General features: G+C 45.0%; 11 protein-coding genes and 1 pseudogene across 20 annotated transcripts; 6 read left to right on the forward strand and 6 right to left on the reverse strand.

The window, feature by feature from the left end:
* Positions 1-252: 252 nt before the first annotated feature.
* On the forward strand, positions 253-22,745 carry PHF19 (PHD finger protein 19). 2 transcript variants are annotated; one of them, XM_060251317.1, is made up of 14 exons: positions 253-432; positions 630-711; positions 1,816-1,911; positions 2,444-2,544; positions 4,402-4,550; positions 5,309-5,404; positions 7,764-7,832; positions 10,758-10,878; positions 11,732-11,799; positions 13,168-13,326; positions 14,870-14,957; positions 15,700-15,785; positions 17,273-17,368; positions 19,139-22,745. In XM_060251317.1, exons 1-14 carry the CDS (start codon positions 253-255, stop codon positions 19,491-19,493), a joined length of 1,746 nt encoding a protein of 581 aa, XP_060107300.1. In that variant the 3' UTR covers positions 19,494-22,745. The 2 variants fall into 2 exon arrangements, with proteins under 2 accessions (XP_060107300.1, XP_060107301.1); XM_060251318.1 differs by having other exon boundaries at positions 254-432; positions 19,142-22,745.
* A 4,026-nt stretch (positions 22,746-26,771) lies between these two features.
* On the reverse strand, positions 26,772-38,795 carry LOC132580225 (protein CutA homolog). Its single transcript, XM_060250924.1, has 6 exons — positions 38,520-38,795; positions 36,662-36,810; positions 28,321-28,380; positions 28,177-28,222; positions 27,674-27,723; positions 26,772-27,351 (listed from the first exon to the last, which is right to left on the reverse strand). The coding sequence occupies exons 1-6, from the start codon at positions 38,649-38,651 to the stop codon at positions 27,249-27,251; spliced, it is 540 nt and encodes a 179-aa protein (XP_060106907.1). The 5' UTR covers positions 38,652-38,795; the 3' UTR covers positions 26,772-27,248.
* A 5,223-nt stretch (positions 38,796-44,018) lies between these two features.
* On the forward strand, positions 44,019-71,221 carry PSMD5 (proteasome 26S subunit, non-ATPase 5). Its single transcript, XM_060251093.1, has 10 exons — positions 44,019-44,316; positions 48,834-48,978; positions 49,301-49,414; positions 52,547-52,675; positions 60,592-60,701; positions 62,240-62,382; positions 63,439-63,630; positions 66,432-66,541; positions 67,297-67,437; positions 68,152-71,221. The coding sequence occupies exons 1-10, from the start codon at positions 44,132-44,134 to the stop codon at positions 68,407-68,409; spliced, it is 1,527 nt and encodes a 508-aa protein (XP_060107076.1). The 5' UTR covers positions 44,019-44,131; the 3' UTR covers positions 68,410-71,221.
* Positions 71,222-73,693: 2,472 nt separating this feature from the next.
* Positions 73,694-74,847, reverse strand: B3GALT9 (beta-1,3-galactosyltransferase 9). The gene has a single exon (XM_060251197.1). It carries the CDS (start codon positions 74,710-74,712, stop codon positions 73,738-73,740), a length of 975 nt encoding a protein of 324 aa, XP_060107180.1. The 5' UTR covers positions 74,713-74,847; the 3' UTR covers positions 73,694-73,737.
* A 21,258-nt stretch (positions 74,848-96,105) lies between these two features.
* LOC132580238 (kelch-like protein 20) lies at positions 96,106-124,214 on the forward strand. Its single transcript, XM_060250944.1, has 8 exons — positions 96,106-96,189; positions 96,902-96,993; positions 106,698-106,881; positions 115,614-115,757; positions 120,239-120,372; positions 121,270-121,478; positions 122,820-122,926; positions 124,008-124,214. The coding sequence occupies exons 1-8, from the start codon at positions 96,113-96,115 to the stop codon at positions 124,108-124,110; spliced, it is 1,050 nt and encodes a 349-aa protein (XP_060106927.1). The 5' UTR covers positions 96,106-96,112; the 3' UTR covers positions 124,111-124,214.
* A 39,362-nt stretch (positions 124,215-163,576) lies between these two features.
* Positions 163,577-390,469, forward strand: KCNT1 (potassium sodium-activated channel subfamily T member 1). Of its 3 annotated transcripts, none has more exons than XM_060251558.1 (32): positions 163,577-163,935; positions 172,486-172,674; positions 289,501-289,580; positions 295,680-295,776; positions 296,912-296,971; positions 300,429-300,477; positions 304,567-304,626; positions 306,195-306,269; positions 307,258-307,341; positions 314,172-314,266; positions 317,588-317,768; positions 325,571-325,735; positions 326,477-326,613; positions 328,275-328,338; positions 328,817-328,925; positions 332,265-332,373; positions 341,986-342,135; positions 343,901-344,139; positions 354,188-354,404; positions 357,660-357,765; positions 360,124-360,296; positions 362,087-362,158; positions 364,331-364,465; positions 367,247-367,358; positions 368,168-368,269; positions 369,378-369,461; positions 369,933-370,061; positions 370,631-370,651; positions 373,009-373,315; positions 377,279-377,341; positions 387,015-387,099; positions 389,515-389,890. In XM_060251558.1, the coding sequence occupies exons 1-32, from the start codon at positions 163,826-163,828 to the stop codon at positions 389,630-389,632; spliced, it is 3,777 nt and encodes a 1,258-aa protein (XP_060107541.1). In that variant the 5' UTR covers positions 163,577-163,825; the 3' UTR covers positions 389,633-389,890. The 3 variants fall into 3 exon arrangements, with proteins under 3 accessions (XP_060107541.1, XP_060107542.1, XP_060107543.1); XM_060251559.1 differs by lacking the exons at positions 163,577-163,935; positions 172,486-172,674 and adding exons at positions 225,855-226,053; positions 273,808-273,849; XM_060251560.1 differs by lacking the exons at positions 163,577-163,935; positions 172,486-172,674; positions 377,279-377,341 and adding exons at positions 225,855-226,053; positions 273,808-273,849 and having other exon boundaries at positions 389,515-390,469.
* An 11,030-nt stretch (positions 390,470-401,499) lies between these two features.
* LOC132580014 (uncharacterized) lies at positions 401,500-414,541 on the reverse strand. The gene is made up of 6 exons (XM_060250620.1): positions 414,434-414,541; positions 412,511-412,633; positions 410,653-411,489; positions 406,765-407,298; positions 403,685-404,497; positions 401,500-402,176 (listed from the first exon to the last, which is right to left on the reverse strand). Exons 1-6 carry the CDS (start codon positions 414,477-414,479, stop codon positions 401,500-401,502), a joined length of 3,030 nt encoding a protein of 1,009 aa, XP_060106603.1. The 5' UTR covers positions 414,480-414,541.
* A 21,024-nt stretch (positions 414,542-435,565) lies between these two features.
* CAMSAP1 (calmodulin regulated spectrin associated protein 1) lies at positions 435,566-474,897 on the reverse strand. 7 transcript variants are annotated; one of them, XM_060251698.1, is made up of 19 exons: positions 474,406-474,897; positions 472,007-472,169; positions 460,887-461,149; positions 459,514-459,675; positions 458,472-458,552; positions 457,329-457,361; positions 453,897-454,038; positions 452,327-452,466; positions 452,149-452,245; positions 450,933-451,077; positions 449,272-449,363; positions 448,047-448,131; positions 442,639-445,063; positions 440,617-440,753; positions 440,296-440,504; positions 440,096-440,198; positions 438,954-439,069; positions 438,304-438,422; positions 435,566-437,810 (listed from the first exon to the last, which is right to left on the reverse strand). In XM_060251698.1, the coding sequence occupies exons 2-19, from the start codon at positions 472,167-472,169 to the stop codon at positions 437,508-437,510; spliced, it is 4,815 nt and encodes a 1,604-aa protein (XP_060107681.1). In that variant the 5' UTR covers positions 474,406-474,897; the 3' UTR covers positions 435,566-437,507. The 7 variants fall into 7 exon arrangements, with proteins under 7 accessions (XP_060107681.1, XP_060107678.1, XP_060107680.1 ...); XM_060251695.1 differs by having other exon boundaries at positions 450,900-451,077; XM_060251697.1 differs by having other exon boundaries at positions 450,900-451,077; positions 474,427-474,492.
* Positions 474,898-501,554: 26,657 nt separating this feature from the next.
* Positions 501,555-527,584, forward strand: NELFB (negative elongation factor complex member B). Its single transcript, XM_060251137.1, has 13 exons — positions 501,555-501,758; positions 507,620-507,783; positions 508,506-508,605; positions 510,540-510,770; positions 512,439-512,624; positions 513,632-513,744; positions 515,053-515,155; positions 516,936-517,031; positions 518,516-518,658; positions 520,483-520,589; positions 522,690-522,831; positions 525,000-525,108; positions 527,115-527,584. The coding sequence occupies exons 1-13, from the start codon at positions 501,657-501,659 to the stop codon at positions 527,250-527,252; spliced, it is 1,734 nt and encodes a 577-aa protein (XP_060107120.1). The 5' UTR covers positions 501,555-501,656; the 3' UTR covers positions 527,253-527,584.
* Positions 527,585-529,674: 2,090 nt separating this feature from the next.
* On the reverse strand, positions 529,675-536,860 carry LOC132580015 (uncharacterized). Its single transcript, XM_060250621.1, has 6 exons — positions 536,643-536,860; positions 536,029-536,152; positions 535,330-535,457; positions 533,805-533,872; positions 531,959-532,106; positions 529,675-530,437 (listed from the first exon to the last, which is right to left on the reverse strand). The coding sequence occupies exons 1-6, from the start codon at positions 536,858-536,860 to the stop codon at positions 529,675-529,677; spliced, it is 1,449 nt and encodes a 482-aa protein (XP_060106604.1).
* A 28,507-nt stretch (positions 536,861-565,367) lies between these two features.
* On the forward strand, positions 565,368-566,333 carry LOC132580016 (P2Y purinoceptor 2-like). The gene has a single exon (XM_060250622.1). The coding sequence runs from the start codon at positions 565,368-565,370 to the stop codon at positions 566,328-566,330; it is 963 nt and encodes a 320-aa protein (XP_060106605.1). The 3' UTR covers positions 566,331-566,333.
* A 1,737-nt stretch (positions 566,334-568,070) lies between these two features.
* Positions 568,071-568,246, reverse strand: LOC132580808 (U2 spliceosomal RNA; annotated as a pseudogene).
* Positions 568,247-576,716: the final 8,470 nt, after the last annotated feature.

Genomic DNA, 576,716 nt, shown 5'->3' on the forward strand with positions numbered 1-576,716 from the left:
TCTGGGGTTGCTGTAAATCCGCTGTGACTCAGTGGGACTTTACACAGGACTAGTAAAATAGCTGTTAGTCTTAAAATCAATACCTAGCTAAAAGGACAACAGTACCAATTAAAACATCAAATCTGGGAGAAGGGCCACTGCCTTCAGGATTTAAAAGAAGTCTTCATTTTCTTGATGAGTCTCATGAGGCAGTGAGTTCCACATTCTATCATGGTGCTTTCTTTGTGTTTACCATCAGTGCCTCTCCGGGTCATGGAGAACACCAGCATTAGGCATGTCTATACAGCCCCAGGACACCTCCCGCAACCCACTGCTGACTCTTCTGCTAAGAACCAGAGTGGGCGGCAAGAGCTGATGGTCAAGTTGACAGAAGGACAGTATGTCTTGTGCCGGTGGACTGATGGACTCTATTACCTGGGGAAGATCAAGAGGGTAAGATCAAGCATTTCCTTTTTACAAAAATACTCATCCTTGGTACCCCTGAGAGCTGGGCATGACCCAGTCCTCTGTGGTACATCAGCATCTTCCTTGTGCTGCCCCACTGTGGCTTAGCTGGAGAACTGGCCTTCCTGTAACTGACCCTGACTTTGCTGCAACTGTTGACTTTCCTCCCCTTTCCACCTTTGCAGGTGAGCGGTTCCAAGCAAAGCTGCCTGGTGACCTTTGAAGATAATTCTAAATATTGGGTGCTTTGGAAGGACATCCAGCATGGTGAGTCTTCAGTCTTATCCAGGAGTGGAATTCTATCAGGAGCTCCTTTGCATATTAGGCCACACACCCCTGATGTAGCCAATCCTCCAAGAGCTTACAAAAAAGAGCCTTGTAAGCTCTTGGAGGATTGGCTACATCAGGGGTGTGTGGCCTAATATGCAAAGGAGCTCCTGCTAGAATTCCACCCCTGTTCTTATTCGTTTGGCAAGAAATTAGATGCAGGCAACCCCCGGGCTTATGTGGACTGCTTTTTTCAAAAAATCCTCACAACAGCCTTGTGAGGTAGGAGCAGTGACTGACCCAGATGGGATTGGAATGCAAGTCTTCCCACCCTCTCTCCCCTCTTCACCCTGGCTCCTCTTTCATCTGGTGAACCACTCAAGGGAGGGATGTAAAGGAGCAAAGAATTGCTTGCTCTGCTGTCAGAAAAACCCAGCATTCAAGGGGTGGTGCAGAGATTGTCAGTGGGGCGGGTACCTTCCTGTTGGTGAATGCCCCTGGAATGTTCACCCTTAATTGGCCAGAGTTCAACCAGGGGGCCGTGGTTCTTATGGCGTGCAATCAGATAGTGTGTTCCCATTCTGAGTTGTAAGTGACCGGAACTGGAGGCTAAGGAGGCTGAGCCAATTCATGTAAGGTCCTGTCACTGACAGACCAGAATTACTGGTGGGCGCAAGCCTTGTGAGAGAATCCCCCTGAGCTCCTGGCAGCCCCATGGGATTCAGCTATGCAGGCATTAGCAGAGCAACATCACACCTTGGTTCTGCCTGGGGGAAGTAGGGAATGTAAAGGCTGGGTTCACAGCAACCCACAGGAGGTTGTGGCAGCTACAAGCAGAGACAGTTTCAAGAGGGGATTGGATAAACATATGGAGCAGAGGTCCATCAGTGGCTATTAGCCATAGGGTATTGATGGAACTCTTTGTCTGAGGCAAGCGATTTTCTGTATTCTTGGTGCTTGGGAGGGAACAGTGGGAGGGCGTCTGCCCCACTGGTGGACCTCCTGATGGTGCCTGGGTCTTTTGGCCGCTGTGTGACACAGAGTGTTGGACTGGATGGGCCATTGGCCTGATCCAGCATGGCTTCTCATGTTCCTCTTTTCCAGCTGGTGTGCCAGGGGAAGAACCCAAGTGTAACATCTGCCTTGGAAAGACAATAGGCCCCTTAAATGATATCTTGATATGCGGAAAATGCGGTCTAGGTAAGAAGAAATATCTCCTGGGGTTCCATCAGGATGTGTTGGGAGAGGAGTGCAAGGCGGAGAACAGCACTGAGAAGTTCCCTTGTGCTTCAGCATGCTTGAAATGGCGTTTTAATGGGATGATCTACCCATCAGGTTTTAGCACGTGGCTGTGGAGAACAGTAAGCTCCCTTGCTGTGTATTTTGTAGTTCCCTCTTTGGCCACAGCTTTGGAAAGCGCAACCTTTTGCACAGGGCTGTTTTTCTAGCAAGAGCTCCTCTGAATATTAGACCACGCTCCCCTGATGTAGCCAATCCTCCTGGAACTTACAGTAGGCCCTGTACTAAGAGCCCTCTAAGCTCTTGGAGGATTGGCTACATCAGGGGGGCATGGCCTAATATGCAGAGAAGCTTCTGCTGGAAAAAGAGCCCTGCAAAGTTTTGTGTAAAAATAGCAGCTGCACTGATGGGTCATCTTGTAGCTCCTCCCCATCAAGAGGAGGAGGAGCTTAGCTTTTGCTTTCACTGATGAAGCTCTGCCTCTTCCCTTCAGGTTATCACCAACAGTGTCACATTCCAGTAGTGGGCAGTCGCGAAGGCTCCTTAGCGACACCTTGGTTCTGCCGGAGGTGCGTCTTTGCCTTGGCTGTGCGGGTGAGTGGTGATGTGTCCTGCCATCCTGCTTTTCTAGAGTGAGTCTTCTTTGGTGGGGGCTTCATGACAGTATTCCCAAGCACGACAATAGGTTGGTTAAATCCAGTACTCTGCCTCCAGCAAAGGACAGCTTGGGTGACCATGAAATGCTCACAAGTAGGACATAAAAATAATAATCCTGCTTTCTCATTTTCCACCAGCCAATAAGGGGGAGAGCATGAGATAAATTTATAAAGTGTTGCATGGTGTAGAGAAAGACTGAGGTGTTTCCCCCCTCCCTCTCCCAGTATACTAGAAATGGAAATTAACCTGCTGAGTAGTAGATTCAAGTCTAGCAAACGTAAGTATTTCCTTGCAGAATTCACTTGTGGGACTCACTGCCACATGATGTAATCATATCCACCAGCATTAGTGGCTATAGAAGGGTGTAGACAACCTTGTGAGATAGATTAGGCTGAGAAAAGAGTGACTGGCTCAACATCACCCACTAAACATAAGAACATAAGAGAAGCCATGTTGGATCAGGCCAGTGGCCCATCCAGTCCAACACTCTGTATCACACTCTGTATCTTGACATTTTCAGTGAGTTATCTACCACGACCCCAAGATCTCTCTCTTGGTCAGTCTCTGCCAGTTCACACCCCATCAACTTGTATTTGCAGCTGGGATTCTTGGCCCCAATTTGCATTACTTTGCACTTGGCCACATTGAACCTCATCTGCCACGTTGACACCCACTCACCCAGCCTCAACAGATCCCTTTGGAGTTCCTCACAATCCTCTCTGGTTCTTACCACCCTGAACAATTTGTGAGAAAGGGAGCCACAGCCATGGCACAAAATAGACCTTACATGGTTAGGGTTGCCAAGTCCAATTCAAGAAATATATGGAGACTTTGGGAGTGGAGCCAGGAGACATTGGGGCGGAGCCAGGAGCAAGGTTGTGACAAGCATAAATGAACTGCAAGGGAGTTCTGGCCATCACATTTAAAGGGACAGCACACCTTTTTAAATGCCTTCCTTCCATAGGAAATAATGAAGGATAGGGGCACCTTCTTTTGGGGCTCATAGAATTGGACCCCATGGTCCAATCCTTTTGAAACTTGGAAGGTATTTTGGGAAGAGGCACTAGATGCTATACTGAAAATTTGGTGCCTCTACCTCAAAAACAGCCCCCCCCCCAGAGCCCCAGATACCTGCAGATCAATTCCCCGTCATTCCCTATGGGAATCCTTCATGGAGGTGCATGATGGCTGTGGGGGTGGGGCTTCCCCCGCCGGCCAGCTGGCTGGGGGAGGGGGGAAGCCTGTAAAACCGGGGGATCCTCTGCTGGGACCTGGGGATTGGGAAGCCTATTAACATGGTTCATATAACCATCATGGGGCCTTACAGCAAGATGGCAGTTGCACGTTCTCTGTGGGGAGCCAATTCTGAAGCACCGCAGGAGCCTTATTCAGACTGACCCTTGCCCTGCAGTCCCAATCCAAAGTAGGCCCCTTCAGAATTGAGTTCTCATAAATATAAGGCCCCATCATGGTCATGTGTTACACGGAATGTCTGGTTTGGGTCTGAATGGATATTTGAACCTGGGTCTTCCCAGTCCCAGCCCAATAGTCTCCTCAGCAGAAAATCATCATTGTCATCATCATCAATAATAATAATAATTAAGTTTGCTTAATCACTCCAGCCTAGGCCAGACTCTGGGCAATGTATATCAAGTAAAAGTACAAGTTAAAAACACAAGTAAATGCATAGTTAGAACAACATAACAACAACAATACAAATTAAGCAATAAAATTCCACTGTGATACATCTGCCTTTTTTGTGTCCTAACGCTGTGGCTGTTGTTGTTTTCACAGAAAGGTGGGGCCCTGAAGAAAGGAGCCATCGCAAGGACTCTACAAATGGTCAAGATGGTTTTGTCTTACAATCCGGAGCAGCTAGAATGGGACTCGCCTCACAGAACCAATCAGCAGCAGTGTTACTGTTACTGTGGAGGCCCCGGCGAGTAAGGCTGATTGGAGCATGGAGTGAATGAAGCTAGCCATAAAAGAGAGATGATTGGACAGTAGCTGGGCTGTTGGGAGATGTCACTTCAAGAGCTACTGTGGTATAGTGGTTAGAGTGCAACACTAGGATATGAAAAACCCTGGTTGAAATCACTCTCTTTCAGCTTAACCTGCTTCACAGGGGTGTTGTGAGGATAAAATGGAGGAAGATATTATAAGCTGCTTTCCTACAGTCTCCATTGTAGAAGAAGAAGAAGACTGCAGATTTATACCCTGCCCTTCTCTCTGAATCAGAGACTCAGAGCAGCTTACAATCTCCTATATTTTCTCCCTCCACAACAGACACCCTGTGAGGTGAGTGGGGCTGAGAGAGCTCTCACAGCAGCTGCCCTTTCAAGGACAACTCCTGCGATAGCTATGACTAACCCAAGGCCATTCCAGCAGCTGTAAGGGGAGGAGTGGGGTCTCAAACCCGGTTCCCCCAGATAAGAGTTTGCACACTTAACCACCAGACCAAATTAGAAGAGTGAGTCATTAGTCAGAAGTGAATCATTCAACTGATATGAATGAAAGACTGATGGGGAGAAGAAGCCTGTCGCATCACCTTCTTTCTCTCCCCTAGATTTCTAGTTTTTATATTTTGGTTTGGGAGGATGAGATGGTAGAAACAATGTGCAGCCAGTGTGTATGAGACTCTAGCGGCATCAGTCCTTCTGCATCCTCATTCCAATCTAGTTTTGTTTTGTTTCCCTCCCAGATGGTACCTAAAGATGCTGCAATGTTACCACTGCCGGCAATGGTTCCATGAAGCTTGCACTCAGTGCCTTAGTGACCCCATGATGTTTGGGGACCGGTAGGTTTGTCTGTTGAAGAAATGTTTGCCTTGCTTTTCTACTTCTCCTTGTCTCTGTCACTTCTTATAACTGATGCATAGTTAACTTGTGGAACTCACTGCCAGAGGACGTAGTCACGGCTGTTAACACAGCTGGGTTTAAAAGAGGTTCAGAAAAATGTATGGAGGCTGGATCTGTCTGTGACTTGAAATCATGATGACTAAATAGAACTTTCATGTTGAGAGGTGGTATAAACCAGTGGTGGCCAAACTTGGTTAACGTAAGGGCCACATAGAATAAACATCAGATGTTTGAGAGCTGCAGGACATGAACATCAGATGTTTGACGGAAGGCGGGCAGGAAGGAAAGCAAATAGATGGGAGGGAGGGAGGGAGAGGTGGAAAGAAAGCAACTTTAACTGCATTCTCCAAGCTGCCAGTTGGCTTGGCTTGGAGAAGTGATTTAAAAAGACAAATGCCTTTTCCAAGCTGGCTGATGGGACAGTGGGGGCTTCGAGAGCCACTCCATATGTGTGAAAGAGCCACATGTGGCTCCGGAGCCTCAGTTTGGCTACCCCTGGTATAAACTAAATGGTAGTTTCTAGGGTAGGGGGGACAACTGGGGGATGCTTTGGCTGCTGTGCCCTGCCCAGGGACCTGATGAGGACATGTGGTTAGCCACTGTAGGAAACACAATGCTTGGGTCTCATCCAACAAGGCTCTTCTTACTTCCAAGACACTCAAAGCGACTTGCAATCAAGATTAAAAATTGTATAACAATCAATATAAAAAGTACAATAAACATCACCATAAACACGCACATTTCAGGGGAAAAAATCTGCCGCTGCTTCTTCTCTTCCTCTCCATTTTGTCCTCTTTGTCCTCTTCATATTATTATTGTTGCTGCTGCTGTTATTAAATAATAATAGGTACCATCAATGTGCGAGATCCTTTATAGTGTGTCAGGAAGGAGGTCAGAACTCAGGAGGACACATTACAGTCCTTGTGTAGTGACCAGGTCCACCGCAGGGAGTTTTCATCCTACGTGCAATATGAATTCCCCACTTGGAACTCAGGTCCCAGGAACACAGGGGCCCGATTTGAATTGGGACCATGGCGTGCCAAGAGAGGTGACTTAAGCCTCTTCCTCAGTGCTTCAAAAAGGATATTGTAGGATTGGAAAAGTTGCAAAAAAGGGGCAACTAAAATGATTAAGGGGACAGAACACCTTTCCTATGAAGAAAAGTTAAAGAGGTTAGGGCTCTTTCACTTGGAGAAATTATGGTTGAGAAGCAGCATGGTAGAGAGGTTTACAAAATGATACATAGGACCAGGCCTTGGTTTCAGCAGGAGCTCACAGGAGTGCAGCTCCTGAACCTTTCTGAGAGTTCCACTTCCTCCTTCCCACCTTGCCCATTGAACAGTAGGTGCAGCTGCTTAACAATCCCTGGATGAGCTCCACCACCTATTTTTCTACAAAACGACCCCTAGGATAGAGAAGGTAGAGGAAAAGTACATAGTACATGAAATGCTGAAATTAATGAGCAGCAGGCCTCATATGCAGTGAGAGCTCACAGGAGCACAGCTCCTGAACCTTTCTGAGAGTTCAACCTCCTTGTCCATTGAATAGTATTTCAGCTGCATAACAATCCCTGGATGAGCTCCACCACCTATTTTTCTACCAAATGACCCCTGATGAGCAGTAAAGCATAGAACAGATAAAAGTAAGTACTTCACCCAAAGAGTAATTAACAGGTATATGAGTACCAGTTTGCTGGAAGTAAAGTGTAGATGACTGGGGAAGGCAATGACAAACTACCCCATAAAAAGTGCCAAGAAAACATCGTGATGCGACATCACCCCATAGTCAGAAACGACTGCTGCTTGCACAGGGGGCTACCTTTACCCTTATATGTGGAACACTATGTCGGCAGTGGTGATGCTCTGTATTCTTGGTGCTTGGAGGGCAACAGTGGGAGGGCTTCTGGAGTTCTGGCCCCACTGGTGGACCACTTGATGGCACCTGGGTTTTGGCCACTGTATGACACAAAGTGTTGGACTGGGCCATTAACCTAATCCAACAGGGCTTCTCTTATGTTCTCTTTCTCTCAGCCTAAACTGAACACAGCCTTCTCATAGGTACAGCTCAGAGGGTAGGAGATACATGGCACAGTGCTGCACTGCAGTGGCAGATATGTGAATGATGTATGAGGAATTATTGCTCAGAGATCCACGTGAGCAGCCTCTCCCATGCAGATCACCCATTATTCACATGCAGGTCCCAGCATTACCACATGGAAGCAACTCCTGTGTGGCTTCTTATTGAAGAGGGCCTTAGGCAAGACTCCCCTCCTTCTAATTCTCTGTTATTATCTTTCAGATTTTATGTTTTTTACTGCTCGGTGTGTAACCAGGGCCCAGAGTACATCAAACGTCTGCCTTTGAGATGGTAAGACCTCGACAGAGTCTTCCTTGGTATTTCATAGTATGCAGGAAATCCATTGTAATACAGCTGCCTTTTTGAAAAGATACTTTGGTTGTTCCCTCACCACCATTGGTTATTAAGGGTCTAGCTCTCAAAGTCATTTTCCCTACATTTTTTACATGGTATTTCAAGGAGAACCAACATAGCATAGAATCATAGAGTTGTCAGGGACCCTTAGGGTCATCTAGTCCAACTTCCTGCACAATGCAGGAATTTCACAAATAACCTCCCTTAATCTCACAGGATCAGCATTGCTGTCAGATGGTCATCTAGCCTCTGTTTAAAAACCTCCAAGGAAGGAGAGCCCACCACGTCCTGAGTAAGCCTGTTCCACTGAGGAACCGCTGTGTCAGGAAGTTCTTCCTATTGTTGAGCTGGAAACTCTTTTGATTTAATTTCAACCCATTGGTTCTGGTCCTACCTTCTGGGGCCACAGAAAACAATTCCACACCATCCTCTATATGACAGCCCTTCAAGTACTTGAAGATCGTGATCATATCACCTCTCAGACGTCTCCTCTCCAGGCTAAACATATCCAGCTCCTTCAACCTTTCTTCAGAGGACTTGGTCTTCAGACTCCTCTTTGTAGTAAGTTAAAGCAGTCCAGTATTCTTGACAGAACCACTAGCAGGGCATGGAGGCAAACAGCTTCCTTTTGACTTTGCTTCCAAGCCCCTGGTCATTAAAGACAGACCTGAAGGTTCTGTTGATCCATCTGACTGATTTCCTCATAGGCACCATGGCAAAGTTACTGCAGCTAAGGCAGGAGTCTCCAATATGGCATCTGTGGCATCAGTCTGCTCCTTTCTTGGTGCCTACCAAGTGTTTTTAGAAAATGGGCAGGGCCTGATGGGGCTCTGTGGGTGCTGAGGAGAGCTAGGAGGATGATCAGGGGCCTGGAGACCAAGCCCTATGTGGAAAGGCTGAGGGACTTGGGAATGTTCCGTCTGGAGAAGAGGAGGCTGAGGGGAGACATGATGGTTCTCTTTAAGTATTTGAAAGGCTACCGCTTAGAGGAGGGCAGGGAGCTGTTCCTGTTGGCAGCAGAGAAGAGGACTCGCAATAATAGGTTTAAAGTTAGGATGCGAAGGTACTGACTGAATATTAGGAAAAACTTTTCTTGCAGTAAGAGTTGTTCAACAGTGGAATCAGCTACTGAGGGAGGTGGTGAGCTCTTCCTCACTGGCAGGCTTTAAGCAGTGGCTGAACAAGGACTTGTCAGGGATGCTCTAAGCCAGGGGTGTCAAGCTCATTTGTTATGAGGGCCGGATCCGACATAAATGTGACCTTGTTGGGCCGGGCCATAAGCATCATAAAATCTAATGCAGGTAGCAGATATATAAACTTTATAAAAGACACTGACAAACACAGATTTAAAGATTTAAAAAACTTAAAACATGCTTAAAACGTTAGCACGCGGTCTTAAAGGTGTTTTCTTTGTATGTCTCCTGTGCGATCCAGGGAACTGGGCAAAGGAGGCTCTGGCTCTTTCCTTCCTTCCCCAGGGGACCAGGAGAGAAGGAGCTTCAGCCAATAGAAGGAAGAGAGGCTTGGCTCAGTAGCTCTGCTGTGCAATTGAGAGAGCCTGGCAAAGCAAGCTATCCTTCCCCCTCTTCCTCCCCAAGGGAGGAGCCTCAGCCAATGGAGAAAATAGAGGTTTTGTTCTGTAGCTCTTATGCGATTGAGCAAGCCTGGCAAAGCAAGTTGTGATGCAGAAGGAAGCAAGAGAGAGGGAGGAGGAAACAGATGATAGCTAGTTGCTTGGGGGCCTGATAGGAGCACTCTGGAGGCCTGATTTAGCCCTCGGGCTGCATGTTTGACACCCCTGCTCTAGGCTGATCCTGCACTCAGCAGAGGGCTGTATGGACCCTTCCAACTCTGTGATTCTATAGGTCTTCTGATTTGCCATTGAAAATTTGCTTGGCTATATAGATTAAAATAATTGTTTCAATAGCAGCTGCCCCAGCAGTGCTTATACCCCTTTCCTAGTGTATTTTTAATTGCTCCTTTTCTCCCCTGCACTTAGGCTTCCTTGGTGTGTTTGGCTTCGCCTTCTGCAGCCCTCATTTTGTAGTAGACTTCACCTCCTGCAGGAGACATTTGTGGCTGCCCCCACCACCCTGTGTCAGAATTCCCAAAGGTGTCCACCAGCTCAAAAAGGTCGGGGACCTCCGAGCTTAGGATTATGGAGGACATAGCTCAAGCATAATACGACATACAAATAACTTGGCCTATTGCATCCCTGCTCTGTATGTGATTCCAAGCATGTATATAGGGCTGGAATAACTGGATTTCTCAACAGCTTGGAAAAAAGGGATTTTATTTTCCTTAAGTGCAAAATTAGGGACAGATCATTTATCCACATCTAGATTCTTCATCGGTTTATTTATCTACTGCCTTTCAGCTTTAATTCCCTAGCAGCTACATAAAAACATATAAAACAACAACTCAGAGATACACTGCCCTGGAACATGGAGGTTCCATCCAGTTGATCTGCTCGTAGATAGTCAGGATTCATAGAAACGAAGGTCATACTAAGCAACTATCCCAACAGTTAATTGGTTAAAGCTTGAGAAGGTGGTCAGGGTCCAAGTAATAGTGGCTGGATAAGGCTGCCAGTGGGCTACCTCCAGGGGTGGAATTCTAGCAGGAACTCCTTTGCATATTAGGCCACACACCCCTGATGTAGCCAATCCTTCAAGAGCTTACAAAAAAGAGCCTTGTAAGCTTTGGGAGGATTGGCTACATCAGGGGTTTGTGGCCTAATATGCAAAGGAGCTCCTGTAGAATTCCAGCCCTGGCCTACCGCAATGCAAAAACACTACCCACTACCCCGGCATTCCTGCCCGATGACGGTCTTAGCTTCTGTCATTTCCTTTGTACACGCAGGGTCGACGTTGTGCACCTGGTGCTCTACAACTTGGGTGTGCAGAGCAAGAAGAAATACTTTGACTTCGAGGAAATCTTGGCCTTCGTCAATCACCATTGGGACCTTTTGCAGCTCGGGAAGGTAAAGAGCTAAGATCTCTCCTAAGGCCTCTTGGGGAAGAGTTTAGCATCTTAAAGCTGAAACTTTGGTTCCCCCTTATGGCCATGAAGTGAATAACCTTCCTGAGCAATATGTACAAGCTGATTTCGTGAGTTGCCATTGCCATTCATCATTTTACCATTTCAAACGTTGCCTTGTTCCCTGCCCATTCCAACCCCAGTCCAAGGAAGGAGGCTGCATGACTGTAGCTGTTCACGAAAGGACGGAGAAAGGACTGAGGACCAGTGGTCCCTCTAAACTGAGTTAGCGTGAATTAGTTTTTAAGCCTCTGGCTCACACATTTTTGTCTTCGCTCAGGAAGGATGGCCCCAGAGCATGCTTACAACTTTAATACCAGTAGCTCACCAAGTAGAATTTTGCTCACAAGACTCCACAGCTTTGAGGGAGCGTCGCTGACAACCGGAACATAGCATCTCTGACCTAGGAGGTTTCAGCCACAAACCCATTCAGTGACCTTAGACAAGCTGACCACTGTCAGCCTCAGTTCTCCATCTGCAAGGGGGGAATGCTCATGCTGGCCTGCCTTCCAGTACTGTTGTACAGACTGCTGTGATAGTGTATGTGAAATGTCTTCAACACAGTGTGTGCTACATGGATTCAGATGGTTATTAGCAATTCCTTGGTTTTGATTTTTAAAAATTAACAAATCGTATCAAAGTGCTTGTATCGGGCTACCTCTAGTTAATCTCTTGCTGTCTTGCGTTGGCTTGAGGGGATTTACCTCTCTCCAGTACCATAAAATGTCCAATCCTGTTAGTTGCCTCCCATCCAAGCCAGTTTTTATATTGCTTTTGTCTTAAACTCTGCTTCCCAGCTGACTGGAACCCCCGTGGCTGAGCGAAGCGCGCACCTTCTGGATGCACTGAACAGCTACAAAAGCAGGTAGGTACAAAGCCTGTTTCTCCACCCAACAAATTACTGGAGTAATTACAGTTTGGGGTTGAGATTGGTGCTCAAATCCTTGCTCACCCTTAAGGCTCCTGGTGTGACTTTGGAACAGGAGGATCACCCCTCAGTCTTACTGGCCTTTCTATCTAATTTCTGCTTGGAGGAGGTGATTGTATCATGTCTTGCCATCGAATACAATTGGATGATTCAGTCACTTTTGACGCAGAATCAATGAACAGTCAGGCTTCTTGACATATCCCTGCTTGATCCATTGCATCATCTCTCCTTGCGATCAGCCTCTGCTGGGGTTAGATCTTTCAATCATATTTCTGCAGATCATTCGGTCATATTTCTGTAATTAAGGTGAGTAAATGATGCAACAGGTCCTGCTGCAGAGGCACCTTGGAGGTGGCTGCCTGTTGCAACCCTGTACTAGCCATGGTTCTGGGCTTGATTCCCTCTATTCAGGAGGCATCCTGAACAGAGACACTTGCCAAAAGACGTGATGGTTGGGCTCCTTTGTTGGGTATGTGAGTCTTCATCCTGCACACTTGTAACCTTTTTTGGGTGAAAGAAGAACGTGTGTTTTCAATTATTTTAAAAAAGGATTTACCCCAGCTGTCACATATTTGGGTAATAGAACTGTAGAACTATAGTGGTTCCTGCATAGGGATGAACGGATTTGACTGTTTTAATTCCTTTTTGATTCTGGAGGTTCTCATCATAATCTGTTTTGGTCTGCCTCATTTTCATTGCTGCTGTTTGTGTTTTTTGTGGGTTTTATGGTTTTTGTTTCTTTGATGCCATTGTTACACCGTCCATATGCCGTTTATGTGCAAGTGACAAAAAACTGAAAAATGTGTTGATGGGAAGCTGTAATGGACAAAAAGAGAAACTCAGATTCATTTCTTTCAATGGAGAAATGAAATTCAAATGGGGATATTCTAATCAAACCAGCCAGTTGGTGAAATTCAGTCTTTCTACCTTAGGCTTGTACATCTTCATACAATGGCATTTTAATTTTTAGGTATTATATTAACACACATATATTCAGGGCTTTTTATTGTAGCAGGAACTTCTTTGCATATTAGGCTACACCCCCCCTGATGTGGCCAATCCTCCAAGAGCTTACAGGGCGTACTGTAAGCTCTTGGAGGATTGGCTACATCAGGGGGGTGTAGCCTAATATGCAAAGGAGTTCCTGCTACAAAAAAAGCCCTGCATATATTAATAAATAGGATTTTTCTTGGAGTTAACAATGAGTCTCCTGCTGTAAACAAAGCACACAAACAAGCCCTCTGTGCATCACCAGCTTGAAAGACTTTAATGGATTCTCTGTTCTTTCCACCCACTGCCTTGCAGGTTTCTCTGCGGGAAGGAAATCAAGAAGAAGAAATGTATCTTCCGCTTGCGCATCCGGGTTCCGCCCAACCCGCCTAGCAAGCTCCTTCCTGAAAAGGTTGATAGCAGAGTCTCTGAGCTAAAGAAAGGAGCGGGCAGCAAGCATTCCCATAAAAACAGGTCTGTATCCTGAGAAAGTGGGGCCTGAGGCTGGATGTGCAGATGCAGTGAAATGAGCTGGTTGAGTCCTCTGGGATCACTTCAGCCTGCAGGGGGTGCTGTTGGGGAGCATCATATTGAACATACGAAGCTGCCCTATACTGAATCAGATCCTCGGTCCATCAAAGTCAGTATTGTCTACTCAGACTGGCAGCGGCACTCTAGGGCCTCAAGCTGAGGTTTTTCACACCTATTTGCCTGGACCCTTTGTAGTTGGAGCTGTCGGGGATTGAACCTGGGACCTTCTGCTTACCAAGCAGATGCTCTACCACTGAGCTACCATCCCTCCCCAATTCTTTAAAAAAAAAAAAAAGCTCTATGTTAACAGATCATCAGCTGCTTATCCAAAACTATCGTTGAGCTTGACTAGAACCTTTCTTTCTGATGTACTGCTTTTCTGTGCCCTGGATGGCCCAGTCTAGCTCACTCTTATCAGAGGTCAGGAGCTAAGCAGGGCTGGGCCTGGTTACTACTTGGACTGGAGTCACCCATAGAAGTCCAGGGTCGCTAGGCAGAGACAGGCAATGGCAAACAGGCTCCGTTTCTTCTCTTGCTTTGAAAACCTTCCTGGGTTGCCATCAGTTGACTGGAACTCAAGAGCCCTTTCTACCACCATCCATTTTCTGCATTGCAGGGGGCTTTTGTGTGGTGGAGCATTCAGCAATGATACCTCCCCCGCCACCTGCATTCTCAAGTGATGCAGTCTGTTCTACCATATCAGGGTTTGACCCCCTCTCCCTGGGTGCAAGGTGTGGATCACTTTATCTCATACGAAAAGGGCTGGCGGAGGAAGGTGGCATGGTATCATCCAATCTCATCAGATCTCGGCAGCTAAGCAGGCTCGGCCCTGAGTAGTACTTGGATGGGATCAAGGGCGGAATTCTAGCAGGAGCTCCTTTGCATATTAGGACACACCTCCCTGATGTAGCCAATCCTCCAAGAACTTACAAGGCTCTTTTTTGTAAACTCTTGAAGGATTGGTTACATCAGGGAGGTGTGACCTAATATGCAAAGAAGCTCCTGCTAGATTCCACCCCAGCAGCAGTATCTTCCACCAAGGAAGATACTGCAGAGGAAGGCAACGGCAGACCACCTCTGCTTCTCCCTTGCCTTGAAAGCCCTTTGCTTGGGTCACCAGAAGTTAGCTGTGACTTGACAGCAAAGGCCAGGGGCTCTGCTGGTCCTAAACATAGCAAAAACAAGCCACCCACGGACAAGGCATGCAGAACAATACAACTTTGTTTACTTTTTAAAAAGTGGGCAGGGGACCCTGGGAAAGCAGCCTGTTGAGGACTGAGCATACTGTAGTGCTGAAAGGTATGAATAATGAAGTGAAAGAAAGAAAAACAGGGAAGGGAAATTAGCTTGCTGAAGTCCCTGAGTACATATTGAGTCCTTTTGACTTGGGGGTGGTGGAATGGGATTCCACAAAAAATGCATCACCCATTTGTGAACTGTGTACAGATGCTGCAACTGTGACTTCTTCTGTTTTGTTTTTCTCCAGTTCACTGCCACATGAACTCCAGCAGGAAAGAAGGCAGGCAGCCCGGAGGAAAAGATCCAAATTTCTCTTGGAAGATGCTATTCCCAGTGTTAGTTTCTTGATATTTTTAACAGGAAGCTATCCATCACTTTGATTTCCTGGAAGCATTTCTAAATCTTGGGATTTATTCTACCTGGAGTGATAGATGCTGTTTTCTTGGAAAATGGAAATAGCCTCTGCTATGGGCCATGTTTATAATTTCTTGGCTGTCAGTTGTACTTTCTTTTGAGCGTGTGCAGTGAGAGTTCTTGCTTCCTTCTTGAAGCACACCTGAGCATTGGCTATGCCTACAACAGACTGAGGGGATAAAGTGCTGAGGTGGTAGAGTAGACTGTACCATGTCAGTTTGCAGGTTATATAATTGTCATTGATGCCGTACATTTTTTTTTTTTTAAAAATCTCCTTCAAGTAGAAACTTTTGAGATTGGGAATGGCCATTTCTACCTGATCTTATAACTTCTTACTTGTGGGGGGGGGGGGGGGAAGGTTGTATAGAGGAAACTTCCAATATGTGATACGCACTTTTGCAATGTGACTTGGTTTAGTCCACTCCAGCACCATTGGATTGCTGCTGCTTAGGAAAAAAAGGACAAAGTGGGAAATGAGAGGGTATAAATTACTATGAACCCTGTCAATTGGATGAATAGGTCCAGGTGGGCAGTTGTGTTGGTTTAAAGCAATAGAACAAAGTTGGAGTCCAATTGCATCTTTAAATAGCACCTTCTAGCTTTGGAATGCTCTGTAAATCCATGTATCCACCCTGTTTCTTTTGCCCCCCCCTCCCTCCCCAGAGTGATTTCGCCTCTGCTTGGAGCACAAACCATCACCTGGCCAGCATTTTTGATTTTACTTTGGATGAAATTCAGAGTCTGAAAAGGTAACTTGCAGTATGTATGTGTGAGAATGGAGGGCTGATTACAGACCAGCAGTTTGAGGTGACACAGTGACGCCTCCAAAATTGCCTTGAAAAATCTGTCCAAACAAGCACATCTGCTGCCCGCCCCCATCCCATACTTACCCTGTCCTCCGGTGTACTCAGAGCAGCTCAAAAAGCTACCATGTTTGAACTGGTAGCAAATTTCTGAGCTGCACATCAGTCGTCTCTTCGGCGTCTGGATGCGGAAGCGCACAAGCAAGGCGCCTTGGCGGTGTGAACCCACCAAGCCGCCCCAAGCTGTTTCCAGATTTTAAAAATTGCTTTCAAATGCATAGACGCATGGGTGCATGAGCGCTCATGCGCATGACCAAAAAATGAATGGGGGAAAAAAAGCCCAAACCAAGCTACAGGGGATGGTGCACAACAGCTCTCTGATCGCACCACGTTGCCCTGGGATTGGGATGGGAATGGCTTGCAGGGGAGTGTTTGGATTCTTTGGGACGCTTCTTTTTGAGCCGGCCCGATTTGGGACGCCTCCCATCCACCTCAAACTGGCCATCAGTTATCAGCCTATGTGTACAATAAATGTAATTATGTAATGAAGTAAGGTTCTGCTAAAATAGAAAGGATGCCAGGGTGGTATATTGGCTAGTGTTGCCATGGAAGCATGTGCCATGAACTTGGGCAAAGCACTCTCTCTCGGCATAAGCTACCTCATAAGGTTGTTGTGATGGTACAATGGAGGAGGCTAGAACGATATCGTAAGCTGCTTTGATTTTTCTGTTGGAAATAATAGTGGGGTATAACGACCTACATAAAAATAAGGAACAATGACTAGTTGATAAATGCAGGAAAAAATTCACTTGGAATTCTGAAAAAAGAAAGGAAGATATAAGATTAACTGCAGGGCTGTCATAAGAGGGGAGGCACCATTTAACAGGGGAACTTCTACTTTGCATGAAGAATGCCCTGGGTTCAGTCCCTGGCATCTTCCAAATCAAATGGCTCATGGGTCACAGGGTCTGGAAGAGACCTTCTTCTGCATGTCTGATATGGTAATATAGCCTTAGATGTAACTTGCCTGGCAAGGGTTGCTGCGGTTCACATGTTACAGCAAATACACTGGTAAAAAAATGCCGATGTGTGTTCACTTTACAAATGAAACTTGGGACTGGGACCTGGATAAATGTGAAGTTTCAGTCACATGTTCAGCTGCAGGTGCATTGAAATAACGTGAATTATAAAGATAAATCAAATGTATCTTGTACACAGATTGTACCTGTGTTCCCTTCTAACATGGACAGTGGATCATTGGTGGAGTAATGCTTTGCATCCATAGGATATCAGGTTCCATCCCTGACATTTCCACCCGAAGGATCTCAGGAAATGTCTGAGGCTCTGAAAAGCCACTCTGGTCAAAGTATTTTGTTATAAAAGTAGATTTTTTAAAAAAACAACATGACAACGGTTTTCTTGCTTCTTTTCAGTGCAAGTTCGAGCCACACGTTCCTTTCGGATGTCGATTCCACGGATGCCGCCAGCACTTCAGGGTCAGCCACGACCACCCTGTCCTACGAATCGAGGTAAGAGCTTTGCAAACATCTTTTGTGTGCAAAGATGACTGTGACTTGGCAGTAGAGCATCTGCTTGACAGGCAGAAGTTCTGGGCTTCAGTCTCCAGAGTCCCCAGTTAGAAGGATCAGGTAATATGTGATGCAAAAGACCTTCACCTGAGACCCCGGAGAGCTACTGCCAGTTGGAGTAAATGATCCTGACCAAGATAAACCGATAATCTGACTCAGCCCTGTCCGCATGTTACAGTAAATGCCTGTTCACTGGGGAGAGGCCATGGCTCAGTGGTAGAGTATCCACTTGGCATACAAAAAGTTTCAGGTTCAAACCCCAGCATTTCCTGTTAAATGGCCCAGGCACAGATGATACAAAAGACCTTGGCCTGAGACCCTGGAGAGTTGCTGCCAGTCTGAGTAGACAATCCTGACTAAGAGGGACTGAGAGTCTGAAGGAGGATGAGGAAGATAAGAGATTGGATATATACCCTGCCCTTCACTACCCAAAGGAGTCTCAGAGAGCTTACGATCTCCTTTTCCTTCCCACAGCAGGCACCTTGTGCGGCTTACAACCTCTTTTTCCTTCCTCTCCCCACAACAGGCACCCTGCGAGGTAGGTGGGGCTGAGAGAGCTCTGACAGAAACTGCCCTTTCCAGAACAGCTTCTGACAGAGTTATAACTGAACCAAGGTCACTCCAGCTGTTGCAGGAGTGGGGAATCGAACCCCATTCTCCCAGATAAGAATCCACGAACTTAACTTCTACACCAAACATAGTTTAATGGAACTTCCATGTGTAAATGAAGTGTAGAAGATACATTGATTAATTAGTTAAATGTTGCAATCCCATTTTTAATCTTGGTTTAACATATATGAATTCATAATAATTTGCTGCTCAGCCAAAATCCAGCCTTGAGGCAGCCATAGAATTCTGTCTCATCATGAAGCCATCAGGGCTGGGAACAGCCTCACTTAAAGTGAGGAACTTTTGAATGGCAGAATTTTCATTTACAATATTAGGATAGCCCCCCCCCCTTACATTTCTGTTGTCCAGATTGAAGTCTGTGAAATACGCAGAACCGTCTAAAAGCCTGATATAAACTATAAGTGTCCACAGCAATAATACTCATTATTTCTTTAAAACACTGATTAACTGCCTTTCTAACTTACAAAACCGAAGGCGACTTACAAAGCAAATAGAATATAAAACAGCATATAAAAATAGATAACACACACAAAAGGCCATGAATTAAAATCACACTTTAAAACTGCCAAGAGGCAGAAGAACTAAACTAAGTGAATGCCACCCTGAATATAACAATCTGCAACTACCTCCTAAAGATCAAAAGCGATGGGACCAGGCACACCTCCCTGGTGAGATAGTTCCATATTCATGGGGTTGCCACTGAAATATTGCTGTCATTACAAGTATGAACCAAGATCCAGAAGGTCCACCTTCAAATCCTGCCTCTGACGTACACTCATTAGCAGGGGTGGAATTCTAGCAAGAGCCACACACCTCTGACGTAGCATATTAGGCCACACACCTCTGACGTAGCTAATCCTCTTATAAAAAAGAGCCTTGTAACGTCAGGGGTGTGTGGCCTAATATGCAAAGGAGTTCCTCCCAGAATTCTACCCATTAGGCCAGCAGTTCTCTCTCTTAGCCTCCTTCTGCCATCAGCAATACGGGAGGATAATCATACTGGCCTGCCTTACAGATTAGCTTGAATGCTAGAAATGCTGGATAAGTACTAATGGTTCATATATTGTTATTATGTTCTAGCAGAAGGAATGTGGGCAGTCAGAAGCGGAAACTATCAGTTAAGACCTATGCAGCAATAGAAGCAAAGCAAAAATGCTTGGGACACCCCCAGAGAACCACCCCTGGCTGTTCCTCAGAGGATAGCGAGGCAACCTGCGGCCCTGATCGCCTCAATGCCGCCATTGACAGCCACACCTTTGAGAGCATGAGTGAAGATGACTCGTCTCTCTCACATCTCAAGTCATCCATCAACAACTATTTTGGCGCTGCTGGGAGGCTGGTGTGCGGGGAGAAGTATCATGTGTTGGCTCGTAGGGTGACCCCTGAGGGCAAAGTTGAGTACTTGGTGGAATGGGAGGGGACCACTCCCTACTGAGAGGGCAGGCATAGTTGCCTCGAGAAAGGGAGGGGATCTACTCAAAGGAATCATGCGATTGGTAGCTGAAACTGGATTGGGTGGTGACTCTCTTAGACATCTCTCCTTAATGCTTATTCCAGGCATCTTGGGCAGAAGCGTCCCCTTCGTAGTACCCACTGTGGTGCTAAGAGAGACCCAGATGAGGTAGTCAGACAGGCCACGTTGGGAAATGTGATTGTGTCATGAGCTGGAAAGTATTTGTGTTGCTTTTAATGCTGCTTCTTTGTGAGGGGAAGAGGAGGAGGAAGAAATGGGTGGGTTGGGCCAGTATAGATAATAATATTCAGTCATGTTCCCATAAACTGGCTTCTTCCAGAGAAATCTGATTTTTGCTCCCTAGTGACAAATAAGACAATTGGGCCACTTTGGCAGGATGAATGGGTGGCTGAAACCAACCTGTTTGTTTCATTAAGTGGAGGTCCTCCATCTTGTCAAAGTGAAAAATAGGAAGGAGAGTGAATGGTATAAGAATGGGTGTAGCACAATGGGTGACAGGTGTGAGCCATGAAGCCCTAGGTTCAAAACCTTGCTCTGGCATGGAACTTGTTAGAAAGGAAGGCTACCCTACTCTCAGCTTTGGCCCATTTCCCCCGCTTCTCGCCCCCCACACCCCAGCCTGGTTGATGTGTGTGGCCTAACCTGCAAGGTGGTTTTAAGGTTGACTGAAATAACATACCAGAAGTGGTCTGAGCACTTGTAAACTTGTGATGTTAATGCTGTATGGTACAGTCTGTCAAAAGGCTGCTTGGCAAAAGGTCACAAGCCATCTCTGCCTCTTGAGGGGAAAAATGGAAAACATGCTGCTACAGTGGATAACCAAACATGGCTATTTAGTCTACACTATAATGTTAAAATTTGATTGGAAACCGGTTGAGTCAGTTTGCAGCACTTCAAAATATGTGTCTGACCCCAGAAATCTTGACAGAGGACCAGGGTCTCTACTGAGCATGTTGAGCAGGGATGACCAATATGAGGGGAAGAACATTCGGGGGCTGCAGGGCGGTCATTGGAAGATCCCTCTAAGAGCTCCCTGTATCCTTCTCTCCAGAAATAACAAGTTCATCATTCTCTGTGGTTGGCAAAGGCATCCTGGGAAGAGGTAACATTCTCACAGCCAACAATTTATGAGCAGTGGGTGTGTTCTCCTTGTTCAAAAAGAGATATTTCTCCCTGTTCCTTTTCTTTGTTTCTATGCTCCCTTTTGGTACAATAATTTTTAAGTCACTGGTTTTATGTGGCGATTATCCTTCCTCACAGAAAGGACTCACTGGTGGATTTGGGACTGATGGGGCATTTCCACAACTGGGCTTCTCACTGACTCAGCTTCATGAGGAGAGGGTGGCTATTAAGATTGTTCTAGAACAGAGAGGAAGCTAGGCTTCTCACTGACAGACTTGCTCCACAGTGGGTTATTAAAATTGTTGTGGTGTGTCTGCAACAGATGGAAAACTGACATTTTATGCACACATAATCTGAGATAATTCCAGAGGGGTATCCGTGTTAGACTACATTTTGTAGTCTGAGATGATCTGATTATGATAAAAAGGTCCAAAAGGAGACATTCCTTAGTGCAATGTTTCCTCCTGTTTCATATTAATATTGTTGTCAATGCAACAAAGAATTCTGCGGCAGACTCATTAAAGTGACTTGTCCCCTTCCCCCTTTTGTGAGTGCCTATGTAACTTTTTTTTTTTTTACAAAAATCATCACCAGAAGAGGGCATCCACAAAGCCTTCTTTCACCTTAGTTGATTTCATTTTCATGTTCCTGTTGCACATAACAATACACTTAGGCACTGCAATTTAGCTAACTAATCTGTCCTAAGGAAAGAAATGTGGAGCCTCTAAGCATGTATCTTTTGCAGGGTTTTTTTTTTTGTTTTGTGCATCAGTTTGGATTGTTCTTTTTAATGCTTTTGTGCACCTTCTTAAAAAATAAAATATATGGTTTCTAAAATTGCTGCTTTTTTAGTAACTGACTTTTGTTTGTTATATTCAAGTTGTAATTAATATGTCAGATGTACCATTAAAAAGTCTTTGTTTTTTTAAACTTCTCCAAGGAGTTGTGTTGTCAGAAGAGAGGTGGCTGCTTCAGAGAGATGGATTTGGGGGGGCCGCTGAAGTAGACTGAAGGGGAGAGGGACAAAATCTGACTATTGGTATAATCAGGCTGTGCAAGAACTGAAATTAGTGGGAGCTGCCCAAGCATGTTATTCTTACTGGAAAGCTAAAAGAAGGAGCTGTGATCTGGGAGAACTCAGGATGAAATGTCTCAGCTCTGCTATGAACTCACTATGAGGTCCCAGGCCAAACATTCAACCTCAGTCCCCCCTCTTCCATTTGCAACACGGAAATACAAATATTGGGCTACCTTTCAGGGCTGTTGTGACAATGTCCATGAAAGTCTTTAGTTCCAGGTGGGCAGTCATGTTGGTCTGGAGCAACAAAACAAAGCTGGAGTCCAGTGGCACCTTTAAGACCAGCAAAGCTTTATTCAGAATGTAAGCTTTTGTGTGCATGCATACTTTGTCAGCCGATGAAATGAGGTACAGTGAGCAGGGCTACATACAGTTGGTAGGCAGCGGTTAAGCATGCAAAGTAGTACAAAGTTAGAGTCCAATGGCAAAATAGTGAAATAAACAAATTGAAAGAATACTTGCTATTCTGAATAAAACTCCGTTGGTCTTAAAGGTGCCAATGGACTCCAACTTTGTTCCCATGAAAGTCTTTGAATGTGGAAAATGTAGCAGAGAAGCTAAATCTGATTTGTATTCTCTACTAAGAGAGGCAGAGATACTGATCACAGAGGCTCGGCTCAGACCACAGGCCAAGCCACAGGCTCCTGTTGACTCTCTGCAATCATCCGGGAGTTGAATCGTGATAGGGGTTCCCCATCACATTTAATGTCACCCCATAACACCATCAGCATCCTGCATGTCCCCAGCCTTACACAGAGTGAGTCCCCAAAACTGTTGACTAAGCCCTAATCGGTGCAATAGGATGGAATCATCAGTCTCCAGACCAGGGGTATCAAACTCATTATGAGAGCTGGATGTGACACAAATGTCACTTTGTCAGGCTAGGCCATATGTGCGATAGAACGCAATGCCAGGCAAAGGACGGAGGTGAACCCAATTTACAATGCTATTTTTTTTACTCGAAATACAAATTTGCTAAAAACATTCTTACAGTATTTCATTACAGTACCTCCCTGATGCCCACCCTCCCACTGCCTGTTACTCCTTAGCCCTGGGACAGTATAAAGGGACACAAGGCACAGCCTCTGCCATCCAGCAGTCAAGGCGATGACCAGTTGCTTGTGGGCTGGATAAAAACCCTGGATGGGTCAGGTCTGGCTCTAGACCAGGGGTGTTGAACCCATTTGATAAGAGGGACGGATCTGACGTAAGTGAGACCTTGTTAGGCCAGCCCATGTCGGGTTGGGCCGGGCCATCTTGGGCCAGGCCATGTGTGTACCTTATTTAAGATTAGGTAGCAGAGACAGAAATTTGTATAAAGAACACAAACGCAGTTAAGTATTTTTTTTTTTAAAAAAAACCCCTTGAAACATGCTTAAAATGTTAGTACTCATTGGTCTTAACGGTGCTTTCTTTGCATTTCTCCCATGGGATCCAGGAAACTGAGTAAAGGAAGCTCCGCCTCTTTCTGTCCTTCCCCAGAGAGAGAGGCTTGGCTCGGTAGCTCTGCTGTGTGATTGAGAGCCTGGAAAAACAAGCTCTGCCTCCCCCACCTCCTTCCCAAGGGAGGAGCCTCAGCCAATGGAAAAAATAGAGGTTTTGCTCTGAGGGTCCTGTGCAATTGAGCAAGCCTTGCAAAGCAAGCTGTTATGCAAAAGGAAGCAAAAGACGGAGAAAGAAGCAGATGGCAGCCAGTTGCTTGGGGGTGTGATTTGGCCCCCAGGCCACATGTTTGACACACCTGCTCTAGACCATCAGCAGCCTTACTAGTGATCCTTGACCCCTTCTCTGATTTGGTTTCTTCTGTGTGATCCTGTTTGTTCTTTGGGTTAAGGTTCTATGGAGCTGTTGATAGCTTGCATCGTTCTGTCTTGGCCAAAGTGAAAATATCCCTCCTGCCCTGGCCGCAAGGCACACCCCATGGGGGTCAGAGTACACTCAGCAATCATAATTGCACAATCACAGTGTCCTTGACAGCTTTAAATATCAGCACTCTCCTTTTGATTCCTGAGCAATAAACTAAAATTCCATTTCTAGATAACTGCATTTTAGGCATCCTTGGTCCTCGCTGTACTCCCTCCACCCCTCACAGCTGCATCTGTCATCCTAGCTTAGCAATGGCTCTCTTTAAAAGCCTTTTCCCCTCCCCAATGACAGCTCTCAAAACTGGTGCATAAATGGATTTTTAAAGAAAAATACCATAAGCCATCCGAGCTTTCTCCTCCAATGGAACGAGCTTTGCAAAATTTGTTATGCATTTCTTGCCAGTCCAGAGAATATAAACAGCTTTATCTCTTTCCCCAAAACTGTATTTTGCAGTCATTTCTCCTTTTCTGTAAGTGTGCATGTGTGTGCAGAAGATCCATTTCCAGACATTAAGAGCATTGTCATCTAATGGACCAACAGCGGATTAAAGAGATGCATCCCCTGCTTTGGAATTTATCATACAGATACTCAAGAAAAACCACTTTGGAGAGATGAAAACAGCAATTTGTAGCAAATTTGTTCCATTTGCCGAGACTCTACTTCAAGGGCAAAAAGGCACATACAATCCATTTGTCTTTAGGCAAATGAAAGTGGGCGACGGTTTCGTGCGTATGCTTCTATAATTGTACCCGGGGCAAAGGTAGAACTGCAGGGTTTTAAAAGACCAGGGAGAAGGCAAACTGGATTGATTGATTGATAGATATTACTTTTTTGTAAGGTAGGACATGAGAAAGGAGTACCAGTTGGGCACTACCCTGCATGAGTCTGAACTTGCAGCTGCGGCAAAGCTGCATGTTTGATTCTTGCACAAAACATGGGTGCTGAATCCAGCTTGCTTACAAAACAAGTTTCTGATCCCTATTAATTGTAAAGAGATATATTTCATGGTAGGAGCGGTGGAGATGCCTCCACGCTTTAATGAGGAGCTGTTTTTATTTGTAGCCTTCAGGACAAAACTCAGATGGGCTTTGTCAAACAACAAAACCTGCATTTCTTGCTCGTTTCTCAAGGCACATGCAGCAATTGCTACTGTCTGGCAGCAGCATTTGTACTGCAGAATCACAGTGTGGCCAACCAGCTGTAAATTTCTCAAAGTCAGCTGCACTGGCACGAAGCAGCCAGCTGTCAAGCACACTGTTGAAAAATGCAGCAAAGTTCAGTGCTATGCTTGGAAGTAGGTGGCTAATGGGATTGTAATCTGCATTGAGACCCCTTAAACTAGAGGAGTATAAAAACTCTTTTTTCTAACGTTTGCTGAAAGCTCTAAAGCCAGAGGGATAGACCCATTCTCAAGGAGGAAAAAAAGAGATTATTCTTACCCAGGTTGCCAGTGACTTCAAGCAATGCGTTTGTGTGTGTTCCATAGTCTGCCCCCCCGCTAACCTTGGAAAATAATAAGCCGGCAAACAGCCATGGCACTGATGATGTCATCAGTGAACAGGCAATGACCACTGCAAAACCTCAGAAACCAAGGGCCCAGCCAAGAAAAGGAGGGCAGCTGTGGTTGGGCTGGAGCCAGAAGATTCCACCTGCCTTAATGGAGCAGCAGGTCAGAAGACAAGCATCCTGGCTAGGGGTGAGGCTCAGAAGAAAGGCCTGAGGAGGGGATGGTTTAGGGTTGCCAAGTCCAATTCAAGATATATCTGGGGGCTTTGGGGGTGGAACCAGGAGTCATTGGGGGTGGAGCTAGGAGCAAGGGGGTGACAAGCATAATTGAACTCCAAAGGGAGTTCTGACCATCACATGGAAAGGGGCCATGTGCCTTTTAAATGCTTTCCCTCAATTGGAAATAATGGAGGATAGGGGCACCTTCTTTTGGGGCTCATAGAACTGGATTCCCTGGTCCAATCTTTTTGAAACTTGGAGGGTGTTTTGAGGAGATTCATGCTGACTATGCTGAAAATTTGGTGCCTCTACTTCGGAAATCAGCCCCCCCCCCCCCCCTCGAGCCCCAGATAGCTGCAGATCTATTCTCCATTATACCCTATGGGAATCAGGCTCCATAGGGAATAATGGAGTGCCTAGAGCAGGCATTTCCCTCTCCCCTTGCTTTCTGATGACCCTCAGTTGGGGGGAGGGCCTCCAAACCGGGGGATCCCCTACCACCATCTGGGGATTGGCAACCGTAGGCTGGTTGGAAGGGCCCTAACTGGGGCCACGGAAAGGAAGCCTGGGAAGGGGGAACCTGGCAATGCAGGGAAGGCAAGGCAGTTTCCCCCCTGGACTTCATGTATTCCTGGGAAGTGTGGTGACAGGGGACTGGGTCTAGTCTGGGTGGAGATGAAACCAAGGAAGCTTATAAGAAGGACACATTCACACTTGGCTGGGTTTGAAGAAGAGAGAGCAGTGGAGAGTCAGCCCAGGGGAAGGAGAAGGGCCAGGCTGCCAGAAACCCCTCCCCTTCCTGATTCTGAGGTTATCAGAAGTCATACTCTCTTCCACTAGGGTGGCAGAAAGTGGGAGCCCCGTACTGGAGTGCAGGGAACTTCGCAACATGGTGGAAAGTGTAGGTCCCACCCCTACCATGAGGCACCCCAAATCCCATTTGTTAGCACTGCCAGGCTTGACCAGCAGTCACCCATTACTCTGGCCTCCTGTGTCGCTAGCAGGGATGCACAGGAACACAGTTCCGGATGGCTTGGTGTCAGGGTGTGTGGCCTAATATGTAAATAAATTCCTGCTGGGCTAAGCGAAACAATGGTGGCATCAGGGGGGGGGTGTTGCCTAATATGCAAATGAGTTCCTGCTGGGCTTTTTCTACCAAAAAAAGCCCTGGTTGCTAGCAAATGCAATAGTGGAGACTCCATCAGAGGAACCTTCCACTACTGCCCCACTGAAGGCTGCTACCTCAATGGACTTGGCCTAGTTTGGACAATGGCTGGCCAGACACCACGAACGCATCATCCAAAGAATGGCTGGCCTTCTTTGCCGTGATACCATCTTTGCTGCGATACCGTCTTGCTATCCTCAATTACTGTATTTTAGACCTTCAGTATGATGTAGAATGTGCCCAACTGAAGCTGCCATCTGTAACACTGTTCTGATTTTAACTGTAAGTTTTAATTATTGTTTTATTATGTTGTCATCTGCCTTGAGCCCGTTTCCCGGAAAGGGCAGAATATAAATTAACTAAATAAAAATAAATAAATGAGCTAGCTCAACAGCATTGCGAGAGTCAAGTCCCACTGGTACAGAACCTTTACCATGCCTTTGGTTGCAGCCAGATTGCCCTGTACTGGTCCCCTGGCATTTCAAGTAATAGATGCCATCTTGTAAGCAGATCTGAATGTGAGGGCTGATCATTTCCAACTTGCTCGTTCTGTGACTTTCCTTGAGGAATCATCTCCACGAAACGTTTCATGGAAACCAACCTTGAGAGGATTGCACCAAAGTTCCAGCTGCTTCTTGAGCTCAGTTTCTGCCCTCTGATGCTCTTCAGACTCACGAGATTCCTTCTCACCTCTCTGTTGTACATAGACATGCCAAGGAGCAAAGCATCATCTGGGAGAAGGGCCAGCCAATGACACCAATTAACCATACGGAACGCTCTCTTCAATCCATTTCAGATAGGCTGGGTTTCCTTGGTCAATGAGCAGGCTGATAATTTCAGGGGTTTCGAAGGGATGCATGGATCTGAGAGAGGAGAGACACACAGGCAATGTGAACATCTCTAGCTGAAGTGAAACCCAGGAGTGGGGGTAGCTGCAAAGTATAAGGATGGAAAAGTTATATCAATTATTTTTTTCATTACAAGCTGCCTCAAGTAGGTGTCTGGACCTTTAAAAAATGAAATTTAAATACAATAAGAGTATTCCACCCTGGTGTACCATACAAATGACAAATTAGGCACATACTTTTTAATGTGAAGGTTCTAGCCCTCATGAGCGTAGAGCAGTTCTTTGAGAAACCTTATTTGATCTCAACTGATTTTTTTTAACCATTGGCGGAACCTCACCTGATGTAGTCTGACAACTCCCTGATTTTAGATGTCCTTGTTTTCACTAGCTGGAATGGAAAGAGAAAGCAAGAAGATTAGGCATGGTCAGGGCATGGTAATAATGTCTTTTGCAGTGGTGGCTTCAGCAGACCATTTCTGAAACTGGTGAACCCGAAAGGAAATGTCAGATCCCTAGGGATTTGATGAGATTTCAGAATTCATCTCTGTCTTTTACAAATCAGTGTAGCACAGCATCTAAAACAGGGGGTACCTTAGAAAAATATATTTCCAGACAAATTTAAGCATAGGCATCATTGTTAAAGGTGAGAAGTCATTAAACTGCAGACATAAATAAGTAGTCTGGTCAGTTCTTGATCATTTAATAGGTAATTGTTCTGATTCTCAGCAGGTGATAGGGAGGCAGGAAGCAAAATTTTAATTCACCTCGGCCAGGGGATAGCTGTGGTTGATCCTGCATCTTTATCAACCTAGGGACTAATATACCCTCCTCGAATGCTTACCAGAAGTATCTCTGTAGCTTCTTCAATCTCCCCTTTCCAAATATATCTGCATAAAAAGCCAAGAAAAAAGCCACCATTAAAAAAAAAACCATACAGATGTATTATTTTTCTGGGGCAGTCAAATGGGCTCTGCATTGGACTCACATGGTTGAACTTTTGGGGAGGATGTTCACACAAGCAGCCAGTTTCCGGTCCATAATCGCCCTAGGAGAAGCAGACAACACTCATTCACCTGCAAGCATTCTTCTTCCGGACCAAGAGTGGCCAAACTTGCTTAATGTAAGAGCCACATAGAATAAATGTCAGACGCTGAGAGCTGCAAAACAGAAAGGAAGAAAAGCAAATAGATGGGGAGAGGGAGAGATCGAAGGAAAGCAACTTTAAATGCATTCTCCAAGCTGCTGGCTGGCTTGGCTTGGAGAAGTGATTTAAAGAGAGAAATGCCTTCTCCAAGCTGGCCGATGGAGTGGTGGGGGCCTCAATATGTGTTAAAGAGCCACAAGTGGCTCCCGAGCCACAGTTTGGCCACTCCTGTTCCAGACTCTGCAGCATCATTCATATCATGCTGTGAGTTCAGCATTCATTACTACTAACTGCTATGAATGATTACTAAGAGCTGGTGGGTTATATAGCATCTGCACTGTTGGAAGAATTCTGCCCTCCTCCCAAGCATCTGTCTCCAAAATCCTCTAGGATTTCAGGGGCTCAAGGAAGCTGATTTCTCTCCTCTCAGTAGGGTTGCCAGCTCCAGGTTGGGAAATACCTGGAGATTTTTGGGGGGTGGAGCCTGAGAAAGGTGGGTTTTGGGGAAGGGAGGCGCTTCAATAGGGTATGCCATAACATCTACCTTCCAAAGCAGCCATTTTCTACAAGTGAACTGATCTCTGTTAGCTGGAGGTCAGTTGTAATCCCAGGAGATCTCCAGCCACCACTGGGATACTGGCAACTCTACCTCCTTCCTTTTCCTCCTTTATCTGACACTTAGCTAGTCTCAACCTTTTGTTCTTCATGCTAAGTACTCAGCACACTGGGTTTTTAAAAAAAATTATTTATAAAGCCATTTTTCTGTACGTTTGTGGAGATCTGCAAGTATGCAGAGACCCACTGTCTGTAAGTGGCCCTCTTATGTGCCTTTTGTCATCTGCACGGGGGCAGCTGGTTTATTAGAGATATGGTGGCAATGATCATGATGCTGATGATCATTTATAGAGGACTATTGGTATACAAAACCCAGACATCACCAACACACTAGAAATAATATGGTATTTCCAAAGAATTTCCAAAGTGTTAGCTGATGTCTGAAATCACATCCCGGTTTCCACCCCACCACTGCTTCTTCCATCGCCTCAAGAGGCAAGGGCTTCAGGAGAAGAAGAAGACTGCAAATTTATACCCCACCATTCTTTCTGAATCAGAGTCTCAGAGCGGCTTACAATCTGCTTTATCTTCTCCCCCCACAACAGACACCCTGTGAGGTGGGTGGTGCTGAGAGAACTCTCACAGAAGCTGCCCTTTCAAGGACAACCTCTGCAAGAGCTATGGCTGACCTAAGTCCATTCCAGCAGCTGCAAGTGGTGGAGTAGGGAATCAAACCCGGTTGTCCCAGATAAAAGTCCACACACTTAACCACTACACCAAACTGGAGAGTGATCAACCTACTTCTGTTAGCTGATTGGCTTTTACAGTACTAAGATGAGTTACCCCTTCTAAATGTACAGAAGTCAATGGACTTAGAAAGATATAACTTTGCTTACACGTGTCCTGTGAATTACTTTTTGTACTATTGTGAGTTAATCATTTTAAAGATATTATTTTATGCAGGGCTTTTTTTTTTAGCAGAAACACGTAGGAATGCAGTTCCAGCTAGTTTGGCATCGGGGGTGTGGCCTAATATGCAAATAAGTTCCTGCTGGACTTTTTCTTTTTTTAAAAAGCCCTGATTTTAACTGTGATGAGGAGACTTATTGTTTAGTAGCTACCTGGAGAATCTCTGAACTGAGAGTTACCACCCCAAATATAAAATAATATTAGATATATACCAGCCAGAATGCTAGCAGGAAATTATGGAAAAATATTCTGAAGTAGGAGCAGCATTCTCCATTCAGTCTTCCATCACCTGCTTTCCTTTCCTTAATATCAGACCTTCTTTCTGAATCTGTTTGTAGGTCTTTTTTGTTCTACTGCTTTCAGATCAGATAATTACAAGAATGCTTGTGAAACTAATAGACCAGCTGCGCTCCACACCCAGGGAAGCTGGGCAAATACGAACGGATGCAGATTTATGCAAAATAGCTTGGGGTGTGGCTGCTCTTGCCAGGAGATGATGCCCGCACATCCCAGCGGCAGTTCCAAATTCTGCAGAACTAAGCAGGCCAACAAGGGACATGACAATTAGGATCTCCCAGGTGTTTTAAAAATAAGCTGATTAGCAGTTCCACAAAGCAGCAACGAAGATCAGGGAAGGGCTACTGAGCCTGATGGATCGGTTGTCTGACTCAGTTGAAAGCAGCTCCATAGGACTGCAGTTCTTCTGCATGACATTTAAATAATCTTTTAGCCTGTTACGTCCAAATATAAGGACCCAATAGGAAGCTGGATCCTGCAAGTCAGAAAAACTCACTTGAGAAATGGCTGTACAGTTCAATGGGCATGAGCGTTGCATGTCAAAAGTTCTGCGTTCCAAACTACAGTTCAGGCTCTCGAAGGAGAAGCTAATACTAGCTTGAGTCGACAGCCAAACCAGTGTAGGTGTTGAATCTGAGCAGCCTATATCTTCCAGGTCTCCCACTTCAACAGGAGAACTCCTGCTAGGGGCTCCCAATACTTGCTGCTGCTCAGTAGGATGGCGGGGAGGGGGAAATGGAGCAAAAAGCATTGTTATGGCAAAGTCATGATGATATCACTTCCAGAGTGAAACCACAGAATTTCCTGTGAATCCTAGAGTGACACGTAGAAGTGTTGTGTTGAAAAATACTTGGGGACTTTGGGGGTGGAGCTGGGAGAGGGTGGGGTTTGGGTAGGGAGGGGCCTCAGCAGGGTACAATGCCATACAGTCTGTCGTTCCAAGCAGCCATTTTCTCCAGGGGAGCTGATCTCTGCCAGCTAGAGATCAGTTGCAAAAGCAGGGGATCTCCAGGCCCCACCTTTTGGGTTTGTACAGAAGTGACTCCACAGTATAACTGTAGCCTTCCTATCTCCCTGAACCTCAGTCTTCTACCAGGTGCAGGTCAGGTTCAGATCCCCCTGTACCACAAATTTCACTGGATTCCTTTGGGCCAGTCACTCTCCCTCAGCCTAACCTACCTCACAAGCTTGGAGAGGAGGAGAATGAAGCATGCCCTGAGCTCCTTGGAGAAATGACAGAATAAACATGTACTAAATTCAAAAAAATTGACTGGATGGAGCAGGAGTATGAAAATTAGTCTTTTGCAACTTCTGTCTCTTCTGCCAGTTCTAAAGAAATATATTCCCATCTAGGTTTTATTATAAATGCATGTACCTTTCCCATAATTTTTTAAAATCCAAAAGTCCCTTGGGCAGGCTGCGGTTTTGAGCAGAGGACCAGGAATGGTAGAGATGGAGTGTTTAACCCTTTCCTACTCAAATCACCCCAGCTGCTTTCCTGAAAGCCACTTTGCAAATGGAGTGGAGGAATGGCAGGCGGAGGAAGGCTTAACCATCCATTCCTCCCCTCAGATTTGCAGCTTCCTCCAAAAGCAGCACTGGAGAGGTGGGGAGGATTCTGTTTGTTTGCAACTGTGGCATCTAATTTCAACCTGTACAGTCTTTTCAGGGAAAGAGCAGGGTACATCTCTGTATAAGCAGTGGATGTTATTTCCCACCTGGCTCCATATGGGATGACTGTTGCATAATCCACATTCCACAGGGCCAGGTTTGCACTGAACACACGTATCCAAGAGCAAAGTTCAGATAAAATCCACATAGCTGGGAAAATCAAATTATCTTTGTTCCCTAGCACAGGTGTACTGCAAAGCTAAACACTGCATCAGGGATAGGCTCGCGGTATAATGATAAACTGTATTTAATTGTTGTATATTTCTTGCAGGTGTATTTTAAAACTTGGGCTCCGATTGCTTTGATAATGTGTTTATTTTTGGTTTTAATGGTTTTTAAGATATGATTTTTAGGTGCCTCGGTGGTTCTGCTGAGGGCGAAAGAAAAGGTATAAATTTTGTAAGTTAATAAATAAAATAATTAAAGGAGTCGATGCAGTCTTTTCTGCTTTTCTTGCTTCCAGTGGGCTGTTCTTATTTGACTTGTAGGAAGCCATCTATAGGACTATTTCTGTTACCTTTCAATTCCACATATTACTGTTGGTTTCACTTTCGGTGTTGCCAGTAATTATTCTTTGTTTCCTTTATGGCATTCATAAACCATTGCTTTGCAACCTGTCTCACACATAACTGTTGAAAAGTCCATGCCTTTTACAGGAAATATTTGGGACAAGCCAATTTGGCCTAGGGTTTTTAGGTACATGCCTGGCACCCTCAGGACGCCTGGAAGGAGGGCAGGTGAAAAGAAACATTGCTCTGTGTGGATCATCACTTCTAGGTGTAGACTTGGGAGTAATGTCACCATATTGAGTGACACTCTAGGAAATTCCTACAGCCTCACTCAACATGATGACATCACTTCCAGGTCTTCACCTGGAAGTGATATTACTGCATCAAGCAATGTCTCCTTGCCCCGTCATTTCTTCACCACTGCTCTAGTGAGTATGGGTTGGGGATGAGAGGCATTGCCAGAATTTGCCAGCTATCAGCTGGCAAATGGTATGTCTAATCGGGTCCTACTTTGATTTTGTTGTTTGTGAGAAATGAACCTATGAGTCTTTATTTTCACACTACATTCTTTTTCCTCATGTTGATTTTCTCCTCTGAAGATTAGCACTCTTTACTGCTCAAGGCGAGGGGCCACAGCTTAGTAGAGCATCTGCTTGGCATATAGAAGGTCCCAGTTTTAATCCTGGGCATCTCCAGTTATTAGGTTGTAGGTAATGTGAAAGACCTCAGTCTGAGACCTTGGAAAGCTGCAGCCAGTCAGAGTCAATTAGACCAACCCAGACAGATGGGGGTAGGGAGAGGGGTCTGACTTCATGTGCTGTGTATTGTTTTTGCTATCAGGAGCATCTCAACTGCATGAAAATGGCATCAAAGAATCAGCAGCAGCAATGGAAAACAAGCACACGAAACCAGATGATAACAGACGATCAAAACAAAATGAGAACTGCTGTAACAGCTCATCTCCTGGTTTCTGTTTCCAACTGATGAGATCTACTGGTTGATAGTGGGGGGTTTTGCAGAAAGGAAGGATGCAGGCATTAAAAAAATATATTATTTAAATGGGGGAACACAGCAGAACAAAGTTCTGGAGCCTCTTTGTGGAAACAAAATTCTCCAGAAATGTTTAAAAGTTAATGTGCTTCTTCATTTCCTTTTCAAGAGTTCTAGAACCTCTTTTTCCAGGAAAAAAGCCCTGGAAGGATGTATGCATTCTCAAGTGTAGGGCAGGTTGTGGGGTTTGTGTAGACAGAGGTTAAATGGAGGGTGAATAATTAACCAATGGGAGCGATCAAGAGCTTGATCATTGGCACCCATTTGGTTTGAAAAAAAAAATCCTTTCCCCCGGTAAACAACAGTGATTTTACTCCTAATGAATTAGTTCTTATATTGTCTCATGTGAATTTGTTACCTGAAGTCTTTTTTGGGTGCGTGCCCACAGACTCTTATTACTCACTGAACTGGGTGTTGGGGGAGTGAACAGCGGTGCACAGTTTACAGAAAGGCGCTCCAGGAGGGACTCCCCCCCCCCCCCTTCTCAGTAAACAGTTCCTTCATCAACAGAGAAGCAGTGTTCCAAACAGAGGGGACCATTCAAGAAAAGCTCCAAGCTGGAAACCATGTGGAACGCTACAGCACAGACCACTGGGCACACAGGAAAACTTTCCCTAAGAAACTGCAAAGGTGTGCTCTCCCTCCTCCCGTGGCACTAGATGGGAAAGGTACGGGACCGTCACCAGTTTTAAGATTACAGTGTCTGAGCACACAAACTGCAAAATTAGGAGAAGCATCTGGAGAACCAAAGCCCACCTTAAAAACAAACCAAGTTTATTTGTCATAAGCTTTCAGTTGTCTTCTTTTTTTTTTACAGTAAGTTTCTAGCCTACACAGATTTGGCCTTCTATAAGGCCAAACATTTCTGATCTGGATAGCTTGCATTCTTTTGAAAACAGCACGTTTCTTGTCTACCTGGCTGCAAAGGTAGCCTTGAATGTGAGGGAGGGAAAAAGAGGCTAGGCAGGATTTTCAAAGGGTCCAATGAGGGGCCTTCAGTTTCCTGCATAGCTCCTTCCCATGATTAACAAAATGAATCACAAACACTGCACACAGAAGGAAATCCCAGTAATTAGCATAATTTACAGAGGTGTAACATTGGGAGCTTCTTCATCTGCAATATTATGGTTATGTTTTTTAAAAAAGTCTCAGATGGCCCAGCCAGCCAGGCAGACTTGGCACCTGCTTGGGATGATGCAATCTAAGGAGTGCACCTGCCTCTTATTCCCTACTCCATCCTCATTGGCAGTATAAGGAAGAACACAGATGATGTCATGGCGAGGTGCCAGGGTGGATGGGACCAACACTTTAAATTGCCCAGCTGGCAAAGATCCTTGGGCTGGCCCAGACCCAGAATAAAGAAGACTTTGTGTTTAGAAGCTGATGGTCCTCTCTGAGGATTAACTAGACTAAATATTTAAAGACATGACAATTGACTAACAGGAAAAAGAGGCTGCAGTGATAGGGCCACTGTAGCACTCTCCAAAGGGATTTCCACCAAATGCAAACTATCTTCAGCTCAATTTCCCCCTTCGCCACTGATATGGGATGTGGGGAGACAAAAACATGGGGGGGAAATGCTATGTGCCCTAAATGGTCATATTATTATTAATGTTATAAATATATAGAACTACACAAAAGATGGCAAAAATATAAATGCACAACACAATTGCAGAAAGACAACCAATTAATTCCACACTACTCAAGTACGAGTACCACTCAATGACAAAGTCTTTCAGACAGAGTCCCAACAAACTCAAACAGATAAGGGAGAAAAGACTCCAAAACCTTCTTCAAGATGATGGACTCTGGAAAACTCCCAAATAATGCCAAGGTCTCTTGCCCAACGATCGTTTCAACACAAAACAGGTGCCTTTTTCAAGGGCTGGACTTCTTCCTCAATAAAAATTTTCATGGAACGGCACAGTCTTCAGAGGCATAATATATGGTCACAGCAGGACCTACAAATTTTAACGCCTAGCCAAGCTGTTCATTTTTAAGAAGGATTTAAAATGATTTATAAGTTAAAAGCAAGAAAAAAAGTTAAAAAGAAAGCTAAAACCAATTAAAGACCAAAAAACATTATTTAAAACAAAAGCTAACATAAACTAAAATCACTATCACAATGATAAAAGCTAAAACAAATTAAAATCAGCTAAAACAATGCTCCTCTGTAGCAGAGCATAGCCTGTAAACACCTAGTCACGCCCACAGGTGAAACCTATCATGTATCCTCCAGCCACAGCACTGTTCTCAACGCAGTTGGAACTGGACCAATTTGACCCAAATTAAAATAAAAAATAACAATAACATAAAAGATAAAACACATTGCCATTGTGAAAACTACAGCTGTAAAAATGGAGGAGAGTAAACAGTCTCTGTTTGTATCACAGCTATTGCCCTCTCACACCCTGAGCTAATTAGGCTACACTCGGTGTCTTATCAATGGGCAGGGCTTTTTTTGAGCAGGAATGCACAGGAATGCAGTTCCAGCTGATTGGCATAAGGGGGTGTGGCCTAATATGCAAATGAGCTCCTGCTGGGCTTTTCCCACAAAAAGCCCTGTGTGAAACAATGGTAATGTCAGGGGGTATGGCCTAATATGCAACTTAATTCCTGATGGGCTTTTCCTACAAAAATAGCCCTGTACGGGCACAGAGAAAACATCTTGGAACTAAAAGTAAAAAGGTTTCAGCCTGCTGAAACAGCTGCCTTGAAGCAAAACAAAGCAGAGCAAAGCAGGATCCAAACCAGAAAGTTTGAAAGAACAGATATCAGATAGAAAAGAGAATGTAGCTCTTTATGGAGCACAACAAAACACCACCACCCAGCCAGCCAGAAAACAGAAAATCAGGGTGGGGATCCATGTGTGCTTTTCTAAGCCTTCTGGAGGAAGAGTACAATTTTTTTAAAAAATATCAACAGATACTTAACACTTTCATATATTTCAGGGTTGAAGGCTAACCCTGAAAACAAATTTGAAGCTAAACTTTGACTCCAAATAAACCTTGAGCAGTCTCTGTTTGCATTGTCCTGAGCAAATGCTCAGCAGACAAGCTGCCTAGTGGTTTGTCAACAAGGATTTCAATTATTCATAGTGCACAAGCAGGAGAATGTGTCTGTCACCCTACCTTGCAATATCTCTTGCAATCTGTTCATTGGGGCAGTTGACGAATGCCACAGAATGAGACCCAGAGATGTAGCTGCCGGTCAGCGCTGCATGCAGCTGAAGACCAATTATTCTCAACACTGGATACATCAGCAAAGATAAACTCAAGACCTAGTGAAAGTGCAGAAAGTCGGTCAGTTAATGAGCCAGCTGGAATAGGCTCAAGTGTCTTGGAGGAAGGCCAGGATAGAAAATTTAATTGACAAAATATATGTACTTTTTCTCACTTAAAATTAGCAACACTCATCAACCCCAAACAAATTACTTTTATATGGTGCAAATTTCAGCAACCCTCAAAGAATTCCCAGACCTGTATTTCTGCTTGGAAAGAAGGTATGCCCAGAGCAGTGACTCATACAGAGATGCATATGGCTGAGAACATGTGATTGGCCCAAGGTCACCCAGCAAGCTTCCATGGCAGAGTCAGGATTTGAACCTGAGTTTTACCAATCCTGGCCTGACACCTAAATGTATTTCTGTGCCATAGCTGACACATACAGGATAATTTGATGGGAATAAGATGGTAGAATGGACAGTACCACTTCAAAGGGGGGGGGTGGAATTCCAGATTTCATCTTTTTGCATAAAAAGAATCCAGTGCAAATAGAAAACTAATATGACAGGAAGTACCCTATCTCTTGGTTTGCTGTGCTGTCTACTGATGATTTATGTTTACAGGAAGGTAGTTTTGTATTTTTTAAAGCAGAGGATGGTTTCAAAATGTAATCCATCACTCACAGCACGGTGCAGTTCATTTCAGCTTTTTGTCAACCTACCACCTCATTTTCCTAGATGCATGATCTCGGCCGCTTGAGAAAGATCCCCCAGTTTATAACTACACGACACATTAACTGTTGAACTTTTATTTTATGTGACACCTTGAAAATAGTATTAAAATGAAACACTGCTTTAAATATTTTCAGCCATGGTTGATGGAGGGGGGAGATTACTATTTAACAACAAAGAAGGAATATTATGTTTAAACAATGTATACATTTTTAACAGAATTCTGTTTTGTCAGACAAGCAGAAAACCTTAAATCTATGCCTATCATATGGAGGGGGAGGGGGAGCGTTCAATTCCCAGAAATTAGATGCGGCATTACTAGCCAAATGCACTGAAGCATTATATATAATGTGATAATCAGCCTCTCTCAGTATTATTAAATTTTCTTTCTGAGATGAGATCACCTGTTATTATAACATTCAAGTGGGGAAGAGTCCTATGACGATGTTTCCTCTATCTTGTTTAAAAAATGAAAAATCGTACTTAGTCCCAGTGTTCCCTCTAAAATGAGTTAGCGTGAGCTAGCTCACAGATTTTTTAGCCTCCAGCCGGCTCACACATTTTTGTCTTAGCTCGGAAAAATGGCCCCAGAGCACAATAATTTATGCAGTAGTTCACAAATTTATTGCCAGTAGCTCACAAAGAAGAATTTTTGCTCACAAGACACTGCAGCTTAGAGGGAACATTGCCTAGCCCTGTGTTTAGGACTCTCTTCGGTATTTCGCAGTGCCATCCTAAACAACAATATCACATCTGTGAGGCAGAATCTGCCATCTGAAATCTTTGTAATCTTAGATTTTATATTTTAAATTGGTTTTTTACTGTTTTCACTATGGACCGTTTTTATGATGTAACCTGCCCTGAGCTTGTTCTACGGGAAGGGCGGGCTAAAAATCGAATAAAATAAATAATAATAAATAAATAAGCAGTTACACCCTTCTAAATCTACTGAAGTCAATGGCCTCACTCGGTTAGGTTTGCACTGTTGGTCAATTTCATCCCACTTGTGAAAAGAACAGAGATGTGAAACTTACCACCAGCAGCGTGAAGCATCCTGAGCGGCAGTTGGAAGCGCCCAGAAGCGCCCGGAAACGTTGGATTAACCAATCTACTTTCAACATCCTTCTCCTTTCCCAGTCATTTATCACCTCCCATCCCCCCCCCATCTAGAGCATGGTCTAAATTGCTGCGCCCCTCCCTGTTTTCGTCTACCTTTGCACGCTCGATGTGCTCAGGTGGTCGTTGGAAAAGTTGACTGTTCCATGCAAATACAAAGCGAGCAGGCGATTGGTAGTCCCCGCCCCATAGCAGCCGGTCTCCGCCTCTCTTCTTTACTCGAACCGCTAATGCCAGCCGCTTCTTTGCTCATGTTTGTCCCCGCCCCCTCCCTCCCTTAGCCTCCCCAGCCATCCGGATCAAACTTTTTAAAAGGTGTGCTAGTTCTGCTTTTTGTTTTTAAATTGGCTTGGTCATGAAAACTGTGCATGTGCATGTTCAGTAACTGCTTTCTTGGGAAGGTTTATACACAAATATAAACGCAGGTACCATACTGTATACACACGGGATTTTTTTACATGTACAGATGCCCAAATTATCTTTCCTGTTTTGTAAACTCATGATCTTTCAAACTGTTGGGGTCATTTGTGGCCATCTCTCAAGTATACTCTGACAGCAATCCTGAAAAAGATTGCTCAGAATACTACCCAGATCTGTTCATTTGGGCTTCCAGTTCCTTCTTGAAAAGTGTTCTGAGAATGGCAATCAGCCAGTTTTTATTACTTTTTAAATTACTTTTATTACTTTTTATGGCTTTTTTCATCATGCCTTCCACTATGTGCATCTTTGTCAACATTTGCTTGCAAGTAGTATTTGGGCTTATTTTATTAGATTCCAGATCACTCATAATATCCATCTAAGGTGGTTGGTGGAGTAAAAGCCAAAATAGGGATGTCAAGTCTGAGTTGGAAAATACCTGTAGACTTTGGGGGTAGATCTGGGAGAGGGTGGAATTTGGGGAGGGGCCTCAGCCACAAGGTCTACCCTTGCAAGCAGCCATTTTCTCCAGGGGAGCGGATCTCTGCCAGCCGGAGATCAGTTGGAAAAGCAGATCTCCAGGTCTCACCTGGAGACTGGCAGCTGTAACCCAAGTTAATTATTGTTCAAATAGATTTTATTTTTACTGCATTTATACCCTGCCTCTCTTCTCAATGGGGATGCAAAGCCACATACATCATTTTCCTTTTCCTCCATTTTATCCTCACAACAACCCTATGAGACTGCATGACTGGCCCAAACTCCCCCAGCAAGCAGCCATGGCAGAAGTAGGTATTTGAATCTGGGTCATAGAATATTTCTTCAATGAAGAGTGTTAAGATTAATATGCGAAGTCAGACATTTCTATTTTAGTCCACGATTGTTTGTGACTGGAAACAGCTTCTTAGTGTGTTCTCAACATATGTAGGTTAAGACTGTAACTGAAGAGGTCAGTGACTGAACTTGGGACCTTCTGTGTACAAAGCATTGACTTTGTTTGAACTGCAGTCATCCTAGCTAAAAAAACCTGTAATCTCCTCAAGATAACCATATTTGACAGTTTAACCAGTAAACTACCAGTGGTTCTGTATGTACCTGGGAAAGGATGACGGGTTATCAGCTCTGGATTTCAAAGGAAGGCAATCCAGTTCTTTTGTGAAGGGCTGAGAAATCTTATTATCAATGAGCTCTCACTAGGACAATAACTACTCCTAACTTGTAGCTCATAGTGTAATTATCCAATGCATTATGTCGTTGGACTTCAGTACTGATTTTTTGGGGATGGAGAGAGGCATTTGAGAGATTCTTGATTAAGCAATTTCTGTTTAATGCCTGTCTGGCTGAAATGCATGGGAAATTCTACTGACTCCCGAATCTCTGTCTCAGGTTTGAACTCTTAAGATATGTTATGGCTTTTAATATAATAATATAATAATAATTTTTTATTTCTATCCCGCCCTCCTCGCCGGAGCAGGCTCAGGGCGGCTCACAACATAAAACACACATTACATCAATTATACTTATAAACATGGTTAAAACAATTACAGAGTATTAAAATTAACATAACAGTATGGCGTTATAAACAGGTTTCAATAAATTTCAGAAGTAAAAACGTTTCAAGAATAAAAGCATTTCTAGCAGCATATCTAGTTTTGTCACAAGTTTTTTCGCTAGTTGAAGGCCATCTTGAAAAGGTGGGTCTTACAGGCCCTACGGAATCCCTCTAAACATCGTAGGGCCCTCACCTCCTCAGGGAGTTGGTTCCACAGTAGTGGAGCAGTAATAGAGAAGGCCCGGTCCCGGGTGGCTTTCAGTCTGGCCTCCCTTGGCCCAGGGATATTCAGCTGGTTTTTCCCAGATGACCTCAGTGCCCTCTGGGAAGGAAATAAACCATGGGGTTGCTAAACTTGTGTGTGAACTAAAGGCACCCCATGTAGACCGGAAGCTGCCTTGAAGGATTACAAAGCATTAATATTCCATTGAAGTTCCTGCTCCCCACCTAGAAAAGTGAGCCAAGCAGGACCGTGATGCTGGGTGGTGTGTAGCACAGGTTTCCAGTGGTGGGAGTAACTGGTATAGTTAACCTAGTATCCTGTCTCAATTTGGCAGAGTGCACTTAGACTACAGAGTAGAAGCTCTTTGTTCTCAGTCACAAAATCGCAGAATCATGGAGTTGGAAGGAGCCTCCAGAGTCATCTAGCCCAACCCCATGCTCAGTGCAGGATCTTCACAAATACCTCCCCCGCACCCCCCACCCCCCACACACAGTGACCATGCCCAGCAGATGGCAAAAACCTCCAGGATCCCTTGCCAAAGTGGCTTGGAGAAAAATCGCTGACTGACAATGCAAAAGTGGCAATCATCCTTTCCCTGGGCGTGCAAGAAAGGGCCACAAGAACTAAGCACTGATGCAACCCTTCCTGCCCTCCCTCTCATGATCTGCCTAATGTGCTGGCTGAGTGACAAACTTACGCAGAGCCACTTTTTTTGTTTCAAGACTAATAACTGCCCTTTTTATTTAGGAACTAGATTCTAAATAGTAAAGCTTAGAGACAGAGTATAATCTGACTACTTCAGGCAGACATGGCTCCAGAGGTGCTACTTGACTCCTGCTTTGTTCTACACGGCTGCCCACCTAGATCTTCAACCATTGTGCCAAAGATAGAGAGACATGCTCTTTCTGTGTTTGATGTGTGCATGCGCAAGAAAATGAGAGAGGGCAGAATGGAAGGAAGTTGTTTCCCTCAGAGCTACCACTCTGTGCATCAAAGGAGACAGTGACAGGGGACAGGAAGAAAGCTCAGCGTTTATCTATCTATTCTAACTCTGTTGTCTCTTCAGGAGCCTGAGACAAAGGGACAATGCTTTTCTCTTCCAACCATCCAGGGCCCTCTGCAGTATATCACACATCCCATAGGCGGAAACAAAAACAAAACAAATCTGGTTTGCCATGGAGAAAGTGAATGTTGGTGTGGATGGTCTTATGTTTCAGGACTCTGAAGTTATTAGTCCATTGGGAGGGAATGGCTCTCTACTCCTGTTGGGGAAAACAAGTAGGGAGAGAGAGGGTGGGAAGGAGGGAACCACCCAGGCAGTACAAGCAAGTAATCTCTGATTTTAGGCACTGTTTGAACCAGGGAGGAAAGGAAGGACTACCAGTGCACGTGAACACAGGAAGCTGCCTTATACCAAACCAGACCCATAGTTCATCAGTGTCAGTGCTGTCTACCCAGACTGGCAACAGCTTTCCAGGGTCTCAGGCAGAGGTCTTTCTCATCACCTACTGTCCTGTTCCTTTTTTAACAGGAGATGCTGGGGACTGAGCTAGAGACCTATTGCATGCAAAGCAGATGCTCTACCACTGGGCCACAGCCCCTCAACAACTTACAGCAACGACACCAGTGTGTATCTGCGCTCTGAGAGAACACCTTTAAAATCATAGCTTGGAATATCTTTTTTCTCTACCTCCCCACCATTTTTATTTTGTAATGTGAAGCCTGAGAAAGAACTCTTGCTTGCACACACCTCAATGTACTTGGTCCCAATTAAGATATTTCTTATTTGGAATAGTGATTGTAATTGTAATGCAATTAATCAGAATGGTATTTTGGTCTGGTCTGGTTTTTCTTTTCTTTTTTTTTTTTTTAAAAATCTCACTACATATGCTAAACTCATTCAGTCCTTTATATCTGTATTCTCACCAAGAAGGGCTATACATCCTCTTTATTTTAGTGTATTTCTTATTTGGAATAGCAGAATGGTGATTAGGATTGTAATGCAATGAATCAGGATGGTATTTTGGAATGCACTCCTCCAGGCTGACAACAGAAGAGGCAGCAACAAAATCACAGCACTTGAGAGGAGACGTGACAGCAGGTCATGGTCATAGAATCACTTTTAACACTCTGAAACATTTATTTGCCTGTTTTCTCCTGGAATTGAATCTAAACTAGCTTCTTTCTGTTGGCATACTCTGTTAAAACATTTCAGTATACTGTATGCTGATCTGCTGTTCAACCTCTGCCAATCTGATATTCTGATTCCATTCTGTTCAACAACATGAGCATGCACATGAAAGCTCACATCCAGAATAAAACTATGTTGGTCTTCAAGGTGCCATTCGACTCTACAACGTAAGATATTCCTTGATTTGATTTTGCATTTTGGACTGGCAGATCTGCAAAGGACTCCAAGCGCCAGAACACCGACTAGGGTTGCCAAGTCCAATTCAAGAAATATTTGGGGACTTTGGGGGTGGGGCCAGGAGCAAGGTTGTAATAAGCATAATTGAACTCCAAAGGGAGTTCTGGCCACATTTAAAGGGACTGCACACGTTTTAAATGCCTTCCCTCCATTGGAAACAGTAGGGAGATGCCCTGGTCCAATCTTTTGGAAACTTGGAGGTTATTTTGGGGAGAGGCACTGGAAGCTATGCTGCAAATTTGGTGCCTCTATCTAAAAGAACATCCCCCCCCCCCCAGATAACTGCAGATTAATTCTCCATTACACCCTATGGGAATCTGTCTCTATAGGGAATAATGGAGTGCCCAGCAGACATTTCCCTCCCTCTTCCCCGCTTTCTGAGAACCCTGACGAGGGGGGACGGTCTCCAAACCGGGGGATCCCCTGCCCCCACCTGGGGATTGGCAACCCTAAGACCGACACTTCCGAGGCAGGGTGATGTCTGTGAATGTGCCTAGCTGCAACCGCTAATGGAGTATTGCAGTTCTTCATTCTGTTCGGCTTCCTCCACGCTTTCGCCTCAAATGTAGTATCAATCGGAAACACGGAAGTCACATCGATTCGAAACACAAGACCACATCCCCTAAGAACCGGCGGGCTGACCGACGCGCAAATTGGCCCCACCTCCTCCACCCCGCCTTCTTTTTCCTACTGGCCAATCAGGAGCTCGAGCGCCTAGGTGACTCGCGGCTTTCGAGACAAAGGGGGCGGGGCCTCCTCGCTCGCGGGCCGGGCGCGAGAGGGGGCCTCTTAGTGACGCGACCGCCTGGGTCGCCGGGGCAGAAGTCTCGCGAGGCTCCTCCCCTTTCCTTTCCTTCTCCTCCTTTCTTTTTCTTCCTCCTCTTCCCTCCCCTTTCCAGTCACATCCAAGATGGCGACGCCGGGAGTGGAAGCCGCGCTGGAGCTGCTCAGCCGCCTCTCAGGGGTGCGGGACCCCGTGGAGCAGCTGCGGGACCTGCGCGTGGCGGTACAGGCCTTGCCGCCCGGCGCTCTCCGTGAGCGGGGTCCACAGTTCCCCTTGGAGGGGCTCTTCGTTCTCATGGCGCAGGGTGACAGGTGCGGGCGGGACCCTTTGCCTTGCATGTTTGCTTTGAGCTAGGGATGCCAGCCTCCAGGTGGGGATCCTCCGGGTTTGCAGCTGAATTCCAGACTACAGAGATCAGTTCCCTTGGAGCAAATGCGTGCTTTGGAAGGTGGACTTTATAGCAGGGGTGGCCAAACTTGCTTAACATAAGAGCCACATAGAGTAAATGATGGACTGGCTAAGATGTCTGAGAGCTGCAAGACATGAACGTCGGATGTCTGAGAGCCTCAAGATACGAACATCAGATGTTTGAGGGAGGGAAGGAAGGAAAGAATAGATGAGGAGGGAAGAGGTAGGGAGAGGTGGAAAGAAAGCAACTTTAATTTTAAATGCATTCCCCAAGCTGCCAGCCAACAGGACAGTGGGGGCTTCAAGAGCCCCACAATATGTGTGAAAGAACCACACGTGGCTCCCAAGCCACAGTTTGGCCACCCCTGTTCTATAGCATTGTACCCCGCTGAGATCCCTGTCCTCTCCAGGCTCCATCCCCCCAAATCTCCAGTTTTCCCAACCTGGATCTGGCAAGCCTACTTCCAGCACTTGCAGGAATTAGTCACTTATTTCTGATTTTGCAGTTCTTTGCTTTGAGTTTGAGCTAGGGTTGATTGCTAACTTTGTGGTTGGAAATACTTGGGGACTTGAGGATGGAGCCCAGGAGAGAGGGGTTTAGGGGGGGGGGACAATGGGAGGGTATAGTGCCATGCAACCCACCTTCCAAAGCAGCCATTTTGCAATAAATGCTTTAAATAAATAATAACTGATTTATGTAGCTTGGGGATCAGTTGTAATTCTGGGAGATTTCCAGCCCTCACCTGGAGTCTGGCAACATTAAAAGAAAAAGTTGAAAATTGCCTTAGTGTGTCTTCCAATTAAAGCAAAGGGGGGGCATGCAAATACTATAAAAAGGAATTGGTAGGTGATTTAACTAACACATTGGCTACTTTTTTAAGTAGTTGTGTTGTTGGTTTAAACTTATTTGCTTGCTTTTTTTCATTTATAAAGTATTCATATTTAAAAGAACCCCTCAGTGGGGTTTAATATGGAACGAAATACAGAATGAAAATAGAGTAGTCTTTACTTGTTGGTTTATGCTTGATTTCCTCCCTGATGGGGAAGTAAAGTGCCTTACAGTATTGTTCTCCCCTTCTCTGTTTTCTCAAAACTGCAAGCCTACCTAGATCTAACAGCAAGCCTTTCAGGTAGACTAGGCTGGGGGTATGTGACTGGCCCAAGATCACCCATTGAGCTTCCATGGCAGAGTGAGGCTTTAAACCCAAGTCTCTTAGATCCTGCTCAGATACTTCAACCATTACAGTATTCTGGTTGTCTTTATTAAAACTCGTTAAGATTTCATTCTTTTCGTTTAAAGTGGTTATGACTGTTTACTTGCTTGACTGAGTGTTTGGATATTTGTTCTATAAACAGCTTTGTGTATATTTTAGGGAGAAGAGGCTGAAAAATAGCTTCAATAGCCGTTTTTGCCCTCACAGGACAGTTGCGCTAGTTTCTCACAGTCAACAATATTGTGGCACCTTAAAAAGCAATAGATGTACTCTTGTGTCAGCTTTCTTGACCAGAGCCCAAATTGTCAGATGCATGAAATGTTAGTTCTATTATTAATTTGGGCTCTAAATAAAAATGTCACTGATCTACAGTAGTTGTCTTGCATTGCAAGATTTTTTGGCTCACCTGCTGCATTTTTCTCCCTTTGTGTCTTTGCATACCAACTGAAGATAATACTTTGTGCATGTGACTCCCGATTTTCAGCCTTTTTACAAGAGCACAGACCAGGCCTTAGCTATGTCAAAGCTAAAGCAGGAATCTCATGAAAACAGTATGATCCAGGACATCTGAATAGTAAGGAAAGGATTAGCCGAAGCTTTAAAGAGCAGACTTCTGCCTTGTCTGATGTGTGAAGCATTACCCTCAGGCACAAACAGTACAGGGGTTATTCCAAGTGGAGAGTAGAAGGCCCATCTTTCAGAGATGGAGGTGTGTGGCATGACATTGCAGAATACAGCTGAAAAAAGATCCAATCTTTAGAGTAAGCAGTCCAGTATGAATGGGTGTGAACCTCTCCCAGTTGTTAATGAACTGGCAAACTAAGTTGAATGATGTTCACATCAAGTAAGAAGATTCGATTGTTTTCAGTGGTGAACTAGCTAATCTCTGTTAAACCTTAATTTGACAGTGTTAAATCTGCCCATATATTCCTTCTCAACAGCTTCCTGTCACAGCCTGGCTCCCCCCCCTTTTTTTTTTTTAACAAAATGTGGCAAACTTTAAGACTGCTGTTGAATGCCCAGTGAGGTTAAAGTGTTTCCTCAGAGGTTTCTGAGTTTCTGTTTTTAGTTTGTTTCTGTTTTCTTGTGTAGAAACAGTCTAGTTTGACCAGTGTAAAGGACGGAAGGGCATTGTGAGCACATGATCATGTTAAAAAATGTTCATGTGGAGGAGGCATGGGTAGCCACTGATTGTGGTATTGTGATGTGGCTTGAGTAACTAGGGGGATTGAATTTATACCAATATTAGATTTCGGGTCTAGAGTCCAGGGTTGTCTCTGTAGAAGCCCACAAATGCACAGAAGCTCTCAGAAACTAGTGGGGTACACTGCAAGTTTTCCTGGCATTCAGTAGAAGACTTAAAGATAGCTGTTCATCAGCAGCAAAAATGGAGAGGAAAACGGTGAATCTGATATTTGCATCCAAATTTACTACTTGGCCGTAGTAGGGGTTATGAGTGACCACTACAGAAAGTTAACTGTTGTTCTGCTGATCCTTATCTGTGAATAGACAGTTAGGTCTATACTAACCCTGGTTTGTTCATCCGTTGGGGTGAAATTTTATCATCTGTTTGGTGAAATGTCATAAAGTCCCTCTGTCTTGTAATATTGGGTAATAGCATCTCCCTTATTCCCTCCTTGTTCTCTCTGTCTCTTTGTATACGTCTGTCTACTGGGTGTGTGTGAGGAAGTGGAATGTGACTCTCCAAAGCCTCTGCCACAATAAATATTTTAGTATATAAGATATCCCAGGGCACTTATTTAGACCTTTCTACATTATGGCTTACCTAAAATTTTCAACTGGTGCCTAAAAATCTCTCCTAAGACCTCATACTAATTCAAAATGTTGATGGTGGCTCAAGATGGAAATGTGCTTTAAATCCTGATTTGGAACTGTTGAATTTCATTCTGAAAAACATGCTAAAACTCTGTTACATGTCAGCGTGTTTGCCTTCTTGTTTTGTTGCTGATATTAGGTGTGGGGGATTTGTTTCAGCTGCACTGGCTTGGTGCTGGGAGTGGGTGTGAAGGTACCCTGTGATCCACCATGATGTTGAAGGATACCAGCCGCATGTGGCAGCCCACCAAGGGCTTGATGTAAAAATCCTATGCTTGGTTACGTCGCTTAGGACTGCAAAAACAGGTGTTTGAGCACCCGGCAGGCAACAGCATGACACTGATGAGTTGAGTTCATCATGGTTGAATTGTAACCGCCGGCGTGGTGTCCTGGCTTGAATGTCGGCCTCTGAGTAGGAAGATCAGTGTTCAAATCCCCACTAAGCCGTGCTCACGGGGTGACCTTGGGCCGGGGGCTATGTCTTGGCCTGGTGGTTTTTCTAAGAACAAAGCAGGATGTGTGGAAAGGGACACCCTGCCTAGGTACACATTGTCCTTGGCTCATGGGGGGGGGGGGGAAGGTCTGGATCTGAGTTACTCATTCCTCTAAGCTGCCATTGTTGAGGCCAAAGGGAAGATGCAGCCAGTCCTCTTTTTTTGTGTCTGGACCTTGACCTCACTGAAAACCCCTTCCCATTACATACCTGTACTGGTTTTTAAATGGTTTGCTCTGGGAGCCAGTCTCTTTTGACTCAAGAAGCAGGGTAAAATACAACAGAAAGACAGGTAGGAAGTACTAAAATCTGCAAGAAACCATGTAACGTGTGGCCATTACTCTGTCTGTGCTTATTTGAGAAGCTGGTTTGTCATCCGTGTTAGTTGATCTGTGTAGTAACATAGAAGACTGCAGATTTATACCCTGCCCGTCTCTCTGTAACAGAGACTCAGAGCGGCTTGCAATCTCCTATATCTTCTCCCCCCACAACAGACACCCTGTGAGGTGGGTGGGGCTGAGATGGCTCTTACAGCAGCTGCCCTTTCAAGGACAACTCCTGCGATAGCTATGGCTAACCCAAGGCCATTCCAGCAGCTGCAAGTGGAGAAGTGGGAAATCAAACCAGGTTCTCCCAGATGAGAGTCCACACACTTAACCACTACACCAAACTGATTGGAATTGTGGGTGGTAGGTTGCTTTCAGCTTATTCTCAAAAGCGGGACTTAACATTAATGATATTAAATGGCTGAAATTGGGTGTAGCCAAGGTGAACAATGCTCATTTGGATTATCCCCCTGGAATCTTATTAATGGTGGAATCCCTGGTTAATTGCTTCCTGGCTTTTTGTTGTTTCTTTTCTCCCCTTTGCAAAACAGTGAGCAGATCTCCTCATGCATTGCCATCCTGGAGCGGTTCCTCCAAGCCATGGACCCCTTCTACATAATCCGAAACTTCGGGGAACAACTCCAGAAAGGTCTCTTCCATCATCATGATTCAGTCAAAGTCCTTAGTATATCTCAGGTACATCTTGCTCTTTCAGAATGGCACAGTTGAGTTGGGGATCTGGACACAGGTTTTCCCAGTTCATCGCTCTGACTTGTGTTACCATACTAAGCTGAAATAGTGCAGTCTTAACGTCCTTGAATATATCTGCTAAACCTCAGGGCTGCCAATTGTTTGAAGAGATCTCGATTGATTAGTCATGCGTCTAAATATGCATATGTCAAAAATCTTTTCTGGTGATGGGAGGGGGAAGTTGGAATGCTTTATTGAACTGCACAAGCTTGTAAAAATGCAGCTGTTGGGAGCTTCTCTGGCATCTTACACAGTGTTGAATGTTTAGGTTGGAAGGATAGTCGAAGACCATGATGCTGTTAAAGAAATCCTGAACACTCCAGAATTGCTGAGGCAGATCATTTATTGCATTGCTGCAGAGAAAATATCCGTGGCCAAGGAGGTAAGAGGTTCAAGCGGATGCTGAGTTGCAGTGCTGCAGCAAGAGTGTGTTAATAGCCTCGTCGGTGCTTCTGTATGTTTTGTTTTTAAATCCATCCTTCAGACATGAAACTCAAGGTGGCGTGCATAGATCTTCCTCACAACTATTCTGAGAGATAGGTGAGCTTGAAGGGGGGGACTACATATACATACATTGCAATTTCCTTTATTGGCATTATAAAACTGTTAGTATAGATTGGAAGGATAAAAGAAAATGCAGAAATAAAACATACCCATGTATAAAAACATATTCCATCTTTCAGTTTGCCATTGCCTTCCCCAATCATCTACACTTTCCCCCCAGCAAGCTGGGTACTCATTTGACCGACCTCGGAAGCATGGAAGGCTGAGTCAACCTGGAGCCGGCTACCTGAACCCAGCTTCTGCTGGGATTGAACTCAGGTTGTGAGCAGTGAGCTCAGATTGCAGTACTGCAGCTTCACCACTCTGCGCCGCGGGGTTCTTTAGTTTACCATAGTACTATGTATAAGTAGAGCTGCCTGGAGGAACTTTGCCACAGTTTCAGTAACATCAACATCAGTATTGTTTAGCAAAAAAATCAATTTGTGTGAGTCAGGTAAATCTAAAATACAACCAAGAATTGGTGATAAAATGCTATGCCCATACATTGATGTAGTAACAGCATTCTAATAGCATGTGGGAGACTGTCTCAATGGCACCACTTGCACAGGGACTAGCCCTTGGACACCCAGTGAACCTGCGGAGTTAGATCCAGGTAGGCAGCCAAATGTTATTTGTTAATTTCACTTTTTTGCCATTGGATTTTAACTTTGTTCTACTTTGCATTCTTAACCACTGTCCACCAGCTATATGTAGCACTGCTCACTGTACCCCATTTCATTGTCTGATGAAGTGCATGCATACAAAAGCTTACGTTCTGAATAAAACTTTGTTGGTCTTAAAGGTGCCACTGGACTCCTGCTGAGTTTGGAATTGGAACTCAAATCTCTCCAATCCTAGTCCAAATCTCTAATTGTTAAGTGACACTGGATGCCAAAAGAGGGTCTTTTGCAAGTAGCTGGTTCTGTTAGACCTGTGGTGTGCCATCCATCTCTGAAATGGGTGTGTTTGTCCTGGCCAGATTAGCAACACTATATGGGTGCGGAGCCTTTATTTATTTTTTTGCAAGTTTATTTGCAAAACTCATCTGTTTTTCTGTCTGGGTACACAGAATGGTGTGGCCTAGAAGAGGCACTCAGAATCACCAAATTCATTGCTGTGAGAAACAACGATGGCCTGGATTAGCAAAACCATTGAGCTCCCTTGGGGGTCCCAAAGAGGGCTTAAAGGCAGATAGTTATCTTGTTAGTTATCAGTGGCGATTATCCGTGAGAGCTAAATGGAGCTACTGTGGTGAGAGTGAGACCACATGCTTCATAAAGCCAGAAGCTGGACATGGCAGCACTCTTCATGCTCTGCTTGGCAGCTTCCCTGAGGCATCTGGTTGGCATTTGTTGAAAGCAGGGTGCTGGATTAGGTGGGCCCTTTATCAGATCCAGTGGGGTTTATTTTGGATGCGAAATATGTCCCTACATCGGGTCCAAGATAGCTGACAATAAAACAATGCCGTGAAGCCCATAAAAATAAAGCGCAAACTCAGAGAGCTATTTTAAAAAAATTCTGGCCAGCTGTTGTACAGCAGCCAATTTGTCACAGTCTGGGCAACCACAGAAAGGAAGAAAAAAACAAATCTCCATCCCTAAAGCCTGCGAAAACAGGACAAGACTCCTCCCACATGTGCCTTGGGAGGGTCTTCCATAAATGGGGCATTGTTGTAAAAAGGGGCTTTTGCTTCAAATTCTTGTCTAGTTAAGGGGGGGGGCACTCACAACTGAACCAGGGAGCTTTGACCAGAGACTTGGAAAATTTATTTTCCTGTTGGTCAAGGAAAGTATAGAACTTGAAAGGGACAGGTAAACTGCAAGAATCACTTGTTGGATGTTGGGGAAGAATATTTTAGGATGCAAACAAATCAGATACAAAACAAAGTAAGGGTCAAGTTGCACCTTTAAGACCAACAAAGTTTTCTTCAGAATGTAAGCTTTTGTACGCTCTAAGCACACTTCATCAGACAAGGAATCAGGTACAGTGAGCAGAGCTACTTATAGCTGGTAGGCAGTGGTTTAGAATGCAAACTGGTACAAAGTTAAGATCCAATGACAGAATAGTAAAATTAACAAATTGAGCAAACCTTTGATCTGGGTAACATGAGCATGAGAAACCAATAAAATAGTAACATATTAAAATGTGAGAATGTCTGCTAATCACTATTGTTATAAGCCTGGAGCAAAATGAGGGCATTTCTTTCTCAGACGTTTCCCCCATCCAACTGATTTACCTTTTCACATGTAACATACATATAGCTTGCCATTAGAAGAAAAATACATTGAAATATAGTGGAAGATGGATTTAGTATATGTAATGAGTGATGTTCTTGTCCACCTAATTTACTTTTTAACATGTAAACATCATTCTGGTTTGCCATTAGAAAAAAAAGAAAAGAATACAATAAAATATAGTGAAAATGGATTAAGTATATGTAATAAGATAAACAACCAATATCCCTATTTTGAGTATGTCAGTACAAAAAATTATTCTGGTACACTATTATAAAAGAGAAATACATTGGAATACTGTGGATGTATAACTGTACTCAGTGACAGTGTGTTTAGCATATGTAATGAAAAAAACCCCTAATATCCCTGTTGTAGCCTTTTAGTTTAGTTTTTGCTTAATGCACGGTTACTTTATAAATCTGAACACTGAGCAAAGTGTTCTGTATTATTTCTTGTCCAAACAGTAGCATCAGTCGCAATTCAAAACGTTGTGTTTAAGATGTGGGGAGTAGAATTTTGGTGCCCATCCTTCCTCAGTCATTTGCAACTTGAATACGTCTCACACCTGATGAAGACCATGTTGATTTTTAAAATTTGTTTTGTTTTCCGGATTTATATTCCTCCCTCCCCGCAAGCGGGCTCAGGGCGGATCGCAGACAGTAATCAGGCCATCTTTTGATTCCATTGTCCATTGCTGCTCCTGTTCTTCCTCTTACTGCTGTCCTTTATTTTTCCAGGCCATCAAATCACTGTCAAAAATAGCTGGATCACCTGAAGGGCTGGAGGTGTTGCTGGAGGGCAACCTGCTGGTTGATTTGAAAAATGTCATGGCCAAGAGCGACGTCATACGCTACCGAGTCTATGAGGCAAGAGCCTTTCTTTCTTTCTTTCTTTCTTTCTTTCTTTCTTTCTTTCTTTCTTTCTTTCTTTCTTTCTTTCTTTCTTTCTTTCTTTCTTTCTTTCTTTCTTTCTTTCTTTCTTTCTTTCTTTCTTTCTTTCTTTCTTTCTTTCTTTCTTTCTTTCTTTCTTTCTTTCTTTCTTTCTTTCTGTCTTTCTTTCTGTCTCTCTGTCTCTCTCTCTGTCTCTCTCTCTGTCTCTCTCTCTGTCTCTCTCTCTGTCTCTCTCTCTGTCTCTCTCTCTGTCTCTCTCTCTCTTTCTTTCTCTCTTTCTTTTTTTGGTGGCCTGGTTTCTTAAGCCTTAGTGGGTAGCAGCTGAGGGGTTGTGTTGTGTACAGGAAATGGTTTTTTTTCCCTTCTGGAAGGAAGCCACTGAAAGATGACAGAGCAGCAAATCTAGTTGAATGGACATCGTGGAGGAGAAGAAGGCATAAACATTCTCTTCTAAAACTGGAGGAGTGCAGCAGTGTTCCCTCTAAGCTGAGTTAGCATGAGCTAGCTCACAGATTTTTAGTCTCCCGCTCACACATTTTTGTCTTAGCTCAGGAAGGATGACCCCAGAGCACACTAATTTATTTAGTAGCTCACAGCTTTAATGCCAGTAGCTCACAAAGTACAATTCTTGATCACAAGACTCTGCAGCTTAGAGGGAACATTGGACCACAGAATTTCATTGCTGGCAAGACCGGTTATTTGGAGCGTGCTATAGATTATGGGTTGAATCTAGACTAAATTGGCAGTTTTTACTTATACTTGCTGAGGATTTTCCTTCATGTGATTCCTCAGAGTCCCTTCATGTGATTCCTCAGGGTTTCCTGTTCTATCAGGAGCAGCAGTGGGTGGAGGATCTATTCTTCCATTGAAACACTTAATCTGCATCCATCCAGCCCTGTATGTCCATACAGGTGTTGGCTTGGTGAATGCACATGGGAGGTAAGGCTCAAGATGGCCTCTGGCACCTCTGCAACAAGTGATCCATTAGCCATGCATTTATCCTGCATTTCTCCAAGGAGCTTGTGAAAAGATATGTGGTTCTCTTTTTCCACGGTATCCTCTCAATAATGCTGTGGAGTAGGTAAGACTGAGAGAGATGGTAGGTGACGACCTAAGGTCATCCGAGTGAGTGTCCTGGATCAGGTGTGGCTTGACTCTTGTTCTCTCTCTGGTCAAAGGCCAACTCTGTAGCCACTACCTTGTACTTGCTCTTGCCACTGTGAACATAAGAACATAAGAGAAGCCATGTTGGATCAGGCCAATGGCCCATCCAGTCCAACACTCTGTGTCACTTAAGAACATAAGAGAAGCCATGTTGGATCAGGCCAATGGGCCATCCAGTCCAACACTCTGTGTCACACAATGGCAACCCCCCCTTGCCATCAGGAGGTCTGTCAGTGGGGCCAGAACACTAGAAGCCCTCCCACTATGCCCGCAAGCACGAAGAATACAGAGCATCACTGCCTCAGGCAGAGAGTTCCAACAATAAGCTGTGGCTAATAGCCACTGATGGACGTCTGCTCTAACTGGTGAGTCAGCACGTGATAAACATGCTGACTCATCAGTGGCTTGCTGAGCTTTTTGTATTTGGCAGTTCCTGAGCACCTATTGCCCCTGACTGCTGGCATTGTTGAGGAGTATGTTGTAAGTTATGCAGACCTGCACTAGTAATGTTGCCCCCATCAACTCTGCCTCCCTTTTCTGTGCAGGGGATCTAATAGATTAGGCCTCTTCTTTCTCCAGCTGTTGCTTCCTCCCATGCAGGAAAGGGAGGTAGGAGGCTGAACTGTTTTCACCCCAGGTCAAGGCTGCCAATGCATGGATTCAGGCTGTGTTAGCTGAGATGATTTGAAGAAGATGATATTGGATTTATATCCCGCCCTCCACTCCGAAGAGTCTCAGAGCGGCTCACAATCTCCTTTACCTTCCTTCCCCACAACAGACACACTGTGAGGTGGGTGGGGCTGGAGAGGGCTCTCACAGCAGCTGCCCTTTCAAGGACAACCTCTGCCAGAGCTATGGCTGACCCAAGGCCATTCCAGCAGGTGCAAGTGGAGGAGTGGGGAACCAAACCCGGTTCTCCCAGATAAGAGTCCGCAAACTTAACCACTACACCAAACTGGCTCTCCCAAGTAGGGCTGCCAGCCTCCGGGTGGGGGTTGGAGATCTCCCGCTTTTGCAACTGATCTCCCATCTCACAAAGATCAGCTCCCCTAGAGAAAATGGCTGCTTTGAAGGGTGGGCTTTGTGACATGCTGAGACCCCTTCCCTTCCCCAACCCCTCCCTCTCCTGGATCCACCCCCAAAGTCTCCAGGTATTCTCCAACCTGGCAACCTGTGTTCAAGTTTTCTGAAGGAAGGTGAAGTGAACCAGTTGATGAAATGATACTGTTTTGTTTCACTTTGGAATTCAGTTCTAGTTGGTTTAACACTTATGGTTGGATAGCTGGAGCAAACTTCTTTAGAGCCCTTTCAGTAATCATTTTTGGAGGCAGTAGCTCTGCTGTATCATTTCCAGTCTTCTATGGGCATGTTGGACGGGATGCCAAAAAACCTGTTGTTGGATATGCATCCTTCTCCTTAAAATAGAAGGACTTGCACTCTGATCCCAGTGGCACAAAGAGAGCAATAGTGAGCTGTAGAATGCCTGGATGCCTTGATGCTGCCCCAGGGAATAGTAGTAATGATCCATGCGGTCTGCAGCTGGGATTATGCAGCTGATGCCGGGGTCACATAGTTCTCCTTTTACACTGTCCCCTGAGGACTGATGTTGACGAGACAGCATGTGGATTTGTCATTCTTCCCCGTACAGAGTTGGCCCGCTATCCTTTCTAGCTCAGTCTTGTCTGTTCTGGTTCATGTAGGCTTTCCAGGGTCTCAGGCAAAGAAGGGCCTTTCCCATCAACTCTCACCTGAGACCCTTGAAGCTGGAGATGCCAAGGATTCAGCCTGGGACCTCCTTCATGCCAACACATGCTCTGTCTGCAGTATTTTATTTAAAGCATTTCTGTGCTGCTTTTCCACTCAGCTTGGTGTCCACAAGGTGGCAGAAGCTAAAACATTTCACACACTGAAACAGTGTTTATGGTACAAATATATAATATATATATATATATATATATATATATATATATATATATATATATATATATATATATATATATAGAATGCTTAAAACAATACACACACACACGGACACTCAAACAGGGAGGAAGGCTAGTAAGAGTTAGTGAGCGAATGGCAGGCCAAAATGTTTTTATTTACCTAGACTTTTAATTAAAGGGTTGATCTCTTAAGATCATTGTAATGTGCTTTTAGTTTAAGAGTAGAGAGATGATATGCTAGGACTACTGTGGAGTCTGAAAACTAATTAGGCCTGCAGATCCAGAAGGCACATCCCTGAGAGTTTTTAAAGAACTCAAATGTGAAATTGCTGCTCTAACGCAAGCAGGTAATTTGTCACTGAAACTGGGCTCCGTGCCAGAGGAGTGGAAAATGGCAAGCGTCACCTCAGTTTTTAAAAGGAGGATCCTGAGGGGATTCAGGAAATTACGGGCCAGTTAGGCTGACATCTGTTCCAGGTAAAAGGGTCAGAACCATTAAGGAGATGATTAAGCACGCTGAGGAACACCGTCTGGTGAGGGGAAGTCAGCTTGGCTTCTGGCAAAGAAAGGTGCTGCCTCACAAGCCTTTTGAAGTTTTTCGAGCAAGTTAATAAGCATGTGGATAAGGGCAACTGGTAGACATAAAGGTACTTCCAAAGGTTCTTGACAGGGGACCTCAGCAGAGACTCCTGAGTGAGCTTAGCCATCATGGGATAAAGAGGATGACACTCAAACAGGGAGGAAGGCTAATAAGAGTTAGTGAGCAAATGACAGGGCAAAATGTTTTTATTTACCCAGACTTTTAATTAAAAGGTTGATCTCTTAAGGTCATCACGTTGTGCTTTTAGTTTGAAAGCTGAGAGTCAATAAAAGGATGGGTCCGCTTATGGATTAAATGCTGATTAAAGGGTAGAAAGCAGTTTGATTTAGTGGTTAAGAACAGTGGACTCTAATCTGGAGAACAGGGTTTGATTCCCCACTTCCCCACATGCAGCCAGCTGGGTGACCTTGAGTCAGTCATTTGCAATTTGGGGTGAGTAGTGTGGTAGCCAGGCTAGTAGATACCAATTCATCTGGGATAACAAACCAAGGCATATTGCAGAGAACTACGGGAGGATCTTTCAACTGGATGAGTGAGCAACACTGTGGTAAATTGAAATTCAATATTTCTGTGAGTAAGGAACAAAAAAATCCATAATTAAAAATGTGCTGGTGTGGTATGAACTGGCTGAGAGTGTGGTTGAAAAATGTTGGGGTTGTTGGGGGAAAGCTCAGTGAAAACAGGCGCAGCAGTAATGAAAAACAGCAGATTCCAGGCTAGGAACGATTAGGGTTTTGTAATGCCCTTGTATAAAGCTATGGTGCGGTCTCATTTTGAATGCTATGTTTAATTCTGGTTGCTGTGCCTCAAAAAGAACATTACAGAAGTGGAAAAAGTTTAAAGGAGGGCAGGCAAGATGAAAAGGGGGTTGGGGCACCTTTCCTATGAGGCAAGGCTGGTGAGTCTGGGACTTTTCAGTCTGGAAAAAAAGACAGCTAACGTGAGAAAGGATAGAGGTTTATAAAATTACGTATGGGGTGGAGAAGTGGACAAAGAGAACTTCTGTCGTTCTAAAATGCTAGCACTTGAAGGCAGCTGATGAAATTTTTGGCAAATAGGTTCAGGACAGACAAAAGGAAGTACTTTATTCACTGAAACTCTGGAATTTGCTGGAGGTAGTGATGGCCACAAGCTCAAACAGTTTTGAAAGTGGGGTTTGAAAGATTCATGGAGGATAGGTCTAGCAGTGGCTACTAAAGGGAACCTCCATGTTCAGAGGCAGTAAACTCCTTAATACCAGTACCAGGGGCAACATCAGGGGAAGGCCTCAGCCCATATGCTTTGTTTGTTTGGCCCTCCAGGGCAACTGATTGGCTGCTGTGTGAAAAACTATGCTGGACCAAGCGGATTTATGGTCTGATCCAGCTTAAGCTCTTCTGTCTCTGAGCCATAGCTTTCCCCGATAATCGCCTCAGAAAACATTCTTATACCAACTGAGGACCAGTTTGCCCAGCTCAGTATTGCGTCTTCTGATTGCCAGTGGCTGTTCAATAATAATAACAATAATAATAATAATAATAATAATAATAATAATAATAATAGTTTTTATTTGTATCCCGCCCTCCCCGCAAGGGCAGGCTCAGGGCGGCTCACAACATATGAATACAATACAATAAAATCATACATAGTACTTACACTTATAATTATAAAATCGACATAAATCCATTTACAAATTGTATTAAAATTAATTATGGTGCTATAACTTAGATCTTTGATACATTCTGTGGCTAAAAACATATCCAGCGACACTTTTGGCTTTTGTTAGCCAAATTGCCTCTGAGATCAATTTGGGGAATTAAAATTAATAGGCAAATGGCAATAGCAGGATCAACAACTTATGTTTCCGGGAGTCAGCCCTTTCCAGAGACCCAATAAAATATGAGATTGGTTGCTAAAATTAAGAGTGTTTTTATTGAGAATAAGGGTCACACAATCACACAGTTACACTTGCATTCACACAATTATTAAATAACTAGGAATATACTGAGATGAAAAATTGGATAGGGACATTTGCATTAGCAGGATTGAAGCAAGGAATCGGATCATGGGTGATATAATTACCTGTCCAAAGAGAAGAGAAGATCTTAACAGCAGTGGAAAGAGGGGAAAGGAATAGCAAGAACCAACCAGCAGATCTCACAGTAATGGATCCAAACCTTTTGGCAGAGAGAGTTCTTTCCAACTCCTGCATTCTGAACTTTTAATTGTGCAAGGTGTATGTTGAACCTCCAACCTTCAAAGCACATTGTCATTGATGTAGGGAATTTTTATGCCACCTGTTCTGGAGAACCTTGACTTTCAGAAAGCTTTTGATAAAGTTCCTCATCAAAGGCTCCTTAGTAAGCTCGAGAGTCATGGAGTAAAATGACAGGTCCTCCTGTGGATCAAAAACTGGCTAATTAATAGGAAGCAGAGAGTGAGTATAAATGGGCAGTCTTCACAGTGGAGGACAGTTAGCAGTGGGGTGCTGCAGGGCTCAGTACAGGGTCCCATGCTCTTTAACTTGTTCATTAATGATTTGGAGTTAGGAGTAAGCAGTGAAGTGGCCCAGTTTGCAGATGACACTAAATTGTTCAGGGTGGTGAGAACCAGAGGATTGTGAGACTCTCCAAAGGGACCTGTTGAGACTGGGTGAGTGGGCGTCAACGTGGCAGATGACGTTCAGTGTGGCCAAGTGCAAAGTAATGCAAACTGGGGCAAAAAATCCCAGCTACAAATACAAGTTGATAGGGTGTGACAGAGACTGACCAAGAGAGAGATCTTGGGGTCATGGTAGATAACTCACTGAAAATGTCAAGACAGTGTGTGGTTGCAATAAAAAAGGCCAACGCCATGCTGGGGGGAATTAGGAAGGGAATTGAAAACAAATCAGCCAGTGTCATAATGCCTCTGTATAAATCAGTGGTGCGGTCTCATTTGGAATACTGTGTACAGTTTTGGTCACCACACTTCAAAAAGGATATTATAGCACTGGAAAAAGTGCAGAAAAGGGCAACTAGAACGATTAAATGTTTGGAACACTTTCCCTATGAAGAAAGGTTAAAACGCTTGAGGCTTTTTAGCTTGGAGAAACGTTGATTGCGAGGTGACATGATAGAAGTTTACAAGATTATGCATGAGATGGAGAAAGTAAAGAAAGAAGTACTTTTCTCCCTTTCTCACAATACAAGAACTCGTGGGCATTCAATGAAATTGCTGAGCGGTTGGGTTAGAATGGATAAAAGTTAGAACAGAAAAAAGGAAGTACTTCTTCACCCAAAGGGTGATTAACATGTGGAATTCACTACCACAGGAGGTGGTGGCGGCTGCAAGCATAGACAGCTTCAAGAGCGGATTGGATAAAAATATGGAGCAGAGGTCCATCAGTGGCTATTAGCCACAGTATATTATTGGAACTGTCTGGGGTAGTGATGCTGTGTATTCTTGGTGCTTGGCGGGTGGAGGGGGGGGGCAAAGTGGAAGGACTTCTAGACCCACTTGTGAACCTTCTGATGGCACTTGGGTGGGTTTTTTTTGGCCACTGTGTGACACAGAGTGTTGGACTGGATGGGCCATTGGCCTGATCCAACATGGCTTCTCTTATGTTCTTAACCTTTTTCAGACTATAAATGACTTTTTAAAGACCCAACCCTTTAATTAAAGGCCTGGGGTCTAAAAAGAGAGTAGGTGCCAGGTGAGTCTCAAGGGGAAGAGCATTCTACAGGTGAGATTCCACAGCTATGGTTGCTGCCTGCCTCACCTCTGAAGGCAGAAACATGGAAAGCAGGGCTTGTGAGGAAGATCTGAGCTGATGGGCTGGACAACATGGGATGAGGCTGTCCTCCAGGTACCCTGACCCCCAAGCCACTGAGGACTTTTAAGAGTTAGAGCCACCACTTTGAATTGTGTCCAGGAATGTTGAGCCGCAGTCCCTGCCCTTAGTGCCTAGCCAGCCTAGGAAGGCACGGCACACACAAAGGATGAAGCATAACCAAGTCAGGGAGAGCAGCTTCCCGAGCTTTTCTTCCTTCACAGACAACATGCAAGAAGTCGAGCTGTCTGGAGGCTGGCGTGCCAGTTGCTACAGCTTTGTCCAGTTCTCCCGTTCTGAATAGATTTCTGGATGAATGTACAGTTGCAACAGATCATGCACAGTCACCCTCCACCTTGCTGCTCCTAAGTCTCCCTTTTCTGTGCTTTTGTCTTAGCTAGTTGTCAACATCGCCTCAGCGTCAGCAGATTCTCTGAACTACTGCGTGAACAGTGGATTGCTTTCACAGCTGATTGAGGAGCTGACTGGGAATGACATGCTGGTCAGGTGCGTGACAACACGGCTTGGGAATACAACGCAAGAGAAGAGCTAGACTCCAGAAACACCCTTATAATGCAAGAGAAGAGCTAGATTCAACTTCAGAAGCATCTTCCAAGACCATCAGGATCCGGGGCTTTTTTTTGATCTTTTGAGAATCAAAGCTCCCTTCTTGGGTCAGTCCTCGACAAAAGGAGCTTTGATTCTTGAACGCTCCCCCCCGCCCCAAATCCTGGTGGTCTCATAAGGTAGTACTGGACTTGAATGGAGCTCTTATATTCAGTACCAGTGTTTTGATCTTGTTATGGATTTGGTCGCGATTCTTTTGCTTCTTATAAAACCTGTTTCTTTACCTGCCTGTGTTTTCAGACTCTCAAGTGGCAGCTGTTCAGTCTCTACTATTTAATTGCTAGCCCTCACACCTCAGTTCTGTGGGAAAGTGAAACATGATGTGGAATTCTACCAGGTGGCATAGATCACAAGTTGTTAGACCTGAATGAGGAATTCACCATCATCACACATTTGTGGAGAAATGCAGTCTAGTCCCTCTGAAAACTAAGGCAGTCTTTTTGCTGCCTTCTCCTTCTGATTAGGAGCCCTGGGCTTTTCTTAGCCATTTGCTCCAAAGTCCTGTAGGCAGCGGGAGAGCCTCAGGGGCTTTGAGTAATTCAGATCCAGGTAGGAGTCTCCCCACCTTCTCCTGGAGTGTAAGTCAAGTTACACTCTTTATGTGGTTGTAGGCAGGTTACCATTTTTTATTTTACAAAATTTGTTGTGACTTCTTATTTATGAAGGGGAAAAATCTGACTTCTGATTGTACCTAGTGATTACCTAGTGATTAGGAAAGGAACAAGCTTATAGTTGAGCAAAAATTGTTTTACTACTGAGCAAAGGGGATGTGAAATGTGCAGTTCTCACTCTGTACATTTAAAACTTATACCCAACAATGGTGAGTTAGGCAAAATAGCCTTAGTTTCCAAAGCTATATTCTTTTGTGCTGCTCAAAGGTAGACTCTTGCTTTTCTCATGTCTTGACCTTTTGTTCTTAGACATCTTTTTTCCAGTTGAGTCTCTCCTTAACACTTTTTTCATTTCAAAATCAAGTCTCCTGACCAAGGGCAGATTCCCCCCTTTTAAGTACCCATCTTACCTGATGGAAAATTCCTGACCACTTGCTAGTGATTTGAGTCTGTGGCTCATGAATCCTGAATCTGCTAGATGAAACTCCTTTGTTCTCTAGGTTTGTCCATAGTAACATAAAAACCTGCATCCTCCCATCAGGTGGTAATTCGCCACCTGGTGAATTGCACATTAGAACCAAAAGGTACTAATCTTTTAACTGCCTGTTGAAGTGGCTTTAGGCTGTCCTCTGAACCTGAAGAGCGCCAGTCAAGCATCTGCCTCCCAGAGCTGTAGTTTTTACACAGATGCCTTTGGGATGAAGCATGCTTGTTGCTGCAGTGTGATTCCTAGTGAAATCTGAGACGGATGGAATGCCAAAGGAATTTGAAAAGGCCTTTATGCCTGTAATATTTTCCGTGTTGCAGAGCTACCTGTATTGAGATGGTGACGTCTCTCGCCCACACTCTTCATGGGCGCCAGTATCTCGCCCAGCAAGGAGTCATCGACAAGATTTCCAACATTATCATCGGAGCAGACTCAGATCCTTTTTCCGGCTTCTACTTGCCAGGTGGCATAGCGTTCTTGTTTGGGTGGTTTTATTTTGAGTTTAATTTCGGTGTGGCATGTGCCGTCATTTCTCAAGGGCACGCAGGAGAGCAGAAGAGGCTCACAAGGGAAGTTCAGGTCGTCAGAGGGATCCTGTGGTCCTTGTTTTCATCCCTCTCTTTAAATTAAGCCCCTGTATATTTATGTTTCCTGACAGCAGACAATAGACTCCCCCAGAGTAGGTCTTGACTGGACAAGCTGTTCAGCGTCTTATCCATTTTTACCCCTTGCATTGTTTGTGCTGCCTGGAGTTCTCTCCCTCTTTATTCTCCCTGCAACATAGGCTGGGGGGGAGAGAGAGAGCAATTGATTGACCCAGGGATTCCCACTCCTAGCCCTGAGTAATCTATGTGGTGAGTGGGGGCTTGAACCTGGGTCTCCCAAATTCTCATTCATTGTTCTCACACCTACACCACACGTCCTCTCTCCAAAGTGGACTTGGGAATGCGTTGTCTCAAAATCCTGATATTGCTGCAGTTAGGAGGGGTAGAAAATCTTCTAAGAGAGCTCAGTGCTGGCAGGGGGGCCCACTAGCTTAAAAAGGGCACAGTCTCCAGGTCACAAAGTGCTCCCTCAATCTACACTTAGCCAGCCGGGATAATATTGAAATAAGATGTGTTCTTGCAGTATAAAGCAATTGCTTTTATATTAAAATAATATAATATGATATAAAATAATATATCATTAAAAATAATAATTGCACTGCATTATGAGCACTGTTTTTAGGGTAAAGGCTGAAATCTAGTCATACCAGATTTCTTTTTTTTTTTTTTGCATAGCTTGAACAAAAAGATCTAACTTTGAAAAAAAAAATCTCACTCTGTCCTCTTCCCATAATACCATTTGGGTATATTCTGTCCCATTCAGCATTCCAGTTGTTTTTACATCAACTTGTTTTCTCCCCCTGCTTTGCTGTGGACTTCCACTCAGCTGCTGCCCCACATAATTCTCATTTCTCTTTTGGGGATGCTCTAATGGAGGATGTGGTTAACTCTTTTCCTTCTTCTGGGTATGGCAGGCTTTGTGAAGTTTTTTGGCACCTTGGCCATAGTTGACAGCCCAGAACAGGTCTGCGAGCAATACCCCATCTTTATGAAGAAAGTCTTCAGCATGGCAGAAGGCCATGACCAAACCATGTATGGCGTTGCTGTGGATACACTTGGGATCTTGGGCTCAACCGTGGAGGGGAAGCTGGTCTTGCAGAAGCTGGGTGCGTATATCTGATGAGTCATCTGAAGAGGATCTTTTATTGATTTATTTATGTACATTTATATCCCACTCCTCCCGAAATAGCTCGGAGCGACTAAGAAGAAGATATTGAATTTTACATCCCGCCTTTCACTCTGAATCTCAGAGTGGCTCACAGTCTCTTTTACCTTCCTCCCCCACAACAGACACCCTGTGAGGTAGGTGGGGCTGAGAGAGCTCTTACAGCAGCTGCCCTTTCAAGGACAGCTCTGCGAGAGCTATGGCTGCCCCAAGACCATTCCAGTAGCTGCAAGTGGAGGAGTGGGGAATCAAACTTGGTTCTCCCAGATAAGAGTCCGCACATGGACTTGATTGATTTTATATGCACGCACATGAAATGGAGCAAATGTATTAGTCAAAACTTTCTGCTGTGATAATGACTACTGCTGTTGTGTGGGAGTGTTCTGGCATCTTCTGAAGTCTCAGGTAACCAAGAAGGTTGACAGAAAGCCTAATAAGAGAATAAATACTAATGGGTTACGTATATTAAATTAACAAACCTTTAATGCTTTACAGATAATGAATGATTTAAAAATTCCATTAACACCAAACCCATTTTGTCCACAAGTCCTTCCTTGGCGGTACAGATTATTAAAACACACACCTTAAAGTAAAATTATTCACAATCCAAAATACAACATTTCTGGCCTAAACTTTAAAAGCTGAAAAAAAGAAACAGTAGAAAAGGAAAAAAGATCATCTGTTGTGTGAGTCATTTACAAAATTTAAAAGTATAATTTCTGAAATTGTTAATCTGCATTACTCACACACATAAGAAGCAGAACCAGTTCATTAACTAGATAAGTCCCACTTCATTACTAGAATAAATAAGGTCATTTAAAAATTGTATTTCAGATTTTTGTTGTTCATGGTCTAGATAGCTAAGGCATAATGATAATCTTCTGAAGTCTCTCCGGATAGGATGAAATCCAAAGGTGGTGGCTCTTCTGGTGGTTCTGCTAACTTCCTGGTGTCCTGTTGACCTGTATCGTTTTCAGAGTGTGTAAAATGGTGGGCCAAGGGTGTGCCTTTCCACTCTGTTATTTCAGAGTAAAATTTTCAGAAATTTTTGAAGCCATGGAATTTGGGAGGGGGGGGAATGAAATACATGCAGTTATAGTACCTGTATCCAGGGCCTTTTTTGAGTAGGAATGCACAGGAACGCAGTTCTGGCTGGCTTGGCATCAGGGGATGTGGCCTAACATGAAAATGAGTCCCTGCTGGGCTTTTTCTACAAAAGAGCTCTGTGTGGAACAATGGTGATGTCAGGAGGTATAGCCTAATATGTAAATGAGTTCCTGTTGGGCTTTTTCTGCAAACAAAGCCCTGCCTGTATCTTTAATTTGTGCCATCTGAGAGATAAGGGAAACAAGTTGAAGGTAGAAAGCAAATTTTGTAGTACACAAATTACATGGTTTGGACAAACTCAAAGTCACATAGGTAGGACTGCTAGCATATTTGGATATGAAGCTAAAGCTTATAACATTGAAAACAACTCTAATAATATATTATCCACATAACATCTTGATTGTTGCCCAAACTATATACATTTAAACAAATATTGAAAATACTATGGGTGCGTTCACACTACACTAAGTAACGTGTTTTGCAGCTGGATTTTAACTGTAAGAATAGCAAAAATCCAGTTGCAAAATGCATTATTTAGTGTAGTGTGAATACACCTTATGTGTGTCTATAGCACAAGAGGGTTTTTTTAGTGCTTCCCCAGTTTTTATTGGAAGAATTCAATAAAGTCCTCAGACTTTTCATGCTTACATTATGAATGTAAAAAACTTTGTCGTAAAGAAGTATTTTACTCATTCTAAAAGACAAAGTATTTCAGAAGAGCTTCTTCTAAACTTCCTTTGAATTTTCTAATTTATCCATTGAAAAAATTGGGGGGATCCTCAAACGGGGGTGGGGAATACCCTGTTTTTCTTTTCCCTGGGTCCTCCCAACTCTGTTACAGTCTTTCTGAATCAGCTGTTTCAGGACTGTCTTGCTTTTCTGAGCCAAACTGCCATAGGTCAAAGATTTTCTCATCTTGGCTGCAAAGTGAGCTCTTCCTTCTCCCCCCCCCCCCGAAATGTAATGAGAGCTTGCCCTACAGGCCTGGTATGGAAACATTTGGATTACCAGCTACTGTTGCTTAGGGTGGGTTGTCCTGCCAACTAAGAAGTGGTGTCAGCTTGTTTAGAGAAGAACATGGGGTGCCCCACAGAATCAAGGGAGAGAGGAATGGGTATAGCCTGTGGCCCTATGGGACAAGATTGCCAGGTTATTTCCATAAACTTATCCTTAGCCAGGATGTGAGCAAGGGAACAGTCCCATAATTACCCAGGAGATGTTTTCTTTGCTTCCTTTCCTTGGTCTCTCATCAGCCCTTAAATGCCATATGTAGATTGGAACACAAAGCCAATTAAAGGCAGGTTATCTCAGGAGATCTGAGACCCAAGGAGTTTTCTAATGCTACTGAGGCAAAGAAAAACCTGAACACTCAGTGGTTGTTCTTAGCTTAGCTTGGATAGACTTGTTCATTTAGATATTCAACCACAGGAAACCAAACTGTCTGAAAAGAAGTAAAATTACTGCTTGGCTTAGGAGTTGATAGGTTGTCTGCTATTTTCCCCATTAAAAAGTGGTTCCATAATTTATTTTGCCACATGTGGAGTGAAGGTGGGTTCTTATCCCGCCATTTGGATGCAGTAACTATTCTTGCTGTTGCCAACAAGATAGCTATTAAAATTTTAATTTTCTTTCTAGGTAGGCGATTTCACCACATGCTAAATCGAATGGGATGTCAGGCAAAGAGTGGCCCAACAGAGCTCAGGGTCCGATGTTTGGATGCCCTGGCGTCCCTTTTCTACCTACCGGTAAGCTGCATAAAATTAGAACTTACTTCCAGTTTCTTATGAATAACTTTGTGTGTCAAAGAGCAGCTGAGCAACTGAATTTATTTGCTTCATTTATGTGTCTCCTGTCTCCCCAGTGAGCACTCAGGCAGCTGATATCATTCCCCTCTCTTCTGTTTTGTTTTATCTTCACATCAGCCCTGTGAGATAAGTTAGGCCAAGAGTCTGTGACTGGCTGAAGGCTACCCAGTGTGGAAGGTCTTCCATGGTAGAGTGAGGATTTGAACCTGAGACAAGCAGATCCTAGTTCGGTGACAGCCAGTTTGGTGTAGTGGTTAAGTGTGCAGACTCTTATCAGGAAAACCAGGTCTGATTCTCCACTCCTCCACCTGCAGCTGCTAGGTGACCTTGGGTCAGTCACAAGTTCTCTCAGAGTGGTTCTCTCAAGCAGTTCTGTCAGAGGTCTCTCTGCCTCATCTACTTGGCCTCGCTTTCTAAAAACATTTGATGGACACCAGGAAAAGTGTCAGTGGGCACCATGGCACTGATGGGTGTCATGCTGGGGTGTCCTGCTCTAAGGAGTCATTCTTACTGGAAGCCTTTTATCCTTCATCCAAGCAATGAACTATAAAAACGGCGTTGTTACAAGTCCTAGGCACACAAGAAAAAGGAAGCTGTGAGAAATCCTTGTAATATGAACAGATGTCACTAAGACTTGGTACTTGTGGGTAAAACTTAACTGGGAATTGTGTCGTCTTCCGTTTTTTAACCTACAGCCAGACCAGCAGACAGAAGACCATGAGAGAATGGTGCAGTCCTGGTTCTCCTGTCTATCTAGCCAGCCTCTGGAACTCTTCAGAAACATCAGCACACAGCCATTCCCTGACCTCCACTGTGGTTCCTTACGGGTCTTCGCTGTAAGTGCTCCAGTTTTCAGTCGGATTGTACGTTTACATGTTTGGAGGGTGTAATGCAAAAAGCATCCAGCAGGAGTCAATTTTGTTTTATTTATTTAATGGCACAAGCAAGCTGGCATAATGTGTAGGAGAACAAAAGCAAAGGGAAAACCGCATAATAGAATCGAGAGGTCCCAGGAGAAGCCTTGTATCTGCCATGAATGTTATCTCATTGCCTCCCGCTGCTGAGCTTAATCCTAGAATTTCTGGAACCTTCAATAAGCTTGTCACCACTAGGGTCTCAAGTAGGGATGGGCACGGAACACGAAAATGGTGGTTCATTTCGTTTCATGGTTCACTGGTTTGCCTGATTTGATGGTTTGGTTTCATTTTTTTAAATTTTCTGAAGGAATTGTGGTTCATTGCTTGGTTCGGGAAGATGCGGAACAGCCCCCAAGAAGGCACACCGCGATGTGCCTGGCATGATGACGTCACCCGGATGACATCACACTAGGCACGTTGCGGCATGCGAGGAGGATCCCCCACTGATAACAATTCAGACGAACTGCCCAAAACCAAGCCACTTTGTTTTGCAAGTTCATAGCACGAGTACCTCAACCGATTTGGAACGAACCACGAATAAGATATTTTAGGCATGAATCACGATTCGTGCTTCAATTTGTGCCTCTCCCTCGTCTCAAGCTCTGGTTTTAATGTGTCCCTTTAATACTTTAGGCCATCGGTAACCAGCCCTGGGCCCAGAGGTTGATGATCGCTAGTCCTGGCTTCATAGAATACGTCGTGGACAGATCGGTGGATCCTGATAAGGCTTCCAAGGAAGCCAAATACGAACTCGTCAAGGTTCTTGCCAATTCCAAGACAAGTGCGGAGATCTTTGGGAACCAGCATTTTGTGAAGCTGCGTGGCTATATGCACGAAGGGCCTTATTATGTCAAGGCTGTTTCGACCACAGCTGTGGAAGGGGCCGATTAACATTTGCCCGCCGGCGATGTAAATTCCTGTCCTGGAATTCCAGGAATGGCAAATTAATGTCGGGGACTCTTCCTGAAGAGGGGATTTGACTCTGTGGGTGTGCAGGGGGGAAACAAAGACATCTGAGGAAGCAATTGGTCTGCGCTTGTGTGTGCGTGTTTAAAATTTGAAATGACAGATGGGTAGAAATGCTAAGGACCACATTAGTTCTATGCCATGGGGTAATGTAACAAAACTTACTTGGCTCGTTAGTGTTAGAGTCGGCTGCTTTGTTAACAAAAGATATGTATCAGCAGGCTCTTCTTAAGCTTTTTTTCAGAGTTTTGGGGAGTGTGTTTGTGTGTGGGGTGGGGGATGCAAAGGAGTGGCCAGATTTAAATGCTGTGTACAGTGTGGAAGGGGCTTTGTGCACCCTTGACCCTAAATGCAACTACAGTTCAGTGAGGCTGCTGCAGGTATGTGAGATAGGCGAGTCCACTCTACATGGAGGGGACAGCATGGTCTTCCGTAGCCGGTGGCAGCTTGCCTGTGTGCTGGCTTCGAGGCATTAGGTTGTTTTTTTAAGTGTGGCAACACGTCCCACAGATCTTGAACGAAGCAAAGAGGGGAAACTTTTGCAGATGCGGTTTGCGATGGTACTTGTTTCTAGGTTGCCTCGTCTTACAGCACAGTCGGCACATCAGCATTTATTCACCTGCTTGAAGTGATTAAATACAGCATTGGTACGTAAGGGAAAAGCCTATCCTAGAATCTTCTTCCTGATGGTCTGGTTCTGTATATGTAGAAAGGTGTGGGCTTTCCCTCCCTTTGCCTCCTGGCGGTGTGAAATAGTGCAGTTCCATAACAGGGACACTGCACAGAGCTTCAGCTAGCCTGTAATCTCTTCTGCTGAGCAGGTGTTAGATCAAAAGTGCCTTTGCTGGATGGAAACCTTAGCTTGAATCTTTTAACGCTGCAAATGAGATAGAAGTGACCTTGTTTAACTAAATCTCAAAGTAGAAATTACTGCGCTTTACAGAGAAACCAAAATTTGAATCGGGAGTTCTGAGCCACTGCTGTGTACTGGAGCTGTAGAAGAAAATGGTTACAACAGGTTCTGTGGCTCAGTCTGCTTTAAACCCCCCACATACCTTTTTTTTTACCACACTTGACAAACAAACCTCATGCGTTCCCTGTTACATATTTCAATTATGAAGCCTGTATTCCATCTTTAAAAATAAGCAGGATTCAGAGCACAGCATCTGTCGACGCAAATTGTATGGAAAATTGTTTCACGTGAAATGACCACAGTCGACTGCATGCTAGTTAGAGCTACGTATCTGTTCAGATTGCTGAATTGTGGCTGGAACGTGAGGGTCAAGGAGTCGCGTAGCTGCTTTTCAATACAAAGCAATTTCAGTGAGTTCCTTTGGTTGGTTCAGTATTCTTCTAGTGGAATAGGTTATTGGCATGAAGTAGTTCAGTTTGGAAACGGTGCCTGTTTAGCCTTTAGCCATTGGTGAGTTCTTGCACACGTATCCAAAATTAGGCTGACAGAGGCGACTCGGGGCTCTTGAAGCCGAACAGCATTAGCTGCTCCTTCCAGCAGGACAGAGTGAATCCTTTGCCCCTGCGGCCAGTGGTGTTAAGCTGCAGAGAATTTGACAACGCCCTGTCAGTGCCCCGTGTAGCTAAAGGAGTGTTCATTGGACATGAGAAAAGGATTGAGGACGAGAGTCATAAAAGAAGAACTCTTTTTTTCCCTCCAGTGGTCACAAGCTGAAGCATTTTTAGGATACAAGCCAGGCTATATTGCCACTGCCAATAAAATTGCTGTGTTCTTCTTTCCTTTCCTGTCATGTGTAGCTTCAGATACCTGTGATGTTGCTTTGTCAAATCTTTGTGTTTCTCCCCCCTCAATCACCAGCTGTTTGGGGTAGTGAGATGTGCATTCAGTGTTGTAGAGTGTACCAGTGACACTAGGAGGGAGGGGAGAGCACAATACAACCCTGGGAAGTGTATTAGTGAGGCAAATCATTAATTCTTTTGCATTCTCCTCCTTGCAGCCTGTATCAGTGTGAATGCTTGCAGGTACGCAGCTTTGGACAGACATGGCTGGAGCCATAGGATGTCTTCTAGCGTGGGATCAAAAATATCTCTTGATTTTCAAGATATGTCACTCATTTGGGAGGATGATGGCGCAACCTACATCTGGATTCTGGGCAGCTATGGTTCACTAGGCCATCTTATCGGAAAACTTAGCACAAGGACTGAATAATTTTGATCACACATTGTGCCATAATTGGTATTGGGGGCAGGGGGGAGGAGTTTAATGTTGGCAACCAGAGAAGAACTTCAGAGGCAAGCCTAAAGCTTGTGTGTCTAGCATTTCTTTTAATAGGAAAACTAGGGCAGGACTCAGACTAGCTTTCTGTCTGGAAATCACTACTTTTCCTCCTATCAGAACATAGTGAAATAGAAACGTATTCTAGAATTCACTGCCATTGGTAGGCAAAAAAAGGATTGTGTCCCTATCACAGTGCAGTGTTGGGATACACCTCCATATTGAAATCATGTTCATTCAATTACATATGCTGTTGCGTAGTCTGTGTATCATTGGTACTTTGCTTCTGTGACACTTTCAAAGGACTTCAGATAATTGTGTAATTCTGGGAATGTCAGATTTTTTTTTCTGTAAAGGAAAATCATTTCCAGGAATTGTTAAAATTGTCAAATTCTGTCTGTAGAAGCAGTGGTAAGAATATAACCTTTCCTTTTATGTAACTTAGCCAGTTCTGCTGTAGAGGTCTTGGTAAAATATTTCAGCCTTTGGTCTCCCCCTTCTTATGTTTGGTATTTCTCCTATCTAGACAGGGGTCTGTGTGTGTTTTCAGTCACTGTTTTGCATGTTTACATTTCCAAGTGAATATTTGGAGATGTCTGTTTACAAAACCCCTCCAACAACCTCACATGTGAATAGCCTTTGAGGTCAGCTAAATAATGAGCAACACCAACATTTGCAGATTTCTGGACTGGGTAAGCTGTATTTTTCATATCACAAAATCCGCATTTTTAAAATATGCATGGTATATTATGAGCAGTAAAGTCCTTCCTGCAGTTTTATTTGGTAATGGGCTTATCATGCATAACTCTACCTCAGCTGTGAATGCAAGAACCCTTCAGCTTTTCTGTAAGTTACATTTCAGGGAAGAAAGGAGTTCTTCCACTCCATATTATATTGGGGGGAAAGTATATTAATTAATCAGGGGTCTCTGTCTTGTCCTCTAGCCACGTTAGTGTAGTGGTTAAGCGTGCGGACTCTTATCTGGGAGAACCGGGTTTGATTCCCCACTCCTCCACTTGAACCTGCTAGAATGGCCTTGGGTCAGCCATAGCTCTAGTAGGAGTTGTCCTTGAAAGGGCAGCTGCTGCAAGAGCTCTCTCAGCCCCACCCACCTCACAGGGTGTCTGTTGGTGGTGGGGAGGTAAAGGAGATTGTGACCGCTCTGAGATTCAGAGTATAGGGTGGGGGATATAACTCCAATGTCTTCTTCTCTCATAGCCATCGTATTCAACGCCCATGTGAAACCTTCCCCTCTCCATCTAGGGCTCTTCCCCCAGCAAGCCAACACAGGAAGAGGGAAAAAATAAGCATTTCTCCGTTCTTTGCCTTGCTGTGACATGAAGGCAAGCTGTCTTTTCCTGCCTGCAGGCAAACTGGCTGACTGAATCTGCTTGGCCTGGTAACATTGTCTATTTAGGGATGCTTTGAGGATATCTGCTGTCTTTTTCGTCACCAGCTGGCTGCTGGTGAACGTGACACTTGCTTGAAGGATTTCAGCAGCGCTTTGTAACCTGAGGTCCTTGGCGTTCCGGGAAGCATCAGTAAGATGACTAGCAATGATGGGACTGTGCAGGTCGCCAAAGGTTAGAAAAAGCCCTAGTTATAGCTAGAAGGCTTGGGGTAGCTAGGAGATTCAGACAGAAATGAGATGCTTTCCCTTAGCCTCTCTCAAGGCTCATCTTGATGGGGGTGAGCTCAGAGCTGGGAAATGTGTGTGAGTGAGAGAGAGCTTGTCACCGTAGCTCAGTACAATAATAGAATACTAAACGCCCCTTCCCCTTGGTGGTCAGAACCCCACAGCAGGCAAGACAAGGCAGATACTTGTATGCAGAAAACTTGCCATAATACCAAAGAAAATTGTATACAAGAACTGGTTTTGTTCCATATTCAGATTTTGTCCCCTGAGTAACTCTGGATTGCTGCCATGTTGACAACAAATACGCCATCTCTCCTTTCCTGAACTGAAAAATCTGGCCTCAAGAACCACAAGGTGAAATATGGACTGGCTTCCCCCCCCCTGATTTTTTGACCATGCTGCTCAGTCTTGAACCGGTTTATCTTTCAGAAGCCATTTTGCTTCGGTAACGGGTAACGGGGTAACGGGGGGGATATTTCAGAATCCCAAACTTTATGAAAAAGGAAACATTAAATTCCTTTTTGTAACTGGCTTAAATTCTCAAAGATCGTTAAGAGTGGCTTGGTTTGAGACTCTTAACATTCTAAATAACATTTTCATAAGCTGTTGCTTCAAAGCAAGAGGAGACGTAGATTAGAAAGGCTTTAATTGCTTGACAGGTTTGATTACAATATATCCCCCATTGTGCTTTGTGTGTACTTGTTTGAAATTACGAACATGAGAATAACGGTGGTTGGGTACAGATGTGGGAAACACAACCACTATTTGTCAAATAGGTTTTCTGAAAGAGAAGGAAGGGTTTTTTTTAAACTTCAGGGGAACTTCCAGGGAGCATCGTACTAAGGTCCCACTTAGTTGGGTAATTTTACCAGATACTCCTGAACTACTCAGTATTCCTTGCTGCTGCTGAACGTTTTAACAATATGGGCTAATCCAGCTTCAAGCACCCTTCTGCCAGCCAGTAAGAACACTGGGAAGAGAAGCACCACGTTGCCTTGAATAAAGACCTTTCTCTCGAAGTACCTTTTTAAAAAGTATCTTTAAATGGATATTCAAATGCATATGTAAGCTGGCTTCAGAGTCAGTGCTTTTGGCTGTAAAGCATCCTGACAATTTAATAAATAGACGTATCCCGTCATTGGCAAGGAGGAGTAAGAAGCCCCCCCCCCTGCCTCTTGGTTATGGGACAACTTGTGCTTGGATGTTGCAGTCAGAAAGGAAACTAGACACAAGGGATAACTAACCTATAGAAATCTGCCTCAGGATGCAATGGCTGCTAACAAATCATTTTCCCCCAAAACCATTTGGTCAATCTGTTGGGCACGTCAAACTTGGGACTCTGGACTAGTTCCATTAGAAGTTGTAACATTTAATCAGCAAAATGAAGAGCCTCGTTCTGCAGGGCATCGACATTTAGGTATTTAAATCCATCTAGGTAAGTCATGACTCTGCAGGACACCAGCCCGTAATAGTTTTCCAGTAAGGTGCAAGTTTTGCCATCACTAACCTCCTCCCATTCTTGAACCAGCTGGCTATCTCTTGATACTGCTGAGGTGAAGATGAATTTGTAGCAGCACCGGTTATATTGGATGTGTTTCTTCCCAGAAAACCGAGAGCTATGAATAGGTGTCACGCCAGCATTCTTTGTACATATTCCCACAAAGACTCCAGGAGGCATCGAAAGAGGAACTTCATGAGACGTTACATAGATCATCCGTGCTACATCCTGTGAAATGACAAATGCTGTGGCGCTGCAGTAGTCAGGGTAGTATTTCTCTGAATATAATTGCAGGGGGACAAACCTGGGATTTTGAGGGTCTCTACTGGGCACCTCTTGGTGGACCACTCTCCCAAGATAGATGTCCTCAAGATGAGTTCTCAAGCTCAGCAGGTAGTCGACCAAATTTGCAAGGTTAACAAACATCTCCTCATCGGTTTTGAGGATGAACCTTGCCCCAGGGCAGAAAGTTACCGTCCATTCCATTGCGGTAACAGTCTTCAATGTCTGGTTCTCGGGGGAATCCAGGAAAGCTCCTTCAATAATGTCTTGATGCTCCTGAAATTCTTTGATGACCTCCAACTGAGTGACTTCTGAAGAAGGCTTCCCTAAAATGAACAAGCTAACGGTACCATAACCTCGGATGTCTGTTGTGTTAGCCCACGTTTGTCGAATGGTGTCGCGCCTTGATGCATTTTCGGGGTTGCTGAATGTGAGAACCAGTAGGAAGATCTTTTTGTGGGCACAAGCCTCTGAACTACTGATGATGTAAGCTTTTGAGATGTTGGATTTCAGAGGGGACATGTCCAGCTTGCGTGCTTTCTCCCTAGCATCAAGCATCTTCATGTCAGTGTAGGTAGTGGGGAGGGCCCGTAGGAAGTATTCTTCTACAAGGTCAGCCCCAAAGAGCAAAACATGAAAAAGTGCAACATTAAAGAGGATGAAACAGCACTGATGAGTCCGGAGTCGGCAGAATTTTAACTGTGGGAAAGAAAACAAGAGTATTGTCTTCTACTTGATGTTTGACACCCTTAGCCCCCAAACCCCCCATGGGAGCTGCTTCCATGTGAAAGGATACTACTTAATGTAAACATTCCTTGCTTTCTAGCCAAGGCTTTTTTTGTAGCAGGAACTCCTTTGCATATTAGGCTGCACCCCCCCCTCCCCGATGTAGCCAATCCTCCAAGAGTTTACAATAGGCCCTGTTAGAAGAGCCCTGTAAGCTCTTGGAGGATGGGCTACATCAGGGGGTATAGCCTAATACACAAAGGAGTCCCTGCTACAAAAAAAGCACCCTATTTCTAGCCGAGATGTATTCCCCAAACAACTTATAACAGCTTAAATCTACCAAAAGCATACAGCATAAAATGAGGGTGGGTGTGTAGGGAGTCAATCTCTTCTTTCTCTTGGCAGTTGCAGCAGAAGGAGAGCCTTACTGGAGGAGAGCATTATCAGATGAGTTGTCCAGTCCCAGAGGGGACAACGAGGTGCCTTGAAGTCCTACAAAGGGCACAGGGGTCAAAGTTGTTCTCTATTGTCTCCCTGCAACAGGTATTCAGAGGTGCACTTCCTCTGAAAATGAAGTTTATTCTTAGCATGGCTGACAGTTGTTGGTGGACCTCTAGGAACTGGTCCCAATCCCCCTTTAAAGCCATTAGTGGCCATTATGTCATCCAGTGGCAGTGAATTTCATAAGTTAGTTATGTGTTATATGGGGGAAGTACTTTGTGTCCTATATATACCGCCCATCTGTGGACAAACCTTTCTGAAGTGTAGATGGTCACTAGGAAGTAGAGGAAATTGCCCTGAGCCTCTCAACTGGTCTGTAGTATCCAAGCATAACCAGCTTTGGAATATTTGATTTTAAATCAACATAAAATCTGCTTAAAACTTAAAATCTGCTGCAGCTGCCAAGAGAAAGGAGAGATTGGCCCCTGCATACCCACTCTCATTTTAAGCTGTATGCTTTTTGTGGTTTAAAGTTGTTAGAAGCTGTTTGAGGAATTCATCTTGGCTAGAAAGCAAAGGCTACAGTTGGTTGGTAAGCTTCAGCTTTGCCCATAGAAAGCCCTAGGTTTAGTTCCTGGCATTTGGGGTCTTGGTTAGCAGCTGCATAGAAAGTAAGTCAATTGAAAACATTTCTAGGGCATGAAACATTTGAGAAAAGTTCTTGCACTTTCTTCATCTGCTACTTTTCCCCTAAACTGGCTATTTTCATTTCAAACTGAAAACAACTAATGCAGAACAGCCTGCTAGACTATTATCACAAAAATCACCATTTACAAGGGGGAGGGGGGAAGAGCCAACACTTGTCAAAGTGTTGCTGCACCAACATTGCATTTTAACACATCTGTTGTATCTGCAAGAAACACAAACCTTAGATCATCAGCTCTGTAGAGTTAGGTGACTTAATCTTGGGCTTCCACTTCAACGTTTTGCAATAAGCACCCACTGAAGGATTTTCATAACAGTTGAAAGAAAGCCAAAAGCTTACCTGCATGATGCTGGTGTGTTCTACTGGAATCTCTAAAGATCAAGTGTGCAGTTTTGAGTATACAGGTGGGGTTTCTGCCTCGGGAGGTTGTGTTAGGTATGTAGGTCTATGAGGATAAAGTTACCTCTGTGTTAGCCGAGTTTGGTTTTTCCGTTCAGCTCTGAGTCTGAGCAAGGGAAATACAATTCCAGAGAAGGCTGATCATATTACGGGTGCATCGCAGTGGGATAATTAGTCTTTTGTGCTTTATTCATTTCTGAGATTAAAGATGCTGCGCAAATGGGAATAATCCTATCTGGAGCAGACCAAAAGTGCACATAGTCCAGAATCCTGTTTCCCAGAATGGTTATAACCAGATGGCCTCAAAGGGTCTACAGGCAGAGCATGGAAGCCAAGGTGGCCTTTTACTGCAGTTATTTAGAGGTATTCTGCTGTTGAACATGGAGGTTCAACATGATGGACCTCCTGATGGCGCTTAGTTTTTTTGGCCATGGTATGACACTGAGTGTTGGACTGGGTGGGCCATTGGCCTGATCCAACATGGCTTCTATTATGTCCCTATGAGGTTCCATTTCACTGTCCTGGCAAAATCCCTGGGTCTCCCTGGCGCAGTGCCTAATGTTAGGCTTGAACTAGGGAAATGCAGGTTCAAATCCCCCCTTGGGAAGCAAAGCTTACTCACTTTGGGTTGTGTGCTGTCTCGGCCTTACCTGTCTTCTATATAGGGTTGCCAAGTCTGTGTTGGAAAATACCTGGAGACTTTGGGGGTGGATCTGGGAGCGGGCAGGGTTTGTGGAGGGGAGGGGCCTCGGCGTGGTACAATGCCATAGAGTCCACCCTTCCAAGCAGCCATTTTCTCCAGGGGAGCTGATCTTTGCTGGCTGGAGATCAGTTGTAAAAGCGAGAAATCTCCACATTACCTTTAGCAACTGGATGGTTTCCATAACTGTCTTGTTATGGAGTAAATTGGTACAGGGACTGGAGGTTTCACACAGCGATTTTCCTTCTGGTAGGGATCCATCTCTGAAGCACTGTGTCGTTTCACTGTGCTGCTTTTCATTTCCCGCTATTTTCTGCCACATGCACAATCTTTCTGAGAGGTTTAACTCTTGGGAGAGCTATGGTGCTAAACTAGGGCAGCAGAATAGCGCAACCATGTGGTTGTCTGGCAATACAGTGCCATAGTGCTCCCAACAGAATTTGAAAAAAAAAAAAAGTTCATGCACCTAGTGAAAAAGGGTGCAAAAAACCCAGAAAGCCCTACGGGGGCATTTCACACAGCCTACCATAGCGATTCAGATCTGGGAGGAGGGGTTGAAAACTGGACGGAAGGACTCTGAGTCAACAACGCCTCAGGCACGCTTCACAATCAGGACAGCTGCCAGATTGTCTGAGAAGGTAAATGTATTCCAGTAGCAGCCAGTTACTAAAACAGGACTGTCTGAAATGACAGAAGGGACTCATTAGTGGCCAGTTTCTATAGTGGGATATTTAGGCTGTCTAAAAAGGATCAAACTGGTTCAATTAATGAGGTTTGATGTGGTAAAATGCCCCCCACCAGCATACTAGAGACACCAAACTTCCAGGGGCCTCTGGCTGACTCGCCTCTAACATGCCCTCCAATAATTGGAGTTACAGCCCCCCAAAAGAAGGTGTCCCCAGGCTCACGAATGGGAAGAACAGATCCTGTGCAAGCTGGAGGCAACAAACTCATAGACAGGGGTGGCCAACGGTAGCTCTCCAGATGTTTTCTGCCTACAACTCCCATCAGCCCCAGCCATTGGCCATGCTGGCCGGGGCTGATGGGAGTTGTAGGCAAAAAAACATCTAGAGAGCTACCATTGGCCACCCCTGTCGTAGGGCATCTCTGTCTGACTCTCCTCTTCCTGCTCTCCATGTTTGGTGAGGATTAAGTTGATGGGGTCTGAGTTACACCCAACCCATAAGATGGTGCCTCCATTTTTTCCAATGTACTGAGGACAAACCAGAGAATCTCTGAGTTAAAACTGAAGGGGAGCATTGTAGCAAGCCCAGCAGAACCAGTGGCACTGCAAACCCAACAGGCCTAATGTCAAGCCAGGGAAGTGCTTTTTGGGGGAAATGTCAGGCACAGATTCAAAAGTGTATAGAATGGATCCCTTGCAAGCTACACATACCAAATGCACCGGGTCACCCTGCTGCCCACTCCTCTGCAATCTCTCCAAGTTGGAGGTGGATTACATTTCTGGGGTCCCAGTTATGGGTCCCCAAAACAGGTTTCCCCAGTGCTCTCTTTGTAAAAGAGAGCTGTTGTAAAAAGAGTCTATGGAGAGGCTCAGGAACAAGCCAGTGGCACCAAACTCTCAAGGAAGCTTCACTTGGGCAGGCACTGGAAGCAAGGCAAGTCTCCAGATGCAGGTTCTGAAGGACAGAAAGGCAAACGTCCCCAGAGTTTCAACAGGGGCTCCCCAAAGCTACCCACAACAGCTTGGTGGGCGCTCCAGCCCTACCATGCCCATGGAAACCAGAATTTTCATGAGGTAGGTGTTGGGTGGGTGAGCCCACCCACACCCAGTAGAAGTGGCCATCCTTCCACCCAAGCCCCAAAGGCACAATCCACAGGCTAGATCATCCAGAGAGGAGAAGGAATGGGGGGACATGCCGGGGGACAACAGGAGGCCTTGGTCTTACCTTGTGAGGTCCAGAGAGGGACAGCCCAGCAGGAGGAGATTAACCTTGAGGAAGGCCATCTCGACCATGCTGGCTGGAAGCAATGGGGGCAGAGGATGTCTCCCAGTTAGGGAGGGAGTGTGCAGTTGGCACAAAGCAAGCAAAAAAATTCCTTACGAGTATCCACCAAGAAGAAGTGTTGCCCATCCACAGCAATCATCTTGACTGATGAGGTGAGTGACTGCTTCCTGGGCCTTCCATGTGGCTCTTCTGGATGGCATTGTCTGCATTCGCATGGGAATGACCTGTTGGAGGGTGGCCAGGGCCAGTGCTGGGGTTTTTGGTGCTCTAGGAGAGCTGCCCACTAGCACGCCCCCCCCCCCAATTTTTTTAAAACAGAGAATTGTAGGAGAAATGAAACTTGAAACTATTTACATTTTTAATTTACAATTTTTAATTTTTTTTGTTTTAAATTGCGAGATTAAGCAATAAAAACTGTGAGAATACTACCTGATCCTTTTAGCTGGAGGTGCCAGGGACAAGACCTTGTGCATGTGAGAAAGATGCTCTACCGCTAAGCTATGGCTCCCGCCCCATGGCTCTGTGAAAGCAGAGTAGAAACCATAAGGAAGGCTGAGCACAAAAGAATAGATGCTTTTGAGACGTGCTGGAGAAGACTCTTGAGAGTCCCTTGGACAGCAAGAAGATCAAATCAATCAGTTCTAAGGAAAATCAACCCTGACTATTCCCTGGAAGGTCAGATGCTGAAGCTTGAAGCTCAAATACTTTGGCCATCAAATAAGAAGGGAGCACTCCCTGGAGAAGATCCTGATGCTAGGAAAGACAGAAGGCAAAAGAAGAAGGGGACGGCAAAAGATGAGATGGCTGGACAGCGTTACTGATGTAACAAACACGAATCTGAGCAGACTTCGGAGGATGGTGAATGACAGGAGGGCCTGGCGTGACTTTGTCCATGGGGTCGCAAAGAGTCGGACTCGACTGTGCGACTGAACAACAGGAAGGATGAATGGCAGCATACAACTTCAACAGGTGCCCGTTTTTAGACACTGTAATTGGCTCTTTTCCAACTTTTACGATTCGTTAATTTGTCCCTGCCAGACTCTGAGGAGCGCACTGCGCAGGTGCTGTCCGCTTTCACACTTTCTGGGTCTGTAACAGACCTGGGGAACGCAAAAGCAGCCAGACAGCATCTGCACTCCATGGAGCCTGCTTTCCATTGGGGAAGGCAGGCTCCAAGGAGCACACACGCTGCGTGTGGAGAGAAGGGGTGCCCTAGGCAGCCACCTACTTGACCTACTCCCACGCACCGGCCATGAGGGCAACCTGCCTTGATGTCCCACCCACAGCACCCTGAGTGCAAGGAGCCCTTCTTAGAGGAGCCTCCTGCTCCCCTGATGCTCCTCCCTGCTGAGAGGGAGTGGGCCTCTTCTTCCTCCCAGCAGCCTCCACTCTCCCCTAGCAACAACATACTGGGGTGTACCCTTTGCAGGTGCCTGTGAAGGATGGAGGAGCACAGGTGTTGGGGGTTTGTGCCCCTCTGGCCATGGACATGGCCAACCTGCCACACAGAGATCACTGAGGGGGGGGGGGGGAAAGAAAGGTTTCCAAAGTGTGGACTGAAATTAGCGCCTCAGGACTAGAGAAGGTGGTTGGAGGGACAGCTGTTCTCTGGCACTGAACTGGGAGGGGCAATGGGGGGAAGGGATGTACTGGAGGCAGGAGTGGTAACAGAGAGTTGTGTGGAAGAGGAGGACAGTCCACCCTCCCCCCAAATCACTGCTGTCAGAGAGTTCTCCAATGAGTGTTAGTGAGTGCTGCTGTTTGGGCAGTGCTAACAACTCTTTGTCCTCTATGGAGAGCCCCAGGAACAGATCAGGGGGGTGGGGGCTCTGAGACCTCTGGTGATGCCCTGCTAGGGGTGGACTCCAATGGGCTGGCAGGATGGGTTTGGTTGCCTGGAGACGAGGGGCTGTGGTACCCAGGGGGTGGAGGAAGGCTTCCCCCAATCACAAGGGAATGTACTCTGCAGGGCCTTTTTTGTAGCAGGAACTCCTTTGTATATTAGGCCACACACCCTGCTGTAGCCAAAGCTTTCAGTAGGTTCTGAACTAAGAGCCCTGTGAGCTCATGGAGGATTGGCTACATCAGGGGTGTGTGGCCTAATAGGCAAAGGAGTTCCTGCTACAAAAAAAGCCCTGGTGCTCTGCTTTTAACAAGTTCCTTCTGTGTAACTATAAAGAGCTGACAGAAAAGAGGCTGAGGATGTGAGCAGAGTTAGGTATATGTAGCATTCTGATCCCATAGAAAAGAATGGGAACTCCTGTTATTAGCAGCCAGCCGTGTTTATTAAACTTCAACAGGTGCCCATTTTTAGAAACTGTAATTGGCTCTTTTTCAACTTTTAGAATTGGTTAATTTATCCCTGCCAGGCTCTTAGAGAGTTCCTATTGGTGTTTCCAATGCTGGAGAATTCCATCCCCCAGTTTTGTAAACTGTTTACTGGAGCAGAGACAGTCTGTCTGGAAATGCAATCATTCACAAACCTCCCCGAACAGCAACAAAGTTTGCGAAATGTTCGTCTCAGGCACCCTTCCGTAAACATCACTCCGCAAACCATGAATTGCCCAAAATTTGTAACTAACTTCTTGAGTCGGCTCACGCCCATCACTAAACAGGATTGTCAGATGCTGCTAATGGCTAACATCAGAGAGATTTGTTATTTTCCCTGCAGGAGCTGAAAACATATCGATCCAGGAGCTATGAGATTCCCCCAGCCTGGCTGTCTCTTTCAACACCAGTTCATCTCCATAAACGTTAGCTCAGGGTGGCCAAACTGTGGCTCAGGAGCCGCATGTGGCTCTTTCACACATAGTTTGTGGCTCTCAAAGCCCCTACCACTCCATTGACCGACTTGGAGAAGGTATATGTCTCTTTAAATCACTTCTCCAAACCAAACCAGCCAGTGGCTTGGAGAATACATTTAAAGTTACTTTCTTTCCACCTCTCCCTCCCTTCCCCATCTTTTTTCCTACCTGCCTGCCCTCAAAGATCTGACGTTCATGTATTGTGGCTTGCAAATATCTGACGTTTATTCTACATGGCTCTTATGTTAAGCAAGTTTGGCCACCACTGTGTTAGCCCATCCTGCTCTCATCCATAACAGTCAGACTCGTGGAAGCTCAGCATTGCCTATTCTGGCAAGTTTCTCCAAGATTTCACATCAAAGTGATCCTATCTGATCCTTTTTATTTGCCTTATATGTAGAAAGTCCCTGACTTAAATGATGTAGCTCCTCCTTTCTGTTACCTGGCTTTTCATTCAGAAATCTGTGTTGTTCCGAGAATCCTGCTGTTCCCGGAATCCCTGGGAGGGCATTTCCAATTTTAAAAACCTTCGCTCTTAGGAGTGTTTTGAAGAGTCATACTCAAATATGACCAGCAGAGGTCAGTATTTCACCACAAAGCAAACATTGCCGGTTAAAGGTCCTTCATGATCTGTTCTGCTCTCAGGTACAGAACGGGGCCCACTCCCCCAAATCAACTATACAGTGCTTTTTTTTGGTAGGAAAAAGCCCAGAAGGAACTAATTTGCTTATAAAGCCACACACCCCTGATGTCACCATTGTTTCATGTAGGTGGAGATCTGCAGTCCTCGCCTGGAGGCTGGCAACCCTAACACATTTATGTAGCGTGGGATAATTTTAGCAGCCCTTTCCTTAAAAATATGGAATTATCCTGTATTCTCGTGGTTGTTCCTTACGGGAGTCCATCTGTGGTAGCTACCGTCAGTTTCTTTATATCAGGGCCGGATTGGGGTGGGTGAGTACAGGGGGCAGCCAGAGCAAGGGGAGCACCACCAGCACCCCTTTTCCACCCCAAAATAGGTAGATCTTCATGGTGGGAGGGTAGTGGGGGGCACCATTTTTTACTTTGCCTCCCCTCCAGCCCTGCTTTTTATTACTCAATACGTAGGCGTAATATATAAGACTAAAATACTTAAAAGGACGGACTAGATTAAGCAGTTAACCTCCATCAGCCTTTTTAAAAAGTCCTGTTTAACTTGAGAAACCATTAAAAAAACTGGACATTTTTTTAAACATTTTGGGACTTTAAAAATGGATGGCGAAGAAAATGATGAAGATGGTGATGATATTGGATTTATATCTCTCCCTATACTCTGAATCTCAGAGTCTCAGAGCCGTCACAATCTCCTTTACCTCCCCCCAACCCCCCGCAACAGAGACCCTGTGAGGAAGGTGGGGCTGAGAGAGCTCTTACAGCAACCGCCCTTTCAAAGACAACTCCTACGAGAGTTATGGCTCATCCAAGGCCATTCCAGCAGCTGCAAGTGGAGGAGTGGGGAATCAAACCCGGTTTTTCCAGATAAGAGTCTGCACACTTAACGACTATACCAAACTGGCTCTCTTGAAGCTGTCTTGAATAGTGACTTTCCTTGTCCTCTTCTCACCGGAAAGGTATTCTTGCGATGCTACGCCTGTCTCTTTGATGGTGGTTCCAGCTGTGCCAGAAGTGCAGGCTCGTGCAGCAACTGTCCACATTGCTGCCCCCTTAGTGGCATTGCACCTTGTATGAGAGATGGAAGAATGCTGGAGTTGCTAATTCCAGGTTGGGACATCCCTGGTAATTTTGAGGGGTGGAGCTGGGTAGGGTTGCCAGGTCCAACTCAGGAAGTATCTGGGGACTTCAGGGGTGGAGCCAGAAGCAAAGTTGTGACTAGCATGACTGAACTCCAAAGGGAGTTCTGGCCATCACATTTAAAGGGACTGCACTCCTTTTAAATGCTTTCCCTCCATTTGAAATAATGGGGGATGGGGGCACCTTCTGATAACTTTGAAGTGGGGGGAGGGCTTCCAAGCCAGGGGATCCCCTGCCCCCAGAGGGGATTGACTACCCTAGCTGGGAGAAAGACAGGGTTTGGGGTGAGGGGGGCCCCTAGTGGGCTCAATTACCATAAATTCCATTCTCCACAGCAGCCATTTGTTCCAGAGGAACTCTGGAGATAAGTTCTAATTCTGGGAAATTTCCAATTTTCACCAGGGTGGGGGGAACCAAGTTCCCCAGGATAAAATGGCTGCTTTGGAGGGTGAACTGTATGGCATTATACCCTGCTGAGGTCCCTTCCCATCTCAGACCCCAAAGTTAACCTGTAGCAACCGTCCTAGATTTCGAGGCCTGCTCCCATGGCCACAAGATTTGCTGCAGGGCCTTTTCAGCATAGGGTTGCCAAGTCCCCATAGAGTTTTCCTTCCCAAATGGCTGAAGCGTCTGGGAAAACAATAGAGTTTTCCTGGAAACACCTAGAGCGGCCCCACACAGGCACCGCCATTTTGATGATGGCACTTCTGGGTGACATCATTGCACCAGTGATGTAGGGGGAGGTTCCCAATGTGGGTTGGCGGAATTCCCCACCTGGACTGGGGGCTTGGCAGCCCTATTTCAGCAGCTAGTCTCAAATGGCAGGGCTCCTTCCCCAAAATAGGATGGTTGTTATCACCATCTTAATGAGCCTTCCAACATCATTTGTAAAGGCCTGATAGGGCTGCCAACCTCTAGCTGTCACCTGGAGATTTCCTGCTACTACAGTTGATCTCTTGGCAACCAAGATCAGTTCTCCTGGAGGGAATAGCTGCTTTGGAGGATGGACGGTATGGCATTATACCCTACTAGGGTCCCTCCCCTCCCCAAATCCCCTTCCCAGGCTACACCCCCAAAATCTCCAGGTATTTTCCAACTCAGAGGTGGCAATCCAAATTCTGGAAGCCCCCTGAAAGTATCTGATTTGCCACTGGCTGGCTTGAGGTGTTGTTTTAGATTTTTTTTAAAAAAATCTGATTCTATTTTACTTACTGTTGTTTCCTGTATAAGGGTATTTCCCCACCGCTTGAATGCTGACCTATGGCAGTTTTCTCCAGCTTCCTCGCCTCAGTTTCCATTTGTTGTCTCTTCAAGTTTTCCTCACTGTCTCCCTGGTGCTTTCTCAAAAACCAGACCAAAAGTGGTTTGAGAGCGCATGGGGAAATGAGGAAAACACTGAAAGAATACAAATACAAACTGAGACATGAGGAAGGCTCAAGAAAAGAAAAACGCTGCGGCTCAGCTCTGAAACTTTGGGGAATCCTCGTGTGAAAAGTTGCCTGTGTGTGTCGGCAGCCTTTGTTTCTCAGACTGACAGGTAGGCTAAATACATTTTTTTTGAGTGGCAGTCTGAATAGCGTCTCTTGAAGAGGGGTGATCCTTCCTGACTCTAGATCAGTGGTTCCCAAACTTATTTGGCCTCTTTTCAGGAAAAAAAGTTACTCAGCGCCCCTCTGGAAATAGACCTTCAAGAAGTGGACTAAAAGATGCAGTGACATATTTGTACACAGGGTAAACAAGGATGTTGTAAAAAAGACACTCTGAAGCTTGAAATTCTAAAATTATTTTATAAAATCAACCATAGTAACATTTGCATACACAGAGAATTTTTGAAATGTCTTTATAATTATTATCCCACCCTCCTTGCAAGTGGGCTCAGGGCAAGTAACAACAATTGAAATATAGTATACAATACATCACTTCCATCATACAGCAAAACCAATGGAGATAAAATATGTTTGTAGCAGTAAAAAGGAAAAGCAACAGGCAGTCTGAGTTCAATTGGCGAATGAGTTCTGGCTTGCAAGACATTGTGGTCAGTTAAGTCCTACTTCTCAGTCTTGCTTATCCACTTCTCTTTCAAATAGATTCAGTTCCAACAAACTGGCAGCCCTGAAGTCTCCAACTTGGAAGATATACACGCAGAAAATTGAGATAAAAATAGGGTATTATGGAGAACTGATCCATGGGTAGATGGGACTCTGGGAGGGCTGTTTTTTGAGGTAGAGGCACCAAATGTTCAGCATAGCATCCAGTGCCACTACTCAAAATACCAAGTTTCAAAACAGTCAGACCAGGGGGTCCATTTCTATGAGGGCCCAAAGAAGGAGCCGCTATCCTTCATTGTTTCAAATGGAAGGAAGGTATTTAAACAATGTGCAGTCACTTTAAATGTGATTGCCAGAACTCCCTTCAGAGTTCAATTGTGCTTATCACAACCTCGCTCCTGGCTCCACCCCAAGGTCTCCTGACTCTACCCCCAAAATCTCCAGATATTTATTGTCAGACTTGGAAACTCTGTCCCCACTAAAAGTCACCTTTGCAATTTCTTTAATTTTGAAATCATTACTTACATCAGCAGTAGAGAGACTAAAGTAGTATTTGAAGCAGCAGCTGTTTATCTCAGTCAGCTCCATGGGAAGTAAGGTCAGAGCATGGGAAACGTGAAGTAATGAATGAAGCAGGCAGCCAGCAGCGGGCTCCTGGCTTCAGGCAATTCAGGAAACACTTAATGGCTTTCAGAATGACATGAAAGAATAAGGAAGTTTCTTTGAAGAGGCTTTACTACTATGGAGATAGAAAGAGAGGCTTCTTTGATGTAATGCCAGTTGGTCATTGCTTAGTTTTTTTATGACTGTGTCATAGCTACAGGATTGGGTTGGGAGAGCAGACTAGACTGCCATGGTGCCCCATCCAGAAGTCGTAGAAGCCTCCTGTCAAGAAATTAAGCGTGTTATCAACCATGTGTGTAAGTGTTTGCATCATTACCTGGAAAATGACAATACCCGAGTTCTAAGTGTTTGTGTGGGTTGCTATCAGCTTAAGTAAGCCTGGAGACCATGTTCTTAATGGTAAACACTTGTAAAATAGTAAACACCTATGAACTGTCAAATCCAACTGACAGGAGGCCATCTAGTTTGACAGGTATTTGACAGGAGAAGATCTAGATGGGCCCAGCTAAATTGGTTGTTTTGTACCAATGACTGGTTGCACAATTCTAGCACTTTGACAGCCAGTCAGGGATATAAGTGGATTAGTAAATATCAAAACTCAAGAAGAGGAGCAGAAGATCAGTGCTGGTGCTAAGGGTTCTGCCACCCCAGACATGCCTCTCTGTGTGGTCCTAAGGGGGGATATTCTTCGCACACCAGTGATGACATCATCGCACCAGCCAGCAGGCAAGCCGAGAGCCCCAGGGCATGCACACAAGTGCTGCTGCACTGCCACTTTTCTTCACAGGGCAAACATTGTGCTTCTCAGAGGCTTCAAAGGAAGCCTCTGAAGAGCGTCCTGTTATACTATTTGAAAGCAGCTGGGTGGGTGGCACCTTCCCATTGCGCACATCAGCTCTGACTAGCGCAATGGGAAGGTGCTGCCACTCAGCCACTTTCAACCTGAAAGCAGCGGGCAGTGGTAAAATGGGGCTCTCTTTGGAGGCCTGCTTGGAAGCTTCTGACAAGCGCAGGCAATGTTTGCCCTGCAAAGAAAAGCAGCAGTGCAGCAGCGCCGCCTGGGGCTCCCGATTTGCCTGCTGGCTGGCAAGATTGTGCCTACCCTGCTTACTCCCATGCTCTGCCCCTGCATCTGGGGCATTGCAGTTGGCTGAAATCAACAGAAGCAACCACCTGGTAACCAAAGGACTATAAGAAGCTTGATGCTCTGCAGAAAACCTTGTGAGGAGAAAGCTGCAAGTTGGAACTCTTCAGAGAAGTTTGTGCAATTGCCTCAATGCTTCCACTGTCCTGACTTGAATTATATTGCTTAGGGAGAAACTGCAAGCAACCTTGAGAAGCTGCTAGCTGTAGCAAGTATTGGCTAGGATAGGCTTGCAAGGTTTTTTGTTTCTGTGTTTCTTGTTTGTCTGTACACCTGTATTTTTTTATTCTGTTTTGTAAATAAACTGCATCCTTCTATATTTTAAGTGGAAGGAGTTCTGGTTTTCATTACTAGTCAAATTAGGTGAATTTGCACTAAGTAGCAGACAAAAAGGAACTATCTTTGTTAATGGAAATTTTTCTCTATATTAGAAATTCTGGATACCTCCCAGAAACACGATGTTTTGACACCTATCACCCTCTTCTCTTCTTCCTTTATGCTTCCATCACCCCCTTATTTTTATTCACCGCCCCCCAATTGCACTCAAGACTACTACCGCCCCCCTGGATCGCTCCAGCGCCCCCCAGGGGGCAATATCACCCACTTTGGGAAACACTGCTCTAGATGAAAACCAGGCTTGTGAAAGGGAGTAGGCTAGAGCTTGAAGTTTGCCTCAGATCATGTACAAAGTATTATTTAGGATATTTGCCTATTTGAACACACATGCAAAGGAATGATTTTTTAAAAAAAATTCTTTCCTTCCTTCCAGGGACTCTGGGTGGTATATATCCACCCCCATTCCCACAACCAAGCTTCAGATTCAGCAGAAGCTCACAAGAGTGCAGCTCCTGAACCTTTCTGAGGGTTCCCCCTCCTCCTCCCCACCTTGTCCATTGAATAGTAGGTGCAGCTGCATAACAATCCCTGGATGAGCTCCACCACCTATTTTTCTACAAAACGACCCCTGCCTACAACCCTTTAAGGTAAGTGCTATTTCAGATTCAGACAGCTCATTTTTGAATGGTTCTTTTCAGGGCTTTTTTTGGTTTGAAAAAAAAAGCCCAGCAGGAACTCGTTTGCATATTAGGCCACACCCTGATGCCACGCCAGCATTCCTGCTCAAAAAAAGCCTTGGTTCATTTTGTTTAAGAGATTCTTTACAATTAGAAAGCTAGCACAGTAAGAAACAGACTTGGCTAGAGTTTTTCTCCCTGCTAAGCTAACACCCCCCCTCCATTTGTGTGAAATTTGTTACATGGGGAGGACTTTCAGAATGGTCTCTTCTCCTCCCAAGCCTGAAATGACACGGTCAATTCTATCACCTTGTTGTGCTGTATGTATGGACCAGTCCACTGAGAGGTATTCTCAGGGGGGAAATGGGGTGACAGTTGTGTTGATTGAATTCATAGCCTGACAGCCCCCTCTCCCCCCGCCTGTCTGCAGTTTGGAGAAGGGGATTTGTTGGCCTGCCAAGAATGCTGGATTCTTGCGGAATGTGGAAGAGATCTTCCCCCCCACAGGTGCAAAGCTCACTCTGGAGTAAGCAGGCGGCTTGGAAAGTTGAACAGCTGCTCTGGGGATTCTCTCAGGCAGCCCTGTTGCATCAGGCTGTGACAGGCATCAGCAAGTGGAAGCAAGGCTGGAGAGCCGGTGGATGCTCGGTTTCCAAATACCGACAACATGACCAGCAGACAGGTTGCTGGGTGGGTCCTTTGACCTGATGCTCTAGTGTTTCTCCCCCGGGTGCCTTACTCATTATTACTACGACTGATTGTAATATTTTAGTAACTGCTGTTCACCCTTGAGTTTGGGGTTTTTACCTCCTGGGTATAGGCTGAATATCTCACCTGCCTAATGGCCCCTTGGCAACACAGAGCTAGCTAGGTTCAATGCGCTACCATCTGCGATGCTTCTTAAAAGATTCCATAAAACTCCCTATGCTAACAGACTGTGCATGTCCAGAGGTAGAAACTTTGGAACGTGTTCCTAAACTGTACTTTTTACTCTGACCTGCGCTCCATACTTATTGACCCCTATCTGAGTGAGCAAACAGCAAAGCCCGATAAATATAAAATTGTCTTCCCGTTGTCAACTCTGAATCAGTTGGTAATGGAAATCATTGCAAAATTGTTATATTTAGCATCTTGGAGGCACTTAACGTATTTGCCAATTGCCACTTGATGGATGAGCTGGTTCCTTGCTATGTTCAACATCATGCCAATAAAGGTTATCGAAAGAATTGTTGCTCTAGGTAAGGCATGGCGGGTTCAGCCAGAGTCGAGTGAGGGGAATAAAGAGAGATGAGTAACAAAAGAAGGAATTGGTCTCTGATGGAGAATAGTCAAGAACAGGGTGATTTTGCCCTTGCCATTCAGTCTGCAATTGCTGTACTTGTTTGTTCTGTTTTTATTGACAGGTTAGTCCTTTTCAGATGTTTACATCTGGGGATATCCAGCTGTCCTTACCAGGAACATGTGTCCTCTGTGATTTTCTTGATACGCACAGTCATTTTGTCCAAAACAGGCAATATGTGTATCTTCTGCTTCTGTACAAGTATACTGAAGCAAAAAATATGTGCACTGCCCAATTTAAACAAAATGGCCACCAAACATATAGGGAGGGTTGTGGGTAGGCTTATTAGCCCTGTACTGGCAAATGCTGGAAGGTTTTTTTTGGGGGGGGGGGTCAGTGCCTGGGGAGGTGGAATTTCAGGTGATGTAATGCCCCATCCTTCATGATGCTCTAGGAATTGCCTCAATCTCTACAAAGACTATAGAAATCAAGGAGAATTCCTAGAGCATCCTAGAGGATGTGGTTTCATTTCCAAGTGGAGGCTTGGAGGACATGATGTCACTTCCTGATGATACTTTCTGAATCCCTACAATCTTTATGGAGTTGGGAGAATTCCTAAAGCAGGGTCATGAGTGTTAATCCACCCCCCAAAATGATCACAGCTGGGGGAGCTGGCTAGGGTGAAATATCAGCTGTTATCAACAGGCAAATAGAGAGTGAGTAGTGTGTATTTCTGATGCTCAGTTAGTAGGCTAATTATATGGTGGTTATAATGTCTGAAAATGTTTATGACCTCCTTGGTGACCCATTGTTTCTCTCTGTGTGTGCTTGCTCCCTCTTTTTAGACCAGGTTTGTGGTAGGGTTGCCAGGTCTGGGTTGGAAAATACCAGGAGACTTTGAGGGGTAGATCTGAGAGAGGGCATGGTTTGGGGAGGGGAAGGTACAGTGCAATAGAGTCCACCCTTCAAAGCAGCCATTTTCTCCAGGGGAGCTGATCTCTGCCAGCTGGAGACCAGTTGTAACAGTGGGAGATCTTCCGGCACCACCTGGAGGCTGGTGAATTTTTGTGGCAATGTTTTCTAAAACACAATATACGATGGAACACACAAAGCTGCCTTGTGTTAGTCAGGCCCTTGGTCTGCCATGCTCAAGACTGTCCATTGATTGGTAAAGGTTCTTAAGCATCTTGGTAGGGTTGCCAGCTCTGGGTTGGGAACATATCTGGAGATTTTGGAGGTGAAGCCTGAGGAGGGTGGGGTTTGGGGAGGGAGGGGCTTCATTGGGGTCTAATACCAGAGAGTCCACCTTCCAAAGCAGCCATTTTGTCCAGGTGAACTGATCTGCCACAGGAGGTGGCAGTGGCTACAAGAATAGACAGCTTCAAGAGGGAATTGGATAAACATATGGAGCAGACTATTAGCCACAGCGTATTGTTGGAATTCTCTGTCTGGGACAGTGATACTCTGTATTCTTGGTGCTTGTGGGGGGGCACAGTGGGAGGGCTTCTAGTAGTCCTGGCCCAACTGGTGGACCTCCTGATGGCGCTTGGCTTTTTTGGCCACTGTGACACAGAGTGTTGGACTGGATGGGCCATTGGCCTGAGCCAACATGGCTTCTCTTATGTTCTCTTATGTTCTTATCTCTGTCACCTGGAGGTCAGTTGTAATCCCAGGAGGCCTCCAGCCACTATCTGGAAATTGAAAACCATACATCTTGGATAGAGGTTTTTCTCATTGCCTGCTGTTGATCTTCAAGTAGGATTGCCAAGTCCCTCTGTCATGAATCCTAGAGCATCCCTGGCATTACGTGCTCTGCATGATGATGTCACTTCCAGGTGACTGTTGTGCAGGGCACGTCACGTGACGATGGGGCTCTTTGGGGGCAGGGATCCCCCTGGCGGCCTGCTCCGTGCCAGCATTTGGGGGCCCCCAAACCAGGGAATCCCCTGCCCCTGGTGAGAGCTTGGCTGCCCTATCTTCAAGCGGCGATGCTGATGCTGACGATTGAAGCTGGAACTTCAAGGCAAGAGAGATGCCATATCCCTGAGGCACAGCTGTTCCCGGAGCTGTGCAAGGCTGTTCCATGTGGGCAGACAAAAGTGCAATGGAGATTTCTCGGGGCTCCCTTGCCTTTTCACTTCCATTCCTCCCCCCCCCCCCCCCTTCCATCTTAATTAATTCCTGTTCTCTGGCTCCATTCGTGAGTCAATACCTAATTGAAGAGCAAGTGATATACAGGTTAAGAAAATAAAGACAAAATGTCTTCAAATGAAACCAATTTTTATGAACCTCATAAATACAAGGCAAGTGAAGGTGGCGAGGTGACCTCCTCCACTTTGAGGAGGTAATATTCACAGCCCTCTCGCAGACACTCAAATGAGTCCCTTGGGAGATGAATTTCTATTGCCATGGTGACAGGATTGTGGCCTAGCTAGGTCATCTTTTAGCACAGAGGTTTTCTCTCATTTCAGTTATGGGACTTCAAAGCTCTGCTTCTCCTCAAGCCTTGGATCTGTTAGTTCAAGGTCTTCAGTTGTTTACTTCGTGCAGCTGGTTTGTTTGGGCTGAAAAATCTATTCACAATTCTTTCTTGTTGTTTCATTGCTGTTAATGTGAAAAAATTCCTGTAGTTGACCCAGAAATGTATGATGCATCAGTTGTTCTTTCTTGCTTTGCATTGTTGGCTTCCACTTAGATAAGTAAAGAAGAAACTAGGGAGTGGGAGGAATTCAGGTGTCTGAAATGTTGGCTGACAGCTGTTACCTCACATGCTATATACTATATATAAAAAAGGTAAAAGTAGTCCCCTATGTAAGCACCAGTCATTTCCAACTCTGGGGAGACTTCGCATCACAATGTTTTCATGGCAGACTTTTTACAGGGTGGTTTGCCATTGCCTTCCCCAGTCATCTATACTTTTCCCCCAACAAGCTGGGTACTCATTTGACCGACTTGGAAGGCTGAGTCAACCTTGAGCCAACTGCCTGAACCCAGCTTCCACCGGGATCGAACTCAGGTTGTGAGCAGAGAGTTCGGACGGCAGTACTGCAACTTTACCACTCTGCACTCTGGGGCTCCTCTCAGATGCTATTGGTTGCCCAAAAAAGGCACTGTCTCCTGCTTTTGTTGGGGGAATGAGACAGAGCTTGAAGAGGGGGGTAACTAGCGAGATTCTCCACCTATATTTTACTGGGATTTCTCCCTTAGAGAACTCTCAGAAATAACCAGTTGGTTGCTCAACCAAGAAAGGTTGTTTTACTGAAAGAAGGAAGTGGTATTAAAAATAACACCCATACAGAAGATAAATGCACAGTGGAAAAGCCAACACACAACCTAACAGGAAAATAGAAAGTAGCGGGATGTAGGAGGGTTTGGGGGAATAATAGTTACCAGCAGAGGCAGGGTCTGGGAGAAGAGCAAAATGGTCCATTATCTTGGGTGTGCAGTTTGGATCCAGGAAAAAACACAGACTGAGCTGCGATCATTCTGTCTGTCTGACTGTCTGCCCATCTATCTATCTTCCATCACTGAGCATACAGCTATTGCCTTAAGCAGAAGTTAGAACCAAAAATTATTTTAGAAGGAAGCATTATTTCTCTTATATTTGATTATTGTGCCTATGAATTTTGCCACTGAGCTGTGGTCAGTCCAATTATACCCAAAATTGTGCCTTAGGCCAGTGATGTGATTGCCTTGAAAAAATGGACAAAGAAATAGGAGCTGTTTGAGAAAATTTCCTGATGCAGAAGAAAGTCTGAGTTGAGAGACTGATTACTTCCTCGGGTGTTAATGGTTGTCTGCACTAATCAAAACACAAAAATACTGGTTGACAATCCTTCTTTTGTGTTGGATGGGGAATTTGACTGTGTAGAGGTAGCTTTTGTGGGGTAAAGTGTGGGTAAGAGGAAGTGATGGGAGGCTGAGAGGATTAGTCATCTAGTTGGACAGTGTTAGCTCTGGGGTGAGGCAAGTCTTTCATTTTATTTAGGGTAAAAGGAGGGGGTAACATCATGGTTAGACCCTGATTTTACACTTTCCTGGGGTCCCTGCCTAGACATGTTTATGAAGCCTGCTATCCTGGCATCCATCTTGTGTATATTTTGTTCAAAATTCCTGCCATATGAACTCCTGGGGTGCTATTAAATGAAGGGTCTATTAAATGAAGTTTGTTTCCAATTTCCCCCCTCAGCAAGGAGGTATGGTCTATTTGGATGGCTCTGTTGCTATGGTCAACTTGCATGTGTGAATGGGTTATTATGGGGAAAAGATCTTTATGTTACCTCCATCCATCCTTTTTGGGGGAGGGGATATTTTTTATATTTATATGTGCATTTGTGTGTGTGCACATGCATACACCTGGAAGTCATGGCAACCTCTTGTGACTGACTCCTATTGGGGGCCTAGAAGATATTCAGAGAGATGGCTGAATAAAGCCTGCCTCTGTCCTTCCAACTGCTGGTATTCCAAGGAGATCTCCCATCCAAGTACTTAGCTTCCTTAGCTTCCAAGATCTGATGAGACTGGGCTTGCCTGGGCTATCCAAGTCAGGGCAACATCCATCCTTTCTAATGGGGTATGTTTACAGTTCAGCTGCATGGTGTTGTGTTGAAGCATCAAGCCATAAGAAATCTAGTGATGGCTATGTGTGTATGAGTGAGCTCTAGACTACAGTCATTAAGTGAATCCTCTCATTGGATGTTGCAAGAGGCAGCTCGATTAGTACCTATTGGGGGAGTGTTTATTTATTAATGCCCCATTTCCCCTTCCCACAAATGGAGATCCAAAGCAACTTACAGCAATATTATCCCTTTTCCATTTTGTCTACAGAACAAACCTGCGAGGCGGGTTAGGGTGAGAGAATGACTGGAAAAATGAGCTCCCGAGGCAGTTTTGAAACAGGGTTAGGGTTGCCAGGTCTGTGTTGGAAAATACCTGGAGACTTTGAAAGTGGATCTGGGAATAGGTGGGGTTTGGGGAGGGGAGGAGCCTCAGCAAGGTACAATGCAGTAGAGCTCACCCTTCAAAGCAGCCATTTTCTCCAGGGCAGCTGATCTCTTCCAGCTGGAGATCAGTTGTCAAAGTGGGAGATCTCCAGGCCCCACCTGGAGGCTGAAAACCTCAGGGTGGTCTCAGGTCTTTTTTAAAACAAACCATGTCCTTAATATCTCCTATTAAAACTATCATGTTTTAATTATCATATAATATTATTATGATTATATATCATATAATATTAAATGATTCAAAAGTATAACTACAGAAATTATAACAATCATAGCAGACTCGCCAGTTATTTTAAAATTCATCTTTCGGTTTTTTAGGTCTGATCTGACACTCTAACCACTGCATAACACTGTCTCTTACTGCTGAATACACCTGCCACTTCTGTCTTGAGGCTCTCTAAAGTGCCAGCGTACATTGAAGATGCTGTATACAGCACTGACTTGCCATTACACATAAACAGCAACCAAGGCATGGTGGCTGTAGCCCCCTGACAGAGCACTTGCCTTGCGCTCAGAAGGTTCTAGGTTCAATCCTTAGTGTCTCCAACTTTAAAAAAAAAAAAGTTTCTTAACTAGCAGGGCTGGAAAAGATTCCTGGAAAAGCCATCCTACCAACCAGAACAGATCAGGGCTTTTTTTGAACAGGAACACAGCTCTGGCTGGCTTGACATCGGGGTGTGTGGTCTAATATGCAAATAAGTTCCTGCTGGGCTTTTTCTCCTGTGTGAAACAACGGTGATGTCAGGGGTGTGTGGCCTAATATGCAAATGAGTTCCTGCTGGGCTTTGTCTACAAAAAAGTCCTGTGTGAAACAACGGTGATGTCAGGGGGTATGGCCTAATATGAAAATGAGTTCCTACTGGTTTTGTCGACAAAAAAGTCCTGTGTGAAACAATGGTGATGTCAGGGGGTGTGACCTAATATGCAAATGAGTTCCTGTTGGGCTTTTTCTACAAAAAAAGCCCCAGAACAGATAATACCAAACCACCCACTTCATCTGTCTTGGGATAAAGCAGCTTCAGTTGCTCATATTACATGTGACCGGGGTGGGTGGGTAGCTCCATGTGGTTGGTCTTGAGCCTCTCTATCTCAAGCTGGCTACCAAGTCCTGAGCTGAAATAAACAACTGTCCCAAAGGATATCGGGTGTCTTGTTAGGCTCAGCAAGACTGGTAGCCTTCGGCTGGAACAATGGCTTGAGCGGAATTTCACAGGCACATGGCTGGGCCCTATCCACCCCCTCCTGGGGCTTGGAGCTATGCCCGGCATTCCTATTTTTGGCTTCTGAGTTTGCATATAAGCCTGTGGCTTGGCCTCCAAATGACAGGTCGGTCTTTTTCTGCACTGGGTCAGGAGCATCACTGGTGTGTGAAGATGGGTATCTATGAAGAAAGAGGGTGAGTACCTAAACCCATTAGATCTCAAACTGAGGAAGGGGTTAAAGCCCTTAAAGGGATGTTTGAGATGCCAGCATGGTGTTTGTATGTGCATATTTTCTTTGTCTTACGAATGTCAATCCATTAAGCAGTCAAGAATCAATATTTCCAGATAACCTGCTACTTAAAAAAAAAATCTTAACTTTCCTTTGGTTTGTCTCAAACTCATCAGGGCTTGAGAGCTAAGCAGGGGTCGACTGTAGTCTGTACTTGAATGGGAGACCACCAAGGAAGTCGGGGGTTGCTGTGCAGAGGAAAGCAATGGCAAAACCACCTCTGCTCCTCACCTGCCTTGAACACCCCATGGTCGGGGTTGCCATGAGTTACTTGTGATTCGGTGGCACATTCTTCTCTTCCTTCGAAGAGGGGAAGAGGCCTTCGGCTTTCCTCTCGCTCATCCCCTTCTTGCTTTGGATGCTGTCGGAATCTATTAAAAATATCCTTGCATCTTTCATAGGGTCAGGAAGGATCAGGTGGCTTCCTTTATTAAAAGGTCTCTTAAATTGGCCAGGCTTGTGCCCGGCATTTGTTTTGTCAGCTCTGATGTTTTCAAAATCAGAATCTTAATCCCCCCAGGATAGAGCAGCAGCTTTTGCGGATTTACCAGGGGTGGGGATGTGGGGTGTGTGTATGAGAGAGACGGCTATGACTATTATATTTTGTGCCCCTGTAGAGAACTGATTAAACCGAAGAGGAAGCTGTTCAGCCAGAGAACCCCACAAGCGGCTTCCAAAAGTGACCCTCAGGCACAGCTGCTTTATGCTAGTAAGTACATTGTTTTTCCTGCTGGTTTTGTTTGGGTGAAAAAGTTGCCTTTGGGAAGCTGGGGCTGGCAAAGAGAGGGATAAGTTGTTTTTTGGCTCTCTGTGTCCTTTAGCACCAGGCTTAAGGAATCCCACATTTCACTGTAACACCTTTAAGTATAATGACAGCCCTGGTGGCCTTTCCGACTTGGCAAAATTGAAAATCTCTAGTTTTAATGCTGCCATAACAAACGGTTTTCATTTGGGAAGGATCTGTACTGCAGCTTGCTGGTAGATAGGCTTTCCAATCCCCAGGTCCCAGAGGGGGATCCCCCGGTTTTACAGGCTTCCCCTCTCCCCCAGCCAGCTGGCCGGCGGGGGAGGCCCCGCCCCCAGAGCCATCATGCACCTCCATGAACGATTCCCATAGGGAATGGTGGGGAATTGATCCACGGGTATCGGGGGCTCTGGGGGGGCTGTTTTTTGAGATAGAGGCACCAAATTTGCAGCGTAGCATCTGGTGCCTCTCTCCAAAATACTGTCCAAGTTTCAAAAAGATTGGACCAGGGGGTCCAATTCTATGAGCCCCAAAAGAAGGTGCCCCTATCCTTCATTATTTCCTATGGAAGGAAGGCATTTAAAAATTTGCGCAGTCCCTTTAAATGTGATGGCCAGAACTCCCTTGAAGTTCAATTATGCTTGTCACACCCTTGCTCTCGGCTCCGCCCCCAATGTCCCCTGGCTCCACCCCCAAAGACTCCTGGCTCCACCCCCAAAGTCCCCAGATATTTCTTAAATTGGACTTGACAACCCTACTGGTAGAGTACTTGCTTTTACATGCAGACAGCTCGAAAACTAGGTAGAGGTGCTGAGTTACCTCCAGCAGAACACTTTGTAGAGTCAAAGAATCATAGAGTTGGAAGGGATTTCCAGGGTCATCTAGTCCAACCCCCTGCACAGTGCAGGAAATTCACAAATACCTCCCTCCCCGCAACACACACATCCCCAGTGACCCTTGCTCCATGCCCAGAAGATGGCAAAAACCTCCAGGATCCCTGGCCAAACTGACCTGGAGAAAAAGTGGCAATCAACATTTCCCTGTGAGTGTAAGAAACGGCCACGAGAACTAAGCACCGATGAACATAAGAGAAAGCCATACTGGATCAGGCCAATGGTCCATCCAGTCCAACCCTCTGTGTCACACAGTGGCCCAAAAAACCAGGACCAATTTCCCACTAGCCTTATGCCACTCTCACTCTCCTCTTCTCAGTGGGGCTTCTGTTGGATTTCACACTATCTGCCCCGGGGCTACAACTTGCTCCACTTCTTTCGCGCAGAAAACAAGATCCTCTAAAAACCAGTTTCTGTTTGCTTCGTGAAAAAGGCAAAGCTAGTTGCAGCCCCGGGGCAGATAGTGTGAAATCTGACAGAAACCCGCAGAGAAGAGGAGCATGAGAGCGGCATAAGGCTCGTGGGAATCGGTTCAGGTGCCATCAGGAGATCCATCAGTGGGGCAACCTTTCCTGCCCTCCTTCCTGTGATCTGTCTAATTAACAGAATCAGCATGGCTGTCAGATGGTCATCTAGCCTCTGCTTAAAATCCCCCAAAGAAGGAGAGTCCACCACCTCCTGAGGAAGCCTGCTCCACTGAGGAATTGAATTTCTTCCTAATGTTTAGCTGCAAACTCTTTGGGTATAATTTCAACCCGTTGGTTCTGATCCGACCTTTTGGGGCAATCAAAAACAATTGTCTTATCTATTATGATGGATTGGATCCTAGGAATCCAGTCTGCTGGCTTACAGTGCTTTCCCAACATTTAGTGAAGACTCCAACCCCAAATTTTATCCCATTGTACCTGCCAGGAGCTCAGGGAGGCGCACCTTTTTTTCCTCTCCTTTTTTCCTTCACAACATCCTTGCGAGGTAAGCTACCCCAGGAAGGTGTGACTAGCTGATGATGCAGGGCTTGTCAAGGAGCTGAATTCCTCTCCCCAGTCCAGCCTGACTATGGTAGCTCTTATAACAATTAGGACCCCAATGCAACTTGCAAACACTCTTCCTGGGATACCTTGTTGCATGTGAATTTGAAGAAGAGAAAAGAACTCTCTTGAGTACCCACACACCACTATTGAATCTTTGGGTGCGATCACACTGGGGATTTGCTGTGTCCGTCTCCTGGCTTTGAAAAAGCTGGTGTTCTTTGATGCGCACTGCGGCAATCGCACAGCCCCCGCTCTGCTACTGGGAGAGGCAAGGGCTGCACACACACAAGAGGCGCATTCAGACTGCTCCTATGCCTGTGAGGCACGCACATTCAGAGATCTACTGGTGGAAAGTTCCCAGTGGCTGTTTAATCTGGTCCCAGCTCATCTTACAATGAAGTAAGGATGGGCGAGACATAGGGGGCAGATTTGTGCATGTGATTGCGCCTGTTTAATCCAGAGGGGAGGCTAGGGCAGACCAAATCTTTCATGTGATCACAACCTTTGTGTTAAGATGTCTTTAATTGCTTGGAGCAGGGTCGGGGTGGGGAAGTTTCTGTATTAAGAAGGGTTGGATTTATACCCCACCCTTCACTTAGAGTCTCAGAGTGGCTATAACCTTCCCCCCTTCCTGTCCCCACAATAGACACCCTGTGAGGTAGGTGGAAATGAGAGCTCTTTTGAAAATTGCTCTTGAGAGAACTGTGACTGACCCAAGGTCAGCCCATCTGGCTGCATGTGGAGGAAACAAACCTGATTCTCCAGATTAGAGTCCGCCACTCTTAACCACTACACCAAACTGGCTAACACCAAACTGACTGTTAAGACCTGATCTAAGATTCAGAATGTGATTGCTTTTTTAATTATACTTTTTTCCCCTTGAGAAAATGCCACATAGGCAGGGCCGGTGCTAGGGATTCTGCCACTCCAGGCAAGAATCCCCACCCTGCCCCTGCCAGCCATGCAGACTCGGGCAGGCAAAAGCAGAGGAGCTGTGCCTGCCCTGCTCAGAGCCTTCTTTCCCTTGCACATGTCAGGGAATGACAGGCGTGCTGGGTAGGGGGCACCCAGTGGCACCCCTGTAGGTCAGGTGGTGCCCTAGGTGACTGCCTACCTGGCCTACTCCCACACACTGGCCCTGCATGCAGGTGTTTTCTTTTTAGAATCCTAGTGAAACGCAATACACTACAGAGTTCCAAACAAGGAGCATTAACGAGTGGAAATATTCTGCACATTTCCTTCCCATTTGAGGCAGGGATATGATTGCCTCTCAAATATTAAGGGTTATTTCTTCAGACTTAGCTTGCAGTATGATCCATTGATTGTATTGCTTCACTTTATAGATGAGAGAGCCTCCCTTGAGTGTTTTTACTTGCCTTAAATCTTTTCATAATAGTGAAGATCAGATTATCTTTGTTGTGGAAGAAGCAGTGATTCTTGAACCGTCGAAGGAAGCGCTAATAAAAGGATTTGCGGTTGTCAAAATGCAGACGGAGTGACAAGATTCACTAAAGAAATGGATCTATAATTTGCTTGGTGAGCCTAGGAGAAACACAAACTCTTGTGAATTAATACTGGAAATGTTGTGTTTCTATACAAACAGAAAAGGATTTTTAATTTTTAAATTAATTTTAATGACAACACATCAATGAAACATCAACAACAACAGAGTTAAAATGACTAAGATACAGATTTCTTCATTATCTTATACAACTCTTATTAGGTACATTAACAAAATAAATTTGAGATAACAATGATTACAAAATAAATATAGGGAATCTTCATTCTTTAAAAGTTTTTCCAATACTGGGTATCGCTTATTCAGGAAGTTTGACTCAGACACAAGATACTCATTTAACCTCTTAACATCCGCTATTTTATAAAGACTATGTAGTCCCACAAACAGTTATACCGCTCTTTTACTTCAGACAGCTGAGAGACCTTCCAATGAGAGGCAATTACTTTTTTGGCTACCAGTAATGATGTTTCAATTAAATCTTTTTGTATGTCAGGAATATCTAAGTCAGGCCAAACATTCAGCAATATTGATTGTATCATAAAAGGAATTATATGTCTAGTAATATAAGTTATTTGTTGTGCAATATGTTTCCAAAACTTAAAGACTATTGGACAAAACCACCAACAATGAATGTAGGTTCCTTCCTCTCCGTAAAATAGACAAGGATATTTTTAACCATTCCTGAAAAAATCAGGTTATAACCCAGGTTACAGCTGATCTCCAGCTGGCAGAGATCAGCTCCCCTGGAGAAAGCAGCTGCTTTGAAGGATGGACATTATGGCACCATGTTGAGTCCCCTCCCCAAACCCCACCCTCTCCCAGATCTACCCCCCCCCCCAAAGTCTCCAGATATTTTCCAACACAGACCTGGCAACCCTACTTTGATTCCCCACACCTCCTCCACATGCAGCCAGCTGGGTGACCTTGGGCCAGTCATAGCTCCACCTTCCTCACAAGTGCGTCTGTTGTGGGAAGAGGAAGCCGCTCCAAGACTCCTTTGGGTAGTTAAGAGCAGGGTATAAAACCAACTCTCCTCCTCCTCCTATTTTCATTGCATCGCTAGAGCTATAATTTTTAAAAGGAAAGAAAAAATTTGGAACATGGGAATCATGGTGTAAGGAGAGCTTGTTCTCTGTGTTTTACAGGATATTGGTATGGCTTTCTAAAAATAAGCTCAATGGACGCACATTACAAGGCTTTCTGGTAACTTTCCTAAGATCATGTGTAGCTGTTTGTCACATCTAAATGTCCATCACACACTGTGCTCCGGTCAGCTCAGAGAAGAGGGTGCGTTCTTCCTGGAAGGGTGTGTAGGGGGGTGGCAAAATTGTCTGGGAAAAAGAAAGATTTACTCATGTCCATCTGTAGATGCCAATCAAAATTTATAACATTGCTGTTGCTTAAAAGGCATATGCTGCAGGGTGTTCTTCTGGAATTTCAGGTGATCTCCAGACGGCACAGTCTCCTGGAAGGAAAGGGCTGCTTTCAGGGTCGGATTCTATTAGGGTTGCCAAGTCCAATTCAAGAAATATCTGGGGACTTCGGGGGTGGAGCCAGGAGACATTGGAGTGGAGCCAAAAGCAAGGTTGTGACAAGCATAACTGAATTCCAAAGGGAGTTCTGGCCATCACATTTAAAGGGACCGCACACATTTTAAATGCCTTCCCTTCACTGGAATTAATGAAGGATAGGGGCACCTTCTTTTGGGGCTCATAGAATTGGACCCCCTGTTCCATTCCTTTTGAAACATGGAGGGAGTTTTGAGGAGAGGCAGCAGATATGTTGCTGAAAAATTGGTGCTTCTACCTCAAAGAACAACCCCCCCAGAGCCCAGATACCCATGGATCAATATAATGGATCATTATCATATCCATTATATTCATTATATTTCCCTATCGAAATCGGTCTCCATAGGGAATAATGGAATACCCAGCAGATATTTCCTTTCTCCCCCGCTCCACTTTCTGAGGCCTCCAAACCATGGGATCCCCTGCCCCCACCTGGGGATTGGCAACCCTAGATTCTATATGGCACCACAACTCTTCAGAGTCCTCTCCCTTCCCTAAGCTCTGTCTTTCCTGGAGAGTGCCTCCAACCTCCAGGGGTTTCCCAAGCAGGAGTTCACCACCTTAGGCCTGGGCGGGTCCACTGGAAGCATATCCCACCTGGAACTCTGCTTTGGATTTAGCTCTTCTTGAGAATGTCTTTTTAAAAAGCCTTTAAACTATGACCTTTACATTTCAAGCCTGAGAACTTCTGTTTAGAGTGGGAGTGGGGAGGGAAATTTTCTGACCTGGATAGGGTTGCTAACCTTCAGGTGGGGTAGGGTTGCCATCCGACTCGAGAAATATCTGGGGACTTTGGGGGTGGAGCCAGGAGACTTTGAAGGTGGAGCCAGGACAAGGGTGTGAGAAACTCGATTAAACTCCAAAGGAAGTTCTGGCCATTACATTTAAAGGGACCACTCACCTTTTAAATGCCTTCCCTCCATTTGGAAATAATGAAAGATAGGGGCACCTTCTTTTGGGGGCTCATAGAATTGGACCTTCTGGTCCAATCTGTTTGAAACTTGGGGGGTGTTTTGAGATGTGGCACCAGATGCTATGCTGAAAACTTGGTGCCCCAACCTCCCAAAACAGCCCCCCTGAGCCCCAGATACTCATGGATCAATTCTCCATTATACCCCATGGAAATCAGTCACCATAAGGAATAACGCTTTCTGATAATCCTGAAGCGGAGGGAGGGTCTCCAAACTGGGGGATCCACTGCCCCCAAATGGTGATTGGCAACCCTAAGGTGGGGCCCAGAGAGCTCCTACTATTACAGAGATCATTCCCCCTGGAGAAAATGGCTGCTTCGGAGGGTGGACTCAGTGGCATTGTACCCCGCTGAGGTCCTTGTCCTCCCCAAACTCTGTTCTCCCCAGGCTCCATCCCCAAAATGTTCAGGTATTTCCCTACACAGAACTGGCAACCCTACTAAAGAAGCTAGTGGCAGTGGGTTCCCACCCCCCAATAAAAATGCTGGTGTTCAAAACTCCACAGATCTGACCCACCCAGCTGTGCCCACCCAAGCTTTCCCTCATGAAAGTTTCAAGATCACCGGGTTGCCCTACAGGTGGATACTTTGTCACGGAGCTTGTAGAGGCCAAAAGGTAGCGTAAGGAAAGCCAGTTGCTTAAGGAAAGTTATTTTAATAAGTACATTCTACTTATTTTTAGTTGTGTTTCTGATGTTAATAATAATTTATAGACCCCCAAAATACACACACATGCTCAGGCTTGTCAAGGAAGTTCTAGAAGTTTCAGATGGTTAGGAGGACAGGATGGATTCCCCTCCACTCATTGTCCAGGAGGCCCTCCCACCAGCATTAGGAATAGGACAGCTTGCCCTGACCTGGGGAGCCCAGGCAAGCCCGATCTTGCCAGAACTCGGAAGCTAAGCAGGGCTGACCCTGGCAAGTACTTGAAAGGGAGACTTCCAAAGGAATACCAGAGCTGGGACGCAGAGAGGCAGATAAGCAAGCCATCTCTCTGAAAAATGTTCAGGCCCCAATAGGGGTCTCCAGAAGTTCCAGGCACACAAGAACACACAAGCGCGTGTGCACACACACACACAAAAATGGAAATAGGATTGCTGGCTCCATGTAGCAAGGAATGCTAGATTTGGTCCTGCAGCTGAAAGATCTGCTTCTGCCTAGACCCGGGCCTCATCTAGGGTTGCCGCTCTCCAGGTAGGGGCTGGAGTTCCCCCAGAATTAGAATTGATCTTCAGACTACAGAGATTCTCTGGGAAGGATCCTTGCAGGCCCAAAGGACCACACCATTTGTTCTTGGTTCTTGTGAGGATCTACGAGAAAAACCCCAAGAAGAAAAAAAAGATCCAGACTTTCCCCTGCTTTCTCTTCCTCCTCTATCTTGTCCTCTCAGTCCAAAATGGGACAACAGAAAGCATTTAATCTCTTCCAGGTAATATTTTCACTGAGCATGCAGTAGATTGGCAGAAGGTTCCCACCACCCTTTGGCCTCTGTGAGCTCCATGACACAGTATCCTCCAGTAGGGCAACACAGTGATCTTGAAACTTTCATGAGGGAAATGAAAGGGATACAGTACATTGTCTGCTCCCCATTTTAGACACAACCTCCTGGGTTTGTAGCAGTGCAGACCTCTGGCATCAAAGCCCTATATAGTTTGGGACCAACATACCTGAAGGATCACCTACTCCCTTATGGACCCACCTGACAACTATAGTAATCTTCAGAGGCCCTGCTTTGGGTGCCCCCACCCTCTAAGGTTTGGTGGGAGGTAACCCGGAACAGGGCCTTCTCAGTCATGGCACCAAAGCTCTGGAACTCTCTCCCCATGGAGATTTGTTCGTCCCCTCCTGTTGCCATCTTCAGCCAGTGGGTAAAGACTTTTTTTTGTTTCATTTGGCATTCCCTTAGTGATCTAGTGTTGCCAGCCCCCCCAATCTGGGTGGGGTTTCCCCCACTTTTGCAGGCACCAGCTGGTTGGTGGGGGGAACCTCGCCTGCAAATGCCCCCAAACACAGCACAATAAAGCCACCTGGAAATAACATCATTGCACCGCTGACATCACATGGCAATACTCTATTTTTTGGGCAAAATTCTATGGTAAAATCAGGCTGAAACCATAGAGAGTTTTGCCCCAAAACTAGAGTATCTGCATGTGACAGCATCGGTGTGATGTCATCACTTCCAGGTGATGTCATTGAACCACACACACTTTGTGTGTATGGCAGAAGGCTACTGCTTGCTGTGCAATTTCGTGCTTTCATTTTTCTTTAATTTTCAGACCCTGTCTATAACCCTTAAAGTGCATCATTTTCATTCCTGTTCAGCCTTTAAAATAATCTATAAATGTAGACTGCATTTAATTATACTCCAGAGCCAGCTCAGCAACCTGCATTTAAACTTACGGAGAATTTAAATCTTTCTGTGTCTGCAGCACCATTTCCTTTGCAAATAATAGAGCTTGTGAGATGCTGGAAAGCAATGTTGGAGAACTCCATTTATTCCCTGAGATGCTTCCCAAAAGAAAGTGAAAGTATGCTTCAGGGCTTCATTTCTATGGTGCCATAGAGTTGTATACCAAATTGCTAGAGTGTTCCCTGTGTGATGTGCCCAGAGCAATTATGTCACTTCCAAGTGATGTCATTGTGCCAGGCAAATCAGGCACCATTGCAGCTCTTCAGGAGTGGGGCTCCTCCTGTCAGCCAATCCTGTGCCAGTGAATTGGAGGCCCCAAAATCAGGGGAATTTCTGCCCCCAGCGGGAGATTGGGAAGCCTATCTGTTAATGAAGCGATCATTATTTGTTTTATTGACTTGTAGCTGGCCTTTCTTGCTGATTCTCAAGGTGGATTATGTGGTGTAAAACAATATAATCAAAAGGCACGAGACATCCAGCGAACAACGCAGCAGGACTAGGATCACAGAGATGAGCGGGCAGGCCCTAGAGTGTTTGGCACCCTAGGCAAGGCTAAATTCTGCCCCCCCCCCCGTCCTGCACTGATAACATCACAGAATCACACGGGAGCGCCCAGTTTGGCGCCCCCAGAAGATCAGTGCCCTTGGCAATTGCCTAGTTTGCCTAGTGACAGGGCCGGCCCTGTTAGCAAGAATGCAGAAAGATATCAGTGTATGATCTACAATCATAGGTGGGAAGAAAACTGTGCCTTCTGTCAATCAAATTGTGCAGAATGGATGGAGAATCCCTCCCCTGTTGCTGATGTTCAGTTGCACAGCCATAGCAAAAAGACAAAGAAAAAAAAGCAAGCTGCACCCTGGAGGGCCCCTTGAGAGAGGTGGGGGTCCTGGAAGTCAGGAGGCGGGCCCCCAAAGCCCCCCCCCCCCCGTGGCTACAGGCCTGCTTCTAGGACAGACAGGATAAAAATGTAATAATAAACGGCCTAGTTCTGCTAGAAAGAAACTTCTTGCACTTCTTTTTCCACACAGCCAAATTAAATGGGGAAACAGATCACAGTAGTGCAGTGCGGGGGGACAGATCAAGGACTAGTGGCAGAACCTGGAAAAATGCAAAGTTCTGCTATTCATATTACATGCCAAGGCTGCATTCAGCCATTCTCATTCTGCCCTAATGGCATGTGCACACCACCCCTTCCTCCTGCCCTTTTGAGAAGGAATGTCCCAATTGTCATTGGATCGAATTGCTCTGATCTTCCCCCCTCTTCTCCTGTTTGGTAGTTGGAGGGCTGAGCCATGGCAGCAACGTCAGTGGTGTGGAGTGTTACAATCCCCTGGACCACGAATGGAAAGTGCTTGGATCTGTCTCAAGGCATCGGAGTGGCGGTGGAGTGGTTTCCCTCAATGGCTCCATCTACGTGGTGGGCGGCCATGACGGCGTGGTATGCTTTAGCAGTGTTGCAAGGTAATTCTGCATTTGGAATTGTTTACACCATTTGTAATCCACATCTCTTGCTGAGACTCAAGGCAGAAATTGATAAGTGCTTGGATTTTCCCTCTAAGGGATACCAGTTCTGGAAAAAGCATACTGCCTGTCCTCATAGTCTGCCATGGGTCTTTGCAGCTGGGTGGCCAGGAGAAATCCTCCTACTGCCCCAACTTCTATCTACTCCGCTATGTTCAAACTCCTAAGCTTTAGCCTCTGCAATCTAGACAGGTGGAGTGTGACTGATAGATAATAGCCATCAGCCTTCAGTGTTCATATTCAACCTGCAACTTCCGGCTAATTTTGAAAAAGCACCTGTAGCTATGGATTGAGATTAAAACCTGAAGAAAAAGTTATGGCCATGCAAAGTTAGGAGAGAAGAGGCAATTAAGTGAGGATGAAGCCATGGGAGAAGGGATGAGTAGTCTCGTTCTCTGCTGCAAGTGGTCTTTCAAAACCCCAATCGTATCCTTTAAGTGCTGAGTTCTTAAAATCTGGCAGTTCTGAATCATCCCCCTGAGCCGTTCAATCAGACATTTGAGAAGAGGCTGAAGTGGTTGTCGAAGGTCTGTAAAATACCTATGTGCATAGCAAGATGACAGCAATAGGTTTTGAGTTTCCAGAAGCAGAGGGAGCTGGGGACATAAATATCTGCCTTGATGAAGGGCTGGGATGTTTGTAGCGTGAGCAATGCAGCAAGTTGGGTGTATTTTCTCCCTTCCTTTTCAATGTATCAGGGTGGCGTAGTAAAGAGGGCTTTGGCATCAGGGCTTTTTTTGGTAGGAAAAGCTCAGCAGGAACTCATTTGCATATTACACCACACCCCTGATCTCACCATTGTTTCACATGGGTTTTTTTAAGAAGAAGCCCAGCAGGGACTCATTTGCATATTAGGCCACAACCCCTGAGGCCAAGCCAGCCAAAACTGCGTTCTTTTGTGTTCCTGCTCAAAAAAAAGCCCTGGTTGGCATCAGTAAAGAAACCTGGGTTCAAGTCCCTGCTCAGGCATCAATGCCACTGTAAAAACTTGGGCCAGAATCACCTGTTTCATAGGTGGCTGTGAAATGAAGAAGGGAAAGTCTATGATTCTATGAAATCCCTCCATTACCTTACCTTGGTGGAAGCAGAAGTCACAAAAGTGAGGAATAAGAAAAATATTTAAAATGAATAGGAAGACACCCCCCAGTCTTGTTAGGTTGGATCAAGGCTTCATCTAGAGGAGGAACATCCTGTCCTAAGTCTTATTGTGATGCTTCCCACCCAAGACAGTTTCCCTACCATCTGCTGTCCCACGGCAAAGCAGGCAACTGGCCCACCAGCCTCAGAATTAGGAGGGAGAGGGAGTTATAGCACCTGGGTCCTCTTGGTTCCCCCAGATCAGCTCTCTGCACTCTTTCTCCCTCCCTGGTCTGAGCTCAGCCTGTTGCTTCCTTTCTAGCCAGGTGTGCTGCCTTCTCTTTTATGGGATTCCCTGGCCCCACCCCCCTACCTGGCCTATCTCCAACCTCTTTCCACCTGCTCCATCTGGGAGACTAAAAAGAAAAGGAAGCCTTTCCTGCCTGCCTCTTTACCTTCCCCCTCTGCCCTGTTCTTTTGCCTTGCTGCTTTGTAACCTCTCCCCTTCTGGCCTTCCCCAAGTCTGAGCTGGACCTTTGTTTTCTGGACATGCCCCTCCCAACCTCTGCCTGGATTCCTGCCAGGGTTGCCAACCTCCAGGCAGCCCCTGGAGATCTCCTGCTATTATAATTGATGTCCAGTAGGCCAAGATCTGTTTCTCTGGAGAAAATGGCTGCTTTGGAGGCTGGACTCTATGGTATTATATCCTGCTGGGGTCCTTCCTCTCCCCAAACTCCACCCTCCCTGGGCTTCACTCCCAAAACCTCCTGGTATTTCCCACCTCAGGGCTGGCAGCCCTACTTCCAGCCTTATTTTCAGCTTTCTGATCAAAGCCACCAAGTAATACACTGTCTTACAGTTTGCAAAAATATATTACAAGGACTGTGTATAACACATAGTAAACAATACAATATTGATAGAGGCCAGCAGTGCTAAGGCCTTTTAAAGTAACAGAAACCCCAAGGGGGCCAAAAAACCCCCGTCCCCAAATAAATAAATATGTCCAAACCTGGAAATAGTCCAACTGAAATTCACAAGGTGGGTGCTCCCAAAGAACGTAGCTTCAACGCAGCCGCTTTCTTAAAAAGACGTCTCTCTAGATTTTGATGACGTTTCAATTCCTTCTTCAGTTTTAACGGCTCAATTGTTCAGGAACTACAATGATAATAATAATTACCAACCAGGGTTTAAACAGAAAAATATACAAGTTACACTTAAACATATCAAAACAATAATTATAACAAAGGCTTACCCCTGTTCTCTAATCACAGCGTTAAGTTTCTCATTTTCATCAAGGAGCTACCCCACCTTAGTTTTAAAGGGATATTAGCTGCTGCTTACCAGGTGTAGCCAATGAAATTTAGATAAAAGCTGTATATTCTATCTCATTGTTAAAACCATATGGTTCATATGTTTTAAATCTAAATATAAATTTCGCCTCCATCTGTAATAAAATCTTTTTCACATCCTCTTGTTCGTATTTTTTATTTTTATATAGGGTACATAAATTACACAGAATCTCATGGCCTCTGGGCTATGCCCCATGCTGATGCAATGATCTTTCATTGGGGCATTTTCACACCCCTGGAAATTCTGGCCCGATGTTCTAACACCCGTGTAATTACTGCACGTGTGGACATGCCTGTATATCGCATCCCACATTTGCAAACGGCCAGATATATGATGTTCCGTGTTTTGCATCCTGAAAAGAAATTACATTGGATATTAAGTTCCTTCGTTTTATTCCAAAATGCTGTCCCCTCCAGAAAGTATTTTGTAGAAAAAGCCTAGCAGGAAGTCATTTGCATATTAGGCCACACCCTTGTCACTGGGCCAGCCAGAATTGTGTTCCCACTTAAAAAAAAAAAAAAAAAGCTCTGATTTAAACGAATCCAGTAAAATATTAAAACAATACAGAATAACAAGGCATCTGGCATCAGTTTACACCCTCTCCATGTTCTGCCTCAGCATGGGACCCAGCCACCTCCCTCTCCCGGCCTTCCTCACAGGGGTGAATCTGGGCCACTGCTTCCTCAGCTTTGGCAGCAGGGGCAGGGTTGAGTTGGGACTGAGAGGGGGCTCTTGGCATCAGTGCTTACAGGAAGCCCTCAGGGAGAGTTCTCTGTTTGCCCATCAGGAGCTGGTATTGGATAAGCGGCCTTTGAACATGGAGGTTTTATTTATCCATCAAGGCTCATAGCCATTGATGGATCTCTCCTCTGTGAATTTGTCAGATCGTCTTTAATGCCACAAAATATTTTGGCAATGAAGTCCACAGGTTAATGTGGCTTTGTGTGAAGTGCTTCACGTTGTCCAAATTTACAGAGTATCAGTTTAGTTGGGTGACCACCAAATCCTGCTCCTTATGGGGAGCATTCCACAATCATTAGAAGGCTGTTGGGGAGTTATATGAGACAGGGTCTTGTTTATGGTGGTCCTGAGATATGTTTCCCTTTGTCCAAATTTACAGAGTATCAGTTTAGTCAGGCAATCACCAAATTCTGCTCCTTATGGGGAACATTCCACAATCATTAGAAGGCTGGTGGGGAGTTATATGAGACAGGGCCTCGTTTGTGGTGGCCCTGAGATATGTTGGAAGTCCCTTTCTCAAGTTGTACATTTAATTCCACCCTTGTTAGCATCAGAAGATAAATAAAGACCATCTTCTTTTGGGGACTGAATTTAGTGGTGATAGTTAGGGTCACCAGGTCTCCCCTGACCACTGGGAGGAAGAGTTGCCAACTGCAGGTTAGAAAACACCTGGAGATTTGAAGGGGTGCCTGGGGAGGACAGAGACCTCAGTGGGGCACCATGCCATACAGTCTGCCCTTCAAAACATTTTCTCCAGGGGAACTGATCTCTGTAGTCAGGGCCGGCCCTAGCCCTTCTGGCGCCCTAGGCAGCAGTCACTGGGCCTGCTGCCTACTCACAAGTAGCCCTGCGGCTGCCACCTACTCGTGAGTAAGTGCGGGGCTAGCTAGAAGGGCTAGGGACAGCCCTGAGGGAAGGAAAGGTGCGGTGGCAGTGGTGACTGGGAGGGGCGGGGTAGGGCAGAAAGGGAGGGAAGGGAAGGAAAAGTGTGGCTGCGATGGGGGGGAGTGGAGAAGAAAGGGAGGGAAGGGAAGGAAAAGTGCGGCTGCGATGGGGGGCGGCGGTGGCGATGGGGGGTGGGAAGAGAAGGAAAAGTGCGGCTGCGATGGGGGGGCGGGAAGGGAAGGAAAAGTGCGGTGGCGGTGATGGGGGGCGGGCAGGGAGGGAAGGGAAGGACAAGTGCCATGGCGGACAGGCAAGTGGCGCACTGGGGGCGGGGTGGGTGGGTGGTGGTGGCTTGGAGGGAGCTAGCGGCAGCAGCAGCGGGGAGGGGGGCAAGCTAAGCACTTGCCTGGGGCACTGGAGGGGGGGGGTGAGAACCCAGTTTGCTGCCCCCGCCTTTCGGTGCCCTAGGCAACCGCCTAGTTTGCCTAGCGGGAGGGCCGGCCCTGCCTGGAGGCTGGCATCCCTAGTAGAGAATCTCCTTAATTTCACAGTTTAAGTTGGAGACATGTTTGTAATACCCCGATTCTCCTAGCAAGGCCTCTGACTATTAGAGATTTCTAAAGGCTCGTCTCTGCCTGCCGCTGTCGTTGAGCACATCAAAAAGCTGGACTGGACGGAAATGGTTGACAGAAAATATCAGCAAATATTAAAAAAGAATGACAGACAGGATCTTGGGCTGTCCCTAATTGGAGTCCCTCCATTCTCCTTCCTGGAGTGTCTTTGTGCTCACACCAATAATCGGGATGGTATGAGACCTTCTCACTGCCTTTCTTAAAATACGGCAAACCTGGAGGGACGCTCCTCTTTCTTCCCTTGAGGCTTGCTGCGGCAAACGATCTCCTGACAACACTGAAAATTGGCTTCGCACTTGATTAGTGGCATACTGCAAGTCACCGTGCGAGTAACCAGGTAATACCCTGAGGGAGAAAGCTGAGCTGCTGGCAGCAGGCAGGGAAGACCCAAAATATCAGTATTAACACAATCTGTGTGCATCTGGTGTCCTACTAAAGAAATGAGGCTAAAGTATGCCCCCCCACCACCACACTGACCTTTTCTGTCCTCACTAGTGGATTTGGAAGGAGCCTGCTAAATCTTCCACTGCAGAACAAGACTGCTTTATGTACATTTCAGCATCTGCATATTCTTATTTTGCTAAATTCTACCTCCGAGTCATGAGGTAGGGCAAAGAACTAAGGAGCCCTTCCTTCCTGGCCAACAGAAATTGTAATCAGCCCTCTTCATTTGGCTTGAATTTACTAAACGCACTTCCAAGTCATAGGGACTAGAAACTTGACTGAATTTGGTACCCAGGACTGCTACTGTGTATTTGTACAGAATTGTGCAATTTATTTAATCAGAGAGGTCGTTGCAGTGTCTGACTTGGCCTCGCTGGTCTTCGTGTAGCTGGATGATGACCTCTCGGAGCCCTTCCCAATAGGCACAGGTGTAAAGCAAGGCTGCGTTCTCGCGCCAACTCTCTTTACGATCTTCTTTAGCATGATGCTTCAAAGAGCCGCAGTAGATCTAGATGAGGACGATGGTGTCTACATCCGCTATCGCACCGATGGCAGCCTGTTCAACCTGAGGCGACTAAAGGCCCACTCCAAGACAATGGAAAAACTCATCCGAGAGCTACTGTTTGCTGATGATGCTGCACTCGTCTCCCACTCGGTATCAGCTCTGCAGCATATGACGTCCTGCTTTGCAGAGGCTGCCAAGCTATTCGGCCTAGAAGTTAGTCTGAAGAAGACAGAAGTTCTCCACCAGCCTGCACCCCAGGAAGATTATCACCCTCCCTGCATCACTGTGGGTGAATCAGTTCTGAAGACAGTCCAGCAGTTCAGCTACCTGGGGTGCATCATCTCCTCAGATGCCAAGATCGACAAGGAGATTGACAACAGGCTGGCAAAGGCAAACCGTGCATTTGGCCGACTGCACAAAAGAGTGTGGAGCAACAAGCATCTGAAAAAAGGCACAAAGATCAATGTTTACAAAGCAGTTGTGATGACAACCCTCATCTATGGCTCCGAATCGTGGGTTTTATACCGTCATCACCTGCGACTCCTTGAGCGCTTTCATCAGCGCTGCCTTCGCACCATCCTCAACATCCACTGGAGTGACTTTGTGACCAACACTGAAGTCCTCAAGCGGGCAGAGGTTACCAGCATCGAGGCACTGCTGTTGAAGACGCAGCTGCGCTGGGCAGGGCATATTTCTAGGATGGAAAACCACCGCCTTCCCAAGATTGCCCTGTATGGCGAACTCTCCACCGGCCATCGAAATAGAGGGGCACCAAAGAAGAGGTACAAGGACTCCTTGAAGAAATCCCTTAGCACCTGTCACATCAACCATCACCAGTGGTCTGACCTAGCCTCAGATCGCAAAGCATGGAGGCACACCATCCACCAGGCTGTCTCTTCCTTTGAGAACACACGCATAGCTGGTCTTGAGGACAAAAGGAGATTGAGGAAGAATCGCACTGCTACAGGACCAACCCTAAATCAGACTTTTCCCTGCAGCCGCTGTGGCCGGACCTGCCTGTCCCACATTGGTCTTGTCAGCCACCAGCGAGCCTGCAGCAAACGTGGACTATTGCACCCTTCTTAAATCTTCGTTCGCGAAGCCAAGCCGAGAGAGAGAGAGAGAGAGATTTAATCAGAGACGGTCCATGTGCATGGTGCTAAACACTGCAAGAGAGTCATTTGACACTAAGGGTTTACAGTCTGAAATCTGGCATGTGGATGGTGAAGGGTTGGGTAAAGGGGAGGGGAAGGGATACTCCTTCTTTCCACTGTCTTACTTTCAATGGAGAAGGTGTATTTAAGGTATGACAAGTGGGGGCCCACAAAACTCAAGAGGAGGAGAAATCCCATCTCCCTCCCCCCACTCTTTCACTAAGCCCAGCATGGCCCCTGGGCTCTCCGGCTGCTGCTGTTAGGTCCAGTGAGAAGCCCTGGGATGTTCAGCATTGCTGCCAGGCCCAGTGGAGCTCTTGGGCTCACCCTAAGCTGCACTACCACATCAAGGCCAGTGCAGAGTCCTGGGTTATGGAGCTGCTGCTGCTGTGGCCAGTATGACCCCCTGAACTCTTTGGCAAAGCCTCTAGGGTCTCCCTGGTTTGCACTGCTACTGCCAGGCCCAGCACGGCTCATGGATTGCATGAACAACAACAGTTTTGGTGGCGGAATACCCAGGGCAGCTCCCAGGTTGTGCACTGACCACCAGGCCCAGTGCAGGGCCCTGGGCTACGCTGCTGTTGGACCCAGTGCAGTTCCTGTGCTGCATGGCCACCACCATGGGAGCTAGTGTAAAGCCCTGGGCTGTGCAGCCACCATCGTTGTACCCAGCGCAGCCCTCCAGGGCCGTCGCTGTTGACCACAGCAAGGGAAATATGTCCGGCACAAGTAAAAACTGACCTTGTGTCCGTAAATTGGACTAGCAGCATAATATGGGATCATAAAGTGAGCTTGTTGGGTTGGGTCACTGGTCAGCCTTTGCCCAGTTTCCTTACTTTCTTGGGTAAGGAAAGGGTTTCCCCACTACCGAAGACCTTTCTTGCTGGAAGTGGCAGGGAATTAACCTGTGTCTTTCTGTATCCCAGAGGTGGTCAAACTGCAGCTCAGGAGCCACATGTGGATCTTTCACACATAATGTGTGGCTCTTGAAGGCCTCCCCCAGCCCCATAAGCCAGCTTGGGGTAGAGATTTCTCTTTAAATCACTTCTCCAAGCCAGCCAGCAGCTTGGAGAATGCATTTAAAGTTAAAGCTTCCTTCCTTCCTTCTTCACAGCCCTCAAACATCTGATGTTCATATCTTGCAGCTCTCAAATATCTGTCATTTATTCTATGGGGCTCTTATGTTAAGCAGGCTCGGCCACCTCTGCTGTATGCCAAGTGGGCACTGCCGCTGAGCCATGACCTGCCTGCTCCAGAGCAGAAACCCAATTTGCTCCCAGTTTCCGGCCCACGGCTAAGGATCCCTATAAAAACAGCTCTCTTGCTGCCCCCAATCATAATAGTGTTTTGCTGCACTCTCTGTATTGATTGCATTCTAACTGCTCTTTGCTGGTCTCTCTCCGTCTCCCCTGGGTTCCTTTAGCACACAAGTTATTGCTGCTTTGTCTTGACTGATAGCTTTGACAACCCAATTACTGCTATATTGCTTGCTAAAAGATGGCTCAGAGTCCCCAGCTCATTCCAACAAGTGTTTCATTTCAGGGCTGAAATCCTGTGTCTAAATATATATATATATATAATTGAGAGAGTGAGAGAGTGTCAGAAATGTGTCATGTGGTATTTCCAGCTCTGCTGTTGCTTCTCAGCAAGCCTGTTGCCCTTCCAAAAGGGATTGGTTGGCTGAAAGGCTAGCCCAGCCACCCCGAGAGGCAAGCCAAGAGGTTGGCTGGTGTCTTATTTTGGGTTTCGAGGTCAGCTTCCTTACAGCCATACTTTACTCTGCCATAATCTTTCCTCCTTACATGGCATGTGAGAGGAGCTTGCCCACATCAGCAACTTCTAATGACGGACATTTGCATTTCCTTTTTTTTCCCAATGCTGAAGGTACGAGCCTGAAACCAACTTGTGGAAGCGGGACGTGGCCCCAATCAGCGAAGCCAAGAGGGATGTGGCTGTTGCTGAGCTGGGAGGCTACCTGTATTGTGTGGGCGGCTATGATGGGCTGTTGTGCCTTAGCACTGTGGAGAGGTAGGCTGCATCCCCTGGATAACTGTGTGGTGGTGGGACAGCAAAGGCGCCAACCTGTGGCATTGTTTAGCAGAGGTTTTCTGTTCACTTGACAGGACGTCTTTGGTGGTGGCTCCTCAGCTGTAAAACACCCTTCCTAAAGTGACTGGCCTAGTGCCTAACTTGTTACAGCATTACACACCAGGAGGAAACTTTTCTGTTTGCCCAGACAATTGGTTGGGTGTCTTAAGCTTGCATTTGCTGTTTCTATCTCTGTTGTTTTCACAGTTTTATTGCTCTGCTGCTTTTATTGGCTTTATTACTTCTGACTTGATATAGCATTTAAGCGTCATTCTGCTGCTTTTGTTATTTTAGCCTTTCCCCTGCTCATTATCATGTTTCAGGCCCCTGAAGCAGTTTTTAAAGGGGGTTTAAATAAAAGTTCAATCAAGGTTTTTAATTAAAAACAAACAAACAAACAAACAGATGGCAGCCCACAGTCCTGGATGTGGCTAAAGCTCCAATGTTTACTAAATCAACTAAATATCTTTTGATCCATTTTTTAAACAGAAACCCCTGACTGGGCAGCAATTTGAAAAAGTGCTTTTATACAATCTGGAGCTGGCAGAGGACATCTTAGAGATTCCCCGTTCTCTTCTTCTCATCAGAGTGCCTCTTCCAGTACCATCTGCACAGAGGCATTCCATTCCCACACACTTACACCTGTCAATAGCATTGCAGACAGGGGTAGAATTCTAGCAGGAGCTCCTTTGCATAATAGGCCACACACCCCTGATGTGGCCAATCCTCCAAGAGCTTACAAAAAAGAGCCTTGTAAGCTCTTGGAGGATTGGCTACTTCAGGGGTGCGTGGCCTAATATGCAAAGGAGCTCCTGCTAGAATTCCACCCCTGATTGCAGACAATCTCTCATCCCTCCTACATGGGAAGGAAAGCTTCTTCTCCCAGCATGGAAGAGGCATTCCTGTCTTCTCTGTTGTGAGAGGGAATGCTTCTTCTGAGATGGTGTCTGCTATTCAGCAGCATTTTGATGGCAACCCTACTTTATTCTTTTGGCTTACAAAAGGAATGTTTACTTTCTGTAAGAGAAGCTTACAGAACGTACAAACATATATACAGCTTGGTAGGGATGTGAAATACAGATGGCTTTGTAAGTTCCACATGAAAGAGAGAAAGCCAGAGGTGAGCTTGAAATGCAGTGTTGGCGAAGGACTTGTCAAGAGCTTTGTGAGAGAAGAAAATGTATGGATAAATATTGGAGAGGGATGAGGACAGATGAGAGCGTGAAGACGAGACAATTGAGTGTAACAGTACATTCTAAGAAATAGGAGGGAAAGGAAATTGGAAGGCAGAAGGGCACGCTCTGGATAGGATGGCATGAGTCAGAGGGAGAAAAAAGGGCTGGAGATGTTGTTATGCAGGCCTGAAAAGGCTTCCAAAAAACAGACTAGAGTTGCTGAAAACAAGGCTGCAAACTGAAGGGCAGGATGAACAGCGGCAACAGAAAGCCTTCCCCATTTGTTAAATAGTGAGTTTGATGCAGTGGAGTTCAACACAGAACATGCTTTATTTCTCCTGCATACTAAAAGTCAACATGGCAGGACCGAGACCCTGCTTATATTCATGCAATAGAAACACACCCACGCACCCGATTCCCATACCGAATCACGGCAGTCAAGTTTCTTGTCAAGACCGCTCATTGGTTGCTGTTCCAAGTTCAAATCTATCAGTGTCAACAGCATTTCCTGTGGTTGCCCAGATGCCTGCGCTGCTACCGCAAAGCAGTAAATTCAGTACATACCGCCATTCGTGTTGCTGCCCAGCTTAAAATTGCAGCATGTTAAGGCATGCTTCCACCCTCCATAGCTGCCGAAAGCCCAAGATGTTGCCACTGTAGTCTTCAGGTGGGACAGGCCAGCCTGACTGGGCAGCGGGGGGGAGGGAAAATTTTTAAATTTTCCATCTTTCGACCCGAAAAATCCCTGTCATGCAAATCAAACCTGTGACTTTGTTATTTTCACACCATTTTATGTTTCCTGACACCGTGAGTTTTTAATTTTTTTAAAAAAAAACTGATGGCAGCCCACACTTTTCCTGAACCTCTCTGAGTCTGTGGGCACATTTGGAATTCTAACACAAGGTGGTGGGCACAACTACAGCATGGCGGCTGCAGGAGGGGGAGCCAACCACACAGAGGAAGCCCAAATGCAGAGGAGAAGAAGAGTAATTATAAACCTACACTAAGGAAGAGGAGCGAAAGAGAAAAAAACCCAATACTGTGGACTAGGCAGCTGCTGTTGAAGCATTTATTGTAATGTGTATGGGTGATCAGAAGCCCTGCTGCACAAGAACCTCACCTGACTCCACCCATTTATAAAAACCCTTGATTGGCCCAGGAAAGGTGTCGGTAGGTGGTGTGGCTCCCATGGGAACCACAGTGGAGACCCCATTGCACACCAATGTGTGGGGAGGGACGGTGGCTCAGTGGTAGAGCATCTGCTTGGGAAGCAGAAGGTCCCAGGTTCAATCCCTGGCATCTCCAAAAAAGGGTCCAGGCAAATAGGTGTGAAAAAACTCAGCTTGAGACCCTGGAGAGCCGCTGCCAGTCTGAGTAGACAATACTGACTTTGATGGACCGAGGGTCTGATTCAGTATAAGGCAGCTTCATATGTTCATATGTTCACCAGATGTTCATCCTAAAATCTACACTTTTCAGTGGTCTGTATGTAATCTTGGGTTCCCATTCATCAGGTAGGGGTGGGGATCACCTGATTTGGGAGCTTTTGTGGAGCACCCCCACCCCAAATAACAATGTCCCCTGGAAGTGATGCCATCACATCAGGGACATCATGTGGCAATGCTCTGGTTTGAGGGCAAAACACCATAGAGTTTTGCCCTCAAACCAGAGAATTGCCACACAACATTCCCAATATGATGATGTCACTTCTGCATGATGTCATCATGTCAGGGACATTGCTGTTTGGGATAAATCCATACACCCCCAATCTCCAGGAATTTTCCAACTTTTTGTAGGAAACCCTACCTTGTATTTAGAAATTACCATGTGGAAGAATCCAAACTAGACCCCATCATCTTAATAAGGTTGTCAGGATCCCCTGCCCACTGGTGGGGGATTAGGGGGTAGGGTTGCCAGCTCCAGGTTGGGAAACTCCTGGAGATTTGGGAATGGAGCCTGGGGAGGACAGGGACCTCAGTGGAGTTCAATACCATAGAGCCCACACTCCAAAGCAGCCATTCTCTGTAGGGGAACTGATCTCCGTAGTCTGGAGATGAGCAGTAATTCTGGGAGATCCCCAGGTCCCACCTGGAGGCTGGCATCCAATAATAATGATGTACTCTATTCCTTTGCTCCTCAAAGTTAGTCTTTCTGATTTCCAGAGGAGATTCTAGAATAGAAAAATCTAAACTTTATGGTCCAAAGACCTCCTTGAGGGAATTTCTTGGGCTCGGGTAGGGTAGGCTCTGTCCCATTTTACAAAGCCCTACTTAAGAGAAAAGTTGAGAGTTGCACAAGAGGTTGGGCTGGTAGCACCAGACACACATCCCTTAAGCAAGATCAGCAGTGCTTCTTCAAGTGCTGAATGAAAAGGGTCCTCAGGCCAGTGGTGGTCTGCAGGCTGTAATGTGGATGCCACCCCCCAAAAAAGTCACTTTGAGCTCTTCTTTCATCCATTTATAACAGTCATCAACAGTTATGTGCTTGAGATTCAGGATGGGTTTTTTTGGGAGAAGAAGGGGTATAGTTTGGGGTTGGATTGGCCATCTCTAACTTTGCTTCCCAGATCCTATCATCCGGGGTGGAATTCTAGCAGGAGTTCCTTTGCATATTAGGCCGCACACCCCTGATGTAGTCAATCCTCCAAGAGCTTACAAGACTCTTTTTTGTAAGCTCTTGGAGGATTGGCTACATCAGGGGATGTGGCCTAATATGCAAAGGAGCTCCTGTTAGAATTCCACCCCTGCTATCATCTAAGTCAGGGGTGTCAAACATGCGGCCCAGGGGTTGAATCATGCCCCTGGAGGGCTCCTATCAGCCCCCCAAGCAACTTACTGCTTCCTTTTCCCCCTCTTGCTTCCTTCTGCATCACTGCTTGCTTTTTCAGGCTTGCTCAATCACACAGGAACTACAGAGCAAAGCTCCATTTGGGAGGAAGTGGGGAAAGGAGAGCTAGCTTTGCCAGGCGCTCTCAATTGCACAGCAGAGCTACTGAGCCAAGCCTCTCTTCCTCCTGTTGGCTGAGGCTCAGAAAGCCAGTGAAGTGGATTAGGCTGAGTGTGTGTGTTTGTCTGTGTCCTTTATAAAGTTTATATCTCCCTGACCTGGCATTACATTTTATGACACACATGGCCCGGCCCGACAAGGTCAAGATCCTGCCCTCATAGCAAATGAGTTCGACACCCCTGATTTAAGCATTACTTTTACTATTCATGCAGTCTCACAATTGTGCATGTACTTTTTTAGGTATGACCCTTTGCTAAATAGGTGGTGCAGAGTGGCACCCATGAATCGCCGCCGGAGGGGCCTCGGCCTGGCTGTGCTTGATGGTTACCTGTATGCTGTTGGGGGGTCCGATGGCTGTTCCCCATTATATTCAGGTAAATGGGAGAGACTGGTGGCAGATCTGATTTGGTCAGAGGAAGTTTGGAAAGCGAGGAATTTTGCTCTTGAATGTTCAGCACTAAATAAATAAATAGAGTGACATTCCAACTTCCTTTAAAGTGGCCTTGCCCAATCAGCTTAAAAGTCTACCTAATTCCACAACTAGTGTTACCATCACTGCTTTGGCAAATGCAGGGAGATAGTGCCTGGGGAGGGCGGCATTTTGGGAGGATGTGCTGTCACTTCTAGCTGATGCTCTAGGCTGCCTCCCCTAGTGTCTATGATCTTTGCCATAGGGAATAGGGAAAATTCCTAGAGCGTAGGGAAAATTCCTACAGCATCATTATGTAGTAGCCATTTCCCCCCCTCCTCAGTTCTTCAGGCTCAGGAAATTGAGGCTGGGGGCAGGTTATTCTCTCCACCCAGGCAGTTAAATGGGAAGCATGCCCACAGTATCCTTTACCATTAAAACACAACTCCTCCCATAAAGGTGCAGACCCCTTCTCTTGCTCTGCATGCCAGCTAAAGCTTGCCCAGGTCAAACCTGGCACCCACAAACCAGCAACCTTCTAATGACAAGTCCAGGATGACCTTGTTGAGGTTCTCCTTAAGGGAAGAATGTACTAGTGACATATGCAGTCTATGAATAATCCATTCCTTTACAAACAAAAAAGTTTGATCAGAGACTCTAGCAGTGAAAGTAGAACCAACAACTGAGAAAGAGGTCACTTTGTCTTCTGTAGAGGTTCTTCTTAAGAGGAGAATGTACTAGTGACACATGCAGTCTACAAATAACCCATTCATTCAGAAACGAAAAGATTAATCAGACCCTCGAGCAGTGCAAGAGACAGAACCAGCAACTGAGAAAGAGGACACTCTTTCTTTTGTCACAGTGGAGCGTTACAATCCGACGGAAGATAGGTGGACCCCTTGCTCTCCCCTGCGGACCTGTAGAGAGTACCTCGGGTGCACCACCTTCCAAGCGAAGATCTATGCTGTCGGCGGGCGGGATGACCTCACAGAACTGCGCAGTGTGGAGCGGTTTGATCCTGTTGCCAATGAATGGTCTGCTGTAGTGCCCATGAAGTCCAAGAGGAGCAAGGTATTGGGTCGCAGCTATGTTATGGGAACTCGGGGGAAATGATGGTTGGGAAAGCCAGCAGATGGCCCTTTTCTGAAGGACTGTTCATGTCTTCAGTAGGAACCAACCCTCATGTTTTGCACATTAGAAAATCTCAGTAGTGCACACTTCCCAAGATTTCAAAAGGAAGTGGACTTAAAAACATAAAACCATTTCACTGTTACGGTAACCCAAGCTTCCATGCTTGCTGAAAGGCAAAGCCTTCTTTATCTTTCCAGCTCTGATGGAGAAGGAGGGGGGAGTAAACAGTAATATAGTTGCTCCAAAAAAGTCCTGTCAGCCTGGTGGAAAATCATGCAAATTTATTTTATTTTTTTTTAAACATATGATAAGTTTATTAGAAATTCCAAGTTATACAGAACTTTGTTGGGTGAAGTAGTATCAAGTAGATTAATTCCATATATAACAAAATTTTACTATGCATAAAGTACTATGGTATATATAACATTGCAGAACATCTTTTTTTAGCATTTAAGATAACATGCAGTTCGCCAATCAATCAATCTAGAGGTAAATTAATTAATTAATAAATATCTTCTAAGGGTAAATTAACTGGTAATTGGGCTAGAATTTTGACTCTTAAGCTAAGAATACTGCCTTGCTCCATCCCGAACCAAACAAAAGGGAATATTTAAATACAAGGAGAAAGAATGGATAGCATAAGTTAGAAAGAATTATAGTGAGAGAAATTGAAGGTAGGTTGTGTTAATAGGTAAAATGCAAATTTAAAAGATGTGCAAACACAAATATCAACTGAATATTGCCTTTAGTGTGGTGAGGGCTGCCTGTTGCTTGGAGAGCCAGTTTGGTGTAGTGGTTAAGTGTGTGGACTCTTATCTGGGAGAACCGGGTTTGATTCCCCACTCCTCCACTTGCAGCTGCTGGGATGGCCTTGGGTCAGCCATAGCTCTGGCAGAGGTTGTCCTTGAAAGGGCAGCTGCTGTGAGAGCCCTCTCCAGCCCCACCCACCTCACAGGGTGTCTGTTGTGGGGGAGGAAGGTAAAGGAGATTGTGAGCCGCTCTGAGACTCTTCAGAGGGGAGGGCGGGATATAAATCCAATATCATCTTCTTCTTCTTCTTGGCCATGGCAGGAGAGGTGACAGTGATTCGCGGTCCCATCCTGGACCCAAGAATCACTGTGCCCCTGAAGCTGATATCCCCATCTATGGCCAGTACTGTCAAATGAACCTGGTAATTGGATTCTTCATTAACATTTGAGTCAATGGGTTTCGGCATGTAGTGTTGGCCTCTGCCTTCTTAACTAAAAACCTGAGAATAACTGCATTTCTTCCTTCGTGCAGGTCAGCCTTGCTGCTGCAAATGGCTATCTCCTAGCCATTGGGGGCTATGATGGTACCGTCCACGTGACCACAGTAGAGGCATTTGACCTGGAGATGAACACGTGGAGGTAGATTGGTGTTTTGAGGCATCTGTTTCTTCTTAACTTCCTTGATGAATGTCCACTGAAATTTTCAAAGTTCTGAGAGCGGCAACCCAAGTTACTTCTTCTGGGGCACAACTGAAGGTTTACTGTTTTTCAAGTGTATGAGACAGAGTAAGGATAATCCTTCCCAAGAAGAGCCCATGCCTTGTTTCTGCATGAGTCTTTGCTTTGAATCTCCTGCCGAATGGAAGATGGCAAGCTCTGATCAGTCACTCATGCAGATGCAAGAGGTTCCTCCTCCAAGAAGGTCATTCTAATTCCAGAAAGCAACTGAACAGTCTGTTCACGCTTGATTCATTGTTTTAGGACAGGCTGATTGGAAAAGAATTAAATTGTTTTCAATTCGCTGCAGCGTTTAGTTCTTTCTCTTAATTTGCTTCTTGTCTCCTCTTCCTCTTTACATTATTGGCCATCTTGATATAATTGTATGTGTAAAGTAGTGGGTTCAGATGCTTGAGTGATTTCAGTATAGCCCTTTATTAGCAAGAAACACACGTAGCAAGCTGCAACTATATACACAGAAACTCCACCCAAAACACACCTCCAGCAATAAACAACCCAATAGAAAAACAGGTGCTTGGAACCCTCATTTGCATGGGCTTCATTCAAATAGGTATTGCCTGATTGGCTGGCTCAGCAATGGCAGCCGCTCTGAATGCAGCTGCAAGGAGCCTCTCAAACAATGGGTCTTCATTTGAAGCTCCCAGTACACTACAGCGTGCAAGATTACACATCAAGATTTTTGTATGCTGGGGCTGGGACTCTTGCTCTGTGATTAGACACCACTGAGAGAGGACCACGACACAACTGTATATATGAATCACTCCAAGATTGCTTTTTGGCAGAGTTTTTATCAATGCATGCATGCATCTTAGCAATGAGGAGGGAGAGAGGCACAAAGGAATGGTCAGGCTTGCAGTGCGCTGCACATGTGCCAAGTTTGGAAATAAAAAACCTAAATGTTGGTTCTAGGTTGAAAATGAGTCCAGGTAGTGATCTGGAACTTCCAAATCCATGTGGTTTTTTTTTTTGCTGTTTCTTGCAGGCGCTTTGGCAACACGCAAACTTGCCACCCCGGTGGAGGCGTCACTGCCATCAACATGGCTCCCTGCGATCGGGAAACTTCCCAAGTGGTCCGGAGCAGATAGAAAGCCAATTCTGTTTTCTGGTTTGGTGGGACGACTAGTTAGGCCTGAACAATGAAAGAAGGAGGGGAGAGGGATTGGTGGCAGGCAAGGACTATGGCCAGAAAGAGTGAGAGAGATGGTATGGCAAAGGTGGGACAGAATTTCCTTCCCACCTGAATGGAAGTTCAGATGTGTCCATTTTGCAGGAGGTAAAAGGGAAATACTTTATCTTCCCAAGGCCCACTGTATTTCTCCTCTACAACACTCCCCCCCCCCCACCTGTCACCCACCCTGTTCAGCCATGCTTAGACTCAGGGCTTTTTATGCAGAAAAAGCCCAGCAGAAATTTATCTGCATATTAGGCCACACCCCCTGCTGTCACCATTGTTTTACACGGCTTTTTGTAGAAAAAAACCCAGCAAGAGTCATTTGCATATTAGGCCACACCCCCTGACACCAAGCCAGCCGGAACTGGATTCCTGCTCAAAAAAAAAAAAAGCCCTGCTTAGACTGGAAAGGAGACCCTCTGAGAGAAAAACAGACTGAAAAAAAGGAGTCACAGCAGGGAAGGCTGTTGGATGGGAAACATGTAAAACAACTTTCCTCCACCCACTCTTTTTAAAAATAAATGCCAAAAACAAATTATAATAATTCCAAAATAATAATCATATCAGTCCAAAGCATTAGTGCAAAACAAAAATCAGACTTTAGCATCAAGTTGGTGGATAGAATTAAAATAAAAACAGACTGCAATACACCTAGGGCGTTTTCGCACTCACCTTCAAGTGGTGCGACCACCCTCCTCACGCCGGCGGATCTGCAGGGATTTCGCACCAGAAGCGCCGGCGCACCCAAAAGAGCCGGCGACTTCCGTTGCGAAACCAGCTCAAACGTTTTCCTGCTTCTTGGCGGTTTCCGTTTGAGCTGGTTTCGCGATGGAAGTCGCCGGCTCTTTTGGGTGCGCCGGCGCTTCTGGTGCGAAATCCCTGCAGATCCGCCGGCGTGAGGAGGGTGGTCGCACCACTTGAAGGTGAGTGCGAAAACGCCCCTAGTGATTTGCAACTTGTACCTGGAAATAAAATGAAATTAAATCTAGAAATAGCATTAATAGCTTTGAGTGTAGAACTAAATACACGTCGAGATGCCAAAAAAAAAAATCTAATACTGGGAACCAAACGGCCATAAAATTTGAATCATAAAGATCTGATTCTTGTTGCATTAAGCAGTCGTAATTTTACCTAGGATACAAAGATCTTGAACTTTCAATAGCCAGTCTTTAATAGTTAAAGGTTTAGGTGACTCCAGTATTTTGCTATTACCATTCTAGCACTCACTCTTTCAGCCCCACAAATACCTCTCCCACATCATTGGAAGTTGAAGTTCCCTGTTTGCAGCATCATGCCTACAGTGTGGTCGAATGCAGTCAGATGAAGAGGTATAAAGGACTGTAGCACTTCAGCTGGCAGGTGTAGGATGAAACAGCCCTAAAAGTAGAAAGCTAGCACAGCAAGCAGCAGGCAAGGCTTGAACCTTTATCCCTGATGTGCTAGATTTTTAATTACAGGGTTTTCTATCTTTTTAACATGGAAAGCATCAAACTGGCAGTCTTCAATAGTGGTCTGAATTGGTAGCATTCCCTGCCATCTGTTCCAGTTGTATATGTCCAAGCCTGAGAAGAATGTGGTGGTAGAATGAAGCACCTAAGGCTGGGACATGACATGCAGGTGGAGGGTAACTTTTTTTGTGTTCCCCTGCAAGTAGAAAATTAGCTCATCATGGAGAAGGCTGGTTTAGAACCTTTATTCCTGCTGTGTGGTTTTGTTTTGTTTTTTACTTGCAGGGAGTTTTTAACCACCTGTACCTGCAATCTGAACTGGTACTGGCTACTTGGGATGTTACCACCTTGTTCTGCACCACATGGGTGCATGAAGTGGGAGTCACACATGTGGGAGAACGAGGAAGCGAGAACTGCTTCTTTTCAGTCTGCAGGTGGAGGACCTCATTATGGGATGTGCCCCGGGCTGGTTCCAGGTTTTGAGGGACCCTGGGCAGAGAATTCTCGGGGCCCTCCTCCCCTCTTCTACCTATCACCAGTCCCCCTACAGATGTCCTCATTCCCTTTCCTCCCACCCTCGTCTCCCACCTGCCGTGGATGTCCCTCCCCTGCTCTTTCCCACTCCCCTGGCTCACCACTGCCTGAAGCCCTTTTCCCAGCAGCACTGCGCAGTGCATGTGGCTGGGAGCTTGTACATAAGCCACTGGGGTCCTTCACCTGTCAACAGCGTTGGGTCCTGTCAGAACTCCTGGGCCCTGGCAGGTGCCCCACCTCAGGGTATGATGATGCGGACCCTGGATATGCCCCATGTTTTGTTTTGTTTTTAAAAACACACTCTCCATAAATAGGAAAAGAAGGGGTAGAACCAGGGCTTTTTTGTAGCAGGAACTCCTTTGCATATTAGGCCACACACCCCTGATGAAGCCAATCTCTCCTGGAGTTTACAGTAGGCCTTGTACTAAGAGTCCTGTAAACTCTTGGAGGATTGGCTACATCAGGGGTGTGTGGCTTAATGTGCAAAGGAGTTCCTGCTACAAAAAAAAGCCTTGGGTAGAACTATTATAACTGCTCTGCTGGTTGATTTTTTTTTTTTAATTATGGAAAGCCTTTGCCTACAATACAGTCTAATCTGCCACCTCCACATTCTCCCACCGCATTTTCCTGCCCGTGAACTAGACTCGGGAACTCCTGCCTTAATAGAGGGAAGGGTTTAACAGGACCACTCACTTAACCCCTTCTGATTCATCCATACAGTTTGGTGACCTTGGGAATGCCTTCTTAACTCTCCATCCAGAAAGGTGTGTGTTTAGAGTTCAGGGCCATGATTAAGGGCAGCCTTGCTTGAATTCATAATCTTGACTAGAGAATATATCTATCAGTAGATGTTCGATGCATGCATCCCTTTGGAATCAGACACTTGTTTGGAAAACAAACAGAGATGTGGAATGCAGGCTGGAGAATAACTTTGGCATGGTATAACCTCAGCCCGAGTCTCTTAATTCTGCAGACAGCTTCTAGTACAGTGGAATGTTGCCTTTCAAGACCTGCAGCATGTGTAATAAAGCCATAAAGAAGCTGGTTGCAATCTCTGTTTCCTGGCCTCTTAATTGTTGAGCACAGTTTCTAGGAAGAGAAGATGCCAGCCCCAAACTGTCTTCACATTTAGTGTTACTATGGTTATAATAAAGCATTTCTTGGGTCTAAGACTGGGAACAATTAACTTCTACCTTCCTTATTAAAGTACCTGCTCTCTGCATGCAATTCCAATTTAATGTAACAAAGATTACTTATTAGGGATGATTGCTTATAATACAATGAACATCTTTAGGGTCACTTCTGACTCCACTATGAATTCCTACAGTGCCTCGTAGGCCCTGATACCACCTTTGTATATTGTTCCTTCAGCTCTAAACCTTATAGAGGAACAAAAATAAAATATCAGTGCTGAATGGGTAACTTCAGTTTTACTGCTGCATTATCAAGAAATAGCTCTAGGGCAGGGGTGCTCATTCCTGTTGAATCTGTGGCCACTTTTGCAATTTTGAGGAAGGGTGGTAGGTGCCAGCACAAAATGGCTGCACTCTGTGTGTGGATGTGTGAGGGAATAATCACAAAATGGTCGCCACAGGAGTCCTGAGTCCAACCACAAAATGGTGGGAGATTGCAAGCCACTTATCCTGCTAAGATGGAGGGTGATGTTTTTGAATGGGTGCTCCTTGGAGACATAGAGGTTCTTCTGAAGCCCTTCTAGTTTCAGTTAAAATCAGGGCTATCTCACTGCTTGTCAAAGAAGCAAACAGGTTTTTGGATCCACATGGTCAGGAACCATGTTGGGATCAGTTAGGCTTGTCATCTTTCACATGGGGATGGGGGACCCCCCAATTTTGTGAGCTCTTGGCCAGCAGGAGGAAATCCCCCCCTCCAGCAATGTCATGCTTATTTCACCTGGAAGTGATGTGTGGGCATACTTGGGGCGATGGTCTGTTTTTTGGGCAAAACTCTATGGTTCGAGGGCAATTATACCATGGAGCTTTGCCCCAAAACCAGAGTGTCACTCCTCAGCATGCCTACATCACTTCCGGGTGCCGTAGGCACAGTGTGCAGCATCACACCCATTTCAGGATCCCAAACATATAGGATTAGAACCAATAGCTTTCTGTTGTCAAGTGAGAACTTCTGTCACAGCAGAATATCCTCCATGGGGGTGGTGGAAATAGAAAGCAGTTTCTCTTTCACCCACACTGAATTTTAGCCTCTGCCATCTTTTAAACCAGATCCCTGGAAGCTTCACCATGATGCCTTCTGTCTATATCCTTTTTGTTTTTGGGTAGTAAAAGTGGGGTGATAAGGGTAGGTGGGATATGTCCCATGGTGGGGGGGGGGGGAAATGCACCCTGAAAAGATGTCCCATCAGAGCAAAGCTTCTGAGGTTACTGGGTGTGCAGATCAGCCTAAAAGGGCAGCTGGTCTGAAAAGAGAACCTACCCTGAAGGATTACCTTATAACTTGTAAATAAAAATGACAAGATTCTTGTAATCTGTGTTCTCTCCTTGCTGGTGGGGCCACCACTTGAGCGCCAAGGCCTTCTGGTTTATATAGTGTCAAAGAGTTCCCAGATTCCAGGTGAAGCCTGGAGCTCTTCGGAATTATAACTGGGTGGGACTCAGATCAAGATGGGTAGCTGTGTTAGTCTTTCTGTAGCAGCAGAAAAGAGTAAGAGTCCAGCAATGCCTGAAAGACTAACAACATTTGTGGCAGGGTAGCAGCTTTCAAGAGTCACGGCTCACTTCTTCAGACACTGTTCACTGTTCACCTCTTCGTATTTGAAGAAGTGAGCAGTGACTCAGGTAAGTTCCTACCCTGCCACAAATTTTGTTGGTTTTTCAGGTGCTGCTGGACTCTTCCTCTTTTCAGCTGGGTCCCAGGTAAGAGATCAGTTCCTATACAGAAAAATGGAAGGTGGAATCTGTTGCATTGTCCCCTGCTGAGGTCCCTCCCCTCCCCAGGCTGCACCCCCAAAATCCCCAGGTATTTCCTAACCCAGAGCTGGCAACCCAGGGCACAGAAGGTCAAGGGAAATAGTCAGAAGGGGAGGAGACCTTGGGAGCTGAACTTGCAGTGTGCTGGGTGGACCTGCCCATCTCCTGCCCATGAACACACACCTTCTCCTGAGTCAGGTCATTTGTCCACTTAGCTCAACCCTGTCAACTTCCTGCCAGCAGGAGTTGTCAGGAATTGAACCCAGGACCTCCCACATGTGCTCCACCACTGCTATGGCTGCTCACTGTTTCACTGAGCTCTGCAAAGGTTTACTATGGAGGTGGTGGTTTGTTTTTCTAGGTTTTTTTTTAAATTGGACTAATTTCCTATTAATTAACAGGCAGTGATGGGCACGACTTTTTTTGTAGCAGGAACTCCTTTGCATATTAGGCCATGCCTCCTGATGTAGGCAATCCTCAAAGAGCTGACAGGGCTCAACTGTAAGCTGCAGGAGGATTGGCTACATCGGGGAGGGGGGTTGGCCTAATATGCAAAGGAGTTCCTGCTTCAAAAAAAAGCCCTGGTGATGGGACTTTATTCTCAAAAGGCAGGTAGGCTAAAATTTGGTTTTTAAACAGAATGAGAGACGGACTCCTTCTGACTTGATGTTTTCAATGTGGTCTTCATTAGAGGTTGCTGCTGCTGGTGGTGGTGGTGGTGGAGAAGGGAATGCCCAAAACACTGTGGATGTTAACTTTGCAGGAAGAAACACTCAACGTGATGCTGTTTCCCCGAAACATTTTGTTCTTTCCTCCCTGGCCAGGAAGTGAAGCCTCGGAAGCAGCAGCAGAGTTGTTTTCATTTGAAACAGCATCAATTAGCTCATCAGAGAGAAATAACACTCATTTTCACTCCCACACCTTTATGTACTGCCTCCCCCTCCCAATCCCCAATGTGTTAAAAAAAAGAAAGAATCTGAACAGCATGTGACGGAACATGTTGTGCATTATGCGCTCTGGTGGAGCAGCCAGAGACTCACGCCGTGTGCTTTCTGGGTTCATCATGGAAGGGGCATGTGAGAGGTCTTAAGGCGGGCTCTTCAGTTTCATGGTGTTCTCTGCCCTGATTCCACTTTGATCTGAAATGTTATGCTGTTCTCTAAACCACCTGGAGGAAAGAAGAAGAAAAACAAGGGGGCTGAGCTAGGCTGCTCTGCCCAGACTTTTCTCCCCAGCAGCACTGAGTCATTTGTGTGTCAAGAATGCCAACAGCCAGCAAGACCAGGTGGCACGTCTTACCTTGCCTCTGTAATCAGAAGATTATTGCCACCTTAAAATCTGTTCCCTCTAGGGCAGGGTTGACCAGACTTGCTTAACATAAGAGTCACATAGAATAAACATCAGATGTTTGAAAGCCACAAGACATCAACGTTGGACGTGAAAGGAAGGAAGGAAACCAATGGAGGGAGAGGTGGAAAAAAGCAACTTTAAATGCATTCTCCAAGCTACCAGCTGGCTTGATTTGGAGAAGTGATTTAAAGAGACAAATGCCTTCTCCAAGCCAGCCAATGGCAGTGGGGGCTTCGAGAGCCACACAATATGTGTGAAAGAGCCACAGTTTGACCACCCCTGCTCAATGCTCATTGGTAGGTTTGATCCAGCAAGGGATGGGCTGTGTGTTATCCAGCTTCATGTGCCAAAGCAGCCCTGATGGAGCCACAGGGGGCTATCTTCGAGGACTCTGGCAAATGGTTGCTTTCTGGAACCCCAGTCATGTCAACCCTGCAAGGGGAGATTTTTTATACCACAGAAGTGAGGCAAAAGATAACCAGAGACATGGCTTTTTAGGGAAGGGCTGTGGCTTAGTGGTTGAGTATCTGCTTGGTATGCAGAAGGTCCCAGATTCAATCCCTGGAATCTCCAGTTAAAAGGACCAGACAGGAAGTGTTGTGAAAGACCTCTGCCTGGAGAGCTGCTTCTGTTCTGAGTAGACAATACTGACCTTGATGGACCAAGGGTGTGATTCAGTATAAGGCTGCTTCATCCAGTGCCAGATGCAAGATGCTCCCATCCACCACCCAGTAGTAGAAGAGACTGGATTTATACACTGCCTGTCACCCGGAGACTTGAGTGGAGAAAGGGAGGTGGGCTAGCCAGATGTGCAGGTGAGAAGAACAGCTGGTTCTTGTATCCTGGAGAGCAAGGAGAGAGGGTGTCACACCAAGAAGGGCCTTCTACTGGCTGCCACCACTCTGGTAAGGGTTTGTCTGGGATAGGGCTGCCAAGTTCCCAGGCTGGGCAGGGGTTCCCTCGCCCCGGAGGTTCCCAACCTGCCCGCCCACATTGGGCCAGCGGGGGGGATTCTCTCCTGACATCATTGTGCTGGTGATGTTGCACGCCGGATGCTCTAACAATTGCTAGAGTGTCTGGGAAAACCATAGAGTTTCCCCGGAAGCTCCTAGAGTGGCCGGCACGCACTGGCATGATGACAGCACTTGCAAGTGACATCATCACACCAGCAACATCGGGGGACATCGGAGGCTGCAGAGGACTTGCCAACCCTAGTCTGGGAGGGCCCAGTGCAACCCCCCCCCCCCAGCTTCTGTGTCTTCCTTAACAAAACCTCTTCCATCTGTGACCACACTGAGGTGGGGACCCTGGCAGTAGAATAATAACAAGTTTATTGTAAGTGCTCAAAACTTTGTAAAAACCTTTTAGTGCAACAGTGAATATGAAAACAGTAAAAGTTGGTACAAAGAAATAAAAAAACAAGCTATAGGTTCCCTTTCTCTAATCCTAAACAGACTCACCCCCTTGAGTAAGGGAACCCTCCTCCTGCAGCCTGTTGCCAGCTCAGCCTTCCCAGAGAGAACACACCTCCCTCTCTAGCTGGCCTTTTATGGTTTTCTTCCCAAGGCCCACCCCTCTGGGCAAGTTTTCCCAAGGCTTCTTTTTTAAAGCAGGAATGCACAGGAATGCAGTTCTGGCTGACTTGGTTTCAGGGGGTGTGGCTTAATATGCAAATGAGTTCATGCTGGGCTTTTTCTACAAAAAAGCCCTGTGTGAAGAAATGGTGATGTCAGGGGGTGTGACCTAATACACAAATGAGTTCCTGCTGGGTTTTTTCCTATCATAAAAGCCCTGAGTTTTCCCTCCAGAACTGCTGCCTACCCAATCAGAGGGACAGAAGAGATCCTGGGAAATGTGGCCTTTTAGCTACAGGCTTCCCTGGAGCCTGTAGGCCTCACCAGGCCTAAGAGGCTGAGCACTAGAGTCACACTAGAGCAGGGATGTCAAACTCATTTGTTGCAAGGGCCAGATCAGACATACAGGAGACTTTGTTGGGCTGGGCCATTTTGGGCCGGGCCATGTGTGTACCTATTTAAGATTAGGTAGCAGAAATACAAGCATTATAAAGGACACAGACAAACACAATTAAAGATTTTTTTAAAAAAACTTAAAAACATGCTTAAAACATTAGCACTCATTGGTCTTAAAGGCGCTTTCTTTGTATTTCTCCCATGGGATTGTGGGAACTGGGCATAGGAAGCTCTGGCTCTTTCTTCCCCAGGGGACTGGGATGAAGAGGAACCTCGGCCAATAGAAGGAAGAGAGGCTTGGCTCACTTGCTGTGCTTTGTGACTGAGAGAGCCTAGGAAAGCAAGCTCTCCCTCCTCCCTTCCTCCCCAAGGAAGGAGCCTCAGCCAATGGAGAACATAGAGGTTTTGTTCTGTAGTTCCTGTGTGATTGAGCAAGCCTTGCGAAGCAAGCTGTTATGCAGAAGGAAAGCAAGAGAGAGGGAGAAGGTAGATGACAGCCAGTTGCTCAGGAGTCTGATGGCAGCCCTCCAGGGGCCTGATTTGGCCCCTGGGCCACATGTTTGACACCCCTGCACTAGAGTTTGCGACATAGCCCAAGAAGACATAAGATGCTGGAGTGGGAATACTTCCACAAACACTGTGGGTGTGCTAAGCTGGAAATGGTGGTGCAGAAAAGAATCCTAATACTTATTTGGGTAGCAACATCATGCTGGGTTTGTATCCTCTTCATTTTGTGAAAAACCAGACTGGCCTTACCTTGATCAAGGAGACAGCCCTGAACAGTCCAATGGAATAAAACCAGTGATTCAATGACTATATATTCATCTTTGCAAGTTCTTTCAGTGAGACAGCTTTTAAGCACCTCGCCTCAACCTCCAGAATACCACTCCCAATTAAAGGTTTCAGTTTTTTTCAAGTCCGTCATACAGTACAGAAAAAGCCATGCCTGGAAGCCTGTGGATAGTTTCAGCCTGAAAGAAGTTTTCCAACAGTGAATAAATTCTGAGCTTAATGAATGGTCATTAGCAATATTCTCAAAGTTACAAAACTCTACTACTTTGCTAAAGTGATGAACAATTTCTCCCAAGAACTCATTGCTCTTTGCAAAATTAATGAACAATTTCTCCCAAGGGCTGAATTATAGGAGAATGAGTTGACTCGATACTCACCGCCCACTAGAGGGGAGTGCAGCACTCGTATGTCTACCTACGCTTAGGGTGTAAGTGCCATCTTACCAAGGACTTTGACTGCCATGCTGTTTCAGAGGCTTACGAAAAAGATATTTCACGTGTAGGCAGGAAGTCATTGCTTTCTGAGACTGACTTTCTCCATCATCATGACAATCGCCCCCATCTCTTCAGTCTAATGAGAAGCAAAGCAGCTTGGAATATCTGCTTCTTCTGACCTACAGAGAGGGTAATATGCTTTCTAGATAATTCTGTAATTATCTAGAATTTCTTTAAAAATGCTGCATATAAAACAAATCCCCCTGCGCTATTGTATCCTCTCTTGAACGTCAACTTTTTGAAAAGCATCACGACAGGGATGGCTGACAGGTGGCATGCAGTTTGGATTGGGGTCTCCCCATAATTTCCACAGCTCTTAGCTGTTTGGTGGATATATCAAACTACTGGATCTAGAACAGGAGCCCTGATTCATCTTGTCCAGCACTGTCTGTTGGTGGCTCAGTGGTAGAGCATCTGCTTGGTAAGCAGAAGGTCCCAGGTTCAATCCCTGGCATCTCCAACTCCAACACAAGTAGGTGTGAAAAACCTCAACTTGAGATCTTGGAGAGCCGCTGCCAGTGTGAGTAGACAATACTGACTTGGATGGACCGAGGGTATGATTCAGTATAAGGCAGCTTCATATGTTCAATTGACAGCAGCTCCTCAGGGTCTTGGGCAGAGAAATATGTTTCCTGGTATTAAATACTGGGTTTGAAGCAGTGGTAGTGAATCAGCATCCTTTATTTGTGATCGAGCAACTACAAGACTAAAGCAGGAGGGCAAACTGCCCTGCTTAAATAACACTCTACCTCTCCTATTCATGACACCATTGGTGCATTCAAATCTAATACATGCATGCAATAGGTAACCCAACACACAATCCCACTTCCCATTGGTTAGTCCTTGGATCCCAACTTCTATTGCTCTCCCCACTCGAAGCTCTGTCGGTCTCCAGAGGAATAAGTCCAGGCATGTAGCAGATGCCTTAAGTCCAGTCTTCGGTACATGAGATCCTCTTACTGTGGACCCCATGGCTGGCTGCTGATTGCTTGGGAGGAGTGCATGAGCAAGCTGTAGGTCTTTCCAACATGGAAGCCCTATCATTCCACCATCTGTGGAATTAGGCAGCAGCTTTCAGAGCTGTTCACAGCTACTCTTGCTTATTAACAATTAGCAGAAATGTCCCATGTTTGGATACCTGCTTGACAATGCCCAGGTTAAGTTTTCCTCCCAAGCTACTCAGTCAACAACTCCAGCATGAAAGCGGCAGCCCTCTGGAATTCAATACATCCCCTGACCTTGAGGTTTGCAAATCCAGCTCTCCGGCCTTCAGCCAGCCAAGATCCACTGCTCTTTTTTTTTATCTGCCACCCAGAACACCTTAGTCCTTTTCACTTCCTCATTTCCCAAGAAATTTTTCGTACAACCAATTAGCTACCCTTTCTTTCGGAATCTAAGCCTGAATTATGTGGGACAAATTCTTCCCTTTTATTTCTGCATCCAACACACTTGCTGTCTCCTTTGTGCCAAATTTTGGGTTGTAAACTCCTCAGGGCAGGGACCTATCACCTAGTACTCTGTACAGTGCCATGCACATTGCAGGCACTAGATACATCATCATCACCACCATCAGAGGTAACAATCCTGTAGTGTCAACATTTTGGTGGAAATATACCTCTTGTTGTAAGGACTGCAGGTCACAGGATTGCTTGTGGCAATGTTCAGTAGCTGTGAGATCACAGAAAAAGAAAAAGGTGTGATTATTCTCAGGTTCTTTTTTTAATTTGCAAGATTTTAAGTCCTCTAACCTTTTGTGCAGATTAAAATTCAGAAAAATTCAGGAAAAGCCCATCAGGAACTAGGTGTTTTTCCAGAAGTTATCCAGGAGGTTCCAGGAGACATCCATGAGAAAAAGGGCAGGGGAGCAAGGGGATCCACACAACCCAGCCGAGCTATGGGGGAGCTGGTGTTGGGGGCCAGTTCGGTGTAGTTGTTAAGTGTGCGGACTCTTATCTGGGAGAACTGAGTTTGATTTCCCACTCCTCCACTTGCAGGTGCTGGAATGGCCTTGGGTTAGCCATAGCTATCGCAGGAGTTGTCCTTGAAAGGGCAGCTGCTGTGAGAGCCCTCTCAGGCCCACCCATCTCACAGGGTGTCTGTTGTGGGGGGAGAAGATATAGGAGATTGTAAGCCACTCTGATTCAGAGAGAAGGGTGGGGTATAAATCTGAGGTCTCTGCCTCCTCTTCATGCCTGTCTCAGGACATTGGAAGTGTTGAGATCACTGCAAAACGTCTTATAGACTTGTACATCTTTCCCTGAACTCTGGATCCCTACCATAACCCGATGAAATTAACAGAGAAGTCCACATTCTGTGCATCTGTCAGAACGCACATGGGCTTCATTTAGCACTGGGCTGAATGTACACGGTTACAGGTTTCCCCGACTGTCACGAGAACTAGAAGCTTGCCTTTTTGAGAACAAGACAAAGTCCAAGGAGCCAGCGTTGCCTTTCAGTTCTCCAGCATCTCTCTCTGACACTGGGCGTGTTCCCCCTTGCTGTTATCAAGAAAGAGTGCCCTGGGATGGCTGACTCACCTCTTGCCTCTTTAAAGAGCAGAGTGGTCTATCTGTGGCTATGCAGCCTTCAATGACATTTCCTCCTCTTGGCTGGCTCCCTTCTGGAAAGCAGTTGTCAGAGGATCCTCCCTGGGGGATGGATTGACTTCATAAGGAGAGAACCAGGTAGCCAAGAGAAGGAAGTGTTGACAATTCCAGACAGAGGAAGAGCCTGGCCCCACTGCCTGGTCATCGAGAGGCAGCAAAAGAGACATCCATGAGAAAAAGGGCAGGGGGGGACAAGGGGATCGGCACAACCCAGCCGTGCTACGGGGGGGGGGGGGGGGGAGGGGGCTGCTTTCCTCACACGCCACTGGAATCTCAATGTGCATCAAGATGAATGCTCTGGTTCACAACAACCGAGGACTTGCCTGCTTAGCACATTTATTCCTGGCCAGTTTGCTGTGGTGGGACTGATTGGAAGTAATTTTGGAAGAAGGTTAGAAAAGCCTTGCTGGATCACATGAAAAGTCAATCTAGACTGACATCGTGCTTTGCCCCCCAGCCAATCAGGTGCCCCTGGAAGGCCCTGCAAAGAGGGCATAGGGACGGATGGAGCAGACATCCGTGAAGCTAGTCTTGTCTTTGATAATCCGCTTCATGGACAGACTCTTCAGTGCATCTCATGAAGTGACGTCTGACTCACTGAAGCTGATGCTGGGATAAATTTTGCTGATCTTCTTTATGTCGCTGCTGGAGCTCTGTTTCATTTTGTTGCTCATGGGGAATTCCCCCTCCCTACCTGTTTCACTCATGGCTTTTAAAAAGATGTGTTCAGGGCTTTTATTGTAGCAGGAACTCCTTTGCATATTAGGCCGCCACCCCCCAATGTAGCCAATCCAGGGCTTTTTTGGTAGAAAAATCCCAGCAGGAACTCATTTGCATATTAGGCCACACACCCCAATGTCACCACTGTTTCACATAGGGCTTTTTGTAGAAAAAGCCTAGCAGGAATTCATTTACCTATTAGGTCACACCCCCTGACACCAAGCCAGCCGGAACAGCGTTCCTGCTTAAAAAAAGCCATGAGCCAATCCGTCATGAGCTTACAGGGCTCTTCTTACAGGGCCTACTGTAAGCTCCAGGAGGATTGGCTACATCAGGGGTGTGTGGTCTAACATGCAAAGGAGCTCCTGCTACAAAAAAAAAAAAAGCCCTGGATGTGTTCTTTAAACACAATGTATAAATGAAACAAAAGTCCAGCGGCACCTTAAATGCTGATAACACTCATTTCAATATTGAGCTTCCCCAGATATCTGAGGAAGTGAGCTGGGACTCCCAGAAGCGTAGAGTGCCACTGGATCTTTGCTTTCTTTTGCTGCAACAGACTTACAGGGCCACCTCTGGGCCATCGGGGGTAAATGACTCAAACGCAGTTGTGAAAGCAACAGGAATCCTTTGGAGATCGGGATTAACAGCCAGTCCCTGTCGTTCATTCTGCACATATATCTCCCACCCATTCTGCAAGGATGGTATAAATGCATGAGGAAGAAAGGGGAAGTCTCTCTGTTTTCTCTCCTTTCCTGCCAGAAACTTCTTATCCAGCTGGTAGGCAGCCACAAAACGCCCCCATTGTTAGCCCTGACCTGGATAGCCCAGGCAAGCTCGAGCTCCTCAGATCTCAGAAGCTACTTAGATGGGAGACCTCCTTGGAATACCAGAGCTAGAAGCAGGGGCAGGTTTTTCTCAGTCATCTCCCTGGATATCCTCCAGTAGAAGTCAATCACCGGAGGTCACCATGACTTCCAGATGCAGACATACTCACATATACACACAAAACCAAAACCCAAATACCCCCATCGTTTCCCAGATGAGCAGGGACAGGCCATCTTCCAGCAGAGCCCTGCAGTATATTGGGAAGCCATGCGTGGGAAAGGAAGGACGACAGGAGCGCATTCCCTTGCCGCATGTGAAGGGGAAGACTCAGCAGGGGCCCTGCCAGTCCTGCTTCTCTTTTCAGATCAAGAAAGAAATGTGCATCCCATGAAGTGACCTCTGCCCCACTGAAATTCATGCCAGGAGAAACCTGGTTACTCTTTAAAGGTGCCATGTGGTTTTCTTTTGCTACCACCAGTATGGCAGGCTATCCTTTGGAAATGACAAACTGAGACAGAAAGGTGGAGCAGAGCCTTCTTTCTTCAGCATCCACTACGCTGGGTGGTCTCACAAAATCTTAGAATCATAACATTGGAAGGTACCTCCAGGGCCATCGAGTCCAACCCCCTGCAACCATCTAGTCCAACCCCCTAACATTTGTTATGAGGGCCGGATCTGGCATAAATGAGACCTTGTTGGGCCGGGCCAGGCCATGTTGGGCCGGGCCATATGTGTACCTTATTTAAGATTAGGTAGCAGACATATAAACTTTATAAAGAACACAAACACAATTCATTTTTTTTTTTTGCAGTATTCACTGAATGCTTTTGTTTTGTGTCAGGCAATCCACCTGGAGTCTTAGCGAGATGGAGGGCTGGAAATGAATAAAGCAGATGAGAAATGGGCTGATCAAAATTAAAAACAGAATTCTATTTCTGCAGGGGTACCTCAAGAATGTCTTTTCATTCAGGTTCATTAAACTTAAATCCCTGGAAGATCATCGCCTAGAGTGCTTCCTGAGTTGCAGTCCTAGAAGAGGCCCTGTTAATTTCTTTTTAAACTAGGTTTCCAGGCTGCACGGTGCTCCAGCCGCTTACTGCAAAGGAAGGGTCGTCGATGAAACTGAAACTCCGCCAAACTGCACACACACGGAGGAATCGATAAGCACGGTTACGCCCTGCGGGAGCTATCAGTTGCTCAATTTGCATTGCAGGGCAACGGTTAAGGCTGCTGGATGATCTAGATCCAGGTGGGCAGCCGTGATGGTCTGAAGTAGTAGAACAAAGCAGGAGTCCAGTGGCACCTCTATGACCAACCAAGTTTTATTCAGAATGTAAGCTTTCGTGTGCATCCACACTTCTTCATACAATGGAATGGGGTACGGTGAGCAGAACTGCATATAGCTGGTGGGCAGTGGTTAAGCATGTAAAGTGGTACAAAGTTAGAATCCAAGGGCAAAACAGTGAAATTAAAATCAGAAAACCTTTGATCTGGGTTGCATTAGCCTGGGAAACCCATAAAACAGTAACCTGTTTTATTCTATTCTATTCAGTTTTATTCTATTTCTGCAGGGGTACCTCAAGAAAGTCTTTTCGTTCAGGTTAATTAAACTTAAATCCCTGGAAGACGGTCGCCTGTTTTATTATGTTACCTGTTTTATTATGTTAACTGGATGATCTAGGCAGGATCCGTTTCAAAAGCCATTAAGCCATGCACTTTCCACAATTGCCTGAAGATGGCGCCAGAGCGTTACAAACGGACCCATTTAGGCAGGGAAATGCCCCACGGGAGCAAGGCAGGAAAGGAGAAATGTTAGTCTTGAAAGCGCCAAGTGACATCTGCAGACGCCTTTTCCTAGCTTTAGTTGCAAAGGCCTCCCCCTCCTCTCCTCCCCTCCCCTCTCTAGCGCCTGGCGTTTGCCCAGAGGGACTACAGCTCCTAGCAAAGATTCCCCGCAGCTGTAGAATTGCCCGCCGAGCAGGAAGAAACAAGCCCATTGGCGCCCTTTTCGTGGCAAATCGCAACTTTCCCCTCCCCCGACTTGTTGCTCCTTCCTTGCCTGAAGAAGGCGAGATCGAGCCCGGGAAAGCGGCTGGCGGGCTGGCTGCGATGCTCTGGGGATCTCGCAACCTAGCGTCGGGCGCCTTCTTCGCTTGCAGGATGGAAGCTGCCCAGGGCTGGGGTTTCTGGGCTCGGGCGGGCAGCTGTTGGGCATCTGGGAGGGCGGAGGGCCAAGGAGAACCCTGCTGGTGAGCTGCCCCCGCCAGCTGATCTTATGCTTTCTCAGGCTGCTGGAGGCGCGCCGGCTCGCTTGTGGAGCGATGCTCTGCCCCGAGGCCGCTCCAGCAGGGCTAGAGGCCAGCGACAGTCCCGCCGCTCAGCAGCTGGAAGGGACCCGATCCGCCGCCACCGAATGCTACACCAACCAGACCTTTGTGTTTGACGATGGCTGCTCGCACAGGTAACACAGTCTTGGCATTTTTAAATTGAAAAACCAAAAGCTTGTGGTGTCTTTGCACATTCTTGCAACATGAGAAACCCAAGTCCAGACCCTGCCCAGTATCATGCTTCCGACGGAGGTCAGCCAGATGCCTTTCTGAAGCCCCAAACTAGGTCAAGGATGCCCTCTGGATTTGTCCTGGGCACAGTCCTGGATTCCGAGGCACACTGCTTCTGTAGATAGAGGTTCTGCTCTGTAAGGGTTGCTAGAAAGAGCCCGGTGGAACAGAGTGGTAAAGCTGCAGTACTGCAGTCCTAAGCTCTGCTCACGACTTGCGTTTGATCCCTGCGGAAGCTGGCTTCAGGTAGCTGGCTCGAGGTTGACTCAGCCTTCCATCCTTCCGAGGTCGGTAAAATGATTACCCAGCTTGCTGGGGGGAAAGTGTAGATGATTGGGGAAGGCAATGGCAAACCACCCCGTAAAAAGTTTGCCGTGAAAGCAACATCACCCCAGAGTCGGAAATTACTGGTGCTTGCACAGGGGACTACCTGTATCTTTTTTTGAAAAAATAGATCTATTAACAAAAACAGAGAGAGAGAGATCTTGGGCTAGTGATTTGAGTGTGGGACGAAGATCTGGGAGATCCACAAAAATATAAGGCTTGTCTGGTTGTTTTTTTCTTGACACCTGGTTCTGGTAAAGACACTAACCTCTGAACGTGGAGGTTCCATTCAGATATCTTGGTCAATAGTTGCTGGTTCTGCAATTTGTCTCCATGTGTGTTTTAAGCCAATTGACTGAGTGGTCTGCATCAAATCTGGTACAGCCATGTAAACTAGGAAGCAAGGAAAACCAGCCAGGTGAATCCATTAAGGTTTCTTGGGTTCAGGAAGGGGTAGTCTTCTCGGTAGCAGAAGCTTTTGTATGGATGTGTTATGCCTTCTACTTTCCGTGGGAGAAAAGGTGAGAGCCACGCGCCCCCAATTTCTGATCACAGAAGTATAGGCAAGGATGAAACATCTGTTTAGTTTTAAAATGAGGTTGTCTTACAGGTGACAAGATGGAGGTCTACCAAGTTTTTCGTGGCACAGAGAAACTTTTCTCTGCCTCCTGTAACACCAGAACTTGAGGTCACCCTATGGAACTGATTGGCGGTGGATTCCAAGATAGATTAAAGGAATTACTTTGTGTCACAGGCAGTGGGCTTGCGGAACTCACTGCCTTGGGGATTAACCCAACCAGACTTGTTTCAGAGATGCATGTGAGCCTTGAGAGTTCTCTGTCCACACTTGATTCAGTAGCATAGTGAATGGCTTGCCATGCTGGAGCAGGCTGGAGGGAAGCAAAACATAAGCAGTGACTCAGGCAGAGATGCAGCAGGCAGCTTCTTCTAGGGATTTGGTATTGTAGGCACTCTGGAGCCTTAAATTTAATTTCTCTTGGTGTGTTCATGTTGTGGTACCAAGGATGTGTGACCAGTTCCCCTGCCTGCCCTCAGTCATGTATGACTTGCCTTTATGTGAGTATCTCTATATAAGCTGGTAGGGTGTGATGTTTAGAGCTTGCACTACAACCTGGAACAACTAGGTTCAAATCCCTCCCTTGATCACGGAAACCTGCTAGGTGACACCCTGTGCCCTGCCACTGTCCCCTGACCTAGATAGCCCAGGCAATCCTGATCACATCAGATCAGGGTCAGCTCTGGCAAGTACTTGGATTGGAGACCTCCTTGGAATACCAGCAGTCAGGAGGCAGAGGCAGGCTTTATTCAGCCACCTCCCAGAATATTCTCTAGGCCCCCAGTAGATGTCAGTCACTAGAGGTCACCATGACTTCCTGGTGTGTGCATGCATGTGCACACATATATACACACACACACAAATACAAAAATGCAGGAAAAGAAAAAGAACAAAGAAACCTGCCGGGTGACCTTGAGCCAGTCACAACCTCTCAGCCTAACTTACCCTCATAAGGTTGTTGTGGTGCGTATTAAGTGGGAGAAGGGGAAACTATGTGAAAAACCACTTTGAGTTCAAAAGGGAAACCTTTGAGCTCAAAACCACTTTGAGCTCAAAAGGGAAAGTGGTCTATAAATAAAAAAAAACATCATTTCTCTCTCTCCTTCCCATAAATCACTTGTTCCCATCATCACATTGCTTACTGTAGGGCATCCTGTATGGGAATGAGCATCTCTTGGGTCCTTTCTACATGGTCCCTCTGAGCATCTCATGGGTCCTTTCTACACAGGTTATTTACCCCTTATGTGATGGTTTTGGGAACTGGGTTCCCTCCCGTTTTGCTTCCCCAAAACATCATGTTGCATTTGTGTACTTGCCCTGGGTTTCCCTGATATTTCTCATACTTGCATTGCTCCAAAGCTTTGGGAAACTTTATTTATTTATTTATTTGGCTTATGTTCTGCCCTTTCCCGTAAATGGGCTCAACAAAACCAACAACCCGACCCCCCCTACAAATCAGAGTTAAAACAATACATTGGCGCAGAGTTGTAATGCTGCAGTACTGCAGTCTGAGCTCTCTGCTGACAACCTGAGTTCGATCCTGGCGGAAGCTGGGTTCAGATAGCCGGCTCAAGGTTGACTCAGCCTTCCATCCTTCCAACGTCAGTAAAATGAGTACCCATGAGCTTGCTGGGGGTAAAGTGTAGGTGACTGGGGAAGGCAATGGCAAAGCACCCTGTAAAAAGTCTGCCGTAAAAACGTCATGATGCAACATCACCCCAGAGTCAGAAACGACTGGTGCTTGCACAGGGGACTACCTTTAGCCTTTTAAAATTAAATAAGGCAGGAACAATAAAACAATAGTTAAATGCATCAAAGATGGGAAGGGCACATTGTTCAAGATAAACATCACAGAAAAGCTTGGATGGGTGCTGTGTGAGTGGGGCAGTTGGATTCTCCCTGCCCTGCCTATGCAAGCAGCCATGTGCCCTGCCCACATGTGGAACTCACTGCCACAGGAGGTGGTGGTGGCCACAAGCATAGCCACCTTCAACAGGGGGTTAGATAAAAATATGGAGCAGAGATCCATCAGTGGCTATTAGCCACAGTGTGTACATGTGTGTGATGTGTGTGATGTGTGTGTGTGTGTGTGTGTGTATATATATAATTTTTTTAGCCACTGTGTGACACAGAGTGTTGGTCTGGATGGGCCATTGGCCTGATCTAACCTGGCTTCTCTTATGTTCTTATGTTCCCCGATTTCCTCTTTGTGCCACTGGAGCTCTTTGTAAAAAAAAACCAAACAGTAATATCATTCTATCTATGTAATGTTAATATGTGTAATAGGTTCTGTGCATTCCCAGCTTTCATTTTTAAATGTGTCCAGCCCCTTTTGTTACAAAGATGCTCCTTTCCCCTTATATCTCCATAACAAAATGAAAGCTGGGAATTCACAGAACCTGTGGCCACATGTGGACCATAAGGAAGGCTGAGCACAGAATAATAGATGCTTTTGAGCTGTGGTGCTGGAGAAGAATCTTGAGAGTCCCTTGGACTGCAAGAAGATCCAGTCAGTCAGTCCTAAGGGAAATCAACCCAGACTGTTCCCTGGAAGGTCAGATGCTGAAGCTGAAGCTCAAATACTTTGGCCACCCAAGGAGAAGGGAGCCCTCACTGGAGAAGATCCTGATGCTGGGAAAGACAAAAGGCAAAAGAAGAAGGGGATGGCAAAAAGATGAGATGGCTGGACAGCGTTAGTGTTGTAAAAAGGTAAAGGTAGTCCCCTGTGCAAACACCAGTTGTTTTCGACTCTGGGGTGACGTAGTTTTCACGTTTTCATGGCAGACTTTTTACAGTTACTGATGTAACTAACATGAATTTGAGCAGACTTTGGAGGATGGTGGAAGACAGGAGGGCCTGATGTGACTTTGTCCATGGGGGTTGCAAAGAGTCGGACAGTGACCACATTAAAAAACACATTTAAAAGCCCAAAAGATGGGAATGGCTGCTGCTCAAGGACTGTGACAGGAAAACGATGGGGAAACTTCCCATGTGGGGAAGCCCTGTTGCCCTGTGTTTTATTGGCAGCCACAGCAGCGATGGGGGAAATATCATGATGTGGGAACCCTGAACAGAGCAGCTTCTGATGAGGATCAGCAATTTGTGCGTGTGTGCATGCGTATCCACATGGTATCAAGTGGGAACAGATGCTTTCTAAAGGCCAGCTTTTGTCTGGGTTGGGATATTCAAGCTCCATTGGGAACATTGCCCCTCTCTCCCGGAATCCCTTGGATGCAGTAAATCTGCCACCATCAATCTGTTAGCCTTTCAGGTGACACCTTTCTATTTTTTGCCACAGCAGACTTCGCACGGCTGTGCCGCTGGGATCCGTCTCTTGGAACTTGTTTCTGACAGGATTGCAGCAGCAACTGTCTATTTCAGGCTTGATGTTTCCTTAGGCTGAGCCAGGTCATTGGTCAATCAAGATCAGGATTGACTGTTCTGACCTGCAGCAGCTCTCCAGGGTCTCAGGTGTCACATCACCTCCTGCTTGGTCCTTTCGACTGGAGATGTTGGGGATTGAACTTGTGACTTCCTTGAGGCATGATAACAAAGTAGGAGTCCAGCAGCACCTTTAAGACCAGCAAAATTTTATTCAGAATGTAAGCTTTCATGTGTGCATGCACACTTCTTCAAATGAGAAATCAGGTACAGTAAGCAGAGCTACATATAACTGGTAGGCAGTGGTTAGGAATGCAAAATGGTACAAATTTAAAATCCAGTTAAAAAGAAGGTAGTCCCCTGTGCAAACACCAGTCGTTTTCGACTCTGGGGTGACGTTGCTTTCACAACGTTTTCATGGCAGACTTTTTACGGGGTGGTTTGCCATTGCCTTCCCCAGTCATCTACACTTACAGAATAGTAAAATTAACAAATTGAGCAAACCTTTGATCTGGGTAGCACAAGTGTGAGAAACCAATAAAACAGTAACATGTCAAAATGTGAGAATGTCTGCTGATCACTCTATTGTTTATAAGCCTGGGCCAAAATAAGGGCATTTCTTTCTCAGAAGTTTTTCCCATCCAACTCATTTCCGTTTTAATATGCAACATACATATAGTTTGCCATTAGAAGAAAAATACATTAAAATATAGTGGAAGATGGATCTAGTACATGTAATGAGATAGACAACTCTACCCATGAGCGGTGGCCCTTCCGTGAAGCCATGGCCCCTTTAAAATTATGCTGGAGGGCAGCCCTCCGTCTAAGCTGTGAAGTCTTCTGAGCCAAAATTCCACTTTGTGAGCTTCTAGCATTACGACTGCTGGCAAGCCATTTGGCCACCACATAAATCAGTTTGCTCTGGGGCCATCCTTCCTGAGCCAAGACAGAAATGTGGTAGCTGGAGGCCCAAAACCTGTGAGCTTGCTCACACTAACTCAGCTTGGAGGGAACGCTGGAGGAGGGACTCTGTGATGCCTTGGGCAGGGATGCCTCGAATGTTGTTGTTGTTGTTCTTGATTTATTGACCACCCTCCCCCACAAACAGGACTCAGGGCTGCCTACAACGAAACATGTACAATAAGTGATTTAAGTTAAAACCAACATTAAAGCTTAATATCAGTTGGTGTTTAATGGTAATCAAGAGCCCCGTTGCGCAGAGTATTAAAGCTGCAGTATTGCAATCCTAAGCTCTGCTCACGACCTGAGTTCAATCCCCGGTGGAAACTGGGTTTTCAGGTAGCCGGCTCGAGGTTGACTCAGCCTTCCATCCTTCCGAGGTCAGTAATATGAGTACCCAGCTTGCTGGGAGCAAAGTGTAGATGACTGGGGAAGGCAATGGCAAACCATCCCATAAAAAAGTCTGCTGTGAAAACGTTGTGAAAGCAATGTCACCGCAGAGTCGGAAACGACTGCTGCTTGCACAGGGGACCTTTCCTTTCCTTAATGGTATTGGGAATCCATCTTGACAAGTCTATGGAATGGGAGCATGGCTTGGCTTCTGGCAAACTTTTCGGACTTCAGAAGGATAACCCAGGCAAGCCCAATCTCATTGATCTGAGAAGCTAAGCAGGGCCAACCCTGGTGAGTACTTGGAAGGGAAACCTCCAAGGGAATACCAGGGCTGGGACTCAGAGGCAGGCTTTATTCAGCCAACTCTCTGAAAAATGTCCAGGCTCCAGTAGGGGTTGCTGGAGGTCACCATGACTCCCAGGCATGCAAGCAAACACCTAAAAAACCCTTTAAAAATCAGATTGAGCTATAAGAACCAGTATTATACTTGGCATTTAAGATCAAAGGTCTATCTTATCCAACAGCTTCTTTCCCACAGTGGCCAAGGAGACTAAAGGTAAGGGGAGGGGAGGGAAACATGATGAAATATAAAATTCCTCCCCCCCCCCCATATTGAACCTTTTAAAAAGTTGTGTTTGGGGTCTTTGCCCCCAATTTGTTCTCACGGTGGCCAGCCAGAGGCCTCCAGGAGACTCAGCCAAAAAAGCATGAAGGTCTCCGCTGTGGTCCCTCTCAGCTGTCTCTGAATGTGGAGCTTCCTCTATTGGGCTATCGTAGCGGCTGACAGACCACTGCCATCTCTTCCTTCATGACATCTTGTACTTCCCTTTTGAAAGCCTTCAAAGTCAGTGGAGGTCACCCCATTGTGTGGCCGTGCATTCCTCCAATTACTTTTTATGAAGAACGTTTGTCAGTTGGCTTAATTAAAAAAGATGTGGGAGATAACAAGGTTGGCCCTCCGGCCAGTTTTAATCTTTCTTTAAAAGCAGCCGTGGGAGGTGGCTACGTAATTTGGATGGGGGCTTGCGTTCTTCTACCTTCGCCCTCACCTCATTTAGACAACACCCCGCCAGGTAATGACTGCCTTGGGCAAGGGGAGAGGGGGACTAATAGCTGCTGTGGGGAGGGAGGGAAGGAGGGATATTCTCTCTGCGGTGGATGAAAGCTCCCCCTTCCAGCACTCCAGATTAATATGGAGGCAGGCTTTAAAGAAAATGAGAGGTGGCTGGAGAGTCAGTTAGGTGTCTCGAGCATTTCATCTGACTGTGCTAGGGATGCCAGCCTGCCGATGGGACCTGGGGGTCCCCTAAAATCAGGGCTTTTTTTGGTAGCAGGAACTCCTCTGCATATTAGGCCACACACCCCTGATGTAGCCAATCCTCCAAGAGCTTAGAGGGTCTACTGAGGATTGGCTGCATCAGGAGTGTGTGAGTGGGTGTGTGTGGAGTTCCTTCTACAAAAAAAAGCCCTGCCTAGAATTATCAACTCATTTCCAGACTATAGAGATTAGTGTCCCTGGGGGAAATGGCTGCTTTGGAGGGTGGATTCTATGGTATTGTACCCCACTGAGGTCCCTGTCCTCCCCATCCCCAGATCTCCAGGAGTTTCCCAACCTCATCCCATCCCTCCCTGGTGGCCAGGGGGGACCTGGCAGCCCTAGCTGTGACATCTGTGTTAGGACAATGGGGAAAGGAAACAGCAGACCCCCCTCCTGATATTCTTTACAGTGACCCATTCTCCCCCTCCTTCAAATCCCTGTTCAAAACTCTTTCTCCGTGAGGACTCTGGTACAACAATGTGGTGTTGTGGTTAGAGGGGTTGACTAAATGTGGGAGATCTAGGTTCAAGTCCCCACTCTCCCGTGGCAGCTCACTGGGTGACCTTGGGCCAGTTACACTCTCAGTCTAGCCTATCTCACAAGGTTATGGTGAAGATAAAATTGGAGGAACGGAGAATGATGTATATTCATGCAGGGCTTTTTAAAAAAAGAAAAGGCCCAGCAGGAACTCATTTGCATATTAGGCCACACCTCCGAATGCTAAGCCAGCCAGAACTGTGTTCCTGTGCGTTCCTGCTCAAAAAAGCCCTGTATTTATGTGTTTGTTTATTTACAAGCATTTATTAGCTGCTTTTCTCCCTTATGGAACTCAGTGCAATGTAGATAAAGCAATTACATAATATGAATAAACCGACAATTATAAAAACACATAAAAGGTCACAATTTAAAGATTCCAATTTGGAGGGCTGCCACTAAATAAAAATTAGATCAGTTAAATGCAATCTTAAATAAAACTTGTCTTCAACTCCCAGGGTCCAGGCACATCTCCTTGGGGAGGCTGTTCTATAATCATGGGGCTGCCACCAAAAAAGGCCCTGTCTCATGTGCCTACCAGAAGAGCTTTTTTGACTGGTGGGGCAGTCAGAATGGACTCTATGGTCTTATGCTGCTTTGGGTTCTTATTGGAGATCAAGGCAATATATCAATGAAACAAACAATCACCTTAGGCTTAGTTTCAGCAAGGGATGATAGTACATGTAGCTGAGAAAAGTACTCAGTGCTCCCTGACTGTACCACAGGAGTGGCCAAACTGTGGCTCGGGAGCCACATGTGGCTCTTGCACGCATACTATGTGGCTCTTGAAACCCCCACGGCCCCACCAGCTGGCTTGGAGAAGGCATGTCTCTCTTTAAATCACTTCTCCAAGCCAAACCAGCCGGCAGCTTAGAGAATGCATTTAACATTAAAGTTGCTTTTTCCCCACTTCTCTGCCCATCTATTTGCCTTCCTTCCTTGCAGCTCTCAAACATCTGATGTTCGTGTCTTGCGGCTCTCAAGCATCTGATGTTTATTCTTTGTGGCTTTTACATTAGGCAAGTTTGGCCACTCCTGCTCTACCACCTATCTGTTGTTCCCACCTCCTGGGTTTTAGTATGTAAGCACCTCAGGGCAGAGACCTGTTGCCTGGTGAATCTGCTACGGAAATAGGGAGGGACACACCACTGCCCCTCTTGGTCTTGTTGGCAGTGATGCTTGCAAAATCTCTCTCTTGGGACTATTCACAAGTTGGGTTGCCAAACTTTCCTTCCTGTGCTTTAAGCAGCCTGCCTGGCATGAGAGATTCAGCAAGTGAGGCTTTTAAGGTGGAAAAGGAGTTGCCAGCTGAATTTCTGCACTCCACAGCTGAGGTTAAAGGCACAGCAGCAGTCCCGGTTAAGAAGGTTGGCAACTCTTTTTTTGCAGGATAAATCACCACATTGCTCCAACTTATTCCTGACCTGGAAACCGCCCCCCTCTTTTGTGTATATCAGTGTGGGTGTTAATTGTGCATTTAAATCTGCCCTCTTTTTGCTGTGTGCATTCTTACTGGGGAGGTTTCCCAATCCTCTTTAGCAGGATTTCAATTTTAAAAAATTTGCCGCTTCAAATGCAAATTGCCAGAGGATATTTTGAATGCAGGGTCTACTGCGGCAGACGTGACCAATAAACTTTGCATCTGGAACCCACATTTACCTAATCGTAGCTGAACGAGGGGGAAAAAATCTTTTTCTCTGTCCCGTTTTGCTCTTATAAACATTCCTCTCCGCCAGCTGTGGCTGCATACCCCTTCTTTATGACATCAGGAATGGCTATCCTAAATCTTTGGAACGTTGTTGTCTAGGCTAACAAAACATCCATCACTGGGGCCAGGCTGTGTGTGGGGAAGGGGCATGGGGAGCAGGGCTTTCAGATCATCCTCACTCCCTCAAGAGGGCTGCATTCATCTTGCATTTTTATGCAGTTGCCATTTTCCCTGTTGTTTCTGCATAAGCCTTTTGTATGCCAAAAGAACATTAAAAAATGCCTTGTAAATAAATAGTGGGAACTTCAACAGAAGATGAATCTGGGGGAAGAATAAAGACCTGCGTGTTCATTTCTCACCGAGGGAGCAATGAAATCAAATGGAGTGATTCCAATCAAACCAGCTACCTTTTGAAAGACGGTCTTATCCCTGCAGGGCTTTTATGTTGCAAGAATTTCTCTCTCTTTCTCTTTCTCCTCCCATCTGCACCTCTGTGTACAATGTTATACTGCACCCTTCGCTGGGATTCCCCCCTCCCATAAAGGGGGGTGTCTCTCATAAGGGACAGTTGGTTTTATTGATTCCGTTTCAGCTGTTTGCTACGCCCCAAGATGGCAGGCACTCATGCACAAGAGAGAAAGAGAAAGGATGGGGTGGGGGGTTAGCCCTACTGTGTGCCCCTAGCAACTCTGCTGAGAATATGCTATTGAAAGCTATAATATAGTGGGTTCAATGCATGGAGGAGACAAGGTTGCAGTGATCATAGCTTTTTATTGAGTTACAGCATGGTAACGAGTAAGCTAGATGAATGCTGTACTGGGCCAACGAAGCCAACGTTATACAGTCCTGGGTTCCCGCTCTAGAACGCCATTGGGTCATTTGAACCAGCTGGGGGCCTGTGATTGGAGCAGGGATTTGGATCCTACTGCCCATTGTTCCTGAGTCCCCAAGCTCCGTCCTCAGGGCTCCAATGAGTCAGGCAGGAACACTGGTAAATGAAACCTGAAGTCCAAACACACAACAAAGGCTTTCACAGACGGAGTCCATTGGTTGTTGTAGATTTTCCGGACTGTGTGGCCGTGGTCTTGGCATTGTGAGGCCAGTCACAGTTGCTGGCAAAACTTCAGGTCTCACAGTGCCATGACTATGGCCACACAGCCTGGAAAATCTACAACAACCAATCTGCTGAGAATCTTGCCCTGTTTCTTGGTCACACTAGAGTGTGCCAGGATGTTTGGAAACCGGTTCTGAGGGGGTGCACCAGTGCGTTTGTTGCTTCTGAGTAATAAAAATGGAAGCATCACAAATGGGTTTCTGCCCAAAGGAGCTTACAGTCTAAACGTCAACAAGGATCTGGTGTGGGGGACAGAGGCAAAGTACCAGGGGATGAGGATGAAGATCCATGGCTGAGGAGATTCAAAGTTTTTTTTTTTTTTTTTTAAAAAGCAGGAACGGACAGGAACGGAGTTCCAGCTGGCTCGGTGTCAGGGTGTGTGGCCTAATATGCAAATGAGTTCCTGCTGGACATTTTCCACGAAAAGCCCTGTGTGAGACAATGGTGATGTCAGGGGGTGTGGCCTAATATGCGAACGAGTCCCTGCTGGGCCTTTTCTTTTTAAAAAAAGCCCTGGGGAGCTTTATTATCAGCCTTGAAATACTGGAGTTCTATAAGGAATCATTATTAAGGAATCACGAGCTGGGTGAGTCAATAAGTGGGACACCCCCCCCCCCCTTACAAATCTCCTACTCTGGGATTCTGTAAGTGTATCAAGAACAGGTCCAGTGTTGCTTCAAGGGCTTAAGCAACTTAATTCTTGCTCTATGGAGCCACGGGACATCTGTTTTATTTTTGCTGAAGCAGAATAATGGAACTATAAACTACCGGAGTTGGAGGGGCCAGTTTTGCCTTTTCTTCTCTGTCTCCCCCTGCCCCCCTGTCATGAAGTGAATCTCAACTGCTCTCAACATTCAGTGTCTCTTGAAGCCTACTTATTCCTCATCAGCAGGGCTTTTTTTGTAGCAGGAACTCCTCTGCATATTAGGCCACACATCCCTGATGTAGTCAATCCTCCAAGAGCTTGCAGGGCTTTTAGTACAAGGCCTACTGTAAGCTCTTAGAGGACTGGCTGCATCATAAGTGTGTGGCCTAATATGCAAAGGAGTTCCCGCTACAAAAAAAAAAAAAGCCCTGCTCATCAGGTTAATCTTTTATAGGAGGAAAAGGGTTCTGGTTGTCAATCTGCAAAGATAAGGATTCCTCTGAATATTTGGAGAGTCCCCTGTTTATGTAGGAACCTGCAGTCCTGACCATGGCTCCCCGTTTGGAAACGATGCTGAATAATATAATGGCCCTGAATGAAGCTGGAAGAGCCTGCCCATTTCATGTGTTTGTCATTAAGATTCTGCATCAACAAAACGACTATGGGTTATGTGGGAAATGACTTTTGCCTCCCTAGCTTTGCCTGGTGGTTGTTGGTGTCATCTCTGACCCAGGGTCTAGAATCTCCCTCCTTCCCGCTCTCTTTTCTTTCTTTTTTCTTTTTGCCTTTCTCCTCTTGGGAGAAATCTGTGTACCGTTAAGTTGCTGGGAACTGTCAAATCCCCTCTCTTGACCATGTAAGGGATGGCTTGGCTAATGAGCCACTGCCAGGAAGAAAAGGATCGCTCCAAAATTAACCTGAGCTTGGCATTCAGCTTGGGTTTCCGCAGCACAGATGCTTCCCTCCTCTCGCTATGCTGGAACGGGAGTGGAGGAAGGCGATGGCCCATGGGGTTTGTGGTGGTGCGGAATTGCCCTAGAAAAACTGAACTGTGCTCTCCAAATCTGGTGGAGGTATTGGATCTCTTGCTTACAGTGTCTTCTTTTGGGGGGGGGGAAGGAGGGAGGAATCCTGGTGTACGTTTGGCTGGGCCTTCAGAAGCAGGAAATCATGGCTTCTATTTATATCTGGCTGTTTATAACACACAAATCGTGACAATCCTAAATCTCTCTTGGAGAGAACTGTTTTGACCAGCCACGCAGAGCTGTGCTCAAGAGGCCTGCGAGGTGGGGTGGTCTCTGAGAGACTGCAAAAGACTTGCAGCATTCCACTTGGTGTGGAACAGGCAAGAAGGCTGGGGTCGGTGGGGGAATAGGGTGGCCAGCTCTGGTTTGGGAAATACCTTTGGGATTAAGGGAGGGGGAAGGACCTCAGCAAGGTATAATGCCATCAAGTCCACCCTCCAAAGCAGCCATTTTCTCCAGGGGAACTGATCTCTGTTGCATGGAGATTAGTTGACGATGCAGTGTTCCCTTTAAGCTGAGAAAGTGTGAGCTGGCTCATACATTTTTGTCTTAGCTCAGGGAAAATGGCTCCAGAGCAAATTAATTTATGCAGTAGCCCACAACTTTAATGCCAGTAGTTCACAAAGTAGAAGTTTTCCTCACAGGACTCTACAGCTTAGAGGGAGTATGAAGTCTCAGGAGATGTCCAGCCACCACCTGGAGGTTAGCAACCCTATGTAAGAGGGCTCATGGTTTGCCCATTTCACCTTTTCCACATTTCCTGGGGTGCCGCCTTATCCGAGGCTGTGCCAGTCTTTGTAGCTGCATAAAATATTGGCCTTGTTACAAAAAAGTGAAAAACCCCCAAACAAAACCACTGTAATATCTTATTCCAAAGTGCAAATTAATTGACCCGTTTCAATATGACAAAAGCCACAGTTTGTTTAGGGACATTCTCAAAGTCCATCAGCTCCTCATTTTAAGGCGACCTTGAGGAAGGATCTTTGATTTGAAATAGTCTCCTTAAGATCTGGATGAGTGCATCATCACACCACACAGCTGCATGACCTCTAGGAAGAGGGGGGGGGGTGGGGTTTGCTGTGGAATTAAAAAAGGAACTCCCAATTGATCTCTTCATTTGATGGAGTTTGTCATATTGAAACAGCTCAATTAATTTGCACTTTGCAATAAGATATTACAGCGGTTTTATTTGTTTGTTTTTCACTTCAAATATTAACCTGATAGTTTCTCAGGGATGGGGGCCACAGCAGAAAAGGCCAGCCTGCTGTCACCACCTGGCATACCCCAGAAGGTGATGGAACTCCGGCCAAACCATCTTCCAGTGATCTAGCCATCCAAGGAACTGTCTGCTGATTTTTCACAAGAGGGGAAGGCAGAAAGGTCAATCGAGTCGCCAGCTTTAGTTTGGAAACTACTTGAAGATTTGGAGTGGGGGGGAGCCTGGGAAGGACACAGTTTGGGTAGGGGAGGGACTTCAGTGGGGTATAATGCCATAGAATCTGCCTTCCAGAGCAACTATTTCCTCCAGGGGAACTGACCTCTATCACCTGGAGGTCAGTTGTAATCCCAGGTGATCTCTAGCCACCACCTGGAGATGGCAACCTCAGGGGAAGTAAACTTTCCAGTAGTCAGAGTTGTGATTATGTAGAGTTTCAGATGTCATTTCAACCAGCCTTTTAGATTATACCCTGAAGGCACAGAAGAGGGAGCTAACTATGTGGCTTCTTCCCTCATAGTAATTAGCTGGAGGAACTTGCTACCACAAGGTGTAACAGCCAGGATCTGAGTTGATTTTAAAAAGGGATTAGACAGACTCTTGGAGGTCCCTCAGTGATAATCAGCCATGAAAACCAAATGGGCCCTCCATGGTCAGACTGTGAAACACCTGTGAAACTGGAATTCACTGCCACAGGAGGTGGTGGCAGCTACAAGCATAGACAGCTTCAAGAGGGGATTGGATAAACATATGGAGCAGAGGTCCATCAGTGGCTATTAGCCACAGGGTATTGATGGAACTCTCTGTCTGGGGCAGTGATGCTCTGTATTCTTGGTGCTTGGGGGGGCAACAGTGGGAGGGCTTCCGATGGACCTCCTGATGGTACTTGGGTTTTTTGGCCACTGGATGACACAGAGTGTTGGACGGGAGGGGCCTTTGGCTTGATCCAAGATGGCTTCTCTTATGTTCTTATGTTCAGTTCTGTGTGGGGCAACAACGTAGGGAAGTTTCAGTCTCTGTGCCCTGCAGGTAGCATTCTGAGAATGTTTAGTTGGCCCCTGCAGGGGAGGGGAGATGTTAGACCAGCCCAGCAGTGCCTGTGTGGCATTGTGGATGGAGTAAGTCAAGTCATTCGAGGACCCTACAATCCTTGTGTTCAAATCCCTACTTCTAGCAAAGTGACTGGCCTACCTCACAGGATTGTTGTGAGAAAATGGAAGAGGGGAGAACAATATTCTAAGGGGGGGAAGTGGGATATAAATAAACACAGCACATACAATGCAGGGCTCTTCTTCTGTTCTTATGAATTCAGTGTTGTTGGTGTTGAATAAAACAGATGTATTGGATCAGGGTCCCCCCCCCTTCCGGTTTCTTGTTTTAGCCTTACCACTACAGGGATAGTTATTTCATCTGGCTTCAGACTATGATTTGCAACTGCTCACTAGAATTTCAGGTGGAAAAGGTCTTTCCCAGCACTAGCTACTTGAGGTAATTTCAAAATAAACTGTAGACATGGGTGGAGACTTTTGGTGTTCCATTCGTGATTTAGAAGGAGAGAATAAGGAACCGCTTATTAAAGGAATCCTCACGGTTTCGCTTATCAAGTTCTTCTTCAGCCTTTTCTCCCGACATTACATGGAGTCACAGTACTTTTTTCTATAACACAGATCAGCTGATAGCAGATGTTAAGAGCATTCATTGAAAAAAGTACTGTGGCTCCGTGTAACGTTGGGAAAAAAGGCTGAAGAAGAACTTGATAAGCGAAACCATGAGGATTCCTTTAATGTGGTTCCTTATCCTCTCCGTCTAAATCACGAATGGAACACCAAAAGACTCCACCCACATCTACAGCTTATTTTGAAGAGGCACTCACCAGTGAGAGACTGACACAGTGACTTTGTGGGGGTTTTCAAACAATATGTGTTCTCTTGTCTTATTTTATTTTGCATTAAACAAGAACGCATTTTCATTTACGCACTTACAGTGTGATAGTATTATTGCTTCCGGTGTTTTTTGCAGCTTTCTGCATACACTGGTCCCAGTTGTTCTAATCACTTGACGTAATTTGACTGGAAATGCTTGAGCCTGAATCTGGGGCTTCCTGCGTGCAAAGCAGGGGTTCTGCAGCTAAGCCGCAACTTCTGCCCTGGGTGAGCATACAGTTGCAGCTGTCTCTCTCATATCACTGAAGCCATTTAGGGTACATCTGTATTGCATGTATAAATGACCAAGTTAATATTTTAATACTTCAATCATTTATGTTTTTATTAATATTTGATTGGCACAAATGACTTCCTGGGTCAGGCGTTTCCTGCTGTGATGAATGAGCTGGCTTCCACATCATTTGCGCTGCTCAAGTGGACATCTGCCTCCAGGCTGGGGGTGGGATAGAATGAGGTCTTTCTTGGAAAATGTCTCCTGGAATTTCCCACCATGCAACGGTCATCTTTCAAGAGCCCCTGGCATCCTGACAAGAGTGACTATCTCACTTTCTGTAAGCAACCAGAGAAGGGAGCATGGTTCTGGGACCAGTGAGAACCATAGGAAAGAAAGCAGCCTGGAGTGCCAGGAAGTCAAAGTTGAACCGAGTTCAATTTCCATATATGTAAAATTACACAGTCAGAATCCTTCACTCCTTCTCATATAACTCAGAAGGCTGGCAACCTGCGTGTGTATGGAGGGCAGTTTCCTGAATGAGGTGAGGACGGAAGCCTGTTAAGCTACCTTGCCTGGCTCTCTACTGACTTTTTCAAGCTGCCAGGTGAGAATTTGGGCGTCTTTGAGCCACGGGTTGTAATGTTCTCTGGGGTTTTGTTTGGAGACTGTTGCATGGAGGTTGGGAGAGCAACCAGTCAGCACAACCAGCCTCTTTCAGAGGCAAGAATCCTGAAATGTTTAGGCCTTTCGTGAGAGTGTTTGTCACAAGGGGACCAAAGGATGTCAGAAAGAACATCCATCCTATGCAAGTAGCTGCATTTGGCTAACACATTAAAATTAATTGTATTAAATTGTTACTTGTATTAACTATTAATACAATTCTGATTTTAAAAAGTCTGTGCCTAATCTTCATTAATTATTCCAGCTTCTTGGCACTCAGTTGAAAGGTGAGGACGTGTTTGCTGCTTATTGTACAGATGTGTGGAATCTCTCTGGGCATGTTTTCCCATGTAGCTATGGAAGAGAGCCAAACTTGCTTGGAGATGCCGGGATGGATCTCTCGTATATGAGGGCAGAAGGGGCTGAAAGGGGTGTGTGGTGACATCGGGACTGGGGAAACTCATCCTGCTGGATAGGCCTGGCTTTCACAGCCAGAAGGGAGAAGGGTCTCTTTGACATTTTCTCTGCAAAGTGCCACCAAGTGGTCAACTTGTGTGGACCCCATAGGCGTTTCAAGGCCTGGTTTGCCCTTACTAGTTTGGTGTAGGGGTTAAGTGTGCGGATTCTTATTTGGGAGAACCAGGTTTGATTCCCCATTCCTCCACTTGCACCTTCTGGGATGGCCTTGGGTCAGCCATAGCTATCTCAGGAGTTGTCCTTGAAAGGGCAGCTACTGTGAGAGCCCTCTCAGCCCCACCCACCTCACAGAGTGTCTGTTGTGGGGGGAGAAGATATAGGAGATTGTAAGCCGCTCTGGGTCTCTGATTCAGAGAGAAGGGTGGGGTATAAATCTGCAGTCGTCTTCTTCCTCCTCTTCTTACTTTTCCTCCTCCTCTTCTTCTTCCTCCTCTTCTTTTTCCTCTTCCTCCTTCTGCAGAGCAAACCTGAACTTTCTTGGTGGTTCCCCATTCAAAAACTAACCAGGGTCAACCTTGCTTAGCTTCTGAGATCCAACGAGATCAGGCTTGCCTGGCTTATTCACATCAGGCCTTTGATAGACTACCATCTCTTTATTGGCTGAATGAGTTCTGGCAGGCCCGGGCTATCAAAACCCAAGAATCAGATTGACTTGAGACCTTTTTACACATGTGGGAGAGGCAACTGAAAAGGATCTGTTCTTTCTTTGTGGTGTCTGTGTGTGAGAGAGACTATGGGGAAAAGAACATGACCATGCATAGAATGGCATCCTCTGTACTCAGTTGAGTCTCAGAGCAGGGAGGGGAGATCAGGTGTCCAGCCTCCAGGTATTACAAGTTCCATATTAGGTTAGTCTTTCTCTGTTTCGTTTATTTCATTTATCTCTGCACCATAGCTCTCTAGTGATATGCTAACAGAAATCAAGCTTGCATTTATGTTAAGGTATAAAACCTGACTGGATTCCTTTTCCAAAGAGCTTGGTTTGATGGGCCTTCAAACTGAGAAGGAAGGGAACAAAAGCAGGAGGTGGGAACAGGTAGAGGGGAAGCCCCTCTCCAAAAACGCTGCTTTAGAACTGATCAAGGGAAATACTTCTTCATCCAAAGAGTCATTAACAAGGAACTCACTGCCACAGGAAGTGGTGGTGGCTACAAGCATAGATAGCTTCAAGAGGGGATTGGATAAACATGTGGAGCTAGGGCTACCAGCCTCCAGGTGGGGCCTGAAGATCTACTGTTTTTACAACTGATCTCCAGCTGGTAGAGACCAGCTTTCCTGGAGAAAATGGCTACTTTGGAGGGTGGACTCTATGGCATTGTACCATGCTGAGGCCCCTCCCCTCCCCTCCCCAAACCCCACCCTCTCCTGGATCCATCCCCTAAGTCTTCTGGTATTTTCCAACACTGATCTGACAACCCTAAGGAGCAGAGGTCCATCAGTGGCTATTAGCCATAAGTTATAGATGGAAAACACTGGGCAGTGATACTGTATTCTTGGTGCTTGGGGGGCAACAGTGGGAGGGGTTGTGAGGTTCTGGCCTTGTTGGTGAACCTCCTGATGGCACCTGGGTTTTGGCCATTGTGTGACACAGAGTGTTGGACAGGATGGGCCATTGGCCTGATCCAACATGGCTTCTCTTACGTTCTTAAGTCCTTAAGAGAGGATGGAAGCTGCGAGGGGTCCTTACTGAGGAGAACAGAAGGACTTTCCCTCTTGTCCCTGAGAGTGGCCTGTCAGGCATTGGGGCAGAAGCATTATAGGATCTTCCTTTTGAAAGGGAAAGAGCAGCTACATGGAACCCTGATCTGGACCTTTTATGAATATTCTTCCTCCATGAAACAGGGTGTTTGGGGGGAGGGAGTACCTTTATTTATATATGCATGTGTGTGTGTGCACCTAGAAGCCATTGCGACCTCTGGTGACTGACCTCAGCTGGGGGCCTGTATGATATTCAGGTAACTGAATGAAGCTTGCCTCCGCCTCCTGACTGCTGGTATTCCAAGGAGGTCTCCCATTCAAGTACTGACTAGAGTTAACCGTGGCTAGCTTCCAAGGGGAGGGATGGTGGCTCAGTGGGAGAGCATCTGCTTGGTAAGCAGAAGGTCCCAGGTTCAATCCCCAGCATCTCCAGCTAAAAAGGGTCCAGGCAAATAGGTGTGAAAAACCTCAGCTTGAGATCCTGGAGAGCCGCTATCAGTCTGAGTAGACAATACTGACTTCGGTGGACTGAGAGTCTGATTCAGTATAAGGGAGCGTCATATGTTCCTATGTTCAAGATCTGAAGAGATAGGGCTTGTCTGGGCTATCCAAGTTAGGGCTCCATGAAGCAGTTATAAACATTGATTCCTAGTTCAGTCTTGGTTCAGAGTCCCCCAGCCTCCTGCATTCAGGTACCCTTCCAGACTAACTTGCCTTGACACATGGTGTCTCCTCCTGTTATACCTTTTTAGGTGAAAGTCTTCTTCCACTGGGAAAATAAGAACCCAGCTTGTCACTTCCCTCCCAGCAGTTGAGCAGTTCACCAACATTCCATCACTGATGACTTTTCATCTTCAGCAGTTAGGATGCTTGTGAACCTTCAGTGACGTCATAGCAATTTAGCTGAGTGTACCGGCTGGGCTCTGTGTGTTAGTGGATGGGCAGGTGAAAGGCACCGTATGTTTTCCAAGAAACACAGTGTTCAAGGGAAGTATTGCATCACAAATCCTGGGGTGAATTCATGGCTAAAATTTCTTTATGGGCCGATCTCAGCGGCTTGTGTAACATTTGAATATTTCTCCGCCAGCCCTTGCTGTCAGGCAATTTTCCTTGCAGATGAGCTATTTGATGAAAATCCTCCTTACTATTGCCCTGAGTGATTATATATCGCTTTTCATCCCAGGCAAGCATGACTGTCTTTTAAATATTTCATTGCCTCTTCTATCGGCGTGCCTGCCCAGTTCCACTGACCTTTCTTGGAGGAGACTTGGGCTCCTCGCAGTCCACCTATAATTCTCCCCAGTTCCTTTCCCATAGTATGCAAGCCTTGGCTTATCTGTCTAATGTGCAGACATTACCATTAAAAAAAATGTTTTATAGATGAGGAAATGCCACTCTGGAGTTAGGTGGGTGGCTTCATCTCTTTTCCCACCCCTTGCTTCTCCATCCATTTGCCAGCCAATTTGTGATTGCAAAATCCCCCACGTTGGCTCCTAGTGAGTTGTTTCCATAATACCACACAAATTAGATCCGAGCTGTAAAAGAAACAGAGGTAATTTGTTAAATTCTTTATTGAAAGCCTTATTTTCAGCTTCACTCATGGCTTGAACACCCAGCGGATTCAGAGAGTGGGACCTCAGGGGACATCTGATGGGAGGCAGGCAGTGTGGTGTCGTGGCCGGAAAACAGGATGTGGTTTGGGGAGACCTAAATTCAAATCTCCACTTGAAGATGATGCTCACTGGCTGACCTTGGATCAGTCACTCTTTCCCAGATTGGTATAATGTGGCTTTGAGTCACAACTGACTCACTGACCCCTTGAAGTTCCACCTCACGAGGCTTTCAAGGCAAGAGATGAGCAGAGGGGCTGTCCCTGCTTAGCTTCTGAAAGCTGGACTAGTTTGGCTATTGGAGTTGCTGCAACCTAATTTGATGATAGATAGATAGATAGATAGATAGATAGATAGATAGATAGATAGATAGATAGATAGATAGATAGATAGATAGATAGATAGATAGCCTATGAGGCACAAGAAAAATAAAAAAATCTCAATATTAAAAAAGGCTGTAAAACAAACCAAGAGCCACCCCCCGACATAAAACAAACAATCAGCAGCTTAAAATTTGGAGATCAAGTCCTATGAGGAGAGGCTGAAGGAGCTGGGTATGTTTAGCCAGGAGAGGAGACAACTGAGAGGTTATGTGATCACCATTTTCAAGTACTTGAAGGGCTGTTATCTAGAGGATGGTGCAGAATTGTTTTCTGTTGCCCCAGAAGGTCAGACCAGAACCAACAGGTAGAAATTAAATCAAGAGTTTTTGGAAAACATTAGGAAGAACTTCCTGAGAGTTAGAGCGGTTCCTCAATGAAACAGGCTTCCTCAGGAGGTGGTGGGCTCTCGTTCTTTGGAGGTTTTTAAGCAGAGGCAATCTGACAGCAATGCTGATTCTGTGAATTAGGCAGACCATGAGGGCAGGAAGGGTTGTGCCATTTCTTAGTTTTTGTGGCCCTTTCTTACATGCTCAGGGAAATGCTGATTGCCACTTTGGGGTCGAGCAGCGATCTTTCTCCAGGCCAGTTTTGCCAGGGATCCTGGAGGTTTTTCCCCATCTTCTGAGTGTGGAGCAAGGATCACTAGGTATGTTTGGAGGGGAGGTATTTGTGAATTTTCTGCATTGTGCAAGGGGTTAGATTAGATGACCCTGGAGGTCCCTTCCACTCTATGATCCTATGAAAATGATATCCATAAAGCAGCCCTTGGGTAGACCAACAAGCCAGAAAGATAGCCACAAAAATATGGAATTCTTCAATTCAAAGCCTAGGAAAAGAGAAATGTTTTGGCCTGGCACCAAAAAGATAGTAAAGTAGGGACTGAGCAAATTTTAAGGGGGAGGGCATTCCACAAGCAAGGTGCCACCACTGAACAGGTTCTGCCTTTGATTGCTACCTGCCTTAGCTCTGAAGGTGGGGTCAGGAGGTAGAACTGGGTTCAGGAGGTAGATCTTAACGGGTGGGCTGGACTGCAGGCTTTCAAATACAACCCGCCCAGCCACTTAGGACCTGAAAGGTAAGAATCACCTCTTTGAATTGTGCCTGGAAACAAATGGAAAATTCCTGGCCATTTGTGGTGGGGGGTGGACTCTGGAGAGGGGAGGGACCTCCACAGGGTATAATGCCATAGCTGCCATTTTCTCCCAGGGAACCAATCTCAGTTCTGGAGATTATTTGTCATAATGGGAGATCTCCAGACCCCACCTGGTGGCTGGCAATCCTAGTGTGAGGGGTGTGCATCATGTTGTGGTTCAGATAGTGGAGCCTGAACGTGAAATGAGTAGCAAAAGAGACAAGCTGAAGACAGCCTTGCTTTGAGATTTATTTACATTATTTATATTGTACCAGACTCTTAATCCTGTTCCCTGGACAGCCCAAGGGGGCTAAAACCTCCAATCAAGGTAACCCCAGCTTCTTCACAGCAATAGGCTAGAGTGAGTCATGTGGTACTGCCTGGCCCTTGTGTAAGATTCTGGATGAGCTGAGATAATCATGTGAGACTCTAGTGATGCCAGCCTCCAGGTGAAACCTGGGGATCCCCAGGAATTACAGCTCATCTACAGACTACAGGGATCAGTCCCTGTAATGGGTGCTTTGGTGGGTGGAATCTATGGCATTGTACCACACATAGGTTCCTGTCCTTCCTTGGCTCCTCCCCCAAATCTCCAGGAGCTTCCCAACCTGGAGCTAGCAACCCTATGTGAGGGGAGGGGGGTCCTTGATTCAAATCTGACTGTTGCCATTAGATGGCCTAAGGCTAGTTCTTCATGGCTTCTGCCCGCTTCCTTTACTGTGGGGATGATGGCCTGCCTCACAGGGCTGTTGTAAAAATGAGTGAAATGCTGACAGCTCTGTATAAATGTTTAATTATGAGAATAAATGGTATGGCCTCAGCTCCATTTCAGCTGTATCTGACTGCTTCCTTCCAACATAAATTTTCTTTTCTTTGGTTACCATGTTGTTGTCAAAGCTGTATGTACAAATCTGGCTAAATTCTACAGTCTGCCTCTTTAATGCCATCTGGGTAAATTTGCATTATTGCTTTTGCATAATCTACATTTTTTTTTGTACAGAAAAGTAGTAATTCTGGGTTCGACTAAGTTCTCTGAGATTTCAGCTAATGTACTTTTAAGCATATCTTAGCAGCCATAACTTGCTTTTTAAAACAACAAACAGCTGACATTAAGGAGTTAAATTGTGTATCGTTCATTGATTCTGCTGGTGCAAAATCTCTGTGTATGGCAGCTAAATGGAACTTCTGTGTTCAGAGATAGTGTGTCTTTGAATATCAGAGCTGTTGCCCTGCTTCTAGACTTCCGGGAAGCATCTGGATGGCTGTTAGGGGTGAAATAAGTTGGACGAGATGGTCATTTTCTGTGATTCAGCAGGGCTCATTGTAAACAGATGAATCTTCTTAATGGTGACTCAGTCTGTGGGCCCATCTTAGCTCAGTGTTGCCTGGCTGCAGAGCCCCAGCGTCTCAAGCAGGGAAAGCTCTCTGCCAGCAGAGATGACGATAACCGGAGATGCCAGGGGGGTGACATTGAGACTATCAGCATGCAACGCAGGTGCTCTTTCTCTGAGCCACAGGACTCCTCCTGTACAACTGCAAAATATTATGATCTCCCAGTGTAGCATATAAAGTTGCAAGCACATATAGGCAATAGCAGGCATATGTCATGAGGGAGGATGACTGGCTGATTCTTTGAGAAGGGGTGGGGTTTTGGCTCCCCTGCAGAGAATGAACAGCTTTTCTGCCTTGTCAATCAGCCACAGGTGGCTGCAAGAAGGACCAGAGAGTCTCCTGCAGAGAGAGAGAGAGAGAGAGAGAGAGAGATGGGGATCAGACTTCAGCATGCCTGCGTAAGCTGGCTGCTAGATTCCCTTCCATGCTGCTTCTAGTTGCACAGCTGTTGCGATCTTCTTTGTCAAAGACCAAGAGCCATGCTGATGGTACAGAGATGGACTCTGGAACTGCGACGGATTTTTTCCTGAATGGGAAAAAGCAGGGAGAGATTCATCTTCATTCAACAAGGTGAATCTTTTTGGAACAGGCTCCCCTGTGCATGCCAAGATGGAAGGAGCCTCCCCGTGTAGGGCAAAGATGCCGACAGGGGGATTTACCCCCTGGGGATTGATTTGAAATGGGTTTTGTCTGGAGAACAATGCCAACCCTCAGCGCCAACATGCTGGTGCCCAAGATGACGGTGAGACGTTATTCCCGGAGAGATGACCTCGCTCAAAAGCTGATGAGGTTAGTGTCTTCTCGGGAGACATGACTGCTGGCTCTGAGTGCTGGGGAGCAGATAGTCCGACTCTTTTGTCCTCTCCTTGTTATTTTTGGACTGAGAGGGATGTAGCATTTCAAGACAGAGTTTGCAGGTAGCTTTGTTGGTTCACCGAGAGGGAAAAACTAAATCCTAAAGCAGACCTACTTAGGGAGCCAGACAGATTTATTGTATGCGGCCATTAGTCATCACAATACAAAGTTACATTTATCATAAAAAGTGGTCGGACCAAAATAGAAAATAGTCAAATAGAAATACAGAACAGCGAGTTAAGTAAGTTAAAATGCAACAATTACAACCTTAAGTACATTTCTAAAATACTAAGATAAGAAGCAGGTTTAAGCTGCTAAAATGTTAAAACGCTGTAATACTGAGATAATAAATAAACTATTAAGTTAAAACCAGTGTGAATCCAATAAGCAAACTTGTGGTGAATATCATTATACTCTAAAGTGATAGCCAACTAGAGTAAAACCAACTAGTCTGAGGAAACAGTCTTGGCGACCAGTTGTAGTGGTTAGAGTGTCAGACTAGGATCTGGGTTCAGATCCTCACATTATCTTTTGAATAACTTGTTTTTATACCCTGCTTTTCTCTACCCGAAGGAGTCTCAGAGTGGCTCACAATTGCCTTCCCTTCCTCTCCCCACAACAGACACCCTGTGAGGTAGGTGAGGCTGAGAGAGTTCTGAGAGAACTGTGACTGACTCAAAGTTACCCAGCTGGCTTCATGTGGAGGAGGAGTGGGGAATCAAACCAGGCTCTCTAGATTAGAGTCCACCACTGTGAAGCATTACAGTGGAGAGCCAGTTTGGTGTAGTGGTTAAGTGTGCGGACTCTTATCTGGGAGAACAGGGTTTGATTCCCCACTCCTCCACTTGCACCTGCTAGCATGGCCATGGGTCAGCCATAGCTCTGGCAGAGGTTGTCCTTGAAAGGGCAGCTGCTGTGAGAGCCCTCTCCAGCCCCACCCACTTCATAGGGTGTCTGTTGTGGGGGAGGAAGGTAAAGGAGATTGTGAGCCACTCTGAGACTCTTCTTCATTACACCATGCTGGCTCTCCTTTGTGCTCTCTGGGTGACCTGACCTACTTTGCAGAGTTGTTGTGAAATAAAAGAAGGGATGGAAGAAGGAAAAAATATGGATAAAAATGAACTAGATAAAGATAACACAGTGCTTATAAAAGGCCAAGTGAAATATTAGATAACAAGTTTTTGTTTTTGTTAGAACTTCAGGGAGGATTCTAAATGCAAATGGGTGTGTGTGAGGTAAATAACTGCAAGTCCAAATTTGCTGTGAGTTGCAGCAAGTAGAAGATGTGTTAGATAGGCTTGGTAGGGAGGCTAAAAGAAGGGAGGGCATGGCTTGGCTTGCAGAAAGTCCCCATTTCAATCCCTGTCATCTCCAGCTAAAAGGATCAGGCAGTGGGGGTGGTGAGAGACCTTGGCTGAAGACCCTGGAGCGCTGCTAGCAGTCAGAGCAGGCCATCCTGACCTTTACAGAGGGAGGGGTCTGCCTTGGTAGAAGGCAGTTTCTCATGTTTAAGATGGACTGAAATGCCCCAGCCCTGTACTGCTAGTGGTGCCCCCCACCCCATTCATCTTCCTCTCCTGTCACATCTGTGCAAAACCCCAAACATGGTAGAGAATGTGCCAACCTCCTTCCCCGCTTGGCAACCCCCCCACTTTTCCAGCTGAGTCACTGGGAAAGCTAGAGCATGGTTCAACTGGGAAAAGTAAAAGAAACCCTTTAGGGCCCCAAAGGAAGGGAGAAAGTGGAACTTTGCTCTGCCATTTTGGAGGAAGAGTTGAGCTTTCCCCCTTCCTTGTACTGCCGGTGGGTGGAGCATCCCCATGGAAGCCCCACCAGCAGCTGCCTCTCCATTCTTGTGTGGAAGCAGGTCACAGGTTGTCTGAAAGAGCATGAAGTTTTGGGGTGCTCCTGTTTAAACTGGGGGCTTCCTGTGTTCAGTGCAGGGGGGGGGGAATCCCTATATGGAAACAGTCACTGTGTCACTACTCATTGCAGCCATCCTGATCCTTCTTTGCTGGTGTTCTTCCAGAGGCTCCTGCTCTCCAGCCAACTTTGGACCTCTGGAAAAAGCCAGTGTCACCCTCCCACACACTTAAGCCGTTCTTTCAGGTGAGGAAGGGGAAATAAAATCATGGATCTCTCAGTGCCCAACTGAAAGCATCCTGTGTGGGCATCAGACACTTCCTCCAAAAACAAGGCATGTCTGCTAGTTTGTGCTTTTCTTTCACACTTTCAAGTTTTGCAGTGAAAAGTTCCACACGTGGCCTATGTTGTTTCATCGACTCTTGACCCTCAGTGGCTCCATTTCCCCCCCCCTCTGTGCCCATTTGTAGATAGATAAACCAGCAGAAGCTAATCTTCTGTTGTGGCTCAGTGCTAGAGCTTCTCAGGTTCGATTCTCAGCATCTCGGTTGAAAGTATCAGGTAGTAAGTAGTGGGCAAGACAGCTGCCTGAGCTCTTGGGGAGCTGTTTTGAGTCAGAATAGACACAGCTGACCTCAGTGGGCCAAGGGTCTGATTCAGGTGAAGGGTAGCTTCATTAGTTCCAGGGCTTCATGTACCTGAAGGTGGGCTCTAAACAATGAAAGCTTCTGTTACAATAAATCAGTTAAATCCTTTAAGATGGCCATAGTCCCTCATTTTCCATTTGGAGGGAGGGAATGAGAGGCATTGTTAATAATGAATATATTATATTTGGATTATCTTTGTCCAAAGGTCAAAATGGAAACCGGTTTTAAGTAAGAGTGGGATTCAGGGATTTGGATAAAGCATTGATTGGCACAGAGAAAGAGCTTGCAAGTTTATTTACAGAAGGCGCACATCGAAACTTGCCCGTGGGAATAGAATTAAGCAACTGGCACAGAGAGGACCAATACTGAGAGGCAAACTGCTGAAGTCAGAAGTGCTGTGGGCCATCTTCCTTTGGGCTTCTCAATGCACCACTCAGCAGAAATGCCGGGTGCCCTTTCCTTCACAGACCAACTTGAGAAAGGCAATTTTTGAAAGATTTATTGACCTTTTCTGGTACTTGGCAAGCTACCTTAGAAGGTGTCTTGAACAACTAAAACTGCATCCTTAAAGCAATTCGCTGGAGCCAGGCGGCCCAACATCCCTCCCTTCTCCAGTGAAAACTTGGCTGCCATTCACAGTCGCGAAGGATTCCATTCTGCACCCAGTATTATTGGGATCCCACATGTTCGAGGTGCTGTGCTGCTTTGTAGTCATTTTTGTGTGTGTGTGTGTGGGGGTGGTCTAGTTCAGTGGTAGAGCACATTTGAGGAAGCAGAAAGTCCTAGGTTCCATCCATGGCATCTCCAGTTACAGGATCTCAGAGTTTGGGAATGACCTTTCATTGCCTGAGGAGATTGGAGAGCTGGCACCTCTCAACGAGGTTAATCAATGGCCTGACTGGACAGAAGGCAGCTTCATAGGTTCATTCACATCCAGGGCTTTTGTTTGTACCATACCAAACCTTTAATGGCATAACAGTTGCAAATAAAAATACACAGAATATAAAAATTTAAACTTTGGAGATAAAATCAAAATAAAACCCAGCTTACAGATGCATTCATACATGGTCAGATTTAAATTTAAGGATGTCAGCCAAAACTTTTGCCACAGCCTCGCTAACCTCCCCCTCAGTATCATTCAGTAAATAATAACAGGGTGACAGAACAGACAAATCTGGGGAGAAAGAAAGCTTGCAAAATAAATCTTTACGGAGATTATGATAAAAGGAACAATCACACAATATATGTTGAATTGAGTCAGGAATATTCGCTCCACAGGAACAGAGTCTGTTGCCTAAAGGGACTCGATGATATCTCCCTTGTAAAACTTTGGAGGGAAACACATTTAGTCTAGCCAGCATAAATGCCCTGTGATGACTTGGAATGGTTCAGTCTGATAGATAATAGGGTATTTTGCCACAGAAAGCATAAAGACCTAAGGAAGCAGGGGAGCAAATATAAGGGTCTGTTGGCCGTAGTTTCATTTCCTCCAACTCCCACAGTCTCAATTTAATACATCTGAAGATATATGACTCATCAGAAGTAAAAAAAATCATCAACCTCTATCCCCAACTGGACATAAGCACTGCTGTCCAGAATGAAATATATGGGTCTCTCTTCATACAATCAAGAAGGCTGTTAGGATCTGTTCTAAAGTGAATTTTGAGCCAGAATTTAAACACTGCAATCCAGGCTTTTGTCTCCTCCAAAGACTGACCCACTTCAGAGCAGAGAGCAAAATAGGACACACATTTTGGCATACCAAGAATTTGTCTAAAGAATGAGGCTTGAATGCCCTCCACTTTCCTGGTATGGTATCCATATAGGGATACCATAGAGAATTTGGGCTAGTGTTTTAGCTTTGAACACCTTAATTGCTGCTGGAACTAATTGGTTGCCCCTTGCAAAGAAAAACTGTTTAATTTGAGCAGCCGAACATTTAGCCAAGTTGACAGTGTTGTTACGATGTGAAACCCAGCTTAATTTGTGATTAAAAGTGATCCTCAAGTATTTAAAAAATTTTGTTTGCTCAGTTGTTGAGTTGCCAATAAACCATCTCTTTGGGCGCCAGCAATTTGAAAAGACAACTACTTTAGATTTGGCATAATTAATAGAGAGTGTTATCAAAGATTTCAGGTTTTCACGGCTGGTAACATCATTAGGGTTTGTAGAATCTTTCGGGCTCAAGTGCCGTGTTTTACTGGAGAAAGTTTTTCTTCCAGACGTTTCGTTCTCGGCTGCGGAGAACATCCTCAGTGGCGTTGCAGCCGGAGCCGGCACTCTGACCTTCTTGGCTGCTGTGCATTGAGTGAGGCCAGGGCTGCTGGAGAGCTGCTATTTCTAGGCTGGAGGGGGTGTGGTGAAAGGGCAATAGGTTTGTGGATGTGCCCATTGTTTGGTGGGGCTTCCTGGAAGGGTAGTGATAAGGAAACTGGCTGTTGAATGTGACCATTGTTCTGTGTTAATTGCTGGGAGGGTTGGAAGGGGTGTGAAGAAAAGAAAGATGGTTGTTGACTGTGCTGATTGTTCTGTGGAATGTACTGGAGACAAAAGCCTGGATTGCAGTGTTTAAATTCTGGCTCAAAATTCACTTTAGAACATCCTAACAGCCTTCTTGATTGTATGAAGAGAGACCCATATATTTCATTCTGGACAGCAGTGCTTATGTCCAAACTTAACCAGTCGGGGATAGAGGTTGATGAAGAAAAACTTTCTCCAGTAGAACACGGCACTTGAGCCCGAAAGATTCTACAAACCCTAATAATAGAGTGTGAATTACAATTACAGTAGTCATAGAAGGCATTCAAATACCTTTGCAGGCTCACACTTGTGCAAGAGAGGATGGTAGTATCATCGGCATAAAGTAATAAGGGGACTGCTCGGCCTGCTAGTTTAGGCAGATGACCATTAATAGGCTGCAAAAATTGTACCAGGTCAGTTAAAAATAAATTAAAAAGATGCAGGGCCAGCATGCAACCTTGTTTAACCCCCTTTAACACTGGGATTTTGCTAGTCAAGTCACTGCTAGAAGAAAACTTCACTTGGCAAAAAGTATTAGAATGAAATTTCCTCAAGAGAAACAGCAGATGAGGGTCCATTCCCAGGTAACTAGCTTAATCCATAGTTGGGCTCTATCTACTGAATCAAATGTGCCCTTCAAGTTGATGAAGGCAGCATATTTTTTTTTGTTTGTAGAAAAAGTACAGCAGGAACTCATTTGCATATTAGGCCATACCCCCTAACAGCACCATTGTTTTGCACAGGGGGGGTTGTAGAAAAAACCTAGCAAGAACTCATTTGCATATTAGGCCACACCCCTGACCCAAAGCCAGCCAGAACCTTGTTCCTGTGCATTCCTGCTCAAAAAAGGCCCTGCATGGTTGCCCATCACAAATAGCTGGGCTCTGGGTTAACTTTTGTGATTCTATCTATTCAGGATAGACTGAACATGCAGGCATTTCTACTAAAACGTTGAGCAACTTTGCTGTGCTTACTGTGTTTTCACACAGTTTTTTAGTATCTTGACTACGACATCATTGAATATACATTCAATACGTTAACTCTTGTGGTCAAACCCAGTTCCTGTAATATGAGCCAATTCTATAATAGTATCTTTTTGCACCAGAATCCAGTTCAGTTTCATTTGGAGTAGAAAGGGTAGGGTTGTTAGCTTGCATAGCCCATGTTCCAATGTAATATGCTGAGAAATATGACTGCAGCTGAGTTTCCTGCTCTGTTGTGGATTCAAGGGTAGATGTAGTCCAAGCCTATACATCAGGGGTGGCCAAACTAGCTTAACATAAGAGCCACATAGAATAAATGTCTGATGCTTGAGAGCCACAGGACATGAACATAGATGTTTGAGGGCAGGCAGGAAGGAAGGAAAATAGATGGGAGGTGGAGGAGGGAGAGGTTGAATGAAGCAACTTTAACTTGGATAAGTGATTTAAATAGAGAAATGCCCCCAAGGCACAGAGTGGTAAAGCTGCAGTACTTCAGTCTGAGCTCTCTACTCATGACCTGAGTTTGATCCCGGTGGAAGCTGGGTTCAGGCAGCCAGCTCAAGGTTGACTCAGCCTTCCATCCTTCCAAGGTCAGTAAAATGAGTACCCAGCTTGCTGGGGGGAAAGTGTAGATGACTGGGGAAGGCAATGGCAAACCACCCCGTAAAAAGTCTGCCGTGAAAACATTGTGATGCGACGTCACCCCAGAGTTGGAAACGACTGGTGCTTGCACAGGGGACTACCTTTACCTTTAGCCAGCAAATGGGGCTGCAGTGGCTTTGAGAGCCGCACAATATGTGTCAAAAGAGCCACATGTGGCTCCTGAGCCACAGTTTGGTCACCCCACCCCTGCTTAAAAGTAAATCCTATTGCCTATTAGTTTTGAACTAACAGTTCCTCACAGAGTAGCATGCCTGCAACTATTTTTGGATATCTTGTGCTTGAGTGTGAAAAGATGAGTGAGAAGGAGAGCAGCTTTTAGTGCAATTTCACTTTGTCTTTGGTCTCTTGAGCCTGGCAGCCTCATCCAATTTGGTGCCCCTTTCAGTCTATCCTCTCCCGCCCTCTCTTATCGAAGAACCTTTTAATACATATCAGTGGTTATTATTATAGTTCATTTTAAAATTGTCTATCCCTCATTCATGACAGCCAGTGGGGTTAATGTGAGAGGTGTGGGTTCAAATTCACACTCAGCCATGAGACTGTGGGAGGAGGACGTGATTGCTTCTCTCTGTCTCACACTCCTGTCAGGAGGGTAGAAATGAGGGAGGAAGTTGATATATGTTGCCCTTCATTCTTTGGAAGAAGGAGATGAAAGATTTGATGCAGGAAGGATACAAATCCATCATGTTCACTGTTTAGTATGCAGGATTTTGTGTACAAAAGCTGACTTTTGATGAGTGGAGCAGGGATGCCAACCTTCAGGTGGGGCCTGGAGACCTCCCAGTCTACAGAGATCAAGTCTGGAGAAAATGGCTGCTTTGAAGGATGGAACTTAACCTTACTGAGATTCTTACCCTCAGACTCCACCTTCCCCAAGATCCACCCCCAAGTCTTCAAGAATTTCCAAACCCTGAGTTGAAAAATCTAGTGTGGATTGCTAGTCCTGGTCCAATTGGCTGGCTGTGACCCTGGGCTCTCTCAAATTGTAGCTCCTTTGGGTTTTTCCTGAGCTGGAACCCTGACTTGATTGTTCTTTGACTTTGCTGAGTTTAAAAAACAACTGCTGACTTGATTTGCTCTTCTTCCCCCCCCCCCCATTTTTGCTGATCTAGGTGCCTCTTGGGGTGGGGGGGGAGGGGGATAACTATTTCCCTACCACAAAACCAGCAGTGTTGTTTCTTCCCTCCGCACTCCCTCTTGTTTACTGCAAGGCGGGTCAGTCTAAAGCCCTGTCTTACCCTTTCCCTCCCTCTCTCTCTCTCTCTCTCTCTCTCTCTCTCTCTCTCTCTCTCTCTCTCTCTCCCCCCCTCTCTCTGGCACACAAGCTCCATTGCACAGGCACATGCACACCCCATCCCACACACGCACACGTGTACTGCCCAATTACTCTCCCTCTGCCATCGTTCATTCACCTGCCAGTCTGGAGGGACCGGGTCCTCCGCCAAAGAAGTCCTGTCTGTCCCCCGCTCGCCGCCAAGGGGGCCGGTGAGTTCTCCTGCCCCTAAGAGGGGAGGAGGGATAGAATGATGGGGAACGGGGGAGGGCCGGGGAGGTCCTAATCTTGGGACATCTCTCGCCTCCTTTCCCAGACGCACGCACTCGGCTTTGCCCAGCCGGAGAGAAACCTTAAAGTGGAGAGGCGCGGGTGGCAGCAGCAGTGCCCTCCTGCAGAGGAGGCGCCTGAGCGGCTGGCAGTGGATGGTCTCCTCCGCCGAGGGTTCCGTCCGGCAGGCAGGGCAAGGGAAGAGGGGGCAAAACTCCAGCCTGGCTCCCTCCACCCATCTCCTTCACCCCTCTCTCCCTCGCAGGCTCAAGTCGTCTCCGGGCGGCTGCGGAGGAGGGGGAGGCAGCGGCGGCGGCGGCAGCAAGAGCGGGGTCATCCTGGATATCTCCTCCTTGACGATGAACGAGCTGGACACGGAGGTGCTCCCCTTGCCTCCCCGCTACCGCTTCCGGGACCTGCTCTTGGGAGATCAGAGCTTCCAAAACGACGACAGGTAAGCGAGCGTGTGTGGAGGAGCAGGACGGGCCAAGGGCGCGAGGAGTGTGCGGGTGCGCAAGGAGCGCGCGTCTGGATGAGGAAGGCAAAACTGAGGCTTCGGTTTGGAGGTCGCGTGTTGTGTCCCAAGGCAAGGGAACACGGCGTCGTGCAGAATGCGCCTAGCGTGCTCTCCAGGGTGCTGATCTTTACCCCTTCTGCGGTGTGCCAGGCGCTCCTGCTGCTTGAGCGCCTCCGGATGTGACTGCTTCAGTTCGCTGTGACGCTCTCCAAGGTGCTGATCCTTGTCGTGCGCTCTCCAGTAACTCGTTCCTGTTTTCCGCAGCAGCCCTTATGGTGCCGGGGTGGTGGGGTTGGTTTGCCCTCTTACCTGCTTCGTTGCTTTATTGCGCTCTCCATGGTGCTGGCCCTATCATTCAGCCTGTCAACGAGGCATTCAATCCTCTTGACCTGTGTGTGCACCAGAGGCTTCCCTCGTCCTGCCATTTCGCCTTGGAGGGTTTTGAATACACGATGCTTAAGGCACACTTTAAGATTCCCTCTTATGGTGCAGTTGTATGTGGGAAACATTTTTCATTGTGCATGGGGAAGAAGACGGGGAGGCTATTTAAAATCCAGAAGGCATTCCTGCTGATGTGCTGTGTTACAGATTATGAAAACCCCCCCACAAAAACCTGATTTTAAGCTTCTTGTGTGAAAATGTTCACTTTGCTTTGGAGTGCCTTGGCTCTGTCCCACAAGGGTGCAGAACACTCTCCAGCAGCCAGTCCGTTTATGCCGTGGAGTGCCTTGCTCATTTTATTTAGGATATTGTACATGAATTGCTGTTGAGTTGGTACTGCTGGTCTCAGCGCCGCCGTTTGCATGAAAGGAGGTAAAAGCCTGAAAGGAAATGGTGGCTTGAGCAAATAAAAATGTGTTTTTATAAATCAAGCTTGACCAGGCATGGCGGAGGAGTTTCCTGACAGCTTCCTGCTCTCTTTTTGATGGCCTCCAGAAGTGGCAGCTGCTAGCTGGGAGAAGAAGGCTCCTAGCAAGATGTGTATTCAGATGCTGCCCTTCCCCTGTTCTCCTCTTGAACTGTTTTGAGCTGGCTGCATTCTCCCCTTTCACAGGTTTCTCCCTTACTCTTTTCCCATTCTTCTTCAGTTTGCTCTTAAAAGACCCTCCCCTCTTCCCTTTCCTGAGCACTGTGTCTCTCCCCCACCCCCCAAGACCAGTTTGAGTAGCTTTTGACTGTAGAGCCTACAGAAACCCAGATGGTATTTCTTGTATGTTCCATGGTTCTGAGTGTCTTCACAGCTCCCTACTCCAGTTTCTGTGCCTTTATTAGCTGTATCTTGGAAGGTTTCTGGTGGTTCCCCCACCCTGATTGGTTATTGAGTGTGGTTGAACCCAAAGATGACTCCACTGGACAGCAGAAATTACCAAATGTTGGTTTGGGGAGATGTGGATGGTTGCTGGACTCCTATGACTTCACTTGGGGGAATTGGAAATTTATGTGCCTCTGAAATTTCCCTTGTGGCTTAGGTTTTATGATGCTCTTATATTTATTTAAGACACAAAGAGTTCGCTTCATTTCTACTGGTTGGTGCTGCTCCCAGGTGAACAACTGTAAATAAATCTTTTTGAAGAGATGCCATGTGAAGAGATAAACGCTCATTTTTTATTCAAACATTGCTTTTTTTGGTGGGGGGGGCTGCATTTTTGTTGCCCTTCTTTCTTTTCCCCACCTTAATTGGAAATGATTTATTAAAGTGCTGGGTGAAATTGTAGCAAAAAAATTCTGTGAGTGTACAGTTGCTTAGCTGCAAATGGGTTCTAGGAAGAAATCAGTTAAAGCAAACAGTAATAACTAGGCAATTGCTCTCTGGTGTAATGTGTACATGTCATAATTGTTACACTTGTCATAATCTATTGCCAAAGGGGGGGAGTGATCTTCAGTTTCCCTTCACACATACACACACACACAATACACATGTTCCAAGTAATGGGTCTATGTGGGTTTGCACCTTATCCCCTTCCAAGGGGCAAGAGAAGAAACTACTGGGAAGATGTGGTAGGCTTCAACCTTCCCTTTATCTCCCCTCCCTGCAAGATACTTGCTTCATCAAATGGATCTGTGTATATATTTTTATTTCACTTTTCTTCCAAGGAGCTCCAAGTGACATTCATGGCTCTTCCTCCCTCTGTTTTACCCACATAACAACCCTGTGGGTGAGGTTAAGTTGCGATTACCCGGTATAGTCCATCATTTGAATGGGGATTTGAACCTCCTTCTCCTCACTTTTGATACAATGGGCTGTGGTGGTTGTGTGGACAAATGGTTAAGTATGTATCTCGGCCCACTGATTCTTCTCAACAGATTGCTCCAGTTTTGCCGGGGCGGGGGCGGGGGGTGAAGTGCATGCCTAGATTCCGAAACTCAATTCTTTTGCTGTCTGTTTAGGTTTGGCCCTGGTCTGGACCTGTAATTAACCCTGACAAAAGTGTCTTAGTAGGGTGCTGGTAGTATGCCTACTGTAGAAGTTCAATGCAAAGAACAGAGCAGCACAATATATAGAATACAAAAATATAAAAAATATTGTGCAAAAACAAACACTCTTGACTAGTATATACAAAATTAAGTAAATTATATTATATCATATAATGGACAGCCTACAAAAGTGGGCATGCATTCATGTAGAAGTTCAGCATGCTGGTTACCAAGGAGCCCCTAGTTAACTAGTGTAGCAGGACTGGCAAAGACTTGTTTGAGAGCTCCTTTGCTTTCCCCTCCCCATATGAGCTCTGAAGATTGTTGTGATCTGCTAACAACACCTTTTGGTCATCCCTGGCCCAAAGGATATCCGACTTGCCTTGACCAGGGCCAGGGAGTTTTTGGCCTTGTCCCTGTCCTGGTGGAATTAGCTCCCCATGGAGATCCAGGCCCTACCAGATTTACTACCATTCCATAGGACCTGCGAGACAGAGCTATTCCTCCAGGCTTTCGGTTGAGGCAAGCGGGCGTCCTTCCTCTACTGCCTATATCGGGTGGCCAAACTTGCTTAACATAAGAGCCACACAGAATAAATGTCAGATGTTGGAGAGCCATAAGACATGAATGTCAGATGTTTGAGAGCTGAAAGAAGGAAGGAAGGAAGGAAGGAAGGAAGGAAGGAAGGAAGGAAGGAAGGAAGGAAGGAAGGAAGGAAGGAAGGAAGGAAGATGGAAGGGGGAGTTAGAAAGAAAGCAACTTTAACTTTAAATGCATTCTCCAAGCTGCTGGGTGGCTTGGCTTGGTGAAACAACTTAAAGATAAATGCCTTCTCCAAGCCAGCTGACGGGGTGGTGGGGGCTTCAAGAGCCTCACAATATGTGTGAAAGAGCCATATGTGGCCACAGTTTGGCCACCCCTGGCCTATACCATCTATTATCCTCCCCTACAATGACTCACAATATGAACTAGTATATTTGAGCTGATATTTATGCTTTAATCTGCAAAATGTACCTGCTCCACCTATGTGATATTTTATTTAGATTTCTTGTTTTGATTGTATATTATTATTTTATTGTTGGATTTTATTATGTCTGTAATCAACCCTGAGACTGTTATGGGAAAGGGCGGAATATAAACCTACCAAAATAAATAAAATAAAAATAAATGGTGGGAAATCTGATCCATGTGTAAGCGCAATACAGTTACATTAAATGCAGTCACTTTTTGGATGACTTTAAGCTCCCTCTCGTCCTCTCTCTGCCTAAATATAAATACACATCGCTTTCTTGCTGTCCCTCCCTCATGCTCTGGGGGTTGACAATATTTATCATATGACATTGTGTGTAGTATAGCTGGGAGAGCCGAAGATTGTCTGGCAGCCATAAGTTCTAGCTCTTTAGCATCCTGCACCACTAGGTGGTGAGTTAGACTTGGTTTGGGGGCTGATAGACTGGCCCAAGGTCACCCAGCTGTCATCATGTGGAGGAGGGTAGAATCGAACCTGGTTCTCCAGATTAGAAGCCATTAACCACTACACCACACTGGCTGGCTGTTCAGGGGTGTGGGGGGGTGCCCCATTTGAACAGCTGGAGAGAGATTTCAAGCCATTAAGGACCATGGGCTATGGAACTCCTTTTGCCTGAGCCCTTGATTACCCATCAGATTCATCATCATGACAGGCCCAGTCACAGTCATCAAGACTGCCAGCTCCGTGACCTTATTCCTTGGTCACACAAGGGAAACAGGGATGCTAAATGGCATGGAGAAAGGAGGGGGGGGGAAGGACTCCTGAAGCAACATTCTTGCAGGAGGTCTTTTCCATTTATATATTTATTAATAACACTTATATCCCACCCTCCCCGCGAGCGGGCTCAGGGCAGCTAACAAGCCACACTGGCATCTCAAAAACACAATAATCAACAATCACGGATAAAAACATTAAAACATTAACACCAAATGAGAGGTAGTCTAAGCTGACACTGGCACCAAACATTTGGTGCCAGTGTTCCTTCTGATCTAAGTTAGCGTGAGCTAGCTCACAGATTTTTAGCCTCCAGCTCACACCTTTTTGTCTTAGCTCAAGAAAAAAGGCCCCAGAGGACAATGATTTATGCAGTAGCTCAAAACTTTAATGCCAGCAGCTCACAAAGTAGATTTTGCTCACAAATCTCTGAAGCTTAGAGGCAACATTGGTGCTAAATTTGATGAAACATGATAGAAAAAGGCTAGACAGCATCCTCATAGATCTCAATTTCTGATGATGTCAGTCTGGCAGAATCAGTCAATGGCTTACAGGAGTATAGGGCTATATAAAGAACAATCAGCTGTCAGGCAGCTCACCCATATTCTCCCATTTTAAGTTCCATAAACCAGTTGGAATAAGACAGTCTTACAGGTCCTGTGAGAGTTTCATGGTGCAGAGTGGTAAAGCAACAGTACTGCAATCGGAGCCCTCTGCTCACGACCTGAGTTCGATCCCAGCAGAAGCTGGTTCAGGTAGCCGGCTCGAGGTTGACTCAGCCTTCCATCCTTCCGAGGTCGGTAAAATGAGTACCCAGCTTGCTGAGGGGAAAGCATAGATGACTGGAGAAGTCAATGGCAAACCACCCTGCAAAAAAGCAACGTCACTCCAGAGTTGAAAACAACTGGTACTTGCACAGGGGACCACCTTTACCTTTTTTACAGGTCCTGTAGAACTGAGTAAGATTTTGAAGGGCCTTGATGTTCTCTGGGAGAGTGTTCCACAGCACTGGTGCTGCCACAGAGAAGGCCTACAGAGAAGGCCTGGTCCTTATCTACCCTGCTGGATGCTTCTGAGAGTTTTTGACTAAAAGCCGCCATTCTTTATGTTTGACTGGGTGCTTGAAATGAATCCTACTCCACCAACAACTTGAAGAACTGAGGCTGGTATTTTCAGAGTATGCAACGGCTTTATAGCTGTGGCCAGGCAAAATACAATGCTTCTAAATATCCAATTTCTTTCTTGTCTTCCTTGAAAAGCCAATCTAGAAAACAATCAGCCTTTCTTTTTTGCACTTCCCTGGCATGCATACGTGTGTGTTTCATTCTAAAGTGAAGCAATGGCAACTCCAAAAGGCTGGGAAGCGATTGGTGCTTTGGAGACAGAATGCAGTGATTAGAATTTTTTGGATTGGAATTTTTTTGTAATGTTTGTATTGCACAGTGGCAGGAGCTTGGATGGGGGTGTGTGTTTCTGACATTAATGCTGATGTGATGTGCTTTTATAGTTTTTTTTTAGTGGGGGGAGGCATGGTGGAGTTTCATTTCTGCTGGCATATCGTCAAATCCAAAGGCCAGTTTGGAGCAGGAGATAGTTGGGCTTGGACAGGGCTTTTTTTGTAACAGAGACTCCTTTGCATATTAGGCCACACCCATGTAGCCAAACCTCCAGGAGCTTACAGTAGGCCCTGTACTAAGAACCCTGTAAGCTCTTGGAAGATTGGCTACATCAGGGGTGGGTGGCCTAATATACAAAGAGTTCCTGCTACAAAAAGAAAAAAGCCCTGGGCTTGGGCCAGGAAGACCTAGAGTTCCTGTTTATTTACTTCCTTCATTTATGCCCTTCCTTTCTATGTGGGGACCCAAAGCAGCTTACATTGTTCTCTCCTCCATCCTCACATTCACCTGTGAGGTAGTCTAAGCTGAGAGTGTGTGATCTGGCCCTAAGGTAACCCAGAGACCTGCCATGTCAGAATGTGGATTGAACCTGGGTCTCCCGCCTGATGCTGTAACCACTATACCACACAGCCAAAGTATGGAATTGTAAGAGTATAAGGAGAGGCCTGCTGAATCAATCCAAAGCTTCACATGGTCCGGCATTCTCTTTCTTGCAGTGATTGATCAGATGCTCCCACACAACCAGCAATGAAGAAAAAGCAAATTGTTTTCTAGCTTTGGCTTTTTGAGAAAGACAAGAAAGATATTGGATATTTAGAAGCATTGTATTTTGCCTGATCGGCCACAGCTGTAAAGCCATTGCCAGCAAGGAGGGGGCAGAGGCCAAAACCTCTGCTGCTGACTCTCAGAAACTGGCTGCTCCTGAACAAGGAAGTTTGATTTAGCCCTCTTTAATTCTTATTTAAACATATTTTGTCCCCTGCTCCCCTTTGGCTCCCATTGAAGCTAAGAGCAGATGATTGGCTTACCCTCCATGAATTCATCTCAGCTCCTTCTAAAAACCAGGGGTGAATTCTAGCAGGAGCTCCTTTGCATATTAGGCCACACACACCTGATGTAGCCAATCTTCCAAGAGCTTCCAGGGCTCTTAGTGCAGGGCCTACTGTAAGCTTTTGGAGGATTGGCTACCTCATGGGTGTGTGGCTTAATATGCAAAGGAGCTGTTGCTAGACTTCCACCCCTGCTAAAAACCCATGAAAGCCAGTGATCACCACTGTATCTCTTGTGAGTGAGTTCCAGAAGTTATGTATTGCATGAAGAATCCCTCCTTGTTCATGATGCTTACAGAGTTGATACTCGACAACTTTATTTTGTTCAGCCTAACCTATTTCATTGGATTCCTGAAGGTTTACAGAAAAAATCATAGTCAATAATGACTGAAGTGCACTATCCATGCTTCTGTGTACACTCTCTGCAGTTAGGTTTGGGGCTGCGCTAGGGTTTGGCTCCTTTTGCATGAGCACGTACTGGAGGGCTGCACTATCTTTGTGACATTTGTTGTATTTACAACTATATTATTAGAAAATATCAACAGCATATAGAAATTCCTGCAGCAGATAGCATATCCACTAAGCTTGTTCAAGAAGTCTGTCCAGGAGAAGTTAAAGTCAGCTCTCACAGCAGTAGTTGTGACCAATACTCCCACTAAGCTGTGGAGTCTTGTGAGCAAAAATTCTACTTAATGACATTAAAGTTGTGAGCTACTGCATAAATTAGTTTGCTCTGGAACCAGTTTTTCTGAGCTAAGGCAAAAACGTGTGAGCCAGAGGCTAAAAAATGGTGAACTAGCTAACACTAACTTGGCTTAGAGGGAACACTGGTTGTGACTTGGGATTGTCTTTGAATTTACACCAACTCTGAACTGTTGTGTTGCCACTCTCCTACCAGTTGCAAGATGTAGCCTTCCCACCAAGGCTTTTTTTGTAGCAGGAATTCATTTGCATATTAGGCCACACACTCCTGATATAGCCAGTACTCCAAGAGCTTCCAGGGCTCTTAGTGCAGGGCCTACTGTAAGCTCCAGGAGGATTGGCTACATCAGGGGGTGTGGCCTAATATGCAAAGAAGCTCCTGCTAGAATTCCACCCCTGGTCATTGTGTCTTTGTGATGCCTAGGTGTAGCTGCTCCTTCTCCTTAAAATTTTTGTTACTGTTCAGAAGAGGTTAACAGCTGGTTCCTTTTGTTAAATGGCAGAATAGTCATCAGGTGCTTTTTTTGTTAAGTGGAAGCCTTTGCCTGTCAATTTGAAAATGTCAGTCTCATTAAATTCTTATCTTGTTAGTTTGGAGATAACAGTATAATCTGGCAAGCAAAAGCTAGTTTCACACAACAGTAGAGGGTTATTCTGCGACAGTTAAAAGCAGGCTTCAGCATGGTTCCTACGTACAGGGTGTAAGACTGATCTTTGTTTTTCAAGACTGAAAGTTTCCTTGTTCCTGTGTGAAAGATTTTTGCGTGAAGGAAAAACCTACTTTGAGACAACAAGTGTAAGTCAGCCTGTCTAAGGTGTTTCTATTGTCTTTGTTGGTACCTGGCTGCTTTTGTGAATAAATTTCTGTTCTGTGTCCTCTCTCAAGGACGTTGTGGTTATTGGGCTGTGCACCCTGAACTCACAAACTCACAGCATGATGCCACGTCTCCTGGGCAGGAGTTGGCAACCCCCTGTGAGTGTATTTTCAATAAGAAACCTTATCCCTCATTTGGGTAGGGGTCTCAACTGGGGGGTGTATCACAGTCTGGTAACCTGGGCTCTGCACATGCTGTGATTCTGCAGAAGCATGGGGTGGGGTGGGGGATGAAGAATATGGGTTGTGGTGAGAATTAAAGTTCCTAAAACCCATTCTTGCCTTTTTTTAAAAAGTAGCTAAAACAACTCTTTCTTTTGCATCCTGTTTCCAATAGTGGCCAGTGAGATGCAGGGATGGTTTTATTAGTCATCATTGTCGGGGTGATTTTCTGAGACTCAAAACCCAGCACTCACCATGGGCACTTGGCTCAACTCCTGAGAACAGAATGGAGCTCTGGATAGTAGTAGAGGAAACAGAGTGAGAAGGAGCCATGTTCCTCTGAGTTCTGCACGCACTGCTTTCATTAGGAAATGGGAACTGGCCCCTCCAGTACAGCCACAACGGGAGGATAGGGGAAATCAAGGGAGCTGCAAAATTGGGGGCATGTAGAGAAGAGGAAGACAGCTGTGATGGAGGCCTGGGGATTCACAAGTTGCTGCAGCTGGCCCTGAGCTGGCCAGGCTGCCCATAATACAAATGGGCCAGTTGTGCTGAACATTGGTTTCACATGAGTTCCAAGCTCCTGGGTCCAGAGGTCTATGATTCTGACACTAAAATTGTCCCCTTAAGCAGAGTTGCAGCCTTTTAAGCCCATTGACTTTGGCAGCCTTAGAGTAGGGAAACTCTACTTGGAACGGTGCTGTAATTTTCCTTTTGGGTTTGTGGGGGACCCGGGCTAGGGAGAAACTGCTTCCAGGGAATTTCACTAGCAGACCAGATGCAAGCAACAGCTTTCCCCTGTTTTGAGACCCCCTCCCACACACAAACTAGGATTCCACAGTCTCTCTGTGTGGCAGGGGACAGCGTCTAATTTCTACCCACTCCAGCATGTCCCCTTTACGAAATTGTGCACACACACAACCACACAGTTGTCACGGGCAACTTTTTATTTCCTTTGATGCTTGGGTAGAATAATTTGCTAGGATTATTCCTGCTTGGAAATTATGTTGATACAGAGCTCAGTCCTTCTCAGATTTTGGCTGATTCAGTGTAATTTTAATGCTGGTGCAATTTTGACTCACTTTGTCTATACAAGAGTGAGGGGACTGTGGAGTACCAATTTTACTTTGGTGACAGCACACAAGAGCGATGATTAAAGCTTCTCTTTCCAAGTTGCAAATCATGTTTCCTGATGAAAAGCATCTGGTAAGATTAGTTGGTCTATGTTGCAGGGTTTAGGCTGTTGGGCTAGCCAGGAGAACTGGGTTCAAATGCTGAGTGTGATTATGAAGCTCCCACAGTGAGTTTTTAAAAGGCCTAGCCTACCTCTACCAGGGTGATTGTGATGATTTAAAAAGAGGAAGGAAGAACATTTAAAGCCATTCTGGGATCTTTAGAGGCAGCGGGGCTCCAGTTTAATTCAACTAAAATGTGCCCGATGTATCAAAACTCTGAGGAATGCTGCTTGGCTATCTTCGATCTCCCCCTCCCCCCCCTCCACATTGCAGCCGTAGAAAGGCAGACTATAATAACATAAATAAATAATTTTAAACGTGCTATCGTCTGATGATTTTGTCTTTCTGTAGTTGCTCCTGACTTGCTTCCACACTTGCATTGAGATAGGGCAGAGATTGGGTTTGGATAGCAAATGGTGTATATTGGAACATTGGGGGGAGGAATCAAGTTTTACCCCATAGGGTACAGATCCTCTGTTATTATTGGATCCAAAATGAGGATATAGCTATATGCATGATTTATGTAATTTACTCTGATCAGAGTATTTGATAGTTTTTGGCACAGAAAGCAAAGGTTGTAGCAGAAAGCATAAAGAACATTTTGTTGAGCCAGTAAATTGTATCACTTCATTTACTCTATGGGAACTCAGTACGACCATAAACATGCTAGGGATGCATCCAAATTTTGTTATTGCAAATGACCAGGTCTTGTTTCCAGAGTGAAACTGGTGCATTAGCAATTGATCTGTGTTTTAATTTCTGAATTTTGTGTAGACTACTGTGTAAGGAGACCCATGGCGCAGAGTGGTAAAGCTTCAGTACAGCAGTGTAAGCTTTCTGTTCATGACCTGAGTTCAATCCTGGCAGAAGTTGGGTTCAGGTACCCAGCTCAAAGTTGATTCAGCCTTTCCATCCTTCCGAGGTCAGTGAAATGAGTACCCAGCTTGCTGGGGAGAAAGTGTAGATGACTGGGGAAGGCAATGGCAAACCACCCCATAAAAAGTCTGCCGTGAAAACGTCATGATGTGACATCACCTCAGAGTTAGAAACGACTGGTGCTTGCACAGGGGACTACCTTTACACTCTCTCTCTTTTTTAAAATAGCATCTGAGCCGGAAATGACTGGTGCTTGCATAGGGGACTGCCTTTACCTTTTTACTGTGTATGTAGCATTCAGTTCCTTGCTGAGGTTTTTTTTTTTGCCCCATTTATATTATTGTGCACATGCTCTTTTTTATATTTTAAACTATTTAACTGAAAATTTAGAATCCATTTGGGGGTGGAAAATACCATCAAGCCACAGTTGACTTCTGGTGATCCTGTAGGATTTTCAAGGCAAGAGACATTCAGAGGTGGTTTGCCAATGCCTGCCTCTGTGTCCCATCCCTGGTATTCCTTGGAGGTCTTCCATCCAAATAACTAGCCAAGGCTGATCCTGCTTAGCTTCCAAGATCTGATGAGATCATTCTGGTCTGAGCTATCAGGTAGGGCACAGTCCTTATACATTGTATTATTTACAGCTTTACATAAATCATACAATATTTGTCCAGGAATGATAACCACCAAAATCTAATCCTCTGTTTTCCTTTTAACTATCCATCTTCTGGAACTGTGCATACACAAACTGATAAAAACAGGGGAGACATACAGTCATGATGTAGTTATATGTAAGCTGCCCGAAGATTCTCTTGGTGTGTTTTCCCTAGTGCTCAAAGAGAACTTGCACTCCAGGGGCATAGCCAGAATTTTAAAAGTCAGGGGGCTTTTTTAAAAGTTTGGGGGCACCCTTTCCCATCTACTGTGGGGCTTCTCATAACCTTTCTTCTGGCAAAAATGGGGGGGGGAGGCAGGCTGCACCCTGGAAGTTCCCCTGGAAGTCAGGAGGCCCTGCCTGGAAGTCAGGGGGCAGTGCCCCCCTGGCCCCTCTGTGGCTACAGGCCTGCTGTGTTCGAGCACTGCTTTAAAAAGTAACAATCTTGGTGGGATCGTATGCACAAATACATCAAGATTGTCCTTGTACATTATTTTATCTGTGTACATCAGTAGTATGGGGGGGGGACAAAAATGAAGGCATTAAAGCTGTTGCAGAGCCGGATTAACAATTAGGCCAAGTAGGCACTGGCCTATGGGCGTCCATGCCTTTAGGGGGCTCTGGCCAGCTTTTCTCCCTGGTTTCCCCCCTGCTTACAGCCTTTCCAGCCTGCATGCACAGCCAGCGATTGAGCTGCTCTTTGCCCAGCTTGCCTGGTGCGGCTGCTGGCGTTGTCTCTCTGCCTGTCCCCCACAGTTTTGTCAAAGGGGCTTTTGAGAAGGTGCCTGCAGGCTGCAGTGGGGACCCTGGGCAGTGGGGTGAGCGCTCAGACTCTGAGATAACTTGCAAGGGGGCCCCCAAGATTTTGACTGCCTAGGGGCCTCCACAGGATTTAATCTGGCACTGACCAATTCCAATGCAGGAATTAATTTGGGAAATTCTCCTAGTTAAATTGCAAAAGAGGGGACTGAAATGCAACACAGAGCAATTCTGGAACAATGAAGGAACAGAATAAGAAAGATTCCTTCCTCTTTCCAAGCCATTGATCTAGGAGATTATTGCCATTGTCTTGAGTTAAATAACTGCTCCATTGTTCCAGGAAATCAGTCCTTGAAAAACACATGGGTTTCTTTGAGCAGGGCATTTGATGAAATGTGTTTTCCTGAAGTATAATAACCTGTCAAAAATCTCTCTTCATAGCAGAAGGGAAGGGAACATCTGCAGAAGGACTGGAAGCAACTTCTGTCTAGAGGTTTTAGTATCCCTCCCCCTCCCCCCCCTTTTTTTTGTTTAAATGAGGGTTTTGCTGACATTTCATAACCAACGCCCTGGGGAATCTTAACCAAAAGAAGCAAACTCCTTTTTATGTCCTCATCCCCACTGCTTTTTCTAGGTTAAACAGAGCTGCAATATATGTGTATGTGGCTTCTGAATTTGCTCCTATCATTTATGCTGTATGCCACAAACAGTGGTTTAAGCGGAAGCTGATCTGAATCTGGACCATTTCACGGAGACGTTAATTTGAGGCAAGGCTGCTCAGGGAGCAATCTTCATAATCTGCTTTGAATAGTGAAGAGGACAGTGCCTCTGAACATTCGCAGAGTATGTACTCTTAACAGTAAACAGCCACCAACCCACTCTCAGATTAGTGAGTAGGGCATTTAGATGGAAAGGAGTGCTATGTGGTCTGAGTCCCAATACTTTCCATTTTAGCATTGCTCATGGAGAGCAGGAAGAAGAGGCTGAAAGCCCTAAAAATGTATTTCCTTCGACCACTGGGAGCCCTATCTGACTTCAAGGATTCCAAAGTGTTCTAAAAGAATAAGGTTTGCAACTCTGTTTTGTTTGAAATGAAGTTGATCCCTGGAAGACAACTGGGGAGTTAACGGGATTCAGGTTTGCTTGCCAAATTGATGGATGCCCTTAGTGTCAACAGAAATGTTTATTGTATTAAAAAAAAATCCCACCTTGTTCTGAGAGTCAGTCTAACAATTGTTACCCAAGAATGCCATTCACATTTGAGGAGAAGGGCCATGGCTCAGTGGTAGAACTCAAGCTTTGTAAGCAAAAGATCACAGGGTCAGTCTCTGGTATCTCCAGCTAAGCTCTCAGGTGTTAAGGCAGTCGGCTCTTTGCCTGAGACCCTGGAGAACTGCTGTCATTCATAGCTGCTAATGTGGAACCCAGTGGACTGATGCTCTGAGTTGGAATAAACAGCTTGCGATGTTACTTTCCAGGCCCATAACCCTCTCTTCAATTAGATTATCAGGCTGATTTGATAACTAGGCAGCTGTGTTCTTCTGGATGAGCAATACTGGATTTTGTTACGGGAGGGGGGAAATAAAGCTTTTCTTTTTTAAAAAAATCCCCAAATGTAAGCAACCTGGCCATTAGCAACCATTTAGCTGTGACTTCTGTAATTTCCCCCTCTCCAGCAGGGCAAAGACATAGGAATGTGTTTTGCACCTCTCAAGGGGCAAAGGAGCCTGACCTTTTGATTTCCACCCGTATTGGACTCCAGGATTTCTGCCTGCTGCACACACTTAACATAATACTCAAGCCATTTTCCAAGTTGGAGCTGAAGGTCATTTTGCCAAATAGCTTCCCCAAGGAGAAGCAAAGCAGCAGGCCAGCAACCACCCACACTGAAACACGGCTGAATTTCATCAGGGCAAGCTTTTGTGTATTATACGGGCAATCTAGCAGTTACCGGGAGGGTAGCTGTAGAAGAGATCCAAAAGAATACCTGGCAGGAAAAGCACAGAGCAATTGCTAGCAAATTAAGTAATATTTTGTGCTGCCCATTAGTAAGACCCCCAAGTACCAGTGATTTAGGAAGGGCCGGCTTCCATCTTTTTAAAACTAGAGTAGTAGAACTCATCCATTTTGCATTGAACTGACAAAACGAGTGTGTGTGCAGAAGATCTCTTGATAGGGCTGTCGCCTCTATTTTTAAAAAAAGAAGACGACTGCAGATTTATACCCCACCCTTCTCTCTGAATCAGAGACTCTGAGTAGCTTATAATCTCCTATATCTTCCCCCCCACAACAGACACCCTGTGAGGTGGGTGGGGCTGAGAGGACTCTCACAGCAGCTGCCCTTTCAAGGACAAATCCTGTGAGAGCTATGGCTAACCCAAGGCCATTCCAGCAGCTATAAGTGGAGGAGTGGGAAATCAAACCCGGTTCTCCCAGATAAGAGTCCGCACACTTAACCACTACACCAAACTGAAATCTGCACATGTGTATTCAGAAGAGAAAATCTGCCTTTGGATTTTGATGGTACATGAATATGTCCTAGCAGGTGCACTGGAAGAGCCATTTGCTTTTATGTGGGGTTTTGAGAGAGAGAAGAAGGAATACCTCTTCTTGGCTCAAAAGATGCATGCCCTCTGGTATGTAGGAGCACAGGCAATGCCTCTCAAGATAGCATCGGCCTGCCACAGTTTTTGTGATCAAGTTAAAAGGGTTTTTAAAAATAACAATAAATCTGCTGCCTGATTAAGCAGAAGCATATCTTTATTCTGTTCAGAGGCTTTAATTTAGTTTGTTTGATCAGCTGAATGTTACAGCCATATTTTTAATGCATAGTGAGGAAATAGTGATCCTATGTCTTTTGGAAGATGAGTGCCTTTCCAGATTGGTCAAAGGGCCATCTAGTCTAACCCTGTAGAAGCCGGTCAGTTGTCTCCCATTGATGAAAGCTGGGCCTGAAAGTAGGTGGCCTATACACAAAGATTACAGGCTGCACTGAGCCACAGAAGAATTCCAGAAGCAGAAGTAACGTGATGCCTTTTAATTAGAACCAGTCAACAGATCACAAAACAGTGGACAAGCGTTCAAATTGTCCAGAAGTCTTTATCAGGGCCAAGGCTTTATCCCAGGCTAGCCCAATTTTGTCAGATCTAGGCAGTTAAGCAGGGTCAACCCTGGCTAGTGTTGGATGGGAGACCTCCAAGGAATACCAGGGGCATGATACAGGCAATGACAAACCACCTGTGAAGGTCTCTTGCTTTGAAGACCCCAAGGGTTCACCATAAATCAGCTGTGATTAACTTGATGCTACTTTCCAACACAATCACCATGTAAAATACAACAGATGTGGGGGAGGAAAAGATGTTTCAGGCCACAATGGAAAGGCCTCCACTGTGGAGCTGTAATTTTTTTTTTTGCTGACTTTAAACTTTCAGGGGGGTGCTATTTTGCCTGTTGGTGAAAATTCACATGTTCATTGATGTGGGTTTCTCCAGGGCTTTTTTTGATTAGGAACACAGTTCTGATTGGCTTTGCATCAAGGGGTGTGGCCTAACATACAAATGAGTCCCTGCTGGGCCTTTTCTTTTTTTAAAAAAGTCCTGGGTTTCTCCAACGTGCCAAATAGCGTCCCCTGCCATCTGTTTCAGTTTGGGAAAGCTGTGTGTGCCACTTTTCCACCTGTGTTGCAGTCGCAATCTGAACTGGACACCATGAGTGTGGGGGTGACAGAGAACATATGCCTGGTTGTTGCACTGGGTGTGGATCCCATTACACAGGGTGTGGATTACAATACAACCTGTGTATTGTGTAATGTATGAATAAGGGAATACAGGATGTGTTATGGATTCAGTTGGGTTACATCATGCAGAATGTCTGTGTCGGTCTCCTTGTTTTCTCTTGACAAGTGGTTGCCAAAGGTGTGAGCCAACTCTATTGAGAAACATTTCTGTGTGAACTGAGTTGGAAGTTCTGCTTGTGCAGCTAGATCTGAGGTTGGCATGTTGCACCATCAGTCATGTATGAACCACCCCAAGTGCATATGCAGTCTGATCCTGTGTTCACTCAAGAAGCAAATGGCATAGCAATGCCTGTAGGACTCAGATGTTGTTACTTAGGAGTCATATGAAATGAACTCCTTGAACTGTTTTGGAATGTATTTGCAGTAGTGAAGATATTAATAGCAACTGAATGACATGAACATCGGAGACCTGATGTTAAAGGAATGGGTTACAGAGTCTTGGAAGGTTACCAAAATGCCTACATTGAACTGAGAGAGGATATGAAAGAGGCCAGAGATTTTTCAAAGGCAACGAGCACCCGCTTTTATTGATTTTAAGACTTCTAGGCACAACTTAAACACCAGGATGTAATTTTCTGTAACACAGTGAGATCCCTGCCCCTGGACAATCTAAGGGTAGCTTTGGAGACCCTTGCCACATAATGTCCTTAGGCAGAGAACTACCACCACCTTAAACACTTGATATACAAGTAAAAGCATCAAGGGCTGTCTCATTTCAGGCCACATCCAGCTTGTGCATCCCTCCTGTGTGCCCACTGTCCAACACAGGTCTCTCACTGAAACAGTCGTGCCTTTCTTGGCAGTGGTAGTTCCTGTAATCCATCTGAGTGCCCCTCATACCTTTCTCTACATGTCTGTTTGGGTCTCTCCACCCAAGGGCTACTTTTTTGTCAGTCGCATCCAGGGCCAGTTTGGTGTAGTGGTTAAGCATGCAGACTCTTATCTGGGAGAACCGGGTTTGATTCCCCACTCCTCCACTTGCACCTGCTGGAATGGCCTTGGGTCAGCCATAGCTCTCGCAGGAGTTGTCCTTAAAAGAGCAGGGCCCTGTGGAAGGCTCTCGCCTCCATGGGTTTGATTCCCCACTCCTCCACTTGCAGCTGCTGGAATGGCCTTGGGTCAGCCATAGCTCTCACAGGAGTTGTCCTTGAAAGGGCAGCTGCTGTGAGAGCCCTCTCAGCCCCATCTACCTCACAAGGTGTCTGTTGTGGGGGAAGAAGATAAAGGAGACTGTAAACTGCTCTGAGACTCTGATTCAGAGAGAAGGGTGGGGTATAAATCTACGGTGTTCTACAGTCTAGACTGTCTGGCACCTTAGGCAAAACCCTTGCCACATAATGGCACTCCCCCCTGCACTGATAATGTCACTGAGTCACATTGGGGGCTCCCAATGTGGCACCTCCAGAAGGCGGCGCCCTAGGAAATTGCCTAGTTTGCCTAATAGCAGGGCCAGCCCTAGTCACAGCCTAGGCAGTCCATCCCTGGTACTTATCAAAGACTGGACGTTCTTCTCACTGAATCCTCTTCTCACTTGATTCTCACCGCCTCCCCCCCCAGCTCTTTTGCACCACCGTGCAGCCTTCTTCCTAGATGGCAGGCCTCCTTTTGACCCTTCTGTGCTTTGGAAGGTGTTTCAGAGTCAGCACCAGCCATGTTGCATCTAGAGATGACTTCAGCTTTCCCCATGACCCTGACATTAAAAAAAATAAAAAGGGAACGCTTTAGCAATTCAGATATTTGTTTCATCTTTTGATCTGTGCTCAGAAGGGGTGTGCACACAGCATGTGCCAAATTGGCATTGCATAAAAAAATTAAAACCATATTAACAACAAATAAAACAGAAACCCAACAGTTCAATTTCATGATAATGAACCCTTGATTCAATTCTATTTGTGCCATTTTTTTTTTGTTTCCCCCTGCTTGCTTTCGATGGCAAAATGTCTGCCTTTTAAATGCCTGGCGTCAATAAATCTGCATTGTAATTATAAATACTGTTTAAATTGCATATACAGATGGTACAATGTACGTACACAAAACAAACCAATCCATTGAAGCAATAGCAAAAGAGGGTGTGAAACCACCGACAAAGAATTAAATGAATGTTAAGAAGGAACCAAATAGTTGATCCCCGGCTTTTGTGTCTGGCCCGTGCTCAGACCTCTTTCTCATATGTTCATCTCTGGCCTCACTCTAAGGATAGATGCAGGTGGGAGCTCAGGATGGCATCTCTGGTTCATTACATACATAATTTATTTCTACGCTCATTGGCCAAATACATAAAAGAGGAGTAAAAGATCTTCTATCAGCCAGTACATTATCAAAATATCAGTCAGTAAAGTATTAAAAGGGTAATACTATTAAATAATTAAAATAATTAAAACCTCTTGCTTGGGCTGACTGTTGATGGCTTGTTTCCAGATTTTAATGGCCTGCATAGTCTCCGATTCATTCGCCTCTCCACTTTAACCTCTTAGCAACCCTGCGAGGTAGGTGTGGCTGCCAAGAGTGTGATTGGCACAAGATCACCAGTAACCTCACCCAGCGTGGGGTTGCCAAGTCAGTGTTGGAAAATACCTGGAGACTTTGGGGGTGGATCTGGGAGAGGGTGGGGTTTTGGGAGGGGAGGAGCCTCAGCAGGGTACAATCCCATAGAGTCCACCCTTCAAAGTAGCCATTTTCTCTAGGGGAGCTAATCTCTACCAGCAGAGAATCAGTTGTAAAAGCGAATAACAGGGTTGCCAGGTCTGTGTTGGAAAATATCTGGAGACTTCGGGGGTAGAGCTGGGAGAGGGTAGGATTTGGGAGTGCAGGGGCCTCAGCATAGTACAATGCCACAGAGCCCCCCCTTCAGCCATTTTCTCAAGGGGAGCTAATCTCTACCAGCTGGAGACAGGGTTGCCAGGTCTGAGTTGAAGAATACCTGGAGACTTTGGGGGTGGATTTGGGAGAGGGTTGGGTTTCAGGAGGGGAGGGGCTTCAGCATGGTACAATGCTGTATAGTCCACCCTTGAAAGCAGCCATTTTCTCCAGGGGAGCTAATCTCTGTCAGCTGGAGATCAGTTGTAAAAGCGAGAGATCTCCAAGCCCCACCTGGAAGCTGGCAACCTTAACCCAGGCTGAGCAAGGGTTTGAACCCTGGTTTCCTCTACAGGCCACTACACTACTCTGCTTTGCAGACAACATGTAGCTATGTAGGCAACATTTGCTCAAATTCTCCCCCCTTCCAAAGAATGCAGCTGCCTGGCACAGCTGACGGATGCCACTCTCTCCAGGGATTTCTTCTGCATTCCAGCGCTGTGCTCTTTTTGCCATTAAGCCTTCTCCAAGTTGGACGGCGGTGACAAGTGGCAATTGTGTAGCTTCATCTTAGAGTAAATATAGAACCCATTAATGCCCTTTAGAGAAGGCCTGGGGTCCTTCCCTCCTTGCTTCCTTTCAAAACGAGTCATGAGTCACTTCCCAGTCTTCACACTGCGTATGGAATACAGAGCTGCCTCCTCTGGTGTGCACTTTTCTTCCCACGTATCTAACTTGTTGAGAATCACGTGCCAGTTCTCACCCCAGTTAGGTGTGTGTGTGGGGGGGGAATGGGGTTGGGGGGGCTGGGAAGGGAGAAATCTTTCTAATGAGAATTTTTTGTAGATTTTTTCAGAAACCTTCCTCCGTGGGTAATGGTTGTTTACTTTGGTGATCGGAAAGGTTTTTTCCAGTAATTACCAACGCAATGGGCTCCGGAGAAAATGCTGTTTTTGTTTTAGAAAAAGTGGGTCCATTTTTTTAAAGAGCTTTTCCTTCCCATTTTGTGTGGGAACTGGCAAGTCCCCCCACTCTAAGGCATAACAATGGGAGCCAACCTGAGATGAGGTGGGAAGAGAATTATTGACGAAATGGATGGATTTTGAATGGCATGAACAGTTGCTCATATAATTTGTACGGATTTTGGAGTGCCAAGGTACCATTTTGCTCGGCTGGAGTCTCATTCTCCCAACTTTGTGGATGCTGAGAGCCACGCAATGGGGTTCTGAGCAGAGATGCTGGGAAACCGGCTCTTTGGGGATAGCATATGTTGCAGGAGCCCCAGTAACAGTAGGGGAATGATCCCTGTGCATTGCTACATTTTGCATTAACTTGATTTCTATAATATAGTGGGTTCCATGCATAGAGGAGACGCAGTTGCAGTGATCATAGCTCTTTATTGAGTTACAGCATAGTAACGAGTAACTTAAGAAGATTGGCTTACTGGGCCAACAGGGCTAACTATATACAGTTCAATATTCCCGTGTAAGGACGCCATTGGATCATTCAAACCAGCAGGAGGCCTGTGATTGGAGCTGGGCGGCAGGAATTTGGATCCTGCGACCCATTGTTCCCTACACCCCAAGCTCAGGCTAAAGGTTCCAATGAGCCAGGCAGGAACGCGGGTAATATTACATTAGTCCACATACACAACAATTTCCTTTTTGTAACAAGAGCCTTGCTGGATTGGGCCAAAGATCCATCGAATCCAGCATCCTACTGATTTAGCAGAGAGGTTCTGAAATATAACTACATATCTACCTCACTTGGATGGTCCCTTCTCCATGTTATCTCCATAATTTTAGAGCACGCCATGCCCATTCATCCCTATTTTGGGGTATTGCCCCACTGAAATCTCTTCCTTCTTATAACTGTCTGTTGATTTCCCAAAGCCTTTATAAAGTGCTCCTTCTGGCCAGATCAAATGCCCACACCCAGTGCCAGATTAAACCCGGTGGAGGCCCCTAGGCAATCAAAATCTTGGGGGCCCCCTTGCAAATTATCTCAGAGGCTGAGCGCCTGCCCCAGTGTCCATGGCCCCCACTGCAGCCTGCAGGACCTTCTCAAAAGCCCCTTCGACAAAGCTACGGGGGAGAGGCAGAGAGAGGCAAACTTGGTGACTATGCCAGCAGCAGCAGCAGCACCACCACCAGGCAAGTTGGGCCAAAAAACAGCTCAGTTGCTGGCTGTGCATCCAGGCTGTGAAGGCTGCAAGCGGGGGGGGGGGGGGGGACCGGGGGGGGGAGTCAGTCCGGGGCCCCTAAAGGCTTGGGGGCTTATTGTTAATCCGGCTCTGCCCACACCTCGGCAGTTATGAGGGGAAGGTTTATACGTTTACCTTATTCAGAAAGAATCTGCCCAGGTCTTGAATTCAGCAGGACCTCACAGAAGTGCAACTCCTGAACCTTTCTGATGCCCCCCCTCCTCATCCCCACCTACCTACCTTGTCCATTGAATAGTAGCTGCAGCTGCATAACAATCCCTGGTTTAGGAGAGTGGGCAGCCAGCCAGTCACCAGGGGCTTTGCCACACTCCCAACAGCCCTCATTAACCCCTGGAGAAGCCTGCATCACCCTTTCTCCACTTCTTATGTGATTTTGGGTAGCGGGTGGCTTGCTGGCCTGTGGACTGTGGGGGGTGGGGCTGGGTGGATCTCTAGCCAGCCCAAGCAGGCCTCACTCACCTGGGGCTCTTCTTTCTTGTGTCGGGTTGCTTTTGGCTGATGGGGGGGCATATACTAATGAGTTATGCTAATGAGCTCCACCACCTATTTTTCTACCAAACAACCCCATCCCTTGGGTAAGATTAACATGAGCACACATTTTTTTAAGAGGGTCCTTTTTTATTCTAATCTCGGGAGGCGTTCTATTTCACCGTGTTTGCCAGCCCATTCAGATACATATTCTTATCATCTAGTTACATATGTACTCCTTGACAAGGATCCAAAGATAATTCTTTTTTTTTACTCCTTTTGTCTATTGGGTGATAAGTGATTAACAACAATTTACTGCTCAAGATCCCTGTATCACAGCTTTAATTGGATGAAAAGAAAAATTATCCTCACAATGCTGAGGAGGGGCTGGAGAGGGAGAGAGACCCCCCCCCCCAAGATTTTCCCATGGCAGAGGAGGGGATTCAAACATTCCCTCCCCTCCTGATCTTACTCTAGCACTCTAACTACTGTGCTACACTGGCAGTCAGACACACAGTCCAAATCAGGGGTGGCCAAATTGTGGCTCTTTCACACATATTGTGTGGCTCTTGAAGTCCCCGCTGCCCCGTCAGCCAGCTTGGAGAAGGCATTTGTCTCTTTAAATCACTACTTCAAGCCAGCCAGCAGCTTGGAGAATGCATTTAAAGTTAAAGTTGCTTTCTTCCCCCCCTCCATCTATTTGTTCTCCTTCCTTTCCTTCCCTCCCTCCTGTCTTGCGGCTCTCAAAACACCTGATGTTCATGTCTTGCGGCTCTGAATAATCTGTCATTTATTCTATGTGGGTCTTACATTAAGCAAGTTTGGCCACCCCTGGTCTGGACAAGAAGTCCCTCTCTTCTAGCACTAGACTTCTCACACTCAACCAGAAGCTCCTTAGCAGAGCTTTTATATGCCTGCTTCTACAGATATTCAGAGGTATGCTGCATCTGAGCATGCAGGTTCCGATGGACTATCACAGATCCTCTTATCCCCCATGGATTTGTTAATTTCACTGAGATCCACCCAGAATCCTGCTTTCCCCGTTTCTGAAATTGGGCTTTGACTTCCACTTTGTTCTAGCTGTGAACTAGGGATGCTTTTTAAATTTCTTCTTGGCTTTTTTGACTCCCAGATCCCTGTTTTGGTTCTGCTTCTTGCTTGTGCTAGTTGAAGCCAAAAGACTGTTGTAGTATTTTAAAAATATTCCTATGGTTTCCATAGGGTTTTACCCAAAATACCAGAGCACCACTTCTGCATTAAGTTATTGGGGACAGTGGGCCAAAACATGGCTGTTGGGGGGTGGGGCCTCCCCCAGCTGGCCAGCAGAAGGCAGGAGCCTGTGAAATTGAGGGGTACTGCACTCCCACTTGCATACTGGCAACCCTCCCCTGAATAAGCAACTCTCTCTCACTGCCAGTCACCGTGGAAGGCAAAAGCTTGAGCCCTACCTTCATTACCTTCCCAGCAAAGTTTTACCTGACTTATCTAGTTTGTATGCAGTCAAAGATAACAGAATAGCTCTGTGCTTATATAGCTTTGTAAAAGGGAACCAGGGAGAGCTAAGGTGGTGCAATCATTGGGCAGAAAAGCCAGCCAAAGCGAATCCATTTGGCATGATCATGGGCTAACTCTTCTGGTTGGATAAAGTTCCTTTCAGACTAAGATGTGCTCAATCACTCTCTCTCATCATGAGTTCTAGCTACCTCTTGCCAGGCTGGGGAAAATAGAACCTAAAACCAGAGTAAAGCTGTAGATTGCCCAAAACAGCATTGGGATGTGGCTTGCTTGACTGTTGGATAATACTTTTTATTTGGGTTAGTTAGAACGGGCCAGATTTTGAGCAGTAGTATTGTAAATTCCCATCCTTAGCAGATGTGGGTACTAGTGCAGTTGAGAGCCCTGGGTAGTTCAGTACCCTGTCTCCTTGGCTGCGAACCACTCCAGGAAAAAAAAAACCCTGACGGGTGCAGTGATTTGAGAGACAGATGTCCACCTCCCTGTGACTGAATGTAGCATAATTACATTTTGCAAAAAATGCCGCTCTTCCTTGATTAGCCTTGCTGGGCTTGTTATGTTCAGCGGAGGGTGTTCCTGATGGTTCCAGAGCAGCTGGGCCTTTTGCCCAAGCTATGGATGTGAATTTCAGAGGCGAGTTGGGAGGGTTTTGTGTGTGCTTTTTTTGTTCTGCTGCTAGTCTGGCCTCTGGGTGTGATTTTGTCTGTGGAGAAGCGAGGGAAAGGCCTGGGTCACGGAAGGCAAGCAGCCAATTTCAAGAAGGTAGCACAGAGCGTTACTGGCTGGGACTGTAATGAGAACATTCACACACATATATATTAAAAATAAATGCAGGCTGCCCTGACCTGGATAGCCCAGGCAAAACCAATCTCACCCCATCTTGGAAGCTAAGCAGGGCTGACTGTATTTGCAGTACTTGGTAGGGAGACATCCTTGGAATAACAGGCTTTATTCAGCCACCTCTCTGAATATCCTCCAGAACCCCAGTAGGGATGCCAATCCCCAGGGGGGACCGGAGAACAAGCGCTGGTACTGTGTACTACTCAATCCTGTAGCAGAGTTAATCCTTGAAGAACGTCAACTCGGAAAATATATGAAAAAAATGCTTCCAATAATTTTTATTAATTTATTCCAGGTGACTCACATTGACCATAAGGGTGTAGAAAATTTCCTCATGTTGACCATAAGGGTGTAGAAAATTTCCTCAATGTCCAAAATTTTATTAAGGATGATGTAGACCATCCACAAAAAAATGTGAAGCTGACAGGCAAAACCGGTCTATTTTCTTGTTTTGCTGTAAGCCTTATCTAAGCCATTGCTTATTCCTATAACAACATACAAAAGACAATAATATATATATTATTTACAAAATGCTCCCATGGGGATCCCATCGTGTAAACCAATAGTACAATAAAAACATACTCTCCGTTTATAATACATCTTCTACTCTCAATCAACATCTCATTCTTACACTTCCAAGGATCAAATTCTAAGTACATCTCAACCATACTTACTAAATGGGAACAAAATTACAAAATGGTTTCAGTTTATTTCAGTTTATATCCCGCCCTTCCCACCGAAGCGGCTCAGGGCGGATTACAGCATATAAAATTTAACAAAGTTTGGTTTTTAAAATACATCAGTTTGCAACAATTTAAAACAATAAATTAGTAAAACATATAAAACAAACGATCTGCCAAAGTCCTACACTACAACCTTCCATAAAGTCTCCAATGTCAGTTAGTTATAGGCCAGCCGGAAGAGGGCTGTCTTACAGGCCCTGTGGAACTGCCCAAGGTCTTATGGTGACCTAGTGAGCAGCAGCAGCTGATTGACTGAGTGCGAAGGCACCACTAGGTGAAGGAAGAGGCAGCCTGGTCAAGTGGGAGTGACCACAGAGGCAGACACCACATAGCAGACCCAACAGTGCAAGTGGTTCCCGGGAACTGGCTGATCATGACTGGGCCTCTTATCGCACCTGACATGGCCAACGTAGGCTGGGAAGTCAGTGTGTGCCAGGAGCCATGGTACCTCTGGATATCATACAAAGGGTCACTATTCTGTAGCAATTGTGCAATATCCATTCTGCCATTTCAGGTGCTGCCTGGAGATCTCCGGCTATTACAGGATCCCTAGGTAATTTCCCAGGAGAAAATGGCTGCTTTGGAGGATGGACTCTATGGCATTATATACCAATGAGGTCCCTCCCCAAACTCAGGGGTCGTTTTGTAGAAAAATAGGTGGTGGGAGCTCATCCAGGGATTGTTCTGCAGCTGCACATACTATTCAATGGATGAGGTGGAACTCTTAGAAAGGTTCAGAAGCTGCACTCCTGTGAGCTCCCACTGAATACGAGGCCTGCCTAAACTCCACCTTCCCCAGGCTTCACTCTCAAAATTAGGTATTTCCCAACCTAGAGTTGGCAACCCTGGCCATTTGGCCTTGTGGGAAGCCCTCTGTCTTATATTTGCCCTTCCCTCCTTCAGCTTTCTGGCAGCTCCAGCCTCTGCCCAGAGGCCCTGCTGTAGTCTCTTTCTGATTCCCTTCTGTAATGTACTGGACTCGTAGATGATTAGAACACAACATACTTTGTTGGCGAGTACATCACAAGAGAGAGATGGCGGGGCCAGGTCCCCTCTTATATATATTACCTGGAACAACCCTCTTTCTGATCAGGTCCAATCCTGACCAGTTAAACTTCCCACCACTGATCATCATAGGCGGCTGTGTTCGTCCCTTCTGGTTTCCGCCCACAGGTGCGCTGTGCTATACTTTCCGGGGACGAAATGCCAGACACAACACCTTCCTTCAGCCCCCTTCTCTCCTAGCCTTGTTTTTCTATGCAGTTTCCCATTTCTCAGCCTCTTTGTGTCCTCCTCACACCTTGCCTGCCAAGCCAGCAGACCAACTATTTTTGAAGCTCTGTTGTTACGTCAGTCATTTCTTAGCTGGATGGAGTTTTCAGCCTGTCCCCCTGGGAAAGATGCACAGGCTGGGTCTCTTCTCTCTGGCCTGTATGGAGGGAATTTTTGATCTGTTACTCCCCACCCCCCACCCCAGTGCATATGACGCACACTTTCGTTCTTTTGTTCAAAATAGAACAAAATTTGAATCCTGTAGAATCTTGAAGACCAACAGCATTTTCTAGGCTCCGTGAGTTAAGGTGCTACTGGACTTGAATTTTGTTCTTTTACTACAGGCCAGACCGGGCTAGCCCAGCCTTGTCAGATTTGTGTGTGTGTGTGTTTCTGTATTTTGAGTGTGTGTGTGTCTGCACCTGGAAGTCATGGCGACCTCTGGTGACTGACCCCTACTGGGGGCCTGGAGGATATTCAGGGAGGTGGCTGAGTAAAGCCTGCCCCTGCCTCCTGACTGCTAGTACTCCAAGGAGGTCTCCCATTCAAGTACTTGCCAGAGTTGACCTCGCTTAGCTTCTGAGATCTGATGAGATTGGGCTTGCCTGGGCTATTTTGTCAGATCTTGAAGGTGAAGCAGGGTTGGCCCTGGCTAGTAAACGGATGGGGGTCCTCCATGGAATACCAGGATCGTGATGTGGAGCCAGGCAATGGCAAACCCCCTCTGAACTTATCTTGTCTTGAAAACCTTACAGGGTCACCATAAGTCAGTTGTGACTTGAAGGTATTTTCATCCACCACATGGACGAACACAGCTGCCCTCCTGAAACTGCCATAAGTATGTGTGTGCCCATCCTTGTGCATGGCTGTCATTTGCGCATATAATGCATGACTTTGAACTCTGGTGTTCTGACCATCCAAAAGCCTGTCTCATTGTGGTGTGTGTGTGTGCGTGCACACGTGTGCACACATGCTTCTCAGCTGGCAGTTTCTGTTTGCATCTAGCATACTGTCCTTGCTGTGTTTTTGTACTCTGGCGCCCTCTAGAGCTTTCTGTCTCCATAGCATTGCCAAGCAAGGACTTCTACCAGCCTTATTCACACGAGTGTTCCTTTATGCTTGAACGTGCCTTCCTCTTGGATAATCCTTGGTGGTCCCAGCAGCTGAAATCTAGGTTGAAGTGCATATTATCTGTATCTCCTCCCAGATTTTAGAATTCCAAGTCATTCAGCTATTTTTGCCGTAGTGCCTGAGGACATCTCTGTTAGCTTTTCCTCTTTCCAAGCTTTGCTCACAGTTTGACACGGCTTTCAGTCTTTCTTTTGTTCATTTTATGTCTCCTCCTCCTTTCTGTTGCTAATGTGTCTGCATCTGTGGATAAAAACTTGCAAAATCAAGCAGTCATGTTTATTATTTATTTACAAAATATCCCATCATTCTTGAATCAAGATTTGTGTGTGCGCGCAAAGCTTTATCAAAACACTGGAGTACATTAACGTGCTGAGAAAAAAACACCAAATGAATGTTTCTGTGCTTGTTCTATCCGATTGAAGCCAACAAGGGAACTACATGGTCTCTCAACTCTCTGTTTTACCAGTAAGACAGTCCATTATAGGGCCAGGCCTGGTTGCTTTTTTTTGAAAGATCTATCTGAAAAGAAGGCTGATTGTCTGCATGAATCACTGTTCTGAGTCTTCAAGTTGTGGCTCTCTGAATGGTGACTCATACAGAAACACAGGTGATGGGCTTCTTTGAGAATGAAAAACTGAAAAGTGACCAAGCTTTGCCCTTTTGGTGGAGGGTGTAGGTGAATGAAAGAGTGATGCATGCCTGTGGTTTGAGTCTGGAACACTGGACCCACCAGGAGAAATATACTTATTTACATAGATGATTATTTCTTTGCCATCTTTCTATTCTAAGAAGCGCCCAGAGTGGCTTGATATGGAAGGCAATCTGTTCAGAAATGAGCAATAAAATAAATTATCATTTGTTATTTACTTCCTTTGTGAACCTCGCCTTTCTCCCCAAGGGGGCTTGTATCATTCATTCCCATTTCCTCTCTTTTATCTCCACAACAACCCTGTGAGGTAGGTTAGCCTGAGAAAGTGTGATTGGCTCAAGGTCATCCAGCGAGTTTCCATAGCATGAGCAGGGATTAGAACCGAGGTCTTCCAGGTGTTAGTCAGACAATCACTAGACAATACAAAATGATGATTATCTCTCTCTCTCTCTCGGCTTGACTTCGCGCACGAAGATTTAAGAAAGGTGCAGTAGTCCACGTTTGCTGCAGGCTCGCTGGTGGCTGACAAGACCAATGCGGGACAGGCAGGTCCGGCCACAGTGGCTGCAGGGAAAAGTCTGATTTGGGGTTGGTGCTGTAGCAGTACGATTCTTCCTTGATCTCCTTTTTTCCTCAAGACCAGCTATGCATGCGTTCTCAAAGGAAGAGACAGCCTGGTGGATGGTGTGCCTCCATGCTTTGCGATCTGAGGCTAGGCTGATGATTATCAATAATATACTAAAAGCAGCCAATGAACTGCAGTAAAAAAAAGGCTTTGATCAGTGGGTTTTACAATATTGATTAACTCAGGAAGCCTGGATGATGTCAGGGGGAGGCATGACAGCAAGGATGCTCATAGACAAGCTCCAAACAGCCCGCTGTCATACCTCCCCCCTCCCAAGAAGTCAGGGGTGGGTTGGAGCTCTGCCTCAGGTAGCAGAACCCCCAGCACCAGGCCTGGCTCTCCAGGGGGGATATCAGGAGACTTGGGCCTGAAGATACATGGGTCCTTGATGATTAAGGCCCTTTAAGGCCAATACCATAACCTTGAGCTTGATCCGGTACTCCACTGGAAACCAGTGCAATTCTCTGAATCAGCTTCACTGGGTGTCCCTGAGTTCTAGTAATGTTGGAGATGCCAGAAGCACAACAGATCATGTTCTAGAACACTTTGTTTAGGGGACCACAAACAAAGAGGCCCTGCCTCTTGTGTTGACCTGTCTAACCTGATGGCAGGCAAACCAGGATCTGTTGATGACCTTGGCTAATGAGCAGGAAGGTTGGTTGTCCATAGTCTTCATGGAGGGGATGTGAATTGGTGGATTTTGGCAATAATGTGTTACCAGTAAAAGCAGGTTGCAAGGTGGGTGCAGAGGTTTTTTGTTGCCATAGAAGATGATACTGTAATGTGGTGGCTGCTGCCCATGTCAGATCCACTTTTAATTGTACAATTGGCATGTGCGTGCAGGATGGGCACTGAGCCGGGTCTGGCCAGATGGGCAGAGAGGGTCTTCTGCCAAATCACAATGTGTACAGCAAGATTCTCCGCCTCCCCTATTTGCAGAGGGAAATGACCCTTCATGAAGAACTTCCAGTTCTGATGTCGTGACTTTTAAGATTCAGTAAAGGCTGGTGGGTGTACTCCCTTCTTTCAAGTGGAAAATATCATCTCTCCCCCCCCCCCCTTTTGAATGCATGACTGAGATTGAGATGAACAAAGATCTCTTTTGTTCCTTTCATGTTTTTGTCAACAGTTTCAGTTCTCGGTTTTACGCAGTTGGTTTTGCGTGTTCTTGTTTGCCTTTGGGGATGTACATTGTATGGTCTTCTTTACACACAATTTATATGGTATGTGTCTGTCATCACCTAGGTATTCATGTACAATGCAATAGCTTGAGATGCACAGGTATTGTGGAAAAATGCATTAGGTGTGAGGAAACATCAAGACAGAGTGACAAAGGAGTCTGCTCTACCACTTTTATGTCTATCCTGACATGGAATTAAAGATCAGTAAAAAGTGAATTGGCTGACAGCTTGTGGAGAATGGGTTTTATTTTTTGACAACCAGGGGATCTGCAAGGACTTGTGGGGGGATTCTGCCTCCCCCAATGTTACTTCTTGTCTTTCCCTGGAAGCCCCCATAGTCTGACCTATTTTCCTGCTTCCTTCTCTCCTTCTTACCCATCTGCCAACCTATCTTTGGAGAAAATGGATGCTTTGGAGGGTGGGCTGGATGGCATTGTGTCCCACTGAGGTCCCTGTCCTCCCCAGGCTCCACCCCCAAACCTCCAGGAGTTTTCCCAGCCTGAATCTAACCCCCCCTCCCATCCCCCAGCAGTGGTCAGGAGGGACGTGGCTGACGGTGGGGGACTTTTTTTGCCTGGGTGCAATGATGATGTCACCTGGAAGTGACATCATCATGCTGGGCACATTGTGTGGGGGATGCTCTAGCATTTGGGTAAAAACTCTATGGCACATTGGGTGATGATGGAGCTCTTCAGGGCAGGGCTCCCCTCACAGGCCATCTCCATGCCAGCAGGTTGGAGGCCCTGAAATCTGGCAACCCTAATAACAGTTCTACCTACTAGGAAAGGTGAGGTTGCCACCTTTTCCCACTGGAGACGAGTCAGTTTGGTGTAGTGGTTAAGTGTGTAGACTTTTATCTGGGAGAACCGAGTTGGATTCCCCACTCCTCCACTTGCAGCTGCTGGAATGGTCTTGGGTCAGCCACAGCTCTCGCAGAGGTTGTCCTTGAAAGGGCAGCTGCTGTGAGAGCCCTCTCAGCCCCACCCACCTCACAGGGTGTCTGTTGTGGGGGAGGAAGATAAAGGAGATTGTGAACCGCTCTAAGTCTCTGATATTCAGAGTGGAGAGCGGGATATAAATCCAATATAATCTTCTTATTCATTCATTTTCAGAGCAATGAATGGCACTTCAGCAATTCCTTCTGAATGAGCCAAATCTTCTGCAATTTGGCCTAAGAGCTAAATGCCTCTGTGCATCTCTCTCTCTCTCTCTCTCTCTCTCTCTCTCTCTCTCTCTCTCTCTCTCTCAGTTGTCTGTGAAGTGTTAGCAGCTGAAAGGTGCACAGGGAATCAGAACAGTTATTTTTAAGTGTGCTTAAATAAATAATATTTCCTTTGTCTCCCTTAAGCTCTTTCCTAGGCTTTCGCTGTCATAGTAGCTAAGGGGAGCGTGTTTTATTTGCGTGGGTGTTCCCTTCAGGACGGCTTAAGCATTACAAGGGGAAGCATCATCTTGAAATATCTGCTTCAAGCTGTAATGACTGGACTCTGGGGAAACCAGGTCTCACAGTTCAGTAGGGGAAGCTTTGGGGCATGATGTCCCCTGTGGGGAGCACCAGCCACTCTGGATTTGTTTTAACTATCGTTTTTACCCCAAAACAGGTTCTCCTTTTTGTTATTTTAAAAATGGTCGTCACAATTTTTAAAAAGTTTGTTTGGGTATTTCCCCCCTTCAAAAGAATCTTAGGGGCAAGTCACTGCTCCAAGTGCTTTGGAGTGACTGCTCCACTAGCCCTCCCTCTGGCTACAGTCCAGGGACAAGAGAGAGAAATCTTAATCACACCCTTGCTGGGTTGGAAACTGCAAGCATGACAGCTTCCTCCTTCTCAGGGGTGGGTTGCCAGTCTTCAGGTGGGTAACAACAAGAGGGGAAAAGCCACGGAAGATAGAGAGCTTAGGAGAAAACCGTGCTTATATAGTACAATTCATCGCTACTTAAGCTAGCTTAATATATTTTTTCATACCCATTTACAACACAGAATCGAGCTTTATACTAATACTTCTTTATGAACACACATTGAATAACGACATGAACTTTTACAATATCGCCATTGCATTTAGAATAGTTAATACAGCCAAAGCTGAATGGTCCACTGACAAGTGAAAAGACACAGTTCACTCTTTTAACAGTCCAAATTTGCAAATTTACAATGTTGCATACAATATTGTGACACGGTTCCGGTAAACAGTCGTGTTTCGATGACAATTCTTCATCTGACATTAATAACTTTCCTGGCACCAAAACTCATTTCATTCAAAACACATGTCAATTTCCAAGGCAAAAGTTGGAAGAGGAATAGGTAACAAAATAATCCAGTTTGGAGAAGGATTTGGGAGGGTGGTGACAATGATTAACTACCGGGAGGCAAATGTTGCTGTCTGATCAGCCACTTTTTCCGTTTCCCCCACTATTGTGCACATTCGGTTTATGGTCGCCATTTTTTTTTACTGTTTAGCAATATGCGCATAACTGCATAATGTTCTCTGACCCGTGCGCATGCACATGCTGTGCTTATGTGCACAATAGTGGGGGAAACAAAAAAAGAACTGCATGCACATGGCAGAAGATGGTTTCGCCATGGAGTGATTTGAATTGCAGTATGGCAGTCTGATCGATAATATCCGGAACAAAGATATTCGGAACAGAACCAAGTCAGTTTAACACGGACTCAACACGCTGTGTGAACAGGGCCTTAGACTGCTATGCATTTCAGAGGCTAAATCTCAAAAGGTCTCAAAATTTTTCTAAGTGCTATCAACACATATCTGTTAGATCTCTAAAAGAAAATGGCTAGCCTTCCTAGAGCAGCCTTTAGCGCTCTAAGACAGGCAGGCCTGATGGGAAAAAAACTTAAGGCTTATATAGCTTCTGACCATGAGAACTCTCCTCTTTTCACATGCTTATCTCAGGTATATATCTTGCCTATAAATCTTACTTTGACATCTTTCTCAGCACCTGCTAGTGCAGATAGACTCCCATGTTGGCTAATGTCCATCTCACTTTGATCTCAAGCTGGACTCAGCAAGATTTCTCACTGGACATTATCTAAAGTTTCTCCTCTTCAGTTAAGCAAAACATCTTTCTTGCCATCGTCTGAGATTCTCCTTAGATAAACTCTTCTGACCTAGAACACTACTTCTGGCAACTAAATTCTACAAAGCTTAGAGGCAATAAGTGATTTTCAGTGCTTCAAACAGTGTTTGAGGGACTTACAAATTGCAAGGGTTGTTTTCATAAAGGGGCCAACTTAAAAAATTTTTCCACAACAATTAGTTCTTGGAAGAGAGGCCTATTAGAAATTACCCATGATCAGGGTTCATTTTGTAGCAGGAGCTCCTTTGCATATTAGGCCACATCCCCATGATGTAGCCAATCCTCCAAGAGCTTACAGGGCTCTTCTTACAGGGCCTACTGCAAGCTCTTGAAGGATTGGCTATGTCAGGAGAGTATGGCCTAATATGCAAAGGAGCTCTTGCTATAAAATGAGCCCTGCACTTGATGTCTCAACAGACTCTCCAATATACCTCTGAATACCTGTATGGGGAGGGGATGCTTTGAACTCCATCTCCTGCTTATAGGCCTTCCAGGAGCATCTGGTTGGCCACTGTATGAAAAGGGATTCTGGGCAAGGTGAACCATCAGTCTGATCCATCAGGGCTGCTGCTGTTATGCTCCTACAAGGGGAACACAGTGACACAGTAGTCACCACTGAGGGACAAATTTGAATACCTGAAGCCACCTTATAATGAGTTAGACCTATGGTCTACTAAAGTCAATTGTGCCTGTAACCTCTATAGGTTATGGCATAGGTCTTAGACCTCATCTGCTTCCTGATCCTTTTAAACTGGGGGTTCCAGAACTGAACCTTGGACTTTCCCCATGCAAAGCAGACGCTACACAACTCAGCCATTGTCCCTTCTCAGCTTGGGATACATTTCAAATCCTCATTCTGTCATGGAAACCTGCTGGGTGCCCTTGGGCCAGTCACATTCTCTGGACCTAATCTATCTCACAGGGTTGTTGTGAGGATAAAATGGAGGGGAGGAAAATGATGTAAGGTGCTTTGGGTCCCACCGGGGAGAAATAATAATTTCACACTTCTTGAAAGCCTACTCTTCAATCTTAGCTTTTTCAGGACTGAAAATGTGTCGCAAGTCTAATGCAGAACAAACAGTGCCAGTGAAAACATCTCAGCGTAGTCTCATTCTCCAATATGCCATATTTTCTTTGTGTAGAAGGGCTGGGGGTGGGGTTTGTCTGCAGTCTACCCATCCACCCTGAAGTAGTTCCCCCAAGAGACGCAGGACCATTTGATTCTGTTGCATCATTCCATTGGATTCTGTTGGTCCTATATTTGTAAACACAGAGGGTGAAAACTTTTGTAAAATGAAAGCTGAGATTTTTCCAGTGCAGAATTCTGGGCCCAGTGGCAATTTTGTGGATCTTTGCACGATTGCAAAATCATGACATCTGCACAGCCCTTATTGAATGCCAGTCAGTCTCAGTTCCCTGTCTGTAAAATGGGAATAATATCTGTGCTGCTGTGGAAGTTAGAGACGATAATGGTCGGAAAGCCCATCTGCTATCCAAACAGCAAAATGGAAAAGGATTGCTTACACCCCAGATGGTGGTTCAGCTGTCCCGTTGTTTTGGGGGGGGAAGTACTGTAGTAATAGGAAAATAGAACCTTTCCATCTCCACCTGCTGTGAATCATTAGTAGGAAGCAATTAGTCAGACCCGGTGAAGGAAACCTATTTCAAGTGCATTTATTTGTCCCGAGGTTTCAGCAGTGGCATCTTTCTATAGCTCCAGGCTTACAGAACTTAATAACATGCAATGCTTTTGGAAGGAGAAAGTACATTTTGGAAAAAGGTTGGTTTACCAATGACAGTTATTGAAACTGAAATAAACAGAAGTCTCCGAGGACTCACAGCTAGCCATATTAAACTGCTCGGAGAAAGCATCCATTTCAGGCGCAGCCCAAGGGAAACTCTTCTAGAATTAGTCAGATAGAAATATGAAGATTTAAGTCACTCTGGGTTTACAGGCAGGCTTGAACAGCGCTTGCACAGCTTGTGGACAAGACTCCAGGGGAGAATAATGGAGTGTGTTGTTTTGGTTTTTTGTGATATGGTGATTTTTCAGCACGGGGCAGCGATAGGTCGGTTGCCAGTGTCTCTCAGCCGATGAGCTAAAAGATTCCCTTTCAAGATTCTGACATAATTGTAATGGTTAGTGGAGCTGTAAATTTTGAACAACTTTTTTACAGTGCCATCTTTTGCATTCTGCAAATGAAATCCATTTTTCTTACGCAGCTAGTTTCTCGGCCGGAAAGTATCAAGGCTGGTGATCCAGTTAGGGCAAGAGCAATTCAGCCCAGGGTAGACTGGCCCACACTGAGGAGCTGAACTAGAGCTAGGAAATTAACAGGTCCCCTGGTGTCCTGCTGAGTCAGAAGTGGCAAGACCACTCTCTCTCACCATCTGCAGAAGTCGTGCTGTAGAACAGGAGAGGGCAGGCAGATGACTCCTTCCTCTGTCATGTTGCCATGGTGGCCCAGGTGTCTGAGACTCCAGGTGCTTCAGTAGGCATCCTGGCATTCATCAGACTGAGCAAACAAGGCAGAGGGAATCATTGTTGGCACATGTTCAGGAGCTACATTACTCACTCACTTGGTCACTCATCCTAATGAGTGAGTGAATTCTGCCATTGGCTCGAGAGATCCAGCGCAGTGTAGAGCAGGGATATCAAATGTGCAGCCCGGGGCTGGATCAGGCCCCCAGAGGGTTCCTATCAGGCCCGAGAGCAAGTCTGCTTTCTTCTCCCTCTCGCTTGCTTCCTTCTGTGTCACAGCTTGCTTCACCAGGCTTGGTCAATCGCACAGGAGCTACAGAGCAAAGCCTCTATTTTCTCCATTGGCTGAGGCTCCTGCCTTGGAGGGAAGGGGAGGAGGAAGAGCTTGCTTTGCCAGGTTTTCTCAATCACACAGTAGAGCTTCTGAACCAAGCCTCTTTTCCTTCTACTGGCTGAGGCTCCACCCCCTCCTCACCCCTTGGGGAGGGAGGGAAAGCTTTGTTTGCCCAGTTCCTGGCCTGACAAGGTCTAATTTATGTTAGATCCAGCCCTCATAACAAATGAGTTTGACACCTCTGGAGGGGATAGAGTGGCGGACTAGGACTCTGAGTGACTTGGGTTAGAATCCCTACTTCTAGCATGGAAGCTGACTGGGTGACCTTGGGCCCATCACAAACTCTCAGCCTGGCTGACCTAACAGGCTGTTGTTGTGAGAGAATGGAGGAGGGGAGAATGATGCTCTAAGTCACTCTGGGTCCCCAGCTTATGGGGGGGGGAGTGGTTTATAAATAAATGCATTGTTCTACATGCATCAAGCAAGTTTGTAAGCAGAATGGAAGGTGCTACTGAACCTGCCACTGCCAGCTCCTCTGGAAGAGGGACTGTGTTAGTAAGTTGGAGGCATAGAGCAAGGTTCTTTGAGGGTGTGTGCAGTGTACACGAGATAGGAAGGGGACAGAGCATGGCTGCTTTGGCAACATGCTGCCTCCAAACTACAGTTCCCAAGTTGCAGTGCAAGTATGTGTGTGCCCGGAACTAATATGAGCAAATTTAGGACTCTTGATAATGTGATTCCCTCCCCCGAGCATCTGCAGAACCTATTCAAAAGTTGGTGAATTGCAGAGATACATAATATATTCCCTCTAAGCTATGGAGTCATTCTACTTTGTGAGCTACTGGCATTAAAGCTGTGAGCTACTGAATAAATTAGTTGACTCTGGGGGCATTTTTCCTGAGCTAAGACAAAAATGTGTGAGCTGGAGGCTAAAAAAATAGCTCATACTAACTCAGAGAGGGAACACTCCTTACAGTCCCCTTACATTTGAGTGGAAAATGCACTGCGACACATGAACTTGCCTGTTAGTCTGTCCTAGGGTTGCCAATCCCCAATTGGGAGCAGGGGGTCCCTGGTCTGGAGGCCATCCCCCTGCTTCAGGGTTATCAGAAAATTGGGGGAGGATGTCTGCTGGGCACTCCATTATACCCTATGGAGACAGGTTCCCATAGGGTATAATGGAGAATCGATTTGTGGGTGTCTCAGGCAACTATTTTTTGAGGTAGAGGCACCAAATTTTCAGCATAGCATCTGCTCAAAACACCCCCCCCCTCAAAGTTTCAAAAAGATTGGACCAGGGGGCCATTTCTATGAGCCCCCAAAGAAGGTGCCCCTATCCTTCTTTATTTCCAAATGGAGAGAAGGCAATTAAAAAGCGTATGGTCCCTTTAAATATGATTACCAGAACTCCCTTTGGAGTTCAATCATGCTCATCGCATCCTTGCTCCAGGCTCCACCCCCAAAGTCTCCTGGCTCCACCCCTAAAGTCCCCAGATAGTTCTTGAGTCAGACCTGGCAACCCTAGTCTATCCAGGTCAATATTGTCTAAGCTGAGTGGCAGAGACTCTCCAGAGTCTCAGGTGGAGGTCTTTCCCATCTCTTGCTGCCTTATCCTTTTAGCTGAAGATGCCAGGGTTTGAATCTGGAACCATTTGTGTGTAAAGCAGATGCTCTGCCTCTGAGCCCATCCCGCCCGGTGCTCTGGCACCAACAGGCGAAGTGCAGAGTGTATTTTAATCACTGTTGGTGATGTGTTTTTCCCCCCCTGACGATAATGTTTGGGAGAATAAATTGCATTGATGCAAACTGTGGGGAATGTGCTTCTTCATAATATTGATATATCCCAAGCCAAAGCCATTTGCTGAGCTCTCATGATGGAATTCTTGTCCCTGTTTCTTCCCAGTTTTTTTTTTAAGGGACAGTTTTACAGCCCCACTGGGTTAAATCTGTTCCGGAAAACAAAGTTTAAAATTGTGTTGTTCTATGAATAATCAAGGGGTTCCAAAAAGCCTTCCCATTGCCTGCATTCTGGTTTTGGATGGGAGAGTCACTAAATTCTATCTCTGCTCTATCTCTGTTCTTTTTCCTCACTTTTGCTGTTGCCTGGTTAGAAAAATACATGTCAGAGTAGCTGACTTATTTCAAAGTACAGGGCTGTTAGCTCTATGCAAACTCTTTGGTCTTTTATCCAGGAAACCAGTACACTCTTTTTTTTCTACAAGGGAAAATAAAATATATTGTACATGTTCATGTACAATTGTATATGCACCAATGAGCCTTTCCTTTAGGCTTGTGTGTTGTTAATGGTGAAGGCAATGGGCTTCTATGGCTAAAAGGTGCTTATTTTAAGTGAGTGTTGATGGCTGGTTGCAATGTAGTTTGCCTGATAGGGTGAGGTCAGGAGAAGGCTTAATGTTATATTTCGGTATTCCAGGGGCTTTTGCACTGACTTGGATGGCCTAGGCAAGCCTGATCTTGTCAGATCCTGGAAGCTAAGCAGGATGGGAGAAGAAGGAGACGACGCAGATTTATACCCCGCCCTTCTCTCTGAATCAGAGACTCAGAGCGACTTACAATCTCCCATATCTTCGCCTCCCACAACAGACACCCTGTGATGTGGGTGAGGCCGAGAGAGCTCTCACAGCAGCTGCCCTTTCAAGGACAACTCCTGCAAGAGCTATGGCTAACCCAAGGCCATTCCAGTAGCTATAAGTGGAGGAGTGGGGAATCAAACCTGGTTCTCGCAGATAAGAGTCTGCATACTTAACCACTACACCAAACCAAGGAAGTCCAGAGTTGCCATGTGGAGTCAGACAATGGTAACCTACAGGCCCATAGCTACAGTGGGGCCTGGAGGAGCCAGGCCACTTCATTCAAGCCCCCCTTCTATCTGTATTCAAGCCCCCCTACAATCTACCCCTTTGCTCACCACTGCTTGCTGCTGCTCTGAACAAATGCAGCAGTGCTACTGTAGGGGCTTCAGATCAGCACGGGGGCGGGGGGCGGGGGGGGTGGAAGCCTAGTTGCAGCTGAATTCCCTGGAAGGCTTTCTGAGTTAGACAAATGTGGCGGAGGGGGGGGGGGCTGTTGCTTTACTTGAGAAGCAGAGAAAATGTTTAGGGCCGAACTGGGTGGCCCTAAAACAAAAACGTGCTGCTGCAGGTCCCACCAAACATGAAATCCTGGCTATGGCCCTGGTAAACCACCTTTGAATGTCTCTTGCCTTGAAAACCCTATGGAGTCGCCAGGGCCTTTTTTGCAGAAAAAGCCCAGCAGGAACTCATTTTCATATTAGGCCACATCCCCTGACATCACCATTGTTTAGCATAGGGCATTTTTGTAGGGAAAGCCCAACATTTGCATACTAGGCCACTCCCCCTGATTTCAAGCCAGCCAGAACTGCATTCCTGTGCATTCCTGCTCAAAAAAAGCCCTGGGAGTCGCCATGTTGACTGCAGCCTAAAGGCACTTTTTGCCACCATTCCAAGCGTTTCAAATACACAAGCACATGCTGATGGCATTCAAACTGTCGAGAAGTTTCACTCCGTTCTGAGAAGCTATTGTAAAATCCTGGCTTAAAGAATGAACCACGATGTGGAAAATTGCTGGTTTCATCTCAGAACTCATCCTGTTCCGTGCCTGAAGAGGGTGCTAAAACCTGAGAATAGCTGTTTATGGATTGCATGCTGATGATATATAAGGGAGTATTTTAGCGTGGTCCTTGTGAGATGCACATCTTTTAAAAATGTATTTGAAAATTTTATTGTTGCTTTAAAATTTGCCTCACACTGGTGTCGCAAGCCACCTAGGGCAGTCCTTAGGCAGTAAGGTAGAGTGCAAATAGTCAAAAGAAATAATAGTAAAAGTCTCTCCTTTCTGGTATCATTGCAAATGACACTGCTTGGTTTTGCATACAAATATGTAGCCCAAGCAGGTTAGAAATATCTTCCAGTTTTTCAACTGTTTGTGCATTATCAGTGTGCCCCCATGTGGTGCAGCGGAGGTACAGCCTTAGGTTTTCAGCTGTTAATTTTTATTTAGCTGTTTCCAGCCTGCTTTTGAAGTGGCTTATAAAGAAACACAAACATATAATTTAAATAAAGAGAAAAAATATTCAGTATGACTCCAGCTCCTGGGCTGGTCCTGGATCCACTGGCCTAACTCCCTCAGGGCCATAGGCTAAAAGTCAAAGCTGTTCCCCTTGGCCACATCCACATTAAATACTTAGAACAGGGGTGTCAAATATGCTGCCTGGGGGCTGGATCAGGCCCCTGGAGGGCTCCCATCAGGCCCACGAGCAACTCGCTGTCATCTTTCTTCTCTCTCTCATGCTCCCTTCTGCATCACAACTTGCTTTGCCAGGCTTGCTCAATTGCACAGAAGCTACAGAGCAAAGCCTCTGTTTTCTCCATTGGCTGACTAGCATATGAAGCAACTTATGTAAGCTCACAATGCCTAGACATTTCATGTTTTCCCCTGGACTTAGGTTCAAAGCATTGACCATGAGATTTCTGTAATGAATGTCAATAAATCATAGAATCCTAGAGTTGGAAGGGACTTCCAGGGTCATCTAGTCCAACCCCTGGCACAATGCAGGAAACTCAGGAAACTCACAAATACCTCCCCCTAAATCCCCCTAAAATCAAAAGTGGGTTTGCAACTTATGGACAAAACACCTGAACGACACCTGAACAGCATACTCAAGATTGCCCCAACACAGACATTGTTTCCAGATTTTGATGCAATAAGTCAGAGCACTCTTAAACAAACAAAACATTGAAAGAATGCTAATCTTTTAAGCATGTTTTATTCATGGCAAAGCAAGCTGTGATGCAGAAGGAAGCGAGAGAGAGAGAGAGAAAAGGAAGCGGATGACAGTTGCTTGCAGGCCTTATGGGAGCCCTCTGGTGGCCTGATCCATCCTTTGGACCACATGTTTGACACCCCTGTGCTAGAAGAACGGCTGGCCATGTTGGGCTTCAGTGCCTGTACCATGGCTTCATGTGTGTCCATTTTCGTACATGTTATTTTTTTTTCTTTATATTGATTTTAAATTTCCAATACAATATCAAATAAAATATCCACTCAGGTAAATAAGTACATAAAAGGAAAACTGTCAGTACAGTTACTATGGGTATTTCATAGTTACAATGATCAGACGTTACCATCTTCAGCACTTAAAGTTAGAAATACAACATCTTTCTATATATCATTCTGCTTGGAAGAATATTTTGTTCAGTAAGATAACTTATTAAAGGGTACCAAACAGCAATGAAAATTTTTTCATAACTTTCTGTTAAAGCGGTTTGTGATTGAACAGAAATCTTAGACATTATAAAGTACTCCTAGAGTCGTTGCTGCCATGCCAAAATAGTTGAGGGAGACTTATTTATCCATTGTGCAGCTAATGTAGTACATGCTGCTAATATTAACGTGTGTATTCTTTCTGAGTTTCTACATGCAATTTTTAATATCCATTGTAAATGTGTGTGTTTTGATTCTGCTTGGCATATCCTCTGCTGTTTCCTCTTAATGCCATTTTTTTACTCCTTTGACCTCGCTGTCCATACCCTCATTTGCCCTCATTGCCATTTACTCTGGCTGTGTCAACCAGTAAAGGCCCTGGCCTGTGACCATGAAGGTTGAAGTTATGCCAAAGATGACACTGTCCTAGAGACAGTCATTAGACTAATTGGTAGAATGATGGTTATGCTGATGTTGCTTTGTTTGTCTAGGTTTTTGGAGAGTCTTTAGGCAGTGTTGCTTGGAGACTTCCACTGGCAGTGTGCCACTGTTTTGTCATCTCTGCTTTTAGTGAACAAGCTTTGTAGGCTGGGCTGCTTGAGGTTTCACAACTGAGCATCGGGTCTTCCTGAGTTGTTTGTTTACAGACATCATATGGGACAGAGGAGGAGCACCTTTCTTTCATTAGCTTCAAAAGATACCCTCCTCTTTTGGTAATTTTATTCAGGGAGGAGGTAATTGTGAAATGCCTGAGAGGCTTGCACACAGTGAGAAGTTTCCTATTCACCCCAAACAAACAAATGCACAATTGGCTCTTTGACTTCTCCTAGAGATCAGAAGGTGAGCCAAACTGAGAAGTGTTTGAAAGTCTCTACTACTGGTGCATTAGCATGATCAGTCACAGGGTACAAAATTCTTAGCCAAGTCAACAATATGGGCAAGACTGCCGCATGGAGGTGCTGGAAGCCTGTAGAGATAAAGCTGTTACTTTTCCATACAGACAATGTTGCATGTGATTGATCAAAATTTGAATCAGCTAACTGCAACCTTTTTGATTCATACCTTTAGGGTTCCAATCCCAATCCTGATGGTTGCTGGTCCTGATAGCTCCCTGCATCAGATGTGGGAGGGAGGGAGGGAAGGAAGGAAGGAGGGGAAATAGATGGGGAGGAAGAGGTGGAAAGAAAGCAACTAACTTTAAATGCTTTCTCCAAGCCACCAGATGGCTTGGCTTGAAGACGTGATTTAAAGAGAGAAATGCCTTCTCCAAGCTGGCCGATTGGGGTTGTGGGGGCTTTGAGAGCCACACAGTATGTGTGAAAGAGCCACACGTGGCTCCTGAGCCACAGTTTGGCCACTCCTGGTATAGCCAGCTGAGTGAGATCTGGGGTAAGTTTCTGTTACCTATTAAGTAGATCAGTTTCTAATTCTGACATTTTAATGACATTTTTATTACCTATGTTATTTTCCCCTCCCAGTTGAACCCAAACAAATGATAACTATAAACCATGCTTGTTATTCTTGTTGTCTGTAAAACAAACAAACACACACAAAAACATCTTCACCATTTTGCATGCTAAAAGGTAAAGGTAGCCCCCTGTGCAAGCACCAGTCATTTCCGACTCTGGGGTGACATCGCATCACAACGTTTTCACGGCAGACTTTTTATGGGGTGGTTTGCCATTGCCTTCCCCAGTCATCTACACCACGGGTGGCCAATGATAGCTCTCCAGATAGCTCTCCAGCATGGCCAATGGCTGGGGCTGATGGGAGTTGAAGGCAAAAAACATCTGGAGAGCTACCATTGTCCACCCCTGATCTACACTTTCCCCCCCAGCAAGCTGGGTACTCATTTTACTGACCTCAGAAGGATGGAAGGCTGAGTCAACCTTGAGTCGGTTACCTGAGCCCAGCTTCCTCCGGGATTGAACTTAGGTCGTGAGCAGAGAGCCTGGACTACAGTACTGCAGCTTTACCACTCTGTGCCACAGGGCTTTTTATTTTGCATGCTACCCACCCTCTATATGTACGACTGCTTTCCCTATTTCCATTTCACTGTCCAATGAAGTGTGCTTAGCACACAAAAGCTCACAACCTGAATAAAACTTTGTTGGTCTCCAAGGTGCCACTGGACTCTAACTTTGTTCTGCTGCTTCACACCAACGTGGCTTCCCACCTTGATCCACCTTCGTTTACAGCTGTTTAAGCCTGGGTATGGCCTGGGTCTCTTTGAGCTGGGGAGAGAGGCAGAGGAGAATCTTTGTCAGCTAAATTGAGAGTCAGTTTGGTGTAGAGGCTAAGTGTGCGGACTCTGATCTGGGAGAACCGGGTTTGATTCCCTCCACTTGCACCTGCTGGAATGACCTTGGGTTAGTCATAGCTCTGGCAGAGGTTGTCCTTGAGAGGGCAACTGCTGTGAGAGCCCTCGCAGCCCCACCCACCTCACGGGGTGTCTGTTGTTGGGGGAAGATATAGGAGATTGTAAGCTGCTCTGAGTCTCTGATTCAGAGAGAAGGACGGGGTATAAATCTGCAGTCTTCTTTTTCTTCTTTTAAATAAGATCTGGGCTGAGCTTCTGTTTCCTCCTTTGTTACAGGCATTTAAGCCCAGGCACAGCCAGTCTCTTCTAGCTCAGAAGGGAAGCTGAGAACATCTTTGCCAGTTGAGCAAGCTCTGAGCTGAGCTTCTGTTTCCCATCTGTTTGAAGTCATTGAGCCAGGCTGTGGCCAGGGGTGAGAACTTCTGAAAGGAGCTGCAGAGCTCTTGGCCCCTTAGCCTGTAGCAGGGCCATGGCCAGGATTTCATAATTGGTGGAACCCACAGCAGGATTTATTACTTGGGGGAGCCAGGAGGGGGGGGGGACCTGGTTTGGCAGTCCTGGGTTCTAGGCACTATAAGCTCCTTGAGTTCCACAAGCTAACCCCCCTTCGCCTGGGCAGTCACAGCAGCTCCGCTCCCCCACCCCTTTCTTATGTGCCCCTTTCTCAGAGAGACAGAGACCTCTTGAACTGAAGTTGGGTGCTCAGAAGGCTAACTGCAAGAAGACTCTCCCCCACCCCTTTGTTCTGTGCCCTGTGTTAGGGAAGGGAATAAAAGAAAGCAAAAAGGGGAGGGCTTTGGGAAGTGACTGCTCATCGCCCCCCACCCTCCCTTGTTGTTATTTTGTTGAGGTGCCCATCTTGCCCAGCAGTGGCTGCCTTGTGCGCTGCCCGCCGCTGCCCTCCTTTCACCTCCACCGCCAATGATGTGGCCAAGCCGAGAGGTGTTTGGGGCTCTTCCACCTGGCAACTGCCAGGTCAAGATGCGAGCCTTTTTTCTCATTGGCTGCCTTGGCCCCTTCCTTCTTCCACCTCCCTCCATTGACATCAGCTGCTGCTTGTTTTGGGCGACGTGGCAGAGAGGAGACGGGCAGCAATGCTACTGCTTGTTCAGAGTGGTGGTGAGCAATGTTCCCTCTAAGTTCTCTTTAAGTTGCAGAATCTTGTGAGCAAAAGTTCTACTTTGTGAGCTACTGACATTAAAGTTGTGAGCTACTGGCATTAACATTGTGAGCGACTGCATAAATGAGTGTGCTCTGCGGCCGTCCTTCCTGAGCTAGGATGAAAATGTGTGAGCTGGAGGCTAAAAATCTGTGAGCTAGCTCATGCTATCTCAGCTTAGAGGGAACACTGGTGGTGAGCAAAGAGTACAGTTTGGAGGTCCTCCAGTGGAAGGGCTATACAGGTGAAAGGGGGGGGGGGTGAAAGGATGGGCCTGGCCTGCAGCTTGTTGCTTGCAGCCCTGAGTGAGCCAGATGATAGGAATCAGTACAAGATATTGGAGCATCTCAGTCTTCAGTTAATTGGTTCCATTTGTCAGCCTCTTCTTGTCCTCAGGTGTGGGAGAAAAGCAGGGTATAACTAAGCTGCTGTTTGGAAGCTGAAAGGAAAGATACTTTTGTATGATGGGGTTTTTTGGGGGGGGGGAATGGGTTGTGTTCCAGCCTTGTCAGAGAGGGGCATGCATGAGTGTTTTCCCCGGGGGATCTAAGAGCAGAGATTGGTGACTCACCAACAACAGCTGATCCTCATCCATTTTTAATAGCCCTCCCCTGCTGGTTGTCACTGACAGGCACTGGGCAAGTGGCGTCCCCGAAAGCCCTGCTTCAGACTGGTGTCACCGTGGCTTTCAGTCAATCCGTAGTCCCTGCAGGTTTCCTGTAAACAGACAAGACGAGACGGCATCAGGAAGTCAATGGTCTATACATCTCTATCTACTAATGCTTTGACTGGCTCTTGAAGACAGCGGGCTGCAAATTGGACAGTTTCTGCCATTTGACAGGAGGTTCGATGCTGCGTGGTCCCAAAGGTGCTGGCTGCAGCTGGGCTTAGAGAGCCAGTTTGGTGTAGTGGTTAAGTGCACGGACTCTTATCTGGGAGAACCGGGTTTGATTCCCCACTCCTCTACTTGCAGCTGCTGGAATGACCTTGGGTCAGTTGTAGTTCTCACAGAGTTGTCCTTGAAAGGGCAGCTGTTGTAAGAGCTCTCTCAGCACCCCCAGCTCACAGGATGTCTGTTGTGGGGGGGGAGGGGAAGGTAAAGGAGATCGTGACCACTCTGAGATTCAGAGTATAAGGTGGGATATAAATATAATATCATCTTCTTCTTAGTAGGCCTCCTTCTCTCCCTGAGTAGGTGGAAGACTCTTCTCTGCCCACTTGCTTGCTCAATCTGTACTGCTGTTATGAGGGAGAGATTACCTGCAATAATGGTTCATTTGTTTAGCTCATCTATACCCTCCCTTTCTCCTTGGTGGAGACCCAAAGAAGCTTATTGCAGTCTCCCCTCCTCTGTTTTATCCTCACAACAGGTAAGAACATAAGAAGAGCCTTGGTGGATCAGACCACTGGTCCATCTAATCCAGCATCCTGTCTCACATAGTGGCCAACCAGTGCCTCTGGAGGGCCAACAACGGGACATGGAGGCTGAGGCCTTCCCGTGATGTTGCCTCCTGGCTCTGGGATTCAGAGGATTATTGTCTCTGAATGTGGAGGTTCCCCTCAGTCACCATGGCTGTAGATACGGATAGACCTATCCTTGAATCCATGGCTGTTTTTTTGCAGCAAGAACTTCTTTGTGTATTAGGCTGTACCCCCCTGGTGTAGCTAATTCTCCAAAAGCTTACAGGGCTCTTCTTGCAGGGCCTACTGTAAGCTCTTGGAGGATTGGCTACATCAGGGTGGTGTAATCTAATATGCAAAGGAGTTCTTGGTACAAAAAAAGCCCTGCTTGAATCTATCTAAAAAGGTAAAGGTAGTGCCCTGTGCAAGCGCAAGTCATTTCTGACTCTGGAGGGATGTCATATTACAGCATTTTCACGGCAGACTTTTTACGGGGTGGTTTGCCATTGCCTTCTCCAGTCATCTACACTTTCCCCCCAGCAAGCTGGGTGCTCATTTTACCGACCTCAGAAGGATGGAAGGCTGAGTCAACCTTGAGCCGGATACCTGAACCCAGCTTCAGCCGGAATCGAACTCAAGTCGTGAGCAGAGAATCTGGACTGCAGTACTGAAGCTTTACCACTCTGTGCCACGGGGCTCTCTATGAAAGGTAAAGGTAGTCATTTTACTGACCTCGGAAGGGTGGAAGGCTAAGTCAACCTCGAGCCAGCTACCTGAACCCAGCTTCCACCACGATCTAACTCAGGTCGTGAGCAGAGCTTAGGACTGGAGTACTGCAGCTTTACCACTCTGCGCCATGGGGCCCTTCTGAATCTATCTAGCTTCCTTTTAAAGCTGTTTATAAGAAGAAGCAGGTTAGCTCGAGAGTGTGTGGTCGGCCCAGGGTCACCCAGCAAACTTCTCTGGCAGAGCAGGAAGCAGGCATCTTCACTTTGCTGCTCATGAGCTCAAAACAGGCAGAGAACCAGGCAGCAATAGAATAGATGAGAAGCAGCAGGGCCAGAAGGGCTCCAGGGACTGGCCATGGCTTCTATTCTGGGTCATGAGCATTGGCAGGTTCTTGACAATGATTGCCGGTAGCCATAAAGCTGGTGGCGATGGGGTGGGAGTGTGTGTTTGGCCTCATCTGAGAGGAAAAACTTGCAGTGCATCTCTGGAAATTTGCTCTCTTGCACGCTTCACGCTATTCTTGGCGGTATTAAAGAGATGCAGATGTATTCCACTGATGGCAGATCAATGGACGGGTGGCATTTATAATGCACTTGCCTTAATAAGAGGAGCTGTTTTCAATGTTGCGGCGGAGGCCTCTTGGCCATCTGTCTAACGGGCTGTTGATACAGCCGGGTGTTGTGTTGTTTTTGCATGGCCTCCTGGCTGTGTGCATGAGCCACCCAAGGCCTCAGTCACAGAGTGGAAGTCTGTGATTGGCAGGAAGCTAGGAGGATGATCAGCTGTGAGGGGCCTGGCAAGCACAGCAAAACATTGCCGAGCTGGTCTGAAGGAGAAGGAATCTGGGGCAATGAATCAGTGAGACTCTGGTTCAAATCTCCCCTGCAGTGTTGGGCATGAAGCTGAGCACCCAGTCAGAAAACTTGCACAGAGAAATGGAAACAGCACAAAATCATGAAAATGGGGGAGGGAGCCCACATTACTAGCCTTCAGCACTGGAAGGGGTATGTTTGGGAACTGGCAGGTTGACAAAATCTCTACTTTGGCTCTCATCATGCAAGCTGCTGTCTTAGTCCCTCTATCTACAACGTGTGGTTGACCGTGCTGGGGAAACTGGATGCTGGACTCAACAGTGTGGTTCTTCTCGTGTAACCCTGTTGTCAGGCATGTTTTGCTTGTGTCTTGCATGTGTGGGCAGAGGCCAAAGAGGAGAAGGGCTCTTGCATCTTTAACCTCCTTCCCCTCCTACAACAGACACCCTGTGAAGTAAGTGGAGCTAAGAGAGCTCTGACAGAAACTGCCCTTGAGAGGAACAACTCTGCAAGAACTTTGACTCAAGGTTACATGAGCAGGTGCGTGTGAAGGAGTGGGGAATCAAACCCAGATAATAGTCTGCACACTTAACCACTACACCGAACTGGCTGTGCATATGCTTCCCCCAATCAGCTCCTTTTTCTGGTGCTGTTCTATCTAGAACTGTTGTCATCTCCTTGCTGCTTCCATGATCCCCAACCAATCAAGGCGTGCTCAGACAGTCCATCAGTCTTGGGGAGGTACCATGGAACACAGGCCTGGCATGCAGACAGTCTCCAGTTCAGCCTTTGGCATCTCCAGTGTCAGGATCTCAGACAACCAGGGTTAGCAAAGACCAGGGGTGGCCAAACTTGCTTAATGTAAGAGCCACATAGCATGAATGTCAGATGTTTGAGAGCCGCAAGACTTGAACGTCACATGTTTGAGAGGTGTGAGACATGAACATCTGAGAGCTGCAAGGAAGAAAGGAAAGAAGGCAGGCAGATGGGGGAGGGAGATGGAGGCGGAAAGAAAACAACTTTAACTTTAAATGCATTCTCCAAGCCACTGGAGAAGAGATTTAAAGAGAGAAATGCCTTCTCTTCACCAGGTGACGAGGCAGTGGAGGTTTTGAGAGCCGCACAATATGTGTGAAAGAGCCGCATGTGGCTCCAGAGCCACAGTTTGGCCACCCCGACAAAGACTTTTCTCAGAGACCTTGGAGAGCTCCTGCCAGACAGATTGGAGAGTGGTGAGCTAGACAGGTCAATAGTCTGACTCTGTTCACAATAGCTTCATGTGCTCATTTTATCTGACCTTGGGTGGCCTGTGCCCTTGCTGTGATACAACCACTCTTCATAACATCTTATTGTGGCTCCTTCAAACCTCCCTGCCAAACGCATACAGTAGGTTTACTTTGTGCAGCCCTTCCAGCTACCTCTTCTATTGTTAAGACCAGCCAGTTCATCTTTCAGTAAGCAAAACCATCTGGAATTTAATGGCATGGCACACTCAAGTTTTATGATGGGAAAGTATAGAGGCAGACAGCGATGGTGTCTGGATGTTCATAGGGCTGAGAGAGATCAGGTTGTAACATCCGCTGAGGCTTGTCATTGAGGGTCTGAGGCTTTGGCTTGCCTGAAGACATCTCTCAAAAGTAGGGATGCAAATTTTAGATCAGCAGATACGCAGAGGCAGGCAAGGAAGGCAGGCAAGGACTGCCTCTGAGTGTCTCTTGCCTTGTAAACCCTACGGGGGCTGCCATAAGTAGGCCATGACTGAACAGCAAGAATCCAAATAGATAGAAAATCAGTATTTCCTAAATTTGGGATTGCCAAGTTGTCTGCTTTTCTGGGTTAAAGTTGGGGGCTGTGTTTATTCAAGAGAGGCAAGAAATCCTCCTTCACCCAAAGTGGAACTCACTGCCACAAGATGTGTGCATGGGCTTAGATGGCTTTATAAGGGGCAAGACGACTTCAAGGGGTTGAAGTCCATGAATCGTTGCTAACAATAATTGCTAAATAGAACCTTCATGTCTAGCGGCACTATGCCTTTGGACGCAAGTTGCTTGGGGGCAGCAGTGGGAGAGGGTTGTTGCATTCCGGCTTGCGGTCTTCACAGAAGCACGGGCATGGTTATTGCGGGAAACGGGGGTGGACCTTTGGTATGATCCATGAGGGCTAATCTGTCCTTTCATTTGTTTTTACACCTGAAACCCTTTTAGAATGTGACCGAGCATGACTTACTTGTCATCAAAGAAGCCAGTGTCCTGTGAGAGTTGCTGTTCTAACAGTGCCTTCTAATTGAAAATATAAGCACCAGAACAGTGACATACACAGAGAAGCAAAGGCAGCCTTCTCTTGTGGGGGATAATTCCGCTGTGCTATTTCATTTATACCTCATCTTCCTTTCCAGTGGGAGGATCTAAAGCAATTTACATTGTTCTCTTCTCCGTTTTATTCTCACAACAACCCTGTGAGGTAGGCCAAGCTAAGACTGTGTGACTGGCCCAATGTCACCCAGCAAGCCTCCATGGCAGAATGATTCGAACCAGGATCTCTGACACGCTAACCGCTAATTCTAACTTCTATTCCTCATTTATTACCCCTGAGCTCTTTGCCGTGCTCTGCCTTCCCTGCGCCCATAGTGGCTACAGTCAGAACTGCATTAGGGTTTTTTAAAAAGAAAATGACTTCCCTATGAACACAGAATCATGTTCCTGGTTTCAGGGGCCCTCCCGCTGACTTGAGCCCCATTAACGAGGGATCTTGCATTTGGAAAAGAAGTCTCACTCCCAAATCCACCTTCCTTCTAGGAACTGTGTAGAGGAAAAGTACTCCTTTAAGGAGCTGCTGGTGCCATCAAGCTGGTCATCACTTTCATCTCAAGCCTATTTGCATGCCTATCAACCAGCAGACAGACTGCCATACTTAACATGTCTGGATCGAGAAAGAATGTGGGCTTGGAGCCAGTGCTTGCCTATCAGTGAGGTCTTTACAGTGCTATTGTTGTCCTGATGCTGAAGTTTCCTTTTTGTCCATTGGATGTGAAGGACCTTATCATCTCTACAAAAGATGTCTGTAGTGCAGCGCAGGGATAACCAAGCTGCCCCCAAGAGACTGGCAGTTTCGACTGACAGTTCTGCACAGCCCAGTATCTGCTCCAAAGGAAGGGGAACTGCTGGTACTCACAACAGCAAATACCAGCTTCCTGAGGACCCCCTCCCCGCATACACAGAAAGGGTTGGATACAGACAGGGTCACTGACAGAGGGGGACTGAGGGGACAAAATTGGGGTGGGGGGAAGTCAGATGGAGGGCCCCTGAAGCAGTGTCCAGCCAAAGGTCTTTTCATTTATTTTAATGCAGTTCTGCCTGCAGCCACTAGAGGTGGAGGGAAGTCTAAGCACACTAAAAGGTATTCCAGGGGTGGCCAACGGTAGCTCTCCAGATGTTTTTTGCCTACAACTCCCATCAGCCCCAGCCAGCATGGCCAATGGCTGGGGCTGATGAGAGTTGTATGCAAAAACATCTGGAGAGCTACCATTGGCCACCCCTGAGGTAGTCTATTACCTACCCGACTTCCCTTTCTGCGAGGCTGAAGCAAACTTGCCTAATGGATTATGCTAAACCTGTCAACTAATTTAGCAATGGCGCAAGACAAGTAACCCCAGCTGGAGGCTGCTGCACTAACTGTCATCCTGCAGCCTGCTAACCAAGGTCATTTTTTTTATAATAGCCTAGCCCAGGGATGTCGAATTCATTTGTTATGAGGGCCGGATCTGACATAAATGAGACCTTGTTGAGCTGGGCCAAGAGTGTCATAAAATGTAATGCCAGGTAGTGGAGATATAAATTTTATAAAGGATACAGACAAACACAATTAATTTTTAAAAAACAAACAAACAAAACCGCCTTAAAATAAAACATGCCTGCCAGTGCAGTAGAGTGGTTAAATTGTTGGAAAGGATGGTTGTGAGGATAAAATGGAGGAGAGGCAAATGATGTAAGCCACTTTAGGTCCTCATGGGGAAGAAAGGTGGGATATAAATAAAAACAAATAAACAGGGACAGATGGACCAGTTCTTATATTACTGTAGGATCATGGGAACAGCAAGCCAAGTGATTTGTTCATTTTGTTGTGATATTTGGTTTGGATCAGGGTCATATGAGGAGGCAGATGGAATCTTTCTCCAGGGGCCACATGGTGGTTCTTAGCATTTGTGGATCCAGACTAAACTGGCAATTCCACCTTTCCATTACAGACCCCTCCAGGGTCTGCTATCCCTCCGCAGCATCTTTTGCTGGAGGTCAGTGAGTTGCAGTGCTATGGGGGAGACAGGAAAGTACTTTTTTGCTGATGAAAAAGGTAGTCTGGACACAGAGTGCTGGGGTTTTAACGGCCCTGTACTATTTGGGAGTGACACAGGGATGCCAGCCTCCAGGTGGCATCCAGACTGTAGAGATCAGTTCCCATGGAGAAAATGGATGTTTTGGAAAGTGGACTCTTTGGCATTGTATCCCAATCCCACTGAGGTCCCTGTCCTCTTCAGGCTCCAGCCCAAAGTCTCCAGGAGTTTCCCAACCTGTAGCTGGTGACCCTATCTCCCATTGCCCCTCCAGTGACACCCACCCTCTCTGCACTGGGTAGAATTGTGCAGTACTAAGAAGGTGGCTGCATCTTTAGAGCAATTGCCCAAAGGATACATAATCTCCCTTTAACTGATCCTTCTTACAACCCTGTTGTTTAGGATTATTATCCCCATATTGCAGATTGGGAGACTGAGGTTAAGAAAATGGCTTGCCTAAGTCCCTGGCAGAGTTGAAGGTTAACCCAAGGACCACACAATTGAAAGTCCCATCTCTTAACTTCTGTGCTATGCCATTTTTGCAATTGGGGGGGGGGGGCGTTGCTACACTAAATATTCTCGATTTTTGATATACAGGTTGAAAATAATGAACAGATGTAGATTTTATGTTATTTTTTTTACTTTGGAGAGCACTTTTAAAAAAATGTTGCACCCCCTCACCTGCTGCTACTTCCACCTCCTTAAATTAGTCACATTGGTGACCCCAGCCAATCACATACTGAATCAGATGATGTCCTGATGCCACATAGCCAATCATGTTTGTCTGCCTAATAGCACCATGTGGGGCAAGTGAAGGTAGTGGAAAAGAGAAAGTGAAGGTAAACAAAGGCAATGGAGATTGAGAGCAAATGAGGGCAATGTAAAAGACAATATAGTAGAAGGTTGTATGGATACTTAGATCTTGCTTAAAATATTAGTCTTCTTGTCTCTCTATGAAATCCTCTGGAGGCAGCTCACAACAGTATCATTGAAAAACCACATATAAATACCCAGCACAAAAAGTAAAACCATTTAAACAGCAACAGAGAACACAATGCAATATCTTAAAAACAGAAAAGATACTGCTCACTGCTCTGTATCTGAAAAAGTGAGCAGCAACTCACGGAAGCACATACCCCACCACAGGAGTGGCCAAGCTTGCTTAATGTAAGAACCACATGGAATAAACATCAGATGAGAGCAGGAAGGAAGGCAAATAGATGGGGGAGGGAGAGGTGGAAAGAAAGCAACTTTAACTTTAAATGCATTCTCCAAGCCACCACCAGTTGGCTTGGCTTGGAAAAGTGATTAGAGAGACCAATGCCTGCTCCAGGCTGGCTGATGGAGTGGTGAGGGCTGCGAGAGCCACTCAATATGTGTGAAAGAGCCACATGTGGCTCCCCAGCCACAGTCTGGCCAGCCCTGCCCTGAGATTTGTCTTTAAGGTGCTCCTGGACTCTTGTCTACTGCTACAGCACAGCTACCCATCTCGGTCAATCTCCATTAAAAATAGAGCAGGGGAAGCAAAACAACCCAGAAGGAGACCTACCCATTGTATTAACCTCCCCCCCCCAAAAAAAAGTCATAACAGCAAACTTTGCAAGGAAGAGTTTGTGAATGACAGATAAGAATGAAAGGTGTGGGGAAGGGGGGTGGCTCCAGAAAGCCCTGTGCTGGAAGATCTGCTGACCAGTGTTCCCTCTAAGCTGCGTTAGCCTGAGCTAGCTCACAGATTTTTAGCCTCCGGCTCACACCTTTTTGTCTTTGCTCAGGAAGGATGGCCCCAGAGCACACTCATTTGTGCAGCAGCTCACCAATTGAACGCCAGGAACTCACCAAGTAGAATTTTTGCTCCCCAGACTCTGCAGCTTAAAGGGAACATTGCTGCTCGGCTGGCACGGCGATCCCTGATTTGTAGCGGTGCCAGCCCCCCCCCCCACCTCCTTCCTAAGCACCACCATCCACCGGCCGGGCCAGGATTGTTCCACTGCGCCGCCGTGGTTGGGGGGTGGGTGGGGGTGGAGGGGAGGGAATGGTACATGCCTCCTCCTGCTCGGCGCCCGGCTGATCTAGCGAGGCCAGGCGTGCCATGAGTGCCAGGCGGCCGGGTGGGTCTGGCTGGGGGGCAGAGTGAGAGCAGCAGCAGCCGCCCAGGATGGCCCGAGCCAAGCTGAAGAAGTCGCCCTCGGACAGCAATGCCCACCGCAAGACCATCCCTCCGCTGGCCACCACGGAGGATGTCCCGGGGGTCAGCCCCTTGCTGCCCACCCGAAGACTGGGGTCGGTGGGGAGCGAACTCGGACACAGGTACCGCAGTGCTGCAGGGCCCCCAGGAGAAGGGGGGGCGGGGACCACGACAACGCGCCCCTGTCGGACTTCTGCAAGGCCAGGGCATCAATGTGGGGGGCGCTGGGTAACCCCCCCCCCCCACCTCCGCTCTTCGACGTCTCCGAGCCCCTGGGGTTTTTGCATGGTCGCTCCTCTAGCCGACCAGCCCTCCTTCCCTCCCTCCCTCCCTCCTTCCTTCCCTTCCCCTGGAGAGCCGGGGTGTTTTTGCAAAGCGAGGCACGCCGCTTCTTTCAGCTCCCCAGAGCAGGACTTCAGCATTGTTCTCTCGCGGGTGCATCTGATCCCCTCTGCTGTCAAATGCAGGGGGCAGGTCTTTCTCCGGGGCCGCTGGCTTTTCCATTGATGAATCGTCTTTGGGAACGGCGGGGGGCTGCCTCGGAGAGGGGGGGCGGGTTGGAAGGAAACAATTCTTTGTTAGCTCTCTCCCCCTCCCCTTCATGCTGGGACTCGCCTGTGCCCCCTCCCCAATGCTGCAGTCCTCTTCTGGAGGCGCACAATGTGCAGAGCTGAAGGAGGGGACTCCCCCCTCCCAAAAAAAACCCCGTCCCTGGGTAATCGGTATGCGGGTCTTGCATTTACCTTGAACACCCCCCCCCCCCTTTCCCAGCTGTTGTTTTCCCAGAAGGAAACGGTTAAATGTCTGAATGCTCACAGCAATGCAGATACGAGAACGAGTCATCCACTTCCTGGGTTCTGTTTTCAGCGCGCTCTCTCCCCCTCTCCTCCTTGTTCTTTCCCTCCTTCTTCCAAGCTCTCCCCCATCAGCGTGTCTCCCTCTTCCCTTCACGCCAATTCATTCGCTCATCCTTTCTTCCAAACGTGTACTGCACATTGACCGGATGGCAATGTTGGTGCTCTTGTTGGTTGGGAATGATTGCCTTTCTCCTCGCTGAAGGGGTTGATGCTGTGAAGGCAGCCAGGAGGACACGGGGGCTGGCGGTTAAAGGGTTTGGGATCTGGGCCCTGGGGGAAGGGAGGGTCAGCGCCTTTCAGGATGGGGCCACCTGCCTGTGTTTTCTCAAGCAGCTTTGGGGGGGGGGGGGAATGGCCCATGCACACAGGAACAAAGCAATGGTAGAGGAAATGGCAGACAAGCAGTAGAATCAGAGGAGTCAACTGGGCTTGGTTGATTTACAGGGAATAGACACGGCTCAGTGGCTGCAGAAGGGCCCAAGTTGAGTTCCTGGCATCTTCTGAGAAATGAGGTTGGTTAGCAGCTGTTGAGCAAAGCCAGAGAGCCTCTGCCAATCGGAGGAGACAATACTGAGCTGGAGGGAGGGTTGGGTGGAATTGAAGGAAGCCAACTTCATGCTGCAGCGTAGTGAAAGAATGATGATGGATGGGTGGCAGGCCTGGGGGACTGCTTTCCTTCCTCTCCCAAGAGGGGAAGGAAAGCAGTATCCCAGGCCTGCCACCCATCCATCACTTCTGGCAGGTGCACAAAAGACCCTAGAGATTAGTATTATTTTCTAGCCTTTCTCCAACTACTTCCTGCTCTCCTTGTTGGTTATGTTCTTGTCTTTATGGCTTTCTGGTGTTGTTTTCCCTCATGAGCCTTCTCTCCAGCTGGTTTCCGGAGAGGCGGCAGATACATTCCCTGCAAGGAATGAATCAACAGGCCTCATTTTGGGCAGGAGCTCACAGGAATGGAGCTCTGGAACCTCTACATTTTATTGTGCTCTTTCTTTCTTACTCCCCACCCCCCCAATAATTGCTTCTGGGCTCCATTGTTCAAAACTCCCTGTGAGAATTTTGCTGAACTCTTAAGTTTTGACAAACTTTCTAATATTTCCCCCTACAAAAAAATGGGGAAATAATCAGAACGTATAAAGCAGACAGATGGAAATCTTCATCATGCCACTGTGGCCACAGAGGAGAAAGTGATTTAAGAAGTATGACGAGAGTAAGGTTTTATTGTGACAATTTTAATTCAAGAAGCATTTTAAGGGAGATGCTGAGCTGCTATAATTTAGTACACCTTCTAGCAATGTCAGGGGTGTGTGGCATATGCAAATGTGCTAGTGAACTCCAGTGCCTCTTTTTCTACGAAATGACCCGTGTGAATCAATGCATGGAGAACTGGGCTTTAGTAGTAAGCCTGAATGTACACCTCCTTTCCTAACCTCTATTGGGTTTTTTTTTGCTGGAAGGATCTCCTCCTGCTGTTGATGCCGACCACCCCATCATGGTTTCCTCTTTTTCTTCCCTTTTCTTGACCCAGCTATCAGAGCTGACAGCCGCTCCGGGAGACAGGATTGCTGCCCCAGCTTGCAATGTCTGCTTCCAGATCCAGCAGCCTCTCTTTGGGCACGCATCAGGTCCCTGCTTGACTGAGGTCGCTTCCACCCTCCTGTTCCTCCCACTCCAGGGACAGTCCAGCCCCTCACTTGATTCCCCTGGCTGGAAGGATTCTGACCAATGGTCTTAGTACCCCAGCCCGATCTGCTGTCCTCCAACCAGCATTCCTAGTGGACACGGGCTAAAGAAATTGCCTGTCCCTAGCATGCCTGCTGGTTCATGCCATGTGACACCAAACACACGGGAGTTCTGGCAGTTCATTCAGACCAATGCAGGGATAGCCATTTTCTGTTGCTTGAAGGGGCCCTTTGCCTTAATCCCCAGCTGCTCGCTCTCTCTTTGTGTTTGTGTGTACAGAAAAGCACTGGTCAGCAGAGAGGTCTTGTAGCATCCACAAGGGAGTTCTCACACATGGCGTGTGTGTGTTTGTTAGAGGTTAAGGAGAAGAGGCTGGTGTAGCAGCAGGGAAAAACTGACCACAAATTTATTGTCTTCCTGTATTGTTATCTTGCTTTCCCCAAAATTGGCTCCACAAGAGGCTTGCAGTAATGCAAACCTATAGTAGTGCAGGATATCAAAGCTGCTCAAGAGAGGAACAGCAGGAGGATTAACTGGGTTCATGTGGCAATGTTCGGTGCCATGGGGAGGCCTTGATTGTGGTTCTGTCCTGGGTATGACTGACTAAAGCGAAAACAGAGTCATAGGCTATGGGGAGTAATAGTTTTAGGAGATTGGCTAGATTGAGTTCAAATGTGTATTTCACCTCTTCTCCTGTCTGGTGTTACTAGTGATAGCTGGGAGGAGACTCATAGCCCTGTGAAGGTTGCCTGTTTATTACCAGAACAGAGACCTATGCAGGCTTAGGGGGCTCTACCTGTTGGTGTTCTTGTTCCGTAGGAAATTGTCAGGGCAGTCTTGTTGGAAAGCTAGCATGTTTAGTCATTAGAGCACTGGGCTAGGATCTGGGCGATTCAGGTTCAAATCCCCACTCTGCCATGGAAGCTTGCTGGATGACCGTGGGCCAGTCTCTGCCTCTCTCTCTCTCTGTGTCTAACCTACCTTACAGGGTTGTTGTGAGAATAACATGGAAGGGGGAGAATGTTGTAAACCTCTTTACAAGTAAAAGTAGGGTGTAAATGAAGTTAAAATTAAATCTTTATTTAGGCGATTTATATTCTGCCCTTTCCCAAAAATGGGCTCAGGGTGGATAACAATATAACAGATGGCAATTTAAACGTACATTTAAGATCAAACCAGTATAAAATGATACAATAAATTATAACAATTATAGATAGATTGTAGACAAGTTATAGATGGCAATTCAGTTGGGCACATGCTAAACATGCTGAAGGTCTAAAAACAGAAATTAAATTAAAGGATAATATCACAGCAGAGGTGATATCATAGTAAAGGCCAGCCAATGGGATAGGACGTCTGCTGCCTCAACCAAAGGCCTGGTGGAATAGCTCTGTTCTGAAGGCCCTACGGAAAGGTAGTAACTCAGTGAGGGCCTGGACTGGGCAGGATGTGTACAAAACTACAAGAAAATCTTGCAAGACTTTCAGCTCTTACCAGCCTTCATCTGCCCTTCTCCACTGCGATTGGTTCCCTGTAGGAGTGGGAGCCCCAGAGTCAGTCCAGTCCTGCAGCCCCTCCAGGGTCCGCTGACTTTGGCCCCAGCAGGCAGCAGCAGTGGGGTTGAGCAGCCTCTGCTGGTAGAAGCTCCCCTATTACTTTCTCCCGCACCACTGTCCTCCCTGGCAATGCTCTTTGGGCACTGGCAATGCTCTTCGGGGTCCTCTGAGCTTGCTCCTGGCCTTCCAGGGGATTTATTATTATTAATCCACTGGGGATTTATTATTATTAATATTTACCTCATTTATACCGTGCTTTTCTCCCCAAAGGAGGCCCAAAGCAGCTGATATTGTTCTCTTTTTATCCTCACAACAACCCTTTGAGGTCAGTTAGGTTGAGAGGCTGTGACTTGCTCAAGGTCACACAGTGAGCCTCCCCGGAAGAGTGGGGATTTGAACCTTGGTCTCCCAGGTCCTAGTCTGACACTCTGACCACTGTACCACACTTCTGGGGAAGACCTTTCACTGCCCGACTGGAAGAGTGGCTCCACATCTGAGCTGGGAAGACTGGTGTTTTGGCCTAGCATAAGGACTGGTTTGTATGTGTCTTGAGTAAAATGGGTGATTATGTTAAAGTAAGTGAAGACAGAATTGGGGGGAGTGCAAGGGATAATTGGGGGGGGGCTGTTGTGAAGCAGAGGTAGAAGGTCCTGTCTGCAGGTAAAGCATTTCAAGTTTATTTATTTATTTAATTCCATTTCTATCCTGCCCTCCCCGCCAAAGTGACAGGTGTTGAAAACATCCTTTCTTTGTCAATCTGGGTAGGCAATACTGAGGCAGATACAGCAGTGCTCCAAATCAGTGCAAAGCGGCTTCATGTGCCTGCGTGAGTTGTCTGGAACTGTTTGTATTCATGTCCAGGCTGAACTCCCTGCTTCTGGAAGGCTTCCGTGCAGGTTTGTGAAGATATGACTAATATTATGCCCTCTAGGAAGTGGCCTATGAATGTGTCTTTGGCAGATCGCCCAAAACCAGCCTGCTCTGCTATCTATGACTGTATCCCAAAGGTGCTGAGATTAGACAATCATACAGCTGTCCTTACAAAACCTCAGGCCGGATAACAACAGATGAACTGAGAAATCTGTTGATGCTCAGGTCAGAACAGCATTGCAGGGCCTTGCCGGGTTCACGTGGAGAGGTGTTACTAGGGTGTGGGGTTTGATTGTCTTTCCATCTGGGATGGACCAGAAACCCTTTCATAGACTGTGTGGAATGGTGATTTGAGAGCTGGACTAGATCTAGGGAATCCTAATTTCAGATTTCTGTCTTGCCATGAAGCTTATTAGGTATGCTTGGGCCAATCCCAGCTAAACCTTCCTCACAGGATTGTTGTGAAGATAAAGTGGAAGAGGGAAGGAACTACCCCGAGATTGGATAAAAAATGGGATAGATGGGAAGGAAACTGGCCTGGCACCTCTGTATATTCCAATGGTGTCTCAGAAGTCTGTATGGCCCTTGTGACTGGCCATCAGTGCAATGCTTCAGGACTGACCAGGTATAAATGCTGGGAGTCTGGCCTTCTACTCTTGGTCAGCCAAAAGGACCAGCTGCTTCTTCCTTTCTGCCCCTGACCAAATCCCCAACCTCTCACTGGATATAATATTATCCCAGCCTTTCCAACCAATATAGAAATCTTCCCATGGCTTGGATGCTTAACCACGAGGGAGATGCACCCACAGGATGTTTGCCTGTGTTCTGGATCTGGCTGGCTGAGCTGCTTCTCACTCATCCTGTTGGCATTTTGAGCCCCAGTGTTCCAAAAGCCTCCTTCCAGGCAGCTCAGTTGCTTCCGATACTGCTTGTGAATAATAGCTTTTAAACGTCTGTGTCCTTGAGTTTCTTCACTTGCGATTCCCCCCCCGCCCCACCAGCCCTTTTCTTCTTCTGGGTTTGAAAGTCAGTTTACATGGCATGTAGGATGAGGTGGTAGAAATGCACCCTCTTCTAAATTTCTCCATGGATTCTGTTATTCTAACTTACTGGGTTGGATTTTCAAAGTGCAACCCACTTCTTAGAAAGTCTGCAGCGTGCTTCCGGTTTCCATGCAGAACTCTACCTGAAAACTCAGCTTTCACTGGGGATAGAACTCAGGTCATGAGCAGAGCTTAGGACTGCAACACTGCAGCTTTAACACTCTGCACCACGCGGCTCTTTCTTTCTTTACTCAACAGGTCATTAAATTGTGGGATTCATTGCTAGTGGGCATGGTGAACAAGCATAGATGGCTTTAAAAAGTAGGATAGACAAATTCATGGAGGGTGAGACTCATCAGTGGCTAGGAGCCTTGGTGAGTAAAGGAAATCTCCATATGCAAAGCCCTGTGCTTGGAGGCAGCATCATAGGAAGGGGCTTGGCCTCTATACCCTGTTTTTTTAGCTCTCCAAGCTATCTAACTGGCAGCTGTGTAAACCAGGATGCTGGACTGGTTGGACCACTGGCCTGATCCAGCAAGGCTCTTTATTCTTTTATCTGAGACTCTGGAAAGCCACTGCCATACAGAACAGACAGCACTGTTTAGACTGAAACCAATGGTCTGGCTTGGCATAAGGCAACTTCTTAGTGGCTATGGCTTAGTGACCAAGCAAGCATTTTGCATGCAGAAGGTCCAGACTGAATCTTTAGCATCCTCGCTTTCAAGAGTTGGGTCCTAGGTGCTTGGAAATACTGTTTGTTTGATTTTTTGGCTTGAGACTTTAGTGAGCTGCTAATTCTAAGAGGATGAAGCCGTGTTTTGCCTTGGACTAAGGCAACCCCCATGTGCTCGAAGGAAAAGAAACTACATGTTGCAGACCTCCCCTAGGAATGCAAACTTGTGTTTTAATTGAAATTGGAAGGGAATGCTTGAAGCGCATGCTATATTTATCACTTAATATTGCATACCTTTTAATGATTTACTTAAAAGCTATGCAGAGGCGGGAAGAGCACATTGCACAAGGGGAGAATATTGGGGGTGGGGGTGGGGCTTGTATAAGCACAATAAACAGCTGGGTTGGGAGGGTGGGCTCGATCTGTCTGCTGAAATCCTGGCTAGGAGTGTTGGGGGAGCAGGGAGGTGGCAGCCACAGCACACTGCCTTTGGGTCATGTTCAGGCAAGATCCCGAAAGGCTGTTTGAATCTTGATGAGCATCGTTTTAAGATTGCCTTTTCACATCTCTTGATTCTGTCACCGTGAGTTTTTGTTCTGCAAATGTTACGGTGAACAGTTGAAATACAGCCGAGGCTGACACAAGGATATTGATGATCCCAGACAAACTTTGCAAATGTCACCATTTACAGGGCGAGGCACACACCCAGGCGGATGCTGAGCATCTTGTTTAGGTGACTCTCACCCTTTGCTGCTTTAGGGATGTCTACTTGATATTGCCATTTAATCTGTGAATGCTAATCTGCCAGATTTATGGCACTTACTATTGAGGAGGAAGGCAGCATGGTATAGCCTCATCTCGACAGATCTTGGATGCTAAGCAGGGTCGGTATTGGATGGGAGCTCACCAAGGAAGACTCTGCAGAGGAAGACAAGGGCAAACCACCTCTGCTCCTTACTCGTCTTGGAAATCCCTTGGTGGGATTTCTGCAAATCAGCTGCAATTTGATGGCATGACATTTATGACATTTACCGCTATTTATGACATGGAAAGGGATAACTTTTAGATCATCCTATAAATAACAGGTTTTTCCAGGGCAGTTGGCAATATAAGTGAACACTCAACATCACTGTAGTTGGTTACAGCTCTGTTTTTAGAGTGAGTAAGTGAGTGAGAGAGAGTGAGTGAGTGAGCGGGTGTGTGTGTACGTGTACATGGCTGGAAGTTTGGCAGTTTTGGCAATCCCTGCTGGGGCATGGAAGATGTTCAGAGAAGTGGCTTGAAGCAGCCTACCTCTGCCTCCCAGTCCTGGTATTCAAAGGAGGTTTCCTATCCAAGTACTTGCCAGGGTTGGCCCTGCTTAGCTTTCGAGATCTGACAAGATTGGGCTTGCCGGGGCTATCCGTGTCAGGGTGCTTCTAGCATTTTGCGTTTCAGTTTATCTGTACTACCTGATCTTGTTTCTGAAATGATACTAAAGCACTGGAAATCTTACATTGTCCATTTTTTTTTTTAAAAAAAATCTTTTTGAACAGTGCACATGTGCAGTTTGATGTACCTTTCAGGCAGGGCTGGCCCTGACACTAGGCAAACTAGGCAATTGCCTAGGGTGCTGGCCTTCTGGGGCGCCAAATTGGGTGACTCAGTGACATCAGTGCAGGGAGGGCGCCATAAATTAGCCTTGCCTAGGGTGCCAGACGGTCTAGGGCCAGCCCTGCTTTCAGATCTTGTAGTTCATGTATTTTTCCTCCTTCTCTACCTTCTGGTGTTCATGTGCTTACTGCAACAAAACCCCACTATATTGATGTGATCATACTTTGTCCGGATTTCTTGTTGTGCAGTGCTTTACTGGTGTATTCCTGTGTATGCGTAAAATATCACATGAAAATAATCTTGTTTTCATTTTATCAAGGATGTTTTTAAGACTGGCCTTTTGGGAGTTGTATTTGATTGATATAGCACACTTACGTATCAAGCAGAGAAGAAGACCCTACTTGAACTGAAGGTGCTACACGCTGTAGCCAGCCGAGCACGTGCCTGTTTTGAAATTAAGCTGAGAAATCCTTTTAATTAAGTGGGAATGGAAGAGGAGCGGGGTGCAACACAAAGAGAAATTTCTGAAATGATAAGGGAACGATGTGGAGGAAACCTACTCATCCCCAATTTGCATGCTAAATGAAGTATCCAAAACTGTCTCCAGACAATGCACCTCTCTGAAAAGCTCTCCTGTTTCCTTCCTCCGCAAAAGCTTGGTGCAAGGATCAGATGCGTCAGGCAATTGTGCTATAATTGCCCATTTCCCCTGGGGGGACTAAAAAAATGATACTTAGCAATGCTAAAGACTTTGCAGACTGTTTTTGCTCAAGCCCTTAAGCAAAAGAACAAAGCTCAAGAAGATTAATGGCTGGGGTTGGAACTAACCCCATAGCCAGATCCAGGTGGGCAGCCGTGTTGGTCTGAAGCATTAGAACAAAGTCGGAGTCCAGTATCACCTTTAAGACCAACCAGGGCTCTTTTTGTAGAAAAAGCCCAGCAGGAACTCATCCACATATTAGGCCACACCCGCTGACATCACCATTGTTTCACACAGGGCTCTTTTTTGCAGGAAAGCCCAGCAGGAACTCATTTGCATACCAGGCCACACCCCTTGACACCAAACCAGCTGGAACTGCGTTCCTGCTCAAAAAAACCCCTGAGACCAACAAAGTTTTATTCAGAATGTAAGCTTTTGTATGCATATATACTTCATCAGACAAATGGAATGGGGTACAGTGAGCAGAGCTACATATAGCTGGTGGGCAGGGTTGAGAATACAAAGTGGTACAAAGTTAGAAAAACCCAGTGGCAAAATAGTGAAATTAACAAATTGAAAGAACATTTGGTCTGGATAGCATTTGTGTGGGAGACCAATAAAACAATAGCATGTCAGGATAGGAGAATGATGGCGAGAGTGTCATAAGGCAATAATTGGAGTCTGTTAATAGCTCTGTTGTTTGCAGGTCTGGGTTAAGCTGAGGGCATGTTTTTCCCATAGCCATAAGCCTTGTGCTCTGGCTGTTGGAGAATGAAGGGCTTTTTAGACAGGACTAGTTCAAGGCATGTTATGATCCTAAGCAGGGCTACTCATTGTTTTCATCCAGGGGTCTTAGCTGAGCCACTGGGGCTTCTCTTGGACCCTGGTGGTGCAGGCCCAGGAAGTGACATCAGGCACCTGCCATGTTGCTGAGAGTGAGCCATGCCCTTATGGTGCATCAATGTCTTCCTTTTTGTGTAAAGCAGTTTCTTGGATGGCTTGGCTGAAGAACCAGCACTGCATTTATACAGTATTGAGCTGATGCTCTTCCTGTGAGCAAAAAGACAGGCGCTGTGGGGTTTGAACCCACAGATCAGGTGCCAGCTCTGTGCCATCAGGACTGGTTGGTAGAGCAACAAGGCACCTGGAGTTTTGTCCTCCTAGTTCTCACCCCATCAGCGGCCTTGTACCTAGCAGAAGCTTTTTTTGACCAAACCCACTGTCAATAAACCTGAGATTCTTTAGGTGTGCTGGCAAAAGAGGTGTGGCTTTTCTCTTCCCTTCAGTGTGCATTTCAATTCTCCAAGTGTCTCAATATTGCTTTAATTATCCCCCCTTGGTGATGTTGCTGTGTTTCTAAAATGAGTGCTTTGTGTGGGACTTAAAGCTCGCAGATGTCTGCCTTGCCTATTCATTTCCCAGCCTCTGCTTTAATTTTTCTGTAGGCTGCTTTTAACGGTACCTTCCCTTGCTAATGTTTTTTGAAAACACCCTGGGGAGGGGGAGGAGATGAGGGTATTTTTTGTTTTGCATTTTGAATCCCAAAGCAGAACATCATTGCCTTACAGAATTTAGCTTGTGATGAACAGTTCAGATTCCCTCCTTTCAGGATTCTCTATGGAAGGATAGCAGAACGGTCTTTGGGGCCTTCTCGCTTTTTATGAGCAAGTGAGGTATCTGGAGGGTGTTAGAAGGAGGAAAGGTAGCCATAGGTAGATCTATGTGCCTTGAAACTTGGAGGGCAAGCTACATATTATGTGGGAAATCTATGGCTTGATCTGATATCTCTACACTAATGCACAGAGTATGGGAAACAAACAGGAGGAACTGGAAGTCCTAATAAAGGAAGGAGGCTATGACATAATAGGCCTTACTGAAACTTGGTGGGATGACACTCACAAATGGAATATTAGGGTTCAAGGGTACAACTTATTTAAAAGGGACAGGCAAATGAGAAAGGGCGGAGGCGTAGCAGTATATGTGAAGGAGGTATATACTTGTGAGGAAATATGTGAATCTGAGCATGGCAGCTCAGTTGAGACTCTCTGGGTAAAAATAAAAGGAGTAAGAAATAACAGTGATATTATTGTGGGGGTCTGCTATAGACCAAGTCAGGCAGAGGACTTGGATGAGATACTTCTACAGCAGATTGCAAAGTTCTCTAAGAGAAGGGATACCGTGATCATGGGAGATTTCAATTACCCAGACATCTGTTGGAAGTCCAACTCTGCTAAAAGTGAAAAGTCAAATAGATTCCTGACTTATCTTGCTGACAACTTCCTTTTCCAGAAAGTGAAGAAGGAAACAAGGGAATCTGCTATCTTGGATTTGATTCTCACCAACAAGGAAGAATTGATTGAAGAAGTGGAAATAGTGAGCACCCTGGGCAGTAGTGACCATGTGATTTTGGAATTTACAGTCTCAGGAAAGGGAAAAGCTATACATAGTCAGACTTATAGGTTGAACTTCAGAAAGGCAAACTTTGATAAACTTAGAACTATGCTAGGTAAAATCCCATGGTCAGAAATACTTAGGAGGAAGGGGGTTCAGGAGGGGTGGGAGTTTCTTAAAAGCGAAATACTGAAAGCGCAATCACAGACGATTTCTGTGAGAAGAAAAAATGGAAAAAGCCTAAAAAAGGCGAAGTGGCTCCATAAACAGCTCTCTAAAGACTTGAGAAATAAAAAAGACTCCTTTAGGAACTGGAAGGAGAGCCTTATAACCAAGGATGAATTTAAACAAATCATCAGTGCTTGTAGAGAAAAAGTTAGGAAAGCTAAAGCTCAGTATGAGCTTGGGCTGGCCAAAGATGCTAAAAACAACAAAAAAGGGTTCTTTTCTTATGTTCAGAGTAAGAAAAAGAGCAAGGACATGGTGGGCCACATTTTAAGAAGGATATAGACAAGCTGGAACGAGTCCAGAAGAGGGCGACGAAGATGGTGAGGGGTCTGGAGACCAAGTCCTATGAGGAAAGGTTGAAGGAGCTGGGGATGTTTAGCCTGGAGAGGAGATGGCTGAGAGGTGATATGATCATCATCTCCAAGTACTTGAAGGGCTGTCATATAGAGGATGGTGTGGAATTATTTTCTGTGGACCCAGAAGGTAGGACTAGAACCAATGGGTTGAAATTAAATCAAAAGAGTTTCTGACTCAACATCAGGAAGAACTTCCTGACCGTTAGAGCGATTCCTGAGTGGAACAGGCTTCCTTGGGAGGTGGTGGGTTCTCCTTCCTTGGAGGTTTTTAAACAGAGGCTAGATGGCCACCTGACAGCAATGAAGATCCTGTGAATTTAGGGGGAGGTATTTGTGAGTTTTCTGCATTGTTCAGGGGGTTGGACTAGATGACCCTAGAGGTCCCTTCCAACTCTATGATTCTATGATATCTTCTTTTATGTCAAAAATAGGTATGGTTTTGAATTTCCCATTTCTGCTGTCTGGAACCCCCCAAAAATCCCTTTTCCGGCTTCATTCCTTTTAAGCAAATCAAACCTCTAAGCTTTTATTTCTGCATCGTTTTGTCCCCCCCCTTCCCAGTATTGAATTTGTCCTGTTAAAGTTAGGCAATGTCGTTTTTCCATTAACTTTGCACACTCATATGTGTATAATATGTACATGGCATCAAAGGGAAAAAAATGAATTGGGAACAGCAGCAATGAAAATGGGCAAAACTACAAAGTTCACTGGGCACGTGAAAGCAGAAAGAAATAGCAATAGCTGGCCATCCCTTGTGAAATGCCAACTGTCCCCGGGTGAGAAATGACTTGCATGTCACTGCTGTAAAGAGATTCAGAGGACTATGTTCCCAAAGTAACCTGCCCAGCCAATAGATTCCAGAGCCAGCTCATCTGTTAGTCAGACCTACATGATTGCCTAGGGTTCCAGAGGATTGTGGGTGGGTAGGAGCACCAAAAGAGGCTTGCCAGGGTGACAGCCTTAAGTGGTGCCCCCTGCCTTAGGAATACCCTCCTGGCCTACCTTCCCCCATCCCTGTAAAGGAGGGAGGGAGGAAGAGCTGCAGGGCTTTTTTTTTGTAGCAGGAATTCCTTTGCATATTAGACCACACACCTTTGATGTAGCCAATCCTCCTGGAGCTTACAGTAGACCCTGTACTAAGAGTCCTTTCAGCTCTTGGAGGATTGGCTACATCAGGGGGTGCGTGGCCTAATATGCAAAGGAGTTCCTGCTACAAAAAAAGCTCTGAAGAGCAGGCAACCACCAGCTACTCCCAGCTACTGGACTTGCAGGACAGTGGCTGTTCCTTGCCAGCTTGGGTCTGTACGTGCCTGAGAAGTGGCAGCTTTACACTTGCTCCCTTGGGGCACCAGGCTAGTGGCTGGCCTAGGGTACCAAAGGCCTTTCAGCAGGCGTCATAGGATCATCTTGCAGAGAATCTGCTTTTGGGGTTCTGAGTTCCAGGGTAAAGTTTGTGGGCATGTATGCAACATTCCTGTTTACCAAGGAAAGCCACTATTTTCTGGCCTTGTTCCCTGGGAAAATCACTGACCCTATTTCAGCCCTATTTTTACCTTTGGAGGATGTCGTACTGATTTTTTTTTTCTCTATGAGATTGGCAGATTTGGCTGAATTTGTGACTGTGTTTGATATACGGTTATGACGTTTTTGCAGTTCTTGCAGTCTGCTATTTTGCACGTTGGCAGTGGCTGAGCTGTTATGGATGGCTGATAACACATTGGGGGCAATTATGTTTTTCTAGTATGTCTGTAACTCAAAAAGCACATACTCTCCTAGGTTTTAAGTTGCTAGAAGCAAGTTCCTTGAACATATTACACTGCTGGATCTCTGCTGTCTCAAAGTAAAGGAATACAGCATACAGCAAGTTGGGTGGATTGTGTAGCATTGTATAAAGTGGAGCTGATTGTGGAACACTGTAATGTGCAGGGGAAGTGATCCTTGCTAGGAGAACTAAAGCATTTGCCTGTTTTCATCTGTGAAAAGGTAGTGGGTATGGGTGTGTAAGTACTAATGGCAGAGCCTCCTTAGGGGTTGCCTCATCTCAATTTCTTCCCTGTAAGTATTAGTTAGATTAGACATAGGCAGATAAAACCCCAAAGTTTCTATCAAATGGTTATGTCCTCTCCTGTCTGCTTTGTGCCAGTTTTATTCTTGGCTTTTTGCGATGCAGTTCTTATTTTTTTATTTGATCGCAGTGTCCACACAGGGATTTTTGTTGCTTTTTTAGTGCTGGTTTTACTTTTACAGTGTATTGTTTTAAATTGCTATTTTTAATTGTTGAAGAAATCACTGGGAGATGTCATCAACGATCTCCCACATAAAGGGTGGTTTGACTTGCAGCTTTCTTCTGGAATCCCAGCATGCAGGGATTCCAGGTCCTTCTCCCAGGTACATTTCTTTTTTTAATGCCTTGTGCTTTATGGTTTTGTTAGGAAAGCCAGCAAAATGAGATTAAACATTGATGGTCCATTGTTGGCCAGTAGTTCCTCTGACAGGCGCACGAGTTCCAATTCAAAGTGGACCCCTAAAGTGGCTTTGGGCTAGGATTTATGTCTTGAGAGCCAGAAATGATTGCAAGCTAATTCCAAAGTGTTGCAACGATGCTCAAGTTATTACATTATTTTCTCTCATTTTGGATGCCGATGAGCCGCTGGCGCTTTAATGAGGCACTTTGTCTAATGGTGTGAAGTCTTTGTAGTGGAGATTTGCATTTTGTAATAAAAGGCCTGTTTAACAAGTTTCACAGTGATGGAGAAAAAGAGGTGTTTGGTGAAGTTTAAGTCTTCCAGTGTCAAATTAAGGATGAGCCATTGTCCTTGATCCGGCATTTCTGTTTGTGGAGCATTGAGTTCCTCCTCTGTTCTGATTTAACTGGGAAAAATCAAAAGATCAGCCTGTGTCTGATCCAGTTCTGGAATTGTAGTCTTTAGATCATTTGTATCTTCCTCCTCCCTTCTTGTTATCAAATGTGCATGGAAAAGACATTGCAAAAGAAAATGTTGATTTGATCTTAGCAGGATTGCCTAAGGATTCCGTTTGCCTGCTTTTTTACAGGTGTGTGCATGAACTGGATCCATAGGTAAAAATCTCATAGCAAAGATCTTCATACAACTGTACATATATTAAGAGTGCTTTTTCTTAATTTCCAAAATGGATATGCCATCTCTCCAGATACCTGCTTGAGGCAGCTGACAACTGTTTTAATCAGTGCACATATGTGCATTAGCAGGGCTTTTTTGTAGAAAAAGCCCAACAAGAACTCATCTGCATATTAGACCACACCCCCTGACATCACCATAGTTTCATACAGGGCTTTTTTGTTAAAAAAGCCCAGCAGGAACTCATTTGCATGCTAGGCCACACCCACCAATATCAAGCCAGCCGGAATGGTACTGTATACCTGTGTGTTCCTGCTTTTAAAAAGCCCTGTGTATTAGTAACAAAAACTGGAGAAAGATGCACATAAGCTGAAGGAACTTGAAACTGTGGAAAACAGCACAGGCTCAGCACTCTTTACAAAATTTGAAACTGCAGTAGGGAACATCAGAAGATTCCTAATGTAATGGTTCCAATTTAGAAATGAAATGCCTTCAACTCCTACATTAATATCACTTAGTTAATGATTGCTCTTCTGTACGACTGGCTAAATTTATTACACTTTATTATTTGTATTAAATTGTATTCTGCAGTAATCAAATGCATGCGACTCCTGCATTAATATCACTGTTAGTTAATTATTTCTGTTCTTTACAATTGGTTCTTTTTATCACAGTTTATTATTGATATTAAATTGCATTCTGCAGTAATCAGTCTGAAAGGACTGCCACAAACATGCATGCACAGTTTTATGCAGGGATGGCCAAACTGTAGCTCAGGAGCCACATATGGCTCTTTCACACATATTGTGTGGCTCTCAAAGCCCCCATTGCCCCATCAGCCAGCCTAGAGAAGGCATTTGTCTCTAAATCACTTCAAGCCAAGTCAGCTGGCAACTTGGAGAATGCATTTAAAGACAAAATTGCTTTCTTTCCACCGCTCCCTTCCTTCCTTCCTTCCTTCCTTCCTTCCTTCCTTCCTTCCTTCCTTCCTTCCTTCCTTCCTTCCTTCCTTCCTTCCTTCCTTCCTTCCTTCCTTCCTTCCTTCCTCCCTTCCAAACCTCTGGCATTCATATCTTGCAGCTCTCAAACATCTGACATTTGGTCTATGTGGCTTTTGCATTAAGCAAGTTTGGCCACCAGTGGTTTTATATATCAAAATATCTAGGGAGCAGCAGTAACAAAACTTCTCTGGTCACTACCTGGTGCAAAATGGGTGCTTCTTAAAATACTGTTGATTTCTGTATGAAGGTATTCTGTGTTGTGGACTAAGGAAGCATGTTTTCAATTAGGTCTTTAAAAAGAGATATCAGAGGCCTAGGAAGGGCAGTGGGCCAAGCAGACACATATTGTTGCAACTGCTCATTTGATCCTTGCCAACAACCTAATCAGGCAGATCTTTCTTGGAAGAAGTCAATGTCATATATTCAAAAATAACTCAAAAGGGGGTCAGCCTCTGGGTCACTTTTAAAAAACTAGTCTAACATTCAATACTCTCCAATCTTCGTCTGAATATAGTAACAATTTGTATATACTAGTTAGTATATCAACAATTCTACATCTGAGTTCCTAAAGTGATTCATTGTTTCACATTTCCCTATTAAGTCTAGAACTTCATTTTTTGTGAGGTCATCCCACTTTGACTCAGTTCTTCAGACTTCTTCTCTGCAAATAGTTGTTCTGTCCCAGGTACATGTCCCACACTCTCCATGGTGATCACAGATGAAAATTCATTTAGCTTCTCTGCCATTTCCCCATCTTCTTATAGCAATCCTGTCATTCCTTGATCATTCAAAAGACCTAATGCATCTCTGGCCAGGTTCCTGCTCCAGATATATTGAAAGAAATACATATTGTTTTCTAGATGCTTTTAGCAGCCGTCTCCTCAAGTGCTCTTTTTGCTTGTGTAATTAATAACTTCTCTTCTTTTTGCCAGACCCTGGACTCTCTTCTATTAACGTCATTGTGGCAGACCTTTCTTCTTTCAAAAGAAACCTTTTTGTGTATTATGGCTTCCTTGATTTAGGATGTTAACCATACAGGCATCCTTTTCTAACCTGGGGAATGCATTCTATCTGGGCTTTCATTAGTTTGGTTTTAGTTTCCAGGGATACTTTAGGGATATAATCATCTTGAATCTCCCTTTTAGTTTCCTTCTAACTGGCTCCCTCATTTTTGTAAAGTTTCATCTTTTGGAATCAATGTTACTATTTTGGATTTTAAGGGTAACCTTTTGTTGACATGAATGCTGTACTTAATAGCATCGTGGTTACTCTTCCTGACAGGTGCAATAGCTATGTCTTCTACTAGGTCTCATACCCCAGAGAGCCAGTTTGGTGTAGTGGTTAAGTGTGTGGACTCTTATCTGGGAGAACTGGGTTTGATTCCCCACTTCTCCACTTGCACCTGCTGGAATGGTCTTGGGTTAGCCATAGCTATCGTAGGAGTTGTCCTTGAAAGGGCAGCTGCCATGAGAGTCCTCTCAGCCCCGCCCACCTCACAGGGTGTCTGTTGTGGGGGGAGAAGATATAGGAGATTGTGAGCCTCTCTGAATCAGAGAGAAGACTGGGTATAAATCTGCAGTCTTCTTCATCTGAAAACCAAATTAAAGATCACTACCTCTCTCACTGGCTGTGATGAACTGTTAACAGTGTGTTTTTGAGGTCTAGGAACCTCATTTCTGCAGCATGATTTAAGCATGTGTTTACCCAGTCAGTGTGAGGGTAGTTGAGGTCACCCAGTATCACAACATTATTTGCTTTATAACACTTAGCGCCTAGTACCTTTACCTATAACAATTTTGTTAGGGAATTCATTCTCATAAAGTTTTCTAGCTTATATGGCTCTATGCCCTCTGATATACAATACAACACCTCCTATCCTATATTGTCCATAGAAAATAAAATCCAGAGATGTCCGTATTCCATTGGTTTTCCCCATTGCATCATGTTTCTGAAGCAGGCACTATATATAACTTATATAATTTAGCACCAAGCACCCCAGCTCCCCCAGTTTGGCTTGGAGGCTTCTAGCATTGGCATATAGACACTTATAGCACTATTTTGTTTCCAGCAATTCTTGCCTCTCTCAGCTCTCCTATGTCATCCTACTTCCCCTCTCAAGTTCTTTTGTGCTCTTCACAGTACTATTCTCCCTATGGACTGAATTGTCCCAAAATGGAAGCTCCTCAGCTTCTGTTAGCTTTTCCCCTGGGATTGATTTAAAAGCTGCTCTGCCTTCACTATGATATTAAGTGCCAGCAATGAGATTTCCTTTTGGTTCAACTGAAGCCTGTCTCTTTTGTAGAGGTTCAGCTTGTTCCAGAAAATTCCCCATTGCCTAACAAATCTAAACCCTTCCTCCTGGCACTGCTTTCTTATCCACATGTTGAGATTCTTGATCTGTGCCTGACTAGCTGGCCCTCCTCATGGAACTGATAGCAATCCTGGCCTTTAGTTTTCTGCCTAGTAACCTAAATCATTCCTACTTTCTTTTGCTAAATATTCAGCACAACCCTCATTTGATCTGTGATGCGTCATTCACCCATACAAGCTGTCCTTTGATGCCGCATACATCAAAGGAGGAAAACATGGATGGCCTTGCACTGATTGAAAGATGAACTTTTGGATATTCTGTCTTACTTTGGAGAAAGGAAATGATAGGCTTGCTGTATGTGTGTGTTTTGCAGAACAGCTATTTCTTAGTTTTTTTGACTGGCTCCATAATCTTTTTCTGTGCCAATCAAGCCCTTTAGTCTGTAGAATTCCCTGGGAAGATTAAGCACAGCTACTCTGAGCTGCTGACCTGCATGATTCCAAAGTTAATGTCTCCATCATTAGGTAATTGCTTTCATTGTTGCAAGAATATAAAACCATATTAGCAAAGGAATGCCTTGGATTTTTCTACCTGAGCTGTTGTAGCAATTTGGGCAGGAAAGGAAGCTGCAGGAAATGAATTTCAGTGAATTTTGTTAGCCCAGATCTACTCCATTTAGCAGTAATAATGCTTAACGTTTGAGTAATATTATCTCTGTTCAGTGTGTATTCTATTAACTCAGTAATCCTTACAAACAACTCTGATGGGTGTTCTTATTCCCATATTGTAAATGGGGTAGTGAATCTGAGAGAGGCTGGCTTGCCTAAAACTACCTACTGAACAGTTGGCCAAGTTGAGATTTAAATCAGTGGCTTCCAGACTACTGTGCTCCACCAGATCCTAAAAGTATGAGAATCTTCTAAAAGGTTAGGCCGAAAGCAAGGAGGGCCCAGGATGGTCATCGGGAGACAGTACTCATCTTAAGTCAATTTCTTGAAGAAGTTATGTTGTTTATAAGCCCACAAGGACAGGTGCAGTTGGCCAGAGATGTAAGAACCTGGAGCCAATGGCTGCAAGCTTGTTTGGTTGGATGGCTATAGCAGAACCTTGGAGAGCTCCAAAGCTGACACTGCTTCGATAATGGTCGCCCTCCAACTTTGCTCTTCCCATTCAGGCCATATACACTTGGGTAGGCTGAGCATTCTTAAGCGTGCCACCTTAAATGTCTTGAGCTTATGCCTAGAGCCTAGCACACTCTTAGCTGGCTGTAAGAATCTTTGATATATGGGACTGGATGTCTTAAGTCTTGCTGCTGGTTCCAAGAAAGCCCCATTTTACCACATGCACCCCCTGAGTCTCCTCTCTGACCTCTGCTAGGCTACGAGAATCCTCTGTGGCTGCTTCTTTCTTGCCAGTGTGCAGCGGTCATTTTGTAGAAAAATAGATGGTGGGGCTCATCTAGGGATTGTTATGCAGCTGCACATACTATTCAGTGGACAAGGAGGTGGAACTCTCAGAAAGGTTAAGGAGCTGCACTCCTGTGAGCTCCCACTGAATCTGAGGCCTGTCAGTGTGTAGTCTAGACATGATGTCTTCTCCAGTTCAGGGTCCTTGTCTGATTTGCCAAGTGGCAGCATGAAATATGCTCTCAGGTTGTGTGGTAAAACAGCTGATATCCTATATGAAAAGTTATGAGATAGATAACACCATGTAAATGATCTGTATCTAGAATTGTAATGTTTAATATTCAGAAACTGTAAAGTTATGAAGTAAACATGAGGTGATTGCACTTCTGTGAAGAAAGTAAAAAAACTACAGTGTGGGCAGTCTGCAAAGCCGTGGCACTGCTGTCTTGTTATTGTTACCAAGGGAGTGTTTTTTCTCTGAGGTTTTTAATGAGCTGCTCTCCTGTTAATATGGGACAGAAGGATTCAAAATGTGTTCCTTGGTCAAGTTTATGATCAGTCAGTTACTGGATGATTTAACCACTTTCCATTGTATTTAGCTTAGAACTAAAGGAAACATGGTGAACTTTAGCTGGATGAAGTTTCTGGTGGAAGAGAATATAAAAAGGCCTTGTCAGAATCAAAATGAGGGTCAGTCACAAACTGTGAAGATTCAACAGTTAATGGTGGAGGCAAAATAAAGAGAAGTTTGTTTGATCTTTAAGGGTAAATGGTGGAAGTGGAAAACAGTTCTCATAGAGGTAAAGAGTGGGAGAAGTAAATTATAAGTTTAAGAAAGCATGTGTCTCCCCACTCACCCTGGTCACCACATGTAACCTGTAGAATTATGGGAAGGAGAAAACAGAAGAAGGACAAAGGTAGGCCCATGATAGCTGTAGTTCCTGGGAGGACATATTATGTTCTGCAGAGAATACATGGGAGGGTTTTGACTGTCCTATTTCATAATTAAAGAAAGATTTTACCACTCCTTGCTATTTCCGTGGTACATTTGCAAAAGCTTTGTTTTCATTTTGTGTTAAAAGGGGGAGGGGGGAGAAAGAGCCTGCATTTAAGAACAGAAGGCACTCTTAGGAATCTTAAGACATTTGCTCCAGTAATGCTTTCCAGGAAAAGCTTCTCTACTTTGGCTCTTGGCTTCAGAGGCATCTACTCACCTCCATTAACAGTGGCCTCAGGGGCAAAGCAGCCCTGATCTATGAATCCTCTGGCTTTCAGAAGAGGCAGTTCCCCCCCCCCCTCCATATCTGGTGGTGGTTTAGCACTTCACTAAAGCTATGCAAATGCATAAAGGCTGTATCCCCGTCCAATCGGCACTACAAGACTTAGAGTTTCATCTACCAAAGATACTAGGGAGTTGTCTGGGAGAGGGAAAGATGAAGATTGGAGCTGCTGCAAGCACAGGGTAGCTAGAACTTATGCAGGGGTGCGTACAGCTGCTTCAGAAAGAGGCTTTCCACCAGCCAATTCCAGGCATCCACCAGAGCTGATAGTACAGCTCCATCTCTTCCTGGAGCACTGACCTTTTCCTGGAGCACCACCAGGCCTTTCCTGGGATGTGGAGTTAAAAGCAAGAAGGCCCCTTTCTACAAGCCAGGCACTCTGCCTTCTGTTTTGGTTTTTTTTTTAAATTGAGATTGACAAGAACAACCTTTTCATTTAGCACTGTGTTTGATTTTTGTGTGTGCGGAATTGTGCTGAAGGGTATCAAGTCCCACCAACAACCCTTGCATGGCATACAGCAGCTAGGGTTAGCTCAATGCTACCTGGCAGTAAGACAGCCCCCTCCCCCATACGACGAATGAGTAGATGCCCCAAGAGTATTCATGAAGCTTTCCTGCCTGTCTCATTTTTTTTTAGAACTAACAAGTAATCAGAGACTCCAGCTTTTGCTAGTATCATTAGCTTCAGCTCAGGCTCTGAGGGTGATCCTGGGGATTGAGCTTGGGTCCTTCATTGCTCAACGGTGGCTAAGCACATCACCCTGGGAGGGGCTGTGGTTCAGGGGTAGAACATCTGCCTGTCATGCAGGTTCAATATCTGGTAAAGGTAAAGGTAGTCCCCTGTGCAAGTGCCAAGTCATTACCAACCCATGGGGTGATACCACATTATGACATTTTCTTGGCAGACTTCTTATGGGGTGATTTGCCATTGCCTTCCCCAGTCATCTACATTTTACCCCCAGTGAGCTTGGTACTCATTTTACCGACCTTGGAAGGATGGAAGGCTGAGTCAACCTTGAGCTGGCTACCTGATCCCAGCTTCCACCAGGATCGAACTCAGGTCATGAGCAGCGGTAGAACTGCAGTACTGCAGCTTTGCACCATGGGGCTCCTTCAGTCTCCAGTTAAAAGGTCTGGCAGTAGGTGATGTGAAAGACCTTCACCTGAGACCTTGGAGAGCCGTTGCCTGTCTGAGCAGACAAGACTGACTTTGATGGATTAAGAGTTTGATTAAGGATAAGGCAGCGTCTATGTTCTAAGGTTTAGCAGAATCAGTAGCTGCAGCTTCTCCGGTGGGTTTCTCATTCCTCCCCTGGGGGGTATTATTGATCTTAGCAGGTACTGGGATCTGTGGAAGAGTGATGTTGCTGGAATGCCAGGATTCCAGTGATTTCACCTCTTCCACAGAGCCAGCTCTGGAAAGACAGGAGATACGCAGTCAATACACACCTTCCATTTCCCACTCTTTTGCTCCCCTAGATTGCTAAGACTGTAGCAGCTGGTCTGTTCTACTCATGCATCGAGTAATAATCATACAAGTGGCAGACGTAATAAATGCATTTATATAGCACTTGACTTGTAGGTCTATGTCTTTTTAAAGCAAATTGTTCATAGAAACAAACTATCTGTTTGGATGAATAAAGGGCAAGAGCCCAATAAAAGGATTTTTTTAGTTCCAGGTGGGGAGCTGTGTTGGTCTACAGCAGAAGAGCAAGTTTTGAGTTTGGGAACCACATGAACACCTCCAAGAGAGAGATCTTGGGGTCGTGGTAGATAACTCACTGAAAATGTCAAGACAGTGTGCGTTTGCAGTAAAAAAGGCCAATGCCATGCTGGGAATTATTAGGAAGGGAATTGAAAACAAATCAGCCAGTATCATAATGCCCCTGTATAAATCGATGGTGCGGTCTCATTTGGAGTACTGTGTGCAGTTCTGGTCGCCGCACCTCAAAAAGGATATTATAGCATTGGAGAAAGTCCAGAAAAGGGCAACTAGAATGATTAAAGAGCTGGAACACTTTCCCTATGAAGAAAGGTTGAAACGCTTGGGACTCTTTAGCTTGAAGAAAGGTCGACTGCGGGGTGACATGATAGAGGTTTACAAGATAATGCATGGGATGGAGAAAGTAGAGAAAGAGGTACTTTTCTCCCTTTCTCACAATACAAGAACTCGTGGGCATTCGATGAAATTGCTGAGCAGACAGGTTAAAACAGATAAAAGGAAGTACTTCTTCACCCAAAGGGTGATTAACATGTGGAATTCACTGCCACAGGAGGTGGTGGCGGCCACAAGCATAGCCACCTTCAAGAGGGGTTTAGATAAAAATATAGAGCAGAAGTCCATCAGTGGCTATTAGCCACAGTGTGTGTGTGTGTATGTATATATAAATAAATTTTTTGCCACTGTGTGACACAGAGTGTTGGACTGGATGGGCCATTGGCCTGATCTAACATGGCTTCTCTTATGTTCTTAAAAACCAGCACGATCTACAGGGTATACACTTGTGAGAGTTAAAGCTCCTTCTCAACCTGATCTGATGAAGGGGGCTTTGATTCTTGAAAGCTTATACCTTGGAAATCTTGCTGGTTTTAAGGTGCTCCTGGGCTTGAATCTTACTCTTAAATGTTAACACTTTAAGAACAGAAGGGTTATATCTGAAAAGCCATGTGAAGATAGCATTCCTTCTCTGTACAGAGGCTCCATGGCAAACACAGTCAAGGTGGGAAGGGACCTTTGAATGTAGAAAGTTCAAATGACTCTTTTAGATTAAAGGCTTTCTATCTTTGTTGCTTGGGGTGCATTTTGAAGTCATGCTCCTTTTTTCTAGAAAGGCATGTGCCCTTTGCTCTGTCCTTGTCTTGCCTCCCCTCCACTGTTGTGCCCTTCACCATTCCCCCTCACTGCTGTGACCAGATTGTGCTACTTCAAATCCATAACAGCCTTCCACAACCTTTCTGTTGCCACACTTCACATTTAGACAGCACTGTCTATGTTCAAAGCACTTCCCACACATTGATCTTGTAATCCTTCCCACAGCTCCGTAAGGTAAGCCAGTATGCTTGTGAATTCCTCATTTCGATCCTTCTGTTGGGGTAGTATAATTTCTTCACTTTCAGGGCTTTTTTTTGTAGCAGGAACTCCTTTGCATATTAGGCCATACCCCCTGATGTAGCCAATCCTCCTGAAGCTTGCAGTAAGCTCTATACTAAGAGCCCTGTAACCTCTTGGAGGATTGACTACATCAGGGGTGTGTGGCCTAATATACAAATGAGTTCCTACTACAAAAAAAGCCCTGTTCATTTTCATTCTGCACTCAGAAGCTCTCTTCAGCATTGAACTTGATAGTGATGGTTACACTTCTCCACCTGTTTGGTGGAAACTCTGCTTACTGTGCAGTTAGACACAGTAGTCCTGCTGATATGGGGTGTGGGGGGGGGGGCTTTGTGAATGCTGAGGCTGTCCTGGAGCCAGGTAGGGACACCCAGAGGTGACTGGAGATCCCTGTGCCTCTTTACTCCCAAACTATGCTCATACTTTCTTTCTTTTTTTAATGGTTAGATTTCAGTAGAGGTTTGTAGAGGGAAGAACAAGAACATTTGTCACTGCAATGGCATCCCCCCTCCACCTCCAAGGTGGCACACCTGGTTCTTGCAGCCTCTGTTTCATCCTCGTAAGAACCCTCTGACTTCAGCTAAGTTGAGAATGTGCCATGCCCAAGGCCAGCCAATGAGCTTTGTGACTGAACAAATATTTCAGCCTAGGTCTGTCTGGACCAAGTCCAGCATTCTAGCCACCACATCAAACTAGATAGAGAAGAAGAAGAAAATATTGGGTTTATATCCCGCCCTCCAGTCTGAATCCCAGAGTCTCAAAGCGGCTTACAATCTCCTTTATCTTCTTCCCCCACAACAGATACCCTGTGAGGTGGATGGGGCTGAGAGGACTCTCATAGCAGCTGCCCTTTCAAGGACAGCTCTGCGAGAGCTATGGCTAACCCAAGGCCATTCCAGCAGCTGCAAGTAGAGGAGTGAGGAATCAAACCCGGTTCTCCCAGACAAGAGTCCACACACTTAATCACTACTCCAAACTGGCTCAGTTCTGCAGCCTTCTTCCAGCTGTCTCTGCCTGTCTCTGGGTGATCCTTTTGGATATTTCTCAACAGAAGGTGGCTTACATGTCGGTTTCTTTTCCTCCAAACTCTTGCCTGCATTCCAGGTGTCCAAAATGATAATTTGGCATTGCTTGGTTTCATTTTGGTCTCCATTTTGTAAACAAGATGTCCTGTGGCTTCAGAAGCCCTCCTTCCTATTTGGCCTTCTGCAGAGATGAAAGAAGGAGGCATGCTGCCAGTCTTGAAATGCTATTGAAGCTAGAAGCAAGATTAGGGAGAAGTAATTGGTATTCCTTATGTTTCCTTTCCTCCTCATCCCTCCCCAGTCACAGTGGCACTTTTCAATTTGGCCTTAACCTCCCGGGATTATTTAACACTCAATATTTTATAAAGGATTGTGTAATGGCTCTGGAGCTGTCAAGCTATTCCTTTCATCCATCTTTTTCCTCCTGAGATTTCCATTGCCTGTTCTGTGGCTGAACTGCGTTTTAATAACTCAAAATGAGGACTTGGACGTCTGGTCCATAGAACCTTCTAGGAACAACATGGCTTTCTGGAATCAGGAGGGATGTTTTGACTAGGAGCACGGATGGGTGGGGAAAAGACGGGACAAAATTCCAGAATCCTAGTAACAGAGTTGGGCATGGGTCCCAGTGCGATGCCTGGGGGTGCCATAGTGCTCACCAGCACCTTTTCTGGAGCTCACCAAGCGTTTTCAGAAAATGGACAGAGCCAGGTGGGCTCTTGCTCAGCAGGGCTTTTAACTGCTCATTGGTGATCTGATTGGCTGTAAAAACTGAACCAACATTTCAGCAATAGTTACCATTACAGTATTGGTTTTATTCTTTCTCTCTGGTTCTTCTTTCCAGGTGTAAAAATGTTATGACTTATTGGGAAATGGTATGTGAAATACTCCAGAAAATGCTTTCAATACCAATACCTTTTAAACCAGAACTTTTTCTTTTGATGATGATGATATTGGATTTATACCCTACCCCAGTGTTGCCCATTTGCAGGGTCGTGACCCGGTACCGAGCCATAGAAGCCTTAATATCGGGTCACCAGGGGTGGCCCGACAGCCCCCTCCCCTCTCTATTGATCTTCAGTGCTGCATGCCGCACTGCGCACAATCCCATGACCCCCAAGCGGCTGCCTGTAGCACTCAGAGCACTACAGACACTGCACACTGACCAGAAGCCCTCCCTCATCCCTCTCTGATGTTAGGAAACATCGGAGAGGGTGGGGAAAGCTTCTGGCCAGTGCACAGTCTATGTATTGCTCCCTGATCATCCTCCGCCTGGACCCCAGGGAAGGAACCGGGTCACGGAGGGGGAAGGTTTGGGAAGCCCTGCCCTACCCTATACCCTGAATCTCAGAGTCTCAGAGCTGCTCACAATCTCATTTACCTTCCCCCCCACAACAGATGCCCTGTGAAGTGGGTGGGGCTGAGAGAGCTCTCCCAGAAGCTGCCCTTTCAAGGACAGCTCTGCGAGAGCTATGGCTAACCCAAGGCCATTCCAGCAGCTGCAAGTGGAGGAGTGGGGAATCAATTTTTTAATTCCATGCCTGATATAATAATAATAATAATAATAATAATAATAATAATAATAATAATAATAATAAACTTTTTATTTATACCCCACCCTCCCCGCCTAGGCAGGCTCAGGGCGGCTAACAAGACATGGTAAAACCATGATACAAATAAAACAATATATAATATAATTAATAATTTAAACAGTAAAACCAATAAAACAGTATGACATTATAGTACAATCAAATTATGTGTAAGATGGCTCGGTGTTATGGATAGAAAGGTTAAGCATTTGATTATTCATATAGTTACTGCTTCTAGAATAGCATATGCCAAACATTGGAAGAAGACACAAGTACCCACAAAAGAAGAACTCATAGAAAAAACCCTGGAAACAACAGAATTGGATATACTGACTGACTTATTGAAATAACAAAGTAAACAAGGTATGAAGGAAATTTGGGCACCAGTATATGAATAGATCAGAACAAATTACTGAATATAGAAATCTTTCAATATGGTATATATTAGATTTTTAGAGCAATTTTATTAATGGTTAGATACTAGAAAGTCACACTTGGTTTATGGTATGTGTATAATGGTAAAAAGACATAATGTTATAAGATATGATGAAGTCAGACTTACAGGCATTGTCAGTATGCTGTTGAGATTTTGTTGTAGATAATGATGTATAAGTAGAAACAAATATAGTTGTTATTTTCAGTATGTTTTTTTCCTTCCCCTTCTCCCTCTTTTTTTTTTTTTTGAAAACTTAATAAAACTGATAATGCGAGGAGGGAAGTAAAATTTATCCCTCTTATCCCTGCAATTGGGCTTCTGATGGGGCCATTTTGTGGTTGTGCCCATCAGGCTGTGTCAGAATTCAAAATGCTCCTACAGGCTTGAAAAGGTTGGCGACCCTTGCTGTAGGATTTTAAATTTGAGCTTGCTTTGATTCCATATAATATTTGGGTGAAGTGAAGGGGGCTGCTCAAAGGGAACTTTTGTCCAGGGGCCTGCAGTAGTTCTTGGGAATTCTAGGTGGGATTGCAAATTTATTGGGAACTCCAGCTGAGCAGTCTGGAAAGCCACACCTGGTGCAAAAAGTGGGAAAGAAGAGATGCTTCAGGTGATGATGGAGAAGTTCCTGTTCTAAATTTTGTAGCATTTTGGAAGTGGAGATCAGGCAGTATTGTGGCCTTAATAGGATTGGGTGGTGTTGGGAGCAAAGCAGATTGCAGGCTGTGCCAAAGGCTACTGGGATACAGAAGCAAAAAAGAAAGAGTTTCTCTTTCTGGGAATATAAAAGCCAGCTGTTTATGAAGCGTTTCCCCAGCATGGATTGGAATTTTTCGGTCCCTTGAAAAACAGAAGAAAACAGTAGTCCTAAATCTTTATTTATAGGAAGCTAGAAATTACTTTTAGATCATGCATTAATATAGCATAGCAGACTGGGCTTCAGGACCTTGGACAGAGTACAGCGGCAAAAATGACATAATTAGGGAGACTGAGATTCAACCATAAATGTTGCAAAATTAGGGATTAGCATCTTTCATGTAGGACAGAAAGTTAATTAAGTAGCTCCCTGTAGCTGCTTTGAAGATCAGGGATGGGTCAGAGTGACTGGAATTCTGTTGGAGTTCGTTTCCCTTATTGGAAGTGAGGTTTGGCAGGGTAGAGAAAAAACTACCTAGGAAGACCTCATTATCTCTGGGAAGGAGCCAGAAGCTGTCCAACAGCAGGAGGGGGGGGATTTGTTTACTGTGCATGGATGCCAGAATATCTCTGAAGAAAAGGATATTGTGGTAGAATGTCAAGGGCTGCGGTGAAATTTTTAAAACCCTCAAAGGACAAAATACATGCCATGAGCTCCTTTACTGAGGGGGGCCATTGATAGGGCTATATTTATTGTACACATGAGCATTTGGAATTAAGAGGTGGCTTCAAAAGATGGTGGTATTGGATACTGGCCAGAGAATATAAAGTTAGCAACCCCCCCCCCCCAAGAAAGAATATTCATGTTCCTAGAGGCACCAGGAGAGCATTTTTCATTCCCCCCTCCCACTTCTTCCAAACTAATATGTCTCGCAGAGAACACCCTAACCCCAATATTTTTCATGCAATTCTATAGCATTTTAAAGTGTTCAAAATACTTTGCATGCCTTATCTTGTAATCTTTACAACAACCTTGTAAAGTAGACCAGTATCATTTTCTGTGCATTGCAGGATGTCCAGTGCAGTAGGCATCTTTTATGAGTGAGAGGCCTTTCAATTTGTTTATCAAGCCATGGCCAACTTATAGTCAGAGGGCTTTGGCTCAGTGATAAAGCACAGGTTTGCAGGAAGGGACGGTGGCTCAGTGGTAGAGCATCTGCTTGGGAAGCAGAAGGTACCAGGTTCAATCCTTGGCATCTCCAACTAAAAAGGATCCAGGCAAGTAGGCATGAAAAACCTCAGCTTGAGACCCTGGAGAGCTGCTGCCAGTCTAAGCAGACAATACTGACTTTGATGGACCAAGGGTCTGATTCAGTATAAGGCAGCTTCGTATGTTCATTTTATATTTATTTATTTGGTCAATTTATATTCCGCCCTTTCCCATATGGGCATGCATATGGGATGTTCCAGATGAAAAGATCCTGGGTAGTTGATAGTGGAGAACCTAGAGAACCCTTGACTGCTCTGGACTTTCTCCAACAGTCTGTGAATCTGCCTTTATACTGAGTGGCCTTGCGGGTTTATCTACCCAGAGCTCAGTTGTCTGCTCAGACAATTCAATGCCTGCTGTGTCTACAATGCAAGACAATTGCTGTATTCAAGCCCTGCATTATAGACAGTATTGTCTTGTCAATAATACGAACACTGTTTTGTCACAGAAGACAATACTGGGCTGGATGGACTAAGCATCTGACAGTGCCAAGGCAGCTTCATTTGGTGTTGGAAGTGGTCCATAGTTCATGGCTCGGGCATGTCTTTTGTATGCAGGAGATGCTAGTTTCAGTCTCTGGTATCTCCAGTGTGTGGATCTCAGGACCAGGTGCTGGGAAAGACCTTTTTTTGACTTGAGACACTAGAGAGATAGAACAGATTGACAGGTCAAAGATACCTGGGCCCAATGGTTTGACTTAGTATAAGGTAGATTCATTTAGAAATATATGTGTAAAATTTCCCCCCCCCCCTGAAAATTAGAGGCAACAGGCAGGAGGTGTGCACTGTACAAATGAAGGCAGGGTATAAATGTCAGTGTCTTGAGAATGTCATTTGTTTCTTTAAAGGGAATGTTTCTAGTCCTTAAGAATGAAAATGAAGCTGGTGTTTTGGGCAGTGCATGGTATAATCTTAGAATTATGAGAGGCCAAAGAGGGTTGTTCTTATGGGATGGGCTTCAGGGGTCAGTGTAGCCCTTCTTCCCACTCCCCCATTGTGAAATTCAGAATAAATCATTCAAAAATGAGCAGCGAGATGCAGATTTGAATCTTATGCAGCAATTACACAGCCTGCAGATGTCAGATGCTCTTTGGTGAAGAATAAGAACATAAGAGAAGCCATGTTGGATCAGGCCAGTGGCCCCTTCACTCTGTGTCACACAGTGGCCAAAACCCAGGTCTCATCAAGAGGTCCTCTGGTGGAGCCAGAACTCCAGAAGCCCTCCCACTGTTGCCCCCCAAGCACCAAGAATACAGAGAATCACTGTCCCGAACAGAGTATTCCATCTATACCTTATAGCTAATAGCTCCTGATGGACCTCTGCTCCGTATGTTTATCCAGTTTCCTCTTGAAGCTGTCTGTGCTTGTAGCTGCCACCACTTCCTGTGGCAGTGAATTCCATGTGTTAATCAGGGAGCTGTTCCTGTTGGCAGCAGAGAAGAGGACTCGCCATAATGGATTTAAATTAAGGACGGGAAGGTTCTGGCTGGATATTAGGGAAGACTTTTTTATAGTAAGAGTTGGTCAACAGTGACATCAGCTACCTAGGGACCAAAGGGTGATTGACTCATGGAATTCACTGCCACAGGATGTGGTGGTGACTACAGGCATAGCCAGCTTCAAGATAAACATATGAAGCAGAGGTCCATCAGTGGCTATTAGCCACAGCGTATTGTTGGAACTCTGTCTGGGGCAAGTGATGCTCTGTATTCTTGGTGCTTGGGAGGGGCAACAGTGTGAGGACTTCTAGTATCCTGGCCCCACTGATGGACCTCCTGATGGCACCTGGAGTTTTTGGCCACTGTGTGACAAAGAGTGTTGGACTGGATGGGCCATTGGCCTAATCCAACATGACTTCTCTTATATTCTTATGTGAGCTCTGTCTCACTGGCAGTCTTTAAACTGCAGCTGGACGAACACTTGTCAGGGATACTCTAGGCTGATCTTGCATTGAGCAGGAGGTTGGACCAGATGCCCTCAATGAACCCTTCCAACTTTTATGATTCTATGGGGGACCTACATAGACCTGAATCTCCCCATTATGTCCAGGGTGATCCTGTCTGCTTTGAGACACCTCTGCTAAGTTTCTTCAATCTGTAAATCTGGAAACAAACATTTTCAAAAGATGAAAGCCCCCCCCCTCCATGTTGACATGTGAACAAATGTCAGCCATTCACACATATCAGGTGGGCACACAGGAGTCAAATGTAGCACAGTTCCCATCATTTGCACATATAGGCAATGTCATCATCAGTCCATTGTTCTCCAAACCCAGGGCTTTCTTTTGAGCAGGAACGTACAGGAACACAGTTCCAGCTGGCTTGGCACCAGGGGGTGTGGCCTAATATGCAAATGAGTTCCTGTTGGACCTTTTCTGTCTAAGTGGTTACCTGGTTTTTCCAGAAACGTGTTCATTGTGGGGTTTTGTGTGTGTTTGTGCGGTAACAGAAGCAGTGCCTATGGTCTGTAGGTGGTTTTGCGCTGTCTTGAATCGGCACAGTTTCTCGGCTTACCCACTGCTTCCAAGTCCTACAATGGCAGCTCCCACACCTTTTACCATTCTGTGCCTCTCTCTGGTTGAAGCCCAGCAATTTGGGTCATGTCTGCACATGGCTGCTCTACACCACATTGGTTTTTGCCACAACGCTGAGCATATTTTGTTATCTAACAATAACAGACGAGAGAAACTGAGGCTCTGCTTGCATCTGCTTTGCTACAGATCTCTCTGTTACTGTCTTATTTTTCTGTTTCTTCACAAGCTCAATGTGTATTGGCTTGCAGCTGCCTGGCACAGCAAGGAAGCCTTTCCTAATAAAAACTGCACTGTTGAGAGTAAAGGAAGGCAACCTGGTGGCAAACACAGAACGTTCCCTGCTCTGGCACAGTTAGTGGTGCCGACTGTCACAAATACCACCTAACCATCCACACTCTTACAGGCTTTTTCCCCTCTTCCCCTCTCCATCCTCCTTGAAGAGGACAGGATTGTTATTTGTGCTGCCAATTGAGTTTTGTTGCAGAGAGTAAACTGCTGAAGAAAAACAGTTACATTCAGACTCATCATTGGAAGGGTACTGGGTTGAAGTCCATTGGTTTGTTCTGTTTTTTCCCCCCAGCAAGGAGCCTGGTGAGGGAGTTTGTGCAGCAGCAGAGTGTGCCTTACACTGGAGGAAAGGTGCTGCCATTTATACAGAGGAGTCATGGAACCAATCTATAGTTGTTTGGGGTTTATGTCAAGACAACACTAGAGATCATAAATCCAGAATCATAACAATCTTTGGGCTCGCTCAGAGGCCAGATTGGTTAGTTAGATTTGCTAGCTAGAGGCCAGATTTGCTGAGAGCCAGTTTGGTGTAGTGGTTAGGAGCGTGGATTCTTATTTGGGAGGACCGTGTTTGATTTCCCCACTCTTCGTCCATATGCAGCAGCTGGGTGACCTTGAGTGAGATGTTTGAAAGGCTTCGCGTTTTTCTTCTTTAAGTGCAAGGAGTTACACATCAAACGAGTGGCCTAGGGTATGGTTGGAAGTTCATGATGCAGTAATCTTGCAGAAGGAAAGCAGGTGTGGGAGATCTGTTTCTTGTTGGGAGATCTCCTTGGGATCTTCTGTATGGATATATGGAGTTGGGATCACGGAAAGAAGGGAAGAAAGAAGTGTACTAAATAAAATAAACACACAAGTGCACATGCTCACACCCACCCACACATGCATATATGAATATGCCTTGCTGTTGTTAACTATTCAGTCATGTCCAACTCCTGGCAATTTTATGTGCTAGTTCTCTCCATGTTTTCTAACCTTGTACTGTTTCTTTGAGTTGTTCTATGCTCGGGCCGGTGTCAACTTTTATGGTGTCTAGCTACCATGTTCTTTGGCAGCTTGGTTTCTGAACTGTATATAGTTGGCCCTGCTGGCCAAGCAAGCCAGTCTTAGAATTCAGCCGTTACTATGCTGTACTGAATAAAGAGAGCTATGTTCACTATAACCTATGTTCACTACAACCTTCATGCATTGAACTCACTATATTATAGTGACGACGAAGGTGGGATTCTGGTGAGCGAGCCTCGGCTTCAGGCACTGCACTGTGCATCACTGTCCTCTGCTCCCAGCTCTGTGCATCGCATCGCCACCGCCAAACGACATGGCTACAACCCATCCGAACATAATACTAGGCCAAAGCACTAGGTGATCAAGTCCAGTACTTTGTGTTCTGACTGCCAGTGGCTCTCAGGCAGAGAAAGCTCTTTCCTGCTGCCCACTGTCAGAGTCTGTTTAGCTGGAGATGATCTCAAATCCTTCTCTTCCCATGATGCTCCTTGTTTTGGCACCTCTGACTGCTCAAGAGGGTGTCGGTCGCCCCCTCCAAATCAGCCTCATAGCTAGTTTAATGCTCCAGTGAACTACGCTGCATGTAGAGATCATTTTGAATTTCTCGCCCTGCTTGGTTTGATCTTAAAACTCCCCCTGTTTTGATATTGCTTTTTGCTTTGAAATTGAACCTGTGATATTTTATTGTTTAAAAATGTATATAAATGTCAGTCAGCGACAGAAGAAAAGCAAATATAACAGAAATAAAATGCTAAAACTTTACAAGACGTCAGAGAGAAGCAGTCAGTCACAAAAATCACTATAGAATCTACAAAATAACACACCACCAGGGCTAGAGAAACCAGATGTCCTCCAGATTAAAAATGGGTTTTCACAGGTTTCCAGAAGGGAGGAACTTTGATGGACCTCCTGGGGAAGGGAATTGCACAATCTGGACACCACAGCAGTTTCAAAACAGACACACAACAATATTCAGCTTCATGCGCTAAGTTTGATGATGCTTTAATGGGTCTCAGCGGGTGCTTGATGCAAGGCAGGAGACAGTCACCTTTGGAGGGATGGAAGAAAAAAAGAACATGTTGATTTCCAACTGTTTTTACAGTTGGACAGGGAGCCTGTTTGTGAAATGTCATTTAGTCATTTGTTTTGTGCTCAGAAATTAGGTCTTCTTCCTAATGATTTTGAAAAAAGGAACAGAAACAGAAATCAAAGATGAACATGTGCAATCATAATTTTACTACCAATGAACAAATGTTCCCTGTTTCATTTGCATCTATATTTGATTATACTGTTGTGAATGGTTCTCTGCTTTTAATTGGTGTTTCTGTAAGTTTGCTTGTTTTATGTAGATGCGTCTGTTTTATAAGCAGCTTATACAGAGAGCACAATTTTTATGTATGATGTAGAAAGCTGATTTACTGATGTACAGAAAACAGTGGGAAATGTTGATGTGTTGCTGAAAGATTTGATATCAAGAAATGCACAAAATTTAAGAATCTTGGGTTTGAATTGTATAAGGAAGAAATGAAATAGAAATGGGGATCTGAGGGATGAAATAGCAGGGGGGATTTCTAAGTTTGAAGGGCCCACTTAAATATGATTGTGCTTGATGTGGCTGGCCAAAATCCAAAGGATAGGTCCATATTGTGAAGGGGGGGGGGCGGGTAGAAATTTGGATTCTCACCTAAAATGTACACAAACAGAGGCATAAAGCCAAAGCAACTATGTTTGGGTTGAAAGGGTAAATGTATCCACTCCTGATATCACGGCTTTCTGGATGACGCTTCTGTCCTAGACCCTTGCCAGTCCGGCTTTCACCTGGGCCATGGGACGGAGACAGTGCTGGTCACCTTGGCAGATGACCTCCAACGGCATCTGGATTGAGGTGGTGTGGCGGTGCTGATGTTGTTAGACCTGTCGGCTGCGTTCGACATGGTCGACCATCGGCTACTGACCCGCCGCCTCGCTGATGTTGGGGTTAGGGGGTCGGCCCTACAATGGCTTTCCTCCTTCCTCGAGGATCGGGGACAAAGGGTGGCAATCGGGGGCGAACTCTCCCAGAGACGCACACTACATTGTGGGGTGCCTCAGGGAGCAGTCCTCTCGCCGATGCTATTTAACATCTATATGTGCCTCCTTGCCCGGATTGCCAGGAGGTATGGGCTTGGGTGTCACCAGTACGCAGATGACACCCAGCTCTATCTGCTATTGGACAGCCGGCCTGGCTGCGTCCCAGAGAATCTGGACCTGGAACTGCAGGCTGTGGCAACTTGGTTAAGGCTGAGTGGGTTGAAACTGAATCCAGCGAAGACAGAGGTCCTTTGCTTGGGTCGGGGCGCTCTGGGGGCAGGAATATCTCTCCTGGTCTTTGACGGGGCGCCATTGAAAGCGACGCACCGAGTCAGAAGCCTCAGAGTCCTACTGGAGCCTTCATTATCAATGGAGGCCCAGATAGCAGCCACTGCCAAGTCAGCCTTTTTTCATCTGAAGTGGGCAAGGCAGTTGGCCCCTTTCCTAGAGCGTCAGGACCTGGCAACAGTGATCCATGCAACAGTCACCTCGAGACTAGATTACTGTAATGCCCTCTACATGGGGCTGCCTCTGTGCCGAACCCGGAAGCTGCAGCCAGTGCAGAACGCGGCTGCCAGACTGCTGTTGGGGCTCCCAAAGTGGGAGCACATACAGCCGGGGCTGCGTGAACTGCACTGGCTGCCAGTTATATACCGTATTCATTACAAAGTGCTGGTCATTACCTTTAAAGCCCTATATGGCCGAGGACCTGCCTACCTTAGGGACCGTCTCTCCCCGTATGAACCCCAGAGAGCACTGAGGTCAGCAGGGAAGAACCTGCTGACTATTCCTGGGCCAAAAGACGTAAAACTTCAGAGCACCCGTACTCGGGCTTTCTCCGTTATGGCTCCACAGCTATGGAATCAGCTTCCAGAAGAAATGCGGGCCCTGCAGGACTTTGAACAGTTCCACAGGGCCTGCAAGACCGTCCTCTTTCGAAGGGCCTTCACTGATTAAACTGCTAAGTAAATTCACCATCTGCATAATAGCACTAACATATTAATATTAATTGTATTGTTTTTAGAATTTTAATAGTTTTTAATTATCTGTAGGTTTATATTGTTAGTTATAACACAATGTATATATTGAATTTCTGTTGTTAGCCGCCCTGAGCCTGCTTCGGCGGGGAGGGCGGGATATAAATAAAATGTGATGATGATGATGATGATGATGCCTGTTCATAAAACAAACAGTGCCTCACATTGTCCATGTTTTGCTTTGAGGGGGGTGGGGGAGATTGTGGGAAAGCCTTTTTAAAAATGCCCATGTGCTTACCCAGCGTGCATTAGCAGTGTCATTTTTCTTAGTCCCTTCTTCTGGGTTTCCAGCAATTAAATCTCTGAGTCTAGCTGCTGGAAGCATATTGATCCTACCACACATGTGTACAAATACATGCACATGAACACTAAGATGCCACAAAGTGCACAGCCTACCATTTTTCGCACTGCTGGTGCTAAGGCTTTTAATCGTATGGTCTGCAGCTGGCTATGGAAAATAATTCAAGTTGCAACAGGCTAATGGAAGCTACTAGAGATGCTTCATTGTCACAGGAATTATTTTCAACATGCAAAAAGGGGGAAACAACTACTTGTTCTTTTTAAACAGGGGATGCTGGGGATTGAACCTGGGACCTTCCACATGCAAATTTTCATGGGCTTCGAAATCATGAGTTTGGCTTTTGCAAGAGGGGAGATAAACTTTGGGGAGTAGGAACCTGCCCTCTCCCTCACTGAACTTGCTTTCCTCCAAGCACCTGAAGCATGATCCTCTTCTCCATTCAAGAGAGCCAGTTTGGTGTAGTGGTTAAGTGGGTGGACTCTTATCTGGGAGAACCAGGTTTGATTCCCCACTCCTCCACTTGCAGCTGCTGGAATGACCTCGGACTAGCCATAGCTCTCGTAGAAGTTGTCCTCGAAAGGGCAGCTTCTGGGAGAGCTCTCTCAGCCCCACCCAGCTCACAGAGTGTCTGTTGTTGGGGAAGGAGATAAAGGAGATATTAAGCCACTCTGAGACTCTGATTCAGAGAGAAGGGTGGGGTATAAATCTGCGGTCTTCTTCCATTTGCATTTCAGAAGTGGAGTGGAGTGCTCAGAAGAAGCACTGCGAAGTTTACTTCCAAAAGCATGCTTGAGATGCCCATGGGGGAGGGAGAAACCTGCTTGGGGGATGATGATGGCATAGAGGGTTAATAATAATCATATGGCAGTGGGTGTAGTATAGCCAGGAGATCTGAAGATTGTCTGGCAACCTCAAACTCTAGCTCTTCCTAAGATTGTCTGGCAACCTCAAACTCTAGCTCTTCCTAAGATTGTCTGGCAGCCTGAAACTCTAGCTTTTTGTGGCAAGCTAGGTTTGTTTGAGGGGCTGAGAGAACTGAGACTGACCTAAGGTCACCCAGCTGGTTCAAGTGGAGAAAGGGGGAATCGAGCCCAGCACTCTAGATTAGAATCCACCACTCATAATCACTACACCATACTGGTTGTCTTGAAAGGGGTTAATATCCTCTGCCTTTAACCCCTTTACTGCCTGCTTGTGTGCAGTTATCCCATAAGCAGCTGCTTCTCTGACAGATCTTCAACAAGTCTTGTCTCTATGGTTCAAGCTGGGCTCTTGCACAGACATGTGCCCACCCATCTACTTTTTAAAAGGAAAAGAAAGTTCCCCTGTGCAAGCACCAGTCATTTCCAACCCTGGGGTGACGTTGCTTTCACAACATTTTCACAGCAGACTTTTTACGGGGTGGTTTGCCATTGCTTTTCCCAGTCATCTATGCTTTCCCCCCAGCAAGCTGGGTACTCATTTTACTGACCTCGGAAGGATGGAAGGCTGAGTCAACCTTGAGCCGGCTACCTGAAAACCCAGCTTCCACAGGGATCGAACTCAGGTCGTGAGCAGAACTTAGGACTGCAGCTTTACCACTCTGCACCACGGGGCTCTTATTACTTTTTAAAAAGAAAACTGTAAATGGACTAGACTGGACTGTATCTTCAGAAAGCCTCTCTGGAAAGCAGTATCATCTGACCTGGAAGTTCTACTGCCTAAGGGGTAGAATTGGCTCAGTGGTAAAGGGTCTGTCTCCAACTCAACAATTCTAAGCACATTTAAATATTTCAAACCATGTGGGGCTTACTTCTGAGCAGATATGAGGGTTGCACTGCGGGTCACTTTTGGAGCAGTATGCAAAGGCAGATCTTCTTTGATGCCTTTTGGCTTCCTAGAACCGGTTTGAAAGTGGATGTGAGGAAGGGAGTGAGAAGTTCTTTGTTCTTTTCTCTCTTACTTCCAAGAACTCCTGAAGTTCTGGGTCAGTGTTGGGGGATGCTCAGGCTTCTCTGGAGGCTCAGGGAAGGGGGGCTTTCTTTCCCCTTCTTCTTTGCATTCCTCACACATGGGGTGAACAGCGTGTATTTGTGTGTGTGTGTGGGGGGGTCTTTTGCATTTCTTGTTCTGCTCAGAATTCCATTAAAATTAATGAAGTTTTCTTTCCCTAAAATGATAAAATCTCTCTCTTTTTTTGACATTGTTAATTTCAAATGCCTAGTAAACAAAATCTAGCATTAATTCTAGACTTGTCACTTTTCTCTCTGTTGAAGGGAAGGGAGGTGTCAAAAAAAGTGTGCCTGTCTTATAAGGAATAGCAGAGACTGGGCCGACTTTAAGGGACATTTAATGGCCCCAGACTACATTATTTTTTTCCCTATTGGAGTATATTTACAATGGGGGATATGAGTCTCATGGTGCAAAGTGGTAAAGCTGCAATACTGCAGTCTTAAGCTCTGCTCATGACCTGAGTTCGATCCCGGCGGAAGCTGGGTTCACCGGCTCAAGGTTGACTCAGCCTTCCATCCTTCTGAGGTCAGTGAAATGAGTACCCAGCTTGCTGGGGGGAAAGTGTAGATGACTGGGGAAGGCAATAGCAAAACCACCCCATAAAAATCTGCCGTGAATATGTGAAAGCAACGTCACCCCAGAGTCGGAAATGACTGGTGCTTGCACAGGGGACTACCTTTACCTTTACAAAGGGGGATGAGTTCAAATGTCAGGGAATGTAAAGGCTGCAGGATACTTTTACTTGAAGTTTCTTCTGGCTTCCTCCAAGCCTGAGAGTTTGCCCCCATCTTAGAGAGATTTGCCTGACAGTTTGCTCCAGCTCTGAATCTTCTTTTTCTTCTTCTTGGATGGCTTTGAGGGATAATTTTTTTTTTCTGTGCTGTTAAAAAGAATACAACAGAACCAGTTTTCCTTGCACACCAGGTTCACTCAGCCTGCAGCAAGAGCCATCCGGGCCAGAACTGCTTGTTCAGCGCTTCCAAAGAGAGTCACGCAGCCTTTCCCCCCACCCCTTCCCGGATGAAATTATATAATGGACTTTTGTGTCATTTTGCATTCTAAGCCTGGGGGCAGAAGGAGCAGGGAAGATGACTAAGAAGCCAACTGTGAGGCTGGGCTGAGAAGGAAGAAGGCAGTGATTTGATTGTCCAGAATCAGCCTGGATAAGATACCATCTCCACCTGTGGCTTTCAGCATTTTAAAGTCAGTGGCCTAGCGCACTTCAGCCTTTAACTAAGCAGTGAATTGTTCAATATGACGCAGCGTCTTCTCTGATAGAACTCACTGCCGCAAGATGTAAAGATGATCTCTAGGTTAGCACCATGCATGGCTGTAGTCACGGTGGCATACTATAGAAGCTCCATGTTCAGAGGCAGGCAGTGGTGCTATGAATATTAGTTGTTGGGGGGGGGCAGTAGGGATTTTTACCTTCATATTCATTGGTCTTGCTGGGACATCTGGCTTGCCTCTGTAGGAAACATGATGCTGGACTAGTTGGCCTGTAGGTATAATCCAACAAAGGTCTTCTTGTGTCCAAAGTCATCTGCTTTGTATGTCTAGATCAGGGGTGGCCAAACTGTGGCTCAGGAGCCACATGCGGCTCTTTCACACTTATTGTGTGGCTCTTGAAGTCCTCCCCACCCTGTTAGCTGGTGGCTTGGAAAATGCTTTTAAAGTTAGAGTTCTTTCTTTCCTCCTCTCCCTCCCCTCTCTTCCCATCTAATTCCTTCCTTCCTTGCGGCTCTCAAGCATCTGACATTCATGTCTTGCAGCTCTCAAACATTTGGTGTTTATTCTATGTGGCTCCTACATTAAGCAAGTTTGACCACCCCTGGTCTAGATGTACTGGCTTGCGTCTTCTGATCCCTGCTGGACAGGGAACTGTAGTGCCACAATCTGGCCATCTGCAGTGGTAGAATCTTCTCTTATGGAACTCACCGCCACAAGATGTAATTATGGTCTCTAGGTTAGCATCATGCATGGCTGTAGCCACAGTGCCATACTAGAAGCTCCATGTTCAGAGACAGGCAGTGGTGCTATGAATACCAGTTGACGGCGGGGGGGACAGTAGGGATTTTTACCTCTGTAAGAAACATGATGCTGGACTAGTTGGCCTGTGGGAATAATCCAGCAAAGGTCTTGTTGTGTCCAAAGTCATCTGCTTTGTAAGTCTAGATGTATTGGCTTGTGTCTTCTGATCTCTGCTGGACAGGAAACTGTAGTGCCACAATCTGGCCATCTGCAGTGATAGAATCTTCTCTTATGGAACTCACCACCACAAGATGTAACTATGGTCTCTAGGTTAGCATCATGTATGGCTGTAGCCACAGTGCCATACTAGAAGCTCCATGTTCAGAGACAGGCAGTGGTGCTATGAATACCAGTTGACTGGGGGGGGGGGGGACAGTAGGGATTTTTACCTCTGTAAAGGAACATGATGCTGGACTAGTTGGCCTGTGGGTATAATCCAGCAAAGGTCTTGTTGTGTCCAAAGTCATCTGCTTTGTAAGTCTAGATGTATTGGCTTGTGTCTTCTGATCTCTGCTGGACAGGAAACTGTAGTGCCACAATCTGACCATATACAGTGGTGGCAGTGTAGAGTAGCCAGCAAGAGACCTTCAACTTCCTCCGTTTGCAAACTAAGCAAACACAGGAAGCAAAGTGCCTGTGGCCCGCCACCAAAGCCGGCTGTTCAAGACCCTCTGTGATCTGTGTTTGGCTAAGAGGCTGCTTGCAAGGTCTCCAGGCTATAATTTGCCTGGTAAGTGAATGCTAGGAGGCACTTGAGTTTGTAAGATGTTTTTGCTATTGCATTGTTGAAATACTGCTGAATATTGCTGTGAAGAGGCTGTCGAATATGGTTAAGGTTTATCATCACTGTGCACCAAACTTACACGCTTGGGAAATGTGCAGTACATGTAAGCAACAATTTGAAGCAAAACCCTTTTTGTTGGCGGCGGTTTTTTTCTCTTTGTGTAATTCTTTTCTGTGTCCATTCATCATCTGCCATTAACTTTATCCCAACCTGTTTTTCTCATTCAGTCTTTCTCTGTCTCTCTCTTTCAAGAAAATCTCATGGACTATTTGTGTTGAGTTTTTAGATGGAGGTCAACAAGGTAAATTAGGTTTTTTTAAAAAAAAAACTTTCACCATTCTTCTAACCTGATGTTTTTATCTGTGTTTGTTGGTATGTTCCAATAATCAACCTGAGCACACCATTTTTTAAAAAAACAGGATGAATTACAGACATTTAACTTTCCCAAATTTTTGCAGAGATAGTTGGGTGCCTACTAGGCAAAACTAGAGCCATAGGCAAAGTCTGCATTGCTGTGACTCAGGGTCTCAATTCAGAAGACGTTAGTTGCATGTAAGACCCATGTAATGCAATGGCCGAGTTTACTAAAAAGACCTATGGATAGGGACTTGTGCAAGCAACTGTTTCTGGATTGTGGCCTTAGCATTCAGCATTTGTTCCCTTTAGACTAAACCTTCATTCCATTTTGAAGAGCAAGGAAATGGGATGTGTTTGAACTGTCTACTAATTGCAAAAAGAATACTGTGCATGCCGGTGCCACGGAACAAAGAATACTCCCGTGTCCTCTCACCTGATCCTAACACCTGCTATTCTCATAATCATTTTAGGGATTATGGAGATCAGAGCTGCAGTGAATGTTCATTAATTTCAATATTTGCTTCTAAATGGCAGTAGAATAGAGTGCTGAAAAACCATTCAACTTGCTGAACAACCATGTGGATATGTTGGAATTTATAGCCCCTTCATCCCCTGGCAGCATCTTCTGCTCAGTGCTATTGTCTTTCACTTGCCCATGGTGCTATCAAATCCGCTTAAGAGTGACAACCCATGGGATCTTGTTTATGAGCTTCTGTGCCATCATCCTACCAGATGTAGCCTCACCATGCTATTGACAAAATCACAAGGGTTGCCACAGCCAACAGGGTTCAATGGCTGTGTGTGGAAATGAGCCCCAAGGATAGTGAGGCGGGCAAACGAGGAAGAGGAAAGCAGCATAGCATCTAAAAATGCCCCCCTGAAGCCACACAAACGTGTTTGCAATGCCTGCTAAAATATAGCCAAAAATTGCAGCTGTTGTTTGACCCTAACAAAAAAATACATAAAGTTAATACTCTTCTTTGCTCAATGTGTAGACTCTGGTCTTGGATTCAGCAGGAGCTCAAAGGAGACAGCTCTTGAACCTTTCTAAGAGTTCCACCTCCTCCTTCCCACCTTGTCCATTGAATAGTAGGTGCAGCTGCATAACAATCCCCGGATGAGCTCCACCACCTTTTTTTCTACAAAACGACCCCTGTGTAGACTAATTTGTAAAAACCCATTAACGTGAATATGGAGTGTAATGAAATAAAGTAATAGGATGACACCCTATTATGTGGAACACACACTACAGTCACAAATATATTTTTATGAAATATAGGCCTCAAATCTCCCTTTCCAGGACAGTGTAAATTCTTAGAGGCTTAAGACTCCCTCCTTCCTATTTTTTCCTTTTTTCTCCCTCCACCTGCCCTCAACATTCCTAAAAAGCAATGAGCATGCCCAGTCCTCATCAGATTTTTAAAAAAGAAGTGGTTCTTCCTTAATAATACAAAACATATATCTGATAGTGCAAGAGAGCTTATCTCTGAGGTTAAATGAGTGGTGCTCACCTTGTATTCTAACATCATCATGTAATGGCCCAGAGGTTCAGGGCTAGTTGAAGCTGCTTTTCTAACCCCCAAAATCTGAGAAGCATGAAGAGTGTGTTTTTTATCCCTCCTTCCCTATGATATATAAGAGAATTAGGTGGGCGGAAATGTGCCTCTCACACCAACCAGAATTTTCAAAGTGTAGGGCCTTAACCAAGCCTTTATCCCCTCTCCCTGTCCCCCCCTTCAACCAATGATCATAAGAACATAAGAACATAAGAGAAGCCATGTTGGATCAGGCCAACGGCCCATCCAGTCCAACACTCTGTGTCACACAGTGGCAAAAAATTTTATATCTACACACACACTGTGGCTAATAGCCACTGATGGACCTGTGCTCCATATTTTTATCTAAACCCCTCTTGAAGGTGGCTATACTTGTGGCCGCCACCACCTCCTGTGGCAGTGAATTCCACATGTTAATCACCCTTTGGGTGAAGAAGTATTTCCTTTTATCCGTTTTAACCTGTCTGCTCAGCAATTTAATCGAATGCCCACGAGTTTTTGTATTGTGAGAAAGGGAGAAAAGTACTTCTTTCTCTACTTTCTCCATCCCATGCATTATCTTGTAAACCTCTATCATGTCACCCCGCAGTCGACGTTTCTCCAAGCTAAAGAGCCCCAAGTGTTTCAACCTTTCTTCATAGGGAAAGTGCTCCAGCCCTTTAATCATTCTAGTTGCCCTTTTCTGGACTTTCTCCAATGCTATAATATCCTTTTTGAGGTGCGGAGACCAGAACTGCACACAGTACTCCAAATGAGACCGCAGCATCGATTTATACAGGGGCATTATGATACTGGCTGATTTGTTTTCAATTCCCTTCCTAATAATTCCCAGCATGGCGTTGGCCTTTTTTATTGCAAACGCACACTGTCTTGACATTTTCAGTGAGTTATCTACCACGACCCCAAGATCTCTCTCTTGGTCAGTCTCTGCCAGTTCACACCCCATCAACTTGTATTTGTAGCTGGGATTCTTGGCCCCAATGTGCATTACTTTGCACTTGATCAATGTGCATTACTTTGCACTTGATTACTTTGATCAACAGCCCTCAACTTTCCATGGCTCATGGAAGGCAGTGAGCATGCTCAAGCCTCATCAGGCTATTTTGCAGTGAGAATTTTTAATTTATAAAGTAATCTTGGGTTTATCTGGGGAGTCCCCCAACTATGCAGAAACCCACACTTGTAGACTTGCCAGGTCCAACTCAGAAAATATCTGGGGACTTTGGGGGTGGAGCTGGGAGACTTCCACATTCCCTAAAATAAATAAAAATACAGCAGTGCAGTCCCCCTGAATACAGTCTTCATTTCCTCATCCCCCTCAGCAGTTAAATTTCCACTAAATGACAGTGAACACACACACACTGTCACAAATAAATACAGTTAGCAAGCACACACTTTTGTGATCTCACTGGGGCAATTTACTCACATTGCTGAATATAACTATCTGCTGTATTTCAACCAACTTAAGACTAATAGGAAAACAAAAGAACAGCCGAAGAGGTGGACTTTTCCCTCAAACAAACAGAGGGACTGGACTGAGAGCAAGGTGGCTCTGTCTGCTCACACACACCCCACCACAGCTTTCCTCTTGCCTGATTTAAAGGCAAAGACATGTTCAGAAATGCAAACAGTTGCAAGGCTCTTCTAAACCTGCAAAGGGTTGAAGGCACATGGTGGGTGTTGGGGTTGAATTTCCACCCACCAACCAGCTGGCTGGTGTAGGGGAGGATCCTGAAAAACTGGGGATTCCCCCGCCCAGACTTGGGGACTAGCAAGCCTACATACTTGGCTTGTGGGTGACCTGTTTCACTGAGCTAGTGATAGGCACAGGATCATTAAATCTGAAGAGGGAGAAGAGAGAATAGCCCAAAAGGAAGCTTCACATTCCAGTGCTGTTAATTGCTATGGAAACTGTCAATGAAATGCCACAGGGAGTTAAGTTGTGCACTTCTATTGTCTCAGCAAAAATAGATGAAGCACCATGATACATCCTTTGATCTAGATCAATAACATCTTGCCCATAGCTCCAAGATAGGCAAAGCAGCAAGCTGATGCTACAAATCCAAAATATGCATTGAAAAAGAACTCTGAAACTTGTTTAAAGGACTCACAGTCCTCAGAAGATTTGGGCTTAGTCAGCACGTGGGATGATGGGGAGTCAGAATTGTGTCCACTGCTACTGGCCTTCTCCATGTGCGGATCTTTTGCATATAATGTACATATATACACAGGCTAGATGTTGCAAACGTAGCCCGTGAAAAATGCAGGCTGCTTTTCTAACCTCCAAATCTGAGAAGTACATTATGAGCAGTGTTCCCTCTAAGCTGTGTGCAAGAGTGGATGTTCATTAACTAGGGTTGCCAGGTTCCTGGTGAGGCCTGGAGATCTCCTGCTTTTGCAACTGATCTCCAGCTGGCAGAGATCAGCTCCCCTGAAGAAAATGGCTATCTGGAAGGGTGGTCTATGGCATTGTACCATGCTGAGGCCCCTCCCCAAAACCCACCCTCTCCCACCCCAAAGTTTCCAGGTATTTTCCATCCCAAATCTGGCACCCCTACCATTAACACAGGAAGCCCCACTCAGTAGCAACTTCAAGCCATGCAGGGCCTTGCCCTGTTTGTTGCTGGCCCCATTTTAAGATTACAGCACTTATATTCTGGTCAGGATGTGAGCTGCAGGAGGAAAAAATGAGAGGGAACATGGATTATGAGGCACATGTTCTTTTATCACTCCTTCCCTATGATAAGAAGCAATATTCCTTATGCTATTGAGCTGACATGATAGAAGTGCATGATGTGGCATTTCTTCCATCTTTCCGATGGTGATTAATGTTCAAATTGCATGCATCCAGCGATGATCAGACTCTGCTTGCAAAGTGCTCCCTCATTTTTCTGTGTGTGAGAAAGATGAATATTGGCATCATCAGTAATCCTGTAAGGGCGATGCAGCAGCAGAGTTCTCACTTGGATGAATAAAACTCTACAGCACTGAAAGGGTTTGTTTTTCCCCCTTCCAAATTCTAATGGGCGACTCTGGCACTGGGCATGGTAGGATACATTACACATAGGGCTGCCAAGTTCCCGCTGGGGACAGGGGATCCCCCAGTTTGGTGGGCCCAAACCCACTAGGACAGAGCAGGCCTCCAGGGGGATCCCCACCCCCAAAGAGTCCCATTGCTGCGTGATGACATCACCCAGAAGTGACATCCTCATGCCATGCACATTGTGCTGCAAGTGCTCTCGGATTCATGGTAAAACTCTATGGTACCATAAAGTTTTTACTGCGAATCCTAGAGCGTTGCTCCAGGGATGCTCTAGGATTCATGATAAAACTGTGCGCCACAGTTTTACTGTGAATCCTGGAGCATCCGCAGCTCTATGTGCCCAGTGCAATGATGTCACTTCCAGATGACATCATCACACCACTTGCGCTATGCACGCACAAGGAAAAAGTCCCCTGCCAGAGCGGCAGAGAGACTTGACAACCCTAGTCACACAGCAGCTTTCCTCATGCTTGAAGATGTAGATATGGCACACTTTCAAGAGAGCGGCTTCTGGCATGATGTATGTAACTGTGGAAGAAAACAGGAAGCTTGTGTGTGCACAGCACTTCCTGTCTTCTGGCCCTTCTGTTGCACCCAGACCAGAACTTGTGAAAGGATTGCCAGCCTCCAGGTAGGGCATGGAGATCTCCCACTTTTAGAACTTATCTCCAGCTGGCAGAGACCAGATCCTGCTTTGAGAAAGGTGAATTCTGGAAAGGCTGCTTTGAAAGGTGAACTCTGTGTCATTGTACCATGCTGAGGCCCCTCCCCTCCCCACCCCAAACTGCACCCTCTCTGAGATTCACCCTCAAAGTCTCCAGGTATTTTCCAACACAGACCTGGCAACCCTACTTCCTTACCTCCCAGAAGATGTGCAAATGCTGGAATTGGCTGTTTCAAAGAAGCATGGAATCAGAAGGGGAGGGGGCAGCTATGCTTCCTGTTCCTTCCACATGTCCATCATGTTTGAACAGCTCCAAGAAGTTTTCAGTTTTGGAGTGTCCATTTAATTAACCTTGGAGGATGCATTTCTCCAACATTTTTTAGCAACATGGGAATCAACTATGGTCTGTTATTACATGACCCGGTAATATAGCTATCTGATCCATCCTTTCCCTCTACATTAGTGATGCTAGCACAGGAAGCAGTCTGGTCATTTGAGCGATTCTATTCCTAAAGTGAGTTGTGCGGGACCAGACAATAGCCAAGCAGTTCCCACACTACTCTGCCAATGATTCCTTGTTCCTCAGTGGCATTCCTCAGGGTAGGAGCATGAAAGTTTAAGGCTGGTTTGGACAACATGCCAACCCTTTGTGGGATGGGGCAAGGGGATTGTACCTAACCTCCTTGCCCACCTGCTCTGCTGGCCTTACCTCCAGCACCAGAGGGCATTCACATGTTGTTGTAATGTCTGACTGGACAAACATAAGCTTGCAAGTGCAGGTAGATCCTTGATTAAATCTAGGATTTCAGCTATGTATATGCCGTCTGTGCATGCCAAACCGGAAGCTATGGCAATGCACTGATGCCCTTTGGCATAAATGGCAGAACTAGTGTTCTGGGGAAGCTAGGCAATAATGAACATTCACTCCTCTTCCTCCCAGTACAAACCACAAGTATATCCCTGCATCTCATTCAGATATATCTGTCTTTTGGTGCAATAGAACTTTTTGTGTCCATTTCCACCAAGGGTGTGCAAGAACCCTCACGATGCTCTACTGACGTGTGCCTGATGTGTTAACACTCCTTTTGCCCTGTGTCTGTAGGCCACATAATGAAGATTTCAGTATGGATTCCTCCCTTTCACAGTAAGTTAGCTTCAAAATGCATGTGCTTCAAGATTGCATTTGGCCGTCACTAAGGGGAAACTTGTCAGTTGCTTGTGTTGGAGTTAACTGAGAAACTCCTGTTAGAATTAACTAAGAATTGTTTTAATTGTGTGTGTGTGTGTGTGTGAAGGAGCACAAGCTCTATCTACCCTGAATCTGTCTACCATGTAAACAGGTTTAAGAGTCTCTTCGCACCCCCAGAGAACTCTGGGAACTGTAATTCTGTGAGGAGGAAGAGCTTTTACGGAATTCTCAGCATTCTTTCAAAACTACAAGTCCCAGGATTCTTGGGTGAATGGGTAGCCACATAAAAATGACTGTTGACGCATTAGCCAAGGATGTGGGGAATGGCATGGAATGCTTCATTTCTTCCCCTGCTCATCAAACTTGACAGTCCTTAAGGTAGTGTTTGTTTATGTATTCCTCAGTGGTAATGCTTTCTGTGGTTGTGTGCTCTGGCTTCCTGCCATACAGCTTCTCGTAATGGTACCATTTTGTCATTTTCAGAAAGGAAATTCATCCTCATAATAATTAGGGGGGGGGGAGGAACATTGACAATTGTGTGCAAAAATATAGTTTATTGTTTTGTAGAAGATGTTCTCTTTGGAGGAATGAGATTCCAGCCATTTCTATGAAGCAGTTGGAGACGTAACTAAAAACAAACATTCTTGGCGAACAAATAGACCTTCAGGGGAACATTTCCATTTATCAAGGCTGTTTGTACCCAGTACTGAGCCTACTCCTGAAAAATTCAACTTCTCCTTGGTGACTCATTAACACATACTAGTCACCAGTTCAATACTGCAGTCGTTAAAGGATGAACATGCATGTGTGAATCACCTCTTATTTGCTTCATTCTGCGACCTGAACTACCAAGGCCATCTTCTGAAAAAAGGACCCATGAACTATGACACTGATCAGTTCCTTTGGTTGTTATCATTTCCTTCAGTGAAGTTATCCTTTTCTGCCATTGAAGTTAGGTAATGTCAGAACTCAGAGGTAGAGCCATGCTTTGCATGTAGATATAGGGTTGCCAACCTCCAGGTGAGGCCTGGAGATCTCTCACTTTTGCAACTGATCTCCAGCTGGTAGAGATCAGCTTACCTGAAGAAAATGGCTGCTTGGAAGGGGAGACTCAATGGCACTATCCCATGCTGAGGCCCCTCCCCTCCCCAAATCCTGCCCTCTCCTGGATTCATCCCCAATGTCTCCAAGTATTTTCCAACACAGACCTCGCAACCCTATGTAGAAGGTCCCAAATTCAACCCTTGCAGGTAGAAAGTCCCAAGTTCAATCCAGGTCAAAGGATATCAAGTAGTGGGAGTTGGGAAAGATCCCCTGCCTGAAACCTTGTAGACCCACTGCTGTTCAGAGCAGATAATTCAAGGCTACGTTGTCTGACTCAATGTGCGACAGTTTCATCCAGATGGGGGAATAGCCCTTTCTAAGTGTTGCACATTTTGCATATAAGAAAGTCCCTGTTCTGTCTCTGACTTCTGCAGTCACAAAACTGACGAACACCTTTGAGCAAAACTCTAGAGAACTGTTGTCAGTCAATGTAAGTATCAGGAGGTGCACCGGCATAAGACTGTTGCTTTGTGCGCCTTGGCTCTTACTTGTGCATGGAACCTTTGGTATGTATTTCCCGGAGGATCCTTAGTCCTGATCCTGCCATCTCTGACTGTTTCCAAACAGATGAAAGCCTCTTTAAAGCTCTCTCCTCTTGTGTAAACTACAGTGGCAGCTTTGCTGGGGTCTTCCCATGGATGTATCTCAGCTACTCACTCCTGTTTCCTTGCATCTCATTCTGCATATCGGAGTGGATGGAGGGGTGCAAAATGAGACTGCTGATAGAGCCTCTCTTCTACTTTGCACTTGGGAGGATGGAAGGAAAGAGCTTTTGGCCCCACCTCAGTTTGAAAGGGGCCAAGTTACACATCAGCAGGCCTTGAATTCAGCAGGAGCTCACAGGAGTGCAGCTCCTGAACCTTTCTGATGGCCCCCCTCCTCCTCCCCACCTACCTACCTTGTCCATTGAATAGTAGGTGCAGCTGCATCACAATTCCTGGATTAGGAGAGCAGGCAGCCAGCCAGCCACCAGGAGCTTTGCCACGCCCCCAGCAGCCCTCATTAACCCCTAGAGAAGCCCGCACCACCCTTTCTCCACTTCTTTTGTGATTGTGGGTGGCAGGTGGCTTGCTGGTCTTTTGACTGTGGAGGGGGGGAGGCAGCCCATCAGAGCCCCAGGCGAGCAAGGCCTGCTTGGACTGGCTGAAACTCTAGCCAGCCCAAGCAGGCTTCACTTACCCGGGGCTCTCCTTTCTTGTGTCAGGTTGCTTTTGGCTGGTTGGGGGGGCGGCATATGCTAATGCTATGCTAATGAGCTCCACCACCTATTTTTCTACAAAATTACCCTTGTACATCAGTGTAAGGGTTAAAGATGAGTCCTCATGCATGCTGTTCTGATCCCCTGAATTCCTATTTGGACTTATTTTCACTGTTGTGCAAATTGAACTTGTGACTCTCTATTTTCACATCGTTTGGTCTTTCTATGCACCAGTTTTCCCCCAAAAATATATATTCAGTTTGTGGTTGTTTGTATGTTAATATGTCATCAATATCCAGTATACTTATAAATGAAGGGGGTTTAAATCCACAAACTCTCTTCCACTGAGGAGTTTTGCACCATCCAGGGAAGAATCCCAAGGGAGTCATCGGGTCCAGCCTCTTGTACCAGTAAATGCACTGGATTCTGCCAGCTTTTCCATTTGAGCTCAGTGCAGCCCCACTCCAATGTGGCTTTTGCCCCCGTGGGTCCCATAATCCATGGCATAATTGTAGAGATCAATAAAAGCATCTCCTCCCTCTTCTGCCAGCTGGTAGGACCCAGCTCCTTGTAAACATGGTATTAAAAGTGGTATTAAGAACTGTGGGACATGCCTACCCAGTACAGAAAGATTTACCAAGCTAAGCATGAACAGCAGAGACCCATTCGCAGTCAGCAAAAATATGATTAGTCACAGAACAGAAAATGTTAGCTCACTCCCAGGACCTTGATAAAAAGACTCTGGATCCTGTCCCCCAGGCCAGATCCTGTTCCCTAGGCTTCCAGCTGCCCCTCACTAATCTAATGGATATTTGTCTTCCAAGTGAGTTCTCAGAAGCAGCCCATTTGGTTCACTAGCCGTAGGAATAATGTAGACCTGCACTGAGTTATTGGCGAATGCCGTGTTTGTAATTGATTGCAAGAAAGCTGCTGCTTTGTGGACAATAAAAGTTGCACTCGGCAAATAGATTTGGAAATTCATTGACTTATTACACGTCTTCAATACATTCGTGAAATATAGCAACAGTACTCTGGGATGGGGAATGTTACTGACTGTATAACACATTGGTTTTCTGCTGCGAAATGGAGCTATTTGTCCATGACAAGGTACTTGATAGAGCTGGTAGGCATTAAGTCAGCTATGATGAGGAAGTTTGGCGAGCAGCAGAAGTCCTTTTGGAGGGTGAAGGAGATGCTGGTCCAATTGTTCTATTTGCTAAAAGCCCCATCCTCCTTGCTTTTGCTACGAGTGTGTTTGTTCATTGTCAGCTAAACATTACTGTGAGACAAACTAGGTTTTTAAAAATTAATGTTTGGGGCTTATTTCTCAAATTCTTATCCGGCTATCTCCTGGATTTTGGACTTCTGGATTGCCTCATGGTCTTTGAAGAGCAGAATGAATGTTTTGGGACTCCATCACAGTAGGCATTAAGTCAGCTATGATGAGGAAGTTTGGCGAGCAGCAGTAGTCCTTTTGGAGGGTGAAGGAGATGCTGGTCCAATTGTTCTATTTGCTAAAAGCCCCATCCTCCTTGCTTTTGCTACGAGTGTGTTTGTTCATTGTCAGCTAAACATTACTGTGAGACAAACTAGGTTTTTAAAAATTAATGTTTGGGGCTTATTTCTCAAATTCTTATCCGGCTATCTCCTGCTTTTTGGATTTCTGGATTGCCTCATGGTCTTTGAAGAGCAGAATGAATGTTTTGGGACTCCATCACAGTTTTGTTTCTGATTTCCGAATTTCGTACAGAACCGCTTGTGGTTTGTCACAGATTTCAAGGTTTTTGTTCTACTCTGCTATCTTGATGTCTGCAGTAAGACGCTGTCAAAGAGCAATCCTGACATGATGATGTGGTGGGTTGTTTATAGCTGTAATAAATGGGAGTTGCTGATGCTGAAGTAATACATGCTGCCGGTTCTGACCCAGGTTAGAGCAGAAGGAATCCAACCCTGGATAAAGTTTTCCCACATGAATCACCCTCCAAGTGCCTTAACTCAAGTACTATGACAGTAGCAAGTTCCATTTTGCATGGCATTTTTACCAATGTGCCGGAGCACATATGTGCAACAATAAAATGCTGCACACAGAGAACCTTGATACCAACTTAACTTTGAAGGGCTGTATCAAGGTACAAAGGCAACACCTGTAGCCTACCAGACATGCTCAGGTTCCAAAAATAATTTTAGAAATTCCTCTATTCAAATGTAAATTCTGGGAAGTAAAACTCAGAAGGCAATTATGGAAACCCTGGCTTTCTAATATGAATAGGGCTGAAAATTTGTGACTGTAAGTACGGCACTGACCTCTAAAAGGGGACAAAGCAAGAGCTTTTTACTACTCTGACCTTTTTTTATTTATTTTTATTTATTTATTTAAGATTTATATCCCGCCCTTCCCACAAGTGGCTCCTACTGCTCTAGCAAGCACTGATCTCTAAAATGGGACATAGCAAGAGCTTTTTACTGCTCTGTCCCTTTTTTCTACTGCTCTAGCGAGCAAATCCCTGTTTTTCTCCCAGTTCAAAAGGAGAAGGAAGGTGGAGAAGGGTGATTGAGAGAGGAAGGGGGGTGCCTTGACCTGGATAGTCCAGGCAAGCCTGATCTCATCAGATCTCGGAAGCTAAGCAGGGTTGACTCTGACAAGTGCTTGGATGGGAGACCACCTTGGAATACCAGCAGTCAGGAGCTGGAGGCAAGCTTTACTTAGTCACCTCCCTGAATATCCTCCAGGCTCCCAGTAGCAGTCACCATGGCTTACAGGGGTGCACACACACATGCGCATATAATAATACAAAAATACCAAAAGAGAGAGAGGAGGGAATTGGAGTAGGAGAAGCCATAGTTGTGACATCTTATGACATTGTAAAGGCATATGAAGCACCTCCTGGTTGCCTCCTATCCGCACTACTATCTACATCTCTGTCTTAGGAGACCATGGAGGTTTTTACTAATGTCTCTGGGTTGTCTCCTGGCAACTTGAATTGGATGCGTAACTATTGCCACGTCCACACGACACCTATAAACCAGTCCTCAGCCTCTTTGTTTATTGTGGCTCCAAACCAAGAAAATCATTCAGGATTTCTCATCAAAAATTCTCAAATCTCACACTGAAGTATGCTTCTGAGGATTTGCTGGGCCATGGCTCATTGGTGGGGCTCCTGGTTTCTGTGCAGAAGGTCCAGGTTCAAGCCCTGATATTTCTAGTTAAAAGATCTCAGATAGCAGGTGTTGGGAAAGGCTTTTCTCTGTCGGAGACCCTGGAAGGACACTGGGATTCAGCAGTGAGCACAGGAAGCTGCCTTATACTGAATCAGACCATTGGTCTATCCATGTCAGTATTGTCTGCTCAGACTGGCAGCAGCCTTTCAAGATCTTTCCCATCACTTACTCCCTGACCATTTTAAGTGGAGATGCTGGGGATTGAACCTGGGACCTTCTGTATGCAATGCAGATGCTCTGCCACTCAGCCACAATCCTCCTGACCCCCAAGGTAGGGTTGCCAAGTCCCTCTGCCACTGCAACGGGAGACTGTTGTCTCGTGCATGCATAGCACATGCGGTGCGATGACATCACCCAAAAGTGACATAATCACACCAGGGATGGTGCAGCAGGGGCACTCTAGGACTTGTAATAAACCTCTATGGTACCATGGAGTTTTACTGCAATTCCTAGGGCGTCACACTGGGGACACTCTAGGATTTGCGGTAAAACTCTGTGGTATCAAAGAGTTTTTACCGCAAGTCCTAGAGCGTCTCCAGCATGATGACATTGCTTCTGGGTGACATCATGGGGGATGGCACACGGTGATGGGGCTCTTTGGGGGTGGGGATCCCCCTGACAGCCTGCTCCCTGCCAGTGGGTTGGGGCCCTCCAGATCAGGGGATCCCCCACTCCCGGTGGGAGCCCTACCAAAGGGGGATAATTACACTGGAGAGTCACTGTCAATCTGAGTAGACCCGGGGTGGGGGTGGGGAGGAAGAAACTTGCAATGCCTTGCCATTTCATGTTTTCCTAGACTCAGAAGAGCATTTTATATTTTAAGTTTCTGCTGTGACCTTGTGCTTTTTCTTGTTTTATTTTTAAAAATTGCATTGCCAAATTTATTTTCCATTTTAAACAAAATATCTCAAAAGTTCTAAGCATGTTTATATTTTAAGTATAAAAATGTATTTAATTGTGTTTGCATTCTTTATAAAGTTTATATCTCCACCACCTGGCATTACATTTTATGACACATGTAACCTGGCCCTGCAAAGTCCCATTTATGTCTGATCTGGCCCTCGTAACAAATGAGTTTGACACCCCTGAGCTAGGAGGTTAGTCTGGCAGAGAGATGCTGGGCCAGGAGCAGTCTCTTTGTTGCTGCAACAGAGGACAGGAGCAGGCCAGCAGTGCTCAACCACTTGCAGGCTTCCTAAATGGGCAGTCTGTGCCGCTGGGCCTTTACAGACCCTAATGAGGGGAGAGCAAAAGTGATAGTGAGGAATGCTTTTAAGTGCCGGCCACCTCTTAGAGTCTTCCCTGATATATTCTATCTCCTTGCAGAAAAGACTCTTCCATCCTGTCTCTCTTTCCTGTTTTTTTTCCTCCCACCATGAATATAAATCATTGCAAAGTTGAAGACATTTTGGCACCCTCACCTGGCTCTTTCCCAAGCTCTGGCAAATCTCTGAGCACTACATTTTAATCAGTCTTCTCAACCCTCTTGTTCCTTTCTCTTCTCACTGTCAGCTGAAATTCTCCTCCCAAGTTTCTCCCTGGATTTTGCATTTCTGAATTGCCTGGTTGTCTTTCCAAAGCACAGGGCAGGCAATAGAAATCTCCATTATTCTGTGCTCTTTTTCCCAGATTTTGTACAGAGCCCAAAAAAGTTGCTGCTGTGACTCAATGGATGTCCTTTTACCCACGATCCATAACCAAATTCTACAGGGACCATGGTGTCTGGAGAACCGTCTTCTCCTGTATGTTCCTGCCCAGGAATTAAGATTTTTTAAAAAGTTATTATTTGATTTAAATCCCATCCTCCCCTGCAAGTGGGCTCTGGGCAGGTCACAACCAACACTCCCTCTAAGCTGTAGAGTCTTGTAAGCAAAATTCTACTTCATGAGCTACTAATGTTAAAGTTGTGAGCTACTGCATAAATTAGTTTGCTCTAGGGCCATTTTCCCTGAGCTAAGGCAAAAGTATGTGAGCCACAGGTTAAAAAACTGTGTGCTAGCTCACACTAATTCAGCTTAGAGGGAACAATGGTCACAACATCATAGGGAGAGGCCCCATCAATCAAATATGCTAATTTAGTGGGTACACGAGATAAGGCCTTAATCAGGGCTTTTTTTGTAGCAGGAACTCCTTTGCATATTGGGCCACGCACCCCGATGTAGCCAATCATAGAATCATACAATCATAGAGCTGGAAGGGACCTCTAGGGTCATCTAGAACTTACAGGGCTCTTATTGCAGGGCTTACTGTAAACTCTTAGCTACATCAAGAGGGTGTGGCCCAATATGCAAAAGAGTTCCTGGTACAAAAAAAGCCCCGGGGCCTTTTCAGGGGCAGCCCCACAGTTATGGAACAACCTCCCCAGAGAGGTGCACCTGTCCCCTCACTTTTAGTCTTCAGGAGGCAGCTGGGAATGCTTTTATTTAGGACAACATTTGATTAAAAGACTGCTCTTCGTTAAATTTGGAAAATAACTTTTGGTTTTTTGGTTTTTATGTATGTATTTTATTAATAATCTAAGCTGCCTTGAGCTCCATTGAAGGAAAGCCGACTAATAGATATTTTAAATAAACAGATCAGTGTGCTAGTGAAACTGGTGCCATGAGCAAAAGCAATCTTGATATAGTCAAATTTCATGGCAATTTCAAGGTGCGCACGCAGAACCAAAAGAACCTGAATGCAACTGTATCAAGTCTGCTATAATTTATTGTGATTTTATTATTCATGTTGTACTCTGCTCTGAGCCCCTATGGGGAATGTGCGGAATATAAATACATAGATAATAATATAATGCAGGGGGAGGGGGTTGTGATGTGCCTGTATACATTTAGTAACATGTCGGGATACGCAAACAAAAAGATGCACCAACCTGGAGTTTAATTTTGGGAATTATCCTAGTTAAACTGGAATTAAGGAGCACAGAATGAAATTCTGGAACAATAAAAGCAAAGACCCACCTTTTGGTGCTCAGCAGAGAGTGCCAACCATCAACATTTAATGGGTCTGACCAATATAACTATTTTCTGTTGGGTGGCCAGCTTGTTGTCTGTGAAGCTGGGCAACCAGAGATTCCGTTAGGCACCACCCACAATCCCCCAGAGGCTACCTGTTGTTCCGCCCCTCCCTGTCAGCATCATGACTCCACCCCTGAGTCTGACCTACCATATGTCCTTGGCTGCATCCCCTTCTATCCCTGGCCAATGAGAGGCCACAATTGTTAAAATATGGCAGCTGTAATTTCTTATTTTATGTTTTGCAAAAACATTTCCTAAAAGTAGCAGTTCTCTTACAAAGAAATTTCAAAGGGGGATTAGAAAGAGAGACTGCTAAATTGAAACTGATAATGAACATTAGAGAAGCCATGTTGGATCAGGCCAATGGCCCATCCAATCCAACACTCTGTGTCACACAGTGGCCAAAAACCCCCAGGTGCCATCAGGACGTCCATCAATGGAGCCTGGACACTCAAAGCCCTCCCACTGTGCCCCCCCCAAGCACCAAGAATACAGAGCATCACTGCCCCAGACAGAGAATTCCAATAATACGCTGCGGCTAATAGCTCAAGACCGTGCATCCACTTGGATTGAATCAAGACCTAGGCTTCCTGTCTCATTACCAGTGTTGGTTTCCCCATGTCTATTATCGCTCTGCATATCACACCTAATCCAAGCACACCTTCTATTGGCATTTGCCTGCTAATGTCATTTGGCATCTGAAATCACTCCACTTTCCAATAGATAGGACAGATGGACTCATATTTTAGCTGTTTCTGAAGAAGTGAGCAGTGACTCATGAAAGTTCATACCCTACCACAGATGTTGTTAGTCTTTACGGTGCTACTGGACTCTTACTCTTTTCCACTGCTTCAGACAGACTAACATGGTTACTCATCTTAATCTTCTTCCTGGGTATACTGGACTAGTATATTTCGGCAAGACTTTGTGCTATGCTCTCCCTGATGTACTAGTTGATGGTGTCCAGACTGGGTGTGTTTATGGAGGGAAGGATTCAGACCCTCCCCTTACCCTACTTGAAGAGGTGCAGTCCAGATTTTGACCACCCCATTTAATTTTACAGCTTGTGGTGAGGTGAAGGTACTCTATGCATACAAACCCACAAAGCTTGCCCAAAAACCAGAGCATCGTCATGTGACATCCTCGGCACACTAATGTGCATGGCACGATGATGTCACCTGGAGGTGATGTCATAGTGTTGCCAACATACTCAGAGGGACATCTGCTTTTAAATGTATCCCTCTGCTTAAACCTTAGTGCTGCAAAAAGCATACATGGGTGAAGCTGGATGAATCCTGGGATACCTTCAACCTCACACTTGGAGGTGTGTTATTTTTCTGGGTGTGGAGGTCATGTGTTGTATGGGGAGTTGAATTAACTGTTTCCATGGGGCTTTTCCAAAGATGGGAAGAAGTGGATAGGTAAAGAAGTGAACATGACTGGAAGAAGAGGAGGAAGAGGAAAGAGAGTTTTTTGGATTAGCAATCTAATCTGTGCAAATTTATTCAGGAGTAAATCCTGTGTGTGTGTGTGTGTGTTTTTTATAAAAATAAACTTTATTGAGCTGTAATATTCTAGTTACATCCAAAGCTATGAGATGGAAGTTTTAAACCGCTTATACCACATAATTTCAGATCCCCTAAAAGAGAAGATCTTTGTCTGCATACATACATGACAAGCTTACTAATAACAATAACCAGTACAAACCAGTAAACAAACAAAACAGTTAGAACAATTAAATTAAAACCAATTGCACAGTTGATTTAGTTAAAGAAAAGCAAGATTACCGTTAAATATATAAACTCATTCTCAATTAATAAAAAGCAAAGTCTAAGTACTTATGTGGTACTTTGAGCTCAGGTATTTGATCAGATTGAATAAAATCAAAAAATCCAAACCATTTTTTTAGAAATGTATCTTCCTTGTTTCCAGAAGAATCCATTTTAACTAAATTTGAAGCTATTTTATCCATCACAACTATATCCCATATCGTTAAGTACCATTTCCGAATTGAGGGGACTGCCTTAGATTTCCATATTTTAGCTAATAACAATTATCCTGTTGAATCCAAGGAATTGAGCAGTTCAGATTCAAATCCTGTTGAATCCAAAGAAATGTTGAAAAGTAGGAATTCGACCCTCTCTTCATCACCTGTTACAATTTATTTTTCCTGACCTCCTAATGGGCCTACCATGTCCTTATTCTTTTTCTTACTTTGAACATAAGAAAAGAACCCCTTTTGTTGTTTTTAGCGTCTTTTGTTTGCCTCAGCTCATACTGAACGTTAGCTTTTCTAATTCTTTCTCTATAAGCCTATGGAGTCCTATGAGAAAAATTCTATTTTGTGAGCTACTGGCATTAAAGCTGTGAGCTACTGCATAAATTAGTTTGCTCTGGGGCCATTTTTCCTGAGCTAAGACAAAAATGTGTGAGCTGGAGGCTTAAAAACCATGAGCTAGCTCACACTAACTCAGCTTAGAACACTGCTTAACATTATGATTTCTTTTTTCCAATTTATCCTGACAAGTTTTGTAGCAGGCCACTACATCAACCATCCAACCATTCTAGAGTTGAGATGGATTCTGTGGTTGTGGTTCTCCATTATTAATGCAAATGTTTTCAGCGAGGTGGGTGATGCCATTTCAGAACTGACACTTTTGTACAGCAGCGTTTAATTTTCTCCAACTCTGATAAATCGAAATCTCTCCCATGAACACCTGTAATAGAACACCAGTCCCCTCTTGTGGTCCTTTGGGGAAATGCTTAAGAAAGACAGAAAGCAATTGCCTTGTGCCTCCAACTCAGGCAGCATCCCCATTTGGCTTGCTTTATTTCCCAAGTGTGGTGCCTGAAGTGGCTGGATTTATCTGAGTCATCTTGAATTGGGAATAATTTACTCCAGTAAACCAAAATTCAGTTTGCTTACTTTGAGGATTTTTAGTTGCATTTGGTTGGAGTGAAAAGCTGGACACGGGCAGCTGGAATGTAAGGCCTGGTTCACACATGCATTACAGTGAAGTGGGAGGATGCGGAGGTAGTAACATTGCCTGCACCGCTCTATGCTTCAGATGATGGAATCCACCTTGCAAAAAAAAAAAAAAATACTTGATGCAATAAGAGAACTAGCACAACAGGGAGAAAGATTATTTTCCTCCTGGCTTTGCTCACTGTTGTGCTTGCAGGGAGTTTTGAATGTAGAGGAACATCTGAAACCTTGATGCTTCACTTGCAGTCCACAGGAATAAAGGCCATTCTTAACGACACAAGTGGGAGAGGCCAAAGAGAGTGGGAAGTTACATGGCAACGGCCACTGCCCTATAGTGTGTGCAACTCATTTCCTCCAAAATATGTGGCAGGGCATGTTAGTGTCTGGAAAAAGCTACAAGTCAAGTTCACATAATACAAGGCTTCAGCAAATTCCAAATACCCACCTAGAGAGGAGGTGCCCCTATGTGTCTGCATGATGTACTGCTCTGGCCTTGCTTTTATGCAGTCAGCCCCTCTGCTGTCTTGCACCATGGGAGGGACGGCAGCCAAGAGGCAGAGCGTTTGCTTTGCGCATAGAAGGTCCTGGGTTCAATCTTGACATTTCTGTTTAAAAAGGATCAGGTGCAGGTGACAAGAAAAGCCTCTACCTTGTGCCTGGAGAAACAACATTAGTCAGACCTGACCAATGGTCTATGTATAATGCAGCTTTTTGGGCATTAAATTGCAGGAGATTTGCAAAGACAGGTGCCTGTTCTGTTTCTGCCTGAGTCAGTGTTCTGCCTTCACATTCTTTTGATCATTAACTCTCATAGAACCAGAAAACACAGAGTCTTTTAATAGAGGATTGTTCTTATGTCTTCACACACAAAAAGATAAGAGAGCCAGCTTGGTGTCATGGTTAAGTGTGCGGACTCTTATCTGGGAGAACTGGGTTTGATTCCCCACTCCTCCACTTACAGCTGCTGGAATGGCCTTGGGTTAGCCATAGCTATTGCAGGAGTTGTCCTTGAAAGGGCAGCTGCTGTGAGAGCCCTCTCAGCCCCACCCACCTCACAGGGTGTCTGTTGTGGGGGGAGAAGATATAGAAGATTGTAAACCGCTCTGAGTCTCTGATCCAGAGAGAAGGGCGGGGTATAAACCTGCAGTCGTCGTCTTCTTCTTTAGAGTTGTAAGAGTAAAGCATGCCTTTCATTTGAATTCAGAAAAAAAGTGTGCTTCCATGGTCAGTGAAAACTTCACAATAAAGGTATGACGCTGCACACTATGTAGTAGTGGTCAGTTCCGCGTTTGTATTGTCTGCTTCCAACCAAAATAATTGCACTGGTGTATGCACAGAGCTTTTGAAAGACTGCTGTGAATTGGCATGGGCAAGTCCTGGCACTGGAAGTGGATGGCCTGATAGCCAAAAGATCTTCAATAGGCACTAATATTTCCAAGCACCGCAGGCAGAATCAGTGATGCTCATGGCTATAAATGCAGGTTATATATTTTGGTTACAGGAATCTGAAATTTTAAACACAAGTTTTGTCGGAGCGCTCATGGAGGGGAGCAGTGAAGTTTGCTTGGGGTTAGTCTAACGCCCCTTTTTAATGCCCTCAGAGCCTGCAGCCGTTGCTTTCTCCTGTGGCAGAAAGTTCCGTAAACTAATTATGCATTGAGGGACTGACTCTATAGGGAACGGAAGATGCCGTTATTGATGAGAGACAGTAAATAAGGGTGTGAGCTATGAGCCAGCAAATCTGGGTTTGAATTTCACTGCCTCCGTAAACTTTGTTAGATGGCCTTCGGATAGCATTAAAGCAAAACGCACAGTCATTTCTCATGTTCATTTAAAGGAGGTTGTTGATTCATTTCCCTATTTCAGTGTTGTGTATCATTTCTGGCTTACGCACTGTTCAGAGAGGCTGCCGGTTTTCAGGACCTCATTTTATGCTGCGCTGATAGCAATGATTTATCCTCCATTTAAGCTCAAACCAAGGGTAGGACCATGTTCTGGCTCCTGAGACCAGCTACTGCCAGAACTAGCACTGGTACAAAATGTTCTTCCTGTATACAATAAGGTGACAGGAAAGTCTCCCCCCACAAAGCAGGATGACTGACAGATAGACTGGGTTTTGTCATGCTTCTGAAGCAACTCTGAGTGGCTTATGGATGTCTCTGGAATGAGATGCCACATCCGGTTACTATTTATTTATTTAAATGTATAGGGACGGTGGCTCAGTGGTAGAGCATCTGCTTGGGAAGCAGAAGGTCCCAGGTTCAATCCCTGGCATCTCCAAAAAAGGGTCCAGGCAAATAGGTGTGAAAAACCTCAGCTTGAGACCCTGGAGAGCCGCTGCCAGTCTGAGAAGACAATACTGACTTTGATGGACCAAAGGTCTGATTCAGTATAAGGCAGCTTCATATGTTCATATATCCTGCCCTCCCCACAAGCAGGTACAGGGCAGATCACAAAACCAGAATCTAAACATATCAAAAAGTTTCAACACATATTAAGTATGAAACTATAATATAATGGGTTCAATGCAAGGAGAAGACCCGGTTGCAGTGATTATAGCTCTCTTACAGCGTGGTAATGGCTGAACTAGAAGACTACTCAACGGGGCCAACTATATACACTTCAGGGTTCCCGTGCTAGGATGCCATTGGTTCATTCAAACCAGTAGGAGGCCCATGATTGGAGCAGGGCAGCAGGGATTTGGATCTGCTGCCCGTTGTTCCTGAGTCCCCAAGCTCAGTCCTTAAGGCTCCAAAGAGCCAGGCAGGAACACACACAATAATATTCACATTAGTCCATATACGCAACAGAAACATAACACAGTTAAACCCATTTAAAGCAGCGGGGATTAAAACTATTTGTCCATATGCAAAGATTTTCAGCCGGTGCCTTTGGTCTCTAGATTGTCTTAGTCTGGGCCACACAAAGATGGAGAGCTTCAGCAGGGGAGGATGGCTGTTTTATTGAACACTTGCCTCCTCAGCCAAAGGGCATGTGGGGAACCTTGGGGAATTTGCCTTGTATACCTGAGTCCCACCTTTATCTGGGTGGCCCAATTTCATCAGATCTTGGAAGCTAAGCAGGGCCAGCCCTGGTTAGTACTTGGATGGCAGGCCAATAACTGGATTTATACCCCATCCTTCACTCGGAGACTCAGAGCAGCTTACAATCTCCTTCCCTTCCACTCCTCACAACAGACACCCTGTGAGGGAGGTAGGACTAGGAGATCTTGAGAAAACAGCTCTGAGAGAACTGACTGACCCAAGGTCACCCAGAAGCTGTATGTGGAGGAGTGGGGAATCAAACCCTGTTCTCCAGATTAGTGTCCACCACTCATAACCACTACACCAAACTAGCTAAAGAAAGAGCAGGGTTTTTTGGGGGGGTCTGCAATAAGTGGCTGTGATTTGGTAATGCTTTCCACCACCACCTGGCAGCATTCTTGTCTCACTGTTTCCAGTTGCATGCCAGCAGTAACCTTACTGAAAGTATCCAATTATGCACCAAATATATGTACCTTTTCCCCATGGTATTTTCTATCTACGGTAGACAACTGGAAACATTTGTTTGCAATGTTAATGTGGTTGATCTATAAACAGTTGCGCAAGAGGGAGATTTCTTCCAGAATGTATGTAACCAAACTGCCTGTGTTATTTTTTGTATCAAACCAGGTGAAAATTCAGATGAGAAGTTTTATCATGTATATAATGATTATTACAACAATTCGGTTGTTTTGTTTTATTGACTGGATCTTGAAGTGCTACCATTTGTTGCTTGTGATACAAATGTATTTTTGTTTTGTTTAAGTTAAAAAGCCATTTTAAAAAGTAACGCCTGACCAAGACCACAAATGAGGGGTGCTTCCAAAACGTTCGTCTACATTTCTCCTCAGATCTTGTTTCTGATGTATTGGGGATGCTTCCCTAGGCTGTGTTTTCCCGGTTTGGTATGGAGCACTCGATAGCCTCTCTTGGGTCCTTCCATTAGCATAGTCCCCCCTCCCCTCCCCCCCCCCCCCCCCCCCGCCGTAAGCTACTGATTCTGATGCTGGCTAATTTTGTCTGGTCTCCTTTATCCTCCCTCAGGGTTCAAGTCGAGTTTTACGTGAACGAAAACACATTCAAGGAGCGCCTCAAGCTGTTTTTCATCAAGAACCAAAGATCCAGTAAGTGTTTTGCGCTGACCCATTCCTTTTCATTAATGTTTGTTTCTGTATCTTTCTGTATCCATTTAGAACAAAAAGATGACATTGGACCAAAGCACATGAATAGAGTTTGTCCGCTCATGGAAGGCATCACAGAGATGCTGCCTTATGCTAAATCAGAGAGGTCCATCAAGGTCAATATTGTCTACGCAAACTGGCAGCAGCTCTCCAGGGTCTCAGGCAGAGGGCTCGCATATCCCCTGCTGCCTGGATCCTTTTAACTCAAGGGTGTCAAACATGCAGTTTGGGGTCCAAATCAGGCCCCTGGAAGGCTCCTATCAGGCCCCCGAGCAACTGTCTGTCATCTGCTTCCTTTTCCCTCTCTCTTGCTTCCTTCTGCATAACAGCTTGCTTTGCAAGGCTTGCTCAATTGCTCAGGAGCTACAGAGCAAAAGCTCTATTTTCTCTGTTGACTGAGGCTCCTCCTTTCCCAGTCCCCTGGGGAAAGAAGGAAGGAGCCGGAGTCTTCTTTGCCCAGTTCCTTGGATCCCATGGGAGAAATACAAAGACCAATAAGTGCTAATGTTTTAAGCATTTTTTAGGTTTTAAGAAAATATATCTCTGCTCCCTAATCTCAAATAGATACACACATGGCCCAACCCAACATGGCCCGGCCCCTCAAGGTCTCATTTATGTCAGATCCGGCCCTCATAACAAATGAGTTCGACACTCCTGTTTTAACTGGAGATAAAGCTGGGACATAAAGCTGGGCTCTTCTGCAAGTTAAGCAAAAGCTCTACCACTAAGCCATGGCCTTTTCCCATAAGTCCTCTACTCTTGGAAGGTTTCACTTGGCTCATGGAGGGGGCCTTGCCATGAGTGAGCAGAAGGGCCTGATCTTGCCCTTCATTAACAACAACAAAAACGTTGTTGTTGTAGTAGACTGATAAGGGTGCAGTTGCTGTTGCATAAACAGCAGATCTCAAATGTCAGCTTTTTATAAAAGAAGGTTACAGGGAGTAGGTGGAAGCCACTAAGCGCCCAGCTGTTTCTTAGATGTGCCAAAGCTGATGGTAGATTTTGTTCCCCATCTGGCCACAGCAGGAGTCAAATTGACAGAGCTGACCTGTTTGATTGATGGGGCCTAGGTTTTTTTTAACAGCTGGTGGATGTGGTAGGTTGTTTGATGTGGAGAGTGATTCATCCATTTTCAAACACTTATGCTTATGAACTTTTGTGATGTGTTATTGCCACTAACTACCTAGCCTAGCACACTGGAAGACTTTCTTTTCTGTTCCTCAGAGAGTTCTGCTGAGGAACAATACTGCCATCTACTGGTTTCTAATATTTCCAGCCTTTGGTGACCAGGTCTTTGTGTTCATCTTGCTTGTGTATGAACTTGTAGTCTTGTTTCACTGCTTTGGAAATAATTTTTGTTTAATTGGGTGGGAGGAGTGAGAGGGGGAAGTCGCCAGACAACTTTTGTACACTATTTTTTTTTGGGGGGGGGAGGGAGTTATTTGGCTTTTCTTGCTCTCAAGTTTTTGCTCTCAGCCGACTTATGGCCATCCCAGAGGGTTTTCAAGGCAAGAGACCAACAGAGTTGGTTTGCCGTTGTCTGGCACTGTCTAGCAAACATGGAATTTCTTGGAAGTCTCCCATCTAAATATGACCATAGTTGACTCTGCTAAGCTTCCAAGATCTGATGAGATCAGGCTTCTCTGGGCTATCCAGGTCTGGCCTTAGAGTAGCTAAAGGTGAAAAGGCAAAGGTAGTCCCCTGTGCAAGCACCAGTCATTTCTGACTCTGGGGTGATGTTGCATCACGTTTTCATGGCAGATTTTTTTAACAGGGTGGTTTTCCATTGCCTTCCCCAGTCATTTACACTTTACCCCCAGCAAGCTGGGTACTCATTTTAGCAATCTCAGAAGGATGGAAGGCTGAGTCAACCTGGAGCCAGCTATCTGAACCCAGCTTCTGCCGGGATCGAACTCAGGTTGTGAGCAGAGCTTGGACTGCAGTTCTGCAGCTTACCACTCTGCACCACAGGGCTCTTCCTTAGAGTAGTTACAACTATGCAAAGGTTCACTCTAGGAATTGTGTATGTAAATGAATTGGAAATGTTCTACCCCAGATCTCCCCACCTAGGATTTTGTAAATTCTCAAATACTTGAACAGGCCAATTTCCCCATCTCCCTCTTTTGATGTTTAATTGATTCCCACCCCCACCCCGGGCAGGGGGCTGGGGGTAGGATTGCAAGCTCCTTGTCGGGAAACCCCTAGAGATTTGGGTTGGAGCCTGGGGAGGGCAGGGACCTCAGTGGCATAGAAAACATCCATTTTCTCCAGGGGGACTGAACTCCGTAGTCTGGAGATGAACTGTACTTCTGGGGGATCTCCAGGTCCCACCTGGAGGCTGGCATCCCTATTTTTCCTTTGTCATTTAAAAAAAATGAAAATACCTTCCCCCAAAGATGCTTTAAGCCTTTTCCGGGGGGGGGGGATCTGGCACAATACCATTTCCCCCCCAGTCAGGGTTTAAAGGAGGGGGGACATGATTCTGATTGGGGAAATGATGCAAGGGGGGGAGAGTTAGATCCCTTCCCTGTGCTGCAGCTGTGATTCGTACACCCCCAGTTCATTGTTAGGGCCAAATTTCTGGAGTTCCAGTTACAGACCCTCCAGCACTCCATGTAACTGTGGCCACATAGAAGGGCAGATTTGTTTATTTCTTTGCCACATCTCCCCCCTCCAGAGAGAGCAGGTTGATAAAAGTTGGCTGAAGCTGCCAAACAGAGCCTGAAATAATATTGAAACACTGAACTGCACATCTTTGTTTTCTGGATTGACCTTTTGTGTGTTTGCTAGTGTGGGGGATGAGAGGGGTGCAGCTTAAGAGCCTTGAGCAAGCTCTGCTTGAACCTTTTCAGTGCGGGGGCAATCGTTGCTCATGACCCGGATCAAGGATCCTCAGGCAGGTTTGCTATAATAAGCAGAAGAAATTATTGTGTGTGTTTGTTCTCCTGACAGTGCTACAATGGGTGTTTTGAATGCTGTTGAAAGCAGATGTGCCCTGAAGTCAACATATTTTTAATGAAAATTTTTGGGGGTTGCATGATTGGATTCCGCCCCCCCTCCCCTCTCCCTGTTTATCTGAAGAGGCTTTAAAAATAAAATATTCCTGATGCAGTGAATTTTGTTCACGATGAAGCACAAATGTCTTCTTAATCATCTAGTGAGGTATAGAGAGGTTTTGGGGTTATGTAGGTGAACGGTTTGAGTCACTGCCTGAAATTCATGATTACCAAGTAGAGGCCAACAGGCCAGTTGACTGAAGCTGAGTTACAGAAGAAGAAAAAAATTCTGGTCGAATATCCAGTTAGCAGGGTGGGGGTTTTTTTGAGCAGGAATGCATAGGAACACAGTTCTAGTGGGCTTGGCATCGGGGTATAGCCTGCCTAATATGCAAATGAGTTTCTTCTGGGCCTTTTCTACCAAAAGCCTGTATGAAACAATGGTGGTCAGGGGGTGTGGCCTAATATGCAAATAAGTTCCTGCTGGGCTTTTTCTACAAAAAAGCCCTGCCAGTCAGTCATAGAGAATAATGGCTCTCCCTTTTTTTTCTTTATTCTTAGCATTTTTATTCTTTACTACCTTTTTACAATTCTTACTTTTTTATTCTTTAGGATGCTCAGAGCTGCCCCATATTTAGGCTTGCCAGCTCCAAGTTGGGAAATACTTGGAGGTTTTGGGGGTGGAGCCAGAGGAAGGCAGGGTTTGGGAGGGGAGGGACTTCAATGGGGTACAACGCCATAAAGTCCACCTTCCAAAGCAGCCAGTTTCTCCAGAGGAACTGATTTCTGTAGCCCAGAGATCAGTTGTAATAAGTGGAGATCTCTAGCCAGCACTTGGAGGTTGGCAACCCACCCCATATTTAAGAAGCAGAGATCCCAAGCCCTGATTCCTTTGCCTCTACCTGCAGGGGTGATATGGGTCAGAGAGACAGGGCTTTTGTAGTGGTGGCACCTGGCATTTAGAATGAGGCTCACTTTGGGCCTACTTTACTGTTCAAAACATGTCTTTTTATGTAGGCTTTTTTCTTAGAGGTTCAGTTTTTCTTTTTTTTTATTGCCTGCTTCTAGTCTGTTTTATGGATTTCATTTGAAGATTGCTACTAAATGTTTTATGCTGTTTTTATGGCTCATTTTCATGTTGATGGCCATGTTGTTGTTGTGTTTATGATTTTATTGTGTTGTTTTTATTTTGCAAACTCCTTGAACAAATCTCTGGAGAAATGCTATGCATAAATAGAGCTCTGAGAGCAGCTTTTTAGGCACATCCCCCTAATAGAGGCACTCTGCTCCTGGTCACATAACTGTTGTTATCAGGAGCCGGCAAAGTACTAACATGCTCCCTCTGTTCTCTTCTAACCTAACTTCCCTCTTCCCTTCCCTTCTCAACATTAATCTCAGTGTTTGCATTACATACACACTGGCCAAGCCAAAGGTAATGCATGTTTGACAGCACACTTGGGATGGCATATTGAGGAATGAGGGATTGTGGGAAGGAAGGGAAACAGGGAACAGTAATCTCCTCTCTCAACAGCTGATACCAGTTAAGATCCCTGCTCATCTTGTTCAGACTATCTCTAGTTAAGAATGCAATCAAATTTTGCTTTTGTTTTGGAAATTCCCATTTTAGTTTTGATCCTGCCCCCCCCCCCCCCGTGGGCAGACACAGCCTGAGTCTGTATTTCCCCACCATTCTTCTATTTCTTCGGCCTGAATTTTTCCCATTAAGTTTGCACATTTTTAACGTTGGTTTTGTGCCAATGGTTGTGAGTGGTGTAAAAAAAAATCCCATAAGAGAAAGAAACAAATTAAAAACACCAGGTCTAAAAAAGGACAGAACAAAAAGGCACCCTCTGACAATAAGGCGATAAGAAAAAGATAAATCTGTCCATCCCTGGTTCTAAGGGGACAGTCATTGTTCTGTTGCAGTGGTAGTGGCAAGTGCCATCAAGTCACAGCCAACTTACAGCAACCCTCTAGGGCAGGGGTGTCAAACATGCAGTTTGGGGGCCAAATCAGGCCCCCATAGGGCTCCTATCAGGCCCCCAAGCAACTGACTGTCATCTGCTTCCTTCTCCCTATAGCTTGCTTCCTTCTGCATAACAGCTTGCTTTGCAAGGCTTGCTCCATTGCACAGCAGAGTTACAGAACAAAGCCTCTATTTTCTCCATTGGTTAAGGCTCCTCCCTTGGGGAGGAATAGCTTGCTTTGCCAGACTCTCTCAATTGAACATATGAACATATGAAGCTGCCTTATACTGAATCAGACCTTTGGTCCATCAAAGTCAGTATTGTCTTCTCAGACTGGCAGCGGCTCTCCAGGGTCTCAAGCTGAGGTTTTTCACAACTATTTGCCTGGACCCTTTTTTGGAGATGCCAGGGATTGAACCTGGGACCTTCTGCTTCCCAAGCAGATGCTCTACCACTGAGCCACCGTCCCTCCCCCAATAGCACAGCAGAGCTCCTGAGCCAAGCTTCTCTTCCTTCTATTGACTGAGGCTCCTCCCCCCCCCCCCAGTCCCTGGGGAAGGAAGGAAAGAGCCATAGCTTCCTTTGCCCAGTTCCCCGGATCCCATGGGAGAAATACAAAGAAAGCAGCTTTAAGACCAATAAGTGCTAACATTTTAAGCATGTTTTAAGTTTTTCAAAATATATATTTGCGTTTGTCTGTGGTCTTTATAAAATTTATATCTCTGCTACCTAATCTTAAATAGGTACACATGTGGCTCGGCCCAGCCTGACATGGCCCGGCCCAATATGTCAGACCCAGCCCTCATAACAAATGAGTTTGACATCCCTGCTCTAGGGTTTTCAATGCAAAAGATGTTCAGAAGTGGTTTGCCATTGCCTCCTCTGTGCACCAACACTGGACTTCCTTGGGGGTCTCCCATCTAAGTATTACGCAGGACTGCTGAGCTTCCAAGATCTGATGAAATCATGGTAGTCTGTGCCATCCATCTCAGCGTCACTCTTCTGAGCATCACCCTGAAACTATTGGGGTGTGTGTTTTCATTTTCCCTGATAAATTTTATTTCCCCTCTTCGCTGCAGGTCTGAGGATAAGGCTCTTCAACTTTTCTCTGAAGCTTCTTACCTGCCTTCTATACATTGTCCGCGTTCTACTGGATGACCCACAGCGGATAGGATGGTGAGGGGCCCTTTCTTTGGGCGTGCTGCATCTCATTGTCTTTATGTCATCCTGCCTTGTGTCGGGGCTAACGTCAGCCTGCCTTGAGATCTGAGAAGCACCTTGAGGAGCACACCGTGGGGAGGATCACACTGGGAATTTGGTGCAGCTGTATCCCAACTTTGAAAAAGCTGATGCTCTTTGATGCATGCTGCGGCAATCACACAGCCCCTGCTCTGCCGCCGGGAGAGGTACATGCCGCACATGCACAAGAGGAGCATTCAGACTGCTCCTGCATGTGCAGGGCAAGTATATTGCATGACCTGGCTGTTCAGACAGCCGGGACACATGCTCTGCATGCATTGTAGAGATTTAATCCAGTTCCAGCCTGTCCTAAGATGCGGTAAGTATGGGCAGGATCCGGGAGTCAGGGGACAGATGTGTGCATATGATCATGCACATTAAATCCAGAGGGTTGGGCTAGGTTAGGCCAAATCTCTTCTGTGATCTCACCCGATATTACAACCAGGCCTGGCTCAACTGGATGGGCCACTGAGGTCTCCTGGGGCATTTACTCTGGATTTCCCATGTGGGTAGATCTCCTACCCATCGTGTGATGGCCAAAACTGGATGGAATGTAAGCAGATCTTCCCAGGTTTTATTTTATGGAAATAGAAACTGTGAAGAGCCACAGCTTGGACCAGGGTCATGAGGTGGTTGAACCATTCCCTCATAAGGTTTCGCTGATCAGAACCAACTTCTCACTTATTCACTGCTGTTAGCCTTGAAAGGGAAAAATGACCAGCACTTCTGTTTTTGCTTTTGAGGGAGGGTTGTCAGTTTAAGTTGAACAAACCAGGCAGGGAAGAGGACGGTGAACACGCAGACCCCTCTCCCATAGGGCACATAATGCCTCTGGGTCAGGTCCTGATCCCATTTTGGTTCAGGAAAATGGTACAGGGGAGAAAGCTTGAAGCCCCCAACTTCCAACTTGGGCCCCTGTGGTGCCTGGAAGCTTAGTTCCCTGCAGTTGTCATGTATCTAAGGAGAATGAGAGTCAGTCAAGGCAAAACGTATCATCTATTTTTGTCCCTAATTTCATTCTTATCACAGTGTACATTTTCCTTCTGTGTTTTTTTCCCCCTCCTTCCCTCAGCTGGGAATGTGAAAAGCACAATTACACAAACTTCAACCAGTCCTCAACAGAAATCAACTGGTAAGTGATTCTCAACTCATCTGAAGGTAATTTGTGGCTTGGTCTTATTTAGAGCCAGTCAATGCAATCAACAGAATTGAGAGGCAAAATGGCTGAACTCACTTTCGGATTGTAGGAAGAGCATTTCACATTTAAAAACTTCCCTTTGAAAGAAACCAGCCTCCCTACATGTAAGAACATAAGAGAAGCCATGTTGAATCAGGCCAATGGCCCATCCAGTCCAACACTCTGTGTCACACAGTGACCCAAAAAAAAAAAGTGCCAACCCCACCCCCCCAAGGAGGTTCACAAGTGGGTCTAGAAGCCCTTCCACTTTGCCACCCCCCCACCCAAGCACCAAGAATACAGAGCATCATTGCCCCAGACAGTTCCAATAATATACTGTGGCTAATAGCCACTGATGGACCTCTGCTCTGCTTTCTTCATAGGGAAAGTGTTCCAAACCTTTAATCATTCTAGTTGCCCTTTTCTGAACTTTTTCCAATGCTATAATATCCTTTTTGAGAAAATGACACATCAGGGAGAAGACCAAGCTGGCACACATAACATATGTGTTTAACCATATGAACGTATGAGACTGCCATATACTGCATCAGAGAGCCAGTTTGGTATAGCGCAGGGGTGCCCAAACTTTTTAAACTTAAGAGCCACATAGAGTAAATGTCAGATGTCTGAGAGCTGCAAGACATGAATATCAGACAGAAACAAGACAGAAACAAGAAAGGAAGGAAGGAAGGAAGGGAGGGAGGGAGGAAGGAAGGAAGGAAGGAAGGAAGGAAGGAAAGAAAGAAAGAAAGAAAGAAAGAAAGAAAGAAAGAAAGAAAGAAAGAAAGAAAGAAAGAAAGAAAGAAAGAAAGAAAGAAAGAAAGAAAGAAAGAAAGAAAGAAAGAAAGAAAGAAAGATGGGGAGGAAGAAGTGGAAAGAAAGGAACTTTAACTTTAAATGCATTCTCTAAGCTGCTGGGTGGTTTGGTTTGGAAGTGAGTTAAAGAGACAAATGCCTTCTCCAAGCCGGACAGTAGGGTGATGGGGGCTTTGAGAGCCACACAATATATGTGAAAGAGCCACATGTGGCTCCTGAGCCACAGTTTGGCCACCCCTGGTATAGCGGCTAAGAGAAACAGCCTCTAATCTGAAAAACCAAGTTAAAGCCAGCTGGGTGAGCTTGGGTCAGTAACAGTTCTCTCAGCACCCCCCCCCCCCAAATAATAAACCTAGCTCACCACAAAAAGAATTTCAGGCTGCCAGACAATCTTCAGATCTCCTGGCTATACAATACTCACAGCCATACGATAATTAATTAATTACTGAGCCAGACCATTGATTCATCTGGTTCAGTATTACCTGCTTTGACTGGCAGCAGCTCCTTAGCATCACAACATCCCCTAACTGGACATCTCAGATATTGAACGGCAACCTTCTCTCCCATCCCCTCTCCTCTGTTTATCACAGAATTGCCTACCTCTTGCTGTGCATGAATCCATTTCTTTTTGCTACATGTTAAAATACTTTTGCTCCCAAGTGTGCAGCATTGCCAACTGAGAGGGGGAAATTGTAAATTTTTGTAAGGAAATTAGAATGCATAGCAAGCTCAAGTAATTTTGCAAATAGCTCATTGTCCATGCAGAAATTAATTCAATCATCTGGTTAATGAAACTCCTAGGCCAGAAGGCACATTTTCTGAATCTCATTTGGGTATGGAAGGATTCCAGTGGGAGGACAGATTCACCTCTTCAGGGGCTGACAGTATTTATAAGCACGTCTGGTATATAGGAAAATAGATCTGATATGAACTTTCAACCCAGAGCTCAGAAACGTTCCCCAGCAATGCAGGAACCAATAAGAGTAGAGTTCTGAATCAGCCAATAGGAGCTAGGTATGAGTTAAGATGGATTGAAGGGAGGTTTAGGGATAAGCAATATATTACTGGTGACGTAGCCTGGACCAAAGTGAGTCCTTTCTGCAGACAGATACTATATTGGGAAACTGAGCATGCTGAGTATGTTTGCCAATCCCCAGTTGGAGGCAGGGGATCCCCTGGTTTGGAGGCCCTCCTCCTGCTTCAGGGTTATCAGAAAGTGGGGGGGGAGGGAAATGTCTGCTGGTTCCTCCATTATGCTCTACGGAGTTCAGTTTCCATGGGGTATAATGGAGAATCAAACAGTGGGTATCTGGGGCTTGGGGAGGCCTGTTCTTTTGAGGAAGAGGGACCAAATGTTCAGCATAGCATCCAGTGCCTCTCCTCAAAACGCCCCCCCCAAGTTTCAAAAAATTGGACCAGGGGGTCAATTGTATGAGCCCCAAAAAAAGGCGCCCCTATCCTTCATTATTCCAAATGGAGAGAAGATATTTAAAAGGTGTGTGGTCCCTTTAAATGTGACTGCGAAAACTCCCTTCAGAATTCAGTCATGCTTGTCACACCCTTACTCCTGGCTCCATCCCCAAAGTCCCCAGATATGTCTTGAGTCAGACTTGGCAACCCTACTGTTTTGTCTTGAGAGCAAAGTGCCAGAGGGAATACTGAAGCTCCTCTCTGACCCACATTGCACTCCTGAGCTGAATTGGGCCCCAATGTGCTGTGGGACGTGAGCTCCCCAATGGCATATCAGTCTGTGAGAAGGGCACTTGACCTAATTTGTGTCACAGATAACGTGTAGTTTGGCCCATAATTAAATTTTTAGGGTAGACATTTAGGAATTTGGAAGCTGTGAGGGGGAGAAAGTTGTTAGTTTAACAGGAATGTGAATTAAAGATCTGTGAAGATGAGTTCCCCTGTCATAGGAAGTGAGGTGTTACACTAGGCCAGCAGGGTTTGTGATGGTCTGGTGTGACACTAAGTTTCAGCAGAGTGCTGTATTTATGTTACAAACCTGCTGAAGAGAAGGTTTTTCTTTGGATATGTGCGGTACATTCCACAATTCCTGGTTAAGAGTTGATACTTGTGTATTTCAGTTGTGTGCTGCTGTCTGAATAAACTTTGTTCTTTTTTATTTATAAAAAGCAACACCATTTTGTGCTTGTTGCCATTATCTCTCATATCAGTCCAGGCTTGCTGGGGTTAATATCCAGGCCCAGATTATATTCCTTCAAGCCTTTTTTTTTTTTTTAAATCCTTCTGGGAACCCCAGTGCAGTGGGGCTGTGACATGAAAAATCCTTTTCAGAGGCATCTAGCCCCGAGGAAATGTGTTATAATTGGGGGGCGGTATGAGGGATAGAATTCTGGAGGATTTAAAGCAATTCTTGAGGTAAAATTTGTGTTGGGAGGTTTTTGCTGACCATGTGGCAAGACAGCTTTCTGAGGACAGAATTTGCATCACTAACTGTGCTGAACCCGTGCCAACGATATTTGCATGCCAACTGTCGAGAATTTCTTCCTCCTAATAAGTCATCTGTGCTTAAGCTGAAATGTGAAATTTCCAGATAAAATATAACTGTCTTTCAAATTGTTCTCTGCAGGGCTCCTATCTTATGGGTGGATCGCAACAAACCCTTGTGGGCAATTCAGGTAAGTGAATGAAACCCAGATAGGTTGAGAAGTTGAAACTGGCACATGAAGGTGAATTCCACAAATGAATTCTATTATGGCAAGTTTGCAGTATGACTGTTTTTGAAAAAACAGGTTCCAAGCAACAGGATTTTTCTGTTCTTTAAACTTTAAGGATCAGAGATGTCAACTCTGTAGACATGTGGGCGTGCTGTGCTTTCCTAAGGGACTGACAGTCAATGTGAGATGCTTTCAGAAAAGACGGCTGTAATATCTTCCAGAGACTGATGATGGGCTGAATCCTGCAGATCCATTCTGCTGATGATTCTTGAACACATCTTGAAAGGAAGGTATCACCTTCAGAGACAGTTTGGGAGCCAGTTTGGCGTAGTGGTTAAGTGTACAGACTCTTATCTGGGAGAACAGGGTTTGATTCCCCACTCCTCCACTTGCACCTGCTGGAATGGCCTTGGGTCAGCCATAGCTCTCACAGAGTTGTGCTTGAAAGGGCAGCTGCTGTAAGAGCTCTCTTAGCCCCACCTACCTCACAGGGTGTCTGTTGTGGGCGGGGGGGTGTGGTAAGGGAGATTGTGACTGCTCTGAGAGTCTAAGATTCAGAGTGTAAGGCGGGATATAAATCCAATATTTTCTTCTTCAGCAGCAGCAGAATGGACCTGTGAAATCTAACTCAATGTGTTTCTGGTTTCTGTTAGCTTTGTGTATTAGATTTTCTCAAAGCTGACCCTAGGGTTGTATATCTAGATATTCAGGCTTGTAAAGGCTACTCTCTGGGATGCGTGCATAGCTAGGGATGATGAAGAAGAAGAAGATGATATTGGATTTATATCCTGCCCTCCACTCCGAAGAGTCTCAGAGCGGCTCACAATCTCCTTTACCTTCCTCCCCCACAACAGACACCCTGTGAGGTGGGTGGGGCTGGAGAGGGCTCTCACAGCAGTTGCCCTTTCAAGGACAACCTCTGCCAGAGCTATGACTGACCCAAGGCCATGCCAGCAATTGTGGGGAATGGGGGAATCAAACCCGGTTCTCCCAGACAAGAGTCCGCACACTTAACCACTACACCAAACTGGCTCTCCAAAACCTGGGCACAAACCTGTCCTCAAACTAAAATTCATGATTAATTTTGGTTGGTTCGTGGTTTGTGTGACTGGACAAGCAGCTTGAACTTTCAAGCTGTTTGTGGCGGTTCGTGAACTGATGCATTTCCAGAGTCTCCTCTCAATCTAAATGTTTACCAAACTTCAAATCAACGCGGGGGGGGGGGGGGGGCCGACCTTGGAAAGCATGTAGGGGAGCATCGGGGGGAGGTCCTCTGTGACTGTGTTGTCTCTAGCTTGCACAGTATCCATTTTATACACTCCTGAATCTGCTGCTATCTAAATGACTGTCTGTCATTTCCCCAGAAGGCACTTTCCTGTGAGGTGCCTTCTTTGGGGGGCTGTAATCTGGACCCCATAAATCCAATCCTTGCTTAGTTTGGAGGGCAGGTAGAGGAGAGTCAGCAGAGATTTCCTGTGATTTTGTTGTCTCTAGCACACAGGTGTGTGGGGGGGAGATGTTCTACTGCATCATGAACCTCACAAACTGAACCAATTTGTTTGGCAGCTAAAATTTTATGACAGTTCATGGCTCACAAACCAGGCATTCCATGAACCATGAACCGAACTTCATTTTCCCAGTTCGTGCCCATCCCTATGCAACTCTGCCATATTAGGCACTTCATTATTACAAGCTGGGGGCTTGTGGGGCATTGCCGGACGGGAGAACAATTTATAAATACCTCCCAAATTGCCACCTCCAAGAGTCTGCAAGGTCTCAGGGACTGGAGCAGGCTAATGTCTCTATCCATTCCCCCGCCCCCTTTACCTGTCAACTGTGGCTCTTGGAGCATGCTCAGTCTGATCAGGTTATGGTGGGACCTTTTTCCATTGCTTTATCTCCAAAGTAATTATTTTGCATACCAGCTGTGTCATGATTTTGTAGCTTTCAAGATCCTAATGGGAGGCAACAGCTTTGTTATTAGAAGTATAATTATTGTTTATCTTACTGTTGGTGATCGTTTTGCTACTGCAAAAACAATCTTGTGACACCTTTTTTTGCGGCATAAACTTTCACTGGCGGACACTGTGGTGCAGGACATGATTTCCACCTCATGCATCTGACACAATAGGCTCTGGTCTACAAATGTTTATGCTACAATAAATATAAGGTGCTACTCTTCTGGAATTAACTCGTGGTGCCAAATTATGTGCCCTCCAGTTCTATATAGAGATCTTCTGAATATACAATGCCTCTCTTTTAATACCAAAGATCACTCCCTGAACACCCACACAGAGGTACACTCATGAGCCTATTATTACGTGTTGCTGAAGGCTGTACTGGTGTTCTGTTACCCTGGAAGAGCTGATGATGTAAAAGCAAAGCTGCAGATATGCCAGGGAACTAATATAATTGTCCTGTAATATGTTCATACACTCTGTCCCTTTTGGGTCCCAAGATTGCTCTGATCAGTTGGAATGGTGAATGCCCACTTGAATATCCTTGGGAGGGGTGCTATATTTTTCAGGACAATAATTTGGGAGCTTGCAGTACGTACTCACTTGTTCTTAACAGGGATGCTTTTGAATGTGTCATCATTGTGCTTTTGAGTTGAAAAAAAAAATCTGTTTTCAGTTTGGCTTTACACTTGCATGAATCAAAACATCGACCATTGTCACTTTTGACATTTCATTCATCATTATTAGACAGAATGAATCTGCTTTCTTTTTGCTATATGCCAGGGGTGGCCAACAGTAGATCTCCAGATGTTTTTTGCCTACAACTCCCATCAGCCCCAGCCAATATGGCCAATGGCTGGAGCTGATGGAAGTTGTAGGCAAAAAACATCTGGAGAGTTACCATTGGCCACCCCTGCTATATGCTTTTGGGGTGTTACGTTCTTTAAACATCTGACTGATCATTTTGTGTTTTAAAATTTTGTTTTAAAAAACACTGGTTTTGTCTGTTTTCTCTTTCTGCTATATTCTTGCTCCGGCTTTTGTTCATAAATGGTACTCATTTCCATCATTTTTTTTGTGCTAATATATTAAAGACATATTTGTATGTGTATAATTCTATATTCGTCTGATGTAAAAATTATACAAAGGCTGTTTTCCCACTGACCTTACCCCGGAGCGACGTCCCTCTTCACCGCACAGCGTCTGCGCGGATTTCCCACCAACTGCTGCGCAGAACCGGGAAGTGCCACGGCTTTTGCGTCGCAGATGTAAACCGCTAAAAACCAGTTTACATCTGCGACGCAAAAGCCGCAGCTCTTCCTGGTTATGCGCAGCAATTGGTGGGAAATCCGCGCAGTGAAGAGGGATGTCGCTCCGGGGTAAGGTCAGTGGGAAAACGGCCAAAGTGTGTACAAGAACAAGTGAAGCCCTGAAACCGACAGAGGAAAGCAGGTAGCCAAAATCAATGACAAAAACTATAAATGAATATAAAAAGAAAGGAACCAGGGAATGTTTGCTCGTCCATATTACATTTACAAACTCTCTGCTCCTGATGACACGCCACTATTGTGAAGCCATGGGCTTCATAATGATGAAGGACAGGCACTTGGATTGGTAGGAGGTTGATGATGATCTCCTGAAGTAGATCTGAATTCACTGGCCAATGTGACTGTAAAATAGGCTGCAAAAAAAAAAGGAAGCCAGAGTGGACATGTGAGAGAAGAAACCATAGTGAGCTGTGATTTGCATGAATTCTTATTCCACAAAAACGTTTTGCAATATGTAAAAAAATAGTTTAACTTTAAAAGGGGTGGGGTTTGCAAGCAGACTGCCATGAAGAATGGCCAGAGGGGGCAAGGCAGATGACTGAGGAGATCATCTACAGGTGATCCAAATTTACTGGCCAGTGTGACTGTAAGATGGGCTGCAAAAAGAAAAGGAAGCCAGAGTGGACATGTGAGAGAAGAAACCATAGCGGGTTGTGATTTGCTTTGGAGGGTAAATCTTGCACACAGGATGCCAAGTTGCCCGATTCCTGGATGAAGCTTTTGTAGAAGCTCAGATTCCTCCATTTCTTTTTTTCTCCTTCCAGGTCAGTGTAGCAATCATTAGCTTCCTGGAGACCATGCTCCTAATCTATCTCAGCTATAAGGTAAGAAGGTCTCGTGTAAAAGCTGGCTTGTAGTTGACCTTCCAACACAAAAAATAAAAATGCGTTCACATACATGTGTCTGCCACTCCATGATTCCAGCATTAAGCAGTGAACATGTTTTGGATGAAAAGGCCATCAAACCTCTAACATCCCTGACAAAACTTTTGTGTCACTTGGCCTGGACTCAAAAGGTTATGCTTTTCCATAGAAGTAGTTCATACTTTCATCTGCAAGATGCTCAGTCCCTATCCAGACATTCTTCCCTATGCATGAGATGGAGAGGGGTCAAGATCATGTCCTACACCTTCCATGCACCCAATCTCCTACTACACTGAAGTAGAGCGCTAAAGTCTCAGGCTTACTGTCAGGCGTGCCTGATTAGAAGATCCCAGGTTGCAGGTTATGAGAACATAAGAAACATAAGAACACAGGAGAAGCCATGTTGGATCAAGCCAGTGGCCCATCCAGTCCAACACTTCATCACACAGTGGACAAAGAACCAGGTGCCAGAAAGATCTGAGGAAGATCTTCCTCAGCCTGAGAACTTGGAGAGATGCTGCCAGTCAAAACAGACAATACACGGCTAGAGAAAAGAATGGCCTGACTCAGGCAGGCCTTGACTGTTCTTTATGGGAAGAAGAGCCACGATTTAGTGATGACATCAGGAGTAGTTTTGTAGAAAAATAGGTGGTAGAGATCATTAGCATAACTCATTAGCATATGCCACCCCCTCCCCCATCTGCCAAAAGCAACCTAACACAAGAAAGGAGAGCACAGGGTGAGCAAGGCCTGTTTGGGCTGGCTAGAGATTCAGCCAGCCCAAGCAGGTCTCACTCACTTGGGGCTCTCCTTGGCTGCTGCCCACCCCCCGCAGTCAAATGGCCAGCAAGCCACCCACTGCCCAAAATCACATAAGAAGTGGAGAAAGGGTGGCACAGGCTTTTCCAGGGTTAATGAGGGCTGCTGGGGGTGTGGCAAAGCTCCTGTTGGCTGGCTGCCCACTCTCCTAATCCAGGGATTGTTATGCAGCTGCACCTACTGTTCAATGGAAAAGGTAGGAAGGTGGGGAGGAGGAGAGGGGCCATCAGAAAGGTTCAAGAGCTATGCTCCTGTGAGCTCCTGCTGAATTCAAGGCCTGGATAGCGTACATGTTTCACATGCAGATTGCTCCCAGATTAGAATCTCTGGTAAAAGAATATCATGAACTGCTGTTGGGAAAGTCCTTCTCTGCCTGAGATCCTGCCAATCAGAGTAGATAGTGCTGCAGTAGATGCTCTGACTTGGGTATATGGGAGCTTCTTATGTTGATGTTCTCACAAACTGGCTGACATAGGTGCTCATTGGCTTCCATGAGTAGCTGGGAGATTAGTACCCCTGTTTCTGAAATATAATTCCTGTCATTCCCCACCTGCATGCATAGACACATGAGAATCATTGGTGACACAAACATCACAGCTACTTCATGTGCACCTTGTTTGCATCTGCATAGGACCTGAACGATAAGGCATTAATTAATCATGCACGCATGTGGGAGCAATCCGTAACTCGATTCTGCTTTCCCCCCCTAGGGAAACATTTGGGAGCAGATCTTTCGGGTTTCCTTTATCCTTGAAATGATCAACACTGTGCCCTTCATTATCACCGTAAGTGTGTGCTGTTGAGATTGCTAAACAAAACAATTGCATTTGTGTAAAGCTGATGGCAGCCGCATTTCATGGTGAGATTTTTCTTTGCACTGAAGAACATGCAGAGTCCTTACAGGAACTCACCGCCATCAGGGGACACAGACGGAATGATGATGGAACTCGCCTAAGTACCAAATGCTGGGAAGTAAACAATACTCCCTGTAAGCTGTGGAGTCTTGTGAGCAAAAATTCTGCTTTGTGAGCTATTGGCATTAAAGTTATGAGTGAGCAATGTGGCTGCTGCATAAATTAGTTTGCTCTGGGGCCGTTCTTCCTGAGCTAAGGCAAAAATGTGTGAGCCAGAGGCTAAAAAACTGCGAGCTAGCTCACACTAACTCAGCTTAGAGGAAACACTGGAAGCAACTGCAAACATTAAAATGTCAAAATGCGAGCTCATATATGAATACTAGCATTTGTTATTTACCAAGAGTCTGTGGTCACATTAGAATATTGTCACACAGTATGAGGATATTATCACACAGAATCAAAAACCATGGGGAAATGGGTGTGAAAGAGATCATCTACTTATTTAATACCTTTTCATCCTGCCCTTCTCCCAAGGAACTTGGGGCAGTGTACTTCATTCTCCCTGCTGCATTTTTATCCTCACAAAAACCCTGTGAGGTAGGTTAGTCCAAAAAAAAAGCCATTGCAAGATGCGTCATTGTACAATATGGGGGAAATGACGCTGGCCTACCTTACAGGGCGATTGTGCACAACATCATGTTATAATTTTTGCAAAGTGTTTTTAAACAGAGATACTGTCATATGAATACTAGATGTCTGTTCTTATGAGTTAGTGATACAATGCTTGGTGTAAGCCATTCAGTGTACAGTTAAGTCGCTTTAGGATTTGGGTAATAATTGATGCATGTTTTTATTCTTTGGATGAAGCAGGAACATTGCTCTGAATAAACATGCGGATAACTGGGGCTTGTTCTTCTAGATATTTTGGCCTCGTTTGCGGAATTTGTTCATTCCTGTTTTCTTGAACTGCTGGCTGGCAAAGTATGCCTTGGAAAACATGATTGTGAGTACCAGAAGATAATTCTCCTTTCCTTTCCTTTATTCTCTTAGAAGCTCATCTTGAACAGTAGGGGGGGAAATGTTTTCTTTGGTTTTTGGATGTGAGGGATAAAAGGACTGAAACAAATTTGGTTACTGCCAAAGTCATCTTAGGATCATTGTCTTTAAGCAGATAAGATTCCAAAGTATAGGGTAGTGCCTGATCCGTAATAAGTGGCTAGATATAGTAATCCCTAATATAGATATAGTAATTTCTAACATTCTCCAAGAATAGCATTCAGGCAGAACATGAAACAATGTGCCAATCTTATTAAGGCCACGGGGCAGATTCTTTTGGAATAAAGCCTATTCAAAAATTTTCCTTGTAGAACCACGGAGGGTAAAATATTTAATCTAGCAAACAGAAAAACTCTACAGTAGTGTGGGGGTGGTTAAATAATACATATAACAGGATAAAGACCTCAGGAGAGAAATACCAAGGGACAAACTCGATGAGCTCAGAATAACATACTTCCATAATCAGTTCAGAACTTTTTTCTAGGGGAATGCAGAGAAATGGAGTTCCAGAACCACTTTGTTGAAACAAAATTTGCAAAAAATGTTTAAAAGTTCATGAGAGGCACCCATGTGTTTCTCCTTCATTTCCCTCTTGAAAGTTGTGGCACCTCTTTTCCCAGAAAGAAAGCCCTGCCTCTCTTTTAATCAGAGAAGAAGCTTTTGTTTCACCTAAGTCAATAATAGAAGTAGTCATTGAAGAAGAAGAAGATATAATCTGAATGTCAGAGTCTCTGAGCTGTCTGTAGCATATGGCGTTCGCAGAACGCAACCATTTCAGAACACCGTAACAGCACAAGCCGCGGAGGCGACTGAGAACACCCAGGTGCCTCCGCGCGGGGCGCTGATCATCCGCCAATCACAGTCAGTGGCGGGAAATATGGCTGGCCAGCATTGGACTGGCCAGCAGGTTGAATAGTCCCGGGACTGTATATATGCGGGGCCCGGCCCGCGTGCTCTCTCTCTTCCATCTTGTTTTGTACCTGCAATAAACTATGTTGCCCTACGCTCGTCTCCAAATCTGGTACATTACAGTGGCGACGAGGATGGGATTCTAGCCCTGCAGACAACCGGGCTACCGAGGAGACTCACGGGCAACCGGGCGATACAGCGCACATCGCAACATCGCCACGACCGCCGCTGCTACCGCCACCATGGCCAGCTCAAGCGGGAACACCGGTCACATTGAAGCCTTCAACCCTGCCCATGCCGACGGATGGGAGTCCTACTCGGAAAGGGTTGATTGCTACCTGAGGGCGAATCGGATAACGGAGGACAGCATGAAGAGAGACGTTCTCCTGAGCGTCTGCGGAGCCGCCACCTTCGAGATCGCAAAGGGTCTCTCGGCCCCCGCCCGTCTCACTGAGAAGACCTACGCAGAGGTCGTCCGCCTCCTCACGGGGCACTTCCTGCCACAGCCCTCGAGAGTGGCCCGTCGGTTCCTCTTCCACAAGAGGGACCAGCTCCAGGGCGAATCGGCAGCCGACTACCTAGCGGCCCTGCGACAGATCGCTGGGAGTTGCAACTTCCCGAATCTGGAAGAGACCCTGGCCGATCGGTTCGCCTGGGGCCTCCGCGACGAGAGGCTCCAGCAAAAGCTCTTCGCGAAGGAAGAGCTCACTCTGCAGGGCGCCTTCAGCGAGGCTGTGGCGTTCGAAAGGACCACCCGGACTTTCCCCAGAGCCAAGCCAGAGGCCGTCCACCACGAGGAGATGGACCCAGAGCACCCAGACGAGGGAGAAGCATTCCAGATGCGCCGCTCTACAGGACCAACCTCCCGAGCTCCACAGCGCCCCCGAACGAGCGAACGATCGAACCAACGCTCCAGTGATCGGCCGAAATGCGCCAGCTGCGGCGACCCCCACGACAGGCGAGACTGCCAGTACCGGACCTGGGACGGCAGAAGCTGCGGGAAGACCGGCCACATAGCGCGGGCGTGCCGAGCCAAGTCAAACCGCCCACGACCAACCACACACCACGAGGCTGCTGAGTCCCACTCCCTGGCCTCCACCACACCCCAGGTACTGAACTTACCCTGTGCCACCCCCGGCAAGATCAAGATGGCGGTCCTTATAGAAGGAGCCCCATGCCTCATGGAGGTGGACTCAGGCTCCTCCCTCTCCATAATCTCGGAGGAGACCCTGAGGAAGCTGTGCCCCGAGCGGAGAGTACCGCTGCGACCGGCCGACTGTACCTTGCGGGATTTTCAACGCAACCCAGTACAGATCGCGGGGTGGGCCAGGGTGCATGTGGAGCGGGGATCCTTCAGGGGTCCGCTGGACATCCTGGTGGTGAAGCGATCGCTCACCACCCTGTTGGGCCTCGCGTGGTTCGGCCCCCTGGGAATCCACGTAGAGGGGGTAGCACAAATGGTCTCGGCGGGAGGGTTCGGGGAGGTGTGCAGAGAGTTCCCCGATGTATTCGACGGGTCGCTGGGTAGTTATAAGGGCCCGGCCATCTCCCTCCCGCTCGACCCAACAGTTAGACCGATCCGGCTTAAGGCTAGGAGGGTCCCCTTCTCCCTGAAGCCCAAAATCGAGGCAGAGCTGGACCGCCTAGTAGCACAAGGGGTCCTAGAGCCGGTCGATTACGCCATCTGGGAGACCCCCATTGTGACTCCGGTCAAACCCAACGGGGACGTGCGGATATGTGCAGACTACAAATGCACTATCAATAAGGCGCTCCAGGATAACCCCTATCCGGTGCCGGTGGTCATCCACGTCCTGGCCGCCCTCGCGGGCTCAAAGATTTTTGGGAAGCTGGATTTGGCACAAGCCTACCAGCAGCTCCCGGTGGACGCCAAAACGGAGGAGGCCCAAACGATCGTAACCCACAGGGGGGCGTTCAGGGTGAACAGGCTACAGTTCGGGGTCAGCGTGGCTCTGGGGATCTTCCAGAGTATAATGGATGCTCTCCTTAAAGGGATCCCCGGAGTCCAACCTTTTTTTGACGACGTTTTAATCGCCGCCCCGAACCCTGAGGAGTTCAGCAACCGCCTCAGGGAGGTGCTCCGTCGTTTCCAAGCTGCGGGACTGAAGGTGAAGAGGGAGAAGTGTCTGCTGGGGGTGCCACGGGTGGAGTTCCTAGGATTTGCCGTGGACGCGGAGGGAATCCATCCGACCGAGGAGAAAACCAGGGCCATCGTTCAGGCCCCGGCCCCCACGTGTAAAACTGAACTACAGAGCTTCTTGGGGGTGCTCAACTTCTACCACACATTCATACCCCACAAAGCGGCCATCGCTGAACCCCTACACCGGTTACTGGACAAAAAAGCTCCATGGGTGTGGGGGAAGAAGCAAGCCGCCGCTTTCCAGGCAGTAAAGGACGTTCTGGTCTCTAATGCGGTGCTGCACCACTTCGATGAGCGCCTTCCGGTCATCCTGGCATGCAATGCGTCGCCGTACAGGGTGGGTGCAGTCCTGGGGCACCAGCTACCGGACGGCCGGGAGGTACCGGTCACCTACTATTCACGCACTCTGACATCGGCGGAGCGTAATTACGCTCAAATCGACAAGGAGGCCCTGGCCATCGTAGCGGGGGTCCACAAATTTAACGATTATTTGTACGGGCGGCGGTTCACAATAGCGACCGACCATAAGCCGCTTTTTGGGTCTGCTGGCCCCAGACCGCCAAACTCCCCAAATCCTGTCCCAAAGGGTGTTGAGGTGGAACCAATTCCTCAACTCGTACACCTACACTTTGGTATACAGGGCGGGCAAGGCGATGGGCCACGCTGACGCACTCAGCCGCTTGCCGCTCCCAGACACGGGCCCCGATCCTGCCCCAGCACACCATGTCATGTCAGTCGAGTCTCTCCCAGACCAGCCCCTCCACGCTGCAGAAGTGGCTAAGGCCACCGGAAAAAACAAAACGCTTGCAAGGGTGCTCGACTGGGTGGTGAGGGGGTGGCCTGAAGGGGACATGGGGGAAGAGTTCAAGCCCTACAAAATGAGGCGGGAGGAACTCGCGGCCCACAAGGGGTGCCTGCTATGGGGGAGCCGGGTGGTGGTCCCCCCCCTCTACAGAAACGGGTCCTGGAATCACTCCATGAAACGCACCCGGGGATAGTGAGAATGAAGGCCCTAGCCAGGAGCTATGTGTGGTGGCTGGGAATGGACGGGGAGATAGAAAACTGGGTCCGGAGATGCAGCGCCTGCCAAGAGTCGCGGCCGGACCCACCCAGCACCCCGGTTACTCGGTGGGAAACCACAAGGAAACCGTGGTCTCGGCTCCACATTGACTTCGCGGGGCCGTTCCAGGGGCAGACCTTCATAATCATAGTGGACGCCTACACTAAATGGTTAGAGGTCATCCCCGTGGCGTCCACCTCCACTGCAGCCGCCATCCGGGCCCTGCGCAGGGTCCTGTGCACCCACGGCATCCCAGACACCCTAGTCTCGGACAACGGGGCAGCCTTCACCTCGGGGGAGTTCCAGGCGTTCCTCCAGAGGTACCTCATCAGGCACATCAGGTCTGCCTCCTTCCACCCGGCCACCAACGGCCAGGCAGAGCGGATGGTCCGCACGACCAAAGAGGCCCTGGGGAGAATTGTGCAGGGCGATTGGGAACACAGGCTAGCCGCGTTCCTTTTTGACAACCGGGTCATCCCAAACCCAGTCACCGGGGTCAGCCCAGCTGAGCTACTCATGGGGCGAAAGCTCACCACAAGGCTGGACCGTCTACACCCCGACCGAGCCTCTGACGTGCGAGGGTCCCCAGAGGTCAGAGACGCGGCTAGGGGGTTCTTCGCAGGGGACCCAGTGTTCGGCCGCAACTACGCCTCAGGCCCGGAATGGTTGTCAGGGCGGGTGCTGCGGGTCGTGGGGTCCCGCCATTACGAAGTGTCCACCGAGGGGGGCCAGACCCTACGCCGACACATAGATCAGATGCGCCGCCGGACCCTACCCGAGGCACCCGCGGAAATAATGGGAGAAGCGGAGTCCGGGGAGCCAGCAACAACCCCTGCACCAGCACCCAGTCCGCAGCCACAAGCAGAGGTGATCCAGCCCCCCGAACCGGACCCACAACCCACGGACGCCCAAGACTCCAGCGAGACCCCGAGAGCCGAAGCCACCCCGGCACCGCAAGCAACCCCCCGGCGCTCAACAAGGGAGCGACGGCCACCCGCCTACCTCCAGGATTATGTGCGCTAACTAAGGGGGGAGGAGTGTAGCATATGGCGTTCGCAGAACGCAACCATTTCAGAACACCGTAACAGCACAAGCCGCGGAGGCAACTGAGAACACCCAGGTGCCTCCGCGCGGGGCGCTGATCATCCGCCAATCACAGTCAGTGGCGGGAAATATGGCTGGCCAGCATTGGACTGGCCAGCAGGTTGAATAGTCCCGGGACTGTATATATGCGGGGCCCGGCCCGCGTGCTCTCTCTTTTCCATCTTGTTTTGTACCTGCAATAAACTATGTTGCCCTACGCTCGTCTCCAAGTCTGGTACATTACACTGTCACAATCTCTTTTTCCCTTCCCCTCCACCCCCGCCACAACAGACACCCTGTGAGGTAGGTGGGACTGAAAGAGGTCTTACAGCAGCTGCCCTTTCAAGGATAACTCCTATGAGAGCTATGGCTGACCCAAAGCCATTCCAGCAGGTGCAAGTGGAGGAGTGGGGAATCAAACCCGGTTCTCCCAGATTAAGAGTCTGCACACCACTACACCAAACTGGCTCTCTATACTGACTAGAGCCAGTTTCTCATCGATAGCTTTCCTCAAGCCTGATCTGTAAGTGTCCCATTACAAGCCATCCTCAGGGGGAAAAACCACTTTTAATCTCAGAAGGAAGGCATAAAGCCATGTTCTTGCTTTTAGAGATATTTCACCAGATTCTATCCATTGCACATCATTTGAGGCACAGCAAGGTACAATCAGCAGTTTTCTTAAAAATTGAGCAAGAGGCTGATTGATCTTACCTGAGATAGCTTAGCTCTAAATAGCTGAGCCATAAAGAATAAGGGGAGCCACTTTTGATTTAAATGCTAGCCTGGCTCCAGGGATGTACTCCCCATGCTTATTACCCCCACCCCACCCCCGCAATTGTAGCATCAGCACAGGATTTTGCTTTTTAAAGCACCTTTCTAAACTGGGGATTCCAAGATAAGTCTGCTGAAAACAGAATCCCCCAAAATAAGAAGGACTTAAATGTGCTTGATATTGAGCCCATTAACTGACTATTTTTGGTGAAGGTGGAAATTGGATTTATCACCAAGCTTTTTCTCAGGCAATAATTGGAGAAGATTCACAAGGCCCTTCACAGAGCAACTCTAGTTCTGGACAAAATGACAGCATCATAAAGATCATTCTCATCATCAGGGGTGGAATTCTAGCAGGAGCTCCTTTGCATATTAGGCCACACACCCCTGATGTAGCCAATCCTCCAAGAGCTGACAAGGCTCTTTTTTGTAAGCTCTTGGAAGATTGGCTACATCAGGGGGTGTGTGGCCTAATATGCAAAGGAGCTTCTGCTAGAATTCCACCCCTGCCTATCATCCATTAGAAAGAGAATTTTCCAGTGTTCTTTATTTGTTCTTTTTGGGCAGACAGGAATGCAGGATTGATGTGGGAGAAGGGGGCAGGAAATGACTAGAATTGAGTGGGTCCAGGCAGTTTTGAAGGACACCCCAAACTAGGCCTCAGAGCTGGCATGGCCCCTAGTCCGCCATGCTTGTTGTAAATTCTGTCTTTAAGGTCTGTGTGAGTGACACTCTGACATGGGACAGCAGACACCAGACTCTGGTGCAGCTACCAATGGAGTTTCTTTCTTTCTAGAACGACCTTCACCGAGCCATCCAAAGAACACAGTCAGCCATGTTCAATCAGGTGTTGATTTTGATCTGCACCCTGCTGTGTCTTGTTTTCACTGGGTAAGCTCGCATTGGACTGGTATTTGTATTTATTTTACGCACTGGTGTTGCATGCATGGATTAAACGGGATGCCTTCATGAAGAGCTTCCAGCGTTTTCTATCATGGCAAGCTCAGGAAGAGAGCCCCTCCTCCCCCACCATGGATCATAATCCAGGAGTTCAAATCCAGATGCCACCTTTTAATGATTCCCTCATGCCTACTTGCTGGCATTCCTATGCCCACCACTGCAAAAGAATGCAAGCTGCAATAACTAGGCAGATGATAGATAAACAACTTCTTTTCTGGAGAAGCACAGCTGCTGATAAAATACCAGCATTAAATATATTTCTAAATCTATATTCCTGCTAGACTGCAATATAGAATATGCTGCACCAGAGAGCTGACCTACATGGGCAGGAAAAACTGATGTTATGGTCATTTTGTACCACTTTGAAATGCAGGTGTTCTTTGTATAGATGTCCCTTGCAACCAGAACCAAAAATATATCCCCAAGTATAAAAAAAACTAATATATCAAGGAAAAGGTAAGCTATAGAACTCTTTTTCTTGACATGCTGGTTGTCTAGGTGCACACCCAAGTGCTCTCCTACATTAAGGAAATAGCATGGTCCTGGGAAGATTTTATAAAATGCTGTTTCTTAGATGGATTTAACCACAGTGGTTCATAAGTGCTGTGAAAGTCATTAGGGTTTGTAGAATCTTTCGGGCTCAAGTGCCGTGTTCTACTGGAGAAAGTTTTTCTTCCAGACGTTTCGTTCTCAGCTAGCAGCTCTCCAGCAGCCCTGGCCTCACTCAATGCACAGCAGCCAAGAAGGTCAGAGCGCCTGCTCCGGCTGCAATGCCACTGAGGATGTTCTCCGCAGCTGAGAACGAAACGTCTGGAAGAAAAACTTTCTCCAGTAGAACACGGCACTTGAGCCCGAAAGATTCTACAAACCCTAATGATGATGCCAGCCGTGAAAACCTGAATCTTTGCTGTGAAAGTGTTCAAAAGATGCAGATACAGCATGATCCTAATCAAATTTATTTGCTTGAAAACTCAGCATTTTTAAACAGAGATCATTTCTAGTGATAGGAGGCCTCTTGACATTTAAATTATGATTTGAGCTTATAATTCATCTATAGGGCTGCCAGGCCCCCACCTTGCACCAGTGGGAGGTGGAAGGGAGGGTGACATCAATGCATGCAACATCCCTGACATGATGACATCACACAAAAGTGACATCATCACACTGGGGATGTCACATGCCAATGCTCTGGTTTTGGGGCAATCTTGGCTCAAGCCATAGAGTCTTGCTCCAAAACCAGAGCGTCACCACAGAACGTCCCCAGCATGATGATATCACTTCCACATGATATCATCATGCTGGGGACATTGCACAGGGTTGTGGCTGTTGGGGGTGGGGCTTTCCCCCACTGGCCAGCTGGCTGGCAGTGGGCAAGAGCCCACAAAATCAGAGGATCCCCTGCTCCCACCTGGGGACTGGCAACCCTATAAAATCTGCTAACAACGGATTAAGTGTGAGGATGTCAGCTGGATATCTGAATAATATATCTGAATTAAAATGTGTCCATTAGAAATCAGCCAGACTTGTAGACTATGTGATGTTTCCCAGTAGCTTCACTGAGAACATAGTGGGATCTAGTGATCTCCTAGCAGTCTTCACTGCGCCAAGCCTGGAACAGAAATCTTCTAGCTGCATTGGAATAGCCAAGACAGGGGAATATCCCTTCTCTAGCAGGGGCCTGGCAACTTTCAGAATGTCTAATGTAAACTTTCCTTCCTGTATTTTTACATCACACTTTTTTCAGCATCCATCAAACACAGCAGGCAGTTGAGTTCCATCTTCTGTCGGCCATCACCTTGAAAGCTCCCTTCGCTTCCTCCTCCTCTTCCAACTTTAGACTAAAATGTAAAGCAAATTTTCAGCTTTCCATTGCTGATGTTAATGGCTGTTCTTGTTTTGTATGACGCCCATGCCTCCGGCTTTGACCCTGATTCCGTGTTTGTTCCTCCCAGGCCCACTTGAATTCAATTTCTCCTCCACTCAGGTGATATTTCTATTAGCCGAGATGTTTCTGAAAACAGTGCCTCCTCCTATGAGTCATGCGGAAATGAGAAACTTTGCGCTTTCAGAGCCATTGCTCTTGAATTACATCAATACATTGGGCTGCAGCCTTGGCTGCCTACCTACCCAAAAGCCTAAAAGCATCTGAGGGCCATTTAGTAGGACCAAATGTAGAATTAACCTTGTTGATCACAGAGTTGGAAAGAGTCAAAGAATCACGTCTTGCAAACCGGCATCTATTTACCTATCCCTGTGGATTATTTTCCCCCAAGCCTACTGTATATGTAAGTTAGAATCATAGAATTGTAGAGTTGGAAGGGATCTCCAGGGTCATCTAGTCCAACCCCCTGCACAATGCAGGAAATTCACAAATACCTCTCCCACACACACCTTCAGTAACACCTGCTTCATGCCCAGAATATGGCAAAAAAAATCTCCAGGAACTCTGGCAAAACTGGCCTGGAGAAAAATGACTTCTTCCTGCCCCTTAAGTGGTGATCAGCATTTCCCTGAGTGCAGAAGAAAGGGCCACGAGAACTAAGCACTGATGCAACCCTTCCTGCCCTCCCTCTTATGATCTGCGTAAGTTCATAGAATCAGCATTGCTGTCCAATGGCCATCTAGCCTCTGTTTAAAAAAGCCCAAGGAAGGAGAGCCCACTGCCCCACTGAGGAACCACTCTAACTGTTAGGAAATTCTTGATAATATTTAGCCTAAACTCTTTTGATTTAATTCCAACCTGTTGGTTCTGGTCCAACCTTCCGGGGCAACAGAAAACAACTCCATACCATCCTCTAGATTACAGCCCTTCAAGTGCTTGAAGATGGTTATTGTTATCACCTCTCAATTGTCTCCTCTCCAGGCTCCTTCAGGCTTTCCTCACAGGTCTTCTCTCTGACATACTTGTTTTCATATGAATGGAATCATCTTTAAATAATCAGGAAAACAAACATTTTAGGAGTTTAGATGCAAATCTTCAACAAAAGGAAGTTGAAATTTTGGTTTCAGATTCTGAATTTGTAAATAATTCTGTGTCAGTTGTAGTTATTACAACGCCTGCTTGTTGCTAGCTACCTCAGTATATTTATCAACTACAGCAAAAAGAAAAAAAAAAGAAAGCTGGAATTCTTACCAAATTTCACAGCTGTTTTCAGCTGGAGACTTTACTGGATCTCAAATCTATATTAAAGGGTAGAATCCTAGAGTTTTGCATGCCAATGTGTTTCTTGTCTGTTCCTCCTTTTTGCTCAGGACCTGTGGGATCCAGCACTTGGAAAGGGCTGGTGAGAACCTCTCTCTCTTCAAGTCTTTTTATTTCTGCATTGTCACCTTCTCCACGGTGGGCTATGGGGACGTCACCCCCAAGATCTGGCCCTCTCAGCTGCTAGTTGTGATCATGATCTGTGTGGCCCTGGTTGTGTTACCACTTCAGGTAAGGCTGGATGAGCCATGGCCAAAGTCCTGTTTAACTTGTTATGTTTCTGGTACTTGGAAGTATTTTGGTACTCCTACCTTGCAGGAGAGTACATTATATAGGATCCTCTCAATACACACCAGTCATCATTCTGTGCAAACCAGGCAATGCATGTATTTTCCATTTTCAGCATGCACAGTCAGAAACCCAAATTTACTACTGGTATGAATTAGGGAAATATGAGCATCCCCCTAGTCGCACAAAATGGCAACTGCAAGAATCATAGAATTGGAAGGGACCTCTAGGGTCATCTAGTCCAACTCCCTGCACAATGCAGGAAACTCATAAACACCTCCCCCAAAATTCACAGGATCTTCATTGCTGTCAGATGGCCATCTAGCCTCTGTTTAAAAACCTCCAAGGAAGGAGAGCCCACCACCTCCCGAGGAAGCCTGTTTCACTGAGGAACTGCTCTAATGGTCAGGAAGTTCTTCCTAATGTTGAGCCGGAAACTCTTTTGATTTAATTTCATCCCATTGTTCTAGTCCTACCTTCGGGGGCCACAGAAAACAATTCCACACCATCCTCTATATGACAGCCCTTCAAGTACTTGAAGATGGTGATCATATCACCTCTCAACTGCCTCCTCTCAAGGCTAAACATCCCCAGCTCCTTCAACCTTTCCTCATAGGACATGGTCTCCAGACCCCTCACCATCTTCGTCGCCCTCTTCTGGACCCGTTCCAGCTTGTCTATATCCTTCTTAAAATGTGGTGCCCAAAACTGAAGACAATACTCCAGGTGAGGTCTTACCAGAGCAGAGCAAAGCGATACCATCACTTCACGTGATCTGCACACTATACTTCTGTTAATACAGCCCCAAATTGCATTTGCCTTTTTAGCCACCGCATCACACTGTTGACTCATGTTCAGCATATGATCCACTAAGACCCCTAGATCCTTTTCGCACATACTACTGCTAAGACAAGTCTCTCCCATCCTATAACCATGCATTGGATTTTTCCTACCTAAATGCAGAACTTTACATTTATCCCTGTTAAAATCCATTTTATTGATTTTAGCCCAGTTTTCCAGCCTGTCAAGGTCATCCTGTATCCCAGGGGTGGCCAACGATAGCTCTCCAGATGTTGTTTGCCTACAACTTCCATCAGCCCCAGCCAGCATGGCTGATGGCTGGGGCTGATGGGAGTTGTAGACAAAAAACATCTGCAGAGCTACCGTTGGCCACCCCTGCTGTATCCTGTTTCTGTCTTCTTCTGTGTTTGCAACCCCTCCCAATTTAGTATCATCTGCAAATTTAATAAGCATTCCCTCTATTCCTTCATCCAAATCATTGATAAAGATGTTGAACAAAACAGGTCCCAGGGCAGATCCTTGAGGCACTCCACTTGTCACTCCTCTCCAAGAGGATGAGGAACCATTCACAAGCACTCGTTGGGCGCAATCTGTCAACCAGTTACAGATCCATCTAGCAGTAACAGGATGCAAACCACATTTTACCAACTTGTCAACAAGGATAGTATGGGGAACCTTATCAAAAGCCTTACTGAAATCAAGATAAATGATGTCTAGAGCATTCCCCTGATCCAGCAAGGTGGTCACTTTCTCAAAAAAGAGATCAGGTTAGTCTGACATGACTTGTTCTTGAGAAAACCATGCTGGCTCTTAGTAATCACATCCATTCTTTCTAAATGTTCCAAGACCAACTGATGATTTGTTCTAAAACTTTTCCAGATATAGACGTCAAGCTGACGGGTCAGTAGGTACCCGGATCGTCTTTTTTTCCCCTTCTTGAAGATGGGGACAACATTTGCCCGCCTCCAGTCTTCCGGCACCTCTCCTGTTCTCCAAGAATTCTCAAAAATAATATCCAGAGGCTCAGAAATTACATCTGCGATCTCTTTTAGAACCCTTGGATGCAATTCATCTGGCCCTGAGAACTTAGTTTCATTTAAAGAAGCGAGGTGTTTATGTACTACCCCTATGCTAATCCTAGGTTGGAACTTCATACCCTTCTTATATGTTCGGGTTTTGCCATGTTGAGCACCATTTCCCTCAGAAGAGAAGACTGAGGAAAAGTAGGAATTGAGCAGTTCCGCCCTCTCTTCATTACCCATTACAATTTCATTTTCTTGCCCTCGCAATGGGCCTACCATGTCCTTGCTCTTTTTCTTAATCTGAACATAAGAAAAGAACCCTTTTTGGTTGTTTTTAGCATCTTTGGCCAGCCTAAGCTCATACTGAGCTTTAGCTTTCCTAACTTTTTATCTACAAGCACTGGTGATTTGTTTATATTCATCCTTGGTTATAAGGCCCTCCTTCCAATTCCTAAAGGAGTCTTTTTATTTCTCAAGTCTTTAGAGAGCTGTTTATGGAGCCACTTCACCTTCTTTAGGCTTTTTCCATTTTTTCTTCTCACAGAAATCGTCTGTGATTGCGCTTTCAGTATTTTGCTTTTAAGAAACTCCCACCCCTCCTGAACCCCCTTCCTCCTAAGTATTTCTGACCATGGGATTTTACCCAGCATAGTTCTAAGTTTATCAAAGTTTGCCTTTCTGAAGTCCAACTTCCCTAAGACTGTAAATTCCAAAATCACATGGTCACTACTGCCCAGGGTGCCCACTATTTCCACTTCAATCAATTCTTCCTTGTTAGTGAGAATCAAATCCAAGATAGCAGATCCCCTTGTTTCCTTCTTCACTTTCTGGAAAAGGAAGTTGTCAGCAAGACAAGTCAGGAATCTATTTGACTTTTCATTTTTAGCAGAGTTGGACTTCCAACAGATGTCCAGGTAACGGAAATCTCCCATGAGCACGGTATCCCTTCTCTTGGAGAATTTTGCAATCTGCTGTAGAAATATCTCATCAAAGTCCTCTGCCTGACTTGGTGGTCTATAGCAGACCCCCACAATAATATCACTGTTATTTCTTACTCCTTATATTTTTACTCAGAGACTCTCAACTGAGCTGCCATGCTCAGATTCACATATTTCCTCACAAGTATATACCTTCTTCACATATACTGCTATGCCTCCGCCCTTTCTCATTTGCCTGTCCCTTTTAAATACGTTGTACCCCTGAATCCTAATATTCCAGTTGTGAGTGTCATCCCACCAAGTTTCAGTAAGGCCTAATGTCATAGTCTCCTTCCTTTATTAGGACTTCCAGTTTCTCCTGTTTGTTTCCCATACTCTGTGCATTAGTGTAGAGACATCGGAATCCACGTTTTATGTATCCTGAGGGTTTAGTTTCCATACAAGCCTGCAAGTTAACATTACCTAGCATATGCGCCACTCTTTGCAAATCTTTAATGTTCTTATCCCTAGTTTCTGGCATCATACGAGACTTTGAATTATTGTCTCACTCCCCTATACAATTTAGTTTAAAGCCCTCCTTATTAGGTTAGCAAACACCCTTTTCCCTACTGCCTTAAGGTGCAAACCATCTCCTGATATAAGACCACCATCTCAAAAGCGTAAGCCGTGGTCCAGAAATCCGAATCTTTCCTGACAACACCATCGACATAGCCAGTCATTTATTTGAAGTATTCTTCTTTCTCATCCTAAGTCACGACCTTCAACAGGAAGCACTGATGAGAACACAGCCTGTGCACCCAGCTCCTTCACCTTCTGACCCAGAGCCACATAGTCTTTTCTAATACGTTCAAGGCTATGATGGGCAGTATCATTCGTTCCCACGTGGATAGTAATCCGTGGGCTTGATAAGTCTTCCAATCTTTTCTGTCATGTGCTGGATGCGTGCACCCGGCAGACAGCAGACCTCTCGGGATGACAAGTCCGGTTGGCATACTTTGGGTTCCACCTCTCTGAGCAAGGAGTCTCCAATCACCACCACCTTCCTCTTCCTATATTGAGGAGCAGAAGCTCCGGGCTTCTTAGTCACAGGATCCTGAGAAACTTTCTTCAAGCTTTGTGGAGGCTGGGGAAGTAGCCCTTGTTCCAGTGGTTCAGAATCAATTACTGTGAGGAGTTCCTGGAACCTATTGCTGAGCAGCAGGGGCTCAGAACATCTCCTGATTTTCTTTCTCCTTTGGGTTACATTTTTCCAGGAAACCTCGTCCTGTGTTGGGTTCTCTTCTAATTGCTGAGATACCATTTCCTCTCCCTCCTCTTGTCCTTTCAAGAGCATCTCATGCATTTTGTCAAGAAAATCCTCACCTTCCTTTATATACTGCAGTGTGGACAATCGTGCCTCCAGTCCCTGTATCTTCTCTTCCAGCAGGGCCACTTACTTACACTTGCTGCAAGTGTAATTCGTGCTACTCTCAGATAGAAATACAAACATCCCACAGTCTTTACACGTCACTGCCTCTGCTCCCTCACCAACCATACTGCTGCAATCCATTTCAAATTTTTTTTTATCTTCACTTCTCTTTAAATCCCACTAGAAACTAATTGTGGGTAACTACCCACCTTTCCACAGAACCCACAGTCTAGACCCCCAGGCCAAGAGCCCTTTGGCTCTTGCCTTTTGGCTCACGCCTCAGGCAAGGATGAGCCTTGCAAATTAAAGGCTCAAGCCCCCACCCACCTCTGACTCCACAGCCAGAGCAACAGCAGAGGGTGGGGCCAGCAATTACCCCCAGGCAAACAAGCTCTCCTCACTCAGCAACAGCTACACAAAAGACACACAAAAGCAATCAGAAACCCCTCTCCAGCAGGCACCAAGCACTCACACAGTTACCTCCCACAGCAACCCTAGGTAATGCTCCCCAGCAGTTTTAGAAAAGCAAATCAAATCTCACTCACCTTACCAGCAGCTCTATTCTAGATCCAAACACCTTCTACTGCAGCTGAGCCACTTCAGGAGAATCAGGAGGATCACTGGTAGTATGATCTCCTGGTATGTGAGGTAGGAGCTCCACAAATGTAATGACTACAAATGGGCTCAAGACATACTGGCAGAACTAAGGGCAACCAGTATTCCTCAAGTGAACCAAAAGATTTTGCACAACACAATTTGAATTGCAAGGGACATGAGCTAAGTTGCGGGTCATTTATCTGGCAAAAGTGCTGAAAAACTGCATGGCAAAGCATCAGCAATTTTACAAAGGCATTGATCTGCATTCCATAATGCTCTGCTTTGATCTAGTATTCCAGCTATTGGGTGATGAGACTGCATGTCTTTGAAAACCCCAAAAGAGAGACAATTTGGCTTCTCCATTGCTCTTGAACTCTTTTCTTGTAAGGCTCACAGAATCCTGTATCTCAAATATCTCCTGCCCTGGATTCAGGCTGTTGTTTTAAAATTGATTTTCAGAGTGGCTGAGGTATTGTAAGGCATGAGATTGAGACCTACCAGGCTAATGCCATTGCAAGAGCTGAGCAGAGGCAAGCATTTTGCATGACCGGATTAGTTTCTTTGGAAGGAAGCTGAACTAGATGGCAAAGTGTTTTTGCTTAATTTGTCAAGTTCTGTGCTTGTTCAGCCCCTTAAATCGCCAATAGCATGGCAGTGTTGTGTGATACTCAGCAAAATAATGGTGCTGAGACCAAAGCTGAAAGAAACAAGAGACCTTAGTCATAAACAACTCAAAGTGAATAAGTCACAGGGCTCATTGTTATGGATTATGAGCTGCCCGGTTCACAATATCTTTGGCTGCTCAGTTGACTGGAGCAGGTGAGAGTTCTCAAACCAGTCATCTGGGGACGTGCCAGTTTTTCCACTTGGCTGAGAAGCTGTGCAGAATTGTTGAACTGTGTCTGTTGGATGCCCTGAGCTACTGACAAAACAGAGCAGCTGTCCGCTTCCATTCTTCCTCCCAATTCTCTGGTGGGCTGTCTGTCTTGGCCAGATCTCTCCAATGGTTTCATTTCTAAAAGGAAAAGAAATGTTTGTGTGTTTGTGTTAGACCTGGAAGCCATGCTATATGGTGAGGAAATCTTTGCATGCTCTTTTTAATATGAAATCTGTGGGGTTAGGTTATGGTTACTCGATGCTAAGGAAAAAGCAGTCTGCACATGCTCAGAAAACCGGTTCCAAGCTTAATTTCTGGTGTACTTGGTACAAATCCACCCTATGCAGTAGCCTTTTGCTGTCGTTTGGATTCCGTTCTGGTGAGAGAGATGTGTTTAATCTCACTCCATCCTAAGAACTCAGGCTGACGGACATGTTCTTCCCACCCTTCTTTATCCTCACAACAATTCTTTGAGGTAGGTTAGGCTGAGAGAAAGGGAGATGGCATCACCCAGTGAGTTTCATGACTGAGCAGAAACTGAGCCCCAATGTCTGCAGTTGAGTCTCTCACGTACTCACAAATCCTGTTAAGAAACTAGAAGCACAGGGGTGATATGATATTTCTTATCCCGTGTAGGGCCGGCCCTGGACTGTCTGGCACCATAGGCAAGGCTCACTTCTGGCACCCCCTCCTGCACTGATAACAACAAAGTTGCAAGGGGGGTGCCCAATTTGGCACCCCCAGAAGGCCAGCACTTTAGGCAATTGCCTGTTTTGCCCAGTGGCAAGGCCAGCCCTGATCCCATCTGAAGCTGAACCCCCATGCAGGAACATTATAAAAGAATCAGCAATGAATTTACCATACCATGATTTTTTTTTTTAACAGATTCTGTAGTTGCAAGTGTTTAATAGAATCTGAGTGAACTTATATTTGAGTCTTCGAAATGATATTGAAATGTTCAGATGAATAAATTATAATTCTTCAATATTAATGCCGGTGATATTTTCTTTCCAAAAATGTTCCAAGTAATTCGCCTTATCTCAGGGAAAAACCAACAGCATTTATTGTGGTCTCAGCTTTCATGGGGTGGATAAAATCACTTGACCAGATGCATTAGATGTTTATATAAATGGGTCATAGATATAGTTGGTTTGAGTACAAAGAGGGGAAACCATTTTAAAATTATTCTCAGTAATATGTTAAGCAGCTGTGTGAAGCAGGCCAATATCTTGTTATAATGACTTAAATAAATTATTTCAACAAGCATTATGACCCACTGAGATTTGAGAGATGATGGTGTTGCCTAAGGCCACCCAGGAATTTCATGGATAAGCTGACATGCTGGAACTAGAAGAGGCTTGGCTCATATTCTCTAAGGCCGTTTTCCCACTGACCTTACCCCGGAGCGACATCCCTCTTCACTGCGCAGCATCTGTGTGGATTTCCCACCAACTGCTGCGCAGAACCAGGAAGTGCCACGGCTTTTGCGTCGCAGATGTAAACTGCTAAAAACCAGTTAACATCTGCGATGCAAAAGCCGCGGCTCATCCTGGTTATGCGCAGCAATTGGTGGGAAATCCGCGCAGACGCTGCGCGGTGAACAGGGACGTCGCTCCGGGGTAAGGTCAGTGGGAAAACAGCATAAGAAACAAACACATTCAGTCAAACCAAAATATTCTCAGAAAGACAAGTGATGCAGCAACCTTGCTGAAGTTAAGCAGATGTAAGTCTGGCCGGGGCAAGTTGTATATCAACTGGAGCTCTACAGTGGAAGGCAGGTGGGGAGGGAATGTATGTATCACATGGATGCAGGGCTTTTTTTGTAGCAGGAACTCCTTTGCATATTACATCACACACCCCTAATGTAGCCAATCCTCCAAGAGTTTACAGGGCTCTTAGTACAAGGCCTACTGTAAGCTCCAGGAGGATTGGCTACATTAGGGGTGTGTGGCCTAATATGCAAAGGAGTTCCTGCTTCAAAAAAGACCTGCATGAATGAAATGGCTTGGGAGGACCTGCACTCTGAATTGTCAAAGTCAATTTTTTTCCAACCTGGGTAAAAAAAAAAAAATTAAAAACCCTATCTGCTCTTTTGCCTGCAGTTTGAGGAACTTGTGTACTTGTGGATGGAACGGCAAAAGTCAGGCGGGAACTACAGTCGCCACCGAGCGCAGACAGAAAAACACGTTGTCCTTTGCGTCAGCTCATTGAAGATTGACCTGCTCATGGATTTCCTCAATGAATTTTACGCTCATCCTAGATTGCAGGTGATGGATGGATTTATAGAATGAGAAACGAATGGGGGTTATTTTTCTCAGAAGTGATTCTTAGAAACCTGCCTGATAAAAAAATGTGGTCTGGGGCTGAGATGAGATAGGACGATAAAATCCCTGATTGGAATGATTTCAAATGTTTTCACTTTAATATTGGGTGCATTGTTCCTGCATTGCATTAAAACCGATCAAAATACAATGAAAACAATTCTTACAGCATAAACAAAAGAGCCAGTGTGGTGGAGTGGTTAAGAGTGGTGGACTCTAATCTGGAGAACCGGGTCTGATTCCCCACTCCTCCACATGCAGCCAGCAGGATGATGTTGGGTCAGTCATAGTTCTCACCTCCCTCCCTCCCTCCCTCCCTCATAGGGTGTCTGTTGTGGGGAGAGGAAGGGAAGGCGATCATAAGCCACTTTGAGACTCCTTTGGGTAGTGAAAGGTGGAGTATAAAAACCAACTACTGCTACTCCTTCTCACTTTTTGGAGCATGTTCTTTTTTAAAACCAGGAAATACATATATTCAAATAAGCATGGGGGGGGCTTACATTATATCTATGCATTTTTGTTATCAGGCTAAAAGCAGGGGTTGATTTTTTAAGAAGAATCTGATTTCATGTTTTCCTTCTTCATTTTTTAAAAACATAAAATGTAATGCTGAAAACACCCTATCAAGATTCGTGTAAATAAATACATATGATGGTTTGTTATTTCATGTCAGGGTTTCTCTTGCAGGATTACTACGTGGTGATCCTTTGTCCAACAGAGATGGATATACAAGTGCGGCGAGTCCTTCAGATCCCGCTATGGTCACAGCGGGTGATCTATCTCCAAGGATCAGCACTGAAAGATCAGGATCTCATGAGGGCAAAGTGAGTGGGAAAAGGGAACCAAACTGATAAGAAACATCCTGAAATTGTCCCATAAGTTTTCAGAGTTTCTGTATTCTATACACAGTTTCTTTCCTATTTGAGGGGGGATGTTGCTGGGGTGGGGGGGATAACTGGTATAGCCTTAAGAGACTGAGCTATAATCCAGGAAATCCTTGATATGAATCTCACCCCTCCCAAGAAAGAAGCAGGAATGCTGAATAGTTAGTGTTGATTTGGCAGTGCATCAGGATATGATAAAGAGTGGCATAGTGTATGAGCCTCTGCTTTCCATGTGGAAGGTACCAGGTTCAGTCCCCAGCATCTCCAGTTAAAAGGATGAGGGAGGGAGGTGAGGTAAAAGACCTCCAACTGAGACACTGGAGAACTGCTTACAGCTTGAGTAGACAATACTGACTGTGATGGACGAAGGGTCTGATTCAGTATAAGGCTGCTTCATGTGTGAGAATGTCTCATGTGTGAGGGGAAACCTGGATTCAAATCTGCTTTCATCCCTAAAACTACTGGGTGATCTTGAATTCTTTCATTCACTCTCCTCACAATTGCCGTTATAAGGATAGAGAGTCACTGGTGCCCCTTTGTCTCCTGGGGGAAGGGTCAGATAAAAATAAATTCACAAAGTGGTCTTAGATAAGTCAGACCCGGCCCAGCCCCATCTGCATTATGGAGATATAATGATGCTGACCTACCCTACAGGGATGTTATGACGATGGTAGCCAGATAATGTGCGTGTAGGGCATTAAGTATTCTGAAGCATTATATATAAATTTGAAGTGCATTACTGTTGTGAGAATGTATTCTCTGCCTGATGTGAATGAGTTTGGTTTAAGAGGACTGAGGTCAAGGCCTATGAAAAAAGTGTGTCTGTGGAAGCTTTTTCAGTGGGGCGATGGTTGCTAGGAGCTCTGCTCAAATATTCCTCACAGCTTGGCAATACTCCCTCTAAGCTGTGGAGTCTTGTGAACAAAAATTCTACTTCATGAACTACTGGCATTAAAGTTGTGAGCTACTGCATATGTAAGTTTGCTCTGGGGTCATTTTTCCTGAGCTAAGACAAAAATGTGTGAGCCAGAGGCTAAACAACTGTAAGCTCACACTAACTCAGCTCAGAGGGAACATTGTAGCTTGGGGAAGGATATCCCAACCAACTGATGGGAGGGGAAAAGAGTTGGTTTTTATATCTCACTTTTCACTACCCCAAAGAGTCTCAGAGTGGCTTACAATTACCTTCCCTTCTCTCCACAACAGACACCCTGTGAGTTAGGTTGGGCTTGGGAGAGTTCTGAATGAACTGTGACTGACCCAAGGTCACCCAGTAGGCTTCATGTGGAGGAGGAGTGGGGAATCAAACTCGGTTCTCCCGATTAAAGTTCACAGCTCTTAACCAGTACACCAAGCTGGCTCCCAGAGTACATATGTGATGGAAGAGAGGACAACAAAAAAGAAAGACTGATAGTTGCAAGGTGGCTGAAGAATCTTGGGGGTGCAGAGTCTCTGGAGGTCTGCTCTGGCATAAGTGGATCTGTTGTCCTGTAGGAGTCTACCCCTGCCCCTCCTCATCTCATATAGCCCTGTTCCTTTGTGCTTTAATCAAGCATTCAGCTCCTATTGGCTGTGATTGACAGGATCCATTATATTTTCAGGATGGACAATGGAGAAGCCTGTTTCATCCTGAGCAGCCGAAATGAAGTGGACCGCACAGCTGCTGTAAGTCAGAGATGGCTAACAAAATCAACACTGGGAGGAGGGGAGCTGGGTCCAAGCAGAAACACTGGGAGGTGCCACAGGATGTTAGCAAGATCTAGGCCAAGCATCCTCTTATGAGAGGGAGGCAGCTGTTTCCTAACAGGTGCTACTTGCAGGCACGAAGGTGATCTCTCTTGGGCTCTTTTGGAACGTTTGTTGCTCCGATGAGGTGAAGGGGAGCCAGGATTGGTTCTTTGCTAACAAGAACCACATGGAGGTCTCTGTGCCAGCAGACGTGCCTTCTTGTTGCACACAGACTGCTTCAAATCCTGCGCTTTGGATTGCACATGAAATTTAGTAGCAACTTGAACATTTGGGCAGATTTCAAGTACTGGGAGAAGAGGGTTCAATTCAAGTACGAATCCTGCCCTTTTGACTTCACTTACATGATGCAGCAAACAAGTGTCCAAGGTTTTGTGTCGTTGTTTCCTTTCTATAGGATCATCAGACTATCCTGAGAGCCTGGGCAGTAAAGGACTTTGCTCCAAATTGTCCTCTTTATGTTCAGATCCTCAAGCCTGAGAATAAGTTTCATGTGAAATTTGCTGGTAAGTTTCTTTTTTTATTCCCTTAGAAAACAAAACACTGAAATGGTGTTATCTGGAAGAATATTTTCAAATTCGATGTACAAAATCCAGACTCCAGAGTCTTATTTGAGAATCTTTATTCTGAAACTATATTGTATAATTTTACTGTAAAATCTAACTGTTCCTACTGAGCAGGAATTGGGACATAAGAACATAAGAGAAGCCATGTTGGATCAGGCCAATGGCCCATCCAGTCCAACACTCTGTGTCAAACAGTGGCCAAAAAACCCAGGTGCCATCAAGAGGTCCCATCAGTGGGGCCAGGACACTAGAAGCCCTCCCACTGTGCCCCCCCCATGCACCAAGAATACAGAGCATCACTGGCCCAGACATAATGCATCATCTTATGGGTTTCCTGCCTATGGGCTGTCCAACTGGACCCCTTGCTGGGTCCAATCCCTGCATTGTGGAGATGGCAAACTAGATCCTGGCCTAGATTTTTCTTGTATTTGAGAAAGATAGAGGATGGAGAAGGTGTTTTAATGTCAGTTACTTAATGTGTATGCCACTCAAATGGCCTATGCATTTTTGTAATCATAAATAGGGTTATATTTTTTTTAATTTCAGCCAATAAAAATCCAGATTTCACTGCTCCTGAGCATCATGCTCAACAAGAAACATGCTTGTTTGACATACATTTTTAAAATCCTGATCAGGAATAAATACACTTCTGGTTTAGTTTATTTTTGGCATGAATTGCTAGCTGCTGCAATATGCTAACTGCAGGTGAGATGGTACAGGAGGGGATATTGTCATTTAAGTTTTGAGATTTTTGAATGTACAGATCTGCATCTCCAAAAGCCATGCTCTAAATTAGGGGTGTCAAACTCATTTGTGTATGAGGGCTGAATCTGATATAAATGAGAAATTTTTGGGCCGTGCCATGTGTGTCATAAAATGTAATGCCAGGTAGCAGAGATATAAACTTTATAAAGGACATAGCCAAATGCAATTAAAGGTTTTTTTTTTTTTAACTTAAAATAAAGCACGCTTAAAATATTAGCACTCATTGGTCTTAAAGATGCTTTCTTTGTGTCTCTCCCATGGGATCCAGGGAAATGGGCAAAGGAATCTCTCTCTTTCCTTCCTTCCCCAGGGGACCAGGAGGGGGAGGAGCCTGACTCAGAAGCTTTCTAGAAGGAAGAGGGGCCTGGCTCAGTAGCTCTGCTGTGGGATTGAAAAAGCTTGTCAACACAAGCTAGCCTTCCTTCCTCCCCAAGGGAAGAGCCTCAGCCAATGGAGAAAATAGAGGCTTTGCTCTGTAGCTCCTGTGTGATTGAGCAAGCCTTGCAAAGCAAGCTGTAATCCAGAAGGAAGCAAGAGAGAGGGAGAAGGAAGCAGATGACAGCCAGTTGCTTGGGGGCCTGATAGGAGCCCTCCAGGAGTCTGATTCAGCCCCCGGGCCACATGTTTGACACCCCTGAGTTACCATATGTCTGTAAAATTGATTGGTTCAATTTATTTGGGAGGGAAGAGAGAATAGAATTCCACAGCACCTTAAAGACTAACACATCTCTCAAGTTGCTGAACTCTGAGCAGTGCTATCCTGGGCAGAGATGTTCCCTGCTAAGCCCATTGACCTTGATGGCCTGAGAAAACTGTAACTCTATTTAGGGTTTCACTGTAAGTGAACTTGCTAGGAAGCTAGAGCAAAACTTGGACTTTCAGGATAGCTAGACCAGCAATTTCACTCTCCTCAATTTTTTTCTTTCCTTCTTGGTGGTCCATCTTTGCTTGTGATTTCTTTGTGCAAGCATGCCTGAAAATCATGGTTGATTTCTGGCAACCCCTAGTGAGGCTTGGATCTTCTGAAAGGTGGCTTGCTATTGCCTGCCTCTGCATCCTGGCCCTGGTATTCCTTGGAGGTCTCCCATCCAAGTACTTGCCAGAGTCAACTCTGTTTAGCTTCTGAGATCTGATAAGATTAGGCTTACCTAGGCTATCCAGACCAGGGCGACTTCTACTTCATTTTGTCGGTTTTTCTCTTTATTTTATCCCTGTTTTCATTGTTCCCTGGGTAGGGATTTTTTAAAAAACTTAGATGCTAGAGAATGAAAATAAGATGCTGTTATCCTCCCACAACTAATCAGGCACTTCCTGCTGAGCAGGAATTGGGACGTAAAGTATCAGCTTCTGGGTATCCTGCATGTGGGCTCTCTGATTGGACCCCTTGCTGGGTCCAATCCCCACACTGTGGAAATGGCAAACTAGAACAGGAGTCAAAAGAAAATACCATGCACTGTATTCATGTAGACCAGAGGAAAAGTATAGGCTGTGATGGCGGTGATGCTGTATGACAAATTCACAGCCCATGAGAAATGTCACAATTAGGTGTATGTGAATGAGGGTATGAATGATTGAGGCTTCCGTTTTTCGTGTATATTTTTGTTGCTGGTTTCCAGTCTCCACTGTTGAGTTTGAACATTCATTTGTATAGCATATGCATGGTGTAGATTTTTGATGTGCAGTAGATTTGATGCTATTACCTATAGCATATAAGGCTGGAAAATGCATACATTTAATGGGAATATCCAGTATGCAGAAACAGAAAATGGCAATAAAATAAAAGAAACACAGATTCAATTTGCACAAGGGAGAAGCACAATTGAAATGGAAACCAAATCCTATGAAGAAAGGTTGAAGGAGCTGTCATTTAGAGGATGGTGTGGAATTGTTTTCTGTGGCCTCAGAAGGTAGGACCAGAACCAATGGGTTGAAATTAAATCAAAAGAGTTTCCAGCTCATCATTAGGAAGAACTTCCTGACAGTTAGAGTGGTTCCTCAGTGGAACAGGTTTCCTCGGGAGGTGATGAGCTCTCCTTCCTTGGAAGTTTTTAAGCAGAGGCTATCTGACATTAATGAAGATCCTGTGAATTTAGGGGGAGGTATTTTTGAGTTTCCTGCATTGTGCAGGGGGTTGGACTAGATGACCCTGGAGGTCCCATCCAACTTTATGATTCCATATGTAAACAACTAAGAAACCCATATTTTTTGAAGTCTTAACTCTACAATTCCAAGTGGACTCTAAAGAATGAAAATGGTTTGGTATAGAAGGAGTAAAGTATCCTAAAGATTGTTATAAGACAAATGTTTGTGGGAGTCAGAGATAGGTGTTCCAACAGATCAGAGAATCTAACCTGCTGCTCAAACAGAGCATTGCAAACCTCTTTGCTGACTCACAAACTATCATACTTACCTGAATGCAAGACAATTTTCATTGCATAGAAATTCCACGGTAGTGGGCCCCAAATACTGTATTGTGCTGCCGGAATAACTGTAAGGCTCTTTTTAAAATTTTAGATCATGTGGTTTGTGAAGAGGAATGCAAATATGCCATGTTGGCTCTGAATTGTGTCTGCCCTGCAACCTCAACTCTCATCACCCTCCTAGTTCACACCTCCAGGGGACAGTAAGTAAATGAATTGTCCATAAGAGCAAGCAGGGGAAAGACAGAACTCCTGCTCTGTAAGTGGTAAAGACAGAATGAACATCCTGCAAAGAGTGAAGGAAGGCATGTTTTAACCGTGGTGGGACTGGTTTTAATATTCATTCTCTCTGCCCTGAAAAAGAAAATGTGTTCAAGACACTGCAGCCATACTTGAGTGGCTGTCTCCTCGTCTGTAGTTAACTGATTTTGTAAAATGACCACTATGTGAGCTATGGTTCCGCTGTACGTATAGAATACGGTTTTGAATAGCATTAAAGCCTCCCGCTTGAAAATATATCACATTGAATTATACACACCAATCCCTCTTCGGTTTGCTGGGCTCATAATAAAAATGCAGATGAAAAGAGGTTGTGTTATTTCCCAGCATGACAGCTGGGATTGAAAAAGCACCTGTGATTTCTGGAGCATGTGCCACTGCTCTGAAACACGCAGGCTTCAGCAAAAGCCATCATCCTTATTCACAGCAGCATGCATTCACGATCTGCCCGTTTGATTCATACACTCCCATGGGATCCATAAAATGCATTTGGGGAGTATTTTCATTGCTTGTCATGAGTGATGGCATTGGGGTTTATTTTCCCATTTGGTAGATGTGGCTCACTGGCCCTTGAGTAATGAGGAGCCAAGGCGAATTACCCAGAGAGCCCAATGGAGGTAGGTGGTATGCCACCCAACATATGTGTCTGGCTGCTATCTTATCTACTGGCCTTTACTTAGCTCTTGGCAGCTCATCTCAGAAAGCCTCCTTGTTCTCTAGACCAGCTGCTGGGACCTCAACTGGAAAAATGCTCTTGGTTCTGTATGCTGGTGTCTGTCACTATAGGACATAATTCACACGCGCGCACAACAGCCTTTGGTTCTCCTGGTTCGGCAGATTCTGATCTGAATCTTGGTCTGACTGAGAACCAGTAGGCAGCCGTGTTGGTCTGAAGCAATAGAACAAAGCAGTAGACAAATACACCTTTAAGACCAACTAAGTTTGGTGACTTCCGGAAAGATGGCGTGGTGAGACACAGGGCATTGCTGAGCTCCGGCGTGCACTGTGATTTGGAGCGCTCCAGAGAGGTCCCCTCTTCGTAGGGGGTCTCTTAAGAAGCGTCTGAAAGACGCATCGAAGCTTGGGGGAGCTGGTCGGGGGTTTAGGAGGAACGCGGAGGCGTCCCTTTTACCCCAGCCTGTCCCTCGCCTGGAGCTCTCTAACGCGTAGCGCAACAACCAGGCCTCCGGAACAGGAGCGGAGGGGGCGACTGAACTCAGACGAACTGCCCTAAGCTAAGTTTAAATTGCTAATTACCAACGCAAACGAAACATCAAAGAGAGTCTATTGAAGAATATAGAAAGTACCGTCCGGCGGAGAAGTGGAGAAGTGGAGAAGCGAAGGACGGATCGGAAGCGGCTGGCGACGCGGTGCAGCAGCGGAGAGGCGGAAGGGGCCGCATGAGAGGTCTGACCGGGCGAGAGCGGCGGTGACGGCTGAATAGCTCTGGCTGAGCGGATCAGATATGTACTAGAGTCCGAGGCGCCGGCGGCCTGACGCAGGTGGAGACGGCGGAGCAGAGTTTGGAGAAGGTACCGGGGCGTCGGGGCGACTGGACGGGAGGAGACACGAAAGCGGGCGGCGAAATGAGGAAGCGGTGAAGTAGAGGAACAGCAACAGCAACGGGTTTGTTGAACAGATGTGGTGAACGGAGAGTCGGGGAGTAACAGCCTGGTGTATGGTGCGGAGCGAGGCGGCATGGTGGAAGATGGCGCAGAGCGGTGAGTGAAAGAGAAAGTGGTGGCTGAGAGCGGGCTAAGAGTTAAAGACTAGTAATGAGAATATAGAAGGTGTTTGGAAAGTGAAAAACGGTTAATAAGACTGAAAAAGAAAGAGAAAGAGAAGGAGAGAAGGAGAGGAAGAAAAGGAGAGACAGAATCAAGGATTAATCAAGTGAGGGAGAGACAGTTTTTAGCAGGGAACTCTGCGGCTGTCCCTCCCTTGAAGAAAGGGTGAGAAATAAAAGGATATAAGAACCGGAGGAACTGAGGCAGAAACTAAGACTAAGACTATATATAATAACTCTCCTGAAGTAGACTGTAAGCGGTTGAATAAAAGGGGAGAAAGAAGACAGAAGAAAGGAAGAGGAAGATAAGAAGACAATAAGAAGAAAGAAGAAAGAAAATAAAGTAAAACCAATAAGACTGGACCCTAAATAAACAGTGGTTCTTAGCTGTAATGTTCATACCGCCTTGCTGCTGAATTGTGAGTTGTGTTTGATGAAGTTTGAATTTTGAATACTATATTAATGCCAAATAATGAATTGTTAAAGTGAAGAAAGGCTAGGGGAGGAGATACTGATTTACAATTAATTATCTGTTTAGGTATTGACGTAGGGTGGAATTGATTTACCAATGAAATTGATTTATTGATTTTGGGGGAGAAACAACAAAATGAAATGGTGGGGATTTGATTTGATTTAAGTAATTATTAGTAGCAGTCAAAACGACACATAATTGCTGAATGGTCAATATATGCTAATATCCAGAAGTAATTGCTGTGGGCCGTGATTAATAATTGTAACAGATGATTGGTGCTTTGTGCGGTGAATAAGAATAATTGAACAGAAGCAATATAAAGACAGGAGAAAGTTACTCTAACTGTCTAACTGAGCAGAAAGACTAAGGATATGGGAGATAAGGAAAAAAAAGAAAGACAGATGGAGGCCAAAATTAAAAAAGTGGGCCAGGGCACCTCACCAGGAGGTCAAAGAACCTTACCATCAACAGATAATCAGGAAGCTATAGAGAAGCTGCAAGCAATAATGGTGGCAAGCTTTAAGCAAAGCCAAGAAGCTCTGGAAGCGATGAAAATGGACCTGATGGGGGAGATCAAAAAAACCAATGACAAAATGGACGATTTTCAAAAACAGCTATTAGCTAACACACAGCAAGTGCATAGCTTGGTTGCTAAGGTGGAAAGACTGGAAGAACAAAATAAAGCCACTACAGTGACGGTACGGGAGAGTCAAAATGAATTAGTAGAGTTGGAAGACAAGGTAGCGAAATTAGAAATGGAGAAGGCGGCATATGTACTAAGATTCCAGAATATCCCAGAAGATAGAGGAGAGAACTTGGAGGATAAAATTTTGGAGATATTAAATACAGAGGAAGAGAAATTATTGGAGGAAGGAAAGAGTGAGATTGATTGGGCAAGGAGAATATCTTCCTCCTATTCCAGAAGACATAACCTACCAAGAGAAGTTTTAGTAAGGTTTGTCCGAAGAGCGACCTGTGAAAAGATCCAAAAAAAGGCAAGAGACGAAGGTTTATCCTGGCAAAATATTAATATCAAAGCATTGAAAGATGTTCCATGGACAATTCGCCAAAGAAGACAAGGATATAAGAAATTGACCAGCTGGCTATTGAAGCAGGCAATTCAATTTAGATGGCTGGTGCCAGAAGGAATCTTTTTTACGTACCAGGCCAAGAGACATAACATTACTACTCTGGAAAAAATGGAAGAGTTCTGGAGCAGTTTTGTAGCTTCAAGCAACCAGAGTTCTGATATAGGGGAAGATCAAGAAGAAGAAACAGATCTGTGTGGAAAGGAAGCAGAAGACAGCTACAAGTTTAGAAGAGAAGGAGTCAGAACAAGACAATTTACTAAAAGAGACCAAAGAGCAACAGAAGGAAGTAAAACGATATTAGGATGAATAAAAAGGCGGGACTACAGATTGTATCGGTAAATGTGAACGGCTTAAATGAACCAAAGAAGAGAAGGAAAACCTTTTTACAACTTCAGAAAACTAAAGCTCAAATAATTTGCCTTCAGGAAACACACATAAAAGAAAGTGATAAGAAGTTTCTACAAAATAAAAGATTGGGACATCTATATTACTCGTGTGATGAAGGAAAGAGGAGAGGAGTAGCCATATATGTTCACCAAAATATAGATTCCAAACTGATTTATAAAGATGAAATGGGAAGGATCCTGATAATAGAAACAATAATTAACAAAAAAAAGATATTGCTTGTAAACATATATGCACCGAACGACAAGCAAGAAAACTTTTATAAAAATGTGCATGAGTAACTAGTGGAATTACAAACGGAAGCCTGTTGCATTATAGGAGATTTTAACGCCGTATTTGACGCTCATAAAGATAAAAAATTTGAAAAGTTAAAGAAAAATCCATCACGTAGTGTCTTGCCAAAGGCTTTCTTCAAGATGGTTGAGGAGTTAAGTCTTATTGATATCTGGAGGGTTAAGAACCCACAAGCAGAAGATTTTACACATTTTTCACAAGCTCACAGGTGCTGGTCCAGAATCGACATGTGTTGGATGATGATAGGCCTGATTCCGCAAGTCAAGCAAGCCAACATTCTCCCGAAAACATTTGCCGACCATAATCCATTGCAAGTGATGATACATTGTCCATCAAGGAATAGTCGCTGGACTTTGAACACCCAAATTTTAAAAGAGGCAACTTTCTTGGAAGAGGCGAAAAAAGAAATAAAAGAATTTTTTCAGCGTAATGTGGAAGAAGATACCAGCATCCAAAATATTTGGGATACTTTCAAGGCTTTTTTTAGGGGGATGGCTATTAGCTTCACGGCAAAAAGAAATCGGGAACGGATGAAATTATTTAATGAGTTAGTGAAAGACCTAAAAGAGCAAGAGAGACAACAGAAAATTAAGAATACGAAAGAGATAAAAGCAAAAATACAAGCTACGCAACACAGAATTAATTTATGGCTAACAGAAGAACTGGAAAGAAAAATGAAATGGACCAAGCAAAACCTTTTTGAAAATGCAAATAAAACAAGCAGATGGCTAGCATATAAGCTCAAAAAGGAAAAGGGAAAAAAAAAAAAAAATCATAAGATCACTTATAAATCAAGAAGGTGAAGAAACTACAAAGGAAGATCAAATGGAACAAATAGTCAAAAGTTTTTACCAAAATCTATATAAAAAACAGGAGATTGAAGAACAACGGCAAGATGAATATATTCAAAGTATTAATGTGAAACAAATTACGAAAGAACAACAGAAGGCATTGGATAGCTCTATCACAATCCACGAGGTAATTGAAGCAATTAAGCAACAGAAATCCAATAAAACGCCCGGTCTGGATGGTCTTCCGGTGGAAGTATACAAAACCTTTGAAGATATACTCTTAATTCCCTACAAAAAATTGCTGGAGAAAATTCAGGAGTCAGCAATAATTCCAACATCTTGGAGAGAGGCGTTGATTACATTAATTCATAAAGAAGGAACAGAGTCTAAGGAAATCAAGAATTATAGGCCAATCTCTCTCCTAAATGCAGACTATAAAATTTTCGCTACGATATTGACAAATAGATTCAAGAAAGCAGTAACCAACATAGTGCAAGAAGACCAAACGGGTTTCATACCCGGAAGAATGATGCGGCAGAACTTAAGATATTTTTTGAACATCTTAGAATACTATAAAGACCATCCGGATAAACAATTTGCAGGAATTTCACTGGATGCAGAAAAAGCGTTCGATAACGTGAACTGGAATTTCATGAGCAAAGTACTGGAAGCTGTTGGTTGTGGCAAAAATTTTAAGAAGATGATTGAGGCTATATATACTAAGCAAAATGCAAGGATTAACATAAACGGAAATAATTCTGGATTTGTGGAAATAGAACAGGGGACCAGACAAGGGTGTCCTCTCTCCCCTCTTCTTTTTGTAACTACAATAGAATTCTTGATTCAAAAAATAAGAGAGGATACTGAAATTAGAGGCCTGAAGGTAAAGAACGAAGAATTTAAGATCCAAGCATTTGCAGACGACTTGCTGTTTTTTCTAGAGGATCCTATCTCTTCGATTGATAAACTAAAAATGAATTTGCAACACTTTGGAGAAGTTTCTGGATTTAAGGTGAATACACAGAAAACCAAATTTCTAACTAAAAACATGACTAAAGAACAAATTAAACAATTAGAAGATAAATCGGGCTTTAAAAAAGAAAAGAAAATTAGATATTTGGGAATTTATTTAACAAATGATGTGAAATCTCTCTACTGTGATAATTACGAAAAGATTTTAAAGGAAATTGAAACAGATCTGGAGAAATGGCGAGACCTACAAATTTCCCTTTTAGGAAGAATAGCCACAGCAAAAATGAACATTCTGCCCAGAATCCTATTCTTATTCCAGATGATTCCTGTCCAACTACCCAACTCGTTCTTTCAAAAACTTAATAAAATGATCTTGACTTTTATATGGCAAAACAAGAAGCCAAGGATTAAGTTAAAAATTCTCCAAGAGAGCAAATTAAGAGGGGGCATGGCCTTACCAAACTGGTATTTATATTACAAAGCCTCTTGCTTAGCATGGGTCAGAGATTGGTGTCTCCTAGAAAACAAAAGGTTACTAGTTTTAGAGGGAGCAGGTTTAACTAAAGGCTGGCATGCATACATTTGGTACCAGACCTCCCCAAAAAACAACAATTTCCAGGCACATGAAGTTCGAAGAGCAATTTATAAAACTTGGTTTGAGATTAAAAAGAAAATTTATACATATACTCCATTGTGGGTCTCACCAGTGGAAGCAACTACCCACCCTAATTTATATGATTGGGAAAATCCTCAAAACTATTCAATCCTATTAGATAGTAAAAACAATTTAAATTTGGAAACAAACATAATCTCGGACTGGTGGGTCAGATGCCAAATTAAGTCAAGATATCAATCTGACAAAAGCGTGGGCTTTCCTAAAGATGCCAAAGTAAATGAATTTGACACAATGATACAAGAACCCAAAAATCTTATTTCAAAAGTCTATAGTTGGCTATTGGAGATGGAAATGCAGTCGGAAACGGTTAAAGAGAGCTGGATAAAGTGGTTACAGGACTTTGGCTATTCGATCGAATTAGAAGAATGGGAAAAGATTTGGAAATATAATATTAGATTGACGAAATCAGTAGTATTCAAAGAAAACCTATATAAAATGATGTATAGGTGGTACCTGACTCCAGCGAGATTAGCCAGAATGAACCCAACCTATAACGACAAATGTTGGAAATGTAAAAAAGCTAGAGGGACACTTTACCACATTTGGTGGAACTGTGAAATTGCTAGAAAATTCTGGATACAAATAAGTATATGGATCCAGAAGATTTTAAAGAAAAGGTTGAAACACTTACCCGAACTGTATTTGTTAAGTGTATGTAGAGAAAACTTAACACAGAGTGAGAAAAAACTTGTAATATATATGATTACAACAGCCAGAATCCTCTTTGCAAAATATTGGAAATCCCCCCAAACCCCGTGTAAAGAAGAATTCTTGTTTAAATTACTGGAGTCTGCCGAAATGGATGTTCTAACTATAAGGTTGAGAGATGGAAACTGGCAAGAATGTATTAAAACTTGGGAACCAGTGTATATATGGGCGAAAAGTATGGGATATGATTTGAGACAGTAGATTTAATATCCTTATATGCTCCTAAAGCTCCTTTCACAGGTGGTGGTGGAAGATGGGTGGTGGTGGGAGATGGGTGGGTATGGGATTTATGTTTTTCTGTTTTCCCTTCTTTGTATTTTTTGTTGGTGTTTCTTGATTTTCTTGTTTGTATTGTTTTTCCCTGAACCTTAATAAATGAAAATTTTTCACACAAAAAAAAAAAAAAAAAAAAAAAAAAGACCAACTAAGTTTTATTTAGAATGTAAGCTTTCGTATGCTCTTATGAACATATGAACGTATGAAGCTGCCTTATACTGAATCAGACCCTCAGTCCATCAAAGTCAGTATTGTCTTCTCAGACTCGCAACGGCTCTCCAGGGTCTTAAGCAGAGGTTTTTCACGCCTATTTGCCTGGACCCTTTTTTGGAGATGCCGGGGATTGAACCTGGGACCTTCTGCTTCCCAAGCAGATGCTCTACCACTGAGCCACCGTCCCTCTCCAAAATTAAGCAGATTTTGTCTGATGAAGTCTGCTTAAGAGCATACGAAAGCTTACATTCTAAATAAAATTTAGTTGGTCTTAAAGGTGCACTTGTCTACTGCTTTGTTCTATGACTGAGAATCAGATGCTGTACTTTTGTATGTTCAGGAACAATGGTTTAATGTGTGGGGCTGGTCACTCACTGGGGCTGGTCACTCAGCTTTACTTACATCTCAGAGAGCCAGCATGGTGTAGTGGCTAAGAGTGGTGGACTCCAGTCTGGAGAACTGGGTTTGATTCCACATCCTCCTCCACTACATGAAGCCTGCTGGGTGACCTTGGGCCAGTCTCAGTTCTATCAGAACTCTCTCAGCTCTGCCTACCTCACAAAGTGACTGTCATGGGGAGAGAAAAGGAAGGCGATTGTAAGCTGCTTTGAGACTCCTTAGGGTAGATAAAAGGGGGGGGGTATAAAAACCAACTCTTCTTCTCCTTCTTCACCTGAAGCCTGCTAGGTGACCTTGGGCCAGCCTCCATTCTCTCAGAATTGTCTCAGGCCGACCAGCCTCATGAGGTGTGTGGTTGTGGGGAGAGAAAGGAAAAGTTATTGTACTCCTTAAGGCAGAGAAAAACGGGACATAAAAACCAACTACTCTTCTTCTTCATTTTGAGAATAAACATGTGGGGTGGGGGGGTTGGTGTCTACTGGCCCTGTAAGCTGCCCCACGTTGCTCTTGATGGAGAAGAAGGCAGGATTACTAGTATTTTAATTACCAATTAAATGGAAAGCCATGCAAGCATTCTCCATGAGACTTTCATCGCCTATGCAAATGCACTCCTCCACATGCAGCTTCCAGAGTGATCTTGGGTCAGTCACAGTTCTCTCAGAGCTGTTCTCTTAAGAGCAGTTCTCTGAGAGTTCTCTTAAATCCACATACTTCACAGGGTGTCTGTTGTGGGGAGAGGAAGGGAAGGAAATTGAAAGCCAGTCTGAGACTCTGAGTGAAGAGAGGGGTATAAATGCAAACCTCCTCCTCCTCCCCCTCCTTCATTCCCTCCTTGGCATCTTCAAGTAAATGCTTATGGGTGGCAGGTACCTGCTCTTGCTCTGCCTGAGAGCTATTCCAGAGGAGGTAATGCTGAGCTAGATGGACCAGTATTCTTTACTCAGTATAAAGCAGCTGTGTTCCTCTGTATCAGGGGTGGCCAAACTGTGGCTCGGGTGCCACATGTGGCTCTTTTGCACATATTGTGTGGCTCTTGAAACCCCCACTGCCACATTGGCCAACTTGTAGAAGACATTTCTCTCTTGAAATCACTTCTTCAAGCCAAGCTTGCAGAATGCATTTAAAGTTAAAGTTGCTTTATATCTACCTCTCTCTCTCCCCCTTCCTTCCTTCCTTCCTTCCTTCCTTCCTTCCTTCCTTCCTTCCTTCCTTCCTTCCTGTCTTGTGGCTCTCAAACATCTGACGTTTATTCTACAAGGCCGCCCTGAGCCTGCCTCGGCAGGGAGGGTGGGATATAAATCCAATAAAATAAAATAAAAAAATGAAAATAAATTATGTTAAGCAAGTTTGGCCCAACCTGTTCAATATGCATGTTCAACAGTACACTGAGGAGCTATGGATTCTGACTTCAAAGCCTAATGGGTGTTTCTTCCAATCAAACATCTGTTTCCAGAGAAGGGCAAGAATCTCCAGAGCAGTGGCAAAGAATGTACGGGCGCTGCTCAGGCAATGAGGTGTACCACATCCGGATGGGCGACAGCAAGTTTTTTATGGAGTATGATGGGAAAAGCTTCACCTACGCATCTTTCCACGCACACAAAAAGTGAGAGAGAAATGGCATTGTGCTCAGGAATGGGGAGGGGGGCAGCTCTAGCCGGGTGCTGCATCAGAGCGGATTTGCAGGGGATGAGGGAGTGCCCCAAGAGAAAGAATGAGGGCACCTGGAGAGACAGTGAAGTGTAGTGGCTGCTGTATCAAACGAGGACCCCCAGTCACAAATCGTATTGGTTTGCCTTGAGCCACTTTCTCTCAGCCTGGCCTTCTTCCTAAGTTTGTTGTGTGGATAAAATGGAGGAGGGAGGAATATCATGTCCTCTGCAAAACAGGACTGAGGCTCTTCTTGGAAAGAAAATAGGACAATAAGTTAAGAGACATAGGCACTCTTATCAAAACTATAAATTAAACAAGAAAAAGAAAAGCCTAACAGTAACAAAAGAAAATTTGAGAAACGTTTGAGTCTAATAGCACCTTAAAGATAGTCCCCTGTGCAAGCACCAGTCATTTCTGACTCTGGGGTGACGTCGCATCATGACGTTTTCACGGCAGACTTTTTACAGGGTAGTTTGCCATTGCCTTCCCCAGTCATCTACGCTTTTCCCCCAGCAAGCTGGGTACTCATTTTACCAGCCTCGGAAGGATGGAAGGCTGAGTCAACCTTGAGCTGGCTACCTGAACCCAGCTTCCACTGGGATCAAACTCAGGTCGTGAGCAGAGAGCATGGACTGCACTACTGCAGCTTTACCACTCTGCGCCACGGGGCTCATTAAAGACCAATAAGACATCTATAGTAATAACCTTTTGAGAGTCCAAGCTCCCTTTGACTGTATCCTCAGATACATTTAAATATAAAGGATAAATAGAAACAGAGAATATCCCCTTTCTGTTCTTCCAGAGTGACAGGTTTGAGACAGCCAATTTGGTGTAGTGGTTAAGTGTGTGGACTCTTATCTGGGAGAACCAGGTTTGATTTCCCACTCCTCCACTTGTACCTGCTGGAATGGCCTTGGGTCAGCCATAGCTCTGGCAGAGGTTGTCCTTGAAAAGGCAGCTGCTGTGAGAGCCCTCTCAGCCCCTCCCACCTCACAGGGTGTCTGTTGTGGAGGAGGAAGATAAAGGAGATTGTAAGCCGCTCTGAGTCTCTGATTCAGAGAGAAGGGCAAGGTATAAATCTGCAATTCTTCTTCTTCAAGATATATTTATGAATCTTGCTGACTATCAGAACTGAGTCTAGGGCTGCCAACTTCCAGGTGAGGGTCTGGAGATTTCCCAGAATTACAGGTGATCTCCATATGTTAGGGATCAGTTCTCCTGGAGAAAACAGATGCTATGGAGGTTAGTTTCTATGGAATTATTCTCCAAACCACACCCTCCCGGGGCTCCACCCTCCCTCCCAAATCTCTAGGAATTTTCCAAATCAGAGCTAGCAACTTAAGAGAAGCCATGTTGGATCAGGCCAACAGCCCATCCACTCCAACACTCTGTGTCACACTGTGGCCAAAACCCAGGTGCCATCAGGAGGTCCACCACAGGGGCAAACCCTAGAATTCAAATGCGTGGCAGGTTTGAATTTGGGAATTTAGTTTGTGTGCCATCAGGGAGCTCTGGGCAAAGGACAAAACTGCTGGGAAAGGAGCCAAACCAAGAGGATAGAAGAAAGGCAGGCCAAACTAAGATATTCTAGTTTTCCAGATTTATTTCCACAATGTATATTGTATTCCTCTCCCCCAACCTTACATTTCTTTTGAAAAATATCCACATGGTGGTTGAATGTTGGGTTCCATCAACACAACTTTGGGTGCTTCTTTCAGGTATGGTGTCTGCTTGATAGGTGTGAGGAGAGAGGACAACAAGAGCATCCTCCTCAACCCTGGACCACGGCACATCATGTCAGCATCCGACACCTGCTTCTACATCAACATCACCAAGGAGGAGAACTCGGCCTTCATATTCAAACAAGAAGAGAAGCAGAAGAAGAAAGGGTTCTCTGGGAGGGGCATCTATGATGGACCATCAAGGTTACCAGTCCACAGCATCATTGCTAGCATGGGTGAGTTGCCTCAGGCCCTGTCTTTTCTTTCCTAGCGGTGCGCTGTGAGACCAGATTGCATTGTTATACCCATGAAGCGGCCCTATAGCAAGTCCAACCACTGATCCATCAGTGCTGTCTGCTCTGACAGGACTTCAGACAAAGTAAGTCTCCTCTTTTGCCTGAGATACTTTAACTGACAGGGCTCAATCCAGGGGCGTTCTGCATGGTGCTGTGCTACAGAACTGGGGTCTCTTCTGAACTTGCCTCACTGTGCATCAGACTGGTCCATCTAGCTCAGGATTGTCTTCTGCAACTGGCAGTGTCTGTCTGTGGTTCCGGGCCCTGAAGGGTCATTTCCAAAACCCGCTATCCAAGATACTTCAAGGTGCCATGGATTGAACCCAGGACCTCGGTCTGCAAAGCAGGTGCCCTGTAGTTGAAATGTGATTGCCCCACAGGTTTTTATTTAATCCTTTCTCCTTCAACATTGTCCATCTTTGTTTTTCTTTTTCACATTTCCTAAGGTATATACTCCAGCATTTCATAGAAGGGAAGAATTATCTTGCATTGGCAAACACCTGATTTTCAAAACTTTCATTGCTTGAGTCATATTGTGTTAAGGAAAGGCACAAGAAGCCAACACCAGTTATCATGGACTATCCCTTCAAGAGTGAGGGTACAGTTAGCAGATACTGTTGCAGTTGTTTGTTATGATATTGGAGTTTTAAAGTGACATAGTTATTGGCACTCTAATTATGATATATTCAGATTATGAGATACTGTGGAATAACTATTGTATGTTAATCCGCATTTTAATTTTATTGTGAATGTAAGGAGGGAGTACAGAAAGGAAAGAAAGGGAGAGGGAATACAAAAATGATCTTGAATCATCTAAGTCTTTTTCATACATCAAGGACATCATTGCTATATATATTACATAATATATAATGCATGATACATAGATCAGGTTATTCCAATGTATCCCTCTTAGCTCAATTAAATAAAGTTGTCATAACATATATGTATACTTTAACAAACTATTTTATATATATTCTAACACATTACTTTTGGTACTTGGGTATAATGATTTTTACATTACATTTATAATTCTTTCTCCAAAGCATAAAGTTTACAAGCTAGGCTTAATTAATAAAATAAGTATATCAATTAGAAAATAGTCCCGATCTCTCATATTCTTGTGACTCTTCAATTATTTCAAGGGGGGGCAAGCTTATCTTCAGTTATTAATCTTTACCACTAATATATGAATAGTATGCTTTCCATTTTTGCTGAATGTCTTTCATTGGTCTTTTGTTCACTTGATTTGTTAACTTTGCCATTACAGCATATTCAGCTAATTGATCATTCCAAGCTTCTTTTGTTGGACAATCTTCTGTTCTCCATTTAGGATTAACTTTTGTATGTTAACCACCTTGAGCTCATCATTTTTGGTATCAAGGAGTTTCCCAAGTTTCAGCTCTCTCCCTTGGATCTGTAGATATTAAATCTCCAAGTGGAAGCAGGCATCCAGATCCTAGTATACACTCATGTATGTGTAGGAAACCCAAAAGAATTCTGATGCTTCCAAGTTTCCACTCCCATCCTGTATCTGCCTGTTTCCAGCCGAAGTGTTGCTGAATTTAACTGGTGCTAGAAAGTCCCGCCAAGCCACGCCTGACTTATGGTAGCAACCAATGTTCCCTCTAAGCTGAGTAAGTGTGAGCTAGCTCACAGTATTTTATCCTCCGGCTCACACATTTTTGTCAGCTCAAGAAGGATGGCCCCAGAGCACACTAATTTGTGCAGTAGCTCACAACTTCAATGCCAGTAGCTCATGAAGTAGGATTTTTGCTTACAAGACTTCAAGGGTGCATTAGCAGCAACCCTATAGGTTTTTAAGACAAGACAAACAGAGGTGGTTTGCTACTCTCAGTAGAGGCCCTGGACTTTCTTGGTGGTCTCCCATCCAAGCTCCGGTCAAGGTCAACCCTACTTAGCTTCCAAGATCTGACAAGATCAGGCTAACCTGGGAAATTAACCATTATTATTATTTTTAAGCGAACTAGATTTACTCACACAGCTTGCATCAGCAGTCAGTGGGCAGGGAGGAGAGGACAATATCACCAGGGGTGTCATGTCATCTTCACACTTTGATTATGTTTTGATTATGTTATAATCATGTTTTGATTATTTCCCAATTTTTTGTGGGGGGAAATATTAGAAAGTTTGTCAAATCTTAGAGTTCAGCAAAATTTTCACAGGGGGGTTTAACAATGGAGCCCAGAAGCAAGTTTTTTGGGGTTTTTTTTTTGGGGGGGGGGTTTAAGAAAGAAAGAGCACAATAAAATGTAGAGGTTCCAGAGCTCTGCTTCTGTGAGCTCCTGCCCAACACGAGACCTGCTTGTGGGGCACTCAGTCATATTTTAATTTCATTTTATAATTCCTGGTAAACCTTTGAATTTGTAGTATAAAATCTTATTGTCATACATTTATATATTATTTTGCAAAAATGAGGGCTAGCAGCTTGGAGAAAGAAACGAAAGGTGGTATTTTCATTCGGACAAGCGCAAGTGAGACCCAGATTAATCTCCCATCTGATGACAGAGCTGAAGACTAAAAATGCATTAAACTGTGTCCCCATTTTCTCTCTGCCAGCCTTATCTTGCTCTGGTTTATTGCCTTCCTAGCAAAACACCAATATATTTGCGAAATACAATCTGCTTGTTGTTCACCCAGATCACAGTGGGGATCTTTGCACAAAAAGATGAAAGACACATAGGATGATTGTTCTCCGAGAAAATGAGTCTGCATTCAGCAAGCAATCCGGGGGCAGGGGTGGAGAGAGACGCTAAGTAAAATCACTACTTGCAAACTAAATCAGTATATGCTTGTAGTGGTAAAAATTTGAAAGCAAGCAGCACCAATTCCAGCTCAATGAGCGAGGTGGGGGGGTATCTCCCAATGGGGTCCTGAGATGGGATATGCCATATTTTGCCTTGGAGTAGAGTCGGAAGGCCCCCAGTATTTTGCTGAAACTAAGTTGGTTTGGATCTGGTCAGTTCCTGGACAGGAGACTTTGGAGCTCCAGCTCTGGAAATTGCCTTGACTTCCAGGATGAAAGGAAGGCAAATACATGAGAAGCAGGGGTCATTTTGTAGAAAAGAAGTGCCGGAGCTCATTAGCACAACTCATTTGCACAAGCCACAAACCCCTTACATTACCAGAAGGTGTACTAAATTACATCAGCTCAGCATCTCCCTTAAAATCCTTCTTGTATTATAATTGTTATAATAGAACCTTACTCTCATCATACTTCTTAAATTACTTTCTCCTCTATGGTCACACTGGCATGAAGAAGATTTCCATCTGTCTGCTTTATATGTTTTGGTTATTTTTCCTTTTTTTGGGGGGTGGAATATTAGAAAGTTTGTCAGATCTTAGAATTCAGAAAATTTTTTACAGGGGGCTTTGAACAATGGAGCAAGTATTTGAGGGGTGGGGGGGGAAGAAAGAAAGAGCACAATAAAATTTAGAGGTTCCAGAGCTCTGCTCCTGTGAGCTCCTGCCCAAAATGAAGCCCGGAATGATATTTTTCACTGACATTCTTGATTGGAAGCATCGTTCTTCATATGAGACTTTACCACTCGAATTTCTACCTTCCTCCAGTGATTGAAAGATTGTGGACATTGAGTTGTCTTTGAGTGACTTTCGGGTGAGGGTATATGTTCTTTATCTGTATTTATATCCTATGATTGTGAATACACTTTGAATATTTTTCTAAAATCTGTTAAACTATGACATTTATGTATTTAGACTAGAGGCTGGTTTTCGCGGAGGTGTTTCACCTTTATTCCCTGCTCTATCATCCGCGTTGCTCTTTGTGGGTTGCTCAATCCCCAGGTGGGGGCAGAGGATCACCCGGTTTGGAGGCCCTCCCCTCGCTTCAGAGTCCTCAGAAAGCAGCAGGGGGGGGATGTCTGCTGGGGTCTCAATTATTCCCTATGGAGACCAATTCCCACAGGGTATAATGGGGCTCTGGGGAGGGCTATGTTTTGAGATAGAGATGCCAAAGTTTCAGCAAAGCATCTGAAGCCTTTCCCCAAAATACCTTCCAAGTTTGAAAAAGATTGGACCAGGGGATCCAGTTCTATGAGCCCCAAAAGAAGGTGCCCCTATCCATTATTTTCAATGGAGGAAAGGCATTTAAAAGGTGTGCAGTCCCTTTAAATGTGATTGCCAAACTCCCTTTGGAATTCAATTATGCTTGTCGCAACCTTGTTCCTGGCTCCACCCCCGATGTCTCCTGGCTCCACCCCCAAAGTCCACAGCACAGGTTCTCAAAAATGCCTTCCTCACCTGTGAAGAAATTAAGCTGAGATCATAGGTCTGGATTCATGCAGTTTATTAAAATGAAAAGAGCAAAGAGTCTAGAAACACTTTAAAGACTTATCGCCTGCTGCAAATCTGGTTAGTCTTTAAGGTGCTCCTGGACTCTTGCTCTTTTCTACTGCTATAGACAGGCTGACATGGCCGCCCATCTTGATCTATCTTTATGACAATGAAAACCCCCCAATTTAATTTAAGAACATGCTCTCCTTGGGAATTTTCTATGATGAACAATGTGAGAAAGTGATTTGTTCATGCTCTCATGTGTATATCGATATTGAATCTTGAAGGGGGAAAGATTTATGCAAATAATTACGGCCAAGAACTCAGCGATTATGATTCCTGATAAAAATCTGGGTTAAGAAATATGATCAGGTTTTTTAAAAAAGAATCCATTAAGTTTCTCGCTTATGGAAGTAAAATACTTTGCTTTAGCTGCAGCATTTCACTCTGGCTAGTCTGAATGAAATGCTCCATGGCAGAGCTAGGGTTGCCAGCCTCCATGTGGCAACTGGAGATTTTCTACTATTACAACTGATCTCTAGGTAAACAAGGTCAGTTCCCATGGAGAAAATGGCTTATTTGGAGGATGAACTTCAGCGTTATTTCTTGCTGAGGTTCCCACCTTCTACAGGCTCCACCCCCAGAATCTCCAGGTATTTTCCAACCCAGATCTGGCAACCTACAGTAGACTTAAGGGTTAGAAATATTCTGTAGAAGATTAGACCTTTTTCATTTATGTTGGGATGCAATTACATTCAAATGGTATAAAATATTGTGTATTGTTTTTCAAGGGTCCAGGTATGTTTGAATTCCTGTCAATCAGTTGTATAGATCTGGATTGTTTTGGATTGTTTGAGGGAGGAAGAATTGTTTCACTGCTGAGTCCAGCGAGTGGGGAGAAAGGCAATACAGGGGCTGCACCTCAGTGGTAGAGTCATACTTTGCACGCAGAAGATCCCAGGATCGGTACCTGCATCTCCAGTTCAAAGGATGTCAGGTAGCAGGCATTGGAAAAGAACTTCTGGCTGAGACTCTGGAAAGCTGGTGACAGTATGAACAGCACTGAGCTAAGAATACCAAGTGTCTAGCATGGCATGAGACAACTTCATATGAGCCCAACGTGGCAGACAATATCCAGTAGTTGAGTTTGGTTAATTTATACTACCTCCAGCATAGTGTAGTAGTTAGACTGTCCGTCTAGGACAGGGGTGGCCAACCTGCAGCTCAGGAGCCACTTGTGGCTCTTTCACACATATTGTGTGGCTCTCAAAGCCCTCACTACCCCATCGGCTGGCTTGGAGAAGACATTTAACATATGAACATATGAAGCTGCCTTACACTAAATTAGACCCTTGGTCCATCAAAGTCAGTATTGTCTACTCAGACTGGTAGTGGCTCTCCAGGGTTTCAAGCTGAGGTTTTTCACACCTATTTGCCTGGACCCTTTTTAGTTGAAGATGCTGGGGATTGAACCTGGGACCTTCTGCTTACCAAGCAGATGCTTTACTACTGAGCCACCATCCCTCCCATTTCTCTCTTTAAAGAGATTTCTCTCTTTAAATCACTTATCCAAGCCAGCCAGCAGCTTGGAGAATGCATTTAAAGTTGCTTTATTCCCACCTCTCCCTCCCTCCTCCCTCTCCCACTTTCCTTCCTTCCTTCCTTCCTTCCTTCCTTCCTTCCTTCCTTCCTTCCTTCCTTCCTTCCTTCCTTCCTTCCTTCCTTCCTTCATCTTGTGGCTCTCAAACATTAATGTCTTGCAGCTCTCAAACATCTGACATTTATTCTATGTGGCTCTTAACATTAAGCAAGTTTGGCCACACTTGGTCCAGGGTCTTGGAAACCCATGAGGGCCTCTGATTGGCCTCAGCAGCAATTGCCCACCAAAAGTTGGGGGGGAGGGCTGATCTACATATTATCAGGCGTCAAATTCAGATTATCAGATTTGCATGGAATGTTTGACAAAAATCTAAAGAAAGTGCCACTGTTAAAGTTAAGATCTGGAGTGGGGAACCTAAGTTCAGATCCCTATTTTGCTATGGAATGTTGCTCTCTCAGCCTCACTTACCTCACAGGCAGGGGTGACTGCCTAGGGTGCTGGCCTTCTAGAGGTGATGAATTGGGCACCCCCCATGTGAATTGGTGATGTTATCAGTGCAAGGGGGAAGGCACCAAAAGTTAGCCTTGCCTAGAGGCCAGACAGTCTAGAGCCAGCCCTGCTCACAGGGCTGCTGTGAGGATAAAATAGAGAATAAACTGACGTAAATTGCCTGTTGGGAAGAAAAGTGGGATCTAAATATTGAAGTGAACATTCAGGGAATATGTGCCCGTCAGAGCACACAGGAGAGTTCTGGGTAGTCAATTATTTCCAGCGCTTGCTGAAACATCCTTGTGAGACCGTGTCAAGGCCGTGTGATGTCACTCAGAGAGAGCGGTGGGTGTGCTACAGCGAGCCTATTTTTTGCAGTCCCTGAATCATTTCCCCTCCACAACAGCAGCTCCTTTCCGCCCACACCTCAGGCTCAATGAAAGGCTCTCCTCCCCACTCCCTTCCTCCAAACAACTTCAAGGATTATTCTTCCCGTTTTCCCTGCCTCTGCCTCCTCAGGCCTGCCAATTAGCATCGGGGCGGTTTTCAATGGCAACTATGATTCACGACAGAGCCCAAGACAGTTACCCAGACGACTGGGCGTGATGGGGCTAATAACATTGCTTTGTATCAATCCTCCATCCTGGTTATTACCCATCTATGTTCGCTTTGTGGAATAAAGAATGCTTTGCATTTAAGACTAAAAAGATCCCTGAAAAGGCGGGGAGGGGGAGGGTGAAAAGGAGGGTTGAGAAAACTCAAGCAGTTATCCCTGCTTGAGACTTTTGTATTGTTGAATGTGTCAGACATTTTTCTGTTCCCCTCACCACTGACAACAAGCATCAAATGAGAGCTCCCAAACGATTAATGAATTCAGACAAGATTTTCCAAAGAAACTGGGTGGGGGAAGTAATTTCCCCCTCTCCCCATTATTTTAGCAAATGGGTACCTTGGTTTCATATTAAATGCACCAAGCGGCTTACAATAGGACATAGAAAGCATGATTAGATGAAAAGTATTTTTTAAAAAAATCTTAAAAACATAAAACAGAATCAAATTGGAAAGCAAAGATCCATGCAGAACAATCGCAGCATCCAATACGATCAAAAGCCTTTCTGGAATAAACCATCTGGCTTCCCCTGCTGCAGCTGAACCTACCATCATTTAAGGCCCAAATTTTGGCTTAAAGTTGATGGTCTCTATAGACCCAGTGGCACCAGATGGAAACCATGTTGATATACATTTTAATTATGTGGTTTTAATTAATTGTTTTAACTTGACTGTAATCCACCCTGATCCCATTTTGGAGAGGGCAGAATAGAAATTCAAATAATAAATAAATAATTGTACACACTTCTGAAAGGCCCAGAACATCTCTTCTGGCAGAGGGAGTGCCACAGCCTAGGAACAGCATTCGAGGAGGACTTTCCATGGGCTCACCACTAAACTAACCACTGCCAGAGCAGTGAGGGCTGTCTGTGGGGATCCTACACAGGGCTGTCTGTACACTCTCTGGACCCAGGTTACTTTATTATGATTGATTGATTTTGCACCTTTGGTCTTTGAAAATTGTTCGGGTCTATGCAAAGGTAGCTGGTAGGGCTGACTTTTGCACCAGGATTCAATCTGACTGCACCATAAAAGCAACCCAAGACCTTGATTTGGTCCAGGAGGACCACCAAAGGGGTAAATTTTAGCAAATGTCCTGAGGAAGCCCTCCTAGCTAGGGATGTTTCTGAAATTCTTCTCCTCCAAAGTGGAGCTGAAGCATTAGGAATCATCTGCTGTTCCATTTTAATTGCCACATCTTGGCAACAAACCCCGTGTGTATGCAGTCTATGGTAGCTTTCAGCTTCATCACAGTGTGTCTTTTCCCCAGTTGCAAAAATGCACTAATAAAACACTGCAAAGAGCAACCTTGCTGAAGAATCAAGGTTCTTTTTGTGCATTGTGTCCACCAATGTGCAAGAGGGCTTCACAGTAAAACACTGAAGAACAACAGAAGTCTCGATGTAATTGTACAGGGCAAAAAAGAATATTGATGCAGCCCTACATGCAGTCAAATTGAGAGCAGATTATACATTTGCGTCTTTGCACATGTGCATCAGTAACATAGAGGGGGAAATGGTAAGGATGCCAACCTCAAGATGGGACCTGGGGATCCCCTGGAATTACAGCTATCTCCAGACAAAGAGCCCCATGGCGCAGAGTGTTAAAGCTGCAGTACAGCAGTCCTAAGCTCTGCTCACGACCTGAGTTCAATCCCCAGTGGAAGCTGGGTTTTCAGGTAGCCAGCTCAAGGTTGACTCAGCCTTCCATCCTTCTGAGGTCAGTAAAATGATTACCCAGCTTGCAAGTGTAGATGACTGGGGAAGGCAATGGCAAACTACCCCGTAAAAAGTCTGCCTTGAAAACATTGTGAAAGCAAAGTCACCCCAAAGTCAGAAACGACTGGTGCTTGCACAGGGGACCTTTCCTTTGCCAGACTACAGAGATCAGTTCCCCTGCAGAAAATGGCTGCTTTGGAGGGTAGACTCTCTGGCATTGTACCCCACTGAGATCCCTGTCCTCCCCAGGCTCTACCCCCAAATCTCCAGGAGTTTCTCAACCTGGATTTGGCAACCCTTCCTTCCTATCCCTTGCTGGTGGCAGCTGGAGAAATGCAGCAAATTACACAAGCGTTAGATTTATGCTTAGAAATTCTCCTAGTTAAACTGGAATTGAGGAGATAGCTTCAGGTGGGCAGCCGTGTTGGTCTGAAGCAATAGAACAAAGCTGGAGTGAAGTAGCACCTTTAAGACCAACAAAGTTTTATTGAGAATGTAAGCTTTTGTGTGCTGAAAGCACACTTCGTCAGACAATGAAATGGGAATACAGTTAGCAGTGCTACATTTAGCTTGTGGGTTGCGGTTAAGCATGCAAAATAGTAGACTCCAATGGCAAAATAGTGAAATTAACAAATTGAAAGAAGAACAGTTTGGTCTGGATAGTATAAGTTGCGGGAAAACACCAGAAGGCAATAAACTGGTCAGGATTGGAGAATGATGGTGAGAATGGCAGTAAATGTTAATTACTTTGTTTCTCATCAAGCAAGGTTGAGGAGGAAAGAGGAAATGATCACTTGCTGTGGGTTTTCTGAATCCTTGCTAGAGGGTTCTGCCCACTGGCTTGAAGTTACTGTAGTCGCCCTTCCCCGGGATGCCAGGTCCCCTTGCCCATCCAGCAGGGAGATTTGGCACATTTCAGGGATAGGCAGGGATGTCACATGATGTCCCCAATGGGATGATGTCATCATGTTGGGGACGTTGCCCGGGGATGCTCTGGTTTTGAGGCAAACTCTATGGTTAAATTGGGCTTGAGCCTTAGAGTTTGCCCCAAAACCAGAGCATGCTCCATGTGATATCCTTGACAGTGACATCACTTCCAGGTGATGTCACCATGCTGGGGACATCACACGGCAATATCCCGCTATCCCCTGAAATCCCCTGCTGGGACTGGGGGCTGGCAATTCTAAAGCCCCCCACAAGCTAACTGTTGGTTTAATGAGCAAATAGCCAATGCCTGATGGCTCCTCTTTTTCTGTTTCAGGCACGGTGGCCATGGATCTGCAGAACACAGAATGTCGGCCTGCCAACAACAGCAAGCTCACCCTGCCGGCGGAGAACGGCTCAGGGAAAAGGAGGCCTAGCATCGGCCCGGTCCTGGAGGTGGCCGACAGTTCTTCCCTCTTACCTTGTGATATGCTCAGCGACCAATCAGAGGACGAGATGACTCAGTCAGACGATGAAGGCCTGACTGTTATGGAGTTAGTGAGCCATTAGTTAATCTCTTTGTTTCAGGCTTAGAGTCGCGTGGGCAGCTGGTGAAGTTGAGGAAATGGTTCCCGGGCTGCGTTGTGTCAGAATGCAGCTGCTGGAATCACATGATTTGAATTTTTCTTTGCCTTTTAAAAATGTTCCCTGCATGTCAAAAACTAGGGTGTCAAGTGCCTATCCTAGCTAGCTCTCTTGCTTGCTAGTGTCTAACTTGCAGGGAAATGTTTGTCTTTGAGACAGAAGCATTCAGTCATGCCACACCCTACCTGCAGTGTGAAGCAATGTAGGCCTGGGACATTTCACCACCTCTCCTGCTGTGTTTGTGAACTAGGCTGTAAGTGCATGTGTGTTTTTAGATCCCTGGCTAGATTCCTGTGGGATTCTTGCAAGCTTCTTCTGCCTGAGCCACGCTCATGAGGCCAAGGCCAGCGCTAAGGAATTGGCAAAATAGGTGGCTGCCTAGGGCACCATCTAGTGCCAAGGAGAGGGTGGTGCAGAGGTTAAAGTGTCAGACTAGGATATGGGAGATCAAGGCTCGAATCCTCTCTCTGCCCTGGGAGTTGAGTGGGTGACTTTGGGCAGTGTACTTTCTCTCTCAGGCTGATCTGCCCCATGGGACTGTGGTTGTTGTGAGACTATAGTGGAGGACGAGAGCTCAGCCTTGGAAGCTGCTTTGGGTCCCAATGGGGTAGAAAAGAAGGAAGTCAACCAGTCAGTTGGTTGGTGGGGGAGGGAGGGAGGGAGGCACAAGTAAGTAGCCTCGCCTAGAGCGCCAAAAAGCCTGGCACCGGCCCTGCTTGAGGCTCTCAAACTAGCCCCTGGAGTTTCAGCGGGACTTCAAATGCCGCCCCATCAAGATACCAGGGCTGGCCCTGCCACTAGGCAAACGAGGTGATTGCCTAGGGTGCCAGTCTTTGGGAGGTACCAAATTGGGTGCCCCCCATGTGACTCGGTGATGTTATCAGTGCAGTGGGGGGCACCAGAACCTAGCTTTGTCTAGGGTGCCAGTCCAGAGCTGGCCCTGCAAGAAACCCAAACAAATCCTTACGTGCAGGCAAAAACATGGAGAATTTCAAGTCAGGGTCTAATTCACTACGCCACTAACTGGTCAGAGTGGGGAACTGCAGGCGCTTCAGGCCAGCAGAGACAAACCCAGCGACCAGAAGTCATCTAGCTGAGGAACTGAGTGATCAGAAAGCTGGTCACCTGCCATCTCCCTCTGTACAAGCCTCAGATCTGCATTGCCCATCTAAACTGAGCAGCAGGACACCTAAGGAAGCCATTTCTCGTGCATATCAGATTCTTTCCATCTCCACTGTGCTTGTGGCTTGCGATTCACCTGCTGAGTTTTACTATCTTACCCTTTGTGCAAGGAGCTCGATGGGATATGTAATTCTTCCCTCCCCTCTCCATCCCCACACTGAGCATATGTGGTAGGTTAGGCTGACAGAGTGACTGATTCAATCTCAGGGGGTGAGTTCCATTCGGGGCTCTGAATGCCAATGTCTGCACCGCTATAACCACTACACCATACTGCCAGTCTTCTACAGTGGTGCTGCTGACCTCAGGTTTTTTAGTCTTGGGGAAGGAGGGTTTACCAAACTGCTACAGAACAAAGGCTATAAGGCAATCCTGGATGTGATTTTTCTTCAAGATCTGGTTGGGCTATCCTAGGGGTCAAGAAGGGCAGAGCCAAATGGTTGGCAATGCAAAATGTTCATTTTGGATATAAGGATTTTACCCAGCCACAAAACCCTGCAATGCCACAGTTTAAAGGAAGTTTAAGCATCTCTTGTATCTGAGCATAATCTGCAGAGGTCTTTTTTTATTACCTCCCGTCTATCTTTGGTATCCGTGCAATAATTGAAAAGCACCAGGGTGCGTTCAAGTCCCCAGATACTATCTGGAGCTTTTGCTTGGTTTAGCTTTGCTTTAAGGAACACCCCCACTGAAAGGAACAGCAGTTTTGACCTGCCTGGGCAGTTAGAACAAATATACTGCTTGGCTAATCATTTAATTTAGCTGCACCTCCAGATCTCACCTCAGATCAAGGGTTTTCAGGTCCCCAAAGAACAGGGCTGCATCCCTACAGTGAAATGCAAAGCACTGCATTTTGCAGCAAGAAGAGTTATTCTCCTTCTCCTTTGAAGTCCTGCTAATAAAGTTGGCTAGATGGCCTTTAGCAGGTTATGGTGTGTAAAAAGTCACATCAGCTCAGTGCTTTCTGTATATTGGAAGCTCCAGCAAGGCTCCAGCTTGCTGTTTTGTATTGTGATTTCCTGCACTAAAAACCTATTTGCATAAATTAACCTCCCATTAATGGCTTTCTGCTTCGTTTCAGCTGTATTACTGGGTGGCATTTTTTCTTTAATTGGCTGCTGCTGAGGCCCCAGCAAAACTGGAGTGGGGGGGGGATGCTTTATTTTTGGTAGCCCCACAGTGCCATCATGTGGACATGTTTGGGAATGCTGAAATGTTCGAGAGTTCCTTAAATGAGGGTCAAACATCATGATGATGATTTAAATTCATAGATCGCCCTTTCCCAAAGAGCTCATGGTGGTGCGAACAGGTTAAAATAAAATAATTGCAATTTACAATAAAATCAACTGGACTTGACAAGGGCCAGGCATTTTGTTGAGCAGGAATGCAGTTCCAGCTGGCTTGGCATCAGGGAATGGGGGCTAGTATGCAAATGAGTTCCTGCTAGGCTTTTTCTACAAAAAAAAGCCCTGACAGTGGCATAAAATTGTGTTTTGCTCCCTCCCTTGGGCAGATCAGGGACTGGTCATGAAGGAGGCCATAATGAAACCCACAGTGTGGTCTGTTGTTGCTCTCAGCTGTAGGCCGGGCAGAACATCTCTGTTTTGCACACCCTGCAGAATTGAGCAAGGTCCTGCAGGGCATGGATGTCACCAGGCAGAGAGTTCCACCAGGCTGGCGCCAGGGGACACACGGATATCTTTGGAGCTGGGGACCACCAGCAGATAGGATGATGCCCGCAGGTCCAACATGTGGACCCCACTGCCATTTAAAGCAATTTTAAAATGTTATGAGCATGACAGGCTGAGTTTCTCTTGTTCTCCAACATACACCTCTGGAAGTGCGGAAGCAGCCATGGGTGGGGGAGTTACAGTCGTTTCAGTATTTGCAACACCATGCTGGGGGCTCAAAATCTCTTTTTAAATAGTGGTAGCATCTAATCTGGCCTTCAGTCCCAAGTTGATCAGTCTCCTTTTGTTCTCCAGGTATGTGAAAGGGTACCCTCCCAATTCGCCTTACATTGGAAGTTCTCCGACGTTATGCCATCTTTTACCTGTCAAGGCTCCTTTCTGCTGCTTGCGCTTGGATAAGGTGAGAGAAGAGATGTCTGAATGTGCATTTGCTGTTTGTCTCCCCACACATGCGCCGCATCAATTTACTGAGAAAATTGTGAGGAAAAGGGAAATAAAGGCTCACAGGTTTTTATTTGCACAAGTAGGTTAGAAGCATTTTTAAAATCATAAAACAGTCAGACTGAAAAGGGGGGGAGATGGAATTTAAAGGGAGATTATCAGATCAGTATGAGCCTCGTGGGGCAGAGTGGTAAGCTGAAGTACGGCAGCCCAAGCTCTGCTCACAACCTGAGTTCAATCCCAGTGGAAGCTGGGTTCAGGTAGCTGGCTCAAGGTTGACTCAGCCTTTCATCCTTCCAAGGTTGGTGAAATGAGTACCCAGCTTGCTGGGGGGAAAGTGTAGATGACTGGGGAAGGCAATGGCAAACCACCCCCGTAACAAAAAGTCTGCCAAGCAAATGTCCTGATGTGATGTCACCCCCATGGGTCGGTAATGACTCAGTGCTTGCACAGGAGACTACTTTTACCTTTTTATCAGATCTGTGGGGTTAGCTGATCTTGGAAGCTAAGCAGGGTCAGTTAGCCTTGGCTAGTATTTGGATGGGAGGCCTCCATGGAATAACAGCAGTCAGGAGGCAGGGGCAGGCTTTATTCAGCCCCTCCCTAAATATCCTCTATGTCCCCAGTAGGGACAGTCACCAGAGGTGGCCATGACTACCAGATTCACACATGCACACACACACAAATACCCTTAAAAACCGGTGGGGTTGGAAATTCAGTGGTACTTCGAGGCTGTGATCTTTCAGAACAAGGGATTTGGTCTGTCTATCTACTATATTTTTATCCCAACATACCTCCCGGGAGGTCAGGGTAGTAACCAGATGCCTCTCCAGTTCCCCCAGTCTGACACACCAGCTGCCCCACCACACTGGTTTTGTATCCTTCAGAGCAGCAGTCATCAATCTCTGAGTGAGTCCTCAGAGTTGAAGACTGATAAGCCTTTATAAAGATGCTGTTTCCACACACAAGCACCCTTTGGCTGCTCTTTGGAAGAACCTGTTCCCTTCCTTTATTAACAAAAAGCTCTTTCGGCCAGTGGTCTTGAGCCATAGAACCTGTTCCTGTTGCACAGATGTTGAGAGCAAGGATGTCATGTGTTCTGTTCTGTCTTTGCACACAGGGTGTGTGTGTGTGGAAAGGATTCCTTTTTAGCATGGGTCAATTCAGAGGCCTCCCCATCTGCAGAAGCTCTCGCACACCCTTTCCCTCACAATCCGACCATCCCCATCCATGACATGTGTTTGTGGCACAAACTCCTCTCTGCAGCTTCAGTTGAGAATTAGAGATGCTCTCTCAACTCATGCATCCTGTCCCACTCTTTCCATTCCTAAATCCCCCCTTTGAGGGGCATCGTTTCCAGGAATCCCCAGAATTTCTGACCCTGGAGCAAAAAAAAAAAAAATGCAGCAACTATATCAGGGTGGTTGTGTTTCCCAGCCCTTATTCCAGAGAAAAAAGCTATGCTTCGTCTTCTTTTACTCGTGGTGCAAAAAAAAAAAATCTTCATGGTTTTAAAAGAAGCTTTACAAGATAAAAGGAACCAGAAATGGAATGTGGCAGGGACCTGGAAAGAAACTGCAGGGTGGAAGGGAAAGAAATGGCACAGCAGGGGTAGATGTGAGCGAAAAGACCAATTCTTCCCCTGCTCCCTTCCTGATTGGGGTCTTTGATCAGCTGCCAATACGAGATGTTTGCGTCTACCAGATAAATCCTGCTTGCCACCCAAACACTTTGCACATGTTACATGGCTGTGTGCTAACAAGGGTGTGGAACGCAGCCCATGGAAAGGGGAGTGTGTGGGAGGGAGGGTCTCATCCCCTGCCTTTTCAGGGAGATGTCAACAGTCTAGCCTGCAGGGTTTTGCAAGGCCTTGGATGTGGCACCTTGTGTGGTTCCCTGGAAGGTTGAGAGGCTGGTGTCTGGACATCCACTTAGACAGTAGACAGCCCTTCCCCATTTCTCAGGGGGAAAGATGTCTTAAAAGCAGCACATGGGAAAGGTTCATGCACATGTCTGTAATGAGGATAAGCAGATTCCCCTCTTCTGATACCTCATTTCTCTAATCTAGAATGTATGTATAATTATAATGATTTTAAATAATTATAATTATTTCTCTAGCCTAAGCAGGTGTATAATTACCCTGGTTTATTTAATTAGCTAATGGCTGTACTTCTTGTCCGTTTATTAAAATGATAAACTTTTAAATATAATGAAGCACATGAAACAAGATGTGGGGGGGGGAACCCAAGATGCAGGTCAAAATATAGAATAAAATATTTTTTTAAAATGTGAAATCATTCCTATTTTTTCTTTCCAGGGCTGCAAGCACAACAGCTATGAAGATGCCAAGGCCTACGGCTTTAAGAACAAACTGATCATTGTTTCTGCTGAGACAGCTGGGAATGGGCTCTATAACTTCATCGTCCCCCTCCGTGCATATTATCGATCACGGAAAGAGCTAAACCCCATCGTCTTGTTGCTGGACAACAAGTTAGTACTTCTCTGGCTAGGCTTTCCCCTGCCCTGCTTCAGAGTCTGATTCATATCTGATGCTCAGGGTAAAATTTAATCCGGCTTGCAAGTCTCTCCCTGGCCCTTGAGTTACTTTGCGATATATGCTCTTTACATTACTTTTCCCGAGCACAACTTCCTGTCATGGTGCAGGGATTTTGTAGCTTTAATGACCACCCACATTTAAGCAGAAGGCCAAGGAATCTGAGATGACAATCAGTCATGTGCAGACCTGGGAGTTCTCACCAAGTTGCCAACTTCCACGTAGGCAATAAGAGAAGCAAACACTGTGATGTACTGGCTAACAATGTTTAGTGAAACCGTTTAAGAAAGACCTTTTTAAATCGTATAATCTTTTTTTATATTGCACTAGAAATGTCCATTCACATAACAATATTACAACGAAGGTCCATTCTCACATTTCAATATTACAAGAAAGGTCCAATGAGCACCCGGATATAGGCTTATTTTGTCAATGAACTTCCTCAGGAGTAATCCTTCCTATATTTCTTCTAGGGTTACCAGCCTCTTGTAACATCCCAATGTTAATGCTCTTCTGCAGCATCTTTTACTTCAAGTTCTCTCATTCACTCAATGCAACTTAAGTGTATTTATTTATATTAGGAGCTTAAGCCAGTCCAAACTTCTTCTTTTAACCAGATGCACAAGCCTTCTGGAGTTTGCTGGCGAATAGCTCTCTACAATATTTTTATTACCAGTAAGCCGTTCCTTTTGATGACAAAATGTTCTTATGCTCTCTACAATTATTATGTATTTATTTATTTTTAATTTCGAGCAAGCCATTCCTATTTGACAGCAGAATGCTGAAAGCCACTTCAGTGTATAATTTTAAACAGGCCAGTTCTGTGCCTCTTCTATAACTAAATGCAAAAGCCTTCTAAAGTCTGCTGGCAAATGCTATTATATGAACTGTGATCCCTTTTTGTTGATTAAACTTCCAGATGGGGCCTGGAGGTCTCCCAGAATTACAGCGAATGTGGTCAGCTATGGATTGGAGACTTTTGAGTTGGAACCTGGAAAGGTTGGGGTATGGAGAGGGGAGGGACCTCAGAAGGGTCAATGCCATAGGGTCCACCCTCCAAACCATTTTCTCCAGGGAACTGGTCTGTGGTTTGAAGACCAGTTGTAAAAGTGGGAGATCTCCATGCCGCACTAGAGGTTGGCAACCATAATTACAGCTGTTATCCCATATGACAGAGATCAGTTCCCCTGGAGAAAGTGGCTGCTTTAGAGGATGGACTCTATGGCATTATACCTCACTGAAGTCCCTCCCCTCCCCTCCTGACTCCACCCCCAAATCTCCAGGAATTTCCCAGTCTGGAGCTGGCAACCCTAGTTCTCTGCATGTGCCATCAGTGGCTCTTGGTAGACTATCTTGGGGGGATGCAGTGACTGTGCAGGTTAAAAATGATTCCAAATGCTACTCGTTTTCAATTGCAAACAGGTTTTCAAAAGGAATGTATAGGATGCTGACTGCCAGAGAAAACTAATTCTGTGAACAGGACAAGATCAGGTTTTTTTCCTCAGTCATGTTATTGGTGGGGATCTGAGCATAACTAATGGACAGGCGCCATGGTTATTTCACCAAAGTTATGCTATGCGGAAGAAACCCATTCCCAAATCCAACAATCTTAGTGCTGTCAGCTGGGAAATTGGTCTTCATTCACATCCAAAATAAAGCCACAAGCCACATTTTAAAAATGTAGTTCTAATAAAGTTTTTTGTTTTTTTCTTATCTCCTTTTGTAGGCCTGATCATCATTTTCTGGAGGCCATCTGCTGTTTCCCGATGGTTTACTATATGGAAGGCAGTATTGATAAGTAAGCATCTGTAGGGCATCTAGATTTCTGCACTATTGTCACATCATAAGAGCTAGAAACTTGGTATATGTTTTTATGCTGATGTTCTCTGTCAGTTCTCATTCCCAGTTTGTTACTGGACATGCATGGATTGGCCATTGGATGTTTGTGCAGACCAGTGGTTTTCAGACTTTCAGTCCTTTCCTCACTAACTCATTTGCAGATTGCAAAAAATGTGGAATTCGCTGCCAGAGGCTGGAGTGATGGCCACCGGCATAGGTGGCCTTAAAAGGGTATTAGATTCATGGAGGACAGGTATATAAGTGACTAAGCCATGGTGATTAAAAGGAACCTCCATGTTCAGAGACAGTAAGATTTTGAATCCCAGTGCCAGGATGTAACATCAGGGGAAGGCCTTGGCCTCTTTGCCCTATTGTTGACCCTCCACAGTAACTGGTTGGCCACTGAAGCAGTATGTTAGACTCTGTCATATGAGACTACTGATCTCATCCAGCAAGACTCTTCTTATGTTCTTAAGATTCTGGAGCAAGGTCTCAGGCCCTGGCTCTACATGGCAAAACAAGGTGGTAAAATGCTGAGGTGACAGCGTGGTGGACTCTATCTCTGAAAGACAACTAGAGAGGAGCTGGGCAATGCTCCCTCTAAGCTGTGGAGTCCTGTGAGCATCAATTCTGCTTCATGAGCTACTGGCACTGAAGTTTTGAGTGAGTGATTTGGCTACTGATAAATTAATTAGCTCTGCAGCCGTCCTTCCTGAGCAAAGACAAAAATGTGTGAGCTGGAAGCTAAAAAAGCTAGCTCACACTAACTCAGCTTAGAGGGAACACTGCTGCTGGGGGGACACTATTCAGCCCCCTTCCCAGCCAATCCTCACCAAACTTGGAGAGCTGGTAGAGGGGCATTCCAGAGAGGTCTTCTGAGTTTGGTGCCTGTAGCTTGCAGGGGGTCCAGGGTGTAACTGCTGCCTAAATCCAATCCTCACCAAACAAAAGCAGGTAGACAAAAGTCAGCTGGAGGCTCACTGTGAGCCTGGCATTTCTAGCCCACATCATGAACCTCGTGAAATGAATTGGTTGATAAATGGGAAGTTTCATTAGTTGTAATAATAATAATAAATTTTTATTTATACCCCGCCCTCCCCACCGAGGCAGGCTCAGGGCGGCTTACAGACATGTCATTGACCATGTTATAACAATAAAAACAAAATAATACAATTAAATAACATGGTATAAACATGGTAAAAAATGTGGAATTCACTGCCAGAGGCTGGAGTGATGGCCACCGGCATAGGTGGCCTTAAAAGGGTATTAGATTCATGGAGGACAGGTATATAAGTGACTAAGCCATGGTGATTAAAGGGAACCTCCATGTTCAGAGACAGTAATATTTTGAATCCCAGTGCCAGTTTGGACTGGCTTAAGACCCCATGTTGTTACATCCTGGCACTTGGATTCAAAATATTACTGATTAGTTGTAAGACCCCATAAACCGGGATGAACCTCCTAACCCAGTTTGTGCCTATCCCTAGGGCTTTTTTTGTAGCAGGAACTCCTTTGCATATTAGGCCACACACCCCTGATGTAGCCAATCCTCTGAGAGCTTACAGGGCTCATAGTACAGGGCCTGCTGTAAGCTCCAGGAGGATTGGCTACATCAGGGGTGCGTGGCCTAATATGCAAAGGAGCTCCCGCTACAAAAAAAGCCCTCCCTATATCCTCTGATGAGAGGGAATAATGTATTTGTTGCACTTATTAAAATTCTTACCCTAGCTTTCCAATTGTCAGCGGGGGCTCAAGGCAGCTTTCAACCCCAGCAATATAACAATTGAAGTGGATAAACAAGGCATCCGGTAATGATAATAGCAGGAACCGGGGGGGAGTCATGATTTTCTAGGGGACAGCATATTGTAACGGTGTTGGGAATGAGAAACAGTGTGCAAACTAGGACTTGGCTTCCTGATAAACTCCCAAGAGATCCAAGTTTCCCAGAAAATTATGGCTCCTGGCTATTACAAGCAGCAAAATGGTATTGTTCTACTTTTAATTGCCAACCATATCAGCTGCACTACCAATACAACCATCTCTAGCCCTCCCAAAGATTGAGTTTGCATTTTAGATAAGTTCCTGGTGTGTACGCACACACTGACCTCCTAACAGGCTTTTGTCTTTCTAGCCTTGACAGTTTGCTGCAGTGTGGAATAATTTATGCAGACAACTTGGTGGTGGTTGACAAAGAGAGCACCATGAGCGCTGAGGAGGATTACATGGCTGATGCCAAGACGATTGTCAACGTCCAAACCATGTTCCGGTAAGGGGGGGTGGGGAGCAGTGTATTTTATGCAACTGTTCGCAGTCTTCCCTAAAGACTTTCAAAATTATTGCAGCCTGAGCTTTCACGAGTCAGAGCTCACTACAGTCCACTTTTCTCATTGAAAAGTAAGATGAGACGTCTAATAAGCAATGTAATAAGACTAAGGTTACCGAAATCAGGAAACCACATTGAGCTGGCAGGGGGAACCTCCCCCGTCGCCGGCGTAATGACGTCACCTAGAAGTAACGTCATCAGTGCGGCCACTCTAGGCGTTTCTGGGGAAACTCTGTGGTTTTCCCAGATGCTCTAGCCATTTGGGAGGGAAAACTCTATGGTACTTGTTGGGTGCTGAGCAGCCTTATCTTATCTCTGTTATTTACAAGGAATTTCTCCTCCTCACACAATCTCAAGGGCAGAATAAGCACTAGTGGTTTTGTATGTGACTGATATTTTAGGGCTTGGGTTTTAACTTTTAAATTGTTGTATGCCATTAAAGGTTACTTTGACTTTAGTTAGGTGGTTAGGCTTTGCCCAGAGAAGGGAAAGTACTCAAACATCTATAGATAGGTAGGTACATAGCAGGGTTGCCAGGTCTGCCCTGGCCACCAGTATGGATGGGGTGATAGGGTTGCCCAAGCCAGGCTGGGCAACTCCTGGAGGTTTGGGGTGAAGCCAGGGACCTCAGTAGGGTACAATGCCATAGAGTCCACTCTTCAAAGCACCCATTTTTTCCAGGGGGACTGATTTCTATAATAATTCCAGGGGATCCCCAGGTCCCACCTGGAGACTGGCATCCCTAATCTGTAGGGCTCAAGGGCCAGTAAATACAGCAGGAATCCAGCAGGTATCCTGTGTTACCTCAATAAAATAGTAGGTTAAGGACTTCTGAGGAGAGGAAAATATCCCAGGGGACAAGCTATCCTTATTTCAATAGGCTGAGATTCTGGGATTTAAGGGGGAGCTCTAAATGAACTCATTCTTTATCCTTCTCTGACAGGAACAGCCTGCCAGTTCAAAAAAACTGTGTGTGTGTGTGTGTGTGTGTGTGTACGTGCACAAGTGTATGTGTGAGCGCGCATGCGTGTGTGTTAGTTTAAATTTCTGTTCTGCTGTCCCTTGCTGTAAACAAACAGTAAATTGTTAAATTTTTTGTTTTGTTTCCCAAACCACTAAGCATTGCACCTTCTAAAGAAGAAACAATAAACATTTATTTGGTGTTGTGAAAGGAAGGTGTTTGTGTGAATCTCTCAGGGAAAAGGTGAGGGGGAAGTAGAGGGAAATTACCTCAGATTCCGATTCTACAACTCCGGGCTTCCTCTATGATAACATGTAATCCAACATAGTTATTTGTTAAAAATCACCTTACTGACCACTCACAATCCACACCACAATTAAAATCAACTCGGTTATTTGTTATTTGTTAAAAATCACCTTACTGACCACTCACAATCCACACCACAATTAAAATCAACTCGGTTATTTGTTATTTGTTAAAAATCACCTTACTGACCACTCACAATCCACACCACAATTAAAATCAACTCGGTCATTGCTACTGGGAAGGTATGATGGGGTGGGTGTGGAACTGAGAAAGAACCTGACCAGGCCTCATTCGGGCAGGAGCAGAGCTCCAGAACTTCTACATTTTATTGTGCTTTCTTTCTTAACCTCCCCCCCCCCCCAAAAAAAAAACTTGCTTCTGGGCTCCATTGCTCAAACTCCCTGTGGGAATTTTGCTGAACTCTAAGATTTGACAAACTTTCTAATATTTTCCCCCCACAAAAAATGGAGAAAAAACCAAAACATATAAAGCAGACAGATGAAATCTTCATCATGCCACTGTGGCTATAAAGGAGAAAGTAATTTTTAAAAGTATGATGGGAGTAAGATTTCATTATAGCAATTATAATTCAAGAAGCATTTTAAGGTAGATGCTGAGCTGATATAATTTAATGCACTTTCTGGTGATGTCAGGGGTGTGTAGCATATGCAAATGAGTTGTGCTAATGAGCTGTGGCACCTCTTTTTCTACAGCATGACCCCTGGACCTGACCATTACATGGGCCCTCAACAGTTTGGGCCCTCAACAGTTTTTAGCACCCACCTCCTCTTCTTTGGCTTGGCTGACATAGCCCCCACTTAAAAGGAGTCCCCTTTCATTCCATTGGCAGTAGATGTGGAAGCTGTGGGGGAAAAGTCCTTCTTCACATGGTGTAGAATTCTCTGCGAGAAGATTTGCTGGTTTTAGGTTCAATTTAAACACCACCACCCCAAACACACACAAACTGTCCAAGCAGGGAGGCAGCTGAATGGCAAACATATGAGTGCATTGGGAATTCAGGAAGGAAGGGTGAAATGAAATAACAAGAGGAAGGGAAGAAAATGGCAGTGAAAGAAAGACAGGGTTTTTTTTAAAAAAAATCTGAGTTTATTGGTACTGATACTTTATTGAACTGTTCTTAATTGTTGATTCTATTGGCAAGATTTGGCTGAGAGATGACGTGTGCCTTTTAAAATTTAAAACTAATGAACAATCAAGATCTATCTAAGCCAGCATTCTGCTTCCCAAAGAGTTCAGCCAGATGGCTCAAGGAAGCCTCCGGGAAAGGTAGGAAGGAAACAACCTTTTGTGCATTGCTTGTGTTCTTCTTGGAAGTATCTAAGAGGCCACCATGGGAAACAGAATGCTGGACTAGATGTACTATTGGTCTTACCAGGTTGGGCTCTTCTTATGTCCTTTAAAATGTTACTAATAACCTCTGCTTTCCCCCATTCTAGGCTTTTCCCAAGCCTGAGCATCATTACCGAGCTGACACATCCATCCAACATGAGGTTCATGCAGTTCCGGGCAAAGGACAGCTATTCACTGGCCCTTTCCAGGCTAGAAAAGGTAACTAATCTGTAGTTCCAATCTGATCTTATGTTTTATGGTGATGAATAGCGGAAGTTGGTTCAGGTAGCCGGCTCCAGGTTGACTAAGCCTTCCATCCTTCCGTGGTCGGTAAAATGAGTACCCAGCTTGCTGGGGGGAAAGTGTAGATGACTGGGGAAGGCAATGGCAAACCGCCCCATAAAAAGTCTACCGTGAAAATGTTGTGAAAGCAACGTCACCTCAGAGTTGAAAACGACTGGTGCTTGCACAGGGGACTATCTTTACCTTTAGGGTTTGGAGAAAAATATTTTGTGTTGGAATGCTTCTCTGTTTCCGCAAAATTTCAGCTGTTAAAGAAACTAACAATGGTGCAATATTCCTATTTTCATAGCTTTGCTGCTCTTTAAAACTTGTGCTACAGTTCCCATCATGTTCTATCTGCCTTTCAGGGCAGTGTTGAGCATGCTGAAGGGATCATTACAGAAACCACAGATCACATAATTATCTTTTCCCCCCATAAGATTATGCTGCAAGATCTCATGAAAATGCCCTATTGATACCACTTGCAAAAAACCAACAACAATGCTTTGATTTTTGAAAAGTAGAACAGAAAACATTTGCGGTTCCAGGGCAATATACTTTTATGTATCAGATACTGGGGGACAATCTGGAAAGAAATGTCACCTTCATGCCTTGCTTGTATGGTTCTCAACGTTTTTCTGGCTGTCCATTGTTGAAGACCTTCTACTAGATTAGGCGGGCTTTTGTCTGCTCCAGCAAAGCTTTTCAGATGTTCTTATCTGCATTCTCTCCTTCTCCTCCCATAGAAAGAGCGGGAGAATGGTTCCAACTTGGCCTTCATGTTCCGGCTCCCGTTTGCTGCTGGGAGAGTTTTCAGCATCAGCATGTTGGACACACTGCTTTATCAGGTCAGAATGAAGGACATTCTTTCATCCAAGCAGGAGCTCTGACAATTCTTAGGGACTAGCTGCTTTCTTTGGACCATTGATATGCAGTTTTGTACTTCTATGCCAGTTCTGTTGTGTAGCCATTCAAATTGCACCTCCTGCAATAGCTTTCACAGCCTTTCATCTAATAGTTCCCTCAAGCCCTCTTGGTTCTTCCTCCTCCTCTCTTTAACTGCCCAAGCCGTCATGTGCAGGAAATGCTCCTGTCCCACAGGGACCACCTTCTGTCCCCATTTTAAGCAGCTGCCAGCCCTTTTGAACAGCTTTTATGTCTCCTCCCATAAAATCCATTCTGTTGAACTTTGTTGCTAGCTACATATTCTGCTGGGAGCGGTACAGAGGTAATCTCTCACAGTTCAGTGCAGTTCAGTTCCCTCTCCCTGCAACGTTGATTTGCAAACAATCCCTTCTTGAGTCACTCTCTGCTGGCTGTCTAAATTGCAGAATGAAATAGGAGTCAGATTGCAGAATGGACTGTACCGTGTGAGGCTGCAGGGATGGAGCCCAGCTTTATTTATTTATTTATTTATTTGAGATTAGACATTCTTTTGCTTAAAAAAAAATCTCCTTGGGAAAGAAAACTAGCATAGCTGGTTTTCTATTTGCAGGAAGGTTTTTTTTTAATTGTTGTATTTCTTCATGGAAACATAAATTAATGCAAATAACACATCAATATATTAATAAAACCAATTTCATCAAGAATGTCATGCATATTAACAGGGGAAAATCCCCAAAAGTAATCCACCTTTTGTCAGAAGCGGTGAGGGGCTGTGCCACCTTGTTTTCCTGTACGAGGGAGCTGGAGTAAGATGCTGTTGTCTGGGTGGTATGCAAGCAGTTCCAAAGAGACTGAAGTCAGGTGGCTTTTGCAACCCAAGAAGGGCAGTATTCAAATTAACGGAGGTCTTCTTCCTATAATTTGCACAGGAAAGAGAAGGGCCATTGGCTGTTAGCATTATCTGTCAAGTCAGGTGGAGGAAAAGTCTATAGCTGATTTCTCTGTGGCTGAAGGCCCTGCTTGTTGTTTCCTACTGAGCACCAACGGCTGACAGACCTTTCTTTTTCTCAGTCATTCGTCAAAGACTACATGATCACCATCACAAGATTGTTACTGGGCCTTGATACCACCCCAGGTTCTGGCTACCTCTGTGCTGTAAGTCCTGAGTTTTCCTCCGTTGGCATCACAGTGAGCATGCCACAAGGGGGTGGGCTTTCTCCCTCCAAGCCACTTTCAGAGCAGGCATGGAAGGGCTGTGGGTCAATGAAGTGGTTTGCAGTTCTCAAGGGTCCAGTCAGGAAGGAAGCAGCCTCACCCGAGGCCCTGAATAGAGAGCACAGCCCCTCGGTGTCCTTATTCAAATGGGCCTTGTTTTTATATATTCTTATCCTGCCCTTCCTCCATGGAACTCAGGGTAATCTTACATGATTCTTCCATCTCTGTTATTCTCTCAGCAGTTCTCTGAATTGATTAGGCTCAGACAGAATGTCTGGCCTATGTCACCCTGGGGGCTTTATGGCTTAGTGGGAATTTGAACCCGCATCCTCCCTGTCCTGCTCTGAAACTCTAACCAGACTGGTTCTCTTTTCCTCTTCTTATGCTCTCTTCTCTCCTCTTGCTGGGTAGATGAAAATCGCTGAGGATGACCTGTGGATCCGGTCATATGGGCGTTTATTCCAGAAGCTGTGCTCCTCCAGTGCTGAGATCCCTATTGGCATCTATAGGACTGAATCTCACATGTTCTCCACCACTGATGTAAGAACCACAGCCAACAGAGAAACAGCTAGACTCTCACTCTTACGGAACCCTGCCTGAAACCCTGGCCTATTAAACAGACTCTCGGCCCAATCTCTCCTTCCTGTCCCCTATCAGATTCTTTTACAACCAGAATTGCTTTATTTAGAGAAAACTGACTGATAAAATTCAGACCAACCCTTATCCACCACAACCTGCCACCACCTTTGGCAACCCTGCTCACTTTATCCTCTTTCACCAGTCTCTTTTGCTTCCATATCTCCCTCCCCTGTCTGGCAGCCTAGAATCCCTTCTGTCCTCAGACCCTGTGTGAACGTTCAGCTTGAGCAGTTCAGAATGTTTGTGAGCATTCCATGATATCATGCCAACTCAGTCAATTACTAGATGGGGCTTCCAAATGATAGGCAGATGGCATTTTGCATTCATGTCCGTCTTATAGTTTAACGTGAGGACTGAATAGCTAAAGCATTTAGCACTTGTGAACTAGGGTTATAAGAGGGATCAGGATCTAACAGTGATATAAAGTACAAAACTTTGAAAATAACTGATCTACTTTTTTTTTTTTACAGCCTCATGACATCAGAACACAGGTGAGTACTGTTTCTTGTCACCAGTTTGTGCAGAAAATAATTACCCGTTTTCAGGCCTCGGATTCGGCAGGAGCTCGCAGGAACCCTTTCTGAAGGTTCCCCCTCCTCCTCCCCATCTTGTCCATTGAATAGTAGGTACAGCTGCATAATAATCCCTGGATGAGCTCCACCATCTATTTTTCTACAAAGCAACCCCTGCCAGTTTTCCTTGAAAGGAAAACATGGGTGTTTTTTTTTCTCCTGTATACTTTCAAGAAAAATAGGAAATTGTTTTAACTTCAGATACATGTTACAGAAATAAAAACAAATTTTTAATGAGTATCATCTTACATTCAGGGCTATCTTCTTTTTGGGGTAAATAAAGTATAAGGTTGAGACTCGCAGTTAAAGGTAGAAGATGAATTTCTTGAATTTATTTTGTATTTATTGTACACATAGTGGTTTGAACAGTCAAGATCACACTGTGTAACTGGTTTTGTTGACCTGAAAATAACTATGAGCTCCAGTGCAGTGGTGGCAAGCTCTCCCCATCTCACCTTATAGTTAGTTAAGTTCTCCCAAGATTTCATGGATCACTCTCAGAAAATATAATGCATGAACTTTCCCAGTTTATTCCAAGAGACCTCAGAAAGACCCCAGCTATTCCTGTTGACACTCAGTTTGGAGAGGGATACCACAGAGATATAATAAGCAATTACGAGCCAGGCCTAAAATTCAGCAGGGCTTGGGCTCAGGTCATAACTGTACCACATGCTGAACTGAGCAAATTTGAGTTCTGATCCCATGCCCAGTTCTGTATTATAGCACTAGTTCTAGATACACAACTGGAATTGAGAGTGTGAGCTGATGCCTGCAACTCTTTCCAAGCTGGGAAAGCAGGTCTCAAAGCTCCATATCTCCAATTTCAAAGCAATCCATTCAAACCAGAAGATGATGCTTTAAAGGCCAGCAATAGGCCCTGACCTGGATGACACAGGCTAGCCCAATCTCATCAGATTTCAGAAGCTAAGCAGGTTTGGCCATGGTTAGTACTGGGATGCAAGACCACCAGGGAAGTTCAGCATTGGTATGCAGAGGCAGGCAATGGCAAACCACCTTTGTTTTCTCTTGCCTTGAAAACCCTAGGGAATTGCCTAAGTTGGTTTGATGGCACTTTCTGCCACCACCAATAGGCTTGTGCTGTAGCAGACATAACCTCAATTGGCACCAATGCAGGCCCCTATACAGAGGCAAATACAACAGTAGGAGATTTGTGGGAATAAATTAAAACCATGAATAAATAACTAAGAATTGTGTTCTATGTTATACAATAAAAGAGTTATAAGAACCCTTGTACACATTCACAGTTCAATAACACGTGTCAGTTTCAAATATCACATATAATGTCCATTTACACAAGTAAGTCCACTAAAGTGACTTATTCCAGTAAACTGAAAATGATCCATTCGAAACCACAAAATGGCTTGTACTGAAAAATCTCTTCCTGAGCAGCCAGTGTCTTTTTCATATTTTAAAGTGCTCCATACAGATAAAGTGCATCAACCATTTAATGGGAAAAGTGCTTGCGCAGATGTATGAAAATCTTTAAACCAAAACCTGCACAGCAGCAGCTTCAGCAAAACAGGCCAGACCCTCTCCCCTCTATTACTTACCTTGCCTCTGTTCTGACTGTTCTGTCTGCTCCTCCAAGTGACTTGCTGGAGTCAGACCTGCTGAACCTTCAACAAGGCTAGTTCCTTTAACTTGTAAAATTTAGATCCCACCCTTCTGTTTAAAAGCTCTCAGGGCAGCAGGGAAACAGCATCAGTTTAAATCTCTCCTGAGACCTGTTCAAGTCTGGCTTTAAAATGTGGAACCAATTAAAAAATTTAAAAATAAAAAAGCTGAATAGATAAAAATCAAAACTGTAACTTTCCAAAGCAAAGTTCTTATTAGATTCTTCATTTAGTCCCTATTAAAGGCCCTTTGGAAAATAGCTCTTAACCAATCTCCAGTGGGCCACTGAGTCTCCATCAGAGTCTCCAAAGGGAAGGAATTCTAAAACCCAGGGGCAACTGCAGAGAAGGCCCTTCACCACATGCTCTCACCACCAGTCTTACCTTCTGCAAAGTTAGCAGATGGAGAACCTCAGCTCCTCCAGTTTTGGCAGTCAAGGGGAAGGATGAAGGCTCTGCAAGCCAAGCACCTTGAAATTTTTCTTGACTCCCAAAAGTACAGCCAGAAGGCCTAATAACTTGCTAAAAGGCCTAATAACTTAATAATAAGCTTTCCCCATACTTCTGTGGATCTGCAGTCCTGAGGGATCAAGAGGTGGTCCTTGGTCATTGCTTACTCTTATGGCCTACTGGTGTTCCCAGTCACAGATCTCAATCAATGTGGAAGACTGCGAGGACACCAAGGAAGTCAAGGACCACTGGAACACCAAGACAAGCCATCACCGGAACTCTTGCCCAAGCGACCAAACTGAGCACCCTCTGCTCCGACGGAAGAGCATGCAGTGGGCACGGCGGCTAAGTCGGAAAGGGACCAACAAGCAACCAGCCAAAACAGCCGAGTGGATCAACCAGCAGAGGCTGAGCCTTTACCGGCGATCAGAGCGGCAGGAGTTGTCAGAGCTGGTGAAAAACCGCATGAAACATCTGGGCTTGCCCACGACGGGGTACGGTAAGTGGTCTGTGTCTATGTTTTTGTTTTATGGTGCCTCTGGAGGTGCCTTTCATTTGGTTTCTACGGCTTGGACACTAGCCAAGTCATACATTTCCTCAAACTTTGAAAGCCAAATTTTCCCCATTTAGTTTGCGGATTTAGACACCCGGGAGATGTATCAGCACTGTGAAATTCTTCTGTGATAAATTCTATATCAAGACACATCGAAGTGCTAAAAGTGGGTTTAAATTTCTCATCCCCACTGGTTCAACCCCAAGTTCCCTCTGGTTTTGTTTCTGCCTTTTGTGAACTGAACCCACATGTCTTTATTTTCATGTTCTTTTCCTTGTAAAAGGTATGCATTTTTCAATTTATGCACCCATATTTTATTTATTTAGGTATTTCCATTGGGGACTCAAGGTGGCTTACAAAAACAAAACAGAAAAATATAATTTAGGCAAAATATTGTAAATTAATCTTATACATGTATGCTACTATAAAAGACATATCCATGGACCAATGATTAAAATGGATGGACTGAAGCTGTTCACTCTAGTCCTCCATGTTACAGTAAATGTGCATACAATCCATGTACAATGTACACAAATTTTCTTTACATGTTGAGTATTTTTTACATTACATTCAAGGGACATATGACTGAATATATGATTTAAACCTCACATTTATGCAAGTACTAGGCTCTGGTTCTACTTTTCAAGTGAACAGATGTTCGATTTTTCTTGCAATTCTTATGCATCCATGTAGATGCAGGATGTACACGCATTGACTGTAAGGAGTATGCAAGCCTACTGAAACCTCTTGCAAAAAGGATAGGGGAAACATTTGGTCATTTCTACCAAATACTAGCCTTCAGTTTAAGTGGACTTTTCCTGTTCTGGGTTGGGCCTGCCTCTCAGATCATCAAAACTCTTGTCAGTATATTTTTGACCTCATAGACCAACCTTTCTGCACCCTTTCTTTCTTCCTTCTGCGAGAGTCATCACAAATTGGACAACTTATGAATTACAATGGGTTGTTTTGTAGAAAAATAGGTGGTGGAGCTCATCCAGGAATTGTTATGCAGGTCCACATACTATTCAATGGACAAGGAGGTGGAACTCTCAGAAGGAGTCGGTGGAACTCTCAGAAAGGTTCAGGAGTTGCACGGAATCTGTGCTCCCACTGAATCTGAGAACTGTAAATTACAATCCAGAGAGAGGAAATTCATATGGGGCAGGATCTCATGCACTGCACCCACCCTTATGTGTGCTCACTCTAACGTGGACATGCATAGGCCTGGGATACGTGATCAGGAAACCTGGTAACACTAGACTCTAATTCACAAGTTATGTTGAATGCACACAGTGACACGGCTAGCAAGCTTTGTCCTCCCTACGTGTACATGCACGCTGTAATGTACTCGGAGACGAGACGCACGCTCTCAGGGTTATAACATGTAAGCTGTCCAAGGGTTCCTTAAGACACCACATCCACTGTGAATCGCAGCAGAGGAACTGTCTGCATTCTCTTCCTGTGTACCTCCGGTGCATGGGATTGAGAAGGCAAAGTCAAAACTACTGTGGGAAGAACACTGGCAGAGCTTCTGCTGCTACTGCCACAAAGGCAGCTGATGGCAGTTGGAAAGAGAAATTGCCACTCATGCCATACAGATGTATCAAGCTGCCTAAAAACAGACTTTTGAAACCATCTAAAACAGTGGGGTGAGCATACACAGTGCAATCAGCATTCAAACTGTCTTCAGCATTCTAGGAAAAATCCCTTCTAGGTTGATGTTTAAAAGACTGAGCATTTTCCTACATGTGTTGAACTCTGCTTGCTTCCGGTAGCACTTGCAAATGAACCTGATCGCCTGGAAAAAGCCTGCTCCCTTGCCATGAAATGCGGTGGTTGGGTTGGTAGCTACAAGAAGCAGGGAGGGGATCGATCATGGTGCCACAACCGGGGCTTTTTTTTTGTAGCAGGAACTCCCTTGCATTTTAGGCTGCAGCCCCCCCTCCCCCCCGATGTAGTCAATCCTTCAAGAGCTTACAGTAGGCCCTGTAAGAAGAGCCTGTAACCTCTTGGAGGATTGGCTACATCAGGGGGTGTGGTCTAATATGCAAAGGAGTTCCTGCTACAAAAAAAAGCCCTGGCCACAACAGTGCAACCCTTTCTCTTGGGAAGCTCAAATTTTGGTTACTTTTCAAAAGATGATGAAGTTCTCCCTGTTTTTGGAGGCATTCAGACTCACATTTTATCTCTGCCTTCATTTAGGGAGCTAAGGTTAGCACACCTAGATCTCCCTTCCTCACAACAGCCCTGGGATGTAGGCTAAGCTGCAAGTGTGTGACTAGCCCAACATCAACCAGTGAGCTTCATGACTGAGTGGAGATTTGAACTTGGGTCTCCCCAGTCCTACTTCAGCTATTGCACCACTACGCTCATTTTGGAGCACTGTGCTGTTTTCCCAAAACTATGTGGTGGTTTGCAATCTGTGTTTTTTGGGTATTGCTTTACGGATCCTTAACTTGCCTTGGGTCTGTGTTTTAGGGAGAGGCCTATAAGACACAAGATTGATTGCTTAAGATTATCAGTTTCAACTTGCCATTTGGGAAAGGAAATATTGAGATTGATACAACATAGGGAGTTATTGGTAAGCTATCGCAAAGTAGTATACTTGGAAATGCTAAGCATATGGAAATACTAAGCATATGTGGGAAATGTCTCTCTTTTTGGTTCTGATGACACAATCTTAATCACACAGCTTTCTTGCCCCGCCCTAATTTTTAGTTCGTTACACCATCCTGTGCCACTGGCTGTTTGTTCCTTCCCCCATGCACCCTTTTTACATTCAGGAAGTCACCCCCCCCAAAACATTTCCAAGGCATCTTTCTTTGTCTGCTGCTTTGCAATGCATGTCATCTCACAGCATTTTGGGGGTGTTGTTTTTTTTACAGTTAAAATCTTCAATACACAAACGCTATCATAGCAGAGCAAACAGGAGCACTCTTCATGAATGAATCTAGGTGCAAGCACAAGGGGGGGATACCTGGCTGCTGCCTCCTTTCCCTCTGAAAGACAGCCAAAGTTAATGATGTGTTGCCAAATCTGGTGTCCAGAGGAGAGGGAGATGGAGAGGGATAGAAACGTCTTTGTGCTGTAAAAACTGGATTGATGCAAATCTCAGCAAGGTTCTGCTTTCATCCCCTTAAGAACTGGGCCCTTTTCAATCATTAGAAGTTGGGTGCCTGCAACACTGCGGAACTGGAAAACTGCGCTGCTACCTGCAGTCCTCCCAGTCAGGGCTTTTTTTGTAGCAGGAACTCCTTTGCATATTAGGCCACACACGCCTGATGTAGCCAATCCTCCAAGAGCTTACAGGGCTCCTAGTACAGGGCTACTGTAAGCTCCAGGAGGATTGGCTACATTAGGGGGTGTGACCTAATATGCAAAGGAGTTCCTGCTACAAAAAAACCCCCAGCTCCCAATACATGTAGATAGGTCAATGCATGGATTTTCCAGCTTCAGTTTGCATGGAAATGTTCCCTCAAGGATCTGGTTTTCCAGCTGTGCATATGTGAATCCTGTTCACACAAAATGGCAACCTTTATGTGCATTTGGACTGTCAAAACTGTAATAACCAAAAAGGGCTCTAATATGTGTGTGTGTGTGTGTAGATGGGGATGTGTCACTGATCGCATCAATAGTTGTCCGAATACATTCTCACAGCATATCATGTGTTATTGTTAAAATTTCTGCAACATCATGGACAGAAACCCATAAGTCTGGGACTGGCAGCTGCTTCTTCTAATTTTTTTTCTGTATGTAGATATATATTTTACTGCCTTCTTGCCCATTGATTCACCAAAGCTGGTCTCTGAATATTTTCTGAATCACTGCTCGCTGATCTTTCTCTTTCTTCTCTTTCTCTCCGTTTATGTCTGTGCCTTGTTGTTTTTTTTCTCTCTGTATGTCCTGTAGAGGATGTAGCAAATTTAACAGCCTGTGATGTGATGAATCGGGTAAACCTTGGATATTTGCAAGGTAAATTTCTTCTCCCCTGGGAGTCAGCCTTGACTCGTGGCACACCAAGAATATGCCAACTAGAGGTTCAAGTTCCACCCCTCTCTCAAGATGCAAGCAGAACTGGAAGTGGTCCTTTTGTGTCCTCATTACAACTGGGTGTTTTGGCAAATATCCCCAACCAATTGCCAACAACTCATTGTCCCTTTAGTCAGTCAATTTGCAGCGCCTTCTTGCTGCTTATTTGCAGCATTTTGCTGCTGTTTTAAGCACCCTACCCAGGTTTTCACTTCCCAGGAGGGTTTGAAAATACCAAAGGAAACTGAAAAAAAAAAAGTTTAGTTTAGGAGTTGATGTCATAGCCTGGCCAGACCCAGGATCTTTTGTCAGCTTGAGGTGGCTGCTGGGGGGAAAATTCTAGCCTGTGTCTAGGCAATTACAACAAGCAACTGCCATGCACTTGATTGAGCCTAGATTTAAGAATGTAAAGAAAGCCCTACTGAATCAAGCCAAAGGTCTGTGTAGCCCAGCATCCTGTTTCCAACAGAAGCCAACTAGATGCTTGTGTGAGAACCTTACAACCAGATAATGAAGGCAATCCTATACTTGCCACTTACTTTTCAAATTTACTTGGCCATGGGCTGATATCTTTAGAAGTAAGCATAGGTTGGCTTTTCCCTGCAGCTGTCATGCATGGGCTGGGATGATTGATTGAAAGATACAGGTCTCCCCCATGATATCCCTTTTCACTTGTAAAAGCAGTAGGGAATGCAACATTACCCTGAAAGGTTGTTTTGGAGGTGCCATGGTCCTTGAAACATCTTTAGAACTAAATCGAAAAAACAAATACATTTATCTCGCATTCCTTTGAAATTAATCCCATCAGGAGTTCCTCTTTTAGTACCTCTCAGGCATGTTCTTCAGACCCATCTGCCAGATATCCAGACAATAGTTAGGTATACAGCAGGGGTGGCCAAACTGTGGCTTGGGAGCCACATGTGGCTCTTTCACACATATTATGTGGCTCTCAAAGCCCACACTGCTCCATTGGCTGGCTTGGAGAAGGTGTTTGTCTCTTTAAATCCCTTCTCCAAGCCAGCTGGCAGCTCGGAGAATGCATTTAAAGTTGCTTTCTTTCCATCTCTCTTACTCCCTCCCCATCTATTTCTTTCTTTCCTTCCTTCCTTCCCTGAAACATTTGATGTTCATGTCTGTGGCTCTCAAACATCTGACATTTATTCTATGTGGCTCTTACAGTGAGCATGTTTGGCCACCCCTGGTCTACAGCATCCTTGACTATGGGATTGCAGTGCTCTCTCCTCTTAGAACACAGAAGAAGTCTTCCTTCATCCTTTTTTATGCTCTGCATCCTACAGCTAAATAATGCAAATTGTTTTAATAGACAGTACTGGAGAATTTGGCTTTCCTTGTCTAGATCCTCGTTCCTGTCCAACATAAGCAAAGAGACAACAACCCAAAATGGAGTGCAATGGATTCTCAATTACCGTATTTTTCGCTCCAAAAGACGCACCTGAACATAAGACGCACCTAGTTTTTAGAGCCGTTTGTGTGAATTTAGAGGCATTTGTGTGAATTTTTTGCAGTATTCGCTCCTTAAGACGCACACACTTTTCCCTCCACTTTTTTGGGGGGAAAAAGTGAGTCTTATGGTGCAAAAAATACTGTAATTCAGCCCAATGCATGGGCAGGCAAGGCCAAGTCTGCTCTAGCAAACCAAAATGAGGGTCATGTGAGTGTGGTTAATGGTAGCTGAGGAAACCGGTCCAGGAAAGCGTGAAATGACTCCCTAACTGGGATCTCAATGGGAGCTGCTGTTAAGCATTAACTTCACCTTGGAGATAAGATATTCAAAATGTGAATAAATAGACCCCTTTACTGGGAGTTGGGTTTAAAGTGAGTGAAGGATATGAGCCATGGAACAGCACTGGAGATGCTCTGATGCTTTAAGTCACTAGCATAAAGCAAAAAATTGTGTGAGGTCAGGAAGGCCCCTTTCCAAACAAAGCTGACAAAGGCATACTAAGATTTGGATTTCAGTCCCTTTTTAGAAACTATTTAAGATTAAAAGTTGGCATTTTCCATTCCGCTGAATGAGCACAACCCACTGGGGAAAGAGGTTTTATACTAGACCTCTCAACAACAGTATATTGTCAATCAGTCAGCTGGAGAGACTTCTCAAAACTGATTACAAGAATGACGTGGAATGGTTGAACTGACAGAAACAAAAATATAATTTGAGCTACACTGAATATCATCCTGTTCAAATATTCCCCCAAACACTTACATTGTGCAGTTATCTGACCACTGAAAATGCTGTTCAGCATTGTTGTGTCTTCTAGATGCTACTGCTTTGGTGCCATTTTGTTCCCTGGCTACTATTGTTTCCTCCTTCCTGCATTGGTAATTATACCCATTCAGGGATTACATTATGAACAGGATGACATCACAGTGCAACAGAACTAATCAGACTGGGCTACATGACGATGGTGCAGAAAGGAAGTGATAGTCTTTGAGAGTGACTAAGCAAATGTGTACCCAAGATGTTCTGAAAATCACAGAATAGGGGGGGGGGGGTATTAGCATCCCCCCCCCACCGAAAATACCTGTGAAACCTTTCTGTTCAAGCCTCATTGACCTGTATATTTCAAAAGTAAATCTGTGAATTCTGTTCAAAGAACTTTTATCTAGATTCGTTGATTTTGTATTATTTCTTTGCAAATGTCATGCAGCTCAGACCTGTGTGATCTAAATTGCTGCTAAGAGACAACTGCACTGAACAGTGGAGCTTCTCCAGCAATGACACTATGGCAATATACTCAATAGGTTAATGGTGCCTTGATCAAGTGCATGGATTCATTACAAAAAACTTCTTCCATGGAGACCTTACATTGACCACAGCATCCCTCCCACAACAAGCTGCACTTGGATAATGAGCAAATTTATAACAGCACAATTTTAAAACATCTCCAAGCTTGGATTCATGCAGATTAAAAATTACTAATAATTGCGGCATTATTTGTTGGGTTTTGACCAAGCTCAAACCAACCCCAAATTGCTCATTATTTGGTGAAGCTGTGGAGGGACAGTTGATGGGTCTGGAATGGTATTTATGCATGCGTCTTCCATCATCAGAATGGAAGACTTCTTCAGAAGTCACCTAGCCTTCAATCAATCAGAAGGACTACTGAAAAGAAATCTCTTCTTTTTTGTTGGTTGTGGATTGAGTTTCTCCACCTTGGCTTTGAAACAGACTGAGCTACAACCACCTGGCATATGAAATAGCCATGCATTGTATGACCACTGGCCCACTGAACCCTTAATCTGAAGGTCTCAGACCTTTTTTTCAACCCAGCTTCCTTGAAATACTTTAGGTGGGGATGCCAGGCATTGCATCCATGATCTTACACAGGCAATGTTCTGCCACTTAGCTATGGTCTCTTCTGTTGGTCTTCATGTCTGCTGGGCACAAGGCATCGAATAACGCATCAAACTATAGCCAGGAAGAATCGGGTATTGGGATGCCCTTTCTAACTGTACAGGCTGGTTCACATATGCATGTTGTTGTTCGTCAAGAATCTCATCTGCTCTCATCTTGTGCTTCTTGGCCAGTCTACATTTTACAGGCGGACTTTGAGAAGGGTGGGTTGGCATAAAGGGAAGCAATTGGAGCCCAATCACATCCACATGGTGACACATTCAGAGAAGCAGATCTTCAGTATTGCAAATCTTAATAACAAGGATTGATTGCCTAGGATAAAAAAAAATGACATGTACTAATAGGCCTGTGTTATCAGCATGATTCTGCCATATTATTGTGATGATTAGCATTTATATGGTGCTTTGGAATGTTCAAAGCCCTTCCCTATCTTCTTGTAATCCTTACAACAACCTTGTAAGTTAGGTTAGTAATATTTTCCCTGTATTGCTTTCTTTGGTTTGGGTAAGGGGGAATCCATGACAAAGGCAAAATTCAAGCCTGATTCAGAGCAGATCCTCTTAACCACTATGCTACATGACAGGTCAGTGTAGTGGTTAAGTGGGAGGACTCTTACTCAGGAGAGCTTGGTTTGATTCCCCACTCCTCCACTTGCACCTGCTGGAATGGCCTTGGGTCAGCCATAGCTCTGGCAGAGGTTGTCCTTGAAAGGGCAGCTGCTGTGAGAGCCCTCTCAGCCCTACCCGTCTCACAGGGTGTCTGTTGTGGGGGAGGAAGATAAAGGAGATTGTAAGCCGCTCTGAGTCTCTGATTCAGAGAGAAGGGTGGGGTATAAATCTGCAATTCTTCTTTTTAAGAAGAAGCAAGCTGCTAGCCCTTTGGACTGTTAAGACAGGCTTGTAAAGGTGTAAGCAAAGGTCTAATAGAAGGGAAGCTGAGCAAGGTCTGCAATAGTCCTGAGATTGTGGAGGCATTCATAAGCAAATGGATAACTGAGGCTGGTGCTATATGTGGGTTTGTGTTGGGTCACTAAATCTGTTTAAAGTTCTCCAAAGGGCTCAGTGATCCTGTTTCTTTCCTTTACTAGAAATGTTTGTTATAATATATTACTAGAAATATTTGTTATAAAACCAGTATTAGTTTTGTGGAATGGGAATTGCATCCCCCACATAGGATTGCTGAGGGGGGCAACATTTAGGCATATGATCAAGAATGTTCTGCAGCAACAAAAGATTGTTAAGTGTTTGATACAGGTTGGAATGGTTAGAGATGGATGGATAACAAAGAACTAGGTAGAGCATACTCTTTGAGCTCATATAACCGAGCTGGAGTAATCCAGGTGTTTTACACAGTTTTTGATAATGAATAAAGTTTTACTTTTCTTAAGTCTCAATATATCCTCAATTTTTACACCAAGGCAGGATAATTTCTTGTCTATTTCTTGCATCCACCAAGAATAGAATTGATCTCGATTGAGCTCATAGCAGGGGTGGATTTTAATATTACCCTGGCAGTTGCCAAATTTTCTTCTCAGTCCATTAAGTTTAAAAAATTATTAAATCTTTATATATTATATAGATACATGTATTAATTTCTTTTTACCTTTCTTTTTATATATTTATTTTTGTAAATTTATAGTCTGCCCTTTCCCATAGTGGGCTCAGAGCGGATTCCAACATGGTAAAACAATTAAAACCAGCAATAAAACAATCAAACAGTTAAAACAATTTTTGAATTAATTTTAGGCAGCATGGATGGCGTGAACACATAAATTAAGAACATAATTGTCAAAGGCAACTTAGATGTCCAAAATATGTCAACTGTATCAGCCCAATTTTTAGCAATCAAGATGGCAATCAGTGCTAGGAGGCCAGTTAAATGGTGTAATAAAATAAGGATGCCCGCTTGCCTCAGCCATAGGCCTGGCGGAACAGTTCCATCTTACAGGCCCTTCAGAATGGTAATAAATCTGGTAGGGAGCTGATTCCACCAGGTCAGGCCAGGGCCAAGAAGGCCCTGGCCCTGGTCAAGGCAAGCCAGACATCCTTTGGACCAGGGATGGTCAAGAGATGTTGGCTGGCCGATCACAATGACCTCTGGGGCTCATATGGGGAGAGACGGTCCCGCAGGTATGCCAGTCCCAGGCCACGTAAGGCTTTGAATATCAGTACTAAAACCTTGAACTGGATCTGGTACTCAATTGGTAGCCAGTGCAGACTGCGTAGCATTTTTTGTCTTAGTATGACGCTGTTCAGAGCCAAATTGGTTGCACGAGCAATGTCATTAAAATAAAGAGCAGTCCATCCCTCCTTGTGGAGAAAATAACCTTTAGTTTATGTTTAAATGTGTGCAATCATGCTTTGGCTTCAGTAGAGCCCTGACCCAATTCCAGTCTTAAAACTACTCCAGGAATACATCTTGGGGTTCCTGTAATGCAGCACAAAAAGTAGCAAAGAGAATGATCTAAATTTTCATTGATTCAAAGAATCCATATTGAGACTCCATATGGGAGTTGTGGAATGATTTTCATATTAAACACGTGGAGTCCTTCTGGAATGTATTTGCCTCCCTTGAAGATGAAAAAGCATTCAATTGCTGGCACAGAGAGTTTAATTTTGTTTATTACAGATCTGAAATGGAATTGCCAATTAAGATGAGGGTCAAAACCCACACCCAGGTATGAAAATTTAGAGACTTGTTCTAGTTGGGCACCATCAATTCTCTAGATCGTATGGGTAATTTTCATAGATTTAGAGGAAACCATAACCTTTGAATTAATCTTAAATTCTTCTACTTTATAATATTTTGAAAAATGGCTGAAAAGTCTTTTCAATCTGATTTGAGTATGGGACATAAGAATAGCATTGACCACAAGAGAAGTAGAGTTAGTGCCTTTGAGACAGATATGAAGGGTGGAATTCCGCTGAAGTAAAAAACAGTTCCAAGATCATTCAAATATAAATTAAAAAGTTGAAGTGCTAAGAGGCAACCTTGCTTCATTCCTCTATCAAGACAGAAAAACTCTGCAAGTTCTCCTTTTTCAACCACAAAGAGAGGGGAGAAGAAAATAAACCAACCGAGCAAAAACCCTCAAAGGAAGTTTAGAGTACTGGTAAGCAGTCAAAAGTTTAAAAGATCAATAGTTATAGGCATGGGGGGGTTTTGTAGAAAAAGCCCAGCAGGAACTTATTTGCATATTAGGCCACATCCCAGACATCACCAGTGTTACACACAAGGGTTTTTTTGCAGAAAAGGCCCAGCAGAAACTCATTTGCATATTAAGCCACACACCCTGATGCCAAGCCAGCCGGAACTGTGTTCCTGTGTGTTCCTGCTTTTTTTTTTTTTTTTAAACCCTGGTTATAGACAAAAGTACATATGCGTTTATTACAAAAACATACAAAAACCTTTAGGGGCCCGAATGAAGCCTCATAAAATCATCAAGGTGGCAAATGCACAAAAAAGTACCATATGTGACCTGAAGTGTTTTGTCCCACAAAGGCCTTCTTCAGAGGTTAAATAGTACAAATTACAGCATGCAATAAACTCTGTTACACTTGTAGGACAATAAACAGTTAATATAGGATCCAAAATGGAATGTTCCAATTTTGGAAGTGAATGACATACATACAATTTTGCTGTGAGGCTACAAATACATCTGTCCTTATGTCAGCAGCAAATTACTTATACTGCCAACATAGTAATATTGCCAACATATACCTTCCAGTTTAGGTCCTTAGAGTACAAGTAAAATCCCCTTATCAGGACCAGTATGTATCAGTTGTCAGTATGTATCTCTAGAGTGGATTTGAGCCACACAAGAGAAATAGAGGGTTTTTTATTAGCCAAAGCAATCTTTTGTCAACTGAGGTATGTTCCAGTTTTTCTCAAGGTCTGCTCATAGATATGGTGTCAAAGGCTCTCTTGAGATCAATAAATGCAGCATACATTTTACATCTAGGTGGAAACGTGTATTTTTCAACTAAATTGAGCTAGAATTGAGCAATGGTCTTAGGGGGACAAAGCCAATTTGTTCCCACCCAAGAATGTTGTTAGAGGTTATCCATTCTAATTTGAAGTATAGATATGAAGTATACAGGTTTGTCACTGATAAAAGGAGGTTAATAGGATGGCCGTTTCTGGTTCTCTGACTTGGAACCTTACTTAAAGACTAGGGCAATAATCAGAGTGGTTCCAGATTGAGGGGGATCTTCCCTGAAAGATTAATCTCAAAAAAGATTGGTGCTAGAACCATGGCCCATTGTGTTGGATAGCCTTAAATAGGTTGTTAGGCACTAAATCCAATCCTGGAGCTTTCCCTGGGCATAAGCATTGAATCATAGAAATGACTTCCAACTCAGCGGTTGCGGGCCAGGAGGGAAGGTCAACCAAGGGTGAAGTCACATAATGTGATATTTTCCTAAGAAAATATTTTCTTGAAAAATATCACCATTCAGGAGCAGAGATAAGAACAGGAAAGATAGTTTTCTACCTACCTCTCTAGAGGTCAATGACCAGAAAATACTAGAATCATTAGTGTTAATTGCACAGATCAAAAGGTCCCAAGTCTTGTTCATCTCTTCCCTTTTTTTCTTAATATTTTCTTGTATTGGCCTTTGAGAACAAGCAATTTCCTCAGAATTCCCAGTGTGTTGTTCTTTTTGAATTCACAATGTTTACAGAAGATGGCCTTCTTTAAAGATCTGCACTCACCATCAAACTATCTATTGAGTCTTTTGGCTTCTTAAATGCCCAAGTATAGCTTGGAGTATAAAGATTCAAAGATATTAAATAAAGAGGGTAATGGAGTCGTTACTTGAATTGGAGTTTTTTCCTCAAAACTTTTTAGAGTCAAATAGTTTAATTGCTGCTTCTTCAATGGCAGAAGATCATTGGAACCGGCACATGAGTGCTTGCATGTCAAGTGAAATCAATGCTTATGGTGCACAGGGCAGAAAAACTAGAAGAGATTGGAAGATGATCTCCTCCTATATAGTCTTCCATGTTAACTTTCTCAACTAGATCAAAGTAATCTGCTGCAAGGATTGTGGCCAAAAAAGGTGAAATCACTTTTGCCATCAATTTCTTTTTGTCAGTTTTAAATGACTAGCCCCCTTTGTCTAGAAAAATCAACTAGTTTTAGGCCTGCAGCATTAACAGTCTTGTCTTTTGAAAACCTATTACACAGATAGGGAAAAATGGTATCTTATGGCGCACAGCCTAGCTGTTTTTTTTAACCAGGTACTCATCATCTTGACCGATTTTAAGTTGCCTGCAATAAAGATTGGATGGTTGTGGTATTGATAGGTCAAGTTATCATAGATTTCCAAAAAGGAAGACCAATAAGAGGTCAATACTTGTTGGTTTTGAGTTTGGGGCCATCAGCCCTTCTAACTGGGTCAGAAGGTGGAAGGGGTACTACGAAGGTGGAAGGGGTACTACTGTTAGAGTCAGGATTCAGAGGCACAATTCATTTCCACAACTGATGAGCTGTGTAAGAGAATAAGATGGTAGTCCAGTGACATCCTAATGAATAAAGACGTATTTCAGCGTAAACTGTTGAGAGAGCCAGAGCTAACTTCTCCAGATGTATTGGAGTGCAAATCTATCAGGCCAGTTTATATCAAATGGTAGAGAGAAGGTCCATACATTGTTGTGTCCAAATATGAGGAATGCCCTTCCTTAGAAAATGAAGGCCAGGATTCACATTCAAAATATAGGGTTGGTCTGAAAGATGACCACAGGAACAACCTCACCCCATTTTACTCACTAATGTTTTGCAAGCATATCTACATCATGCTTATGCAGCCTTTGACATACTTTTAGGTCCTCCTTGCCCCCTCCATTTTCTTTGATGCAGTTGCTTTTGTGGAGCATCAGCTTTTGATTTGTCATGCAAAACTTGATGCATTTCCGTGTCCAATTTTTGGTTGCTCCATAGAGCCAAGCTCAGCCCATTCTGTGTGGACATGCTTGTGTGTAGCATTTTGGCCTGAAGACAACCAGAAAACTCAGCTTGAACTCATTGTGATGATCTCAGCATGCCTTGTCCTAGAATTTGCTGCTGCCCGTGGTAGACTTGAAGGGGTTCCATTGAACACTTATGGGGAGAGGACGCAGTTTGCTCTTACGGCAGTGATTTAAAGAAAGAGTGTTCAGTGGTGCCTCTGCCTATCTCTAGCATACATCTGCCATGTCACTCAGCTGTGTTACCAGCTGAACGTGTCTTTCTTGCAGATGAAATGAATGACCATCAGAACACCTTGTCGTACGTCCTCATCAACCCACCTCCTGACACACGACTGGAACTCAATGACATAGTGTATGTATGAAATAAAAAGTATTTTGCAAGCCAATTTTGCAAGTATTTTGCAAGCCAATTTTGCATTTAGGATAGACAAAAATGTCCAGCAGAACTTTCTTGCCATAGAATGAAAGCTAATGTTTCTGCCAATGGGATGACAGGCCAAAAGGCTTTAATTTCTCAGTGTTGGTCAACATTGGTCTTAAAGACTGGTAAGGTATTTGACTGAAGCCTATGTTAATATTCCAAAGAGTTGATTCACAAGGCCCATTCAAGATGACCTAGGTTGTCATCCTGGTCCTAAATCAGGAGTGGCCAAAGTTGCTTAACTTAAGAGCCACAAAGAATAAACAAAGAATAAAAGTTTGAGAGCTGCAAGGAAGGAAGGCAAATAGATGGGGAGAGGGGGAGGTGGAAAGAAAGCAACTAACATTAAATGCATTCTCCAAGCCACCAGCTGGTTTGGCATGGAGAAGTGATTTAAAGAGAAAAAAATGCCTTCTCCAAGCCAGCTGACAGGGCAGTGGGGGCTTCAAGAGCTACACAATATGTGTAAAAGAGCCACATGTGGCTCCTGAGCCACAGTTTGGCCACCCCTTTCTTAGATCATGAATGGATCATTGGATGACTAGACAGCAACCAGCCCACTGTTGCAGGGAGGGGGGATTCTTCAGTGGGTTTTTGGACCCAAAGCATGATGAGTCACCACCTGAACATGTATGCGCAGAGTATGCAGAATAACGGTCTGTGAGAAGCTGCATTCCACAGCTGTAGAGCTCTCTTTCCCTGCGTGACTTTTGTTTTTGTTGTTCCACTTGGAATGGTTTTTGCTAATCAGAATAAAAATTACCTGATGTTTTTAGAATCTACATTTTACGGTGTCACCATAAATGCAGTATGCATACTTCAGTTCATTGATTCAAAACTCAGTTCCAACCTCTCGCTTTTATCCAGAGCCCCCACCCCACCACATGCTCCCTAGTTTACACACCGAGTTTTAGTGCAAACAAGCTGCCCTGTTGATTTTAGTTATATCAAATCCATGTTAATTAAAGAAAAATGGGCTGGCCTCCATTCAACCTTCTAGGACAGCCCTTGTAAGTCATCAGAACTCCTGGAAGAAATTATTTGTAGATACCCTGAAAAGTAATCAGAATTTTGAGACTACAATGGTTGATTCACACAACCATTTTTTCATCTGTTGCAATCATCATGATTTCACTTGGGGTAATCGCATTTGGCCCAGAGTGGTAAGCTGCAGTACTGCAGTCCAAGCTCTGCTCACAACCTGAGTTCAATCCTGGCAGAAGCTGGGTTCAGGTATCCGGCTCAAGGTTGACTCAATCTTCCATCCTTCCGAGGTCAGTAAAATTAGTACCCAGCTTGCTGGGGGTAAATTGCAGATGACTGGGGAAGGCAATGGCGAACCAGCCCATAAAAAGTCTGCCAAGAAAATGTCATTATGTGACATCACCCCATGGGTCAGTAATGACTCAGTGCTTGCACAGGGGACTCCCCTGTGTAATCACCAGTCATTTCCGACTCTGGGGTGACGTTGCTTTCACGTTTTCATGGCAGACTTTTTACGGTGTGGTTTGCCGTTGCCTTCCCCAGTCTTTTACACTTTCCCCCCAGCAAGCTGGGTACTCATTTTACCGACCTCGGAAGGATGGAAGGCTGAGCCAACCTTGGGCCGGCTACCTGAATCCAGCTTCTACCGGATTCAAACTCAGGTTGTGAGCTTTTATAACCTTTACCTTTTTAATAGCATTTGTGGGCACTGTGAACTGTGGGCACCCTTGTGAAGGCCTCAGCTTGTAGTTGAGATCACAGCTCACTATACCCTGCATAAAGCCTTTTAAAGACATGCTTTGAATTGGAAAAGAACAACACAAGCAAGGGGTACATTTGGCAGGTCTTCTCCCAGCATCAAAAGCCTATCACCCCAAGCCTAGAGGCTTTTTCTACACTTGGACAACATGGGTTTTCTCTGAGTTCAACTCGTGTTCATACATTACCTTGCAGGAAAACCCTGGGCAAAACTAAAACAGCATCTATACATCCTAGGGCAACTGTGGGAAAACTAGGGCGAACTCAGTGAAATGTAGCAATGAAAAAAATGAGATTAAAAACAGGGGTGAACTCAAGTGTAGTGTAGAATGTCAGCTCAGGGACAGGGCTGAATCAGAATTAAAATCTAGTGTAGAAAGGACTTCAGGGGTGCATTCACACTACACTAAATAAAACGTTTTGCAACTGGATTTTTGCTGTGTAAGAATAGCAAAAATCCAGTTGCAAAATGTGTTATTTAGTGACACGTGAACACAGCCCCAAGTGTCATAATTGCAGCAGGCTGCATAAAGAACAAAGAACTCTATCAGAACATGTGGCATGTTTCATAGCTGTTAATGTAATGTCCTCATTTCTGCCTAGGTACTTAATACGACCTGATCCCTTGGCTCACGTGGAAAATGAGACGCACAGTCGAAAGGGCAACTGTAGCAAGCGGGACCCATGTACTCCTGAAACAAGAGATGAAACACAACTCTGAGCCCTTCTCTCCTTTTGCACGGAACACATCACCTGCCCCTCTTGATAATGCATGGAACTATAACAGAACCAACTATAAACTGTGCCAAAGGGGTGGAATCGTTTTCTACGGGGATGTATGAAGAACTCGGGATCTCAAGGTTTACAAAGACAACCAATTGGTTGTGTAACACATGGTGCACTGAGACATCACGTATCCAATCTGGATTCATAACTCTTGAAGGGCCTACAACTCAGAATTAAAGGATACCTAGTCTGATGTCTTGCTTTTTAGTAATTCTTTTTTTGTTTGGCGAGGGGGAAAGGGGAGGGTTGTTTAAAAACATACCATAACTAGTGACAACATCTTTCTTGGGCATGGAACGAAGGTTATGAGCATGCTGAAGAAGACTGTGCTGATTTGGAGGCCTCATCCATCCAGCTCAGAAGCAAGGCTGCTGACTTGCCAAAGGAGCAAAATGGCGAGACTGAACTTGATGTGGCATTGTGGATGTTATTACAGCGTGCTAGGTCTATTGACTTTTCATTGCAAATGCTCTTTGGTGTGTGCGTGTTGCTATGTTCTCTTAAAAGGCAGCTTGTTGGAACTCTCAGAGGAGATAGGAGAGTTGGCTGTTGGCTGACAACGCTGGATTCATCTGCCCAGGTGGGATCTTCCGGTCTTTAAAACAGAAGGACAACAGAAGAGTAGGCAAATGAGCAACACTGAAGCTCAGAGTCTTGGGAAAACCTCTTTTGAGTGCTACGTCAGTCAAATTAAAAACAGATTTGTCAAACATCCCGTGCCTACCACAGAAGGCTCAGATTATAAAAATGGTGACTACAAGTCACAATGATATTCATGTGTGTTTGTCTGTTGGATTTTCTTCTCCATCTCTAAGGCTCTAAAGCTCAAACATGCAGTCTACGCACTCCACCATGTGCATCTTGGCATTGCAATATATTCTTAGCATCACTGAGAGTAACAGTTGAGAAACTGTCAGCCTAACTCCCAAGAATACATCTAAAGGACCATCAGCAGTTGTTCGTCCATGGTTTTCTTGACAACTTTTAAGGCAGGGATTATCACTGCCTCTCACAGTGGCTCTCTGCAAAGGGTGGTCAGGTCGACTAACGAGGAAATTTTGTGGCAATAATGTCCAGAAGGAACAAGCAAGCCATTTCAGTTCTTTATCAGTTCACAAAAATGTGTAGGAGGGAAGGGAAGAGTGAGAGGAGGATGAGAATTCTATCCCAAGCAAATCTCAAACTTTGATTGTCCAGAATTGCCTTTGAGGCCTTCTCAAATTGTACCCTTTAAAATGGTGTTAAATATAAACTGTGAATGTAGCAAAATATGGGTTTGAGGACATATAAGCATACTTCTAAGGGAATCGTGGTTGGCTGTACAATGACCCTCAGAATCATGTCTGAAAACATCCTTTGGGCATATGCAACAAAGTGCTTTGAGGAAAAATGGAAACAATCAGGTTTCCCCTTTTGAGAATTTGTGTCTGTGGTCTACATTTCACCATTTTCTTTAGTGTGAAAGATATCACTTCACAGACTCTTCCTTAGGTGGGGGGTTGGATTGTATCAGAGGTTCCCATTTAAAGAAAGCTGATTAGTTCAGCAAAAAAGTGTATATGGCCTCTTTTAGTGTTACAGTTTATCATAGTAAGAATAAATAAGGCAGGAGTGGAATTCTAGCAGGAGCTCCTTTGCATATTAGGCCACACACCCCTGATGTAGCCAATCCTCCAAGAGCTTACAAGGCTTTTTTTTTTTGTAAGCTCTTGGAGGATGGGTTACATCAGGGATATGTGGCCTAATATGCAAAGGAATTCCTGCTAGAATTCCACCCCTGAATGAAGGGAAGGATTGCTCCATCTATGGTTATTGAGATTTACTTAAGAACAAGGACTGAATGGATCTCTCTGGTCCATCCTGATTGCAATTTGAATTCTGGTCATTCCTTGAGTTTGTTCAGATCCCCGTCCATTTGGAGGATTTTCACAGAGCAGATCCTATGATGCCTGCCATGCTTGGCAAACTATTAGGGACTTTAGCAATACCCTGGGCATGGTTTTTCCCCAAGATTTTTGTATTATGGGAGCACAGAAGCATATAAATGTAGAACTTAAGGGAAAAAAAGTTCCTCCCAATATCCACAGTCTTCATAGATGTTGCAGTGTGGAGGTGGTGGCCTCAAGTGAATTTGCTCATCAGAAATCCCATAGGTTGGTTTCAGTCCGATTAAGATTTCTGGGAAAGTGGGGGGGGGGGGGGATCACCACATTCAGTCATGAACCTCCTGAGAGCCAGTTTGGTGTAGCGGTTAAGTGCACAGACTCTTATCTGGGAACCCACTCCTCCACTTGCAGCTGCTGGAGTGGCCTTGGGTCAGCCATAGTTCGCGTAGGAGTTGTCCTTGAAAGGGCAGCTGCTGTAAGAGCTCTCTCAGCCCCAGCCACCTCACAGGGTGTCTGCTGTGGGGGTGGGGGAAGGTAAAGGAGATTGTGACCGCTCTGAGACTCAGAGTATAGGGTGGGATATAAACTCAATATCTTCTTCTTCTTAATATGGTTTTGTTTTAATTCAAAACAGAGAGGCCATATTCTTGAAGCAAATAGCATGACTGTCTTTCATCCTGCCTCCTTTATGAGCTTCCCAAGGGCAGCCAGCTGTCCACCAGGGAGACTCAACTAGATGGACCTGTGATCTGATTCAGAAAGTCAAATCTTGATTTCTTAATTGTATTCACAGGTTAGTTTGGCAAAGTCTAATTGAAGGGGAACACAGTTATGCATAAGATGGTGGTGCCATGGGATTGCGGAGTTACATGCCATGAATTTTCAGGTTCCAGTGTGACCCTGTCTTGGAGAAGTATCAGCTTTAGGCTACAGGCAGAGTTTTTAATCAAAAAGTCAAGGGAAGAGCCACCCAGACCAAACCTAGGAAAGCATCTTCTCCCAATCAAGTATGTATCTGGTACTAAATTTTAACATGCATTATTGCAGCATGCAAACAAATTCTGAAATGGAGAAAATAGGACAGAGGGATATCTCACTGGATTCATACTTATTAAGACGTCTGTATAACTGCTGGCTCCTCCAAAGCCAGATCCCAAATTCCAGCTACCTCCAAATTTGAATTAGCCAGGTGTTATTTTCATTCTTTTAATTTCTCTCTTACTCACACACTTTTATAGTTTAGTGGGTGGTCTACCCCACCCTGAAATCCCAGAGAATGAAAATGCATGGCAAGTGACAGTTTTTCCCCATTGCTCTTGATTCTTGGAATATGGGGGTCTACCCTCACATCACCGTACGTTTCTGGCAAACTCTTCCACCACGAGCAGCAACAGCTTATTCAGTAGTGCTGGGCAAAAGTGTGAAGGGATTCCCCAGCCCCTGAGGCTAATAAAACTGCACCGAGTAAGGTTGCCAACATCCAGGTGATAGCTGGAGATCTCTTGGGATTACAACTGGCCTCCAGGTGATAGAGATCAGTTCACCTGGAGAAAATGGCCACTTTGGGAAGTGGGCTCTATAAAGTTATGCCCCATTGAAGTCTCTTCCCACCCCAGGCTCCACCATCCTCAGGTTCCACCCTTCCAAATCTCCAAGTACTGGAAATACTTGGGGGTCTTGTTAAGGGATATAAATGTAAAAACTATATCTGTGGCTCCAATCCAGAGGCTCCGGCCTACATTGTCTGTCTCTCTAGAAGAAATGGCAATAAAGCAGATAGTGATGATGAGGGTGCTTGTCCCCATCTGTATCAAACCTGGGGAAACTTCATTACAGTGGTGCATTGTGATTAAAATTAAAACCAGCTGAGTGCCAATTAATGCCATTTCATATCATACCATCAGTATTAATGAGTCGGGATTCGCATGAAATATGTTGCAGAGGCAGGGGTGGAATTCTAGCAGGAGCTCCTTTGCATATTAGGCCACACACCCCTGATGTGGCCAATCCTTCAAGAGCTTCCAAGGCTCTTTTTTGTAAGCTCTTGGAGGATTTGCTGCATCAGGGGTATGTGGCCTAATATGCAAAGGAGCTTCTACTAGAATTCCAACCCTGTGCAGAGGTGTTAGGTTTCTTAGGGGCAAAGAACCTGCCCAAAGAAGGAGGCATGCCTCAATGCACAGGTCAACCCACTGTGGTCATAGCTGCATTCCAAAGGACAGTGCTGCAGACTGTACATCTGGGAAGAGCACAACATTGCTGTTAATGCTTTGCATCCATTCCAGGCATTAATAGCACATGTGGGTGCTCCAATATGGACAGACTTCTTGCATGTGCAGTGCTTTCTGTGTTCCTTAGCACAGTAGCGGCATCTGTGTTGTAAAAGTAGAGCAACACCAGTGAAGGAAATGGACACACCTTCAACAATAAAAATGCCATGAGTTTGCAGGAGAGTGCAATGAGAGAACAATAGCCAAAGCACTGACTTGTGTGTGTTGCTGAATGTCCTGAAGCGACATTCCTAGAACTGGAATGGCCAATTTATATATTTTTCAGTGCTGGACGGCATTCTTTAGACTCATACAAATTTTTGGAGGAGAGAGGGTATCACAACACCCTCCAAGCTCCACAGTCCAGCTGACACGGTCTAGTATTAAAAAATATATACTTCATAGGTATGATAAACATGCTCTGGCACAGCCAAGAAGCTGGAGAGCCAGTTTGGTGTAGTGGTTAAGTGTGCGGACTCTTATCTGGGAGATCCGGGTTTGATTCCCCACTCCTCCACTTGCACCTGCTAGCATGGCCTTGGGTCAGCCATAGCCCTGGCAGAGGTTGTCCTTGAAAGGGCAGCTGCTGTGAGAGCCCTCTCCAGCCCCACTCATCTCACAGGGTGTCTGTTGTGGGGGAGGAAGGTAAAGGAGATTGTGAGCTGCTCTGAGACTCTTCGGAGTGGAGGGCAGGATATAAATCCAATATCATCATCTTCTTCTATAGCCAAAAAAGCAATGTTACATTAAATGGGATATTTCCTGATGGTTTTTTTTTAAAGGAAACTATAGACCAGCTTTGGACTACATCATGAAACTGATTTTTTAGGACCAAATAGAATTGCTCTGTGGGTTAAGAATTTTGACCTAGAGGGCACCAACTCAATGGACAGTATTCTCATTGGTCCAGCACGTAATTGTTGTCCTGTTTCTCAATCTGTGGAACTGATGTGGCTACAGAAAGCCAAACTCCTGATAGCCTTGTTCCATCATATACAATAGCATCTAACAAGAAGAGAGAAGCATGCAGACAATAGCAGTGTTTTGACATTTCATTTTGTTTTAGCTAACTTGATATAGAACAATGCTGGTCTTTTTAAAAAAAAAAAAACCCACCCTCCTTCCACAAGCTATTTCTATGGTGTTGGTTTTACAGTCTGCTACAATGTAAAAAAAAAAAAATGCAAATGTTTAATTTTTCTATTTCTTTAGACCGTACATATGTAAAAATAAATATTTTTTTTATTTTTGTAACTAACTGTCCTGCTAGAAGAAATTCATAATCTGGAATAATATTTGCCTGTTATCATTGAGAAAAATCTGTCTTGGCTCATTTGGGTGCCACTTAGATCAGCCATTTGTTCAATTTATAAGATGCAACCTGGTATCAGTACATAAAGAAAATGATTTGCAGCATGTAGGAGCATAGTTGTATTCTGGTTTATAATGCCACAATAGAAATGTAAACTTGTTGCTTTTTAGGTGTTTTTTTCAGACTGTAGAGAAATGGGGGGGTGTCTCTCATTTAAAGTGGAACAAAAACTTGAGCAGGGCAATTTAAAAAACAGCTTTCAAAAGACAGTTTTGAACAATGAATTGCATAATATTTTTTCATGTTATTGGGTTCATGTGTTTTCAGTAATTTAAAATTAATCAGAATTAAAATTATATTAATACACATAATTTCAAAACAACGTTGGAGTCCAGTAGCACTTTTAAGACCAACAAAGTTTTATTCAGAGTGTAAGCTTTTGTGTGCATGCACACTTCGTCAGTCAATGAAATGGGGTACAGTGAGCAGTGCTACATATAGCTGGTGGGAATGGTTAAACATACAAAGTAGTACAAAGTTAGAATTGCTCTTCAAGCAATTAACAGACTCTGCATTTATTGCTTGTGACACTCTCATAATCATTCTCCAATTCTGACATGTTTTGCTGCCTTTTGTTGTTTTCCCAGGCAAATGCAATCCAGACCAAACTTCTTTCAGTTTGTTAATTTCAGTTTCAGTTTGTTCCTTCAATTTGTTAATGTCACTATTTTGCCATTGGATTCTAACTTTGTATTACTTTGCATGCTTAACCACTGCCCACCAGCTATATGAAGCACTGCTCACTGTACCTCATTTCGATAGATCCAAGTGGGCAGCCGTGTATGCAGAATCATGTTTAGCAGATTAAAATACTAATTCACTGCCCACTTTCTCTATATTGACTGCCTGCCATTCCATACTATTGTCTGCTGAAGTGTGCTTCTAGCACACAAAAGCTTGCATTCTGAATAAAACTTAGTTGGTCTTAAAGGTGTACTTGTCTTCTACTTTGTCCTTGTACCTCATTTTGTCGTCTGATGATGCACACAAAAACTTACATTCGGAATAAAATTTTGTTGGTCTTAAAGGTGCTACTGGACTCCAACTTTGTTCTATTGCTTCAGACCAACAAGGCTGCCCACCTGGATCTATCTACGTAATTTTAAATTACTGAAAATACATTTATCCACCAATATGGGGGAAATTGATACTGAAAAAACCCCAGCCAGTATTATAATGCTCAGGTATAGATCTATGGAGCGTAAAGTTGCCAGGTCCCCCCGGGTCACCTGTAGGGTAGGGTTGCCAGATCCAGGTTGGGAAACTCCCAGAGATTTGGGTGTTACCAGAAATGCTGGCTGTCTCCTCTTTTTATGGGGGAATTAGCAAGTGGGAGATGTAGGTAGAGCTATTTTGGAACAGGTTCTCTCACTAATAATAAGTCCAGTATTAGAAAGAAGACTCCATGTTTAAAGTAGTTTAAAATGTTTACTTAGAAAAATATGTAGGAATGCAATCACAAGTAAAATAATCCCAATACACACAATCAAAAGACGAGGAAAATAGGGGTGAGGAACAGAGACTTTGAGGGATGATATTACCTTTCCAAATGTGGTCCAGGAATCCATGGAGCAGAGGATGTGAATATGGAAGTGACCCAAACAGAGTTTGGGGGTGCAAGTCTCTGACAAGACAAGACACCCTGAGCATGTCTGGAGTGTCTCTTTAAATAGGCAAAAACACAACGTGAGGTATGGCTGGGTGTATTAAGTGGTTTAAACAATCTTAACAAAAGCAAGGTCTGTGTTCTCTCAAGTGTTAGACAAAAGTATAATGTTGTCTCTGTTTGCTTAGAGAATGGATCCAGAAGATGGCTATTTGGTAAAATGGGGAAGTTTAATTATCTTCTTGATAGTCTGGAGCTTGAGGAGAAAAAATGCAGATGAGGACTATCAACTAGAACAGGGGTGGCCAACGGTAGCTCTCCAGATGTTTTTTGCCTACAACTCTCATCAGCCCAGCCAGCATGGCCAATGGCTGGGGCTGATGGGAGTTGTAGGCAAAAAACATCTGGAGAGCTACCGTTGGCCACCCCTGAACTAGATTAGCTGTCAGGAAAGACGTGATTCGCTGGATAGGAGAGCTTCTGCTGAATCTAGAATGTGACAGTGTTGACAATAGGAAACATAACATCAGTCATAATCCATTCACACTAAGGTGGATGGGTTAGAAGCATGATCCTTTGTCCATGTTTGTTGTCAGATGATACCCAGCCTTATAGCACATTAGAAATGGGGACTTTTGGACACAAGCAATTGCTTATTGATTGTTCCACCAAGGAGGAGAGGAGACAGGGAGAGGGGGGAGCTGCACAGATGAATGTGGCAATCAGCTTGTTGTGAACCTGCGTCTCTCTCAAGTCAAGCAATGGCTCCTGACAGGCCCACCTTTAGTGCCAAGCCTGGCTTTCTGGGGGCACTGCTGTGGAGGTCCACGGGTTTTTCAGGGTACTGGTGTGCCTCTGCTCACAGGAAAGGCCACCTCAAGTTGGAGGGCGGTTGCCCTTGGCTACATCTGGAGAACAGGGATCTCAGTGGGGTACAACAACGCCATAGAGTTCACCCTCCAGAGCATCCATTTTCTCCAGGGGAACTAATCTCTGTAGTCTGGAGGTGAGCTGTAATTCCAGGGGATCCCCAGGTCCCACCTAGTGGCTGGCATCCCTAAGGAAAAGCCTCATTTAGAAAGGATGGGATAAAGATGGGGAACCATCACCAGTTATGAATAGGCACAGTACCAAGCTAGATTGACAGCCAGATGCAGTATAGGGTAGATTGATGGTGTACAGACAGAGGTAGCAAGTGGATCAGCTGTAGCCTTGGCTAAGTATTTTACCCCTGTTGGGCCCGTCTGTATAAACAGGCACTTATTTTTATAAGTTATGGCTTCCCTTGGTCATGCGGACAAACTCAAGGAAACTCTGAGAAGGTAGGTGGCAATTTACCAGTTTTCTTTAGGGTTGCCAATTCCCAGTTGGGGGCAGGGGATCCCCTGGCTTGGAGGCCTTCTCCCCACTTCAGGGTCATCAGAAAGCTAGAGAGGGAGGGAAATGTCTGCTGGCCACTTCATTATACCCTATGGTATAAGGAGGTATAATGGAGAATGGATTTGTAGGGGCTGTTTTTTGAGGCAGAGGCACCACATTTTCAGCTTAGCATCTGGTGCCTCTCCTCAAAACACCCCACAAGTTTCAAAAAGATTGGACCAGAGGATCCAATTCTATAAGCCCCAAAAGAAAGTGCCTCTATCCTTCATTATTTCCAGTGGAGGGTAGGCATTTAAAAGACATGTGATCCCTTTTAATGTGATGGCCAGAACTCCCTTTGGAGTTCAGTCCTGCTTGTCACATCCTTGCTCCTGGCTCCACCCCCAAAGTCCCTGGATATTTCTTAAGTCAGACTTGGCAACCCTAGTTCCCTTGTCTGTAGGTCTACCCCTGGCAAGTACTGTAAATGGTAGTCAGTATTCACTCATGGATGTCTGAGGAAGTCTATCTGCTGCTCTTATGCAGGCTGGGCTCTTCCACAAAATTCAGCCCAATGTCTATAAATGTACAGTTGCAGGAAGTATAAATGAAGGCATTCTGAGAAATGTCATTCTATAAGGGGTCAGGTTGTTCTCATGGAGGCCTGCTCTCACTAGCAAGGCAGCTATCTAGATATAGGCGAGGAAGGGCTTATTTGGGTTCACCAATTTTATTTCTGGCAGGGCTTCTCTGCCTGTACCAGAGAAGCCATAAAGAGATACCACTTCTGCCTGGCAGGTAAAGGAGCAAGCCCTGCTGCTGGGGTCAAGGTAAGGTGGTGATTATTTCATTTCCCCGTCTCATGAGGCAAGGCACTCAGACTTAGAGGTTAATTTTTTTCCATTAAAATAAAATTAAAGTTGTTCCATGCTAATAAAACATGCATTAGATCTCTGGAGGCGAACAAAAATTGAGCTTTCATGAGTCAAATTTCATTTACAAGCTTTGATTCACAAAAGTTTCTATCATGGACAATTTTGTTGGTCCTTGAGCAGATTTTGTTCTGCTACTTCAGTCTAACATGACTACCTCTTCTCAAAAATTATCAATGCTAATAAAAGACCCTTTTCTTTTGGTAGAATGTAGGCAGCCAAGCTAGCAAGGCTGAAGTTGGTAGACAGGGAAAATAAGATTTCTTGTATGGTTCATTTGCTGTTTTCTGAATTGCCACTATGGTTTAAAAATGTGTTCCTTTCTATAGAGGTGTGTCTCTACTGAGATAGTAAAAATGGCATCAGGTGGTGGAAGGGTAAAGTGTTCTCCAACTTCTAAGGGAATTATATACATAATTCTATAATGTTCCCCCTGAATCAGGAAGGAGCGTGCCCTTTGTACTAAAGCTGTCAGCCCTGATACTGGGTCTTTTGCCCAGTGTAGAATCCCCCAAGGTCTCCTGAAAAATATGTTGTAAAAACCCCAAGTTGGAGAGCTTTTTTTTAAAACATATTTGTGAACTTGCTTCACAGCAGGATGTAATTTTAAAAAAATAAAATAGCTGCATGCAGCAAGACTTACAAGCGGTCTCTTGTGGTTTTCCTTGGGGGAACCTTGGCAGAAGAATGGAGATTCAAGATGGTGACTGGAGGCAGGACATGTCAGGGGAGAGACCAAAGTTGCTCAGTTTCCATCACATCCAATTTGCTTTGCCTATAAATGGTCACTTCTGGCTTTTTGTGCCCCCTTTCTTGAGTAAATGCTAGTGTGAGCAGATTTTTTGGCTGGATTTAGGCCTAGGAATGTGGATTTTCAGGCCCTAATGGCCTGGAGCTACCCAGAGACATCTAGCTCTGTCCCTGGCAGGCAATGGTGAGAATATCAGAGAAAGACTAGCAAGACCTGGATTCAAATCTCCACTCAGCAGTGAAATTCACTGGGTGATAGTGGGTCTTAGCCTATCCTCCTTGCTGAATTAATAGTAGGGTTACCAAAGACAGGTTGGGAAAGGCCTAGAGATTTGGAGGAGGAAGCGGGGGGGGGGGGTCTGAGAAGGGGAGGGACCTCTTAGCAAGGTATATTGCCATACAGTCTACTCTTCAAAACAGCCATTTTTTCCCCAGGGGAACTGATCTCTGGAAAACAGTTGTAATTTTGGGAGATCGCTAGGTCCTACCTAGAGCTTGGCAGTCCTATGAATTTGAGATTGGAGGAAGAACCTTGTATAATACCATCAGCTTCTTGGAGAAAAGGTAAGATTAAACGCTAATAAAAGTGATATACATAAAAGTGATGTAGACTCCACACTTCAGCTCCCCCTCCAATGACCATCTTCATTGCCCCTTAGGGTCAGAACTGCCTCCCATGACATTGGCCTCCCATGTGTCTCAATTCCTTCAAATCCCTCCACCTTTTCCAGGAACTCCTCCAAGCAGACATAACTGTTCCTTTCAGTCCATTAATCCATTAGGGTAATCCATTAATTAATCCATTAGGGTATATTTTAGATTGTAAGCACTTTGGGCCAGGGGCCTATCATCCTGTATCCTGTAAAACATCATGCACATGGCTGGCATTACAGAAGTTAAGATGGGCCACTCTGATCTTAACAGACATTAAAATTACTACAAGGCTGATTTCTCACCAGCATTGCTCTGCTGCCAGGCTTCTGTTACCCCCGGTGCAAGCGATCGATTTCCCACCAGTTGCTCTGCAGATGGATTTGGAGGCGTGGCTCCCTCCAGTTGCCCTCGTGGCTTTGTGATGCTGTCTTTTAAGGATTAAGACACAGCGAGGGGAACTGGGGGGACCTATGCATCAAAATGCTCCCACAGACCAACTAGTGGGAAATGGATCATTTGCACCGGGGGAAAACAGAAGTCTGGGGGCAGAGCATCGCTAGAGAGAAACTGGTACCTAACCATTCTCCTCCCTTGGGAAAACCAACTTGTGGGTTGATTTCAGCCATGGTGATGTGGTTGAGCTTGGGCTGACCCAGACAGCATCACATCCAACTATAAGCAAGGGGAACTAGGGGTGGTGTTATTTTGAGCCCTGGGAAATATGATGCCCAAAGAAGGTAATATAATGCAAATGACTTCCACTGAGAGAACAGCAAACCAACTTTTCATCTCCAACAAAGCTTTTATTTCAGAAAAAGCAAACAATGGAGCAGCCTGACCAAGTCTGCAAGTTCAGCCAGAAGTCACTTGCTTGACTTCAGCTTGAACCTTCTGCTTGACTTCCAGGAATCAACCACCCATTCCCCTCTTGGGCGACCCCTGGCCACAGCACCAGCTTTCCTCATCACTTTTTTTACTCTTCATTTGAAAGAGGAAAGTCAATCTGGAACATTCTCTGAACCAAAGGGTAGCTCGAAGTGACGTTGGTGGCCTCCCACAATTTGGGCTCCTCATCCTCTGAAAAGCTCATTTCACTGTGGCCTCTATTGTTGGCTTCCCACAAGCTGCGTTCCTCACGCCCCCCAAAGCTCATTTCACTGCTGCTTCTGTCAACCAGGCAAGGACTCAGCTGTAGCATACCGGAGGATGTGTCCACCTGAGCCTTCTCTTGGTCGGCTAAACATTGGTCAAAAGCACGGGCAATAGCCTGCACCTGTTCCTGTGCATTGTACATTTCTTCTCCCAAGGATCTGACCTTTCCATTCTTTATGGAATGAACTGTCATAGAACCAACCTCAGTTATAGTATGAACCATCCCCACACCACCTTCCTCTCTTAGAATCACTTGTGTAACTGTCTTCTCTGCCACTGGGAAGTCCCCGTCAGGTGCTTGCTGAGACAGCTCTGTTCTTGGAGTAGATTTTGCACACAGCAGCTGGGGATATTCATCAGTAGGTTCCTCCTCCTCTTCACTTGGTCCACCGAGAGAAATCCCAAGGGAACGATGCGGGTGTGGCTCCAACAAGTCTCCGGCTAACAAATTCTCAGTATTTTGATGTGGGACAAGCGAAGGCTGGGCTGTTTCATGATCTGCAAGGAATCGGCACAACAACAACAGTTGGAATCCTGCAAGATGTTTGGTGGATTTAAAATATTTTAAATGGTTACAATAGGGATGCAGCTTCCAATTCATTATGCAGCATTAGGGGACTAAAATCCAGACCAGGAGACACAATAAGGAAGAGGAAAACAAAAGTGACGAACTCTCTGTAACTCTAAGTGCCAAATGACCCTCATCTACAGTAACGTTATATTAAAACGAACAAAGTTTGAGTCCAGCGGCACCTTTAGACCAAGAAAGTTTTATTCAAGGCATAAGCTTTCGTGTGCATGCAACTTCTTCAGGTACAGCCAACAGGGCTGCCCACCTCAACCTATTTTAAAATGCTAGTGTAATTATTGGAATTTATATATGTGTGTTCCTTTGATTGCTGGTAAGTTGCAGCAGAGAAAGGGAGGTGAAAGAGGGGGAATGAGTGAGCAAGGTGATTGGTTGGTGACTGAGAAAGTGTGGGCGGAGCTAAGAAGTTGTCAGTAGTTAACTCTCAGTAGAGTGACAGCAGTTAACTTTCAGTCACGGTCAGTCAGCAGTCTACAGAGTCTGAGAAGCAGTCTTCTGATTAGAATCCCATACTAGTGCTGTGAAGGGCATTATGATTTTAGGGAAGAAAAAATAGAATACTTTAGAGGACAAATTAGGGGCTAGATAGAGATCCAAAACTCAAAAGTGAGAGAGCCAAGACTCAATATGATAGAGCGCCAAGACTCAAAACCTAATGTTGTCAGAGTATTATAGGAGTGTGAGATACAGAATCTGACAGAAGATTAAGTATAGAAAGGAAGATTTGAGAGTGAGGAGTATATGAAGAGTGACACGTAAATCAGAGGTTGTTATTATTAACTGAAGAATTAAGCTATAAGCATCTTGAAACCAGTACAAATTATTGCACAAATAAAGTGTTATTTTGTTTTATATTAACCTGGAGTCCTATGATATTAAATTATAAGAGTCTCATCCTCAGGGCCACATAGCCCCATGAAGAAGTCTTAAAGCTTGGGCACCAATTCAGTTGGGGACATTAAATAAAGTGTTTGGAATTAAATTCCTAGTGGCAGTATTACATAGGAATTAAAAGAGAAGCTGTGACAGTTAGCATCCAGTTAAATGTGGGAACTATTTATGGCTGGCAGGTGATCTCAATAGCAGAGCACCCATTTTGCATGCAGAGCTTGGAAAGACCTCTACTAGAGAGACGCTGCCTGTCAGAATAGACCATACTGGCCACATATTCTGACTCAATATAAGGCAGATTCATATGTAAAGTTCATCATTCTGAGCACCTGCTGTCCATGCAGAAAGTCCCAGGCTCAAATCTTGGGTTTTTCCATTTCAAGAATCTCAGGCTCAAGGGGTTGGGAAAGACATTTTTCTACCTAAGACCCTGAGCGCTGCCTGCTGAAATAAGACTACTGACTGTACTAAGAGCCAATGGGTCATCATTATCATACCATAACCAACTATGTAAATAAAACATTACCTTTAAGAGGAGCTGTAAAGGAGGAGCGCCGTTGGCTAGCTACATCTAACAACCCTTTTGAAGGCACAGCATCAGCCTGTCGATCAAGCCTTCTCTGAGCAATTAAACATTGGTGGGACTCTTCACAGCCACATATTGGACATTCCCAGAGTTTCTCTACAGTGGATGCGTCCCTTGCCATAGCAACATTGAGATCTGTTTGCTGCCTCCTGGGCTTCTTATGTACAAGACTCGTTTTTCTCCTTCGGGGAGCAGCACATAAGTGTAGGGAAAATCTTGTGCGTTTCCTAGGTTGAAGGGCAACAGAATAGGAGCTCGAGCTGCTGGAAAGGGAAGAGGTCGGGGTTGCTTCATAGCTTGGAACCTGACGGAGATTACCCAACAGTTTTCTGCTGCTCCTGCTCAACCGTAAGCGATAGGCTTGTGAATCAAGACCAGCTTTCCAAAAGGATTCTCCACTTTTGGCTCTGCTTTTAAGATTTCTCCTCTCCGTGAAACCTTCTTCTTGCCAGTGTCTCTTTTCAGAGGTTTCCACGTAGCTCGGAGATGGAAAGCCAGGGGGATAGGAACGAGCAGGAGAAGACGTCTTCCCCTCCATCTCTGACCAGCTGTGAGAAGCATTGATGTGACAGCCGCTCCTCGAAGGCTCGTCTCTCTGGGACGAGGTTGCACGGCCCACTGCTCTCTGCATCTTCATGACATTTCCAGCTGGAAAGTCTTCGTGAATCGATGCTCGGGGTGGCTGAACAGCATCGGATTTGGAAGTCCGTTCATCCGACCGAGGGTCAACACCCCACCCTACCACTGGAAAAACTAGAGAGAAAACATACACAAACCTCTTTTACACAGAGGACATTCTAAATCATGATTTGTTCATTTACTAAAATACTTATGTGCCACATTTCCCATGTGGCTCCAGATGACTTACTTTTCCAAAATTAAATACATATAAATGCAGTAAAACTTCATTTATCCTCCACCCCAAGATGATGCAGCTGAAACCGCATTTAAAGCCCTCCCAAATAAAACAGGTCTTACAACATCTCAAAAAAACTTCTAAGGAGCACCCTCCCCTTGCTTTTATCTTCCCCCACAACCACAACTAACACCCTGTGAGGTGGGTGGGGCTGAGCGAGCTCTTACAGCAGCATTGGAGAAAGTCCAGAAAAGGGCAACTAGAATGATTAAAGGGCTGGAGCACTTTCCCTATGAAGAAAGGTTGAAATGCTTGGGACTCTTTAGCTTGGAGAAACGTCGACTGCGGGGTGACATGATAGAGGTTTACAAGATAATGCATGGGATGGAGAAAGTAGAGAAAGAAGTACTTTTCTCCCTTTCTCACAATACAAGAACTCGTGGGCATTCGATGAAATTGCTGAGCAGACAGGTTAAAACGGATAAAAGGAAGTACTTCTTCACCCAAAGGGTGATTAACATGTGGAATTCACTGCCATAGGAGGTGGTGGCGGCCACAAGCATGGCCACCTTCAAGAGGGGTTTAGATAAAAATATGGAACACAGGTCCATCAGTGGCTATTAGCCACAGTGTGTGTGTATATATAAAATTTTTTGCCACTGTGTGACACAGAGTGTTGGACTGGATGGGCCGTTGGCCTGATCCAACATGGCTTCTCTTATGTTCTTATGCCCTTTCAAGGACAGCTCTGCCAGAGCTATGGCTGACCCAAGGCCATTCCAGTAGCTGCAAGTGGAGGAGTGGGGAATCAAACCTGGTTCTCCCAGGTAAGAGTCCACACACTTAACCACTACACCAAACTGGCTTTCGCTACACCAAACTGGAGAGACATTCCTTCAGATCTTTGGGTCCTGGGCTCATGAAGGGCTTTTAAAAAATTATAACCAGCCCTTTGAACTGAGCTCTGAAGAAAATTGGCAGCAAACATACCTGTGTTAAAATAGGTGAGATGGTCTTCCTGTCATCTAGCCCCTGGCACTGATCAGGCTGCTGCATTCAAAACCAGTTGCATTTTCTGGGTTGTCTTCAAGGGCAGCCCAAAGCAGAGTGCATTACAGTAATCTAACTGGGGTTACAAAAGCATGGGCTAACACAGCCATGTCAACCGCGTGTAAGAAAGGAGAGAGTTAGTGAACCAAATGGCAAGTCTGTAAATGGCAGCTCCATCTAGAACAAGTGAACCAGCTTGGTAGCCTTCATGCTGCAGTGGCCAGCATCTGTGATTTTGACACTCTGATGAAAAGAGTGTTTTCCCATCAGGTAGCTAGCTGTCTTTACTGGATGGGGTTTTAATGTTTTCAAGTCCGGTTTTGCAGAGTGGAGAAAGAAGAGATAATCTCACTATTTGGGCAGATCCAGGTGGGCAGCCTTGTTGGTCTGAAGCAATAGAACAAAGTTGAAGTCCAGTAGCACCTTTAAGACCAACAAAGTTTTATTCAGAATGTAAGCTTTCGTATGCAAGCATATTTCATCTGACAATGAAATGGGGTATAGTGAGCAGTGCCACATATAGCTGGCGGGCAGTGGCTAATTCTAACTTTGTTTTACTTTGCATTCTTAACCACTGCCCACCAGCTATATGTAGCACTGCTCACTGTACCCCATTTCATTGTCTGAAGAAGTGTGCATGCATACAAAAGCTTACATTCTGAATAAAACTTTGTTGGTCTTAAAGGTGCTCCTTGACAACTTGGGCATTAGGGTCCACAAGTGTCTTGAATTCAGCCAAGTCAAGAAGTTGCCCACCCATGTGCTCTGTTCCCCCTTCATGCACAAAAACAGGTGATGTTTAGTTCTCGTGGCCCTTTCTTACATGCCCAGGGAAATGCTGATTGCCAGCTTGGGGGCAGAAAACATTTTCTCCAGGCCAGTTTGGACAGGGATCCTGGAGGGCGTTTTTCCCCCCATCTGGGCATGGGCATGGGGGAGAGGTATTTGTGAATGTCCTGAATTGTGCAGAGGGGTTGAGCTAGATGAACCTGGAAGTCCCTTCCAACTCTATGGTTCTATACATCCCATCTGCAATCCAACACGGAACCATATACCAACAGATTTCAGCTGATGGCCCAGATGGTTTATGTTATTTCTCCTGTTCTCCACTCACCAGATCCTATCCTCTCTGTCTGATTTGAAGTTGTGTGCTGAAAAGATGAGCCACAGGATTTGTGTTCACCATGCGCAAAACATTGTTGTCCAGCATCACCCAGAAACCCGGGCAGCTGGCTTGGACTATGGATCCATTCACCCCTTGAGCCTGCAGTTTCATTTCCTTTCTCACACAGAGTCACAACGGTTTTATTTGTTACTCTGTCCACCGATAACAGGGCTACCAGTGGTCGCTCAGCTGTGGGTCTCATTTGTTCCATGTTGCAAGTTCTGAAGGTCTCATGTAAGTGATCGCATGGCCCCCTTGCCAAGTTGCCCACTTCAAAGCCAATCATTGTATTCCCAATTACTGGAAAGCTGCCAAGGATCTGTGGATCTGCTCTTGTGGCTGTCGCTTTCCCCAGGAAGACACCAGTGGGCTCATGCAGAAAACTTTTCTTGCCTTCTGCCTGACCTCTCATTGATGGGCATTTGCAGAGTTTTAAGCAGCAACAGAAGATCAGGAACAGCATTAAGCCAATGAAGAGTCCTCCTGCACACATGGAGAAAAATGGAGAGCAGAATTACTATTCGTTGCCTTTACATGTTTAAAACCTAGAAGAGACTAAAGAACATAAGAGAAGCCATGTTGGATCAGGCCAATGGCCCATCCAGCCCAACACTGTGTCACACAGTGGCCAAAAAAACAGGTGCCATCAGGAGGTCCATCAGTGGGGCCAGAACACTAGAAGCCCTCCCACTGTTGCCCCCCTCCGAGCACCAAGAATGCAGAGCATCACTGCCCCAGACAAGAGAGTTCCATCAATACGCTGTGGCTAATAGCCACTGATGGACCTCTGCTCCATATTTATTTATTTTATTTTATTTATTTATTCGGGATTTATATCCCGCCCTTCCCACAAGTGGCTCAGGGCGGCTTCCAACAATTAATCAAACATAAAATTTAAACAGTTTTAAGTATAAAGCAATTAGATACTTAAACATTTAAAACCTTAAAAACCAGTACATTTCAATTTGATAAAAACAATTAAACCTTAAAAACCAGTAACATTACATTTCATATAAACAGATGCCTGGCCAGTTACATCAAGTTTTCATCCCAGCTAGGTGTAAGCTAGCCGGAAGAGGGTCGTCTTACAGGCCCTGCGGAACTGAACCAAGTCCCGCAGGGCCCTCACCTCTTCCGGCAGCTGATTCCACCATGTGGGGGCCATAACGGAGAAAGCCCTTTCTCTGGTGACTTTCAAGCGGGCTTCTTTTGGCCCGGGGATAGAGAGGAGATTTTGTGTTCCTGACCTCAGTGCTCTCTGGGGAACATGTGGGGAGAGACGGTCCTTCAGGTAGGCAGGTCCCAGGCCATATAGGGCTTTAAAGGTAATAACCAGCACCTTGTACTGGACTCGGTACATCACTGGAAGCCAGTGCAGAGTCCGAAGACCCGGCCAAATGTGTCCCCACTTTGGGAGACCTAATAACAGCCGGGACGCGGCATTCTGCACCAGCTGCAACTTCCAAGTCCGGGACAGGGGCAGCCCCATGTAGAGGGCATTGCAGTAGTCCAACCTCGAGGTGACCGTAGCATGGATCACGGTTGCTAGGTCGTCACGCTCCAGGAAGGGGGCTAGCTGCCTTGCCCGCCTAAGATGAAAAAATGCGGACTTGGCAGCGGCTGCTATCTGAGCCTCCATCTTTAAGGAAGGCTCCAACAGCACCCCCAAGCTCCTGACTCTGTCCGCCGCCGTCAGCGGCGCACCGTCAAAAGCTGGCAGGGGGATCCCCCTCCCCTGGGCTGCGGCGACCCAAGCAAAGGACCTCTGTCTTTGTAGGATTTAGCTTCAGCCCACTCAGTTTGAGCCACTCAGCCACAGCCCGTAATGCCCGGTCGAGATTTTCCGGGGCGCAGACCGGCCGGCCGTCCATAAGTAGATAGAGCTGGGTGTCATCAGCATACTGGTGACACCCCAGCCCATACCTTTGGGCAATCTGGGCAAGAGGCCGCATATAGATATTGAATAACATCGGGGAGAGAACCGCCCCTTGGGGCACACCACAATCGAGTGTGCGCCTCTGGGATAGCTCCCCCCCAATTGCGACCCTTTGTCCCCGACCTTCCAGGAAAGAGGAAAGCCACTGTAAAGCCAACCCCTGAATCCCAGCGTCGGCGAGGCGGCACGTCAGTAGCCGATGGTCGACCGTGTCGAACGCAGCCGACAGGTCTAACAACATCAGCACCGCCGAGCCACCCCGATCCAGATGCCGTTGAAGGTCATCCACTAGGGCAACCAACACTGTCTCCGTCCCGTGTCCCGGGCGAAAGCCGGACTGAAATGGGTCAAGGACGGAAGCGTCCTCCAGGACGGAAGTGTCCTCCATATGTTTATCCAACCCCCACTTAAAGCTGTCTATGCTCGCAGCCGTCACCATCTCCTGTGGCAGTGAATTCCATGTGTTAATCACCCTTTGGGTGAAGAAGTACTTCCTTTTTTCTGTTCTAACTCGACTGCTTAGCAATTTCATTGAGTGCCCACAAGTTCTTGCATTGTGAGAAGGAGAGAAAAGTCCTTCTTTCTCTGCCTTCTCTATCCCATGCATAAACTTGTAAACTATCATGTCACCCATAGTTGGCATTTCTTCAAGCTAAAGAGCCCCAAGCATTTTAACCTTTGGAATAATGGAAAGCATGGGCTGCTGCTGAAAAGGCCATCCCTGTGTTGGTTTTCCTCCTCTTCCCCATAATGTCTGGTTCCTCATCATATTGAATTTCACTACTCATAGTTCACCCAGTTCGGGTCCCAGGTGTGGTTCCCTGAATCCCCTCTGAAATGAATACAGGTAACATTTATTGTAAAAGACCTTTCTCTGTCCCAGATGCTAAAGAACTGCTGCCAGTCAGATCAGACAATATCACCCTAGAGAGACCAATGGTCTCAACTCAAACAGCTTTATAAGTTTCCTGTTATATCTAGCTACATCCCAAGAAGCTGGAATTGTTTATACTCTGCAGAAATCCTTCCCAAAAACATGGAGGTGCAACATAAAGTCATAGAAATTGGAAATGCAAGGAATTTGGTTGGGATGATGGGAAAGAGCTTATTTTGCACAACCAGGAAGTTTTTCAAGGCAGGAGGCATTCAGAGGTGCTTTGCCATTGCCTGCATCTGCATGGACTTCCTTCAAGCCCTAACACTGGGCCAGTCCTGCTTAGCTTCTGAGATCCAACAAGACTGGGTGAGCCTGAGCCATACAGGTCAAGTTGAAGTGATTCTTCTAACCAGGGGTCATTTCATAGAAAAAGAGGTGCCGGAGCTCATTAGCACAACTCATCTGCATATGCCACACACCCCTGACATCACTGGAAGGTGTCCTAAATTATATCAGCTCAGCAACTACCTTTAAATGCTTCTTTGTAATTGTAATTATTATAATTGTAATTGTAATAATAAAATCTTATTCCCATTATACTTTTAAAATTACTTTCTCCCATGTGGCCACAGTGACACGATGAAGATTATCATCTGTCAACTTTCTATGTTTTTGGTTAGTTCCCATTTTTTTTGTGGGGGGGTGGAAATATTAGAAAGTTTGTCAAATCTTAAGAGTTCAGCAAAATTCTCACAGCAGGTTTCAACAACGGAGCCCAGAAGCAAGTATGGGGAGGGGTGGGAAGAAAGAAAGAGGACAATAAAATTTAGAGGTTCCAGAGCTCCACTCCTGTGAGCTCCTGCCCAAAATGAGACCTGCTTCTAACCCTGATTTGGGATTAATGGAGGAGGGTAGACTACCAAATATAACTTCAGCAGCAAATATTTGCTTTTTTATAAAAGATAACAGACCAAATCTAAGAAAACATGGCATGCTGTCTAGACTGGTGCATTTAAACGCTTACCTAAGAAGCCATAAAGGAAGCTGAGATTCCAGATGGTTGATGGTGGAAGGTTTGAATCTGAGGATGAAGAAGAACAAACTTCAAGTCTGGCACGTATCACCTGGCAGCCTGCGAGTCTGGGTGGGGTGCTGCAGACCACCAGAGCAGCTTCCTGAATTGTGTTCACCCAGGATTCTACAGAAACCACCAGCTGGCAGCTGCAGTCCCAGGGGTTTGAGTGAAGGAGCAAAGAGGTGATTGAATTCGGAAGGACGGGCAACGCCGTCAACCTGTTATTGGACAACAGGAGATGCCTGAGTGCTTTCAAGGGCTGGAAGGCGTCATTGTTGATAAATAGGATCTTGTTGTTTGATAAGTCCAGTTGAGCCAGCGAGGCCAGCCCGTAAAAGGTATCCATGGAGAGATACTGGATCTCATTGGAGGAAATCACCAGTTCTTCCAGTCTGGCTAAGTTTTCAAACATCCTGGGAGGAAGGTATGAAATTCTGTTCAGGGCAAGAGAGAGTTTACTGAGGGCCATCAGTCCCAAGAACCAAGGACTTTGCAAGATGTCCAAAGAGTTGTTGTTCAGAGCCAATTCCTGTAGAGTCACAAGACGGGAGAAAACCATTGGGTGTATACTGCAACTGAGCAGGTGGTTATTGCTGAGATCCAAACTCCACAGGCTGTTGGCATGATCTGGGGAAAAGGTGAGGGCTGTCAGTGAAGAGACCGGAAACCCGGTGATTGACAAGAAGTGAAGGTTGGGGAACTTTTGGAAGGACTGTGGAGGGATCTCGCTGAGGTTCCCATGCCGCAGAACTATCTTTTCTGTGATGTTTGGCAAACCTATTAAAACTGAAGTAGGAGAAAAGGTGTAGAGATTTAGAAATTGAAGGACTAGAAAAGGTGATACTTGAGCATCTGAAAAATTACTGGAAATGTGTTAGTTCTGTTTAGTAAAAGGGAGGGAAATTACAAGGAACCACCAAGGTAAGCCAGCTTGTGAAAAAAAATAAAAGAAAGCTAACTTCAACATCCTCCTTAAACGAGCTGTGGCGCAATGTATTTCCAGCACACTCTTTGGCTCAGCATATTTCCAGCTCTCTCTTTGGTTCAACATATTTCTAGCTTACTCTTTACTTTGCACAAAGTAGTCTGCATTTCTCATATTTTATTTGGCTTTCAATCAGTTAAGAGAATTTTTAAAAAGCTGTGTGGGGCACTGAAAACCCATCTGTGAGAGCATCTTAGCTATATTTTCATTCTGCCCTTCCTTCAAATAACTCAGGATGAAAATACATAGCTCCCCACTGCCAATTTTATCCTTGCACAGCCCTTTGAGATAGGGGAGGCCTGGGCCCAGAAATGCTTGACACCCTTCATAGCAGAAGGAGGATTTGAACCCAGCTAGCAACTCCTCTGACTTTAAGATTCTGCCAGGAAACGCCAAACACTTTTGCAGGGAAGTTAGAAGGGCTAGAAACGGTCTCTCTTGATTTACAGGAAAGGTTTTTCTGGAGCACACACACCACCCTGCATTTCCCAACTCCATCCTCACTTTAGTGCATGTTACATTTCCATATTATCCTTATATTTGAAAAATTCTGTGCTCAAATTCTCAAATTTTTGAAAGTCTCAGCTTTTTGACAGATCATCCTTTCCCCACACCCTCCTGTGTGGCTTAAAAGCTGTAGAATTTAGTATAAGTTTTTATCAGAGACAGAAGTCTGATATGTCTATTCATTTCTATAAGACATTTCTTTAAATCAGCCTAGAGAGACTTACAGAAACTCACATGAACAGTTGTGGACAGCTTACCAACTGAGATGGCAAGGAGCCATGGAATGGGAAAGGGAACGAATAAAGACAAGTTCACCTGTTTGGAGTGATGCAACTTCCTCACATTCAGCTCTATCAGTAGAGCAGAACTGACACATTGGAGGGCAAGGCTGGGCTCTTCCCCTCAAAAGCAGAAGCAAAGCAGCAAAGGCTGATATCCCTGCAGAATGCAAAAGGACAGATGAGAATAGTCTCTGCTCAGGGCTCTTTCCAAGCACTGTTGCAGCTCTGGACTCCTCCAAGAGACTGACAACAGGGATCCCCAGCATTATTGTACCTGCGGGCACCCTTGGAAATCTAAAACAGTGTCATAGGTGCAGCCACAAAATGGCTGCTTCTGGAGTTAAAGCCAGCCACAAAATGGCTGCTGCAGCTTACCTTCAGGCACAGAGTGAATATCCTTGTGCTGTGGTGGCAACTGCTGCCAAAGCAAAGGGTTTTTTTTAAAAAAAAAAAATCTTTACATCCAATCAAAAGCCTTGCTGGGCAAAAGCGCCACCTGGCCCCACCCACTTTCTAAAAATACTTGGCGGGCACCAGGAAAGGTATCCGAGGGTGCCATAGCAACCATGGGCATGATAAAGCAGGAGTCATGGAGGGAGTGGGGGAGTAGATGTGAATTTCCTGCATTGTGCAGGGGCTGGACTAGAGGACCCTTGAGCTCCCTTCCAGCTCAATGATTCTATGTTGGGGACTCCTAAACTAGAACATCTGAAGCTGCCTTATAATTAGACCACTGGCCCATCACCCGCACTATTTGTTTATTTCATTTAGACCTCACCTTTCCCCTTGCCAAGTGGGGACCCAAAACAGTTTACAACAATCTCCTCTCCTCCATCCTATCAGTTAGGTGAGACTGAGAGCATGTGATTGGCCCAAGGTCACCCACCAAGCATGACAGAGTGGGGATTTAAACCTGGGTCTCCCAGATACTAGGCCAACACTAACCACTGTACCGCACTAGTAGTGTATTGACTGGCAGAGGCTCTCCAAGGTCTCCAGCAGAAAAAGGTCTTTCACCTGCTACATAACATGAAATCCATCAACTCAAAATGCCAAGGACTGGACCTGGGACCTTCTCTGCAGGCAAAGTCTGCTCCTGAGGCACAGCCACAAATTACCAGTGTTACTAATTCCCAGCTGTTTGTGCTTTTGTATTCTTTGAAGGGTTTTGTTGGATCACTGAAAGGTCAGGTATGGTGGGATAAAAATCTGGTGAAAAAGTGCCAGTTTGGTGTAGTGGTTAAGTGTGCGGAAACTTATCTGGGAGAACCGGGTTTGATTCCCCACTCTTTCACTTGCAGCTGCTGAAATGGCTTTGGGCCAGCCATAGCTCTCACAAGAGTTGTCCTTGAAAGGTCAAGGGGAGGGACAGTGGCTCAGTGGTAGAGCATCTGCTTGGTAAGCAGAAGGTCCCAGGTTCAATCCCTGGCATCTCCAAAAAAGGGTCCAGGCAAATAGGTGTGAAAAACCTCAGCTTGAGACCCTGGAGAGCCACTGCCAGTCTGAGTAGACAATACTGACTTTGATGGACCAAGGGTCTGATTCAGTATAAGGCAGCTTCATATGTCCATTAAAAAATGTCAAATTCTGGGAGAGCTCTCTCAGCCCCACCCACCTCACAGGGTGTCTGTTGTGGGGGAGGAAGATAAAGGAGATTGTGAGCCACTCTGAGATTCAGAGTGGAGGGCGGAATATCAATCCAATGTATAAATCCAATGTAATCTACACTTATTTTCTTTCATAATATTCCACTTTTCCACATATCAGAAACGTATTCTTTAAAATCAAATCTGAAGTAATTATCCAATTACTGTTTGATGGTCTGAAATATGTTTATTTTGCAGTCCTCTCCACTGCACCTTTTCTATATGACCAAGTATTAAGTACAAAATTTGTTTCAATAAAAGCAATTTAAAAAAAAATATAGTGATTATTATGATGATCCTAAAAAACTTACAGTTGTGTCTCCAAAGTATCCTGGATTTTGCCAGTATGTACTCCATCTGTCCATGACAGAAGAAACCTGTCAATTGCCAGAATATTTGTGCCTCTCTGAAAACATAGTTCAACAAACAGGCCACTCATCCACTTTTGGGATTTGTGAACTACAAAAGGAGCAATGCCCTGAATAAACCAAAAAGCTAAACTACTAGCATTAGCTACAGGAGAGATGTTTCATTGTTAAAGAACATTAAAGATACTCCCAACTTTTATTTACATCCTTTATATAAATCTTATTTTTTAAGAAAGGTTCCCCTACATTGACTATGTAGAAAAACAATGCAAAGGTTAAAAATTCACTTCCAAAGAAATAAACCTGTTTAGCCCCTACTCTTTTCCTCTGTTGTTGTTAATGTTACATTTGTTGTACAATTCTGGTTTGTACTTGCTTTATTTGGTAAAAAATTTAAAATAAAAAGTTTTAAAATAATACTCCCAAACCTATAATACATGGTATGCCCAAGGGCCCTTTTAAAAAGGGGGAGGGGCTCAACATACACAAAGAGAAAATAATTATATTCATGTATCGGTCTTGTTAAAAGGTCTGGGCCCTGGTCAAAGAATAAGGGCCTAGAAAAGACTGTACCACATGAGACTGCTTGTGTTGGGTCACATTTTAGAATGTTCCCTTAGGCTGTGATCTCACACACTAAGCAATGCACTGTCAATCCACTTTCAATGCACTTTCCAGCTGGATTTTGCCAGTTCACACAGTAAAATCCAGTTGGAAAGTGCATTGAAAATGGATTGGAAGTGCATTATTTAGTGTGTGTGATCACATCACAGTGAAACAAATTGAGTTAATAGGCTTAAACATAATAACCACCTGTAGTTTACTATGAATTTGAAAGCATTCCATTAAATTGCAGTGGACAAGAGGAGGAAAAGCACATGCATGACAATCCTCTTCCCCCACCCCAGGCTCAGTCATGGTTGTTATGTCTGAATTGTGTCACACTCAAGTGCTGATTTCTTTAAAGCTGTGATACTCACTCAGTGACTCACCTGTTGCTTTTCTGAGCACCCTTCCCCAATGTGACACCTGCCCTACGTTCCAGGGAAGTGGGCAAGACCATTGTCTTGAGGGATTCTTGTAGTTGGCAGGCAGTTCAGCCCCTGCCAGAGGAATGAGAAAGCTGAAAGCCTCCTTGAGCTGCAGGCCTCCTGCTAGGAAAGGAAGTAAATGTGGCTCTTCTGGTTGATTTCCAATGTGATTGTCTGTGAGCCAGAAAGCAAATGCCACAATTTTTAACACTTGTTAAGGACAAATAAAGATGCCAGGAAGCAGGTTGGCAATCCAGTACTTTAAAAGTTTGGAAACGTTTATCACCAAAGCTGGGGAGTATTACAGATGTTGATCTGGGTGGGTCTAGGAGATTCCCCACATTGACATTTTAAAAACTGCATTATGTTAAATTTTCCACAATAGATTTCTCCTCACCAGGTGCAAATCTGAAGTTTTCTCCTTCTCATTTTCGGAACTCCCTAAAACGGGATTCCAAAAACACTGGGTAAGGAGGAGAAAACTTTGGGTTTGCACCTGGTGAGGGAAAATGTACTGCGTAAATTTTCACATAATGCACAGTTTTAAAAATGTCAATGCAGGGACTTCCACTACTGCAGAAATAGTCTCAGGCTAGTCCAATCTTGTGGATCCCAGAAGCTAAGCAGGGTCAGCCCAGGTTTGCACTTGGATAGGAGATCAACATGAAAGTCCAAGGGCAAGATACAGAGCCCTGGCAAACCTTCTCTGAGCAGATGAACAAAACCCAGGCTGCGACTTGATGACCCTTTTCACCACCCCCATTATAGACTTCTGGCTTTAAAAATCCAAGGGTTCCCTGTTTTAAGAGACTATAAAACTACAAGTACCACTTTAGCAGACGTTTCTTTATTATGAATGTGTTTTTAAAAATCTAAAATAAACACATTAAAATATAGTTGGAATCAAAGTAAATACATTTCAATTACTTTACATTAGGGGTGGAATTCTAGCAGGAGCTCCTTACAAAATTCTAGCAGGAGCTTACAAAAAAGAGCCTTGTAAGTTCTTGGAGGATTGGCTACATCAAGGGTGTGTGGCCTAATATGCAAAGGAGCTCCTGCTAGAATTCCACCCCTGGTTTACATAAGAGACATTAGAAAATGTCTAGTTGATCAGCTAAACAGTTTTCAGAGGACATTTGAACATAAAATGGATCAGATGTACAAGCTGGTCTGCATTTTGAAGCGGAACGACAATCGCTATTACAAAACAATATTGACTGAGGAGCTGGCTGTGAGCCCAAAATTTCTAGTTCGATGGCTAATCAGCCATCAAACACGTCAATAATTCATGAACTGCCAATAACAAAGCATGCAAAAATTATATCGTGGGGTCAACATACAAAATGATTGCATTGTGCAAACAAAACTCACAGTACTGTAATTTTCATGGATGGTGGTTTCATTCTATCTTGCTTAAAAAGGAAAACAACACATAGCAGAGTGTGTCGGGGGGGGGGGGCGGAGCCCTGCGGATTGGGATCATGGTGCCAAGGAAGAAGATAATACTCATCTGGGAAGACAACCCAGAGCAATGAGTTATTCCTCGTGCCCGTGCTCTGACCCATATTGTCCTTCCCTCTATTTCCTTCTTGAAGACCACAAATATCATTTCCGTTGCAATGCATCTTTGGGCAAAACTAGATATTACAGGGGATATGGAGCTGCCAATGGAAATGGAATTCCTGTGCCACGCTGTTGTCTCCCTCCACAATGTTTAACTTACCAGAAGTCGTGACATCATAACACCAGGGCCTTTTTTGTAGCACAAACTCCTTTGCATATTAGGCTGCACGCCCCCCCCCCCCCGATGCAGCCAATCCTCCAAGAGCTTACAGTAGGCCCTATACTAAGAACCCTGTAAGCTCTTGGAGGATTGGCTACATCAGGGGTGTGTGGCCTAATGTGCAAAGGATTCCTCCTACAAAAAAAGCCCTGCATAACTCTAATCATTGCCCACCCCCAAACTTCAGTCAAAAGCCAGCTGATGTGAAAGGGGGCGGGGAAAATGTCCATCATAAGGTCTCAGCAGTTTCACTACAGGGAGAAATGGGAACAACTCAACAGGGATATGGCTGTGTCTCCCAACACACCTAGCTCTATCTGTAAAGAATTGCTGCAGACACAGTCCTAAAAAGACTAACACAACCTAAGTAACAGCAACAACATATACATAGTGATTCAAAGCGTTCAAAGCACTTGGTATGCTTTCGGTAACTGTGAAACTGAGACTTGCACACCTTTTTCTGCATACCCAGGGAGCTCTGGATTTGTGTTCCTTGAATAGTAGCCACCCATCAAACCGCTTCTGAAGTTCCAGAAGAAGGAAGAAGGTTCCAAAGCAGAGTCTAATGCTGTTCTAAAGTGTTTAATAAATTTGAACACACTTAGATTAACTGGCCAGGTAGTACCTGCTTTTGGAAGAGTGCTGCAAAGCAAGGCCCCAGGATAAAAGACTCCATTAGCCCCCTAATGGATATATGGAATGCTGTATTGGTGTGCAGGGATTTCAGGGATTTACAGGTTAGAAAGTGGTGAATCCAGACCCCAGCTTCTTTAAAAGACGTCTGCAAACAGCCATTCGAGTCTCAGCCCTTTGCCCTAGTGTTGTTCTTGCACCTTCCTCTCTTGCCTGTGGGGATGCCACACCCACCCCGAATGCCATAAGTATTATTGAAGAAGATTATATTGGATTTATATCCCACCCTATACTCTGAATCTCAGAGTGGTCACAATCTCCTTTACCTTCCCCCCCCCCCCTCAACAGACACCCTGTGTGGTGAGTGGGGCTGAGAGAGATCTCTCAGAAGCTGCGCTTTCAAGGACAACTACAAGAGCTATGGCTGACCCAAGGCCATTCCAGCAGCGGCAAGTGGAGGAGTGGGGAATCAAACCCGGTTCTCCCAGATAAGTGCGCGCACATAACCACTAGACCAACCTGGTTCTATAAGGAAACAGAGATGTTATAAACATAGCCAGCTCCAGAGGTCAATAGGGGCCCAATGAAGATGTTAAATGAAACTGGACTTCACGTGACCTTTTGCTTTGGCTTGCTATCACCCTTAGCTGAGATGCGCCATATTTCCCTAGGTTAAGAATATGAACCTTGGTGGTTCAAAATTCTAGCCTTCATCTTGAAAGCATTACTGCATTTACTCTTCTGGTTGGACTGCAGACCAAGCCAGAGAAGTCATTCTCCCCATCCCCTTCTTGGCAGCAACCAAAGAGAAGGTCCAGCTCTAAGATCAGTCTCCCCCTTGACTCTTCACTTTCTAACTAGGATGGGAGATGTTTCCAAGTTTCTGAGCACCTTGAACTCTGCCAAAGCAGCTTCAGGGCGGTGAGACAAAAGCCCTGTCCACAAATTACAGTGAATGCTTGTACAACCCATGTATATCTGCTTGTAAGAAAGACCCAATGTGCATTCACTTTACAAATGAAACAGGAGACTGGTACCTGGATATAGGTGGATATGCATTCAGTGTAACTTGTGAACGGGGCTAACATCAAAGAAGGGATAGAGGCTGAGTCTTCATCTGTTTCCTTGTTTGTGACTGCAGCAGCCTTTGCAGACATGGTGATAGTATCTAGACAACTGCAAGCAAATGCAGAACTGTAGGGAAACAGATTCTCTTCCCAAAGCCATCTAACATCAGGATTTCAGCCATAGTCAGTGTGCCCTCTAAACTGAGTTAGTGTGAGCTAGCTCACAGGTTTTTAGCCTCCAGCTCACACATTTTTGTCTTAGGAAAAATTGATCCAGAGCACTATTCCCACTAAGCTGAGTTAGTGCAAGCTAGCTCACAGTTTTTTAGCCTCTGGCTCACACATTTTTGTCTTAGCTCAGGAAAAATGGGCCCAGAGCACTGTTCCCGCTAAGCTGAGTGCAAGTTAGCTCACAATTATTTAGCCTCGGGCTCACACATTTTTGTCTTGGCTCAGGAGAAATGGCTCCAGAGCAAACTAATTTATGCAGCAGCTCACAACTGTAATGCCAGTAGCTCACAAAGTAGAATTTTTGCTCACAAAGCAGAATTTCCACAGCTTAGGAGTATTGGCTATAGTTGATAGCTTTCTCTTTCAAGAGTGGAGAAATTTACCCTTCACACTAAAGTGACAGATTCTGAAATACATAGACAGAGCTGCATGCCAATAATTTGCCTGGATTAAGACCTGGCTTGTTCTCATGAGTCCTCATGAGTAATGGGGACGTAAGAATGCCTCTTGGTTTGTACAGCCCATCTAGGTCAAGTAGACTGGGGCTTCCCTGTCCCCATCTTGCTCACCCCAATTGTGGTGCTGGCAGTCATTGTAAATCAGCAGGCAAGATAGGCAGTGGCCCCTTCAAACAGCAGATTGAGGCCTGGGCCGGTGTAACTCATGTCCATTGACCAATACTGTTCTAGGTCTTAAGGTTGATCAAATGTCACTGTCCCTTCTGAAGATAATTTGAATGGATGCATGATGAAAGTTGGAGCCTCACAGAAGACCACATCACATACACAAAAAAATAACATTTGGGATATTCATACAGGACTTCTCACCTTCAGAATGCTGCTTCAGAATACGTCCGAGACATTCTAGAACAGCATTGTGAGGATGTATTGCTTCTTAAGCGTCTTTTGTATAAATACATAGGTCACCTTCCATTGCTGTTAATTTAAGCATCTTTCATTGGTCCCGCTTAACAAAGCACAAACGCATTCCGGGCTACACAAGTCATGCACAACATACAAAATGCTCAGCTGGAGCCCAATGCAATCTACTGGGATTTAGCTGGGTGAACAGCACGCATCCGATGGATCTGTTTCCATCGTTCTCTGGTCCACCTCCCGTGATTCTCCACAACTTCATGAAGCAGATTGATGTAGTTATATTCATTATTTTCAAGTAAGACATCATCACACGGAGAGCTTGTCTGGCTGGTATCATCTGACAATGGTGAAACTGGATGGATTTCATGGCGGATCCTGGACCGAGAAGATAATGGTTTGGGCAACTGTTTGTTTTTCTCACTTGGAGGGCATCTGGCTGCTTTTGTGGTGGACCGCGAGTTGTGGATACCTCTTACAGCCACTGTGACTTTGGAATGTTCCTGAAGCTCTGCTGGTTTGGTTGGTTTTGCCTCTGTGTTTAATTCAGTTGTGCTTTCATGGACCTGATAATCCTTTCTGACAGCTACACACAGATCACACTGCCTTTGTAGTGCTTCATCCAGTTCTGATTTCCCACAGCCTACTGGCTCAATAGCAGCTGCTACCATCACTTCTCTCATACATGGAGACTCCGTGTCTTTGGCTAACTTTGCCTCTCTGTTTAATTCAGGACTTCCATCATGCATCTGATTCTCCTTTCGGAGATGCTGTGGGTCTTCTTCCAGTTCCCATTTCCCAGCATCCAGGGACTCCCCAAGGTTAACAACAGGCAGGAAGAACTGGGCAATGAAAGAGTCCCTGACACTTAATGGATTTGATCCCTGTCCAATGGCATTCCTTTCATAAGGCCATGTCAGAGCTCTCCTCAAAGAGTCCGAGTGGCTTCCTCCTGCATTTGTAATTGCTTCCTTTTGGTCCTGAACATCAGTTCGTTCTTCAGTTGCTGCAGTAACACTTAAATATAAGAAGGGCTCAGAATTCTCAACACTATCTTGGCTACACTCTGGTTTCTCTTCAGATCGAACATTGTCCTGGCTTTTGTCATCATCAGGTACTTCTAGAGTCCCGTCTTCCTGCAGTATTTGCTTTGCCGCCACTGAAGAAGCTTTCAGCACTGATGCTTCTACACATACTTCAGCCAAAAAGGAGTTTGCATTGTGGTTCTGTAAGTCCTTCTTGCTGCCTTCTTGCAATTTATAATACCATGATTCCAAAAAGTTAGGCAACCCTTCCCTTCCTACACAAGGTTGGTTGACCAACACCACATGGGGAGCTGTCGGATTTTTCTGGCTTGCAGCATGTGAACTGGTGACCCACTTTTGGCCCTGGTGGAACTCCGTTCGCAACAAAATGGCTGAGGCAGATTTGGCACGAACTCCCAGCACCCTGGCTTGCAGATCTTTGCCTGAATCTGCCGGTCTGCTTTTTTCGTCAGATTGCCAGCACACTGCTGTGGAGGAGTCGACTTGGTTGCTTGCTTTCATGCCAGTGGATGGATCCGTAGCTTCTTTTCTTGGTTGAGGTGGCTCATCCCGTTTCACCATCCAGATCAAAAGCAATAGAATGAAGAAAATTAACACTGCCAAAAAAAGAAATTGAAGAAAATTAGTTTGGAAATCATGGTGCTTCCCTAAAAAAACAGTGAATAATGGAAATGTTAAAATGGGGAAACATTCACTGAATAATGTAATTACTTTTAGTTTATGTTTTAAAGTAAGCATATCTTTTTTAAATGGTAGAAACTGCCTTGATGCTAAGAGGTAAGTGAGATGTAAATTAATTAACACTGCCATCCTAAACAGAGTTACACCCTTCCTAGTTCTTTAGAACCTCTGGTCTTAGAAGGGTGTAATTCTGGTTAGAAATGCAGTATAATTGTAGGAATATGTCAGTGGACGCTCTCGTAACATATTTAAAAGCTTCAAGGAGATAAAAGCACCATTTTAAAAGACCAAATGATACTTTAAAAGGCCAAATACTATTCATTCAGGTTATTTGCACCAATGGCTACAGGCTAAAGGAAACTTTCTATCAAAGGCAGTAAACTTCTGGATACTAGTGCTAGGAGTTAACACCAGGAGAAGGTCTTTACCTCTACATCCTGACTGTTGGCCTTCCTGGCCAAGCGTTTTTCCACCATTTGAAACAGGAGGGTAGATGAGACAGACCAGTGCTCTGATCCAGCAGGGCAGCTTTTACATTTTGATTGTTTTTGTTTATTGAGCAATTTATAAGGCCCATCTAACCAGCAACATGTTCAAAACAGATGCACTTAACCCAACCCCATCCTATAAATACAGAAAACAGAAAATGTCTTCCCACACAACTAAATCACAACAGGAAATACTACTGGATATCATTTCAAAAGAGGATACAGAAAAAACATTTGAGAAATTACACCTATGCCTCAAATAAGAAGTTTATTACAAAGAATAAAGCAATATCTTGGTATCTACCTAAGCATGTCAGCAAAGCTGGCAATCCAGTTTTGTGGAAGCCAGCCTCCAGGAGCGAGGGCAGACCGTCTGGAGAGCAGTCCAAGTTGGAGATGTTCCAAACGTGGACTCCTTTAAGGCTTGGTGGGCTCCGGCATACAACAGAAGCAGCATCTTCCACCAGAGACGCCATTACCAAATCTGTAAGTGCAGCCAGTACAAAAGAAACAACAAATGGGAGGTTTAGACTGGTGCATCATTCATTTATGAAGACAATACGGTCTATGCATATATTCTGCACATGTAGTATTTTTTAAATTAGAAAATTTTTATAACACTGTTAAAAGTCTACAAATTAGACAACTAACTGTAGCTCCCAAAATTGGCAATAGGTCAATCCCACTTTATTTTCTGAGTTAAGGTTGGAAGCCCTCTTCCAACCGAGTGTGTGTATCAGTGGGGTGGTTCAGATATAATAGATAGATAGATAGATAATTTTATTTACATCCCGCCCTCCCCGCCAGAGCAGGCTCAGGGCGGCTAACAACTTCATTTGAATTTCAACTACACAAAAAAGCAAAGAAAACAAATTACATTTAAACATTAAAATTCTGATTAAGTTTAAAATTAATTAATTAAATTAGTAAAAGTGCTAACGCTATTTGTTCTTTTATGATGGCGGTTATCATTAGCAATTTCTTTCTTCATCAGCGAAAGCCAGTCGGAAGAGGAAGGTCTTGCAGGCCCTGCGGAATTGTTCAAGATCCCACAGGGCCCGCATATCCTCTGGAAGTTGGTTCCATAGGTTCGGGGCTACAGAGGAGAAGGCCCGATTACGGGTGCATTGCAGCTTCACCTCTCTCGGTCCGGGAGTAGTCAACAAGTTTTTTCCGGCTGACCTCAGTGCTCTCTGGGGTTCATATGGGGAGACATAATGACAAATACTACACGATAAAGCCATGAAAGAGCTTCACTGTTGCTCCCACAACATCCTTCCCTTCCCTTATTTCTGTATAAAATGGAGCAAACCAATGCAGCAAACCATTGCAGGACTTTTTTGGTAGCAAAAGCCCAGCAAGGACTCATTTGCACATTAGGCCACACTTCCTGACACCAAGCTAGCCAGAACTGCGTTCCTGAGCACAAGCAGTGGACAGACTGTCCCATCAGATGGAGATTCCTTGTTCCAACAAAAAGTGAAACACAGCTGTGGGATCCAACCCATAGTTTGCCATTATGATGCCCTAACTGGTAATCTATAACTTGTGCTTTGCCCTGAACTTCAGGATCAAACTGCTGTTTGTAAACCTGACTTAAAGAGAAAGTGCAAATCATAGTTTGTCCAGGGCCAAAAAAAATGAATAAGTAATTTGCTGACTGTTCCTTGGAAGGTCAGATGCTGAAGCTGAAGCTCAAATACTTTGGCCACCAAATGAGAAGGGAGCACTCACTGGAGAAGACCCTGATGCTGGGAAAGACAGAAGGCAAAAGAAGAAGGGGATGGGAAAAGATGAGATGGCTGGACAGCATTACTGATGTAACAAACACGAATTTGAGCAGACTTCGGAGGATGGTGGAAGACAGGAGGGCCTGGCGTGACTTTGTCCATGGGGTCGCAAAGAGTCGGATTCGACTGTGCAACTGAACAACAACAATTTGCTCACCATGCAGGAGAATGGAACAAGGATTGTACAAGTGAGCTCAAAGGCCTTTCCCAGTTCATGCATGTAGTAGGAAGCGCTGGTGTAGAGCCAGTTTGCTGCAGTGGTTAAGTGCATGGACTCTTACCTAGGAGAACCAGGTTTGATTCCCCACTCGCAGCTGCTGGAATGGTCTTGGCTCAGCCATAGCTCTTGTAGGAGTTGTCCTTGAAAGAGCAGCTTCTGTGAGAACTCTCTCAGCCCCACCTACCTCACAGGGTGTTTGTTGTGGGGGAGGAGGGTAAAAGAGATTGTGAGCCACTATGAGACTCTAAGATTCAGAGTGGAGGACAGGACACAGATCCAATATCATCATCATCATCTTACATCTGACCCCAGAGAGGACAAATCCAGTAGACCTTTGAGAGAAAATCACCACTTATTGTTGCTGCATGCGTCACAGCTGGGACACTGCAATCTGGCTAAGAGGTGGCATACTCAAAGAGAGGTGCAACAAGAGCTTCCATGAACAAGGTGGGATTGTTGCATCAGTACTGGTTGACTGATCCAAACATAACCACCAGAAATATCCACTCTCAGTGAAGTCTGGTTGAAAGGAGGCAAGCAGTCTTTGAATTAGATTCATCTGCAAACCGATACTCAACATTTCAAATGGATCAGTAGGTAACAATTGCCTCGAACAATAAGCTATGTTTGGCAGACAGAACCCAATTAATCAATTGTAAAATGTGAACTACCACAAAAGAGAAACAGGTCATCCCTTAACCTTTTCAAACCTTGGGATTAAAACTAATTTTCACTGGTATAGGTACCTTGAAGAAACAATCCAAAATCCTGAAGTTCACAGGAACAGTGCCATGGGTTGGAACCAAGTTTCATCATTGTGTGGCTCAGTCCGCTGAATACACTTCTTGTTAAAATGGTTAAATTATTCCCCGATAGGTCAATTGAGGTTAGCTTGGGCAAGCCCTTAAAACTCCCACTGGCAATTCCACGGATTTGATTGTTTGCTAAATTAAGTGTTGTTAGATTGGCGAAGCTGGAAAACATATTGGGTCCTATTTCGGAGATGAGATTGTGAGCTACTGTAAGGTTTTCCAAACATCCTGGATTGAAAAGCCAAGAAGCCATCACATTCGTCAAGCTGTTCTGATATAAACTGAGTTTGGTGAGGTGTTGAAAAGCATGAAAAGCGCCGGCTTCGATCTTCATGATGCCGCTGTTCGCTAGCGCAAGGCTGGTGACGGATTCCAAACTTGGGCTGTTGAAGACCGTTGAGTTGATAACCCCAAGATTGGTTACAACAAAAAGAATGGAGGTCAGCCCTTCTGGAAAACCTATCAAGGAAGCAAAATTATCACAATGCTGTAATACAATGTTCAAAATCCTTCTTGAGCCCATATTTATATGCACATTGCCAGACCTGTTTGTAGTGTTCTTTCAAGATGACATTTCAGATGCATGCAAAGCTTATTTCTTAGGCCAAAGTTCTGCCCTATATTCCTGCATCCACAAAGATGCATTGCCTCAGGTTAAAACAAAGTAAGGATATCACCTACAAAGAGTTTTAGATACTCGCTGGTTTTCCCAAAGCAGACTACTAAAGTTAGAATCAATTCCATAACATCACTGTTCTCTGCACACAAATTATACTAGTGATCAGGTAGAAAAAGGATCCCTTATGACCACCAAAGAGGAACATGCATGGATCTAAAGCCATGTGCTAACCTGTAAGGAGGAGAATTAAGACCGAGTGAAAAAAATATGAAGGGATTGTTCTGACCTGGATAACCCAGGCAAGCCTGATCTCATCAGATCTCAGAAGCTAAGCAGGCTGGACTCTGGCAAGTATTTGGATGGGAGATCTCCTTGGGATACCAGCAATCAGGAGGACAGGGGCAGGCTTTCCTCAGCTACCTCTCTGAACATCCTCCAGGCCTCCAGTAGGAGTCAGTCACCAGAGGTCACCATGACTTCCAGGTGCAGACACACACACACACAAATACTAATTTTAAAAAAAAAAAAGCTGAAGGGCTCAACCCTATTAAATGGAGCAACAGTGGCCAAAAGGACACAAAGATATCAAGGTAAGAGCCCTCTCTCCTTTGCTGTTGCATCTGCCTCCACAAACACCAAGTTGCATTCAGCAATACATAGCATGTGGACATGGAGGTTCTACTTATCCATCTTTAACAGCATCCAGCAAACAAACATAAACCCAGGACTTTATTTTTAGCTGGAACCACAGGAACGCAGTTCCGGCTAGCTTGGCATCGGGAGGTGTGGCCTAATATGCAAATGAGTTCCTGCCGGGTATTTTCTACAAGAAAGCCCTGCATAAACCCATAAACATCAGACATGCTGATGAGTGTCAGGATGAAAACTTCTGGAAATTGAAGCAATGGCAACCTGTTCCCCTGGAACACATAAGCAGTCTCACGCTGAGTCAACCAGAGGTCTAACAAGATCCATATTGTCCACTCCAATTGGCAGCAGCTCTCCAGGGCCTTAAGTAAAAGTCTTTCACATCACCTGCTAAGTTATCCTTTTAGCCTGAAATGCCAGAGATGGAAGCTGGGAACTTCAGAGTGCCAAGCTGATGCTCTACCACTAAGCCCCAGCCCCCACAGCACTCAAGAACCATTCCCAACACAAATAAGGCTTGTGGGGAGAGGGGGAGAAAACCAACCTCACCATTTGGAATAGAAGAGCAGAAGTACTCCTTTTCGAGGACACACTGGCTTCTGGAAAGCCTCACTGCAGTCCAAACCACGGCAAGTCCAACAATCACTATAACAGGAAGGAAAGACTGTGTTAACCTCAGTTCACCGAGACAGATGTCATACACCCATGCCATGTCTGGTTTTACTTACTTATTGGCCACTATGCCATCTTATAAAATACCTTCAGAGACCGTGCTTATCCCTAGGATTCCTTTCTGCATCTTCCACTGGAGGAAAATACTCTTCCCATGTGAAGGAATCCAACTCAAAGTGGTATGGAGTTGTAGGATCTGGATAGGAAAGGAAAGGTCCCCTGTGCAAGCACCAGTCATTTCCTACTCTGGGGTGATGTTGCTTTCACAACGTTTTCACGGCAGACTTTTTACGGGGTGGTTTGCCATTGCCTTCCCCAGTCATCTACACTTTCCCTCCAGCAAGCTGGGTACTCGTTTTACCGACCTCGGAAGGATGGAAGGCTGAGTCAACCTTGGGCCGGCTACCTGAATCCAGCTTCTGCCAGAAGCGAACTCAAGTCGTGAGCAGAGAGTTCAGACCACAGTACTGCAGTACTGCTGCTTTACCACTGTGTGCCACAGGGCCGCTGTAGGATCTGAGCCAACCCTTATAATTTACAACTGAAAGAGTAGGCTACCCCTAAAGCTTACAACATAAAACTGAAGAAGAATCAAATTTGTGAAGACACAAGCAGGTGTTGACTTGAGCAACACTCGTTGGTGTTTATTCCCTGAGTTAACCGCCTCCCTTTTTTAAAAACACTGCCATGTTTTCTTTACAATTTAGCAACTGGGGAAGAAAGGCATTTCAACCTAAACATGCAACATTTTAAAAAGTTTTGGAATCCAAAAAATCGAAATGAAAATGTTTTGTGCTCAAGACTTTGCTTATGTTGCAATCTTTTTCCCCCCTTTTGCTTTGTGTTTTATCGGCATCCTAAAGTGAACCGTAAGGATACAGCATTTTAAAGAAGTGTTTGGATCAAATTAACATGTTTTCTTATATTGCACAGACCTAAACCAAACTGAACCCTTCCTAAAAGAGTGCACTTTTTTATTTGTGGTGCACTTAACCATGTCAGATGGATATGTACAGTCAATATCCCACCAGAAGATCCACGGCCAGTTCTTCATATCTTTTCCTTGAGAAACAGCTTCTGCAGGGAGAAGTGTGCATGCTTGCATGATGCTGACTGTGCCCCATCCAGCTCTCCTACAACTCTCAAGAATCCCCCTGTCCTTGAGATCTCACTTCAGCAAGAGGCAGTGGTTCATGCTGGTAAACACCATCCACCATTGGACAGCAGAATAGAAGCATTCCAAGCAGATCTCTTCTCCTGCTTTCTCCCCTCATAAATCTCTTTCTGATTTGTTACTGGATTATCCTTATAAGTAGGGCTTTTTTTGTAGCAGGAACTTCTTTGCATATTAGGCCACACACCCCTGCTGTAGCCAGTCCTCCTGGAGCTTACAGAAGGTCCTATACTAAGAGCCCTGTAAGCTCTTGGAGGATTGGCTGCATTGGGGCATGTAGCCTAATATGCAAAGGAGTTCCTGCTACCAAAAAAAGCCCTGCTTAAAAGACTGGACCTGCTGTTGAGATTTCACCTACTTCACAGAAATACTGGATATTTCTTCCTCCTCTGAAGAAATATCTGAATCCAAGCTTTGGGATTCCTATATCATGGAAAAAATAGATCAAATAACACGACAAGACACAACTACTGTTTCCCATTTTGCTACAAAATGGTTTCCATATATTACTTACCTGACAGGACACAACTTGCTTCCAAGTAATCCGATAATGCTGGAGTTTTATATATTCTAATTATGTGTTTCTTATCCATCTCTTTCTATCCCTTTCTCTATCTAACTTCTGTCTTCTATTTTTTATAAAACTTTGCGCCGATGCTATTTGCTTTTTCCTCATTCAACCAAATGTTTTATTTCATTTTTAGGTACTTTTTTTAAAGTCGATACATTTATTTAAAAAAAGAAGAAATACCTGAAGAACTTCAAGCCACCCAAAGACAATCCAAAGATTCCAGAGTTTCACGCAACCTTAACCTAAAGCCTAGTGGCACCTTTAAAACCAACAAAAGTTTAACTCTGGGTATAAGCTTTTGTGCTCATTTCATCAGATATCTGATGAAGTGTGCATGCACACGAACGCTTATACCCGGAATGAAACTTTGCTGGTCTTAAAGGTGCCATTGAACTCAAACTTTGTTCTGTTGCTTCAGACTCAATGTGGCCATCCCACCTAAATCTAAATCATCGCATACGTTCCTGTCCTCTGTGGATCATCCCATTCCTCCTCCTCTTCAATACATCCATAAGTTCAAGCCACTTACCTTTCATGCTGGCCAAATTCTTCTTTTCCATCAAGAGAAAAAGCAGGCGACTGCTGCTTCGTTTGGAACACCGGCCGCTTTGCCGATGAGACTGCCTGTAACAAAGCAAGCCGGGGCGACTCCGAGAGACAGACAAGTTGAAACCTGTTAAATGTTGGTCTCTCTGCTTCTCTGAGGGGGGTTTTCATTGAGGTGGGCTTTCAAGGCAGTCATACGCATGGCTGGTAACATCATCTCCATAGAACCACCATGGAGCAATCCCGTTAGCAGTAAATACGTTAACCATTTCACAGTATAAACAAAGAGCATTCCTGGTTCCTGATCCACCTTGACCTCCCTCTGCTCTGCTATTTCCTGTGGCCTGATGGTGTCAGATTAGTCCCCCCCCCCCATTATTTTAGCCAGGGGTTGTTTTGTAGAAAAACAGGTGGCAGAGTTCATTAGCATTAACTCATGAACGTATACCACACCCGTCAAAAGCAACCCAATGCAAGAAAGGAGAGCTCTCTTGGGCTGCCACCCCCCGTCAAAAGGCCAGGAAACCACCTGCCGTCCAAAATCACGTAAGTGGGGAAAGGGTGGTGTGGGCTTCTCCAGGGGTTAATGAGGGCTGCTGGGGGCGTGGCAAAGCCCCTGGTGTCTGGTTGGCTGCCCACTCTCCTAATCCAGGGATTGTGATGCAGCTGCACCTTCTAGTCAATGGACAAGGTAGGTAGGTGGGGAGAAAGGGGGGGAACCCTCAGAAAGGTTCAGGAGCTGTGCTCCTGTGAGCTCCTGCTGAATCTGAGGCCTGATTTTAGCTGCCATGACTGGAAGTCACCCCCAGAGCTTGTAAGTACAGGGAACATTTTAATTCAACAGAATCAGTGTTAGAATGTTGGAGACCCGGGTTCCAATTCCTCAGCCTGCCTTTGAAGTTTGGTGGGCCAGTCACATGTGCTCAGTCTAACCCACCCTCACAGGTTTGCTATTATGAAGATAAATGCAGAGAAGAAAGATGTTGTAAGATATTTTGGGGGCCCAGTAAGGAGAAAAATAGAGTATAAATACCTAAACCTAAATGGAGCAGGAATCAGCAGTTGGAAGATGGACACTACCTGCTCTCTTCCCTTGGCCCCCTACCACTAACCCAGAGTGTGAGTGTGATGCACATATAGCAAGAAGCACTGCATTCTCACTTGGGGAGGGAGGATTGCCTTTCAGCATCAGGACCACTTAACCCTCCCCCTTCTTAAAGTGCTCTTTGGGAAAATAAGTTTCTAACTGCATCCTCATGGCAGTTTAGCCACATGGTCTCTGGGGGCAACAGTTGAACCCTAAACGCTGCATGAAAACTTGCTCATCCTGGCATATCCTTTGACCTATCTGCCAATTCCCCCTTCGTTTTCTGTAAAAATAACTACTTAAAACACTGTGCCCCATACTGTCAGACTAAAAAAAAAACCTAACTCAGCAGAACCAGTTCATATATGACTGAATCTATTCTTGTGGTAGAATTGGCAAGAATTGCTTGTCTCCACCACATGCTTCCTGTAACGTGGGGTGGGATGCAATGGCCCAATTAGAATGCTCCTCTCACTCCCTATAAAAGGGGGAAGTCAGGTGAATAGGGCTCATATACAAACACGTTCACATCACACGCCCCAAGAGGCACATGGCGGAGGGCAGAGCTGCGTGCCTACTCCTCTGCTCTTGGAAAGGACTCTACTGTCCTAGAGGTGGGGAAATTGAACCACCAAAACAAGCAGCAGCTTGGGGAATTACCCAAGCAATTCCCCAAGCAGCAAAAGCCAAGGCAGTGGGAAACACAGAGGAAGAGATGCGTGATTCGCTGACAGAGGATGTAGTGATGGCCACAGGGGTAAACAGCTTCAAAAGGGGATTAGACAGATTTGTGGAGGGTAAGTCTATCAATGGCTATTAGCCGCAGTGACTGAGGGGAGCCTCCACTTTCAGAGACACTGAACCCCTGAATCCCAGAGTCAGGAGGCAACATCAAGGGAGGGAAGGCCTCGCTTTCTGTGGCCTGTTGTTGGCCGTCCAGGAGAACTGCTTGGCCACTGTGTGAGACAGAATGCTGGACGAGAGGGACCACTGCTCTGATCCAGCAGGGCGCTTCTTATGTTCTTATGGGACACAAGAGCCCAAGATAGAGTTAGCGGACACGATCCACTAACTTTGCTAAAGCTGAGCAAGGATGAGTGTGGTTGAGAGCAGGGTCCCCTCTAAGCTGAGTTAATGTGAGCTAGCTCACAGTTTTTTAGCTTCTTAGCTCAGGAAAAATGGCCCCAGAGCAAATTCAATTTTGCAGCAGCTCACAACTTGAATGCCAGTAGTTCACAAAATAGAATTTTTGCTCACAAGACTCCACCGCTTAGAGGGAGTATTAGTCAAAAGGGGAATGTACCTGTATGTACACTGCCTTAAACTGCATGATGATAAGGTGGAACATGAATGCATCCAACATGCAGTGACAGTAGTTGTCAGTTTTGTAACAGTTCTCATGAGAAATGGCAGTCCCCTCCCATTCCCAGGAACTTCAACATTCCAATAAATTTCTCCATTAGATTAAGCAGAAACAGGGATGCGGATGTGGCTGGGGAAGTTTACATGTAAAACAAAGAAAATGGGAAGAAACTCTCATCTGTTCCCCGTACGTACCACTTATTTTACACGGCATTTACAAGTGAACCAGCAATCCAATGTAGATGGCATAAAGAAAAATAAGAGCATGGCAAAAACACAGAGCTTTAAAGATGTGTTGGTTGTCAGTTTAGAGATCAGCACATTTTGTTAACCAGAAGCTACATACTAAGGATGCTTCTACAGTTCTACTGTCCCCTTAAATCGTTTTGATCCAAGGGCACAGCACAGAAGCAGCTATTTCTATCCTTTGAAAGGTAACGTGAAGGCAGAACTGGCTTTGGATACAAGCGACCAGATCTTTGGATTAGCCATGAAACAAAGGCTTGGCCACTCAGCCAGGAGAGTGTACTGCTTAGAGTGTTAGACTGGGATCTGGGGAGACCCAGGTTCCAATCCTCACCTTGCCAAAGAAACTAGCTGGGTAACCTTGGGTGAGTCTCTCTCACCATAGCCTACCTCGCAGGATTGCTGTGGGGATAAAATCAACAAGAGAACAGCAAAGGCTACTTCGGGTAGAAAAGCTAGGGAGAAAAGCAGAACAGGTGACAAAACTGTTTCTGGGCTATACCGCTTCAGATAGCAAGGCGAGGACTCACACCTGACTTTTCCTTTGTTACAACCCTTCCCCCAAACACAAAGACTCTTGCTCATAGTCTGTAATAGGGGTGGCCAAATTTGCTTAACGCAAGAGCTGCATAGAATCAACATCAGATGCTTGAGAGCTACAAGACAGGAATATCAGAGGAAGGAAGGAGTGAGGGAAGGAAGGAAGGAGTGAGGGAAGGAAGGAGGGAAGGAAAATGGTTAGGGAAGGGAAGGTAGAAAGGAAGCAACTTTAAAGGCATTCTCCAAGACACCAGCTAGCTTGGCCTGGAGGTGATTTAAACAGAGCAACGTCTTCTCCAAGCTGGCTGATGGGTTGGTGGGGGCTTGAAGAGCCACACAATATGTGTGAAAGGGTCACATGTGGCTCTTGAGCCAGTTTGGCCACCCCTGGTCTATAAATTAAGAATATGGCAATCTTTTTTTGCTCAAATGTAGAGAAAAAGCATACCTGCCCATGAAGGATCTGGTGTGCTGAAAAACAAAAGGCGAGAGAGGGCAATATCATAGCTGGCCAGACATACCAGGAACAAGCCAGGGCCCCAGTGGCGCTGCCAGGGTTTCAAGGGCTCTCCTTGGCCCTGTCAACTGTAAAGACCTGAAAGGCAGTGTTATCTATTAGGCATATCTGTCACCTACTCCCACACACCTAGGGACTTGCCTTTGTTACCTCAGCAGAAAAGTGATTAGTAACAGCTGCAGGAGTTTATACTGTTAATTCATATGAACTCTTAGGACTACATTCTAGCTCAGGGGTGGCCAAACCGCGGCTCAGGAGCCACATGTGGCTTTTTCACACATATTGTGTGGCTCACAAAGCTCCCACCACCCTAACAGCCAGCTTGGAGAAGGTATTTGCCTCTTTAAATCATTTAAGCATTTAAAGTTGCTTTCTTCCCACCTCTCCCCTCCCTTCTAGTTGCATTCCTTCCTTCCTGTCTTTCGGCTCTCAAACATCTAATGTGTATCCCATGTGGCTCTTACATTAAAGCAAGTTTTGCCACCCCTGGACTAACTGTTGCAAATATTTGTCTGAATGGAAACACTGCCAGGCCCTACCTATGCTTATACTATTGGGATAGAGTCTTCTTTGCATACTGCAGTACCAACTTTCTTCTAGCCTTAAATGGGATTTTCATACTAACCCATGAGTCATCTCTACCCAAGTTTTCTTCTTCTCAACACAACTTGCTTCATTTCCCTAACAGCTACCCATCAGTAATGGATGGCTGCAGATTCATCTCCTTTGTAATGACTATTCTTACAAACGTTCAGAAACTTGTTTCACTGGGTTTTAGGATTGTGGGTAAACTGGAGGGTTTCTGGGAGTCCTACAGTGCAATCCTATATAAGTACTCACTATAAGCCCACTGAAACCAACAAACTTTGAAGTTAACACTGCCATGGGGGAAAAGTGTCAAAATGGTCACCGTTCCCATTGACAGCAACAGCAAGCCTCAGATTCAATAGCCAAAGGGAGAAAGTGCTTTCTTGACAGCCTACCAGGAGAATTACAAAGGCTGCTATCTCAGAATCCAGAAAATTTCAGAAAAGCTTGCTGGCTTGAGATGTTTTGCTGGCAGATTGTCACAGTTCATTTTTCCCCCCCTGTAAAATAGTTCATTTTACAAGAGACTGGGGAAAAGCCCCAAAGTGCAAAAAGCACTTCATATGAAGATTGTCTCAGAAACAATCTCCTTACAAGGTAAATCACAATGCATCTGCGTTACTGACTGGGAAATGGAGGTTAAGAAATAACAACTTTAAGGACACCCAATGAGTTCATGGCAAGGTGTGAAAAGCAAGCCACAAAGTTTCCAGGCTCGTGCTCCAAAATACTGCAAAAACAGCTTTGATCAACGGATCTTTACTTCCACCCCAACAATGAAAAATACAACAATGCACTGAAGCCACTTCTTGGCTACAAAATTTCTACCTAGATGAGAATGCTACCAAAAAAGGAGCTAAATCTCATGGGCATAAACCATGCTGGCAAGTCAAACGAAGATTCTCTTCTATATACACCACCACCATCCAGCCTCAACTCTACCCAGACATTTCAAAGCAGTATGGAAAACAGACTGGAGAGACTGAGGTTGTTACTGCAGCTTCAAAAATAGCTTCATCTATTAAGCTTGCAAGTTCCCTTCTCTTCCTCCTTTGTGCACAAAATAAGACTGAATACATCCTGATTTGAGAGATCACTGAAAATTTGTCAGAATGCCCAAATCTGGAGTTCACAATTCCGATTTCTTTCTTGCCCACCAACTAGAGCATTTGAAAACAGTTCATAACATTGCCTCAGGTACATTCCTGGGAACTACAACCATCTTGGAACATCTAAAGATATAGTGCCAGACTACATACATTATTATATTTAGAATCACCTCTAAATTTAGAAGAATTGCAGATTTATATCTCAGAGATTCAGAGGGGCTTACAATCTCCTTTATCTTCTTCCCCCACAACAGACATCCTGTGAGGTGGATGGGGCTGAAAGCGCTTTCACAGCAGCTGCCCTTTTAAGGACAACTCCTACGAAAGCTATGGCTGACCCAGGGCCATTCCAGCAGCTGCAAGTGGAGGAGAGGGGAGTCAAACCTGGTTCTCCCAGATAAGAGTCCGTGCACTTAACCACTACACCAAACTGGCTCTTTGTTAATTACAAACTGGCTCTCTTGGTTAAATTACGTCCACCTCCTGGATCCCCCTTCCTGAGGACACATCAGTGTGTCGTTCCCCACCCCCTGCAAAAAACAAGATAAGTGATCTCTTGGATTTAATTCCTAATTAATTAGGATCAATTACAATGCAAATGTCATCATTTGTTCCTTTGCTTTAAGACAAAGTCTTTAACATAGAGGATCACCAAAAGCACATCTTTAAAGAATGCCGTCTGTGACTTATTGCAATGGATGAGTAATAACAAAAAAGATGCATGGAGTAACAAAAATTAGCTGATGATCTTTATTAAATTTTCAGTGCTTCCGTAAAATAAATATGTTGTATAATATCAAACAGTGAGAAATAAAGCATGAAAAGCATGTAACAAAAAAAAAAATTACACTCATGACAGTGTTTAATACTTAGCACTTTTAGAAATAATAAAGCCTTTCATTATTTACAGGGTAGCCAACTATGGAACAAAATGTACAGCTGCCTATTTAAAAAGTACTCTTCAGGGGAGGGAATTGCAAAGACTGCAATGGAAGACGGTCACTTCCATTTCTCTGCTTTGCATTAACGTACCCTATTTCGGCCTCCCTCTATACAAAATTCATTCTAAATCCAATTATTATTTTTTAAAAAGTTTCTTAAATAATTATACTGGGTTATGTTTGTGGATTTTGCTCCTTTCTAGTGTTAGAATAGTGTCCTTTGCATTACAAGATACATATTCAAGTAACACTTCAAATAGAAGTAGCATGTGCAAACCAAAGCTATACCCCTATAAAGAAATTCCCAGGCAGTACAGAAAAATGTGCTAAGGACCTGAATAAAGACAGGCTGAAAACCTTGGAGCTTCAGGGGTGGGTAGGATTACACGTTTTGAGGGACACGATTATAAGCCAATTGGAGCTGAACAGCCTTCCCCCACACTGGCCCACCAGATATAAATAGGGTCCCTGAAGGGGAAAAAAATACACAGGTTTAAGGTCGTAACTCAAGATTTAATATATTAAGATGAAAAAGAAAAAAAAAACTTGAAGCCAGACTTATTTAAGCCTTTGAAACAAATGCAGGTTTGTTTTAAAATTATTATATGGAAACTGGTTTGTTTTGTCATATATTAGCATATATCCCTGCCCCACCCCCACCCCCAAATAATTAACAAATAAAAAGAAAAAAGAAAAAAAAATCCACACTCCATTTTAGAGCATGCTGCTCATTCAGCAAAAAAAAAAAAAAAAGGGGGGGGGAGACAGACAGGACAAGTTAGAATTACATTTTAGGACATGATGTAAAAAAACAGAATTTGTGATCATTAAGTGCACCAGTATACAGGAGTAACGTGCGCTGAGTGAAAATGTTCCACTATTACTTGAATGCGTCTTTATTCAAAAGACAAGTTGCTGGATACTACTTGGAACAGAAAGCCCATGTCAACGGCACTCCATTCAGTTTGCCTCAAGTTTCAGATGGGGAATAGTCTAGCCAGTGGCCAATGTCAGCCTCTTCATGATTGTGTTGCAGAAATGTTCAGCCATAATAATTTGCATAAGACCTCCTTTTTCATTTAAAAAAAAAAAGACAAGATTTTTTTTTCTTCCATCTTTCAGTGCTTATAAAGAACAGATACTGTTAAATAAACTTTGTTCTGAGCAGCAAGGGGCCCGGTTGAACTGGCCTAGTGTTTTTCTTCCCGGACGTCAGAGCAGAGCTTAGTCTTGGCAGTTGGTACAGTACAATAGTTTGTGTTATTGAGTCCTCCCCCCCACCCAAAAAGTCTAAAGGGAAGGCTAATTTTTCCTCAAGCCTGCCCAATAGCCCAATTCCCTCTCCTAATGAAGTGCAGCATGTGCCAACTCTCCAAGTTATTATTTGGGAGGGGGAAGGGGGAGCAAGAGGATCTGAAGCAAAGAATGTCCCAATTTGTACCAATGAAGAACTTCAAGTAAAAGGAAATCCACTGCCTATGATCTCGCTACATGCATCTTCCCTTGGGTAAAAAGCCTCCGTAGTTCGCAATGAGTGTAACAGCCATTTCATCATTCATACGAAAACAAAAGACAGAACACTGGAGTTGTTCCTTCATTCTTTCCTTGCATCCCGGTTTAGAAGCCTCTTCTTTAAAAAAAAATTACGATGCTGCATGTCTTATACTCAGAACTCCAGGGGAAAGTCCTTTCTCCCCAGCAACACAACTGACAATTGTCTCCCACACAAATTTAGCGTCATTTGCGAGTCTGAGTCTTCTTTGGCACTGCGGGTCGCTTGGGTTGCCACAAATGATTATGAATCGTCAGAGCGTCTACACTAACGGACATGGTTTTGGCTGGAATCAGGTTAAACTGCTTTCTGTCCGAGCTGTATTTATAAAGTTTGTCAATCATTTTCTTGGTGATGCTCTTTGGCCCCGTTCCTGTCAGCTTGTAGATTTCTTCTGTGTCGGGATAGTAGCAATAAAGTGCCCTGAACTGGCAGCCGGCATCGCGGAACAAAATGATGTAATGGTTGGCATCACACTTCTCAAGCTCCTAGAGATGAAAAAAGAAACATTCTCAGGAAGATAATCAAGCAGATCACTGTTGGCACCATGTCCCCTGGCTGGGGAGAAAAGGCACACACAAATGCTTATATGCTGCAGTGCCGCAGTATGTTTCCTGCGATACAGTCCAGCAAGCTGGCCACTCAAAGACTTTTTTCATACAAATGTTGCTCACAGTCCACCAAATACTTTATTTTCCAAGAGCTGTGGTGTTCTGGAAGCTCATCTGCAGCCGTAAAAAGGCATCAGAAAGAGTAGCCCTCTTTCACAGGCCCCTTTGGGTCAACTGCAGACAATACAAACAGCTGCATTCATGGTACAGACTGCATTGTGCCACAGATGCGTAATCAGCACTGTATTCTTGGCATCTACATTTTTCTTGACATCAGATGAGACAAACAGCAATCAGGGAAACAAAAGGCACGTTGAATGAAGCACTGTGTGTAATGACTGACTGACAGTGCATCTCTGGCAATACTTGCCTCCAATATGGAGTTTTTGTGAGGTTCATTCACTTTTCCAGCAAGACAGCAGTGGGATATAGCGTTGTGGATAATTGGTTTGTTTGACTTGCTGCTGGGTTCTTTAAACAGTTTTGGACCTATTGAAAGAGAATTTTGATACAGGCAGATCACTACTTCACTTAATCCCTCGTTTTTTATCTGGACGGACTTTATGAACCTAAACATTTCTCAGTTTTCAAACTTTTAAATTGATATGGTATGAAGTAACATTTGCTAAGGGAGAACTGTGGGATTTAAGGACAAGAATACTCATCTCTATTAAACACAGAGAATCTCTTTGACACAGTCATGAAAACCAAGCTTTTATGCACAAGCCTACATTTTCAATACTACACTCTGTTTCTTGTCAGCCAAAGGGTGGGGGAGCATTTCTGCTGTTTCCCACTTTCACTGCAAACTCCCACTGTACCCCTATGTGGTTCATGAGGGCCCCCAGACACACTCATCCACCCCAGGAATGGGCTGCAGTGGGAAGGAGCGGCAGGGAGGTCCTACTCTGCAAAATCCATTTCACTTGGGGGGGCTCAAGAGCATCTAACCCACAGAGGTTATATATTTTAGACAGCACCTTGATGTAATGGACGCAGCTAAAATGTAGGCAAATTTACCAGTATATTCAGCCACCGAAGCAATTGAAGAGGCTGTTGAGGTGTTTTCCCAGTCTCTCTCCATGTTTCGACTGGCATTCCGACTCAATATGGGCAAAGATTCCATTGATTCCACTCTGCCAGAAGAACCAAGACCACAATTCATAAGTAGTATGTTTATAGCTACCAGATATTTGGTGAAAAGGAATAAAATGTCTGACTTTCTGTCCATTCTCCCCACCATGTATCCTCACCAACTGCCTGCATTTAACTCCCCTTCAGAACAGAAGCAAATTCCAAAAGGGAAGCCATGTGAATCTGTTGGAGCACAACGCATGGAATCTAACAGAACACCACCACCAAGGGAAACAACTGCTATTTACAGCTTTAATCAACATCCAAGTGAGACAATTTGTTAATTTCTAATGCTTGGTCCTTGGTCATATAACTAAGACAGTCATGATTCTCTCCTCAAAACTATTATAATGTATTGTTCTCAGATGTGCAAACTTCCTAGCAAGTGCTTTCAAAACAGTTTACTTTACAGCTTAAAAAATAACAGAACAATGTAAATGGAAAGCTCTGTATTTTTCTAATTCAATATTTTAACTAATAATCCATCAATTGTTGAAGGTTGTCCACTCACCAGTCTGAGCAAAGATTCTTTTCCTCTCTTAACAGAAAAACTAAAAAGTAGACCCTTAAGGATCCATTCTGTTAAACGGCAGTACTTTTCTCCAGCACAAGCAGCCTTCCACTGATGCTGGAAGAAAGCACTTCCAGAGGATCATTTCTGCTGATTTCCCACTTTCACTGCAAACTCCCACTGTTCTCCTATGCTGTTCATGAGGGCAAGAAAGCACTTCCAGCAGGGAAACAGATCCACAGGCTCTAACATGCACCACCATGAGTCGGTCAGAGTTCTGAAAGTTGGTTTGATGGAACCATTATTTGAAACATTGGTTATTGTTACAGATTTGATTTATAAGGCACTTCGGGAGCCTATTCCGTCACAAAAGCAGGGTATAAATACAAATAATGTCGTGGAGAAGTTATGCCTGTAAAAATTACTTTATAGAGTGGCACAAGTGCAAACAATATTTTTATTCTAGCATAAGGGTCACTATCAAAATTCTCAACCCCTTCATAATAGCAGCTCTTACCGCTGGGAAGGTGTGCCACCCGAATGGACACTTTCAGGCTCAGTTGTTGCTGCTGATGCCAAGGAGAGGCTGGAACCAGACTGAGCACTGCTTAAATTATCAGCTGGCGAAGAAAAGAGAGGAGACATTAGGGGGCGGGGGGGAGAATCAGAATGCCTTGTTAAGGCAAAACAAGAATGAAAAAGGGTGCCACTGCTTACGAGTAGAAGAGCACTTTGTCCCTGAGTCGCTATAGGACTCTTCCCGGTGGACAGATTTTGGCCTGGGCTTCTTGGGTTTAGATTTGGGCTTCCCGAGGCCCTGCTCTTCCAAGATCTGCTGTTGTTTCCTTCTCAGATATTCCTGTTTGATGAGCTCTCTTCGAGCTTTCTCTTCCTCCTTCCGTATTCTATCTTCCTCGGCTTTGCGACTGAAAAACCAAACACTGCTTTTACTTTCTGTTGCTCCGCATTCCTCGAAGAAGAGAGGAAACCATGAAGTATTCCCAACTGCGCTGCTATAGGATAAGATACTGTATTTACCGGGTTTCATCTCGCTTTTGTTCAACCTCTGCCTCCAGTTGCAGTTTTCGAAGTCGCGTTTCTTCAGCTTTGCGCTGCTGCTTTAAGAGGAAGGCTGCGCGTTTTTTGGCCAGTTCATCTTCTGCTTTCTGCTCATCCTGCCAAATTGAAATTCAATGAAGAAGAGTTTTCTTGGGGATGTGAAGAAACATCCAAAACCACATGAAGCTATAAAAAAAATTCCAAGACCCTCCCCCCTTCTCTGAAAACAGGGTAAAAAAACCTTTAAAACTTTAAACTAAGAAGTTCCCCATTTTCACATTCGCAAATAAGGGTCACCTGCTATGTTTCCAATTCCCAAACTTTAGACAATCCTTTTGCAATCCAGCAACATGATCCCATTAGACTTCAAGGATGCCACAAAACAAAATAGCAGCACATACAACCAGCGTTCCCTCTAAGCTAAGTTAGTGTGAGCTAGCTCACAATATTTTATCCTCCAGCTCACACGTTTTTGTCTCCGCTCTGGAAAAATGGCCCTAGAGCAAACTAATGTATGCAGCTCACAACTTTAATGCCAGCAGCTCACAAAGTAGATTTTTTGCTCACAAGACTCCACAGCTAAGAGGGAACTTTGCTACTGCACTTTCATCATCAAGCATCCACTGTAACAGCACGCTATCAAAGGCAGCTGATGCCCCAGCTGAGAGAACTGCAAATACAGAAGAGAGTCTGCTACTTAAGAAAGCACATCCAGTAGGGGAACAGACTCACAGGCTCTACCCTGCACTACCATCCCAGTCAAAAGGATTCAAAGCAAATAATGACTGCGTTAGCTCGTCATCGGACACAGCACTGCCCTTTCCCATCAAGCGGTCCCCGTCACCTACTTGCTGTATGGAGCACCTGAGGCAACCAATTCCTATGAGCGGCTGCTGCCAGTAGACAGAAGCGAGGGCATAATTGATTAGAGTATACTGTTCAGACCCTGTTGACAATAAGGCCCTGCCCCCAGCTAATCTACGTATGGCACTTTTAACCTACTTTTCTTCACTCAATGCAGACATACTTTTGTCAGCAGATCCCTCAGGCTTTAATCTATCCACAAATTACAGGTGCTTTTAAAGCACAAGGGAAGTTAACACCATCTTAAAAGAGAGACTCCATCTTCACTGTCTCATGAAAGGAGGCCTGTTCCAAGATGACTCCCATCACAATGTGTGCCTTTATTACCTAAGAGGCACTTCTTCAGAACTATTATTTTATTCATATACCAACTACATATGGATTTGATCGATGAACTAAGATTTCGCTAACCGAGCAACAGTCTTATTGCTAAGAAACACTGCTAAATTTATACAAGAAAAACCAAGAGAATTTAAGGTCTTTCTGACCCCACAAACAAAGGATTTGCAGTCTGGGAACAAGAAGATGATGATATTGGATTTATATCCCGCCCTCCACTCCAAAAGAGTCTCAGAGCGGCTCACAATCTCCTTTACCTTCCTCCCCCACAACAGACAACCTGTGAGGCGGGTGGGGCTGGAGAGGAGCTGCCCTCTCACAGCAGCTGCCCTTTCAAGGACAACCTCTGCCAGAGCTATGGCTGACCCAAGGCCATGCTAGCAGGTGCAAGTGGAGGAGTGGGGAATCAAACCCGGTTTTCCCAGATAAGAGTCCGCACACTTAACCACTACACCAAATTTCAGGTATCTTCCACAAAATGGTCCCTCAGTTAATATTGATCATGAGCATAGCAAGGTGATTAAATAGGATAAAGAAATTTAAAGCAGAGGTAACCAGTTTCTTCAGCCCGGAAGCCTAATCCTCCCTGGCTAAGATTTCTGGAGACCAACCCTCAACCATATAGTCACGACTTCTCACCCTACACTTTGGAAACTGGCTAGGGAAGATCTGGCTTTACTGAAAGTGTTGCAGCCCCAATAGAGGAAGAAGGATAGGGAGGGAAGTCTGCCCAGAATTACTGCTATCTCAAATAATCCAGGATTCAACTGCAGCACTATTATGCTACTTCAGTCTTACCTTAAAGAAAAACCCAACTCCTGACTTCTGGTCAATTTCACTGATTAAGTCTGTGGAGCTGCCTTGGCTTTCAACATCTTCATCTGGGACTTTCAAATCAGACAGGTCTACTTCAATTAGACTAACTTTGCTTCTCAAGGGTTCTTCTGCTGGGACATTCTCTTTCCCTGAGCCATCAAAAGAATGGATAAAGTCCTCTATGTTGCTATTTACATCTTTGATAGCTTCAGAGAGGATATTAGTGTCTTTGGAAGTAGACAGAAGAAATTCCCCTGGGTGATTGCTCTCATCACGGAGTCTATAGCTATCAAAGACAAGCTTCTCCTGAGGGGTGCTTCCTGAATTCACATTATTTTCAAGGGCCGTTTCAGTCGGTGTCTTCGGTGAATTGGCTGACGGAAACTGCCTTAAATGTGGCAAAGTGTCAACACTGGGAGTTGGGGTTTTGATCCGTGCCATAGTTTGCTGTCTGTCCTTCGCGACTTTCAGTTCTGATGGCCTCCCAGAGCGGGGACTCCGTCCTTGGCCAAGTCGAGGAGGTTTACGAAGGCTGCTCATTCCTGTAGGAGAGAGGGACTCGACAAAATGAATCGGTGCTTTTATCTTTTGGTCCTGTGAGCTCCCTCTTGATGATGGCACTGCCGGCGCTTTCATTAAGAGTTCCTGCTGCTGAGAAATCTTCAATATAGCCTGCTGGAGGGTACTGATTGTTTCATTTAATTTTTCAATCGAAAGATCACATTCATTGATGTCGGCCACTTCAATGTTCTCTTCCAGGAGCGCAGCAGAAATCATTTTGCTTTTCTCCAATTCATGGATGGTGGGTTCTTTTGGATTGTTCTGCTCAACAAAAGCAATGGTTTCCTGCATTTTCACTTTGGGTACTTCACAAGAGTCATCAAGGACATCTTCTGTCCCTTCCTCTTTCACAAAGAACACTTCTGACTTAGAGTTCAAAGAGTTAGTATCATCCAGGCCTTCCCCGTTGTGCCTCGAGTACTCTTTTGTGAAGTGTTCTGGTTTAGGAGACTGTGAGACGTCAGGGCCTTTCCCCTTTTTAACCACATGCAAAAATGCCGCCTTGCCCAGCTTTAATCGCTGCCTGGCTGACAGCGCCTCCATCTTCTTCTTCTGAGTCTCGATTGCTCTTCGCTTCTCCTCTAGTTGCATATGAAGCTGCACCAGTTCAGAAGCCAAGAGATTAACATTATCTTTGCTTTGCCTGTTTGGGCTCTGCTCCCTCTTCTGCTTCCATGTGGTTAACGGAGCCGGGCAACACTCTGACCCATCGGGCGTGGTCTTCTGTGAACTACTCGTACTGGATTTGGTTTCATAACTGTTCAGCCTCTGCAGCTTCCGTTCGGCAAAGTTAGTCATCCTGGCACTCCCACTGGTCATGGACACACTACTAACCTGGGAAATGGTGCTCAGACAAGGACTCGAACGCCCGCTGGCATCATCTTTATCTTCGTGCTCCTTTACTTTCATGTCTTCCTGTAGCTTTGCCGACTCCTCTTCTCCAATGTACTTGGCAATTATCGGATGGTCATCCGCCACTAGGTCTTGCTCTGCTTCCTCCATGTCTAGAATGTCGGAGTCAGAATCTTGCCTCACAATTGTCCAGGAGGTGTCTGCTACGTGGGAACTTGGGCTTTTCACATAGCCCATATTGGCACTGCTTACCACCTCCTCATCTGGTTTGGCAGCATGAAGAAAGAATCCGCCAAAGGACTGGTCTCGAGGTGGAGGCTCCAAACTGCTACTCGCTTGAGGCCGAAAGGGTTCTGCGCTTACCTCCGATTGTACCAATGGATCTGCCATGCCAGAACCAGCAACTGTGGTTAATTCTGAACTAGAAGCTACACTAAAAGTCCTGTTGAGGTTGTGATCTGCATGATTGCTATTTGTTTTTTTACGAACTAAAGACATGTGTCCCTCATTCAGCCTCTTTGCTACAAAACCTCGTGTTTTCCCTTCGCCGCATTCGTCCTCCTTGTTAATTATTTGTTTTTCCTTTGCTGGTCGCAGTACAGCAGGCATTAAAGGCTCGAGGAAAAAACTCTCTGGTTTGCTCTCTGGGGCCTCATTTTGTGGCTTTTGAGCCCACGCAGCTGCAACAAAGCCTGGTGATCTAGCTGGCACACTCTGAAGTTCAAGGTTGCCGTGGCTTGGCGTGGCATCTGGTCGGATTATTGCAATCAATTCTTCATCTTCATCTTCTATCTCAACATTGTTCAGCAAGCTTTTCCCATTGCTTTTCACTGGCAAACAGTGAGACTGCTGTTTTGGAGTGATATTGATGATGTTTGATGCTAGACTGTCCTTGCTGATCGATCGAGCCAAGCTAATGCTATCACCAGAACTAGGGTCTGCGTCACTGCTTGTGGCATGATGAAGACCAAACTGTGTCGGCTGAGACAGAGGCCTAGGAGAGGGAAAGAGAGACCATTAGAGGGTGTTTTTGTTCCTGCTGCTTAAGCAGATTTTTTTCCCCCCAGCAAAAATCATCCTAACACATAAAGTTAAAAATCTCCCACAAATTCTGGATATGACATAGTATCTTAATGTCCCCAATAATTAAGAACAACTTAAATTGTCCTCAACAATTTTGTAAAGTAGGGCAATTATCCCTTCCTTATTACAAATAAGAAACTAAGTCTGATTTTATCAAGACTGTTCAGGGACTCGAACTTCATTTTCCCATGACCAGGTACAACCATGGACCAATAGACCAGAATTGGCTATTTTGTGGAAGCCGGATTTCAAAATAAAGAACCATGTTTCAGGCACACAACACGCACACAGAATTTCACCTGCTTAGATGATGTAGGCCAATGCTTTCCTTAGGTACTTTTACACATTTAAAACATGACCATGATTCTCCTAACATTGGTCCAGTTTTACAATGGACACATTTAACAAATTCACAGCAAGCAAGTCCTCCAATGATAGACATGGTCAGATTAATTCAAATTTCAAACCACTGCTTTACCTTTACCAATTAAACTAGTATCAGGACTAACTGCATGAGAACAACCACTATCAACTTCTCAACCCAGGAGGCTTATTAAGCAACATACTAAGATCAGGGTCATGGGGAAAAGGGGAGATTCCGGGGGTCCATGTTTTTAAGGTCTCTGAATTCCCAGCCTACATTTTAAAAATTCTCGAGACCAGGGGTGTCAAATGTCCAGCCCACAGGCCAGAACTGGCTCACTCAGGGCTTTAATCAGGTCCACAGCTCTTTTCTTGTCCTCCTCCCACCCCCCCCCCCCCGGTCTTTGCAGCCTGCAGCAGGCTTGCAGAGCTGCAAAGAAAATGCAGAATGGACTGTCCATTAAGGTCTCTGCGTCAAGAGACCTTAATGGAAAACCCATTCCATGTTTTCCTTGCAACTTTGTCTGTGCTGCAATGTGTTTCAATGGAATGGAGCTCAGTTTCACTTTTCAGCGTTCCTATGGCCAGCTGAAGCTGTTGCTTCCTGGAATTGTGTCCTTGCAAATAAAAGGTTGATGCTTTGAGCCGGCTTGTCTCTGCTGAACGGACCTGAGAACTGGTGCCTAGTGAGTACTCTAACCTGGGAACCCACAGTCAAAGGGGGTTATTACACTGGAGAACCATTGCCAATCTGAGTAGACCTGGAGTGGGGAAGAAGCTTGCAATGCCCAGCCATTTCATGTTTTCCTAGACTCAGAGTATTATAAATGATTTGTTCATAAATGATTTAGAGTTGGGAGTGAGCAGTGAAGTGGCCAAATTTGCGGATGACACTAAATTGTTCAGGGTGGTGAGAACCAGAGAGGATTGTGAGGAACTCCAAAGGGATCTGTTGAGGCTGGGTGAGTGGGCGTCAACATGGCAGATGCGGTTCAATGTGGCCAAGTGCAAAGTAATGCACATTGGGGCCAAGAATCCCAGCTACAAATACAAGTTGATGGGGTGTGAACTGGCAGAGACAGACCAAGAGAGAGATCTTGGGGTCATGGTAGATAATTCACTGAAAATGTCAAGACAGTGTGCGTTTGCAATAAAAAAGGCCAACGCCATGCTGGGAATTATTAGGAAGGGAATTGAAAACAAATCAGCCAGTATCATAATGCCTCTGTATAAATCGATGGTGCGGTCTCATTTGGAGTACTGTGTGCAGTTCTGGTCGCCGCACCTCAAAAAGGATATTATAGCATTGGAGAAAGTTCAGAAAAGGGCAACTAAAATGATTAAAGGGCTGGAACACCTTCCCTATGAAGAAAGGTTGAAACGCTTAGGGCTCTTTAGCTTGGAGAAACGTCGACTGAGGGGTGACATGATAGAAGTTTACAAGATAATGCATGGGATGGAGAAAGTAGAGAAAGAAGTACTTTTCTCCCTTTCTCACAATACAAGAACTCGTGGGCATTCGATGAAATTGCTGAGCAGACAGGTTAAAACGGATAAAAGGAAGTACTTTTTCACCCAAAGGGTGATTAACATGTGGAATTCACTGCCACAGGAGGTGGTGGCGTCCACAAGCATAGCCACCTTCAAGAAGGGGTTAGATAAAAATATGGAGCAGAGGTCCATCAGTGGCTATTAGCCACAGTGTGTGTGTGTGTGTGTGTGTGTGTGTGTGTGTATATATATATATATATATATATATATATATATATATATATATATATATATATATATATATATTTGGCCGCTGTGTGACACAGAATGTTGGACTGGATGGGCCATTGGCCTGATCTAACATGGCTTCTCTTATGTTCTTATTATATTTTTTTTGTTTCTGCTGTGATCCTTGTGCTTTTTCTTGATGTTTAATTTTAAAAATTACATTGCCAAATCCTACTATTCTCCCATCTTTCCATTTTAAACAAAACATTGCAAGAGTTTTAAGCATGTTTGTATTTCAAGTAAAAATAATAATAATATATTTTTAAAAGTTTATATCTCCGCTACCTGGCATTACATTTTATGACAAGCATGGCCCTGCCCCCAAAATTCCCATTTATGTCAGATCCAGCCCTTGAAACATATTCTAGTGCCAATTTTAAAAATGTGAAGCCTCCAATAATGCATAGAGGAAATGACTGCTGCAGGGACAATCTCAGGAAAACCAGGTTTGTTTGGGTTTTTTGCACCATATCCTGCAATGTGCACAGTGTAAATCGTGTTAAGTTAAATAAAATCTATTCTATAATAATCTTGTTCCTCCTCCTTTACTGTTTCTTATCTAATGAACAATTATTATTCTATTCATGGTATCAGGTAGCCAGCTGATTTGTTGTTAAGATATATGGTTTGAATCAGGGTCCTGGTGCGGGGACCCAGATGAAATCTTTGTCCAGGGTTCCATGGTCTTTTTTGGAAGGCCTGACTAAGGCTTTAAGCGCTAATTTTCTACAGCACACAACTTCTCAGATTACCTTGGTTTCTTATCTGGCCAAGCAAGAACTGACTCCCGTGGCTGCCCATCCACTCTAGTCAATGAATTAGAACGATGGCGTTGACCTAAACAAGGTTATACACATTGTTAATTATTTTAAAACAAATGCTTTTAAGTATTTTACAGCTGTTTTAAGCTATTCTGAATTGTGTACTGAATAACTCAACAATCCACCATGTGAGGGCAGCATAAAGCTGCTGTAACCGTGTTCCAGCAAGTTAAACAGTTATCACAGGATACATTATAAACTCACATATAATGAGCCACTGAATAGCAACGACATCAGATTTATCAACCTAGAGACAATCCTTCTGATTTAAATGAGCTTCACCTCAATAGCTATACATGGGATACCAGGCTTAGGAACACCCCCCAGAAAGCAAATAATTGAATATACTTGCATCTAATTTTTTCCCAAATAAAATGCCCAGACTTCGTGGTCATGTATATACATATATGTATCACTCATATGCCCATGATCACACAGAATGACTTGAACTATGAAGTTCAAAGACTGTGGCAACAAATCAGAAACCCAACATTAACCAACAGGATGCATTAAAATATTCACCATTTCCACATCTGAACTACTTTTCTCTCTGCAAATGGGGTTCCTGACACAAGCAAATTCACTCATTCCCCTCTTGCCCCCAGAAAACCATATAGCCTGAAAGATGACAATCTAGACAGCAGCTCAAAAGTGGACAGTAACCCCTCTCCTCCGCAAGGGTTTGCTAGACTTGGAAGCAGCAACAGAATCATAAATGAATGACACGCAGATCAGTTGGGGGGTGGTGAGAGGAGAACCACAACTGCATGTTCCAACTTGGCCCCCAAACCTCCACAAGTTCTAGAAAAAAAACTTTGATCATTATGTTATTCTGTGTATAACTGGGAGTCCATTTAGAACGTACTTTAGGCTATTAGCTTGTGTTGAATGCCATTGCAGGTAGAACTCTAGAGGATACATCTGCCTGCCCACACTTTTTGAGCTCCCAAAGAATTAGCCTTCCTCCCATTCCCCATCCCAGAGACCTAAGGAACCAATCTACTGCCAGCAGCTTTTGATAAGTGCTTTCTGGACAATGATCTGTCATCAATCCGGTACTTTTCAAACGAACCAAGGTCCAAAAGGGCACTTTGTGATGCATTATAGTTAGGCTCATCATATTTCCAAATATATTACAAAATAGAATGTTGTCTACCTGAACTGTCCTCCCCCTGCAGAGACTTCTGTTGTTTCTGTCTCAGTGGCAGTAATGGATGGGATGGGCTGAAGGCAGGGCTTCCTTTTCCACTGCATTAATAAAAACACATTAACAGGAGAACACCCTATCAATAAAGAGCATTTTGTAGAATTATAAATAATAGGAAAAATATACTGTGGTAGGAAAAACACACAAAACTGCTTTTCTATTCCTATCTTCTTTACTACTGCCCAACACAGAACAAAAGACTGATTCTAAAACCATACAAAAACACCCTATCAATCACCTGAAATAACTATACTTAAACAAATGAACTCCAGGGTCTTAAAATGAAGCAAAACATAAAACAACAACATACAAATAGGTCCAAAAAGTGCCTGGGTGGGGAATTATATTATTACTCTGACCAGGAAGATGCATTCACACGGTCAGTTCAATATCCACGTAAGACATTTTGAACGTTTAATGCAAAAGCCTTCAGTTTTACTGAATGGTTAAGATGCAACAGAAAACAACCCCAAGACAACCATCAAAAACATAAAATCTTGCACCATGAAATAAAGAAAAGTAAAAATTACAAGCTATGAAAGCTCTTGGATAAAAGCTATTTGGGATGGAGAAGCAGCTAGGCTTCAGTGAAGGATATATAATTAGACAGTACCATACATTCTTTCCATATAGAATATATGGATGGATTATAAGTCTCTACCAAAAAAGCCATCATTAATACTTAGTTGACACTTCCTTATATCAGTTGACACTCCCTTATATTTCTTGATCTCATCTACCATCCTCAACCTGTCATGTTGGTCTCCTGAAATCCTACCTAGAGCTCAGCTAGAGTCAGGACTGCCTCTTCAGCCAATCACACACACAAAAACCAAATGAGGTTTCTTGTGCTCTCCCACCAGAAGGCTCCTATAAAAATGTGTTCCTCCTCCTAGTTTAGGTTATTTAGGGGTGCTCTGAGGCATCACCATAGAGCACAGAAAAAGAGAATGTGAGAGGACTGGGCTGGGCTCTGCTCACATTTGGCCCAGCACACAACAGGCTGAGATGAAGCAATCTGATAATTTACAGTTTTTAAATCACAAATGCAGAACACTGAATAGCAATAAAGCCTCCAAGGTCAATGGATCTCAAGTTCTCTCCACCAGCCTGTCAACTGGAGAAATGAATCAAGTAAAAACAAGAAAATTTAGGAATTCTCACTGTTATCACAGGTCCAGGAGCCACCATACTGAAAGATAAGAAAGTGAACCCCAGGCACCTCAGAAGGTGTCTCAGGCCCAGAGGCCCAGAGAAGCAGAGGGCACCACACTGCCCTTGGATCTGAGGGACACAACCCTCACACAGCTGCCTGATTTGAACTGACAGAAGGAGGTATACAAACAAGCTGTACCTTCTTCTTGACAGAATTAAAGGACAAGCACAAAACTGAGCAGAAGAAGCAACCAGAGATGAATTAATGTTTCCACACTTTGCCCCTCCAGGCACAAAGTCATAAGCGTCCAGTTTACAGCCGTTTCACAGACCACAAGCCTGGCATGCATAACACAGTCCCCCAGATCACAGAACTGGGTGGAAAAGGAAGACAGAGAGTAGAGACAGAATGACAGACTTACAGGGACTCAAATTCTTCAGGATGCAGGTAATACCTGTTGCAAGTCTCCAAAGGAAGCTGAACTGGGGGCTGGGTGTCAGCTGAGCTGGAAGCCACTGGGCTGGCCATGAAACTCCGTTTGGTCGCATTGGAAATGGGAACAGGTGGCCTACTGCTCTTCTGCTGCAACATTGTTTTAGCTGTACCATCAAATGCAAAGAGTTAGTATTTATTTTAGAAGATACTACCTAAAGTAGTCTTCAACATCTCATTTCTGTTATACATACCAAAAAGACAGGGTATGTGTGTTTTAAAGAAGCAGCAGCAGAATCATAACAGTGATTCCATGCCATAACAAGCCTGCCTATATTTGTTCAAAAGTCAATTGGCTCCAAGTTTAGTTCCAGTTCTAAAATGTAAGCAGTCTTCAGCTTTAAGATATAACCACTGTATAATGAATAGGAAATGGGAAAAGCTTAAATGAAAATGTAAAAGGGAAGAATATGTCAGAAATGCTGTTTCTAAAAGGCAAGATGGGCAGACCGAGACACACAGATCTGGAATGTGGGGCAGAATCCCATGCAAAATTATCCTACTTAAGTCTTATTGAAATAAACTGGCAATGCTCAATTCTTTATCCATTTCAGAAGCTCACATGGGTAACATACCACCCACCCACCCAAATTGTATGTAATGGGGGGGGGGGAACCATTTGGATTCCCAAAATACCTTAAACTGGTGCTGAGCATTTCTGTAGGCTCACCTCCAACAAGCACTGGGGGAAGTGGGAACCACTTTTCAACACCTACCCCATACCTATGATCATAAGGAAGCATTTTGTTTCCAGTTTAAAATGCAACCAAAATCTGTGCTGAGAATGGTCAAAAAGATGCATCTCCTAACATTCTATGCTTCCAAAGGAAGAACCCTACTACATTTAAAACACATGAAGCTTCCTTATACTGAATCAGACCATCAGTCTATTGAGGTCTGTACTATCTATTCAGACTGGCAGCAGCTCTCCAGGGTCTCAAGTAGAGGTCTTTCATATCACCCACTACCTGATCCTTTTAACGGGAGATGCTGGGGATTGAACCTGGGACCTTCTGCATACCAAGCAGATGCTCTACCACTGAGCCCCTCCTCCAAACCATTATACAAAAACACTGGGAATACCCCAACAGACAGAGAAAAACAGTACTTGGGGATAAAACTTCTTAGGAACTGCTAGTGAAACTGCCCCTTTATTGTCCAAAAGTAAAAAATCTCACCATCTTTTACTTCTTGGAGGTCTCTGGGCTGCACAAAGTCAGGCTTGACATTCTCAAACCACCAGAATAATTCAGCAATGAAGACCATTACATTGGACTAGAGAAGGGGAGAAAAAAGGTAATGTCAATACATTACCTATATGCCACTTCAAACTATGTGTTTCTTCACATATTTTACCTTCAGAACTAAAGGTGCATATAGCATGTCCTCCAATGTGAGGTAAAAACATTTGTTTAAGTATTCGTTTGAGAACTCCCGAAGCAGCTGAATGTTATAGATGCTGTCTGCAATCGATGTGACTTCTTTCAGGCAGATTTCTTCCAATTGGGAAAAGAAAGATCAGTGTTACAACACAGCCTAGGAGTTAATTATCAGATCATAATAAATCATATTTAAGAAATAAGTGACCCATCCATTTCCCACAAGTACTTTACAACAGTCTACAGGAAACAGAAAGACAGCAGCATTCATGGAGGGACTACAAGTCACATACTGCCCCTTATTCTCCTATGACCCAACAGAAGAGTGAGAGCCCACATGCCAATTCAGATCCAAGGGTCTCCATCCATTCTAATTCTGCTCAGGTTATCTCAGCTTGTGTTAGGACAAAAGTTCTTTTAGCTCCAACCCTCCAGAACCTCCAGCCAGAGCATGTTGGAAAAGCAGCTTGTATGAATGTGGAGGGCGGGGGCAGGTTGGCAATATATTCCTTTTTAGCTTTGCTTTTAACTTACTTGTGTGTATATATCCTACAGAGGAGTGGCTTTTCCTTGGGCAGAATGCTTAAATATAATTATACCACCTTTTTACATGTTATAGCTGGGATTTCGAAGTTTGTACATGCTCTTGATTTTGCAAAATGTAGTAGCATTTCAGTAAAATGCCACTACCCTATTACTGCATCTACAGGGGATAATTTGTGTTTTGCCACAAAATGGGAAACAGTTCTCATCAAATAATGGAATGGTGACTGAGACGGTATAAGAAAAATCTTGTATTAGAAGGGAAAATCAGAAGATATACTATATATTACATTTTCATTCCACCCTTCCTCCAAGGAACTCAGAGCAATATGCATGATTCCTGCTTTCTCTGTGGTAACCTATCCTGTGAGACAGACAAGGTTTGAGTTACTGGCCCGAAGATATTCAGTGAACTTCATGGCCAAATGAGGATTTGTAACCTGGTCTCCCCAATCCTAGGTCTACATCATGGTCAGTACAACACATTTAACTTTATAAATACTCCTGCACATGAGGCTCAGCAGGATACAACATTTAGAGAAGTCATGAACAATGTGTGCAAACATTCAAAATATGATTTTCAGTGTGTGGTCAATATGTTCATACTTTTGAATTTTATTAACAAAGGCAATTTATCTACTCAAGCTGCCCTTGGGAGCTTCCTAGTGAATAGCACTGAAAGAAAAAAAAGGATCAGTCAGCACTGCCTGAAGAATGAATCCAGAACACATAACTTCTTCCTGAAGAAGGTAACTTGAAACAATGATCTTGAACAGGGATATTCCTAGAACTATAGCCCATCACAAATTAACCTTAGTATCTCTCACTTTAACCAATGGGATTAAAAACACTTCTGGATACATTATAGCCCAGATGTTCAGCCCAGCTTCAACATACATGAATCGATAAATGGACTGCAATAATGCAATATATTTTGTATGTTAACAGCATTCAATTTAAGTTCTGTTTAAGTTATATAACTTTTAAAAATGTTAGTGACATACCATCTAGCTTCATTTGTTCAGGACAGTAATAGTGTATTACAGCCAGTAAAGCAGCTCCATCGCTGCAGTCCTTCATGAGATCTTCAAGCATCGGGAAAAATGGTAACTGCCTGCTTGAAAGGTGATCTCGACGATATCGTACCTGGTAAAAGAAGGCAAAGTGTCTTATCACTATAGAAAAAGGAGTTTTCATATTTTCTTTGTGGATTTTGAATTGATTAAATGGCAGTTTTAAATCCAGCTAGAATATGCTTGACACTTGAAGACATTTCTGACTATGTGCCTGCTAAACTCACAGCAGTTTTACCAACAGAACCCCATCCCACCAGGGTTATGCAGCACTCTCAAGAAAACACAACAGCCTTGGTATAGAGAAGTTATACAGCAAAGCTCAAGTCCAGAAGCACAAACCAAGGTTTCTAATTCAGATTACAAATTAATCCAGTTTGTAACTTAAAAGCCAATTAGTATTTATAGTAGACTCTTGCCATTCTTGAGATTACTATGAACGGTAAAATCTGTGAATACTGGGAGACAGGGATTCATTGTCGCCTCCTGATAACAAACGCACTACATTTCCCACAAAATGTAATGCTGTAATGATTATTACAATGGTGCAGTGGAAAGTATACGATGTCACATGATCAAACTGTAGACCACAAATAAGTGAAATTGTGAGTCACAAACCTTCAAGTGGTAAGGATCTACTGTATTACAAGGCTGCATTTGTCTTGTATCACTTCGCTTACGAAAATATTACAGATGCTAATTTATGTAAGTAGTTGCCCTCATCAAATACCTGCTCTTTGGTCCTGTTAAGAAGTGTAAATGAAAACCGAGTCTGCACAAAAGAGTTTTAGACAAGATGTGTTGAGTACACTTCGCTGGTGAATAATTTGCTGTAGTTTCGCCAAAGCACAAGTAGAACCTCGAAACCAACTTCAACACACTTCAGTAGAAGGTATTTTAAAACATTAACAACAGCTTCTACAACTATTGCACAATATACAGTAAACATATGCAGTGAAACATTTTACCACTCTAATAGAAAAAGATAACATTGTAGCATTTACAACACCATGAGATAAAGCATCCGTTAATGAATTGGACATGAAATAGCAATGGACTAACAGTAAAACTACACCAGTATACTATCCATTTACAAAACCTCATTGAACTATTTTTTTTCCAAAACCTGTCATACAAGACTGCTATCCAGCTATGTAAGGCCACATCTACATATGAAACGTGTATATTTGAGGAAAGCACAGGCTGAGAAATTATTTGTGGAAACAGATCTCACTTGGTAACAAGTGCCAAAGGAAAGTGGGGGGGGGAAATGCAATGCTGTAAAATTAGCTTTAAATTACACTTTGACTTTAAATGTTTCTTTTAGAGCTTCGGAATCTTATGTTGCACTGATATACAGACAAATAGTATTTCCTATTGACTAGTCAGAGACCACATTAAAAACCAGAAGAATTAAAGGGGGTTTTATACCCAAACATGTAGATAGTTTTTTTCCTCCAGCCTGAAGCTCTCCATAAATATGTAATGTAATGTGAGTCATACTGTACCACACGAGCATATTCCACTGGTTCCAGCATGCAGTGTGACAGCGCATGCATCAGATCAGGCTTACGCAAAAAAATAGTAAGATATAAGATGGCAATCAGAATCATAACAAATTCAGAGGTACTGTTGAATACACATTCAATCCTGAAAAATCCTGTCATTCAAATTCAGCTACTATATATAGTAAGGTGATCTGGTAAGTTTAAAGTGTGCATCTCTGAACCCGTCCCCCCTGCCCAACACACACCTGCTTCTGGCTTATGCTGGAGCAGCTGAACAAGGCTAACGAAATCTTCAACACAGAGGTCCCGTTCAAAACTAACGTATTTCCAAACAGAAAAACCTCAATTTTATAAATTCAACCTAAAGCAATTGTAGCAACTGTGGCAAAGCTGAAGACTTTCCGTTCAGACTTCCATACTAACTAAAATGGTTACAACAGAGTATATCAAAATGTCTTCCACCACTTTACCACACTGAGTACAATGAGCTAGAGATTCAGAAATGTCATACTAATACGCCACGTGAAAGATCAGGGTGTCTAGCTACAATCCTAAATACAATAATGTGCTAGTGAAACTTCTGAAATCAAAATTATCAGAACTGAAGCTAAATTTGCTTGCAGAATATCAGAACTGCTGCACCATCTACACATACATCGTATCAAAAAAATCACACTATTTTATTCTTTTCTCTTTTTTCGCTTTCAAGCTGCAGCCAACTTATGGCAACTTATGGCAACTTAATATCAGGTTTTCAAGACAAGAGACACTCAAAGAAGAAGAATAGCAGATTTATACCCCACCCTTCTCTCTGAATCAGAGACTCAGAGCGGCTTACAATCTCCTATATCTTCTCCCCTCACAACAGATACCCCGTGAGGTGGATGGGGCTGAGAGGGCTCTCACACAGCAGCTGCCCTTTCAAGGACAACTCCTGTGAGAGCTATGGCTGACCCAAGACCATGCCAGCAGGTGCAAGTGGAGGAGTGGGGAATCAAACCCGGTTCTCCCAGATAAGGGTCCACACACTTAACCACTACACCAAACTGGCTCTTATGGTTTGTCGTAGCCTGCCTCTGCTTAGTGACCTTAGTGTTCCTTGGTGATCTCCCATCAAAATACTGACCAGGGCCAGCACTGCTTAGCTTGTGAGGTCCGAAAAGATCAGGCTATCCCTAACAGAAAAATGTTTCCATAATAGTAAAACAGGTCAAAGCATTTCCATAATAATAAAACAGGTCAAAGTGACACCAGGCACAGCCTATAGTTCTATCACCAACATCTCCGAGAATAGATGCTCCTGGGCATTTAAACCAGCAATCTACAGGCAGAACTCTTGAGCCAGCCCTAGTGTTATTACCTTGTTAGAACAGCAACTGCAAGCTGCTACTCTGCCAGTGGTGGCGATGATTTAGAAGTACTGAACTGAGCTACCACCAGTCATACATGTATATTGCTTCCATTTTCGCAAAGCATAAATAAAGTGATACAACTCATGTTTAAACTGACCAGTTTCACCTTAAGACTGTATAAAACTGCATTTTCCACCTAGAAATAATATTGCAGCATATTGTCCACATATTGCTCCTAACGTCTTATTGTGGTTTTCTTGTTCCTCGAGCTCCAGATTTTGAGTGTCAACAATTCTGAAATGCTGTATAGTGATGAGTATGCTGTATGTACAGTATGTGGAATCATGTTATGGAATCTACTTTTTTTTTAAAGAGCCTTAAGCAGAAAGAATATTGCAAGTTGTGAAAGCAGCATTTTAAATGGAAGCAAAACACTGAGAAAAAGAACTGTAAAAGCCATGGTTTTGTGGGTGACAACCATCACATAGAATTAAATCACTTACAGGTACTAATTTCCAATACCATTTGGAGGGAGACTGCTCAGGAAGCAGGGAAGGGAATGTAGGAACAGGAAAGGAATATCAGCAGAGCAAGTTATAAGCAGTACTTAAATGCACCCAATCCACAGACACTTTCATATAATGGAATGATCTGATATCTACAAGCAACCAAAAATATTGAGTAGACAGTATCACCAGAAACACATAACAGCACCAAATTAAAGAATCTCATGGGCCTGTGTTGAAAAGCTTCGTTCACATTGCAGAATACTGAAAAGATTATTTGCTCAGCATCACTCTAATGCACTTAGTGTTGCATAATCACAACAATGCCACTGTATTCACTGCACTTTGACCAAAGTCTTCACAAAATTGGACCAACTTTGAAGTCATTTATATTCAGAAGAAAAGGTTACATTCTCCAGTAATGAAAGTGTAGCATTCATTTACAATATTAGTGCATTGGAACAGATAAAAGGAGAAAGGAGGGATGGGGCAGGAAGAACTGCACATATACATTGTTAGTCCTTCTGAGTTTTAACACAATACATGCTTTATTAGTATTTATTAAGTTTCTGATTTTCTTCAGATCAACTGTGCACTACACATGTGACCCTGAAAGATCTCCAGAACAAGAGATGAATGCCCTGGGTTATGCCAATATTTGAGTTTCTTTAATCCAAGAGAGAGCATTCAAAGGCAAAAATGTCACCACTATTATAATCTGGTTTAATACAGGACTAAATTAATGGTTAAGTGCAATGGCTCTAACTCAAAGAAGCAGAGCAACCTGCATGTTCTCCATTCACTCTGAAGTTGAGGCACATCTGTGCACAAGTTGGCAACATACAGAGACATCTTTCCACTCTGGTTATAGGGGAAACTAAGTATGCATGGACCCAGGGAACAGGAATGAGAATAAAGGAGAAACCAATTATCTCACATTCACACAGAGCTCAGAATTATAAATGCAGACAGCCCAAGATAACCTGTGCAAGATAACCACTACAAAGTCTGCAGCCTTAAGCACAATAATTAAGAAATAAACACCATGAAACACTGTGAGACTTGTTTCCAAGCATTACATTTAGAACCCCATATATAAAAATGTTAATACCACAATGAATCTAGTAATGTATGTTTTACCTTTTGGTGACCTGGGCTTTCCAGTAGGTGCTGTTTCAATTTGATCTCTTTTTCAGTTATTTCTCTCATTTTAAGGTTCACCTAAAAACAGCAATGAAGATGGTGAAACAACTATTTGCCTTTTCCCAAAAGTCTTTAAATCATTTTGGTCCAGCCACCATTAGATCTTTAACTTTTGTTACCTTTATTTCTACACTGAAGTCCACATATGACTCAACCCCACAGAGACAGCAGAAGCAGATGCATGACTTATACCATACACAGAAAGAAGGAGTCACTGTGATGTGAGCCAGAAATTGGCCTAACAGTGATGTCTCACTCAGGCATTCACTCCTTTAATATTATTATTCGGCTTACGATTGGAACAACATATCAAATTCCTAAGCAACATCATTTCAATCACATAGGTTAACCAGGCAGCTGGGATTTTTCCAGCAACCAGAGCTGTGTTTTTTTCTGCGTGTTCATGTCTGCATTTCTTTCCCTTCCTACTCATTATTTCCTCTGCTCCTATTCTCTTCTCCCATAAACACATAGGTATTTATCTTGTCTGTGGATAGTCCACTGTGCCACTTTATGTATGCAGAGACCAGCAAGTTTATGTACACATTTATAACACAAAAAACAGACACCCACCTGACAACCCAGATACTGTACTTTTCATTTCAAGCTGCTCAATAACACTGAGTGTATAACCAACTGATAATGTCAATGCTAAAAAAGATCAATATAAATAAGTGCTTTTTTCAGTATGTAATTTGAATTATTTGACTAATGAACAGGTGCGAATCTATTCAAAAAACTGCTCTGAATCTCAAATGTCAGTAGTCAAATTTGGACATTTCAATAAATCAAAAAAGACTTCTCTAACTGCAAGTAACATTCTGTGTGAGGTAAATAATGCATTGTTTGGGGAAATAAACATAAAATACATTAATACCTCAGCTTTTACACAACGTTTTTCCACAGTGGACTCTTTCTGTTAAATTTCAACTTGGATGCACTCACATCTATATATTATGGCCTATTTACAACATCTTACCTTATTAATCCAGAATATCATTGCATCCTCCAGATCATAGGGCAATTCCTTTGAGGCACTAAATGTAGAAAAACGTTTGACACTTGCAACCACTTTTTCAATGCTGATCATTTCCACAGTGTAGGCCATCATAAGAGCATCAATCATTGCCATGTGAGGACTCTAAGAACAAATCAGGACATTTATTTAAAATATTTATATCTTTTTTGCTCCTGATCAACATGAAATCAACATAAAATCTTCACAGAAGTACAATAGGGGGACAAGTAAGCCATTCTACTAACAAGCCACCAACAATCACACCAGAAAAAGGCTTAATCTACAGAGCAAGGCTGAGGCCTTCTTTACAACCTCAAAAAGGACACGAGTGATTACTGACAAAGCCTGAGCAGAAACAGTTTCCACTGACCTGAATGGATGCAGTACTAATAATCCCTGGTCTGCTGCTTGGAGCTGCTTCATGGGCACATATGGGTGCAGGAGGTCCTTCAGAGACTGATTCAACAAGTTGATTCAAACATCCCTCAAGAAAACTGGGGACTTGTTTGTAATACTGGCCACTGCTATCCATGCTCTGATCACATTTAGGCTACTGTAAAGCTCTTTCTGCAACTGCACCTTTGCACACTGTTTGGCAACTTCAGTTGCTCTGGAATTTGGCCACAAAGCTGCTAACTAAGGAAGGAGATCGGGATTCCATTTTGTGGTCCCAAAGTCTCGTCACAAGCAGCATATGTATTCCTAAATCTAATTTAAAATGCAGGTTCTTACTTTTACTTCATGAACTGGAGGCCCATTTGAAGGACCGTCTCTCCAAATATGGACCCATGTGGCTATTAAGCTCCTCACAATAGAGTTTCCTAGCAGTTCACCCATCTCAAGAATATTAACTGTTATCACCCATCCATTGCTGCCTCTTGATACTGACCAGCCTCCTGGAAGGGACAGAACAGTTAGTGACTCTTGGGGCCTTCTTGTGAGGTTGTTAAACAGAGCAATCTCCTAAGAGACTGTGGGGAGGCATGAAGATTATATACGTGTGTTCTAGCTTATTTGCTTTATCAACATGTTTTAAAGATTTTAATAGATTTTGTTGGTTTTTGTTGTTATCCATCTTCAGTCCTGTCTGCACTGGCAGAAAGGAGAAGTTTTACTTCTTTACTGTATCACACTGCTTTTAAAATTGTTAACTGCTGTTGTTTTACCGGTAGACTTGGTAGTCTTAGTTTTGCTCTTGTTCACCGTCTTGAGAACTTTTCTGTTGAGAGTCAGCATAGAACAATACCCATATAAATTAACATGGGAGTTTTACTGAAAAACCAGGACGGCTACAGCCATACATAAAAAGTTAAACTCTCTCGACTTAAGCTAACCATTTTGACTGGCGCGCTGCTGAGATCAGATTCGGACACAGGTGTATCATCGCTCTCCATGACGTAAATCCCTTTCCGAGACAGAGCCTGGATGACTGACTGGTGTCCCTGTAGAGCAGCCACCTGATCCCCTTTCAAAATGAGGCTGCAGACACGGCAGTACAGCTCACTGGACAGTAGCAGCTTGATGACAGGTGGTTTAATATGTTCTTGCTCATACTGGTCTATATAGAATGGGTCCTTCAGTTCCTCAGGGATATTATCTGAAACAAAGGAGATAAATGCTCAAACAAAGGAAATCCATTATATATGTTGTCTGAAAATTTAAGCAAGATACATCATACCATAAATTAAACTGCATGATAGTTTTTAATGCTATTTAAACAAACAGCAGCCGCTTACTCTAGTAGCTATGTAAATTCATTCTTTCCTTCATCTGTAATGTTCTGCTATTCAAACGCCTGAATATATCTGACCAATGATGTAATAATTCAGTACACACCTTCTGTCAAGAACTAAGGTATAAAGCTTCACGATACATACACTTAGGATCTTTTTCATATACAAAGAGGGTAAGGCAGGAGAAAAGATAACCTAAATAAATGTATAATGAAGTTTTAGCTATTTTCAGCCAAACACAACAAGATAAGCTGACATCCCATCATCAACGTGACTGCAATGCCTAGACCACTGCAGGATTCAGAGATACAGTTACTATTAGAATATAGTTAAGAGCAACTTGGCAGTATTATTTTGTAAACAAATGTAAATCACTGAGAGTTGTGAGTTGGAGATATGCAGTGACTGGGATAATAACCTGTGATCTGAAAGATCCCGTGTTCAAATCTCATCTGTCACAAACTTGTAATGGTGTTACTACTTACAGGGTTTCAATAAAGATTAAGATAGTGGGTGCAAAGCATTTTGGACACGGACATGCTAAGTACTACTTCACAGTTTTCATCTGCCTTAAGAGAATGCTCCATTCCAAGTGCTTTTGAAATCACAGGCTGGTGATGTCAAATTCTGTTTTAGATACTTATTGAAGCTGGGAAAAATGTATGGCAAGCCAGTGAATTTTTGGCATGCTTAAGTCCATTTACAGGTATGGAACTGGGCACTTTGGTTCAAATGGGACCTAAGCATGTTTAATCATTTGCTAGGTTTTGCTGAATTTGATATCAGTTTGAAGTACAGAAAAATCCTCAACCACAGATGAAGTAATTCAAGCAAGCCTAAATTTGGGTAATGCCATCAGACTGCGCTCTTGGCAAATGGCGAAGTGTAGATTTGTCCAATCTCTTAGCCATACAAATGCTGAACTTAGGTAGGGAAAAAAACTGAACACTATTATACAAGCAGGAACAGACCTCAACAGCTTGAACATAAAAATCAGCAGGACTTCCTAGCATACACTAATCTTTAAAAAGCCAGAGATGACAATTTTGGGTATGCACATTCCATTTGGCATGCTACTGATTCATGGCTTACTGGATCCAATGCTAGTAATTAAGTGACCAACAGTAACTGTGATCCTCTCAACAGTACGCAATGGAAACCAGGCAGAGAGCCATACCAACAGATTTCCATCATGCTATTTTCATTTTTTTTGAAAGACTTCTCATCTTTTATCTGTCAGCTCAGGGATGGTTACCAAGGGACAGGAAGGTATCAATAGCCAATGATCTGCTCCATCTTAAAGATGGTATCACAGAGGTGGAAAAGCTACAAAAAAGACAGAATGACTGAGAGGCTGGAGCACACTTAGTGGGAGAAAAAGCTAGAAGGTTTGAGGCTTTTCAGTTTATAAAATGCACTATTAAAATAATGACATACTAAAAACAGAAGCTTAGGCTTATAAAATAACCCATGCAAAGAAAACTGAAAGGTTTTTTTTGCTTATGTAACATCATTCAAATGGTACTAGCCAATGTTTAATTAACTGAATTCACTGCCACAACATGGCAGACAGTAAGAATAAACACAAGAAAAGAGTTCTTACCTATCATGATCCAATTGTGGGTTTTCTAAAACCACCTAGTTACCTGCTGTTGGAAGGATGATTAGATGGATCTCTGATCCATTCCAGCAGGATTCTTACATTCTTATGACAATGCATCTGTTAAATAACAAAAATGCCTTCTACCCAAACTGCTCTCCTGTGCAAGGCAAAGTTTTCCTCCACAAAACCTTCTTTGGCCCCCAAAATTGTTTTAAGTGTCACTAATGCCTTGACACTTTCAAGAAACAATGCCATGTGGCCTAAATATATACATCCACCTGAATCAAAAGTTCTTCTACACAGCTACTTGCTATGGGAATATCTTCCTATACAGCCCTGCACTTGGGTCCTCTCTGGTACAATATCCTTGCCAGAACCCTATTTCTGCGCCACAGCCACAAGTTCAGTAGCTCACATCCTCAACACAAGACACCAAACATCTCGCTGCACAGAATCTTTAAATTTCACTCTGATGTTTTGGATCCTATTCAGCTCAGACAGCAAAAGCATTTAAGGAGGCGGTGGTACAGCCAAAGGGAAGCCAGACCTGAGACACATTTTTTTCCTACCTGAACAAGGCAAGACCTGCTAGAAGGCTGCGGACAGGAGGCAACCATTTGTTTTTTCCTGCTTTACTTGGGGTTGTGATTTGAACAAATTGAATGTTTTGTGTTTTACTTTACTATTATCCAGTCCAGGGCTTTCTTTGTAGCAGTAACTGCTTTGCATTTTAGGCCACAGACCCCTGATGTTACCAATCTTCCAAGAGCTTACAGTAGGCTCTATAAGAAGAGCCCTTTAAGCTTTTGGAGGATTGGCTACATCAGGGGTGTGTGGCCTAATATGCAAAGGAGTTCCTGCTACAAAAAAAGCCCTGATCCAGTTCAAGAATTCAGAACATATTGAGCTATATATGAATAATTTTACTTAAATTATCCCCCCTAAAATTAACATTTCAGATCTCAGCTAGCTTCTTGCTTTGTTTTGCATCTATAAACTGTAATCTGTTTAGCTTCAATTCTTCAACATGCGCGTACTCATAAGAAAGATCAGTCCACTGCTTCTATCAATACCAGCAAAGGTAATATTGACCTTTTACATAGGATACTGAATATGAAGTGATTCACAACTTCATTATGATAGTCTTTACAAGGAGGAAAACTGAGACTATGAGTCCCATACAGAACCTTCTGGTAACTTCATGTCAGTACGATAGTTGTCATTCTGCTGTTTGCCTTCACCCTCACTGGAAAATTGCCTAATGTTGTCTGATGTTATAGTAGCAACATTAGCCAAATAAACAAATAAAACCCAGCCCCATCCTTTTTCTGGGCAGCCAGTCTCTAAAGTCAACGACACAAACCATTAATATTTTATGCCATGGCACAAATAGAGTTTGTATGCTTTGGCATAACAGAGGCATAATTGAGCTTAGTGTTTGATAGAAGGGATTCTAACATACTGCTTGGTTCTGGAAAAGCAGGGCCCACCCAGCTGCTCTAGCACTGCCCAAAACTCATCCATTTCTTCCTTCAGATTCTGCTTGCAGTTTTTGTTTGGGATCTCCAAGACTACATATTCAAAAAGGTGTCATTATTCTCTGGGAGCAGTAGATTACTCAAAAAATCCAAAACCTGTGACTCCCTGAAAGTCCTATTCTATAGCCTGAGACAACTGCAACTGGGGGAGGGGGGGATGTCTGATTTTTTTTAAAAAAAAAATCTCTTACATAGGCTTTGTCTAGAGCACCAAGTTTCATGTATACAGATTTCAGTAGCTGAGAACTACATACCACAATATACTAAAGAAGATGTAATGTCAGTCAGAGGGATCTTCCTTGAAGAATCACAATGAAACATGATGGAATTATCATATAGTTCTATCATCATCTGAACAGCCCAAAAATATGGACAAGGAAGAACAGACTGACATGGATAGATGGAGGTCTAGATGCTGTGACTCCACAAGCCACAGCAATGTTCTGTTGATCCTCACAGTGACTGCTGCCACTTCAAGAGGCAGTGGGTTTGCAGAATCAGAGCAGGTGGCATGATCCATGTAAACAGATTCAGATGGGTAGCTGTGTTGGTCTGAAGCAGTAGAACAAAGTTTGAGTCCAGTGGCACCTTTAAGAACAACAAAGTTTTATTCCAGGTATGAGCTCATACCCAGAATAAAACTCTGTTGGTCTTAAAGGTGCCACTGGACTCAAAGTTTGTTTTAATCCATGTAAATTACGCTGAAGAACACCTCCAATCAATACCTTCATCTAGAAGTATTTTCCCTTATCAATTTAGCAGTAGATCAGGAATAGGGAAAGTTACTACCAGTAGCCCCAGCTGATATCTAGAGATACATGGCTACTGGTTCCCTGATGCCCAATATATCAGTGGCAGGAAGAAAAGATTACAAGCCTGCCCCCCCTCCCCAACTTCTCATGCTCCTTTACAGAGATTTTTAAAAGCATACCAAAAGACAAGTTGGACTTTATGTTTTGCTTCCTCATTCCCCATATTTAAAACTTTTATCGTGTTATTATTTCAATGGATGTACAGTGCTGGTATTTTGTTACTAGCTTCTCACATATACAACATGGAAACACTAGTTACATAAGTTTCATTTCTGTTTTTGGATACTACTCTATATTAGCCTTTTATCCAGCAAATACTAAAGCTGTTAATTATAGCTAAGCCACAGAAATAGAAGTCTTAATTTTATCCCATTCCCAAGACAGTTTAAGCTATCTGTTCTATACCAACTAGGTAGTTTAAATAAGACATCCTCCCTGCAGAATCCAAGGAAAGCTGCAAATTCACACAGATCTCAGAGTAATTCACAACGGTTCTATGACAGGAGTGGCCAACGGTAGCTCTCCAGATGTTTTTGCCTACAACTCCCATCAGCCCAAGCCATTGGCCATGCTGGTTGAGGATGATGGGAGTTGTAGGGAAAAAAACATCTGGAGAGTTACCATTGGCCACCCCTGCTCTATGAGATAGGGCCACTGTTTTCTCCAGAGGAACCAGCTGGCCACTGTATGAGAGAGGATCCTGGACTAGATGGACCACTGGTCTGATCCAGCAGGGCACCTATGTTCTTATGTAGGCCTGTATTATCTCTGTGTAAAAAATTAAAGCTTTGCCTAAGGCAATTCATTACTAAGATTTAAACCAGATACTTCTGTCTTGCAGCTTATTCTCTTAGCCATCTTGTAGCCCACAGGAGGCTCTCAAGGTGGGTGGGGGAGGGGAGAGGAATGCATGGAAATAATTAAGCATCCTCTCCCATTTTATTAACACACAACTGCCACACCGCTGAGTAAGAAGTAAATGATAAGGGGCATCATTGTTAAAATCTAAAAAATTCTTTTCTTCCATCACTGAATTTAAGGCAATGCACACCAGCTCCTTAAAGGTTTCCCATCCAAGCATTTAATTGATCCAGATCTCTTTAGATCGAGTGAGGCTGCATCATTTGTATTTATTTAGAAATGCAACATAGCAGTTGATAGCAGTCAAGCAAATTCTTAAATTATAGTCATACAGGCTAATTATTTTATTTATTTTAAAGTTTTTACCCCACCAAACATGGTTTTAGCCAGGGACGGCCAAACTGTGGCTCAGGAGTCACATAAGGCTCTTTCACACTGATTGTGTGGCTCCCAGAGGTCAAGGAGGAACTTAATGCAGGCTTACTCTCAGGTAAGCAGGGTTAGCATCCCGACCTCAGTCAGCCTCTGAGCGCATGACCCATAGGTAGGCGACTATTTCCGCCCTGCGTGAAACAAGGAAGGAGGGGGAAATAGGCAGGCTTTCGAGCTCTTCACCACCATGGAGATCACTTGGAGACCTAGAGAACGGAGACAGCGCAAAAGCTGAAGAAGCCACTGGGAGAAGGGATGGAATTAAAGAGGGTGGTGCAGGGCTCCCCCTTAATTTCATAGCTCTTGTAGGAGCTGTCACGGCAAGGAGAGATGCATAATGATGCAAACGGTGGTCAATGATTTATATGGTACATCTGTGTTTCCTTTTCCCACTGGTACCAAAAAATAATTCCCTAACTTTTCCCTATGCTGGTTTTAGAAGAACTATTATTCCAAGCTTTTTTTTTTAAAAAAAGGTCTCCTTCTAGCATGGTTGTGCTGTAACGTGCATACATATGTATTTTCTCTTTCTGTGCAAAGAAAGTATTGAGACTTTTAATAAAGACGTTGTTTATGTCTTGTGACTCTCAAACATCTGACGTTTATTCTATGTGTCTCTTACATTAAGCAAGTTTGGCCATCCCTGGTTTCAGCAATCCTCAATTATTCCCAATGCAGAACTGTTCACACTGATCACACCAGTCAAAGAACATGGGTAAACAAGAGGTGCGCTGCTCCAGTCTGCGATCTGTATCTTAACAGCATCTTTTAACTTCCACTTACTAGAACATAGTGCTTGCTCTAAACACACATGTACCCAAGAATTCTATTTTTGTCTGTAATGTGGTTGCTCTGAATTTGTAAATTTAGTTAACTTAGCCTGTATTTTGGCATCAGATCATTTTGAATCCAAATAAATTATGCCCAAACTAGATAAGACAGTAGGATCAGCTTTCCTGCAACATTTTAAGGAACCTTAAAAACCATTGCAGGGAGGGCCCCAGTTAGCGTGAAGTAAAGGCACAGTGTATGTGTGTGTGTGAAGTGGGGGGGAGTTAAGCTACTCATTTCACCATTATCCTCAGTCTCTTCCTCAAAGCTATCTGCTCTAAGGAACAAAACATACAAGCATTATACAGTGCACTGTATACATTATACAGAGAATACTGGGGAACAGCACAGGCTCACACAGTATCTCAGGAGGGTTGTTGCTTCCCTCATCCAACCTACTCCCCTCAGCATCTCTGTATAACTTTCAGGAGCACACAGGGAGCTACCACTTCAGCTCCACATTGTGGAAAAAGCAGCACTGAAACAGCAGCCCTCTTGTATTTTTGAGCCAGACATCAGAAAGCATGGAGAAAGGTAATACTACTGCTAACCTCTGAAGTCCAACTTAAAGAATGAACAGGGTATTTCACAGACTGCTAGACAATTCTCTTCCTTCCCCAAAAGGTAACCGTCCAGCTTTGTTGTGTTCCCCCTCCCCAACTGGTACACTGGTCATTACCAGGCAAATGTGACTGCCATTATATCAGACAGCATGCCCAACTCTCCAGATACCTTTTAGTAAACAAAAATCCATTCCCAGCTTTTCCTCTCAAGCTGGCATGTAGGACTGAGCCACCAATGTACACACACTATTTGCCATACAGGTGTTCACCCAGAGGCAAGCATCTGTGCTTTCCACTAGGTGTTTTTCTACACCTCCTGCATTAAAAGAACACTGGATGTTGAATTTCTAAAAAGAGAAATGTGTTTGAATGTGCATAATAATATAGGCCAGTGTTACATCTCTAAAGACCAATGGAAGCATTTCCCTTATCCTATACCACTGCATGTCCAGATGGAAATCCTAAATTTTCTATGTGAAGGGGGGAAGATAACAGAATAAGCAAGTTTGAAGTATAAGATACAAGGTACCATTTCAAGTACTAACGATACAAAAGAACAAAGTTTTAGTCCAATGACACCTTTAAAAACAACAAAGTTCTATTCAAGATATCTGAAGAAGTGTGCATGCACACAAAAAATCATACCTTGAATAGAACTTTGTTGGTCTTAAAAGGTGCCACTGGACTCAAACTTTGTTCTGCTTCTTCAGACCAACATCACTAACCACCTGAATACAAAGGAAGTACATGGTTTTTGTGTTTATATCCCACCAACTTGACTCACAAAAGCCTTGTAGGTGGACTCCAACTTAAAAATCAATTCTACAAAGCAATATTTAACAATATTAAAGCATTAATTATATTAAAATATAAGTATCCGCCTAAACAAGATAGTTTGCTGCCTCTATTCTAGAATTCCTGCAGAAGAAAACCAGCTTTCATAAAATTTTCAGCCTATCTTGCAAAGATTTCCACACAGAAATCATCAATACCTATACAAAGGCAATGATGAAAAAAACAATCTGGGGTCAAGAAATGAAGTGCTCTGAACCAAGCCCTCACATGAAGATCATAGTATAATGAATAAGTGCTACACAAGACCAAGTACTTATCAACAGCTTTGGTTTTCCCTACATACATCCAAGTACTGGAATGACCTCTGAAAGACTAACAGCAGGGTTCTCTAGGGTAGAATAGGGACTATTGCCTAGGAAAGGGTATATGAAATGAAACAGACATGACATTAGATGGAAATCTTCTATACCATACTGCTTGCAAGTAGGGACGGACAAGAACCAAGAAACGAACTGCAGTTTGATCACGAACCAGGATAGTTGGTGGTTCGTTTCGAACTGGTTCACTTGGTTGTGTCATTCCTGAACCAAAAAATGAATTTATTTATTTATTTATTTATTTATTTATTATTATTTATTTATTACTTTACATTTATATCCCGCCCTCTCCGCAAGCGGACTCAGGGCGGCTTACAACATCATAAAAACAATCAATTCAATAAAACATATAAAACCATAATTTACTTATCAATTTTAAATCTATTAGCGCTGGTGGTTCATTTTTGTGGTTTGTTCTCCAGACAGCCTGGTGCCAATTCAATAAATTCCAAGGCAACGCTGGGGATGGACTTGTGGAAAGCCCTAGAAACACCCAAAGAAGTTGTTAACAGCTTGATTGGCAGCTCTGGGAGCCAACCACAGGGCTTCTATTCTGTTCTATGGGAGCAGATTATATACCAGGATAAAATCACAACTCGACTCAGCTGCTTTCACTTTGCAGGATGAAGAGAGAAAAGTTAGTTCAGTAGTTGTTTGCTGTGTGGCTGATTTAGAGGATGCTTTAAGGCACTCCTTTTCCCCAACACACACCTTGGGACAATTTTTTAAACACCTCTTCAAGCTGAGAAGTTGTTCTTTGCTGGGTTTTCAGGGACTGAACCTGAAGCTAGAGCTGAACTTTCTTGGAGGCATTGCTTTTGGGGGCTATAACTCGGACATCCAAATCCAATCTTCACACACTTGGACGGGCTGGTGGAAGGGAGCCTGCTGAAGACTTCCTGGGAGTTTCACATCTCTAATTTGTGAGGCGGCTGTTCTACCACCTCCTGAACCAAATGAACCATGAACCAGCTCAGGAAATCAAACAAACCACAAACCAAGACGAACCATGGGTTCAGGCAATCAAACAAACCATGAACCAACATGAACCACCATTTTCCTGGTTCGTGCCCAACTCTACTTTAAAATCTAAGATTCTTTTACCACGAGTAATTTAAATGGTTGATTTACAAAATCCAGTACCTTAACCTACTCAAGGTGCACTTCATATGCCAACAAAAAATCCATGGTTCAGTTCCTATATCTCTTTGCAGACCTCTCTTTGCCCAAGACTCTAAAAAGCCAGTGTCAGAGCAGAAAAAGAAGACAGAAAAACCAATAGTCTGATCTAAGGTAGAGTCACATCCTCATGGGAGTATGGGCTTTACTTGCATCATACTGAAGTAACAAACTTGTTTATAAGTTAAAGTAAGGCAAGTCCTTGCATTAATTTTTGAGTCAAACTCAAGTATATGTTATCAGAGCCAGCATGCCCATTAGGCGACCTTAAGTGGTTGCCTACAGCGCAGCCCTGGGGACACTGAATTGGTCGCCCCCGGGAGGGTGGGGGCCGCCCCCCCAGGTGATTTAAATCACATAGGAGGACACCCAGGAGCAACCACTGCCCTTGCTGCACCTAGAAAGGTCCAGCCAAACAGCTGATCACCAGGGCCTTTAAATCACCCAGGAGGCTAGTGCCTCCTGGCACCATGAGGTACTTGAAGGCCGCTCCCACTCCTTGGGCCAGTCACACATGCACATAGCCTAACCTACTTCACCAGTTTGTTGTGAAGATAAATTAAAAGAGAGGAGAATAATGCTGGCTGTTTTGAGTTCCCTCTGGGGAGAAGGGCAGGATATAAATAAAGTAAATAAATACTGCATTATTTTATATGCTCAATTTAAAAACTCAGTATAAAACAATTCCAGGACTCATCCCAGAGTTACAAACACATCAACGTGCTTATTTGTAACTATATCCAGCTATAATTTTTAAACTATAGTTACAGATCACTGAGGTAAAAAGCTATCAGCAAAACTGAACAGAAACACAGCTGATGCTCTTAATTTTCCTGTCCCACCTGCACATTTTATACAGTTTTAAAAGAAAAAGGTAACACCCTAGCTCAAAAGAAACCAAAGGTATGTAATTGCAGGACTATATTGTATTACTTAGCATTGTATTGTAAATTCATTAAGCATACTACAATTTGGCAAATTAAAGTTAGATTAACAAGCCTACCTAATTTTCTACAGTGTGACTACATATTATATTTTCTTTCAGTTAAAAATATATATAGTACTGTGACTGACCAAGACACTTGTTCAGAAAGCAAAATCAAAGAAATCAAAACTTAGAATCCATTGCATTGCAAAACACAGATTTGCAACGATGCTTTGGAAACTACCACAAATGTCCCATTTGAACACATCTGTATTACAACTGGAACTTAAAACAAAGTATTTTCTAGAACTGCTACCATTTATTCATGGTATGTGTAACATACAATGTATAACAAGCACCATAATGTTCTAGAATGCAGGTACCTCAATAAACAAAGGAAATTGATCCTTGCATCTGTTATAAGAACCACAAGATCATTATTGTATCACTAATCAATTATGATCCATCTGAACCCAGCAGAATGACTGAGCTAAAGAAGCACACTAAAGGGCTTAGAGGCCTGCAAGAGTGCAGTATTTACAAATCTGTGTGGGAGAGCACTGTCTTGTAGGAAAGGCCAGAGAAAGTAGGATTCATTCACATGCAACTAAAAAACATTCACAAGGAAACAGTCTTTACAATAAAGGCTCCTGGCAGGGATTTACAACAGTAACAGAATGTAAACTTGGTTTGATGCACAATTTCTATTTAAAACACAAAGTTTCAAATTTATTTAATATCTGCAAGGAAAAGACAAAAAAATACAAAACAGAAAAGAGAAATATCACCCAATGGGGATTTTTACCTCTTCCATATGCTTTAGCACAGATCCATTGTAAATTAGCAGCTATTTTCGCTCGAGATGAATCATAGAGTTCCAACGGAATGATCTCAGCTGCACTATCTGTTAGGGAATCCATTTTTCTTCGGGTGCTATCCCCACCAGCACAAACATCAACATCCACCATCTGAAACAAAAATAAGAGACCAAGTCTAACAATCATGCAACACTATTTATGAGACATATGACAGATTATAAATCACATATATAACACCAAGAACAAATTCTGTAGTATTAAAAATATAATTTTACAGCAGGGTTTGGTCTAATGTGTAAGCTGTTTAACACTTTGCATATATTTTCAAAACCAAGATAAACCCCTCTTCTGCTGTACTACTCATATCCATCACAATAAGACTGCTGTAGACACCTCTCTCCAGCATGTTGTCTAACAACACAGACAGGTACCAAGCAGCTGGCTGGAAGGAAAAGTCTGATCAGGCTTCCCCAACAATAGAAAAGTGGGGGGAGGGTTTCACAACAGTGAATGAAGACAACAGAAGGAAGCAGGCTCAGGGGTTTCTTGCTCCTGTTATACCCTCCTGTCTTTCCCTCACCCTACCCCTAAGACGGATCAGCGGCTGAGATAAACAGAAGCACTAGACACCCTAAGGCAAGAAGATCAAGGGAAAGGGCAGAGCAAAGAGGTCTTTTCACCAACATGTTCCTTACTGCAGCACACCCAGGCACATGCCAAGATCAAGGTGGCAAAGGAAGGTGTTGCAACCTACCCTTTCTGGCAGAGTGTTGCTCTCCAACAAAGACAACAAAAGAAGGTCGTTCCCTCAGCACCCTCATCCATCACACTTTCCTTATCACTACACTCCTTTCCAAAATTCTCCTAGCTTTGCTCTCACTCGCCTCAAGCCCTCCCCAGACCTCTCTAGAATATTTTTATAATCAAAACGTAATAATAGAATCCACGTCTCTCCTTACACTCCTCCCTACTATCCTAGCCCCTCCCCACTATATTTCTGTCTTCCTCTTTACAGTCCTTATGCCAAACCTCCGGATCCAGTTAACCTGCTCTTACTCCAAGTGCACCCCAAGACAACAACCTAAATGCTTCTCTTATTTTCTAAGCCCCTCTCTCACTGTCCCCGCCCAAACCGACCCCTCACACACCTCAGTTTTGGCCTTTCCTGCACCCAAATTCCTGTCTCTTGACCTCTATGAAAAATGTATTTTTCCTCTATAGACAAAGACTGTACACTTAATATTAAATATATAATGACTAAGACAACAACAGCATAGTATTTTACTCGTCCTCCCTTCCTACACAACATACCCCCATCCAATTCTGGCATTCCAGAATTAGACTGGGAGTATGTTGTGTAGAAAGGGAGGAAAAGTAAAATATTATGTCCCCCATCCCCCCCAATGCATTGATTCCCCACCTTTCCCATAATGCCGGCCCTTAGCACCTGCGATTTCTAACTGACTTTATAATGTACAAAACCCAGAATCTGATCTCTGTGTGCACCTTACACCCACTTGCCTCTATAAAACCAAAGCAACATCCCCCTATTTCTTACAGCTTCTTGCCCCAGGAACCCCAATTGCTTTTAGTCCACCCCAAACAAACGCTGAAGAAACCTATCCTCACCCCAACTTCGGCCCAGACCCCGCACCACAACCTACAGCCCCCATTCTCCTTCCCTTACTCCATCGCTCCAATTTAATCTCACACCAAAAAATTCAATGACCTTAGACGCACACCCCAGCCTTGGCCCAGGCCACCCACCGTCCCCACTCCCCTACCCCACGGTTCCCCACCTTTCCCATAATGCCTGCCCTTAGCACCTGCGATTTTTAACTGGCTTTATAATGTACAAAAAACCCAGAATCTGATCTGTGTGCCTTACACCCACTTGCCTCTATAAAACCAAAGCAACAACCCCCCTCTTTCCTGCAGCCTCTTGCCCCAGGCTTTTAGCCCACCCCAAGCAAACACTGAAGAAACCTATCCTCACCGCACCGTCGGCCCAGACCCCGCGCCACAACCTACAGCCCCCATTCTCCCCCGTTACCCCATCGCTTCTATTTAATCTCGCACTAAAAAATGCCATGACCTTAAACACACACCCCAGCCTTGGCCCAGGCAGCCCACTGTCCCCACTCCCCTGCCCCACGGCGCCTAGGAAGCCCGCAGACCACAACCAGACACCACCATATACAACCAGACACCACCATGCACAGCCCTCGTCGCCGTTCCCCCCTCACTCCCCCTGCTCACCAAACCAGCCGACCATCAGCAAAACCCCCAAGGAAGCCGCCGCCCCACCCCCCTTTTTCAAGTGACAGACCCCCACCGGCCTTTTCCGCCGCCCCCACATGCCGCACTCCTCTCCCCCCCCCCTCACCTTTCTCGAAGCCGCAGCTACCTCATTCCCCCATCAGGCTCGGAGCCCCCGGCCGCGCCCAGGCCCCAATCTAGAAAGGGGGGAGGGGGGAGAAAGGCTTTCCAAGGGAAGGGGGGGAGGGCCAGAGGCGACACGGCCCCACAGCGCTGCGGGCCGGCGGCCTCCAGAGGAAAGGCGGGGGGAGGGGGGAGAGAGGGCAGGAATCGGGTGGCTGAAGGGGGAGTGAGACGGACGCGCGTGCGCGCGCACCCTGTGAGCCTTCTCTGCTTCTCATAAACAGGGAAAAAAAAGATGGGGGGGGGAAGAGGGGCGCGCGCGTCGCTGGCGGGCGCGCGCCTTGTGGAAAGCAAAAGGGGCGGAGTCCGTTCTCTGGGTTGTAGCAGCTCGTGCCCGCGCGGCGAACGGAGAGGGGCGAGCGAGACAAGCGCGCTCCCTTCCCCCCTCGGAGGGCCAGTCGCCTCCGTCGAGCCGTCTCGCGCCGGTCGTTAGCTTTCAAGGCGCATGCGCCACGGTTCGGGAGCTGCTTTTCTTTTTTTTGTCTGCCGCTGCCCTCTTGTTGCTGGCCCCGCCTACTCCGCCTCTTTCGTACCCTGCCTAGGCAACTGTCTCCTAGGGAATGAGATTGAATGACTGGGAGGGGGCGAAGGTTGGCAATCGGGGGAGGGAGAGGGAGGAAGGGGCGTGGCTCGCCGCATGCTGAACCAATACAGTGCCACACCAGCCTCTGTGTCTAGGAATCGCGCCCGCCCCGCGGTCGCCTTGATAGCAAATTTGGACCCCGCCCCCCTGAAATCCTGAGGCTTGCTAACCTCTCGGGGATGGCTGGAAATCTCCCGGAATTACAACTGCACTTCTGAATCAGTTTCCCCTTGAGAAAATGGCTGCTTTGGAAGGCGGACTCTGTCTATACCCCGCTGAGGTCTCTCCCTCCCCCAAACCCAACACTGCCCGGGCTCTCTTCCCCAAATCCCCCCCACCAAAGAAAAAATCTCCAAGAATTTCTCAACTAAGAGCTGGCAACCCTAAGGAGGACGCTTGACATACAGTACAGCCTATCTGTAAAATGGTCTTAATAAATCTTATTCTTGCTTATGTCATCTGCCTTGACTGCAAGGGGAAAACCTGATTACAAATCCTTAAATATATGACAGCAATCTTTTGTTTTAAACGTGTAAATGTACATTTTGTTCAAAACGTGGCTTTTGTTCAGTTTGGTAGCTTAAGGTCAGTCAGGCAAGACGTTAAAACCCAATTAAAGAAGAGCTACAGTTTCGGAGAGAATTAAAAAACCGTTGCCAGTAAATCCCTACAAGCCCTGTAAAACAAGTTTTGCATGTCTTATTAAATGTGCTTTCTATACCTCCTCAAAGCCGCTTTGCAAAACAGACCCTTAAACTGCCACTTTTTGGACTAGCCAGTGCATGATGAGCACAGCCTGCTCAGCAGACCTAACTCAGGTCAAAATTCAGAGACAGAGATTGACAAAACTAGTACAAGGAAGACTATCTGCAGAACTGAAAATATATAATTTAACATTACTGGTATGGTACGTTGACTGCAATCACACTGAATATTGCACTTTCAATTTAGTTTCAATGCACTTTCCAACTGGATTTTACTATGTGAACTGGCAAAAGCCAGTTGGAAAGTGTGTTGAAAGTGGATTCTAAGTGTATTGTTTAGTGTGTGTGATCATAGCAGTCAATTAATAATCCATAAAGTGTCTGCAGCTCAGGCAAATCCTTGATTAGGAAGTGGCATTATTTGGAAAGTGAGGGATTTCAGTGGAGTATATTATGATGCTACTTTCAAAAGGAGCCATTTTCTCCAGGTGAACTGATTTCTGTCACCTGGAGATTCATTATAATCCCAGATCTCTAGCCATGACCCAGAGGTTGGTGACCCTAGCTTCAGAAGATGGGCTCTGTGGAATCACATCCCCAATGAGCTGCCCCACCAGATTCTACCCTCCCCAAGCTCCAACCTCAAATCTCCAAGAATTGTCCTACCTATAATAGGCAACCCTAACTCCCATAAGTAAGGCCTTTAACTAAGGTCTGAACAGGACAATTTGTAAACATTATCTACAGCAATCTACAATATATCTGTTGACAAGTTTTGCCTTAGGTAGCAAAGGTGCCTGATCCCAGGTCTTCCATAAATCCTGTGGAAGCTCATTATTATGTGTCATTCATCGGGTTGCCACCCTAAGGGCTGAGTCCTGTGATTCCATTCCAGTAGCACTGGATCCTTCCTGTAGTTCAAGGGTGCTTTTTTTTTTTTTTAAGAAGAGTGCTCCACTGGAGGAATGCTCTGCTGTTACCAGAATGGAATTATGGGACCCAACGTCAATGAAAGAAGTAGACTTAGCCAAATTAGTTTAATAGTTGAATTCAGCAGGAGCTCACAGGAGCACAGCTCCTGAACCTTTCTGACACCCCCCTCCTCCCCACCTACCTACCTTGTCCATTGAATAGTAGGTGCAGCTGCATAACAATCCCTGGATAAATTCCACCTTTTTTTTAATAAAATGACCCCTGGATTAATCAAATCTGCATCATTTGCATATGAACAAAGCAATCCTGTTGAAGGGGGAAAGCATACTGTCATTTATATGCGTGTTGTAACAGGCACTATTTTTTTAATAAATCGAGTAAATAAATCATGTATCTTAGAAGACATATTCACCTGGATGCATGTGGAGGGGGAATGCCTTTTTCAGAGCGGCAGCTGTCACTTCCAGCTGTTCCAATATTATTTATAGGAATTATTTCAGACTTAAAAAAAATAATTGTCAAGTAATCTATGTGCATTTGCCTTTTTATAGGTTATCAAAATGCTTTGAATCAATTAACCTAACCAGGTCCAATTTAAGGTGCTAGTTTTGATCAGGGCTTTTTTTGTAGAGAAGGCCCAGCAGAAACTTATTTGCATATTAGGCCACACACCCTGACATCACCATTGTTTCACACAGGGCTTTTTTTTATCGAAAAGACCCAGCAGGAACTTATTTGTATGTTAGGCCGCACACCCTGACACCAAGCCAGCTGGAACTGCGTTCCTGTGCATTCCTGCTCAAAAGGGGCCTTTGACTGTTTTAAAGTCTGGTTCTCACATACATGTTTTTTCCTTGAACAGCAAGGAAATTGCATTGCAATCTTTCACCTCTTTAAAGGAGGTGAGATCAGTGACTGCTGAGACAAGACTGTTTTCTGTAGTGGCCCCATTCTTATGCCCATTGAAGGTAGGGCTGCTTCTTCTCTCCTTCTCCTGACTTGATTTTAAAACAAATTTTAAAATAAACCTGTTTTAATTTGGCTCCAAGCAGAATCCAAGTGGTGGTTGTGGTGGAGTGTCTGTGTAGACACTTCCTCTGTTGCTACTACAAGGAAGAGGCAGAGTAGGGTTGCCAGGGCTGTGTTGGAAAACACCTGGAGACTTTGGGGGTGGATCCGGGAGGGGGGATTGGGGAGGGGGGCCTCATCATGGTACAGTGCCACAAAGTCCACCTTTCAAAGCAGCTTCCAGCTTGAGATCAGTTGTAAAAGCAGGGGATATCCAGGCCCCACCTGGAGGTTGGCAACCCTAATTAAATGCCACAGGGCTGCTCAGTGCTGTCTGCCCTTTATGCCAAGCCACACTGTAGTGTTACAACATGACTTGGTCAAGAAAAAGGGAAGCGGGGTTGTCAGAGGGTACTGTGCAACGTGCAGTGTAGGAGCAGGCAGGGCCAACCCTACCCCTAGGCAAACTAGGTGATCGCCTAGGGTGCCAGACTTATGGGGGCACTGTGACTCAGTGATATTATCTATGCTGGTGGAGAGCGCCAGAAGTTAGCCTTGCCTAGGGTGCCAGACATGCATGTGGATTCTGTTCCTGCCCATTTCCCTCCGAGTGCTGATGCAGCTTGGGTTGGGGTTGCCAACCTCCAAGTGGGGGCTAGAGAGCTCCCAGAATTGCAACTGATCTCCAAACCACAGAGATCAGTCACCATGGAGAAAATGGCTACTTTGGAGGGTGGACTCCATGGCATTCAATTCCCCACTGAGGACTATCCCCAACTTTTGTCCCCAAATATCGAGGAATTTCCCAACCTGAAGTTAGTAACCCTAGTGGAGGTACATTTTTGCATCCCTGTATGAATGCAGCCTATGATAGAACATAATCAGACAATCAAGGTTTTCCCAATGTATCTTTAAAAAAACCATCAAACTCCTATCTCAGCTTTTAAATAAGTTGAAGACAAGTTATGGCCTGGTGAATATCACATACAGCTAACAAAGTAGTGCTTTGTTTGTGTGCAATGTATTATGTTAGGCAGGGCTTTTTTTGTAGGAAAAGCCCAGCAGGAACTCATTTGCATATTAGGCCACACCCCTTGACATCGTTTCACACAGGGCCTTTTTGTAGAAAAAGCCCAGCAGGAATGGATTTGCATATTAGGCCACACGCTCTGACGTCAAACCAGCCAGAGCTGCGTTCCTGTGTGTTCCTGCTAAAAAAAAAAAAAAAGCCCTGATGTTAGGGAACCTTAGTTTTAGAGGAAGGATGTTACAAGCTTGTCCCTATTTTCACCTTTGGAGGGTATGCACTCCCATGTATTTTATACTCTGGAATCTATCGCTGTGCATCCAACTTATGGACCTGGTTTGAGACTGAATTTAGCATATCATTCAAATGACGCTGAATTTGGCATTTCACGACTTTCATATCTCATGTTGCAGTGGTATTTAAACTATGATTAGGGGTGGGAATGGGGTCAAATCCTTGAAAGACAACTGGTTCACCATTACTGAGCTTCCTCTGCAACACACAGCCATGGGGCAATGGCGAAGTTTATCAGGCCTCGGCAGCAGGAGCAGCTCACAGAAATTGAGAATGTGCCTTGAATCTGAGCATTTCCCCCTGCGTGCTGGAATACAGACGTATTTCTTGCTAAGTAATGTGGGCGTTCCTGAGAGATGAAATTTTGTTTCTCAGAGGGTGGGACTGAGAAACCTTCAGTTGCACATCCTGAAGAAGGGTGAGGCTCGGCTGCACCTCTGCTATCTCAGAGATGCATCTCATGAGAACGCCGTTCTCCAGGTATTGTTGAATACGGTCTGGAACAAGAATTGCTTTGGTGCATTAAATCTTACATTAAGATTTAGTAAGATCATCAAGGCCTCGGCTCTCAGTTGCTCAGTCAATCTGTGATTATGCACCACTGAGTACATGCTGCAAGATATCTGCATACACAGGCAGCGGTGCCCAAATTTGGATCTGTAGTGTTGTGTTTCCAGTTCAAGCCCTTTTATTTTATTTGAAACATTTTAGAGCCCCCTTTCCACACAATTTAGGGTAGGGTTGGCAACCCCTAGGTAGTGTCTGGAGCTCTCCTGGAATTACAACTGATCTCCAGGCTACAAAGATAAATTCCCCTGGAGAAAATGGCTGGTTTAGAAGGTGAACTGTCTGGCATTAAACCCTGCTGAGATCCCTCCCCTCTCCAAATCATGTCTTTACTAGGTTCTGCCACCAACATCTTCAGGAATTTCCCTACCCAGTGTAGGGTTGCCAAGTCTGTGTTGGAAAATACCTGGAGACTTTGGGGGTGGATCTGGGAGAGGGTGGGGTTTGGGGAGGAGCCTCAGCATGACACAATGCCTTAAAAGCAGCATTTTCTCCAAGGGAGCTGAGCTCCGCCAGCTGGAGATCAGTTGTAAAGGCATGAGATCTCCAGGCCCCACCTGGAGGCTGGCAACCATATCCCAGAGTTGGCAACTTAGGGTTCCCAGGGGGGCTATCAAGATAGCCAAAATGTGTCCCCTTTCTGAGCCCCACTCATTAAAATTTGCTCTTGCTAATTACAGTTGGTCTTCACTTATTAATCCACAAAGGGTTTTGCCTCTCTACAGTAGGGTTGCCAATCCCCAGGTGGGGGCAGGGGATCCCCTGGTTTGGAGGCCCTCCCCCCGCTTCAGGGTCATCAGAAAGCGGGGGGAGCGGAGGGAAATGTCTGCTGGGAACTCTATTATTCCCTAGGAAGATTTATTCCCATAGAAAATAATGGAGAATTGATCTGCGGGTATCTGGGGCTTGGGGGGGGGCTGTTTTTTGAAGTAGATGCACCACATTTTCAGTATAGCATCTAGTGCCTCTCCCAAAAATACTCCCCAATTTTCAAAAAGATTGGACCAGGGGGTCCAATTCTATGAGCCCCAAAAGAAGGTGCCCCTATCCTTAGTTATTTCCTACGGAAGGAAGGCATTGAAAAGGTGTGCCGTCCCTTTAAATGTGATGGCCAGAACTCCCTTTGGAGTTCAATTATGCTTGTCACAGCCTTGATCTTGGCTCCACCCCTAATGTCTCCTGGCTCCACCCCCAAAGTCTCCTGACTCCACCTCCAAAGTCCCCAGATATTTCTTAAATTGGACTTGGCAACCCTACTCTACAGTGTTTATTTTATTTGTTTCAATGTACACCCCGCTCTATCTGAAAGGACTGAGGTAGGTAACTGAAGCAAAAATCCCTCTTTTACTTGAAAAGGGCAATTAAATGGATTGGACTCAATAAACGCTTAACTTGGGGAGGAATAGCCCCCTAGTCAATGGCAGTACAATTTAATTATTTATTTATTTTTGATTGGATTGATTAGGCCACCCTTCCTTGCAAGCAGGGCTCAGGGCAGCTTACAGCACAGACATGTACAAAAAATAACTTAAATTATAAACCAGAGTTAAAATACATAGCACAAAGATCAACAAATAAAATAGTGCCGTTTCCAAGATGGCAGGCCTCCTGGGGAGGGGATTGTGGGAAGTGGAGGGTATGAGATTTTATACTATCCCATCACTGTCTTCAACCAAATGCCTGGCAGAACATTTCTGCCTGGCATGCCCTGAGGAAAGGTAGCAAATCTAGGGTTGCCAATCCCCAGGTGATCCCCCGGTTTAGAGGCCCTCCTCCCGCTTCAGGGTCATCTGAAAGCAGGGGGAGGGGAGGGAACTGTCTGCTGGGAACTCTCTTATTCCCTGTGGAGACTAATTCCCATAGGAAATAATGCAGAATTGATCCACTTGTATCTGGGGCTCTGGGGGGGGGCGTTTTTTGAGGTAGATGCACCAGTGTTTCAGTACAGCATCCATTGCCTCTCCCCAAAATACCCCCCAAGTTTCAAAAAGATTGGACCAGGAGGTTCAATTCTATGAGCCCCAAAAGAAGGTGCCTCTATCCTTCATTATTTCCTATGGAAGGAAGGCATTTTAAAAGGTGTGCGGTCCCAGAACTCTCTTTGGAGTTCAATTATGCTTGTCACACCCTTGCTCCTGGCCCTACCCCCAATGTCTCCTGGCTCCACCCCCAAATTCTCCTGGCTCCACCCCCAAAGTCCCCAGATATTTCTTGAATTGGACTTGGCAACCCTAAGCAAATCCCACAGGGCGCGGATGTTCTCCAGCAGAGAGTTCCACCAGGCAGGGGTCAGGGCCAAAAAAGCCCTAGTTGAGGACAGCCGGCTCTCTCTTGGGCCAGGGATCACCAGGAGGTTCTTATTTCATAAGCATTATGTTCTTCTGGAAACATACTGAGAGAGGTGGTCCCAAAGATATGTGGGTCCCTGACCACTAAGGGCCTTAAAGGTCAGAACCAAGACCTTGAACCTCATCCAGTGCTCCACAAGAATTCATAGGTTCAAAAGGTAAGTAGCAGTCCTTGTACTTCTACTTGCACAAATGGTGGCACAAGTTTTTGCACAATCAGAACACCCTTGGGTTAAGCATCATGTTTCTTAAGCAATTCTGTAGTGGGAGGTGTGAAACAGTACTTCTGTGAGCACAAGATGCTTTCTTCAGGCAGAAGAAGAGCATACAGAGTGGCTTCTTACTGAGTTGAATGCTCGGTCTGTTTAGTTCCATATTGCACATTCTAATCTGCCATGGCCATCAGGCAAAGATATTCCTCCAATACTTGCAACCTGAATTCCTTTTCACTGAAGAGGCCAGCCCTTGAACCGGGACCTTCTGCATGCAAAACACACTCTATTGCTGTGCTTCAGATGTTCCAGTGTGGATCCAACTCTTTTTCCTCTCTTTATCAACTTCAGCTCTGAAGGACAATGACAATTTGAACTTTAAAATGCTCCTGAAATGTGTTCAGGCAGGCTTATACTTCAGCTGATCAGTAGCAGGATTTCCATAAAGGATGAAGGGGAAATAACCTAGAACATCTTTGTCTTCATTCTTTCTATACAAACCCAAAGCATAAATATTATTACTGTTAAGGTGCTTTCGGTGGATGTCGTGTATTGTAACACTGCAGCTGAAGGGATGGAGCGAACAAAGCAATTACTGTTCCTGACATTACTGTATTGCCAAAACAGTTTCTGTTCTGTCCGATAATTGTATTGTAATGACTGTCCTCATATTCCTCAGGATGTTAATAAAATCTCTCTTCCTGAGGGGTGGGGTTGCATAATGAGCCATTACAACCATTATGTCTGATGGAATAAATATACAAATGTGCACAAATATGTTGCCCTAATAACAGAATGAAGATTTTACTGAATTCATAAGAACATAAAAAGAGCCCTGCTGCATCAGACCAATAGTCCATCTAGTCCAGCATCCTGTCTCACACAGTGGCCAACCAGTTCCTCTGGACAGCCAACAACAGGGAATAGAGGCTGAGGTCTTCTCATTATGTTGCCTCCTGGCGTTGGGATTCATAGAATTAGTGCCTCTGAATGTGGAGGTTCCCCTCAGTCACCGTGTCTAGTAGCTATCAATAGCCTTATCATCCATGAATCGATCTAATCCCGCTTTAAAACTGTTTATTCCTGTGGCTATTGATACATCCTCTGGAAACAAACCTCACATTTTAATCACTCTCTGTGTAAAGTAGTATTTCCTTTTGTCAGTCCTGAACCTACTGCCCATCAGCTTCATTGGATGCCCTCAAATTCTAGTATTTTGGGAGAGGGAAAAAATTATCTTTATTATCTCTCTCCACCTTTCTCATGTCCCATCCAGTTGTCTCATTTCTAAACGGAAAGGTACCAGAGTCTTCAGCCTTTCCTCATAGGGAAGGTGATCCAACCCCCAATCATAAGAACATAAGAGAAGCCATGTTAGATCAGGCCAATGGCCCATCCAGTCCAACATTCTGTGTCACACAGCGGCCAAATATATATATATATATATATATATATATATATATATATATATATATATATACACATACACACATACACACACACACTGTGGCTAATAGCCACTGATGGACCTCTGCTCCATATTTTTATCTAACCCCCTCTTGAAGGTGGCTATGCTTGTGGCCGCCACCACCTCCTGTGGCAGTGAATTCCACATGTTGATAACCCTTTGGGTGAAGAAGTACTTCCTTCTATCCGTTTTAACCTGTCTGCTCAGCAATTTCATCGAATGCCCACGAGTTCTTGTATTGTGAGAAAGGGAGAAAAGTACTTATTTCTCTACTTTCTCCATCCCATGCATTATCTTGTAAACCTCTATCATGTCACCCCGCAGTCGACGTTTCTCCAAGCTAAAGAGCCCTAAGCATTTCAACCTTTCTTCATAGGGAAAGTGCTCCAGCCCTTTAATCATTCTAGTTGCCCTTTTCTGGACTTTCTCGAATGCTATAATATCCTTTTTGAGGTTCGGCGACCAGAACTGCACACAGTACTCCAAATGAGACCGCACCATCGATTTATACAGGGGCATTATGATACTGGCTGACTTCTTTTCAATTCCCTTCCTTAGAATTCCCAGCATGGCGTTGGCCTTTTTTATTGCAAACGCACACTGTCTTGACATTTTCAGTGAGTTATCTACCACGAGTCGACCCCAAGATCTCTCTCTTGGTCATCTTGGTTGCCCTCCTCTGTACTTTTTTTCAGCTCTGCAATGTCCTTTTCAAGATAAATGGGGAGCAGAACTGGACACAGTTTTCCAAATGTGGCCACACCATAGATATAAACAGGAGCATTACAATATTGGCTATTTTATTCTCAGTCCTTTCCTAATAATCCCACACATGGAGTTTGCTTTTTTTTTCACTACAACCAATGTTCCCTCTAAGCTGTGGAGTCTTGTGAGAAAAAATTCTACCTTGTGAGCTACTGGCATTAAAGTTGTGAGCTACTGCATATAGATTAGTTTGCTCTGGGGCTATTTTTCCTGAGTTAAGACAAAAATGTGTGAGCCAGAGGATAAAAAAACTGTGAACTAGCTCACACTAACTCAGTTTAGAGGGAACAGTGACTACAACCCCAAGTTTGTTTTCCCTATCAGTTCCAGCAATTCACCACTTCATATGTCATAACATTGTCACCCACAAAGGGATATTATTAAATAAAATAATTCCAATTATTGCTGAAACTTCAAAACTGGGGGCGGGGGGAGGCAGTCAAATCCTGCTAGAAATGAAAAACAATAAAAAAGGGGGTCGGTGAGAGGAAGATGGAGTGCAATCAACAGGAACAACATACCAGACACCCCCCCCCCTTTAATTATATGTTAGGGCACAAAGACACTTCTAATAGCTATAACAGCAAAAACATTTACATTACTTTGACACAGTATAATTGGGGAACTACCATGATAATAATCCAGAACACAATTAAGTTACAAATGACTGATAAAAACACTGCAATTACAAATGCTATGCACATATGCAGCACATCACTAGAAATTTCAGAATCATACTGTCTGCTCAGTCAGACTACCGGTCCATCTAGCTCACTGTTGTCTACTGTGTTACCCAAAGAGGTAATCTCTTATTTAATTGGAGGAATTTATGGAGACAGAGCAAGAGGCAGGTAGCTGGGATCTCCACCAATGTTTACAGGGATTTTTCACTTAAAAGAACTCTTGAAATAAATGAGGCTAAAGTTCAACCAGTAAAGATTGTATTGAAAAGAAACAGAAATGTGCAAAACACACAAAAAACCCCACACTTAAAACACACAAGCTAGCTAAGAGGAAATCAAGGAGAGAGCAATTTCAGGGAAGGCTATTTATTTATTTATTTTATACAATTTCCAGTCTCAAAGAAGGAGTTCCCTGGAGGCAGCAGCAAAACAACCAGCATTTCACAGAGAAGAGTAATCCCACACACAAGTGGGGGTAGGGTTGGTATATAGAGGTCCCAGAATACCTACATCGTGAATGGTGGCTGTGTAGTCCAGATGTAGGGCAAAATGCTGCCTGAGGCAGGATGACATATTGCCACAAAAACAACACCCTGGTGGGCTTTTTAGAGGTAATGTTTTGGGAGAATCGATGTTTTTTTCCTGAGATAGATTATAGTTTTAAATAATTTTATGACACGCTAAGCACCAGACAGGAAGATTACCAGGTTTTGTGAATAGTGTTAAGTGTTAAATAATTAGAGTGATTGGGAGAGGGGAAGGAAAGCTGGACATTGTTTGGATTTGTACAATGTGAGGCAATAGTTTCTTGGGAGTCTCATTGTTCCTAAATTATGCATTTTCCTAGGGTGGGGAGAGGGTCCTTAACTAGCCAGCTGCTCTGATTTTATCTTCTAAAAATGTTTCCCAGGTTTGTTCTGTGTCATTTTGGGGCATGAAGTGTCTTATATTTATTATTTGGAGGTGATATTACATGAAAGGTGTTTCTGCCTCTTTCTCTCTATATGCAAAACTGCCTCTGCTAACAATTGTGGTTGTGGTTCCCAGGATCTCGGTCAGAGAAAGGTTTTCCCCAGTACCTGTTACCTGTGATCCTTTACCTTAAAATGCCAAGGACTGAACCTGTGATACTACCGGTACAGTTGAACCATGATCCCTCAATGAGTTGTAATCCAATATGGGTGTGAAGTTCTAAAGTCCACTGGTGTCAATGAGATAACTCCCAGCTGATGTTGAATCCACTAACCTACTGCGGGTTGTCTTTATTTGTGGACATCATATCAGCCACCAGTTTGCCCATCTATGAATCAATTAAATCAATCAGTTTGAATGTATAGGCTCTGCAAACTGACCAGCAGAAACAATGTATTGCCACTGTATTATGTCTAATTATTGTACGTTATATCTGTAAAATACTGTATTCTCTTGAATGCAAGATTAGGGTTTCCCCCACCAAGATATAAGAGCCCCGTGGCACAGAGTGTTAAAGCTGCAGTACTGCAGTCCTAAGCTCTGCTCACGACCTGAGTTCGATCCTCGGTGGAAGCTGGGTTCGGGTAACCAGCTCCAGGTTGACTCAGCCTTCCATCCTTCCGAGGTTGGTAAAATGAGTACCCAGCTTGCTGGGGGGAACATGTAGATGACTGGGGAAGGCAATGGCAAACCACCCCATAAAAAGTCTGCCGTGAAAACGTTGTGAAAGCAACATCACCTCAGAGTCGGAAATGACTGGTGCTTGCACAGGGGATCTTTCCTTTCCTTTCCACCAAGATATGCCATAAAAAGAAGGGATTGCCACATACAAGTTACAATTATGTCCAATAACAACAGTCTTTTGAAGTATAATGTTTTAAGGGTTGTTTTACATTCAAGGTTGTCTTCAAGTAAATACAATATAATTAAATCAAGGACAGGGGATTTCCAATGGAAACATAAGCAGCATTATGCCCTTCCCAGCACATGGACTTTTAAGGGCCAAACTACACGATCCATTAGCCCAACTCACTTTTCCCTGAGCCACGCACAGCAGCAATGGGGAACTTTGTTCTCCAGTTGCGGGAGTGCCCGATTCAGATTGGGACTGTGATGCCAGGAGAGGAGGGACCTCTGCCTTCCCCACCATGTGTGGTTGCCTGGCAACTGGTGGGAGATGGGGAAAGCAGGGACTTACTGTCTGAAGGGGGTGTTCAGTGTCCCTGGCGCAATGATGTCACTTACAGCCAGGGCTTTTTTCGCAGCAACAACTCCTTTGCATATTAGGCCACACACCCTGATGTAGCCAATCCTCCTGGAGTTTACAGTAGGCCCTGTACTAAGAACCCTGTAAGCTCTTGGAGGATTGGCTACATCAGGGGTATGTGACCTAATATGCAAAGGAGTTCCTGCTACAAAAAAGCCCTGCTTACAGCACAACCCAACAGCAACACCAATAAGTCCACGGAGAGTGGGGGGGTGATGATGTTATTTGCAGGTTGCAGGACATCTAGGGTTGCCAAGTCCAATTCAAGAAATATCTGGGGACTTTGGGGGTGGAGCCAGGAGACTTTGGGGGTGGAGCCAGGAGATATTAGGGCGGAGCCAGGAACAAGGGTGTGACAAGCATAATTGAACTTCAAGAGAGTTCTGGCCATCACATTTAAAGAGACAGCACATCTTTTTAAATGTCTTCCTTCCGTAGGAAATAATGAAGGATAGGAGCACCTTCTTTTGGGCTCACAGAATTGGACCTCCTGGTCCAATCGTTTTGAAACTTGGGGGGTACTTTGGGGAGAGGCACTAGATACTATACGAAAATTTGGGTGCCTCTACCTCAAAAAACAGCTCCCCCAGAGCCCCCGAAACCTCCAGATCAATTCCCCATTATACCCTATGAGAATCGATCTCCACATAGGGAATAATGACATGCTCAGCAGACGTTTCCCTCTCCCCACCCCCTCTTTCTGGCGACTCTGAAGCAGGGGACTGGCCTCTCTACTCACGAGTTACTGCCAGCTTCTTCACAGCAACACAGACACACCATCCCAAGAGGAAGCCTTTCAATCGGAGACTGAAGCCTCCAGAGGTGCAAAGGCACATGGTCCTTTGGGGGCGGGGCTCCCCCCCGCCAGCCAGCTGACTGGGAGCGGGAAGAAGTCTGGGAAAGCGGAAGAACCCCCACTGGGACCTGGGGATTGGCAAGCCCTAGGACATCAAACCCCGCCCCCCAAACAAATTTAAGTTTAAGCTGGTAGCACCTTAAAGGCTCACAGGTTTATTGAACCATAGGTTTTTGCAGGGTACAGCCCACTTTGTCATCTGCCACAAGACTCCTTTATATTGATACTGCAACAGACTAACATATCTACCCTGCTAGAAATCTTTTGGATGTCTCCAGCCCCATTATTACAAAATTGCAATTTCTACAGTTCCCCAGGGAAGATACACTTACCACTAAACCTTTTCAACTTTTCAAGGCTGTAGTGCGGATGTTAAGGGCCCTTTGAAAGGCAAAAGGGAGGTAGCCTTTTATGCTTCCTGACATCCCTTTCAGAAAAGATGCACATGTAGAAAATCATGCACATAACAGTTATCCTGAAATGAGTTTTATTCAGCTTCCAATAAGAAGGAGGTGTCCAGGAGTCAATCATACCCAGATTTCTTCCTTTCCCTAGATTCATGCCCATCAAATTCAGGCTCTCCCTATTCCTCTAGTATGCTAGAGACATTTACAAACAGAATTGTGGGGACCAGATAGATCTTTTGCCTCATCCAGCAAGCCAATGGATATGAAGCCGAATTCCTCTCACAATATGCTAGGCCAGACAGATGGATGAGCTGACGTTCTTGTGAGAAGGCTAATGAGATGCAGACCATTCCTCAAGGACGGGGGAAGCCATATGGCAAGAAAGGGAAGGAAGCATGATTTTCATGATGTTTGGTAGCAGTATAAACTGAAGGGAGCTGGTAGGGCCGGATCTAGGGGGGGGGGGCAGAGGAGGGTGCTTGCGCCAGGCGCCAACGGGGGGGGGGGCACCAAATTGGGTATGGAGCCCATTGTATTCTATGGGACCATAAAATAGAATGAGGCACCATAAGGGGACGCCATTTTTTTATTTTGCCCCCCCCCCCTCAAAAAACATGTAGATCTGGTCCTGGGAGCTGGTTGGGAACTGGTTTCCAAGCTCAACGTCTAAAACATGCTCGGAATCTATTTTACAATCGACATCCTGTCTTTTAAATTGATCATTAGTCATATTTTATCTTGCTTTTCCTCAGAAGTGGACATAGCACTTCTCCTCACCCCTATTATATTCACATCACACAAATATCCATGAGGTAGGTTAAACCGAATGACAGTGACTAACCCAAGGATATCCTAGGATTTAGAAGTGAATTAGGGATTTGGACACAGATCTCCACGACCCCATGTAACATTTTAACCATTATATAATACTGCTCCTAGAAAGCCTGGAAGCAAGTTACTTCACAACTATAAACCATACATTATGCACAACGTATTTATATATACACATGCAACAATGAAGAGAGTTCCCGTGAGAAATACTGGCTATAAATAAACAAAATACAAATATTGCCAAGGATTGACTGCCAGTCCCCCCACCCCACCCCTCCCACCCTTACCCTTTTGGGAGAGTAAAATGCTGAAGGCCATGAGCTGACAGATACCTGGGAGCAGGGAACACAGCAGAGGTATTCCATCCAGCACTAAAAAAAAAGGTTCAGAGTGCCAAACGTGGAAGGTTTATATCGATTATGTTTTCATGTTTCTCTGCCTTGAAGGATCTCAGGGCAGTATACATAGATTAATAATTTAACATAATTTTGTCCCTTCCTTTTTCCAAGGAGCTGAAGGTAGTGGCAGGCTTCTATCCTTCTCCCTTGTATCCTCACTCTGTGAGAGGTAGTTTAGGCTTGAGAGGATGACTGGCCCAGTGTCAACTAGTGAACTACATGGCAAATGAATCTGGGTCTCCTGGTCCTAATCCGACACTTAAACCCAGAGGTCATTTTATAGAAATATAGGTGGGAGAGCTCATTAGCTTAACTCATTAGCATATGCCATCACCACTCCAGCCAAAAGCAAGAAAGGAGAGCTCCGGGTAAGCGAGGCCTGCTTGGGCTTGCTAGAGATTCAGCCAGCCCAAGCAGGCCTCGTTCACTGGGGCTCTCCTGGGCCGCTTCCCCCCCACCAGCCAAAAGGCCAGTAAGCCACCCGACACCCAAAATCACATAAGAAGTGGAGAAAGGGTGGTGTGGGCTTCTCCAGGGGTTAATGAGGGCTGCTGGGGGTGTGGCAAAGCCCCTGGTGGCTGGCTGCCTGCCTGCCCTCCTAATCCAGGGACTGTTATGCAGCTGTACCTACTATTCAATGGACATGGTAGGTGGGGAGGAAGAGGGGGAACCCTCAGAAAGGTTCAGGAGCTGTGTTCCTGTGAGCTCCTGCTGAATCTGAGGCCTGCTTAAACCACTGCACCACTCTGGTTCCCTCTTCACCATTTTATCTCAACAACCGTGTGGCAGGACTGACAGAAAGCGACTGGCCCAAGGTCACTTGATGAACTTTTTTGGCTGAGTAGGGATTGGAATTTAGGCCTCCCCAGCATTAAACTACCAATCAGTACACCAGAATGGCTGTCATGCTAAGGGTGGGATTAGCTCTTTATTGTCTTCATTCCCAGGTTCAGGAGGATCCTGGGCTACAGTGCCCCGGTTCCCTTTCCTCCAACCATTTGCAACGACAGGGCACAAGGCTGCTAATCTGAGCTACACATGACATAACAAATGGCCCAAAACATTTATTGGCCCTTTCCACATGTCCATTCTAAACTGGATATTATTCATTGTTGACTCGACTTCGAGTAAAGCGATACAGGAACCGGGGGGGGGAGGGATTTCATAGTGAATTTCCTTCAGTTAATGGGCCGTCTCTGAAGCGCTATGATAATTTCAAACAGTGCTGCTTCCCCCGCGCCCTTTTTTGCCACACAAGTTTCCTCAGATTTTTTTCTAAGCGCTTCAAGTTGAGTGCTATATCACTAAACCAATATAGCATTTCAGTGCTATAGCAGCACCATTGAGAATCCCAAGGAATATTGTGTGGTGAAAAAGAGCAGGAAAATAAAGTGGCATTGTAGGAAACACTATAGACACTTTAAACAGCACACCCCCATGATTCAGAAGCTCAATGAACACCTAGGGAAAAAAAATTTCCACAAACTATTTTTATTTATATTCAACAAATTTATACAGGAAATATCAAAGATATACTTAGGGAACAATGAAATACAATCTCAACATCCAATACGTAAATACTCACTACACACACACACAAAATAATAATTAAATAAATAAATATTAAGGGGGAAACAGTCAAGAGAGGATAATTTTCTTATGGATTACCCGCTGGTCAAGTGAAGAAGAAAGGGTGATGTCAACATCTATCTTATCCAAACTGGGTACCAACACCTAGAAAAGTGAAGAAAGCAGTTTTCCTCAAGAGCTGTTCAACCACACTTTGCTAACCTGACACAAGTGGGTTTGCACCAGGTAAATAAATTCCAGTAGTAGCCAGTTACTAAAATGGGTTTATTTGAAATTACAGGAAAAAATCCATTAGCACCAGTTACTAAAACAGAATACAAAGGCAGGCTTTTTTTCGTCCTCCTTTCTTGGTGAGTCTTGTCTATGAAAACAGAACTGAAGAGGACAAAACCATATACATTTTCCTGAGCTGATCAGGGAAAGTGAGATTAATATGTGGCAGAGAGAGAAATATTGTCCTTGTTTCTCAGTTCAGCACACTCATGAGCCTCAGATCTCTTTTCTGCAAACTTTGGGATTCTCCAGACCATCTTTGCTGATCCAAATGACCTTGTGAATAGCCAATGGCTTTTGCCAAGCTGTCCAGTGATGCATGATTATAAGTGGAGGGGGGAGGAGAGAGAATTGGCTAGAAGCACACATTCCCTGAGTCATACACAGCCAAAGACTGACAGGCACCCAACAGATGCAAGCACATGAGCATAGCTGGCGTCCCCATGGCAACAGCTCCAATGATAGTTTCACAAAGTGACATCACAAGTGGTGAATGGAGCTCCAGCATTATTTTCTAACTGGCACAATGAGTGTCTGTAACTGCACACGTGAACAGCAGTGCTCAAAAGGCAGGGAAATGTCCCAGAAACCGGCTGTTGATGAACGATATTCTGACAAGAGGAAAAGGGAGAAACAGATTTGGGGTAGCCGAAAACATCGTTCCGGTTCTGGTTGCTTTTCCCCAGGGAAACCATCCTCTCCTGCTACCTCCTCCCTCGTGAAGTTGCCAGGCATGATTATTTAGGAATAAATGTGATTTCTCTTCATTTTCCATTTGGCCAGACCAGGAAGATGAAATTTGGTAATTTGCTGAAATTTAGAGCTGATATGAAGCAGACACACACTGAGCTAGAGCACTGGTTGACTGGTCTGTTTGGCAGTGGTTCTTTAGGGTCTCAAGGAGAGAAAGCTATTTCCCCAGCACCGCAGATTCCTCAGGTGAAGATGTTGGGGACAGAACCTGGGACTTTTTTCATGCAAAGTGTGCCTCTACCATATGAAAGCAGGTGATCTGTCAGCCAAAATCAGCATCATCTACATTAACATGGCTCTCCAGGGTCTTTTCTCATTCTCGCTGCTTGAAATTGGGACCTTCTGTGTGCAAAGCTTGTACTTAGCCACAACCTAGGCCCCTTCCTTAGTTCATTCATTTTTAAAAAAAAAAATTGCATTGCTAGGAGGATTTCTTCTGTCTTTCCCAGAAGAAGTACTATAGTGTGGGGCACTCTAAAGCAGAGAGCAGCAGCTGATGGACCCTGGGCCGAATCTGCCCTCAATTGTCAATCAAGGGGAATTGGAAGGAGGGCTATTTTTTTTTTAATCCTCCTAATTTTGAAGAAGGGCAGGAGGTCTCCAGCGTCATTTCTCCTGCTCCATCCATCCTGTCCCCTCCTCTCCATCTATCTCCCTCCTCACCTGTTATCAGGCAAAGTGACGTGAAAAGTAGACATATGTGATGCTCAGGGTCAGTTTTAGAAATATTGATTATTAACTGAATCCTGCTGAAATCAGTGCGGCTTGTGCCTGAGTGAACATACCTAGGGCTGAGCTGCATGGTTTTAACTAGCATTAGAGATGCAGACAGAATCTCTGGGCTGCATTCAGCATATCTAGTGTTGGGACCAACACAGCAACCTGGGGTTTCGATGTGCATACCTAGTATGTTGCCCTGATCTCATCAGATTTTGGAAGCTAAGCAGGGTTGGCCCTGATTATTACTTGGATCTGGGAGACCATCAAGGAAATCCAGGGTTGCTATGCAGAGGCAGACAATGGCAAACAACCCCTGCAAGTCTCTTGCTTTGAAAACTCTATGGAATTGACTTATGGCAGACAGGTTCAACCACCTATCATGCCAGATATCCACAAGGGATCAGTCTGTTCCTCTGGCTAGGTCAAAACCAAGGTTGTCCAATGCAGCTCAGGGGTCTTGCCAGGGCTGGCCCTGCTGCTAGGCAAACTAGGCAACTGCCTAGGGCGCCTGCCTTCTGGGGGCACCCAATTGGGCACTCCCCCATGTGACTCAGTGATGTTATCGATGCAAGGGGGGCAGAAGTTAGCCTTGCCTAGAGTGCCAGACAGTCTAGGGCTGGCTCTTGCTGTTCTGCAGCCCCAGATTTATGTATTTAATTCCATTCTCCTAGTCCACTGCATTCCTTGGCCCCATTGCCCACCTCCCTTTCCCACCTGCATGATTAATATTGGGGGACACGGTTCAGAATCACCTTCAGTTAGCTCCCATTGCTATCTCCAAGTCTGCCCATCGATGGAGATGTGGATGACATTTTCAAAAGAAAGAATGACCAAGAATCACAAAGATGCTTTGGGTAGGATTCCTGCTGCAGGCAGCAGTTCAGACTCGATGACTCGAGGTGATTCTCAGTTCTTCTTCTGCCATTCTGGGATCCTGACAGTGTGCTTCATCATGTGTAAGATGTACCCGAACAAATGGCCCAGAACAAAGTGGAACAAGCAGACAGACACTGAGGACAAAATGCATTTTACACCCTCTTGGGTGCACAATGATCCAGAGAGCTGTTTTTTCCTTGGTGGAAGAAGGGGAGGGGGTTTAAAAAAAATCAAATCAAATCCTTATCCTTATTTCAACGTCTGCTTAACAAGTGATTTAGGCCTGGCAGGATTAACTTTAACCAGTTTAGGACTAAATCTTCTTCTGTTTTGTGTGTGCAAATTGGAAACCCTGATAAATATTTCATGGGCAAATTCACAAATTAGGTGACTGGAGCACAATAGATCATCATGCCCCCCTCCCTTCACTCCACAGGGCAGACGTTTGGATTGATGAGGCCTCTCCCTGAACCAGACGCCGGCTCATCTTAGTTCATTTGGAAACTGCAGGGGGTAGGGGGAGGAGGGAAACAACCCACTGGCCATTAGTCCTTTTCTCATCAGATATTGTACACCGTTGTTTTGTCTTTGTTTGGAAGCGATATAAAAAGGCTTCCTTGAAATTGAAACAGCAAGAGCCAGTGGTCTCGTATTCTTTAAAATGCATCTGGCCCTTTTAACATTGAAATTCTATTGGTACAGTATTCAGAGATCGGTATTCAGAGGCAGGGTGCGTGGCCAAGGAAGAAAACTTTTTTCTCTCCCTTGAACAGAGGTTTAATAAGCAGAAATGGTCCACTGAAGCTTTTTACGGCAAGGAGCTGAGTACGATCCTTGAAAAACAGCTTGCGGATCAAACTGATATAAAAGGGACAGCTAGTGCGTGCGTAGTGTGTGCACTAAATTCCCTGTGCACACTACATTCCCCTTCACATACACAATAAATGTTGTTGTTCAGTCGCATGGTCAAATCCAACTCTTTGTGACCCCATGGACAAAGTCACGCCAGGCCCTCCTGTCTTCCACCACCCTTCAAAGTCTGCTCAAATTTGTGTTAGTTACATCAGTAACGCTGTCCAGCCATCTCATCTTTTGCCATCCCCTTCTTTTTTTGCCTTCCGTCTTTCCCAGCATCAGGGTCTTCTCCACTGAGTGCTCCCTTCTCATTTGGTGGCCAACGTATTTGAGCTTGAGCTTCAGCATCTGACCTTCCAGGGAACAGTCAAGATTGATTTCCCTTAGGACTGACTGATTGATCTTGCAGTCCAAGGGACTCTCAAGATTCTTCTCCAGCACCACATCTCAAAAGCATCTATTCTTCTGCGCTCGGCCTTCCTTATGGTCCAACTCTCACAGCCACACATTACTACTGGGGAGGGACGGTGGCTCAGTGGTAGAGCATCTGCTTGGGAAGCAGAAGGTCCCAGGTTCAATCCCCGGCATCTCCAAAAAAGGGTCCAGGCAAATAGGTGTGAAAACCTCAGCTTGAGACGCTGGAGAGCCGCTGCCAGTCTGAGAAGACAATACTGACTTTGATGGACCAAAGGTCTGATTCAGTAGAAGGCAGCTTCATATGTTCATATGTACTCGGAATACCATCGCTTTGACTATAAGTATAAATACAGGCAGAATATTCGCTCACAGTACAATCCTGTGGTTTCTTCAGTCTAATACTACTGAAACCAATGGCTTAGACTGGAGAAAGTCTGGATTACACTGATATTCTGTCAACCCCATATCAAAAACTGCTCACTAGTAAAGATCGGTATCTGAGGCTATACTCTGTACCCTCACCTTCTGAAATGAGCAGCAACGGGGTAAGCAGCAACGGAGCCTTTTCTGAGATGGCACCTCAACTGGGGAACATCTTCCACGCAGCTACTTGCTGCCCCAATCTTTTAGGCATCATGTGAAAATTGCTTTTATTTGCTCAGTTAATTGGAGGACAGGGGGACGGAGGGTATTCAAATGCTCTTTAGGAAGAAGTTTTTTTTATTGCCAAATATGTTTTTAATTAGTTTGTCAAATTTGCTAGAGCTGCTTTATTTGTATGGGCATCTTATTATGGGTGGAGTTTTTTTTTATTTTGTTTGGCTGTATTAACGCCTTGCATCTTTGCTGCTGTCCTTGATCTTTACCTCGGTTTAAATCCTGTTATTTTGACGCAGCTGCGATTTTAATCTTGCTGATGCTGTTTTATGAATATTATTGCATATTGTTTTATTGGGCATTTAAAATGAATTTTAAAGTCATTTAGTGGTTATTGAATTTCTGTTGTGTGCTGCCTCCAGCATTTTTATACAAAGGCCGCAAACAAACCAGCTGAATAAATAAATAAATAACCAGCACTGCAATGAAACGCCCTGCTCCTTTCTCTCCTGAACCCCCTCCCACCAATAAACCCCATCTGCCCTCAGGCCTTGTGTGCTGGGTATTAAAACCTCTGAGTAGTAGCAGAATGTTCATAAACATTCCACAACACCTCAGCAACTGGGACAGTGGCTAGGAAAGGTTTGCTTCAGCCTTACTCAGAGCTCTAGAACAATAAAGGTTTTTTGGGGGGGAACCTGCCTTTATTTTATTTTCTTCCCCGCAGCTGTCAAGATTATCTGACTTGTTGGGGGCGGGAATAGCAAAACCAATTTTTTTATGCACGTCAGATGCCATTTATCTGTGGCTTGCCCTACTATATCAACAGCTGCATCCCCGGTTTTGCAAGCAGAACAGGTTGATCCTGTTCCACCTCTTGTCAGTGGCAAATCCCATTATAAAAGTGGCACAGGGTCAGGCTTTCAGGTTGCTTGCATCCAGGAGTGTTACTTAAGAATTAGGGCATAGAAGATCCAGCACTCTAGTCCTTTTAGGGGCTGCCCAAGAGGCAGAAATCCAACAGGGGAAGCCTCCCCCAGCATGGAGATAAAAGAAATAGAGCACATCAAGTTAATCCAATGCATTAATCTTGTATTTGTATGCAGGTGTACACATGAGTAGGTTTCACCGAACTCAATGCAGTGCAATCCTAAGCATAGTTATACCTTTCTAAGGCCACCGACTTCAGTGGATGGTATAACTCTGTTTAGGATTTAACTGAATATACATGCACAGGCTTGGACATCTTTCACACAGGAGTTAATAACAATCATTTGCCTCCATAAGTTAATGGTTTGCAGCATCTCTGCCATCTACTGCAAAGTCCTTTGGGGACTCAGGGCACACTACATGTGGGCTCAGTTTAAACATATCATGAATTAGGCTGTTTTGGCAAAAAAACACACCCTCCTTGAACCCTGAAGTGTTAGAAAATTTCCGCCCAGTCTCCAATCTTCTATGCTTGGGCAAACTGCTAGAGCAGGCTGTGGGTTCTCAGCTCCATGGATTCTTGGAAGAGACTGATTTTTCTGGGCCCATTTCCATCCGGCTTTAGGCCAGGTTTTGGAACAGGGACTGCTTTGGTCACCTTGGCTGATGATCTCTATAAAGAATTAGACAGGGGAGATGTGACCCTGCTAGTTCTGGTGGATCTCCCTTTTGATGCTATCGACCACGGTATCCTACTGAGCTGCCTCTCAGCACTGGGAGGGGCACCGTATTATAGTAATCTGAATCCTAACTGGGGGGCTGGTCTCAGAAGCTAGTGTTGGGGATTCCTGCTCCCCACTATGGCCATTGATTTGTGGGGTGCCACAAAGTCCTTTCTTATCCTTATTCTATCTGATATTCATATGAAGCCCTGGGAGAGGTCATCAAGAGGTGTACAGGCTGTGATATCACCAATACGCAGCTCTACCTTTCTTTTGCATCAAATGCCAAGGATGCTGTTGATGTTCTGAATCAGAACTTGCAGTCAGTAATAGGCTGGATGAGGATGAACAAGATGAAACTTAATACTGACAAGTCAGAGGGTCTCTATAGTTCAGTAGTCAGAGGGTCTCTATAGTTCAGATCTCCCCCGTTTTTGATGGGATTATGTTCCCTTTGAAAAGCCACATTCACAGCCTGGGATTGCTGCTTGACACAATGGTCACCTTAGAAAACCAGGCTGCTGTGGCTTGGACTGTATTTGCCCAGATTTGGCTGGTGCATCTAGGGTTACCAGCTTAGGGCTGGGAAGTGCTTGGAGATTTGGGGGAGGTGGAGCCTAAGGAGGGCAGGGTTTGGGAAGCAGAGGGACTTCATAATGATGCCAAAGACTCCACCTTCCCCAGTGGTCATTTTCTCCAGGTGAACTGATCTCTATCACCTGAACATCACTTGTAATCCCAGGAAATCTCCAGCCACCACCTGGAAGCTGGCAACCTTAGGTGTGTCTGCTGTGTCCAATCTAGCCACAGTGATCCATGCCTTAGTTACATCTGCATGGGCTACTGCAATGCACTGTACTTGGGACTACCCTTGGAAAGTGGAAGCTGCAGCTAGCGCAGAATGCTGTGGCTGGACTTCTGGTCAAGAAAAGCTACCAGGAAAAGCACATGCCCCCAGTCAGAGTTCTGATTGGGAACTCTTTAAGCCAATTGCATATTTTCATATGAGAATATGTAATTAAATGCGACAGCCAGAATTGAGTTCCACTGGAGATGGCCCATTTGGATGAAATGCCAAACGGAGGAGATGGATGCCAATCATGCAGACCCTGAGATGAAGACTACATGCTAAACAACCTGATTGGGAGAGCTCTGAGTATCTCCCATGAAAGGCAGGATTCCTGACTCTGGACAGGGGAGGGGGGAGGGGAGTTTCTCACCTAAGCAGGCAGAATTATGAACAACCTCCCCAGCCAGATGTGTCAGGCTCCTTCATTGTGGATCTTCAGGAGACAGCTGGAGACAGTTTTATTTAGGACTGCAATATATTTAGCTTTTATTACTGGCAATCCTAATTGGAGTTTAAAATTGTGATTATAATATGGCTTTTATCATTGTTGGTTTTATTGTGTTTTTATAATGTTTTACATATACTATAAGCCACTTGGAGTTTGGCAAGGTAGAAAGGTGGCTAATGAATACAATAAATAAATACATAGTTGCTCCCAGTAATCTAGGAAATTGCAGTTTAGTGACAATCAGGGCCTTTTTGTAGCAGGGACTGTACTAAATGCCCTGTAAGCACCAGGACTGGTTACATCAGGTGTGTGTGGCCTAATACGCAAAGGGGTTCCTGCTTTTTAAAAAAGCCCTGTGATGATGCTGCGCCTTCATTTGTCTTTTAGATATATATCCCACTTTTTGATCAGAGTCCCTCACAGAGCTTTCAGGCATTCATAAAAAAATATAACCAAAAAACCTTACGGCAGTAGTTTTCAACCTTCTTACAGGGGGACTCAATTCTAAAGCTTTTCTACTTTTCAAGACCCATCTGCAAAAGTAACTCCATGTCACTTTCCCCTCTCCAAAAGAAAATGCTGGCATCTCCCAGTGATTAACACTGAACAAGCTTCTGTTCTGTTTTTCATTTCACGGATTCAAAACCATATACCATCTGATTGAGCGACAGGCAGTATTTCATGGTCATTATAAAAAGGCAAGTCCAAATTTGCTCCTGGAGCCTCCTCTCCAGGCTCACTCTGTTCCACCTCCTCCCTCCAGCCTCAAACCTCACCTGCAAGAAAGTCATGACCCACTTTTGGATCCTGACCCCACTATTTGTGAACTATTACCTTTAGGTGTCAGAATGGAAAACAATATGGTATAAATGCCATTATGCACACCTCAGTTTTCAGAGCAATAAGACATTCTAGAGCCAGCACTTACCTGGCGTGGTCCCCTTTGGAGGAAAGAACATTCGAGTCTTGGAGTATTTTTGTAGGATTTGCCTTTTTAAAAAACAAATGGAGACAAAGAAGCCTGGAATACAAAAAATGTAAATCTTTGGAGCATGAAGGGAGGCACCAACACAACAACATATTCTGAACCAAAGGAAGAGCTTGGAGATGGCCATGCCTTCCAGTAAGGTTGCCAACCTCCAGGTGTGACCTGGAGATCTCCAGAATTACAGCGGGGGGTGTGTGGTTTGACTCAGTAGCATCATTCCCTGCTGAGGCCCTCCCTTCTCCAAACCTTGCACTCCCCAGGCTCCACTCAAACTCAACAACTGACAACTCTACTTCCAACATGCAAGGACATGAAGAGGTAGAATGCTGAGGGAATGGAACAGACTGTAGATGATTACAGTTGTCAATATCCAGGTGGGAACTGGAGATCTCCCACTGTTACTACTGATCTCTAGACCACAGAGATCAGCTCACCTGGAGACAGGGCTGGTTCTGCCACTAGGCAAACTAGGTGATTTCCTAGGGCACTGGCCTTCTGGGGGCGCTGAATTGGGCACCCTCATGTGACTTGGCGATGTTATTAGTGCAGAGGGGGACACTTGAAGTTAGCCTTACCAAGGGTGCCAGACAATCCAGGGCAAAGGTGTCAAACTTATTTGTTATGAGGGCCGGATCTGACATAAATAGAGAAAACAGAGGTTTTGCTCTGTAGTTCCTGTGCAATTGAGCAAGCCTGGCAAAGCAAGCTGTGATGCAGAAGGGAGCAAGAGAGAGGGAGAAGGAAGCAGATGACAGCCAGTTGCTCAGGGGCCTGATAGGAGCCCTCCGGGGCCCTAATCTGGCCCCTGGGTCACATGTTTGACACCAGTGGTCTAGGGCCTGCCCTGCCTGGAGAAAATGGCTACTTTAGAAGGTCGACTCTCTATAGCATTATACTCCTCCCTTCCCCAAGCCCCGCCCTCCTCAAACTCCACCTTAAAATCTCCAAGTATTTCCCAACCCAGAGCTGGCAGACCTACAGATGAATTCCTGTTTAAAGATCCTTCAGATTAAAACAAGAAACACCTCCACACAAAACAAAACAAAAACCCTAGCAGGGTCCACCTGTGTTGGACTGAGCTGTTTTAGAGTGGTTGTTTGAAAAGTAGGGTGGAACTAATAAACATTTAGCAAACTTGCTTTATGTAGCTATCCCCAGAAGGCCACCTCATAAATTTAGGGCTGAGGGGCAGGGTAGATTTTAAATAAACAAACCCTAATCCCCTCTCATCTAGCCCTAGTTTAGCAAAATGGATGGGCATAGGTAAGTGTCCTCCCACACATGAATTCTTCATCTTTTGACAGGCCAACCTTGAAGTTTAATTGGTTTGCCAGCCTATGAAGTTTAACTGATTTACTGCCTATTGCCCAAAAGAGTTGGGTGTAATTTAAGGCCAGGCCAGCACGATTTGAAATAGCTCTGCACACAGTGCAGTCGTGACCAGGACTCACCATCATGTCCTGAAGAATTTCCCTTTCTCTTTTTAAACATTTAAAAAATAAAAATCCAGACTGAATCTTGAAAGCTTGCACAATGTTGCCTGATCTGTCTGTCATTTGACTGGTCCGAGTAAAAGGTATGATGTGTTGTGTGTGGGTTTTTTTTTTTCCTTCAAGCTACAGACAAGGTTTGTCCTGCCAGAACTTGATTTACTGGCCCAATAAAATGTTGGGGGAGAGAGAGCTGTGTAAGCCCTTCTTACAACCTTAAAGTGGAACCTTCGCGGTCAGCCAACAGTTTCCGGGAGGAAAACATAGTTCAGCACACGGCGGTGCTTTTGGGGGACTACTCCGGTGAGACACCGCGGCTGTTGCTGTCGTTCGCGGACGGACCCAGGAGCCGGGTCCCGCGCTATGTTCGCTGGGCTGCAGGAGCTCGGGGTGGCCAATGGGGAGGACTTAAAGGAGACACTGACCAACTGCACGGAGCCGCTCAAGGCCATCGAGCAGTTCCAGGTGGGTGGAATCTCCTTGTTGCCATGGAGATGCGCCGCGGCGAAATCCCGAGTTGGACAGCCCCGTTTCCTTTGTTTGGTGCAAGCTTTAATAGTGTGAAGAAGACGGTGTCTCTGAGCCTGTGCAGAGTGCTTTCACCGTTTTGCCTCTTAATAAAATGCAGTGCATAGCCATCCGCCTTTCCATCCGTATCTTGACATGCATATAAGTTAGGGTTGGTCTTTCCAGGGAAAGGACTGTGCAGGTAGGAAAATAATCACCGAGGAGGAGCAATATTATTATCCTCATAGCGCAGGTAAGGGGACTCAGGCTGACAAACAACTGCTTGAGATGACATCTGAACCAGCAGCATTCTGGATCAGGCCTTAAGTCCTTTAACTATAACATGACACTGATATATATTTATTGCATATATTTCCTAGAACTTATCCTGTTCAGATGGTGACCAGATCTGCTTTGCTTCAGCAAAGTCAGTGGGTGCATATCCTCCAAACATACCCTGGAAGAATACAAATGTTATTGTTCATATTTTGTACCTTACCATTTCTCCAATTGGTTCATGGTAGTGAACATGGATGTGGCTTTGTCCACTGTATCATCACAGTTACCCAGATTAGGCTGAAAAAAAGAGTGATTGATTCAAGATTGCATAGTGGGGATATTTCTAGCCAAAGTAAAAACTACGGAAGTAAGAGAAAATGCATTAGAAGTATATCAGAATATCATTGTTTCAGCTGTGAAATGGATGTGTTGCCAGGTCATCATAAACTCCATTTTTTCTCTCTGATTTTATCTTTGGTCCTTCTCTTGGAGAGTCAGCAAGCGTAATGGTTAAAATATCACTTGTGGAGATCCATGTTCAGATCTCCACTGGCTCGGTTATGCCACCCTGGGCTCCTTAGAATTAGGACAGGATAAATATGTAAAAGACATGTAAGACTGGTCTCTTTGATTTATGGTTCTGCCATCCCCTAAGCGTATGGAAGGACAGTAAGTAATTAGTATTATAAAAGACTAATTACAGTGACCAAATTCCTTAATTTCATTTTATCCATAGCTACCAAAGCATGTAGAAATTAATCAGTGGTTGGTGTTTATTATGCTCCAATTTTCCAGGGACAATTGTTTGTGTGTGAGAGGGGGGGGGGTTAAATTGGTGGCACAATTCATTTTAAAAAATCTTTCCTTGCAAACCAGTACAATCATGTGTTTGCAAAACCTTCTGTAAAGAAACGTCCAAGCCATGCTAGGTTAGATTTTTTAAAATTTAAATTGTATTCTGTTTTTTTGTTGTACTTATATCCCGCCCTTCCCACAAGCAGGCTCAGGGCAGGTAACAAACATCAGAAATTAATAAGCCAGTTAATACAATAGATTCTTGAAAACAATTAAAAGGCAAAATATACATTGTATCATAGTATAACCCCACAAGCTGGACAGATGGTAACAGGAGTCACAACCAAGTTAATAATACCAGTACTCTTCATGGGCAGATGAACAGGCCAGCCTTTAGCAGGGAGGCCAAATGATTGAGTGTCTACCGCCTCTGGTTGAGGCAGAACTGCTCCATTTTACAAACCGTGTGGAACTGCAGGGCCCTGATCTCAGGCGGTAGCATGTTCTACTAGGCAGGGGCAAGGACAGAAAAGGCCCTGGCCTAAGTGGACATCCTTTGAACCAGGGATAACCAGTAGATGTGATCAGTGGAGCTCAAAGGCTTCTGAGGGAGGTATACAGGGAGAGATGGTCCCTAAGATATGTCGGTCCCAGGCCACACAGACTTTAAAGGTTAATACCAACACCACCAGTGCAATTGGTGGAGCACTGGCTGAATACATGCTAGCATTTTGTGCCAGATGGAGTTTCCAGGTCAGGTTCAAGGGTAAGCCCACATAAAGTGAGTTCCAGTAATCTAACCTGGAAGTGACCATTGTATGGGTCACTGTGGCCATATTTTGGGTGAAGAGATAAGGAGCCAGTTGCCTGATCTGCCAAAGATGGTAAAAGGCAGACCTGGCAACAGGGGAGACCTGGGCCTCCGTAGAAAGCAAGGCATCCATGTCACCCCTAGGCTCCTAACCCTCAGTTAAGACACCAGCGGCGCTCCTTTGAGGGCTGGGAACCTGATTCCCGAACCTACCCCACCTCAGCTCAGACATAGGACCTCTGTCTTTGATGGACTGAGTTTCAGCTGGCTGTGTTGCAATCACCCACCCATGGCTTCTAAAGCCCTGCCCAGGATGGAGCTTTGTGTTATCAGCGTAGTGGTGACAACCCAGCCCAAGCCTCTATACCAGCTGGGCGAGGGGGCGCATGTAGATGTTAAGAGGCACTGGTAAGAGGCTCGCCCCTTGTGACAGTCCATTCTCTCTTGTGAAAACAGCAGTAACTTGTTAGCTGGTTGTTTGGGGAATAGAAGGGTTTGTTGACACCCAAGGAAGTCCAGGTTTATTTGCATTGTAGCAAATTGTGACACACACTGCTGTCCCTGCTGTGTCCCTTTGTGGCAGATTTGGAGATGTCTTTTGAAAAGAGTATTGCACACACTGAGCATGCCAGCTTTTGTCTGCCCCAAATGCAGAGACTACCATTGTGTCAGAAATAAAATGGATAGGCCCCATGCCAATAGCAAAAGCAGTGAATTCAAGGCATCTCCTGGCTATTCGGGCTCTGTTCTTAAAGGGAAGGTTTCCTCAGGTATTCAGGTAACCATAACCATGTAAATTAACTAAAAGAAAGGAAAAAAATATTAAAACATGATCCAGTGAGGGCTGAGCATGCTTTAGAAGTGCCAGAATGCTAAGTGTTGGGGGTGGGGTGGGGGGGTTAGCCTGCTCATGTCCCTAGATAATCCTGGAATAGGAGATTTTGTGAGAGATAATTGCCACTACCCCCGCTTCCGTTCCTCAACGGGCCCCATGCTTGTTCTGTAATAAATACAACCAGATACTTTGCAAGAATAAAATTTCCAATTAAGCATTAAAAAAAATTTTTTTTGAATGGAAATCATTGTTGGCAGTTCAAGTGGAAGCCAGCGAAGGGCAGACTGTTGGAGAATAAATGAGTACCACATATGGCAGGCAGAGGAAAACCGCCAGTGATGTATAATAGCACAGGTGGGAGAGCAGGACTTGGGCTCTTATCCTTGGAGAGTGAGTGTGGGTGTTAGAAGTTCAGCGGCGTGTGTACTTTCAGTTGTCAGCTATCATAAGCAATGTTTCCTTCTGCAGCAGAGGGATGCCCTAGTGCTGAAACAAAATAGCCTTGTGACATCTTCTAAAGCTAAATGCATGCAAAATGAAAAGATCTTCACCTTTTGCATTTTGTTGCTGTCTCATTTCATTTTTCCTTCTATGTCCATGAATGCCTGTCTGCCAATAGAGATCATGCATCACACATCCGATGAAATGGGCTCTAATTCTCAAGGGCTTCTGCCCCAATAAGTCTGTTTATTTCTTAAAGGTATTTTCCTTTGGTTTTATTGCAATGGACTGGTACAGCTGCCTCTGTTAAACAAGAGAAATTAAGCACTGGGGTAAACTCCAGAGAAGAGCTGGGTCTCTGAGGGTGGCTGCAAATTTTGGCAGGCCCTCCCAACAACCTCCACTAAACCTTCTTCCCTGGCTTGTCACAGTCTGTGGGTAGAGCACGATGCTTTCACACTGCTTTTGCCCCCATCAGCAGTGCCACGACTAAAAAGAGTGCAGCAGAATCACACTCTGGTCCCTCCAGATGCCTCTTGGTCAGCATGAAATGGGTGAGTGCTCCATAGGTGCCTGTGGCGTCACACAGGCCTTTAGGGGCGATCTGCCATCCCTGATGAGTGCATCTCTGGCGACGGGCCCTGTGCCAAGGTTTGGCAGATGCCCCCACTATATTGCCCGTTGATGGCAGCTCTACTGGTTAGGTGCACCCTCTTGGCTTGGAAGATCTGCCTCTTAATATGGGGTTGGTGCTTCTGCAGCGGAGGTTAAGGAACAATGCTGCTTTATTTGCAATAAAATATATGCAAAAAAAACCCTATTCTGTTAGAACCCTGTTTTAACTGATTCTTTCTCTCTGGCCGTCCCTCAATCACTGTGAAGTTGAAATTTCAACAGCTCAAGGCCTAGAAACCACACTGTTTAAATGGCACGTCTGACAGAGAAGGGACTCCTGGTGTTTTCTCTAAACTGTTTAAATTGTCAGCCTAGCACAGCAAGAGGCTTAGCACCCAATTGTTAGAGCTCCAAGAGGATATAATTGATAGAACAAAGTTGGAATCCAGTAGCACCTTTAATACCAAAAAGTTTTGTTCAGAATGTGGGTGGTAGTAAGCTAAAGAAATCAGTTTTGGAGAAGCAGTTATTTCAGTCAGTTTGGACTTTTCATTGGCTGTTTGTCAAGGGAGAACTAAAAGGAACAAAAAGCGGAATAAAATGTTCAAAGGTACAGATGTGGATGACCCAGAAAACATTTCTTGAAGAAATTTTTATCTGAAAGCAGGTTGCAGTCATTGAGGATGTTATCTGTTGCCTTTTTCATCTTACTATCCCAGCCTGTCTTTTGGATCTCGAGCATCTAGTTAATCCAGGTATCAGGCAGAGAAGTCCAGTCAACCTCACTGTTAATGGATATGAAGGTGGGAGGATCCTGGTACTCCAGAGGGGCGGAGACGGTTGTCAGGATACAAGGCTGCTATCAATCCATCTATCTCTGGTTTTGTTGGATCTTCTCCAGGACCTACTAGCTGTAACTTCAGATGTCAGGGACTGAACCTGTGACATGTCCCATGCTAAGCACATGTACTACTACTGAACTATGAGCCTATTAAGATCTGGATGGCTCTTTTTTTTTTTTAAAGATGACATAAGACATGATTGTTTGTGTAGGAGATGGACGTTCTAGTGTCTCATACAGTCACTATAAGAATTGTAGTGCTCTGAAAACCTATAGATCTTACATGAGCTATGTATGTGTGTGGGGATTTTTAAAAACGCAGGGTGGAAGTAATTGGATCCAGTTATCCACTGCTATCTCTGTTGTGCTTTAGCTTTACATTTCAACTGAGTTTTAATGTGAATTCCCATTCAAAGACTTGCCCCTCACTCTGGTCTGACTTGAAGATACATATTTGGGGAGGGACGGTGGCTCAGTGGTAGAGCATTTTCTTGGGAAGCAGAAGGTCCCAGGTTCAATCCCTGGTATCTCCAAAAAAGGGTCCAGGCAATTAGGTGTGAAAAACCTCAGCTTGAGACCCTGGAGAGCTGCTGCCAGTCTGAGTAGACAATACTGACTTTGATGGACTGAGGGTCTGATTCAGTATAAGGCAGCTTCATATGTTCATATTTTGGATCTGGGGTGTGCCCACTGGCAATTTATCAACTCAGATAATCTTGAACACTTGTTCTAAGTTGATCTATATGCAGCAGAACTGTATGATATTACTTTTGGGGGGCTGATTCATTTTAAAATACAGATTAGAAGAATTTCACATTGTTGTTTTTTATTGGTTCATTAGATGTCTTAAGCTGTAAGGCTGCATTTTTAAAATATTCTGTAATCTACTTTGAGTCTCAGTAAGAAAAGCAGGCTATAAATAAAGCAAATAAATAAAAACCTCCCCGTACATAGAAAACTAGCTCTTCAGGGAGAAGGCTGGCCTAGAACTCTACTTTCTTCCATGCTAGTTTTCTACGTAATGGGGGATATCTCTGAATGGAGTGTTGAGAGCATGAGCTGTTCCTGTCTCCTAGTCTAAAATATTTTCTAGACTCTAGAAAGCCACACCATATGACTTGCCTGCATCTTTAGGTTGGCCCTCATTGTGGGTATTAAGAAATATATGAACTATTTCCTGCCAACTGTCTTGATATTGACAGACGGAAAATGGCATCCTGCTGCCCTCTCTCCAGTCTGCTCTGCCATTCCTGGACCTCCACGGCACACCCCGTCTGGAGTTCCACCAGTCTGTGTTCGATGAGCTGAGAGAAAAGTTGCTGGAAAGAGTCTCTGCCATTGCCTCTGAAGGAAAGGCTGAAGAAAGGTATGTTATTAAATACCGCAATGGAGAGCATGTGGCTCAGAAGTCATAATAAATGGCTGCTAACCGTTATTTGGGTTCCAGCCTATGTTTTGTGTCCGAGACATACACAGAGCACACTGTGGTTTGTGTTTCTTGCCTCTTTGGCCGTCTCTGTTCAGAATCCTTGGATGCTATCCCAAACTGTTTATCCTTGCCTGTGTGCCCTCCCATATGACTGCATCCCATAATAAATTTTTTTGGGGGGGGAGATTCTTCTGTAACATAATGGATGGAACATATGCACCACAGCAGATCACTGATCAGATCTCCAGATGGTCATTTTCTTTAACTTGAAAGCAGCCGTGGGGGTGGAAACAAGGGTGTGGGAAGGCAGGAGGAAGGAACGCTTTGGCGAACTGCCAGCAAGAGCTGTCAGAACGGTTTGTCTTCTTCTGGCTCTAGACTTGCTTCTCTGTGGTCAGGGACCATCCAAAGGCAAAGGAGCATTGCGGTGATTCAGACATCATGCCGCAGCCCAGCTTGTCCAAACTGTTATTTGCAAACCATTTTTTACTCATGCTTTGATAGTATTTGTTCTCTTTTAAACCATAGTTTAATGGTTCGGTCACCAAAATAAACCACGGTTGGGCAGGTACACTTTGCCATCAGGACTGGACCATGGCTTTATCTTCCTATCAGATTTGCAGCGCTGCTAAAACAGCTTTTGTTCTTGCACAATCCAGATACAAAAAGCTGGAAGATCTCCTGGAGAAGAGCTTCCCCTTGGTCAAAATGCCATCCATACAACCCGTGGTGATGTGCGTCATGAAACATCTGCCCAAGGTAGAGAATGTAATGGCTGCTGTTTTATCTTTGTTACTGCTGTGTCTTATTCAGCACTGCCTGTGTTCTACCCAGGGTCACAAATCAGTGTCCTGTATAGAATTCTAAGGCCCTGTTCAGATGCACAGTATAATCAGAAGTCGCTGCTGTTTCCTTCTGGATTTAAAGTGGCTGATCAGACAGCAACATCTGCCTCCCGGTATTAACTCATGGTAGCCCCCCCCCCCCCCATCCTTCTCGGAACCGGATTATTTTGTTACCTGCTCCTTTGCAGTGTTTTTTCAGTTCTCCGGTTTCACCTTATAGTTTTCTCCGTCTGCATAGTTGTGCTGCGATATTAACGGACTTCCAGATGTCTGAAGGCTGTCCCAGAGCAAAAGGAACCTCAGACATCCGGTTTACGGTCGTCATTTTTTTTTACTACTTAGCGACGTGCGCATAACTGGATAACCACATAATATTTTAACCTATGGGCATGCACATAATGCACACATGCGCATAATAGTGGAGGGAAAAAAAGAACTGCATGGTGCTGTCGTGTGGACAGCAGAAGACGGTTTCACCATGGAGTGATTCGAATTGCAGTATGGTAGTCTGATTGATAATATCCGGAACAAAGATATTCGGAACAGAACCAGGTCAGTTTAACCCGGACTTAACACGCTATGTGAACAGGGCCTAAAACTCCTATTTAAAAATGTATAGTTCTATCTCTGGAAGTTGCACAGTTGTGCTTGATCCTAGTGGCAGGGTGTTCCACGGTTATACAGGAATTGTGATCCTGTTTGTTTTATTAATCTGCTTATTTATCCTGCTTTTCAGCCCCCATTTTAAAAAGTACTCAGCGAGAGGCTTTTCAGCAAGGCCCTGATGCTCAGACTGGGGTCTGGATTTTGGTTTGTTGAGAGCTTGGACGCTGCTTCTGTTTCCTCCAATGGCCTCCTTGGTGACAGCTGGAAACCGGAAGGAGGGGAGCTCATTGATGGAGGTGGATGCCAGCATGATGAAAGGGTCCTTGGCTGTCTCTCCCTAAAACACAGCCCAGCCAGTGCTTCCTGTTGGCTGGATGCCACAGTAGGCGATTGGCAAAGGAAGGCAAGGTCTTTCATTAGTGGTCTTGAAACTGAGGAGCACTTGCTCAGTTTCCAGGAGATGGAGAAACGTTGACTGCGGTTTGACATGATAGAGGTTTACAAGATTATGCATGGGATAGAGAAGGTAGAGAAAGAAGTGCTTTTCTCCCTTTCTCACAATACGAGAACTCGTGGACATTCAATGAAATTGCTGAGCAGTCAGGTTAGAACTGATAAAAGGAAGTGCTTCTTCACCCAAAGGGTGATTAACATGTGGAATTCACTGCCACAGGAGGTGGTGGAGGCTACAAGCATAGACAGTTTCAAGAGGGGATTGGATAAGCATATGGAACAGAGGTCCATCAGTAGCTATTAGCCAGTCTATTGTTGGAACTCTCTGTCTGGGGCAGTGATGCTCTGTATTCTTGGTGCACAGTGGGAGGACTTCTAGCCCCACTGGTGAACCTCCTGATGGCACTTGTTTTGTTTTTTTTTGGCCACTGTGTGACACAGAGTGTTGGACTGGATGGGCTATTGGCCTGATCCAACACGGCTTCTCTTATGTTCTTATGATGGCACGATTCCACAGAAAGTTCAAAAACCTCAGTTTTCAGTGTCAGCTGGATCTTTAGGGTTTTTCCAGCCCAGTAGTTGCAGTCTCAGTGTCAGGGTTTGTTGTCATTGGGTACGTTCTGAGGCTCAGATCCTGGAAATCAAAACAACTGCAACTTGGAGTAGTGAACAAGCGCTGGGACCGAAACGATCCAAGTCTCTCCGTTTGCTGTTGCTGGAGGTCAGCTTCAGGGGCTGACTTGTGCTGACATTCACCTGTTCCCTATCACCGAGTGTGGTTGCCTGCAGGTTCCCGAAAAGAAGCTGAAGTTGGTGATGGCGGACAAGGATCTGTACAAAGCGTGCGCCGTGGAAGTGAAGCGCCAGATCTGGCAGGATAACCAGGCCCTGTTTGGTGACGAGGTGTCCCCCTTACTGAAGCAGTACATCCTGGAGAAGGAGAACACTTTGTTCAGCAGCGACCTCTCTGTCTTGCACAACTTCTTCAGCCCGTCCCCCAAAATGAGACGCCAGGGAGAGGTAAGAGCCAGGGATGTGAGCCGTGTTGGTACACTGGAGCGTTTAGATTGGAAACCCCCATTCTCATCCCTGCTTGGCTATGAAACGCGAGGTCAAAGTGGATGAGGCAGAAGATGCGTGGGCATTTTATCATTTAGAGTTTATCGATCTTTAGCATTTATGACCCTGCAAGTGCTGCCAGCCAGGACGAAGTTAGCTCTGAACCACGGCCAAGCTTTCTCTCATCAAGAAAAGAAGAGCGTACCAAGCATGGAGCAAACAATAAGAGACAATTGATTCAACTCTGAGCAATGTTACCTCTAAGCTGCGGAGCCTTGTGAGCAAAAATTCTATTTTGTGAGCTACTGGCATTCAAGTTGTGAGCTCCTGCATAAATCAGTGTGCTCTGGGGTCATCCTTCCTGAGCGAAGACAAAAATGTGTGAGCTGGAGGCTAAAAATCTGTGAGTTCACTCACGCTAACTCAGCTTAGAGGGAACACTAGCTCTGAGACCCCTACGCATTTTGCATGTGCTTCATCTTGGGGATCTCTAAAATATCATAGTCTGGACAGTTTGTTTTGCTCAAATTCTGTTGCTGTGGGAACTGTTCAGACTAAGATATTTCAAAGACAACCCCCCCCATGAAGCATATGTAAAACACAAGTTGAATTAAAATTAATCTCAGAGTTGAATTATAATTAATTTTCCCAGCAGGTGTCTCTTGTTTTCTGCATCAAAGCTTTCTCTCAGACATCCTAGTTTTCCAAACCAACCATAATTTTTTTTAAGAAGTGTTTCACAGTTTGGTATAGTGGTTAAGAGTGGCAGACTCTAATCTGAAGAACCAGGTTTGATTCCTCACTTCTCTACATGAAACCAACTGGGTGACCTTGGGTCAGTCACAGTTCTCAGCTGTTCTCTCAAGAGCAGTTCTTCTCCACATGCAGTTCTCCAGTGTCACAATTCTCTCAGCCTCACCTACCTCACAGGGTGTCTGTTGTAGGGAGAGGAAGGGGAGGGAGACTGTAAGCCACTCTGAGACTCCAAGTGAAGGGTGGGGTATAAATCCAGTCCTCCTCCTCCTCCCTCCTAACTGAATGATTGACAATTCATGTCTTGTGATAATCCAGCAAGCCAGAATCATTGGAGCAGGTTTGTGCTCAGTGTGGTTTGGCAGAATGTCTCAGTTGTGGCTGCTGCATCCAGCAAGCCAGAGTACTGAGGTGACAAAAAGACCAAAAAAGCCACTCCAGCGTCCACTTCCCCCTATTTCTGGCAACAATACTGTGGCCAACTGATTTGTGAAAAATACCCTGGGCTACTCTGGTGCCTTTCGTTTGTTCTGCAGAAATTGGCAGATGAAGCTTTTCATTGCAAAGAGGTGAGTGTTGCCAGCTGCTGATGGCTGGAGATCAAGTAAGGAAAGATCAAGGCACCAGAACAGCAGGATGTTGGCAGCCCTGGGCTGCCAGCCTGCTCCCAGGACTGCTATGAGATTGATAAAAAGCTGCACGAACGTTGGCAGAGTGGCATAGCACGACACCCAGTAAACAAGATCTGTTACAAAGCCAGATGTATGTCTGGCAGTGATTGGGCCAGGTGCTTTAATTGGTATTTTTGGAGGAAAGTCACTGCTGTGGGGAAACGGCTCAGGCACTGAAGGTCTCTCATCTCTCTCTGGGGCGCAGGTGGTTCAGAAGCTCACGCAGATGATTGGGAAGAACGTGAAGCTCTACGACATGGTCCTGCAGTTCCTGAGGACCTTGTTCCTCCGCACGCGGAACGTCCACTACTGCACCTTGCGGGCAGAGCTCCTGATGTCGCTGCACGACTTGGATATCAGTGAGATCTGTACAGTGGACCCCTGCCACAAGGTACCACAGATCTCAAAGCTGATTGTGGGCACAAAATCCTCTTGCTTTGAAGAGATGCTGATTTATTCCTTCCTTCTTTCCTAAAATAATTTCTTCTCTGCATAAATGGACTCTCAGATTGGGGTTGTGACATATTTAAGAACAAAAGCCACAGAATTACACTTTTTTGTAATGAAAACCCCAAGCCATGAGCTAAATTGATGTTCCAAAGCTGTAGCTCAGTTTTTTTCAGGCAGCCATTCCTAGAAAATATGTATTAAATCTATCTTGGGTACACACCATTTAATTCAGCATGCTTTTTTCTTGTTTTTTTTAACTAAATGTTTCAGCTCAGTTTCTTTTGGCTGGTGGAAAAAAAACCTTCTGAGCTATTGTTGGTTCCAGGTCTGGAAAGGCTGAACAGACCATTGAACACATGAAGCTGCCTTATACTGAATCAGACCTTCAGTCCATCAAAGTCAGTATTGTCTACTCAGACTGGCAGCAGCTCTCCAGCTCGTGAGGTTTTTCATGCCTATTTGCCTGGACCCTTTTTAGTTGGAGATGCCGGGGATTGAACCTGGGAACTTCTGCTTACCAAGCAGATGCTCTACCACTGAGTCACCATCACTCCCCATACCAAGTCAAATCATTGGCTCACTTAGCTCAGAACAGTCTGACTGCCTGACCGGCCGCAACCCTGCAAGGTCTCAGTTAGAGGTCTTACCTGGCTCAGCTACTTGAGATCTTCCTAATGAATATACAGGCCGGGGGTGGGTGGAGAATCCAATCTGGGACCTTCTAAATATAAAGCATGTGTTCTGCTGCTGAGCTACAGATCAGCCTATTACCTCATTGGTTTTCTGCAGTTCAGAGCCCTCTAGCTGAGGAAGGAGAGGAGCCTGGGAAATCCCATGTAAACAAACCCAGAATTGTACATGTAACATTATTGTGCAGCAAACAAGGGAATTGTACACTCTGCTGCAAGAGTGAATTTCTGTGAGTGAATTTCTCCCCACTTCTTGCAGTTTACCTGGTGCTTGGATGCCTGCATTCGAGAGAAGTTTGTAGACAACAAGCGTGCTCGAGAGCTTCAGGGGTTCCTTGATGGCGTGAAGAAAGGACAAGAACAAGTCCTGGGGTGAGCAGTCTGAACAAGTGGCCCAACCCGACTTTGCATACTATCCAGAAGATCGCATTGTGCTGAAATTCACAAATAAACATCTTTTGTAGGACTGGTTCAGCTAAGTTTTTGAGTTATGCAATTCAGCCTGGCTATTAAGAGGCTATCTAGAGAGCCAGTTTGGTGTAGTGGTTAAGTGTGCGGACTCTTATCTGGGAGAACTGGGTTTGATTCCCCACTCCTCCACTTGCACCTGCTGGAATGGCCTTGGGTCAGCCATAGCTCTGGCAGAGGTTGTCCTTGAAAGGGCAGCTGCTGTGAGAGCCCTCTCCAGCCCCACCTACCTCACAGGGTGTCTGTTGTGGGGGAGGAAGGTAAAGGAGATTGTGAGCCGCTCTGAGACTCTTCGGAGTGGAGGGCGAGATATAAATCCAATATCTTCTTCTTAAAGGGTGGGGGAAATGTTTCTGGGAATGGGCCTGGGGTCAATTCCTGTTTTCCATCATAAGCAAATGTCTTATTTCTGCCAGCAGTAGAGCTGGTTAGATTAGATGTGTGGTGGGACATGGGAGCAGTCCAGGATGGGCTATTAGGTATAGTAATGATGAGAGGGGGGGGGGACTCATGCAGGAGAGGAAACTGGATTTCTGCCTTTGCTTCAGTGTCCTCCCCCCCATTCCCCTGCCATCAGCTTCCTCTCATCCTTTTTCCAGAATTCTGCTCCCTGTAAACATTGGGAATCCCGTGGGTTTTCACATCTCTAAATGCTAGCCATGTGGGACAGTTTTTGTACCTGCTTGGTGGTGCGATCTTTTCTACTGGACACAGTAGAGAGAGCCAATGTGGTGTAGTGGTTAAGTGTATAGACTCTTATCTGGGAGAAGCAGGTTTGATTCCCCACTCCTCCACTTGCAGATGCTGGAATGGCCTTGGGTCAGCCATAGATCTGGCAGAGGTTGTCCTTGAAAGGGCAGCTGCTGTGAGAGCCCTCTCAGTCTCACCCACCTCACAGGGTGTCTGTTGCGGGGGAAGGAGATAAAGGAGATTGTAAGCCACTCTGAGACTCTTATTCAGAGAGAAGGGCAGGGTATACATCTACAGTCTTCTTCTTTTTCTTGATGATGTAATGAGAAGGAGACTGTTTGAATTAACCAAGTTCCACCAATGTTAGCCTTGCACATTTCCCATTTGAAAAACTGTGTTAGTGAATCAGCTCTAGTATGCTGAACCCAGGCTTTCTGGCAGTCTGAAGTCATTTTCTTGCACAAGCTGTGAATCTCTGCTGGTTGTGTAATTTTCTGCGGTGTTTGATTTCTTCTCCTCAAGGGATTTATCCATGATCTTGTGTGACCCGTTTGCCATCAACACCTTAGCACTGAGCACCATCCGTCACTTGCAAGAGCTGATTGGGCAGGATTTATTACCCCGGGTGAGTCTGAGAAACCAGAGGCCTGGAACAAAGGATTGACTACATTATATCCCTTAAGCAGGGCTTTTTTTTGTAGCAGGAACTCCTTTGCATATTAGGCCACGCACCCCTGATGTAGCCAATCCTCCAGGAGCTTACAGGGCTCTTAGTACAGGGCCTACTGTGAGCTCCAGGAGGATTGGCTACATCAGGGGGTGTGGTCTAATATGCAAAGAAGTTCCTGCTATAAAAAAAGCCCTGCCCTCAAGTCAAATGGATGGGTGGCCCAGGCTTGCCTGATCTTCGCAGCCAAGCAGGGTTGGGCCTGGTTAGTGCTTGGATGGGAGATCGCCGAGGAAGTCCAGGGTTGTTACAGAGAGGCAGGCAATGGCAAACCACCTCTGCTTGTCTCTTGCCTTGAAAACCCTATGTAGGGGTGTCGAACTCATTTGTTATGAGGGCCGGATCTGACATAAATGACGCCTTGTTGGGCCAGGCCATGTTGGGTTGGGCCGAGCCATGCTCGGCAGGGCTGGGCCATGTGTGTACCTATTTAAGATTCGGTAGCAGAGATATAAATTTCATAAAGACCACAGACAAACACAAATGTATGTTTTAAAAAACTTAAAACATGCTTGAAATATTAGCACTTACTGTTTTTAAAGATGCTTTCTTTGTATTTCTCCCATGGGATCCAGGGGACTGGGCAAAGGAAGCTCTGGCTTTCCTTCCTTCTCCAGGGGACTGGGGGGGAGCCTCAGCCAATAGAAGGAAGAGAGGCTTGGATCAGTAGCTCTGCTGTGCGATTGAGAGAGCCTGGCAAAGCAAGCCATTCCTTCCCCCTTCCTTCCCAAGAGAGGAGCCTCAGCCAATGGAGAAAATAGAGGTTCTGCTCTGTAGTTCCTGTGCAGTTGAGCAAGCCTTGCAAAGCAAGCTGTGATGCAGAAGGAAGCAAGAGAGAGGGAGTAGGAAGCCGATTCCAGCCAGTTGCTCAGGGGCCTGATAGGAGCCCTCTGGGGACCTGATTCAGTCTCCGAACTGCATGTTTGAAACCCCTGCCCTACAGGGTCGCCATAAGTCAGCTGTGACCTGACAGCACCTCCCGCCATGATCCAAAATACTAGCTGGCCCCCAGGTGACAGCTGAGGGCCAAGAGAGGAGGCTTTGCAGTTGTGGAGCACATCTTCAAATGACTAACAATGCAGGCCTGAGCAGGGTTCCGCCCTTCTAAGGCCAATGAAATTAGTAGGCATAGAAGGAAGTCTTCTTACGATTGCACTGGAAGGGGAGGCGTTGTGGCTGAGCAGCTGGACATGAGCCTTGCATACATGGAAGCCCATCCAAGGTCCAGTCCCGTGATCATGATTCTTCCTTGCTGTTAATCTATTTTGGTTTTAAATTATTTGTGATTTGTTTTGTATTTCCTGTCTTGTTTTATCTTGAGCTTAAGACCATTGGTCAAAGATGCTAATAAATAAAAGGGAAAAGGTTCAGTCCCTGGTGCCTCCAGTTAAAAGGATCTGAGCAGTGGGGAAGATCTTTCTGCACTTTAGACCCTGGGAAATTGCTGCCGGATTAAGAAGGCAGTACTGAAATAGCTGGACTCGAGCATAAAGCAGCTTTGTATTAGAGGAAGGGTCACAGCTCGGGAAATCTCAGGTTGGAGGGCTGGGAAAGCCCTTGGAGAGCTGCTGCTAGTGGAAGGCTAAGTAGACCCAGACTGCGACTGAGTGCATTTATCTACAGGTAAAGGTAGTCTTGACAAGAGGGTAATTAATGTTTGTTGGTCTTAAATGTTCAGGAAAGCCCCGATCTTCTGCTTCTGTTGAGAATGTTGTCGCTGGGACAGGGAGCTTGGGACATGATCGACAGCCAGATCTTCAAGGAACCCAAAATGGTGATGTGCCGTTTGTAACTTTTCCAGCTATCTACATTGTCTAAGGCTGGGCTGTCAGTTTGCAAGTGGGAGGTCACTTGATTGCATGTCTTTTTTTTAAAAAAACATGCTATAATGGAGAAAGCTATTGTGGGTGGGAAAGCTGGAGAACCAGTTTCGTGTAGTGGTTAAGAGTGCAGACTCTAATCTGGGAGAACCAGGTTTGATTCCCCATTCCTCCACATGCAGCTGCTGGTGTGACCTTGGGTCAGTCACAAATTCTCTCAGAACTACTCTCTCAAGAGCAGTTCTCAAAAGAGCTCTTTCAGCCCCACCTACTTCACAGGGTGTCTGTTGAGGAGAGAGGAAGGGAAGGAGACTGTAGGCTGCTCTGAGACTCTGAGTGAAGAATGGGGCATAAATCCAATCTCTTCTTCTAAGCAAAAGCCCTTTTTCCTGACATGCTACTTTTCTACAACTCTGCAAGTGGATGAATAGCCCAAGGTCACCCAGTGAACTTTATGGCTGAGTGAGGATTTGAACCCAGGTTTTCCCAGTCCTAACCTGGCACTCTACCCATTGCACATCTGGCTCTCATGGTGTTGTAATCAACTGCACCTGTAATCTGAAATGGGACATCCCATACACAGCATGACCATATTACTGGGAACAAGACTTAAATGTAAAAATACTTGTGGACTTACAGCTGATGTTTAATAGTAAATCTAATTTTTATAAAATTTTATAAGTATTTATATGTCTAAAGTTCTCCTGAGCATCTCCGGGCTTGAGTTAGAAACAGGGTTAATAAAGGGTGCGGATCTTCTCTTATAGATACTGAATGGGTAAAGACCTCCTTTCACAAGTGTAGTTATGTGTTCTCATGTCCGACTAAGCATTTACCCATCACTTAACAAAGCTACAGCCAGAACCCTTTTACACCTGCAAACTGAGCTCTAGAGACACTTGTGAACTTCGATTCAAACTCACCTTGGATTAAACTCCTGGGTTATGCACGAGTTGAGACCCTTCACCAGATCACGTTGCTGCTGTGGTTTGCGGCTGGCTTCAAAGTACCGTGTCAGGTGGTTTGTGTCTGCACAGCAGCCATTGTGCTGTGGAGTCATGACTGGGTTATGCCTTGATAAATCAACTACATTTGTAACTGACATGCTGCAGCTTGTGGCTGCTTTTGCATCTGCACATTCAGCAAATGAAATCTTCTTCATTGCCAGAAGAGGCAGCAGGTTTTCACCAGCAGCACGATGAATAGGTCATCACTCCTACCTGCAAGTGATCATGCATCCTAGCTCTGCTCTCCAAAGAATTGCAGTCCACACTTCTGTCAGAATAGAGCTCCTTAGTCTGCTATTGTGCTTGTTTCCCTGAGCATATTGTCTTTGATAAATGTGGTGGGCTGAGATGAACGAGTTGTGAAACTCCTGGATGTTCCATGGGGCTCTTGAAATGGTTTCTGACCTCCTGTTTTCTTTTCTGTTCCAAAGGAAGCCGACCTGATCACCAAATTCTTGCCGACCCTCATGTCATTTGGGGTGGATGACTACACGTTCACTGTGGATCAGAAGCTGCCTTCAGAAGAGAAGGGGCCACCGCCGTACCCCAGTGCCATCCCTGAAATGTTTCCAAAGTGAGCTGTTTTGAGTGTTAAGCGTTTGCCAGTTGAATGGTTTATTAGCCAAGGCTCACCCTTCTTTATAATCTGACTAGATGAAGATGAGACTTCGCCTTAGATGGGAATAAAATTTAGCATTTAGCACTGCTGGGGAAAGTTTAAATCCCTTTGCATGCATAATCACATTCCAGTCCTTGCCGCAGTATCCCTCTAAGTTGGCCAGTATTATTCTTTGCATATTGCGGATGGGGGAAGGTGGGCTTTGGCTGAGAGACTGTGATTTGGAAGCCCATGGGATATCATGGTTAGAGTGCTGGGCCTAGATTTGGGAGACCCAAGTTCAAATTCCCGTTCTACCATGGAAGCTTGCTGGATGACCATGAGCCACTCACATCCTCTCAGTATAACCTACATCACAGGTGTGTTCTGAGGATAATACGGAGGAAGGCAGGATGAGGTTGTAAGCCACCTTGGGCCCCTGTTTGGGAGAAAAGCAGGACAGAAATATCTAAAATAAAATTGTAGCAGAAGCAAGATTTGATTCAGGGACCTTCTTGAGAGCCAGTTTGGTGTAGTGGATAAGTGTGTGGACTCTTATCTGGGAGAACCGGGTTTGATTTCCCCACTCCTCCACATGCACCTGCTGATACGACCTTGAGTCAGTCACAAGTTCTTGCATAGCTGTTCCTCTCAAGAGCCAGGTGGGCAGCCGTGTTGGCCTGAAGCAGTAGAACAAAGTAGGAGTCCAGTATCACCTTTAAGACAAAGTTTTATTCAGAATGTAAGCTTTTGTGTGTTCTAAGCACACTTCATCAGACAAGCAGTTTCTGTCAGAGCTCTCTCCACCCCACCTACCTCGCAGGGTGTCTATTGCCGGGGAGGGGAAGGGAAAGGAGATTTGTAAGCTGCTCTGAGACTCCTTCAGGTAGTGAAGGGTGGGGTATAAATTCAGTCTCTTCTTCTGTTAAACACTGAGCTACACCCACTTCCAATAAAAGGATGCAACATATTTGATTTGGCTCAATCCAGTTAGCTGGGCCAGCGCTGTAACCACACAGAAGAAACATCTTTGGTAAATCCCCCACCAGTTAATAATTAGAATCAGGCTGTGTTGGCCTAGGAACTCTCCTGTTTGTGTTGCATCCGTTCTGCAGTTCACTGGCTAGGAAATGTGGGGCAGTTCCTGATACATCTGTGTTGTTCATGTGGCAGTTGCTGCTGACCCTGTTTTGTATCCCCTCCTTGTGAATGATTGGAATGGCAACAGCAAGAAGCAGGGCCCTCACAGTACAAACAAGGATGTGTCAGGATTTTCTGTAAGAATTTCAGTGGGAAATTGGAACCAGGGTCTTTGAAGGACTGCCTTCCTTGCATAGCAACCTTCCCATCAGTTGAGATCCTCACTAGGATCCCTCTTGGTGCCTCTACCACTAGAAGTTAGGCAGCTGTCCACCAGCAATAGAACTTCTTTGGTAGTTTCACCTGCTTTTATGGAACTCCTTCCAAAGGGACGCTCGCTTGGTGGTGTCTTTGTTATCGTTTGGACACTGAACAGACCTTTCTTGTTCACTGGAGCCTTTGTTGCTTCAGTTGCTATGTGAATTCTGTTTTCCTTCCACTTCTGCTATAGTTTTTATCAGTAATGCGGTTTCTGCTGTATCTGTTTCTATATTTTGCAAGCTACCCCAGTTGACCTTGTGGGAGAAAAGCAGCATATTTTCCTCCTAATAAATACACTGATTTCATAGCCAGAGAGAGAGAAGCCTTTCCCTGTTTCTTTTGGTTATCTGTGCATGTTGTCAATGTTGCAGCTCAGTCTGTCTCCTTTTGTCCCTGCAGATTCTTGCAGGAGCACCGAATCGCCTGCGAGATTGGACTCTACTATGTTCTTCACATAACTAAGCAGAGGAATAAGAATGCTCTTCTCCGGTTGCTCCCATCGCTAGGTGAGTTGACTTTTCAGTGACCGCATCCCTTGTTTCCAGCAAAGCATGCTGCAGAAATGATCTTGTCACTACTGAGCCCCATGCTGGTGGCTTTGGTCTCCATTTATATAACCTTCTTTATCATTCCAAGGGACTCTGAAACATCAAGAATCCTTACAGTACAGTCACATTGAATGCTAGAAGCAAGGCCAGGCAGGACATGGTTTCATGGAATACTAAGATCTTCCAGGAAAATAACTCCCTTGTCCTTGATCTTCCTTGGCTGATGTTCTTTGGCGCTGCCCTTACCACCTGCAGCTAGTGAACTTCTCAGGCAAGAATGTGGAGTTGAGCAGCTAGAACAGGGGTGTCAAACGTGGCCTGGGGGCTGAATCAGGCCCCCCAGATGGCTCTTATCAGGCCCCTGAGCAACTGGCTGTTGTCTGCTTCCTTCTCCCTCTCTCTTGTTTCCTTGTGCATCACAGCTTGCTTTGCCAGGCTTGCTCAATCACACAGAAGCTACAGAGCAAAACCTCTATTTTCTCCATTGGCTGAGGCTCCTCCCTTAGGGAGGGAGGGAGGGAGAGCTTGCTTTGCTCTCTCAATCACACAGCAGAGCTAATGATCCAAGCCTCTCTTCCTTCTATTGGATGAGGCTCCTCCCCATCTGGGTCCCCAGGGAAGGAAGGAAAGAGCCAGAACTTCCTTTGCCCAGTTCCTGGAGCCCATGGGAGAAATACAAAGAAAACACTTTAAGACCAATGAGTGCTAAGGTTTTAAGCATGCTTTAAGCTTTTTTTTTTTTTTTAAGTGTTTGTCTGTTTGTCCTTTATAAGTTTGTATCTCTGCTATCTGATCATTAATAGGTACACACATGGCCTGACCTGACATTGCCTGGCCCAACAAGGTCTCATTTATGACTGATCTCACCCTCATAACAAATGAGTTCGACACTCTTGAGCTAGAACTTGCTTTAGCCCTTGGTGGAATCTTTCCCTTGCAAACAGGCAAGAGAACCGCAATGCCTGCTCTCTGGGATGGATGGGATACCTGGAAATCCAGACAACATACGGCTGGGCCATGGACTCCAGGGCTCTCATCCAGCTTTCAAGCAACTGGTGCAAGAGAGGGAAGGCAGGAGGTTGCTGGGGGTGGGGAGCAGGCACACATGGTGAAGTGTGTGTGGTTGAAGCTGTCAAGAGATGGAAGGAAGTGGCTAGGGGGTGGTATGGTATCCCCTGGAAAAAAACCTAGTCTTGCATATGGTTAAATACATTTATTGGCCCCACTAGCGGACCTCCTGCTGGCACCTGGGGTTACCATGTGACACAAGGGTGTTGGATTGGATGGGCCATTGACCTGATCCAGAGCTTTTTTTAATAGGAAAAAACCAGCAGGAACTCATTTGCATATTAGGCCACGTCCCCTATCACCATTGTTTCACACAGGGCTTTTTTTGTGTAGAAAAAGCCCAGCAGGTGCTCATTTGCATATTAGGCCACACCCCCTGACACCAAGCCAGCTGGAACTGTGTTTCTGCTAAAAAAAAAAGCCCTAACGTGATCCAACATGGCTTCTCTTATGTTCTTACTGTCAGTTTCAGAAAAATAATTTATCACAGTTGTTTCTTAGGTTGCTTTGGGGTTTCTGATTTATAAAATTGCTGCAGCCATGTATCTTGTAAGTAGAAAGCATTTTGCCAACTGTTGTGGCCACCCTAGACTGGGTTGGATCAGAACATAAGCTTTTCCTGAAATTTGGCTTTGGAAATCCCACATTAGCTTAAACATTGTCTTTGGAAAGACACCCTTTCCTGGGTACCATTCACTCCACATGCTGTGTTACATCTTAGAACCTTCCAGTACATTTGGACCAAGGTCTCAGGGCCCCCTTTATGTCTGTTTAAACTTTTACTTCCCACTGAACTGTTCTCATCTTACCCCCCATTTATGTTCTTGTTGCTTGACATTTTACACAGCTGTCTTGCTTTTGCTGATTTTATAAATGTTTATGCTTTGATTTTATTTTTGTAAGCCGCTTCAGGCCCTTTATAGAGAATGCAAATTTACAAAATAAGGACAACCAGGGTTTTCTTGTGTGTGTTCTTTCGGCATTTTGCAGCAGAGACCTTCAACGACCTGGGCTTCAGTGACATTTTTCTGCACCTGCTCACCGGTAACCTCACCCTTCTTGCTGATGAATTTGCACAAGAGGAGTTCTGTACCAGTCTCTTTGACAACTTCTTCCTTGCTGCCTGCTCAAGGTAACCTCCTCTTTCCGAAACCACCATGCTCGCCATTGGTGAATGTGAAAAATCTTGCACGCCTGTAGTGAAAAGGCATGTTCCAAAGAAACGGTCTATCTGAAATAAAACCAAGCAGTATATAGCGAAAGCTGTTGTGATGTTGGTTCGTTGTTAAATTAATGTGATATAAATTAGAGACTTGTGTTGGAGGTCACGGAAATGCTTGCCAACTGCAGGATTTGGCTTTCCTTCCAATACAGCAGGTGGAAACTGTCACACCTCAGAATAAAATTAGGTTTTGAACTGATAACCCACAAGGGATTTTGCGTGATCCATATTTGGAGGTCTCTTGAGTGCCAAAATGCTCCAGTCATTGGGCATGTTATTGTCAAAGCTGAAGGCATGCAAATAAGCAAGCCAGCAGGTCAGCAGAGGTCCAACTTCCAAGCAGGACTATAAACTACCCATGAACTGTTTAATCCACACTGTGTCTGGAGCTGCTGAGATGGAAACTACAATCCAACAAATGCTCTCCTGGGAGTAATCCACACTTGAGCAGAATTCTGAGCAGACCTGTTTAGGATTGCTCCTGAGGAAGCAGGCTCAGGTCTGTGCTTAGAAAAGGCCACTTGAGATTTAATTGGCTCTTTGAGTCACCTGATTCCCGTGGGTCTTAAAGGTGCAGGACACACTGAAGCCTGCCACAGAGGGATCGCACTATTGCTGCTTCCGGTCACCAGTTTCATCTCTGTTTGCACACTGCACAGGGAGTCTCAACAGTAGCTGAAGCTAGAAGTCATAGCAGTTTTAAGGAGTGTCTGCAGGCCACACAAGATGGTTTTCAAGGGCACTTGGCAACGTCTGCAGTGTCTTACTATATAATCCTGACAGCAGGGCCTGTATTTTTTTTTGGTCCTGTGAGCAGTAGCTAGTTAATTGTGGGTGGATTAGAAGTAGTTATTATTAGTAGCGTTAATAGTCGTGGATGCTTTTGAGTGGGCTGGACTGTAATCTGTTCAATGTTTATGCAAGCACGGCCTAAACACAGCCAAGGATATTGTCCATTGTATTCTTTGCTGAAAAATTTATCCCCATCCTTCCCCCACTAGATGGCTTTGTTGTAGCAGTGGAGGAAACTAGAAATAACTACATTAATTCAGTTGCTGACCCAGGTTGCAGAGATGGTTTGATATATAAACTGTGGAAATTTTCTATAAGCATTTATTTAGTGTTCTAGATAACAGTCACCTACTCTTTCTTTTCATAGTCATAGTGATAATTTGTGTTTTTCTTGGACATATGCAAAAAAATTCCATCAGTTTTCATTTTATCCATTGTTATTACAATTAACTTTCATTGTTAACATTCATGTTTTGGTTTCCGATGATTTCACTGGGAAAGCTTCTGTATCAGTTTTATGTTTCTTGAGCTCTCCTATCCTCTCCCTCTGACTTCCACTTAAATCTTTTCTGGTGTAAGTCTGTTTGACTTTGATGACTGGAAAGTGGTTACGTCAGTTTTGTGTTGCCTACTGTCTCTCTTGAACCATATCGCTAAGCGCTAGTGGGGGGAAAACTGAAACCAATGTAATTTTTGAAAATAGATGTTAATCAGTCCCAAAGAAGCTTTGAATCTTGTTGGATTTAAGTCAACTTAATGACCTCAGATGGTTGAATGCAGTTCTTCTCGGGGGACTCTTCAAAGCCAAAAAGGAACCCCAATTGAGTTCCTCGTCAGCCAAAGTAAATCCCCTCAGAACTTGATATGCATATCTTGGTCCTCTCCCTGCCTGGAAGAGGTAGGCAGCAGGTGTTGCGATCACCTTCTCTGCCCAGACAGAGGTTCTGGTCTGCTCCTCGGCTGAGAAGCAGCTCAGTCCGCCATGACCAAAACCCGGCAGCCCCACATGTATCCTGCTGTCTCTCTTGAACCATATTGCTAAGCACTAGTGGGGGGGAAACTGAAACCAATGTCATTCATTCAATTTTCCTTAATTTGGTTACTCTAATGACTGTAACAAATGCGACTCTTTCCATTTTGTTTTGTTTTTCATTTGTTTAGAAACAGTTATGCCTCCCGAATTTTAGGCAGCTGTTTTCTTTCCTCCTTGTAGTTTTAAATAGACCTTTGTTGGTGGTGGTTGGAAACAAACCAAGTGTCTCTTAATCCCTTCTGCTCCCGAACAGGAAAGAGAATGTGCATAGGCATGTGCTGCGACTCCTGCTTCACCTGCACCACAAAGTAGCACCTACACAGTTGGAGACCTTGCAGAAGTCGTTGGAGCCCACCAAACAGGTAGGCGGTGGGAGGGGACTCTCTAGTCCAGGCGCATCAAACTCATTTGTTATGAGGGCCAGATCTGACATAAATGGGACCTTGTTGGGCCGGGCCACACATGTCTTAAAATGCAATGCCAGGTAGCGGAGATATAAACTTTATAAAGGACATAAAGGTTAAAAAAAAAAAAGTAGTCCCCTGTGCAAACACCAGTCGTTTCCAACCCTGGGGTGATGTTGCTTTCACATTTTCACGGCAGACTTTTTACGGGGTGGTTTGCCATTGCCTTCCTCTACACTTTCCCCCCAGCAAGCTCATGGGTACTCATTTTACCAACTTCAGAAGGATGGAAGGCTGAGTCAACCTTGAGTTGGCTACCTGAATCCAGCTTCCACCGGGATCAAACTCAAGTCGTGAGCAGAGCTTAGTACTACAGCTTTACCTCTCTGTGCCACGGGGCTCTCTAAAAGACATAGACACAACTAAAGATATTTTACCAGTTTTGAGTAAGCATCAAGTTGGTGTGCTGCTAGTAAGCATCAAATTGGTGTGTCCTCACCGCAAGGTCCCAAGTGCAGAGGAGAGAACCTGGGTAGACAGAAAGCCAGTAGCGCAGCACTGAGTGCCAGTGGCTCTCCAGGGTCTCAGGTCTGAAGTCTTTCTCAAAAGCTACAGCCTGGTCCTTTTAACTGGAGGTGCCAGGGATAGAACTGGGACTCTCTGCATGCCAAGCAGAGGCTCTTCAACTGAGCCACAATCCCTCTCTCCCAATCTAAAGTCAACATGAAGGAAATGAAAGATCCCCTATGCAAGCACCAGTCGTTTCTGACTCTGGGGTGATGCTGCTTTCATGTTTTCACGGCAGACCTTAAGAACATAAGAGAAGCCATGTTGGATCAGGCCAATGGTCCATCCAATCCAACACACACTGTCACAGTGGCCAAAAAATGTTATATATATATATATATATATATACACACATACATACATACACACCCACACATATATATACACACTATGGCTAATAGCCACTGATGGACCTCTGCACCATATTTTTATCTAACCCCCTCTTGAAGCTGGCTATGCTTGTAGCCGCCACTACCTCCTGTGGCAGTGAATTCCACATGTTAATCACCCTTTGGGTGAAGAAGTACCTCCTTTTATCTGTTCTAACCCGACTGCTCAGCAATTTCATTGAATGCCCACAAGTTCTTGTATTGTGAGAAAGGGAGAAAAGTACTTCTTTCTCTACTTTCTCCATCCCATGAATTATCTTGTCAACCTCTTATCATGTCTCCCCGCAGTCAACGTTTCTCCAAGCTAAAGAGCCCCAAGTGTTATAACCTTTCTTCATAGGGAAAGTGTTCCAACTCTTAGTTGCCCTTTTCTGGACTTTTTCCAATGCTATAATATCCTTTTTGAGGTGCGGTGACCAGAATTGCACACAGTATTCCAAATGAGACCACACCATCGATTTATACAGGGGCATTATGATACTGGCTGATTTGTTTTCAATTCCTTTCCTAATTTTTTACAGGGCGGTTTGCCATTGCCTTCCCCAGTCATCTACAATTTCCCCCCAGCAAGCTGGGTACTCAACATGAAGGACCCCATTAAAAAAATAGAAGCAACCCCCACTGTAGCAAGGGGAAGCATGAAAGAGGCAAGGGGGAGGTGGAGCCAGGTGCACCTGGGAGAGCCAAGGCATAATGAGCCCAGCTCACAGGCTGGATTAAAGAGCTGGACGGGCCGGTTCTGACCCACAGACGGCACGCTTGACATCCCTGTCTAGACTGAAAATCCAGCAAATGCAAGCAGCAGTTTTGCCAAGAATGATATTATCTGGGCCCACGCTTGTTTGGATCCTGAGATCATCTGTGTTTGGGCACACACACATCCTTTTTGATTTAATGCGTGTGTTAAAAACACCCCCACTAATAGCAGTATTTAGCTTCCCGCTTGTAGCAGCTGGGATGAAGTGTGATTAATGCTTTTTTCCTTTTCCTTTTCTCCCCCCTGCACAGAGTAGCGAAGCTGTGAAGGAGCTGTACAGCCAGCTCAGTGAGAAACTGGAACTCCGCAAGCCTAGCCCAGCCCAGGTGGCTGACGCCCCATCCATGGACTTGCCTCTCCCAACAGTCCCCACCCCAGCTCCACTCTAAGCAGTGCAGAGGGAGGAGCCAAGGGTGAGGAGCCCACAGCTAGTTGGAGGTAGAGCGAGAATCCTTCAGCTGTCTCACGGAAGGACTCTGCCTTGCCCAGCCTGCTTAATCTCAGTTCTTGTATCTCCCAAGAAGACAGCTCCACTGTGAAGGATGCTTTCATGGGGACAGTTCAGTGTGTCTCTTTTTAAGGGATGCCTTAAAACCAGGTACAATTCCCTTTTTAAAGAAAGAAGAAAAAAGGTAATTTAATCAATGGGAATGATTTGTGAAACTTGATTTCCTTTGGCTAGGGCGAACAAATAAAAAACCCAAAGGCTTAATTGTTTGCATAACCTTGTACTTTGTGGCTTATTTTTTTCCCCTGGTTGCAGAACCCTTCCTTTTGGTGGTCCCACAGGACTTGGCTCCTGTACGCTTCACCGGCTGGAGGGTGGTCCATCTAGTGCAGTACTGCGCAATACTGCCTCTAAGCTGTGGAGTGTTGTGAGCAAAAATTCTACTTCAGGAGCTACTGGCATCAAAGTTGTGAGCTACTGCACAAATTTGTTTTTTCTGGGGCCATTTTTCCTGAGCTATGAGCCGAAGGCTAAAAAACTGTGAGCTAGCTCACACTAACTCAGCGTAGAGAGGACACCAGTACTGTGTATTCTGACCAGCAGCAGTTCTCCATGGCCCTCCAGTGGGGAGAGGTCTTTCTCAGCACCTGCTGGTTAAAATTGACTTGAATTTTCTATCCGGAGATGCCAGAGATTGAACCATAGACCTTCTGCAGGTAAAAGCATGATCTTTATGTATAGAGGCTTGGCATCTAGAATGGAAACCAAAAACCAGATCACTTCCAACTTTGATATGTGTGGGGGATAGGGTTGACAGCCCCCAGGTGGGAGCAGGTGATGCCCCAATTTTCTGAGCTCCTGCCCACCACTGGCCATCTGGCTGGTGGGGGAAAGCCCTACCCCCAACAGCCACAGCCCAGCCCGGTGCTCCCCACATGATGTCATGCAGAAATGCCACCATCATGCTGGGGATGTCCTACGATCCTTTGTAAAGCCCCATTGGGGAGATCTGAGCCGGATTCTGAGCAGACCTGCTTAGGACTTCTCTCCTAGGAGCCTCTTCTCCAGAGATTTAAGAAGTTGTGTGTAGCCAACTTGTAGAGGCACATTTTTAACAGTCTGTGATAAGCAGTAGCACTTGCCTGATTTGAATTATCTAGAGGGACTCTTTTTTTGTCTTATGATTGTACTGAGATTTTAGATTGTTGTGGCTTTTTAGATTTGTAAGTCACTGAGTTCTGCAGGAGGCAAATATTTCAAATAAGCAAAATAGATTAGTAAGGCTAAGAAACTTTCAAAAAGAATTCCAGTGAGCTAAGAACTGTGCCAGTGAATACCATAAACAGGTACCATGTTACCTGCCTAGAAGCTGAGCAAAACCCAGCCCTCTGGCAACCCTAAATGGCCAGTTGCTGCTTATCTCCCGCTAATTCCGATCTAGTTAATCTAAATTTCTGAGAGAAACCAAAATTCACACACATCCATGACCGGTGTTTGGGCAGAATCCAGGTTTTGCTTCACAAGACGCTCAGGCTTTCCACTAGCCGGCTCAGTGTGTTTGGACTCCTGTGCTCATATCTGGCTTTCAGCAAGAGGGTTTACTTCCCAACATGTGACAATGTGCTACAAGGGGGGCTGGCACTAAAACAAAAGCATGGGCATTCTTGTGCAAGAATCAAAGGCTTTTAAAAGCTCCGAGTTTGGCCTGCCTCACGCTAAGACTAAGCCACGCTCGGCTCAGCCTCGGAATGCAGAGAAGTGCTTTAAAGCCCCCAAACCAGATTGAAAATGGCTCAGCACATGTGTTGTCACCAGGTCTTTTTTTGTAGCAGGAACTCCTTTGCATATTGCGCCACTCACTCCTGATGTAGCCAATCCTCCAAGAGCTTACAGGGCTCTTAGTTCAGGGCCTACTGTAAGTTCCAGGGGGACTGGCTACATCAGGGTGTGTGTGGCCTAAAATGCAAGAGAGTTCCTGCTACAAAAAAAGCCCTGGGTGTCAGTCCCAGTTTTCGTTCATGCTGTTCAGGTCACTCTTTGCCATTGGTTTTCAGGTCCCATTGCTCTTTTCATTTCAAAGCCAATGATCCTTTGCCAACTATTTTGTTTTTAAATTAAGCCGAGACATGTTTTTTTGTGTGAGATAGTTAAAAATAAGGGGAAGGTTCAATTGTGTTTTTAAAAAATCTCTTTGCAAGCAATTATCTTGCGAAACAATTTTTTTAATCAATCCTTTCCTGTTCCTAGTCCCTACGGAGCTGAAAGGAAACCCCTTAGTGTAACCGCTTCTTTTTTTAGCGTAATCCAGCAGTGGGATTCCTGTGCCTGAGGCCTACCAAAGCGTCCACCCTCATGGGCTCCTACTATTTGCTTCCCACAGTTACAATAGAGTAGGCCTGTCTCTTCTGTCCAGAGGAGCAGTGCACAAGAGCTCCAGAGATCTTTTCCTCTCTTGCTGAAGATGGCCTGTAGGCCACAGGGAACTGCTCCCGCTGTCTCTCCTCAGCCGGGCATTGGATGATGTTGGAGCAAGCATTTGGGGGCACCTCCACCTCTACGTTTTCCTTGGATGAAAGCTGATGGAAAGCTGACATGGTGTTGGTGGTCTGAGTTACATCACCTTTGCTGCTTGTGCTGACCCCCAGTGTACTTTCAGCAACATCCTCTTTCTTGGAAGAGTGTCCATTTTGATTGCCTTCTCCCTCAGATTTCTTACTTGGAGCTTTCCCACTACAGTCCTTGGCCGACAAGGGTCTTGCCTTTGTGGAGCTAGCGGGGGACGCTTTGAGTGCATTCCCAGTAGCTCCTTGCGGAGACAAGTCTGGGCTGGATTCTAGTTCCACGGGCCACCCTTCTGGGCTTGTCTTCCTTTCCTTAGGACTGCCCCGCCTCGACAAGGCAGCTGCTGGGAAGCTTGATTTCACGGGAGGTGCTTGACGCTGCAGCTGGGGACTGTGTGGAAGCCCTGCTAGGGCGCAAGGGGATACCGTCTCCATTTCATCGATAAGCTCCAGTTTATTGATTTTGAACATCAGGCTTGTGAGTCTGCAGGGGATGGCTTTTGGGTGCTTGCTTCTCAAGAACTCGCTACCGATGGGGCAGCTGGCATCAGTTTTGGTGTTTTCCCTGGGTGTGAAGGAAACAGGGTACATTCAGCTTATGTATGTTCATAGTACAATCAGAGCACCTTCTCTAGGACAATTTTCCTTGAGGATTTCAAGGGGAGGGGCTTTATTCAGGAAATAAAACTGTGTGGTCCTCAGCCTTTTGCACAGCAACTGCATTATAAAATAACCCTCCACTGCAGTACTCCCCAAGGCACATCCATCAAAATGGAACTGCATTGTAGGAAGAAGACTGTAGATGTATACCCCACCCTTCTCTCTGAATCAGAGCCTCAGAGCGACTTACAATCTCCTTTATCTTCTTCCCCCAGAACAGGCACCCTGTGAGGTAGATGGGGCTGAGAGAGCTCTCCCAGAAGCTGCCCTTTCAAGGACAACTCTTGCGAGAGCTATGGCAGACCCAGGGCCATTTCGGCAGCTGTAAGTGGAGGTGTGGGGAATCAAACCTGGTTCTCCCAGACAAGAGTCTGCAAACTTAACCACTATACCAAACTGGCTTTCATTCTCATAATCTCAGATCAACCTGCCCCGCACCCCTCGTTTGTGGCCCCATTCTCGGCCCGTTCACTCCCTGACTGGCCTATGCATCCTGCCATCTTAGAACAGTCTTTTCCACCATTGCCTAAAGAGTTGCTTACCAAAAGGATTGGGGGAATCTCAGTCTGAAAGTGTGTGGGTGCAAGACAAAGGAAGTTGAAGTGGCTAGGAGAATAGGCAGAAATGGACCTACATTGGCATGGAACATAATGGCCGGCTACTTTGGCTGAGGGAATGAGGAGCCTGGGCACTGAAGGACAAGCCTATAGAGATTACTGAATCCAGCACAGTCAGCTCCATAAGATACTTCTGAAATATTTGGATCCAATCAGAGTACAATGCTCTGTTGTCTAGTGTGCTAAAGTCCTATATCCATCTCCATGGATGGAGCCAGTTTGGTGTAGCAGTTAAGTGTGTGGACTTGTCCCTGAAAGGGCAGCTGCTGTGAGAGCCCTCTCAGCCCCACCCACCTCACAGGGTGTCTGTTGCGGGGGGAGAAGACATAGGAGATTGTAAGCCGCTCTGAGTCTCTGATTCAGGGAGAAGGGCGGGGTATAAATCTGCAATTCATCTTCTTCATTCGAGCTTTGTGTGGGAATCCTTTCACTTCCTCAAAAGGATTTTTCAAATAGACTGTAGGCATCTAGGTCCAGGTTTGGGACAAGCACCATTCTATCCAGGTGTTAAAATCTAAGCTGTGCTGAAGTGAAAATAAGCCTCCAGCCAAGCCAAAGTTAAAAAAAAAAAAGCAAGCCAAAAAAATTGAAGAAAATAAATAGGTAAGGAAAACAAATCTCTCTTTCCCTAACAGCTTATCCAAATCATTGGTGTAGAATGCATTTCTTTAGTGGCAGTTCTTCTGTAAAACCAGATGTTTATGCATTCTTAATAGCAAAGGAATAGGGCATTCCTTGCAGTGAGAGTGTGGGTGTTCATGCTTGTCCCTGTTTCTGGCTGTCAGATGTTACAGCGTGTGTTGTCATACCTTTGGGTCTCATTTTTCTCCCATCGTTTACGAGGCATCTTGGTGGATGGGTGAGTTGGCTTGAGCAATTTCTGCCTTCTGGGCCCAAGATAGATGGAGCGGAGCTGTTGCTTTGCACTTTCCTTGGTGAAGTGGAACATGGTCTTTCCTAGGGAAGCAGACAGCTTTGAAAACGGCATTATCCTGAGCTGAGTGCAGGCAAAGTGTGGGCAGGTTAACACTTGTGTTTGAAATTGAACTGGGAAAGTTGTGTGTCAGAATTATTTAAGAAGGTCCGTACTGGATCAAGCCAAAGGTCCTGTATCCCATTTCCTACACTCACTCAGATGTCATGTAGGCCACAGAAACCAAAGCCTCCCCTCTCCTGATTGTCTCTGACTGTGGAAGTTTTCTTTAGCCATCTCATAGCTAATAGCTATTGGTAAACTAGATTTTTTTCAAATCCTTTTTTAAACCCATCTATCCAGGGCTTTTTTTGAGCAGGAACACAGTTCCAGCTGGTTCAGCATCAGGGGTGTGGCCTAATATTCAAATAAATTCCTGCTGGGTTTTTTCAACAAAAAAACCCTGTGTGAAACAATAGTGATATCAGGGGGTGTGGCCTAATATGAAAATTAGTTTCTGCTGGGCTCTTCCTACCAAAAAAGCCCTGCATCTATTATATTTTTATTCCATTCTTCTTCCATGGATCTCAAGGCAGCACATGAAGTTTTCACTCTCTTTCATTTTGCCCTCATGTTGACGCTAAGAGGTGTGGTAGGCTGAGAGAACTACTGGTCACCTAGTCAGAATCATGGCTGAGGCGAGATTTGAACCCAGGCTCCATCTGTCCTGGTCTGACATTCTATCCATCATACGGCACTAGCTCGTAAGTTTTAATCTCACTATATCTCGTGGCAGTGAGTTCCATAAGTTCATTCAGCATTGTATGGAAAAAGGTACTTCCTTTTGCTATAGGTTTCTTCCTTCACATAAAATGTAACACAATTTCTCACATACTTGAAATGCAATAAAAGCATCTATGAAACTCTGTAAAGGTGACAATGAGTAGGGAGTGGGAGCCAAAATCAGAAACTAAATAGGCCCAGTAACTATAAAAACGTTGTGTATATAAACAGGTCTCCACAATGGCTTGTGACAGATGATATCAATATCTTTTCTGTTCCAGATAATTTAAGAGGAGGAAGGAATATCTGAGAAAGAATAAAACAGACACTGATGGCAGCTGCCATAGAAACAATGTTATTTTAATCTGCATTGTCGATCAGATCTTAAGTGACCAATCAGAAACTCTGTTGGGTAAGAGCCCCACCCACTTTCTAAAAACGGTGGGTGGGTGCCAAGAAAGGTGATGATGGGCACCATCATGCCCATGGACACCATGATTGTGTTATTATTCATTTCATTTTATACTGCCTGTAACTGAAACTCTTTGAGTGATTTACAATAAAAACATTAAAAATAATTTAAAATATAAAAACATTAAAAAAAAAACACTAGATCCGATACAAACAAATCTGACCTCAGGTGAGATAAAAACACCTGGCTAATCATTATCAGAGCCCTGCATAACCAGGGAGGTCTTTAAAGGCCTTCAGAAAGAGGGCTCTCTGAACCTGGCACCAAACAGATGACAAATTTGGTGAAATGTTGGGGGATGCCTGCTCCGTAACCATCAATTTACAGGGCTTTTCTAAAAGCTGATGCTGACGTTTAAAAAAAAAATAGCTGACAGCCTCTAGGCAGCAAACCTATCAAGCTTGCTTGAAGATCTTCTTAGAATGGCTCTTGGGAGGCAAAAAGGCCTAAAGATCTGGATTAGATTTATACTTGTATTTTTTTTTACCTGGATATATAAACTGGTACTCAGAGACTGTCTGGTAGCGCCTTTTCTCTACTGCAGTGAGCTTTGACCTTTTGCCCAGACAAAATGGGAGATAAGAAGATTGATTTTGGTAGGTAACAAACTAAAGCATAAAAATCTCATCAAGATGCTGTCTGTTCAGCTGAGCTCCAGTTCATTCATGGTGAATCAACAAAGCTACTTTATACTGAGTCAGACCTCAGGGCCACCATGCGCTACTCTGACTGGCAGCAGCCTGGGGGTGGGCGGGGTAGACGAAGGATCTTTGTCAACACCAACTCAGGGTCCTTTGTCAATGAAAGAAAGTGCCAGTGACTGCCACTGGCCCCTGTGGCCCTCCACAACACTGCCACTTCTATTTTGAGTTGACTGTGTAATGGAAAAGCTGTTGAAATAAGAGGCAGGTCAGTCTTCTGAGAGGTAACTAGTTGGCTATAGTTCCTAACCTAGCAGATCATCTGCTTGGCATGCAGAAGGTCCAGCTTCAATCTCCAGTGTTTCCAGTTAAAAGATCTGGCAGTAGGTGATGTGAAAGACCTCTGCCTGAGACTCTGGAGAGCCACTGCCAGTCTGAGTAGACAATACAGACTTTGATGGACCAAAGGTCTGATTCAGTATAAGGCAGCTTCATGTGTTCACCATGTGTTCACCACGTCTTCTGATTCTCAGGACTTTCCCACACACTCGGGCAAACGTTTCCCAGGCCTGCAACCTGAGATGGAGCTGCCAGAGATTGAAACAATTAAGCTATGGCTCCTTTCCTGGGGGAATCATCCTCCCCCTCCCCCCAAAAGATCAGAGCCTTAATTTGATGCTTGCATCAATCAGCCAGACTACTGCACTCATAATAGCCAGCAGATCTAATAGTTGTAAGAACTGGAGAAAGTCCCCTTATGCTGGAAGAAGGCTTCAAACTCTGCTCACTGTACCTGCCACTACCTCTGAACATAGCTCCATTTAGCCATGAATGGACCTGTCTTCCATGACTATGTCCAGTCCCCTTTTACAGTTATCTAAACCAGTCGCCACCATATCCTGTGGTAGTGAATTCCTGAATCCCACTGCGTGAAGAAGCATTTTCTCTTCAATCTACTTGCTAAATTAATTGAGTGTTCTGCTACTGGGGAGAGGAAGAAAATTTTTTCTCTACTTCCTCTACACCATGCTGTTGTGTATGTGGACTAATGATACTATTACCTGTGTTCCTGCCTGGCTCATTGGCACCTGTAGGACTGAGCTTGGAGACTCAGGAACAATGGGCAGTAGGATCCAATTCCCTATCCAATCACAGCCTCCCTGCTGGTTTAAATGATCCAATGGCATCCTAGCACGGGAACCCAGTTCACCAGTCTTTAGAGTGCAGTTACTATGCTGTACTGAATAAAGAGAGCTATGTTCACTACAACTATATTATATATGCATAATTTTATAAACCTCTGTCCTGTCCCCTGTTAATCACCTTTTCCCTAAACTAAAAATGGTCAGTTTTTTAACAACTGTATCTTACTTTTGTTTCTCTCTTGTGCTGCTAACTCTGGATCTTTCTGTAAGGGGTGGCTGTGGATTCTCTGTTCTGCACACAGGGCTACATGCATTTCTGTCCTCCAGTTTCAACCCTGGACTGTTTGACTGTTCCTGTCATTTGAAAGCAGTGGAAAGAATGGATGAACAGAGAAATGAGAAGAGTCATGGTATGTGCACGCAACAGACTGAAACCAGTTTTTAACTGAAAACTGTAGTTCTCTGGAAAGGCTACAGAGCCTCTAGGATTCTTAGCACTTTTATTAAAATATAGTGCTCAAAAGTTTAAGATGTTGAAACTGAATTGAAAATTGCTTTGGCTTCTAGTACAGTTGGGGCATTAGCTGTGGGATGTATATTGATGCTTATTTCATGGCACTTACATCTACGCATCATTTTTGCACCTTGTTTACATCATTGATAAATGGCACACCATTTAAATCAGGGGCGTCAAACTCATTTGTTATGAGGGCTGGATCTGACATAACTGGAAAAGGCCCTGCCTCTTCCTAACATCAATAGATACAGGCATACAGAAAAGAGATTATTTTGATGACATCATCAGTGGTTGTCACCATCTGCTATTGCGTGGAACAGCTGTCATCATAAGGACATAAGAACATTCTTAAGAATTTACAAACCCCTCAACCAATCAACATAGTTGGGGGGCTGGATTTCCACTCACCTCCTTGCTGGCTGTCTTGGGAAGAATGCGGTTGACTCTAGATTCTCTTGGGAACTTGGCTTGACGCCCTGTCCGATTGCTGTAGTAAGTCTTGAGCCTGTTCTCTGGACTGTAAGCTATCATTCTGCACAAGCCAAATTAGACAAAAAGATTATCTCTCTCTCCCTGCAGGATGTCATTTGGATCTTCTGGAACTGTAACTAGGCCAGAGTCTGTGCTGACACTCACAACTGTGTTGTCTGTTCAGGGACTGCAGTCCAGAAACTTACAAAAGCTGGCTTGGAAAGGGGTTCAGAGAAATTGTAATTGGTCCAGAATTCAGCAGCCATCTGCTAACTAAGTAATTTCTTTTAAAAGCAAATTGAGACTGTAATATATAAATTAAATTAAATTAAATGACCAACAGCATTCAATACATATGCAATTATTTTAAGGGCTGTTTGTTGCAATTTAAGAGCAAAAGTTTGGCAGCTGAATAAAGTACTTGGACAGGTGCATCTTCCCTTGGGAATACATTATTCCACTTGCAGAAATGGAAAGGTCTGGTTGCAGAATTCTTGACCCCACAATTATTACTATAACCTAGGAGATGTCATTGAAATATGGTGCTTTACCTTTTGTAAGAATTTGAATCCTGGCTTCTTCCACGGCCTTTTTTTGGTTGGCTGGTATTGTTGACTGGCCGGCGTCGGTGGAAGTGAGATTTGAGTTGTCGCTTCTGAATGCTCTTCTTCATCCAAGGCTGTTTAATGAGCTGTGAGGAACTGCATTCCACAGCTGCAGGAGCCTTCTCCGCTGTCTTGGTAGCTGCAGTCACACTCCCTTTGTACATCTTGGTTCCTATGCTGCTGTTTATAAATGTTGTTATTTCTATAGCAAAAAGAGGGAAAATAACATCAGATCCTATACTGGAACTCTGCCAATCTTTAGGCCTTAAGGTCACCAGATGTTTGATCTACAAATCTGATTGCTTAGAAGAACGCTGCTGGATTGGATCAAAAACCTGTAGAAGAAGATATTAGATTTATATCCCACCCTTCACTCAGAGTCTCAGAGCAGTCACAATTTCCTTTACCTTCCCCCCCCACACACACACAACAAACACCCTGTGAGGTAGGTGGGGCTGAGAAAGCTCTCCCAGAAGCTGCCCTTTCAAGGACAACTCCTGTGATAGCCATGGCTGACCCAAGGCCATTCCAGCAGCTGCAAGTGGAGGAGAGGGGAATCAAACCCGGTTCTCCCAGATAAGAGAGCTATGGCTGACCCAAGGCCATTCCAGCAGCTGCACGTGGAGGAGTGGGGAATCAAACCCGGTTCTCCCAGATAAGAGAGCTATGGCTGACCCAAGGCCATTCCAGCAGCTGCACGTGGAGGAGTGGGGAATCAAACCCGGTTCTCCCAGATAAGAGAGCTATGGCTGACCCAAGGCCATTCCAGCAGCTGCAAGTGGAGGAGTGGGGAATCAAACCCGGTTTTCCCAGATAAGAGTCCGCGCACTTAGCCACTACACCAAACTGTGTGGAGGTATGATTTTTCTATCCACCTAAACAGAAGTTGTCTGAGATCTGAATCTGGGACTGCAAACATCCCACACATCCCGAATAAGAATCATACCCTGAGATCAAATAAACCCAAAGGAAGACCATGAAGATCACACCAGTAAAATTTTAACATGGCATCCTCAAAAGACAAAAATAGGGAGCATGCTTTTTCCAAGGAAGGGGACCAGAAAACGGGACCATCTCCACCAGACAAGAGCAGTTGGGCTATACACCCTCAGTGAAGAGCAGGGATTCATTACGGGGAGCAAAGCTAGCTGGCTTACCTGAGGAAGTACCTGGTGAGGAGTAGGAGGCAGACAGAGACCATCCAAGGGAACAATCACTTCCCATGGTGCTGGAATGTTCAGAGAACAAGTGGAGCTTCTAGGCAATGAGCATTCCATGCGCCTGCCTTTGCAACTCAGAGTTGTTTCTCATACTTAACAGCAGGACTGGCAAGTGTTCTGGCTGGCATGCTGGGGAAGGTGCGGGAAAGTATCTAAATGCTTTCCCTATGGCTTCAGCCTTCTTCAGCATGGCCCTTGGTGGGCGTGCTGGGCAAGGCAGGAGTGAGCTCCTACTGGGCTTTTTCGACAACTCTCCCCCCACTTAACAGAGACTAACCCACATTGAGGGTCAAAACAGATGGGACTGGTACCTGTCCACCCCCCACCCCAAATTCCTGCAGGGTTAAAAGCAGTTTCAGGGGCTCTATGTGTGTGTGTGTGTGTGTGTAAAGTCCCATCAAGTTGCAGCCAGCTTATGACGACCCTGCTCTGTTTTCAAGGCAAGAGACATTCAGAGGTGGTTTGTCATTGCCTGCCTCTGTGTAGAGACCCTGGACTTCCTTGGAGGTCTCCCATTCAAAAACCAGCCCTGTTTAGCTTCCTAGATCTGATGAGACTGGGCTATCCAGATTAGGGAGGGCTGGGATACCAACTGGAGAAACAATGCAGAGGGGCAAGGTTAAATACCCCTCAGCTTTGTGCCATAAGGAAATGCTGAAAATTGTGTGCCTTTCTAGACAAACTAGGCATGAAGAAACAGGAAATGGTGTGGAAAGAAAGAATGGTGGGGTCAATTAGCACAAGGGAAAATCAAAACCTAAAAAGGGGTTGGGGGGATCAAAACAGCAGGATACAAGAAACTCCAAATCATCATCAGCTGAGAGACTGAATTTTCTCTCGTGCCTGTATTTACTAGTAACCGTATTCTACTTATGTGGCATAACTTCATCCTGCATTTCCTCCAAGGAGCTCAGAAATAATGTGCAGCACTTCCCCTTCCTCCATTTTCACCACACATCAATCCTATGAGAGAGAAACTAGCCCAAGGTCACTCTGTGAGTTTCATTGCTGAGTGGAGATTTGAGCCTGGGTTTCTCAGACCCCAGTCAGGCAAGCTGGTGGACTTCCTGATAGTGTTGGTTTGGGGCCACTGTGTGATGGAGTGTTGGACTGGATGGGCCATTAGCCTGATCCAACATGGCTTCTCTTATGTTCTAAAGCTAACCTGTACACCATACTCCCCTCACCTCCACAGAGCAAACAGCAATTTGGGGACAGGAGAACTGTTTTGTTTGGGAAAACAGAAAAGGGGGAAGAGTTGGAGTCCCCCCACCCGGCAGCTGCTCCAAACCAGCAGGTTCCACAGCTTCATTTCATCTCAAAATAAAGTTTGCTTTTTATTAGCATAATATACATATACAGGAAAGTTTTAAGAAAGACACCAATTAAGTTTAAAACAGAGAACAAAAGCCAAAAGTTACCAGATGAATAACAGTGCCACCGTCAGGTTACCGTTCATTCCAATTAGAAAGAAAAGTTGAGGGAGAAATCGCAATTCTCCCACGCAATGTGCACTTGGGCCCTGCAGGATTTCTTGGGGAAAGGCGGGGAGAGAAACTCTGAAGAAAGAAGAACAGAGGGGGAGCGTTTCTTCAAGGGCTTTTCTGAGGAGGGAAATAACGGCATAGGCCAGGCATTAGCGGGAGGAACATATGTAGGAAGGATCTGAGTGGGGAATAAGGAGAAACAGAACAAAAAAGAAAACCCTCAACCTAAAGAAGCAGAACAAAAGACAAGCCTGGCTGGCTGGAACAGGTACAAGAGATCAGCGGCAGAAAGGCTATTAGTTTCTTATAGCTACTGTATTTATTTAAAGCTTTTATGTTCTGCGTTTTTACACAAGACGGGTCTCCAAGGAAGTTAAATACCGTGATTCAAAACAAATTGATTTGAACAACAGAAAATTATTTACACATGTATTAGCCAACAGAACCCACAAAGCTACCTTATACAGAGCTGGACCATTGGTCAAGTGTCGTATAGCATAATCCAGGGTTTCCCAAACTTTTCCCCTCCGTGGCCCTGTTTTTTCCCCATGGTCTGGGATGAGGACACTCAGGGAGTGATATAGACATTATGTGCTGGCCAGGAGCTTTCCCCGCCCTCTCTGATGTTTCTGAACATCAGAGAGGGACGGCTTCTGGCCAGAGCGCAGTGTCTGTAGTGCTCTCTGAGTGCTACAGGCAGCGGCAGCTTGGGGGACAGAGGCTGGAGCACAGTGTGGTATGCAGCACCAAGGATAAACAGAGAGGGGAGGGGGCTGTCGGGCCGCCCCTGACGACTCGGTATTGAGGCTTCCATGACCCAGTACCAGGTCGTGACCCTGCAAATAGGAAACGCTGGCATAATCCATCAAGGTCAATATTGTCTACTCAGACTGGCAGTGATTCTAGGGTCTCAGTCTTTCACATCACCTACTACCTGATTCTTTTAACCAGTGATGTGGCTGTCAGAGGCTGAAACTGGCACCCTCTGTTTTTCCACCGAGCCACAGCCCTTCCCTGTTTGCTAGAACATTTGGCAATCAAGTGGATGAAGGCTGAAAGCTAAACTACCAAGACCTTGACTTGAGGGGCGGAGCCTGGGGGGAGCTCCTCCTCCTCACTAAAGCTGGTTTGGGACCCAGCCTTGAGTTTTGCCCAGGTCCCCTGAGCAATGAAGGTTGCTCAGGGTTTGCATTTTGCTTCTCTTCTGTGCAAATGGAACCTCTGGTCATTTTCTTTCATAACATTTTCCATTTCTGAGCACCCACCGCCTTCCCCTCATAAAATATACATCTATTTCATTCTGATTTCTGTGTCAGTGCCTTATGTGCATAAACTACACAAACCTGCAACTGCTGTTTGCTTTACAAATAAAACAATGAAGCTAACAGCAAAAAAAAGCAGAAAACTGACAATGTAAGTGCATATTTTAAAAGATGGATTATGGAACATACTTGAATTTCAGTGCAATCCAAAGCAGAGTTGCAGCGTTTATTTACTAAATTTGTTCTTTTGCCACCAAAACTTAATCATGTAGGCACCTGAAGTACAGAATCAAGGGTGACATTTCAAAATCTGGGTGCCACCCCCTAAAGGACCCTGTTTCCCATAGCTACCAGTACCCATCTTACCTCCAACAGTGGGGAATCATAAATAGGGTCTCCACAGAAGGTCTTACTATACAAAGTTTTTAATATATAACAGTCTTGGATCTGTAGCTTTATCTTGTTTGGTCTCATTTGGAATACTGTATAGAGTTCTAGTCATTTCAAAAAGGACTGTAGAGCTGGGAGAAGTACAGAGGAAGGTAACCAAGATGATCAGGGGTTTGGGGCACCTTCCCTATGAGGAAAGGCTGAAGAGTCTGGGACATTTCAGTTTAGAAAAGAGATGACTAAGGTGGGACATGATAGAGGTTTGTAAACTGATGCGTGGGATGGATAGAGTTGACAAAGAGACATTGTCTCCCTCTCTCAAAACACTAGAACTTGAGGGCATCCAATGAAGCTGATGGGCAGAAAGTTCAGGATGAACAAAAGGAAATACATCTTGTGATTAAAATAGTGATTAAAATGTACCAGAGGATATAGTGATGGCCACGGGAATAAATAGCTTTAAAGGGGGAGTAGATAGATTAATAGAGGATAAATCGATCAATGGCTACCAGCCAAGGTGACTGAGGGGAACCTCCACATTCAGAGGCACTGAATTCCAGCGCCAGAAGCAGGCCCGTAGCCACAATGGGACCCGGGGGGGGGGCACAGCCCCTCCACCCAACCTCCACTTCCACCTGTGTGGCCCCTCCTTTCCCCACTGCTCTCCCTGCAGCCCCATTTTTGCTGCCCCCGTCGCTTTCCCCGGGCTCTTCCCACCCCATTCCTGCCTCCCCCACTCTCCCCGCAGCCCCGTTTTTGCCATTGCCACTCTCCCCGGGCTCTTTCCTGCCTCCCCCGCTCTCCCCGCAGCCCCATTTTCACCGCTGCTGCTCTCCCTGGGCTCTTCCCTGCCTCTCCTGCTCTTCCTGCAGCCCCTTTTTCACCACCGCTGCTCCCCCGGGCTCTTCCCTGCTTCCAAGCTTTCCCCGCAGCCCCATTTTTGCTGCCGCCGCTCTCCCCAGACTCTTCTTTCCACCCCCAAGAGCATGAGAGAGAGAAAGCTGGGGCCTGGAGGCTGGCTCCTGGAAGAAGCAGCCAAGACTCCACGGCCCCCCCACCCAAAATTTTATGTCCTGGGTCCCCCCACCCAGAGCCTCCCCACCCAAAAATTTCTGGCTATGGGGCTGGCCAGGAGGCAATGTAAGGGGAAGGCTTCAGCCTCTCTGCCCTGTTGTTGGCTCTCCAGAGGAACTAGTGGGCCATTGTGTGAGACAGGATGCTGGATTAGATGGACTATTGGTCTGATCCAGCAGGGCTCTTATGTTCTTTTGAATTAAAAGATATACATACCTTGCATTCTCTCTTCACTGATCCCCAAGTTATGAAAGAACTAACAAATCTTATAATAATGCAACATATCCATTAAAGAGCAATAAACATCTAAAAGCATTGAAACTTTGCCTACTACCTGGTCCTTTTGGCTAGAGCAACCAGGAAATGAGCCCCAGACCTTCTGCATAAAAAGGGGGTGCTCTAACAGGTGACCAGAGCCCCAGCCCCATAGCCCATGGATAGCTAGCATACAGATGTGAAGGCAGGACACCTTCTTGGCCTGTGTGCCAGGGGTGGGGGTGGGGCGGGGAAATGAAGTCAACCTGTGAAAGTTGTCTGTGCCTGAAAGTAAGACTGTTGAAAGAGGGTGAGGAAGAAAAGAAGAAGAGATTGGATTTATACCCCACCCTTCATTTGGAGTCTCAGAGCAGCTTACAGACACCCTATGAGGGAGGTGGTGCTGAGAGAGCTCTGAAAGAACTGCTCTTGAGAGAACAGCTTTGCTGAGAAATTGTGGCTGACCCAAGGTCACATCAGCAACTGCATGTGGAGGGGTGGGGAATCAAACCCCATTCTCCCAGTTTAGAGTCCGCGCAATTAACCTCGTTGCCAAACTGGCTCTGATTAGGATCTCAGAAATCTGAGTTCAGTTCCCATCAGCATGAAGCTCATCAAGTGTCCTTGAGCCAATCACACGCTCCCTCTTGGTCTAGGCCACCCCACAGGTTTGTTATGGAGGATTGGGCAGTGCTATAGGCTACCCTGAGTTTGTTAGGGGAAGAGCGGGATGAAAATGTATTAGAGCAGTAGAGCAGGAATTGTTCCTAAAACACAAACAAGCAAAAGGACCAAACACAATTCTTGAGGAAGAAGAGTACCATAATACTGGAGCTGTCACTGACTGAAAAAGACCTCCTGTTATTGGATTCCAGTTTCACATCCACAGAAGATGGTACCTAGCGCAAGACATTCATAGGAGATCCGGTCACACAGGGTGGGTTCATGAGGGAGAAGATGCTCCCTAAGACACTTTAGCGAATGAGGCAAAGACAGAAGAACAGCAAAGACTGAAGCTAAAGCCAGCCAATGGATAGGGATTTTCGTGTAATGCAAACAATGCTTGGCAACAGCCTCTGTTTCTATGGTAACAGGATTCCACTATCCCTCCATGCTGAACTCGCTCTCCTTTGATAAACTTTGCCTGTATCCTATCAGCATTCATATTCTCAATCATCTTCTGGTCTCATCAGGTCTGCTTGATAATCAGATTTGCTCTTTTAAAAAAATCTGTTTGGGTTTTTTATATATACATTTTTAAAATTAAAGAAAAAACAAAATCAAATGAAAACCTGGTAAAAAGGGAGACCAAAGACAAAGGAAGATCCTTAAATAAACAAGTCATTTGTTCTCCCATTTCTATAGAAGCCTTTTCTAGTATATTGGATATCCAGGTTTTTTTTTCCCTGATATAGTAATCTGTTAATTAATCACTCCTGGAGTCATTTACTTCGCAAAGGGTCCCGGCTTCAGTCTCTGGCATCTGACAATAAGAGAAGCTCTCAGGAAGCAACTGTTTGGAGAAGACCATTCGCCATCCAACGCCTTGAAGAACCACTGGCAGTCACAGTAGACAATGCCAAGGTCAATGGATCACTGATTTGACTGCACTTAAGGCAATTTCATATGTTACAGTTTTCAGCAGCAGAGTATTTGCTTTAGATGCAGAAGGTCCCAAGGTTAGGGGACGTTATTTTCTGCCAGAGAAAATATATATTTTCTGACTGGTAGTGGCTCTGTGGCAGAAAATAATGGGATGGAGAAAGTAGAGAAAGAAGTACTTTTCTCCCTTTCTCACAATACAAGGACTCGTGGGCATTCGATGAAATTGCTGAGCAGACAGGTTAAAACGGATAAAAGGAAGTACTTCTTCACCCAAAGGGTGATTAACAAGTGGAATTCACTGCCACAGGAGGTGGTGGTGGTTACAAGCATAGACAGCTTCAAGAGGGGATTGGATAAAAATATGGAGCAGAGGTCCATCAGTGGCTATTAGCCACAGTGTGTGTGTGTATATACACACACACACATATATAAATTGTTTTTGGCCACTGTGTGACACAGAGTGTTGGACTGGATGGGCCATTGGCCCGATCCAACATGGCTTCTCTTATGTTCTTATAATGTTCCCCAGCCTCGGACCATCTGTATTCAATGCAAATATATCTAGAAAGACAACATTCAGCCCTCTCTTTCTCCAAAATGGAGGAAACAATACCAGCCTGACATACAGGGTCACTTTACGGCTTACTGAGAAATTTTATGTGAAATTATTCAAGCATTCAAAACCCAAAGTGAATTATTCAAGAATCAAGGAAAACCAAGCAAGTGCGTGAATCGAATTGGTATTATATACTTGATCGAGGCATCTGCAATGTGTGCTTGTGTGTGTAGATATCCCAGTTGTGATATCTGTGTATTAAGCAAAAGCAACTGGGTGCTAAACCTGGAAATGTAGCAATTCACACTTTAGCCACTGCAGGTTCATTTCCTACCCAAGTAGGAAAGATACATATCAGCTCTACTGCGGCTTCTCCAGAATTGTAAGTGGAAGTCCCAGGGGCCGGGGATCAAGCTGGCGTTTTGACTGCTGCTTCTGCAGTGGATTCAGTTGAACTGGAGGCAGGTTGCTTTGTGTCAGAAAAATGCAGAGCGCGCCGTGTGTTGTGAGCGCACGTCTTCAAGGCGATGCAGAAATAGCACAAGGGAGAATAAGAGGCAGCTTGCAGACAATAAAGGCAGCGCAAGAAAGGGAGCTGGCTACAAGATGAACAGCTGTGTTAATGCTGCTGTGTATTGGAAACCCTGGTGTTCTCTCTTCTCCCGTCTTCTTGGGAGAGATCTTACCGCAGTAATTCACTCTGCACGATCCCAAACAGCAAAGCGTCTTTGATGGTAGAGTCTTTTGCATCCCTGCATCTCTTTTTGGCCAGGGAAAGCAAGGCGTGCCAGCGTGAACAGTTTTCTTCTTCCCACTGGACTGTCCTTTGCTCTGCTGCATCGATGTCCCCAGGGCCCAATGAAGCAGACCCCCCAGCGCCCCGAATGGACCCAGCCATCCTCATCTTCCTTCTTTATCTGATGATACTCCACGAACTGGTGAGTGGCTGGATGGAGTACCAGAAGCAGGTGACCAAACCCAAGAAGAAATCTGGACCCCTTTGGTCCTCCAGGTAAGTCAAATTGCCTCATTTAAAGGTAAAGGGAGACTGGTCTGGGATAATTTAAAAAACAGGGAAATATGTGTGAGAGACAATGAGAAAGGGTCCTTTTATTTCTTCCTGTTGCTTTCTGGATGTCCACTGTTATCTAGTCTATGAGACTTCTTAGAGTAGACAATATTTTGGCTATCAAAAGGCACTGGTGCCTCATGCCATTATTCTCTGCATTAATTAAACTGGAGTCACCAACTCATTCATCCAATTCTGGTGTTGGAAATTACAAATGCATATTAGAAATCCTCTTTTAAACCTGTAAATGTGAATTAGGGAGGAGAATTAAGGGGAGGGAGGAAATCCTGCATTATTAAACTCTGAATTTGACAGGGTAGTTAATGATTGCCAAAAGGACAATGAATCTGCAAGAAGTGATGCATGAGCATCGGTGGTTGGAGCACCTCGGGACAGCAATTAGCCCAAGAGCAAACACATGTGCAAAACATGTGCCACACACTATTGTAATGTGAGTAGATTATACTGGGTGGGGCCATGGCTCAGTGGCAGAGTACCTGCTTTGCATGCAGAGGATTCTGAATTCATTGCCAAGTAAAGGAATTTTCAGCGGCAGCCCTGGGAAATAACTTCCTCTGATTGAGATCCAGCCAGTCAGAGTTGGCTGTACTAGGCTAGATACAGTAGATGGAGCAGTGGCCTGACTCAGTATAAGTCAAGTTCCTCTGTTAACTATAAGCCAAACAAAGAAGTGGCAGGTTAATTCAGACTGATACCCCATTCCAGTTTGGAGAGCCAGTTTGGTGTAGTGTTTAAGTGTGCGGATTCTTATCTGGGAGAACCGGGTTTGATTCCCCACTCCTCCACTTGCACCTGCTGGAATGGCCTTGGGTCAGCCATAGCTCTGGCAGAGGTTGTCCTTGAAAGGGCAGCTGCTGTGAGAGCCCTCTCCAGCCCCACCCACCTCACAGGGTGTCTGTTGTGGGGGAGGAAGGTAAAGGAGATTGTGAGCCGTTCTGAGACTCTTCGGAGTGGAGGGCGGGATATAAATCCAATATCTTCTTCTTCTTCTTCCCTGTTTTCAGTTCATTGCCAGTTCATTGTTTCCAGTTCATTTTAGCCCCTCCTGACTCACAGCTATAGCAGTTTGGATAATCCTAGCTTGAGTTCATCAAAACCTGGAAGCTAAACACAGTCAGCCATGGTTAGCGCTTGGAAGGGATTCCACCATGGAAGACTAGAATTACTATGCAGAAGAAGGCAATGGCAAACCACCTCTGCTCATCTCTTGTAATGAAGCCTCCATGGGGGGGGGGGGTTACCATATGTTGGTTGTGACTTGTCAGCCTTTAGGTATTATTGTTATTGACTCATGGCCACCCTTGATGTGTCCCCTGCCCCCCAGTATCCAAAACCTCCCTGCTTTTAAGCACAGTGATGTTTCGTCAGACGTCCTTCCCTCACTAATACATTATTTCCTCTCTGTAGTCTTCCTCTAAAGCCACTGCTACAGTGATGCTTACTATTTCCCAGCCCGTTGTCTTCTGTTTGCCACTTGGGGGCTCCTTGTTTCTTATTTTCCCAATTCCCTTCCTTCAACCTCATCGCCACCAGTCAGCTCCAGAACGTTCCTCCTGCCTTGAGGGGCCATTTAAATCCCATCGAAACCGATTACTTCCATTCCCTCACAGAACTTGGATTGCAAACATTTTGACAACTTGGCTCCCTGAGCTACTGGAACGGTTGCGAGGATCCCTTGCCATTCCACTTGCTCAGCCAATCCATGTTTGCAACTTCATCAGTTCAGTATAGAGATATGCTAATATATAGATACAATCTTTATTTTTTTTATTGCTCTGTCTTTGAAAAGGAAGTCGGGAAGGATGACAACAAGCCACAGGTTATCCCATCATCACTGCTATATCATAATAGTCAAGTGGGTGGCCTCTATTAATCATGAAGGCAGCAAACAGAGGCCACCCACAAACAAAGGAGGGGTTTCTTCATAAGTGGGGATTTCCCAGGTAGGAAGAAACCGATGACTACTTGTGAATGAAGAGAAAGAAAAAAACCAAATGACTGGAAGGGGACTGAGCATGCTTTAGCACAGGGCTGGCAACAGCCCCATAGCTAGCCAGGGGCCCACGGGGCCTGGCCCCCTGACAGTTTGGGGGGGCCCTCACCCCCCAGGCTGCTGCCTCCCTCCTGCATGATTTAAATCACATGGGAGAGGCATCCAGGAGCAGCTGCTGCCCCTCCCATGCCATTTATAGGGCCCAGAAATCATCTGATTGGTGGGGTCTAAATTATGCAGGATGGGTGGCAGGAGCAGTCACCAGTCTCCTGCACAATTTAAAGGGCCCCTCCCCCATGGCCCCCTCCTCCCACTGCCCCTAGCTATGGAGCTGGCTGGCAACCTCCAGCACATGTGCCAACATGGCACACCACCAGACCATGCGTGGCAACCAGTGCCAGACCAAGCAAATGAGGCACTGGGAATACTGCTGGGAGATAGTAGTGCAGGAGAAGACACAGCATATGCCCAGCTTTCGGACCTGCACAGCCACCAGAGCAATGGAAGGCAATGGCAGTGGGGGGGAAATCCCCCATCCCCACCAGGAGGAATGAACCCCTATAAATTGCCCATTCCTTCCCAGCAGTATGAGTTTGACTACAACCAGGCGGTCCATGCCTGGGGTGCTCCTATTAATTCTGCTACTTAGTGTGCCATCGCCAGGTCCCACCCTGTGACATCACTGTACCCTACCTGTGACATCATCAGGCATTGCCTATTGAGTCTCAGGGTTCGGGGTGGTGGGGACCTGATAAATCCACCCTCATCACCCGAACATTTTGAGCTACAAAGCTGAAATTTCTGTCCTTAGTAATTACACACACACACATCCACACACATTTTATCATAAACAAGCAGCCTGTGGGGTAAGTTTTGCTGACAGTCATTTCCTTAAGACCACCTGGTCCTCTGAAAGTGGGCAGTTTGCACCACAGTCCTAAAGGGGTCTTACGGTAGAGTTGGATATGTGTGTTTTAATTTAATTCTTGCATGGTTTTTAAATTGAGTGCTTTTACATTTTGATCTTGTGTCGTTTCATATGTGTTTTGATTTTAAGTGGACTGTTGTAATTTATGGCCCTGCAGCTAGCTTGCTGCATTATTACCTGCCTGGAATCTGAGGAAATAAATCTGTTCCGTGTAACACACCTGCAGCCTCTTACCATCACACACTGGTGGAATCAGACTGGCCTGATAGCATCACATCTCACTGAGAAAGCACAGGGCCCAATTACAGACAGGGAGGGTATGCTTAGCTGCAGACAATGAAGCCTGAAACAATGCCTTCAGCTATTGGTGGGGTTTTGACAGGACCACTACTATGACTGTCTCTTTAGCAGGCAATTGAATAGCACACCATATAAGAACATAAAGAGCTTTTACTGATAGTGGAATATCTCACCAAACATAATTTTGTCCCAAAAAACCGTTTTTATCATGATATGCTCTATTTCTAATATGTTCTGGGTTCACTTTCTCTCCTCTGGTCTGAATACAAAAACGGTGAGCTCTAATTAGTTGAGTTTGAGTAACTGGATTTCTAAATAGAATATTGGGACAGTTGTTTGTACATTCCTACAGTAGAATCAGTCAACAGAATGTATTTTCACTGGATGCTCTTCAGTATAATTGTATGACCGCTCCTTGGTTCTCTATTTTATGGATTACTCTTTCTTTTTTATTGTTCTTTTTTAAAAAAATTGGTTTATTATATCCTCACTAAGGCTGCATTATTTGAGGTGATGGATTACAGTGTTCTTTATTGTAAACTGAAAATCTGTTAATGGGGCCTAGGAGGGACCAGGCCCATCATTTCAACTCCCCTTTCCAACTATATGGCCCCTCCGTCGGAGGGCCCCCAATCTGTCCCCTTTGCTCACCACCACTCTGAACAAGACGTAGCCTTGCTGCTGGTCTTTTCGCTTTTTCTCTCTCCTTCGCTAACACACCTTGCAGAGCATAGGGGGGTGGGGAGAGTCAAGAGATCTCTGTCTCTCTGAGAGAGGGGCACATAAGAAGGGGGGGGGGGAAGCAGAGCTGCTGTGACTGCCCAGGCGAAGGGTTAGTTTGGGGAACTCAAGGTAGCTTACAGTGCCAAGAGCCCTGGGCTGCCAAATCTGATGGCCCCCCGCACCCCCCCTCAAACAACAAATCCTGATGTGGGCCCCACCAAACATGAAATCCTGGCTACAGCCCTGATTACCTTCCATCCTGTTATGATCTTGAAAGTAGCAAAAACAAGTCACTCGCTCCAGAAAGATAGGGGATTTCCCCGGTATGCAGGGTGACTGGGGCGGATGATGTTGTATATTAACCACATTGTAAATTGGGAGGGAATCATGAGAACAGTTTGTGGGGGGGGGAAGGGAAACTAGCCTGCTCAATTCCCTGAAAGTTTATTGAATGCTGGACAGGGAAGTTTGGGGAAGTTGGAGGGAGTGGGATTTCCAAATTATGACCCCCTCTTACGATTCCTCATATGCCCTCCCCATCTTTCTTGCCTCTAAATATGGAGATTACTTGTAGCCAGGGCTTTTTTTGTAATAGGGATTCCTTTGTCTATTAGGCCACCCACTCCTGGTGTAGCCAATCCTCCAAGAGCTTGAAGGCTCTTAGTACAGGGCCTATTGTAAGCTCCAGGAGGATTGGCTACATCAGTGGGATGTGGCCTAATATGCAATGGAGTTCCTGATACAAAAAACCCCCTGCTTGTAGCCATCTTGTTGATGGGTCAATACTCTGTTAATTGGCCTAGGCCCGTGTTAAATTCATCTAAACTATTTATTTATTTATATTTAATTTGTACCCCGCCCTCCCCGCCAAAGGCAGGCTCAGGGCGGCTCACAGATTAGGGGTCAAGCAATCAGATTTGCTTGACCGGACATAGGGTTGCCAAGTCCAATTCAAGAAATATCTGGGGACTTTGGGGGTGGAGCCAGGAGACTTTGGGGGTGGAGCCAGGAGACATTAGGGGTGGAGCCAAGATCAAGGCTGTGACAAGCAGAATTGAATTCCAAAGGGAGTTCTGGCCATCACATTTAAAGTGACAGCACACCTTTTCAATTCCTTCCTTCCATAGGAAATAATGAAGGATAGGGGCACCTTCTTTTGGGGCTCATAGAATTGGACCCCCTGGTCCAACCTGCTGTTTTTATACCTTACTTCACATTCAAAATGGCAAAAATAGCTATTAAAATAGTTTCTAGCAATCTTGTGACACTCTATAAAGGAAAAGCTCCTCTACTGTGAATGTGAAACAAGAACTCTGAGGGCACAAAATAGGGCACAGACTATTTTCATATAACTCTTCATTTACATATATGTCAAGCTAAAGTTGCTTATTGCCTATTCTAATGTTAACCCCCCCCCGCCCAAATATTAACCAGCAGCTGGCAGAAAACAAACAGCCCTAATCATGCCAGAAAGAAAACATGTTTCCAAATCTAAAACTTAAAATAGCCCTTGGCCTACTATATACAGAAGGAAATATAGGAAGAGAGGCATAGTTAAATTTTAAAAGGCATTGTAGCTTCCAAACAGATCACAATCGTGTAGCACACAGAAAAAACCATAAGAGCTCTGTGTGTGTGTGTGTGTGTGTGTGCTTGGCACATACCCCCATCTAATTTCATCAAGAGACAGGCATCTGTGTTCATGGCTGACAGTCACAGATCCCAGGGACGACTGATTCCGCGCTGAGGTGCCGTGGCGAGGGCGACGACTGCGCCGAGGAAGGCGCGGGGAGCCCGGTGGAGGCGAGGAGGGGAAACTTAGGGAGCGGAGGGCGGTGCAGGGAGAGCCACCGCTGAGGAAGCCAGGGAGGCAGGTCATAGCCCCGGGGACTCTGGAACGTCCTGCGGGCGCCGGAGCCGCCACAGACCGAGGCCAGGCAGCCGCGAGCTGGCCGACCCGCCTTCCCTCAGCCTGCGCCTCAACGGCATGGCGCTCTCTCTCCAACAGAGCCTCAGCCACTGCGCATGCGACAGAAACCTGCGCGTGCCGCTTCACACACGCACGCACACCTCTTCCTCAGAACTTCCTTCTGCAGAGTCAGATTCGTTTCTGAATCTGCAGAAGGCGCCGTTTCCCTCCCCTCCCCTCCCCCCGCTGCCGTTTTGGGGGGGAGCGGGGGAAGAGACTGGAAAACCTGGCGTCTCCCGCCAGAGCGGGAGGATTGGGACCCCTAGGACCGGACAAGATAAAAACAGCAATACAAACGTAAAAACATAAGAATAATTATTAAAAACACTGACAGGTGCTAGCACAGTAATTTCAGACAGCAGTTAAAATTCTAATGATGGTAAATAGCTAGTTGGTCGATATTAGGTGTTCTAAGACGGACGCAGGGTCGCCATAACGTGGTGAGATAGATCATAAGTAGTATTTACGGGCCTGTTCCGTTGCTATAGGTGTTACCTTTAAGAGAAGGCATGGTGGAAGAGTGCCGTTTTGCAGGCCCTGTGGAACTGTGAAAACTTTCGCAGGGCCCTGACTTCCTCCGGCAACTCATTCTACCAGCAACGGAAAAGGTCCTGGCTCTTGTTGATTTAAGCCTAACTTCTCTGATGCCGTGAACTGTCAACAGATTTAGAGACCCAGACCGAAGTGCTCACTGGGGCATATACAGGATAAGGTATGCAGGACCCTGGCCATATAGGGCTTTAAAGGTATTGACCAGCACCTTGAAGCGAATCCGGTACATTATCGATAGCCAGTGCAGTGCTTTCAACACAGGCTGAATGTGTTCTCGTAAAGGAATTCCCATTAACAGCCTGGCTGCGGCATTCTGCACTAGCTGGAGTCACCGGATTTGGGACAAGGGCAGCCCCATGTAGAGGGCATTGCAGTAATCCAGTCTGTGGAAGTGAGTTCCGTATTTGTGGTGGGTTGTGGGGTTTTTTGTTTTGTTTTTGTCTAAAAAATACTTTTTTTCTATTTGTCCTGATTGTGCTGACAATCAATTTCACTGGGGGCTCTTTGATTGTTTTGTATGCTAGGAAAGGGAAAAATTACTTTCTATACTTTCCCCCAGATTGTTCATCACTTTGTAAAGGACTAGCATGCAACCCCTTAGTCATTTTGCAGGTGTTGATATTGTTTATTCTTTTAGCTTAGCCCTCTTTCTGATATGCTATTGCACACAATATTTAACCCTTTCTCCCTCTACTGTTGTCTGTATAAGTCCCTCCATCAGCTGCTGTTTGCTAAGAGGCATCAGGTGTAATGCAGCCACCTAAACCTCCCTGGGCAACAACTAGCACCTAGAAGGGGCAACTGAGAAGAGGAAAATGGTACACAAGAAGAAAAGTTAAGCATCCCAACCTCCTATGCCCTTTCCAGCTCCAATTAGCAGTATGTCTGGAAGGTACATGGATCTCCTGGCATAAGGTGTCCTTTGGCCCTTTGATATTCAGCATGTAGAGGATCGAGGCTTTTTTTGTAGCAGGAAGTCCTTTGCATATTAGGCCACACCCGTGATGCAGCCAATCCTCCAAGAGTTTACAGGGCTCTTAGTACAGGGCCTACTGTAAACTCCAGGAGGATTGGCTGCATCAGGGGGTGTAGCCTAATATGCAAAGGACTTCCTGCTACAAAAAAAGCCCTGTAGAACAGGAATATCAAACTCATTTATTATGAGGGACGGATCCAACATAAATGTGACCTTGTCAGGCCAGGCCATGAGTGTCATAAAATGTAATGCCAGGTAGCGGAGATATAAGCTTTATAAAGAAAACCGACAAACACAAAGATTTTAAAAACTTAAAATAAAGCATGCTTAAAACATTAGCACTTGTTGGTCTTAAAGGTGCCTTCTTTGTACCTCTCTCATGTGATCCAGGGAGCTGGGCAAAGGAAGCGCTGGCTCTTTCCTTCCTTCCCCAGGGGACCAGGAGCGGGGGGGACCTCAGCCAATAGAAGGAAGAGAGGCTTGACTCAGTAACTCTGCTGTGCAATTGAGAGAGCCTAGCAAAGCAAGCTATGCCTCCCACCTTCCTCCCTAAGGAAGGAGCCTCAGCCAATGGAGAAAATAGAGACTTTGCTCTGTAGTTCTTGTGCTATTGAGCACACCTGGCAAGGCAAGCTGTGCTGCAGAAGGAAGCAAGAGAGAGAGAAGGAAGGAAGCAGATAACTGCCAGTTGCTTGGGGGCCTGATAGGAGTCCTCTGGGGGCCTGATTCGCCCCCCGGGCTGCATGATTGACACCCTTGCTTGTAGAGGATATTATAATTTGGAATTAGAGAAGTGATAAATGGGGTGTGAAAGCAGGCCATACTTTCAGTGACTGTGGTTCCTTTGATTTCTTTCCAGCACTTCCTCCCGTATGTATCACTCCAGCTTTTCACAACCCTTGGTTCACACAGCGCGGAGGGATCGGTACAGAGATTGGAGGAAGCCAGGCCGTATCCTCAGAAAGGTGTGAAGGCCTCTCTTGAGTCTACCAAGAGGCTCAGCCAAGCGCTGGACCACAAAGGATGCTGCACCCCTTGGAAGCTTCCAGATGGACCCTGACCACTTGCCTTCTGTCTTGCAGTAACTAAGGAGGAAAGATCTTTTGGACGACATGTGCTTGTTAGAGCTCCATTATGGTCTCTTCTTACAAAGAGTAACCAAGTTCAATTGTTATCAGCCAGCTGAGTCTAGGAGAGGAAAGAGAGAAACTTAGGAGAGAGAAACTGCAGCAAAGGGACTGTGGCCCCTAGACGTTTAAGAGGCACAGGGGGCTCTTCATTTCTGCAGGCTGAAGCCCTGGTGAGAGTATTCTGGAGAAGCCTTCATGCCTGGTTGCTCTGGTCTCCCTTGCTCTACATCTGGGCCGGATGATCTGGCACATAGACAGGGACAGAAAGAGAAACTGAACCCTTGCAGGAGGTGAAATGAAAGTCAGTCTGACCTCATTTGGTGTCTGGTTGAAGAAGTGACCAGATGCAGTGGAGGGGAAATCTCAAGTGACATTTGGCATAAATGCAAAGTGTGTGGAAATCAAAATGTGAATCTACAGTCTTAAATGTTGGTGCTTTTATTTCAAATTGAATTTATTTCTTAGCATATGCATCTACTGCCTCTCAGACTGGAGGGGGACTTTCAAGGTAGCTAACAAAAAAAATTAGACTCATAAACGAAAACAGTCATATTCAAATATGAATGCTTAACAAAGCACTCTCTGTGTATCTTATTCTGAATTTGGCCCTAAAGGGCAGATTTAAAAAAAATGATGATGAGCTAAATACCAAGTAAACTATGTAAAGAATGGGGGGACCTTTCTGAAAAACTAGGGAAAGCCCCAGGTAATATTTCCTCTAAGCTGCGGGGGCTTGTGAGCAAAAATTCTAATTTATGAGCCAAAAGAACTACTGGATAGGTGCTTCCGGAATTCAGATTGTAATCTGGATAAATTACAGGTTGTAATTTTGGATAAACATGGAGCAGAGGTCGACCAGTGGCTTTTAGCCACAGTGTATTGTTGGAACTCTCTGTCTGGGGCAGTGATGCTCTGTATTCTTGGTGCATGGAGGGGGGCACAGTGGGAGGGCTTCTAGTGTCCTGGCCCCACTGATGGACCTCCTGATGGCACCTGGTTTTTTGGTCACTATATGACACAGAGTGTTGGACTGGATGGGCCATTGGCCTGATCCAACATGGCTTCTCATGTTCTTATATTCTTATGATCTTACTAACATTAAAGTTGTGAGTGAGCCTAATGTCATTATTGTGTACATTAATTTTTAATAAGATTATGGATTTGTAGGAAAATTTGAAAAGTTAAACTTTTTTTTTTAAAGGAGAAGTGATGTCTGCACATGCACAGGCATTGCAACTCAAACAAAAAATGTTAACTGAGATCTCACAGGTTCTCAGTCTGCCTTGTGGAGTGGTCAGGGGACCCTTTCTAACTGGGCATCTTCCAAAAAAAGAGGGGGGAAAGGGAAAGGGGATTGGGCAGGGAGGAGGCGGAGGCAGTATGAAAGGAGGAGCCAGAGGAAGCAAGAGGAGGAAGAAGTGAGGGAGGCAAAGGTGGCAATGGAGGACATGGTGGGCAAGGAGGTGGCAGCACCATACAGAAGAAGTGGGGACCACTGAGAGGAAGGGATTCCCACCCCCAACCATGTGTTCCGCATGGGTTCCCTATTTGTGCAATTAAAAAAACAATGGAAATACATTTAAATTTGTTAAAAGGAAATGGGGGGAAATGTCTTCCCTTGCCACCTAAAAGACAGCACCCTTACATTTTGCTTTGGAAACTAAATTGCAACCTGAATTCTGGTAGCACCTTGGAGACAAATAGATTTATTGTGGCATAAACTTTCATGGATTGAGCCTACTTTGGCAGTGGATTGTCCTAGTCCCCCTAAAGCGTCTTCCAAAACAAAGGTCTTGTGGGGCCACAGCTACGGACTAATGACTACAGACTACAACAGACTAAAATGACTACCCCAATAGTTTGCATGTAGCTACTGCGCATCAGGCCAGCACAGGTCAGAATTGCAGCTAACAGGAGGAGCTGTCTGCAGTGGAGGAGTAGGTATAAATGTGCTGACCCCACTCCTGCCTATGCATGATTGTTGGCCTGTGAGCATGCTGTCTATGCATGTACAAAAGTATACATTCCGTCTTCGAAATCAGTGTGCATCATGTCAGCTGCAGAAGACTAGTGGGCCTTGAACTAGCAAGTTGAGGGGTAGGGGGCAGGGATTCAGCATATGAACCACCACCTAACTTTAGCCAAATGTGAAAACTTCATGGAGATCAGTGTTCCCTGTAAGCTGAGTTAGTGTGAGCTAGTTCACAGCTTTTAGCCTCCAGCTCATTTTTGTCTTAACTCAGGAAGGATGACCCCCCAGAACACAATAATTTATACAGTAGCTCACGACTTCAATGCCAGTAGCCCACAACTTTAAAACCAGTAGCTCACAACTTTAATACCAGAGAGCCAGTTTGGTATAGCGGTTAAGTACGTTGACTCTTATCTGGGAGAACCAGGTTTGATTCCCCACTCCTCCACTTGCACCTGCTGGAATGGCCTTAGGTTAGCCATAGCTTTGGCAGGGGTTGTCCTTAGGCTTGCCAATCCCCAGGTCCCAGCGGGAGTTCTTCCGCTTTCGCAGGCTCCTTCCCGCCCCCAGTCAACTGGCAGGCAGGGGGAAGCCCCTCCCCCACAGGACCATGTGCCTTCGGAGGCTTCAGTCTCCATTCCTCTTGGGATGGTGTGTCTGTGTTACTTGGAAGAAGTTAGCAGCAACTCGTGAGTAGAGAGGCCACTCCCTTGCTTCAGAGTCGTCAGAAACGGCAGGGGGTGGGGAGGGAAACATCTGCTGAGCACTTTATTATTCCCTATGTGGAGATCGATTCTCATAGGGTGTAATGGAGAATTGATCTGGAGGTTTCGGGGGCTCTGGGGGAGCTGCTTTTTGAGGTAGAGGCACCAAATTTTCAGTATAGTATCTAGTGCCTCTCCCCAAAGTACCCCCCAAGTTTCAAAATGATTGGACCAGGGGGTCCAATTCTATGAGCCCCAAAAGAAGGCGCCCCTATCCTTCATTATTTCCTATGGAAGGAAGATATTTAAAAAGGTGTGCTGTCCCTTTAAATGTGATGGCCAGAACTCCCTTGGAGTTCAATTATACTTGTCACACCCTTGTTCCTGGCTCCACCCCCAAAGTCTCCTGGCTCCACCCCCAAAGTCCCCAGATATTTCTTGAATTGGACTTGGCAACCCTAGTTGTCCTTGAAAGGGCAGCTGCTGTGAGAGCCCTCTCAGCCCCACCCACCTCACAGGGTGTCTGTTGTGGGGGGAGAAGATATAGGAGATTGCAAGCCGCTCTGAGTCTCTGATTCAGAGAGAAGTGGGGTATAAATCTGCAATTCTTCTTCTTCACAAAGTTGAATTTTTGCTCACAAGACTCTGCAGCTTAGAGGGAACACTGATGGAGACCATACTCTGCAGCAATAGGTCAAAGTGAGTCTGGTCAAGTTTACTTCCTTGCCTTCCGATTCTTAATTTCACAGGAATTGTGACTCATTGAGCTGTATACAATACAACACCCATGTAGGCTGGGTTTTTTTTTACCAACCCAGACAGATGGAAAAAATAGGAGATGCTTTGCTCTGCTGCTGGGCCACTATTAGTGATGTGCAGAAAGTTCACAATGTTTCTAGTATAGATTTTTGCTGCTCAAAGGATTCATTTTAATTACAAGTTGGGCATCCTTGCATTGAAACTCTTGCTCTGTTCAAAACCAGACATGTTCTGAGGTGATGCCCCACTTTGGCATCTGAATAGTTGCATTTATCAGACCAGGCAGCTGAAGCCAGTTACGACTGCAGATGCTCAAACATGTGCCAATCTGGATCACAGTCGGTGAACAGGAAGCAAGTTTTACATTGATCAGTTGGGTGACTGAAAAGTTCAAGCCTGCATCAAGTTAGTTTTCACATTCTACTGTGAAAACGGCACTGTTTTATGCATGCAACTTCTCACACAGCCTAATGGGAGTCCTAATCCCCCCTCCCCGACCTGTTGTTGCTGCAACCAACATTGAGCAAATCAGTCAGTCACAATGATACACAAATGCTGTATTTTTGTAAAAAAAAGTCTTGCCATCTGGTGCTTAAGAAAGTCCACATTAATGTTATTTCTCATTTTTTGCATTGCCTTTTGGGAGGCATGGTCCACCTTCACCCATCATTTAAGTAACATGACCCTGAATAGAATTATTTCCCCCCTGTGCACAGATACAAAAGATGAAACTCTGCCACTGTTAGGAAATGAGACTCCACCACCACTGATGCCGTGCAGCTGCAAAGCTGTTCGACAATCATTCAAGGCAAAGAGCAGACAGGAGAGCAGATGGGAAATTTGGCGCATGGGTGATTATGGCTTTTGAAGATGGTGTGTTCACCAGTCAAGCCTGTTTGCTGTGACTAGCAATAGTTGCTATTGCCGGCATATGCTCTGAACATGATTATTTTCACTCCTCTCTGTGAGGAACTATCTTTCCTTCCTGATAGCATGTCTTGGAGGTTTTCAGCATGACATGGTAGTTCACAGAAGTCTGGCCTTGTTCTGTCTACATTCCAGCAACCTAATCATCCTGATGGAAGTGTCATGCAGTTGCTTATGCAAAGTACTGCTGCCTACTGGCCCCTTCTCTGCAGTTCCCAAAATGCATTGCAAGAATATGCATGTGTCAAAATATTACAAATCACTAATACTTATGATTCCTCCCAAGAGAAATAATTTATGCAGAAGAAAATTCACCCATCACAATGCCCATACATAGCTGATTACATTTGGTTTGGTGGACAGGTGCACAGTTGTACAGGTGCATTCTACCTTCTTTTCCCCCTCCCTCAAAACCTTCCACTATGGCCATTCTCCAGGAGCAGCTCATGGTGGACTGAGTGACACAAAACACACATTTGTGCAACAGTATTGTTCAAGTGGTGCAGTGGCACACAGTGCATTGGAAAGTCACATTGTCATGAGAGGTTGAAAGGAAATCAAATGAAGACTCAAAGTGGCTGCCACCCACTACCCCTAAATGCAGAAACCAGGTAAGTTCCAAACATAGCAAGCACATTCAAGTCTCCAGATGATGATCATCTGTTTTCAGTTTTCCTTTTGATCAGTGGTGGTGAGTATGAGTTGTAGCAAGCCCACATCCCTATTATAAGGCTCACTTCTGCTTTGGCCTGTTGCCCAGTTCCCAGAAGAAGTGGAATTGGGTGTTAGGACAACCAATGAATTAAAATCAGGGAACTGAAATGAAGGCAGAGATCCTGACAAAAAAAAACCCAGAAGACTTTGGTAAAGCCAACCTCAGTGGTCCCTCTTCTTCTTTTACCTTGTAGCAACAGACAGCAATAAAATAGTCAATGAAAAGACACCTAACTGGAATGAGAGGGGAGCAGTGTAAAGAGTGGCATGGCCTCCTGAGCAATACCAGGTGGGAGCAGGGATCCCCCAATTTCAAGGGTTCCTGTCCTCTGCTGGCCAGCTTGTTGGTGGGGGGGGGGAAGCCCTATCTCAACAGCCATGAGCCCACGGGACATCCCCAACATGATGTCACATGGCAACACTCTGGTATTTTGAGTGTTGCCGCAGGATGTCCCCAGTAGGATGATGTCACTCCCATATGACATCATCACATCAGGGACATCACACATGGTATTTCTTATGGGTGGATAGGAGCTGTGGGATACGAAAGAATCATACAAATGTGGCAGAAAGAGCTCAGTCTGAGTGGACTGAAATACTGACGTTTGTATCTATATAATATGTTATCAGCCATGTGTGTCCCCCATCTGCACACAGCTACATCTGCAGACTGAAACCACATTGAGGCTAAACAGATTTTTCAGAAAATTTGGGGCACTCCTCAGCTTTGCAGAAACGTGAAAAAAAATGTTTAAATACATGGTGTGAGGTTTAAATCCCCCAAAAGCAAGGCTTTCTTTGTAGCAGGAGCTCCTTTGCATATTAGGCCACACACCCCTGATGTAGTTAATCCTCCGAGAGCTTACAGTCGGCCCTGTACAAAGAGCCCTGTAAGCTCTTGGGGGATTGGCTACATCAGGGGTGTGTGGCCTAATATGCAAAGGAGCTCCTGCTATAAAAAAAGCCCTGCCCAAAAGTGAAGCAAAAAGTCAAAGTAAGCACTTACTCAGGCAGTCAGCAGCAGGACAGGGAAACCACACTGGGTTCGGTGGCAGCACCACAGCCAGGGAGCCCTTACTGGGCCCAAGGTCATCAGCTGCACAGCCCAGGAGCCCTGAGGAGGAAGAGACTCTTATATCCCACTCTTCACTCAGAGTCTCAGAGCAGCTTACAATTTCCCTTCCCTTCCTCTCCCCACAACAAACATTGCATAAGGTAGGTGGGGCTGAGAGAGCTCTGAGAAAATTGCTCTTGAGAGGAACAGCTCTGAGACAGCTGTGAATGACCTGACCTGAGATCACCCAGCTGGGTTTATGTCGAGGAGTGGGGAATCAAACCCAGTTCTCCAGATTAGAGTCTACCACTCTTAACCACTACACCAAACTGGTTCTCCAAAATGGAGGGATTCACCCAATCTCGACTAACGCTGTGCTCTGGGCGATGTACAGCATAGTTAAGAAATACAAACATTTAAAACCAGCAAAATCAATTAAAATAACAATTATAAATCTTGATGGTGTCCAATTTAAGTTTTTCAATTTCAGATTTCTGGACCCAGCATCAAGGAGGGGACATTTGAGGGGTGGGAGAGGTGCCAGCTCAGCAACTGTCACTGTCCTTAATTGAAAGCCTGGCAGAACATCTCTGACTTAGTGGTCCTGCAGAACTGTAAAAGATCTTGCAGGGCCCTTATATTTTCTGGCAGAGAGTTCCACCAGGTCAGGGTCAGGACTGAAAAGTCCTGGCCCTCTTCGAGGACGGTCTGACCTCTTTAGGGCCAGGGATCACCAGTAAGTTTTGACGGGTAGAGTGTAATGCTCTTCCAGGGACATAATGGAGGAGGTAGTCCTGTAGATACATCGGTCCCAGACCACTCAAGGCCTTAAAGGTCATAACCAAAACCTTGACTCAGTGCTCAACCAGAAGCCAGTGTAACCTGCAGATAGCTGCAATTATGACAGAACAGCCTTAAGATGATTAGGGTTTGTAGAATCTTTCGGGATCAAGTGCCGTGTTCTACTGGAGAAAGTTTTCCTTCCAGACGTTTCGTTCTCAGCTGCGGAGAACATCCTCAGTGGCGTTGCAGCCGGAGCAGGCGCTCAGACCTTCTTGGCTGCTGTGCATCAAGTGGAATGCTGTTCATTGAGACCACTCAATGCACAGCAGCCAAGAAGGTCTGAGCGCCTGCTCCGGCTGCAACGCCACTGAGGATGTTCTCCGCAGCTGCGAACGAAACGTCTGGAAGGAAAACTTTCTCCAGTAGAACACGGCACTTGATCCTGAAAGATTCTACAAACCCTAATGATGTTACCAGCCGTGAAAACCTGAAATCTTTGATAGCCTTAAGATGATCGACATTTTGCTTCATGAAGATTGTCAAAAATAAATCAAAATGTGTCCAGGGAATTGTTGGCTTAGCTCAAAGTGCAGATTTTCACCATCATGCTGCCAAACCTGTATTTCCTAGAAAATGTTATTGAAAACAATTATTGAAATATGAATCTGGCAGTATTCTTGCTAAAAAAGGCTGTGTGTTCAACTACCATACCGTGAACGGAAGTTAAATCTTTTAATGATAGTCAGAATCACGTTTGCATGCCATTGGAAACTACAACCTTTGCCTAGTAAGTTTTTGATCTAATCTGACAATTCTGTAATTATGATATTGTTTTGTTTGGATGTGGTTTATTTAATGTTGCCGTAAAGTTTTAGGGTTGTAAGCCTCCCTGAGCCCGCTTGCGGGATACAAATTGAAAAATAATTAAATTAAATCAGTGGGGAGCCCACAAGACTCACTGAGGGAAGGGAAATCCTCTCCTCCCACCCACTCAGCAGCTCCCATTCCTCCCTTGCCTGCTCACTTCCATTGCTCATGTCAGGGGGCAGGGCCAGATTTCACTCCTCCTCCACCATCACTGCTACCTCTGCAGCTCATTCTGGGGGACGGGGTGTGCCAGTGGTAGCTCCTGCTCCTTCCCTGCCCACCAACTTACCATGCCACCTCCTCTGCTGTTCACACAGGTGGCAAAGTCTCCTGCTCCTTTTCGGCCCACTCACACTGCTGCTCGTGCTCCTTCCCCACCCATATGGGTTCTTTTTCTAGAAGGAGCTCCACTGCATATTAGGCCATGCCCCCCCCCCCCCCGATGTAGCCAATCCTCCAAGAGCTTAGAGGGCTCTTAGTACAGGGCCAACTGTAAGCTCCAGGAGGATTGGCTACATCAGGGGCCATGGCCTAATATGCAGAGGAGCTCCTGCTAGAGTCAGGGAGAAGTATCACCATCACTTCCATGGCTCATGAGGCAGTGGGGGGCTGGTGGTAATTCACACTACTATTCCTTAGCGTCTTCCAGATATGCTCCTCCATTTGCTGCCTCTATCACAAGGGGAAGGGAAAAGATCTTCTGTTTGTGGGAGATTTAAATCCCCTCTATTTTTTTTTTATATTTTCAGCTTCTTCTACAAACCTGAAGATGCCCTCAAGTTTCTAAAAAGATCTCTTTCTCTCTACATGGCCCTGATCTGCTGATGTAAGTATCCTCAGATAGGACCATGTTGAGAATTTAATATAATGATGGTTGTCAAACGCTGAAGAAATGATGACAGCCATGTTAACAGCCATGTAAAATTATTTTTTTATGCTCTGATATAGGTTGACTTTTAATCTGCTGAGTAGAAGAGGATTTATGCAAATGTTAGAAAAGGGAGTTTGTATGTTCAGCTTAATAAAAACCAGTGAATTAGGCATGCCTCTTTTGATGGACTCTAACTTCTGCAACAGTTCTTAGAATAGACTATTTCTACTCATCTCAAAGGGCAAGTAAAGCTAATAAGTTTCCACCTTTGGTTTTTTGTCTGAGGTTGTCTTTTTTCAAAAAGCTCTCTAAAGAGGGAAGCGGGCATGCACAGATAATGTGCAAAGAACAGCATACAGCAGTGTTTCCCTTTTGAAGGGTTGTGACCCGGTACTGGGCCACGGAAGCCTCACTACCAGGTCACAAGAAAAGCCAAAGCTAGCCCCGCCCCATCTCTGTGCTGTGCAGAGAGGAGCTGGGCTGCCTCTCCTTCCTTCTCCCCCACTCCCAGTGTTTGAGAGAAAAGCTAGCATCCACTGGCACTTTAGACCCATGAAGTGTTCTTCAAGGTATGAGTTTTCATGTGCCTTGCAGTATGTTCTTTTGGGGAGATTTCTCCGAGAGGCCTGGGCGGCAAAGAAGGCTGTGTGTGGTTTTTTTTTCAGCCGGGAGGGGCGGGGAGTGAGCATTCCAGTAGCTATTTTTTTTTTTTTTACCAAACGACCCCTGGGCAGAATTTTTGCTGGCTGAGGTCATCTGATGGTGAGGAAGGCTTTTTTTCCCCTTTGCCCCTCTTCCTTCCCCTTCCTTCCTTCCTTCCTTCCTTCCTTCCTTCCTTCCTTCCTTCCTTCCTTCCTTCCTTCCTTCCTTCCTTCCTTCCTTCCTCCTCTCTCTTCTTTCTTTCTTTCTTTCTTTCTTTCTTTCTTTCTTTCTTTCTTTCTTTCTTTCTTTCTTTCTTTCTTTCTTTCTTTCTTTCTTGGTGCTGGAAGGGGGGGAAGCAACAGTGGGAGGGCTTCTAGTGCCCTGGCCTCACTGCTGGACATTCTGGTGCTTTTTGGGCATTGTATGAGGGTTTTTGGCCTGGATAGTCCATTTGCCTGATCCAACATAGCTCCTTTTATGTTTATGTTCTGTCTTTCCTTTCCTTTCCATTTCATTCTTTCCCCTTCTCTTTCTTTCCTTCCATTTTTGATGGATGAAACTTTTCTGTTCATCATACTGTTGTTGCAGACATAGGAGCTCTGCCAATGAAAAGTTGGCACCCCTAGTTGTAGCCAGGTGGCCTTCTATGAGATTTCTGTGTGAGTGAGATTAAGAAGTGTGGGCCAGAAAGAGATTATTGGAGATTACTGCGGTATATCTCAACAGCACTGGAAGAGATGGTACTATGAACTTGGCACCATTTTACTAGTCCTGCTTTTAACAGCCGTCTTGACACCAAAATTAAACTCCTCCTGTAGATATTAAAAAGGATGAAAGTAGTTCACTGGCTAAGTATCTGCACAACAGGTTGTTTTTAAAGGCATGGGAAACACAGCCAGTAAAAAGATGCAAGCCCCTCATAAATATCCTTTTTGAGATAACTGCAGAAAAGCTTGTATAAACTTTATATAACTTGAAATTAATTCATTAATTGCAATACAATTCTCTGCTACCTTTCACAGCAATTTCCCCGTGTTTCAACCAAAGAAAAGTATGAAAAAATAGCTGTTGAAAGATTTTCTTAAAACCAAGCAAGCTTGGTTGTAGCTTGAGACAGGGTTCCAGTAGTAGCAGCTGAAGGAAGGGCCTACTAAATGTGTCAGTATATTTTGAGGTAGAGCAGCTGCCAGGGCCCAGTGTGGGTGGTACACAGTGCTGGCATTCCTGATGGCAATGGCAACAGCACTCCCAACTGCATACACTGGCCAGTGCTGTTGTGGAAGGGGTGTGTAGGTGGTGCAGGAAATTAAACAATGGCATTAGGAGTGCTTGCAAGCTGGAGAAGAATACACAAACAAATAGGTGCACGCAGGTTTGGGGGTGAAAAGAGAGGACCGCCCACTTTCCACCCTCATTTTGGCTCAGCTTGAGTTTCAGAGAGATTTTTCTGAAAATGAATTTACTTCAGAAGAGGCAGGTTTGGGGGGAGTGCCCTGGAAGTGACATCACAGGAAAAGGTGGAGTTTTGGTTCAGTGTGCCCCAGAAGTGACATCACTTGGTCCTTGATGCCATAGAAAATGACATAATTCCTATCTTCCGGCTCCATCCCCAAAGTCTCCTGGCTCCACTCCCAAATTTTAGTGGGTCACGAAGGAGAAGTGTAAAAATAACTAGGCCACGGGAAAGAAAAATTTGGGAAACCCTGGCATAGAGGGATAATGACTGAGAGAATACTGCCTAACTATGTGAATTGCCCTGTTGGAAATGTACCTTCTGGAATGCCTCTGATATTGCTCTGATACGAAATTCAATAATCTACCTGCTGCCTCCATTCCTTCAGTCTGTATTTCTGGTTCACTGCAGACTTATGGATACCTCTTCCCAAGCATATGAAGCTGCAAAGAACAGCACCAACAGCACGGCGTGTCAGGTACAGAAGGCACATTTGGCCATTCCACTACTCCTAGGGATTCTATCTGTGGGCTGCCTGGTCTTCAACAGCATCAGCCTGTGGATCTTCTGGTTCAAACTCAAGTGCTGGAATTCCAGCATCATGCTGCAGTTCAACCTTGCCTTGGTGGATGCTACTATCCTTCCCATCACCCCTCTGATGGTGACCTATTTCATTTTTGACAATCACTGGCCCTTTGGGGAATTCCTCTGCCAGTTCCAAGGCTTCATCTTTGGCATCCACCTCTATGGCAGCATCTATTTCTTGATGCTCATCAGCGTCCACCGGTACCAAGCCATAGTCCATTACAGTGCCAAGTCCCTCTGGAGGAAAAAGACCTTCTGGAAGAAACTCATCGGGGTCTTCTGGGTCTTTCTCTTCCTACAAGGGTTGCCGTTCTTCTTCATCATCAAGACATTGGACTCAAATGGCTCTAAAAGGTGCCTTACCACCTACCAGTCAGAGCTGTCCAACACATTCCTGATCTACAGCACCATCCAGATGCTCCTTTGTTTTCTCCTACCCTTTTGCATCTCCATGGCTTCCTATGTGATGCTGGGGGCCTACATTGCCAAAATCAGCAAAGCCACTCTCCAGGGTCGAGTGATCAAAACCAAATCCATACAAATGATCACTGTTGCTCTGGTTATCTTTGCCATTTGCTTCATGCCCTACCATGTCTGCAGCACGGTGATTACCATTCTGAGACTTTATGAGATGTCATGTGAACTGCTACACCACATAGAAACCAGCTATTACATTTCTTTTGTCTTCACCATGGTCAACTGCTGCCTTGATCCTTTCATCTACAATTTTGCCAATGAGAGTTTTAACAGGTCCTTTTCCAAAACCCTAAGAAGATTCTTCTCTTCAAAATGACAAAAATGCTCCTTGGAAAAGGATCGGTAAGAGATTAAAGATGAGGAGGGAAAAAAAGCTGAGTAAAATATTAGAAAGGCTGAAGTAAGAAAATCACTTCTGTTGAATTACTCCTACGATTGGGCTTCAATGAGGGGGCCACATCTATATATCTGTCAAGTGTGAGCCAATTTGTGGCTCTCTAAATCTGCAGAATGGGTCCACATGGAAAGAAAGGAGATTTTTCTTCAAATTTGAGGGGCCTCTCAGGTTTGCAGAAAAACTTGAACACCTTTAAAAATTAAATTGTGGAGATTTAAATCCCCCAAACAATAAAGTTTTCTGCACATAGGCAGTTGGCCCAATTGCTGCAGGTGGCCATGATACAGTAGCCCTGAAAGGTCCAGTCGCTGATGTGGCAGCCCTCAGAGCAAACACAGCCCCAGTGCCCCGAAAGTAGGTCAAGGTAATGAGGGGAGAGAGAGATATGAGGGAGATTTAACACTGAGGAGGGGAAGAAATAGAGGGAGAGGACTGATAAAGAATGGGAGGCGGAGCTTGATGGAGAAGGGGGAGAAAGAGTGGGGAAGATTATCAGGGGAAATGAGAGAAATAGTGAGGCGGAAAAGACCAACAGATATGGGGAGGGGGAGAAAGAGATGTAGAATATTGACAGGGGGAAGAAATGGAGGAACACTGACGGAGAAGGGGAGGAGGGATTGACAGGAAGGGGTGTGAGAGAAAGAGAGGGGGAAATTGTTAGAGAAGGGGAAAGAAAGCAAAGGCAGGGGAGGAGATAGGAGGCACCCTCCCTGCAAGTTTCTTGCAGGTCTTCACATCACACACAAAAGAGCTTGGCACAGCCATAAGTTCAATTATGTCTACTGCTTTTTAAAAAAAAGTTTATTAGAGCTTTAATTTATATTTGGAAAAAAATATCTATCCTTGGTAGGGATACTTCTGAATTGAAATTTCTGCCTGGGTTTCGGAGTTCCAAGTTAACCTGGTCTTGTTACCGAAGTGAAACTGATGTATTAGGATTCTTCCCTTGTTTCATTTGGCTATAATGTATGTGAAGTTACACAAAGCGCTGTGTGAGAAATTTGCTTCAATGTTCTCCTCCTTCTGTTCACTTGTCCATCTCCCATCCATTACTGATACACACGTATGCATTGATAAATGCTTTGCAAACACAGTCCTGGCATAATTGAATGTATGGCTCTGTCAAGCGTTTTTTGTGTGTGGTGTTTTATATGTGCACAGGAGTGCCTGTGCACCAGCACAGAATATCTGTCTCCTGTTCCCTGGAGATTAAAGCAGCTTTAGCTTGGGAATTTTTAATCAAGGAAACGGCATGAGGGCAGAGAAGTTAACACCCCACCCCCCAAGCTGCCTTTCTCGTGGGTATCCCATGTCATGTTCTAGATCAAACTTAAAAATCATGGCAGAACAGTTTTGAATTTGTGGCAGTGTTGATATCTTAAATACACTGGACCCCAGTCTGTTTTAGGTTTTGTATGTGATTACTGGTACCTTGAATTGAGTTCATGCTATCATTCTGGAAAATATGAAGGTCATTTCAAACTACAGTTAAACTACAGATTCTTTCTGATTTGCTAATTCCAAAACTGAAAGGTTTTGAGGATCACCAATTGCATAACATTTGTCTAAGCAATGCAGGAGACTATTGCCAGACTTTTTACGGGGTGGTTTGCCATTGCCTTCCCCAGACATCTACACTTCCCCCCCAGCAAGCTGGGTACTCATTTTCCTGACCTCAGAAGGATGGAAGGCTGAGTCAACCTTGAGCCAGCTACCTGAACCTAGCTTCCAGCAGATTACACACTTCCAAACATTTCCTTCAACATATTTTGATGGCTACCAGAGAATTATCTTACACTACACACTTGATCTTAGCCAAAAGGCCGAGAAGCGAAAACCTAAAACCTGTGCAGGTGGCTGTAAAATTCAGGATCTGGTGTAATATCTATCATCTTCACCCATTATATAAAGACCCGAGAAAGATATCCTTGCCATAATTTATCTGTAAATTACTGGATTTCACAAATGGCTCCAAAATTTATCTCCTGATAGGTGTAGCTATTTTTGTAACTTAAAAAAATTTGTTTGCCAAAGCAGATGAGAAACCAGGTCTGCCATTCTATACAAACTTATAAGGAAGTAACCCCAATATAGCATTATGAGGCTTGCTTCTGGGTAAGCATTCTTATGGTTGTGCTGTAAAATGCTGAAAGACATTGGGTGCATTCACACTACAAAAATAATGCGTTTTGCAGCTGGATTTTTACTGGGTAAGAATAGCAAAACCCCAGTTGCAAAATGCATTATTTAGTGTAGAGTGACTGCACCCATTGTCCTTTCTTGTGGCAAAATGTTGTGGATTATATGCATATTTTAATGCATTGGTATGGCTTGTTTTTAAATTACTGTCCTTTTCTTTAAGGGCTTTCAAAAGGATCTGTTGTTTATGCAAATAATGAGCAGAGTGAATTGAACAAAATGCAGTTGGCAGATGCCTGGACTAACATGCCTTCCTTTATGGAAAAGAGAATCATGTGCACATGTGCTTCTCCAGTTGTGGGTCAGTCCCCTCCCCTTTCACCACCATTTATTTAAATGGAGAAAACCATGAGTGTCTTTATTTAATATGAGCTTGGCCACCAGGTGGTACTCAAGATCATGCTATGTCTTTAGGGAGTGGGCCAGAAAATGATGGAAGCTAATACATTGAATAGCTGTTTATATTTGCATATGGTCCGCAATATGTACTTTAAAATGGATATTAACGGAAACTTGTCTTTTTCCAGCAGAACAAAGTAATACTTCTTCACTGCTGAAGGATGAAGAACAGATTGAGAATGAACTAACCATCTAACCACAAGAATACCCTTAAGGAGCCTCTTCTTGGGATAGTTTTTTGGGAAGGCGAGTACAAGACGCCACCTCAGTAATCCCCAACCATGGTGCTCCACCAACACTTTTCCTGGTGCCTGCCAAATATTTTAGAAAGCGGGCAGGGCCAAGTGGGGCTTTTACCCAGCAAAGCTTCTGATGGCCACTGGAGATCTGATTGGCTGCGCAGATTTTTAGAAATATTGTTTTGGTAGCAACTGCTACCATACACAAGGATCTTCACTGTGTGAGTGAAGGTAAACTGCTGCAGCCATTTTGTGGCTGGCTCCACCTCCTGTGGCAGAATTCTATTAAGTGCCCACAGTCCCAAAAAGGTTGGGTCCCCTTGCAGCTAGCTTTTATATGTTAAGGAGCTTTTATATGTGAAGGAGCTCATTTCAACTGTATTCCACTTTACAAGGTTTAGACTTGTGGGAGGGAGGAAATAAGTACACTTTACCAGGAGCCGAGCTGAGGCGCAGTTTAGTCTGCCAGCCGGCTACTGTGATCTATGTTCATTTCATTAATAAAACAGAAATATTGTCTTTGCCTCATAAGATGGGATAGGATTGTGGGAGAGGGTATTTACAAGTTCATAGTGGGATGTGGGGCTTTTGCCTCACCATTTTAAAATGCATTCTTATGGCCAAGGGTGTAGACTCCTCAATTTCCCAGGGCAGGGTGGGATGGGGCAAGGCATGGGGCTGAATCTGGCCCAGGTCTATACTTAGTAACCTATGTGAAATTACTTCAACATGAAATTAAATTTCAAAAACCACCTGGTTTAAAAATTATATTTTCCTCGCATAGTCTGAATCTCAGTCCAAGAAATAGGATTCTGTAGGATGAGAGGAAAGATGGCATGAATCTTTCACTGAGACAATTAGTGTAAATTTGTACATGCAAGGAACTACTTTCTCTCCCTTTCTCTTTTCCTCACAACTACCCTATGAGGTAGGTTAGGCTGAGTCTGTGTGACTGGACCAAAGGTGCAATTCATGGCTAACACAGGAATTTGTTCAATCCATGGCTAATACAGGGATTTGAATTCTGGTCTCCCCAGTCTTAGATCAACATGCTAATACGCTGCTCACTGGATACTCAGTATGAATCTCCACATCAGTCTCAGAATCTGGAGTAGGGTAAGACTAAGTGTGGCACTTCCGAGAAGAAGGGAGAAATTGCCCTAAGAGTAGCAATCTGGAGACAAACAAGGAATGACCCTTAGCAGGAGAGAGAAGGTACTGACCTCAATATCCTATTGAATTGTCTTCTTGCAGCCCCCTGCAGGATCTTCTTCTCTTCTTCTTTGTACACCAGACACTGCCTTTTCCAACAGGCATTGCCCTCACCAGGAAATCTCAGAGGGGGGCTCACTGCCCCCCTTAAGTTTACATTAGGGTTGCTATGTCCCCCATGGCTGCCAGCGGGGGACTTTTTCTTGTGTGCGTGTGGTGTGTGCGGTACGATGATGTCACCCATAAATGATGTATCATGCTGGGCCCGTCACGCGGGACGCGCTAGGAATTTGCTGGAAATGCTATAGTTTTGTAAGGGAACGATCTAGCAATTGGGGGGGGGGGGGAGAACTCTATGGTAGCATAGAGTTTTCCCCAATATTGTAGAGCATCCCGCATAAAATCATAGAGTTCCCAGCAAATTCCTAGAGCATTCCGTGCAATGGGCCTGGTGCTATAAGGGCTTTGGGGGGGCAGGGATCCCCCCCCCTGGTGGCCACCTTCCTACTGGCAGATGGGGCCCACCATACCAGGGGATTCCTCACCTCCGGCGGGAACTTGGGAGCCCTAGTTTACATCGCTGCTAATAGCGGTCAGGCCTAGGTTGGGATTTTGCCCTTGGACATAGGAATGCACCAAAATTTCATCTGTGGAATTCTCTTCCTCAGTTTCGACACACCGTGTGTGTGTGCATTGGACAAAAGGAGAAAGGCTACATCACGTACGAGAAACATTTTAGCAGAGATTAGCATTGTTGTTGTCATCAAAACCCTGTATCATCTGATGACCAATTCTGGATTCATCCTTAACCATGTCCTGAGTTCTGGCTGCTGCATAAAACCCCACAGCCTGACATTAAGGCTGAACTAGATGTGATGGCATCTTCGTGGCTTCCACAAGGACATCACTGCCATTTTAAAGTTATCTAAAACTGTGCTGTGAGGGCTCCTGCAGAGCTCTTGTTTCCCACCCTAACACCCTGAAACAGCAGGAGGGGCGGAACCATTTGGGCACTTGCAAGAATGCTGGGGGTTGGGAAAACAAGAGCCCCCCCAGCCCTCTGTGCTGTGGGTCCAATTAGACTCTATACCTTGCAACATTTCAAAATGACTTTTAAATGGCTCTGACAAGTCTAGCTTGGCTCTAACTCTTTCTGCTACCTTTTGGCAGCTGAGGTGTGCAAACAAAACAGTTCCAGATATGCTTTCTACATTGACTGACTGAGTTTCCCACTTCTGGTTAAGAAAAAGAAATGGCTTTTATGCATAAATGCACAAGAGCTGGTATAGTGTAGTGGTTAAGAGTAGCGGACTCAAATCTGGAGAACTGGGTTTGATTCCCCACTCCACATAAAGTCAGCTGACTTTTTGGGTGACCTTTGGGTGACTTTTGGGTGACCTTTGGCCAGTCACAGTTCTCTCTCAGGGTGAAAGGAAAGGAAGGTGAGTGTAAGCTAATCCAAGAATCCTTCAGGTAGTGGCAGGCGAGATATAAAACCAGCTCTTCTCCTTCTGCAGGGAACGTGTCAACAATTTAATCCCACTTTTGGCTCTGGTACAGTTTACGTAATAGAGGGCAAGCAGAGCAAAAAATACTAAGAACAGAACAACAACATAGCTTCCCCACCCAAAAAAAGCAGCTAAAACTGTGTGTCTCACATCCAGTCCATTTGGTGACTGGAGCTAGATGTCACAAACCCAGCCAACTTGGACCCAGCCCTGAATCTCAAGCCATGGTTGGTGCCCCGTTTACATGCAACAGCAAGGAAAGACCATTGCCTAATGATAATAGGGAACTCTTGTGTGTTTTGCTCTTTCCCAGAGTGACTCAAGAGTACCTGCCCAGGCAAATGAGGGGGGAGGGAATGAGAGAACTGGGTGGGACTGATGGCTAAGTGGAGCAGTTTCCCTGGCCCTTCCCCTGATTATCTGAGGCAAGTTATAGCACAGGTCGCTTCTCTCCTTGCAAAAGGTCACAGTGAGGGTCAGAGAACAGATTTGTGCATTAGAAGGTCAGGGGAGAAGGCTGCTGCTGGCCATGACAATTGTTATTTTTTTAAAAAAAATCTGAGTATATTTATGCCCTGCTTCTTAGCAGTCTTGAAGAAGAAGAACGCAGATTTATACCCTGCCCTTCTCTCTGAATCAGAGTCTTAGAGCGGCTTACGATTTCTATAATATAGTGGGTTCTTGGGCATTGAAGAGGAGAGGTAGTTGTGATAACAAGCTCTTTATTGAGTACAGCATGGTAGGTGGCTGCACTAACTGAACTGAAGAACGGGGCCCGCTGGGCCAACTATATATAACACTGGGTTCCCGTGCTAGCACGTTATTGGGTCATTCAAACCAGCAGGGGGCCTGTGATTGGAGCAGGGCAGTCTGGATTTAGATCCTACTGCCTATTGTTCCTGAGTCCTCAAGCTCAGTCCTTCAGGCTCCAATGAGCCAGGCAGGAACACCATCTGGTAACACACAGATTCACATGCATAACAATTTCCTTTCTCTCCTTCCTCCACAACAGACACCCTGTGAGGTGGGTGGGGCTGAGAGAGCTCTCCCAGAAGCTACGCTTTCAAGGACAACTCCTATAAGAGCTATGGCTGACCCAAGGCCATCCCAGCAGATGCAAGTGGAGGAGTGGGGAATCAAACCCTATTCTCCCAGATAAGTGTCCGCACTCTTAACCACTACACCAAAGTGGTTCTCTCTCAAGCCTACTAATAGAAAGCAAGTCCTGTAATTAGAGAACTTAGCTGGGGAACTAAAGGATGCCAGGGCTGTCCAGCTCAGGAGAGCTCACTGAGTCAGCAACAAAACACCAGGCCTTTAGGGCAACTGGCGCCGGGCCCTTGAACAGCCCGCCTGAGCTGGGTAAGGAAATATGGGGATGAGTCTCAGCCAAGATGCAGGGGGAACAGCAGCCGCTTCCCAAGGGAACTGCTCATATCTCCCAGGAATTCCAGAAGGCAGGAGGCACTGAAGAGTTGGCACCAGGGGGAAGGTGGAAAATCAGTTCCCAGTAAATAGAGAACCCCTTAAACGTACAGAACAGAATGTCCCTGTATCATCAGAATTCTTTTAGCTAGGGTTGCCAGGTCCAATTCAAGAAATATCTGGGGACTTTGGGTGTGGAGCCAGGAGGCAATGGGGGTGGACACCGGAGCAAGGTTGTAACAAGCATAATTGAACTCCAAAGGGAGTTCCGGCCATCACATTTAAAGAGACCACACACTTTTAAAATCCCTTTCTCCATTAGAAATAATGGATAGGGGGCACCTTCTTTTGGGGTTCATAGAATTGGACCCCTTGGTCCAGTCTTTTTGAAACTTGGAGGTTGTTTTGAGGAGAGACACCAGATGCTATGCTGAAAATTTGGTGCCTGTACCACAAAAAAAGCCCCCCCCCAACAAGCCCCAGAGACCCACAGATCAATTTCCATTATACCCTACGGGAATTAGTCTCCATAGGGAATAATGGAATGCCCATCAGACATTCCCCCCCCTCCGAGCTTTCAGATGACACTGAAGCGAGGGGAGGGCCTCCAAACCGGGGGATCCCCTGCCCCCACCTGGGGATTGGCAACTACTTTAAGCCCTACTCCTTCTTACCCCTCTTTGTTAAATCCTGCAGAGCTGATTAAACCTGAGAGAATTGCAAGCAATGCACCCTTCCCCCTGCCAACTCACAGGAGAGCAGAACAAGGAACGCAGCCTGCAAAGTGCATGTATAGGTGCTTTGTTTGAAAGTGTAGGAGGTCTGCTGACAGGAAGGGGAAGCCAAATAGGGCCATGAACCAAATCACAATGGGGAGGGACAAAACAGGGCCAAGAGCCTGTAAAACCATTTGGGTCCTCGAAGACCTATGGGTGACAAGTCTGTTCCTTTAGTTTGGGTCACTGTTTTAGACTGCCCTGCTCCCACTTCAGAGAAAAAGGCAGTTGTTACTGTTCCATACAGGGAAAGAATCTGACCAATTAAACTGTACTCCTGGTTAAAACTTCTTGGAAGTGAAGCTACTGTCCCCTGTATCAGCCTCCAGACGTTGTGGCAACAGAGCAGATAGCTAGATAGTCACACTGACTCTTCCTTCCTATACTGTATACTCTTCTGTCTCTATTCCTTTGAAGTGTTGATTGTTTTCTCAGGGAACTTAAGTCTGCTCTCTCTCCCACAATGCTTCTGACCTTCTACCTGCACACACCAGCAGAGACAACATGCCGTCTGCTCCTGGCACCATGAGGCAGATGGTCCTCTTGCCATCTGCTTCCATTCTTAGCTAGTAAGTTAGTAATCTATTCTGTGTCTACTACTCTTTTCTATCCAGAATGTACTCCTCTAATAAAGAGAGGAGTATTTTCTCCTTTTAAACTTGCAACGTGGCTCTGAGTAGCTCTGTAAGCTGAGTAACCTGGTTCAGTGATGCTCCTGCATTTGTAGGTTTATTTAAGCACTCTGCTAACTAGTGGGAACTGGCCTAATGGTACCAGTTAATCCCAGCAAAAACAGTGGTGCATTCTTTTTTCTGATGCCCAGCATTAAGAACACAACACTACTTTCCCCAAAGAGTTGAAGGTGCCCCGGTGCTAAAGATATGCAATTGGCCCTCATCACACAGCTGATGTCTATCTGGTCCAAAGACGACTGTATTTCTGAAGGTAGAGATTGTCTAGCATCCTCTGGGATCCATCCACTTTGTAATTCTTATAACTGTCTTGTTCATACTTCATTTAAAGCAGGGGTGTCAAATATACAGCCCGGGGACTGAATTAGGCCCCCGGAGGGCTCCTATCACGCCCCTGAGCAACTGGCTGTCATCTCCTTCCTTCTCCCTCTCTCTTGCTTCTTTCTGCATTATAGCTTGCTTTGCTTGTTCAATCACACAGGAGCTACAGAGCAAAGCCTCTATTTTCTCCATTGGCTGAGGCTCCTCCTTTGGGGAGGAAGGGTGGAGGAATAGCTTGCTTTGCCAGGCTCTCTCAATTGCACAGCAGAACTACTGAGCCAAGCTTCTCTTCCTGCTATTGGCTGAGGCTCCTCCCCTTCCCCTGGTTCCTTTCTTTGCCCAGTTCCCTGGATCCCATGGGAGAGATACAAAGAAAGCACCTTTAAGACCGAGTGCTAATGTTTTAAAAATGTTTTAAGCTTTTAAAAAAATCTTTTGTGTTTGTGTCGTTTATAAAGTTTATATCGCTGCTTCCTGGCATTACATTTTATGACACACATGGCCTGGCCAACAAGGTCTCATTTATGTCAGATCCGACCCTCATAACAAATGAATTTGACACTCCTGATTTAAAGCTTCCTTCCTCAGAGACAGAAAGGAACAATTTATCTTCCCTCTCCGCCATGGTTACTTTGAGCCGTGCCCCAATTAATTTCCCTGAAGCATCCCTGACGCTTATAAACTTGCTAGGCTTGGCTTGAGACACTCACTCAAAGCCCTGTCCTTTGGAAGCTCCTTTTGTGCATTGAAGCCAGAAATCAGAAACCTGAAGGTCCCGTGCATCCATCCACAGTGGCCGTGCTTTCGTTGTTCCATCAGGCGCTCTCCCTATCATCAGGGATGGCAGAAGTGCTGGATTTTATTGGTAGCAGAGTGAACAAAGGCTTATAAACTCAGCAGAGCCATCTGGAGAGAGAAAGAGAGAGAGTTTCTCTGTGTGCCAGTAAGAACAAAGTTACACAGAGCTTCCTTATTTTTGAAACTAATAGGAGTCCTTTTTATTTAAGGAATTCCATGCTAGATGGGGCAGAAGACAGATAGATTCTTTGATCTAACGGTGATACAGGAAAGCATCCTGATCTCATGGTGCAAAGATGGAGAGACAAATGGCAGTAGGCAGCAAAAAAAGAGAAAACAGCAGGTGCAAAGGGAATATAAGGGCCCTGTGGCACAGAGTTGGAAAGCTGCAGTACTGCAGTCCTAAGCTCTGCTCACGACCTGAATTCGATCCTGGCAGAAGCTGGGTTCAGGCAGCCAGCTCGAGGTTGACTCAGCCTTCCATCCTTCTGAGGTCGGTAAAATGAGTACCCAGCTTGCTGGGGGGTAAATGTAGATGACTGGGGAAGGCAATGGCAAACTACCCCATAAAAAGTCTGCCATAAAAACGTTGTGAAAGCAACATCACCCCAGAGTCGGAAATGACTGGTGCTTGCACAGGGGACTACCTTTACCTTTTTAAACGGAAGCTTTATAGATCCTTATGCATTTCATTGTTAAGTTTCTTCAGGGGATCTGTTATAAAATATGAAAACAT

Source organism: Heteronotia binoei, chromosome 12 (assembly GCF_032191835.1).
Source record: "Heteronotia binoei isolate CCM8104 ecotype False Entrance Well chromosome 12, APGP_CSIRO_Hbin_v1, whole genome shotgun sequence".
NCBI classification, from domain to species: domain Eukaryota; kingdom Metazoa; phylum Chordata; class Lepidosauria; order Squamata; family Gekkonidae; genus Heteronotia; species Heteronotia binoei.

Coding starts and splice junctions, on each gene's coding strand:
- LOC132580225 (XM_060250924.1), bottom strand. CDS start 38,651: ATGGGGGGGGGATGGGAGGTGATAAATGACTGGGAAAGGAGAAGGATG. Junction 36,811..38,519: donor GATGCTTCACGCTGCTGGTG/GTAAGTTTCACA, acceptor CACTTTCACTAG/GTCTTGAGTTTATCTTTGCT. Junction 27,352..27,673: donor GAGTTGTCAGACTACATCAG/GTGAGGTTCCGC, acceptor CTCCTCTCTCAG/ATCCATGCATCCCTTCGAAA.
- LOC132580238 (XM_060250944.1), top strand. CDS start 96,113: ATGACAGGTCGGTCTTTTTCTGCACTGGGTCAGGAGCATCACTGGTGT. Junction 121,479..122,819: donor TGAAGTCCAAGAGGAGCAAG/GTATTGGGTCGC, acceptor TCCTTCGTGCAG/GTCAGCCTTGCTGCTGCAAA. Junction 122,927..124,007: donor CTGGAGATGAACACGTGGAG/GTAGATTGGTGT, acceptor TGTTTCTTGCAG/GCGCTTTGGCAACACGCAAA.
- LOC132580015 (XM_060250621.1), bottom strand. CDS start 536,860: ATGTACAAAGGGAGTGTGACTGCAGCTACCAAGACAGCGGAGAAGGCT. Junction 536,153..536,642: donor GATTCAAATTCTTACAAAAG/GTAAAGCACCAT, acceptor TGGCTTGTGCAG/AATGATAGCTTACAGTCCAG. Junction 530,438..531,958: donor GAGAAAAATGAGACCCAAAG/GTATGACAACAC, acceptor CTTCACACCCAG/GGAAAACACCAAAACTGATG.
- LOC132580016 (XM_060250622.1), top strand. CDS start 565,368: ATGGATACCTCTTCCCAAGCATATGAAGCTGCAAAGAACAGCACCAAC.
- PHF19 (XM_060251317.1), top strand. CDS start 253: ATGGAGAACACCAGCATTAGGCATGTCTATACAGCCCCAGGACACCTC. Junction 433..629: donor ACCTGGGGAAGATCAAGAGG/GTAAGATCAAGC, acceptor CCACCTTTGCAG/GTGAGCGGTTCCAAGCAAAG. Junction 7,833..10,757: donor AAACGTCTGCCTTTGAGATG/GTAAGACCTCGA, acceptor TTGTACACGCAG/GGTCGACGTTGTGCACCTGG.
- PSMD5 (XM_060251093.1), top strand. CDS start 44,132: ATGGCGACGCCGGGAGTGGAAGCCGCGCTGGAGCTGCTCAGCCGCCTC. Junction 52,676..60,591: donor TACGCTACCGAGTCTATGAG/GCAAGAGCCTTT, acceptor CTTTTGTCTTAG/CTAGTTGTCAACATCGCCTC. Junction 60,702..62,239: donor GGGAATGACATGCTGGTCAG/GTGCGTGACAAC, acceptor TCCGTGTTGCAG/AGCTACCTGTATTGAGATGG.
- KCNT1 (XM_060251558.1), top strand. CDS start 163,826: ATGGGTTTTGTCTGGAGAACAATGCCAACCCTCAGCGCCAACATGCTG. Junction 289,581..295,679: donor CATCAAGAACCAAAGATCCA/GTAAGTGTTTTG, acceptor TCTTCGCTGCAG/GTCTGAGGATAAGGCTCTTC. Junction 328,339..328,816: donor AAGTGGACCGCACAGCTGCT/GTAAGTCAGAGA, acceptor TCCTTTCTATAG/GATCATCAGACTATCCTGAG.
- CAMSAP1 (XM_060251695.1), bottom strand. CDS start 472,169: ATGGTGGATGTTGATGTTTGTGCTGGTGGGGATAGCACCCGAAGAAAA. Junction 439,070..440,095: donor GGTGGCACACCTTCCCAGCG/GTAAGAGCTGCT, acceptor TTCTTCTGGCAG/AGTGGAATCAATGGAATCTT. Junction 438,423..438,953: donor TTCGGTGGCTGAATATACTG/GTAAATTTGCCT, acceptor CTCTTTCAATAG/GTCCAAAACTGTTTAAAGAA.
- NELFB (XM_060251137.1), top strand. CDS start 501,657: ATGTTCGCTGGGCTGCAGGAGCTCGGGGTGGCCAATGGGGAGGACTTA. Junction 515,156..516,935: donor GGCAGGATTTATTACCCCGG/GTGAGTCTGAGA, acceptor TTAAATGTTCAG/GAAAGCCCCGATCTTCTGCT. Junction 525,109..527,114: donor CGTTGGAGCCCACCAAACAG/GTAGGCGGTGGG, acceptor CCCCCTGCACAG/AGTAGCGAAGCTGTGAAGGA.
- B3GALT9 (XM_060251197.1), bottom strand. CDS start 74,712: ATGAAGATGCTTGATGCTAGGGAGAAAGCACGCAAGCTGGACATGTCC.
- LOC132580014 (XM_060250620.1), bottom strand. CDS start 414,479: ATGGAGTACATACTGGCAAAATCCAGGATACTTTGGAGACACAACT. Junction 407,299..410,652: donor CTTCCTTTATGGCTTCTTAG/GTAAGCGTTTAA, acceptor CCATGTGTGCAG/GAGGACTCTTCATTGGCTTA. Junction 404,498..406,764: donor GACAGAGAGGATAGGATCTG/GTGAGTGGAGAA, acceptor TTTTCTCTCTAG/TTTTTCCAGTGGTAGGGTGG.